The 576,716-nt window shown below is 43.2% G+C and overlaps 3 protein-coding genes across 12 annotated transcripts; 1 reads left to right on the top strand and 2 right to left on the bottom strand.

The window, feature by feature from the left end:
- Window positions 1-8,066: 8,066 nt before the first annotated feature.
- Window positions 8,067-259,296, bottom strand: LOC130284175 (uncharacterized). Of its 5 annotated transcripts, XM_056534272.1 has the most exons (16): window positions 259,282-259,296; window positions 248,251-248,365; window positions 199,237-199,258; window positions 194,848-194,916; window positions 190,607-190,737; window positions 181,875-181,977; window positions 80,638-80,753; window positions 60,428-60,506; window positions 57,044-57,190; window positions 25,998-26,040; window positions 23,212-23,276; window positions 18,632-18,742; window positions 14,652-14,739; window positions 11,628-11,709; window positions 9,646-9,734; window positions 8,070-8,672 (listed from the first exon to the last, which is right to left on the bottom strand). In XM_056534272.1, the coding sequence occupies exons 5-16, from the start codon at window positions 190,675-190,677 to the stop codon at window positions 8,593-8,595; spliced, it is 1,074 nt and encodes a 357-aa protein (XP_056390247.1). In that variant the 5' UTR covers window positions 190,678-190,737; window positions 194,848-194,916; window positions 199,237-199,258; window positions 248,251-248,365; window positions 259,282-259,296; the 3' UTR covers window positions 8,070-8,592. The 5 variants fall into 5 exon arrangements, with proteins under 5 accessions (XP_056390244.1, XP_056390247.1, XP_056390248.1 ...); XM_056534269.1 differs by lacking the exons at window positions 248,251-248,365; window positions 259,282-259,296 and adding an exon at window positions 219,143-219,276 and having other exon boundaries at window positions 8,067-8,672; XM_056534271.1 differs by lacking the exons at window positions 8,070-8,672; window positions 248,251-248,365; window positions 259,282-259,296 and adding exons at window positions 8,824-9,178; window positions 219,143-219,276.
- On the top strand, window positions 209,039-214,560 carry LOC130284174 (uncharacterized). The gene is made up of 2 exons (XM_056534268.1): window positions 209,039-209,164; window positions 211,709-214,560. Exon 2 carries the CDS (start codon window positions 211,789-211,791, stop codon window positions 214,507-214,509), a length of 2,721 nt encoding a protein of 906 aa, XP_056390243.1. The 5' UTR covers window positions 209,039-209,164; window positions 211,709-211,788; the 3' UTR covers window positions 214,510-214,560.
- A 143,891-nt stretch (window positions 259,297-403,187) lies between the features above and the next one.
- CPS1 (carbamoyl-phosphate synthase 1) lies at window positions 403,188-535,296 on the bottom strand. 6 transcript variants are annotated; one of them, XM_056535427.1, is made up of 38 exons: window positions 535,244-535,296; window positions 534,341-534,450; window positions 533,340-533,484; window positions 531,905-531,994; window positions 530,486-530,542; window positions 529,179-529,271; window positions 522,698-522,787; window positions 520,754-520,882; window positions 520,558-520,664; window positions 519,197-519,338; window positions 519,040-519,117; window positions 518,822-518,920; window positions 518,114-518,209; window positions 514,251-514,440; window positions 513,743-513,900; window positions 506,914-507,042; window positions 506,210-506,354; window positions 504,711-504,921; window positions 504,425-504,623; window positions 503,281-503,457; window positions 503,049-503,167; window positions 493,141-493,282; window positions 478,381-478,446; window positions 477,546-477,609; window positions 462,108-462,289; window positions 459,682-459,876; window positions 459,488-459,555; window positions 459,321-459,396; window positions 447,792-447,869; window positions 445,352-445,459; window positions 431,675-431,764; window positions 415,130-415,300; window positions 414,974-415,048; window positions 412,886-412,984; window positions 407,141-407,200; window positions 406,876-406,985; window positions 405,872-406,001; window positions 403,188-404,324 (listed from the first exon to the last, which is right to left on the bottom strand). In XM_056535427.1, the coding sequence occupies exons 1-38, from the start codon at window positions 535,247-535,249 to the stop codon at window positions 404,226-404,228; spliced, it is 4,383 nt and encodes a 1,460-aa protein (XP_056391402.1). In that variant the 5' UTR covers window positions 535,250-535,296; the 3' UTR covers window positions 403,188-404,225. The 6 variants fall into 6 exon arrangements, with proteins under 6 accessions (XP_056391402.1, XP_056391401.1, XP_056391404.1 ...); XM_056535426.1 differs by lacking the exon at window positions 535,244-535,296 and having other exon boundaries at window positions 534,341-534,482; XM_056535429.1 differs by lacking the exons at window positions 534,341-534,450; window positions 535,244-535,296 and adding an exon at window positions 534,197-534,255.
- Window positions 535,297-576,716: the final 41,420 nt, after the last annotated feature.

A 576,716-nucleotide genomic window follows, 5' to 3' on the forward strand; every position in this document is an offset into this window, starting at 1 on the left:
ACCGCTATACCACCAATGCTAAAGTTCTTTCCCTAAATTACTGCAAGCCAAGCATTTACCACAGCTGTGGTTACCTTTAGTTCACATTGTCTTTTTATTTTTTTATTTTATTAGTAAACTGTGGCAGATAATATAACAAAAGCCTTTGTATTTTTTTTTGTTTCATTGTGATGATAGCACAAAAGTGTTAGTTTTTATTCCCTGCCTTTGCCCTGTTATGATGATGTCACAAGAGTTTCTGCCTTTATTCCTCAAAGGGATACTCCATTACTTTAAAGTTTCCCTTATCTCCAGAAGGGGACTCTGTCTTTCCATGCAGGGAGCAGCATCACACTATGCCCTCCTTGCATATTAAGTACATGTAAGTGCTGAAGATTCCTGATACAGAACTCGTGTATCTCCAGTGCTCCCGTAGACTGTGCATTGAGCGCACTCTATGCACAGGGAGAGATGGGGGTCCTGTTCTGGAGATCACTGGAGGTCCCCAAGTCCAGATCCCTCAGGATGGGAGGCTTATTCCCTATCCTGTGTATAGTTGATACGTTTTGGAGTACTGCTTTAAGTTTGGCAATTATGTCACAAATCTGTGTGTCCTTATTCCTAGAATGTGTTTCAGACTGATGATATCACATTGGTTTTCTCTTTATACTTATATTTCTATGGTACAGATTGCCTTGACTAAATTTTTAGGCTGTATTCCATTGTGTTGATGTTACAGTTGTTTTTGCTTTTTTAAATTCTAAGCTGTGTTCTAAGATTGTTTTTGACTTTTGGCCATGTTTAAGTGTGAAGCCTTAACACTAGAGCATGGTTCTCTGGTTAAAATGTCATGAAAATGTTCTCCTTGTATTTGTCTTTGTTCAGTTTGGCTGATGTTTCTTTATGTCTTTATACTTTGACATATTTCTATTTAAATAATGATAATATATCTTTATTTCCAGTATGAGTTCCAATCCTTTGTATTGATTTCACACTATTGTTTGTCTTATTATTTGGCTGTTGTATTAATTTCACAACAATGTGTGCTTATGATATTGCAATAGTCTTTGGCTCTCTTACTGAGCAGAGTTATATTATGATGACCTCATAATGTTTTCTGGCAATTTTTATGAAACATCTATTGTGTTCTAGTATATCATACTGTGCAACATGATGAAAAACATATATCCCATTGTTATTTTAGGGGAAATACTTGGTTTCTGTGCAATTTTCTTACCTTTCACAATCATAAGTATACTGATCTTGCAAAAGATATGTTTTTACTAAATTGCTATGAAATGAAGAAAACAAAATAAAAAGAAAAGCCAATGTTGACTGTTTTAACATCCTAACTGTAAACATTTGTCTTAAAAGGGCACTGTCAGATTCAAAAACTTTTTATATGTTGTACATTTTGGCAAAAAATTTACCTTTCTTATACAACTCAGAGAAAAAAAAATGTTATGTCTTTTCTTATAGAAATGTTGGCTTATAAAAAGGACCACTAGGGGTCCCTATACTATCCAGAACATAATCCTGTCTGGCTGCAGTATAATCTTTGTACCAGCTGAGGCACAAGCTGGGACAAAGTCCAGAAAGTGAGGGCGGGACTATCACTCATCTGTGCTCACTCCTGTCTTGTCTATCACTCTCCTGTCTGAAAACAGAGAGGAGGGGGCTACAGAGCAGCCTGCAGTGATTGGATAAAGAGACCCAGCACATCACAGCAGGCTCAGGGAGGAAATGAATGCATGGTGAAGACGGGCTCAGTGCTTGCCTCGGATATGCCCCTTTACGGAGCAGTGGATGTCAGAATAAGTGAGCAGTGAGGTAAAAATATCAGCTATGAACGGTGCATTAAGGCAATAATTATACAATAAGGTAGTTTAAAGGAGCTGTCCGGTACAGACTATGCCCATTCCATCCTGCCCGGGCTGCAAAAAAAGAGAAAACACACTTTCCCCCCCGTCACGACAGCACCACCAGAGAGATGGACTCCTCCTCCAGGAACAGGAAACCTAGAGTATAAAGCGGATGCACATCCCTCTCTGCCTCAGTGGTTTCCTGTTCCTGCAGGAAGCCCGGAGTAGTCCATGCCTCTGATGGTGTGGATTTAGTGATGGTAGGAGGTCCAGAGGAGGCCCCTTTTTCTATCCTAGTTGGGAGAGTGTTCTGGACCTCCTATAACCCCATGGTTGGGGGGGTTTCCTTACTGTGCCCCCAGTTGCGGTGTTATGGCACCGCCGCCAGCCTCCCTTCTCCCTCCGCCTCCTCATTCTTATGTGTGCGGCCAGCCTGTGGTTGCAAGTTAGGCTGCGCTTTGTTAACTCTTAGCTGGGGATGAGGAGGACAGGAGCTCTGGCAGAGTCACGCAGAGAGCTCCGTGGCTGCCGCCTTCCTGGAGGTGGGGAGGAGAGGGGCGCACATGAAAGGCGGATGTGACGTCAGACACCACAGTCCGGGCCTTCCAGGGCAGCAGATTTAAAAAGGAAATCCTTTCTGCTGCCCTGCCTTCCTTCTGCTGCCCTGCCTCCGAGGACAACCATCTGGATGCTGAAACTGCAGCTGCTGGCCTCCAGGAGGGAGAAGTGTGAAGGAAGAATTTAGAATCCCTGTCATTGATTATGCAAATGCAAGTCATGATTAAGAGCCAGATAGAGTCCGCCCTTAAAGGGTTTCTATCTGTAGTTACCACTCCGCAGCCGGTATTGGCCCCTTCTGTCCCTGATGATTTTGAGGAGGAAGAAGGTTTGATTTCTGTTCATTCTGGTTCATGTATTTCTTTTATCTGATATAAGGAAATTAGAGTTTTTCCGGTTCATAGAACCGTTTCTCAATTAATTGTCATCTTTAGATTTAAAAGATGCATACCTTCATGTCCCTATCCACTCAGATTATCAGAAATATTTAAGAATTGCAGTTTTTGTAAAATCTCAACTCCTTCATTTACAGTTTTGTGCCCTGCCCTTTGGTATAGCCATTACTCCTAGAATATTCACAAAAGTAGTTTCAAAAATGGCAGCCCATATTCTGGAGGGAGAAGGGATTTTTATTCCCTATCTAGATGACTTTCTGCTGGTAGCAGAATCAGAAGTTAAAGTAAAAAATTTTTTGTTCCGTACTATTGACATCCTCCATAAGCTGGGCTGGCTAAATAATAGGAAAAAATCCTCCCTTATTCCTTCTCAACAGAAAGTTTTTTGGGGCATTTTGTTTGACTCTTCAGTACAAAAATCTTTTCTTCCTCCAGCTAAAGTCAGGTAAATTATTAGGTCCCCCTGTATATCTATTTGGAAGGGAATGTCAGTTTTAGGTTTGTTCACAGCAGCCATCCCAGCAGTCCCCTGGGCCCATTTCCACTCACGGGATTTACAGTGTCAGACACTGTTATATCCACTTTATAGTACAGTAGAAAACCAGTGACTGCAAAGATTTATTTTAGAATTTGGAAAACGTTTTTGTCATTTTCCGATTCTATCAATTTTGAATTTGACAGGCAAAATTATGCCTTTATTCCTGATTTTTTACAAAAAGGACTTGAGAAAGGATTAAGGGCTGCCACCCTCAAGGTACAAGTAGCTGCTCTCGGGGCGTTATATGGCCAGAAAATTGCTAATCATCCCTGGTGGTGATATTCTTTATGTCTGTTACCAGAATGCATCTATTCAGTCCACCAGCTGTTTCTCCTTGGGATCTTACATTGGTGCTTAACTCTCTCTGTAGGAGTCCCTTTGAGCCTTTGTCTTCTATACCCCTGAAGATTTTGGTTAAAAAACTGTTTTTCTTGTAGCTGTAACTTTGCCAGGAGAGTAGGGGAGCTAGCGGCCCTATCCACTAGACAACCCTATATTCAAATCTTAGATGATAGGATTATTTTAAAACTTGACCCTGCTGTTTTACCTAAGGTTGTTTCAGATTTTCATTTATCTCAAGAAGTTGTTCTTCCATCCTTCTGTGTGAATCCATCTTCAGAAGGTGAAAATTTGTTCCACATGCTTGATGTCCGCAGATGTGTTTTAGAGTATTTAGAAAGGACCAAAAATTTTAGGAAGTCAGATAAATTGTTTGTTCAGTTTGCAGGTCCCAATGGGGGAAACAGTGTCAGAGCAGATACTATTGCTAGATGGGTTAGGCAGGCCATTGTTGCAGCTTATTCCTATGCAGGTCTGTCTCCTCCAACCAACCTGAGAGCTCACTCTACTAGAGCAGTCGCCTCATCATGGGCAGAGAAAAAAGGTGCTTCTATTGCTTAAATCTGTAGGACCGCTACTTGGTCGTCCCCACATTTTTTTCGGCACTATAGGCTCAGGGCTGACTATCTATCCTCCTTGGCTTTTGGGCGCAAAGTTCTTCAGGCGGTGGTCCCTCTCTAATACTTTTCTGGTATTCTCTCTGGTGGTGCTGTCGTGACGAGTTGGAAAGCCGGTAATTACTCATCAGTAATTCTATTTCCTCGTAGTCACGACAGCACCACGTACTATTCCCACCCTTTTTCTTGTTCTTATCACTTGTGGTGTGTTCACTGTGGTGTAAAAAAATAATGTATATACATTATCTGTTTAGTGTTATTTGCTAACCTTATGTAGGATGCTTCTTAAATCATGGTAATTCACTAAGGCAGAGAGGGATGTGCATCCTTTTTATACTCTAGGTTTCCTGTTTCTGGAGGAGGAGTCCATCTCTCTGTTGGTGCTGTCGTGACTATGAGGAAATAAAATGACTGCTGAGTAATTACCGGCTTTCATTTACCTTCCAACGTTCCCCCGGAGCTCCGCAACAGCTGATCGGTCGGCCGGGCTGTCTACTTCCTACTTCCCTTAGCCCGGGACATCACACAGCGCTTCAGCTTATCACTGGCCGAGGCGTGACATCGCTGCCGTGTGACATTCCGGGCTAAGGGAAGTAAGAAGTAGACAGGCCAGCTGACCGATCAGCTGTTGTGGAGCTCTGGGGGAATGTAGGAAGGTAAGTGAAAGTTTATTTTCTCTTTTTGCAGCCCGGGCAGGATGGAATAGGAATAGTCCGTACCGGACATCTCCTTTAACCTCTTAAGGGCGCAGCCCTTTTTCACCTTAATGGGGTATTCCACCCCTAGACATCTTATCCAAAGGATAGGGGATAAGATGTCAGATCGCCGCAGTCCCGCTGCTGGGGACCCCTGGGATCCCCGCTGCGGCACCGCGCTATCATTACAGCACAGAGCGAGTTCGCTCTGCACATAATGATGGGCGGTACAGGGGCTGGAGCATCTTTACGTCACGGCTCCGCCCCTCGTGATTTCATGGCCCGCCCCTTTCAATACAAGTCTATGGGAGGGGGCGTGGCGGTCATCACGCCCCCTCCCATAGACTTGCATTAAGGGGACGGGCCGTGATGTCACGAGGGGTGGCGCTATGACGTCACGCTGCTCCGTCCCCTGTATCGCCCGTCATTATGCACAGAGCGAACTCGCTCTGTGCTGTAATGATAGCGCGGTGCCGCAGCGGGGATCCCGGGGGTCCCCAGCAGCGAGACCACGGCGATCTGACATCTTATCCCCTATCCTTTGGATAGGGGATAAGATGTCGAGGGGCGGAGTACCCCTTTAAGGACTGAGCCCTTTTTCGCAGTTCTGACCACCGTCGCTTTACGCATTAATAACTCTAAAATGCTTTTACCGAATACTCTGAGATTGCTTTTTCGTGACATATTCTACTTTATTTTGGTGGTAAATTTCTGTCATTACTTGCATCCTTTTTTGGTGAAAAATCCCCAAATTTCATGTAATTTTTGAAAATTTTGCATTTTTCTAACTTTGAAGCTCTCTGCTTGTAAGCAAAATGGATATTCCAAATACATTTTTTTTATTCGCAAAAACAAAAATCTGAAGGGACAGATGTTACAGAAATACAACTCCCAGCATGCCTGGGCAGTCTAGGCATGCTGAGCGTTGTAGTTTGGCAACATCTGGAGGGCTACCATTTGGGCACCACTGTAATAGTGGTCTCCAAATTGTGACCCTCCAGATGTTGCAAAACTACAACTCTCAGCATGCCCAGAGAGCCTTAAGCTGTCTGGGCATGCTGGGAGTTGCAGTTCTGCCTTCCTAGTGGTTGCCACAGTAAAGATCGCTTTACTTTCACTTTCATTTCCACCCCCCCACCGTCGTTTCCCTACCTGAGCCGGGATCTCTGCAGTCTCCACGATGATCTTCGGTCCCCACGCCATCTTCAGGTAAGGTACTGGTCTCCATCTTCTCCCCCCGTTCTGCCCGACATCCAGGGGTGGGCAGAACGGGGGGTTGCCATGGCCAATGCTGCCATTGGTCAGAATCAGTTCTGACCAATGACAGGGGATAGGAGGAGATTGCAGCACTGCGACCTCGCTCCTATCCCTCAGGATGATCGGGGCTGTCTATGACAGCTCCGATCATTCCTATATTCTGGGTGATCGGGTCACCAGAGACCCGATCAGCCTGGAATAGCAGAAAATCGCATGTCTGAATTGACATGCGATTTTCTGCGATTGCCGACATGGGGGGAGGGGGGTCTCAGGACCCCCCCAGCGATGTGCCGGGATGCCTTCTGAATGATTTCAGCAGGCATCTCGGTCCGGTACCCAACCGGCTAGTGGCGGGAACAGGAATTCCCATGGGCGTATGCATACGCCCCACATCCTTAAGGACTCGGTATGCAGGGCGTATGCATACGCCCGGCATCCTGAAGAGGTTAAAACTGATCGGCGCAGCTTTGAAGTGGATTATAAGTCCCTGTAGATATGCCAATCTTTAGTGTTCAGTTGGTAAATTTTAACAGTAAAAAAAAGTTACATTTTATAGGCACTCCATTTTTTTTTTGTAATATTGGCCTGTAATAATAGTATGGTTCCCTTTCAGCATAGGGCACTAATCTTTACTGTGCTACTATTTATTAGTTCAAGTTTTAAAAAATATTACCTTCCTTTATTTTTGTACTCTATGACTAGGAAGAAGAGGTTCAAGGAACTACAGTCTTACTACATCAATGTTTTTAAGGTTTTTGGAGGTGCTAGAAGAAAAGACAAACCAAGTGTACTCATTCTATTCTGACCTCAAAAATTACTTTTAAACATGTAAAGCTGGATTTGTGTTTATATTTATGATACATGGTGCAAGGGATAAAAATATACAGTGATCCCTCAACTGAAAGTCCCAATGGCTCCAAAATTGTCTGTCTGCTGCATTAAGAAGTCTGCTGGTACGAAATGTGTAATCTTGAGATTCACTGTGTTGGAATGTCTCACGTAAGATGGTGTTGAGGAAGACTATTTTGGCACTGTAGCTGTAGGAGGACATGTTTAAAAGCATAAGAGTTGCTAAACTGAATGCATACTTTCCTGCACATAGTTGTCTCACCACTGAGACCGCTATCTGTAAAAAATAAAAAATAATGTTTGACTAAGATTAAGCACATGCGAAAGAGTCTATCATACCACATACATGCAGAGAAGTCACAAGATTTGTGCTGTTATCTGTGACTACACTTCTCAGTCTCAGATTACGACCAGAGAGCCAGTGTGGAACTTCCTGCTGCATATAGGGCAAGTCCAGAGCTGTGTGGCTTTTTCTCACCCAGGATATGGTACAGTATGGCAGTGCTTGACTTTACTTGATTAATCCCAGGTATAAATAGTATGGGAGAGATTTATCAATGCATTTCGAGCTTCTTTTTTTTTTTTTTTTGCTTACTCCGGGCGCTCAAAATGTTGTTTGTGCGCCCAAGCACTTTTATTTTTGCAACTTATGTAGGTACGCATAAATTAGCGAATAGCCTTACCTAAACAACCTTTAGTTTTCCCTTTGCAGTGGTTATGAATTTATAAAATGCGAATATCACATGTAAGCATAAACAAATTTGCAAACCAATCCAAGATAGGAGGAACCAAAATGGTGTTATGAAGTGATTTATTGTTGCTTTCTTATGTATGCCAAAATTATCAATTCCTATTTGATAGTATGATAAATATGGTGCACATAACCAAAACCAAAGGAAAATAAATAAATGACTCACTTTCCAAAGACAAGAATAATAAATGTCCTACTATATGTTTGATTTAACCCAAGAAATACTGGAAATGTGGCTTTCACTCTCAATGCTTTTAATGCTTTTTTTTTTTTTATCTTAAAACACAGGTCAGCCTACTGCTTTCCTCAGCTTGCTTTGTATTGCAATGTGAACTCATTCTGCAGTGACACTGCTGGGATTTCTAGTGCACCAACCATGCAGATGACAGAAGGTCACTCTCTGTGGTCAGCCCAAACATAAATGTTTTGCCCAGCTTGCTTTTTATTGTGATGCGATACAATTAAGGAGGTGGGCACCCCATAAGGCAGGGACAGTGGTCTTGGTCAGCACAGGGCTGCACTTTTCCTTGCCTGTGACAATAATGCAGTGTAAACAAAGCCTTGTAATTAAATTATTAGAAATGCCATAAAAAAACATTCAAAATTGAAAGCCATCTTTATTTTGTTATCTTTAACTTCTAGATTTAACTATTTTCAATATAATGGATATATAAAATTCATAGATAGTTAAGCTGGCAAGTTTTAGTTTCTTCAATATTTTTGACTTCCATGAAGCGTTGCAGTGGAACATTTCAGTCTTTCTTTCTGGGTCTTGTCAGCAATACCCAACTTATGAGCATCACAAGATATGGCATGACAAGGAGATGGTATCCTAAAGCAAACAAAACAATATACAGTGTGTTTAATGTATAAGCCCCATACATAGCCATAGAAAACCATGTGGTATAAATAATTACAGCATGTTCATACTAAGGCTGGGATCACACACACAGTTTTTTGTAAGGATTTTTAGGCAAGTGGAGACCACTGTTTTTATTCCATTTGCTTTTCCTTTAAAGGATCCTTAACATGTAAAAATAAAAAAACATAAGGAGTAAAACCAGAAATGACAAGACAGACAACACAGCTGATAATGGAAGATCGGTGCACTATGATAATAACATTGAGGGACATTTCTGAAGACTTGGTGTGAGCAGATCTGTAGCTAGCTCCTTTTGCACGTTTTTTTGGGCCACGCCTACCGAACAATTTTTTTAATATGTTTCTTATGTATATTACAGTACTGCTTATCTGCAGTCAGTCATTCTCTTTTTTCCTCCTCATCTGGTCCAGGACATCATGATGATCTCTTTTAGCCAAAACTCTTCAGGGAAGAATCTGCAACACAAACATATTAGGCTCTGCACTTTTCCAGCATTATCCTCCCCTTTTCCCCAAAAATGCCTACAGCCTCCTCCAAGCACAATGACACCAGCCTTCCCACAACACACAATGTTTCCTTCCTCACTCAAATGCCACCAGCGCCCCCCACAAGCACACACAATGCCTCCTGCCTTACCCATATTCCTCCAGCCTCACCCACCCACAATGCCTCCAGCCTCACCCAACACAGTGACAGAGGGGTGAACATGGGAGGGAGTGATATAGAGGGGTGACCGAGGGGCATATAGGGGTGAATAGAGGGGTGTACAGGGGTAATAGTAGGGTGTACAGAGGTAACAGAAGGGTGTACGGGAAAACAGAGGGGTGTCCAGAGGTGACAGAGAGGTTACAAGGGGTGACAGAGAGGTTACAAGGGGTGACAGAAAAGTGTAGAGGAGTGAAAGAAGGGTGGGGTGCACTACCTGAAGCTGAGTAGGCCTCTGTCAGTGCTGCTCCTTCCCTCCATCCACATAATTCTGCTGCGGGACCAGGAAGAATCCAGAGTTCACAGCTGCTTCACAGGAGAAGCAGAATACATGGGGATCAGAGCAACCCATCCCGGCAGTTTGCACAAACATCTCTTCCACCCAACCTGCGAGCTTGTGACTCACTCAGATGCTTCGTCACACAGTGCTCCATGAACTTGGAGCTCATGTCTGAACAGTTTCCGATGGAACGTGTGAAGGTGGCCTTTCAGATGGAACGTGCGAAGGTGGCCTTTGTCATTAGTCTACTGTCCGGAAAAGCTCTGGTCTGGGCTACACCTCTTTGGGACCGGGGTAATCCAGTATCCTCCAATTTGTCGGCTTTCTTGGCAGAATTTCGCAATGTCTTTGAGGAACCCGCACGTGCCTCTTCTGCTGAAACTGCTGTGCTGAACCACTGTCAAGAGAATTCTTCCGTTGGTGACTGCACGGTTAAATTCCGCACTCCAGCCTCAGAACTTGCATGGAATGATGAGGCCTTGTGTGCCACATTCAAAAAAGGACTGTGAAACAGGATTAAAGATGCCCTCGCAGGATGTGATCCTCCATCTTCTTTGACTGAACTTATCTACTTGGCCACACGCATTGATGTGCGTTTTGCTGAGAGACAGGAGGAACTGTGCTTAGAGAGGGAACCAGCCCGAACACGGAGATATCCTCGCCTGGCACCCATGTTTCAACGTCAACCTCTTCAGTTTCCTGCGCCTCTTGCCTAAGAGGCTATGCAAGTGGTTTGTTCCTACGCAACAGGAGAGGTCACAACGACCCAGTGAGAATTTGTGCTTGTATTGTGCTAGCCTGGAGCACTTCCTCAAGGACTGTACAGTATGCCTACAGCGTCCGGGAAATGCCCGCACCTAGGGTACGTGGGAGAGGCGTCCCTGGGTGTGAATACTACCTCTCCACGCTTAACTATTTTTGTACAAGTCTTCGCTTCAGCCAAGTCTTCCTTCAGTGCTACAGCATTTTTGGATTCTGGATCAGCAGGTGACTTTATTGATGCTTCTTTGGTCCACAAGTATCATCTTCCTGTCACTTGGCTTGCAAAGCCCTTGTTCATCTCCTCTGTTAATGGGCAAAATCTGGACTGTATGGTTCACTTCCGTAAAGAATCTCTCGTCATGCAAGTGGGTGTATTGCATAAAGAAAAGATTGAATTCTATGTTTTGCCACACTGCACTTCAAAGATTCTTCTGGGCCTTCCTTGGCTGCAATGCCATTCTTAACTTTTTTTATTTTTTTTTACATTTTTCAACTTTTTTTTTAACACATTTTATGTCCCCATAGGGGACTATCAATAGCAATTAGCTGATTGCTAATACTTGTCAGTGCTATGCATAGGGCATAGCACTGATCAGTATTATCGGCTATCTCCTGCTCTGGTCTGCTCGATCTTAGACCAGAGCATAAGACGCCGGGAGACAGCAAGAAAGATGAGGGAACCTCCAGCCGCCATTACAGATGATCGGATCCCCGCGACAGCACTGTGGGCGATCCGATCATCTATTTTAACATGCGCATTGCTGCAGATGCCGTGATCTGTATTGATCACGGCATCTGAGGGGTTAATGGCGGACATCCGCACGATCGCGGATGTCGGCCATTACCGGCGGGTCCCCGCCTGCTGATAGCAGTTGGGACCTGCAGAATATGAGGCTAGCACCGCTCCGATGCTCGCGGTCATACACAGGACGCACCAGGATGTACATCCTGGTGCGCTAAGTACCAGCACACCGGGACATACATTTACGTCCGTGGTCGTTAAGGGGTTAAGAAGTGGAGCTTCACTTTGGTTAAGAAGACTCATTGAATTTTTCAGTAAATTGAACATAAAACAACTAGAAAGTTTTCATAACATCTAGTAAAATAATACAAAGATTCCTATCAATGCTACAATGTGACTATTTGCGGCCTCTTACCTCCTTCTTGAAGCAGACAGCCTTTTAAAAACATCATCTTTACAGCTCTTCTTTTTTATCGTTTTTGGAGGTTGTGGAACAGCTAAAATGATTTAAAAATTTTTTTTTTACAGCTTTCAAACTGTTTGAAGTATACATATATAAAATTGTAATACTTGTTTAAAATCCTATTTAGAGTCATAACAGTTACTGTAGTGACCCTGCAATAAATGTATGTGTGTACTGGACCACCAGACAAAGAGTATTTTGTATTAAAGGGGTCCTCCCACCATCAAATATCATATTTACGGTATAGGACATGAGAACATTAACAATATTTGCCATTTATCATTTAAGTTGCCAAGGTTTTCAGCCTCCAGCCACTACAAAGGACTATACCCTTACTTACATAGTATGGCATCATTTAAAGGGGTATTCCAGGAAAAAACATATTTTTTATATCAACTGGCTCCAGAAAGTTAAACAGATTTGTAAACTACTTCTATTAACTTTTACTTCTAAAAACTGCACAAAGTAGAAGAGGTTTGCTATGGGGATTTGCTTCAACTCTGGATAGTTCCCGAGACAGGTATCATCAGAGAGCACTTTGACAGAAAAGAACAACTCAACTTCGGCAGCTCATAAGTACTGAAAGGATTAAGATTTTTTAAATAGAAGTAATTTACAAATCTGTTTAACTTTCTGGAGCCAGTTTGATATATATATATATATATATATATATATATATATATATATATATATATATATATTCAAAAACAATGCAGCACTACTTCACCATTAGAGGCCCGGTGCCAGCTCCCCGACTCGATCAAAGTCCATGTAATAGAAAACAATGGCGCAGCACTCCAAAATTGCAAAAAAAAGTGTAAAAATGAATTCCTTCATGTCAAAATTCAAAGCGACGCTTCAGCTCCCCACTGGAGCTTTTTTCAAGCATGCTTGAAAAAAGCTCCAGTGGGGAGCTGAAACGTCGCTTTGAATTTTGACATGAAGGAATACATTTTTACACTTTTTTGCAATTTTGGAGTGCTGCGCCATTGTTTTATATATATATATATATATATATATGTGTATATATATATATATATATATATATATATATATATATATATATAAGTTTTTTCCTGGATAACCCCTTAAATGATCAGAGTGCATACTAAATTGCATGCCCACCATATATACTTACCGCATGCAGGGCTGGCTCTGTCTATATGCAAAACAGGCAGCCACCTAGAGTGCCCTCTTGGTGGCTGCCTATTTTGCCTCCACATGAAAGTTAGACAACCAGAATCCAAACCACTTGCTCAGCCAGCAGCATGAAGAGGAGGTTTGTTACAGTGTGTCACCCCAGTAGTAAATTACATGGGGAGGGGGCAGAGTCAAGGGGACTGCAAAATAAGTTTTTGCCTAGGGTGACAAAAATCCTTGCACCAGCCCTGACTGCAATAAATAACTTTTTTTCTTTTTTTTTTTTAAACCACACAACATCTTATATAAATTAAATTATTATCCTACATTAAGCTATTTGTATTGGCTGCTATTTAGTGAACCAAAGATCATTACACAAAGAGACGGATGCAAGAACTGAATGAGCATGTGTGTCAGCAGCAGGCGGCTCAATCGGGTAGACAGGCACATTGCTATATATTTAGAACACCAGGTGGCGCCATACTAAGGTAGATGTCAAAACTCTTAAACTCTTCACTATACCGTTGTTGTGTTTGTTTTTGTTTATTTGTTTATTTATACTGCATATAAAAAGAAAGCAACAGTTTTAAGCGGTTGACCAGTGAAAATAATATTTAAACTATGGGCAGTGGCTTGCTATTAAAATAAAAACAGCTTATACATACCTTTCTTCCTAGCACCCCGCTGGTCTCTGTTGTCAGTGCATCCCATCCACAGGCTGCTGTCTGCCAAATCTTAGGAGACACTCTTCTTCCCAGTACGGCAGACATGATGTTGTAGTGCTTATCTGCCAATCACTGGCTGCAGAGGTATACCACCTCAGTCAGTGATTGGGGGACCGGTGCTGTGAGCTACACCACTGCAGGCACTATGCTATGCAACTCAAGAGAGGAAGAGACACTGTTCTGCAGACAGAGTACCCTGATACCGGAGACCTGCAGGAAGCCAGGAAGATAAATATAAGCTGTATTATTTTAAAGGACAACTGCAGTCATAAGTGTTTGATCGCAGGGGGTCCCATCGGTCTGACCCCCCCCCCCCACCCACCCCGTGATCAAACACTTATGGCTGCAGTTGTCCTTTAAAATAGAACAGCTTATATGATCTCCCAAAAGAGCCCCGGTATTGCCGCTCTGTGCGAGCAGCTAATATGCATAGCGTCGACCTCAGTGTGGTTGACAGTACACCTCCTCCCCACCTCTCCAATAGAACTACATGTAGGAGGCGTGTCGACTGCTGCGTCATGCTGTAGCCGGCACGCCTCCTGCACAGGAGAGCCGCAGTAGAGCCGGGGCCCCATGCAGGAGATCGCAGGAGGTCCCAGCGGTCAGACCCCCTACAGTCAGACACTTATGTTGTTAGGGCTGCATATTTCCTTTAATAGCAAGCCTCTGCTTATAGGTGAAACTTTATTCCCACTGGACAACCCCATTAATTCCTGAACTACTACAAAACTATGGATATTACCAAGGATATAGTCAACCAAGCCGATACATCTCTGTGTAAAACTGTGTGATGCACTTGAAGTACTTGAAGACTTAAGTGGCAAAACAAGGGGTCCCATCATTGGGTGCTGAAGACCTGGGAGGCCCCAAAACATCTTGGGAATGTCTTTGATCAATATCTGTGACACATGAATGATTTGTAAAGTATGACATGATGAAATTACTTTTGTTTGTATTTGATACTATTTTGGAGTGCTGTGGATTCTTCTTATGAATATTTTTATACGATGCAAATAAGCCTTAACTTATCGGTACCAGTGTTTTATAATTTCCACACAAATTTTTTATGAAGCCTGTTTCTCTAGAAAAAATTCTCATGAAAACCACATACCTGATACATGTCTAGTAGCAGAGCGCTCTCTGTAACCTGGTAAATAATAATCTAGTTTCCAGTTGAGATCCCAGCGAGTTTTCTCACCCTGGTCAGTGAAATACATAAATTATCAGACTGATACACAGCATTACATTCATCACTTACCTCAAACTCAGGACCGCTTAACCCTTTCCCTCTCAAGTAAAATTTTAAGGTGTGTTCTAAATATTTTAGTGGGTTCTTTCTATGTGGTACTAGTATTTTCTGGGGAATATTTATATGGCAATAACATTTGATTAATTCAGTATTTTGAGGCACTGTGCAGCACAGCAGGCACAGAATTAGGGGTAGCAGCAGGATGACACTGCTAGGGCACCAGGATGGGGAGTTCGTATTGTAAAGTAGGGAAGGATAATGAAGTGAGCAACTTAAAGGGGTATTCCAGGAAAAAAACTGGCTCCAGAAAGTTAAGCAGATTTGTAATTACTTCTATTAAATCTTAATTGTTTCAATAATTATCAGCTGCTGAAGTTCAGTTGTTGTTTTCTGTCTGGCAACTGTTACGCCTAGCGCTCCGGGTCCCCGCTCCTCCCCGGAGCGCTCACGGCGTCTTTCTCCCTGCAGCGCCCCGGTCAGTCCCGCTGACCGGGAGCGCTGCACTGTCATGGCCGTCGGGGATGCGATTCGCACAGCGGGACGCGCCCGCTCGCGAATCGCATCCCAGGTCACTTACCCGACCCGGTCCCCTGCTGTCTTGTGCTGGCGCGCGCGGCTCCGCTCTCTAGGGCGCGCGCGCGCCAGCTCTCTGAGACTTAAAGGGCCAGTGCACCAATGATTGGTGCCTGGCCCAATTAGCTTAATTGGCTTCCATCTGCTCCCTGGCTATATCTGATCTCCTCCCTTGCACTCCCTTGCCGGATCTTGTTGCCTTGTGCCAGTGAAAGCGTTTAGTGTGTCCAAAGCCTGTGTACCTGAACTTCTGCTATCCATCCTGACTACGAACCTTGCCGCCTGCCCCCGACCTTCTGCTACGTCTGACCTTGCCTCTGCCTAGTCCTTCTGTCCCACGCCTTCTCAGCAGTCAGCGAGGTTGAGCCGTTGCTAGTGGATACGACCTGGTTGCTACTGCCGCAGCAAGACCATCCCGCTTTGCGGCGGGCTCTGGTGAACACCAGTAGCCTCTTAGAACCGGTCCACTAGCACGGTCCACGCCAATCCCTCGCTGACACAGCGGATCCACAACCCGTAAGCCGAATCGTGACAGTAGATCCGGCCATGGATCCCGCTGAGGTGCCGCTGCCAAGTCTCGCTGATCTTCCCACGGTGGTCGCTCAGCAATCGCAGCAGATTGCCCAACAAGGACAGCAGCTGTCGCAGTTGACCGCCATGTTACAGCAACTTCTGCCTCTGCTACAGCAGCAACCATCTCCTCCGCCAGCTCCTGCACCTCCTCCGCAGCGAGTGGCCGCTCCTAGCCTCCGCTTGTCCCTGCCGGACTAATTTGATGGGGACACTAAACTATGCCGTGGATTTTTGTCTCAGTGTTCCCTGCATATGGAGATGTTGTCGGACTTGTTTCCTACAGAACGGTCTAAGGTGGCGTTTGTAGTAAGCCTTCTTTCAGGAAAGGCCTTGTCTTGGGCCACACCGCTCTGGGACCGCAATGATCCTGCCACAGCCACAGTCCAGGCCTTCTTCGCTGAAGTCCGGAGTGTCTTCGAGGAGCCAGCCCGAGCTTCTTCTGCCGAGACTGCCCTGCTGAACCTGGTCCAGGGTAATTCTTCTGTGGGCGAGTACGCCATCCAATTTCGTACTCTTGCTTCCGAGTTATCATGGAATAACGAGGCTCTCTGCGCGACCTTTAAAAAAGGCCTATCCAGTCGCATCAAGGATGTGCTGGCCGCACGAGAGATTCCTGCCAACCTCCAAGAACTCATCCATTTGGCTACCCGCATTGACATGCGTTTTTCTGAGCGACACCAAGAGCTCCGCCAGGAAAAAGACTTAGATCTCTGGGCACCTCTCCCACAGCATCCTTTGCAGTCTACGCCTGGGCCTCCCGCCGAGGAGGCCATGCAAGTGGATCGGTCTCGCCTGACCCAGGAAGAGAGGAATCGCCGTAGGGAAGAAAATCTCTGTCTTTACTGTGCCAGTACCGAGCATTTCTTGGTGGATTGCCCTATCCGTCCTCCACGTCTGGGAAACGCACGCACGCACCCAGCTCACGTGGGTGTGTCGTCTCTTGGTTCCAAGTCTGCTTCTCCACGTCTCACGGTGCCCGTGTGGATTTCTCCTTCAGCCAACTCCTCCCTCTCAGCCGTGGCCTGCTTGGACTCTGGTGCCTCTGGTAATTTTATTTTGGAGTCGTTTGTGAATAAATTCCGCATCCCGGTAACCCGTCTCGTCAAGCCGCTCTACATTTCCGCGGTCAATGGAGTCAGACTGGATTGCACCGTGCGTTACCGCACAGAACCCCTCCTGATGTGTATTGGACCCCACCACGAAAGGATTGAGCTCTTCGTTCTCCCCAACTGTACCTCTGAGGTCCTCCTCAGTCTGCCATGGCTCCGCCTTCATTCTCCCACCCTTGATTGGACCACCGGGGAGATCAAGAACTGGGACTCTGCCTGCCTTAGGAAGTGCCTCTCCCCCCCTCCCAGTCCCGTCAGGCAAGCCTCTGTGCCTCCTCATGGCTCCCGTCCTTGTGTCACCCTGCCCCGTGCCAAGCTTCACCCTCTGCCCTCCCTCCCCATTCCAACTCCTGCTGTACTGCCTGCCGTTGAGGAAACCCTCCATTCTTTCCCGGTGTCCTCATCCCAGGGGAGGCAGTTACCGGACAAAAAAAAGGGGAGACCTAAGGGGGGGGGGTACTGTTACGCCTAGCGCTCCGGGTCCCCGCTCCTCCCCGGAGCGCTCACGGCGTCTTTCTCCCTGCAGCGCCCCGGTCAGTCCCGCTGACCGGGAGCGCTGCACTGTCATGGCCGTCGGGGATGCGATTCGCACAGCGGGACGCGCCCGCTCGCGAATCGCATCCCAGGTCACTTACCCGACCCGGTCCCCTGCTGTCTTGTGCTGGCGCGCGCGGCTCCGCTCTCTAGGGCGCGCGCGCGCCAGCTCTCTGAGACTTAAAGGGCCAGTGCACCAATGATTGGTGCCTGGCCCAATTAGCTTAATTGGCTTCCATCTGCTCCCTGGCTATATCTGATCTCCTCCCTTGCACTCCCTTGCCGGATCTTGTTGCCTTGTGCCAGTGAAAGCGTTTAGTGTGTCCAAAGCCTGTGTACCTGAACTTCTGCTATCCATCCTGACTACGAACCTTGCCGCCTGCCCCCGACCTTCTGCTACGTCTGACCTTGCCTCTGCCTAGTCCTTCTGTCCCACGCCTTCTCAGCAGTCAGCGAGGTTGAGCCGTTGCTAGTGGATACGACCTGGTTGCAACTGCCGCAGCAAGACCATCCCGCTTTGCGGCGGGCTCTGGTGAACACCAGTAGCCTCTTAGAACCGGTCCACTAGCACGGTCCACGCCAATCCCTCGCTGACACAGCGGATCCACAACCCGTAAGCCGAATCGTGACAGCAACAGTGCTCTCTGCTGACATCTCTGCTTGTCTTGGGAACTGCACAGAGTAGAAGAGTTTTGTTATGGGGATTTGCTTCTAAACTGGGCGGTTCCCGAGACACGTGTCATCAGAGAGAACTTAGATAGAAAGGAACAACTCAACTTCAGCAGCTCATAAGTACTGAAAGGATAAATATTTTTAAATAGAAGTAATTTACAAATCTGTTTAACTTTCTGGAGTCAGTTGATATATATAAAAAAGTTTTTTCCTGGATAACCTCTTTAAGATGTCTGGACAACAAACTGTAGAGATAAGTTGTAGCTAGAAGAAGCTTTCATGGTGTTCTGGGCCAAATAGAGAAGCAACCAGAATCTTGAATCTATACGTCAATTTGGAAAGAGTTAAACACAGTCACAAGATAATGAAATAAACTCTTACCAAAGTTTCCATTTCATACAGGAGTTCTTCTATATTGTTCTTTGTTTTCTGAATATCTTGCTTAGTCTGTATGGGCTTTTCCCTTTTGGGTGTGTAACAATGACATCGAAGCTGGATAGAATAATAACATGTAAAGGCAATTTCAACATTTGTACTGTTATTTTAATGAAAGCAGTTAATCAATTAACCCCTTAAGGACTCAGCCCTTTTTTACCTTAAAGGGGTTATCCAGGAAAAAACTGATAATTATTGAAAGGATTAAGATTTTTTTTTATAGAAGTAACTTACAAATCTTTTTAACTTTCTGGAGCCAGTTGATATAAAAGATAACGTTTTTTTCCTGGAATACCCCTTGAAGGACTCAGCCCGTTTTTGCAAATCTGACCACTGTCACTTTAAGCATTAATAACTCTGGGATGCTTTTACTTTTCATTCTGATTCCAAGATACTTTATGTTATTGGTAAACTTTTGTCGATACTTGTACAATTTCTTGGTGAAAAATTCCAAAATTTGATAAAAATGTAGCATTCTTTTTTTGGGACATCCCAAATAAATGATATATTGATTCACATATACATATATATCTACTTTATGTTGGCATCATAAAGTTCACATGTTTCTACTTTTGGAAGACATCAGAGGGCTTCAAAGTTCAGAAGCAATTTTCCAATTTTTCACAACATTTTCAAAATCTGAATTTTTCAGGGACCAGTTCAGGTTTGAAGTGGATTTGAGGGTCCTTCATATTGGAAATACCCCATGAATGACCCCATTATAAAAACTACACCCCTCAATGTATTCAAAATTACATTCAGTAAGTGCGTAAACCTGTTTGGTGTTTCACAGGAATAGCAGCAACAATCTTCATTTTTTACACTCGCATGTTCTTGCATACCCAAGGGGTAAAAGGAGAGAAATCACCCTAAAATTTGTAACCCAATTTCTCTTGAGTAAGGAAATATCTCATGTGTACGTCAAGGCTCAGAAGGGAAGGAGTGACAATGGCATTTTGGAGAGTGAGTTTTTCTGAAATGGTTTTTGGGGGCCATGTGTTACATTTAGGAAGCCCCTTTGGTGCCAGAACAGCAAAAAAAAAAAAAAAACACATGGCATACTACTTTGTAAACTACACCCCTCAACGTATCAAGGGGTACAGTAAGCCTTTACACCCCACAGGTGTTTGACAACTTTTAAGTTAAATTTGTGTAAATAAAAAAAACAATTTTCAGTAAAATGCTTTTTTTCCCCCCAAATTAAATTTTTTACAAGGGGTAATAGGAGAAAATGCCCCCCAAAATTTGTAACCCCATTTCTTCTGAGTATGGAAATACCCCATGGGTGGACGTCAAGTGCTCTGCTAGCGCACTACAATGCTCAGAAGAGAAAGAGTACCATTGAGCTTTTGGAGAGAAAAATTGGTTGGAATAGAAGTCAGGGGCTGGGAGATGTAGTAATACAACAGCTGGAGGAACACAACTACAACTCCCAGCATTGCGAGACAGCTGTTTGCTGTTCGTGCATGTTGGGAGTTGTAGTTTTGCAAGATTTAGAGGGCCACAGTTTGGAAACCCCTGCACAGTCATCTCCAAACTGTGGCCCTCCAGATGTTGCAAAACTACAAATCCCAGCATGCCCAGACAGCACACTGCTGTGTGGGCATGCTGGGAGTTGTAGTTCTGCAAAATCTATAGGGCAACATTTTAGAGACCACTGCACAGTGATCTCCAAACTGTAGCCCTCCAGCTTTTGCAAAACTGCAAATCCCAGCATGCCCAAACAGCTGTCTGGGCATGCTGGAATTGTAGTTGTGCAACATCTGGAGGGCTACAGTTTAGAGACCACTGTATAGTGGTCTCCAAACTGTAGCCCTCCAGATGTTGCTAGGCAACAACTCACCGGCTTCTGTAGGATTGCTGCACCAGGGAGCCTGCCGCTGGTAATTGACCTCTGGCGTCGGTCACCTCCAGTTCCCCCGTTCTGCCCGGACTACAGTGGGTGGGCAGAATGTGGAAACTGAACTTTAACCCCCCGCCTCCGATCTGTTATTGGTCGGTCGCTTTTGCAGGGTCTTTGATGTCATTCTCATTAGACAAAATCAGCCCAGATCTAATATAAACCTTCTACACACATTTCCCAGCTGTGTACTTCAGCTCATTGCGCTGCACGAGTTTTGGAGAAACACTGAAATTTGTAACAATATTAGAGGTTTTATTAGTTTTTATTAGTTTTTATTTTAAATTTTTCATTTTATTTTTTATTTATTTTTTATTAGGTTTTATTAGTTTTATTAGTGATGGACCTCTATCTCCAACCCATCATAGCCTCGAAATTTGCCTTCATGTCCAGTACTGGATTGTGCAGTCATCTAACATATATCAATTAAGGCCAGTGGGATGTGGTCATTCATCTCCTTTAATTTTTTATTCTTACACTACATCTGAAATTACAATAGCATGTTTTTCACTGTTCAGTGCAGCATCAGTGAAGTCTACTTATATTCATAACCCTAGCCCTCACTCCAAAAAGTTTTATAAAACACTACCACAGTGTTTTTCCAGAAATGTACATTTGTTAAAAATCAATTGAAAAGATAATGAAAAAATGCTTCACATTTTGTGCATAGCTTCCTCTAATGTAGAGGCTTCCTCTTCATACGTCCAAATGTTGATCGCTATTTAAAGAAGACTTACTGCTAAGTTATGGACACAAAATTCATGTCATTATTACCTAGACATTCTCTGATTCAACCAGACTGCTAAGAATAAAGATAAACTAAATAATAAGCTTGGATTCTTGAGACGGTGGTTGTACACAGGAAATTTTCAGTAAAATGAAAACAAATTGCTGGTAGTAAGGCATTTGTCACAGTCTGATTACTTGGCAGTCACTGTGGGAGCTCCAATTTGTCAAGCTACATCAGGAGAACAGCAGACTGTTGCGGCCGGACAATGTTATTTGCATGTTCATTTTATAATAATCAATAAACATAGGTGTTTCCAAGTGATGTTTCTTTTTAAATAATTTACCAGACTATGTTGATCCTTTGGCTAGCCAAGTCGACAAACCATGTGAAGTCGTAGCCTTGTCTTTAATGATGAGAAATATGTTTTTCTTTATATCACTTTATCCCAATAGCTGGCTGGGCTATTGGAAAAGGTTTATTCTCAGGATGATAGGTTTTATTGCTCTATAAAACACAATTGTTTTCCGTTTACTTATGTGCAGGGATATGGGAAACGGCAACGGGGGTGCAACAGTAAACTAGCACTACAGTGCCCTTCATTCTTTGGATTGGTGGTGGTCAGATTCAATTTATCATTAAGGAATGGCATATTCAAGTGAGATGGCAATGATATGGGAATGACCAATCAAGCAACATGTGTGGAAGATTTATTGCTGATGAAAAATGTATATCTGAGCACCCAATTTGAATTATGTGTTCTGCTTAGTAGCTTAGTACACACACAGACCCTATTATCAGTAATGTTAAAATGTTCCTAAACTTTAAAAAAAACTTCTGATATAACATAGTGATGTGATCTCCCACACATGTTGTGACTGGTTGCTGAGACTCCCAGCTATTGCTAAAACAATGTGGCAGAATCAATTAGCTGAGCACTGTACAGTGGTCCCTCAACATATGATGGTAATCCGTTCCAAATGGACCATCGTTTGTTGAAACCATCGTATGTTGAGGGATCCGTGCAATGTAAAGTATAGGACAGTGGTCTTCAACCTGCGGACCTCCAGATGTTGCAAAACTACAACACCCAGCATGCCCGGACAGCCGTTGGCTGTCCGGGCATGCTGGGAGTTGTAGTTTTGCAACATCTGGAGGTCCTCAGGTTGAAGACCACTGGAATTGGAGGTTGTACTCATGTGTCCCCGCCACTCCGGACCATCACCGCTTGTCACCGCTGCCCTGGATGTCGCATTCCATCGCTGTCGCCGCATCCCCGGAGTGTCCCTGACGCTCCGGCAAGGCCTCTGCTTCCCCGGCATCGTCGCTCTCCGTCGCCGCCATCACGTCATTACGCACTCCGCTCCTATTGGATGACGGGACGGCGTGCGCAGCGACGTAATGACGACGATGGAGAGCGCTGACGATGCCGGCGATCCTGAAGAGGACGCGCCGGAGCCCCGAGGACAGGTAACTGATCGTCAGCGGAACACACGAGGCACCGTAAACGGCTATCCGGTGGCAGCTGAAGCAGTCTGCGCTGCCAGATAGCCGTTTATACGATGGTACCGACATACAAAAGCATTGTATGTTCATGCTGCCTTCAACATGCGATGGCCTCTGAGATGCCATCGTATGTTGAAATGATCGTATGTCGGGGCCATCGTAGGTCGGGGGGGGGGGGGGGTCACTGTACCTCTTTGTTTCTGCCCAACTATCCTCAGAAAGCCAAGTAAGTGATGAACATTTTAAATAAAAGACTATGAGACAGACTGATAGCAGCTGTAGTGCAGTGCCTATATTGTTGAAGTTAGCCACATGACCACTATCGTAGTCTCATTAAAGCATCATGGATAAAGGTTTCTGTTGAGTTTGGAATTCCCCATGCACGCTTCTAACCTGGGGTACAGGAGTTACAATGGTCCAGGGTTCATCTGTTGTTCCTTCATGAGAGGACTCATTTCCTGGTACAGAAAAAAAATAAACTGTTAACAACACAGATACAGTAAAACAAAAAAAGTTATTGCTGTAGTTATTAATATAAGCTAGTGATTTATTACTTAATTTTAGAGGGAAAAAATACAGTTTGGTTAACGATTACAATTTCTTATAAAACAAATTCAGCAAAATATCAGGATACTCAAAAGGTGTGTGGATGTGGTGGCCACTAGTGCTAGGTGTATAGATTCTGTTCCTGACTCGGGGTGTTTAAATGTATCATTTTGTGACACCAGGGCACCATTAACCTACATGGTCCAAGGATGCGACAGCTTCTCCTGGGCCATGCACAGGATAATAAATACATTGATGCCAGGTTACGGATAACTGTCTGAACAATACAGAGTTTGGTTGCAGAGGGATGGGCCGAGTGGAACCCGGGGAGCCTAACACCTTGCTTGGAGTTGTAGTGGCTGTTGAATGCAGCTTTAAGTTTAGTAACAGCAAACGCTGACTTGAAAAACTTAACTTGACTGACTGACTGAAGTAGAGATTTTCCACAAGAGCTTTACTTAGGTGATTTACAAAGATAAAGTGCAACTATATTAATTATTTATAGCAGCTGTAATCTCTGAAGGTTTAGCCACATTGTATAATGCTGGTGTAATGTTGGAGTATTTTCATGAATATAGTTAAAAGTAAAGTTTTATAGCACTCCCACCATTCTGTTCTGCCTTGATATCGAGGTTTTCTATTGTTCAGCTGTACTATATAAACATAAGCAAATGGAACACACTTGGAGGCAAAATGCAAAGAGAAGCTTTTAAAACAGAGTCTAAGTAATGTAGTACATTGCAGCCAAAGTAGCCAAGTGAAGTAATACTAACTGTGATTCGGGCATAAAGATTAGTGTTAAAGTGATGACCAATTAGGGTGAAAGTAAACAAAATGAGTAAGTATACCAGGGGTTTGTATAAGGTTAAAGGAATACTTCAGAGGAAAAAGACAGTCAGTTATAAAGATTTGTACATTACACTCCTTATTAACTGCTGTATACTCCAGAGGAAGTTGAGTAGTTATTTTTAGTCAGACCACAGTGCTTTCGGCTGCCACCTCTGTCCCTGTCAGGAACTGTGCAGAGCAGGAGAGGATTCCTATGGGGATTTGCTCCTACTCTGCACAATTCCAGAGGTGTCAGCAGAGAGCACTGTGATCAGACTGGAAAGAACTATACTTTTTCTGTAGTATACAGAAGCTGATAAGTAATGGAAGGATAAATATTTTTAAATACATGTAATTTACAAACAAATCTGTTTAACTTTATGGCACCAGTTGACTTGAATTTTTTTTTCCCCTTTGGAGTACCCCTTTATTAACTTTATACAAAATTAGTCCCTCAATGTCAGCCACAAATGCATAGTCTGATAAGGGACCAAGATTTCAGTGGCTCAAAAAATTACTATGATTTATACCTGCTAGCAAGCTGTAACACTCTGGCAAGTGCTATGGACTATTGTTTGTAAGGATAGACCATCAATAGTAAAGTCCCTGAAAACACCTTTGGGGTGTAGTCAAACATACAGTATTCTGCACATATTTAATGCACAGAATTTGAAGCTGCAGATAGAAGCTGTGTTCATTCAATTAGTTTACTTTAAAGATTGCTTTACATTAGCAGCATAAAATCTGCAGCTTCAAATCCTACTCATCAAATATTCAGGGGATACAGTATGTCTGAAAACGCCCTTAAAGGGGTACTCCAGCGCTAAGACATCTTATCCCCTATCCAAAGGATAGGGGATAAAATGCCTGATCGCGGGGGTCCCGCCGCTGGGGACCCCCATGATCTTGCACGCAGAACCCAGTTACAATCTGTCCCGGGTCTGATTACATGATCACGGGGCCAGAGCATTGTGACATCATGGCCCCGCCCCTGTGTGACATCACGCTCCGCCCCCTCAATGCAAGCCTATGGGAGGGGGCGTGACAGCTTGCTGGGAGTTGAAGTGGCTGTTGAATGCAGCTTTAAGTTTAGTGGCAGCACACGCTGACTTAAAAAACTTAACTTGACTGACTGTCACGCCCCCTCCTATAGGCTTGCATTGAGGGGGCGGAGCGTGACATCACACAGGGGCATCGCCATGACGTCACAAAGCTTGCCAGTAATTAGACCCGGAGCGAACATACTCCGGGGACTGATTGTAACGGGGTGCTGCGTGCAAGATCCCGGGGGTCCCCAGCAGCGGGACCCCCGCGATCAGGCATCTTATCCCCTATCCAAAGGATAATAAGATGTCTTAGAGCCGGAGTACCCCTTTAAGGTTTTAATCTAGGTCATAAATACACCTGAGGCTTTTTTATATATATAAAACAAGAAGTTAAATGCAATTAATAAATTCTGTTTTTACTTTCAGTGCATCAATAACCTTGACCCCTTGGTTTGCCTTCAAAAAATACATAGTCTCCTCCCCTTGGTATACAATTTCCCCTCTTGAAAATAATTATTGTCGTTTCTAACACAAGACAAATCACACTTAGACTAGAGATATTCTCCATAAAGCAAACAGTTTTTCGATAGCAGTGAAAACCCTCATGCTGAACATTCTACGTTCCTTAGGACTATCAGCCCTTAAGTGCCTTCATCTGTAAATTATGCCCACAGCAAGGAGAGAGTAACATTATCAAGGAATGAGCATATGTGAGAGGAAAGTACAGGAGAACGGCTGGAGACAAATAACTTAACTCACGTCTTTTTGGAGGATGTGGCCTTCTTCCATTAAGGTTTTCAGTCTGCAAAAGAAAGAAATTGCTGACACAGCGGGGTTGGAGCCAAATGAATGCCATATGTGGATATCTGAGTAAAGTAACACACAGAGTTATCTACTTGGACATATTTGTCAGTCTGTTAGAGAACAATGCGCTAACTATTAACAGTTATCATGACATATCATGGTCAACAATTTAGGATTTGTACGTAGAGAATGAAAACTTTTTGCAAGTGTCATTCTTATGGCAAGACTAGAATGTCATGGTCATCATGATCTACCACATACCTGCATGTAAAGAAGGGTTCTTATTAAGTAAATAGTTTAAATACTTTTTTCAATATTAGATTAGCAAAGATTTTTAACATTCTTTTTTCATTTAGTCCTTATAGGGGGAAAACTTTATTTAACATTTAATTTGTGTTAAATGACTGCAAAATAACAAAATGTTAAAAAAGTGAAAGGGTCTGAATACTTTCTGAATGGATTGTTCTAAATTTTAAAAGGCGGCACATCCCAGGGACAAGCAACAGATTTTAGTTGGGTGCATGTTGATAATTGGAATCTATACAACAGAGAGTTCACTGCTGCACGCCAAAAGTTCAGTTGCATTCATATTCCAACTGAACAGAGTCATGTTTCAGTTTTCCAAAACATTTCTCTGTTTACTTTTGATGGAATATAAACACATTTTTTGATACCTTAACTTCTGGAATGTCAATGGTTTAATTTGCTGACCCAGGTGTCCATGGGGTCAACTTTATTGTTAAAGTGATGATGTACATATCCTTGGTGAAAATTTATATCAGGGTGGAATACTGAATGTAAAAACGTTGTCATCATGTGCTCCAATGTGAAGATGCAGCTGCTGATGATGCTGCTGCTTCTGCCTTTTGCAAGGGTTGTGCTAGCATAGAGAGTGGAATATTGGCTTAGCGGTGAGTGGACCCTGTTCGACAGGGTTTGGTGATTAAAAGCTGAGGGTCTAAGAGTGTGGCTATCTAGCACTCATCTGTCTTCTACATGCATGCAACATGCCTGTCACTGAGCAAGCAAGAAAGCATACTGCACGCCATCTTTACCAGCTTTTCAAAGGGCCCAACTTGTTCTGCCTTCATCCCATGTTGCCCAACTTTGCCATCTTGGTTCTCGTCATCAACATCATTATAATTATCTTCACTGTTTTCTTGTGTAGGTTCCTCATCCCATATTCCTTCAACAGATTACTTCTCCAAATCTTCCTTGGGTCCCACTTCTCCATCCTCCACATCCAACTCTTCCTCAAGAAGAAAATGCATACTGCTGCCTGATGTGAACCCTTCTCCATCGTTCCTTGCTCAATCATTTTCCACATGATAGAATACCAGACAGGTACACCACCGCCTGACTGTGCCCCTCCCCTGGAGTTTTTTTCTCAAGCAAACTAATACAGTTGCATTTCTGTCAGGTAAGCTGATCAGACCAGCAGGCCTACGCCTGTTATGTTTGACTGGTGTTCTATTCCTACCTTGGCTATGCTCTTTTTCGCTGACAGTATCACTACCCTTCTCCTCCCCTGGTTACTATATCCTGTCTAACAATACAGCCTCATTATCTAATCCCTCCTCCTCAGTCCTGCCACTCCTCTCTACATGAACTTATGATGTCTGATCATGGTCTGCTCACTGCCCCTTAGCGTATCCACCATGTTGCCTTACAGTGTAAAAGTAGGTGCCGTAAAAATTAAATCATCCAATTAAAAGTTATATTTTACGGCACCTACTTAGTTTGTTTGCACTTTTAAGTCCGTAGGTTTCTTTATCTGGGTCCGTATAACTCTTATTACATGCGTACAATTGTGCCTTACAATATCCCCACTTTTGGTTCCACCTCCTTTGCATCACACTCCAAAGTTTGTCTGCCCTCACATAACTCCTCCTCGTGGTTAATGCTATTCTTTTGATTAGCAATAGGGGGAGGCAAAGACAGAGATTAAGAAACAGACCATTTAGGACTGATATTTCAACAGTGCCACGTAACTGTAGGCAATGAGGAATCCACTAACTGACTCAACTTCATATTGTCAGACTCTTCTTCCTCCTCCTGAGAAGACCTTGAGCCAGTCACCCAGTCCACAAAGGCAATATTATTCTCCAAAACCACAAAAGCCCGGAAAGACAGTGAGAATTTTTGCTTGATCAAGCGGCTGCTACTACTACTACCTTGCTGCTGCTACCTGTACTGGTGTTGGTACGGTCACCAACATTCTTCATGGCATGTCACTCACCTACTGGTCAACTTTTACTCTTAACACTAGAAATGCGTATTTATGTTAAACACAGCCACCAATATCATGTTTTTTTTTTTTAATTATTGAACCCAGAAAATACGTGTACCTTGTTAATTTATGGCTATGCCACATTTATTCTCAATACTTTTAAATGCACAGATATGTTAAACTCAGGTGGAAATACTATATGTTTGATTAAACCCAGAAAATACTCATAACTTGTCCTTAGATGGCTATGCCACTTTCACTCTCCATGCCTTTAAATGTGTACTTATGTTAATCCCAGGTTCTTTTGGATTTGTGAAGGCTCTCTGGTATGAGTAGTTCTTGCTCTCTCTTTCTCAGTTCTCTCTCTCCAATGTGGCAGCCACAATGCAGTATATAGGGTTTTATTGACCTCTTAAACCCACCCCTCTGTTGTGTCCTCATTGGCCCGGGAGCTGTATAGCTCATAATGCAAAGCAATGATTGGATAACCAGGGGTCATGTGAACTTGCTGATAGCAGCAAGGTATGCTGGGCTACCCTGACATCATCTCATTGTTCCCAGTACTTCCTCCTTTAATTCAGGCGCTAAAACACCAAAATGTGTTCCTCATCGCTTCTTCAATTAATACTGTTGTTCAATATTTTAGTAGGCTGCTGTCACCCCCAAAGTCCTGAGCGGGACATAGTTTGCAGCGCTCAGCTTGCCCATCTCTAAAAGGACCAGTGAAGTTTTTTTTTTAAAAAAAGTCATATTCACGGTCATTAAGAGGCTAAAAATGTGCTGTCTTCTTACTTAGTTTGCAGGCCCCCACGCCCCCCTCCATTCATGGAGGTAAAAATGGTAAAGGTTGCTACTAACTTAAGCCATACAAAACTTCTTTGGCCAGTAGGGGTTGCTATGTTTTTACAGACAGATGTCATTTCACAACACCATTGTAAGCAATGCATTGGATGTAATTTTAACACAGGAGCTATGACACTTTTTAGCAAGGAATTTACCCCATGCCTTTGAAGAGTCTAATGAAGTTTATTACATAATCACATCACATCTCAGTGTTTGAGCTTTATTAAATAATTCGTCTCCAGAGGTCTGTCTCTTCATGCATCTGACCTTTCTGTTTAATAAAAAACAAGAATGTGGAAATTAGCACCCATGTGGGGTCCCTGCCCTGGTATTTAAAACATGTAAACCAAAGGAGGGAGGGGAAGAGAGCAAAAGCTTAATTGGAAATGTTGGCTTTTAACTTTAACCCCTTCTTTAACAGGATTCAGTTAAATACAGTACAAGTAGTGGAAAAGATGTGAATTGTTAATTCGACTTAATATTATGTGGGAATACAATAGATTTCTTATTAACCCCTCTGAATATCTCAGATATTCTATGGACAAATCCAACTTTGACATTTAAGACATAGTTTTACTATGGGTCATATTTTACTGATGGTGCCTGATGTGCATTGTTCCAAATGTTTTTGACTTTTTATGAAAATTCAAGACAAAATTACAGAGTATTTCCAGTGATCTGGGCCAAAAAATGAAATTTACTAGGGTACTTACACACTGACTGGTTTACAACGCAATTAAGACTGTGGGTTTTAGCCTCAGCGGGTTTTCTGCGGCAGATTTGCCACAGCGTAAAATCTACAGCAGACCCCATTGAAGTCAATGTAATCTGATGCAAATGTTCTGCTGTGGAGATTCTGCTTGAAAAAGCCACTGTGGGAAACCTGTCATGGTTCAAACTCACAGCAGGGAACTCGCTGTAATCCTGCCTGTGTGAATATACCCTAAAGTGTAACTGTGGTTTCAAAAAACTTTTGACATGTCATAGAGACATGCCAAAATGCTGAGAGAAATGAAAGAAAAAAATGCTCAGCTGAGTGCTGTCTCCTCCCTCATTGCATAAAGCTCTAAAAAAAAAGTTTAAAGGGGTACTTCGCTGCACACATCTTATCCCCTATCCAAAGGATAGGGGATAAGATGCTAGATCAGGAGTCCACAGCGGCAGGACCCTCACAATCTCTGGGCCGCCACCCCTCTCATTCGGGGCACGGACCAAACTCTGTGCCCGATGACTAGTGATGCAGGCCCCCACGCCCCCCTCCATTCAAGTCTATGGGAGGAGTCGTGATAGCTTTGTACTAGCCGTCATGCCCCCTCCCATAGACATGAATGGAGGGAGCATGGCATCACGCCATGACCCAGAGATCACGGGGGTCCCCAGTGGTGGGATCCCAGCGATATATAACATCTTATCCCCTGTCCTTTGGATAGGGGATAAGATGTGTGGAGCGGAGTACCCCTTTAAGAGCGAGCAAAGAGGGACAACGCAGAGCACTTCTTCCTGTTCGTCTCAGTGATCACCTGTGGTCTCAGTACTCCCACTGATCAAAACTCCTGGCTTGTTTCTATGTAAGAAGAAACTTTTTACACTCTGCTTTTGATAATGCCTGAATTTTGACTTTTGCTTTGGGACTCCGGGATCTGTATCTACTTTGTATCTACATTCTTTGTTCATTTCAAAAACTCTCTCTGCCATAAATTCAACAATAATACATACTGATATGGGCCCATGAGATTTTTAGTTTGTCTGAGGAAGGGAGAGAAATGCTCAGTTGATAAGTGCAGTAGTATTCATAAGGCAGTTAGTGGAGCTCCATTTACTAGGGGTATGTTATGCAGAAAGATTAGATTATACTACTAGAAACCAGTGAACCCTGTCTTCAATTCAACCAACACCTAGCATGGAACTCCCATTACGAGCCAGATCTTGTCTTATATAAGTGCAGGACCTCACAAATGTTCTTGTAATACACTAATTCCCACAGACACACCCCAAAATACTTCAAAATCTTGTGAAAAAGCATTCAAAGAGGAGAGGATGCTGTTGCAGATGCCACAGCAGGTCCAACTCCATATTAATCCCAAGTATGGCAAACCATGCCTGACGATATCAGTGCCATTTTCAAATATAGAAAACTGGCAGCAAAAAAAAACTTTTTTTTTTTTTGTACAAGTGAGACCTAAACTTTCTTGATCACCATTAACCGAGTAAGGAAGATTTCAGTGCTAAGCCTCCTAAGGCAGGAGAACGCTCGGAGGGTGATTAATCACATGTAGTCAGATGTCTGCAAAATGCACAGCTGGGAAATCAAAGCAAAACGTCCCCGTCTATGCACTAAACCTGAACAGAGGGAGTTAGCCAAGCACAAAGTATTATGTACACAGTCTGCACAGATCCCAGAACTCCCTCCAACATAAGTTTTCACATAAATCATTCCCAATGACCATTTCATAAGGACTCAATAAAATGACCTATAATACTACCGTACTTATCAGTGGTCATTACCCTACTGAATGTGTCAGCTATTATTTTCTTTAGTGAGAGGACATCTCTTGTTAAGAAAATTAATGTGATACCCCAAGACCAAGTTTAAGGGCAGTTTTCTTTTTTAGTCAGAATCTAAAAGGAGAAACAGTCAGGATACACAACAAATTGTTGACAGAATTTTCTGACATTGATCTGATGTTTATCGGCAGCTTTATACTTCTCCACTTTGTATCCACTCCTAGTTTTGGCAAAAAACTGGGTATGCTAATCTGGGATCTGCAAAACTTTGCAGATCCCTTGTTCTGTAGCATCAAAATCTCTTCCAGTGCTGCTGACTGGATTGGAGAGGCATTCTGTGGCATTGTTTCTAAAGTGAAAAATTGTAGCGGGGTCATAGACAGTAGTTACATAGTTTGTAAGGCTGAAAAAAGACACATGTCTAATTTTCCTTATGTTATGGGAAAAAATCCTTCCTGACTCCTAATCTGGCCCTGGATTAACATGCTGCCTCCATACTCTAGTGACTATAACTTGTAACTAGAGATGAGCAAGACGAATCCGGCCAACCAGGATTAGACATGAACTTTTGGATTTTTCAGGCTCAAAGAATACTCTAGCTTTTACCGGTTTGACTCACACGAGCCGGTAAATAGAGCAAAAAAAAAAAAACAGAAAGCATGGTTTTGTGGCGGACAGAAGAAGCAGGGTGGGCAGGGAGGGGTGAGATTACGTCAGTGACATCAGCATATCACATGATAACCCAAGACTATTATGGGATTTGCTGCTTAGTGTGTCAATCAGAACAAAGGCCAATAGGACAAAGCAAGGAGGGAGGGCATTTTTACACAGATAAGAGGGCAGTGACGTCGCCCACTGCATACACAGCCAAAGAAACTGCCAAAGCGAGACGGAGAGAGAGACAGAGGGAGACATAACTAGGGACAGTTAGAGATTAGAAAGATAGAGATACAGATTAGAAAGAGAGACCTTGTGTGTGTGTGAACAGGAATCAACCCCATGCAAGAAACCTATAGTAGCCAGTGCCGTGATCTGTATCTTGCATGTACATGTTCTATAAACACTATCAGTACTCACTGTGTTGTCATCTCTGCCAGTCAAAAAGTGTGTTGAAGTTACACATATGTAGCCTGTAGTGCTAATACAGGTCTGCTGCATTTCATATTGTTCTACAAACACCGTCAGTACTCATTGTGCTATCACCTCAGTCAGTCAAAAAGCATGTTGAAGTAACATGTATGTAGCATGTAGTGTTAATACAGGTCTGTTGCATTTAATATTGTTCCGCAAACACCGTCAGTACTCATTGTACTATCTTCTCTGCCAATCAAAAAGTGTATTGAAGTAACACGTATGTAGCCTGTAGTGTTAATACAGGTCTATTGCATATCATATTGTTCCGCAAACACCGTCAGTACTCATTGTGCTGTTATCTCTGATAGTCAAAAAGCTTGTTGAAGTTACACGTAAGCAGCCTGTAGTGTTAATACAGGTCTGTTGCATTTCCTATTGTTTCTCAAACACCATCAGTACTCATTGTGCTGTCATCTCTGGCATGCAAAAACATGTTCCTCTGACACGTATCTGGCCTGTTAACACAGTTTTGTTGAATTTCTTATTTTTCTGAGAACACACTTGAATTAAATCTTTCTAGTTGTATACACACAAACATACATTATACTAAAAAGCCTGTGCATTCCAATGCAGGATTGATGTCAGTATTGTACATGATAGACTAAGTAAGGTAAACACATCAAATCATGCTAGCGACAAAGGCCCAATTAGGGCAAAGAGTACAGTTTTCTCCTACATGAAGAAGGACAGGTAAATCAGTTATGTGTTACTAGTGCGACTAGCATACATCAGCCACGGCATCCAAGTGTGCAGAAAGATCTCATGTGACCTTTCAGATCTACTAGACATCTCTTTGAACCTGCATAGTTGGTGGACTTTGGTTACCCATTCCACCACAGTGGGCAGATGGGAGCTAAGCCATTTTAACGGAATTAGTGATGCAACGCATTTTTCTGCCCTCATAAGTGCATACCACATACGTAATCTGTAAAGGGTCTACATACTGTGAAAGTCCAGGCAAAAGTAATCACCGGCTGGTGTTTTACTCCAATATGTTTTCTTTAAAGCATACTGTAGCGCATTTTTCTGCCCTCATAAGTGCATACCACATACGTACATCTAAGTAGTGTACAATTTTGTACCTGTTAATCTGTAAAGGGTCTACATACTGTGAAAGTCTAGGCAAAAGTAATCACCGGCTGGTGTTTTACTCCAATATGTTTTCTTTAAAGCATACTGTAGCGCATTTTTCTGCCCTCATAAGTGCATACCACATACCTACATCTAAGTAGTGTACTATTTTGTACCTGTTAATCTGTCAAGGGCTAACATACTGTAAAAGTCCAGGCAAAAGTACTCACCGGCTGCTGTTCTAGACAAATACTGTTTTAAGCATAGTGAAACGTATTGTACTCCCCTCATATACGCACTAAGTATGTCAGGCAGTGAAGTTCCAGGACATGCTCAGAGGAGTGGCAGAGGCCTAAATCCATAAGGTGCAGGCAGAGTTCGTAGCAGACTAGGGGCGAGTGGCAGGAAGAGTCACAGGGAGAGGCCTGAGCTCCCGGTATCGGCTAGTGATCGTGTCTCAACTAGCAACTCCTCTGCCATCATCGATTGGTTAAAACGGTCATCCACTTCATCACAAGTGACATCTGATACCCCCAGTCAAAAGTCGGTGGGTTCCTCAGACACAACCCTCAGTTGGCATGTCCCAGGAGCAGTCCCTGTCCTCCCATTGCCTCTGTTCTATGCTGTTCCCTCCCCTAAAGAAGTCTCATGCTGTGGGTTCAGCTCCACTATTCAGTGAGGGTGATCTAATAGAGGACAGTCAGCAGCTACTGCCCAGCTAAGAAGTAAAGGAGACATCCGCCGCTTCCTCTGCTAGACGGGCAAGTAGTGGTGAGGAAAATGATGTGGGAGGCGGTGTTGCCAGCGTTCAGGGTCCTAAAGCAGACACTGTTGAGGAACCTAAGGAGGACATCAGTGACGTGCAGACACTTTTTGATGATTATGAAGCCGATCGCAATTGGGAGCCGGGGACAGAAGAGGCTTTATCATCAACAGGAGAAGAGGGTTGCAGGTTGCCTGTGAGGAAGAAGCTGAGCCAGCAAGGTGGTAGCATGGTGGCAGAAGTGGAAATTCTGGAGCCAAATGTGCCCGGGGTAGACCACCTGCTTCGCGGCATCCTACCTTCCCAGGAGGTAGTGGAACAGTGGTTCCTGGAGACGGCGGCAGTAGCAGTCAATTACTGCGACTGTTGGTGGGAAAATCAGCTACTCGGCTGTGTGGCAGTTTTTCATCAAGCATCCGGAGAAGGTTAACACAGTCACATGCAGGATTTGTCGACAGAAGATGAAGCGTGGCCAGGGTCCAGGGTTGGCACCATGGCCCTGCATCAACATATTGTCACGATGCCGGCTGGCAGGTAGTGGACCCTCTGTGCCAGAGAGGGATTGGCGTGGACCGTGCTAGTGGACCGGTTCTAAGCCACTACTGGTTTTCACCAGATCCCGCCGCAAAGCGGGATGGTCTTGCTGCGGCGGTAGTGACCAGGTCGTATCCACTAGCAACGGCTCACCTCTCTGGCTGCTGAAGATAGGCGCGGTACAAGGGAGTAGGCAGAAGCAAGGTCGGACGTAGCAGAAGGTCGGGGCAGGCAGCAAGGATCGTAGTCAGGGGCAACGGCAGAAGGTCTGGAAACACAGGCAAGGAACACACAAGGAACGCTTTCACTGGCACTAAGGCAACAAGATCCGGCAAGGGAGTGCAAGGGAAGTGAGGTAATATAGGGAAGTGCACAGGTGAAAACCCTAATTGGAACCACTGCGCCAATCAGCGGCGCAGTGGCCCTTTAAATCGCAGAGACCCGGCGCGCGCGCGCCCTAGGGAGCGGGGCCGCGCGCGCCGGGACAGAACAGACGGGGAGCGAGTCAGGTAGGGGAGCCGGGGTGCGCATCGCGAGCGGGCGCTACCCGCATCGCGAATCGCATCCCGGCTGGCAGCAGGATCGCAGCGCCCCGGGTCAGAGGACGTGACCGGAGCGCTGCAGCGGAGGGAGTGAAGCGAGCGCTCCGGGGAGGAGCGGGGACCCGGAGCGCTCGGCGTAACAGTACCCCCCCCCTTGGGTCTCCCCCTCTTCTTGGAGCCTGAGAACCTGAGGAGCAGACTTTTGTCAAGGATGTTGTCCTCAGGTTCCCAGGATCTCTCTTCAGGACCACAACCCTCCCAGTCTACTAAAAAAAAATTTTTCCCTCTGACCTTTTTGGCAGCCAAAATTTCCTTGACCGAGAAGACGTCCGAGGAGCCGGAAACAGGAGTGGGAGGAACAGATTTGGGAGAAAAACGGTTGAGGATGAGTGGTTTGAGAAGAGAGACGTGAAAGGCATTAGGGATACGAAGAGAAGGAGGAAGAAGAAGTTTATAAGAGACAGGATTAATTTGACACAAAATTTTGAAAGGACCAAGATAGCGTGGTCCCAACTTGTAGCTAGGGACACGGAAGCGGACATATTTAGCGGAGAGCCATACCTTGTCTCCAGGGGAAAAAACGGGGGGAGCTCTTCTTTTCTTATCCGCGAACCTCTTCATGCGTGAAGAAGCCTGTAAGAGAGAATTTTGGGTCTCTCTCCATATAATGGAAAGGTCACGAGAAATTTCATCCACAGCGGGCAGACCAGAGGGCAAGGGGGTAGGGAGGGGGGGAAGAGGGTGACGGCCGTACACCACGAAAAATGGGGATTTGGAGGAAGATTCAGAGACCCTGAAGTTATACGAAAATTCGGCCCATGGAAGGAGATCTGCCCAGTCATCCTGGCGGGAGGAAACAAAATGTCGCAAATAATCACCCAGGATCTGGTTAATTCTTTCTACTTGTCCATTGGACTGGGGATGATATGCAGAGGAAAAATTTAATTTAATCTTGAGTTGTTTACAGAGAGCCCTCCAGAATTTAGACACGAATTGGACCCCTCTATCCGAGACAATCTGCGTAGGCAACCCGTGAAGACGAAAAATGTGTACAAAAAATTGTTTAGCCAACTGAGGCGCAGAAGGAAGACCAGGAAGAGGGATGAAATGTGCCATTTTGGAGAAACGATCAACGACCACCCAAATAACGGTGTTGCCACGGGAAGGGGGTAAATCAGTAATAAAATCCATACCAATCAGAGACCAAGGCTGTTCGGGGACAGGCAGAGGATGAAGAAAACCAGCGGGCTTCTGGCGAGGAGTCTTATCCCGGGCACAGATAGTGCAGGCTCGCACAAAGTCCCCAACATCCGTCTCCAGAGTCGGCCACCAATAGAAGCGGGAGATGAGTTGCACAGATTTCTTGATGCCCGCATGACCTGCGAGATGGGAGGAGTGACCCCATTTGAGGATTCCGAGGCGTTGGCGTGGAGAAACAAAGGTCTTTCCTGGAGGAGTCTGCCTGATGGAGGCAGGAGAAGTGGAGATCAGGCAGTCAGGTGGAATGATGTGTTGCGGAGGGAGATCAACTTCTGAGGCATCCGAGGAACGAGAGAGAGCATCGGCCCTAATGTTCTTATCGGCAGGACGAAAGTGAATCTCAAAATTAAATCGGGCAAAGAACAGAGACCACCGGGCCTGGCGAGGATTTAGCCGTTGGGCCGACTGGAGGTAGGAGAGGTTCTTGTGGTCGGTGTAGATAATAACAGGAAATCTTGATCCCTCCAGCAGATGCCTCCATTCCTCAAGTGCTAATTTAATGGCTAGAAGCTCTCGATCCCCGATGGAGTAGTTCCTCTCCGCTGGAGAGAAGGTCCTAGAGAAAAAACCACAAGTGACAGCATGCCCGGAAGGATTTTTTTGTAGAAGAACAGCTCCAGCTCCTACTGAGGAGGCATCAACCTCCAATAGGAAGGGTTTGGAAGGGTCAGGTCTGGAGAGCACGGGAGCCGAAGAAAAGGCAGACTTGAGTCGTTTAAAGGAGTCTTCTGCTTGAGGAGGCCAGGACTTGGGATCAGCATTTTTCTTGGTTAAAGCCACGATAGGAGCCACAATGGTAGAAAAATGTGGAATAAATTGCCTGTAATAATTGGCGAACCCCAAAAAGCGTTGGATAGCACGGAGTCCGGAGGGGCGTGGCCAATTTAAGACGGCAGAGAGTTTGTCTGGATCCATCTGTAGTCCCTGGCCAGAGACCAAATATCCTAGAAAAGGAAGAGATTGGCATTCAAACAGACATTTCTCAATTTTGGCATAGAGTTGGTTGTCACGAAGTCTCTGAAGAACCATACGGACATGCTGGCGGTGTTCTTCTAGATTGGCAGAAAAAATTAGGATATCGTCCAGATATACCACAACACAGGAGTATAACAGATCACGAAAAATTTCATTGACAAAGTCTTGGAAGACGGCAGGGGCATTGCACAGTCCAAAGGGCATGACCAGATACTCAAAGTGTCCATCTCTGGTGTTAAATGCCGTTTTCCACTCGTCCCCCTCTCTGATGCGGATGAGGTTATAGGCGCCTCTTAAGTCCAATTTAGTGAAGATGTGGGCACCTTGGAGGCGATCAAAGAGTTCAGAGATGAGGGGTAAGGGGTAGCGGTTCTTAACCGTGATTTTATTAAGACCGCGGTAGTCAATGCAAGGACGTAGGGAGCCATCTTTTTTGGACACAAAGAAAAATCCGGCTCCGGCAGGAGAGGAGGATTTACGGATAAAGCCCTTTTTTAGATTCTCCTGGACGTATTCGGACATGGCAAGAGTCTCTGGGGCAGAGAGAGGATAAATTCTGCCCCGGGGTGGAGTAGTACCCGGGAGGAGGTCGATAGGGCAATCATAAGGCCTGTGAGGAGGTAGAGTCTCAGCTTGTTTTTTGCAGAAAACATCCGCGAAGTCCATATAGGCCTTAGGGAGACCGGTTACTGGAGGAACCACAGAGTTACGGCAAGGGTTACTGGGAACCGGTTTTAGACAGTTCTTGGAACAAGAGGACCCCCAACTCTTGATCTCCCCAGTGGACCAATCCAGGGTTGGGGAATGAAGTTGAAGCCAGGGAAGTCCAAGGAGAATCTCCGAGGTGCAATTGGGGAGGACCAAAAGTTCAATCCTCTCATGATGAGATCCGATGCTCATAAGAAGGGGCTCCGTGCGGAAACGTATGGTACAGTCCAATCTTTCATTATTTACACAATTGATGTAGAGGGGTCTGGCGAGACTGGTCACTGGGATGTTGAACCTGTTGACGAGAGAGGCCAAAATAAAATTTCCTGCAGATCCAGAGTCCAAGAAGGCCACTGTAGAGAAGGAGAAGGCAGAGGCAGACATCCGCACAGGCACAGTAAGACGTGGAGAAGCAGAGTAGACATCAAGGACTGTCTCACCTTTGTGCGGAGTCAGCGTACGTTTTTCCAGGCGGGGAGGACGGATAGGACAATCCCTCAGGAAGTGTTCGGTACTAGCACAGTACAGGCAGAGGTTCTCCATACGGCGTCGTGTCCTCTCTTGAGGTGTCAGGCGAGACCGGTCGACCTGCATAGCCTCCACGGCGGGAGGCACAGGAACAGATTGCAGGGGACCAGAGGAGAGAGGAGCCGAGGAGACGAAACGCCTCGTGCGAACAGAGTCCATATCTTGGCGGAGTTCCTGACGCCTTTCAGAAAAACGCATGTCAATGCGAGTGGCTAGGTGAATAAGTTCATGTAGATTAGCAGGAATTTCTCGTGCGGCCAGAACATCTTTAATGTTGCTGGATAGGCCTTTTTTGAAGGTCGCGCAGAGGGCCTCATTATTCCAGGACAATTCTGAAGCAAGTGTACGGAATTGTACGGCATACTCGCCAACGGAAGAATTACCCTGGACCAGGTTCAACAGGGCAGTCTCAGCAGAAGAGGCTCGGGCAGGTTCCTCAAAGACACTTCGGATTTCCGAGAAGAAGGAGTGTACAGAGGCAGTGACGGGGTCATTGCGGTCCCAGAGCGGTGTGGCCCATGACAGGGCTTTTCCGGACAGGAGACTGACTACGAAAGCCACCTTAGACCTTTCAGTGGGAAACAGGTCCGACATCATCTCCAGATGCAGGGAACATTGGGAAAGAAAGCCACGGCAAAACTTAGAGTCCCCATCAAATTTATCCGGCAAGGATAAGCGTATCCCAGGAGCGGCCACTCGCTGCGGAGGAGGTGCAGGAGCTGGCGGAGGAGATGACTGCTGAAGCTGTGGTAGCAACTGTTGTAGCATAACGGTCAGTTGAGACAGCTGTTGGCCTTGTTGCGCTATCTGTTGTGACTGCTGGGCGACCACCGTGGTGAGGTCAGCGACAACTGGCAGAGGAACTTCAGCGGGATCCATGGCCGGATCTACTGTCACGATGCCGGCTGGCAGGTAGTGGACCCTCTGTGCCAGAGAGGGATTGGCGTGGACCGTGCTAGTGGACCGGTTCTAAGCCACTACTGGTTTTCACCAGAGCCCGCCGCAAAGCGGGATGGTCTTGCTGCGGCGGTAGTGACCAGGTCGTATCCACTAGCAACGGCTCACCTCTCTGGCTGCTGAAGATAGGCGCGGTACAAGGGAGTAGGCAGAAGCAAGGTCGGACGTAGCAGAAGGTCGGGGCAGGCAGCAAGGATCGTAGTCAGGGGCAACGGCAGAAGGTCTGGAAACACAGGCAAGGAACACACAAGGAACGCTTTCACTGGCACTAAGGCAACAAGATCCGGCAAGGGAGTGCAAGGGAAGTGAGGTAATATAGGGAAGTGCACAGGTGAAAACCCTAATTGGAACCACTGCGCCAATCAGCGGCGCAGTGGCCCTTTAAATCGCAGAGACCCGGCGCGCGCGCGCCCTAGGGAGCGGGGCCGCGCGCGCCGGGACAGAACAGACGGGGAGCGAGTCAGGTAGGGGAGCCGGGGTGCGCATCGCGAGCGGGCGCTACCCGCATCGCGAATCGCATCCCGGCTGGCAGCAGGATCGCAGCGCCCCGGGTCAGAGGACGTGACCGGAGCGCTGCAGCGGAGGGAGTGAAGCGAGCGCTCCGGGGAGGAGCGGGGACCCGGAGCGCTCGGCGTAACACATATGCTGCACCACCATAAAGCGGCCTGGGAGAACCGTGGCTCCGATGTAGTGGTCCAGCCTGCTTCATCACCCAGTGGCATGCCACTCGCTCTTTCAGGCAGCCAAGGCTCCACCACCTCAGCCAAAGGGAGCTGTGTGTCATAACCTCCTTCTGTTGCTCCAGATGCTCCTGCTCCTCCTACTTTTAGTCAGTCATTCCACCAACAATCCATCGGCGAAGCCATGTCCAAGAGACAACAGTATGCGCCCACTCATCCAACAGAACAGAAGCTGAATGTGCTCCTGTCCAAGTTGCTGGTGCTGCAGTCCCTCCCTTTTCAAGTGGTGGGCTCTGCACCTATCAGAGAACTGATGGCTTGTGTCGAGTCGAGGTTGAGAGTGCCAAGCCGTCATTTCTTTGCGAAGAAGGCAGTACCAGCCCTGCACAATTTAGTGAAAGAGAAGGTGGGCCAGTCTGTGAGCCTGTCGGTGTATAGCAAAGTGCACGGCAGTGCCGACGTCTGGAGCTGCTACTATGGTCAGGGACAATGCATGTCCTTTATGTCTTACTGGGTGAATGTGGTTCCTGCACAGCCACAACACGAACTTGGACAGGTCTCGCAGCTTCCTCCTCCACAATCTCAGGCCGTTGGTCCTGTGACAGTATGCGACTCCGCCTCCTCATCCTCCACTCTGTCCTCAGCCTCCACTGCCCAGACAAGTCTCAGCGCCCCTCCAACATACCATGTGTGCAGGGCACGGTGGTGTCACGCTGTTCTCCACATGGTTTGCTTTGGCAAACGTAGCCACACAGGGGAAGAACTGCTCAAAATCATTCCTAAAGAAATCGGAGCATGGCTTACTCCACAAAAACTGGAAATGGGAACCTTGGTGACTGACAACGGAAAAAACATCTTGTCTGCGCTGTGACTGGGAAGGCTGAGCCAGGCGCCCTGCAAGTGTTCCTCCCATTTGAAAGACATCCTAACAATGGGAAGGAAACTTTGCATGCATTTCAGCCACTCGTACACCCTCCTTGAGCTGAAGCATCAGAACGGCATCCCGAAGCATTGTCTGATTTTTGACGTTGCCACATGTTGGAATTCCACCCTCCATATGTTGGACCGACTGTACGAATGGAGAAAAGCCATCAGCGATTTCTTGATGATCCAAGGGGATAGCGGTACTCCCCTGTGTAACTTCAATGTGAACCAGTGACAGCTCATATCTGACACCTGCCATTTGCTCAGGCCCTTTGAGGAAGCCACATTATTAGTAAGTTGCCAGGATTACAGGATGAATGACGTCATTCCACTGCTTTATTTCCTACAACACGTGTTGGAAATGATGGCTGGTCAGGGCAATGGAGAAGTGGTAAAAATAGAATAAGGTTGTAGTTCAGCTCACCGATATAGCCGCTCTCAGCAGACCCCTGCACAGCCCTCCTCATGGAAGCAAACAGACAAAACACTGGAGCCGCGTCTCCAGGTGAAGCAATCAAACAGAAGAAAGGATGATCTGGCTCCCAGTCGGGTAAAAAATCCAGGCTTTATTGCATCATGTTAAAATCCAAGCAGTACAAGAAAAAAATATAAAAAAAATGATAAAAAACACACAAGGAAACGTGCCAACGCGTTTCAACCCGGTACGAGTCTTAGCCATGGCCGTGACTAAGACTTGCACCGGGTCGAAATGCGCTGGAGCATTTCCTTGTGTGTTTTTATCATTTTTTCATATTTTTTTCTTGTACTGCTTGGATTTTAACATGATGCAATAAAGCCTGGATTTTTTACCCGACTGGGAGCCGGATCGAGTCGCCTACATCTCACGGCCACATGAGCCCTGTGGGGGCTGAACTGGAGGAGGGGGAGGGGCACAGTGGAGCACAGTTTAGGTTTCGCCAGATAGGCGGTTTTTCTAGTCATCTGACAGGAGAGGAGGAGCAGGAGCAGCCAGAGGAGCTAGAGGGTTATGAGGAAGATAAGACAGAGGACCCAGACACATCGTGGCAGTATGCAGTAGAGATGGAGACAGGGAGTCCCTCCAAGTCACTTGCACAAATGGCATGATGAATGCTCCCTTAATTGCATAGGGGCCGCCGATTTGTCACCATTTGGCAGCGGGATGACTTCTGGCTCTCTACCTTATTGGACCCTCGCTACCGCCACAAAATGGGGGCCTTTTTTCCACCCACTGAGAGGGAGGGCAAACTGACCTACTACAGAGACATCCTACTTAGTCAGTTGGCTGATGCCTGTCGGCACCATCGTCCATTCTCTCACAGGTCTTACTCAAGGGGCCCTCTGCGCACACCTTCTACTACCATGGCTGCTTGGGAGGAGGAGGGGATGGGTTGGCATGAGCAGTACCAGCTCCATCAGTAGCAGCCTGAGTCTACAGTCGCTGATGAGTACCTTTCTTCATTTGCATAGTGAAGCAACTCATCAGCAGCAGGTAGACCTGGAGCAGGACCTGAAACAGCAGGTGGTAGCATACCTTGACATGCCCATGCCAACACAGCTTGAAGATCCGCTGGACTTTTGGGCAGCCAAACTTGATTTGAGGCTGCAACTAGCAGCCCTGGAAAAGATGTCCTGCTCGGCCAGTAGTGTGCCATCGGAGCGGGTGTTTAGTGCGGTGGGGGCCATAGTCACCCCAAGGAAAACTCATCTGTCCACAAAAAATGTGGAGAGACTAACCTTTGTGAAGATGAATCAGGCATGGATCAGCCAGGATTTCCCTCCACCAATGCCTGATGCATAAGAGTTAGAGATGAGTGAACTTTTGAAAAATTTGATTGGGCCGATTTGCAGAATTTTCCGAAAAAAATTAGTTTCGGGTAGAATTTATTTCCCGCGTATCTATATTAAAAACCACTATTTCTGGCCTACAGAGAGCCTAAATAGGGGTGTAGCACCCTTTGCTTTGTTCTAACACGCACATGGAGTGTGCTCCATATGAGTTTGCTGTTATTCAGTATGACATGCAGATTATAGGCATCACCATTAGAATCACTGCCGCAGAGTGGCACAATGACAGAGCCTGGAGGTGGCATCAGTATGAGGAGACCATATAGTGGCTGAATGACACAGTCTGGAGGGGTTGGCAGCATGAGGAGACCATATAGTGGCTGAATGACACAGCTTGGAGGTGTTGGAAGCATGAGGAGCCCATATAGGTGTTGAAAGACATAGCCTGGAGCTGGCAGCAGCATGAGTGGACACTAGGGCTTTACAATCCCTAAGAGTAAAATATGAATTCTGATATTTAAATTGAAGATTTATGGTAGCTAGTGTTACCGTAAACATTTTTAGGCCCAGGCCCAGCAGCATCAGTAAACCATTTATTGGCTGAATGACACCACCTGAAGGTGGCTGATTTATTAAGAGACCATATAGTGGCTGAATGGCACAACCTGGAGTTGGCTGAAGCATGAGGAGACCATATAGTGTCTGAATGGCACAGCATGGAGTTGGCTAAAGCATGAGGAGACCATATAGTGTCTGAATGGCACAGCCTGGAGTTGGCAGAAGCATGAGGAGACCATTGCAATTCAAGATTTTTAAATTTAAGATTTTGAAATTGAGGATTTTGAAGTTGGAATTTTAACTCCCAAGTTTTAGTGTCCCGGGCCCCAGTGTGTAGGTACAAAGGACCAAATTTAACAAGGAGTCACATGTCACATGGCAGCACAATGACAGAGCCTGGAGGTGGCATCAGTAAGAGGTGACCATATAGTTGCGGAATGGTACAACCTGGAGTTGGCTGAAGCGTGAGGATACCATATAGTGGATAAATGAGACAGCCTGGAGGTGGCAGCAGCAACATGAGGACACCATAGAGCAGCACAATTAGAGAGCCTGGAGGGGGCAGCATCAGCATGAAGAGACAATAGAGCAGCACACTTAGAGAGCCTGGAGATGGCAGTATCAACATGCGGAGACCATATGGTGGCACAATGAGAGTGCCTGGAGGTGGTAGCATCAGCATGAGGAGACCATATGGTGGCACAATGACAGAGCGTGGAGGCGGTAGCATCAGCATGAGGAGACCATATAGCAGCACAATTAGAGAGCTTGGAGGTGGCAGCATCTACATGAGGAGACCATATGGCGGCACAATGACAGAGTCTGGAGGGGGCAGCATCAGCATGAGGAGACCATATGGTGGCACACTGACAGAGCGTGGAGGAGTAGCATTAGCATGAGGAGACCATAGAACAGCACAATGAGAGAGCCTGGAGGTGGCAGCATCAATATTAGGAGACCATATGGTGGCACAATGACAGAGCCTGGAGGTGGTAGCATTAGCATGAGGAGACCATAGAGCAGCACAATGACAGAGCCTTGAGGGCCATGCCAAGTGAGGGTTGAGTCTGAGGAACCCACAGACTGTTGATTGGGGGTGTCGTATGTCACTTGGGATGAAGTGGATGACCGATCAATCACGGCTGCTGGGTTGCTGGTCGAGACACGACTGCTAGCTGACACCGGGAGCTCAGACCTCTCGCTGTGACTCCGGCTGCCACATGCCCCTACTCTGCTGCGACCTCTGCCTGCGTCTGATGAATTTAGGCCTCTGCCACTCCACTGTGCATGTCCTGGCACTACTCTGCCTGAAATACTTGCGCATAACAGGGGAGTACAATACGCTTCACTACGCTTCAAACAGTATTTGTCTAGAACAGCAGTAGGTGTGTACTATTAGCAGATTAACAGGTACAAAATAGTACACTACTTAGATATAGGTATGTGGTATGCACTTATGAGGGCAGAGAAATGTGCTACAGTACACTTAAAAAAGTACCTGTGTACAACATCAGCAGGTGATTACTTTTGCCTGGACTATCACAGTATGTAGGCCCTTGACAGATTAACAGGTACAAAATAGTACACTACTTAGGTGTAGGTATGTGATATCAGGTATACATTTATGAGGGCAGAAAAATGCGGTACAGTAAGCTTGAAAAAAATATATTTTAGTAAAACACCAGCCAGTGATTACTTTTGCCTGGACTTTCACAGTTTGTAGGCCCACGACAGATTAACAGGTACAAAATAGTACACTACTAAGAGATGTACGTATGTGGTATGCACTTATAAGAACAGAAAAATGTGCTATAGTATGCTTCAAAATACGTATTTTTGTAAAACACCAGCCGATTATGACTTTTTCCTGGACTTTCACAGTATGTAGGCACACAACAGATTAACAGGTAAAAAATAGTACACTACTTAGAGATGTAGGTGGTATGCACTTATGAGGGCAGAAAAATGCGGTACAGTACGATTAAAAAAACTTTTTCTAGTAAAACACCAGCAGGTGATTACTTTTGCTGGACTTTCACAGTATCTAGGCCCTTGACAGATTAACAGGTACAAAATAGTACAATACTTAGATGTACGTATGTGGTATTGTTACGCTATGCGCTCAGGCCTCACACGCTGGCCGTGAGTGCATGGTCCCCTTACCTTCTGCTGCCGATGGGGCTGGGACTCGCATTGCGGGACGCACCCGCATGCGAGCCCCAGTCCGTCACTCTTTGGGTGTTTCCCCTGCCTCTGCTTCCGCCTCTCTGCTCCGGCGCGTGTGTCCCCGTCCCTTAGGGCGTGCGCGCGCCGGAGCTTTAAGATTTAAAGGGCCAGTACGCTCATTAGTGTAACCACCTTTGTCTTGTTGATAAATCACTCCACCCTCCTCAGTTCTCTGCCGGATCTTTGTTGCCTTGTGCCTAGTGAAAGTGTTCTATAGTATTGCCTTGCCGTGTACCAGATCTCCTGCTCTTGTGACTTTGACCTTGACGTAGCAGCTGCCTGCCTACTGAACCTCTGCTACGTCCTAACTACACTACTGTGCCGCCTGCCCTGACCTACAGCTATCCTGACTACGAGTTGTCTCATCCCTTCTGTGCTTCGCATCTCCTCAGCCGCCTGTGTGGTTGAGCCGTACCAGGGGTAGCGACCTGGGTATTGCCTGCAGCTGCAAGCCCATCCTGCTTTTCGGCGTGCTCTGGTGAAGACCAGCGGCAACTTAGACTCCGCTCCCTGGCACGGTCCGAGTCATCTGCCATACAGGTCCAGCGGATCCACATAAACAGGAGTTCCTGTCTTCAGAAACGTGAGTGTTACAGTAAGATCCGGCCATGGATCCCGCTGAGGAACCCCTGCCTGAAGTTGTGGATCTTTCCTCCGTTGTTATACGTCACTCACAGCAGATGCCCAGACAGGCGCAGCCATTTTCTCAACTTGCAGCCATGATGCAACAGCTTTTGGCCTTGCAACAGCAGCAGGTACCACAATCTGTCCCATTCCCACCTCCAGCTCCTGCAGTCTCTCCTGGCTCCCAGCTGCACCTGCCTTTGCCTTCCAAATATAATGGGGATTCCAAGTCATGCAGAGGCTTTGTTACACAGTGCTCCATGCATTTGGAGCTTATGTCTGAACTGTTTCCGACTGAACGTAGTAAGGTTGCCTTTGTCATTAGTCTACTTTCTGGAAAAGCCCTGGCTTCGGCTACACCCCTTTGGGACTGTGGTGATCCAGTATCCTCCAGTTTGTGGGCATTCTTGGCAGAATTTCGCAGTGTCTTTGAGGAACCCGCACGTGCCTCTTCAGCCGAGACGGCATTGCTTAATCTCTGTCAAGGAGATTCTACCGTTGGTGACTACGTGGTTCAGTTCCGCATTCTAGCCTCTGAACTTGCCTGGAATGAAGAGGCCTTTTGTGCCACATTTAAAAAAGGACTGTCAAGCAGCATTACAGATGCCCTTGCAGCACGAGATCCTCCATCTTCTTTGACTGAACTTATCCACTTGGCCACACGCATTGATGTGCGTTTTGCCGAAAGACAGGAGGAATTGCGCTTTGAGAGGGAATCTGCCTGCCTGACACTTGTGTCCCAACGTTCTCCTCTTCTGTCTCTTGCGCCTCTTGCCAAAGAGGTTATACAAGGAGATCGTCTTTGTCTCACAAAGCAGGAAAGGTCACGACGACGCAATGAGAATTTGTGTTTGTACTGTGCTAGCCCGGAGCACTTTCTGTACTGTACGTCCGCACCTAGGGTACGTGGGAGAGGCGTCCCTGGGTGTGAATACTACCTCTCCACGCTTAACCATTCCTGTACAAGTCTTCCTTCAGAGCTACAGCATTTTTGAACTCTGGATCAGCAGGTGACTTTATTGATGCGGCATTAGTCCACAAGTATCATTTTCCCCTTTCTCGGCTTGCCAAGCCCTTGTTCATCTCCTCTGTAAATGGACAAAATCTGGACTGTAAGGTTCACTTCCGTACTGAATCTCTCGTCATGCAAGTGGGAGTATCGCATAAAGAAAAGATTGAATTCTATGTTCTGCCACACTGTACTTCTGAGATTATTCTTGGTCTTCCTGGGCTGCAATGCCATTCCCCGCAACTGCATTGGAGAACTGGAGAAATAATTCGCTAGGGACAATCCTGTCAAAATTTTTGCCTCCAACCTGTTCTGCGTAAAGTCATTTCTCGTCTTCCACCTTTACCTGGCCTGCCGCCACCTTACCAAGATTTCTCGGATGTCTTCTTCAAGAAATAGGCTGAATCTCTGCCTCCACATCGTCCTTACGACTGCCCTATTGATCTTCTGCCTGGTACCACTCCTCCTCGTGGAAGGATATATCCTCTTTCAGTTCCTGAGACCATGGCTAAGTATATCCAGGAGAATCTCCAAAAGGGATTTATCCCTAAGTCCTCTTCTACTGCTGGAGCAGGTTTCTTCTTTGTAGGGAAAAAGGATGGCTCACTCCGTCCATGCATTGACTACAGTGGACTTAACAAAATCACCGTCAGGAACCGTTACCCTCTACCTCTTATCTCAGAACTTTTTGACCGTTTACGTGGTGCCAAGGTCTTCTCCAAGCTGGACTTACGCGGTGTGTATAACATCATTCGTATCCGCAAGGGAGATGAATGGAAAACGGCCTTCAATAATCGTGACGGACATTTTGAGTATCTTGTTATGCCTTTTGGTCTCTGCAATGCTCCAGCCGTTTTCCAGGAGTTCGTTAATGATATCTTCCGTGATCTTCTTTACACCTGTGTTGTCGTATACCTTGATGACATCCTGATCTTCTCTTCCAACTTAGAGGAGCATCGTGCTCATGTTCGTCTGGTTCTTCAGCGACTACGGAAGAATCATCTCTACGCCAAATTGGAGAAATGCCTGTTAGAAAAGTCTAGTCTTCCGTTTCTTGGCTATATTGTCTCTCATTAGGGCCTGCAGATGGATCCAGATAAGTTATCTGCAGTTTTGGATTGGCCTCGTCCCTCGGGCCTACGTGCAATTCAACGCTTTCTGGGATTCGCTAACTATTTTTATCAGTTTATCCCACATTTTTCATCCTTGGTTGCTCCTGTTGTAGCTCTCACTAAAAAGGCATCCAATCCTAAGTCTTGGCCTCGAGAGGCTGAAGAAACCTTCTCCTGTTTAAAGTCTGCGTTTGCCTCTGCTCCCGTGCTTACAAGACCTGATCCAGAGAGGTCCTTTGGAGGTTGATGCCTCATCTATTGGAGCGGGTGCCGTCCTCACACAGAAAAATGCCAAGGGCAAGAATGATACTTGTGGGTTCTTCTCCAAGACTTTCTCTCCTGCTGAGAGGAATTTCTCCATTGGAGATCGTGAACTCCTCCCTATTAAGCTAGCTTTGGAGGAATAACAACATTTATTGGAAGGTTCTTCTCAGCATCTACTCCGATGTTAAGAATCTTCTATACCTTCAGTCTGCTCAGCGTTTGAACCCCCGCCAGGCAAGATAGTCAATGTTCTTTTCCCAATTCAACTTCTTCATTCACTACCGTCCTGCAGACAAGAACATCAGGGCAGATGCACTCTCCAGGTCCTCTGACGTTATTGGTTTGGACTCCACGCCTAGGCACATTATTCCTCCTGACCGTTTGATTCCTGCCGCTCCTGACGAGATTCAGCAAGTTCCTCCAGGAAAATTCTTTGGGCCCTCCAGACTGAGACGCAAGGTCCTGAAATGGGGTCATTCTTCCTTGACAGCAGGACATCCTGGAATACGCAAGACCCTACTTCTTATTTCCCGGAACTACTGGTGGCCCCATCTTGAACGTGATGTTTGATGTGATGACAAAACTCCTCGGCAAAGACCTGCAGGACTCTTTCAGCCTTTACCCATTCCAGAGACTCCCTGGTCCCATATTGCTATGGATTTCATCACCGATCTGCCACCTTCTCATAATAACACTGTCATCTGGGTCATTTCATTCCTCTACCAGGTCTTCCTTCTGCTCCGGAGCTGGCGAAGTACTTCTTGTCACATGTCTTTCGTTTACATGGTCTTCCACAGCATATCGTTTTGGATCGAAGTGTGCAGTTTGTCTCTAAGTTCTGGCGAGCCCTATGTAACCATCTGGACATCAATCTGGACTTCTCCTCGGCCTACCACCCTCAGTCCAACGGTCAACTGGAAAGGGTCAATCAAATCCTTGAGACTTATCTTCGGCATTTTGTTTCAGCTCGCCAAGGTGATTGGTTGACCTCCTACCCTGGGCTGAATTCTCATATAATCTTAAGAATTCCGAGTCCACGAGGTCGTCTCCCTTTTTTGTTGTCTACGGACTCCATCTCTGTCCTCCTCTTCCTCTCCCAGTCTCCTCCGGTGTGCCTGCTGTTGATGAGCTGGCCCGTGACTTCTCCACCATCTGGCAACAGACCCGACAGTCATTGTCCCAGGCTTCTTCACGCATGAAGGCACAAGCGGATAAAGGTAGAAGACCTCCTCCGCCCTTTTCTCCTGGTGACATGGTGTGGCTTTCATCCAAATACATCTGCTTCAAGATCCCCTGTTACAAGCTCGGTCTCCGCTACCATGGTCCCTTCTAGATTCTACAAAAGATCAATCCTGTCTCCTACAAACCCCGTCTACCTGCTACATTACATATTCCCAGTCCCTTCCATGTCTCTCTCCTCAAGCCTCTTGTCGTAAACCGATTTTCTCAGAAGAATCCTTTCCCAACACCTGTCTCCAGCTCATCTGATGTCTATAAAGTTAGACAGATCCTTTTTGCAAAAACTGTGAGAGGTAAACAATTTTTTGGGGTCGACTGGAAGGGTTACGGTCCTGAGGAAAGATCTTGGGAACCTGAGGAGAATGTCCTGGACCGTGACCTTCTCAGGAGTTTCCTCTCTCGTAAAAGGAGGGGGAGACCAAAGGGGGGGGGGTTCTATTACGCTATGCGCTCCGGCCTCACACGCTGGCCATGAGGGCATGGTCCCCTTACCTTCTGCTGCCGACGGGGCTGGGACTCACTTTGTGGGACGCACCCGCATACGAGCCCCAGTCCATCACTCTCCGGGTGTTTCCCCTGCCTCTGCTTCCGCCTCTCTGCTCCGACGCGCTTGTCCCCGTCCCTTAGGGCGTGGGCGCGCCGGAGCTTTAAGATTTAAAGGGCCAGTACGCTCATTAGTGTAACCACCTGTGTCTTGTTGATAAATCCCTCCACCCTCCTCAGTTCTCTGCCGGATCTTTGCTGCCTTGTGCCTAGTGAAAGCGTTCTATAGTATTGCCTTGCTGTGTACCAGTTGTCCTGCTCTTGTGACCTTGAGCTTGATTCTCTGCCGCCTGCCTACTGAACTTCTGCTACGTCCCGACTATGCTACTCTGCCACCTGCCCTGACCTACAGCTATCCTGACTACGAGTTGTCTCATCCCTTCTGTGCTTCGCATCTCCTCAGCCGACTGTGTGGTTGAGCAGTATCAGGGGTAGCGACCTGGGTGTCGCCTGCAGCTGCAAGCCCATCCTGCTTTGCAGCGGGCTCTGGTGAAGACCAGCGGCACCTTAGACTCCGCTCCTTGGCATGGTCCGAGTCATCTGCCACACAGGTCCAGCGGATCCACATACACCGGAGTTCCTGTCTTCAGAAACGTGAGTGTTACAGGTATGCACTTATGAGGGCAGAAAAATGCGGTACATTATGCTTAAAAAAACTTATTTTAGTAAAATGCCAGCCAGTGATGACTTCCCACGACAGATTAAGAGGTAAAAAACAGTACACTGCTTAGAGATGTAGGCATGTGGTATGCACTTATGAGGGCAGAAAAATGTGATACAGTACACTTAAAAATAGGTATTTTTGTAAAACACCAGCCGGTGATTACTTTTCCCTGGACTTTCACAGTATGTAGGTCCACAGTAGATTAGCAGGTAACAAATAGTACACTACTTAGAATTGTAGGTATTTGGTATGCACTTATGAGGGCAGAAAAATGCGGTACAGTATGATAAAAAAAAAACATATTTTAGTAAAACACCAACCGGTGATTGCTTTTGCCTGGACTTTCACAGAAAAGGTTTATTCTCAGGATGATATGTTTTATTTCTCTATAAAACACAATTGTTTTCCGTTTACTTATGTGCAGGGTTATGGGAAACGGCAACGGGGGTGCAACACTAAACTAGCACTGTAGTGCCTTTCATTCTTAGGATTGGTGGAGGTCAGATTCCATTTATCATTAAGGAATGGCATATTAAAGTGAGATGGCAATGATATGGGAATGACCAATCAAACAACACGTATGGAAGATTTATTGCTGATGAAAAATTTATATCTGAGCACTCAATTTGAATTGTGTATTCTGCTTAGTAGTTTAGTACACACACAGACCCTATTATCAGTAATGTTAAAATGTACCTAAACTTTAAAAAAAAAAACTTCTGATATAACATAGTGATGTGATCTCCCACACATGTTGTGACTGGTTGCTGAGACTCCCAGCTATTGCTAAAACAATGTGGCAGAATCAATCAGCTGAGCACTGTACCTCTTTGTTTCGGTCTTCCCCCCTCCCATTGTATGTGTGCCTAGTCCACACTGGAGGTAACTGAGGAGCAATCTGCAAGTCGGACCTAAGGCTGCCGTAATTTGGTTCCTGGTTTTATTTATCTGGCCAGGTAGGCTTAGAGTTAGGTCCCGCACCATTTGAGAAACCTTGGCGTGGTGTGCGGGCTCAAGTATGTCCTTCATATAAGGATATACTGGCTAATGTCTCAATTTTACATCAGGTTTGAGGGTTAGCTAATGTCATTGTTTACATTAACCACAGCAGTGAAACCACATTGTGATCCATAGGTGCAGGTCCTCCACTCCAACATAGGTGCACAACTGCACTTGGAGTTGAGCACCTTGTATCACCTTGGACCACGTCAATGTAATTGTTTGTTAGATGTATGATGTGGTATGCGCTTATGAGGGCAGAAAAAAGTGGTACAGTACGCTTAAAAAAACGTATTTTAGAAAAACACCAGCCGGTGATTACTTTTGCCTGGACTTTCACAGTATCTAGGCCCTTGACAGATTAAAATGTACAAAATAGTACACTACTTAGATGCACGTATGTGGTATGCACTTATGAGGGCAGAAAAATGCGGTACAGTACGCTTAATAAAAACATATTTTTGCACAACACCAGCAGTACACAACAGTGCTGCAGCACAAAAAAAGCTGTGTACTAAACACAAAATTGCACTCGGTCAAAGACTATTAGGAATGAACTGCTGGGTATTATATAGTCTACAGACTAGTATAACCAGCAGATAATTTGTTGTGGAACAAAGACACAGAATTGCGCTGAAAAATTATTCCAGTCTCCTCTGCTAAGGTTTATGAAGTTATTGCAGCTTGTTGAAATGTATGAGGCAACACACAGCTATCTGCCCCTCTCTGTAATACAATGCTGAAGAAAGTAACTGGGAGGTTAATGGCTGCAGTAAAAATCCTTTTCAGGGAAAAAAAAAACACTGCTCTTTGTCCACCAGAACGCTGATGGGACTAGGATGTGAAACGCTTCTGAAATGAGCTTTTCTGTGTAACACACACACACAGCGATGTCCATCCTATCTCTATGCAGTATAATGAATGATATGACGAGCCGCAAAATGGCTGCCGAATATATAGGGCTGTGACATCACAGGGGTGACTGGCTGCTGATAGGCTGCATCCTGCATGTGATTAAGGGTCAACCCGCCTACTTCCCTTCCCTCCTTGCCTTCCCTGCGTTCCTTGCCCCATGTTCTGACATATAGATCCGCCATTTTAGATGCCCTGGAGCCTTGACCGCAGTAAATTGAGTTTAATTAAGCAATTCGCGCAATAGAATCACAGCGATATTCGCATCTGTTGCAAATCGAATATTTCATGAAATTCGTAACAAATTCGGGTTCGTCAGCTTCGATTCGCTCATCTCTAATCAGGGAAGATTGACCATGGTGCCATACCAACACTTCACAAATATGGATAGTGCCAAACAGATTTAAGGTGCTGCTCCCCAGTTACAAACATTCCTCCGCATCAGACCTTTTTTCACCCACCTTCATCACCAGGTACTGGTATTGCAACCAAACCGCACCAGGTCACTTTCAGGACTCCTGATGCTGCTGCTGTCAACTACAGGCTGTGTCATTCAGCCACTATATGATCTCCTCATGCTTCAGCCAACTCCAGGCTTTGCCATTCAGCCATTATATGGTCTCCTCATGCTTCAGCCAATTCCAGGCTGTGCCATTCAGCAACTATATGGACTCCTCATGCTTCAGCCAATTCTATGCTGTGCCATTCAGCCACTATATGGTCTCCTCATGCTTCAGCCACCTACAGGCTGTGTTATTCAGCCACTATGTGGTCTCCTCATGCTTCAGCCAATTCCAGGCTGTGCCATTCAGCCACTATATGGTCTTCTCATGCTTCGCCAACTCCAGGCTCTGTCATTTAACCACTATATGGTCTCCTCATGCTTCAGCCACCTCCAGGGTGTGGTAATCAGCCACTATATGGTTTCCTCATGCTTCAGCAACCTCCAGGCCTGGGCCATTACCTAAAAATATTTTATGGTATCACTAGCTACCTTAAATCTTCAATTAACATTTTAAAATTAATCTTTTAATCTTAGGGATTGTGAAGCCCTGTTGTTTTTCAAAAATATCTTTAATATTCTCTATTATGAGACTCTATGGTCTTGTCAGGCTGTTGCCACCTCCAGACTGGGTCATTCTGCCACTATATGGTCTCCTTGTGCTGCCGCCAATTCCAGGCTGTGTCATTCTGACAGATTATGGTCTCCTCATGCTGCTGCCACCTCTAGGCTCTGTCATTGTGCCACCATGTGACTCCTTGTTAGATTGGGTTTTGTGGTCATACAGTATTAGTTCAAAGTAAACACTGGGACATTAAACTTGGGAATCTCATATAAATCTTAAATTTAAAGAAATCAATGTAATCTTTTCAAGACCCTATGGTCATCTACGTCATATTACTTGTGGAATAATCCAATAATCCAATGAAACAGCTTGGAGTGATAACAATAAACCATAACTGATTAAATGAAACATTCGCACTTTCATAGTCAGGGAGGCGCTGAGAGGCAGGGGCTGGAACAGGTGGTATCTCGCCTGGCGGAGGACCGCCAGCTCGATGCTCACCAGAATGGGTACTCAAAAAATGTAAATAAATTCAAATTAAATAAAAATTACATAACAAATCTCTTTATTCTCTTCAATTTTGACACCATATGGTCTCCCTGCTGCCACATCGATACTCTGTAGCAGTGATTCTAATAGCAATGCCTGTAATCTGCATGTCATATTGAATAACACTATTATTTTACAAAGACAACACACTCCCCCATGCGTGCTAGGACAAGGCAAAGTGCTCCACACCCCTATTGAGGCCCAAATCGGCCAAATCAAATTTTTCAAATGTTTTCTCATATCTGGTCACAATCGAGGGATAAAATGGGCCACGTAATGTATTTATACACAGGACACAATGCCTTAAATACTCTGTGGGCACTATGAGTGCTAGAGGACCACAGCTGCAGCTGAAGATCCACTCTGGAGAACTCCATCAGCCTGAAAACAATCTAAAATACCGCAGAAAAATACAGAAGAAAAAATTATTAAAGGAAGTGCTATTTGTGGTGGTACTTGGATACTTTTAAAATGCTAGCTAAATAAAACATACCGTATTTATCGGCATATAACACGCACTTTTTAGGCTAAAATTTTTTGCCTAAAGTCTACCTGCGTGTTATACCCCGATAAGCCGCTGCAGTTCAATGATTTAAAGCGGGCGCTTTAAATCAATGAACTGCAGCGGCTTTGCAGGTGCAGAGACCTGCCGTCGCAGGTGCAGAGACCTGCCGGCTTCTCTGCCTCTGCCTGTCCTGGGGTCTAGAGCCCTGCTGCCGGCCCTTCTCTCCCCCTGGCTATCGGTGCCGCTGGCCGTTCTCTCCCCCGGCTAGCGGTGCCGCTGCCCCATTGCCGGCACCGATAGCCAGGGGGAGAGAAGCGCCGCCGGCAATGGGGCAGCGGCGCCGACAGACAGGTTGTATAATTACCTGTTGCCGGGGTCGGGTCCGCGCTGCTTCTGGCCTCCGGTGTGCGTCCCCTGCATCGTTGCTATTTACTGTGAAATGCAATGACGTCACTCGTCATTGCGCTGCGCCGTGCAGTGCATAGCAACGACGCATGGGACGCAAACCGGAGGCCTGAACCAGCGCGGCCCCGACCCCGGCAACAGGTAATTATACAACCGGGGATGGGGGAGGCAACGCTGCCCCTTCTCTCCACCTGGCTATCAGCGCCGCTGCCCGTTCTCTCCCCCCCTGCCTTTCCTGGGGGTGTATCGGGGTATACGCATGCACACACACGCACCCTCATTTTACCAAGGATATTTGGGTAAAAAACTTTTTTTACCCAAATATCCTTGGTAAAATGAGGGTGCGTGTTATAGGCCGGTGCGTGGTATACCCCGATAAATACGGTAATTAACTGCACAAATCTAAGCATTTAGAAGTCAGAAAAGTTTTGACTATTCTATGCATTTAGGTTTGTTTTAATTAACCATAATTTTTACAAGTATCGAAGTACCACCACAAACAGCGCCTTATTTAGATCTATTTTTCCTTTTTCTGCATTAGTGACAGACATTATATAATTCTTTCTGCATTTTTTATATTTCACTGTTTGCCAAGTTGATAGGTTGTTTAGGCTGCATAATTGTCCTCTATATTATAAGAGTTTTGTAGCTTTTGCTTATAAAGTAGGATACAATTTATCTTTGTGTACTGAAAAAGTAAAATGATTTAACGATTTTGAAAGAAAAGCTATACATGTTGCATAAGTCTATACTTTTCTATATATAATAATACAATAAACTACATAAAAATGATCTGTGTTTTGTAACTTTACTATTTGCTTGTGTAAATAACTAAAATATAAAGTACATCACTTCACCATCCCTGCATCCCTTTTATTTCTTATGTATCACACAAATATCTTACCCGCTGGCATTTTCTTGAGGTAAGGGGTTGTGCTGTTGCGATTGTCTCTTGAGGTAACATCCAACTGTCTACATGTTGGAACCTCCGATTTAGATGATGTGCCAACTTCTCATCAGGGGTCATCATGGCGGTCCTCATGTCATCCATCTTAGGCCATGTGATAAACAAGATTGATTAAAAGAATGGCTACAGGTATTGTCACGGTAAGAAAAGACAAGGCAGGATTCTTTCAATTAAATTAAAATACAATTCACTGGCCAAATCCACTGTGGATTTGGTTTGGATGCAATAAAGTAGTAACTATGTAGTATTTTGAAGCTATTGTTACACTAAGGTATTAAACTAAAGGACAAAGTGACAGTGCTGTAAAATGTTGTGTCCAGATCAATTGACAATGACAGGTTAGGCTACACTATGTAATAGTTGCAAAAGGGACATAAATCTAACTCTAATACTGATACTCATTTTTAGGACATAACTCACATCCAGATAATCTCATGTTGGATTCATATGTAAAAGATCATAGGAATATTGACTTTTATTCATATCTTTCACAAATGATATTGAAACTACAATTGGAATCACCTGAAGTAATATATTATACAACTGTATTAATAACATCCTTTAGCGACCGCTCATTGTATTCCAACTTCCAATCTTCAGTATCAAATTGGGGGAGTCTGAACGTTGAGACCCACGGACAGCAGATAACTATCTTTAGCAGCTCCATAGACAATAAATGGAGGTTATAACCCATGGTCCCACTGGACATACAATCAATTCCCACAATGATTTCAGCATCATTATAACTAGTACATGCCCATAGTACTATTTCTAGCAAAACAGGAGGGGATAAAGTCCTTAAGGATTGTATACCACAAACAAGACACAAAACAAATCAAATTGAAAAATATAAAACCAATACTTTATTTTATTAAAAACAAACAAAAACAAAACAATACTATGAGCAAGACACTGAAAACAGCCAGCGCTTGACGGAGGGTCACAAAATGTAATATTCAATTAGCGCAAACTCGTAATAAAGCTGTAGATCAATGCTTACCATAATATATTATTCACAAACTATATCTTATGGTTATGATACCCCTACCATGCAAAGATTTCTATAATAATGCACAAATGCTACTAGGTCCAAGACCACACTGAATCAAAAACAAGTCCCTTTTCTTCTATAAATGGCATACTATCCGACAGATAGGGAAATCTCATATATAACATAACATGCATAAAGTAATAATTGTTTCCAATATAATGTGCACCTTCTATCCCCAATGTGTGTTTTGCATCCTTCCTCAGAGGGCTGTATGCATGATACGCCGACTTGGGTGTCCTCTTTTAAAATTGAGGGGGGGGGGGGGTGTTATCTGACACTTATTGCTTATTCTGTGGATAGGGGATAAGTGTCTAAATTTGGAATACCCCTTCAATGACCAAGGAATTTCTATTCTTTTTTTTTAAAGGGGTACTCCGGCGCTAAGACACCTTATCCCCTATCCAAAGGATAGGATATAAGATGCCTGATCACGGGGGTCCCGCCGCTGGGAACCCCCATGATCTTCCATGCTGCACCCCGTTAGAATCAGCCCCCGGAGCGTGCTCGCTCCGGGTCTGATTACTGGCGATCACGGGGATGGAGCATAGTTATGTCATGGCTCCGCCCCGTGTGACGTCACATCCGTCACTATGCTCCGTCCCCGTGATCGCCAGTAATCAGACCCGGAGCGAGCACGCTCCGAGGGTTGATTCTAACGAGGTGCCGCGTAGAAGATCATGGGGGTCCCCAGCGGAGGGACCCCCCAATCAGGCATCTTATCCCTATCCTTTGGATAAGGGATGAGATGTCTTAGCGCCGAAGTACCCCTTTAGATCATCACATTCTAAGAGCAGTAATTTTTTTTATATATCCATCAGCATAGCCAAATAAGGTAAACTGATTTTTATGGAACTATTTTCGGGTACATAAAACCTATTATATGTATGCTCAGTTCACACTGGAGATAACTAGGGAGCAATCTGCAAGTCGGACCTAAGGCTGCTGTAATTTGGTTCCTGGTTTTATTTATCAGACCAGGTAGGTTAGTTGTTAGGTCTCGAACCACTTGAGAAACCTTGGCGTGGTGTGCGGGCTCAGGTGTGTCCTTCATATAAGAGGATATACTGGCTAATGTCTCAATTTTACATCAGTTTTGAGGGTTAGCTAATGTCATTGTTTACATTTACGACAGGAGTGAATCCATATTGTGATCCATAGGTGCGGGTTCTCCACTCCAGTGTAGGTGCACAACTGCACTTGGAGTTGAGCACCTTGTATCACCTTAGATCACACTAATGTAATTATATAAAACCTATTGGCTACATTTGGCAATCATTTCTGGGTAAATGAAAAAAAGTGCAAGTCTGCCATCACTTGTTTGCATTTTAAATTTACATTGGCTGTTTAAAAGACTATGATTAATTGTACTATTTTTACACAATAAAAACACATTTCACATTCACATTCAGCAAAAAATTCATAATTTACATTCGGTAAAAAGTTTTGTCTTGCCAAATTCCATGACCCATGACATTTTATTAATCTGTTCACAAAACTGTATGAGAAAAAGTTTTTTTTGCAAGATGACTTGTATTTTTCATTTACAATTTAAAAATTTCAAATATAATTTCAAATTTATAATTTTTTATTGGGGCTGCATAGTAAGACTTTACTAAAAAAAAAATGTTATTATAAAAAATATAAGATTCAGTAGAGAGACAAAGGAACCGGCACTGCTGTAATTACGGAATGGATAGATACAGGTGGGATGATTGGCAGCATGCCGACTGTGAAGGTGCTCAGTCTATAGAATGGTAGACAGTTCCAAATTGTGAATACGGCATGAACTGTAGACAGCAGTCACCAAAGTCGATGCTTTACATCTTTATTTCTCTTGACTGCGATGAACAGGAGTGTGGTGTCAGGCAGGTATCAAGGCGGAGACGCCGAGGATCTCAACGTGCAGGTAACAGCTGTGTCATACTTACTAACTTCTTCAGACCAAACACACCTCAGGCATAGCCACCGGTGGTATACCTGCGATTGTGTCCGGGACCACCCCAGAAACAATCGCAGGTATACCACCGGTGGCTACACCTGGGGCGTGTATGGTTTGAAGAAGTATGGAAGTATGACACAGCTGTTACCTGCATGTTGAGGTCCTTGGCGTCTCTGCCATGATACCTGCCTGACACTGTACTCCTGTTCACCGCAGTCAAGAGAAATAAAGATGTGAAGCTTCAACTTTGGTGAGTGTCTACAATTCTTGCCGTATTCAAAAAATATAAGATGTCTTACACCAATAATGTACCAAATGAAAATTGGGTTACCTGGTATAAACCTCTACTTGTTTTGTCAGTACTTGGCACTCTTTCTTCTTGTATTGAAAACTTGTTTTTTGGTTCACAGCTGAAATGTAAAAATCATATATTGCCCAAGTAAAGAGTTGTTACTTACGGTATAAGCAAATTCTTAGAATTAATGTATAAATATTATCCACATTAAAGTTGAGTGAGGCTAGGTTTCTATTGAGTTTTTTTTTTTTTTGCAAAAAACACCAGAAAAACTGCAAGAGAATGTCTCTGGTGTTTTTCCCTTTGTATGGAAATTTCATTTTTTGCCCTTCTGGCAGTTTCCCTGCAGGCGTTTTTTTTTTATGAATTTTGTTGGGTACCAAAAAAAAAAAAAAGATATAGTAGGGATGGAAACATTGTAGGGAACTAATTTTATATGTTTTAGAACAATTTTTTTTTTTACATTTTTCAAGCAGGGAACCATTTATGGGAGTGGGCAGGGACTATAAAAAAGGACCCAACAATATTAAAAATGACTAAGGGGTCCATGTGGTTTTTAAATTACAATTTATTCTGTTATTTTTTAGTTAACTTTTTTTTATGAATAATGTATATAAATCCATAATTTAATGTAAAATCAGTATAGTGTAATTTTTAAACTATATGTCCTCACATTATTTTGTTTCCACTTCTACTCCCAGCATGGAACAGAGTGTGCTCCATGTTGGGAGCAGTAGTACCTGCAATAAGGGACAGATAGCCCCTGGTCTCACTCTTGTGACCCGTTGCGATCGTCACTTCTATTCCTAAAATGCAGGCGGCACTGCATCGCTCCACATCTCTAATCTGGCTGGCCAGTGATGTGAATAGAACTTACATCACTGATTCATATTTGCCGCTCAGAGCAATGATTGGCTGTCACCATCTGGCCAATCACCACTCTGAGCAGCAAATATGATTCAGTGATGTAATCTCTATTCACATCACTGGCTACCGGAGTACAGAGCAGAGATGTGGAGCAGTTGTCACTGCCTACTTGCGTACCCACCCTAGGCTACGGGTCCACAACCACGGTGACATTTCCTGTCTGAATAAGCGCAGGGAGTAAAATGTCAACAAAATAAACTTACAATGCAGACAGAGGTTGGGACACTGTATGGAATCCCACACTAACAGAAATAATACCTAAACATACACACGCAATATGTCACAGTCCATAAGCCGAGTCAGTACCAAGAGATAACAGAAAAGCCAAATCACAGAAACAGGAGAGGAGTCAGAGAGCGGAGCCAATGGGTCAAATATGCCAGAAATACAAGATACAGTACAAACGCTAGCTAGGAGTATGAGCTCTTTCGCGGGCAAGGCCTGGATGAATACTAAGGGTTTAAATAGAGAACTAAGCAAGTAAAAGCCAATGAGGTCAGCTGACCTTCCAGAGAACAGGGCGTTTCCTCAGTAGCTAGAATATCAAAAGACCTCAGTGCAGATTACAGTGCAGTGTGCATCTCAGGAATATAAGAGCCAATCACAACGGGTCACAAGAGTGAGTCCCGGGGCGATCTGTCTCTTACTGCTACTGCTCCCAACATGGAGCACACTCAGTTCCATGCTGGGAGTAGTAGTAGGAACAAAATAATGTGTGGACATATAGATTAAAAAACACATTACATTGTACTGATTTTACATTAAATGAACAAAAGGCTTTATATACATCATTAAATTCATTATTAACCCCTTAAGGACCAAGCCCATTTTCACCTTAAAGGACCAGGGCAATTTTATTTTTCCGTTTTCGTTTTTTCCTCCTCGCCTTCTAAAATCCATAACTCCTTTATATTTCCATCTACAGACCCATATAAGGGCTTGTTTTTTGCGTGACCAATTGTACTGTGCAATGAAACCTCTCATTTTACCATAAAAATGTATGGTGAACCCTTTTTAGGGAGGAAATTTTAATGAAAACCACAATTTTGCGCATTTTGGAGGGTTTTGTTTTCACACTGTACACTTTAGGGTAAAAATGACATGTGTTCTTTATTATGTTGGTCAATACAATTTAAATGATACCCATGGCTAGATACTTTTATATTTTTGTACCGCTTAAAAAAAATCTAAAACTTTTTGTACAAAATCAGTAATCTAAAATCGCCCTATTTTGACCATCTATAACTTTTTCATTTTTCCATATATAGGGCGATATGAGGGCTCATTTGTTGCGCCATCATCTTTACTTTTTATCGATAGCACATCTGCATATATAAAACTTTTAGATCATTTGTTATTCATTTAATAAAATGTGACAAAAAAGCTGCATTTTTGGACCTTTTAAATTTTTTACGTTTTCGCCATTCACCATACGGGATGATTAACATTATATTTTGATATTACGGACATTTACACACGCGGTGATATCAAATATGTTTATAAAAAAACAACTTACGCTTTTTGGGGGTAAAATGGGAAAAACGGACAATTTTCATTTTTATTGGGGGAGGGGATTTTTCACTTTTTTTTACTTTTTATTTTTACAGTTTTCAACTTTTATTTTACACTTTTTATGTCCCCATAGGGGACTATCTATAGCAATCATTTGATTGCAAATACTGTTCAGTGCTATGTATAGGACACAGCACTGATCAGTATTATCGGTCATCTTCTGCTCTGGTCTGCTCGATCGCAGACCAGAGCAGAAGAGCCTGGGAGACGGCTGGAGCCAGGTGAGGAGACCTCCGGCCACCATGCTGGATGATCGGATCGCTGCGGCAGCCCTGCGGCGATCCGATCATCAATTCAAAGTACCGCACTGATCTGTGTTGATCACGGCATCTGAGGGGTTAATGGCAGACATCCGCACGATTGCGGATGTTGGCCATTACGGGCGGGTCCCTGGCTACTACTTGCAGCCGGATCCTGCTGTGTATGACGCGAGCACCGTTCCGATGCTCGCGGTCATACACAGGACGTAAATGTATGTCCTGGTGCGGGAAGTCTGCCAAACCAGGACGTACATTTACGTTCGTGGTCATTAAGGGGTTAATAAAAAAGTTTACAAAAAAATTGAAGAATACATTTTAATTTAAAAATCACATGGACCCCTCAGCCATTTTTAATATTGTCCGATGCAAGAAAGAAAGAAAAATATATTCAAAAAAATATAAAGTTTGTTCCCAAATTATATATATATTTTTTAATGGAAACCTATGAAATTTAATTTAAAAAAAAGCTAACTCCATCCCTTTTTTAAATCGCTAAAGTAAAAAAAAAAAAAAAAAAAAAAAAGAATAAAAACTGCTAGCAAAAAATCCAATGTTAAAAACCCATATGGCTTTTTTGTGCTGTTTTTTTTCACTTCCATAGAGTTCTATAGGAGAAAAAACGCCAAGATTTTCCTGAAAAAACACCAGTCTTAACATGAGATCGTTTTCCAAAAACTGCCAGGGAGCCCAAAATTCCCAAAAATGCCAAAAGGATAAAAAAAAAAAAAAAACAGCGAACTGAAAAATGCCAACTGGATATGGCATTTTGCAGTTCCCTATTCACTTGCAACTAACATCTGGCTGCAGCGTTTTTTCACAGAAAAACCATTGTGCTTCAGAATGAGCATTTTTATTGGATTTTTTTTTGGAAAAAAGTGAAGTGAAGACCTAGCCTAAGGTTGGTCCCAGGTGGTTGCAGACCAGACCACCTGTATATGCATTGCATTATTTGTCATGGATTGTTTTTTTGATTTGATTTTAATTTGATTGTTTTGATTGATTGTATTAGGGTTTTTCCACATGAAGAACAGAATGTGTGTTTTAACTGCAAATTACAGCAATTATAGTATTTTTGTCAATTGTGTAATTTCTGTTGAAACTTAATATGAAACCTATAGGTATTCTATTAGTGTATAGGGGCTGTGACACTGTGGCAAGGGAAGAGTGTATTTCCCTAGCTAACCCAGGAGAAACCTCCACCTGTGGCCTAATTAATGAGGTAGCCGAAAGGGGAAGTGTGTTTAAAAGGAAGTCAGGCAGAATAGGTGCTCTCCCCAGAAGACAGCAAGGTGGCTGTAGGGGGGAGGCAGGGGTCCTGGTGAGGAACACACAGCCCGAGCTGTGAGTGGCCCCAAGAGTGATGTGGACGAGACACACAGCAAGAGGTTGCAAACGCTGTGTGTGAACCGTGAGTAGAAGGTTGAAGGAGGCATAAGTTTAACTGGCTGTGAAAAGCCCACCAGTTGATAGTCAGGGCATGCTGGATTGTTTAGTTAGTGACTAGATGGTCTAGGGATTTGTTTGTTCCTGTCTTATGTTTTTATTTATCCTGCAACCTGTCTAATAAAGCTTGCGAGGGGCCTGACTTGCATAAAGTACTGTTTGCCTGCTGATTAAAGTACAAACGTGTCCTGTGGTGGTGTCAAGGATGATCCCAGAGCTATCCCCAGGGTGAAATCCTTGCAGGGTACATGTGATGACAGACAAATACAGTATTCAAACTGTATTGATAATTATTTTGGTCACAAAAGGAAACAACAGACAAACTTGTCAATAGAGTAAGTGTGAGGATCCGGACTGGCGGCTGGAGAGGACACAGGAGGTGAATCTTCTGTGCCAGAGAGGCGATGGCGCGGGTCATACTGGAGGATCGGTTCTAAGTAGTTACTGGTGTTCACCAGAGCCCGCCGCAAATCGGTATGGACTTGCTGCGGCGGTAACTACCAGGTCGTGTCCCCCAGTAGCGACTCAACCTCTCTGGCAGCTGAGACTGGCGCTGTACACAAGGACTAGACAGAGGCGAGGTCAGACGTAGCAGAAGGTCAAGGCAGGCGGCAATGGTTCGTAGTCAGGGACAACAGCAGAAGATCTGGATACACAGGCAAGGGAACACACTAAACGCTTTTTCATGGCACAAGGCAACAAGATCCGGCAAGGACAGGAAGGGAAAGTGGGTTTTTATGTGTAGGGAGTGATTAGGAACTGATTGGACCAGGCACCAATTAATGGTGCACTGGCCCTTTAAATCTGAGAGACCCGGCGCGCGCGCGCCCTAGAGAGCGTGGCCGTGCGCACCGGGACTGAGCAGGAGTACGGGGCAGGTGAGATGATCGGGATGCGACCCGCGGGCAGGCACGTCCCACCGCGCGGATCTCATCCCCGCCGGGGGACACAGAGCAGCGCTCCCGGTCAGCGAGTCTGATCGGGGCGCTGCAAGCATGAACAGAATGCCGCAAGCGCTCCGGGGGAGGAGCGGGAACCGGAGCGTTTGGCGTTACTCTTTTTGGAACCGAGAAATTTGTGGATAAGCTCCTTGTCCAAAATATTGGCCTCCGGCTCCCAGGACCTCTCTTCAGGACCACAATTCTCCCAATCAATTAAAAAAAAATCTTTTACCTCGGAAGACCTTGGAGGCGAGGATCTCCTTGACAGAGAAGACATCAGAGGAGCCAGAAACAGGAGAAGGAACAGTGACCTTAGGAGAAAAGCGGTTAAGTATGAGAGGTTTGAGAAGAGAAACATGGAAAGAGTTAGGAATGTGAAGAGAAGAAGGAAGATGGAGCATGTAGGAAACGGAATTGATTTGATTCTTGATCTTAAAAGGCCCGAGGTAATGAGGACCCAGCTTGTAGCTAGGGACCCGGAACCGAATGTATTTGGCAGAGAGCCATACTTTTTCACCAGGGGCAAAGACAGGAGGAGTTCTTCTCTTCTTATCCGCATGTCTCTTCATGCGAGACGAGGCCAGTGAGAGCGACTTTTGAGTCTCCCTCCAGATAGATGAGAAATCCTGAGTTAATTCATCTACGGCAGGAACTCCAGATGAAGTAGGAATGGGGAGGGGGGGCAGCGGGTGACGGCCGTACACTACAAAGAATGGAGATTTAGCGGAAGACTCAGAATTCTTGAAATTGTACGAGAATTTGGCCCAGGGCAGCAGGTCAACCTAATCATCTTGGCGGGAGGAGACAAAATGTTGCAGGTAGTCACCAAGAATATGGTTCACTCTCTCCACTTGTCCATTGGATTGAGGGTGATAGGCGGACGAGAAATTCAATTTGATCTTTAATTGAGTGCAGAGTGCTCTCCAAAATTTTGAGAAAAATTGAATGCCTCTATCAGAGACGATATGCGTGGGGAGCCCGTGGAGACGAAAAATGTGCAGAAAAAATTGCTTCGCCAACTGTGGCACAGAAGGAAGGCCAGGAAGCGGGACAAAATGAGCCATTTTGGAAAAATTATTAACGACCACCCGAATTACGGTGTTGCCATGAGATGAAGGAAGGTCCGTGATGAAGTCCATGGCTATGTTGGACCAAGGCTGTTCAGGCACCGGCAGGGGGTGGAGAAGACCTGCAGGCTTCTGGCGTGGAGTTTTATCACGTGCACATACTGTACAGGCCCGTACGAAATCAGTCATATCTTTTTCCAGGGAAGACCACCAGTAGTGTCTGGAAATCAACTGTATGGATTTTTTAATTCCGGCGTGACCAGCCAGATGGGAGGAATGGCCAGGACCTCGGATTCGCATTTTTCTTCGTCAGTGCCACAATAGGAGCAACGATGGTGGAGAAGTGGGGAATGAACTGACGATAGTAGTTGGCAAATCCGAGGAAGCGCTGGATAGCACGAAGTCCAGAGGGGCGTGGCCAATCCAAGACCGCAGAGAGCTTGTCAGGATCCATTTGAAGATCCTTTCCAGAGACCAGGTATCCCAGGAAAGGAAGACAACTGTGTTCAAAAAGGCTTTTTTCTAATTTGGCGTAAAGATGGAGCACTTGACGGACATGGAGCCGGTGTTCCTCAAGGTTGGAGGAAAAAATTAGGATGTCATCTAGGTAGACAACTACGCAGGCATACAGTAAGTCCCGAAAGATTTAGTTGATAAAATCTTGAAAGACTGCGGGGGCATTGCAAAGTCCAAATGGCATGACGAGATATTCGCAGTGGCCATCTCTGGTGTTAAAAGCGGTTTTCCACTCATCTCACTCACAAATTCTGATGAGGTTATAGGCACACAAACGATGGTCTGGCACCAGATGAAAATTTGCAGCTTTATTTTCTGTATCAAAAGTAGACATACATCACACAGTAAAACTGACTCCCTACATAGTCATACATGTTTCAAGCGCACGCACACTCTTCCTCAGTGAGGAAGAGCGCGCATGTGCTTGAAACGCGTATGACTATGGAGGGAGTCGGTTTTACTGTGTGATGTATGTCTACTTTCGATACGGAAAATAAAGCTGCAAATTTTCATCTGGTGCCAGACCATCGTTTGTTTGTCTACACTGAATACTAGCACTTTGCCGAGTGCGGATCCGTGCACAGAAGTGGGCTAAGGTGAGCTGTACTGAACATTTTTTCTGTCTTTCTGAGGTCATAGGCACCCCTGAGGTCAAGCTTTGTAAAAACATTTTCTCCACGCAGACGGTCAAACAGCTCAGAGATGAAAGGCAGAGGGTAGTGGTTCTTTACAGTAATTTTATTGAGGCCACGATAGTCTATGCAGGGGCGTAGTGAACAATCCTTCTTGGCAACGAAGAAGAACCCTGCTCTGGCTGGTGAAGAAGACTTCCTAATGAAACCTCTCTTAAGATTTTCCTGAATGTATTCAGACATGGCCTTGGTTTCTGGAGCGGAGAGAGGATAAATTCTGCCACGGGGCGATGTGGTACCAGGGAGCAAGTCAATAGGACAGTCGTAGGGTCTATGTGGTGGAAAGACCTCCACTTGCTTTTTACTAAAGATGTCAGCAAAGTCCTGGTAGGCCTTAGGTAGGCCAGGCAATGGAGTAGCGATGGGGACTGGTCTGATTGGTACTGACTTAAGACAACGTTTGTGGCAGGAAGCGCCCCAGGAATTAATGTCCCCAGTGGTCCAGCCGAGGGTAGGAGTGTGACGCTGGAGGCAGGGAAAGCCGAGCAGAATGTCCGAGGTACCATTCGGCAAAACATAGAATTAAATCTTTTCTTGATGGAGTACTCCAACGTTCATGAGAAAGGGTTCTGTGCAGTAACGCACGGTGCAGTCCAGATTTTCTCCGTTTACAGATGAGATGAAGAAGGGTTTGATGAGACGAGTAACTGGAATGTTAAATCTGTTGATGAACGAGGCTTCAATAAAGTTTCCTGCAGAACCAGAGTCCAGGAAGGCCACCGCAGAGAAGGAGGAGATAGCGGATGGAGAAATCCGCACTGGAATAGTCAGGCGTGGAGAGGAGGAATTCACACATAGTAACGCCTCTCCCACGTTAACTAGGTGCATGCGTTTCCCTGACGTGGAGGGCGAATAGGGCAGTCTTTAAGGAAATGTTCAGTACTGGCACAGTACAAGCACAGATTTCCATTTCGGCGGCGAGTCCTCTCTTCTTGGGTCAGGCGAGACCGGTCCACTTGCATAGGCTCCTCGGCGGGAGGCACAGGGGTAGGTTGCAGAGGACACTGGAAGAGAGGTCCCAAGAGAGGAAACCACCTGGTAGGAACAAGATCCTTTTCTTGGCGGAGCTCCTGGCGTCTTTCCATGAAACGCATATCAATGCGGGTGGCCAAGTTCAGGCAAGGAAGCAGGAATTTCTCGTGCGGCCAGAACATCTTTGATGTAGCTGGATAAACCTTTCTTGAAGGTCGCGCAGAGGGCCTCATTGTTCCAAGCTAGCTCATAGGCGAGGGTGCGGAACTGGATAGCATATTCGCCCACAGAAGAGCTCCCTTGGACGAGATTCAGAAGAGCCGTCTTGGCAGAGGAAGCTCGGGCTGGCTCCTCGAAGACGCTGCATACTTCGGAGAAGAAGGACTGGACCGAAGCAGTGGCAGGATCATTGCGGTCCCACAGCGGTGTGGCCCAGGACAAGGCCTTTCCAGATAACAAACTGACCGCGAAAGCCACCTTCGACCGTTCTGTGGGGAACTGGTCCTACATAATTTCAAGGTGCAGGGAACATTGGGACAGGAATCCCCGGCACATCTTAGAGTCCCCATCAAATTTCTCTGGAAGAGACAAGCGGACTCTAGAGGTAGTTGCAGCAACTCGGAGTGGAGGAGAAGCTGGAGCTGGCAGAGGAGATGGTTGACGCTGGGCAGGCAGAAGCTGCTGGAGCATGGCGGTCAACTGCGCCAGCTGTTGTCCTTGTTGGGCGATCTGCTTGGACTGCTGGGCAACAACGGTAGTGAGATCAGCAAGGCTCGGCAGCGGCACCTCCATGGCCGGATCTACTATCAGGATCCGGACTGGCGGCTGGTGAGGACACAGGAGGTGGATCCTCTGTGCCAGAGAGGCGATGGCGCGGGTTGTACTTGAGGATCGGTTCTAAGTAGTTACTGGTCACTGTTCACCAGAGCCCGCCGCAAAGCGGGATGGACTTGCTGCGGCGGTAACTGCTGCGGTAACTAACTTCTGCGTCGTGTCCCCCAGTAGCGACTTGACCTCTCTGGTAGCTGAGACTGGCGCGGTACACAAGGACTAAACAGAGGCGAGGTCAGACGTAGCAGAAGGTCAAGGCAGGCGGCAATGGTTCGTAGTCAGGGGCAACAGCAGAAGATCTGGATACACAGGCAAGGAAACACACTAAACGCTTTCTCAGGGCACAAGGCAACAAGATCCGGCAAGGACAGGAAGGGGAAGTGTTTTTTTATGTGTAGGGAGTGATTAGGAACTGATTGGACCAGGCACCAATTAATGGTGCACTGGCCCTTTAAATCTGAGAGACCCGGCGCGCGCGCGCCCTAGAGAGCAGAGCCGGGACTGAGCAGGAGGACGGGGCAGGTGAGATGATCAGGATGCGACCCGCGGGCAGGCACGTCCCGCTGCGCGGATCGCATCCCCGCCGGGGGACACAGAGCAGCGCTCCCGGTCAGCGAGTCTGACCGGGGCGCTGCAAGCATGAACAGAACGCCGTGAGCGCTCCAGGGGAGGAGCGGGACCCGGAGCGCTTGGCGTTACAGTAAGGATGAGGAGAAGCCATCTATGTAGACCAAAATTGTGGAATCGGATGTTATTTTCTGTATGAGTTGCTGAAAATGTTATAATTTTCAGTGTATAACGTTCACTTGATAAGGGAATGGCACATGTCACAAAGGAATAGATTTTCACTGTGTGACAATGTGACAAGTACTCATCCTAACCTGGGACCAAGGGGGAGGGGTACAATCTTAAAGGGTTATTCCAGGATTTTTATTTTAACAGTGCTACAGGGGCTGTAAAGTTAGTGTAGTTCATAATATAGTGTATGTACACTATATTATGATTCTTATGGGATCTTTGCTCCGGATGTTAATTTTTAGCAGCAAAAAAAAAAATTAGTGCTGTCTCAGCTTTTCTCAGGTTGCAGTGCGGCCTGAGACAGTACATCACTAGTCAGCTATTGAAAGGGAGCTTGTGGGAGGGAGATCATTCTCCTAAGGGCTTCAGGAAATTGTAATTTCAAACACAGTACAGCATGCAAGGGAGCTCAGGTGTGCTGCAATGGGTGAGTTGGCTGATGTGTGGGAGGGAGAAAATTGACTTTCTCTTACAAACAAGAAATCCTGTGACTTGCAGTTTTAGGGAAGAAACTCCAACAGGAAAAAAGACATTTCACAAAAAGAAAGCAGCAGCATTAGGGTGTACTCACAACACAGCCATTTATCCCCAAGACAAGCACGCATCCTCCCTAAGCATGTGCATTACTGTCTGGCAGGTAAGTACTAAAATCACCTTATGTTGAATAACCCTTTAAATCTTTACTATGGGCTTTAGGAAATTTTGTCCCACATCTGGTTATTAAACTAAGCACAGCAGATTGGCTGGACTCTTACAACACAGAATAAAAGCAAGACAGTTAGCTGTTTAGTTACCCGATAATTATACACTATATGGAGGAAAGGATACAAGTCAAGAATGCAAATCACTAGAAAAGCCAGCATAAATGTGCAGAGTCGCACTGGGTACCCTGCAGGGCATATTGGTAGGCTGTATGTTGCTTTGTGCTGCACTTATATAAGTTTTATACTTTTATATTGTTTTGATACTATTTTGTATTGCATATACTGTATGGCATGATCTCACTTGTTCCAGGTTTGTGTAGGAACAAAAGGGATAACTTATGTGCTATATGTCAACACATACACTTGTACAGGAATTCTTCTAGAAATGGAAGAAGCCCAACCCCAACTTAGAGGAGAGAAGTAGTTCCGTTTGGTGAAGCTTCTCAAGCTGAGAGAATGTGTTGACCACAGAACACATGTCCTTGGGACAGGTTGGGCCAAAGTAGTCTTATAACCAGGACCAGGAGAAATGGGAAATTACATAGTGAAATACAGTGTGTGGGGAGAAGGTGTACATGTGCCCACCAGATTCAACTTAAGACCTTTCATGGCTTAAGGCCATGCCTAGGACTAAGTGGCTGCCAAGCTACAACTCTTCAGGAAACCTGTCCCTGCAGTGAGGAGTGCATCTAGGTGAATAGAAACTATCTGGGACTATCTGGAAACCAGACAGGTATTATTCACCTCAGGAAAGAGAGAGACACAGAACTAGTGACACAGCATGGACTAGACCATAGACTGTAGGCTATTCTTCTTCTAAGAAGGGTACCCCCTTCTCAAGCCATACCAGTTGGTTATGTCTTTCATTTTTGAAAGAGTATAATATCCAGAATGTCACGAAAAGACGGCTTTGTAATCTGCTTTACCAGTGTTTCACCTCCCTTTCACAGGAAAACTCCAAGGGTGCCCCACACACCATCTTTTTTGACACTTTACAGGGTGTACCCCAGAGGAACTATTACTAATCAAACTAATTGTGCAGGTCCCTCATCATTGTACCAACCCACAGAGCATGTGACAACCCTATGGAAGCCCTGCTCGCATTGTGATCAGCTTGACAGCAACCATAGCTGGTGTAGGACCACAGCTATCCCACAGGTATTTTTCCCTGCTGTGACAATTTGTCGCAGCAGGGAAAAACTTTGAATCATTGTCAAGGCTGGAAAAAATTGCATAGAGAAAAAGAAATGTGTCTGCACTCACCACGATGTTCAAAGGCAGTTCATTCTTTTATTGATAGCCGCATATGTACGAACAGAGTCGAATAGATAAATCCACCCGGGGTGCAGGGAGGGAGAACGGCTACCAGCCGGAAGCCGAAGCAGGAGCGTATAAATTGATATGCTCCTGCTTCGGCTGCCGGCTGGTAGCCGCTCTCCCTCCCTGCACCCTGGTTGGATTTATCTATTTGACTCTGTTCGTACATATGCGGCTATCAATAAAAGAATGAACTGCCTTTGAACATAGTGGTGAGTGCAGACATATTTCTTTTTCTTTATGCTATTTTTTATTGCGGAATTGCCTATTCCTGCTAGTGTCTTGCACCCCACATTGTTCGTTCCACCGGGACGAGTTTGTTTTCAGTGCTTGCTTTGCTATATACACTTGGTGTAGTGCTGTACTTGGGATGAGACCAAGGAAAGAAATTCATTGTGTTTATAGTTATAAAACCTTATTGAATATGTAAGCTATAGAATTTTCCTTATTGGCAGACACACCAAACTTTTTTTTTCTAAAGTTTTAAATAGTTTCCTTTGAGTTTCAAAGAACAAAAGCAAATAATATATAACAGAAATATATAAGGCAAATCTGTTGTAAAAATAAACGGTACCTTTTCTTAAGCTGATGATTGCCAAACTTACACATTCTCCTTTCTATTTTTCAGCCAAATGACGATGGTTTGGCAACCCCATCATTGGCTACAGCAAAGATACAGTTTACTTTTATACTCTCAAAGCTAAATAGAGATGAAAGATTCTATTTAGGCATGTAGAATACTCAGGGTGTTTCTTAGGAATTCTGTAGTACACCACTATATATTTTTAAATAGGGCAACCAGGTCTTTTCTTTGCAAGGAGTATTTCTTTCCATACATCATTTTTTTTTTGTAGGGGGGGGGGGGGGGGGGGGGAGAGACTTCTCACTGTTTCCAATTCTGCCAGATGAAGCAAGTTGCCGTTAAAAATACAATACAGTGAAATTCTGTCCTCCCCAATTCTCCAGTTCAGGTCCCATGATAAAAAATCACTGGGTTTTATTTAAAGGGATACTCCACCCCTAAACATCATATACCCTATCCAAAGGATAGGGGATAAGATGTCTAATCGCAGGGGTCTCACCGCTGGGGACCCCTTCGATCTAGGCTGTGGCACCCCAGACATCCGGTGCACGGAGCGAACTTTGGCTCGTGACGTCATTCCCTGCACGTGATGTTATGCCCCCTCCTATAGACTTGCATTGAGAGGACATGACCGTGACATCACGAGCAGGGCACGGCTGTGATGTCACGAGCCTCCGGTGCTGCACCCATCGCTCCAAACGAACGCCTGGTGCAGCATGGAGATCGCGGGGGACCCCCTTGATCAGACATCTTGTCCCCTATCCTTTGGGTAGGGGATAAGATGTCTAGGGGTGGAGTTCCCCTTTAAGGCATTGGTGTCAAGATCAGATTGGTGTAACCAATCAATAACCTACCAGAAGGGAATTGCTAGGTTGTACCCTAACATTTGGCACATTTACTTTCTGCTGTCCTACAGAATCTTAGATGCGGAAAAGTGTCTTAATAAGGTGATATCGTCCCATGAAGAAGAGTAGCAACTGATGTTATTTTCTCAAGTTCTTGGAATATTTTTTGAATGAATGGAAAGTAATTGAAATTGTTTAATGCACCTGAAGCAAATCTCCTTTTTCAATGTCATATAGATTTGGGAAAACATGATACTGTCGTGTGTTTCTATATTCGGGCACGGATGGAGGTAGGTAATTTTCATTGTGCAGGTCCACATCTATTTGACATGTTGTAAAATTTGTATTGTTATTATTTAATGATTATTAGTTTTAATTGTATCCTTAAACACACATCCAGCACTATTGCAAAGCCCCTTGTAGATTACAAAATGTTCAGCAGGTGGAAGTTCTGGGATTTCAGCTACTAGTCTATTCATATATTCTCATTATAACCCTTGTCTCCATCGTATTGCTAATTACTTCATTATCTGGGCCCAACTCTGCAACCCAAGCATCACCTCAACCATTTATTGTGAGAGAGGGCAGGGGTCACATAACACAGTACACATCAAAGTAGAGGTTGAAGAACAGCGATGAATCATAGTGATGAAACTGTAGGACACTCCAGATCCAGAAATCTGAATGTGCAACCAGATGAGACAGCTAAGAGAACTTATTTCAAAGCTGTTTTTACATCTGATTCTCCCTTGGAGACTGTGAATGCATACAACATTAATATCGTATATACTCGAGTATAAGCTGACCCGAATATAAGCCGAGGCCCCTTATTTCACCCCAAAAACCCAGGAAAAGTTCTTGACTCGACTATAAGCCTAGCGTGTGAAATACTTCATCCCCCATGTAATAATCCAGACCCCCATCATCATCTCCCCCCCTTCATCATCACCGCCTGTCAATCCCTTCATCAGTGGTCTTCAACCTGCGGACCTCCAGATGTTGCAAAACTACAACTCCCAGCATGCCTGGACAGCCATCGGCTGTCCGGGCATGCTGGGAGTTGTAGTTTTGAAACCTCTGGAGGTCTGCAGGTTGAAGATCACTGTGGCCTTTGTCATCATCCCCCCCCCCCTTTTGTTTTGTACTCACCTCCCCTTGGCGGGAAGTTAGGGTGAGCTGGTCCGGGCCATCTATGCTGCAGGGACTGACCTGTGGGGATGGTCAGTCGTTGCGGGCTGTCCATTTTCACCGGGGGGCCCTCTTCTCCGCGCTTCGGGCCTGGACTAGTGACGTTGTCTTGACGCCGACACATAGGGATGTTCATGCGCAACGTCCCTGTGTGTCGTCGTCAAGGCAACGTCACTAGTCCGGGGCCGGGCCCCAAGCGGAAAAGAGGGCCCCCCGGTGAAGATGGACAGCCCGGAATGACTAACCATCCCCACCGGATGGTCCCTGCAGCATAGATGGCCTGGACCAGCTCACCCTTCCTTCCCACCGAGGGGAGGTGAGTACAAAACAAAAGGGGGGGGGGGGGGGCTGGATGATGACTAAGGCCACAGTGGTCTTCAACCTGCGGACCTCCAGAGGTTTCAAAACTGCAACTCCCAGTATGCCCGGACAGCCGATGGCTGTCCGGGCATGCTGGGAGTTGCAGTTTTGCAACATCTGGAGGTCCGCAGGTTGAAGACCACTGAGAAGGGATTGACAGGCAGAGAGTTCCCTCAAGTATAAGCCAAGGGGGGCGTTTTCAGCACGAAAAATCGTGCTGAAAAACTCGGCTTATACTGGAGTATATACGGTAGATGAGCCCATTACAAGCTCATGTCCCACTACAAAATACACTTTTCTATTTCCATATTCTCTATAAGGGCATATTTGTTCATAGCATATTGACCGTTAAAATCCAGTGGTCCCTCAAGTTACAATATTTTTTGGTATGTTGAGACCAGAACTCTGTGGAAACCTGGTAATTGGTTCTAAAGGCACCAAAATGTCATCCAAAAATAGGAAAAAATTTGAATTAAAGAAAAATAAGTAGATAACTAATGTAGATAAAGTAAGTCCTTACATATAAAAGTAAGAAAGATCTGCTGGAAGCTGTAATCACTGTCTATATCAGTGTTTCTCAAGTAGGGAGCCTCCAGCTATTGCAAAACTACAACTTCCAGCATGCCCGGACAGCCAAAGACTGTCCTGGCGTGCTGGGAGTTGTAATTTTGCAACAGCTGGGAGCACCCTGCTTGGGAAAAACTGGTCTATGTAGAGGACAGCAGCTTCTGCGGGGTCCTGTACAGTACACAATGTCCTAAAAAAGTAACATGGAGTCACCCTCACCTGGTGTCCAAAGGAGCAGGTAACCCTGGTACAGGTAAAGAGTACAGAACATGTAATACCTACCTGTACTCTAGGGGGCACCACCAGACACCAGTCAGTGCATATGCTTCAGTAATACAGGTAAAGAGTACAGAACATGTAATACCTCCATGTACTGTAGGGGGCGCTACCAGACATCAGTCAGTGCATATGTTTCAGTAATACAGGGGTTTTACCAGTGAATGTCCATTCTGATTGGTCAGTTCTTCCAGCCATTGACATGTTTCACAGATCTGGACAGTCTGTAGCATTGTATGTTGAGTCTGGTTTCAACTTACAATGGTCCAGAAAAGACCATTGTATGTGGAAACTATTGTATGTTGAGGCCATTGTAAGTTGAGGGATCACTGTACATGAGGATGACTTTTTGTAGTATAAAAATATTTTCAAGCTATAGGTCATAGTATTCAACCAGACTCCCTCATGTATATTTATGGCAGTAAACAGTGTACTTCTAGTAGATTCTGATAGGACAGTGTAGCAGCTGTGTTTGCTGCAGTCTATTTGGCTGTATAGTCACTGCTTGTGAGAGGAACTGGGCGACTCCACATGCCTGACCAGAAGAGAAAAAAAGCCTGCAGGTCAAATCCCATGGCAAAAACCAAAAACAAGAAAGTATCCCGCCTATATTAGTAGGGCTTCCTTTAAAAAAAAAAAAAATAATAATGTTCATTCTAATAATTTCTTTTGTTTGCAAATATGTTTCATTTCACAAAATACATTAATGTGAACCAATTTTTCTTCATGGTAAAACCCATTCAGCTCCTTAAAGTGTACCTATTGCTTTAAAAAACTGTTGATCTATCCTAAAGACATGTGAAAAGTTTTGATCAGTCAGGGTCTGTGTGTTCAGAAACCAATCATTTGTAAGAATGAACAGAGAGAAAAGTGCAGCTGAGAAAATCCCATAGCCTTACATTCAGGACTCAAGTCCTGCAGGAACACACAGGAACGGCGTTGCTTTGCATTTTCCACAGGAGGAACGCCGTCCCTGTTACACTAGTCCTGCAGGACCGACCTCTCTGTTCTTACCCTCTCTCCATCTCCTCCCCCGGCCCATACTGCTAGATGCTGGAGATGTAGGACCTGTGATGATGTCACCATCACATGTTGGGGGCGGAGTTTAGCTGTGGAGGAGAGAAAAGATCATGGCTGAAGGACCTGTGTGATGCTGTGGAGGAGGTGGGGCTGAGCTGGAGGAGAGGTCACATGTCACTCCAGTAAGGTAATTACATGGAAGAAGATTTGTTACAGTGTGTCACCCATATAGCAAGGAGATTAAATAAGGAGGGGATTTGTTACAGTGTGTCACCCGAGTAGCAAGGAGATTACAAGTAGTAAGTAGATTACATGAGGAGGGGGTTTGTTACAGTGTGTCACCCCAGTAGTAAGGAGATTACATGATGAGGAGGTTTGTTACAGTGTGACACCCCAGTAGTAAGGAGATTACATGAGGGGGAGGTTTGTTACAGTGTGTCACCCCAGTAGTAAGGAGATTACATGGGGAGGATGTTTGTTACAGTGTGTCACCCATATAGCAAGGAGATTAAATAAGGAGGGGATTTGTTACAGTGTGTCACCCCAGTAGCAAGGAGATTACATGAGGAGGTCTGTTACAGTGTGTCACCCCAGTAGTAAGGAGATTACATGAATAAGAGGAGATTTGTTACAGTGTTGCACCCCAGTAGTAAGGAGATTATATGAGGAGGAGGTTTGTTACAGTGTGTCACCCCAGTAGGAAGGAGATTACATGAATAAGAGGAGGCTTGTTACAGTGTGTCACCCCAGTAGTAAGGACATTACATGAGGAGGAGGTTTGTTACAGTGTGTCACCCATATAGTAAGGATATTACGTAAGGAGGGGATTTGCGACAGTGTCACCTCAGTAGTAAGGAGATTACATGAGGAGGAGGTTTGTTACAGTGTGTCACCCCAGTAGTAAGAAGATTACATGTGGAGGAGGTTTGATACAGTGTGTCACTCCATAGTAAGATGATTACATGAGAAGGAGGTTTGTTACAGTGTGTCACCCCAGTAGTAAGGTGATTACATGAGGAGGAGGTTTGTTACAGTGTGTCACCCCAGTAGTAAGGTGATGACATGAGGAGGAGGTTTGTTACAGTGTGTCACCCCAGTAGTAAGGAGATTACATGAGGAGGAGGTTTGGTACAGTGTGTCACCCCAGTAGTAAGGAGATTACATGATGAGGAGGTTTGTTACAGTGTGTCATCCCAGTAGTAAGGCCCATTTTATTTTTGCATTTTCGTTTTTTCATCCTCGCCTTCTAAAAACCATAACTCTTTTATATTTCCATCCACAGACCCATATGAGGGCTTGTTTTTTGCGTCACCAATTTAACTTAAGTTTAGTTTTTACACAGTGCACCTTACAGTAAAAATTTCATGTTCTATATATTCTGTGGTCAATATGAATACATTTATACCCATGTTTACATGCTTTATTATTTAAAAAGCAAACTTTTTAAACAATATTAGTATGTTTTAAATCACCCTCTTCTGACCTCTCCAACTCTCTCATTTTTCCATATATGGGCCTGTATGAGGCTTTTTCACATATTTTTTTACTTTTTTTTACATTTATTTTAAACTTTTTATGTGCCCATAGGGGACTATATACAGCAATGTTAAGATTGCTAATACTGTTCAGTGTTATGCATAGGCATAGCACTGATTGGTATTAATGGTGATCTTCCTCTCTGGGAGAGTGGCCTTGGGAGAGTGGTGGAGGCCAAGAGGGGACGATTGCTGATGTCCATCATTACATACTGCTGACAGCAGCTGGGACCTGCCGCGTATGATGCGAGCACCACTCTGGTGCTCGCGTCATGTATGGGACGTAAATGTACATCCTAATAAGCTAAGTCTCAGCGCATAAGGACATGCATTTACGTCCAGTGTCCTTAAGGGGGAAACAATTGAAAAAAAATTAATAAAACATAGAAACTTTTAGGATGGTTTATACCATTTACCTTTGGTAAAAAAAAGACATGTTAACTTTGTGCAGACCAGTACAGTTACAGTAATACCCAATTTTTATAGTTGGGGTTGTGTTTAACTACAAAAAAAAAAAAAATAATAATAATAATAATAATAATGCTTTGTATTGTCATATTTTGATCCCTGTGGTATTTTATTTTTATCTACAGCCTGTTTCTTGCTCCATTATCTGTAATTTTAAATGGTAACATGGGGAGGTAAATGGAATTTCTTGATCCCTTTTTATGCCATGTTTTCTAAGATGCAAGGTAACAAAAATATAAAAATAAAAACAATTCTGGCATTGAGTATTTTCTTTTGTTTACAGCATTCCCCATGCAGAATAAATAATGTTAGATCTTACATGCTACATTTAAAAATTGTTGACATTTCTTTTGAGACTATTTTATTTAATAAAAATAGGAAAAGTGGAGTAACTCAAGTTTTTAATATTAGGATTTTTTTCATATTTTTTTTAAAACTTGTTTTTATTCATACTTTTTTAAAATTCACATTTTTAGGCCCCATTGGTGACTTTGCTACCTGTTCCTTTTCTCACATGCACAGTTCACTGCAATACAAATGTGTTGCAGTAAAGTGTAAAACTGCTCAAGACCTTTGGCTGCCTTGGGGAGAAGAAGTCAAACTGTCATGTTACATTAAGATGCCCCTGTCACCATTAACAGCAATATTTAGGAGGTTAAAAGACACGATAACACAGTAGTGACCAAAAGTTTTTAAACTGAAACAAATTTTTGTTTTTCACAGAGTTTGATGCTTTAGTGTTTTAGATCTTTTAGTCAGATGTTTCTATAATATACTGTAGTACTGTTATAAGCGCTTGATATGTTTTTAAAAATGTATTGACAAATACTTTAAGTTTGTACAAAGACTCAATATTTACGGTGTTGATCCTTCTTTTTCAAGACTTCTACTGTTCTCTTAGATGTATTTGTAAATTAAAGTTTAAAATCTTATGAATACTTAAAATAGTACTTCATCAAACAATTCCTAAGATGTTTAGTTGTCCTGTCTGACCACCGTTTTCTCTGCTGTCACCTCTGTCCTTGTCAGGAACTGTCCAAAGTAGGAGCAAATCCCCATTGCAAACTTTTGCTGCTCCAGACAGTTCCTGACACGGACAGAGGTGGAAGCAGAGAGCACTGTGGTCAGACTGGAAAGAACTACACAACTTCCTCTGGAGCATACAGCAGCTGATAAGTACTGGAAGGAGAAATATTTTTTTAATAGAAGTAATTTACAGTTCTGTTTAGCTTTCTGGCACCAGTTGATTTGAAATATTTTCTTTTCACTGGAGTAACCGTTTAATGTCATGCCAAACTGTGCATATACTGACAAATACTGCATTACTATATCAGCATTTCATGGGAAAAAAATGAAGAACTTACATTGTAAGCAAATCCAGGAATTCATAAAGCTGAACTCTTCCAGGTTCCACAAAACTTGATCTATTCTGCCTCACATACATAGAAAGTTTCTGCGAGGACACTGCAAAGCCACACATCTACAAGGGAAACATCATCCTTTAATGTTTATACATAATATCCACATATATCCCACTGTCTCATCAAGTATTAATGTAAGCATTTTACCTACATAATCAGACCGAAAACAATTTTTTAACAAGTCTTATTAAAACAAAGCACATTTTTCTGTCAAGCAAAAAATCTATAGAAATATAAAATGTTTCATGTACATTACATATGAGAGTTTTAATTTAACCAATATGTTACAAATCGTCACAAACAAAAATCAATTCATATTTAACTTTTTCACTTCTAGTGTTTCCTGTATATAGGAACTTTTTTTTCCCTCCTTTTTATAGGGGTATTCCAGTTTCAGTGCATATGTCATATTCTGTATAATGCATTGCTCAGTGCTTTCAGTGGGTAAAATATTCAGTGGGTGGTTATGCTATGGACCCACAGTGTATGTACACTGTCACATGTATGTAACATTATTCATGCAGAATCTGTGCCAGAAAAAAACATTTAAAGCTGAATAGTGGATACCAACCTTTTAACAATTTATACACTGCAATAATATCCATAGGCTGTCATAGGAGTGGTCTCCACTGCTTATGTGTCAAGAAAGTGTGGATCTGAGTAGTGTGTGGTGAGTGTAACCTACTAGTCGATGTTTTAGACCCTAGTTAGCATATTGAGCATTGAAACAGATGGAACTGAAAGCTGGGCAATGGAAGGGGACAGTAGAAACAAAAAACATAATAGTGCAAGAATATTGAGAGGTGTACACATGTACAGGTGAATGTTCGACAATAAACAGACATTTCTTAGAGTTAAAGGGGTACTCCACTGGAAAAAAAATTTTTTTAAATCAACTGGTGCCAGAAAGTTAAACAGATTTGTAAATTATTTCTATAAAAAAAATCTTAATCATTTCAGTACTTATTAGCTCATGTTATGATCCACAGGAAGTTATTTTCTTTTTGAATTTCCTTTCTGCCTGACCACAGAGCTCTCTGGTGACACCTCTGTCCATTTTAGGAGCTGTCCACAGCAGGAGAGGTTTTCTATGGGGATTTGCTCCTACTCTGGACAGTTCCTAAAATGGACAGAGGTGTCAGCAAAAAGCACGGTGGTCAAGCAGAAAGGAAATTAAAAAAGAAAATAACTTTCTGTGGATAATAAAAGCAACTGATAAGTACTGTAAGGATTAAGATTTTTTAACCACATATGGACCAAGGGCGTACAGGTACGCTTCCTGGTACTTAAATCACTGTGAGGTGGTCTCTAAACTGTGGCCCTTCAGATCTTGCAAAACTACAACTCCCAGCATGCCCAAACAGCAAACAGCTGTCTCGGCATGCTGGGAGTTGTAGTCGCGTACCTCCAGCTGTTGCATAACAACATCTCCTTCGGCGATCAGTACATGCTGGGAGTTGTAGTTTTAAACACCGAAACTAGAGGCCAAAAAATTGGTCATAAAAGTATTAATCTTTATTACAAAAATATTTAAAACAATTAAACAGATTAAAACAAAATAAATGAAAGGACGGTTACACATACAGAAGAAGGAGATGAGGATATTGCATAAGGCGCCTGGTAGAATTACCAACCTACGTGATAATCGGTGGAAACATACGTTTTATCACGCTTTAAATAAAATGCTGGTGTTACTCTAAAGTTTTTGTTTTCACAAGAGAAAATGGAAAAAAGCCCCTAAAAATTTGTAACCCCATTTTTTGTGAGTAAGAACACACCCCATATGTTGATGTCAAGTGCTCTGCTGGTGCACTACAATCTCAGAAGAGAAGGAGCGCCATTGGGCTTTTGGAGAGAAAATTTGTCCGGAATTGAAGGTCACGTGTGTTTACAAGCCCACATAGTTACGACCCCCCCCCACATGTGACCCTATTTTGGAAACTACACCCCTCACATAATGTAATAAGTAGTGGGAGTGCAGTGAGCATTTATGCCCCACAGTTGTCTGACAGATTTTTGGAACAGTGGTCCGTGAAAATGAAAAATGAGGGGTTAATGGCGGACATCCGCACGATCGCGGATGTCCGCCATTACGGGCGGTTCCCTGGTTGCTGATAGCAGCCGGCACCTGCTGCACATGATGTGAGCACCAGTTCGGTGCTCGTGGTCATGGCGGAGTTAAGGTGCGTTAAGTATCACGGCACCATGATGTACATTTACATCCATTGTCGTTAAGGGATTAAGGTGAATATTGGCTTGGTCCTTAAGGGGTTAATAGAAGTAATCTACAAATCTGTTTAACTTTCTGGCACCAGTTGATTTGGAAAAAAAAAAAGGTTTTCCAGTGGAGTACCCATTTAACACTTTACTGAATAGTTATAGCAAAAATGTTATTCAATCTACAGCGAGATGTTAATACAGTCAACATTTATAACTTTGTAGCTAAATTATTAGGAGTCCAAAGGCTGGGCGACATCTAATGTTCAGCAACAGTCTCTAAAGTTCAGAAACAGTTTCTACTGAACTAAGTAACTGTCATTTATCACTAATTTCCATATGAAATTTCTATTGTGTTTCCCCTCACTAAAATGAGGGGAAATGATCTAATGAAGAGATTTGTATTTATTTGTCTTCTCTTTTATAAGTAAATTAAAAGGGCATAAAATGTAATAATTCAGAATGTAAAAAATTTGAAACACGCTCAAATTCCAGATAAATAACTGAAAGTGACAGTTTTCTTGAAAAAAAAGTGAATTTTAACATGTTTGGTAAATGACATTAATAAATGTAAATCTATGTGAGTGAAATGTATTTCTCCATACTTTTTTTCTTATCATAATTATACAAAACTCTAATAGTACATGAAGGTCTCTGAGTCAGAGCTTGTTTTACTCTGTACAGTTGGCTCCAGAGGACAACAGGACTTCATATTGTTCCCAGTTGCACCTTTGGCCTCTAACTAGACCCTTCTAACTTGTGTTTGGTCTCATTTGGGACATCCATTACACTCAGACACTGTTTAGGGTATTGCAAACATGGTTGATGTTGTTCCAGAATTCAAAACTCCCAAATTTTCAAGAGCAGGGGAAGCCCAGCTGTACAAACCTCTGGCTTTATCGACTATCTAGCTGCCTTTCAAGCCTCTTACTCATTTCTAATTGGCAGTGGACCTGGTGTTGGCGCCACCTTCCTCTACCTAACCACTTGAGTTTATATTTATGCTGAACCTTTAGGTTGCTGCCTTTTAATTAATTTATTTGAAACTATTTAAAAAAGAAGAATCCCTTTAGATGCTATACAGCACTTGATAAGGTCGTACCTAGAAGTTCCAAATATAATAGAAAGATAATAACATACTGTATTCTGTAAGGTTGAAATACAACATAAGTTTTCTAGTTTTGCCTAATATCGTACAATGTTGAGCAAAGGGAAGGCTTATCTATTGGTGTAAAACAATTTTAAAACTGAAGGTTGACTAGGACAAACATGTATATATTAAAAACATAATTATTATTCCATCTTCAAATAAAAGCAGGTGCCAAAATACAGTAGAAGCAATGTTTCAGCCACCATTGTGGTCTTTTTCAAGCCATACAAAATTCAAATAGCAATATAGAGACCCCACAAATGTCCACCCTTAAAAAGCTCCAGCAAGTTCAGGCCCCTTCTCTTTTGCTCTTTTTGGCTTCCTTAATCACTCCCAGTTTTTCTTCTATGAATCTATATATATATATATATATATATATATATATATATATATATATGCAATAAAATACATACAAAGCTGTATGAGAGACAGTCATAAACCTGTTAGTCGTTGATCTTATTCACTATAGTGCTATTGGAAAAAGTAGATTTAACCACAGATGAATTGTTAAAGTGAATGAGTGACTCAACTATAGCACTTTTTTAACCAGAAGCCAACCTAAATGTTGAATATTTTCATTAAAAGCAATGGATATTGTTTTAAATGTATGCCTCTATTTTTAATAAGAAAGTCTAGTTCTGTTAGCCACAATTATAGCCCATATAGCCTACGTATTTTCTGAGTGACTTTCCGCTCTGGAGTTACTCTGCGGAAAATATGGTGCATCAGCCTCCCAATCCAAATAGGATTGAACTTCAGTTGCAGACATTCCACTGTGACATTTCTGGACCCAATAAACATGTTAATTCTCTATGAGGAATCCGCCCGGAAATGCATTGCCGGCACTTTCCAAGTGGTCCTAGTGCCGAATTGTTCTGCCAGGGCACGCTACGGTTGGAAATTCACTACGGAAAGGGAAAACAAAGATGGAAAAATACTAAGTGAAGGCCATGATGTAATGATGCACTTTTTTTTGCGTGTGTGCCATTAGAATAAATAGCATTACAGTCTACAATCTCTGCCCTAAAATATTACGAATTGAGAAACAGAGGCGCTCCATGTGCAGTATCACCTGTGCTGAAATGAAGAGGGGAGAAGCCAGTTGCTTACCCACTCCGGTTGTGTAGCGACATACACAACAATGGACAGCACGTAGCCATAGTAAAGGTATCCCGTCTGCAGCCTTCCTGTTGTAACGTAGGGTAAAAAGCCAGGCTTCAAGGAAATCAGGAATTCAACAGTGCTGACTTGGATGGGCACAACTCGGGTGCGATGACTTGAGGCAGAACACTTTTTACTAACCAAGAGGCAATGCGTTTCACTACGCAGGCGCAGCTTCCTCTGGCATAGCAAGTACAGGCAACTCTCATGGTTATATACCAGACAGTTAACTCTTCATATATCAGAAACAATCCATTTATGTAGAAAAATATAAAAAACAATATACCGTATTTATCGGCGTATAACACGCACTTTTTAGGCTAAAATTTTTTGCCTAAAGTCTGTGTGCGTGTTATACGCCGATACACCCCCAGGAAAGGCAGGGGGAGAGAGGCCGTCGCTGCCCGCTTCTCTCCCCCTGCCTTCCCTGGGGTCTAGAGCGCTGCTGTCGGCCCTTTTCACCCCCTGGTTATCGGCGCCGCTGCCCGTTCTGTCCCCCTGACTATCGGTGCCGGCGCCGATAGCCAGGGGGAGAGAAGGGGCAGCGGCACCCATTGCCGGCGCCGCTGCCCCGTTGCCTCCCCCCATCCCCGGTAGCATAATTACCTGAGTCCGGTCCGCGCTGCTCCGCTGCTCCAGGCCTCCGTCGTGCGTCCCCAGCGTCATTGCTATGCACGGCGCGGCGCTCTGACGTCATGCGCCGCGCCGTTCAGCGCATAGCAATGACGCCGGGGACGCACGACGGAGGCCTGGAGCAGCGGAGCAGCGCGGACCGGACTCAGGTAATTATGCCACCGGGGATGGGGGGAGGCAACGGGGCAGCGGCGCCGGCAATGGGTGCCGCTGCCCCTTCTCTCCCCCTGGCTGTCGGCGCCGCTTCTCTCTCCCTGGCTATCGGCGCCGGCACCGATAGTCAGGGGGACAGAACGGGCAGCGGCGCCGATAACCAGGGGGTGAAAAGGACCGACAGCAGCGCTCTAGACCCCAGGAAAGGCAGGGGGTGAGAAGCGGGCAGTGACGGCCTCTCTCCCCCTGCCTTTCCTGGGGGTATATCGGGGTATACACGCGCACACACGCACCCTCATTTTTTCATGGATATTTGGGTAAAAAACTTTTTTTACCCAAATATCCGTGGTAAAATGAGGGTGCGTGTTATAGGCCGGTGCGTGGTATACCCCGATAAATACGGTATATGCAAACGCCTATCATCATTAAACTATATACGTATTTATAATTACATTTATGTGATACAAAAAAGGGGATTAGAAGTGAAGGAGTACAACAGGTTCCTCCGCTGTTCTTGTTTCGTCTGTGGTACTTTATCACTTTTAATTCCCTTTTTTGTGTCATAGAAATGTAAATATAAACATGTATATCGTTTTATGATGATATGCGTTTGTATATATATATATATATATATATATATATATAGTTTTTTTTATAGCAAAAACAAAATGAAACAAAAATGTAGCCAGCACCTAGCCCAATACACGGATGCACGCTGCTGTGGCAAGTACAAGACATGTATAAAAAAAAAGAAAGAAAATGGCAGCAGCACACTTGGTCAACAAAATGGAGGCTCTTCGCACACTTTTTGATCAAAACGTGTCCCCCATCCACCACATGGAGGTGGCCTCATATAGGATGGGACCCTAACATTCACTCAAGTCAGGCTGGGCGACATGCTGGATCCACAAACAACCTAAAACCACCTTCTGTGAAATGGGGGAGGGGATGCACGGCTACAGAGGGAGCCACTCCCCCCCATATTGCACAGCAAAAACAAAATGAAACAAAAATGTAGCTTGCACCTAGCCCAATACACGGATGCACGCTGCTGTGGCAAGTACAAGACATGTAAAAAAAAAAGAAAATGGCAGCAGCACATTTGGTCAGCAAAATGGAGGCTCTTAGCACACTTTTTGATCACAACGTGTCCACCATAGTTTTTTATATATTTTTTCTATATAAATGTATTGTTTCTGATATATGAAGGGTTAACCTCCGCCTGAGGAAGCTGCGCCTGCGCAGTGAAACGCATTGCATCTTGGTTAATAAAAAGTTGTGTCCATCCCGGTCAGTGCCGTTGAATTCCTGATTTCCTTGAAGTCTGGCTTTTTACCCAAAAATATTCCGGGCAGAGATTTTGTAGTGTGAGTGAGCCTTTATTCTAGTGGGACACACAAAAAAGTGCATCATTACATTATGGCCCTCATTTAGTATTTTTCTATCTTTTTTTCCCTTTCCATAGTGAATCTCTATGGAATTTTCCCTCATATTCATGAATGTGTTTATACATGTCAGAATACTTTTTTATTTACTTACCTCTCTGCTTAAAGCGTAAGTTTCATCACTAAACCAAAAAAGAACACTGCAGCCATACTGTAATGACTGGTTATGTCTGCACCTGTAGGGTTAATTCTGCATAGCTCTGTTGTTTTAGTTACTGGGACAACACCCTGAGCTGCTTGGGTGTGGTTGGAGTCTCTTCCCAGCCTATCTGTACTCTGGTTTCTTCTTTCCATGAGGATTCTCATTTCACCTACACTCTCATATTTAAGGAAGTCACTTTCTCTTGTGCTTTGCTTGTGAAAGTTACCTGTTGACTGAAGCTAGCACTCCTGCATCTCTATTGTTACTCTGATGTTTTGGCTTGGTTCTTGACATCTCTTTTGGTATTTGTTTTGTTGACTTCTATGCCAATGCTATTTAGTGCAGAAAGTGACCGGCGCCCGGTTGTCAATTCATCGTTTAGGGTGGACGGACAAGTAGGCAGGGAAAGTGGTTTATAGGGACAGCTTTAGGGCTTGCTTCTCCCTCCACATCCCTTACCCCCCCCCCCCATTCATGATACATACTAGGTAATGGCCTCTGATCATATCCAGCCTCTTTCTTTTTTGTTTTCTTCTTTTCCTGTGCTGATCCTGTGCTCTTTTCCAGAGTTCAGATGAATAGCAGAAGCCTTTACAGGAGATAAAGGGTACCTTTATCTCCTGTATAGGCTTCTGCTATTCATCTGAACTCTGTGGGTGTTCCCAGGCAGTGATGATGCTTGCCCTTACTGTTGTAAACTTCCTGCCCCTTAGTAGCCAGGTTGACAAATCAGCTGCAGTTTCCCCACATACAGCTTTTCTCTCTGTTTACTCCGGAGATACACAGAGCAGAGGGAAACATAACTACATGCACATCTGTTCTATTCTCTCTCTCTCTCTCTCTCTCTCTCTCTCTCTCTCTCTCTCTCTCTCTCTCTCTCTCTCTCTCTCTCTCTCACACACACACACACACACACACACACACACAGCTTACTACCTACTAAAACCCTATACACAAAGCCCTACACACTCAGAAGCCATGGACACATACATACACTCAGCTCTGCTCAACACACACATAAACACACAGCTTCAGTATTTTACTTCATCTATCCCCCCACCCTTACCCTATAGCATTATGAAGAGAGTTGTCTGTGTAGGATATGGCACACATTGCTGACAGCCTCTGCCTCTGGGTCTGCTCTGCAGCTTTGCCTCCTCACACGGCCTCACACTGTGTTCTGCAGAGTAATTGACAGGCCAGTACAGTGCTAAGCCCACCCTCCACTTCCTGTATTCCAACTGAGCTAGAGAACTGTCTCAGTCGGTTTGCAGAGGGACAACAGTGTGGAAGAGGATATGGGGATCCCCTAGTGGCCACTGTTTTAGGGTTGATTTTCAAAGGTAAAATGTCAAAAAAACAATACAAGTATATTCAAGATCAACTTATATTCATAGGCACCTATTATTTGTAAAAAAAAATTATAATACCTATTTAACCCCTTCAGGACCAAGCCCATTTTGGCCTTAAGGACCAGAGCGTTTTTTGCACATCTGACCACTGTCACTTTAAACATTAATAACTCTGGAATGCTTTTAGTTATCATTCTGATTCCGAGATTGTTTTTTCGTGACATATTCTACTTTAACATGGTGGTAAATTTTTGTGGTAACTTGCATCCTTTCCTTGTGAAAAATCCTAAAATTTGATGAAAAATTTGAAAATTTTGCATTTTTCTAACTTTGAAGCTCTCTGCTTGTAAGGAAAATGCATATTACAAATAAAAACATTTTTTATTCACATATACAATATGTCTACTTTATGTTTGCATCATTAAAGTGACGAGTTTTTACTTTTGGAAGACACCAGAGGGCTTCAAAGTTCAGCAGCAATTTTCAAATTTTTCACAAAATTTTCAAACTCACTATTTTTCAGGGACCAGTTCAGGTTTGAAGTGGATTTGAAGGGTCTTCATATTAGAAATACCCCATAAAAGACCCCATTATAAAAACTGCACCCCCCCCAAAGTATTCAAAATGACATTCAGTCATCATTTTAACCCTTTAGGTGTTTCACAGGAATAGAAGCAAAGTGAAGGAGAAAATTCACAATCTTCATTTTTTACACTTGCATGTTCTTGTAGACCCAATTTTTTAATTTTTACAAGGGGTAAAAGGAGAAAATGTATACTTATATTTGTAGCCCAATTTCTCTCGAGTAAGCACATACCTCATATGTCTATGTAAATTGTTCGGCGGGCGCAGTAGAGGGCTCAGAAGGGAAAGAGCGACAAGGGGATTTTGGAGAGTACGTTTTTCTGAAATGGTTTTTGGGGGGCATGTTGCCTTTAGGAAGCCCCTATGGTGCCAGAACAGCAAAAAACCCTCACATGGCATACCATTTTGGAAACTAGACCCCTTGAGGAACATAACAAGGAATAAAGTGAGCCTTAATACCCCACAGGTGTTTCACGACTTTGGCATATGTAAAAAAAAAATTTTTTTTTTTCACTAAAATGTGTGTTTCCCCCCAAATTTCACATTTTTCCAAGTGTTAATAGCAGGAAATACCCCCCAATATTTGTAACCCCTTCTCTTCTGAGTATGGAGGTACCCCATAAGTTGACCTGAAGTGCACTATGGGCGAACTACAATGCTCAGAAGAGAAGGAGTCATATTTGGCTTTTTGAGAGCAAATTTTGCTCGGGGGGCATGTCGCATTTAGGAAGCCCCTATGGTGCCAGAACAGCAAAAAAAAACACATGGCATACCATTTTGGAAACTAGACCCCTTGAGGAATGTAACAAGGAATAAAGTGAGCCTTATTACCCCACAGGTGTTTCACGACTTTTGCATATGTAAAAAAAAAAAAAAAAAATTCCACTAAAATGTGTTTCCCCACAAATTTCACATTTTTGCAAGGGTTAATAGCAGGAAATACTCCCCAATATTTGTAACCCCTTCTCTTCTGAGTATGAAGGTACCCCATAAGTGGACCTGAAGTGCACTATGGGCGAACTACAATGCTCAGAAGAGAAGGAGTCATATTTGGCTTTTTGAGAGCAAATTTTGCTCGGGGGGCATATCACATTTAGGAAGCCCCTATGGTGCCAGAACAGCAAAAAAAAAACACATGGCATACCATTTTGGAAACGAGACCCCTTGAGGAACGTAACAAGGGGTACAGTGAGCATTTGCCCCCCACTGGTGTCTGACAGATCTTTGGAACAGTGGGCTGTACAAGTTTTCATTTTCACGGACCACTGTTCCAAAGATCCATCAGACACCTGTGGGGGGTAAATTCTCACTGCACCCCTCATTACATTCCGTGAGGGGTGTCGTTTCCGAAATGGGGTCACATGTGTTTTTTTTTTTTTTGCGTTTGTCAAAACTGCTGTAACAATCAGCCACCCCTGTGCAAATCACCTCAAATGTACATGGCGCACTCTCCCTTCTGCGCCTTGTTGTGCGCCCCCAGAGCACTTTGCGCTCACATATGGGGTATCTCTGTAGTCGGGAGAAATTGCGTTACAAATTTTGGGGGGCTTTTTTCCCTTTTACCTCTTGTGAAAATGTAAAGTATAGGGCAACATCAGCATGTTAGTGTAAAAAATGTAATTTTTTTACACTAACATTCTGGTGTAGACCCCAACATTTCCTTTTCATGAAGTGAAGGGTTAAAGAAGAAAAAGCCCCCCAAACCTTGTAACGCAATTTCTCCCGAGTACGGCGATACCCCATATGTCGCCCTAAACTGTTGCCTTGAAATACGACAGGGCTCCAAAGTGAGAGCGTCGTGCGCATTTGAGGCCTAAATTAGGGATTTGCATAGGGATGGACATAGGGGTATTCTACGCCAGTGATTCCCAAACAGGGTGCCTCCAGCTGTTGCAAAACTCCCAGCATGCGTGGACAGTCAACGGCTGTCCGGCAATACTGGGAGTTGTTGTTTTTCAACAGCTGGAGGCTCTGCTTTGGAAACAGTGGTGTACCGGACGTTCTTATTGGGGGAGGGGGGCTGTGTAGGGGTATGTGTATATGTAGTGTTTTTAACTTTTTATTTTATTTTGTGTTAGTGTAGTGTAGTGTTTTTAGGGTACAGTCACATGGGCAGGGGATTACAGCGAGTTTCCCAGCGCAAAATTTGCTGCATCTCAAGATGCGAGAAACCCACTGTAAAAGCCTCGCCCATGTGAATGTACCCTGTACATTCACAGGGGGGGGGGGGTGCACCAGCTGTTGCAAAACCACAACTCCCAGCATGCATGGTCTGTTAGTGCATGCTGGGAGTTATAGTTTTGCAACAGCTGGAGGCACACAGGTTAGGAAACACTGAGTTAGAAACAGACAATGTTTTCCAACCAGTGTGTCTCCAGTTGTTGCAAAACTACAACTCCCAGCATGCCCAGACAGCTGAAGGGCATGCTGGGAGTTGTAGTTCGGCAACATCTGAAGGGCCAGATGTTGCTGAACTAAAACTCCCAGCATGCCTGGACAGTCAGTGCATACTGGGAGTTGTAGTTTTGCAACAGCTGGAAGAGCACAGATTGGAGACCATTATACAATGGTCTCCAAACTGGGGCCCTCCAGATGTTGCAAAACTACAACTCCCAGCATGCATGGTCTGTTAGTGCATGCTGGGAGTTATAGTTTTGCAACAGCTGGAGGCACACAGGTTAGGAAACACTGAGTTAGAAACAATGTTTCCCAACCAGTGTGTCTCCAGTTTTTGCAAAACTACAACTCCCAGCATGCCCAGACAGCTGAAGGGCATGCTGGGAGTTGTAGTTCGGCAACATCTGAAGGGCCAGATGTTGCTGAACTAAAACTCCCAGCATGCCTGGACAGTCAGTGCATGCTGGGAGTTGTAGTTTTGCAACAGCTGGAAGAGCACAGATTGGAGACCATTATACAATGGTCTCCAAACGGGGGCCCTCCAGATGTTGCAAAACTACAACTCCCAGCATGCCCAGACAGCCAAAGGCTGTCTAGGCATGCTGGGAGTTGTAGTTTTCCGACTCCTAGAAGCAGCAGTGAAGATCTTCACTGCTGCCTCTGAGGACCACATACTTACCCGTCGCTGCTCGTCCACGTGGCCGGTCCCGCACTGCTCCTCGGTCCCGCCGCTGGATCAGGTAAGTCCGCCGGTCCCCACGTGTTCCCCCCGAATGCCGCAGGTCCCCGCGAGCCCCTGCAGCCTTCGTCCCCCGTTCTGCCCGACTTCCAGGGGCGGGCAGTGCAGGGGATCTGAACTTTCACCCCAGGTCACTGTGATTGGTCCACAGGGACCAATCACAGTGATCGCTGACCAGGACCATCAATGGATGGTCCTGGGGGGTGAAGCAGAAGTTGTCCCCTGCTGGAAACAGCGGGACTTCTGCCAGTTAACCCGTGCGATGCTGCGCATCGCCGGGTTAACTGAATGTCATTTATAAACGCCGGGATGCGCGAACGCACTGCACAACCCGGCGTTTATATATGACATTCTGCGGGAAGGGGTTAAAGTTAAAAATCACAGCCTGAAAAAGAAAAGCCAAAGTCAAAAAGGTAAACAAATTCATAAATCACTCAGATTGTGAATAACAATAAAAACTATACCCACTTTTTGAAAAATTAGCTGAAAGTTACAGCATAAATGGAAAAACAGGGAAACCTTGGCACATGTTTGGTGCACGACATTAATAAATTTAAATGAAATGCAGATTACTTTTTTTCGCAAAAAATTAACACAGAACTCCAATATTGCATGAGACCAATTGAGTCCATTGCACTCCTCTAAATTCTTTCCTCAGTCTGGCTTCTAAAGAAATAATTCTTTGCAACAAAGTAATACTTAAAAAAAAAAAACTTCAAGCCATAATGCTTTCAAACACCAGATAATTCACATTATCAATTTCATTCCACCTTAAAATATGTTTATATTACTGCAATGAAAAATGACAAAAGCCGCACTATGCAGGCATGAATTAAGCATAAAGCACAGTTGCCTGCATTGTATTGTAACGGTATGCATAATTGTACGGGGAAGACAATGTTTGTACAATGTAATTGGTACAAGCCTGCAGAGAACAGAAGTCAATAGGGAGATCCATGGCTGTGACAGGAGATTGGAGGTAAACTATTCTCAGAGCTACATTTATAGAAAACCTTTCTGGAATTGTGGATATTAATCATAAGGACTAAGATGTATGATCCAAATTATTTCATCCTTCTTTGAAACTGTATCAAGCCCTCATTTAAAATAAGTATAGATAAAGTATCAAATTTCAAAGCAAGAAATGTATTTCCATTTAGACAATGATTATAGAGTCCAAGTGACATTGACTAAATGAAATTATTCAAAGTACTACTTAAAGCCAAATGTAATATAAAAGAATGGAGAAATCAACCTTATACAGTACAATGGCTGACACTACGGCTTACATTACTGTCCCTTCATTGATCAACTTTAATGTACGTCCCATCATTAATAATTTTGTAATAACACAACAGAATAATGTGGAGGTCATTCGACCTTAAGGAGCGATTAAAGGAGTTACAATTATTTAGTCTTGAGAAGAGACGTTTAAGGGGGGATATGATAAACGTATATAAGTATATTAATGGCCCATACAAAAAATATGGAGAAAAACTGTTCCAGGTTAAACCCCCCCAAAGGACGAGGGGGCACTCCCTCCGTCTGGAGAAGAAAAAGTTTAGTCTCAAGGGGCAACACGCCTTCTTTACCGTGAGGACTGTGAATTTATGGAACGGTCTACCTCAGGAACTGGTCACAGCAGGAACAATTAACAGCTTTAAAACAGGATTAGATACATTCATGGAACAAAATAACATTAATGCTTATGAAGAAATATAAAATCCCATCCCTTCCCCAATATCGCGCCACACCCCTACCCCTTAATTCCCTGGTTGAACTTGATGGACATATGTCTTTTTTCGACCGTACTAACTATGTAACTATGACTCATGTGGCTGGTGTTAGTTCTGATGCGTTTTCTTACTCACAGTGCATTTTTGAGAGAAATGTTGCCATGTTGCAATTTCACCACAATTGAGATGTTTGATGAAGATTTGTTGTCTTTAGGATGTGTTCACATGTTGAATTTTCAATGCATTTTTTTTACACATTTTTACTGTATTTTAGCTGTTTTGCAGCAAGTTTTCTCTATTTAATTCGATTGAGTTCAATAGGGAAATATTTCTTTGTTTACACTCATTTTAAACATTGTTACAGACATAAAAAAAAGTATTTCAAGGGACTTTTTGAGCAGGTTAAGTGCCAAAGTACTTTTGTGTTCTGCTTCATATTTTCATGTATTTTGAGACATAAACATCCCCAAGAAAGAAAATTATTAAAATTGCGCTCCACATATCATGCATTATACTGGGTGTGCTTGGGAGACATTAGACTATAATGCCCTATCTAGTTTATAGCACATATTTTCCCCAATTTTTAGGGTAGTTGCAGACTGCTATGCCAATGTATGGGCCCATTCTTCCAGGAACAACATCATGGATTATTAGACCCGGTCCTTGGTTCCTGGTGAAATTAAACATGTGGGCAGGGCTTGAATTTCTTTTAAAATGGTTCACACATTAGCATAGTAGTCTGCAGCTATGCCAAATATGGTCTATATTTTAAACTATAGGGCATTATATATAGCACTATGGGGGGAGCTTCCTGACATCACCATGAAGTCAGCAAGCTCTGTCCATGCCCCAGATGAAGATTCAGAGAAAGATAGCAGGAGAACAGAATGGGATCAGGTAAGTAGTTGTCATTAGCGTCACCTGCACTACCTGTCTGTATCTACAGGTTAGTGCAGGTGACACTGATGACAGATTTCTATTAATTTCTTTTTGATATATGATGTGACCAAAAACTAGCATTTTTGTCATTTGCTATTTTTTTTTAGTTTATTTCCTTTACCGTGTAGGATCATAAATATTACATTTTAATATTTAAAACAAGTCCACCAAAATTTACACCACTAGGGGTCATCTATCTTTCTGTACACCAATGACTTTATATTTTATAGCACTTTGGATACCAGCTATAAAGCAAATAGGTATCCAGTATAGGTGATCTGTGCTGTGCAGGCTCGCTCAGACAAATTGCTCTTTAGTGTGTGATTGCCTCTGATTGGATGAGGCACACACACCTCCCTTATCTATATTCACTGCTCCCCAACCATGTGAATAGCTTAAGTCTGGCAGTAGCTTAGAGCTGCCGCTAAAGGAACATGAAGGCACAGTTTGCGACTAAGTATCTAAACATAATGGCCCAGATTTATCAAACTATGTGTGAGAAAATATTTAGTGATTTTCCCACAGCAATCAATCACAGCTCAACTAACGAGCTCTGGTAAAGTTAAAGCTAAGCTGTGATTGGTTGCTATGGGAAAATGACTAAACTTTTACTCTCACATAGTTTGATAAATCTGGGCCAATATGTGTGATACTGCCTGCAGCATAGTATGTGTGATACTGAAATCTCTCACCTGTGTTTGTCCATTTAGAAGTCTGAGAAAGCTGGATGACACACATGGTCAGACAGAACAAATAGAAAACATATGCATAAAAAACTACTGTACTTTTATCACTATACCTTTGCACCAATTTAAGAAGATCTATTTTTATTTTTACACATTGTACCCTGTTATAAACTCGCCATAGTGTCTTAGGCAAACTCCAATAATCGTCCTCTGTGTGCAACATGTACAGCATGAAAATGAGATGAAGGGGTTACAGAACAGCCTTCAGTGACTGGATGAGGACACACCGCACAGCAGACTCAGGGAGGAAGATGAATCATGCAGAGTGAGGGACACACCCCTCCACAGTAAGAAGAAAAACAAGTGAGAATTAAATATAGGGTATTTTTGAGAGAAATATAGGTGCTAGACACATAAAAATTATATATACATTGTCATGGTCAGAGCTCCGGGCCGGCGCTCTGACCATGAGCGCTCACCACCCCGCTCTCCTGCACGGGCCGCGATTCGCATCGAATTGCGACCCGTCCCTTGCCTGCTCCCGCTACGGTCTCTGGTTCCCGGCGCGTGTGACCCCGCCTCCTAGGACGCGCACGTGCCGGCTTCCTGAGATTTAAAGGGCCAGTGTACCGCTGATTGGAGCCTGGTCCTTCTGCTAGATTATTTAAAGCAGCTCCACCCCCTCTTCCCTGCCATATCTTCAGTGCCCCATAGCCTGAGATTAAGCGTTCCCTTTGTCTGTTGTTTGCCCGTGTATTGACCCTTCCGCTACCTTATCTCGTAGCAGCTACCTGTGTGGTCGAGTCATATCGGGGGTAGCGACCTGGGTACCGACTGCTGCAGCAAACCCATCCTGCCTTGCAGCGAGCTATAGTAAAGACCAGCGGCACCTTAGACTCTGCTCCCCGATACGGCCCAAGTCATCTGCCACACTGGTCAGTGGATCCACATCCAGCATCGTTAAATACATTATCAACATTAGGTACTGAGTAACATATAATATTTTTGTGGGATATGGCAGGTGGCTTTTATTTAAAATAAAGGATGGACATTTGACTAGCTGTCATTCCAAGGTTTTTATAAAAGCTTCTCAATTGTTCTATCTATATGGATGTAAATACAGTAGGAACTATCAGTTTTGTATATTGTTTTATATCTAAAATAGTATATTTTACATGTTGTCTTTGTTGATTTTCACATGTGTGATGTGATCAGACCACATGCGCAAACTAGACTGTACATGAGATATCTTTCATTGCCTTCTCTTTGCTGTTGTCTTTGCCTAATGATTGTAATGAATTTAATCTATCTGAAAAAAATGACTTGTGTCAAATTCTTTCCTACTTTTTTAGTGATTTTACTCATATTGTAGTAATATTATCATTTATTAACCAAAAGAACAAAACACTCCCACAAGGGTATATGTGGGGAATAGTAACCATTCGTAGTAAAGTACTAGTATGTACAGGCCCAATTCTCTTTGAACTCCGAATACTAACATAAATCAAAAAGGAAAAATTGAGTCACTTGGATACTGTAAAAATATTGAGTCACTTGGATACTGTAAAGATTTTATTGATTCGCTTTAAAAACAATTATATTTCATGATAAAAAAAGGGAAACTGCATCACAGAAAATATACAGCGACATCACCAGTACATCTGCTGTAAAACAAGATGATGGTATGTGGGTAAACAGATCACTAATGCATGCTAAAGTGCGTAAATGGCAGCAAATGGCACAGTACATAACATAAGTAAACGTACATATACAATGCCATATGCATAAAGTGCCAAATTACATTAGAAACATCAAACTATATCAGTGCATAGTATGTGGTGAATGATACATACTTAGTAGCAGCAAGAGAGTGCACGGCAGGGACCAGGATGGCAGGACGCCAGATGTACCGGTGATGTCTCTGTATATTTTCAGTGATGCTGTTTCTCCTTTTTTTATCATTAAATATAATTGTTTTTAATGCATATCAATAAATCATATATATTTATCTAGTATTCTAGTAATATTATCACTATAAAAAAAACATGAAACAGGTTGAGGTACAATATGGTTCTTAGTTTTAAATTGCTTTCTAATCATAGGTGAGGTTCAACTGTGAGTGCCACTCTCTAAAAAGGGTTATTAATGTTAGGTTTGCAGGTTTCATTCTATTTTTTTTTTTTCACATATACTTGAACCGGCCACATAGTAACATTACACAAACAATATGGACTTGTCCATCAATTCTGGTCATTAATAAGTTAAATGTCAATGCATAGAAAAAATCCATCTTTTTCTCCAGAATTGACTTTTATTTACCCTTCAAATTATTGACACTGGATCATTATAAATCAATATATCTATTGGTCTTCAAATTCAGCTTGTTGAATAGACGCACAAGTTACTGTTGTTTCCCAAATTAATTTAAAATGGAATGTCATTAAGGTCTGGAATTCTGCCACCTCTGTTTTTGTCAGGAACTGTCCAGAGTAGAAGCAAATACCCATAGCAAACCTTTTCAGTTCCTGAAATGGACAGAGGTGGCAGCAAAGAACACTTTGATTAGACTGGAAAGAACTACACAATTTCCTCCAGGGCATACAGCAGCTGATAAGTACCAAGAGGCTTAACATTTTAAAGTGGTACTCCTTTTTACCTTTTTTTTTATTTTTATTTTTTAATCACCTTGTGCCAGAAAGTTAAACAGATTTGTAAATTACTTCTATTAAAAAAATCTTAATCTTTCCAGTACTTTTTAGGGGCTGTATACTAGAGAGGAAATGCTTTTTTTTTTGGATTTATCTTCTGTCACCACCACAGTGCTCTCTGCTGACCTCTGCTGTCCAGAAGTTTTAGAAACTGTCCAGAGCAGCATATGTTTGCTGAGGGAATTGTCTCCTTCTATGGACAGTTCCTAAAATGGACAGCAGAGGCCAGCAGAGAGAGCTGTGGTCGTGACAGAAGTGAAATATAAAAAGGAAAGCATTTCCTCTGTAGTATACAGCCGCTAATAAGTACTGGAAGGATTAAGACTTTTTTTTTTTAAATAGAAGTAATTTACAAATCTGTTTAACTTTCTGGCACCAGTTGATAAAAAAATAAAAAAATAAAAAATTCCACCGGAGTACCCCTTTAACTAGTAAAAAATTATAAATCTGTATAATTTTCTGGCACCATTTTCCCACTCCGGAGTACCCCTTTAATATTCCAGCCACCACCATGGCAAGTGTCCAGGAAGGGGCTCTTTTCTTATGTGCCCTGAACTCTTTTGGTTACGCAGCTTACAACACCATGGCTCAGAACTTCTGGCAGATTCCCTTGAGGCCTTGTTTGCACACATGCTTTTTTTTTTACTGTTCCTTGGGCCTTAAAATGCCCATAAAACTGTATTTCTACGGCACAAAATAGGAAATAATCTTCTCATAAAATTTTTTAAAAAAGAATATAAAGTTCTATTAGTGCACACATTACATAATTAAAATTAATTGACATGCTCTTTTTTTAACAAATGTACGTTCGGAAAAGATGTCTGTTTTTTTTCTTTTAGTTTTTTGGGTATTTTATGTATTTTATACAAAAATGTATAGATAAACAATTTTTTCATCCAAATCAGACCTTTTTTACGGCTTTAAGTAATAGCTGTAAGCCTTGTGTAAACATGGCCTTAAAGGGGTACTCCGGTGGAAAACTTTATTTTTTTTTTAAATCAACTGGTGCCAGAAAGTTAAACAGATTTGTAAATTACTTATATTAAAATGTTTTAATCCTGCCAGTACTTATTAGCTGCTGAATACTACAGAGGAAATTATTTTCTTTTTGGAACTCTGTGCTCTCTGCTGACATCTCTGTCCATTTTAGGAACTGTCCAGAGAAGCATATGTTTGCTATGGGGATTTTCTTCTACTCTGGACAGTTCCTAAAATGGACAGAGATGTCAGCAGAGAGAATTGTGCCCGTGATGTCAGCAGAGAGCTCTGTGTTCCAAAAAGAAAAGAATTTCCTCTGTAGTATTCAGCAGCTAATAAGTACTGGAAGGATTACAATTTTTAAATAGAAGTAATTTACAAATGTGTTTAACTTTCTGGCAGCAGTTGATTTAAAAAAAAAAAGTTTTCCAATAGCCCTATAGGCTAAAAATGGAGCAGAAGCATTTATGATCAACCACCTCTTCATTTACAGTCCTTTTAATTGCAGTTGTGTGGTGAAGAAGAAGAGGGGATTAAAGACCCGTATACCAGTAATTTGTGGGGTCCACCCTGGGTTCATTTATCACAGATATTATTATTTTCAAAGATTTATTTCTTGAATATCCCAAAGGAGACACAAAAGTGCACAACCATTTATGCTTACCATTAAGCTTTTACTGTTTTGTTAAAGGGGTATTCCAGATTTTTTTTTTTTGTTATTTGACTATGCTACAGGTCTGTACCTATGTGTGACGGTGGTCTCGCAATTCTTCTGTTATTTTAGCTCCAATGTTTATTTTTAACAGCATAGAAAATGACTGCTGTCTCAGGATTGCCCAAGTTGCAGACATTACATCACTGGTAAGATGTTTAGAGGGAGCCTGTCTTTGCTTCAATGGGTGGAGCCACTGCTGGGTGTGAGGGAGTTCATTCTGCAAGGAATTGTGTTTTTGCTACAGCTAGTATGAAAACACTGGTCTATTGCATGGAAGCGAGCACAGGTGTGTTTGAATGAGTGGGGTGGCTGATGTGTGAGAGGGGGAAAGGTGACCTCAAACTTACAAACAAGAAATCATGAGACCCCTTAAGTACTTGGGTGTTCAAGTCCCCTCTGACCTATCGACTACTTTCCAAGTTAACTTTCCTCCTCTTTTAAGTACCATTCGCTCAGACTTGGCCAGATGGGATTTTTCATGGCTGGGCAGGATCAATATCCTAACGATGAACATCCTTCCTCGCTTACTCTACTTGTTTTCCTGCGTACCTTTGCGCATGCCCAGATCCTTTTTTAAGGAACTCTCTGCCCTGCAGTCTGGCCTTATCTGGGCGAATAAACACCCGCGCATAGCTCGCAGTGTTCTTATCAGACGTAAAGTTTCGGGTGGTCTAGCTGTTCCTGACTATATCTCCTACTATTTGGCCTCAGTTTTGTCCAGGGTGATGGATTGCTTCCATCATGACAAGGACAAACAGTGGATCCGACTTGAGAGGAGCCCCTCAGACGTAGACCCTCATTTTCTTCTGTGGACCCCCTCACGTACCACCTCAGTCAAAACCATAAGTGCCCTTCCCCCTGTTCTCAGCTCCATTGTGGACTCGCCGCGTTTCTTCTTTTCCAAATTATCGGTCTCTTCCCCAGACGGGCCCCTTATGCCTTTGTTTGGCAACCTCGCCTTCCCTCCTGCCTATACTACCAACACATTTTTGACTTTCCAGAAAACAGTAGGTGTGCCGCTTCTTTCGCTCCTCACACCAACATTGCTCAAACCCTTAATGGACATATTACAGGGCTCCCCCCCGACCCCAGCCCACATTTTTCAATACACCCAACTACACCATTTTTATCAGATGGCTAAAACTACCCTTAACCTCCACCATCCCCTTACCAAATTTGAGCAACTCTGTGTGTCTCCCACTCCCCCACATCGTGCGATTAGTACCCTCTACTCCCTACTCTTAGAGTCTACAGCGGACACCCCACTGGTCTACAAATCGGGATGGGAGAAAGAGATTGGCCACCCTATAGTCAAAACTGATTGGTCTCGAGCGCTCTCCCAATGTCATCGCTTGTCCATCTCCTGCAAGTCACAAGAAATTAACTTTAAAATTCTGTCAAGATGGTATATAGTTCCCTCCCTCCTATCTTGTATGTACCCTGGGTTCTCCGCTAATTGCTGGCTATGCGATTCTGACCGAGGCACAATGCTCCACATTTGGTTGTCCTGCCCCACTAATCAACCCTACTGGACACATATCCTAGATGTTATTGCATGTATTACCTCTATACGCCATCCTAACACACCAGAAACCTTGCTGTTCTCAATTTTACCTACCAAACCCACGGGCAGGCTGATCTCATTCTTACTATTGGTGGCTAGGACGGTGATCCCCAGACTGTGGAAATCCTCCCTCCCACCTACAGTCTCGTCCTGGCTCCAGGAAGTCTCCCATCTTTGTCGGATGGAAGAACTCCTGGCAGACTCTAGAGGTCAGATGAGCAGACACCTCGCTATCTGGCACTCTTGGGAGGCATTCTTATCTTCAACCGCTTATGAAACCCTACACCTCTCTACCTAATACCCCGCCGACGTGCGTAACAACCTGCCAGTGTCGTGGTCAGCTGAGATGTGATGGTCGCAAGATATGCTTCATATTCTCCCCTCGGACTGCTCCTGCTCCTCCTCCCCGCCTCCTACAAATCCTTACTTTACACTTACACTTCCTTTTTTTCTTCCTCTTGCTTCTTCTACTCTACCCTACCCTATCCCCCCTCCTTTTTTTCCTTTCTTCCCCACCTCCTACCTCTCATCTTCTTTCACAATTCCATTTCCCACTTTGTAGTTTGTACTTTGTATTTTGTATATGCCACCAATCCAATTTGATGATAGTTTGTTCATACTTTACTGATCGGCTCTGCTGACCTATCAAGTGCAATGTCACCGCTAGAGATTCCTAGAGACTGCTTGCCCATTCCTAAGTATACACGCTTATGCTATGGTCTATACAAGAGACTTTGCTAATGATCGACATCTACACCACCATGCTAGTGTGTTGTTCCATCTATCTGGACTATACCCCTTAAAGCATCTCTGCAATTCGTTCACTGTTGTCTATTATTTGCCACTGCCTGGCAGTCATACTCTGCACTTCTTGTCGTTGATTTTTTGCTTTGTTACCTTATTGAAACTTTATTAAAAATGTAATATATATATATATATATATATATATATATATATATATATATAAATAAAAGAAATCATGAGACATGTAGTTGGAGGGGGGATCTAACAGGAAATAGATAGCCACAGCATTATTATTGACTCAGGACATAGCTGTTTAGCTCCAAGAAAAGGATAGATCCTTATGGTGGATAACCCCTTTAAATTGTTTACTAAGCAATACTGCAGTACTGTATGCTAGCCAATACAACACACTTCATATCTTTTGCAGGTTAATGAAACATGATAAACATTGGAACAAAGTTGGAGGACATTTCTCATAACAAAAAAGGACAAAGTTTTCCTATTAGTCCCTAAATTGTCTGCTACCAGCATGTAATTGGCATATAATAAATGAGCTATTAGCTGTTAATTCATTAGATGCTAGCTGTTACTAGAATGCAAACTAATATTTATTGCAATTTAATTAGCTTGCCCTACCTACATTAAATGCCTCTGGTTGCCATATAATTGGAATTGATGAAGTTGGTTAGGTCAATTAGATGGTGACAATTTTACTTGATTGCTAAATAACATAGCCTTCTTTTAGTCTAGCTCCTACTGCCCATAGCGCCGGTCTTTGACTATTTGGTAAATGAAAAATGTAAATGATTTAGTGCCCGATTAACTCTTTTAGTACCAGGACTATATTAAAAGGCTGGAAAGACAGGCCTTACCCTGTGTGGTGCATACTTAGAATACACACATCAATCTCAATATCCAGAGTACAGGCAGGCCAAAGAGCTATGGGAAGAAATGTTAATTTATCTTCTTATTCCCTGCAGCTGCCAGCAAAGGATTGAAGGATAAGTTAACTCAACGTCATTGCCTTAACGAAACTGTCCCACTAATAAGAATGGGAAGTGCATGCCTAAAATATATTACCTGACAAGTACAGGATGACTTTGAACAAAAGAAAATTTACATTACTGAAGAACAAGTAAAAACTAGAGATCATTGCTAACTAGTAACCAATTGCAATCTATTGTAACCAGGGCCTTATTTCCCTCTCCTGCTGCACTAAGCCTTAAACACCCCCCCCCCCACCCCCATTTTCATTCTCCAGTTATTATCACACTACACTAGTCATAATGATAATTTGGCAGTGTTCTGTTATGTTTACACATTGAGGTTTTACCATGTTTTTGTTAAACTTTGGCTAAACTTTTAAATAAAATTTTTCAAAAATTTTTTTTTCTAAAACTTTGGCAAAAAATGATGCACAATTTTTGCCTCGATTTTGGAAAAAACTCGATAAAACTGCAACCTGTAAATACAGGTCACCTCATTGGCATTGATGATGAGCAGCTAGCAAAACATTGTTTTGTCAACAGCCTTTTTTTGTCATAAATGAGTTGTTTCAGGCTGTGTTTTTTACACTGCAGTTGAGGTGTATTTTTTTTGTGTGTTTTTTAATTGCTTGAAATGTAAACAGAATTGCAAAATGAATCAATGATTAGAATGGACTGTGAAATTTCTAAAACAATTCCCGAGAACTAAAGAGGTACTCTGCTGGAAAACATTTCATCTATTTAAAAAGCTTAATCCTTCCAGTACTTATCAGCTGCTGTATACCACAGAGGAAGTTATTTTCTTTTAAAATTTCCTTTCTTTCTGACCACAGTGCTTTCTCTGCTCATGTCAGGAACTGTCCAGAGCAGGAGAGGTTTGCTATGGGGATTTTCTCCTGCTCTGGACAGTTCCTGACATGGACAGAGGTGTCAGCAGAGAGCACTGTGGTCAGAGAGAAAATAAATTCAAAAAGAAAATAACTTCCTGTGGAGCATACATCAGCTGATAAGTACTGGAAGGATTAAGATTGTTAAATAGAAGTAATTTACAAATCTGTTTAACTTTCTGGCACAAGTTGATTTAAAAAAAAATGTTTTCCAGTGGAGTACCCCTTTAAGTTGTGCGCTTTTCACAGGGTTGGCAGGTAGTAGCTGCAGACCATACAAAGACTATTCTAATAATTGATTCATTTAGCAAGTATGGTTACATTTTAACAATTAACCGCTTAAAGGGGTACTCCTGTGGAAAACTTTTTTTTCTTAAATCAATTGGTGCCAGAAAGTTAAACAGTTTTGTAAATTAGTTCTATTAAAAAATCTTAATCCTTTCAGTAATTATTAGCTGCTGAATATTACAGAGGAAATGGTTTTATTTTTGTAACAGCTGACATCATGACCACAGTGCTCTCTGCTGACATCTCTGTCCATTTTAGGAACTGTCCAGAGCAACATATGTTTGCTAGGGGGATTTTATCCTACTCGGGACAGTTCTTAAAATGGACAGAGATGTCAGCAGAGCGCACTGTGGTCATGATGTCAGCAGAGAGTTCTGTGTTCCAAAAAGAAAACCATTTCCTCTGTAGTATTCAGCAGCTAATAAGTACTGGAAGGATTAAGATTTTTTTAATAGAAGTAATTTGCAAAACTGTTTAACTTTCTGGCACCAGTTGATTTAAGAAACAAAAAGTTTTCCACGGCAGTACCCCTTTAAGGATATTGAATGTGAATGTACGTCCTGAGGCGCTGGCTCTATACACACCAGGAGCTGCACTCTCTTCATGCACTGCAGGTTACAGCTGTTATCAGGGCCCAAATTGGACTATATATTTGCGAAGTCTGGGGAGTTTATTATGTCACTTTTGCAGAAATATATGGTGTTCCAGTGGGCATTTAGTAGGTGTAGTTTGGGAGAGGTATCCTAGGTGCACAGTTTATAAACTGATTTATGTTGTACAAGTCATACACTTAGTAGCTTAAAGCACCTGGTAATGTGTCACTGTTACAGTTCTGGAGTAATTTGGAAGACTTGAGAATTTGCGCTGTGCACAGTGGGACTTTTAATCCTCCTGACATGTAAACTGACTCGATTATGGTGTTTCTGGTCTGGCTTGTTCTTTACTGCTCTTACAGGATGAGACTTGAGATGAGGAATTGAGACTTTACTAGACTTGTAGACTTGTGCCTAGGACCTAAGACTTGACTTGAGACTAAGATTTTGTACTAGTCTTATTTATCCCTTGTAACACGTGCTACCTCAGAGGCTTACAAGGTTTCTGCCCTGGCTTATTTCTCACAGTACTCAGGATTCACTTGTTTAATGTAATTTAGGATTTGATGTATGGCTGTACTTCTGCGCTAGCTGCAGTGCAATATTTTGTGTGCATAATTTACATCCGTACCTTACCCCATGAGGATACCCATATCTTAGTCCTTACTTTGAAAAAAAACAAAAAAAAAAAACATCAGTTCTGCTGTTGTTTTTTTTTAGATAACTCTTGCAGTGGTGATACTCCTGTCACGCTAGACAGGTTGCAGTTTTCTGGCCTTGGGACAAATTGTTGTAGCTGGATGCAAACTCCTCCTAAAGGTGAGAGAGACACAGGTGTTGTTACCACTTCTCTGGCCAAGGCCAGACTAACTCTTACATATGCTTTTAGGATCCTCCCCCTATCCCTGGGATTGGAATGAACAAAGAACAGCCCTTAGCCCCTAATTGGCTGAAGGGTTGGGCATGTCACATATTACCAGAAATGTACAGTAAAGATAAGTCTTTTGGGTAGCAAATATTAACACTTTACACACATATCAAACTTATACTAGACTTATAGACATGTAAAAATATATTTGCATTGTAATACATTTAAATTAATAGACTTGAGACAGAGCTGGAGACCTATTTTTTTTTATATATAAATCTTTATTATTTTCCATTGTGCATATATAAGAAGAACCACAAAAATTCTCATATCCACTTATCCCTTACAATTTTAAACCCATATCCCACCCAACCTTCTAGCCCATGAAAACTCCAGAGCTGGAGACCTTTGGGCTACAGCCACCCAGACAGTGTTAAGAGAAGCAAAAGGTAACATTGCTCCAAGACACCACACTTCTATTCAATGCATGGTATCAGTCTAGAATGTCCCTCATCTTGTTGAGGTAGTGTGCAGCCACTTCCTTATGAAGAACCAATGGTGCTTACTTCTGCCAACAATTTATCGCTTCCTATAATGGTTTAATCCCTTGTGTCTCCGGACAATAAAATACAGTGGCAATAATTCTGTGTAGATCTTTCTAATATGTGACATCACATCCCAAGGACACCTTGAGACCAGGACACGGATGATTTCTTACTTTACTAATAGGAACAGACAGTTAATTGATCACAAAGATGCAGTAACAATGCAAATTGGCCATCATGTCACACTGAACTATTGCATCCTAATTTTTTTTTTTACCTCTAAAGGGAGTGATGCTACTATTTTAAAGAAAACATTGCAAAAATTTTAAATAATGATACCACCCATCATGCTAAAAAGGGATGCTGACATATACTGTGGCAAATTGGCAGTGGCCCAATTCATTTTAACCCCCTTCCTGACCTCCCAAATTCAGGTTTTTGGCTTATGAGGGTTTTTTTTTCTCTTTTTTGCGAGATTACTCGCAAGTTAGTATATTCTTTAGTTTACTATTTAATTTACTTATTATGAAGCCAGAAAAAAAATATCGTATGATAAAACCTACATGCTTTATTTGTTTTACGGGTCAGTAGAATTTCAACTATACCCAATTTGGATAATTCTTACTTTGTTTTACTCAAAAAAAAAAAATAATAATTCTGAGATGTGATGTGCCCAAAAGTTATTTATTTATTTATTTGGCATCTTTATTAGGGGAAGCATTTTTTTTAATTTTCAAAAAACATTTTTTATTACATATTTTTTTTACACTTATTTAATCCTCCTCTGAGATATTTATTTGATTCATGTGATTGTTTACAAATATCATCAATGTAGATGCTGAAATCGCTATTGATTGTGACATCCAAATGGTTAAATGATGTGCATTGGAGTAGTTCGCTAGGAGCATTTTTGGTCCCTGAGTGGCTTTGGCAAAAGGGGACATTACACCTGGAACCTTGCAGATGCCTTTTAGCCCAGAGTTGAAGGGTTGGTTTATTGGGGGCCTCTCTCCTTTCGTAGAAGGGCTTGCAATGGACCACATCCTTGTGCACGTTTATTTTTATTTTGCTTGAATGACCTGAGACGTACCTCGGTAATTACCAGGCTGCAGATAGGCTTCCAAGCCTGTGCCATACTGCCTCACTTAACCCATGCTGTAAATGTATGGCATGGGTTGGCAAAAGGTTAAAGGGGTATTCCAGGATGTATTATTATTATTATATGTTATGTTGGTCAAATTGGAAAAAAGTAAATTGAGTCCTCCTGAAAAAACATATACATATAGAAAATGGCCCAAGCGTAGTAATTGGCTGACACATTTGGGCCATTTAGTCGGACTGCTGTCAGTATGACAGGATGCCAGGGTATACCTTCAATGTATAGGGTTAACACAACATGCAGCAGTGTTACCGGAGGCACCATAGGAGTGCTGGAGGTAAAGTAAAGTTTTTTGTTTTTTTTTTCCATAAGGGACAGGCTGGGCATCTTAAAAAAAAAAAAAAAAAAAAACCTGTATATCTCCTTTAATTTCTTTTTTTTTTCCAGTTGAGTAATTTTTTAAGCAAGGGTTCTGGAATTACACCCTAGTGCATAAAGTTGGGTTCACAATCCTCACTAGAACAGATCTAGCATGCAATATTTAATTAAGATAGTTAAAGGGGTACTAAACCCCTAGGTATCTTACCCCAATCCAAAAGATAGAGGATAAGTTGTCTGATTGCGGGGGGTCTGGCTGCTGGGAATATCCACGATCTCCGGCAACCAAGTAATCCACTGCACGGAGAAAACTCCGCTCTGTGCTGGATTCCTAGCAAACACGCCTGTCGCACCCCATCCCATAGACATTAATGGAGGGGGCATGACGACCACGGCCTCCTGAAACCTAGCACAGCTGGCGTTCTGAACATACATTATTTATTTTCATATGACCTTTATAGTCTTTACCTTTCTGTTGCCATAAATCAGCCTTGGACTCAGATAACCTTGAAGAGGTATGGTGTGGTCCTCTAGGGGCTATGATGGTGCAGAGCAAAATAGAAAAGGCTGGAATAAAGGTCTATCGTCTCCAGCAATGAGTCCTGGTTTTGTCTTGAAAGCAACAACAGCCAGAGATAGGTCTGGAGACTGCATGGGCAACATCATGAAGATGGTTTCATGAGAGAATGTTACACTAGTCTTTCTATTTCCAGGACCTCATTGATCAGCAATTGCAAAGGATATTGTCATCAGTGGATTTTGATGATTTACATGCCCAAGTGCATTCAGCGTGGCAGAACATTGCCCAGACATCCATTAATAACCTCATGACGGCATGCCAATGCCTTTAAGTGTGTGTATTTCTGCTTGTGGCACTCATACTTAATACTAGACAAATTAAGATGTATTGAAAATGTTGTTTTCATTTTATATCATTAACATTAACCATCCTGTGACTTCCACAATTCCACAACTTATTCTTCTTGATGCTGAAATCGCATTGTTGAGGAGTACATTAATAAACAAGAAACAAAACACAATTCCCTTTCTCTCTGTTTTTCTCTCTAGTTTTGAAAATCTTGCCAAAGGGGGTCAAGATCTACTATTACTTCTTCAATTTTGCTTGTAAGGGAAATTTTGCTGGATGCTTTTGCTAGTAATAGATGTTCAGAGATATGTTTCAGTGTTGGCTCCATCTCAGACTTGCAGTCAGAATCCTTTTGACTGTGAAAATAATTACTTGAGCCCACATGGTTGGAGTGTAGTGAGCACTAGATAGGCTTTCATAAACTCATGTCCGGAGCTTTTCTATAGCTATATCTGTCTTGTTGAAATTCACTTAAAGTCTCCTGTGATTCCTGTGGTTCTTCAGAGTGTTTGGAGATATATTATTGCTATTTGGCTACCATCCGTGTTTAAATATAAAAAGCTCCAAAGCCACAACACTATCTGGATATTTTCTTTGAAATGGCTCGTGTGGCCCCTGTTGTCTTATCTTGCTTCTTAATATTCTTTGCAATTCTTCTTTACATTTGCATACATCTTTCACCAATTATTTCAGCTCAGCTATGACGGTCCCCACCCTGCTGCTCTGAGTGGCAGAGAGAGATTCAGTGTCTGATTGGCTGAGGCTGCACACACCTCTTAGTTCTTAGCACTAAAGAGAGCGTGACTCATCCGTGCAGGCCAGAAACCACATAGTCTGAGTCTCTCAGGAGGGTGGGGGCTGCTTTCAGAGAGGGATTTTGACAGAGGCATAGTGGATGGCTGGATGATGTCACAACCAAATAAGGGAAACTGCTCTATATAGTTAATGAATGATATTTAGACAATTATATAGGAAGATTACAGAGAAAGAATTGAGCTATGGGTTTATTTCCCCGGAGTACCCCTTTAAAGGCATCCAACTCTCTTTGGTTATATTTGGTTACAGGTGTATGATAATAAATGTTTTGTTTATGTTTATGGGCCCCCTCCTTTTTTTTTTTTTTTTTTTTGCCGCTATCCACTACTATGTACATGGGTACTACTAGAAACCTCTCTTTGTCTACTGTCCTAGTAATTAGTTGGAATATTAGAGGCTTATCGGATCCTAATAAACAGGAGGCAATATTTCAATCTTTATTAAAGTCCAAGGCATCAATTATTTGTTTGCAGGAGACGCATCTAGTTCCAGATCGCCTGTGTATGGTTGATAAACCGTGGATAAAAGCTGCATACCACTCAACCTATACTAATCTATCTAGAGGGGTAAGCATTTTAATACACCGTAAGCTTCCACTTACCGTGTTAAAAAAATATGTCGACGATTGGGGTAGAGATGTGGGTATAATATGTGAAACCCTGAAAAAAAAATTCTTGCTTATAAGTCTTTATATCCCACCTCCCTATTCGTCCAATGTTTTGAAAAAGATTCTTTCTATTTTTTCACAATATTCTGATATCCCGGTATTGATAGTTGGGGACTATAGCAACGTTATAGATAGTGCGTTAAATAGAGCCCCCAACTCCAATGATATAAAACCAGGTAAGCTAACGCCTTTTGGTAATATTATTGCTGAAGCTGGTCTGATCGACCTGTGGCGGGCTAGGTACCCTACTGGCAGGCAGTATTCTTGTTGCTCGTCAACCTTTTCCTCTCTATCTAGGATTGATCTAGCCTTGGGGAATAGTCTGATGTTGTCGTATATAAACAATATCGCACATCTGACCATTCACCACTGCGGGTTAACATAAAATTTTCTGAGGATACAGTAGGAAGGCCAATGTGGAAACTAAATCCATTTTGGTTGAACACCATGGAAGATACTGATAAAATAAAAGCCTATATTATTGAATTTTTCTAATTCAATGACTCTACTGCAACAAAGCAATTGGTGTGGGATACCATGAAGGCTTCCCTTAGGGGTACCTTCATTAAAGCAACAATACCTGAGAAACGTAAGGCATTTAAAAAAACTGATTTTTTATATGACAATGTAAGGAGTGCTGAGCAGGGACTTATCGGAGACCCGGATAATTGGAATGGGGAGATATTGAGAAAGGCTCAAAGACAGCTTAGAACTCACTTAATGGAACTTGCTAACAATAAAAGAATGATGAATCAACAAACTAATTACGCCAAGGGGGAGTGTGCGGGACGTATTCTGGCTAATGTAGTTAAAGCACAAAATCCATTTTCTTATATATCATCTATCAGAGACAAAAATGGGATAGTGGTGAGTGACAGTGCAGAAATATCAAAGGTTTTTGTGGAATTTTATTCCTCATTATATCAGTCGACCAAGGAACTTCTGCCCAATGATATGCTGGATTTTCTAAAAAAAAATTAAACTCCAACAACTTTCTGCGATAGAATATGATTTTTTGGAGGGCGAGTTGACCCTAGCGGAGTTAGAATACGCAGTCAGTATTTCAGCAAATAGCAAGGCACCCGGCAGCGACGGCCGTAGAAGTGTATAACCCAAGCTTATGGATGTGTATAATCAGTCTTTTAGAGATGGCAGCCTACCTACATCAATGAAAGAGGCAATAATAGTGGTCATCCCAAAGAAGGGTAAGGATCCTCTAGATCCTTCCTCGTACAGGCCAATATCTTTGTTGACCAGTGATATAAAACTCTTGGCTAAGGTTTTAGCAATACGGTTAAACAAAATTATAATAAATTTGATTCATGAGGACCAGACGGGATTTATCCCAACTAGATCCGCCGCAATGAATATTAGGAGACTGTTTTTGAGTTTGCAGGTTCCTCCGGACTCCCCCAAAGACAGGGCCATATTTTCATTGGATGCCCAGAAAGCATTTGACTCAGTGGAATGGCCCTGTCTTTGGGCGACTCTGGAGGTTATGGGGTTTGGCCCAAGATTTATAGCATGGATAAAAATACTGTATAAAGATCCGGTTGCGCGTATTCGGGTAAATGGATATATCTCAGATAGGTTTCCGCTGCATCAAGGAACAAGGCAGGGATGCCCGCTATCCCCCTTGTTGTTTGCTATAAGCATGGAACCATTGGCGGAATATATTCGGAATGCGTCACAAATTTCAGGCTTTCAATATGGGGAATATTGTAATAAAATTTCATTATACGCCGACGAAACTCTGCTTTTTTAAAATGATATGGGGCCATCACTCAAAGCTACCGTTGAGATATTTACCCGTTTTGGAAGCTTTTCCAGTATTAATATAAATTGGGACAAATCATATTTACTACCCATAGATCGACAGATCCAACATGTACAGATTGATGACACATTAATAATTAATTGTACAAAACAGTTAAAGTATTTAGGGATATAATTATCCCCAATAATTCAGGATTACGATAAGTTAAATATATTTCCATTATTAAATTTGTTTAAAAAGAAAAGTATGGCATGGGCAAATTAAGTCTCTCACCGGTTGGAAGAATAAACCTTATAAAAATGGTCTGGATGCCACAACTTCTGTATGTTTTGCATAATTTTCCGGTGTGGCTGGCCTTCTCCCTGTTTCAGAGAATTAATACACAATTTCGTGACTTGATCTGGAGCGGGAGAAAGCCTAAATTAAAACTGGATTACTTGCAGAGGGGGAAAACAGACGGGGGTTTGGCATTACCAAACCCGTGGTTATACTTTCTGGGCGAGCAAAGTCAGCATATCAGAGGATGGGGCCTTATAGGCGAACTGAATTGCAATATGCACATTATCAAGCGAACCCTCTCTGCAAGTGATCTCACTTTGGCATTGGAAAGGGGAGATTTCAAAACGAAAAAACAGGCACTTCTCCCAACTTTTAATTTAATTCACAAAACTTGGCAAAAAATCAAACAAATAAGGGGGATGAGTGGATGTAACGAATACACACCCATTTGGGAAAATTGGGACCTTCCCGAACTTTACAAACTGGAGGGTCTTGAAAATTTGGTAAGGTCAGGAATAACAAAGCTAAAAGATGTTATTAGAGACGGCTCGATTCGCACTTTTGAGGAATTACAGGTGGATTTCCAACTGTCTTGCAGGGTATTCTATCAATACCTCCAACTGTCCCATGCGGTGGCGGCGCAGAAAAGACAAGTACCACTTATTATAAATAAAAACTCAGTACTTGAATATATATTAATGGAGAAAAAAAAAAAGGGTTCATCTCAAAGATATACAAATTATTAATAATACAAAGCCAATTAAAACAGGTGGTACCGGCTTTCTGTAGATGGCAAGAGGAGGAGAATGTCCTGCCTGACCAATGGGAATCCATCCTTATAAAAGCGTGCCTTTTCTGGCATTAGGGGAGGGGGCAAGGTAAACACAATTATATATTCTGTATAGGTCATATAGAACCCCCTACCTCTTGCACAGAATTGGATATAGGGAGGATGCCAGCTGTCCACGGTGCATGTTTAATCCAGCGGATTTGATGCACATGTTTTGGTCCTGTCTACATATTAGAGATTTTTGGACTCAAATTATGGATTGTGTAGACAGTATCTGGAATATGAATATTCCCCTGGTATCCAAAACATGTATCCTGGGATAAATGGATAGCTTAAACCTCTCAAATGAATCTAAAGTAGCTATTGGTCGAGTTTTGTACAATGCTAGGAAGTTAATAGCGCAGGAATGGAAAAATACAAAGTCCCCCACTCTAGAACAGTTTGTTAAGAAAATGGAAAAAGTGGTGGCATGGGGAAAAGGTGATCTATTATAAGAGAGGACAAGTAGATATGTTTTTTCTTATATGGAAGCGGTGGGTATATAGAACCTAGATGTTAAATGCTATGTGGAAGTGTTTTTTTTTTTTCCCCCTCCCTATCAGGGCTTAATATCAATATGGATACTGGTTGAATTTAAGTCTATGTTTGAGTACACCTTAAGATATATGTTTTATTCCATGTTCTATTCTATGTATATATATATATATATATATATATATATATATATATATTGTATGGGAACTTGTAAGAAAATGAGTTAAATTGTATGAAATAGATGAACAAATAAAGTAAAAAAAAAGGCATCCAACTCCTTCCCCTCTCATGCAAATATTAATTTAAAAATATATACGATATTGTGCCTACAACTCCTATGCAAACTATTGCGTTTCCATTTAAACAGACCACACATTGTGTGTAGTCTGATCCTGCAGTCATTTTTGCCTTCTTGCTATCCTTGAGAAAATACAGAACAGAACATGACAGTCGGAAGATAGCAGACGCGATCTAATAGTTGATGATGTCATCCTGTAATTCACAGGAATCACTTCCTCTGACAGATTAAGCATTGTGATTTTCTGTAAATCAGACTGGTGATCACATAATCCAGCTACTGTAATGAAACAAATGGATGCAGCTGTGCTCGAATTAAACAAATGGTAAAAGTCCATAACATGGGCACAGTTTTGTAGGGAAGAGTGTTTACTTTGTTTCCTCCTCTTTCATTCCCTATATGTGTCAACTGTGCACAATGGTCCGTTGTCTTATGTAAGACATTTAACTATTTTCTTTTATATTTTAAAGCAATAATATTGCAATTAACTTTTTTTTAATAAACGTACACAAGATACATAAAGTTTATACTTGTGGCAATTATAGAAGGACCTAACAATGAAATAAAACTACCTTATAGTGTACTTCCATTTGGTGACCTGGCAGTCTTCTGTTTTTATTAAGAGCTGGGCAATACTGCATTCATTTTTTGTATTTTTCTCTACTCCTGAGTGCTTTGATGGCTCTCCATGGTCATCTGTATGCTGAGGCCATATCTCAGAGCGCTCGCAGAATGCCGTCAATATAACGAAAAGGCTAAAAGGACACATAGCTCATTGAGTTTGAACCCCCTCCTGTCTGCCCTCACCTGATAATAAAGTTACGGAAAGACGTTAGAGAATATGTGATCTATTCAATCTTTCCACCTTTGGCACCTTGGCATTGACAAGATATGATATCTTTATAATGTACAATAATAAAGTTCAGCTCGTCCACTTCTACATCTTACAATGCAGTAAATTATATGTGAAGAAACTGTAGGTGGAAGAGTGGATAACAAATTCATTGACTGTATCACCAAGTTTTGGTTGGCCAAAAGAAGCCACACAGTGATTCTGTGTCCTCGGGTTGCTTATAGATAAATATTTTTTTTTAAATGTAGTTTAAACAATAATGTACCAGCTACCTCCTTACTGCCTACTCAGTTGATCTTAAATCCAATGTATAGTATAAGACTTGGCAGTCAACTCTCTCTACATGTGGCTGTTGACAGCCAGCATGTAGTCTTTTGAATCTATGTCTATGAAGGAGATTTGTAGCTCTTTATAAGAAAAATAAAAGGCAGAGTTTCAATTGTAGACAGTCTACAAATGCGCTAGATTTATCAGAGTAAACCATGCTGTTTTATAAATCTGGTGCATCTTTATATGGTCTAGTCCAAGTTCAGACAAATTGTTAGCTTTCTTTACTCCAAAATGTTACCCTAGCTCCAAAATGTTATGTCAGAATTATGGTCTTGATGTGTTTTGGAATCTGTGGTCTTGTAATACTGCAGTCTAGTAGTCATGAATCATTCACTTATGAGTCATAATTCATAAATATTTTTTTCACTGTTTATTCCTGTCACTCAAAGGCTGATGATTTTGTGCAGTGCACGTTTACTATATGCGCCAGGATAGGTCCTAGCATACTGTATGTGTTAAATGTATTACCTGAGAGAGGCCAAAAGCATCCAAATAGAAAACCCAACAGTATCCAACAGAGTAAGGCTTCACATCTTTATTAGCATCCTAACACAAAGAATTTGCCAAGCTTTGATTTCAGTGTCATGAATAAAGATGCTTATAAAGATGTGAAACTTTACTTAGCTGGATGCTTGTTGTATTGGACTTTATGTCTAAACATTCATGATGGTCAGTTGTGGGACTACGGGTCTGCTTACATGCATTGTGATACCTGTACAAATAAACTCTAAGCAATATTAGTGCTGGTTTATTACTCTTTCTGTACATTAGAGGCCAAAAGTGTCTCATTGTGGCCTCCATAAGAAAGGTATCCGTTAGAGTTTCCTGGATAGAATACTGTAGACTTCTATGCTATTCCACTTTTTTTTTTAACATGGGAACCTATCATGGATGCCACAAAGTAATATTATTCGTCATAGGTATACATTGGGAATTTCCCTTACATCTCCTTGTGACAGACATTCCGAGACGCAGTATGAAACCAGCCTACCATGCATACAGAATTTTAAAGGTGTACCCTTAGCAGTATCTCTAATATTTTGCTCAGTCCCCACCAATATTACAATTCTTTCACCATCTTTGCTGTTTGTATTGTATGGTCTACAATAGCATGAAGTGTTTTAAATATACAGTATGGCACAATATGTTATCCATTTCTGTTCAAAAACCACTAAATGGTGTTTACATAAGATATCGATATGACATTTTCATAAATGTCATATGTGTTCATATGATGGCATCTATGCAGCTCATTATGATTAGGTTGTAACATATGTAAGGAATGTCATTGTAAGAGTATTCACCAGATCACTGCTTACTCATACATCCTGGGCTAATATCATTTTCTCTGCAAACACCCAATCCATCATAGCAAGAATACAGACATGGGAAGCCTAAAATGACACATCAGGTATTTACTGGCAGAATTCATGACAGAGAAATGGCAATACAGATTACTAAGCACTGACATATGCAAGCATCTCATGGCGGAGGAAAATGAACATTATCAGCATACATTAGATTAACATAATTTTGATCTTACTTTAAATCTTCCCAGGAGTTCCCCCGCCCCCTTAATCTAATATTGATGGTCTATTGAAGGCTTCTCTGTTGCCTTAATAGAATACAAAGGAGTGAACAATTCAACTATATGTTCAAAATCTGGGGTGAACCTGGGTAATGGATTAGAAAATAGGGGAATTGTACTGATTACTGATTCCTATTTGAACAATGGCTATATTCTCTGGTTTACTATAGCTTTTCTCTACATATGTATCTCTAGCGTATAAGCATCTGCACACCACTGTAGCATGTTCTACTCCTTGTAGGACATTTCTTTTTAATTCCTGTGAGAAATAAAAACTAGGGTTCAATTTTCTGTCGAACTACCCATCTAAGCATTTAGAGCGACAGCTGTGCATGTTGCATGCTATGGCTGTTCCTGGAGAAAATATATCTATATATTTTTACATATGTGGAAACACAACGGCATTTCAGGATAGTGTTCAAAAAGTGGTGGCTTTTATTGAATCACCAAAAAATGTTACAGGCGCCATTTCTATTTTATTTATATTTACCTTTATTATTTTTATTATTGTTTTTCCTTTATTTGTATTTTTCAATACTACTATTTATTATATTTTTCTCTTCTCCGCCATTCATAGGGCTCTCCTGGCACCTTTGAACCCTGGGGCTTAAAATTGGTAATACTCACAGATAGCACATCTCTCCATATCAGGGGCCTGTGCCCGCCCTGAGTTATCAACTCCCAGTCCCAGGGATGAGATGACCAGAAGTGTTACATGTCAGCTCCAATCCCCAATGCCTGGGGAACGGCAAGCAGGTTTGGTACAATTGGCCCGCTGGGAGTGAGCACTGTCACACATACTAATATACCTACATTGCTCGGGTTCCAGTGAAAAATATGGCAGTATATGCCTTCCAGGAGGATGGTGTGCATGCGCTATACAGATGCGCACCAACAGGCATATTGCCCTTACACAATATGGCGACCATATGCCTGGACTGCCCTTACCTAATATGGTGTTTAGCTGCACAGACAGCCCACGTGCCTGTGCAAAGATACTGCGCTGCTTCCGGTAGTTAACGGAAGTCGCGGAATACTGGTGAGAATGCCGTTTCTTCTCTGTTTTTTCTTTATTCCTCCTTTATGTGCAATGCTGATCATGCAAGCGACACACCACAGATCTCTATTGAGCACTGGGGACCTGCCTACTGACCCGATATGGAGGTATTACACTGAATATTACACATGGGATTGCTTCATGAAATTGTATTTATATATATATATATATATATATATATATATATATGTATATTGTTTAGGGACACTTGTATTTATGCTGACAGTGATGACAGTCTCCTAACATGTGTTGATTGTTTGATATTGAGTACTGCTGCTGTAGCCTTATATCACTGTTTGTTTATATATGATAATGAAGTACACACCCACAGGATGTGATGTCACCAATGGTACTATATTTAAACCTCAAAGCAGAGTAGACACAGCTCACCCCAATGCCCTCGCCACGGCACAGACAGGACCGGACCCCAGTCCAGCAATTGCAGGAGAAATGAAGAGAAGGTCCAGCGTGGCAATTCAAGCAATACTTGGTACTTTATTTAGCAATCAGCCAACATGGAAGACAGGTGACGCGTTTCGGCCACAATACGTAGCCTTAGTCGTACAATTAACAGACATAGGTACATGTTATTTATAGAGGAAGGGGATGGAATCACCACGGGGCTTGGCCCAGGTGTTTAACCCCCTCCCTCCCTAACAAACCAAGATAACAATAAAAACACAAGGAAGTAGTATCTTGCAATGTGAACATGAATGTAAACACCTTAAATATAAAATATATGTGAAAAAAGAGAAATTTATATATCAAACAGCATAATTTTATATGTTATCTTCAATACTTGAGAAATCGATCTGGATATTAGGTTTAAGCGTTCCCTCCGTTTTCTTCTCTGTCTTTTCCGATATTGCACATGAGCATATAGAAAAGAGAATAATATTTTTTTATTATTTGTTTTTTGTGTAATTTCTTCATTTTTTTTCATACTGAATAATATCAGGAAAATATTCCAAATGTCCATGTTGGGAAAAATGTTTTTTTTTTTTCTCTCTTTCTTTTTATTCTCAGTTTTCTTTCTCTCTCTTGTGAGTAGCGCACATGGGCATACTATTCCTGGATTTTTCCCAACATGGACATTTGGAATATTTTCCTGATATTATTCAGCCATATTAGAATTTGCGATATTTTGCTAATATATGGACGAATATTTGTCATATATTCGCTAAATTTGCATATTCGTAATATTCGCGTTTTATTTTCGCATATGCGAAAATTCGCGAATGCGAAAATTAGCATATGCAAAAATTAGCATTAGCGAAAATTTGTGTATGCGGAAATTAGAATATGCAATTCTTCGTATATGGGAAAATTCGCACACCAGTCTCACACAGTAGTATTAGAGCCTTCTTTACACCACACAAGCTGGAAGCAGAGAGGGGTGATCACTGTGATGTGTACTGTGAAAAAAAAATATAGTGCTATATTCGCGAATATTCGTGAATTCGCGAATATGCTATATTCGCGAATAAAATTTGCATTGCGAATATTCGCAAGCAACACTAAATACAACTAACCACAAGTAAAGTTTTCTAAGTGTTTTAATCACAGTCAGCCAAGCTGTTAAGACTCTGCTCAGTAGAGCTTATTCTATTCTGAATGTCTATATCTGCTTTAAGAACAATAAAATAGTTCCCTAAAGTATTTCTGCTTTTAAAGCTGCTAAAGAGAACAGTGTCCATAACCTAAGTATCCATCTTAACTGGACTGCAACTTTTTACTATCCTGAGCTGTAGAAAGTTTATATTGTATGGTTGTGCACAGGACTTTCCACTATTCTGCTGACTCCCAATTACAAAAGTTGCCCAGCTTCACAGGTAGACATAAAGGGTCAGCCAGACCAGTCTGAAGTCTTGCATTTCCCAGAACAAGAACGGGCTGATGTGAAGAGTGGTAGTGACAGACATACGGTGCTATTAAAAGACAAAGTAAGTTGGATTGTTAAGACCAATACTTAAGGTTATGCTGGCTATAAAGAGGCACTGTCATTATGAATTTTTTTAAATATTTTGTAGTACTACTGATAAGATTACTTTTTTAAATATACATTTATTTTAAAAAATTGTAAAGTTTACTAAAAAAATCAAAAATGAAAATAGCTGCCACTAGGGGTCTATCTATCGTTATGCATACAGACTACTCAGATCACCATTGCACTACTAAAGCCTTCAGCTGTTATTAAACTACAACTCCCATGATGAGAGTTGTAGTTTTGCAACAGATGGGGGTACAATCTTTGTAAAACTCTATTTTAGAGCAGTGTACTCTCCAGCTGTGTGCCTCCAGCTCTTGCAAAACTACAGACAAAGGATGTGTGGGCATGCTGGGAGTTGTAGTTTTGCCGCAGCTAAAGGCAACACTGCAGCTTCAGCTGTTGCAAAACTACAATTCCAAGCATGCTTGATCAACCAAAGCTTTCTCTGACCCCTGAATGACAAAGAAGCTGCTCAAACATTCAGGAGTCTGTGAAAGCTGAATGACAGAAATAGTGACAGCTACGTTGCTTAGCATCCAGCTTTACTAGGAACAGAAAGAGAATGTATGCAAAAAAACTACTGTGCAGTGATTTGCAGACTGCCAGGGTGCTCGCAGACTCAGAGCAGATGAGTCATCCACAGTGAGTGAGAGAGATGGACACCCCCCTCCATAAGGCAAGAAGACAAAACAAATGAGCAACATATAAATGCTATTTTCTCTGGATAGACAGGTCCCTGACACATAAAAATTATATGTACACGATCAGTAGGGAAGAGCGAATCGAATATGACGAATCCGAATTCATTATGAATTTTGTGAAAAATTGGATTTGCAACTAAAGCAAATATAGCTGTGATTCGATCGCGCAAATCACTTCATTAAACTCCATTTAGTGCGGTCCAGGCTCCAGGGCATCTAAAATTGCAGATTCACATGTGAGGACATGGGGCAAGGAATCTTGGGAAGGCGGAAACAAGGGTAGGCGGGATGACCTTGAATCAAATGCAGCATGCATCCTATCAGCAGCCAGCCACCCCTGTGATGTCACAGCCCAATATAATCGGCAGCCATCTTGCGGCCAGTCACTTCTAGTGTTGAGCGGCATAGGCCATATTCGAATTTGCGATATTTCACGAATATATGGACGAATATTCATCATATAGTCGCTAAATTCGCATATTCGTAATATATTCGCATTAATCTTCGCATATGTGAAAATTTGCATGAGAAAATTAACATATGTGAAAATTAGCATATGCGGAAATTAGCATATGCAAATTTTCGCATATTCGAAAATTCGAACGCCAGTCTCACACAGTAGTATTAGAGCCTTCTTTACACCACAGAAGCTGGAAGCAGAGAGGGATGATCACTGTGATGTGTACTGTGAAAAAAAAAAAAAAAACGAATATTCGGAATTGCGACTATATAGTGCTATATTCGCGAATATTCGCGAATTCACGAATATGCGATATTCGCGAATAAAATTCGAATTGCGAATATTTGCGAGCAACACTAGTCACTTAAGCCTTTTATTGCAGAGAGATAGAGAGGGACAGAGAGCAGTGTGTGTTGCACAGAAAAGCATTTTTACAGCAGTGATTCACCTCCCAGTCACTACAGCTTTCTATTACAGAGAGGGACAGAGAGCAGTGTGTTGCACAGTGTGTTGCACAGAACGGCAGTGATTCACCTCAAGCCCAAATCCTGCCTAGAAGCACTGATAGGGAAGGGAGTGAGATTTTGGGTGTAGTACATAGCTACTGTGTGCTGCTGCATTGGTGTGTACCTCTGGTGTACATATATGCCCGCTACCTCTTGACAAAGCTGCAGGGGCAGCGAAACATGTTGAGGGGGGCAGAGTAGGGATAATAATTTTTAAACCAGAAGCATAGCAGCAGCTTGGATGCAGAACGTGCACTGCAGGCACGTTCAGCTCAATTAATAGTGACCACTGATAATTAACAGTGACTATTGACAGTAGCAGAGAATCTTCTGCCAATCCATATAATCAACACCAATATACCATACATATCAAGCTGCTTCTCTTGCTTAACCTTTTAACTGTGTGTCATTTTGTTCATTTAATACACCTTTAATTATTAGTTAATAAAGCTTGTGGGATCACCATAAAGTATATGTGTATATATGGGAAAATAGGGTAATTTTTGGATTCCCCTAGGGGAATCTATAGGTTAATACCTCTGGTGTTGTACACAAATACTGTTTTAGGCATACTGGAAGCATTTTCCTCCCCTCAAAAGTGCATACCACATACATGCATCTAAGTGGTGTACTATTTTGTTCCTGTTAAAGTCTAAGGGGCTTAGATACCGTGAAAGGCCAGCCAAAAGTACATACCTGCTGGTGTTGTACACAAATACTGTTTTAAGCGTACTGGAGCACATTGTCCTAAGATTTCCCCTCACTCAGGTTTATGGAATGGACTGTTGCAGAAATTTCTACTGCTCCCCTTTTAAATCCAACCTTGATGACCTTGTCACATATTGTACTACCCCTTTTTTTTATAGCACTTTTATCACAGATTTTAGTGTTTTTTGAAGTATGTGTTTTTTGCGATCGCCTCAGGTGCACTGTTGCAAGGGGGCGCAAGGGGGGTCCAGCACACATTACACTGAGGCATTGATTCCCAACCAGGGTGCCAGGACACTCTGGGGGGAAATATGGTGCTAACATTTTTTTTATTTTTCTACCCAGGCCTGCGCACCTGTGAGTCACAGGCGTGCAGACCAGGCGGGAGGGAAACTTGTCTGCAGTGCCAGGACGGGTGATGCTGCAGCTCCAATCCTCATGTATACTCCCTCTCCTGTGGAGCAGCTCTGGATTCTCCCTGGTCCCTCAGCAGAATGATGTGGATGGAGGGAAGGAGCAGGGACAGTGCTGACAGAAGCCTACTCCGCTTCAGGTAGTGCACCCCCACCCTTCTTTCACTCTTCTACACCTCTCTTTCACCCCTTGTAACCTCTCTGTAACCCCTGGACACCCCTCTGTTATACCGTACACACTTCTGTTACCCCTCTAAACCCCTCTGTCACCCCTCTAAACCCCTCTGTCCCCCCTGTACACCCTACAGTTACCCCGTACACCCCTCTGTCACCCCTCTGTCACCCCTGTATGCCCCTATGTCATCCATGTACACGCCTCTTACATTTTCCCCCCTCTGTCACGGTGTGGGGTAATGCAAGAGGCATTGTGTGTGCTTGTGGGGGGCTGGAGGCATTTGAGTGAGGCTGGAAACATTGGGGGAGATTTATCAAAACCTGTGCAAAGGAAAAGTTGCCCATAGCAACCATTCAGATTTCTTCTTTCTTTTTGCAAAGGCCTTGTTAAAAATGAAAGAAGCAAGGTCATTGGTTGCTATGGGCAACTGGGCAATTTTTCCTCTGCACAAGTTTTGATAAATCTCCCCCATTGTGTGTTGGGGGAAGGCTGGTGGCACTGTGTTTGGCGGAGGCTGGAGTCATTTGTAGGGAAAAGGGGAGAATAATGCTAGAATAGTGCAGAGCCTAATACTAATATGTTTGTGTTGCAGGTTCCATGATGTCCTGTCCCAGAAGGGGAAGAAAAAAAAGAGAATGACTGTGATTATTTAGTGTCCCGCTAATTTTCCCCCAAAGGGTGCCCCAAGCCAAAATGGTGGGGCACAATGTTCTGTTCTCGCCTCAGGAGCAAAGTGAGCTAGCTACAGCTCTGTCTGTAATGCACATTATGTAACAATGTTTAGCACTTAGCTGATCGCTGTTATTTTCTGTTCTCGCCTCAGGAGCAAAAAGAGCTAGCTACAGTTCTGTCTGTAAAGCACATCATGTAACAATGTTTAGCACTTAGCTGATCGATAGTGATGAGGGGCATTTCCCATATTAGAATTTGCAATATTTTGCGAATAAATAGACGAATATTCATCCTATATTCGCGAATTTCACATATTCGTTATATTCGCATTTTCGCGTAGGTGAATATTCGCATAATCACGTAGTTGAGGAAGACACCAGTGAGGGGGTGGGCAACTTTACTATTGGTTTGTAGGGATGTTGTTGATAACCTCTGACAAGTGTATTTGCATCATTCTAACTGGCCCACAAGTGAAAAGAAGGAATATGCAAATATTCACATATGCGAATATGCGCATATGCGAATATGCGCATATGCGGTAAAAAACGAATATTAGCAATTTCGAATATATAGCGAATACATATGCGCTATATTCGCAAATTTGCGAATTTGCGCTATTCGCAATAAAAATTTGAAATGCGAATATTCGTGCCCAACACTAGTGATCGCTGTAATTTTATGTTCTCGCCACAGGAGCAAAAAGAGCTAGTTACAGCTCTGTCTGTAATGCACATCATGTAACAATGTTCAGCATTTTTAAGATCGCTGTAATTTTCTATTCTCACCTTAGGAGCAGAAAGAGCTAGGTACAGCCCTGTATGTAATGCACATTGTGTAACAATGTTTAGCACTTATAAGATTGCTGTTATAAGAGCCTTTTAGTTTGCAGACTTTCCAGAATGAAAGGTAACTCTTGTCACTACATTCTCATGGCATGAAGGACATTTCCAAAAGAATCTGCATGTCATACTGAATAAACAGTATTGTTTCACTAATGGAGCACACACCCCATGGGTGTTATGGCAAGACAAAGTGTTCTACACGCCTATTGAGGCTCTCCGTAGGCCAGAAATAGCCATTTTTAATAATGGTTTGCTGCAAATAATTTGGGACCGAAACAAATTTTGGAGGAAAATTTGGCGAATCGGCCGAATCCAATGTTTCAAAGATTTCACTATGACAGGTACGCTTAAAGTATGTTCTTGTAATTATGCTAGTATGTTTTACTACCTTTTCCACTGTGGGTATTTAATCCTGGTCACAAAGAATGGTAGATGTGGTGTAATGGGAAATTAATTTAGCGTTTTAAACAGCTGTGACCTGTATTGTCCATAATGAGCATCTTCTTTTGTTGCTCCGCACTTGTTTTTAACATGGTAGATGAATATTCATCCCTGAATGCAGTAGAAAGGATATGTGCCATCTATGTGGATCAGCCAAAACACAAAACTACCGTGACCACACAAAAGCCTTTGTTACTGGGATAACTACCCCCATCTCCCCTGAACTATTCAATCTATTCTCCTTTAGCGCAAGACAACAATGCACCTGTTGTGCCCATTGGTAACCTATTTATTGCACTGCCTTTTGAAACAAAAAGACAACATTTACAAGGATTCTCAAATTTGCACCAAAGGTTGTAGTCACCGGATGTTTTACCTACTGTAGAGACCTATAAAAAAAATACCAAAAAAAAGATTGATGATAGGAAAATATATGAAGGGCTAATATCTTCACAAGCTTCCCCTTTACGTTATTCTCAGTAGATGAGCATTTTCTCATTGTCAGAACCTATTGTTGAAAATGCCCTCTATGTTCTTTGAGCAGGGTTTTCTTTTATATTGTATATTGTTACAAGATGACTTGGATAGACTAAGTGTCTGGGCATCCACTTGGCAAATGAGGTTCAATGTGGATAAATGTAAAGTTATGCATCTGGGTACTAATAACCTGCATGCATCGTATGTCTTAGGGGGGATTAAACTGGCAGAGTCACTGGTAGAGAAGGATCTGGGTGTACTTGTAGATCACAGACTACAGAATAGCATGCAATGTCAGGCTGCTGCTTCCAAAGCCAGCAGGATATTGTCATGTATAAAAAGAGGCATGGACTCAAGGGACAGGGATATAATACTCCCCCTTTATAAAGCATTGGTACGGCCTCACCTGGAATATTGTTACGCCTAGCGCTCCGGGTCCCCGCTCCTCCCCGGAGCGCTCACGGCGTCTTTCTCCCTGCAGCTCCCCGGTCAGTCCCGCTGACCGGGAGCGCTGCACTGTCATGGCCGTCGGGGATGCGATTCGCACAGCGGGACGCGCCCGCTCGCGAATCGCATCCCAGGTCACTTACCCGTCCCGGTCCCCTGCTGTCATGGCTGGCGCGCGCGGCTCCGCTCTCTAGGGCGCGCGCGCGCCAGCTCTCTGAGACTTAAAGGGCCAGTGCACCAATGATTGGTGCCTGGCCCAATTAGCTTAATTGGCTTCCACCTGCTCCCTGGCTATATCTGGTCTCCTCCCTTGCACTCCCTTGCCGGATCTTGTTGCCCTTGTGCCTAGTGAAAGCGTTTTGTGTGTCTAAAGCCTGTGTACCAGTACTTCTGCTATCCACCCTGACTACGAACCTTGCCGCCTGCCCCCGACCTTCTGCTACGTCTGACCTTGCCTCTGCCTAGTCCTTCTGTCCCACGCCTTCTCAGCAGTCAGCGAGGTAGAGCCGTTGCTAGTGGATACGACCTGGTTGCTACTGCCGCAGCAAGACCATCCCGCTTTGCGGCGGGCTCTGGTGAACACCAGTAGCCTCTTAGAACCGGTCCACTAGCACGGTCCACGCCAATCCCTCGCTGACACAGAGGATCCACTACCTGGAAGCCGAATCGTGACAAATATGCTGTTCAGTTTTGGTCGCCTGTTCATAAAAGGGACACTGTGGAGCTGGAGAGGGTGCAGAGACGTGCGACTAAACTAATATGGGGCATGGAACATCTTAGCTATGAGGAGCGATTAAAGGAGTTACAATTGTTTAGTCTTGAGAAGAGACGCTTAAGGGGCGATATGATAAACGTATATAAGTATATAAATGGCCCATACAAAAAATATGGAGAAAAACTGTTCCAGGTTAAACCCCCCCAAAGGACGAGGGGGCACGCCCTCCGTCTGGAGAAGAAAAGGTTTAGTCTAAAGGGGCGACACGCCTTCTTTACCGTGAGGACTGTGAATTTATGGAACGGTCTACCTCAGGAACTGGTCACAGCAGGAACAATTAACAGCTTTAAAACAGGATTAGATACATTCCTGGAACAAAATAACATTAATGCTTATGCAGAATTATAAAACTACATCCCTTCCCCTTATCCCTTTACACCCTTCCCTTCAATTCCCTGGTTGGACTTGATGGACGTATGTCTTTTTTCAACCATACTAACTATGTAACTATGTCCACACCATTGATCCATAATGACTTGCATACATTCTGAAAACATTTGAGTCCAGGTTCCCTATCTACTCTCACAGCAGAGCCCTTACTTAACAGTGCAGAAGATACTGAAACCCAGGGACATACTGTTTTTTTTAAAGTGTACCTCTCAGATCCCACAAAAAAATATATATATATGTATACATATATATATATATATATATATATATATATTTATATATGTTACTCAGTACCTAATCCTGACCATGTACATGCAATTTCTATGCCTCTATCATCTATATTTATTATAAAAAATACCTCTTTTCCTTAGCTCACAGTGTTAGAAATCCTCTCAGGGGAAGGCTGAACATACAAGACAAAAAAACGTCTTGGAGGCGCTGCTCAAAACTTGAACGCAAATGAAGGACTCGTTTTGAGCGCGGCAGCCAAATCGACTTCACTTTCCTTACCGCTAAAGTTACACACCAACGTGTAACTTTTTTACAGGTCAGTATATTACTTCGGTGTGGTGGAGGGTGTACACCTTTTTGATATACGATACCAGTGAGCGCCCCCCCCCCTGTCTTTTCTATTCTCTCCCAATATACTTAGGGGAAGGGGGAAAGTCCCTCTCTTGTGGTGGAAGGTGATTAGTGTGTGGTGGGAGAGGGCATGCCCCTCCCTTGTAGTTGTGGGAGGTTACTGGTGTGTCTGCTCAAGCAGCCTTGTCAATGCGTCATCTCTTGTCCATGATTCATGGACAACCTAATGCTGCTGCAGGACTGGTTAGTGTCCCAGTAGGTATAAAAAAAAAAATGTAAACAACCATATTACAAAAGGTCTTTAGTTTTTGGATCTGACAGTGCCCATTTCAACAATATATAGGTAGCTGGTTAGGTGTGTAGGTCCAATAGAAAGTAATAAAAAACGTATATCCAGTTCAGAACAGATATGCAAATTATATTAGACTCCAGACATTCAAGGGTAAAACCTTGCCAGTCTTTTATAGTCACTTCAGATGATAACAAAATTCCTTCTAGTTTAGCTGTCTTTACAATAAAGCCACCTCTGTCAGATATGATCCAAATAGGTTCCTCCTTCTCTGGATGCCAGAGAAAAGTAGAAGAAAAAAAGAGAAAACTCAGAACAAAAGAAACCCAAACTGCAATGTAAAAATGGAAATCATTGTCTCCTCTTGACAATCATAGATAAGCTTTGCATAAAAGAAGCCCATGGTGACGAGAAGAACATTCATATCATTTACAATAAAAGAATATTTTAATTACAAAGAAAATAATTATGCCTTCTATTGGGGTGAATATATTTTTCCATTGCAATTATGCTGACAAAGCCTATTGCCAAGTGGTAATTTTATACAAATACTAAATGACAGTGTGCGACATTATACAAAATGGCCTTTATACATTAGGCTTCATACTGAGAGCACATTCCACCTGCAAAGATCTCCGGGGTCTTGATATGGTGGCTGTTACACTTAGCTCGGTATTTAAGCTTGATATATTAATTTGCACAGAGATAAAATGTAAATGCAGGACTGGAGTTGCTTTATAATACAATATGTGAGTTAGGCAGATCCAGATTTAACCTATTCATTTGCCGCAAGCAGCTATTTCACAGACGTAGACATGAATGAATAACAGAAATAACTTTTCTTTTATTAGGTGGAGTAGACACTTCTGTGACAGTCCAGGAATTATGGAGAAAGTATAAGGAAGATTAAAAGATTTATATGTAGAGAAACTACAGCAATGGTAAAATCACTTTTGTTTTACACAAGAATTAGGTCTTCTTTTATTACTTCCAGACAGGGTACAATTTAGATTTGTCTATGCTTTTTTTGTGCCAATCTGAAGCAACATGGGATTTATTCATTCTCTAGGGCCATAAAGGGAAAAGTCCCTTCTTACTCCTAAACAAGGTCCTACACATCAATCATTAAATAACAAAATCTACGGCAATCCCCCCCCAAAAAAATTTGGGGGGTGAAATTGAAAAAAAAAAATACCATTTTGTAACTTATGGTGCCGTCTGTTTTTACACAGTGCAATTTTTGGTAAAATGACACCTTAACTTTATTCTGTGAGTCCATGCGGTTACAAGAATATCCAATTTATGAAGGTTTTATTTTATTTTACTACTTTAAAAAAATTATAATTACATGCACCAAAATTTGTTTGTTTAAAATTGTCATTTTCTGACCCCTGTAACTTTTTTATTTTTCCACATACCGGGCTATATGAAGGCTCATTTTTTTGCACCATGATCTGTAGTTTTTATTGGTACTACAGGGTGGGCCATTTATATGGCTACACCTTAATAAAATGGGAATGGTTGGTGATATTAACTTCCTGTTTGTGGCACATTAGTATATGTGAGGGGGGGAACTTTTCAAGATGGGTGGTGACCATGGCGGCCATTTTGAAGTTGGCCATTTTGAATCCAACTTTTGTTTTTTCAATAGGAAGAGGGTCATGTGACACATCAAACTTATTGTGAATTTCACAAGAAAAACAATGATGTGCTTGGCTTTAACATAACTTTATTCTTTCATGAGTTATTTACAAGTTTCTGACCACTTATAAAATGTGTTCAATGTGCTGGCCATTGTGTTGGATTGTCAATGCAACCCTCTTCTCCCACTCTTCACACACTGATATCAACACCGCAGGAGAAATGCTAGCACTGGCTTCCAGTATCCATAGTTTCAGGTGCTGCAGAATGGGCAAAACAAAAATTGGAACAGGACCCTCAGTTTACGCAGAAGATTTTGTTCAGTGATGAGGCAAACTTTTATGTGAATGGTGAAGTTAACAAACAAAACACTGACACTAACCCACATTGGATAGATTCCTCCAAGACTGTTGGAACACAAAAATTGATGGTATGGTGTCGTAAATGGGGTACGAAGATAGTGGGGCCATTCTTCATCAATGGAAACCTTAAGGCCACTGGATATGCGGAATTGCTACATGATGATGTGTTTCCCTCTTTATGCACTGAAGCTGGCACGTTCCCTGAGGTTTTCCAGCAAGATGGTGCACCCCCACATTATGGGTGTCAGGTCCAAGCATTCCTAGATAAACAGTTTCCTGGAAAGTGGATTGGTCATCGTGGGCCAGTTTAATGACCCCCAAGGTCTCCTGATCTGACCCCCTTAGACTTTTATCTTTGGGGTCATCTGAAGGCAATTGTCTATCCTGTGAAGATATGAGATGTGCAGAACCTGAAACTACAGATACTGGAAGCCTGTGCTAGCATTTCTCCTGCAGTGTTTCTATTAGTGTGTGAAGAGTTGGAGAAGAGGGTTGCATTGACAATCCAACACAATGGGCAGCACATTGAACACATTTTATAAGTGGTCAGAAACTTGTAAATAACTCATGAAAGAATAAAGTCACATTAAAACCAAGCACATCATTGTTTTTCTTATGAAACTCCCAATAAGTTTCATGTGTCACATGACCCTCTTCCTATTTAAAAAAACTAAAGTTGGATTCAAAATGGCCGACTTCAAAATGGCCGCCATGGTCACCACCCATCTTGAAAAGTTTCCCCCCTCACATATACTAATGTGCCACAAACAGGAAGTTAATATCACCAACCATTCCCATTTTATTAAGGTGTGTCCATATAAATGGCCCACCCTGTATTTTTATTTTGACTTTTTGATCGCTTTTTATGGTATATGAAGTGATCAAAAAAGCACAGTTTTGGAGTTTGGTGTTTTTTTTACGTGTACGCCATCGACTGTGCGGTTTAACTAACCTTACATTTTAATAGTTCAGACATTTACGCACGCGGCGGTTACACATGTGATTATGTTTACTTTTTATAACATTACTTTTAATTGGGAAGGGGTTAATTTACTTTTAGTAACTTTCTTTTTTTTACACTTTTTTTTATAGTTCCCCTAGATTGCATACATTGTTCGATGCTATGCCATGGCATAGAATTGAACAGTGTTATCTGTGCTCTGCTGCTCTAGCCTGCCATCGCTGGCCAAAGCCTCAGAGCACAAAAAAAAAAAAAAAACTTTTTCAAAAAAATAAACATGTTTACAAATGCCCTATTTTGACCACCTAAAACTTTCAAATTTTTCCATATACGGGGCTGTATGAGGGCAAATTTTTTTGCGCTGTGATCTATAGTTTTTTGTTTGATATGACTTTTACGTATATGTGACTATTTGATCGCATTTTTTTTTTCTTGGGAATGTGATGTCACCCAATTTTGGACTTCCTGTTTTTTTTACATTCATGCCGTTCACTGCATGGGATCATTAACATTATATTTTGATAGTACGAGAATTTTTCCACATGTTGCTATAACAAATATGTCAATTATTTTATATAATTCTTAAGCTTTTTAGGGGTAAAATTGGAAAAAAGGGTGATCTACATTTTTATCGGGGGAGCGGATTTTTCAAATTATTTAAATACTTTTTTTTCCTTTTTTAAAACTTTTTATGTCCCCTTAGGGGACTATTTATAGCAGTCATTTGACTGCTAATACTGTTCAGTGCTATGCATAGGTATTGCACTGATCAGTATGATCGGCAATCTTCTTCTCTGGTCTGCTCGATGACAGACCAGAGAAGAAGATGCTGGGAGAGTGATGGAGGCAGGTGAGGGGACCTCAATCCACCATATTAGATGATAGGATCCCCGCAGCAAGGCGGCGGGCAATCCGATCATCCCTCAGAATGCCTGCATTGCTGCAGAGGGGTTAATGGCAGACATCAGTGCGATTGCTGAAGGATAAAGATTTTTTAAATAGAAGTAAGTTACAAATCTGTTTACCTTTTCGGCACCAGTTGATTTAAAAAAAAAATTTTTCCACTGGAGTACCCCTTTAAATGCCAAGCCTTGTTCATTAGTTCAAAATGCAAGAAACAGCTAAAAATCTCTTGTGTTGTATATGTTATATATTATAAATACAGTATATCCCGGCGTATAAGACGACTTTTTAACCCCAAATTTTCTTCTGAAAAGTCGGGGGTCATCTTAAAAGCCGGGTATTGGGGTCTGGCATAGGAATACTTATGATTATCTGCCCGCCCAGCTCCTGTGTTCGGCTGCAGGCGGGGGCCGGCCAGAGCATGTACAAACTAATAACTGTATACTTAAAAACCAGGGTGCCTCCAGCTGTTTTGAAACTACAACTCCCAGCATGCCCGGACCGGCAAAGGCTGTCCGGGCATGCTGGTAGTTGTAGTTTCACAACAGCTGGAGGCATCCTCGTTTTTAGTATACATGAATTAATTTTTACATTCTCTGGCTGGCTACCACCTGCAGCCGCACACAGGAGCCGGCCTGGGCAGATAATCATAATATTCCTATGCCGGACATCCCTGTGTCCCGAAAAATCTTTTCGGGACATAAGGATGTCCGCGGGTCACTAACCATTCCCTGGCCGCCGCGCGTCCTCCTCCGGTCCTCCTGCGGTCTTCCTCCGGTCCTTCTGCGCTTCTCCACCTCTCTATGGTTGTACGCACGGGACGTCAGTGACGTCCCGTGCGTACAACCATATAGGCGCAGGAGGACGAGCAGGAGGACGAGCAGGAGGACGAGCAGGAGGACAAGCGCCGGCCGGGGCCTGGTGAGTGACCGGCGGCGCGTCATCTACAGTGTTCCGATCACCGCTCCTCCGGTCCCAGGACTGCTGCTATGGTCCATAGGCCATAGCAGTAGATTGTGGCCCCCTGGCCGGAGGAGCAGTGACCGGAACATTGTGGGGGGCAGTACACAGACATACAGCCTCCAGCCATACACTCTATATGGCTGGAAGTTGTATGTCTGTGGGGGGAGCTGCCTACTAATGTGGGGGGAGCTTCCTACTATTGTGGGGGGGAGCTGCCTACTATTGTGGGGGGGAGCTGCCTACTATTGTGGGAGGAGCTGCCTACTATTGTGGGGGGGAGCTGCCTACTGTTGTGGGGGGGAGCTGCCGACCTAATGTGGGGGAGCTGCCTACTATTGTGGGGGATCTGCTGACCTAATGTGGGGGAGCTGCTGACCTAATGTGTGGGAGCTGCTGACCTAATGTGTGGGAGCTGCTGACCTAATGTGGGGGAGCTGCCTACTATTGTGGGGGAACATGCTGCCTAACTAATGTGGGGGAACTATACTGCCTACTTAATATGGGGGGAACTACAAGGTATTGTACATTGCAATAGGAGGGATAGTCTTATACGGCAAGTATATCCCAAGCTCTATATTTTCAGTGTTAAAGTTGGGGGTCGTCTTATACGCCCAGTCGTCTTATACGCCGGCATATATGGTAGGCAGATGTCCAAGAAGCAACAACCAATTTTTAAAAACCATGGGGGAGATTTATCAATACATGTGTAGAGGAAGAGTGGTGCAGTTGCCCATAGCAAAATTATATAGGCAAGAGACAACTGACTCTTGTCTATGGAATTAACCACACACTCGGAGGAAGACTCTAATAAATGTAGTTCCCCCTACTTGTCAGTGAGGTGCATTAATGGCAGAAACAGGGATTTTAAATACTTGTGGATGACTTCACTTCACATCTCCCACCGACCATCACTAACTATAGACAAAAATAAAATAAAGGCAATTCTATTAAACATTTTTTTTTCTTATATCTGTTTCTGGTAAAGTAGATTATAGCAGTTCAGAGCAATCGGTCTACACATTTATACATGAAGTTCCATTTAAAAGTAGTGAGACAACTCATTTCTACGTAAAGCTAGCCACATTTTGCCTTCTACAAAAGAGCTCAATGCCCTAGGCTATTACAAGGAAACTATGGCACAATGCTGGGAACCCTAAATGCATATAACATAGGGCCTTTACTGGTTTGCTTTTGTTTTATTATAAGTTTAAGGAGAAATGCTGTAAAAAATAAAAACCCTTTAACATCAATCAATTATTTAGTGTTTAGCTCTGATTTCTCTATATATCTAGATCATATGCAGAAATACCAATGTATACACAGAGGGATGAGAATCCTAATGCAATTGATCTCGAGCCATGTGTCTCATTTTTCCAGTGACTTGAGATACATAAATGCAAAAAGAAAATGAAGTTGCCCCTTACAGACAATCCAATTCACTTGTGAATCCTTTGTAAATGTTTAGAGGATGGGGCTGACTGAATTAACCTACCAGAGTGGCTCTTGTAATTCGGCCTGGATATTGCGCTTCTCTCAGGGGCTCAGGCGGTAGCTGCTTTTACCAGTCCTGACCTTTTGAAATTGCATTTGTTAGGAAATCAACTGTTTCTAGAAAGTGATCTGGATTTAAATTGGTAAAAAAAAAAAAAAAACTGTTAGATGTAAAGGAACATAATCCATCTGTGACCAGTGTCCCCTACAATACCCTGCAATGCATTTGACTGTAGTACCAGGTTACATTTCTTCTGTGATAACACACATGAATTTATCAAGGATCAATCATCAATAATTACCTTTAATAATATTTTTTGTTTTGTTATTCCACACCAAAAATTTGTGTACACAGTCAAAAAACACAATATACAGCTCCTGGAGTATGGGTAAGGGTCCCTACAGCAAGATAGTTGGTGTAGTTAGAAGGGGAAGTAGCCTCACAGGATAAAGCAGAGAATAAGCTGGGGTAGCCTCACAGGATAAAGCAGAGGTTAGGATGCAGGAACAAGGGTAGAGTGCCCTCTAATTCTATACCCTCCCGCCTACTGTAGCTGCCTTTTGAAGAACTCACCTCTTAAACAGTGTCCTCTTAAACTCACCTCTTAAACCATGGTGTCGGTCCCTAACCTAAGGATAAAGGGGTACTCTAGTGAAAAACAACTTTTTTTAAATCAACTGGTGCCAGAAAGTTAAACAGATTTGCAAATTACTTCTATTAGCAGCCTTAGGCCCGACTTGCAGATTGCTCCCTAGTTATCTCCAGTGTGAACTGAGCATACATACAATAGGTTTTATATACCCGAAAATAGTTCCATAAAAATCAGTTTACCATATTTGGCTATGCTGATGGATATATAAAAAAATTACTGCTCTTAGAATGTGATGATTTAAAGGGGTACTCTGGCGCTAAGACATCTTATCCCCTATCCAAAGGATAGGGGATAAAATGCCTGATTGCAGGGGTCCCCCATGATCTTGCATTAAAGCTTGCATTGAGGGGGTGGAGCGTGACGTCACACAGGGATGGGGCCGTGACGTCACAATGCTCCGGCCCCGTGATCGCCAGTAATCAGACCCGGAGCGAACATGCTCCGGGGACTGATTGTAACAGGGTGCTACGTGCAAGATCATGGGGGTCCCCAGCGGCGGGACCCCACAATCAGGCATCTTATCCTCTATCCTTTGCATAGGGGATAAGATGTCTTAGCGCCTGAGTACCCCTTTAATCCTTCCAGTACTTATCAGCTGCTGAATACTACAGAAGTTGAGTTGTCCTTTTCTGTCTGACCACAATGCTTTCTGCTGACACCTCTGTCCATATCAGGAACTGTCCGGAGCAGGAGAGGTTTGCTATGGGGATTTCTCAGTTCCTGACATGGTTGATATGTAAAAAAAAAAATGTTTTCCACCAGAGTACCCCTTTAAAGCATACCTGTCAGATCCCACTAAAACTAATGCCCTTGGATGCCTCTGCCTCTATATGGGTGTGAACAGTGCATGGGTAACCAGTCGGTTCCGAGTTCCCACACGTTTCCCTTGTATAATAGCAACGGGTTCATCAGTGAACAATACAGATATTAAAATAAATAGGATCCAAAAATAATTTGAAAAAATAGCAATACACCCAATGATGCATAAATCTGTGTGAAAGGGTATACACCAGCTCAAGCATATACCAAAAGTGGGTACATGTAATTTTATATGGGGGTACATTAGATAATTATGATGCTCAAATAATAGAGCTCTAAACTAGATTCACTTTTGTTATGGTACATGCAATATACAACTTTTAAGTGTAATGAAAAAGTATTTAAAAATGTTAAAATAATATCAATATATTATTCCCCAAAGCTTAAAGGAGTACTGCAGTCTTAGACAGTTATCCCCTATCCACAGGCTAGGCGATAAGTGTCTGATCGCAGGGGGAACGACCGACCAATCATGACCCTGCTGGGCGGTGATCGGGACGGTGATCATGGCGGCGATCAAGGCTGGCGAGGGTCTTCTACATTGCCCTGGTCCGGCAGGGGGCCCCTCTGGTGTGGTGGCGGCGACAGGAGCAGCAGGATCAAGTGGCAGCAGCGGACCGCCGGCAGGATACAGCAGGAGGTGAGGCCTGTTCACCTCCTGCTGTTGCTTAGCAACAACTCTCAGCATGCAAAGCCAAAGGGCATGCTGGGAGTTGTAGTTTTGTAACAGCTGGAGTTCCAACTACAACTACCAGCATGCCCTTTAGTAGTCTGCATGATGGGGGTTGTAGTTATGCAACAGCTGGAGGCACATTTTTTCTATGAAAAAGTGTGCATTCAGCTGTTGCATAACTACAACTCCCAGCATGCACAGACTACCAAAGGGCATGCTGGGAGTTGTAGTAATGTGCCTCCAGCTGTTGCAAAACTACAACTCTCAGCATGCCCTTTCAACTGTCAATGCATGCTGATTGTTGCAGTTTTGCAACAGTTGGAGACACATTGGTTGTGAAACCAAGTTTTTTACCTAACTCAGTGTTTTGCAACCAGTGTGCCTCCAGCTGTTGCAAAACTACAACTCCCAACATGCACTGAGATACTGTAAATGCTGGGAGTTCTAGTTTTGCAACAGCTGGAGGCACTCTGGTTGCGAAACACTGAGTTAAGTAACAAATTCTCAGTGTTTCTCAACCAATGTGCCTCCAGCTGTTTCATAACTACAACTCCCAGCATGTATGGTCTGGCAGTGCATGCTGGGAGTTGTAGTTTTGCAACAGCTGGAGGTTTGCCCCTCCCCCCCAATGTAAATGTACAGGGCAGGTTTACAGCAAGTTTTCTGCTGCAAATTTGAGATGCGGCACATTTTCTGCCGCAGCGCAAACTCCTAGCGGGAAACTCACTGTGTGAATGTACCCTAAAAACACTACACTACACAACACCTACACAAAATAAAAAGTAAAACACTACATATACACATACCCCTACACAGCCCCCCCCCCCAAAAAAAAAAAAAATTAAAACATCTTGTTTCCAGAACGGAGCCTCCAGCTTTTGAAAAAAAAAAAAAAAAAACTCCCAGTATTGCAGGAGAGCCACTGACTATCAAGGCATGCTGGGAGTTTTGCAACAGCTGGAGACACCCTGCTTGGGAAACACTGGCGTAGGGTATTTTTGTGACGGATTCAAATCCCCAATTTAGGCCTCAAATGCGCATGGTGCTCTCTCCCTCCGGAGCCCTTTCGTATTTCAAGGAAACAGTTTAGGGCCCCCTATGGGGTATCTCCTTTTACCCCTTATGAAAAGGTAAAGTTGGGGTCTAAACAAGCATGTTAGTGTAAAAAATATATATTTTACACTAACTTGCTTGTGTTGCCCCATACTTTTACTTTTCACAAGCAGTAAAAGGAAAAAAAGACCCCAAAAATGTGTAACGCAATTTCTCCTGAGTACGGAAATACCCCATATGTGGGCGTAAAGTGCTCTGCGGGCGCACAACATGGCTCAGGAGTGAGAGCGTGCCATGCACATTTGAGGTCTAAATTGGTGATTTACACGGGTGGCTGATTTTACAGCGGTTCTGACATAAACGCAAAACAATATAAATACCCAGATGTGACATTCACAGAATGTAGCAAGGGTATAGTGAACCGCAAAGGGGTTCTCCACTGCCCTGCCTTCTGGAGCTCCGCTCGCAGCGTCCGGAAGTTTATGACTCCGAACGCTGTGTGCGGGCTTCCGTGTTCAAGGCCGCCCCCTTGTGACGTCACGCCCGCCTCCTCGTGACGTCACACCCGCCCCCTTAACGAAAGTCTATGGGAAGGGGGCGCAACCGCTGTCTCACCCCCTTCCCATACACTTTCGTTGAGGGGGCGGGTCGTGACGTCACGAGGGGGTGAGCGTGACATCACGACCCGCCCCCCCATAGGTGTTTGACGGATTTTCGTTAAAGTTGGATGTGAAAATGAAAAAAAAATAAAATGCTGGTGTTACCATACTTTCATTTTCACAAAGGAGAATAGGAAAAAAGCCCACAAAAATGTGTAGCCCCATTTCTACTGAGTAAGAACATACCCCATATGTGGATGTAAAGTGCTCTGCGGGAAAACTACAATGCTCAAAAGAGAAGAAGTGCAATTGGGCTTTTGGCAAGAGAATGTGTCTGAAATTGAAGGTATTTACAAAGCCCCCTTAGTGCCAGAACAGTGGACCCCCCCCCCCCACATATGACCCCATTTTGGAAACTACACCCCTCATGTAATGTAATAAGGGGTACAGTGAGCATTTACACCCCATAGGTGTCTGACAGATTTTTGGAACAGTGGTCCGTGAAAATGAAAAACTAAATTTTTCATTTGTACAGCCCACTGTTCCAAAGATCTGTCAAACGCCAGTGGGGTGTAAATGTTCACTGCACGCCTTATTAAATTTGGTAAGGAGTGTAGTTTCCAAAAAGGGGTCATGTGGGGGTGGGGGGGTCCACTGTTCTGGCACCATGGGGGGCTTTGTAAACGCACATGGCCTCCCACTTCTATTCTAACTATATTCTCTCACCAAAAGCTCTATGGCGCTCCTTCTCTTCTGAGCATTGTAGTTCGCCCGCAGAGCACATTACATCCACATATCGGATATTTCCATACTCAGAAGAAATGGGGTTACAAATTATGGGAGGCTTTTTCTCCAATTACCTCTCGTGAAAATGAAAAATTTGGTGTAACACCTGCATTTTAGTGAAAAAAATCTAATTTTTCATTATCATGTCCAACTTTAGCAGAAATTTGTCAAGCACTTGTGGGGTGTTCACTATACCCCTTGTTACATTCCGTGAGGGGTGTAGTTTCCAAAATAGTATGCCACGTGTTTTTTTTTTGTTTTTTTTGTTTGCTGTTCTGGCACCAAATGCGACATGCCCCCCTAAAACCAATTCAGCAAAATTTGCTTTCCAAAAGCCAAATGTGACTTCTTCTCTTCTGACCATTGTAGTGCGCCCGCAGTGCACTTGATGTCCACACATGGGGTATTTCCATACTCAGAAGAGATGAGGTTGCAAATTTGGGGGGGGGGGGGGCATTTCTCTTAAATCCCCTTGTAAAATTGTAAAATTTTGGGGAAAACCAGCATAATATTCATATACATTCATTTACACATCCGACTTTAACGAAAAGTCGTCAAACACCTGTGGGGTGTTAAGGCTCAGCGAATCCCTTGTTACGTTCCTTGAGGGGTGTAGTTTCCAAAATAGTATGCCATGTTGTTTTTTTTTTTGCTGTTCTGGCACCATAGGGGCTTCCTAAATGTGACATGCCCCCCAAAAGCCATTTCAGAAAAACTCCCTCTCCAAAATCCCATTGTCGCTCCTTCCCTTCTGAGTCTTTTAGTGCACCCACAGAGCACTTGACATCCACATAAGTTATTTCCTTACTAAAGAGAAATTGGGTTACAAAGTTTGGGGGGATTTTTCTCCTTTTATTCCTTGTAATATAAAAAAAAACTGGGTCTACAAGAACATGCTAATGTAAAAAATGAAGATTTAGAATTTTCTCCTTCACCTTGCTGCTATTCCTGTGAAACACCTAAAGGGTTAACATATTTTCTGAATGTCATTTTGAATACTTTGGGGGTGCAGTTTTTATATTTTGGTCATTTATGGGGTATTTCTAATATGAAAACCCCTCAAATCCACTTCAAAACTGAACTGGTCCCTGTAAAGTTCAGATTTAGAAATTTTTTTGAAAAGTCGGAAAATTGCTGCTGAATTTTGAATCATTCTGATGTCTTCCAAAAGTAAAAACATGTCAACTTTATGGTGTAAATATAAAGTAGACATATTGTTCATGTGAATCAATATATAATTTATTTGGAATATCCATTTCCCTTACTAGCAGAGAGTTTCAAAGTTAGAAAAATGCTAAATTTTGAAAATGTTCATGAAATTTTGGGATTTTTCACCAAGAAAGGATGCAAGTAACAACGAAAATTTACCACTGTGTTAAAGTAGAATATGTCACGAAAAACAATATCAGAATCAGAATAATCGGTAAAAGCATCCCAGAGTTATTAATGCATAAAATTAATTAAAAAAAGGGCTCAGTCCTTAACCCGATAACGACCATGGACATCTATGCTCGTCCAATGGCCATTAACGGTGTATGACGCGGGCTTCTGACTCGAGCCCGCGCCATACCGGCTGGCCCCCAGCTGATTCCTGTAGCTGGGGGCCGGCCTTAATAGCCGACATGTGGCGATTGCCGCGGCCGGCTATTATCCCTTTAGATCGGCGCTGTCAAAGTTGACAGGAGCATCTGAAGGTGCCTGTATCCCATCCCTGGTGGTCCAGTGGAGTGGATCGCCCCCCCCCCCAACAGCACGATCGCCTGAGGGCTTACCTCTCCTGCTCCGGTGGCTCCGATGCTCAGAATGAGAAAGGCTGGCAAGACCAGGCTTTATCAATCGAGCGCAGAGAACACAGATCAATGGGATTGCATGTAACCCCATTGATCTGTATGAGGAATCAAATGATTACTCCTAAAAGTCTCCTAAGGGGACTAAAAGTTAAAAAAAAAGTTTTAAAAAAAGTTTAAAAACACACACGTTAACCCCTTCCTTATTAAAAGTTTAAATCACCCCCCTTTTCCTAAATTCCATATAAAAAATATATAACCATAATAAAAATAAACATATATGGTATCGCCACGTGCATAAATGTCCGAACTATAAAAATATATTGTAAATTAAACCGCACGGTCAATGGCAAACGCGCAAAAAAAATTAAAAGTCCAAAATAGCGTATTTTTGGTCACTTTTCACACCATAAAAAAAAGCAATAAAAAATTATCAAAAAGTCTGATCAAAACAAAAATGGTACCAATTAAAACTTCAGATCACAGCGCAAACAATTAGCCCTCATACCACCCCATATGTGGAAAAATTAAAAACTTATAGTGGCCAGAAGAGGACAATTTTAAATGTATTTAAAAAAAAGTACAAAAAAATCAAACCTATATAAGTAAGGTATCATTTTAATCATATGGACCTACAGAATAAAGTGTAATTTTTACCAAATAATTTACGGCGTAGAAACGGAAACCGCCAAAATTTAGTTTTTTTCTTTAATTTTGTCGCACAATGATTTTTTTTGTTTCGCCATAGATTTTTGGGTAAAATTACTGATGTCATGGCACAAAAAATAAGCCCTCATATGGATTTTTGGGTGCAAAATTGAAAGGGTTATGATTTTTAAGAGGTAAAAAGAAAAAAAATAGAAAGTGCAAAAACAGAAAAACCCTTGATCCTTAAGGGGTTAAAGGGTTACTCCTGTGGAAAACTTTTATTTTAAATCTACTGGTGCAAGAAAGTTAAACAGATTTGTAAATTACTTCTATTAAAAAATCTTAATCTTTCCAGTACTTTTTAGGGTCTGTATACTACAGAGGAAATGGTTTTCTTTTTGGAACACAGAGCTCTCTGCTGACATCATGACCACAGTGCTCTCTGCTGACATCTCTGTCCATTTTAGGAACTGTCCAGAGCAGCATATTTTTGCTATGGGGATTTTCTCCTACCCTGGACAGTTCTTAAAATGGACAGAAATGTCAGCAGAGAGCACTGTGGTCATGATGTCAGCAGAGAGCTCTGTGTTCCAAAAAGAAAACCATTTCCTCTGTAGTATTCAGCAGCTAAGAAGTACTGGAAGGGTTACAACAGAATTTACAAATCTGTTTAACTTTCTGGCACCAGTTGATTTAAAAAAAAAAAAGTTTTCCATGTGAGTACCCCTTTAAGGTGAAAAAGGGCTCAGTCCTTAAGGGATTAAGCTCAGCCAATGCGGAGGTCTACCTATTTTCCCTTTCTATCTAGGAGGTGTGAAGTGAAGGATGTTTTGTTGAAACATCTTGCAGTTTGTTGCAGCCAAATATGTATAATTTTTATGTATTTAAGGAATACTAGATGGAGTAAACTGTCTATCTGATGTTAGAGCAGCTGCTGTCAATGGTAAAACATAGCTACTGGAATTTCACTTGCACACTTCCGCTGTGCATTTGTCACAGTTTGTTCCTGTTTTTATAATGAGTCTTTCCTGCTGCTTTTCTATTCAGTAACCATTTACTTCAGTTACAAGTGGCATTATATTCCAACCCCACTGTTAGAACAGTAAACAGATCCATATAATCTTCAATGACCACACTGTGAGTGGTGTAGGACTAACTTTGTCAAGTATCCCCTATGAAAGTAAAGAGCTAACTTATCCAATAAGATACCCTAAAATACACAGTATTAAGACGTGTTATTATATTCTGTCTGCAGAAGCACTACTATTACTACTACTACTCCCAGTAAAATGTATGTTAATTACATTTAAAGATAAGCTCCATACTTGGAATTACTTTAAAGCTGTTAAGATATAGGTTCTTCAAAACATTTCCTTTAAAGGGGTACTCTGGTGAAAAAAATAAAAATAAAATCAAAAACTGGTGCCAAAAAGTTCAACAGATTTGTATAATACTTCTATTAAAAAAAAGTAATCCTTTCCAGTACTTATCAGCTGCCGTACACTACAGAGGAAGTTGTATAGTTCTTTTCTGTCTGACCACAGTGCTCACAGCCCATAGACATAGAAAATGTGGAATTACATCACATGTTTTGCTCTGAGGAGCTAAATATGTCAGGGGTGCTATGTGTCTGAGCTTTTAATAAGCCTGTGTCGCTGGTCCATTTTTATCATCTGTTGTTTGGACTGTAGGGGAGGCAAATTGTTAATATTTTGGCTTGGCTTCTTCTTGTTCTCCCTGACAAGCCAGTTCTTTGATGATGTATGTGGTCCAGATGTACGTTAATAAAACCTAGATAACTTCTTTAAACAGTCTATGCAATTTAAGTCCCAATTGGGACAAAAAAATCCTACCGTAATAAACATTCAATCACTCCCATCATAATTAAACTGCACTGACAATGTCATACATGTAGAAAAATATATTCATATACCATTTCAAAAGTATCATCAAAACAAAAATACTACCAATACAAATTACAGATCATGGCATGACCATCATACAGCTCTCTCTCTCTCTCTCTCTCTCTCTCTCTCTCTCTCTCTCTCTATATATATATATATATATATATATATATGTTATAGGGGTCAGAGCAGGACAATTTCAGGCATATAAATTTTTGTACCAAAAGTTATAATTTTTTTAAAGTAGTAAAATTAAACAAAATCAATATTTTTTTTGTTTTATCGTAGATTTTGTGGTAAAATGAGTGATGTCATTATATAATACAATTGGTGGCACACAAAAAAAGCCCTTATATGGGTCTATAGGTGAATTGATTGCATTATGGTGAGGAGGAAAAAACAAAACTGCAAAAAAAAAAAAAAAACACACAAAAAAAAACCTGTGTCTTTAAGGGGTTAAAGGGAATTGTCATGTGGGCTCTATTCAACTGTTTACATACAACTCAAATGTAACACAACCAAGCCAACATCATGACATCATGTGTTATAACTGAATTAATTGGAAGAACCCAAAGTATTATGCCACGGTACAAATGAGATTGAAAGAAAATATTACAGTGGGTTAAAACCTGAAAATGTTATGCATTTTTTATTTTAGGCAAAGCAAGGCGAGAATTCGGCAAAAAATTCAAAGTATAAAGAAAATACATGCAGTACTTCTCATCTCTTTTGTATCCACTTCTATATAGTCTTAAAAGTCCAAGTTAACGTGACAATTTACACTACATGTAGATCTGTATATAGAAGCAAACATACACTTAATCACCCGCAAAGGAGAACGACAATACCAGCCTTTGAGCATTGATCACCGCAATATACTCATAGACAAACCCTCGGCCCAGATAAACACACCCATTCAATACTGGTTATGACGTGGCCAGGATCTGTCATTATATGGATTGCGGATTTGCTCTGTGTTCCCACTGGGAGTATAAACAAGAGTGATAAATAAACACAGTCTGTGCAGTTAAATCCACCACCAACACTGGCGTCTTAATAAAGAGTGAAGGCGGCAGATAAAAGTGTACATCTTGCTTTTGATCTGGGAACAAGAGAGGCTGTTTTTCTTATTCCCCACGGATCAATACTAATCATGCAATATAACCAGAGCAGAGAGCTGTTAACAGCCAGGGAGTGTTGCTATATTCAATTCTATTTCTCCTTGATTGTATTCGGTGTCAATACTCTCTGCTGGCACTAAGCAGTTCACCGTGGCTGATTAAGTTTGTACACAGCTCCTATAACATATTAGTCTTGTTACTGATCCAGCAATGTTTTCACCGGGAACCTCAGATCTGTAAATTCTAAAGGGATTGTCTTACAACAAACCTCATGAAAGTCTTCTAATATCTCTAATGAGGTGTTTGCTGTTCTATTGCTTTTCCACCCCTTGCACCGGCATTCTTAAATCCAAATATTTTTTTTTTTTTTTTTAGGGCTGGGGGAAGTCAATAGCTGTTGGGAATCAGATACAGACATTAGCCAAATAGAAACATAGATGTAACGGTTGGGAAGGATATTGGACTTTCATTCAGCGTTAAAGAGTTGACTTATAATGGGATCCCATTTCAGCTTTGAATTAAGGCGCAGTAGGAAATTCAGTTTTGATAAATGAAACAACATTTTTTCTAGGAACAGTTAATTTGTAAAGTCTTTGTATTTTCTGGGGGAGGGGAGGGGATGGTATGTTTAGATCACAATCATTGGTAAAGCACTGGTAGAGATTGTAAAACGATAGTCATAAAGTTATAACATGCATCTAAAATAGTGAAAATTGTAAAAGCATGGTCACATAATGAAGGAATTTGTGATAGTTCGGCAAAAAATAGTGCTTATTGACTGTATGATTGTAAAATGATGTAAAATGTGCACATTTGTTCATCACGTGTAGATTGGGAAAGTATTTTCATAGAGAGTTAATGATTGTGAATGCGAAATCACAAAAAATATCACGCAATTTCGGAATTTTCGTTGTAAAATGATGATGTGAATACATGACCAGATTGTTATAATGAGATCATAAAACGATGGAGATTGTGATGGTATGATCATCACCTGATGACGACTGTAAAGTATAGTAAGAACATCCTAAAAGTATATTTGTGAGACGTGGAATATTGTGACCGTATGGTCATAAAATGAAGCAGGTCGTAAAATAATTGTAATAAAATGTAAAACATTCTAGTAGTCTATTTGTAAAAGGTTGGATATTGTGATTGTATGGTGATAAAATAATGAAGATTCTCAAAGAATGGTAATAAAATCTTGAACATTTCTGAAATGTATTTGCAAAATGTTAAACTCTGTAAAAAGTATGATAACCATGGTAACATTTATGGTTGAAGAATGATGACTGGTTAAAGAATGGGCATTAAATTATGACAATGGTAACTGTATGGTCATTATCCCCTTCCCTCTTTGGTGATTTTTCATTTTTGCCCTTTTGTTTTTTCCTCCTTACATTTTAAAAATCATAATCCTTAAAATTTTAGACCTAAAAATCCATATGCTAGCTTATTTTTTGTGTCACCAATTCCACTTTGTAATGACATCAGTCATTTTACCTCAAAATCTACAGTGAAACGGAAAATCATTGTGTGACGAAATGGAAGAAAAAATGCCATTTTGTAACTTTTGGAAGCTTCCGTTTCTACGCTGTACATTTTTCGATAAAAATGACACCTTATCTTTATTCTGTAGGTCTATATGATTAAAATGATACCCTACTTTTATAGTAGAGATGTTGCGAATTGTTCGCCGGCCAACAGTTCCCGGCGAATTTAGCATGTTCGCATCGCCGGGCGAACATATGTGAAGTTCGATCCGCCCCCTATTCTTTAACATTGCAGTAAACTTTGACCCTGTGATTCAGAGTCAGCAGACACATTACAGCCAATCAGCAGCAGTCCCTCCCTTCCAGACCCTCCTACCTCTTGTACGGACGCCATTTTACCCTCATTCAGCATGCTACAGGCTTAGGAAGTGGAGGGTCAGAGAAGCTGCTCCTGCTGTATAGGGAAAGCGATAGCTAGGTTGCTGCTAGGTGGTGTATTCAGGGTCCAGTTTACTTCTAAAGCACTAGTGTAACATCTGCTTTAAGGACAGCACCCAAAAAAGCCCTTTGTAGGGCTGAAAGATATCAGTCCGTGTGTCTTGCAACAGCTGGAGGCACCCTGGTTGGGAGGGAACCGCTGGTTAAAAGGGGTACTCCAGAATCAAACTTAAGTTCCTTCAAGCAACTAACTACTACAGTATTCAAAGGGCTGAAAGATATCAGTCTGTGTGTCTTGCAACAGCTGGAGGCACCCTGGTTGGGAGGGAACCGCTGGTTAAAAGGGGTACTCCAGAATCAAACTTAAGTTCCTTCAAGCAACTAACTACTACAGTATTCAAAGGGCTGAAATATATCAGTCAGTGTGTTTTGCAACAGCTGGAGGCACCCTGGTTGGGGACCACTGCTTAAAAGGGGAACTCCGCTGGCAAGCTTTTTTGCTCATTGTCACACTAGTGCAAATCACATTTGGTGTGACAGTTGTGCAAATGAAAAAAAAAATACCTTTTTTGGCTGTTAAATAAAATCAGTTGTCACTGTCAGTTCACGTCACAGTTGCCAGTTTTTTTTTGCCTGCAGGGCAAATTGTGTCACCCTAGTGCAAATCACATTAGGTGTGACAGTTGTGCAAATGAAAAAAAAAATACCTTTTTTGGCTGTTAAATAAAATCAGTTGTCACGGTCAGTTCACGTCACAGTTGCCAGTTTTTTTTTGCCTGCAGGGCAAATTGTGTCACCCTAGTGCAAATCACATTAGGTGTGACAGTTGTGCAAATTTAAAAAAAATACCTTTTTTGGCTGTTAAATAAAATCAGTCGTCACTGTCAGTTCACGTCACAGTTGCCATTTCTTTTTGCCAGCAGGGCAGATTCTGTCACCCTAGTGCAAATGACATTTGGTGTGACACTTGTGCAAATTCAACCCAAAAAATGACAGGCAGAGGAAGGCTACCCCGCAGGGGCCATCGTGGTGCTGGAATTCCCTTTGGCCCCAGAATGGCCAGTGTTCAGAGGCCACATGCCCTGAACCCCCAAAGTTCTGAGGACTTAGTTGACTGGCTATCACAAGACACCCAATCTACTACAGCTTCCGCTCGGAACCTTGAAGCACCTTCCTTCTCCTCTAGCTTAGCTTTGGGCCCCTATCATGCTACCACTTGCCCACCTGCTGCCACCACCAACACTAGCACCACAGCAGCTTTACTTGATCCGTCAGAGGAGTTATTTACACATCAGTTTGAAGACGAGTGATGCGCAACCATTATTGCCAGAGGATGTAGTTAACAGGGATATGTCTCAGCTAGGCAGCATTACACACATGGACGTACAGTGTGATGATGATGTTGTACCCGCTGCTGCTTCCTTTCTTGAGGTGTAAGATAGCGGTGAAGGTGTTGATGATGACAATGTGTCCGTGGATGCCACGTGGGTGCCCGCTAAAAGAGAAGAAGAGGGGGAAAGTTCAAATGGGGAGACAGAGAGGAGGAGGAGACGAGTTGGAAGCAGGGGGGGTCGTCGCAAGGAGTTAGTGGCACAGTCAGACAGCATGCATTAGCACCCGGGGTCAGCCAGACGGGACGCCAATCAACGCATGCTGTTGCCACCACCAGAATGCCGTCGTCGCAGAGCTCAGCAGTGTGGCATTTTTTTTGTGTGTGTCTGACTCTGACAACAGCGAGGCCATTTGCAACCTGCGCCAGAAGAAACTGAGTCGTGGGAAGTCCAACACCCACCTAGGCACAACTGCTTTGCGAAGGCACATGATGTCACATCGCAAACGCCTATGGGATCAACACGTCCGTACAAGCAGCACACAATGTCAAAGCCGCCATCCTCCTCCTGGTCCAGCATCTTCAGCCAGGTCAATCACTGCTGCCCTCCTTGCCCCCTCTCAACCATCCACCTCTCCGTCTCTCGCCTTGAGCAGTTCCTGCTCATCTGCCCACAGTCAGGTGTCTGTCAAGGAAATGTTTGAGCGCAACAAGACAATGTCTCAAAGTCACCCCCTAGCACGGCGTCTGACAGCTGGCTTGTCAGAACTGCTAGCCCCCAAGCTTTTACCATACAAGCTGGTGGAGTATGAGGCCTTTTAAAAAATTTGTAGCCATTGGGACACCGCAGTGGAAGGTACATGGCTGAAATTTTTTTGCACAAAAGGCATTCCCCAACCTTTACTCCATTGTGCAGAAGGAAATTATGGCATGTCTGGCACACAGTGTAGGGGCAAGGGTCCATCTGACCACTGATACCTGGTCTGCAAAGCATGGTCAAGGCAGGTATATCACCTACACTGCGCATTGGGTAAACCTGGTGATGCAATACAGGAATATGGGTGCACTACTGTGGTAGATGTAAACAATACATTGGCTATCCCTCAACACTGATGTTAAAATTGAGACATTCGCCAGTATAGCCTTATATGAAGGACACACCAGAGCCCGCACACCAACGCCAAGGTTTCTCAAATTGGTGCGAGACCTAACGCTAATCCTACCTGTGCTTGATAAGCAAAACAGGGGCCAGTGGGCAATTACGGCAGCATTCGGTTGACTCACAACTTCCTCCCAGATACCCTCCAGCGTGACTGAGCACACATGCAATGGGAGGAGGGAGGCAAGCTGCAAGCCCCACCTGAGTTGGCTAATATGGGTGTCTGGCCTCACAGGTGCTACCTTAATGCTGCCTTGAAGATATTCAAGGCACATTAATGTTGGAGTTTACACACCTCCAAATATAAAATTTAAACAAACAACAAAAAACTTGGTCTCAAATGGCTGGAGGTGCTCAACCCCAAATGCGGTTGTGCATTTATACTGGGGGAGCAGATCCTGCCCTTGTAGTCCGTTGCTAGGGGCGATCCCCAGCATAAAAATGCATACAATGGAGGATGCCTGCAGCGGACTACAAGTGCCACAATAGAATCCTACACCAGATAAACGGTGTGGATGTGTAACAATTAGAATGCAATACAGGAATATGGGTGCACTACTGTGGTAGATGTAAACAATACATTGGCTATCCCTCAACACTGATGTTAAAATTGAGACAATCGCCAGTGTATTCTTATATGAAGGACACACCAGAGCCCGCACACCAACGCCAAGGTTTCTCAAATTGGTGCGAGACCTAACGCTAATCCTACCTGTGCTTGATAAGCAAAACAGGGGCCAGTGGGCAATTACGGAAGCATTCGGTTGACTCACAACTTCCTCCCAGATACCCTCCAGCGTGACTGAGCACACATGCAATGGGAGGAGGGAGGCAAGCTTCAAGCCCCACCTGAGTTGGCTAATATGGGTGCCTGGCCTCACAGGTGCTACCTTAACCCCTTAAGGACACATGACGTACTGGAACGTCATGTGTCCACTCCCGATCTATAACGCGGGGCCACGGCGTGGCCCCGCGTCATAGCGGGTCGGGCCCGGCCTCTAACAACGGCCGGGACCCGTGGCTAATAGCGCGCGGCATTGATCGCGGTGCCGCGCGCTATTAACCCTTTAGACGCGGCGTTCAAAGTTGAACGCCGCGTCTAAAGTGAAACCGAAAGCATCCCGGCTAGCTCAGTGGGCTGTTCGGGATAGCCGCGGTGAAATCGCGGCATCCCGAACAGCTGACAGGACAGCGGGAGGGCCCCTACCTGCCTCCTCGCTGTCCGATCGCCGAATGACTGCTCAGTGCCTGAGATCCAGGCATGAGCAGTCATCCGGCAGAATCGTTGATCACTGGTTTCTTATGAGAAACCAGTGATCAACATAGAAGATCAGTGTGTGCAGTGTTATAGGTCCCTATGGGACCTATAACACTGCAAAAAAAAAGTGAAAAAAAAAAGTGAATAAACATCATTTAACTCCTCCCCTATTAAAAGTTTGAATCACCCCCCTTTTCCAATAAAAAAAAAAACACAGTGTAAATAAAAATAAAAATAAACATATGTGGTATCACCGCGTGCGGAAATGTCCGAATTATAAAAATATATCATTAATTAAACCGCTCGGTCAATGGCGTGCGCGCAAAAAAATTCCAAAGTCCAAAATAGTGCATTTTTGGTCACTTTTTATATCATTTAAAAATGAATAAAAAGTGATCAATAAGTCCTATCAATGCAAAAATGGTACCGTTAAAAACTTCAGATCACGGCGCAAAAAATGAGCCCTCATACCGCCCCATACACGGAAAAATAAAAAAGTTATAGGGGTCAGAAGATGACAATTTTAAACGTATTAATTTTCCTGCATGTAGTTATGATTTTTTCCAGAAGTCCGACAAAATCAAACCTATATAAGTAGGGTATCATTTTAATCGTATGGACCTACAGAATACATATCAGGTGTCATTTTTACCGAAAAATGTACTACGTAGAAACGGAAGCCCCCAAAAGTTACAAAACAGCGTTTTTTTTTCAATTTTGTCGCACAATGATTTTTTTTCCCGCTTCACCATAGATTTTTGGGCAAAATGACTGACGTCATTACAAAGTAGAATTGGTGGCGCAAAAAATAAGCCATCATATGGATTTTTAGGTGTAAATTTGAAAGAGTTATGATTTTTTAAAGGCAAGGAGCAAAAAACGAAAATGCAAAAACGGAAAAACCTCCGGTCCTTAAGGGGTTAATGCTGCCTTGAAGATATTCAAGGCGCATTAATGTTGGAGTTTACACACCTCCAAATATAAAATTTAAACAAACAACAAAAAACGTGGTCTCAAATGGCTGGAAGTGCTCAACCCCAAATGCGGTTGTGCATTTATACTGGGGGAGCAGATCCTGCCCTTGTAGTCCGTTGCTAGGGGCGATCCCCAGCATAGAAATGCATACAATGGAGGATGCCTGCAGCGGACTACAAGTGCCACAATAGAATCCTACACCAGATAAACGGTGTGGATGTGTAACAATTAGAATGCAATGCAGGAATATGGGTGCACTACTGTGGTAGATGTAAACAATACATTGGCTATCCCTCAACACTGATGTTAAAATTGAGATATTCGCCAGTGTATCCTTATATGAAGGACACACCAGAGCCCGCACACCAACGCCAAGGTTTCTCAAATTGGTGCGAAAAGGAAATTATGGCATGTCTGGCACACAGTGTAGGGACATGGGTCCCTCTGACCACTAATACCTGGTCTGCAAAGCATGATCAGGGCAGGTATATCACCTACACTACACATTGGGTAAACCTGGTGATGGCTGCCAAGCATGGAATGCGTGGCTCTGCAGAGGAGTTGGTGACACCACTACGACTTGCAGGCAGGCCTGCTGCCACCCCTCCTCTACTCCTCCTACTCCATCCTCTTCCTTAACCTCCTCGGCCGAGTCCTCTTCCACTGCTGCGTCTTGCTCCACATCACCGGCACCCCCCCCCCCCGGCTCCCCAGGTGCTATTCCACATCCCGGATATGGCAGTGTGATCTTGGGGTTGACTTGCCTCAAAGCGGAGAGTCACACCGCACCACCGTCCTGCATTATAGAGTCTTCTGGACTTTATGATAATTTAAACTTGAATTTTCAAGAGGAACTATTACACAAAGGAACGCTTGTTGCGTGTGATTTTTTAACTTAAATTTTCAAAAGTAAAATACAGAGAGGGAAGAACTCTGTTTCTTTATTTGATGAAAAATGGTATTTAGAAAATAATTTCTTTGTCTGTTTCTCCATCCTGCATTATAGAGTCTTCTGGACTCTTGGATATGCGCTTGTTCTTATATTTCAGCCATGTGTACATGCCTAATTTTTCTGGCCTCTGGTGCTGCACTTTTTCTGCTGCTGCAATTTTCCTGGCCGCTACTTTCATCTTGATTTGATGAAAAATTTTATTTTGAAAAGGATTTCTCTGTGATTTTCACCGTCCTGCATCATAGAGTCTTCTGGACTTTCTGATAATTTAAACTTGAATTTTCCAGAGTTCTAACCATTACAACAAGGAACGCTTGTTGCGTGTGATTTTTAAACTAAAAATTTAAAAAACAAAATACAGAGAGGGATAAACTCTGTTTCTTTAGTTGATGAAAAATGTTATTTAGAAAATAATTTCTTTGTCTGTTTCTCCGTCCTGCATTATAGAGTCTTCTGGACTCTTGGATATGCGCTTGTTCTTATTTTTCAGCCATGTGTACATGCCTAATTTTTCTGGCCTCTGGTGCTGCACTTTTTATGCTGCCGCAATTTTTCTGGCCGCTGCTACAGCTGTGGCTGCAACAATACCAAATTTTTGAGCCATGTGTACATGCCTAATTTTTCTGGTACCCTCTGCTGACATCTCTGTCCATTTTAGCAACCGTGCATATTAGATGTATGGTAAGTCTAGCATGGTGGCTAAGAGGTTAGCACTGCTTACTTGCAGTGCTGGGGCCTTGGGTTCAAATACCACTATGTGCTGCCTAAAGGGGGCTCTAACTATGTGCTGCCTAAAGGGGGGAATCTAAATATGTGCTGCCTAATATGGTGGAATCTATGTGCTGCCTAAAGGGGGGCTCTATGTGCAGACACTTGTTGATTATGATGATGAAGAAGACGATCACAATTTTTTTGATTTTAGCACTAGCTAACATACATTTTCTATACAAAATTCAACATTAACATTTTAATGTTAGGGGTTGTGAAGCCCTCTTGTAAACTCATGCTGATGACTGCTCCGGGCTCTGTGTTTCAGGAACAATTGTGCTTAGTGATGCTGCTGAACTTGGGCCTTAAATTCTTTGATGATAGCATGAGGCAACATACCTATTCAATAGAGATTTCAACATTGATCTTTCAATGTAAGGAGTTATAAAACCCTCTTATGTACTGCTGATGCCTGTTCCTGACTGTGTGTTTCAGGAACTACTTGGCTTACTGATGCTGCTGGGCTTGGGCCTAAAATTTTTGGATGTTAGCACTAACTTACAAACATGATTAATTGAGATTTCAACATTGATCTTTCAATCTTAGGTGTTATGAAACCCTCTTCTGTACTGCTGATGTCTGCTCCTGACTGTGTGTTTCAGGAACTACTTGGCTTACTGATGCTGCTGGGCTTGGGCCTTCAATTTTGGGATGGTAGAACTAGCTAACATGCATCTTCAATCGAGATTTCAACATTCACCTTTCAATGTTAGGGGTTGTGAACCCCTCTTGTGTACTCATGTTGCTGCCTGCTCCTGTCTGTGTCATTCAGCAACTACATGGTTTAGTGATGCTCCTGGGCCTAGGACATTACCTATATATGTTTATGGTAGCACTAGGTACCATACATCTTCAATGGAAATTTCAAAATTCATCCTTTATTCTTAGAGATTGTGAGGACTCTTGTCTCCTCATCTGCCGGCAACTCCAGGCTGTGCCATTCAGCCACTATATGGTCTCTTCTCATGCTCCAGCCAACTCCAGGTTGTGCCATTTAGCCACTATATGTTCTCCTCCTACTGATGCCACCTCCAAGCTCTGTCATTGTGCTTCCATGTGACTCCTTGTTAAATTTGGTCCTTTGTATCCGCACGCCGGGGCCTGGGACACTAAAACTTGGAAGTTAAAAGTTCAATTTCAAAACCCTCAATTTCAATTTAAAAATCTTAAATTTCTATTAAAAATTCTTACATTTCAATGGTCTCCTCATGCTTCAGCCAATATATGGTTTACTGATGCTGCTTGGCCTGGGAATAAAAATGTTGTTATGGTAGCACTAGCTACCCAAACTCTTCAGTTTAAATGTCAAACTTTGTCTGTTTTTTCTTAGGGATTTTGAAGCCCTGGGGTCTCCTCATGCTTCAGCCAACTCCAGGCTGGGTCATTCAGCCAATATATGGTTTACTGGTGCTGCTGGGCCTGGGTCTGGGAATAAAAATGTTGTTATGGTAGCACTAGCTACCCAAAATCTTCTGTTTAAATTTCAAACTTCGTCTTTTTTTCTTAGGGATTGTGAGGGCCTAGTGTCTACTAATGCTGCTGCAAACTCCTGTCTGTGCCATTCAGACATTATATGGTCTCCTCATGCTTCAGTCAACTCCAGGATGTGTCATTCAGGCAATATATGGTTTATTGATGCAGCTGGGGCTGGGAATAAAAATGTTGTTATGCTACCACTAGCTACCCAAAATTTTCGGTTTAAAATTCAAACTTCGTCTGTTAAACTTAGGGATTGTAAGGGCCTAGTGTCTACTCATGCTGCTCCCAACTCCTGACGGTGCCATTCAGCCACTATATGGTCTCCTCATGCTGCCAACACCTCCACACTGTGTCATTCAGCCACTATATGGTCTCCTCATGCTGCCAACACCTCCACGCTGTGTCATTCAGCCACTATATGGCCTCCTCATGCTGCCAACACCTCCACACCGTGTCATTCAGCCACTATATGGTCTCCTCATGCTTCAGCCTCATCCAAGCTGTGTTATTCAGCCACTATATGTTCTCCTCAGGCTGCCAACACCTCCATGCTGTGTCATTCAGCCACTATATGGTCTCCTCATTCTTCAGCCTCATCCAAGCGTTGTCATTCAGACACTATATGGTCTCCTCATGCTGCCAACACCTCCACGCTGTGTCATTCAGCCACTATATGGTCTCCTCATACTGATGCCACCTTCAGGCTCTGTCATTGTTGCTCTGCTCAGCGGCAGTGATTCTAAAAGCGATGCCTGTAATCTGAATAAATAACAGTATTATTTCACTACCCCAGCACACTCCATATGCATGTTAGAACACATCACACCCCTATTGAGGCTCTATGTAGGCCAGAAATAGGTGTTTTTAATATAGATTCGCCGCAAATAAATCTGGATCAAAATCATTTTTTCAAACAATTCGGCGAATCGTCCGAATCAAATTTTTCAAAAGTTCGCTCATCTCTAGTCCCGATCAGCCCGACTGAGCTGCCGGGAAGCTTTTACTTTCCCTTTAGACCCGGTGATCATCTTTGATCACCGCGTCTAAAGAGTTAATGCCGGACATCAGCCCGATCGGCGATGTCCGGCATTAGCCGTGGGTCCTGGTTGCTTATAGCAACCGGAATCCACCTGGTATGATGCACGCTCACCTGCTGAGCACGCATCATACCGCAGTAAGGGGTTAAGGGAGACATTTATCATTGTTTGATTTGGTAAGCAAATTCTGAAGTAATTTTTTTTTGGTTTTAGTTATGCTTATTTTGCTACATATGATGGGGGAGATTTATCAAAACCTGTCCAGAGGAAAAGATGCCCATAGCAACCAATCAGAACACTTCTTTCACCCCTTAATCCCTTAAGGACTGATCCCTTTTTCACCTTAAGGACTCAGCCCTTTTTTTTTGCAATTCTGAGCACTGTCACTTTATGCATTCTAACTCTTTGATGCTTTTACCGATTATTCTGATTCCGAGATTGTTTTTTCGTGACATATTCTACTTTAACACAGTGGTAAATTTTCATAGTTACTTGCATCCTTTCTTGGTGAAAAATCGCAAAATTTGATGTATATTTAGAAAATGTAGCATTTTCCTAACTTTGAAACTCTCAGCTTGTAAAGAAAATGGATATTCCAAATAAATTATATATTGATTCACATATAGTTGACATGAAGTTGACATGTTTTTACTTTTGGAAGACATTAGAGGGCTTCAAAGTTCAGCAGCAATTTTCCAATTGTAACCCCATTTCTCTCAAGTAGGGAAATACCTCATATGTGTATGTCAAGTGCTCTGTGGGTGCACTAGAGGTCTCAGAAGGGAACGCGCGACAATGGGATTTTGGAGAGTGAATTTTGCTGAAATGGTTTTTGGGGCATGTCACATTTAGGAAGCCCCTGTGGTGCCAGAACAGCAAAATACCCCCCCACATGGCATACTATTTTGGAAATTACACCCTCAAGGCACGTAACATGGGGTCCAGTGAGCATTAACACTTGAGCATTGAGCATTTGACAACTTTTCAGTAAAGTTGGATGTGTAAATGATTTTTTTTCCACTAAAATGCAGTGTGGACGTCATGTGCTCTGCTGACACACTTCAATGCTTAGAAGAGAAGGAGTCAAATTTGGCTTATGGAGAGAGAATTTTGCTGAAATGGTTTTTGGGGGGCAGGTCGCATTTAGAAAGCCCCTAAGGGCCCACGACGACCAATCCACTTTCCAGGAAACTGTTCATCTAGGAATGCTCGGACCTGGCACGTTCCCTAAGTTTTTCCAGCAAGATGGTGCACCACCACATTTTGGGTGTCAGGTCCGAGCATTCCTAGATGAACAGTTTCCTGGAATGTGGATTGGATATCATGGGTCAGTTGAATGGCCCCCAAGGTCTCCCGATCTGACCCCCTTAGACTTTGATCTTTGGGGTCATCTGAAGACAATTGTCTATGCTGTGAAGATACGAGATGTGCAGCTCCTGAAACTACGGATACTGGAAGCCTGTGCTAGCATTTCTCATGCAGTGTTGTTATCAGTGTGTGAAGAGTGGGAGAAGAGGGTTGCATTGACAATCCAACACAATGGACATTGAACACATTTTATAAGTGGTCAGAAACTTGTAAATAACTCATGAAAGAATAAAGTTACGTTAAAACCAATCACATCATTTTTTTTCTTGTGAAATTCCCAATAAGTTTGATGTGTCACATGACCATCTTCCTATTGAAAGAACAAAAGTTGGATTCAAAATGGCCAACTTCAAAATGGCCGCCATGGTCACCACCCATCTTGAAAATTCCCCCCCCCCCCCTCGCATATACTAATGTGCCACAAACAAGAAGTTAATATCACCAACCGCCCTGTAGTCTGCTGCTGATTTTCCACTGTTGGAAACTCTGCTGCAGCAAATCTGCCACGGCTCCAACCTGCAGCGGGAATGCAAATATTACACACATATGAATGTTCCTTACCTCCTAATAAATATTAAATATCAAGCATGCCATACTATATATCAAGCATTCACCCTCAAAACAACTTCCAGGGGAGATCAATCGTCTTCTTTTCTAATCTATTAAAGCCTGAAAAATCAAGTATCGAAAACCAAACTTTCACCCTCACACTTCCTTACTGTTACCCTTTCTGGGCAAGCCTAATTTTCAAGATGGCAAACCCATGTCCCAGGTGCATCACTTCTAATGCTGACTTACTGTACATCACAGTGATTGCCCCCCAAATTGAGATTTAGGGGCATTTGCATTTACTTATTTACTCTACTTTATCCCTCTAACTCTGGAATGTTTGATCATGTTGATTATGCAATGTAACCTGGTACTAAGGAAGGCAACAAATGACTGATTATTATTTTAGCAGCTGCCTGAAAATGAATTTTACAGGAGTTTCTAATTAAACTGGATTGGGTAGAAACTATTCTCAATAAAGAGCCTGAGGTTAAAACGTTTTTCTTAATGTGGGACCCCTTTACCCAAATGATGCCTGCTAGTATACAGCTACAAAATTGTAATTCATTTCAATATACAGTGTGGCAAAAAAGTATTTAATCAGCCACCAATTGTGCAAGTTCTCCCACTTAAGGCCTGTCATTCATCATAGATATACCTCAACTATAACAGACATAATGAGAAAAAGAAATCCACAATATCCCATTGTCTGATTTTTTAAGAATTTATTTGAAATTTATAGTGGAAATTAAGTATATGGTCACCTAAAAACAAGCAAGATTTCTGGCTCTCACAGACCTGTAACTTCTTCTTTAAGAGTCCCCTCTGTCCTCCACTCATTACCTGTATTAATGTCACCTGTTTGAAGCTGTTATCAGTATAAAAGACACCTGTCCACAACCTCAAACAGTCACACTCCAAACTCCACTATGGCCAAGACCAAAGAGCTGTTGAAGGACACCAGAAACAAAACTGTAGGCCTGCACCAGGCTGGGAAGACTTAATCTGCAATAGGCAAGCAGGTTGGTGTGAAGAAATCAACTGTGGGAGCAATTATTATAAAATGGAAGACATACAAGACCACTGATAATCTCCCTCGATCTGGGGCTCCACGCAAGATCTCACCCCGTGGTGTCAAAATGATCACAAGAACAAAAAATCCCAGAACAACATGAGGGGACCTAGTGAATGACCTGCAGAGAGCTAGGACCAAAGTAACAAAGCCCACCATCAGTAACACACTACGCCGCCAGTGACTCAAATCATGCACTGCCAGATGTGTCCCCCTTCTTAAGCCAGTATATGTCCGGGCCTGTCTGAAGTTTGCTAGAGAGCATTTGATTGATCCAGAAGAGTATTGGGAGAATGTCATATGATCAGATGAAACCAAAGTAGAACTTTTTGGTAAAAACTAAACTCGTCGTATTTGTAGGAGAAATAATGCAGCGTTGCTTTAAGGAACACCATACCGAATGTGAAGCATGGGGGTGGAAACATCATGCTTTGGGGCTGTTTTTCTGCTAAGGGACCAGGATGACTGATCTGTGTAAAGGAAAGAGTGAATGGGGCCATGTATTGTAAGATTTCCATCAGAAAGGGCATTGAGGATGAAACTTGGCTGGGTCTTCCAGCATGACAATGATCCCAAACACACCACCATGGCAATAAAAGAGTGGCTTTGTAAGAAGCATTTCAAGCTCCTGGAGTGGCCTAGCCAGTCTCCAGATCTCAACCCCATAGAAAACCTTTGGAGGGAGTTGAAAGTCCGTGTTGCCCAGTGACAGCTCAAAAAAATCACAGCTCTAGAGGAGATCTGCATGGAGGAATGGGACAAAATACCAGCAACAGTGTGTGAAAACCTTGTGAAGACTTACAGAAAATGTTTGACCTCTGTCATTGCCAACAAAGGGTATTTAGATTAACTTTTTTTATTGACCAATTACTTATTTTCCACCACAATTTGCAAATAAATTCTTAAAAAATCAGACAATGTGATTTTATGGATTTTTTTTCACATTATGTCTCTCGTAGTTGAGGTATACCTATGATGAAAATTACAGGCCTCTCTCATCTTTTTAAGTGGAGAACTTGCACAGTTGGTGGCTGACTAAATACTTTTTTGCCCCAGTGTACTCCTTGCTTCCATCCCATTTAAATTATGTTGGAGTCTGTACAACTCTAGGTTGGGATGGTTGTCTAGGGGCAACTTGTATGTCCAGAATGTCTGTAACACTAGTTGCCCTCCTGCTAGATGCTGATGCTAGGTGATGGTGTCTGCTATTTTCTTTCAATGGGCAATTTCACTTTGGAAATGTTATATCTACTCTATTTTTTAACCATTCTAAATTGTCCTTCTCCCGAGGATACATAATTGTTCTTCTTATCATAAAATCTGTAGGTGATCACTGCATCTCCCTTTTTCTTCCCGGTTACCTTTCCCTCTCCCCTCCCCCTTCCATCCCTTTCTCCCAACAGTTTTTTTATTTTTTTTAATTTTTTTTTTGGGGGGGGGGGGGATTTGGAATAAAAACATAAAAAAGTATGTAAATATAATCAGCTATAGTTAACTGTATCACCTACTCTCTAATCTATATAAATGTATACAGAAGCATCTCCTTGCATTTTTGCTCACTTTTCATGCCTGTCAAAATTGAATGTGTTACCCTCAATATTTACTCACAAATTCACAAACATGTACCCTCTGGGCTAATTTAGGTAAGTACTAAGGTGAAAGGCCTTGGACACACTGGCAACACAACCTCTTGTCTTATGTCCACCAACAAAAAAGAACCAATTGTGTCAAATTATATAACTTTATTCAACATATATCAAAAAAGAGAGAATGTTAAAATATGGGCACATACAGTAGAAGGAACAGATGATTGGAGATGGTACGGGGGTATGGCATCACATGGAATACAGAAAATAGGACAAGGCATGTAATCAACTCTCTGAACACAAACAGTATGTATCAAAAGGGGGAACTCACATTATATGGAAGGTCAGAGATAAATAATCAACACAAAAAAAGAAGAAAGTCCTACAAATACATAGCTGTAAATAAAGACAGAGAACAGCAATAGTAAGAGGGCTATCCGCCATGCATGCTACCACCTACCAAATCCAACCCCAACATACGTTTCGCGTTGTGCTTAGTCAGGGGGCATGACGAAGCACAACGCAAAACGTACATTGGGGTTGGATTTGGTAGGTGGTAGCATGCATGGCGGATAGCCCTCTTACTATTGCTGTTCTCTGTCTTTATTTACAGGATGTATTTGTAGGACTTTCTTCTTTTTTTGTGTTGATTATTTATCTCTGACCTTCCATATAATGGGAGTTCCCCCTTTTGATACATACATACTGTTTGTGTTCAGAGAGTTGATTACATGCCTTGTACTATTTTCCGTATTCCATGCGATGCCATACCCCCTGTACCATCTCCAGTCATCTGTTCCTGCTACTGCATGTGCCCATATTTTAACATTCTCTCTATTTTTTTTAAATGTATGACTTTTTTGATATATGTTGAATAAAGTTATATAAATTTTACACAATTGGTTCTTTTTTGTTGGTGGACATTTGAATATGTAGACCAACTGTGGTAACTATAATAAGTATAGTTTGCTGGGGATATACTCCTAGTCTTATGGTTGTCATTTATGTCAGGCTGGTTTACCCTAAGAGAAAAATATAGCATTTTCATTTTACACTCTGCTTTTGGACTTGGCTTATTAGAGGAAATTATTGGAACACATACTCTATACAGAATATGTGCATGTCTACTTTTGATTTTGTTTTAATCTTTGGTGTTATCATTACATATATCAGCAAAAAGAAGGGGCAGGGAACAGTGAATGGAGGATAATTTTAAATTTTATTTACAGTTGGTCACTAGGGTGGCCACAAGTATCCATTTTTCCCATTCACTTTAGTTGTAAAACATAACTTTTATTGCCAAACGAATTTACAAGATATCTAACAAACAGTTCTTTTTATGTTTTTGCACCTATAAAATAGCAGCTTTGCCGCAAATGGGCTATTAGTAGTGAAGTGGTATAGCTGCAGTCTATGACTAACTTCCCCCACTTCCCCCAATGGCCATTGCCCCTGAATCCTTGACAAAGCCACTGCATATGGCGAAATGTCAGACGGGTCATGCGTCTGAGATTTTAAAGTTCTGTCACAGTTCTCTGGATAGAAGTTGGTTATAGACTGCAGCTATACCACTTCCCTACTAATAGCACATATGCGGCAAAGCTGCTATTTTCAAGTACAAAAACATAAACAAACTGTGTGTTAGATATCTTTTAAATTTGTTTGGCAATAAAAGTTATGTTTTACAATTAAAGTGAATGGGAAGAATGGATACTTGTGGTTACCCTAGTGACCAACTGTAAATATCATTGCACATATAAGACACATCAAGTTCTACCAGGTTAGTTGTGAATAAGGACACAAAAATAGATTAAAAATGAAAATAATTGGATCCAAAATATCCTCTCATAGACCTTTGGGACCTTCTTGTATTAGGGGCTCATCATTGTATCTGTATTGAGTCTTGATGATTCTTTAGTACTCTGGTGGCCAGCCGTTTGCAAGAGAAACTTTCTTAAGAAACTTACTAATTCAAAGAAATAATAAATAATAGTTTTGAAGCCTGATCAGAGCAAAATAACCTCAATGATGAAAAACGGATTCTTCCAAATAAGAAGAACTGTGCATGTCCTGCCAAACCGAGCATTGGAGCAATTCTCTTCTACTAAAACCCTGTTCCATTAACTTTATAGAGAACTCCAGGGCATTCAATCATTGGTATATGACATACTGTGAAGGAGAAACAAAGCAGGTAAACGATGATAATAATTTAACTCTGCTAGGACATCATACAGAATTTTCAGACAAAAGGAAACAAAATCAAATGTCGCAAAAACCAAATCATTCATTCATGCATCGGTGGTTCAAGGCAGCGCTGGTCAATAATAATGAATGGTGGTGACATTATCCACATGGGGAAGACAGAGAAAAGTTTCTACAGTTTTACAATACTCTCAGTATATGAGGAACTGAGGAAAAGTCTGGAAAGTTTGATGTGATGCTAGAAAGTGTATCAGACCAGCTGTCTCATTCTATCTTGGAATATAAGGATTAGACAAGGTTACATTTAGCTTTGGTCTAAGAAAAACTAAAAAAGGATTCTTAGATGACCTCCTCAAAGTTCTGTTCTGAAGCAAACTAAGAATTTGTTTAATGACCTTGAAGGGGTAATCTGAACTTGACATGGAAAGGACCCCCAGCTGGAGGTGGTCAGGAAGTCAAACATGGCTTGGCTGGTTGTCTTATGCCCAAACTTCCATAGGGGTTAATCATAGTGGTGTAAACAGTATAACACCACAAGGTCAGATGCCGAAAGCCAAACCTGCTAACATATAAGAAATATATTTTTAGGAATTACAGATTTTTTAGATAAATGTCTTCTAATGCACTATACAATCCTTTCATAAGATTTGAACATTGTGCCCAAAATCCTCACCATAAATCAGCCATGTCGTTATACCATGCTATGCCTATGTATTGACAGCAGCACCCCTAACTAGTTGCACTTTCAGGAGGCGTTGTCTATATGTTTCCCAGGTTTTCACCCTTTAACCTCTAGCACTGCACTGCAGGAGACCACCAGGTTAATTCCTCTAGCAATCCCAGCGTAAATGGCAGTCAGAAGTCACAAAATCAGGCAAAAGAGTAGTCCAGGTAAAAGTCCGAGGTCTGGGCTTGTGGAAATTTTTCATAGCCAATAGTCAGGCAACAGTTGATTGTGGGCAATACAGGGGAGATCTATCAAAAGCTGTGCAAAGGAAAAGTTGCCCAGTTGCCAATAGCAACCAATCAGATTGCTTCTTACATTTTGCAGAGGCCTTGTTAAAAATGAAAGAAGCGATCTGATTAGTAGCTATGGGCAACTGGGCAACTTTCCTCTGGATAGGTTTTGATAACTCTTCCCCTACATGTTCAGTAGTCAGGGGCAAGCCAAGTTTAGACAAGCGTATACAGCAGGGTCCAGGACAAAAAGCCAGGTTCATACACAGTAATGGATCAGTAAACAAATAAACACCTTTGCAGTAAACTAGCAGCCTACTGCTCAGGCACATTACATGGGTAAGCTGCCTAAAATACAAGGTGACGGATGGTGATTAGCTGCGGAATAATTTGAGTGTATACACTGGGTGACCCTTTTAGAAGCAGAAAGGGAGTAAAGGTAGACTGGCGACAGTGCCCACCATGCTACAACTTAATAATTCCACAAATGTAAATGTTAAACACCAAGTTCTGTAAAGTTTTCAACCTTTTTCAAACAAATTAGATAGATCTAATGGGCAATTACCTGTGGCTTTTCAGTATAGCGGACACAATTTCCCTGCTATTAAACCCCTTAACAGCATTTTTATTACTTAATAATGTGAAGCTTTATGGTTATTTTATTGCAGATATCCGAGTTAAAACTGAAGACTTTGATAAAATGTAGGCAAAACAGAAAAGTAAGAATATTTATTGATGAGACGTATATTAAGAAAAGCTAGTCTTTTTATACACTACTGTAAGTGCAGGATCAGGACCCTCTGATGTCAGATCAGAACATACCCAGAGTTTGGAGCAGGACTATTCTGATACATACCATAGATTTGGCTTTTATCTCATAAAAAGAATGAAAGCCTTAATAGATTCAAATCTTCATGAACTGTCTATGGGTTTGCAAATAAGGCAAGTAAAATCCAGGCTAGATCGGGTGTTTGTGCTGAAAATTTGACGGTCTCCCCCGAGAACCAGCAACTTCTTTGAAGTCGAATTATGAAACGAGAGAACAGTGCACTTATATACATCTTCTGCTAGGGCTTGGAGACACAGCATGCTTAGATATCAGTAAAAATATTCTGCTGTATAGCTAAGATTTACAATTACAATTTTGTCCTGTAAGTATGGTAATTGTAGGACTGTAAGGTAACAATGCTACATTTACATTAAGAACATAAAAGAATGCAAAGGAAATATTTGCTTATGACCACCACAAGATTTTGGTCTACTTTAACCCCTTAATGACGCAGGGTATTTTCCGTTTTTGCATTTTCATTTCTTCCTCATCACCTTCTAAAAATCATAACGCTTTCAATTCTGCACATAAAAATCCATATTATGGCTTATTTTTTGCGCCACCAATTCTACTTTCCTGTGACATTAGTCATTTTACCCAAAAATCCACGGAGAAATGAAAAAAAAAAAAACAATGTGCGCCATTTTGTAACTTTTGGGGCTTCCGTTTCTACGCAGTGCATTTTCCGGTAAAAATTCTACCTTCTCTTTATTCTGTAGGTCCTTACGGTTAAAATGATAACCTACTTATATAGGTTTGATTTTTTCGTACTTCTGGAAAAAATGATTACTACATGCAGGAAAATTTATACATTTAAAAAATGTCCTTTTCTGACCCCTATAACTTTTTTATTTTTCTGCATATGGGGAAGTATGAGGGCTCATTTTTTGCACCGTGATCTGACATTTTTATTGGTAGCCTTTTTGTATTGATGGGACTTTTTGATCGCTTTTTATTAACTTTTTATGGTATAAAAAGTGACCAAAAAAACACTATTTTGGACTTTGGAATTTTTTTACGTGTACGCCATAGATCTTGCGTTTTAATTAATGAGATATTTTTATAGTTCAGACATTTATGCACGTGGCGATACCACATACGTTTATTTTTATTTTCACTGTTTTGTTTTTTTATTGGGAAAAGGGGGGTGATTCTGACTTTTATTATGGAAGGGGTTAAATGATCTTTATTACCACTTTATTTTTGCATAACATTACATACACTGATTTTCTACACAGATCACTGCCTGGCAACAGCTGGGCATTAATCAGTGTTATCGCCGCTCGACTGCTCCTGCCTGGATCTCAGGCACGGAGCAGTCATTCGGCGATCGAACAGCGAGGAGGCAGGTAGAGACCCTCCAGCTGTCCAGCAAGCTGTTCGGGACACCGCGATTTCATCGCAGCAGTCCCGAACAGCTCCGGCACAGTTTTCTTTCACTTTAGACGAGGCGATCAACTTTGATCGACGCGTCTGAAGGGTTAATACGGGGCATCACCGCGATCCGTGATGTCCGGTATTAGCCGCGGTCCCCGGCCGTTGATGGCCGCCGGGACCGATGCGATATGACACGGGGTCAGCGCATGACCTCGCGTTCTATTGCGGGAGCCCGCTCATGACATATACATACGTCATGTAGCGGGAAGGGGTTAAATTCTGAGTATGTTAAAGGGGTACTCCTAGATATCTTATTCCCACCATCTCGGTGCTGCACCCCCGCGATCTCTGTGCTGCACCCAGCATTCGTTTAGAGCGTCGAGTTCAGTGCTGGAGGCACATGATATCACGGCCATGCCCTTTCATGCAAGTCTATGAGAGGGGGCATGGCCGTGATGTCGCTAGCGGGGCGCGGCCGTGACCCCCCGAGCCTCGCATCACCAGTCATCTGGCATGGAGCAAAGTTCGCTTTGTGCACCCAATGTCTGGGGTGACGCAGCCGAGATCGCGGGGGTCCCCAGCGGCGACCCCCGCGTTCAGACATCTTATCCCCTATCCTTTAGATAGGGGATAAGATGTGTAGGGGTGGAGTACCCCTTTAAGTAGGAGTCTAATATTCCTTCCAGAGGCATCACTATAAGAACATCCATTATCAAAAGTCCAGCATTCTTTGAACAATAATTCATGTCAGGACATACTGCATAATGTAATCTCCCAAGAAAAATCAACATTGTAAGAGACCAGCATTAACCATTGTGTCACAATAGCTCTGAATGAACAAGTTGCCACAACAAATCTGTTTGTTGTTTGCTTATAGAATGATAAAAGGTATACTAATCATAGAAAGCTAAAGCATATGTCTAGGATATGCTGTCACTTACTGATTGGTGGAGGTCCAAATGCTGGGGCCCCCAATGATCATGAGATTATAGGAGCCAAACACTGGGAACTGCAGCACAACTCCGATAAAGAGAATATGGCCACACCTGTCCCTCCACAGCTAGGACCAGGGAAACTACAGTGCAGGGACAAGCTATGAAACACATGCAGTTCTAAAGCACTAAAGTAGTTCCTTTTAAGGGGTACACTGGTGGAAAACTTTTTTTTTTTAATCAACTGATGCCAGAAAAATATACAGATTTGTAAATTACTTCTATCAAAAAATCCAGTACTTATTAGCGGCTGTATACTACAGAGGAAATTCTTTTCTTTTTTGATTTTTTTCTGCCACGACCACAGTGCTCTCCGCTGACACCTCTGTTCATGTCGGGAACTGTCCAGAGCTAGAGAAAATCCTCATACAAACATATGCTGCTCTGGACAGTTCCTAAAATGGACAGAGGTGTCAGGAGAGAGCACTGTGGTATAGACAGAAAAGAATTGTATACAGCAATTAATAAGTACCGGAATTTTTAATAGAAGTAATTTACGAATCTGTTTAACTTTCTGGTACCGGTTAATTAAAAAAAAAAAAGTTTTCAACCGGAGTACCCCTTTAACGACCACGGACATAAATGTACATCCTGGTTTGGCAGTACTATGACCGCGAGCATCGGAGTGGTGCTTGCGTCATACACGGTGGGTGTATAGCCGGGGACCTGCCGGTAACGGTAAACATCCGTTTTTTTAATATGTCAACAGGCTCCAGAAAGTTAAACAGATTTGTAAATTACTTCTATTAAAAAATCTTAATCCTTCCAATAATTATCAGCTACTGAAGTTGAGTTGTTCTTTTATATAAAAGTTTTTTCCTGGATAACCCCTTAGAGGCCGTGATCAGTACAGATCACAGCATCTGCGGCAATGCTCATATTAAAATAGATGATCGGATCGCCCCGCAGAGCTGCCGCTGGGATCCGATCATCTGTACTGGTGGACGGAGGTCCCCTTACCTGCCTCTGTCCAGCTTCCGGCGTCTTCTGCTCTTGTCTGACATCGAGTAGACCAGAGCAGAAGATCACCGATAATACTGATCGGTGCTATGCCCTATGCATAGCACTGAACAGTATTAGCAATCAAATGATTGCTATAGATATGGGGACATAAAAAATGTAAAAAAAAAAAGTTGAAAAATGTAAAAATAAAAAGTAAAAATCCCCTCCCACAATAAAAATGAAAATTGTCAGTTTTTCCCATTTTATTCCCAAAAAGCGTAATTTTTTTTATTAGAAACATATTTGGTATTGCCATGTGCGTAAATGTCCAAACTATCAAAATTGAATGTTAATGATCCCGTACGTTGAATGGCGTAAACGTAAAAAATAAAAAAAGTAAAAAAATTCAGCTTTTTTGTCACATTTTATTACCAAAAAAATGTATAAAAAATGATCTAAAAGTTTTATATATGCAAATGTGGTGTCGATAAAAAGTACAGATGACGGCATAAAAAATACCGCCCTATATATGGAAAAATGAAAAAGTTATAGGTGGTCAAATTAGGGCAATTTTAGATGACTGATTTTGTGCAAAAGGTTTTTTTTTGAGCGGTACAAAAATATAAAAGTATCTAGCCATGGGTATCATTTTAATCGTATTGACCCACAGAATAAAGAACACATGTCATTTTTACCGTAAAGTGTACAATTTGAAAACTAAACCCTCCAAAATGTGCAAAATTGTGGTTTTCATTTAAATTTCCTCCCTAAAATTTTTTTTTATGGGGTTCGCCGTACATTTTATGATGAAATGAGAGGTTCCATTATAAAGTACAATTGGTCATGCAAAAACAAGCCCTTCTATGGGTCTGTAGATGGAAATATAAAAGTTATGGATTTTAGAAGGCGAGGAGGAAAAAACAAAAATGCAAAAATAAAATTGGCCTGGTCCTTTACCCCTTAAGGACGCATGGTTTTTCCGTTTTTGCACTTTCGTTTTTTCCTCCTTATCTTTTAAAAATCATAACCCTTTCAATTTTCCACGTAAAAATCCATATTCTGGCTTATTTTTTGCGTCACCAATTCTACTTTGCAGTGACATTAGTCATTTTACCCAAAAATTCACGGCGAAACGGAAAAAAAAATCATTGTGCGACAAAATCGAAGAAAAAATGCCATTTTGTAACTTTTGGGGGCTTCCATTTCTACGCAGTGCATATTTCGGTAAAAATGACACCTTATTATTCTGTAGGTCCGTAAGGTTAAAATTATACCCTACTTATATAGGTTTGATTTAGTCGCACTTCTGGAAAAAATCATAACTACATGCAGGAAAATGTTCACGTTTAAAAATGTCCTCTTCTGACCCCTATAACTTTTTTATTTTTCCATATACAGGGTGGTATGAGGGCTTATTTTTTGTGCCGTGATCTGAAGTTTTTATTGGTACCATTTTTGTTTTGATCGGACTTTTTGATCACTTTTTATTCCTTTTTTAATGGTATAGAAAGTGACCAAAAATACGCTATTTTGGACTTTGGAATTTTTTTGCGCATACGCCATTGACTGTGCGGTTTAATTAATGATATATTTTTATAGTTCAGACATGCGGCAATACCACATATGTTTATTTTTATTTTTATTTACACTGTTATTTTTTTTATGGGAAGAGGGGGGTGATTCAAACTTTTATTAGGGAAGGGGTTAAATGACCTTTACTAACACTTTTTTTTACTTTTTTTTTTTTACTTTTTACCTTTTTTTTTTGCAGTGTCATAGCTCCCATAGGGGCCTATACCATTACATACACTGACTGATCTTTTATACAGATCACTGGCATGTATTAACACGCCTGTGATCAGTGTTATCGGCGCTTGACGGCTCCTGCCTGGATCTCAGGCACGGAGCAGTCATTCGGCGATCGGACACCGAGGAAGCAGGTAAGGTCCCTCCCGGTGTCCTGTAAGCTGTTCGGGACGCCACGATTTCACTGCGGCGGTCCCCAACAGCCCGACTGAGCAGCTGGGATACTTTCACTTCACTGTAGTATTCAGCAGCTAATACATTCTAGAAGGATTAAGATTTTTTTTTAATAGAAGTAATTTACAAATCTGTTTAACTTTCTGGCACCAGTTGATGAAAAAAAAAAAAAAAAGAAAGGCTTTTCACCGGAGTACCCCTTTAACTTGTACACTCTGTTTCAGCAGTAAGTGCTGATTAAACAAAATCGTACATGGGACACCTCTATAGGTATTAGAACTGTGGACTGAAAAATGGCAACCATAGAGATATTTACTCCTTCTCCCATGCAGAGCTTTCTTTGGGGGAAATGGATATCCTAGGGCCATTAGTTCAGACTTTCTTTTTATTTTGGCCCTTTAAGATCAAGATAACTTTAAGATAGGGGGGTTACATCTATTAATTGCCTCTAATGCCCTACTTAGGGGTGCAACTAGTATTCATAGGGCCACCATCGTAAAATAAGATGGGCAATAACTGAAGGTATGGAGAATATCACTGTAAGTCAGAGAACCTACATAATAGTGCTAGACATAAGATAGAAACTTGTTGTTCCCTGCTAAAAATTGCCATACTCCTGCCCCTTAGTATGTCCCATCCAGGGGTGGACACAGACAGCAGAGGGCCCCTGTGCAAAGAATGTGCCTGCCCCCCCCCAGCATGTACCTAGACCCCACCGGAGTGCCTCCACTTACCCCGCGCGTGTAGTGTCGCCACTTGCCTTGTCCACCACAGGTGGATGGAACGGCTCCTGAGGCGGGCTCCGGGTGGCCCCTGTCCCTCTCAGTGTGTGGCCCAGGCCCCGTGAGTACTCCCTCGGGTCAGCCTGACCCATATCTAGCTGGGAGGCAGAGGGCAGTGCTCCCCTTTACACTCGCACCCCTGGACTTAGCATGACACCCCTTGGCACCCCCTGGTTCCTTGGCTCCTTAGTGATAGAAGTGACTTACAGGCAGGGCCAGACTGGGACCAAAAATAGGCCCAGGCATTTTAAAATAAACAGCCCATTTTTATGGTGGGGGTCTGACTCATGGGACCCCCACCAATCACCTTGGTTCAAGTGGCTCCCCAGATGTTGGAAAGCTGCAACTCCTATCATGTTTGAAGTGACTACAGCTGATGGGACAGTCAGGAGACTACACAATGGTATCAGTGACTACGGCTCTGATGGGACAATTAGGAAAATACACAATGATATCACTGACCTGAGTGACGTATTCTCTGTTGTCTTTACTTTTCTTCATCTGGTCCAGACACCAGGATTTCTTCCATCTTCTTTGCAGAGTCTGACACCTGGACATAATTGGTTCCTTAATTTGTCAGTAGATCCTCATCCTCTGTATGATGACAATAATCATTATAACCTTGCCAAATACTGTACCCCCTGAATATAATACTGCCAACCACTGTACCCCCTGAATACTGCCAACCACTGTACCCCTGAATATAATACTGCCAACCACTGTACCCCTGAATATAATACTGCCAAATACTGTACCCCCGAACATAATACTGCCAACCACTGTACCCTGAATATAATACTGCCAACCACTGTACTCCATGAATATAATAATTCCAAATACTGTACCAATGAATATAATACTGCCAACCAATGTACCCCTGAATATAATACTTCCAAATACTGTACCCCTGAATATAATACTGCCAACCACTGTACTCCATGAATATAATACTGCCACACACTGTACCCCTGAATATAATACTGCCAACCACTGTACTCCATGAATATAATACTGCCAACCACAGTACCCCTGAATATAATACTGCCAAATACTGTACCCCTGAATATAATACTGCCAACCACTGTACCCCTGAATATAATACTGCCAAATACTGTATCCCTGAATATAATACTGCCAACCACTGTACTCCATGAATATAATACTGCAAACCACTGTACTCCATGAATATGATACTGCCAAATACTATACCCCTGAATATAATACTGCCAAATACTGTACCCCTGAATCTAATACTGCCAACCACTGTACTCCATGAATATAATACTGCCAAATACTGTAGCAACCACTCAATCACCCCATACACCCCACGCACTCCATCCTCAGTCTCCTCATCACCTCATACACCCCACGCAACCCATCCTCAGTCTCCTCATCAACCCATACACCCCACACAACCCATCCTCAGTCTCCTCATCACCCCCATACACCCCACGCACCCCATCCTCAGTCTAATCACCCCATACACCCCACACAACCCATCCTCGGTCTTCTCATCACCTCATGCACTCCACGCACCCCATCCTCAGTCTCATCACCCCCCCCATACACCCCACGCACCCCACCTTCAGTCTCATCACCCCATACACCCCACACAACCCATCCTCGGTCTCCTCATCACCCCATACACCCCATGCACTCTATCCTCAGTCTCCTCATCACCCCATGCACTCCATCCTCAGTCTCCTCATCACCCCCATACACCCCACGCACCCCATCCTCAGTCTCCTCATCACCCCATACACCCCACGCACCCCATCCTCAGTCTCCTCATCACCCCATACACCCCACGCACTCCATCCTCAGTTTCCTCATCACCCCATGCACTCCATCCTCAGTCTCCTCATCACCCCATGCACTCCATCCTCAGTCTCCTCATCACCCAATACACCCCATGCACTCCATCCTCAGTCTCCTCATCACCCCATGCACTCCATCCTCAGTCTCCTCATCACCCCATACACCCCATGCACTCCATCCTCAGTCTCCTCATGACCCCATACACCCCATGCACTCCATCCTCAGTCTCCTCATCACCCCATACACCCCATCCTCAGTCTCCTCATCACCCCCATACACCCCATGCACTCTATCCTCAGTCTCCTCATCACCCCGTACACCCCATGCACTCCATCCTCAGTCTCCTCATCACCCCATACACCCCATGCACTCCATCCTCAGTCTCCTCATCACCCCATACACCCCATGCACTCCATCCTCAGTCTCCTCATCACCTCATGCACTCCATCCTCAGTCTCCTCATCACCCCATGCACTCCATCTTCAGTCTCCTCATCACCCCATGCTCTCCATCCTCAGTCTCCTCATCACCCCATACTCCTCATCCTCAGTCTCCTCATCACCCCATATACCTTAAGCACCTCATCATTATTACACAGCTGACACCCCCCCCCCCTGGTCCTTCTCATCAACATTAAACCCCCTAATCACTACACCCCTGACCCCCCTTCTGGTCCTCCTTATCAACACTACGCTCTCCCAGACCCCCAAACCTCCTTATCATTACACCACCAACCTCTTCAACACCCCTCCTGTCCTCTTCATCATCATTACAATCCCCCCCCCCCCACACACCCAATCATCGCTCTCCTCACCTCATCTGCTCAGCGATGACGTGTGAGGCGGGAGGGTTTGCTGCTCCTGTCGCTTCTGCCGGGGTCAGAGGCCATCATACGTGACGTCAGGGGCTTGGAACAGACATGCGTGCCTGTGCGGGGCACGTCTGTTCCCATCAGCCCCTGGCCTGTCTGTCTCGCCCGGCCGGTTTAAAGGTAAATTACTGCTGTCAGCAACAGGTTCGGGACCTGTTGCTGCAGCATATAGTATGAAGTACTGGCAGGGGCCCAGACTGTGAGGCCCAGGCTGTGACCTGGGCCACTAGGTGGGCCCCCTAACACGCTGGGCCCCTGTGCAGCCGAACCGGCTGAACAGGTGATATGTCCGCCCCTAGTCCCATCTACCTCCTGGCCCCTATATCAGCTGCTACGGCTATCATTACACCCGTGTTCCTATTTATAAAGGAATGTTGTATGTATCCCTATATACAGTATGTTGTATGTATCCCTATATACAGTATGTTGTATGTATCCCTATATACAGTATGTTGTATGTATCCCTATATACAGTATGTTGTATGTATCCCTATGTACAGTATGTTGTATGTATCCCTATATACAGTATGTTGTACGTATCCCTATATACAGTGTGTTGTATGTATCTCTATATGCAGTATGTTGCATGTTTCCCTATATTCAATATGTTGTATGTATCCCTATATACAGTATGTTGTATGTATCCCTATATACAGTATGTTGTATGTATCCCTATATACAGTATGTTGTATGTATCCCTATATACAGTATGTTGTATGTATCCCTATATACAGTATGTTGTATGTATCCCAATATACAGTATGTTGTATGTATCCCCATATACAGTATGTTGTTTGTATCCCTATATACAGTATGTTGTATATATCCCTATTAGTGTTGCTCACGAATATTCGCAATGCGAATTTTATTCGCGAATATCGCATATTCGCGAATTCGTGAATATTCGCGAATATAGCACTATATATTCGTAATGACGAATATTCGTTTTTTTTTTATTTTTTTTCACAGTACACATCACAGTGATCACCCCTCTCTGCTTCCAGCTTGTGTGGTGTAAAGAAGGCTCTAATACTGCTGTGTGCGCGAATTTTCGCTTATGTTAATTTTGTATATGATAATTTTCGTATATGATAATTTTCGCATATGCGAATTTTTGCTTGTGCGAAAATAAAACGAGAATATTACGAATATGCGAATATATGATGAATATTCGTCCATATATTCGCGAATATTCGCGAATTCGAATATGGCCTATGCCGCTCAACACTAATCCCTATATACAGTATGTTGTATGTATCCCTATATACAGTATGTTGTATATATCCCTATATACAGTATGTTGTATGTATCTCTATATACAGTATGTTGTATGTATCCCTATATACAGTATGTTGTATGTATCCCTATATGCAGTATATTGTATGTATCCCTATATGCAGTATGTTGTACTTATCTCTATATAAAGTATGTTGTATGTATCGCTATATACAGTATATTGTACGTATCCCTATATACAGTATGTTGCATGTATCCCTATATACAGTATGTTGTATGTATCCCTATATACAGTATGTTGTATGTATCTCTATATACAGTATATTGTACGTATCCCTATATACAGTATGTTGTATGTATCCCTATATACAGTATGTTGTATGTATCTCTATATACAGTATATTGTACGTATCCCTATATGCAGTATGTTGTACTTATCTCTATATAAAGTATGTTGTATGTATCTCTATATACAGTATATTGTACGTATCCCTATATACAGTATGTTGTATGTATCCCTATATACAGTATGTTGTATGTATCCCTATATACAGTATGTTGTATGTATCCCTATATACAGTATGTTGTATGTATCCCTATATACAGTATGTTGTATGTATCCCTATATACAGTATGTTGTATGTATCCCTATATACAGTATGTTGTATGTATCCCTATATACAGTATGTTGTATGTATCCCTATATACAGTATGTTGTATGTATCTCTATATAAAGTATGTTGTATGTATCCCTATATACAGTATGTTGTATGTATCCCTATATACAGTATGTTGTATGTATCCCTATATACAGTATGTTGTATGTATCCCTATATACAGTATGTTGTATGTATCCCTATGTACAGTATGTTGTATGTATCCCTATATACAGTATGTTGTATGTATCCCTATATACAGTATGTTGTATGTATACCACGGTTCTAGGTCTGGTCAGAAAACCGTATACGGGGAAAAATGAGACAATGAATGGGGTTCAAGGCCGGATCCAGCTGGGATACGGGAGCGGACGGTTTTCGCCCCTCCCAACCATCCAGATCCAGCAAATGTAGGGTGAAAGCACCCTAAGAACCTTAATTCGTATATTATCCTATGGTTTCATATATTTACTGGTTGTCTCTCTGTACATTAATTTTTACTATGTATATCTATTGTACTGTATTGAACAGAGGATGTCACCTTTTTTCCTCTATAGTGGCACCTTCTTTATCTCAGATATTGGGGGAGATTGATCAAAACCTGTGCAAAGGAAAAGTTGCTCAGTTGCCCATAGCAACCAATCAGATCGCTTTTTTCATTTTGCAGAGGCCTTGTTAAAAATGAAAGATGCAAATTGATTGGTTGCTATGGGCAACTGGGCAACTTTTCCTCTGCACAGGTTTTGATAAATCTCCCCAATTGTGTTTTAGTTATGTACATATACTTTTTCTTAGTGGCTGGGTACATTTTTGCCCATACTCCATGAGGTGCTAGCAAATAATGCATTGCTTCAGGGCCGCCATCAGGGGGGCACAACCCATACTCCTGTAAGGGGCCCGACTTGTCAGTGAGTGACTGTGTCTGTAACTCACTGACCACTGGAGGCCCTCCACTGTACACTGCATGCCGACTGATTGACTACATACAGTCAGCCAATCAGTCAGAATGCAGCAGCGCTCCACTGCCACACATACCTCCGGGGGCCGGCGGCCACTGCCTCCCCATTGCCCACCCACTCGCTGGTAAAAAATAAAAATAAAAAAAACAAGCACTGTTCACACTGCTGCTGTCCAACTTCCTCCGTCCACCGGCGCCACTCTGAGCTGTATACAGTTCAGAGCAGGCCATGACCTCTGCCCCGACGCGGGTGCCGATGACATCAATCATCGGCGCCTGCCCTGTGGAGAAGATAGGACGCGACTCAGCTGTTGAAGATCGCTGCGTGGGACATGGTGTGTATCTTTTTTTTGTTATTTTTTTGTACGCGGGGGCAGGGGGGGGATTGGGGTGTATGTATGGGAACCACACACATAATGTTACACCAGTGTGTATCCAGCTGTTGCAAAACTACACTCCCAGCATGCCCAAAGGCTGTCAGAAACACTGTATTACCCATGCTACTTTCTGAGTTTTATTCCACCACCTGCTGCCTACCTACCTGAATGTATTCCCACCTAAGTATCTACCTGTCTTACTGTCTTCCTACCTAGCTACCTACCTACCGGGCAACCCAGCTTACTACCTACCTACATGCCTTCATACCTACCTGGCAATCTATCTACCTACCTGGCTATACATACCTGTTTTTATACCTGACTACCTACCTGGCTATCTTTCTACCAAACTACCTGCCAACCAAGCTACCTACCTATTTGGCTACCTCGCTATCTTTCTACCAAACTACCTTCCAACCAAGCAACCTACCTATTTGGGTACCTGGCTATTTCTGTACCTAACTACCTGGCAACCTAACTGCATACCTACCTGGCTGTCTTCCTTCCTACCTACCTGCCTACCTAACTTGCTAGCTACCTACCACACTACCCAGGGACATTTTTTTTGCATCAAAGCCCTGTGGTTTCAAGCTACACCCCTGGGGAGAAATATGAGGGGGGGGGGGGGGGTAATATAGAAAGGGGAGCAATATCAGGGGGCAATATAGAAAGGTGGAGCATTATGAGCACCATAATATACATTGGGGACAAAATGAGAGGGGATAATATACAATGGGGGCAATATGAGGGGGGTGATATACAATGGGGGCAATATGAGGAGATAATGTACAGTGAAGGGCAATTTGAGGGGCATGAAATACTATGGGGGCAATATGAGGGGAATAATACCCTATTGCGGCAATGTTTGGGCCTGCTAATCTATAGGGACAAAGTTAGGGCCAATACTATACAGCTGCACAGAGGGATCTAATACTATCTGGGGCAGTGTAATCCATATAGGGGGTTTGTATAGAGGTGAGGACTTTGCTGTAGCGAGAATGCTAAAATGTTTCTAAGCCCGATACTAAGATAAAATCTAGTGTGGGAGGGGGGGCCCAGACTACAAGCTGTGTAAGGGGCCCCAAAATTTCTGATGGCAGCCCTGCATTGCTTACATGGTATATACTACTTTATGTGTATTGGTCCTCACTCGTCTTCTCTAGGCGTATGCTATGTAACCCTATATAAATACATTTTACATGGAAATGCCGTAGACATTTAATATGTGTACATAACACAAACATCTGTGCAAAGCCCCCATACATTTTTCAGATATTCCATAGAGAAAATAATTTTTTTATGAAAAGTTGATCTTTGTGAGTCCTAGAAGCAGGAAACTGCAGCTTTAAAGAATGTGGACAAGCAAACGTGTATTACTTTTCAAAGCAGCAGCAAGCAAAATCTACATGGGGAACTTCAAGGCTTCCTGCTCTGAGGTGCCCTTGATGTCTCACAAATGAATATTTTATTTCTCCAAAGAAAGCTGTAAAAAAATAAATAAAAAAAAGCTGCAGGCCTGCGGTGATCGGAGTGCTGCCTTCTGCCAGGGAAAGACAACAAATGCGGAAACTCTGTAATTGTTCTGCGCTTTGTTTGACATGTTAGAAAGAGACCATGGATTGCTGTTAAACTTAGTGACAGGCATTTCAGACAGTACCAAGAATACAACCAGACAGCCAGAGAAGGAAGTGAGCCTGGGAAATCAATGAGTTTTAACCCTACGCTAGCTGCTGTGACAAGTTTTTGCTCCCAATGTCATTTACTGCTTTGCCAAAAAGGAAATACAGTGGTCCCTCAAGTTACAATATTAATTGGTTCTGGGACAACCATTGTAAGTTGATACCATTGTATGTTGAGACCATAACTCTATGGAAACCTGGTAATTGGTTCTAAAGGCACCAAAATGTCATCCAAAAATAGGAAAAAGTGAGAATTAAAGAAAAATAATTAGATAATTAATATAGATAAAGCAAATCCTTATATATAAACGTAGGAAAGATCTGCTGGGAGCTGTAAATCACTGTTTATGTCAGTGTTTCCCAAGCAGGGAGCCTCCAGCTGTTGCAAAACTACAACTCCCAGCATGCCCGGACAGCCAAAGGCTGTCCGGGCATGCTGGGAGTTGTAGTTTTGCAAAAGCTGGGGGCACCCTGCTTGTGAAACACTGGTCTATGTAGCGGACAGGAGCTTCTTCAGGGTCCTGTACAGTACAACACGCAATGTCCCAAAAAAGTAATGGAGTCGCCCTCACCTGGTGTCCAAAGGAGCAGCTAACCCTGATACAGGTAAAGTGTACAGAACATGTAATACCAGACACCAGTCAGTGCATACACTTCAGTAATACAGGGGTTTTACCAGTGAATTCCCATTTTGATTGGTCGGTTCTTCAAGCCATTGACACGTTTCACAGATCTGGACTGTCCGTACATTGTATGTTGAGTTTGGTTTCAACTTACGATGGTCCAGAAAAGACCATTGTATGTTGAAACTATTGTATGTTGAGGCCATTGTAAGTTGAGGGATCACTGTACACTGAAAATTTGGGGCTTACCTTTGGTGCGTACAGAAGTAATTGTTGCACCCACCTTCTGCTACATAAAAAGACCCAAGCATTATAAATAGCATATGGTAGAGGGGATACCATGTGCATTTTACATTGGGGCCCAGCAGCTTATGCCTTGAGCAAAAATTGTCAAATGTTGAACTTGTGAGATATATGGAGGAGGAAAGTGTGTGTGAGGGGGATCCTGTTGGTTATAGGGGCACTCCGCTGGAAAACATTTATTTTTAAATTAACTGGTGCCAGAAAGTTAAACAGATTTGTAAATTACTTAATTTTACACATTTTGATCCTACCAGTACTTATCAGCTGCTTTTTACTACAGAGAAAGTTATTTTCTTTTTTAATGTATTTTCTGTCTGTCCACGGGGCTCTCTGCTGACACCTCTGTCCATGTCAGGAACTGTCCAGAGCAGGATAGGTTCTGTTTAACTTTCTGGCACCAGTTGATTTAAAAATAAATGTTTTACAGCAGACTACTGCTTTAACCAACAGGATCCCCCTTCCAGTACTTATCAGCTGCTATATGCTCCACAGGAAGTTTTTTTCTTTTTTCATTTCCTTTCTGTCTAATTTCCTTTCTGTCTGTGCTCACTGCTGACACCTCTGTCCATTTTAGGAACTGTCCAGAGCAGGAGCAAATTCCCATGGAAAACCGCTCCTGCTCTGGACAGTTCCTGACATGGACAGAGGTGTCAGCAGAGAGCACTGCAGTCAGACAGAAAAGAAATTCAAAAAGAAAAGAACTTCATCTGGAGCATACAGCAGCTGATAAGTACTGGAAGTATTCATATTTTTAAATTGATGTAATTTACAAATATGTTTAACTTTCTGGCACCAGTTGATGTAAAAAAAAAAAAAAAAAAAGAAATGTTTTCCAGTGGAGTACCCCTTTAAAGATAGTAAAGAAGAGATGAGTATGTAGTGTTTACAATAATTTTTACATCCTAAGGTGCACCTGATCACCTCTATGTAGGCAGATGGCTACTGAGGGGACTTATGTAACTATTTGGGGGCACTTTGTTATCTACTGGGAGGAAGGCTACCTACTGGGTGAACCAGTCTTGCTACTGGGGCAATTACTTACTTGATGAGCACCTATATATCTACTGGGGGCACATGTCTACCTGCTGGGGAGCAACTATCTACTAGGGCACTATGGATGTGAAAGGGGGAAGATGGTGCTGTAAAAGTGCAGAACCTAAAATGTTTGCGCAACAGATTCTGCAGATATGATTTGTTGATGGGAGAAATCTTCATGGTGGTCTGGACCATATGGAGAAGGAAATAAAACAACTCTCTATAAGATGCTTTAAATTACAGATTCACATTAGGGTAAACACCACATGTTGGGATTGCCCTCTGATCAGCATAATAAATCAAATGCAATTATTACCTAAAAGTGGTCTATTACCTTAAAGGGGATTCTAGAATTACAAAAAAAAAGGTCTGTCTGTGCACACCACTAACTCCAGAGTGCCGACCTTCATTCTACATCTAAGAATGGAGCTGTTTCTGGATACCGTAATTTTCGTCCTATGGGACGCACCGGCGTATAAGACGCACCCAATTTATAGGTGCAAAATCTAAAAAAATAAAGATTTTGAACCCAGTAGTTGTCTTCAACCTGCGTACCTCCAGATGTTGCAAAACTACAACTCCCAACATGCCCGGACAGCCGTTGGCTGTCCGGGCATGCTGGGAGTTGTAGTTTTGCAACATCTGGAGGTCCGCAGATTGAAGACCACTGCATAGGAGGTAATACTCACGTGTCCCCGCCGCTCCGACCCGTCACCGCTGCCCTGGATGTCGCTCCATCGCTGTCGCCGTGTCCACGTCGCTCCGGAACGTCTCTGCTGCCGGCCAGGTATCCGCGCTCTCCGTCGCCACCATCACGTCGTTACGAACGCTGACGCATGTACGGGACGATGTGATGACGAGGAAGGAGAGCGCCGGCCATGCAGGGGATCCCTGAACGGAGAAGACACCGAGGAGGCAGGTAAGGTCCCTCCCGGTGTCCTGTAAGCACTAACCCGGCTATTCAGTCGGGCTGTTCGGGACCGCCACGGTGAAATCGCGGCGGTCCCGAACAGCCCGACTAAACAGCCGGGTTAGTGTCACTTTCCCTTCAGACGCGGCGGTCAGCTTTGATCGCCGCGTCTGAAGGGTTAATACAGGACATCACCGCAATCGGTGATGTCCTGTATTAGCCGCGGGTCCCGGCCGTTGATGGCCGCAGGGACCGCCGCGATATGGGTGTATTCGCCGTATAAGACGCACCGACTTTTTCCCCCCAGTTTTGGGGAAGAAAAAGTGCGTCTTATACGGCGAAAAATACAGTAACTGTTTTAAGGAAAAAAGACAGTGTAAAGGAAGTAATCCAAGACTATAAAGACGTAAAAACATTAGGAAAGGTATGTTTGGCATCTCTGAAATTACTTTCATACTAAATGTGCACTGACGTGGCCTGTTGTCATGGAAGTGCTCAAGCTTGTACGAGCACTGGATGTTTTTGTTGGCGAAGCTTTCCATACCAGCGCTCTTGTGTGATAAAAATAGACAGATGTGCTGAGACAGATTTTTCACAAAGAAGAACTTGAATGAATGTTTTCAATCTAGAACATGGTCTATGCCGGGTTTCATGCATTTGTAGTTTATCACAAACCTAGGATGTTTCCAATGCCAATACTCTAACCGTACACCACAGAGGAGGTCTATATTAGCCATTAAACTAATGTATTTCCTGACTCGGTGTTTCATTTGTGTAGTTGTTCACTGCTGTGTGGCTCGATGTATGGCTACCAGTAATTGTAGGTCCGGTAAAGACATAACCAAGTAACATCTAGTAACACAAAACAAATGTTTTTATACCACCATAAACAAATATTCATTACTAGCACAGTAAATATGTATATATATATATATATATATATATATATATATCTATATATATCTATATATATATATATCTATATATATATATATATATATATATATCTATATATATATATAGATATATATATATATATATATATATATTTATATATATATTGAGTGGGTAGTGTAAAGTAGTGGAAGGTCTGTTCTGGTATAAGTTTTTGTACTGTAATTTGAAAAAGTGCAAAAGTTAATGGTGGGTCATTTAGCAGACAAATTAACCATAGACTTCCAATACTATTATACTTAGCTGAGCTTGCACTAAATTGATGCCTATATTCATTTACAAGGAAGAAGAGATGGATTATTTCTTTAACGACTACAACCTTGTACAGACAAATATATATTAACAAAAACATGCATTGCAAAATATGATAAATCCAACAAAACAACAATAAACACTTCTTGTACCAAAGAAGACAAACATACGCAAGCTTGTATTTTGTATTCATACATTTATCCTACCTTGATAGCTTTGAGCAGCGTATTGGTCTCTGCTTTTACCCCCTTCTGGTCAAGATGCTCATATGCACAAAATGCCACTTTTGCTTCTTGAACAGCAGCAAAACTATTTGAAAAACAAAATAAAACAAAATAAAATCTGCTGTAGATCAGAAGAGTATGCAGTTGTATATATTAAATTTAGGTTGTCCACAGAAATCCTGTTTTTGTACAAAATCTCTGCCTCCCAAATATCAGACAGTTAAGTACCTCAGCCATACTGTTAAGGAAGATGTCTTTGCCCTTTAGCAAAGCCCCAGCATGTGAGCCTGTTCTTTTCTTTGCACCCAGCATAGTGAACTGCCGAAACATCTTTTCAATTGGGAGTGATGTGACACCGAAGTACTTGCAGACCTTTAGCCAATTGTACTTTAACTATTCCATACTAGCTAAATTAGCATTGAAAACAACTATGTTTTTTATGACATTTAAGGAAAGCCAAACAGAAGGCATTGAAAGATCATGTCACAGCTTGGACTAGAATGTTCTGATGTTAGTCCCTATGTGTCCTGTAGGAACATTTATAGACTTGTTCTTGATTGTGACTTATCCATTGTGAGGGCTGCAATTCTAGTACAAGAACACATTTTATTTCTGCATTTAATGCTCTTCTTAGAACCAAGGACTTCTTTATCAAAGCCAGAAACCACAAAGCTGTTATTGGACTCCTGGTGAAAGGGGCTCTTGTTTAACCCAAGGCTCATTTTGGCTTTGAAGACACAGCTGATTTTTTATACATTTTAGTTTTTTTCTTCCTCGCCTTTTAATAGCCATAACTTTTTCATTTATCTATCCACGGACCCATATGCTTTTTTTGCACAACCAATTGTACTATGACTTTTTATTTTCCCCATAAATGTATGGTGCAACCAAAAAATAATTTGTGGCGTAAAATTGTAAAGAAAACCACAATTTAGCAAATTTTGTGCATGGTTGTGTTGGGGGCGGATGGAATTATTTTTACACAGTGTACTGTATGGTAAAACTAACATGATTAAAATTATACTAATGGTTACATGCTTTTCTATTAGGCTAGGTTCAGACTACGGAATCTCTGGGCAGAAAATTTCCGCCCAGAGATACCGAGTGCAGCCAGCGCTGACTGAATCAGTTGGCACAAGGACCACGCGGACACTGCAGTCTCCAATAGACTGCAATGTGTTCCGCGCAGATTTCCGCCTGAAGAAAGAGCAACGCCATTCTTCAGGCGGAAATTTCCAAGCGGATTTTCCGTTCACAAATTCCGCTTCACAAATTCCAAAGTGTGAATTTGTGAAAGGAAACCCATTCACTACACTATACATTTTAGCAAGCGGAATTTCCGCCTGCAATTTCAAAGCGGAATTGCAGGCGGAAATTCCGTAGTCTGAACCTAGCCTTATTGTACTGCTGTCAAAAATAGTCAGACTTTTTTAACATAATAAGTACATTTAACATTTCCCCATTCTGACCCCCAAATACTTTCTTATTTTTCCATATACAGGGCTGTATGAGAGCTTATTTTTTGGGTGTGATCATTAGTTTTTATTGGTACCACTTTTGTGTAGATGTGACATTTCGGTCGCTTTTTATAAAAAAAAATTCTGGGATGTGATGGGAACAAAAATAAGCAACTTTGGAAATTAGTATTGTTGTACGTTTACCCCGTTTACTGTACAGGATCATTAATATTATATTTTAATAGTTAGAACATTTCTGCATGCGGCAATACTAAATATGTTTATTTATTTATTTTTATTGGGGTAGGCTGCTTATTCACTTTTTAAAAAACAAACTTCTTATTACTTTTTCTTACATTTTTAACTATCCACAGCAGACTATTTATAGTTACCTATTGATTGGTAGGTGTTACTGTACAGGGTTATGCAATGGAATAGCAATAATCAGGGATATCTGCGATCCCCTTGTTCAGACATGTACAGGTCCAGCGATGTGCGCTAAGTATCTAAGCACAGCGACATACATATACATTGCATGTCCTCTAGGGGATAAAAACTGAGCACCATAATAAAGGGGAACTATAATTTTTGCTATGATTCTCTTCACTCTTTGAATGGCAATGGTCAGAAGTCCTATTATGAAAGCATAACATAAAAAGAATTAAAGAACTTGGTATAGGTTTCTATGGTATAGATGAAGGCAGTGGCGTATCTACAAGGGGGCGGGTGGGGGTGCAGGTCACCAAACTGATCAGATCGCGCCACTACTGACTAAAAAAAAGGGCATGCTGCTGCCTCCGCTACCAGGGAACTTGTCCCGGATCCCCAGGCAGACAGCGCTGCCTTCTGCCGTATGTGTGGTACACGCACATAGGGCAGAAGGCATCTGCGGCCTACACGGAGATGAGACATGACCTCCGCCCCCATGCAGCATGCAGTGCAGGCACCGATGATGTCACATGGAAGACGTGTAAAAAAGAAAGTTGCAACAGCACTCTAGGTCAAAAAATGGAGGCTCTTAGCGCACTTTTTGATCAAAATGTGTCCCAAAAAGTGCATTAAGAGCCTCCATTTTTTGACCAAGAGTGCTGTTCCAACTTTCTTTTTTGTACATTTTATATTTGCCACAGCAGCGGGCACCTGTGTATTAGGTTGTTGTGCTGGCTATTTTTCCTTTTGTTTTTACATAGAAGACGTGTGCCCTACTGGGATCCGGACGAGAAGATCGCTGTGTGGGACATCAGGTGAGTGTAATATTTCTGTTCAACCTGGGAAGGGGAAAAAACTCTGCTGCCTACACCTACTTGGGGGGGACTCTTCTGCCCACACCTACTCCACTGTGGGGGGACCCTGCTGCTGCCTACACCTTCTCTGGGGAGGATCCTGCTGCCTACACCTACTGTTGGGGGACCCTGCTGCCTACACCTACTGTGGGGGGACACTGCTGCCTACACCCACTGTGGGGGAACTCTGCTGCCTACACCCACTGTGGGGGAACTCTGCTGCCTACACCCACTGTGGGGGAACTCTTCTGCCTACACCCACTGTGAGGGAACTCTGCTGCCTACACCTAATGTGAGGGACGATCTACTATGTCCCTGCTTAGCTAATGTGGGACAAACTACCAAACTAATAGGAGGGCTACCTACTACCTAGATAGGGGGGCTCCATACAGGGGGCAGCTATCGGGGGGATTTACCTACAGGGGGCATGACTACCTACCTGGGGAACATGAACTACCTGGGGGCATGATCTACTAGGGGCCACTACCTCCTGGGGACATCACCTACCTGTAACTTCCATAAGCAACACCTTATTTTCTGTGCGTCAACACAAAATACTCTGAGATTAGGATCCGTCACTGGGTGAAGGGGGGTGCTGGATACCTACTGTTTTTTTTTATTAAATATTTTTATATTCATACATTAGTGTTATACAGTCACAATAAGTGTATTCATACCAACACAATGCACCTTTTGATCCCTCTTTTCTCCCCCCCCCCCCCCATTAAAAAAAAAAAAAAAAAAAAAACATAAAATAAAAATTCTCCAATCTACTACTTCAATACCATATTGATTACTTTGTATAATCTCTTTTTACCATTTCTAACCATTCCCTGTTACTAGGAGGATGTGAATCAATCAATTTTTTAACAATCATAAATCTAGCACAGAATAGCATTCTAGGTTATGGTTTCCTTTTTTCTCTGCTTAATTCTATCTTCGGTTCATCCCCTAGTATTCCTATTGAGGGAGAGGGGGCAAGTGTCGTCTCCAATTGTTTTCCTATTTCTTCATATATAGCGAACCAAAATTCCTGATTTTCACCACACATTCACAACATGTGTAGAAAACCGGTTCCGTCTCTATTGCATTCGGGGCAGTTACTATTTGTTTTCTTTCCTATTTTACACAAAAATATGAGGTATAATATAATCTGTGCACTATATTGCACTATATTAAATTGGACTACTTTATGGTTATTATTCCGTGGGATCTGGTTAATCTTTTTAAATATACCCTTATATACACTGATTCACCCAAATCCTCCCTCCATGCTCAAGTGCTACCATGTTTCAAATTTGGTTTCAGTGCATTAATCAGTGTTGAATACACACTAAACATTATTTTCCTATTTACTCTACTTTCTATTATTTTCTTAATACATTCCTGTGTATCATTAATCGCAAGTCCCTTCTCCACTGTATTCCTAACTGTGCCTTCCATCCTTATATATTCAAACCAAGTTCCCATCCCAATTTCCTCTTATCTTTTATTTTCCCCATTCTATAAATTTACTTTTCTTCCAAACATCTTTTACCACATTAAACCCTAACTCCAGAAATGTTTTCATCTCTACCTTCCTCAAAGCGTTTGTGAAATATGTGTTTTCCCAAAGTGGTGCTATATCTTACATACCTACTATTTCCAATTTCTTTTTAAATAAATCCCAGGATTTAAATGCTGGCTACCTACTTGACTAACTATCTGGCTACCTAACTTTATACCTGGATTCAACACTGATTAAGGCACTGAAACCAAATTTGAAACATGGCAGCACTTGAGCATGGAGGGAGGATTTGGGAATTTGGGAATAACAAAGGAGAATCAGTGGGAGGGTATATATAAAAAGATTAACCCGATCCTGTGGAACAATAACCATAAAATAGTCCAACTTAATATAGTGTATAGATTATATTATACCCCATCTTTTTTGAGTAAAATCTAAAATAAATAGTAACTGCCCTAAATGCGATAGAGAAGGAGCGGGTGGGTGGCTGGTAGTTTGGAGGCAATAGTGGTGGGTGGATGGGAGTCTGGAAGCAATAGGGGAGTATGAAGGCAATAGGGGAGTATGAAGGCAATAGTGATGGGTGGATGGGAATCTGGAGGTAATAGTGGTGGGTGGATTGGAGTCTGTAGGCAATAGGGGTGGGTGAGAGGCTGGAGGCAATAGGGGTGGGTGAATGGCATTTGAGAGGTTGGAGTCATTTTGTGTGAGAGTGGGGATGGAGGCATTTGGAAGGAGGCTGGAAGTATTGTGTGTGTGGGTGGCAGAGAGAGGTTGGAGGCATTTGGGGGGATGCTGGAGGCATTGTGTGTGTGTGGGAGAGAGGTTGGAGGCATTTGGGGGAGGCTGTAGGTATTGTGTGTGAGGCTGCTGGAGGCATTGTGTGTGTGGGGCTACTGGAAGCATAGTGTTTGTGTGGCTGCTGGAGGCATTGTGTGTGTGGCTGCTGGAGGCATTGTGTGTGAGGCTTCTGGGGGCATTGTGTGTGTGTGAGGCTGCTGGGGGCATTGTGTGAGGCAACTGGGGGAATTGTGTGAGGCGGCTGGGGGCATTTTGTGAGGCTGCTAGGAGCATTGTGTGTATGTGTGTGGTTGCTGGAGGCACTGTGTGCATGTGTTCGAGGCTGCTGGATGCAATGTGTGTGAGGCTGCTGGAGGCACTGTGTGTGAGACTGGAGGTATTTTGGGGAAAAAAGATAGGATGATGCTGGAAAAGTATGGATCCTAATATGTATATATATATATATATATATATTTTGTTTTGCAGGTTCTGCAGTAAAGAGTTGTGGCTGGAAGAATCCATCATGACGATCCGGGCCAGATGGAGAAGAAAAAGATAAGTGAATGACTCCGATAAGAGTAGACATCACCTGTGATTCCTGAAATTAGCAGCACAGTAATCTACGTAGCTAACAGATATATAGGTGATATTTAATGATTCTTTTTCGCCATATTATTCGGTAGGGGTGCCCCGCAAAAAAAAAAAATTTTTGCGATAGGTTCCCTGAGCCGAAAAAGGTTGGGAACCACTGCTATATACTATACTGGTCTGTTTTTAACGCTTGCACCATTCACAGTATGGGATCATTAACATTATATTTTGATTGTTTGGACATTGATGCTGTTTTATTAATTATATATTTTTTTTATCCTCTTGTGATAAAATGGGAAAAAGGGGCCATTTATATTTTTATTGGGGGGAAGGGGCTTTTTTACTAATTTTTTTTCGGGGGGGCTGGGGGCGGGCTTGGGGGATGCCGATATAGCATCTTGCTAGGTGCACAACGGGCGCTAGATACGCCTCTCCCACACTAAGAAGAATGTCATTTCTTACACACAGTTCCACTCTAAAATTCTCATTGAAATCTGTGGGATCTTCCTGACACTTCCACTATGCTTACCATCAAAGAAAGCCTTGTGGCAACACTGCACATGGATTGCACATGCCCTGAAATTCTTTCCTAAATCCATGTAGGGAATAAATTGGAACATTCAAACTACCGTATTTGTTATACATTGACTATGTGTTGATGTTATTCTCTCTGGAGAAATCATCTATGCCTTCAACTTGGCTTAAAAAAATTACCATTGCTCATAGCTGACTTTGCTTAATGTTTGCGAGACCTGGCATGCTTTTATATCCGACCAAAGCCGACTATTAGCAATGGTGGCTAATACAATGGGTATCTCCGTAATTGGACTTCAGATCCGGGTAAGTAATACCTTGTTGTAATCTGGTTCACCCCCTGTGTATTGTTTTTAGTACAGGTGAGCCAGCTGGTTTAGTGCCGGTTTGGGTCACACGGGAGCACATCCACAGTGTATTTGATGCTGCAGATGTGCTGCTATCAGTTAGAGCCATGTCAGTGCAAGCTACCTGCTGCTGCCGTAGCTCTTTGTATCCTCTCATATCTGTGGATTTCCCGCCCGCAGTCACAAGCGCTATGAGCTATGAGCATACACAGAGCTATGGCAGCAGCAGGGAGCTTGTTCTGCTTTGGCTCTGACTGCCGACAGTGAATCCGCAGCGTCAAATACGCTGCGGATGCACTCCCCTGTGACCCTACCCTAAAAGGTAATTTTTTATTCAGTCTAATATAAGCTTTTGCAGGACATATAGATACAAGGAGGAAAGCTATTCATGTAACAACCATTTCACACCTATTCAAGGTACTTTCGCAAAAGTGCAGTTTGACAAAGACAGTTTGAAAAGGACCTTGAATAGGTGTGAATGGGTCATCGTGTGAATATTTCCCCTCTTTGTATCTATCTAACCTGCAAAATCTTTCAATGGACTGAATAAAGAATTACTTTTTAACCTTCTAAATTACCGGTGAGTGCCCCTTCAATTTTTTTCTCCCTCATTTCATATATAATTGATGCATTTTTTCAGAAAGTTTTTTGCCCGGCAGTGCCGACTTTAGGCCTGATATTAGGAGCGGTGCAAGTTACAAAGCATTGTCCTGATGAAGAAAAGACCCTGTGCACTTGCACCTCTACTAACAGTATGAGGACTGTAGGTACAAGCTCTGATAAACATTGTATAGTTTTAGGAGTGCAAACAGCTGATTGGTGGGCCTGCAGGAATCAGAACTACATGATCTAATACTGATGGCCTATTTTTTTAAAGATGGATAACCCCTTTAGGATGTATTGACAAGTACAGTATTCTGCGGATATTTAATGAGCAGGATTTAAAGCTGCAGGCTTTATCAATGTAAAATAAAGAAATGAACAATTTCAAATCCTGCACAACAAGTATGCCCAGAATACTGTACATGTGAATAGACCATCAAACGGGTATTCCGGTGGAAAACAAATGTTTTCAAATAAACTATTGTCAGAAAATGATGCAGACTGTAAATTATGTCTATTTAAAGGGTACCTCTCATCAAATAAACTTTTGATATATTTTAGATTACTGAATGTTGAATAACTTTCCAATAGCATGTTAATGATAAATATGCTTCTTTCTATTGTATTTTTCCTGATCAGTCCTGTCAGCAAGCATTTCTGACTCATGCTGGAGTCCTAAACACTCAGAGCTGCCAGCCTGCTTTGTTCACAGCCAAACAGGCTGTGAACAAAGCAGGCTGGCAGCTCTGAGTGTTTCCTTTGTGAACAAAGCAGACTGGCAGCTCGTATTGTTTAGGACTCCAGCATGAGTCTGAAATGCTTGCTGCCAGGACTGGTAGGGAGACCCCTAGTGGTCATTTCTTCAAAGTGGAAAATTAAATAGAAAGAAGCATATTTTTTTAATAACATGCAATTGTAAAGTTATTCTGCATACATTAATCTATAATATATAAAAAGTTTTTTTGATGAGAGGTACCCTTTAAAAATCTTAATCCTTCCAGTACTTATCAGCTGCTGTATGCTCCACAGGAAGTTGTATAGTTTTTTCAGGTCTGAACACAGTACTCTCTGCTGACACCTCTGTCCATGTCAGGACATGTCCAGACCAAGAGCAAATCCCTATAACAAACCTCTCCTGTTCTGGACAGTTCCTGATATGGACAGAGGTGTCAGCAGAGAGTACTGTGGTCCGACTGGAAAGACTATACAACTTTCTCTGGAGCATACAGCAGCTGATAAGAACTGGCAGAATTAAGATTTTTAAATAGAAGTAATTTACAAATCTGTATAACTTTCTGGCGCCGGTTAATAAAAAATAAAAAAAAATTCCCACTGGAGTACCCCTTAAACCGTTTTTTGCTATATTATTTTGAATGGGTGGTTGATATAGTTGACTACATGAATCCTGTCTCCCATTAGACATCTCCATGTCACCTCAGTAAAGAAGAGAATCACAGACAATACAATGCTCTCTTCAAAGCTGTATGGTTCCTCCAATTAATAGTCTGGAAACATTACAATAAATTCTGAAGAGTACAATGATTACTAGATGTGATCTTTTCCCCAAAAAACAATGCATCTGACAGAGTTCCCAGCTTCAAGGATAGCATACCTGAGAGCGCTTCTATCCAACAGATTAAGGCACTTTAAGATCAGCTTGACATTGTACAAGCCGCTTTTCATGTTGAAGGTGAAATGCAAAGCAGAAGTAAAATAACCAAGATCCAATAGCCTGTGTAGTTCCTGTTGGGAGTTACAGGTTAAAATTAGACAAAAAACATCTGCTTTCTCTTCCAGCCATGATGTAACACTACAGTTTATCCAATATATATTTTTGAAGCTACCATATGGGCAAAGTGTGTGGCTAACTAGAACCATGGTGCTCAAGACTGTATGTTCAACAGCAGATGTACAGTATATTATTGCAATATGACTATTTTAATTAGAAGGGATGTTGGGTAAAGCTAATAGGCTGTTATCTCAAAACATATATTTAACATGTATGATCAAGAAGATTCCTGCAGGGTCAACATGTCAGAGGAAGCAGGGAGCAGAGAGGACCAGGAGTCGACAGAATGGCAATGGTGGGGGATAGGAGCAGGAAGGTATGCCTTGGGGTTTTTGTTTTGCTTCCTTTTGCTAAAGCACCCCGACTTTATTTTAACATTTTTTGCCACACTACAACACTGGTGTAATAATCTAGTTGTGTGGATATATGCTCTTAGTAAGTTACTTAGGCCATTTACAGGAGTATTCCTCCGGCCTATAATATATACAGGACTATATATCAAACGGAAGTATTCCAGATTAACAAATGCCTTATTATGCAATACAGTGGTCCCTCAACATACGATGGTGGGCGACATCGTTAGTTGAAATCATTGTATGTTGAGTGATCCGTGCAATGTAAAATATAGGACAGTGGTCTACAACTGGCGGACGACCAGATGTTGCAAAACTACAACACCCAGCATGCCCGGAGGTCTGCAGGTTGAAGACCACTGGAATTGGAGGTTATACTCACGTGTCCCTGCCGCTTCAAACCGTCACCGCTCATCACCGCTGCCATGGATGTCGCCCTCCATCGCTGTCGCCGTGTCCCCGGGGTGTCCCTGATGCTCCGGCAAGGCCTCTGTTTCCCCGGCATCCATGCTCTCTGTCACCACAATCACGTCGTTACGCACGCCGCTCCTATTGGATGACAGGTAGGTGTGCGCAGCGACGTGATGACGATGATGGAGAGTGCCGACAATGCAGGGGATCCCGAAGAGGACGCGCTGGAGCCCCGAGGACAGGTAAGTGATCGTCAGCGGACCACACGGGGCACCGTAAACGGCTATCCGGCGGCAGCTGAAGCAGTCTGCGCTGCTGGATAGCCGTTTATGCGATGGCCCCGACATACAAAAGCATTGTTGCCTTCAACATGCAATGACCTCTGAGAGGCCATCATATGTTGAAATGATCGTATGTCGGGGCCATCGTATGTCACTGTATACTAAAATTTGTGTTATATATCCATCAATATATTGTAGTAGTTTGCATCTAGTTGCTGATGATTGTTTTACTATTTTATATTTTCCTGTCACAAGGGCCCTGTGCCAGGATTTAATTAATATTTTTATTGTATGTGTCTATTTTAATAAAATTTACATGTAATTGAAGCACAGTCTCTAGACTCAAAATTGCTTAAAATCATTTTGGGGGAAAATTCCGAACAAATTTGATTTCCTCCTAATAAATAGGCTCATCTTTAGTTGTCGCGGCTTTTACAGACTAGTTGCAGTGAAAGCTGATATTTGTGGCAAGATTGTCATATGTGCTTATTGCATACCACTTTTTGGGTGTTTGCAAGTTCAGAGTTAAGCTAATAAACAAGGACTCCGTCTTTAAAGGAGTACTCTGGTGCAGACAACTCCTGCTCCATCCTGCCCAGGCTGCAAAAAAAAAATGAAAATAAACCATCATTCACGTTCCTGGGTTCCCGCGGAGCGCCACTACAGCTGATCGGTCCTCCGGTCCATCTTCTTCATACTTCTGTGTGAACGAAGCGTCACATGGCGCTCAACCTATTAAGGGCCGAGGTAGAACATCGCGGCAGCCAGCGATAGGCTGAGCGCCATGTGACGCTTTGTTCACACGGAAGTATGAAGAAGATGGACCGGAGGACCGATCAGTTGTAGTGGCGCTCCGCGGGAACCCAGGAAGGGGATTGATGGTTTATTTTCATTTTTTTTGCAGCACGGGCAGGATGGAGCAGGAGTAGTCTACACCAGAGTACTCCTTTAAGTAGTGTGGATCATGCTGCTCCATGGCATCTATCACATTTATTTTACATACCGTCCTTTTAAGGGTGCTTGGTGAGCATGGTGTATATAGCATGCAGTGTGAAAAAAGGTTCTTTGATGTAATGTAAATATGCCTAATCATATGTGTTATTTTGCATATGCCTGACACTAGGTGTCGCTGCATTACTACAAACAGCTTTTACAGCTTGGTAGTGGAGTGGAGCCCCCCAGTGCCTGAGCCTGGAAAGAATCTCAATAGGACATGCAGTTGGGGAAATGTAACAAAAGACCCATGTAGAGACATGGGATGCAGGGTCACTGGATGCAGATCACCATCACCGCTGTTATGGCCTTTGTGCTGCCGAATCAGTGATATACTTTAACGGGGGGGGGGGGGGGGGGGATTTATTAAAACCTGTGCAAAGGAAAAGTTGCCCAGTTGCCCATAGCACCCAATGAGATTGCTTCATTCATTTTGCAAAGACCTTGTCTCAGGTTTTTATCAAGCTCCCCCTAAAAGTTTCTACTGGGCCACGACTGTAAAAGTGGCATCGCATGGTACATAAGTCAGTTTGCTGCTGAGGGCTGCCACTGTAGAGACAGCAATGTGATGTGCAGAGTGTTTAGACTGCCTTAGAGGAGCTGTGGGAAGATGAACAGAGACTGGAATGGATAGAGGATAGCCTCTCCATGGAGAAATAAAGTCTTATGTTCAGTGCCTAAAATAGGGCGACAACTTTCAGCATGTTGAACTGTTCATGTGAATTAATAAGAAGCTGCATGCATCATGGTATGGAACAAGAGGAGTTAAACATATCAATATAGATATGGTTTAGTGGGAAAATTCCCTGAATATCTTGTCATTTATTCAAGTAAACCTTTGCTCATTCTGGGATAAGTAGTCAAGTGGGTGGTCCTGCTCAGTGACTGACAGCTCTTTATATGCACAATTATACAGAAATATCTGTCAGTCACTAGTAGGCCCACCCACTGGACCTGTTAGATGGGGTTACTTTGCAAACACCAGTAGAATTGGCTATGAGGGCCCACCCTAAATTAACATGCATTTTTAAGCTTCTCAATGTACCGTATTTTTCGCCGTATAAGACGCACTTTTTCTTCCCCAAAACTGGGGGGGAAAAGTTGGTGCGTCTTATACGGCGAATACACCCCTATCGCGGCGGTCCCTGCGGCCATCAACGGCCGGGACCCGCGGCTAATACAGGACATCACCGATCGCGGTGATGCCCTGTATTAACCCTTCAGACGCGGCGATCAAAGCTGACCGCCGCGTCTGAAGGGAAAGTGACACTAACCCGGCTGCTCAGTCAGGCTGTTCGGGACCGCCACTGTGAAATCTCGGCGTCCCGAACAGCTTACAGAACACCGGGAGGGACCTTACCTGCCTCCTCGGTGTTTGCTTCGTGTCGGGATCCCCTGCATGGCGGCGCGCTCCTTCGACGTCATCACGTCGTTGCGCACACCGTCCCGTCATCCAATAGGAGCGGCGTGCGTAGTGACGTGATGACGGCGACGGAGAGCGTGGATCCCGGGGAAGAAGACGCCTGGAGCGACGGGGACACCCCGGGGACGCAGAGACAGCGATGAAGCGACATCCAGGGTAGCGGTGACGGGTCCGGAACGGCGAGGACACGTGAGTATTACCTCCTATCCAGTGGTCTTCAACTTGCGGACCTCCAGATGTTGCAAAACTACAACTCCCAGCATTCCCAGCCGTTGGCTGTCCGGGACATTGGGTGCGTCTTATATGCCGGTGCGTCCTATAGGGCGAAAAATATGGTATTTCGTTTTGTACATCGTTTTTTCATCACAGCATTCCAAGAGTCTGAATTGTTTTACTTCCCCATTGGTGTGGCCAAATTGCACGACTACCAAAAACTTCTCCCAACAATATTCAGAGATTTGTGGGGTCTGACCAGGTGATATTCATTTAAGGGGATATGCGTGACACGTAGCATTCATCTTTTGCAAACTCTTTTTCTTTCCGTTTACAGCTCTAACATCTAACGCTTGTCTTGTATATATTCTATACAGTAATGAAGATTACCTTGGAGGTGATAATTCCTTTACACAGTGATCCAGATGGGAGACAACTCTCCAGTGAATTACTTGGAAACTAAAGTTACGAACAAAAATAGTTGTATCAATTGCCCAAATTAAACACGTTTCTCTGATAAAGTGTCATTTTTGTTATATAAGTAATACATTTCCTACTTAGTAATAACACAAACAGAAAACTGAAACCAAATTAAAAAGGGATTTAGGAAAGCAATAAGCAATTTCACAGATCCCAGAAGAAATGATTTATTTACCAGCTCCTCCTAAGAGTACATGTTACAGACTACAAATGCTGCATGTTGCCATATTAATCTTATAAATGAGACATAAGGAATTGTTACGAGAATCTTCAGAATGTTATGAGGATCTTCAGAAATGCTGCATATGCATATATCATACAATTCTAGAATGTATTCCTTATTTATTCTTATGCTATTAAATCTAACTTATGATACTTTGCCTTGAAATATGTGAACCAATTGTAGGCAATTGTAACATATACAGGCTAATAACATATACGCTACTGGTGCATACTAACTTTTTCTCACTTCATTCACTCCTGTTTGTTGATTGTCTAGAAATATCTTTCCCGATAATAGTAACCCTTTACATTGGTTCTCACATTTAAGTTAGAACATGCCATCAATAAGTTACAGGAATTCATACTTTTGCAAAAAAAAATAAAAAACAGAAAAAATAAATAATTAAAGTGCTGTTCTAGCCAGGGATGCAGCTAAGGGCTCATAGGTCTGTCAGCAAAAGTTTATCCACCATGCTCCAAATGATCTGTACCACTGTCCTGTTATACAAGGGGAAGAGATTGACCGCTCACCCAGTATTCCCGCAGCTGTGCGCGGATCCACCAGCCCCGCCTCCGGCTCCACTCACGGAATATAGAGATACTTCCAGCACCAGGATGCGGTATAAAAACGGGTATATTTATTGATTCAAAGACAGGCTACAATACACTGATAACTCTGAGAGTTATCCGTGTATTGTAGCCTGTCTTTGAATCAATAAATATACCCGTTTTTATACCGCATCCTGGTGCTGGAAGTATCTCTACTGTCCTGTTATGATCTGTGCCACCATCTTCCTAATTATCTGTGCCATTTTGCCCATGATAATCTGTAGTTGTCCACCATTTGATAGCTAGATTGGGGAACATTGACCATAAATGAAGTGACCACAAATGAACACAGCGGGTGCTGAGACCCTGGAAAGCTGGAAAGGGAACTAACAGATACTGATACAATTGAACACTTGAGTGTCCATTTATTATATAAAATCTAGAGTGGGTGTGCATATATATATATATATATATATATATATATATATATGTGTGTGTGTGTGTGTGTGTATATATATATATATATATATATATATATATATATGTATATATGGGATTGCATCACTTCTTCCACATGATACTACAACCCCCATACTACAATTCTGTATACATACACAACCCTATTTCTGGTGTCACAAACTTGACATTTGTGCAACCTGAACATAAAAACCAACTACCCTTCTGCCACTAACCAAACTAGTAGCTAACGGAAATGCCCAATGGGCTCCAAAGCCTAGTTTGCGTATCATTATAAACTGTGATATCTTGGACATGAAGGGATCAATTAACTAATGAGATGTGTGTATAGATTCAGGGTCCAAAGCCTATACAGCCATACCCTTACTTTATACCCTAAAAACCTGCTGACAGGAGTGGGTTCAAAGTAGGTTTATAAATACCCTTTTAAAACAATTGTGATGATGTCTCTCGCCAGGAGACCATACTTTGTATAGATACATTTGGCTACTTTGGCTACACATATAGGTAACTGTGGTGGGATCTGCACATCTGTCCTCTGTTACCTGTCATATGGGAAAATAATGATAGTCAGAGTGTATTTGTCAGGAAGATGAGGCAATGACTACATGCTCTATACCTACACCATAGATTACTATGTTTGGCCAATCTAGATATGAAACTTAGGGGAGCTCTGGGAGAAAGTTTTTAGAAACACACATGCTTAGCCAACAGTTATCATATGTAGATTTCCATTGTAAGCCTTTCAAATTATTTAAATGGGCACTCTCATTAAAACAACTTTTTGCTATTGCACTCCTTATGGTAAATAAAAAAATATTTCTAATATACTTTGTTAAAAAAAAAAAGAAGTTTTCTATGTTTTATTTGTGTTTAAAAAAGCTGCCACTAGGTTTTTCCCTACTTGTCCAGAGCACATTACCCCCGCCCCCCCCCCCCCCCCTCACATCTTTTGCACAGATTTTGGACTCCTGCTGGCCTGGCAGAAGTCCAAAGACAGGAAATACAGTCTGGAGTGCTGAGGGTGTGTGTTAAGCCTTATCCAATCATAGCTCCTCTCACACTTAACTGCCGTGTGCCGTGTGCTGTTGGTTGCAGAATAAGGGAGGAAGTTCTCCCCTGTAAGGCTTCAGATGATGTAACACCTGCTGGGGAACGCCCCTTCTCAGTCTGTGAACCTGAAACTCAGGCTAAGCAGACAATACAGAGCAATATCAAAGTAGAAAACTAAAAAAAAATAATAAAAAGAAAGGCAGGGGTGGTTAATCATGATGGGGGCAGTGAACTGGGAGGATTATAAAATGTATCAAGTTAATGAGAGGTACTCTTTAATAAATATGCATATGACATTTCACTTGTTTTCCCCTTTGCAGGCTTTATCTCTAATTTCAGCTGTCTATGAACTAGTGGTAGAGACTGATTGCTGTACACAGCACACTCAGAAGTGGGGATCCTGCTTCCCTATATCTCCTCATCTCCACACCATCAGAAATAGCAGCATGGAGGGCAGTATAAAACAGCGCTAAGCAGTGCAACCTGTGCATCAAGCATTTGGGTCAGATATAAAACCCACTAAAAGCCCCTTAGCCTCTGTGAGTGTATGTCTTTGCCTTTGACTATCTCCATTCACTCCCCTTACTCGTCTTTATCCCCGCCATAGACTTGTATGGACAGTATGAAACCTGGTGCTTCAGTGAGCTGATCCATCTCAAGATGGATTTGTTTTAAAAGAATCATGGGTTTAAAAAAGATGATGGATGGAAGGAAGGAGCCTGGTAAGAGAAAGCTTTTTTTTCTAGAAATATGAATTTCAAAGTTTCTCATATTTGCTTAAAGGGTAGCTCCCACCATCCTCTTTTTTTTTTTTTTCTGTCCCTGCCTATTGCCCATCTATCCCTAACCCCCTCCCTGCCTTTATTTTTTTTTTTTATTATCTTAAAAATGCCATTTTGTCTGCCTGGTAGTGTGCTCACTACCAGGCAGACTTCCCCAGCAGGCACCACGTCACTGATGCCTGCTGGGGGCCGAGTTCCGCCCATAGTTCTCCTGACAGGGTGCCTCCAGCTGTTTCACCACTACAACTCCCAGCATGCCCTGACATCTATTTGCTGTCAGGGCATGCTGGGAGTTGTAGTGGGGAAACAACTGGAGGCACCCTGTGTTGGAAGACACCCAGCCCCCGACCAATATCGCCCCCCTCCCCCTCACCTGTGCCGGACCATGAGCGGGGGTCCGTAGCAAGCAACAAGTGTATGCCCGGCTTCCTGTCATGCCCGTACACTCTGGAAACTGTCTCTATGTTTCTGGAGGATTGAAAGTCCTCCAGAACCATAGAGAGAGTTACCAGAGTGTAGGAGCATGACAGGAAGCCAGGCATACACTTGTTGCTCAGTGTAGGATGGGCCCTCCTGTAAATGGCGCCCCCCTCTCTTTATAACGCGCTCCCGGTAATGACAGGACACAGCAGTGAGGAGGCGGCGTATCCCCATAGGAGCCACGGCTGTAAGGAGAGGTAAGAGCCATGTTCCTCCCTGCTGCAGGGAGAATATGCAGCAGGGAGGCGCCAGTGTGAGAGTCCAGGGAGCCAATGTGCAGCCCTGGATTTCACTGTGCTCGCTCTCGCCTGTTTGATTGACAGGCAGGAGCGAGCACCGCAGTGACTGGAATTTCGACTCATTTGCCAGGCTCAAATGAGACGAAATTCTGTAGTGACGTCACTGCCGAATGCATTCGGCCACTAGGAGGGCGACCCCTAGTGGCCGAATTTAAAAGTGATTGAAAACTGGTTTAAAATCACTTTTTTTAATTAAACTATATTAGAGATATGTTGTAGTACTTAAGTACTACAACATATCAATTTTTTTATTTGATGACAGTGCCCATTTAACTTGAAAATGTTCTAAAAACTTTAACAAGCTTCTCTTGGTGGACATCTACTATTTTACTGTATCTGTGACATACTATTTGACAGCTCTGCATTTCAGCATAAACAGAAGCCAGGGCAGATGTAAAAAATAAGGCAAACATAATGTACAAAGTCTGTATACTCACTCCAAGTGCAGCTGCCAGACTCCTAAAGGAAAAGATTTAAAAAAAAAAGTTATCTGTGTGTTCACTAGAATCTGTGGAGCAAATAACTTAAGATAACAGTATATAACAGTATATAAGTGGCGAGTATCCAATGTATACTTCAATCAGTACAAGAACATTGCTGCCTATGAGGCAGACAGCGATACCTATTATGAATGTAAATCTTAATACAAGTGACATTTACTTTGTTGTGGCGTTAACAATGATTATTAGGTTGACATGTTTGATGAAGAGCAAAGGCAAATAATAGTTAGTTTACCACTTTTTTTTTTCATTTACACCATCTAATTATTGTTACAAGTGATTAGAAACAAGCAAACAGTAATGATAGCCGGTTAGTGTGAATGGGCATTCATGTGTAGTACACACCACTTTTCATAGCACGAACATGTTTGCTATTTAGTACCTCTGAATTCTTATATGAATGAGACATTAGCTAACCTCTTCAGGACACAGGGCGTATGGATACACCCTGCATTCCGAGTCCTTAAGGACCGAGGGCGTATCCATACGACCGTGGAAAATCCGGTCCCCATCGCTAGCCGGTTGGGGACCGGAGCCGGATGCCTGCTGAAATGATTCAGCAGGCACCCCGGCACATCACCCAGGGGGGGTCCTGAGACACCCCCATTTCGTCGATCGGAGAAAATTGCATGTCAATTCAGACATGCGATTTTCTCCAATTCCAGGCTGATCGGGTCTCTGGTGACCCGATCACCCAGAAAATAGGGCTGATCGGAGTTGTCAGCAACAGCCCCGATCAGCCTAAGGGATAGGAGTGAAGTTGCAGAGCTGCGATCTCCTCCTATCCCCTGCCATTAGTCAGAACGGAGTTCTGACCAATGACAGCGCAGGACAGGGGGTTGCCATGGCAACCCCCCATTCTGCCCGCCCCTGGATGTCGAGGGGATCTGGGAAGAAGATGGAGGCCGTACCTGCAGGAAAAGATGCCTGGGGACCTGGGATCTTCTCTGGAGCCTGCTGGATCCTTGCTCAGGTAGGGAATCGATGGTGGGGGGATTGAAAGTGAAAGTAAAACAATCTTTACTGTGGCAACCACTAGGAAGGCCAAACTGCAACTCCCAGCATGCCCAGAAAGCCAAAGGCTGTCTGGGCATGCTGGGAGTTGTAGTTTTGCAACATCTGGAGGGTCACAGTTTGGAGACCACTGTTACAGTGGTGCCCAAACGGTAGCCCTCCAGATGTTGCCAAACTACAACTCTCAGCATGCCTCAACTGTCCAGGCATGCTGGGAGTTGTAGTTCTGTAACATCTGTCCCTTCAGATTTAGCAATTTTCATGAAATTTTTGAAAATTGCTGCTCTACTTTGAAGCCCTCTAATTTTTTCAAAAACCAAAAATATGTCCATTTTATGATGCCAACATAAAGTGGACATATTGTATTTGTGAAGAAAAATAAAATTTATTGTAAATATACATTTTCCTTACAAGTAGAGAGCTTCAAAGTTAGAAAAATGCTAAATTTTCAAAATTTTCATGAAATTTGGGGATATTTCACCAAAAAAGGATGCATTTAACGCTGAAAATTTACCACCAAAATAAAGTAGAATATGTCACGAAAAAACAATCTCAGAATCAGAATATTCGGTAAAAGCGTTTTTGTGTTATTAATTCGGAAAGTGAAGGTGGTCAGAATTGCGAAAAAGGACTCAGTCCTTAAGGTGAAAAAGGGCTGCGTCCTTAAGGGGTTAAAGCTCCTGTGCCCCAATGGACAATTGCTAACAGGATCCTCAATTTGGTGTCTTCACATGTGGCAGATGGGTCTTTAGACCCCCTTAGGAGCCATGCCTCAAAAGAGACTGCTACCTCTGCCCCCTATACCTCTATACTGTAATGTCTGTTTATGTGTTTTTCTGTTTGGTGTCTATTTAGACACTAATTGTGTGCCTATATCAGTTTTCTTTACTATTCTCCCTGGCTAAGGAATAGTTAATTCTCTGAGCTAATTGCATTTAAATCCGAGCTCTCCTGCACCCTGTGCTGGCTATTTGGGCATTTGTGCATTAGTGCTACTTTAACTATGACTGTTTTAGACTCTCTGTTAATATCTGAGTTTTACCATGGTTTAATATTCCTGTTTGATATAGATTTTAGTTTGCTTGGTTTTTAGGATTATGTCGTTCGGCTTTAGCCTTGTTTCTTAGTCTGTGTTCACACTGTGAGTATCCTGACCTGTGTCTGTCCAGGTTGTGGAGCTTGATTTTCTTGTATCCGTTTTTATAGAGTTCATGTTTGCTGATCTGAGTTTATAGCACATGCACTGATCATAGAGTACATGATCACTGATCTAGTGTTTCCTCTGTGCTTTACCATTGGTCTATAGTGTCCTCTGTGCTTACTCTCTGATCTGTGTCCTCTGAACTAGTATGCATTTATGTTAGTATTTATATCCTGCCTGGAATATCTGTTCTGGTTTTTGAATTCCTGTTTCCTTCTGACCTGTCCCGGACATGTGCTGTACATTAGTGTACTACTATGCCCATTGCACTTTAGCGCAGGGAGGAACCAGCTCCAAGTTGTCAATCCACTGTTTTGGGTGGATGGGCAAGTAGGCAGGGAGAGTTTTTCTAGGGTCATTTTAGAGCTCACTCTCACTGTCCACCCCAACCCCCCCCCCCCCCCCAGTCATGACTTATACTCTGAATAATTGTAATTTAGCAATTTAAAGGTTAAATATGTTTTAAAAATCAGCTCTGTTCACACTGGTCACTCTCTGCACAGGATCCATGACAGATGGAACTATTTTGTCATAATCACCCAAGATTAAGATCCATTCAGAGATCCATTATAATACCTTGTTCTCTCCATGTAGTGCTACTTTTTAAAACCACAGCCTGACAAAGATTAAGGGTATGTTCACATGGCAGAATGTCTGTGCAGAATTCTTCCTGAATATTCGGCACGAACATTCCGCTGCAGCAGAGCTCCAGTGATTTCTTTGGGATTATGTCGCACTGTGGACTCGGTGAAACTTTCGCTGCAGATGTTTCTGCTGGGGAAATCCCGATTCCAGTGTCCGCAGAAAGAATAGACTTGTCTATTCATTCTGCCGATTTCACTTAGAAATGCATTCCTGTCTATAAGACTGCGCATTTCTGAGCAGTCTTAGCGCCCACCGGACTTTCAAATGTGCCGAATGTCTGTCCGTGTTTTCCGGGCTAACTTTCTGCACATTTTCCTACTGTGTGAGCATACCCAAAAAGAAAATTTTCATGTAGGAAAATGTATCCCCTATCTAAAGAATAGGGCATAAGTGTCTCATTACAGGAGGTCTGACAGATGGGACCCTTCGCGATCTCCTGTACAGCACAATCTCCTGTACAGCTCTTCCATAGAGATGAATGGAGGGTGCATTCTGACCCCCACTCCATGCACAAGGGGATCGCAAGGAGACCACTGTACCGGAGATCACAAGGGATCCCTGCAGTCCGACCCCCTTCGATCAGACACTTATCCCCTATTCTTTGCATGAGGGAGAAATTGTACTACATGAGACTTCTCCTTTAACTGAGCATAAACAAAGAGTTTTCAAATATATATATATATATATATATATATACTGTATAGATTTGTATATGTAATATAAATACAAAATATACTCATACAATTACTATATATATATATATATATATAAAAAGCAAAATCATCGGTAGTTGCAGTATCTTGTAATACCTTTTTTATTGGACTAACAAGATTTTGTAGAGACAAGCTTTCGGGATTCCTCCCTTTATCAAGTCATAAGCATTTCTGAGCTCACAAGGAGAAAACACAGGTTTTATCTCACAAAATATGCAGGGGTTAAAACAACATTAGTGGAGAATGGACATTAAGTTGGGCCATAAATTGTATAGCAATAGGACGATAGATACAGATAAGGATGAGGAGGGGGGGGGGGGCTGGAGAGCAGAGGTGAGAATAGTGGTTACGCTGGACAGACAATTATACTATAGAGCCATAGACTGAAGATAAGACTAGACAGGGGAGGGGGAGCAGGGGTGTGATGGTGTTAGAGCAGGGAGAGAGTAGAGAGTTTAGCAAAGGTTATAGGAAATTTTGATAATGGGATAAGAAGCTTAAATCCACATTAAGTCCTCTGTTCTTGGAGTCATAAAGAACTATCATTTTGGCTTCAAATGTCTTTCTTTCCTGGGTGTTCTTGAAGTTTCCTTTCAGGATCTTGATTTTGAGGTCCTGTAGGGAGTGACCTGTTTGAGTGAAGTGGTGTCCAACTGGGGTGCAATAGTCCTTTTCTCTATGGTTGTTGATGGACGATCTGTGGAGGTTCATCCTTTTGTTGAGTGGCTGACTGGTCTCACCAATGTAACATCCCAGGTCACACTTGGTGCATTGTATCATGTAGACTACATTCTCTGTGGTGCAGGAGTATTGCCCCTTGATGTTGTATGCCTTGTTGTTGTGGGAGGCCTCAGAATTTGTGCAGATGTGTTGACAGAGTTTACAGCGCGGTTTGGCGCAGGGTTTGGTCCCATTGTCTGTATCTGATGTGTCTGTGGGTAGTTTCCTATTGACCAGTTTTTGTTTTAAGTTGGGTGGTTGTCTGAAGGCCAAGATGGGTGGTTCAGGAAAGATTTGCTTTAACACCTCATCTTCTGCTAGTATTGGCTGCAGGTCTTTGATGATTTTGCGTATTTCCTCAAGGGTGGGATTGTATGTGGCTACCAGTGGTATGCGTGATGAGGTTTGTTTCTCTCTGTATTGCAGCAGGTGTTCACGTGGTGTTTGAAGAGCAGAGTGGATTTTCTTATGGATGGTCCTTGGTTTGTAACCTTTTTGTTTAAATTTCTCAGCTAGCGTTTGTAGATGTGTGTCTCTGTCATCAGGGTTGGAGCAGATGCGGTGGTACCTGATGGCTTGGCTGTATATTATGCCTTTCTTGGTGTGGGACGGATGGGAACTTGAATTGTGTAGATAGCTGGATCGGTCTGTGGGCTTTCTGTATACAGATGTCTGTATTGTGTCCTTGTTTATAGTTACAGTGGTGTCCAGAAAGTTTACACTTTCTGTAGAGAAGTCCATTTTGAGTTTGATGGATGGATTAAATGTGTTGAAGGCATCATGAAATTGTTTGAGTTTATCCTCTCCTTCAGTCCAAACAATGAAAATATCATCAATGTATCTGTAGTATCTGTAGGGTTTGTGAATTTGGGTATTCAGGAATCGCTCTTCAAGGTCAGCCATGAACAGATTGGCATATTGTGGTGCCATCTTGGTCCCCATAGCAGTTCCCATCGTCTGTAGGTATATTTCATTGTTGAAGCTGAAGTAGTTGTGTGTGAGAATGAATTCTATAAGTTTGGTGATGATCTGAGGGCTGTATTTCTGGTTGTGAGTCTGGGAGGAGAGGAAGAGTGAGCAGGCCTCAATTCCATCTCTGTGTGGGATGTTACTATACAGAGATTCTACGTCCATTGTTACCAATATGGAGTTGGCAGGCAAGTTCGTAATCTGACTCAGTTTGTTAAGAAAGTCAGTGGTGTCCTGTATGAAGCTGCTGGTGCGTGTAACAAAGGGTTTTAGTGTGTTTTCTATCAAACCAGATATCTGTTCAGTTAGTGTGTCCATACCTGTTATTATTGGTCTGCCAGGGTTTCCAGATTTGTGGATTTTTGGGAGCATGTAGAATGTCCCTGTTTTGGGATCGGTGGGTATGAGTGTCTCTAATCCTTTTTGTGAGTCCTTTGGGAAGGATTGAATCAATTTTCTTAGTTCCATGGTGAATTCTTTGGTGGGGTCTTCTGTCAGTTTCTTGTAGTATGTAGTGTCTGACAATTGTCGGTTTCCCTCTTTGATGTAGTCCTGGGTGTTCATGATCACTACTGCTCCTCCCTTGTCTGCTGGTTTGATTGTGATGGCTTGATTGTTTCTTAAGTTTTTGATGGCCTCTCTTTCCAATACTGAGAGGTTGTAGTAGGTTTTATGGTGGTGTTTAGTGACTAAGGATGCTGTTCTTAGTCTGAAGCTTGCAATGTAGCTGTCCAGTTTGCTGTTACGTCCTGGTGCTGGGGTGAAGTGGGAATTCTTTTTCTTGATGTTGTAATCCAAGGTGGTAGTGGTTGTGTTCCCTTTGTCATGAAAGAATTCTTTAAGTCGTAGTCTTCTAAAGAATTCTTCCAAGTCTGAGTATAGTTTAATGTCATCTAGTTTGGTGCTTGGACAGAATGAGAGTCCTTTAGAGAGAACAGATCTCTCAGGCTTGGAAAGTTCATAATCTGAAATGTTTATAATTCCAGAGTTGTCTGTATTGATGTCAGGCGTAGTTGTGGGACCATTGGTTGTTTCAGTCCTTCTATTGTTTGCAGTGATCCTAATATTCCTCTCTGTTTGGTGCTTGTAGAAATTTTGGGAGAGTTTGCCCAGTTTCTTATTTTTCTTCATGAAAAGATCTCTTATTTGGTGGTTGTGGAAGTTTTGCATATCCATTCCCACTTGTTTGGCCATGTGTTGATCCTGTTCTTGTAAAAACTGAAGTAGGGATGTTTTTGTATTTTGAATGTCTTGTATTTTCCTGTATAGAAGGTGGATAAGATGGTTCCTAAGTTTTTCGCTGGTGCGTTGGCAGAGATCTTGAGCATATTGCGAGTTATGCGTTGTAGCAACTGGATTTTTGATCCTTAATCCCTTGGGGATGAGTCTTCTTTTCTTACAGTGAGACAAGAAGTATATATCACTGTGAAGCTGTGTTTCCTTTCTGGTGAGCTTGAAGATTTTCGTTGTTAAGCGGCTGTATGCGGTATCTTCCATAGTAGATTAGTTAGGAGTAGCCGTATTAGTCCAGTGATGCAAAAAGCAAAATCATCGGTAGTTGCAGTATCTTGTAATACCTTTTTTATTGGACTAACAAGATTTTGTAGAGACAAGCTTTCGGGATTCCTCCCTTTATCAAGTCATAAGCATTTCTGAGCTCACAAGGAGAAAACACAGGTTTTATCTCACAAAATATGCAGGGGTTAAAACAACATTAGTGGAGAATGGACATTAAGTTGGGCCATAAATTGTATAGCAATAGGACGATAGATACAGATAAGGATGAGGAGGGGGGGGGGGGCTGGAGAGCAGAGGTGAGAATAGTGGTTACGCTGGACAGACAATTATACTATAGAGCCATAGACTGAAGATAAGACTAGACAGGGGAGGGGGAGCAGGGGTGTGATGGTGTTAGAGCAGGGAGAGAGTAGAGAGTTTAGCAAAGGTTATAGGAAATTTTGATAATGGGATAAGAAGCTTAAATCCACATTAAGTCCTCTGTTCTTGGAGTCATAAAGAACTATCATTTTGGCTTCAAATGTCTTTCTTTCCTGGGTGTTCTTGAAGTTTCCTTTCAGGATCTTGATTTTGAGGTCCTGTAGGGAGTGACCTGTTTGAGTGAAGTGGTGTCCAACTGGGGTGCAATAGTCCTTTTCTCTATGGTTGTTGATGGACGATCTGTGGAGGTTCATCCTTTTGTTGAGTGGCTGACTGGTCTCACCAATGTAACATCCCAGGTCACACTTGGTGCATTGTATCATGTAGACTACATTCTCTGTGGTGCAGGAGTATTGCCCCTTGATGTTGTATGCCTTGTTGTTGTGGGAGGCCTCAGAATTTGTGCAGATGTGTTGACAGAGTTTACAGCGCGGTTTGGCGCAGGGTTTGGTCCCATTGTCTGTATCTGATGTGTCTGTGGGTAGTTTCCTATTGACCAGTTTTTGTTTTAAGTTGGGTGGTTGTCTGAAGGCCAAGATGGGTGGTTCAGGAAAGATTTGCTTTAACACCTCATCTTCTGCTAGTATTGGCTGCAGGTCTTTGATGATTTTGCGTATTTCCTCAAGGGTGGGATTGTATGTGGCTACCAGTGGTATGCGTGATGAGGTTTGTTTCTCTCTGTATTGCAGCAGGTGTTCACGTGGTGTTTGAAGAGCAGAGTGGATTTTCTTATGGATGGTCCTTGGTTTGTAACCTTTTTGTTTAAATTTCTCAGCTAGCGTTTGTAGATGTGTGTCTCTGTCATCAGGGTTGGAGCAGATGCGGTGGTACCTGATGGCTTGGCTGTATATTATGCCTTTCTTGGTGTGGGACGGATGGGAACTTGAATTGTGTAGATAGCTGGATCGGTCTGTGGGCTTTCTGTATACAGATGTCTGTATTGTGTCCTTGTTTATAGTTACAGTGGTGTCCAGAAAGTTTACACTTTCTGTAGAGAAGTCCATTTTGAGTTTGATGGATGGATTAAATGTGTTGAAGGCATCATGAAATTGTTTGAGTTTATCCTCTCCTTCAGTCCAAACAATGAAAATATCATCAATGTATCTGTAGTATCTGTAGGGTTTGTGAATTTGGGTATTCAGGAATCGCTCTTCAAGGTCAGCCATGAACAGATTGGCATATTGTGGTGCCATCTTGGTCCCCATAGCAGTTCCCATCGTCTGTAGGTATATTTCATTGTTGAAGCTGAAGTAGTTGTGTGTGAGAATGAATTCTATAAGTTTGGTGATGATCTGAGGGCTGTATTTCTGGTTGTGAGTCTGGGAGGAGAGGAAGAGTGAGCAGGCCTCAATTCCATCTCTGTGTGGGATGTTACTATACAGAGATTCTACGTCCATTGTTACCAATATGGAGTTGGCAGGCAAGTTCGTAATCTGACTCAGTTTGTTAAGAAAGTCAGTGGTGTCCTGTATGAAGCTGCTGGTGCGTGTAACAAAGGGTTTTAGTGTGTTTTCTATCAAACCAGATATCTGTTCAGTTAGTGTGTCCATACCTGTTATTATTGGTCTGCCAGGGTTTCCAGATTTGTGGATTTTTGGGAGCATGTAGAATGTCCCTGTTTTGGGATCGGTGGGTATGAGTGTCTCTAATCCTTTTTGTGAGTCCTTTGGGAAGGATTGAATCAATTTTCTTAGTTCCATGGTGAATTCTTTGGTGGGGTCTTCTGTCAGTTTCTTGTAGTATGTAGTGTCTGACAATTGTCGGTTTCCCTCTTTGATGTAGTCCTGGGTGTTCATGATCACTACTGCTCCTCCCTTGTCTGCTGGTTTGATTGTGATGGCTTGATTGTTTCTTAAGTTTTTGATGGCCTCTCTTTCCAATACTGAGAGGTTGTAGTAGGTTTTATGGTGGTGTTTAGTGACTAAGGATGCTGTTCTTAGTCTGAAGCTTGCAATGTAGCTGTCCAGTTTGCTGTTACGTCCTGGTGCTGGGGTGAAGTGGGAATTCTTTTTCTTGATGTTGTAATCCAAGGTGGTAGTGGTTGTGTTCCCTTTGTCATGAAAGAATTCTTTAAGTCGTAGTCTTCTAAAGAATTCTTCCAAGTCTGAGTATAGTTTAATGTCATCTAGTTTGGTGCTTGGACAGAATGAGAGTCCTTTAGAGAGAACAGATCTCTCAGGCTTGGAAAGTTCATAATCTGAAATGTTTATAATTCCAGAGTTGTCTGTATTGATGTCAGGCGTAGTTGTGGGACCATTGGTTGTTTCAGTCCTTCTATTGTTTGCAGTGATCCTAATATTCCTCTCTGTTTGGTGCTTGTAGAAATTTTGGGAGAGTTTGCCCAGTTTCTTATTTTTCTTCATGAAAAGATCTCTTATTTGGTGGTTGTGGAAGTTTTGCATATCCATTCCCACTTGTTTGGCCATGTGTTGATCCTGTTCTTGTAAAAACTGAAGTAGGGATGTTTTTGTATTTTGAATGTCTTGTATTTTCCTGTATAGAAGGTGGATAAGATGGTTCCTAAGTTTTTCGCTGGTGCGTTGGCAGAGATCTTGAGCATATTGCGAGTTATGCGTTGTAGCAACTGGATTTTTGATCCTTAATCCCTTGGGGATGAGTCTTCTTTTCTTACAGTGAGACAAGAAGTATATATCACTGTGAAGCTGTGTTTCCTTTCTGGTGAGCTTGAAGATTTTCGTTGTTAAGCGGCTGTATGCGGTATCTTCCATAGTAGATTAGTTAGGAGTAGCCGTATTAGTCCAGTGATGCAAAAAGCAAAATCATCGGTAGTTGCAGTATCTTGTAATACCTTTTTTATTGGACTAACAAGATTTTGTAGAGACAAGCTTTCGGGATTCCTCCCTTTATCAAGTCATAAGCATTTCTGAGCTCACAAGGAGAAAACACAGGTTTTATCTCACAAAATATGCAGGGGTTAAAACAACATTAGTGGAGAATGGACATTAAGTTGGGCCATAAATTGTATAGCAATAGGACGATAGATACAGATAAGGATGAGGAGGGGGGGGGGGGCTGGAGAGCAGAGGTGAGAATAGTGGTTACGCTGGACAGACAATTATACTATAGAGCCATAGACTGAAGATAAGACTAGACAGGGGAGGGGGAGCAGGGGTGTGATGGTGTTAGAGCAGGGAGAGAGTAGAGAGTTTAGCAAAGGTTATAGGAAATTTTGATAATGGGATAAGAAGCTTAAATCCACATTAAGTCCTCTGTTCTTGGAGTCATAAAGAACTATCATTTTGGCTTCAAATGTCTTTCTTTCCTGGGTGTTCTTGAAGTTTCCTTTCAGGATCTTGATTTTGAGGTCCTGTAGGGAGTGACCTGTTTGAGTGAAGTGGTGTCCAACTGGGGTGTCATACAGGACACCACTGACTTTCTTAACAAACTGAGTCAGATTACGAACTTGCCTGCCAACTCCATATTGGTAACAATGGACGTAGAATCTCTGTATAGTAACATCCCACACAGAGATGGAATTGAGGCCTGCTCACTCTTCCTCTCCTCCCAGACTCACAACCAGAAATACAGCCCTCAGATCATCACCAAACTTATAGAATTCATTCTCACACACAACTACTTCAGCTTCAACAATGAAATATACCTACAGACGATGGGAACTGCTATGGGGACCAAGATGGCACCACAATATGCCAATCTGTTCATGGCTGACCTTGAAGAGCGATTCCTGAATACCCAAATTCACAAACCCTACAGATACTACAGATACATTGATGATATTTTCATTGTTTGGACTGAAGGAGAGGATAAACTCAAACAATTTCATGATGCCTTCAACACATTTAATCCATCCATCAAACTCAAAATGGACTTCTCTACAGAAAGTGTAAACTTTCTGGACACCACTGTAACTATAAACAAGGACACAATACAGACATCTGTATACAGAAAGCCCACAGACCGATCCAGCTATCTACACAATTCAAGTTCCCATCCGTCCCACACCAAGAAAGGCATAATATACAGCCAAGCCATCAGGTACCACCGCATCTGCTCCAACCCTGATGACAGAGACACACATCTACAAACGCTAGCTGAGAAATTTAAACAAAAAGGTTACAAACCAAGGACCATCCATAAGAAAATCCACTCTGCTCTTCAAACACCACGTGAACACCTGCTGCAATACAGAGAGAAACAAACCTCATCACGCATACCACTGGTAGCCACATACAATCCCACCCTTGAGGAAATACGCAAAATCATCAAAGACCTGCAGCCAATACTAGCAGAAGATGAGGTGTTAAAGCAAATCTTTCCTGAACCACCCATCTTGGCCTTCAGACAACCACCCAACTTAAAACAAAAACTGGTCAATAGGAAACTACCCACAGACACATCAGATACAGACAATGGGACCAAACCCTGCGCCAAACCGCGCTGTAAACTCTGTCAACACATCTGCACAAATTCTGAGGCCTCCCACAACAACAAGGCATACAACATCAAGGGGCAATACTCCTGCACCACAGAGAATGTAGTCTACATGATACAATGCACCAAGTGTGACCTGGGATGTTACATTGGTGAGACCAGTCAGCCACTCAACAAAAGGATGAACCTCCACAGATCGTCCATCAACAACCATAGAGAAAAGGACTATTGCACCCCAGTTGGACACCACTTCACTCAAACAGGTCACTCCCTACAGGACCTCAAAATCAAGATCCTGAAAGGAAACTTCAAGAACACCCAGGAAAGAAAGACATTTGAAGCCAAAATGATAGTTCTTTATGACTCCAAGAACAGAGGACTTAATGTGGATTTAAGCTTCTTATCCCATTATCAAAATTTCCTATAACCTTTGCTAAACTCTCTACTCTCTCCCTGCTCTAACACCATCACACCCCTGCTCCCCCTCCCCTGTCTAGTCTTATCTTCAGTCTATGGCTCTATAGTATAATTGTCTGTCCAGCGTAACCACTATTCTCACCTCTGCTCTCCAGCCCCCCCCCCCCTCCTCATCCTTATCTGTATCTATCGTCCTATTGCTATACAATTTATGGCCCAACTTAATGTCCATTCTCCACTAATGTTGTTTTAACCCCTGCATATTTTGTGAGATAAAACCTGTGTTTTCTCCTTGTGAGCTCAGAAATGCTTATGACTTGATAAAGGGAGGAATCCCGAAAGCTTGTCTCTACAAAATCTTGTTAGTCCAATAAAAAAGGTATTACAAGATACTGCAACTACCGATGATTTTGCTTTTTGCATCACTGGACTAATACGGCTACTCCTAACTAATCTACTATGGAAGATACCGCATACAGCCGCTTAACAACGAAAATCTTCAAGCTCACCAGAAAGGAAACACAGCTTCACAGTGATATATACTTCTTGTCTCACTGTAAGAAAAGAAGACTCATCCCCAAGGGATTAAGGATCAAAAATCCAGTTGCTACAACGCATAACTCGCAATATGCTCAAGATCTCTGCCAACGCACCAGCGAAAAACTTAGGAACCATCTTATCCACCTTCTATACAGGAAAATACAAGACATTCAAAATACAAAAACATCCCTACTTCAGTTTTTACAAGAACAGGATCAACACATGGCCAAACAAGTGGGAATGGATATGCAAAACTTCCACAACCACCAAATAAGAGATCTTTTCATGAAGAAAAATAAGAAACTGGGCAAACTCTCCCAAAATTTCTACAAGCACCAAACAGAGAGGAATATTAGGATCACTGCAAACAATAGAAGGACTGAAACAACCAATGGTCCCACAACTACGCCTGACATCAATACAGACAACTCTGGAATTATAAACATTTCAGATTATGAACTTTCCAAGCCTGAGAGATCTGTTCTCTCTAAAGGACTCTCATTCTGTCCAAGCACCAAACTAGATGACATTAAACTATACTCAGACTTGGAAGAATTCTTTAGAAGACTACGACTTAAAGAATTCTTTCATGACAAAGGGAACACAACCACTACCACCTTGGATTACAACATCAAGAAAAAGAATTCCCACTTCACCCCAGCACCAGGACGTAACAGCAAACTGGACAGCTACATTGCAAGCTTCAGACTAAGAACAGCATCCTTAGTCACTAAACACCACCATAAAACCTACTACAACCTCTCAGTATTGGAAAGAGAGGCCATCAAAAACTTAAGAAACAATCAAGCCATCACAATCAAACCAGCAGACAAGGGAGGAGCAGTAGTGATCATGAACACCCAGGACTACATCAAAGAGGGAAACCGACAATTGTCAGACACTACATACTACAAGAAACTGACAGAAGACCCCACCAAAGAATTCACCATGGAACTAAGAAAATTGATTCAATCCTTCCCAAAGGACTCACAAAAAGGATTAGAGACACTCATACCCACCGATCCCAAAACAGGGACATTCTACATGCTCCCAAAAATCCACAAATCTGGAAACCCTGGCAGACCAATAATAACAGGTATGGACACACTAACTGAACAGATATCTGGTTTGATAGAAAACACACTAAAACCCTTTGTTACACGCACCAGCAGCTTCATACAGGACACCACTGACTTTCTTAACAAACTGAGTCAGATTACGAACTTGCCTGCCAACTCCATATTGGTAACAATGGACGTAGAATCTCTGTATAGTAACATCCCACACAGAGATGGAATTGAGGCCTGCTCACTCTTCCTCTCCTCCCAGACTCACAACCAGAAATACAGCCCTCAGATCATCACCAAACTTATAGAATTCATTCTCACACACAACTACTTCAGCTTCAACAATGAAATATACCTACAGACGATGGGAACTGCTATGGGGACCAAGATGGCACCACAATATGCCAATCTGTTCATGGCTGACCTTGAAGAGCGATTCCTGAATACCCAAATTCACAAACCCTACAGATACTACAGATACATTGATGATATTTTCATTGTTTGGACTGAAGGAGAGGATAAACTCAAACAATTTCATGATGCCTTCAACACATTTAATCCATCCATCAAACTCAAAATGGACTTCTCTACAGAAAGTGTAAACTTTCTGGACACCACTGTAACTATAAACAAGGACACAATACAGACATCTGTATACAGAAAGCCCACAGACCGATCCAGCTATCTACACAATTCAAGTTCCCATCCGTCCCACACCAAGAAAGGCATAATATACAGCCAAGCCATCAGGTACCACCGCATCTGCTCCAACCCTGATGACAGAGACACACATCTACAAACGCTAGCTGAGAAATTTAAACAAAAAGGTTACAAACCAAGGACCATCCATAAGAAAATCCACTCTGCTCTTCAAACACCACGTGAACACCTGCTGCAATACAGAGAGAAACAAACCTCATCACGCATACCACTGGTAGCCACATACAATCCCACCCTTGAGGAAATACGCAAAATCATCAAAGACCTGCAGCCAATACTAGCAGAAGATGAGGTGTTAAAGCAAATCTTTCCTGAACCACCCATCTTGGCCTTCAGACAACCACCCAACTTAAAACAAAAACTGGTCAATAGGAAACTACCCACAGACACATCAGATACAGACAATGGGACCAAACCCTGCGCCAAACCGCGCTGTAAACTCTGTCAACACATCTGCACAAATTCTGAGGCCTCCCACAACAACAAGGCATACAACATCAAGGGGCAATACTCCTGCACCACAGAGAATGTAGTCTACATGATACAATGCACCAAGTGTGACCTGGGATGTTACATTGGTGAGACCAGTCAGCCACTCAACAAAAGGATGAACCTCCACAGATCGTCCATCAACAACCATAGAGAAAAGGACTATTGCACCCCAGTTGGACACCACTTCACTCAAACAGGTCACTCCCTACAGGACCTCAAAATCAAGATCCTGAAAGGAAACTTCAAGAACACCCAGGAAAGAAAGACATTTGAAGCCAAAATGATAGTTCTTTATGACTCCAAGAACAGAGGACTTAATGTGGATTTAAGCTTCTTATCCCATTATCAAAATTTCCTATAACCTTTGCTAAACTCTCTACTCTCTCCCTGCTCTAACACCATCACACCCCTGCTCCCCCTCCCCTGTCTAGTCTTATCTTCAGTCTATGGCTCTATAGTATAATTGTCTGTCCAGCGTAACCACTATTCTCACCTCTGCTCTCCAGCCCCCCCCCCCCCTCCTCATCCTTATCTGTATCTATCGTCCTATTGCTATACAATTTATGGCCCAACTTAATGTCCATTCTCCACTAATGTTGTTTTAACCCCTGCATATTTTGTGAGATAAAACCTGTGTTTTCTCCTTGTGAGCTCAGAAATGCTTATGACTTGATAAAGGGAGGAATCCCGAAAGCTTGTCTCTACAAAATCTTGTTAGTCCAATAAAAAAGGTATTACAAGATACTGCAACTACCGATGATTTTGCTTTTTGCATCACTGGACTAATACGGCTACTCCTAACTAATCTATATATATATATATATATATATATATATTCATATGAGTGTTATCATCAAAACCAATACCCCACGCAGATAGCAGATGTGAAAAATATGAGAATAATTTATCATGTTCACCCATTACTACCTGCCTCAGGCAATGTTTAGTAATATAGCACATACAAAAAGGGGAGGAATTTATTTCTGAGCTGGTGTGCAGAATTTCTAGGATATCGCTAATAGTTAAAGAAGACCTTCCCTGATCTTTCTCATGTAAGTTAGCTGTGACATTGGATCATTAAACCACATAACTTTGTACTTTGTTATTGCATTTGCAGTTGCAAAACACACAAATGGTTTGGTCAGAAATAGGACACATAAAATAAAGTTTATAGGCTAATTAGGTTTCTTAAATGACCTTTTTCCTGGTTTTCTTCCCTTCTCTGTCACTCAGATGGACTAATGATTGAAGGTCTCAGCATGGTTGGTAAAGGTCTTTTAAGGAAATTTTACATCAGAATTCACACTAATCCTGATCATCTATTTTATTAAAGGGGTACAGTGCTCTCTGCTGACATTACAAGCACAGTGCTCTCTGTTGACATCTCGGTCCATTTTAGGAACTGTCCAGAGCAGCATATATTTGCTATGGGGATTTTCTCCTACTCTGGACAGTTCTTAAAATGGACAGATATGTCAGCAGAGAGCTCTGTGTTCCACAAAGAATATAATTTCCTCTTTAGTATTCAGTAGCTAATAAGTACTGGAAGGATTAAGATTTTTTTAATAGAAGTCATTTACAAATCTGTTTAACTTTCTGGCACCAGTTGATAAAAAAAAAAAAAGTTTTCCACCCCTTTAATGGTTTCATTCATCTGGCAAAAACAGAGGAACCATCAGATAGATCCTACATTAATTATGGGAACAATAACACACAAGGAGCAGAGTATATAGAACAATAGAAGACAAAAATTTTCCAAAGCAGGTTATTTTATGTTTAATTTTTTTTTTCTTCATTATAGCCATATGAGGGCTAGTTTTAGCTTGGCAAATTATATTTATAATGGTATTACTTTTAAGTACATTACTACACAGTATTTTCTGAAGGGAGAATATAGAATACCATCATTTTTATATTTTTGGGGGGGTTGGCTTTTTGAGTTTTGTTATAAAAAATTTTCAGTAAGGGATACAAATGAGATGTTCACCTCATTCTGCAGGTTGCTATGCCTATAACTACATTCACAATACAGAATTTTTGAGTGGAGAAAGCCTCCCAATGCTTTCAATGGGATTCTGCTGCACCATGTCTGGATGGTCCTACTGCTGTTGGATTTCGGCGGTGGTTGTTGCTTTGTAGTGTGAATGTAGCCTCACTGCAATATTAATAGTATTAGTATTAATGTAGTCTTATGTAGGACTTTTGCACAATATATATATATATGTGTGTATATATATATTTTTTTTAAAGGCTATGAGGTTGAAATATGAAGATGAGATATGAGGTCGGGATATGAGAACGGGATATGATGACAAGAAATGAGGATGAGATATGAAGATGGTATATCAGGATGGAATATGAGGACAGGATATGAAGACCGGATATGAGTATGGGATATGAGGTCTGGTTATGAGGACAGAATATGAGGATGGGATACATAAATAGGATATGAGGACAGGATATGAGGATTGAATGCGAGGATATGGATATGTGTGTATATATATATATTTTTTTTTTAAAGGCTATGAGGTTGAAATATGAAGATGAGATATGAGGTCGGGATATGAGAACGGGATATGATGACAAGAAATGAGGATGAGATATGAAGATGTTATATCAGGATGGAATATGAGAACAGAATAGGAAGATGGGATATGAGAATGGGATATGAGGTCAGGTTATGAGGACAGGATATGAGGATGGGATATATTAGAATGGGACATGAGGTCAGAACAAGTTATGAGTACAGGGTATGAGGTCGATATATGGGGATGGGATAAGAGGTTGGGATATGAGGATGGGACATAAGGATGAGATATGAGGATGGGACATGAGGTCATAACAAGATATGAGTACAGGGTATGAGGTTGAGATATGGGGATGGGATATGAGGTTGTGATTTGAGGACAAGATAAGACAACAGCGCGATCCACTTCTGTCTTTGGCACATTTTCTGCTGCAGAAAGTCTGCAATGAGTGTTCCTATCCTAAGTAAGAATGGTCCATGTGAGCTGGGTTAACACTAGATTTCATGTTTAAGCTCAGTGTCTACGATCCTGGTGCATATGCCAGAAGTATCCATTGTACTAGACATAAGCTAAAAGAGTTTCTTTTTGGTATACCGTATATTGCTGAATTGTGTCAGCACACCTGAAAATGTAGTCGACAACAATTCTGTATGCAAAGTCATTATAGTGGTATATGTTTTGGGGAGTCTACAGCAGATGTACAGTTGGGGATCAAAAGTTTGGGCACCCCAGGTAAAAAATTGTATTAATGTGCATAAAGAAGCCAAGGAAAGATGGAAAAATCTCCAAAAGGCATCAAATTACAGATTAGACATTCTTATGATATGTCAACAAAAGTTAGATTTTATTTCCATCATTTACACTTTCAAAATAACAGAAAACAAAAAATGGTGTCTGCAAAAGTTTGGGCCCCCTGCAGAATTTATAGCATGCACTGCCCCCTTTGCAAAGCCGAGACCTGTCAGTGTCATGGATTGTTCTCAATCATCATCTGGGAAGACCAGGTGATGTCAATCTCAAAGGTTTTTAATGCCCAGACTCATCTGACCTTGCCGCAACAATCAGCACCATGGGTTCTCCTAAGCAGTTGTCTAGAAATCTGAAACTGAAAATAGTTGACGCTCACAAAACTGGAGAAGGCTATAAGAAGATAGCAAAACGTTTTCAGATGTCAATATCCTCTGTTCGGAATGTAATTAAGAAATGGCAGTCATCAGGAACAGTGGAAGTTAAAGCAAGATCTTGAAGACCAGTAAAATATCAGACAGAACAGCTCGCAGGAGTGCAAGAAAAACAATTCAAAACCCACGTTTGACTGCACAATCCCTCCAGAAAGATCTGGAGAAACTTGAGTTGTGGCACACTATTCCTCTATAAAGAGATACTTGGACAAATTTGGTCTTCATGGAAGAGTCATCAGAAGAAAACCTCTTCTACATCCTCACCACAAAAATCAGCGTTTCAACATTGCAAATGAACATATAAACAAGCCTGATGCATTTTGGAAACAAGTTCTGTGGACCGATGAGGTTAAAATTGAACTTTTTGTCCAGAATGAGCAAAGGTATGTTTGGAGAAGAAGGGGAACAGAATTTAATGAAAAGAACCTCTGTCCAACTGTTAAGAATGGGGGTGGATCAATCATGCTTTGGGGTTGTATTGCAGCCAGTGGCACAGGGAACATCTCACGAGTAGAAGGAAAAATTGATTCAATAACATTTCAGCAAATTTTGGATGCTAACTTGATGCCATCTGTGAAAAAGCTGAAGTTAAAGAGAGGATGGCTTCTACAAATGGATGATGGTCCTAAACACACCTCGAAATCCACAGGAGATTACATCAAGAGGCGTAAACTGAAGGTTTTTCCATGGCCTTCACAATCTCCTGACTTCAACATAATTCAAAATCTATGGAGAGACGTTAAATGAGCAGTGCATGACAGACAGCCCAGAAATCTCAAAGAACTGGAAGAATGGGCAAAGATACCTCAAACAAGAATTGAAAGACTCTTGGCTGGCTACAAAAAGCGTTTACAAGCTGTGATATTTGCCAAAGGGGCAGTACAAGATATAAACTCTGCAGGGTGCCCAAACTTTTGCAGATGCCATTTTTTTTCTGTTATTTTGAAAGTGTAAATGATGGAAATAAAATCTAACTTTTGTTGACATATTATAAGAATGTCTAATCTGTAATTTGATGCCTTTTGGAGATTTTTCCATCTTTCCTTGGCTTCTTTATGCACATTAATACAAATTTTTACCTGGGGTGCCCAAACTTTTGATCCCCACTGTATTCAACCGAGTGGAATACAGTTGTATTTATCTGGAAAATAAATCCTACGTATATGTCAGGGAATTTTCACAACACATTGCCCTGGATATACACACCAAACATGGTGTATACAGAACTTAATCTAGATTCCACATATCTCACACAATTCTATATTACTGCGGTGGATAGACTCACCGGAGGTCGGTCACACTGTAAAGTCCAGTTTTCTTTGGAAATTCATCCTCAACATTACAGCCCATAGTTTTGCAGAACTGAAAAATCTAAACAGGGAAACACTCAGCTAACTTCCCTTCTGTAGCTGGACGGAGCAGCTACAGAAAGCTGAGTGTTTACCTGGTGTCTCCTAGGAGAGTGGGGTAGGGCTATAGTGACTAAACTAGTAATATGCTGTTCCTCTCTGCTAATCCTGCTTCAACCAGGGAAACTCAAATCACTTATATCAGTGTTTTCGAAACAAAGTACCTCCAGCAGTTACAAAACTACAACTCCCAGCATGCTGGAAGTTGTAGTTTTGCAACAGTTGGAGGCACACTGTTTGGAAAACACTGACTCATACTGTGTGTATGTGCAGTTGTATTTTTTATGAAAATCATAAACCTGTAAGTTGGAAAAAAATAGCCTAACTTTATTTCTTTATTTCTTTATTTATATATTTATATTTTTCCATTTCTGAAACAAACTGTGAAATAGCCATGCAGTGCCTCAACAGATGGGCAAATTAATTTAAAAAAAGTAACAGAGAGATGAAAGTAAACGTAAACCAGCAACTAACAAACAAGTGGTAGTATATGTTATCCAAATATACACAGTAAAAGACTGAAACATTCAACGTTAGTTGGCATAAGGGTGATAAAAAAAAAACGTAGCCTGGAATCTTCTCTGTTCTGAACTGCTCAACTAATTTGCATTGGCGATGGGAGAAATTGTGCATTTTTGGTGTGATTTGATGGATCCTGTAAATCCAAAACACATATTGCGCACTGAATTTTCATGTAAACAGTCTAATGTTCAACTTGTTTTTTTTTCCTACATTTTTTTTTACTGAAAAAAAAAAAATTCCACAAGAAAACTGCCCTGTCATTTTACGCTCCCAAGATGCAGTTTTTGTGCATTTTTTCAAAGATAATGGGTTTTGGTGTAGGCATTTGTTACGCCGAGCGCTCCAGGTCCCTGCTCCTCCCCGGAGCGCTCGCGGCGTTCCTCTCTCTGCAGCGCCCTGGTCAGACCCGCTGACCGGGAGCGCTGCACTGACATTGCCGGCAGGGATGCGATTCGCATAGCGGGACGCGCCCGCTCGCGAATCGCATCCCAAGTCACTTACCTGTCCCGGCCTCCGGCTGTCATGTCCTGGCGCGCGCGGCTCCGCTCCTTAGGGCGCGCGCGCGCCAGCTCTCTAAGATTTAAAGGGCCAGTGCACCAATGATTGGTGCCTGGCCCAATTAGCCTAATTAGCTTCCACCTGCTCCCTGGCTATAATACCTCACTTCCCCTGCACTCCCTTGCCGGATCTTGTTGCCTTGTGCCAGTGAAAGCGTTTAGTGTTGTCCATAGCCTGTGTTTCCAGATCTTCTGTTATCCACTTTGACTACGAACCTTGCCGCCTGCCCCGACCTTCTGCTATGTCCGACCTTGCTCTTATCTACTCCCTTGTACCGCGCTTATCTCAGCAGTCAGAGAGGTTGAGCCGTTGCCGGTGGATACGACCTGGTTGCTACCGCCGCTGCAAGATCATCCCGCTTTGCGGCGGGCTCTGGTGAATACCAGTAGCAACTTAGAACCGGTCCACCGACACGGTCCACGCCAATCCCTCTCTGGCACAGAGGATCCACCTCCAGCCAGCCGAATCATGACAGCATTTCTTTTTCTTGGCGTTTTTTCACTTGCGTATTTGATTCTTCGATCATGTGATTCAAGAATTCCTATTGAAGAAATGGGGAAATAAACACCAATGCTAAACCCACATGGAATTTTTTTTTTTTGGAAAACTGCCACTGAGCCCAAAACCACAGAAAACTATCAATGTTGAGTGAAAAAATTTCAAAGGAAAACATGCCACGTGGGTTTGGAATTTCATGAATCTCTATGGACATCCAGCTAACATCCGGCCACAGGGGTTTTTCCCCCAAAAAAGACAATGCAGCATTTGTGGCATTTTTGGGGAGGAAGTCCCAAAATATCCACCGAACCCAGCAAACTGGGGCCTGAAAGTCATCAAGTTTGCCAAGAACTGGACTTTTTGCCGGGGGCTGAGAGAAACATGGTATGTGCTCAGCAAAGATTACAACTATACATTACAAAGTTATATAACTTTATCATGTGCAGCCAGAGGTAATTTCATTTGGCTGAAGTTCTCCTTTAAGGAAACAATCCAACAATAAGAAAAAAATAAATCAGTGCCACAGTGACAGAGCTTCCTTATGTCACCGCTACTGTTTGCTAGCAACGGGACCCAGCAGAGAATCAGCGATGGTAAGGATGCTCCGCCCATGCCCCATTTCAGCCCAGGAATGGAAGACATGGAAGAAGAGAGTGGGAGAACGGGAGCACAGAGCGAGGCCAGGTAAGTATGGTTGTCATCAGTGTTACCTACCCTACCTGTCTGTACTGACAGGTTAGTACAGGTGAAACTGATGACAGATTTCCTTTAAGAAAGAGAACCACTTTAAGGCTTCACCTGTGAGGCCGGCACTATATTAGCCAACCAGGGTGGGGCTTGTAGCCTGTCTCTCCCCCTCCCGTTGTATGTGTGCATAGTCACACTGGAGCTAACCTGGGAGCAGTCTACAAGCCGGACCTGATGCTGCTGTAATTTGGTTCCTGGTTTTGCTTATCCTGCACAGGTAGGCTAGTTGTTAGGTCCCGTACCATTTGAGAACCCTTGGCGTTGGTGTGCGGGCTCAGATATGTCCTTCATATAAGGATATACTGGCTAATGTCTCAATTTTAACATCAATTTTGAGGGTTAGTTAATGTCATTGTTTACATCTACCACAGTAGTGAACCTATATTGTGGTCCACAAATGCAGGACCTCCACCCCAGCTCAAAGTGCACAACTGCACTTGGGGTCGAGGATCATCTGCCATTTTAGACCACATCGGTGAGTTTACATATTTATGTGTCCTCCTAGATGGTGTATATTTGTGCAATTTAATCGGGACTTGCATAAAGACGCAGTTGATAAATCGATGTACAGTACACTGCATAATCAGCTCTACCATACACAGTTACATAGAATTCCACAGTAAAACTTCTATCAAAAAGTATGCAAAAAAAAACAAAAATTGAAAACGGTGATAAATGTCCCCTATGTCCTTATATATTTCCATGATTATCAGTGTTGAGAGTGGACAGTGGAGGTATATTCTACTTAGAGTTTAACTTTACATATCATAATAAGCCAATAAACATCTTCATTGAAATTCCATTCATTTTCTTTCTCAGAGTCTAAATTGTCATCCTACTCGGACACACAGTGAGCATTCCTGACTAACCGCGTGCAGCAAAGGAAGGAGAATGTCTTCTGCTAACATCTGGTGCAGAAATGATTTGTCTACTAGCGCCTTTCTAATCAGCATCCTCTATTCTGTCTTCACAACACAACTAAATGCATAGTACATGATACAGATCAAGATGGTACATGCTTAAAGTGTAATACCGGGAGCTTTCTTTTCAAGGGCTGAAAATATTAGTGCCAACGAGAAATAAGACATTACACAGACCCTCTTCACATTGAAGTTAGTGCATGTTTGAGTGTAAAATTCACACACCTATTTTTAGCACTCATATGATCAGACATATCTCTACATAGCAGGAATGAGGATGAATACAGGCTTTCACAATATATATACAGTGGTCCCTCAACATACGATGGTAATCCGTTCCAAATGAACCATCGTTTGTTAAAACCATCGTATGTTGAGGGATCCGTGCAATGTAAAGTATAGGACAGTGGTCTACAACCTGCGGACCTCCAGGTGTTGCAAAACTACAACACCCAGGATAGCCGTTTATGCGGTGGCCCCGACATACAAAAGCATTGTATGTTGATGCTACCTTCAACATGCGATGGCCTCTGAGAGGCCATCGTATATTGAAATGATTGTATGTCGGGGCCATCGTAGGTGGAGGGGTCACTGTATATGTAGGAAGAAAGAATGTATATCCGCACTCACCATCGAGTTCAGCAATAGAAGCTCCTAAGTGGAATCAGCCATAGGTCCAGGAAGGCAAGATCGCTTTGTGCGCTCTGAGCACACAAAGCGATCCTGCCATCCTGGTCCTATGGCTGATTCCACTTAGGAGCTTCTATTGCCGAACCCGGTGGTGAGTGCGGATATGCATTCTTTCTTCCTACATTTATGATATTACAGTCTATCTGTCCATTTATCCTAGCACCACCACCCGGCCCCTCTATCTTTTTTCTGGCTCAACTGTGCATACTTACCCTGCTGAAGGTTATTAACCCTTGAATTGGACCTAGCATTTGGTGCCGTCCTTGCTACCTCTATCCACACACAATATATACATCATTCATGTTGTGGTGTAAAAACTTAAAGGGGTACTCTGGTGAAAACCTTTTTTCTTTTAACTCAACTGGTAGCAGAAAGTTAAACATATTTGTAAATTACTTCTATTAAAAAATCTTAATCCTTCCAGTACTTATTAGCTGCTGAATGCTACAGAGGAAATTCCTTTCTTTTTGGAACACTGATGACATCACAAGCACAGTGCTCTCTGCTGACATCTCTGTCAATTTTAGCAACCATACATAGCAGATGTATGATAAGGGCAGCATGGTGGCTCAGTGGTTAGCACTGCTGCCTTGCAATTCTGGAGACTTGGGTTCAAATCCCACTAAGGACAACAATAAATAAAGTGTTATTATTATAATAACATCAGCAGAGAGAACTGTGCTCGTGATGTCATCAGAGAGCATTCCAAAAAGAAAAGAATTTCCTCTGTAGTATTCAGCAGCTAATAAGTACAGGAAGGATTAAGATTTTTTAATAGAAGTAATTAAAAAATATGTTTAACTTTTTGACACCAGTTGATTTAAAAGAAAAAAGGTTTTCACCGGAGTACCCCTTTAATGCTACCCAGTATGATGAAAAGGGTGCTTTAGACATCAAAAACAGCTTACATTAGCGTGATCTGCAATGGCAAGAGATACTCAACCTCAAGTGCTGTTGTGCTGGGTGGAGCGCCTGCACTTGTGGTCCGTTGCTATTGGTAATCCCCAGCATAATATGCATACAATGGAGGATGCCTGCAGACGGTCACAAGTGCCACAATGGCATCCTACACCTGATAAACGTGTGGATGCATAAAACATTAAATCTCTTGCCATTGCAGGCCATGCTAATGTAAGCTGTTTTTGTCTAAAGTTTATACTAATGCACCCTTTTTTATCATACTGGGTAGCATTAAGGCTACGTTCAGACTACCGAAATTCCGCTTGCTAAAATGTATATTGTAGTGAATGGGTTTCCGTTCACAAATTCCCACTTTGGAATTTGTGAAGCGGAATTTGTGAACGGAAAATCCGCTTGGAAATTTCCGCCTGAAGAATGGGGTTGCTCTTTCTTCAGGCGGAAATCCGCGCGGAACACATTGCAGTCTATTGGAGACTGCAGTGTCCGTGCGGTCCTAGTGCCGACTGATTCAGCCAGTGCTGACCGCACTCGGAATCTCCGGGTGGAAATTTTCTGCCCGGAGATTCCGTAGTCTGAACCTAGCCTAAGGCTTCACCTGTGAGGCCGGCACTATATTAGCCAGCCAAGGTGGGGCTTGTAGCCTGTCTCTCCCCCTCCCATTGTATGTGTGCATAGTCACACTGGAGTTAACCTGGGGTAGGTGCACAACTGCACTTGGGGTTGAGTATCTCTTGCCATTGCAGACCACGCTAATGTAAGCTGTTTTTGACACATAAATATGTAGCAATATGTAATACAGATTTAGAACCGCGTCCAATTATTTAATCTTTTTGCCATAGACTGACTATTATACTAAACTATGTGACAAATATTAACTAAACTTGATCATTTTTAATTTTTTTCATATGCTTTTTCTAATTTTTTCTTTTTTCTTTTAGGACATATACAATTATAGTTTAAGATTTTCAAAGCATTTCTTCTTCACATAACCACCTCGATCAGAGGAAACAACTTCTGAAGGGAATTCAAAAGCTTTAGGGTCAGCCATAACACTTTATTAACCCTGGTAGGAAAATAATATAAAAAAAGAAAAATTGCCTAGAAACCTGTTTAAAAAATTAACATAAGAAGGCACTAACCCAGGAGGATAAGAGGGAAGTCAGTTCTGGGGGCCCACTGCGGGAAAACACCACAGGTCTGTGAAGAGCAGCTCTGTTTAGTATGAGGTAGAGAAGGAGTGCATGGTAGAGCAAGGGGGCATTTCTATATTTGCACAAAATGTGCAGATCTGTGTCTACAATAGACACCTGATGATAAATGTCCCCCATGAAGGTTATACTGTGATAAATTTCTTAAAGGTGTACTCCAGTGGGAAAAAAAATTCAAATCAACTGGTGCCAGAAAGTTAAACAGATTTGTAAATTAGTAATAAGCTAAAGAGCACGTACGTCCCAGGGTCCGGTTCACGGGGTGCTGGTTCTCAGCATCGGCACAGGTGTATGGCGCTTGGATTACTTCTATTTAAAAATCTTAACCCTTCCAGTACTTATGAGCTGTTGTATACTACAGATATGCTACAGAAAAATTTGTGAAGTTCTTTCCAGTCTGGCAACAGTGCTCTCTGCTGACACCTCTGTCCATGTCATTATTTATTTATTTTTGCTTTTTGTTTTTTTTTATGTTGAACGCATTTACAGGGGGAAGTATATATTCATTTCTTGAATTAATCACTTGGGTATAAAAAAGTCGAGTATTCTGGGAACATGTCAAGGAATCTGTAATGAATGTATTTAGCCGAAATCCAGTTGCAACATAGAAATGTTAAATTAGCTTTTATCTCCTTAGAACGCAGTCACATTTATAAAATTCATTCAGGATACTTTTCTGCTAATAAGGTGCAATGTATCCAGTAGTTACATGGTATACACATCATGACTATTCAGTCTTTATTTTCCTTCTAGGCACAGAAAAAGAAAAAAAATATATATATATATATATATCTACTAATTACTTACAGACCCTTAGGAAATATTCACTCCATAGACAAATGCTTTATAATTTTTAATTGAAAGTTTTATGTTACAGAAGCTGAAATTATGGGACATGGATCCTCCAGAAAAGCACATTTGTCATCAGTAAAAAAAAGGATTTTGTTTTCTGTGTGACTAGAATAGTTAGGAAGGAATCATAGTATGACTCCCTCTTCTGGTCATCCTCGGAGCTGCATAGACCAGGCTTTTTTGTCCATTTTACCAGTGCTGGAAAGAAGGAATGACAACTGCATATTTCACAAAAGAAAAACAAAACCTGCGGTGAATAGGCAACCTCTGCCTAACCTGCGACTGGTGCGCATAATTCTGATGTTTTATGTTCTTTGATTTATTCATAAGTTTTTCTCCTCTGATCAGCTGAGAATTTGTTATCCAGGTCAATGAAGTGTTTCATAGAAAAATATTAGAAATATAAAAGATCTGCACATTCTTAACAAGAAACTTAACTGTACCAAAACGTATGTTTAGACTAGATTTACGTGTAGGTGATAAATTGAAGGATAACTATCATGAAAAAAAAACTTAATAAGTGTTCGAGCGCTGGGCCCCCCACGACCTCCTGTTTAGAGCCTCGGCTATCCTATACAGCGGTGCGTCACAACCCCTCCATATAGTTTTATGGGAGAGCCGTTTGGCAATCTTCGGCTCTTCCATAGAACTATATAGAGCAGGTGTGGCGGCCCCTGCTTCGAGCGGGGTCGTGATTCGCTGCTGTATAGAAGAGCAGGGCCTCTACACAAGGGATCCGGGGGGGCCCCAGAGGTGAGGGAGCGGGGACAAAATTAGCATGTTGGCTGCCACCACCCACTGAGAGTTACTGCATAATGACCCGACAGTTACTAGGTTCTGCATACTGGGCAATAATGTGCAGTTTACAATCAATTTTCTGTTCCCCTACTAAGTAATATATACATTATTATGAGCCAGAAAGGATACATAATGGTGATACTATTGCCTCTTATATGCTTAGCAGAGAGATGGTGCATGTAAAGAATTATAAAATGATCTTCAATGTTGCATTATGATCAAGGCATCCTCGCCCACCCTATATCAATCAGGACATGTCAACCAAGGATATATTGTAGGGCACAAGGTGGGGTATAGGAGACAGTGTTCAGGGACACCTGGCAATTCAACTATATGGCACCTAGATCTTTAAAATCGTGGCTCTGACCTCATATATGCAGATAAGAAATGGAGGCATCATTCAACGCTTGAAAGCCCCATTGGGAATAATAACACCTTTATTTATATAGCAACAACATTTTTTGCAATACTGTACAAAGTTTGTCATTACTTAAATTGATCCCTGTCCCCATTTCAATTTATCTATATGTTTTGGAGTAAACTCAAACAAATCTGGAGGGAACAAACCTTTTGCAGATCTTGTCCATTGGTGGATTTGAACCTGAACCTCAACACTGCAAGGTAACAGTACAAACCATGCTGCTCAGAAAATGGGCAGAACATGCTCAGTCCACTCTATTTATTCAGGGCCACCGTTTCCTATCAATGGGATCAATGGGGAATTTGGAAACATTCAGCACCTTTTGTCATGTTTTTTTTTTTACTTTTCCTGACCAACTTTTAAAGAATTGAAAACTGGTGTACAAAGGCATGTACATGGGATGCATCAATGTGTGGGTAGGTAATATGTAAGAAAAAAAAAAAAAAAGAAGAAGAAAGAAAGAAAGAAAAGCGTATATGTGCAATGCACATATATCAGTAAAACAATATTCTAAAATGAATTATTAATCATTTTAGCAAATAATATACAATAATACATGGATGCAAAAAGACACAATTAAATTAAATTTGCTCTAACCAGTGCAACCTTCTACAAAAACATGAGGAGAGGATATAACCATTCTCAAGTGGACATGTACATAAATATTGGCAGGCATATATATGGCAGAAAAACTGTTAAAGGGGTTCTCCGGTGCTTACACATCTTATCCCCTATCCAAAGGATAGGGGATAAGATGCCTGATTGCGGGAGTCCCGCACCTGGGGACCCCCGGGATCTTGCACGCGGCACCCCGTTTTTAATCAGTCCCCGGAGCGTGTTCGCTCCGGGTCTGATTACGGGCGACTAAAGGGCCGGTGGCGTGTGACGTCACGCCTCCACCCCCGTGTGACGTCACACTCCGCCCCTCAATGCAAGCCTACGGGAGGGGGCATAATAGCTATCACGCCCCCTCCCATAGGCTTACCTTGAGGGGCGGAGCGTGACGTCACACGGGGGCGGGGGTGTGACGTCACACGCCGCAGGCCCTGTAGTCGCTCGTAATCAGACCCGGAGCCAACACGCTCCGGGGACTGATTACAAACGGGGTGCCGCATGCATGATCACGGGCGTCCCCAGCTGTGGGACTCCCTCAATCAGGCATCTTATCCCCTATCCTTTGGATAGGGGATAAGATGTGTAAGCACAGGAGAACCCCTTTAACCCCTTAAGGACTCAGGGTTTTTCCGTTTTTGCACTTTAGTTTTTTCCTCCTTACCCTTTAAAAATCATAACCCTTTCAATTTTCCACCAAAAAATCCATATTATGGCTTATTTTTTGCGTCGCCAATTCTACTTTGCAGTGACATTAGTCATTTTACCCAAAAATGCACGGCGAAACGGAAAAAAAAATCATTGTGCGACAAAATCGAAGAAAAAACGCCATTTTGTAACATTTGGGGGCTTCCGTTTCTACGCAGTGCATATTTCGGTAAAAATTACACCTTATCATTATTCTGTAGGTCCATACGGTTAAAATGATACTCTACTTATATAGGTTTGATTTTGTCGCACTTCTGGAAAAAATCATAACTACATGCAGGAAAATGTATACGTTTAAAAATGTCATCTTCTGACCCCTATAACTTTTTTATTTTTCACCGTACAGGGCGGTATGAGGACTAATTTTTTGCACCGTGATCTGAAGTTTTTATCGGTATGATTTTTGTTTTGATCAAACTTTTTGATCACTTTTTATTCATTTTTTAATGGTGTAAAAAGTGACCAAAAATGCGCTTTTTTTGACTTTGGAATTTTTTTGCGCGTACGCCATTGACCGTGCGGTTTAATTAATGATATATTTTTATAGTTCGGACATTTACGCACGTGGCAATACCACATATGTTTATTTTTATTTTTTTTACACTGTTTTATTTTTTTAATGGGAAAAGGGCGGTGATTCAAAAATTTTTTAGGGAAGGGGTTAAATGACCTTTATTAACACTTTTTTTTTACAATTTTTTGCAGTGTTATAGGTACCATAGGGACCTATAACACTGCACACACTGATCTTTTACACAGATCACAGGCGTGTATTAACACGCCTGTGATCAGTGTTATCGGCGCTTGACTGCTCCTGCCTGGATCTCAGGCACGGAGCAGTCATTCGCCGATCGGACACCGAGGAGGCAGGTAAGGGCCCTCCCGGTGTCCTGTCAGCTGTTTGGGACGCCGCGATTTCACCGTGGCGGTCCCGAACAGCCCGACTGAGCAGCCGGGTCACTTTCACTTTCACTTTAGAAGCGGCGGTCAGCTTTGACCGCCACTTCTAAAGGGTTAATACCACACATCGCCGCGATCGGCAATGTGTGGTATTAGCCGCGGGTCCCGGCCGTTGATGAGCGCCGGGACCGACGCGATATGATGCGGGATCGCGCCGCGATCCCGCTTCATATCGCGGGAGCCGGCGCAGGAAGTAAATATACGTCCTGCGTCGTTAAGGGGTTAAAGAGTACCTGTCATCAAACCATATTTTCTAAACTAACTCAGATTAGATTCCTTAACTACTCCTAATACCCCTCCTGCCCTTAAAAAAAAAAAATCCAAGCTTTAATAAGCTCTGTATCAAATCTTTCCCCTTGCTCACATTGTGTGAGCTCCCAGCAGGAGAAAGTGGGAGTTCCCCAGCAGGCACAACATCACTGAAGCCTGCGAGAGCTGTGCCTTGCCATGCCTCACACGCACTTATTGAGTTTGGTCTCCTGCCAGGTCGGGAGGAGGCCAAACTAATTGTTTGACTTGTGAAAGGGAACAGAACAGAGTGAATTTTTCAATCAGATTAAAAACATATAAAGGTTGAGAATTTTAACAGCAAGTAAATAGCAAAGTGTTTTATAATTACTTAAGGAACAATATATTAAAGGTTTAGTCTGGTAAACTAAACCTCTAACTAATGTACAGAATCAAATTACATAAAAAAGCATCAAGGCAAAGTAATGCTGCCCTATACTCTATGCACAGGCTGGACTGGCTGCCCTACAGAGCATAAGTACAATAAATATAAAAGTAAAACATGCAAACCAATGCAGCGTACCAGGTGGGGGATTAGACAGATGAAGGTATAAACATGTCACAACAGAACCCAACACGTTCCGTCGATGATGGTCTGGGTGGGTTTCTATAGCTATGCAGAACAATACATGAGCTTTTGTTCCCCGCCCACCCCCCAAAAAAAAAAAAAGAAAGAAACATCCCCTCTGAAGAAATAGTATGCTGGTACAGTCTCAAGCGATTGCGGCTTCCAATCTTCACTCTGCGCTGACAAATAATGGCCAATGCATTGCCGGTATTTGTCAGCGAATTGCCGTACTCCCGCATAACCCTTGGCTTACCCCTAGAGGTACGCGTACCACTGGTTGAGAACCCCTTCTTTAGACCACCTTTTTTCACTACCTTATAGTCCAAGTCTAATGCTAACATACCCATGGTAGGCATCTAGGATCTTCACCAAAAGTACCATGGATACATTTAAAAGATTCAGCACCTTTCTCTTCTGAAGCCCGTGGTAGTTACATAATAAAACTGGGCCAGCAGCACTTGGTTCTTTACATAATATCTTTAGTGGAAAAAGTCCTTGCCATTTGGAATTGGTAAATGGAGATCTCGTCCCCCTATTGATAGCTCGGGGTCCACGAGTGTTTTGTTTTCATAATTGATGAAAGGTGCAATGTACACAACTTTTATTGTTCCATGCACTCCTTACAGGAGTCTGAAGAAAAATAGCTGTCTTTTAAAATGTCCTCTATAAGTATTAAAGCGTACCTGTCAGATCACCCCCCCTAAAAAAAATAATAAAAAAAATAACAGCTTCTCTGTTTTAGCTTTATTTCTGAATTACCTGAATGTTGTCGACCAGAAGCAGGGGGGCGGTCCCTTTCTTCTCAGGTGATAACCACTCCCTTTCCTCCCCCTCCCTCACTCTCCTCACTCATCTGTAACCCTTTCCTTTCTGATCTTATGCCATACACACACACTGTGTGCTTACAGCTTTTGCAAAACTACAGCTCCCAGCATGCCCACACATCCTTTGAGTTGTAGTTTTGCAACAGCTGGAAGCATATGATTGATAAAACTCAGATTTACAGCAGTGTTGCATCAGGCTGTGTTCCTCCTACTATTGCAAAACTACAACTCCCAGCATGCCCACACGTCATTTGGCTGTGCAGGCATGCTGGGAGTTGTAGCTTTGCATCAGCTGGAGGAATACGATTGTAGTCCCCTTGTATTAGACACACACACACACATTGGGCCTCATTTACTAAGAGTGTTGGGTTTTTACTAGTGGGAAAAGTTGTTTCAGACTTGTAGGATTCCTCTCTATTTACTATTGGGAAAAGTCGGGAACATTTTTTTGACCAGTTTTTTCTAGGTGGAAATTTCCATTCATTTATCCACTGGATTTTCTGTGAATTCAATAGTAAATCGGTCGGGTTATGAAACCACGAGCCCTTTTGGACTGGCCACACTCCCTTTGTGACAGACCACTCCCCTTTTTCGGCTTTTCACAGTGCAATGTCGGGATCGTCAGATTTTCAAGGCGCAGACTGTCACACACTGGCGCAGATACGTCGCACACACTGCGCCAAAATAACCTGTCAAAAACTGGTCAGTTTCAGCTTAGTAAATGAGGTCCATTGACTTCATTTATAAATACACATGCACATAGACAACACAGATTTACAGACATACATATATATCCACACACACATACATACATGTAGGAACACTTTTTAAACAAAAAATCCTCCATTCAGTCCCCATCTCCAGTCACCAGCTTCTTTCATCATCTGCTCATAGGCAGCAGTGTACTCCCGCCCCTCCCCCTTCTCCTCACATAGACAGTGAGGGAGCCAATCACAGCACCTTTAGATTTGCAGAGCTGTCAATCATGAAGTTGGTCCTTGACGTAGGTGATGACGAGTGGACACAGCCAGGCTGGTATGTATCCCAGGAGGCAGGGAGGCAGTTTTTTGACTGGCTTTTTCAGTATGAAATGCAGATTTTTTTTGAAAGAAAGCAATTGCAAAACCTATTGGTTTTGCATGCTTTGCAACATATCAAAAGTTTTCATATCTGACAGTGCTCATTTAAAAGATATATAGAAAAATAGAAGTACAGAGAACCTTCTGAGATGCTTTTGTACATTTTGAAAATGACAGTATGTGTAAGGCTGGGTTCACACCACGTTTTGTTAAATACGGTTCCCGTATATGGCTGGGAGGAGGGGGGTGGGGCTTAATCGCGGTGCCCGCGACCGTGGTCGACCGCGTTTTTGCCTACGGTCGGGAAACCGCATACGGCCAAAAACGAAGTCGACCGGAGGCTGCGGTTCACTCCGGTCGGCTCATAGATATACATTAAATACGGTTCCCGAATACGGCTGAGTGCGGGCGCCGCAATTAAGTCCCAGCCGTATACGGGAACCGTATTTAACAAAACATGGTGTGATCCCAACCTAAGAAAAATATAGAATGAGATTTATCAAGCTCCGTAGTAGATTTTTGCGCACGTGGGACTTTTCTATACATGCTGCGACTTTTAGATTTTTGCTTATTCCAAAGCACATTTCTAAAATCTGCTCCCATAGTAATTTTTATTTTTTATTACTTTGCACTGGTCATGTATTTATCAAATGTGATAGTCGCTATTTATGAGGAAAAATAGTCGCATCTCCATTTAAAAGTCGCATATGTATTCCAGGTCCAACCTGGCTTACAGAAAGTGTATACGTCTGCAGAAAAGGACATTAACACCCACTTTAACAACTGTTCTTGTTCTGCATCATGATATAAAGCTACTACATTAATGTTAATTACAGAAAAAATTTATTATATAACTAATAACTCTATTAATTTTAAGGCTAAAAATACACACTGCATAATACACACTGCATACCTTGTTAATTTTAGGACACGTACATGCTGGCTTACCCACTAAATGTTTTAATTAATGTTGTATTAAAATAGAATAAGGCACAAAATAATTGTGTTACAATTTTTACAGACTACGTAATTAACCCATATGTGGCACTAAAATTTTTCCTTGAAAAAAAAAGAAATATCCATAGTAATACAGCTTCATCTGAGAAAAGGGATTTAGGGGTAATTATTTCAGAAGACTTAAAGGTAGGAAGACAATGTAATAGAGCAGCAGGAAATGCTAGCAGAATGCTTGGATGTATAGGGAGAGGTATAAGCAGTAGAAAGAGAAAAGTGCTCATGCCGCTGTACAGAACACTGGTGAGACCTCACTTGGAGTATTGTGCGCAGTACTGGAGGCCATATCTCCAGAAGGATATAGATACTCTAGAGAGAGTTCAGAGAAGATCTACTAAACTAGTACATGGATTGCAGGATAAAACTTACCAGGAAAGGTTAAAGGACCTTAACATGTATAGCTTGGAAGAAAGAAGAGACAGAGGGGATATGATAGAGACTTTTATATACATAAATGGAATCAACACGGTAAAGGAGGAGAGTATATTTAAAAGAAGAAAAACTACCACAAGAGGACATAGGTTTAAATGGAATAGCCTTCCTGCAGAAGTGGTCGCTGCAAATACAGTGAAGGAGTTTAAGCATGCATGGGATAAGCATAAGGCTATCCTTCATATAAGATAGGGCCAGGGACTATTGATAGGATTCAGATTATTGGGTAGACTAGATGGGCCAAATGGTTCTTATCTTCCGGCACATTCTATTTTTCTATGTTTTGGGGTGGGTAACGTACCGAGCCAATTTTTTTTTTTTTGTGTGGCTTCACTATCGTTCATGCGCCTGTTGGTGCTGTGCTGTCTTCCTCCTTGACGTAAACTCCGGCCTTAGTTTAGAATGGATTTTTTTTTTTTTTTTTAACGATATAGCTAACTTGGCAGAGGTGAATATTTCCACAAACCATCTTAATTATTAAGTCACCTGTGTGGGCAGTAAGAGAACATCGGATCTTGAAAAATCCATACAGTACGCAATCTTTTCAGGGTATTAAAACATCCAAGGCCGCAATGAATTCTTTAGCTGTACAGAACCTAATAGAATATGAAAGTTTAGAAAGGGTTTATGTCAAAATGTTATTTGACTTCTGCTAGATTTGCTCCTTTTTAATAAGTTCAATATTTCCTTTCCAGCTGTGAGTTGAAAGGACTTGGACATTTTCTGACGTTTGAGATACATAAAGAAAATAGCTTGTTCCAGGTGATAAGAGCTTGGCAATCATTTATGCATATCAAGGTTTCCAATAGTCAAATTAATTTCCATATTGTACATACTACAACTTATTATGCATTCAACACATGGATGTACAGGAGTGTCTAGACACTTGGTTAAGGCTTTTTACAACTGGTCAACAGAAAAAGACTTTAAACCCTGGGTTATCTTCAGGACTGTATTTGTCACTAGACACCCGAGGGCCTGTGTCTAGGGCAGGAATGTTGAGGGGGCAACAATTAAATAAGTTAAAAGAAAATAGTTAAAGTGTACCTGTCGTTAACAAATTTTTTTTATATAATATAGATAATACTATATTGCAAATATAGCCCTGGTTATCTTACGGTAAAAAGTGTGTATCTAGCGGCACCTATCTAGTGTTCCTGGCCAGCATTGTTTACATGGCTGTATTATGTTAGTGTAAATGTATGCAGTTGTGTTACGCCGAGCGCTCCGGGTCCCCGCTCCTCCCCGGAGCGCTCGCTTCTCTCTCGCTACCGCAGCGCTCCGGGCAGCTCCACTGACCCGGTGCGCTGCGATACCGTCTCCAGCCGGGATGCGATTCGCGATGCGGGTAGCGCCCGCTCGCGATGCGCATCCCGGCTCCCGTACCTGACTCGCTCTCCGTCTGTCCTGTCCCGGCGCGCGCGGCCCCGCTCCCTAGGGCGCGCGCGCGCCGGGTCTCTGCGATTTAAAGGGCCACTGCGCCGCTGATTGGCGCAGTGGTTCCAATTAGTGTGTTCACCTGTGCACTCCCTATTTATACCTCACTTCCCCTTCACTCCCTCGCCGGATCTTGTTGCCATTGTGCCAGTGAAAGCGTTTCCTTGTGTGTTCCTAGCCTGTGTTCCAGACCTCCTGCCGTTGCCCCCGACTACGATCCTTGCTGCCTGCCCCGACCTTCTGCTACGGCCGACCTTGCTTCTGTCTACTCCCTTGTACCGCGCCTATCTTCAGCAGTCAGAGAGGTTGAGCCGTTGCTAGTGGATACGACCTGGTCACTACCGCCGCAGCAAGACCATCCCGCTTTGCGGCGGGCTCTGGTGAAAACCAGTAGTGACTTAGAACCGATCCACTAGCACGGTCCACGCCAATCCCTCTCTGGCACAGAGGATCCACTACCTGCCAGCCGGCATCGTGACAGTAGATCCGGCCATGGATCCCGCTGAAGTTCCTCTGCCAGTTGTCGCCGACCTCACCACGGTGGTCGCCCAGCAGTCACAACAGATAGCGCAACAAGGCCAACAGCTGTCTCAACTGACCGTGATGCTACAGCAGCTACTACCACAGCTTCAGCAATCATCTCCTCCGCCAGCTCCTGCACCTCCTCCGCAGCGAGTGGCCGCTTCTGGTCTACGACTATCCTTGCCGGATAAATTTGATGGGGACTCTAAATTCTGCCGTGGCTTTCTTTCCCAATGTTCCCTGCACTTGGAGATGATGTCGGACCAGTTCCCTACTGAAAGGTCTAAGGTGGCTTTCGTAGTCAGCCTTCTGTCTGGAAAAGCTCTGTCATGGGCCACACCGCTCTGGGACCGCAATGACCCCGTCACTGCCTCTATACACTCCTTCTTCTCGGAAATTCGAAGTGTCTTTGAGGAACCTGCCCGAGCCTCTTCTGCTGAGACTGCCCTGTTGAACCTGGTCCAGGGTAATTCTTCCGTTGGCGAGTACGCCGTACAATTCCGTACTCTTGCTTCAGAATTATCCTGGAATAATGAGGCCCTCTGCGCGACCTTTAAAAAAGGCCTATCCAGCAACATTAAAGATGTTCTGGCTGCACGAGAAATCCCTGCTAACCTACATGAACTCATCCATCTTGCCACTCGCATTGACATGCGTTTTTCCGAAAGGCGTCAGGAGCTCCGCCAGGATATGGACTTTGTTCGCACAAGGCGTTTTTTCTCCCCGGCTCCTCTCTCCTCTGGTCCCCTGCAATCCGTTCCTGTGCCTCCCGCCGTGGAGGCTATGCAGGTCGACCGGTCTCGCCTGACACCTCAAGAGAGGACACGACGCCGCATGGAGAATCTCTGCCTGTACTGTGCCAGTACCGAACACTTCCTGAAGGATTGTCCTATCCGTCCTCCCCGCCTGGAAAGACGTACGCTGACTCCGCACAAGGGTGAGACAGTCCTTGATGTCTACTCTGCTTCTCCACGTCTTACTGTGCCTGTGCGGATATCTGCCTCTGCCTTCTCCTTCTCTACTATGGCCTTCTTGGATTCCGGATCTGCAGGAAATTTTATTTTGGCCTCTCTCGTCAACAGGTTCAACATCCCAGTGACCAGTCTCGCCAGACCCCTCTACATCAATTGTGTAAACAATGAAAGATTGGACTGTACCATACGTTTCCGCACGGAGCCCCTTCTAATGTGCATCGGACCTCATCACGAGAAGATTGAATTTTTGGTCCTCCCCAATTGCACTTCCGAAATCCTCCTTGGACTACCCTGGCTTCAACTCCATTCCCCAACCCTGGATTGGTCCACTGGGGAGATCAAGAGTTGGGGGCCCTCTTGTTTCAAGGACTGCCTAAAACCGGTTCCCAGTACCCCTTGCCGTGACTCTGTGGTTCCCCCTGTAACCGGTCTCCCTAAGGCCTATATGGACTTTGCGGATGTTTTTTGCAAAAAACAAGCTGAGACTTTACCTCCTCACAGGCCTTATGATTGTCCTATTGACCTCCTCCTGGGCACTACTCCACCCCGGGGCAGAATCTATCCTCTGTCCGCCCCAGAGACTCTTGCTATGTCGGAGTACATCCAGGAAAATTTTAAAAAAGGCTTTATCCGTAAATCCTCCTCTCCTGCCGGAGCCGGATTTTTCTTTGTGTCCAAAAAAGATGGCTCTCTACGTCCTTGCATTGACTACCGCGGTCTTAATAAAATCACGGTAAAGAACCGCTACCCCCTACCCCTCATCTCTGAACTCTTTGATCGCCTCCAAGGTGCCCACATCTTTACCAAACTGGACTTAAGAGGTGCTTATAATCTCATCCGCATCAGAGAGGGGGATGAATGGAAAACGGCATTTAACACTAGAGATGGACACTTTGAGTATCTGGTCATGCCCTTTGGCCTGTGCAACGCCCCTGCCGTCTTCCAAGACTTTGTTAATGAAATTTTTCGTGATCTCTTATACTCCTGTGTTGTTGTATATCTGGACGATATCCTGATTTTTTCTGCCAATCTAGAAGAAAACCGCCAGCATGTCCGTATGGTTCTTCAGAGACTTCGTGACAATCAACTTTATGCCAAGATAGAGAAATGTCTGTTTGAATGCCAATCTCTTCCTTTCCTAGGATACTTGGTCTCTGGCCAGGGACTACAAATGGATCCAGACAAACTCTCTGCCGTCTTAGATTGGCCATGCCCCTCCGGACTCCGTGCTATCCAACGTTTTTTGGGGTTCGCCAATTATTACAGGCAATTTATTCCACATTTTTCTACCGTTGTGGCCCCTATCGTGGCTTTAACCAAAAAAAATGCCAATCCCAAGTCTTGGCCTCCTCAAGCGGAAGACGCCTTTAAACGGCTCAAGTCTGCCTTTTCTTCGGCTCCCGTGCTCTCCAGACCTGACCCATCTAAACCCTTCCTATTGGAGGTTGATGCCTCCTCTGTAGGAGCTGGAGCGGTCCTTCTACAAAAAAATTCTTCCGGGCATGCTGTTACTTGTGGGTTTTTTTCTAGGACCTTCTCTCCGGCGGAGAGGAACTACTCCATCGGGGATCGAGAGCTTCTAGCCATTAAATTAGCACTTGAGGAATGGAGGCATCTGCTGGAGGGATCAAGATTTCCAGTTATTATTTACACCGATCACAAGAACCTCTCCTATCTCCAGTCTGCCCAACGGCTGAATCCTCGCCAGGCCAGGTGGTCTCTGTTCTTTGCCCGATTTAATTTTGAAATTCACTTTCGGCCTGCTGATAAGAACATTAGGGCCGATGCTCTCTCTCGTTCCTCGGATGCCTCGGAAGTTGAACTCTCTCCGCAACACATCATTCCTCCTGACTGCCTGATTTCCACTTCTCCAGCCTCCATCAGGCAAACTCCTCCAGGAAAGACCTTCGTCTCTCCACGCCAACGCCTCGGAATCCTCAAATGGGGTCACTCCTCCCATCTCGCAGGTCATGCAGGCATCAAGAAATCTGTGCAACTCATCTCTCGCTTCTATTGGTGGCCGACTCTGGAGACGGATGTCGTGGACTTTGTGCGAGCCTGCACTGTCTGTGCCCGGGATAAGACTCCTCGCCAGAAGCCCGCTGGTTTTCTTCATCCTCTGCCTGTCCCTGAACAGCCTTGGTCTCTGATTGGTATGGATTTTATTACAGACCTACCCCCATCCCGTGGCAACACTGTTGTTTGGGTGGTCGTTGATCGATTCTCCAAGATGGCACATTTCATCCCTCTTCCTGGTCTTCCTTCAGCGCCTCAGTTGGCTAAACAATTTTTTGTACACATTTTTCGTCTTCACGGGTTGCCCACACAGATAGTCTCGGATAGAGGCGTCCAATTCGTGTCAAAATTCTGGAGGGCGCTCTGTAAACAACTCAAGATTAAATTAAACTTTTCTTCTGCATATCATCCTCAATCCAATGGACAAGTAGAAAGAATTAACCAGGTCTTGGGTGATTATTTACGACATTTTGTTTCCTCCCGCCAGGATGATTGGGCAGATCTTCTACCATGGGCCGAATTCTCGTATAACTTTAGAGTCTCTGAATCTTCCTCCAAATCCCCATTTTTCGTGGTGTACGGCCGTCACCCTCTTCCCCCCCTCCCTACTCCCTTGCCCTCTGGTTTGCCCGCTGTAGATGAAGTGACTCGTGATCTTTCCACCATATGGAAAGAGACCCAAGATTCTCTTTTACAGGCTTCATCTCGCATGAAAAAGTTTGCCGATAAGAAAAGAAGAGCTCCCCCCATTTTTGCTCCCGGAGACAAGGTATGGCTCTCCGCTAAATATGTCCGCTTTCGTGTCCCCAGTTACAAACTGGGTCCACGCTATCTTGGTCCTTTCAAAGTCTTGTGCCAAATTAATCCCGTCTCTTACAAACTTCTTCTTCCTCCTTCTCTCCGTATTCCTAATGCCTTTCATGTCTCTCTTCTTAAACCACTCATCATCAACCGTTTCTCTCCCAAATTAGTTTCTCCCACTCCTGTCTCCGGTTCTTCTGACGTCTTCTCAGTGAAAGAGATACTGGCCTCCAAGACGGTCAGAGGAAAAAGGTTCTTTTTGGTGGATTGGGAGGGCTGTGGACCTGAAGAGAGATCCTGGGAACCTGAGGACAACATCCTAGACAAAAGTCTGCTCCTCAGGTTCTCAGGCTCTAAGAAGAGGGGGAGACCCAAGGGGGGGGTACTGTTACGCCGAGCGCTCCGGGTCCCCGCTCCTCCCCGGAGCGCTCGCTTCTCTCTCGCTACCGCAGCGCTCCGGGCAGCTCCACTGACCCGGTGCGCTGCGATACCGTCTCCAGCCGGGATGCGATTCGCGATGCGGGTAGCGCCCGCTCGCGATGCGCATCCCGGCTCCCGTACCTGACTCGCTCTCCGTCTGTCCTGTCCCGGCGCGCGCGGCCCCGCTCCCTAGGGCGCGCGCGCGCCGGGTCTCTGCGATTTAAAGGGCCACTGCTCCGCTGATTGGCGCAGTGGTTCCAATTAGTGTGTTCACCTGTGCACTCCCTATTTATACCTCACTTCCCCTTCACTCCCTCGCCGGATCTTGTTGCCATTGTGCCAGTGAAAGCGTTTCCTTGTGTGTTCCTAGCCTGTGTTCCAGACCTCCTGCCGTTGCCCCCGACTACGATCCTTGCTGCCTGCCCCGACCTTCTGCTACGGCCGACCTTGCTTCTGTCTACTCCCTTGTACCGCGCCTATCTTCAGCAGTCAGAGAGGTTGAGCCGTTGCTAGTGGATACGACCTGGTCACTACCGCCGCAGCAAGACCATCCCGCTTTGCGGCGGGCTCTGGTGAAAACCAGTAGTGACTTAGAACCGATCCACTAGCACGGTCCACGCCAATCCCTCTCTGGCACAGAGGATCCACTACCTGCCAGCCGGCATCGTGACAAGTTGATTATTGCTTTTATACAATGTTGTCTTTCTCCTCCTTGGTGATCATGCAAGATAGTTTGTGTAAGATATTTAGTACAAAGTATATAACATTGAAAGAGTTGAGTAATTCCATTTTGTTTTCCAGACCAATTGTATTGTGTGTTTTGGCCCCTTAGTGACCCCTAAGGTTGTAGGAATGGGCTCAGGATGTTAAGGGTGTATGGACCCAGCTCAGAACTCAAGTTGATTTCCTACCCAGTGACACCCAGCTGCTAAAAGCGGGGTGCTGCTAATAGCTGGCACAGAGTGATCTCTGCTGTCAGATAATTTGTTTAGATGCAGATGTCAAAATTGATAGCAACATTTTAACAGTAGTATGCCACATCATTGTTGCAGGAAGCCATGAAAGATCTGTTCCTGTAGCCTATACTATCAGATCAAAAATAAATCAGTTCAGTGCTTTGAAATGAATGAGGAAATGAATGATTGTTATAGAAGTCCTCTAGGGGTACAATATTCAAAAAATGTCAGCTGTTAGCTGTATGTCTTAACTACATACAGCTAAGACTTCCGCTAGAGTCTTAAAATGGATTGTACTTTTAGGACTCTAGCTGAAGTATTAGCTGTATGTAGTTAAGACTCTTACCTAGGTGTAAATTTAGACGTTGGATGTTGAACCTTCTCATTCAATGATGTATTAATTGTAAGAATTCTACAATAAAGTATCATCATTTGTGTTCTGTCCTTTTCTTCTGGTTATCCTGTGGATTCAGTAAAACAGGCTGTAACAATGATGTGTCCATATACCTAAATCACTGCTGTCGCCAATCACTGGCCCTTTGCATTCTTGACACCACATATTGCACAGGTCAATGAAATGTAGCAGTAGGGATGTGGGTATACAAGCACCTCAGTGCTGCAACCATTTAAATAAAGCCATCAGGGGAGACCAAAGTGAATGTGTATAGTTTTTTTTTTTACCCCTTCAAGGGGTAAATCAACTAGTGCCGGAAAGTTAAACAGATTTGTAAATGACTTCTATTAAAAAAAAATAATAATATTTAACCCCTTAAGGATTCTGTTTTTGCATTTTCATTTTTTCCTCATCACCTTCTAAAAATCATAACGCTTTCAATTTTGCACATAAAATTCCATATGATGGCTTATTTTTTGCACCACCATTCTACTTTGCAGTGACATTAGTCATTTTACCAAACAATCCACGACGAAATGGAAAAAAAAATCATTGTGCGACAAAATTGAGGGAAAATTTTCATTTTGTAAATATTGGGGGCTTCCGTTTCTACGCAGTGCATTTTTTGGTAACAATGATACCTTACCTTTATTCTCTAGGTCCATATGGTTAAAATGATACCCTACTTATATAGGTTTGATTTTGTCGTACTTCTGAAAAAAATCATAACTACATGCAGGAAAATGTATAGGTTTAAAATTGTCATCTTCTGACCCCTATAACTTTTTTATTTTTCCACATATGGGCCGGTATGAGGGCTCATTTTTTTGCACCGTGTTCTGAAGTTTTTATCAGTACCATTTTTTGCATTGATCGGACTTTTTGATCTCTTTTTATTAGTTTTTCTATGATTTAAAAAGTGACCAAAAATACACTATGTTGGACTATAGATTTTTTTTGCACGTACGCCATTGTCCGTGCGGTTTACTTAACGATATATTTTTATATTTCGGACATTTAAGCACGCGGCGATACCACATATGTTTATTTTTTATTTTTATTTACACTGCTTGTTTTTTTATGGGAAAAGGGGGGTGATTCAAACTTTTATTAGGGAACGGGTTAAATGACCTTTGTTAACTTTTTTTTTGCAGTGCTATAGCTCCCATAGGGACCTATAACACTGCACACACTGATTTTTTACCCTGATCCCTGCAAAGCCATAGCTTTGCATGGATCAGCGAGAGAGGGGTTCGATTGCTCAAGCCTGTAGCTCAGGCTTGAAGCAATCAAATGCCGATCGGACGCGACGGAGCAAGGTAAGGGGGTCTCTGCTCGCCTCCTAGCTGATCGGAACATCACGATTTTATCGTGATGTCCCGATCAGCCCGACGGAGCTGCTGGGAAGCATTTACTTTCACTTTCAGACGCGGTGGTCAACTTTGATCACCGAGTCTGAAGGGACACAACGATCGGTGTCGCTCGCTATTAGCCCATGGTCCCGGCTATGACTAGCAGCCGGGATCGACCTGGTGTGATGCGGGGCCATGGCATGACCCCGTTTTAAACACCGGTACTGGGCTCAGGGCGTACAGGTACGCCCTGAGTCCTTAAGAGGTTAAAAATCTTAATCCTTCCTGTAATTATCAGCTGCTGTTTAATACGGAGGAAGTTCTTTTCTTTTTGAATTTATTTTCTGTATGTCCGCGGTGCTCTCTGAGCCCGGAGAGGTTTGCTATGGGGAATTGTTCCTGCTCTGGACAGTTCCTGACATGGACAGAGGTGTCAGCAGGGAGCAACCATGGACAGACAGAAAATAAATTAAAAAAGAAATGAACTTCCTCTGTATCATACAGCAGATGATAAGTACTGGAAGGATTAAGATTTTTAAATAGAAGTAGTTAACAAATCTGTTTAACTTTCTGGCACCAGTTGATTTTAAATAATATGTTTTCCACCGGAGTACCCATTTTTAAGGATACAGCCAGTTTTATTCACTTTCAGTTTTATCTTTTTTGCCTTTAAATAACCATAACTTTTATCTTCTATCAATATAGCCAAGTAAGGTCTTATTTTTTAGGGATAAATATTTTTTAACGGCACCCCTTAATTTTATTATGTATTGTTTTGAAAAGCGTAAGAAAGTTATTAATGGGATGGAAAGTATAAGAAAAATGCATTTGTGCCTTTTTGGGGCTCTCATATACCAAGACGTTAACACTAAGATTACAGTGATGCCAAAGTTATATGATTTTGACTATGTTTCACTACGTAAAAAATAAAATAACCTTTTAAACAAAAAAGTTACTTTGCTTTGCCATATTCTGACCCCATTTTAGCTTTTTTTTTATCCACCCATGGACCTGTGTGAAGGCTTGTTTCATCCACATGAAGCTAAAACAACAGTTTATTCAAATCTTAAAAACCCTATTACATCAAAAGCAATAAATACATATAAATATGATATAAATAGATAATTCTCCAATGATGAACACCTGTATATCCCATCAAGTTTCCCTGTCTGGATTGCCTTTAGCTCCATATATTTACTGTTACTTTTTCGGGGGACTTCCCCCATTCCTGTATATATTTCATTTATGATCCCCTGATGAACCGCTGTATTTTATAAGATGCACGGGGAAAAGCATTGGTATATATAGGTGTTCGTCATTGGAGAATTTTCTATTTATATCATATTTGTATGTATTTATTGCTTTTGATGTAATAGGGTTTTAAATATTTGAACAAATTGTTGTTTTAGCTTCATGTGGATAGTGTTGTTTTTTTTATCTATGGTTTTTGGCAGAAGACCAAGAAACAATAATTCTGGCATTAGGTATTTGTTCTCTTTTACAGTATTCATCATGCAGGACATTTTAATAGATGGGGCATTTCCAGATGCAGCAATGTAATAGAAAAGTAATAGTGGAAGGCAAAGAGTCCTCCATTAGACCCTTAGCTTCCATCCATGTCAACCCAATGGCAACCTGCAGTCATGTGATGGACAAGCCCCTTTTTCTAAATGCTGCAATCACAGATATTGAGAGTCGGGGTCAACTTCAATTATAAGACGTCCGGGCAAAGTTCATTAGACGGCTTTAAACTCCATTTACACCACCATACTGTAATAGGGCATTAAAGGATTAATAAAATACCAAGCAAATTTATTTTGCTTTCAGGGCACAGACTATTAAGCCTTCCAGGCACAGCTGTTTTTTTCTTTGGTTGTTTTACATTTGTACAATGCTGACAGGCTTCCTATCAGCCTCTGTTGCTGCCTGTGGCTAATAAGTCTAATGACATGGCAGCCATGAAGACCACAGAAATGATTTGACAGGGGTAGACCTAGGTTGTATCCTTCCTTACAGCCTTCCTCCTATTATCTGTGACCCTCACTGCTTCTGCTCTCTTTGCTCCAATGATGCAATGTAATGCTGGCAGCATCCTTCCCCTGATGGCTCATGTAAACCTCCACCTCCTCCTGCTTGCTTTGGTCTGGAGATGTTGTGCAGAGCAGAACTGCAACCTGTCAATTTTGAGCATCATATGTGGGCTTTTCAAATGTTCTCCCACTGAAAAATACACTTAAAAAAGTTTACAAAGACTGCAAGGGAAGGAAAACTGCTCACAAAATAAATCAGTCTAGATGGGGGGGGGGTGATCTTTTTAGGAGTTTTAACTGTATATAGCGTTTATGCAAATATATGTGACCATATATACAGACTAAACAAACCCTATCTATTCTGATCCTGCAGTCATGGGTTTCAGTCTTCCATCTACACCCATTTCTTGCCAGTTTGCAAAAAGTAGGAGGCAGATAGAAAGGAGTAAAACTTAAGTACAAGATCAGAATTTACAACAATGGAGAACTCAGTTGGGTCATTTAATACTATTTGCAAAGTAGATATATTTTTTTCTTTTATTTTAAATGCATTGGATAATAAAGTTGCAAAAATGGATTTACCCTTTAAAGGAGTAGTCCGGCGCGCACTTTTTTCATTTTATCCCGTCCGGGCTGCAAAATAAAAGAAAACACACTTTCTCTTACCTGTCAACGAGCCCCCGGAGCTCCGTTACACTCCGGTACAGGTGTTCGGTCCAGGGCTGTATTCTTCTTACTTCCTGTTAGCCCGACACGTCACACGGAGCTTCAGCCTATCACTGGCCGCAGCGATGTCCCGCCTCGGCTGGTGATAGGCTGAAGCTCCGTGTGACGTGTCGGGCTAACAGGAAGTAAGAAGAATACATCCCAGGGACCGAACACCTGTACTGGAGTGTAACGGAGCTCCGGGGGCTCGTTGGCAGGTAAGAGAAAGTGTGTCTTCTTTTATTTTGCAGCCCGGACGGGATAAAATGAAAAAAGTGCACGCCGGACTACTCCTTTAAAGAAGGTGTTATTGTTTTTGTGGCATTTCAGCATCTTAATCGGAGCCCACATCATCATTTTTCACATAAAAAACAATATCTTTAAAATTTTGTGACATGAGGAGAGCAGAAGAAGTATGATGTGACACATGGTGGCCAGCCAAGGGAAATGAGTGATGGGAGACAAACAATGACAGCAGAGAAATAAGGGTTTGGTAATTCTCCCATTCTAAGAGAATGAACACATCCTAAGAGAATAATCATTTATTTTTATGACTCATTCACATCAATTGGTGTCTACAGAGCATTCTGCAATTCAATAGACTTTCTCATAGCCAATGACAGGCACAGGGTGTAAATCACTACTGCCATGTGAACGCTCAACTAAGCAAATGATGAGTAATATTTGATATTGTTGACTGTAAACGCAGCAATATCGCTGATCAACTATTCTACTCATAGAGCATCTAGCAGACAGAGAGATACATCTTTAAAAAAAAAAAAATTATTTGGACATGCAATGGAGGTCAGTTTGTATTTATAGAAACTTACATTATATACATACTACATACAAAAATAGACCATGCAAACATCTAAACATGCGGTGTGTCTCGAACAGCATTGTAAAGTAGATGTAAATACTAAGTGCCACAAAGAATCTGTTCCTTGTGAAGTCAAAGTAATTACTTTCCATTGTGAAGGTCTGCCGAGCCCCGTTGGCTCCTAATAGATTACTAACGGCTCCTATGAATAGATTCTGACAGAAGTGATTAGGCAATTGCCTTTAGTCCACATTAATATACTGAGGGAGCATTTTTCCCATCTGTACCTAGTTATAATATCACCTTTTCAATTTACAGGAAGAGCTGAATAAATGGAAATCTTGATAATATTAACCCCTTCCATGGAATTTAAGACTGGGAGAAAAGGATGTTATTAATCATTCAAAAATTTGGCACCTCAGGACATCAAAATGGTAACCCTGTCCCTATAGAGTTTAATTTTTTTGCCTTTATACAGCACGAAAATAAAGGAAATATACAACCAATATTTCATTACGAATAGCCTACCATTTTCTGTCTACAGCTGCTGTGCAGAGCTCTGTGTTTCCATGTTACAAACTACTAATAAGTCTTCTGCCATGTCACCTACCATTAAGTCACAATCTGGGCTGTTGGTCTTAGGGTGCATTCACACCGGTGAGGAAATGTCAAAACTGGCCTGCATTTAATGTATTTGAATGAGCTGACTGGAGTCAGCTCATTTTTGCACCATATCTGGTTTTGTAGCCAGACTGAAAACCTTGGTATGCTGTGGTTTTCAGTTCTGTAACAAAACCTGATACGGTGCAAAAATGAGCTGACCGGAGTCACTAACTGATATGGGCCAGGGCCAGTCTGGATACGGTAGCAGCCTGTTTTCACATCTCCGTGTTGGATTCGGTGACAATATTAGCTAAATGTGGTGTGAATGCACCCTTGTCCAGGAGCCTTAACCAATCATTGAGGGTCTGTCAGCTGGGACCCCACCAATCCCTAGAACGCAGAATTTTTTTTAGCTTCAGATGAAGAGAACAAGTCGTGCATGCATGTCAACTGCTCCATTTACTGTCTTAAGGCCATCTGATTGGACCACCACCAATCTGCTAAAATGAGAATACCCCTTTAACCTCTTGACAACAATGACATACATTTACATTCAGTGCCAACTCCCACTGTATAAAGCTTGCTCAGCAATCAGCTATTAGCAACCAGGACCCACGGCTAATGCCAGACAATCAGGACAGTGTCCGGCATTAACCCTTTAGATGCCGCAATCAAAGGCGCCATATCCCAGCTAGCTTAGTGGGCAGATCGGGCCACTGAGACAAAATAACAGCATCCTGATCGATCAGCTGACAGGATGGCGGAAGGTACCTTACCTGGCTCCCGGCCTCCAATTGGCGACCCAATGCTCCATGGCATAGCATTGAACAGTGAATGCAGTCTAAAGACTGCACGAAAGCTATGGGGACTGAAACATTTTTAAATGAAAAGGAGTTATCCACTTGTAAACAAAAATAAACATAAACATTTGTGGTGTTGCCACATGCGTAAATGTCCTAACTATTAAAATATAATGTTAATTAAACCACACAGTCAATGGCATATGGTTAAAAAATACTAAAATCCAGTATTGCATTTTTTGGTCACTTCATATATCATTAAAAAGTCCCATCACTAAAAGCTTCACGGTTTGACCGTTAAAAAGTCCCATCACAACAAAAATGGTACAGATAAAAACTAAAGATCATGGCACAAAAAATACATCCTCATATACAGAAAAATAAAAAAGTCAGAAGAGGACAATTTGAGGCACATTCATTTTCGTACAAAAAGTTATAATTACTATTACTATCAGACCTTTTTGTGTATGTGAATCGTGTAAAGATTTGTGAATAAAGGAAAGATTATTTTATCCTCTACCTAACGTGCTGTACCTTTTTGTTTTGTTGATTGGATGTTTGGCTGAGGGCAGTACCGGACGGTCCCGGGCACACGTCAGCTACCTGGATGTTCAGTGAGAGTGGACTCCCCAGCCTTCATTGCATATTACTATAAGTAGTAAAATAAAACAAAACCTATATAAATTGGATATTGTTTTAATTTTATGGACCTAAAAAATGTAGATCATTTGTAATTTTTACTGAAAAGTGCACTGCATAGAAATGAAAAAAACTGCAAAATGTTTTTTTTCCCCATTACATTTTTTTTCTTGATTCACTGTAGATTTTGTGGTAAAAGGAGTGATGCCATTACTAAATACAATTGGTGTTGCAAAAAAACAAGCTCTCATATGGGTCTGTAGGTGGAAAATTTAAATCGCTATGACTATTAGAAGGCGAGGAGGAAAAAATGAAAGTACAATAATAAAAAACACTGCTGTCCTTAGGGGTTAAACCTTGGACAACACAGGGCATACATGTACGTCCTGAGCCCTTTCCAAGTGTATAAAGCACACTCATACCCTGCTGGGACTCTAGTGATTGACACAATTGCCAATGTCCAGCATTAACCCTTCAGATGCTGCAATCACTGTGTATTATCCCTGTACTGTACAATGTTAATATACAAAGCAACTTCGCAATACAGTGTTAATATGCACAGTGATGTCACAATACAGAATTAATCCCTTAAGGACGCAGGGTTTTTCCATTTTTGCACTTTCGTTTTTTCCTCCTTACCTTTTAAAAATCGTAACCCTTTCAATTTTTCACCCAAAAATCTACGATGAAACCCAAGAAAAAAAATTGTACGACAAAATTGAAGAAAAAAACACATTTTGTAATTTTGGGGGGCTTCTGTTTCTACACAGTAAATTTTTCGGTAAAAATGACACCTTCTCTTTATTCTGTAGTTAAATATGATAAAAATGATACCCTACTTATATAGGTTTGATTTTGTCTTAATTCTGGAAAAAAATCATAACTACATCCACAAAAATTAACGTTAAAATTTGTCATTTACTGACCCCTATAACTTTTTTATTTTTACCATGCTTCAATAGAGGTACAGCGTGTTGGCACTGCTATCCCTTGGTGTGTCTCCCTCAAGCTGTCCATGTAACAAGTTCAACTAGCAGTGTGTACTTTGCATCTGGTGGTGCTCATGTACTAAGAAATGCAGGTATTCACAAATCCGAGAGGAAAGAAGTACAGGCAACTCACCACGTAGATGTCTTTAAACTTCGTGCTTTATTGCTGGGACATGCAGGCAAAGCGGCTGCCGCGCCGCACCGGGATGCCGAGCGCTAGTGCGTTATACGATGACAGCTGTTTCCTTCCGTTCAGGAACTTCAACAGATCATTTTCAAATGATCTGTTGAAGTTCCTGAACGGAAGGAAACAGCTGTCATCGTATAAAGCACTAGCGCTCGGCATCCCGGTGCGGTGCGGCAGCCGCTTTGCCTGCATGTCCCAGCAATAAAGCACGAAGTATAAATACATCCACGTGGTGAGTTGCCTGTACTTCTTTCCTCTCGTATTTTTTATTTTTACGTGTACGGGGCAGTATGGGGCTCATTTTTGCACCCTGATCTGAAGTTTTTAGCTGTACCATTTTTGTATTGATCAGACTTTTTGGTCGCTTTTTATTCATTTTTTCATGATATGAAAAGTGACCAAAAATACACTATTTTGGAAAAAAATTTGCACGTACGCCATTGACTGTGCAGTTTAAATAACTATATATTTTTATAGTTCAGACATTTACACACACGGCGATACAACATATGTTTATTTTTCTTATGGTTACATATTTTTTATATGGAATTTGGGAAAGGGGGGATTTTAATAAGGAACGGTTTAATGGGTGGTTTTTTTAAACTTATTATTAAATTATTATTTTTTTACACTTTTAGACCCTTTTAGTCACTTTTAGGAGGAATCATTAGATTCCTCATACAGATTAATGTCATTTCATAGAACCACATTGATCCGCGTGCTCTGCGCTAGATTGATAAAGCCTGGCCCTACCAGGCTTTATCATTCTCAGTGCAGCAGCCGCCACAGAAGGAGAGGTAAGCCCTCCGGCTACCTCAGCAGTGGATCGCCCCCCCCCCCCCCCCCCCGCGTGATAGCGCTGCGGGGGGGGGGAGGCAAACCACCACCCCACTGGACTACAAGGGAGCGTTTAAATGTCTCCTTAGACGCTGCTGTCAACTTTGACAGTGGCGATCTAAAGGGGTAATAGCCAGCCATAGCAATCGCTGCATGTCGGCTATTAACGGCAGCTCCCAGCTACAGGAATTAGCTGGGGGCCAGCCGGTATGAAGTGGGCTCCCGTCTCGAGTCTGCATCATACTGGCCGGCCCCCAGCTGATTCCAGTAGCTGGGGTCAGCATTAATAGCTGACATGCAGCGATTGCCGTGGCCGGCACACAACGGTTGCCATCTGAGGACGAGCCAGCTCGTCTTTAGATGGCAACCGGTTAATAAACATAGTCACAGTACAGGGTTGATACACACAGTAATGTCACAGTACAGGATAATACACAAAGTAATGTCACAGTACATGGATAATACACCTAGTGATGTCACAGTACAGGGATAATACAGTGATGTCACAGTACAGGGATAATACACACAGTGATGTAACAGTACATGGATAATACACACAGTGATGTCACAGTACAGGGTTAATACACACAGTAATGTCACAGTACAGGATAATACACAAAGTAATGTCACAGTACAGGGATAATACAGTGATGTCACAGTACAGGGATAATACACACAGTAATGTAACAGTACATGGATTATACACACAGTGATGTCACAGTACAGGGTTAATACACACAGTAGTGCCACAATACAGGATAATACACAAAGTAATGTCACAGTACATGGATAATACACACAGTGATGTCACAGTACAGGGATAATACAGTGATGTCACAGTACAGGGATAATACACACACAGTGATGTCACAGTACCAGGGTCCGTCTTGGGTCCTGTTCTATTTAATATATTTATTAATGACCTTGTAGAGGGGTTGAATAGTAAAGTATCAATCTTTGCAGATGATACTAAACTCTGTAAAGCGGTAAACACTATAGAGCACAGTGCACTGTTACAAATGGATCTAGATAGGTTGGAGGTTTGGGCTGGGAAGTGGCAGATGAGGTTAAATGAGGTTAAATAAATGTAAGGTAATGCACATGGGAAGAAAAATCCGGGCTGGGATTATGTATTAAATGGGAGAACACTTGGGACGACTGACATGGAAAAGGACTTGGGAGTCTTAGTTAATAGTAAATTTAGCTGTAGTAACCAGTGTCAGGCAACTGCTGCCAAGGCAAATAAAATCATGGGGTGCATCAATAGGAGAATAGATGCCCATGACAAGGAAATAATTCTACTGCTGTACAAATCACTAGTCAGACCACACATAGAATACTGTGTACAGTACTGGGCACCAGTGTACAAGAAAGATATAGTGGAGCTGGAGTGGGTTCAAAGACGGGCAACCAGAGTAATACGGGGAATGGGAGGACTACAGTACCCAGAAAGATTATCAGAATTGAGGTTATAAAGTTAAAAAGGCTTAGAGGAGACCTAATAACTATGTATAAATATATCAGGGGGCTGTACAGAGATCTCTCCCATGATCTATTTATTCCCAGGACTGGATCTATAACAAGGGGGCATCCTCTACGTCTTGAGGAAAGAAGGTTTCTACACCAGCACAGACGGGGGTTCTTTACTGTAAGAGCAGTGAGACTGTGGAATTCTCTGCCTGAGGAAGTGGTCATGGTGAACTCTCTAAAGGAGTTCAAAAGGGGTCTGGATGCATTTTTGGAGAATAATAACATTGCTGGTTATGGATAATAGAATTAGGGACAGAACGTTGATCCAGGGATTTATTCTGATGCCATATTTGGAGTCGGGACGGAAATTTTACCTCTAGTATGAGGGTTTTTTTCTTCCTCTGGATCAACTCAGTAGGGACTCATTAGGGATATAGGTTGAACTTGATGGACTCTGGTCTTTTTTCAACCTTATGAACTATGTCACTATGTTACTATTTTACAGGGATAATACACACAGTGATGTCACAGTACAGCGATAATACAGTGATGTCACAGTACAGGGATAATATACTCAGTGATGTCGCGGTACAGGGATAATATACACAGTGATGTCACAGTACAGGGATAATACAGTGATGTCACAGTACAGGGATAATACACACAGTGATGTCACAGTACAGGGATAATACAGTGATGTCACAGTACAGGGATAATATACACAGTGATGTCACAGTACAGGGATAATACAGTGATGTCACAGTACAGGGATAATATACACAGTGATGTCACAGTACAGGGATGATATACACAGTGATGTCACAGTACAGGGATAATACACACAGTGATGTCACAGTACAGGGATAATATACACAGTGATGTCACAGTACAGGGATAATATACACAGTGATGTCACAGTACAGGGATGATATACACAGTGATGTTGTTACGCCGAGCGCTCCGGGTCCCCGCTCCTCCCCGGAGCGCTCGCTACACTCTCTCCGCTGCAGCGCTCCGGTCAGATCCACTGACCCGGGGCGCTGCGATTCTGCTTCCAGCCGGGATGCGATTCGCGATGCGGGTAGCGCCCGCTCGCGATGCGCACCCCGGCTCCCGTACCTGACTCGCTCTCCCTCGGTCCTGTCCCGGCGCGCGCGGCCCCGCTCCCTAGGGCGCGCGCGCGCCGGGTCTTTGCGATTTAAAGGGCCACTGCGCCGCTGATTGGCGCAGTGATTCCAATTAGTGTCTTCACCTGTGCACTTCCCTATATCACCTCACTTCCCCTGCACCTCCCTGCCGGATCTTGTTGCCATTGTGCCAGTGAAAGCGTTCCTTGTATGTTCCTAGCCTGTGTTCCAGACCTCCTGCCGTTGCCCCTGACTACGATCCTTGCTGCCTGCCCCGACCTTCTGCTACGTCCGACCTTGCTTCTGTCTACTCCCTTGTACCGCGCCTATCTTCAGCAGCCAGAGAGGTTGAGCCGTTGCTAGTGGATACGACCTGGTCACTACCGCCGCAGCAAGACCATCCCGCTTTGCGGCGGGCTCTGGTGAAAACCAGTAGTGACTTAGAACCGATCCACTAGCACGGTCCACGCCAATCCCTCTCTGGCACAGAGGATCCACTACCCGCCAGCCGGCATCGTGACAGTAGATCCGGCCATGGATCCCGCTGAAGTTCCTCTGCCAGTTGTCGCTGACCTCACCACGGTGGTCGCCCAGCAGTCACAACAGATAGCGCAACAAGGCCAACAGCTGTCTCAACTGACCGTTATGCTACAACAGTTACTACCACAGCTTCAGCAGTCATCTCCTCCGCCAGCTCCTGCACCTCCTCCGCAGCGAGTGGCCGCTCCTGGGCTACGCCTATCCTTGCCGGATAAATTTGATGGGGACTCTAAGTTTTGCCGTGGCTTTCTTTCCCAATGTTCCCTGCATCTGGAGATGATGTCGGACCTGTTTCCCACTGAAAGGTCTAAGGTGGCTTTCGTAGTCAGCCTTCTGTCCGGAAAAGCCCTGTCATGGGCCACACCGCTCTGGGACCGCAATGACCCCGTCACTGCCTCTGTACACTCCTTCTTCTCGGAAATCCGAAGTGTCTTTGAGGAACCTGCCCGAGCCTCTTCTGCTGAGACTGCCCTGTTGAACCTGGTCCAGGGTAATTCTTCCGTTGGCGAGTATGCCGTACAATTCCGTACTCTTGCTTCAGAATTGTCCTGGAATAATGAGGCCCTCTGCGCGACCTTTAAAAAAGGCCTATCCAGCAACATTAAAGATGTTCTGGCCGCACGAGAAATTCCTGCTAATCTACATGAACTTATTCACCTAGCCACTCGCATTGACATGCGTTTTTCCGAAAGGCGTCAGGAGCTCCGCCAAGATATGGACTCTGTTCGCACGAGGCGTTTCTTCTCCTCGGCTCCTCTCTCCTCTGGTCCCCTGCAATCTGTTCCTGTGCCTCCCGCCGTGGAGGCTATGCAGGTCGACCGGTCTCGCCTGACACCTCAAGAGAGGACACGACGCCGCATGGAGAACCTCTGCCTGTACTGTGCTAGTACCGAACACTTCCTGAGGGATTGTCCTATCCGTCCTCCCCGCCTGGAAAGACGTACGCTGACTCCGCACAAAGGTGAGACAGTCCTTGATGTCTACTCTGCTTCTCCACGTCTTACTGTGCCTGTGCGGATGTCTGCCTCTGCCTTCTCCTTCTCTACCGTGGCCTTCTTGGACTCTGGATCTGCAGGAAATTTTATTTTGGCCTCTCTCGTCAACAGGTTCAACATCCCAGTGACCAGTCTCGCCAGACCCCTTTACATCAATTGTGTAAACAATGAAAGATTGGACTGTACCATACGCTTCCGCACGGAGCCCCTTCTAATGAGCATCGGATCTCATCACGAGAGGATTGAACTTTTGGTCCTTCCCAATTGCACCTCGGAAATTCTCCTTGGACTTCCCTGGCTTCAACTTCATTCCCCAACCCTGGATTGGTCCACTGGGGAGATCAAGAGTTGGGGGCCCTCTTGTTCCAAGGACTGTCTAAGACCGGTTCCCAGTAACCCTTGCCGTGACTCTGTGGTTCCCTCAGTAACCGGTCTCCCTAAGGCCTATATGGACTTCGCGGATGTTTTCTGCAAAAAACAAGCTGAGACTCTACCTCCTCACAGGCCTTATGATTGCCCTATCGACCTCCTCCCGGGTACTACTCCACCCCGGGGCAGAATTTATCCTCTCTCTGCCCCAGAGACTCTTGCCATGTCTAAGTATGTCCAGGAAAATTTAAAAAAGGGCTTTATCCGTAAATCCTCCTCTCCTGCCGGAGCTGGATTTTTCTTTGTGTCCAAAAAAGATGGCTCCCTACGTCCTTGCATTGACTACCGCGGTCTTAATAAAATCACGGTTAAGAACCGCTATCCCCTACCCCTCATCTCTGAACTCTTTGATCGCCTCCAAGGTGCCCACATCTTTACTAAATTGGACTTAAGAGGCGCCTATAACCTCATCCGCATCAGAGAGGGGGATGAGTGGAAAACGGCGTTTAACACCAGAGATGGACACTTTGAGTATCTGGTCATGCCCTTTGGCCTGTGCAACGCCCCTGCTGTCTTCCAAGACTTTGTCAATGAAATTTTTCGTGATCTGCTATACTCCTGTGTTGTTGTATATCTGGACGATATCCTAATTTTCTCTGCCAATCTAGAAGAACACCGCCAGCATGTCCGTATGGTTCTTCAGAGACTTCGTGACAATCAACTCTATGCCAAAATTGAGAAATGTCTGTTTGAATGCCAATCTCTTCCTTTTCTAGGATATTTGGTCTCTGGCCAGGGACTACAAATGGATCCAGACAAACTCTCTGCCGTCTTAGATTGGCCACGCCCCTCCGGACTCCGTGCTATCCAACGCTTTTTGGGGTTCGCCAATTATTACAGGCAATTTATTCCACATTTTTCTACCGTTGTGGCTCCTATCGTGGCTTTAACCAAAAAAAATGCCGATCCCAAGTCGTGGCCTCCTCAAGCGGAAGACGCCTTTAAACGACTCAAGTCTGCCTTTTCTTCGGCTCCCGTGCTCTCCAGACCTGACCCTTCCAAACCCTTCCTATTGGAGGTTGATGCCTCCTCAGTGGGAGCTGGAGCTGTTCTTTTACAAAAAAATTCTTCCGGGCATGCTGTCACTTGTGGTTTTTTTTCTAGGACCTTCTCTCCGGCGGAGAGGAACTACTCCATCGGGGATCGAGAGCTTCTAGCCATTAAATTAGCACTTGAGGAATGGAGGCATCTGCTGGAGGGATCAAGATTTCCAGTTATTATTTACACCGACCACAAGAACCTCTCCTACCTCCAGTCTGCCCAACGGCTGAATCCTCGCCAGGCCCGGTGGTCTCTGTTCTTTGCCCGATTTAATTTTGAGATTCACTTTCGTCCTGCCGATAAGAACATTAGGGCCGATGCTCTCTCTCGTTCCTCGGATGCCTCAGAAGTTGAACTCTCTCCGCAACACATCATTCCACCTGACTGCCTGATCTCCACTTCTCCAGCCTCCATCAGGCAAACTCCTCCAGGAAAGACCTTTGTTTCTCCACGCCAACGCCTCGGAATCCTCAAATGGGGTCACTCCTCCCATCTCGCTGGTCATGTGGGCATCAAGAAATCTGTGCAACTCATCTCCCGCTTCTATTGGTGGCCGACTCTGGAGACGGATGTTGTGGACTTTGTGCGAGCCTGCACTATCTGTGCCCGGGATAAGACTCCTCGCCAGAAGCCCGCTGGTTTTCTTCATCCCCTGCCTGTCCCCGAACAGCCTTGGTCTCTGATTGGTATGGATTTTATTACTGATTTACCCCCTTCCCGTGGCAACACTGTTATTTGGGTGGTCGTTGATCGATTCTCCAAAATGGCACATTTCATCCCTCTTCCTGGTCTTCCTTCAGCGCCTCAGTTGGCTAAACAATTTTTTGTACACATTTTTCGTCTTCACGGATTGCCTACGCAGATCGTCTCGGATAGAGGCGTCCAATTCGTGTCTAAATTCTGGAGGGCTCTCTGTAAACAACTCAAGATTAAATTAAATTTTTCTTCTGCATATCATCCCCAGTCCAATGGACAAGTAGAAAGAATTAACCAAGTCGTGGGTGATTATTTGCGACATTTTGTTTCCTCCCGCCAGGATGACTGGGCAGATCTCCTTCCATGGGCCGAATTCTCGTATAACTTCAGAGTCTCTGAATCTTCCTCCAAATCCCCATTTTTCGTGGTGTACGGCCGTCACCCTCTTCCCCCCCTCCCTACCCCCTTGCCCTCTGGTCTGCCCGCTGTGGATGAAATTTCTCGTGACCTTTCCATTATATGGAGAGAGACCCAAAATTCTCTCCTACAGGCTTCATCACGCATGAAGAGGTTCGCGGATAAGAAAAGAAGAGCTCCTCCCGTTTTTTCTCCTGGAGACAAGGTATGGCTCTCCGCTAAATATGTCCGCTTCCGTGTCCCTAGCTACAAGTTGGGACCACGCTATCTTGGTCCTTTCAAAATTTTGTGTCAAATTAATCCTGTCTCTTACAAACTTCTTCTTCCTCCTTCTCTTCGTATCCCTAATGCCTTTCACGTCTCTCTTCTTAAACCACTCATCCTCAACCGTTTTTCTCCCAAATCTGTTCCTCCCACTCCTGTTTCCGGCTCCTCGGACATCTTCTCTGTCAAAGAGATCTTAGCCTCTAAAAAGGTCAGAGGGAAAACTTTTTTTCTAGTGGACTGGGAGGGTTGTGGTCCTGAAGAGAGATCCTGGGAACCTGAGGACAACATCCTAGATAAAAGTCTGCTCCTCAGGTTCTCAGGCCCTAAAAAGAGGGGGAGACCCAAGGGGGGGGGTACTGTTACGCCGAGCGCTCCGGGTCCCCGCTCCTCCCCGGAGCGCTCGCTACACTCTCTCCGCTGCAGCGCTCCGGTCAGATCCACTGACCCGGGGCGCTGCGATTCTGCTTCCAGCCGGGATGCGATTCGCGATGCGGGTAGCGCCCGCTCGCGATGCGCACCCCGGCTCCCGTACCTGACTCGCTCTCCCTCGGTCCTGTCCCGGCGCGCGCGGCCCCGCTCCCTAGGGCGCGCGCGCGCCGGGTCTTTGCGATTTAAAGGGCCACTGCGCCGCTGATTGGCGCAGTGATTCCAATTAGTGTCTTCACCTGTGCACTTCCCTATATCACCTCACTTGCCCTGCACTTCCCTGCCGGATCTTGTTGCCATTGTGCCAGTGAAAGCGTTCCTTGTATGTTCCTAGCCTGTGTTCCAGACCTCCTGCCGTTGCCCCTGACTACGATCCTTGCTGCCTGCCCCGACCTTCTGCTACGTCCGACCTTGCTTCTGTCTACTCCCTTGTACCGCGCCTATCTTCAGCAGCCAGAGAGGTTGAGCCGTTGCTAGTGGATACGACCTGGTCACTACCGCCGCAGCAAGACCATCCCGCTTTGCGGCGGGCTCTGGTGAAAACCAGTAGTGACTTAGAACCGATCCACTAGCACGGTCCACGCCAATCCCTCTCTGGCACAGAGGATCCACTACCCGCCAGCCGGCATCGTGACAGATGTCACAGTACAGGGATAATACACACAGTGATGTCACAGTACAGGGATAATACACACAGTGATGTCACAGTACAGGGATAATACACGCAGTGATGTCACAGTACAGGGATAATATACACAGTGATGTCACAGTACAGGGATAATATACACAGTCATGCCACAGTACAGGGATAATATACACAGTGATGTCACAGTACAGGGATGATACACACAGTGATGTCACACTACAGGGATAATATACACAGTGATGTCACAGTACAGGGATGATACACACAGTGATGTCACACTACAGGGATAATATACACAGTGATGTCGCAGCATAGGGTTTATATGCAGTGACATCACAGTACAAGGTTAAAATTCACACTGATCTCACAGCCATGCAATAATTTTCTGTTCTCCTGCACTCTCAGGTCTTTTCTCTGATCCCAGCATGCCTCTGTATGAGTCTAAGATCACATGCACAGCAGGGGAAGGAGCTGAGCAGGGGGAGGAGCTTAGCAGACAGGCCAAGTGTATGGCAGTGCTTCCCAAACAGGGTGCCTACAGATATTTCAAAACTACAACTTCCAGCATGCCCGGACAGCCTTTGGCTCTCTGGGCATGCTGGTAGTTGTAGTTTTACAACAGCTGGAGGCACCCTGCTTCAGCATGTAGCCAAGTATAAAAGATACATACTTTTTTAGTGGCTTGCTTTACAGTAGCAGCAGAAGGTGGAGAGAAATACAGCAGCGCCACCTGGTGACATGGCTGTGATATGTACATATGCCCAGGCTCTGTTCACATTACACATCAGTCCTACATCTGCCCTATATGCTGGGAAGCTTTCGATATATCTGTCACATATAACCATAGGGCTCCGCTCACCTATACAGCCTATTACTGGGGGAATAGGAAGCTGGTGGGGGTACAGAGAGGCAGCAACCCATAGTGGGGCTCAGACAGCACTATTTCTGGAAACAATATAGGGGAGATTTATCAAAATCTGTCCAAAAGGAAAAGTTGCTGAGTTGCCCATAGCAACTAATCAGATTGCTTCTTTCATTTTTCAGAGGCCTTTTCAAAAATGAAAGACGAGATATGATTGGTTGCAATGGGCAACTCAGCAACATTTCCTCTGGACAGGTTTTGAGAAATCTCCCCCTATATATTTGTTATCTCTGCTATTCTGCAACATCATTCTCCTTCCCTGTCACATCCCCCCTCCCTTGTCACATTCTCCCCCCTTGTCACATTCTCTTCCCCATGTCACATTCTCCCCCCCTTGTCACATTCTCCCCCCCTTGTCACATTCTCCCCCCTTGTCACATTCTCCCCCCCTTGTCACATTTCCCCCCCCCTTGTCACATTCTCCTTCCCCTGTCACATTCTCCTCCCCCTTGTCACATTCTCTTCCCCATGTCACATTCTCCCCCCTTGTCACATTCTCCCCCCCTTGTCACATTCTCCCCCCCTTGTCACATTCTCCTTCCCCTTCTCACATTCTCCTCCCCCTTGTCACATTCTCTTCCCCCATGTCACATTCTCCTTCCCCTTGTCACATTCTCCCCCCTTGTCACATTCTCTTCCCCCATGTCACATTCCCCCCCCCCTTGTCACATTCTCCCCCCCTTGTCACATCCCCCCCATTGTCACATTTTACTTCCCCTTGTCACATTCTCCTCCCAATTGTCACATTCTCCTCCCCCATGTCACATTCTACCCCCCTTGTCACATTCTCCCCCCCCTTGTCACATTTTACTTCCCCTTGTCACATTCTCCTCCCCATGTCACATTCTCTTCCCCATGTCACATTCTCTTCCCCCATGTCACATTCTCTTCCCCCATGTCACATTCTCCCCCCCTTGTCACATTCTCCCCCCCTTGTCACATTCTCCCCCCTTGTCACATTTTACTTCCCCTTCTCACATTCTCCTCCCCATGTCACATTCTCTTCCCCCATGTCACATTCTCCCCCCCTTGTCACATTCTCTTCCCCCATGTCACATTCTCCCCCCTCCTTGTCACATTCTCTTCCCCCATGTCACATTCTCCCCCCCTTGTCACATTCTTCCCCCCTTGTCACATTCTCCCCCCCTTGTGTATTACTGCAGTAAAAGACCTTTCGACATCAGCCAATCACTGGCTTGACACGTGATAACACTGCGGCCAGTGATTGGCTGAAAAGGGAAAGGTCCTACTGTACTAAGAAGAGAGGAAACTCTGTAGCGCACGGAGACGAATCTGCAGGGACCGGGACATGTGAGCATAAGGTTTTTTTTATTTTTCAACCTGCGCCCTTAGCTCAGTGTTTTTTTAGCAGGGTGCCTCCAGCTGTTGTCAAACTACTACTCCCAGCATGCCAGGACAGCCTTTGCCGGTCCGGGCATGCTAAGAGTTGTAGTTTTGCAACAACTGGAGGCACCCTGGTTGGGAAACACTGACTTTTAGTATTTAAATTAGTTTTTACCTGCTCTGCCCGGCCCCCGTCACGGGAGCCAGCCCGAGCAGATAATTGCATGTTTTCCCAGGGAACACCTAAATGTAGGGAAAACTACCCTAGACTTCCGCACCTGCCTCAACCAACATCGGTACTCCATCAGGAAGGCCCGGATGGATCTACTGGTGTCTAAACACTTTGTTGAGGCGGGGCATACAGAGAATGATCTACGGTTCACTTTGTTGGACCATATTCCAATATCAAAACGTGGAGGAAATAGATTTAGCTGTTTTAAAAAAGGAGCGTTTTTGGATTTATGAATTGGATACCCTACGCTTTCGGGGTTTAAATGTCGATTTGTGTAGCATATGGTGTAACATGCTGGGAGTTGGAGGAGGAGCTGGTTGAGCGTCGCGGTGGCTCCTATACTGGACCTTTTTTCTGTTTGCAATAACCCGAGATGACCCGCTCAAGAGCAAAGAAAAATCCCACGCCGGTTAAACTTACCACCTTCTACTCACCGGCACCAACTGGAAGACGCGTGGGACTTAGAACTCTAATTCGTCCGGGTGGAGATCCGAAGACTACGGCTGTAGTCCCGGGCCGTGATTCCCCTGTAATGTTCGAAAAAGGCGTTCGGGCTCTCGGGGCATCCGGGATCCCTCCGCCGGGAGTTTGGCGCATGCATGCTGTTGCGGAGGGACGTGTCCCTGCTCCTTTGCTAAACCAGGAAGTCGGGGGTCTCGCGAGAGCAGCGGGACTTCTCGAGCCAACGGAGCCCCGGCGTCAGGGAGAAGTGAAAGTACCGGCCGCGGAGACACGTTCCCCCCGGATGGAGAGCGGAGACATGCGGGATATGGAGCCAGCTGAATTTCCCACAGAGAGAGCGGGACAGACCCCCCTGCAAAGGTACGATAGTCCTGTGGTCTCGCAACATGAAGCCCAGCAAGGTGACTGTTCAGATGATGTGGAGGGGAGCAGTTTGGGCAGTGGTTATAATGTGGAGGGGAGGAATTCGGACAGAGTTACTCAAGTAGCTGATAGTAAGAAATATCCCTTTCCCTCCTTAGCAAGTTTGTCAGCCCCAGTGGCTTTTAGCCCAGCTGCAAGAGCTATAAATGCGGCTAAGGTAATTCTCCTCTCCCCCCCACTAATACATAAGGATCCACATAACTTGGGTGCAATCCCAAAAATGAACAGTCTAACCCCGGACAAAACTCTTGAGGTAGAAAGTTCAGACTTGCAAGTTAACCCCATATTAAATAAAGAACCTGACTTAGATGCCCCAGTATCAATCGGGCTATGAAGAGTGCAGTAATTACTATGCAAAAAGAAATATCATCCTTAAATACTCGCACTACTTAAATAGAAGATGTAATTAAACAGCAGACAGCAGCTCAAAATGCTACCGATGAATCAATAAATTCCCTAAAAGAAGAGGTAGTGTCCTTAAAAGTGAAGTTAGCAAACATAGAAGATCGGGAAAGATGTAATAACTTGAGGATACGAGGCATCCCTGAGGCTGTTAGGGAGGAAGACTTGAGCTTATACTTAAAAGAATTCTTCTTATTATTGGTTCCTGGAGCATCAGATATGGACTTAACAATAGAATTCATAGGCTTATAAAACCTAGAACAGTGCCTAAATCATTGCCAAGAGACACAATCTTACGTCTGCATTTTTTTCATATAAAGGATAAAATACTTGCTGCGGCAAGACAAAAGATACCGTTACCAGAAAAATTTAAAAACGTAAACATGTTTTCTGACCTTTCCGCCTTTACTATGTCAAGGAGAAGGGAATTTTCAGTGGGCACATCAACCTTACGTGCTAACAACATACCATATAAATGGGGGTTTCCTGTTAGTGTAATAATTGTGCGGGAAGGGCAAAGGTATGGCACATACCCCACAAAAGCTTATACAATTGTGTGTGAATTGGGGTTTGGAGATATTAATTAATGCCAAGTCATATTCAGGAAATCTGTCATCCCCTTTTCCAAGGAAAAAATAATGGAGAGGAGGGGAATTTATTAACTCTCAATTTATAATTTATTGTTTTTTTCCTTCCTCACTTTCCTCCTCTCCCTTGCTCCCCCCTTGCTCCCCCCTTTCCTTTCCCCCCCTTTTCCCTCCCCCCCTCTCCCCCCCCCCCCCCGTTATAAGAAATAAATGATTTCTCCAGACTTAAACATTTTGACCGGTCTAGCTTCAGGACCTTATTTTGGATGATATCCAAAATCCTCCGTAAAGAGCATGGAATACATGACAGATTAATATTATTTAATTTATGTACCTTGTTTATAATTATATTTTTGGGCTGGTATACAGGTATCCCAGCTAACAATGATAAAGATTTAGGGGCAATTATAGTTTACATAGATTCTGCATTGTTTTATGAATTGGAAAAAACTGGGTACTATGGGATGACCACCACCCTCACGAGTAAGATAGTATATTTAAATGGTACTTAAATTTGTAACGCTCAACGTTAAGGGTTTAAACTCCCCTTATAAGCGTTCCCTATTGTTTAAGGAATTTAAAATAAATAAGGCCGATATCTATTTCATCCAGGAGACCCATTTAAATAATCAGGACCTTTTTAGGATTCAACAAAAAGCATTTCCGTTGATAATTTCATCCCCTGCTAGGAACAAAAAAGGAGGAGTATCGATCCTCTTTGAAAGAAATCTAGCCGTGAATATTCATTCACAAGTAATTGATGAGGAAGGGCGATATGTTATCGTAATATGTACACATAACAGTATAAAATATACTCTGGTTGCACTTTATAGCCCTAATAAAAAGCAGCATACTTTTTTAAAAAGGTTAAAGGGGAAAATACAGGGGTTAAAAGAAGGAATGTTGGTTATGGGGGGAGATTACAATATGGCAGTATGGCCATCAATGGACTCAACAACAGGGAATCTGAAACCAGAACCAACCCCCTATGCTAAAACTCTTTCCAGCTACCAACTGATAGACCCATGGCGTACCCAGCACCCTGGAGATAGAGATTTTACTTATTTCTCTCCTATTCATTGTTCATATTCACGTATAGACTTTTTTTTTTTTTTATATATAGAAATGAATAAAATTCATAGAGTAGAAGGTTCCTCTATTGGTCCAATAACTTGGTCCGATCACGGCTCTACCACCATTATGATTTCTGACTATAATATCCCCTCATATGATACAATATGGCGCCTTAATACATATGTTTTTCAGCTTCCAAAATATTTGCCTGACACTGGATGCGCTTAAAACTTTTTTCTCACTCAATGATAATGAGGAGGTGTCCGATTCTCTCCTGTGGTGTGCGCATAAGGCATTGATTAGAGGACATTTTGTGAGTCAGACCGCGCACAACAGGAGAGTCGAACAAACTGTTGCTGGATATTCAACAAAAGCTTACAGAGCTCCATGCAGCAAACAAGCGGAGATATAATATTCAGAGGGCTAGAGAAATTTCACTATTAGTATCAAAATTACATGATCTTCAACTATATAAACATGAACTAGCATTAAATCGAGTCCGTACTGAGCGTTATTGGTACGGGAATAAACCAAGCTAATTTTTAAGCCCGTCAAATTAAATCTCAGCAAATAAAATCCCGGATCCCCTACCTTTATAATAAAGATAAAATTAAAATATTTGATTCTAAAGGTATTGCTAATATTTTTGTGGATTATTACAGTCAGTTATACAATTTGGGTAATTCTTCACCCACATACCAACCTGGCCTTCTGGAAATGTCTTCCTTTTTAGATAAATTAACCCTTCCCAAACTTACTCAGGAACAACTTAATATACTATCCACCCCTATCACAGAACACGAAATTCTTCAGGTGATAAAACATTTAAAATTAAACAAATCCCCAGGTCCAGACGGGTTAGAAAACGAATATTATAGAGTTTGTGCACCCCTCCTAGCTCCTTATTTACAGAGAATGCTTAATAAAGTTATGTTGGAGGGACACTTCCCACAAGAGATGTTGAAGTCATTGTTAGTGACAATTCCCAAACCAGGTAAACCTCAGGACCATCCAAGTAATTTTAGGCCCATAGCTCTCCTTAATACTGACATAAAGATATATGCAACTATTCTGGCAAATAGGTTAAATAAATTCCTACTCATCTTGATTAATAATGATCAAGTCTGTTTTGTAAAAGGCCCTCAGATTAGTGATGCTACTCGTTGACTGATCGACGTTGCTTCTTTTATGGAGAGGGGTCGGACGCCTTCTCTGCTTCTTACTTGCTGAGATGCGGAGAAGGCGTTCGACCGGGTCCATTGGGATTACATCTCATTGGTTCTGGATAAGATTGGTATTGTGGGTAAAACTTCTATTATGTCCTTGTATAGAGCCCCTTCAGCATGTATTTGGATGGCGGGGGTTAAATCCCGGGATTTTGTGATGTCTAATGGTACAAGGCAAGGTTGCCCACTTTCCCCACTAATATTATTATTAGTAATTGAGCCATTGGCCCAGAGTATTAGGAAATCTGAGGAGAAACGAGGTGTGCAGATAGGAGATAAAGAATATAAAGTCGGCCTATTTGCTGATGACATTGTTTTGAGTTTGGTGGATTTCATGAAATCTTTAACGGGATTAACAACTTTGTTAGATGAATTTGGGAAAGTTAGCTATTATAAAGTAAATGTAAAGAAATCTATAATTTTCGATATTGCAGTCCCTTTGGCTCTAAAGCAGAATCTGCAATCTCGTTTTCCATACCAATGGGCAAGTGGTCAACTTATCTATTTAGGAATAATTATTACTTATCCCTTGTCCAATATGGTACAAGATAACTTTTCTGAATTGACATCTAAGATTTCCCGTGATGTAGATACATATGTAAAATTTCCACTCTCTTGGACTGGAAGAATTGCTGTGGTGAAGATGATTCTTCTACCTAAAATTCTTTACTTGATGGTCCCTATTCCACGACTTAAAATTCAGATGATTCAGTCATTGATTATGCAACTGATTTTGCGGGGGGAAAAGCCGCGGGTACTTGTTAGTATAATGTACCTCCCTGTGAGCCGGGGTGGGATGGGTTGCCCTAACTTACTAAACTATTACTATGCTTCAGTTTTGGAGCAAATACGCTACTGGTGGCATGGAGATGACCTAAAACAATGGGTTGAAATTGAGCAAAGCCTAATATCTGAGAGATCTTTGAAAGAAAAACTCTGGATGAGTAGGATTGGTAAAACTGCTAGAGAGAACATCTACCCCACAATTGTTACGCCGAGCGCTCCGGGTCCCCGTTCCTCCCCGGAGCGCTCGCCTCATCCTCGTTGTTGCAGCGCCCCGGTCAGATCCACTGACCGGGTGCGCTGCGGTCCCGCCTCCAGCCGGGATGCGATTCGCGATGCGGGTGGCGCCCGCTCGCGATGCGCACCCCGGTCCCCGTACCTGACTCGCTCTCCGTCGGTCCTGTCCCGGCGCGCGCGGCCCCGCTCCCTAGGGCGCGCGCGCGCCGGGTCTCTGCGATTTAAAGGGCCAGTGCACCAATGATGGTGCCTGGCCCAATCTTCCCAATTAGCTTAATTAGTTTCCACCTGTGCACTCCCTACTTATACCTCACTTCCCCTGCACTCCCTTGCCGGATCTTGTTGCCCTTGTGCCTAGTGAAAGCGTTCCCTTGTTTGTTCCTAGCCCGTGTTCCAGACCTCCTGCCGTTGCCCCTGACTACGATCCTTGCTGCCTGCCCCGACCTTCTGCTACGTCCGACCTTGCCTTTGTCTACTCCCTTCTACCGCGCCTATCTTCAGCAGTCAGAGAGGTTGAGCCGTTGCTAGTGGATACGACCTGGTCACTACCGCCGCAGCAAGACCATCCCGCTTTGCGGCGGGCTCTGGTGAAAACCTGTAGTGACTTAGAACCGGTCCACTAGCACGGTCCTCGCCAATCCCTCTCTGGCACAGAGGATCCACCTCCTACCAGCCGGGATCGTGACAGTAGATCCGGCCATGGATTCCGCTGAGGTGCCGCTGTCAAGTCTTGCCGACATTTTCACGATGATCACCCAACAAAATCACCAGCTGGCATACTTGTCCTCCGTGAAACAGCAACTGAAGTCACAGTTACAGCAGCTGCTGCCACTGACACAGCAGCTGCAACTGCAACAACCATCTCCTCCGCCGTCTCCTGCAACTCCTCCGCAGCGTCCGGCCATGGATTCCGCTGAGGTGCCGCTGTCAAGTCTTGCCGACATTTCCACAATGATCACCCAACAAAATCACCAGCTGGCATACTTGTCCACCGTGACACAGCAACTGAAGTCACAGTTACTGCAGCTGCAACTGCAACAACCATCTCCTCCGCCGGCTCCTGCAACTCCTCCGCAGCAACCGGCCGCTCCTAACCCCTGCTTGTCCCTGCCGGACAAATTTGATGAGGACTCTAGACTCTGCCGTGGTCTCCTTTCTGGAAAGGCCTTGTCTGGGGCCACACCACTCTGGGACCGCAATGATCCTGCCACAGCCACAGTCCAGTCCTTCTTCGCTGAGGTCCGTGGTGTCTTCGAGGAGCCTGCCCGAGCTTCTTCTGCCGAGACTGCCCTGCTGAACCTGGCCCAGGGTGTTTCTTCCGTTGGCGAGTACGCCATTCAGTTCCGTGCTCTTGCTTCCGAGTTGTCCTGGAATAGTGAGGTTCTCTGCGCGACCTTTAAAAAAGGCCTATCCAGCAACATTAAAGATGTTCTGGCCGCACGAGAAACTCCTGCTAACCTACATGAACTCATTCATCTTGCCACTCGCATTGACATGCGTTCTTCCGGATGGCGTCTGGAGCTCCGCCTGGATATGGACTTTGTTCGCACGAGGCGTTTTTTCTCCCCGGCTCCTCTCTCCTCTGGTCCTCTGCAATCCGTTCCTGTGCTTCCCGCCGCGGAGGCTATGCAAGTTGACCGGTCTCGCTTGACACCTCTAGAGAGGACACGACGCCGCATGGAGAATCTTTGCCTGTACTATGCCGGTACCGAACACTTCCTGAAGGATTGTCCTATCCGTCCTCCCCGCCTGGAAAGACGTACGCTGACTCCGCACAAAGGTGACACAGCTCTTGATGTCAACTCTGCTTCTCCACGCCTTACTGTGCCTGTGCGGATATCTGCCTCTACCTTCTCTACTATGGCCTTCTTGGATTCCGGATCTGCAGGAAATTTTTTTTTGGCCTCTCTTATCAACAGGTTCAACGTCCCTGTGACCAGTCTCGCCAGACCCCTCTACATCAATTGTGTTTACAATGAAAGATTGGACTGTCTCGTGCGTTACCGCACGGAACCCCTCCTAATGTGCATCGGACCTCATCACGGAAAAATTTAGTTTTTTTTCCTCAGGTTCTTTGGCCCCAAGAAGAGGGGGAGACCCAAGGGGGGGGGTACTGTTACGCCGAGCGCTCCGGGTCCCCGTTCCTCCCCGGAGCGCTCGCCTCATCCTCGTTGTTGCAGCGCCCCGGTCAGATCCACTGACCGGGTGCGCTGCGGTCCCGCCTCCAGCCGGGATGCGATTCGCGATGCGGGTGGCGCCCGCTCGCGATGCGCACCCCGGTCCCCGTACCTGACTCGCTCTCCGTCGGTCCTGTCCCGGCGCGCGCGGCCCCGCTCCCTAGGGCGCGCGCGCGCCGGGTCTCTGCGATTTAAAGGGCCAGTGCACCAATGATGGTGCCTGGCCCAATCTTCCCAATTAGCTTAATTAGTTTCCACCTGTGCACTCCCTACTTATACCTCACTTCCCCTGCACTCCCTTGCCGGATCTTGTTGCCCTTGTGCCTAGTGAAAGCGTTCCCTTGTTTGTTCCTAGCCCGTGTTCCAGACCTCCTGCCGTTGCCCCTGACTACGATCCTTGCTGCCTGCCCCGACCTTCTGCTACGTCCGACCTTGCCTTTGTCTACTCCCTTCTACCGCGCCTATCTTCAGCAGTCAGAGAGGTTGAGCCGTTGCTAGTGGATACGACCTGGTCACTACCGCCGCAGCAAGACCATCCCGCTTTGCGGCGGGCTCTGGTGAAAACCTGTAGTGACTTAGAACCGGTCCACTAGCACGGTCCTCGCCAATCCCTCTCTGGCACAGAGGATCCACCTCCTACCAGCCGGGATCGTGACAACAATCACTACAACAATAACCATTTGGTCCCTTAAAATGATAACTGGAAAGCTTTTACCATTGTTTATTAATGACATACCACTTTCACTGATCCAATCTTCTATTCCCAACTTAAACCTTAGAAACTGGGAGAATAGAGGTATATCTATATGTGGAGATATGTTTGGGGAGAGTGGCCTTTAGACATTTGAACAACTAAAGAACAAATTTAATCTCTTAAATAAAGACTTTTATAAATATCTCCAAATTCGCCACTTTATATTAACACTTGATCTTAGTACCAAGCCACATATTACTCACTCTATTTGGAGTATTTTTAATAGAGTTAATCTCCCAAAAGGAACAGCTATGCTCTATCGTACTTTAACTTCTGAGATCGATAAAATTCTTTACTGTAGTAGATGGGAAGAAGATTTGCTTCAGTGCTTCTCTAAAGTACAATGGGAGAACTCATTTTTGCTCGGCCTATGTTATTATAGATCTATCTCCCCTTTGGAAATTTCTAGAAAATTATTATATAGATGGCATATTACACCAGTAAAACTATCTAAAATGTTTCCTGATCAATCTAACATATGTTGGAGATGTAAGCAACAAATTGGTACATACTTTCACATATGGTGGGAATGTGAGAATATAAAGACCCTCTGGACACAGACTAGATTACTAATAGCTGAGATACTGGGACATTCGGTTCCTTGGGGTCCGGAGGTTGGACTTCTGTTTCTGGGTCTGGAGGATCTTCCCATCTCTTCAAAGGTCGTAATTGTAAATTTACTAACGGTTATTAAAAATAAACTAGCAGCTAAGTGGAAGACCACTGCTCTTCCTAGCCTTGGAAGTGTGATCAACGCAGTTCATCAAATTTGTAAGATAGAACATACCATAGCGGAGATCACAAACCAGTTACCGAGGTTTTTTAATTTATGGTCTAGGTGGTTATCTTATAAGCCCTTGACTGTTGAGCTAAGGTTTATTAATTAATAAATATATTTACTAGATAAATAGTGGTGGTGGTCTCCCAGAAAGAAATTAAAACCAACTTTGGTACAAAAAAAAAAAAAAAAGAATAAATGTAATTGTTTTGCAGGAAATATGAACTATGTTATATCTTGAGGATATTCTGACCTCTTCTGACCTATTCGGACCTATTTTGACCTGCTTCAGCAGGCATCCAGGGTAAACGCAGAGGGGGGCCATATAGGACCCCCATGTCGGCTATCGTCGCAAATCGCGAGGGAAATCGCCCCTGTGATCTGCGGCGATATCGGGCTGATCGGGTCTCTGGCACCCGACTGCCTGGTAATTTTGCATGATCCTGCTTGTCACAGACAGCCAGGACCATGCTGAAGTATAGGAGCGAGGTGGCAAGCCTGCCACCTCCTCCTATCCCCTGCGATTCCTCGGTTTGCTAACCGACCAATCGCAGGGGGGGGGGGGCGGCTACTTCCTCCCGCCCTGCCTGGCCCCTGGAAGTCCGGAGAGAATGGGAGGAAGACCGGAGGACGCGGCGGGGGACAGGGGGAGTGCTGGGGCCCAGCCCCAGTACTTACCTCATCCCTGACAACACGTATCCCAGCGGCGGAGACGGCGGCGGTGGCGACAGGTGAGTTGATCTTCGCCGGCGTTGCGGGACCTTTGCAGCAGTCCAGACCGCCGTAAAGCGATCTGGACTGCTCCATTTGGTCCCCTTACACTACAACTCCCAGCATGCCCAGACAGCCCTTGGCATCTGGGCATGCTGGGAGTTGCAGTTTTGCAACATCTGGAGGTCCACAGTTTGGAGACCACTGTGCCCTTCCAGATGTTGCAAAACTACACATCCTCAGCATGCCCTTACTGTCCAGGCATGCTGGAAGTTGTAGTTCTGTAACATCTGGCCCTTCAGATGTTGCAGAACTACAACTCCCAGCATGTCTGGACAGTTTTGGCACACTGGGAGTTGTAGTTTTGCAACATCTGGAAGGGCACAGATTTGGAACCACTGTATTAGTGGTCTGCAAACTGTATTCCTCCAGATGTTGCAAAACTACAACTCCAAGCATGCTGGGAGTTGTAGCTCGGCAACATCTGGCTCTAAAGATATTGACGAACTACAACTTCTAGCATGCCTGAGAATGTTTGGGAGTTGTGGTTTTGCAACAACTGGAGGCACACTGGTTGGGACACATTGTCTGTTTCCTAACTCAGTGTTTCCCAACCCGTGTGCCTCCAGCTGTTGCAAAACTATAACTACCAGCATGCACTGATAGACTGTGCATGCTGGGAGTTGTAGTTTTGCAACAGCTGGAGGTCCCCCCCCCCCCTGTGAATGTACTGGGTACATTCACATGGGCAGGGGGCTTACAGTGAGTATCAGGCTGCAAGATTGCGATGCAGCAAATTTTGCTCGGCAGCTCAAACTCGCAGCGGGAAACTCGCTATAATCCCCCGCCCGTGTGACTGTACCCTAAAAACACTACACTACACTACACTAACACAAAATAAAAAGTAAAAAACACTACATATACACATACCCCTACACAGCCCCTCTCCCCAATAAAAATGAAAAACGTCTGGTACACTACTGTTTCCAAAATGGAGCCTCCAGCTGTTGCAAAACAACAACTCCCGGTATTGCCGGACAGCCGTTGACTGTCCAAGCATGCTGGGAGTTTTGCAACAGCTGGAGGCACCCTGTTTTGGAATCACTGGCGTAGAATACCCCTATGTCCACCCCTATGCAAATCCCTAATTCAGGCCTCAAATGCGTATAGCACTCTCTCACTTCGGAGCCATATCGTATTTCAAGGCAACAGTTTAGGGCCATATATGGGCTATCGCCGTACTCAGGAGGAATTGCCTAACAAATTTTGGGGGGCTTTTTCTCCTTTCACCCCTTATGAAAAGGTGAAGTTGGGCTCCACATCAGCATGTTAGTGTAAAAAAATATTTTTTTTACACTAACATGCTGGTGTTGCCCTATACTTTTCATTTTGACAAGAGGTAAAAGGGAAAAAAGCCCCCCAAAATTTGTAATGCAATTTCTCCCGACTACAGAGATACCCCATTTGTGGGCACAAAGCGCTCTGGGGGCGCACAACAAGGCCCAGAAGGCAGAGTCCACCATGTACATTTGAGGTGATTTGCACAGGGGTGGCTGATTGTTACAGCAGTTTTGACAAACGCAAAAAAAAACAAAAAAACATGTGACCCCATTTCGGAAACTACACCCCTCACGGAATGTAATGAGGGGTGCAGTGAGAATTTACCCCCCACTGGTGTCTGACAGATCTTTGGAACAGTGGGCTGTGCAAATTAAAAATGTTGTATAGCCCACTGTTCCAAAGATCTGACAGACACCAGTGGGGGGTAATTGCACATTTTTGTGAATTTTTTGTTTGTTTATGTATGCAAAAGTCGTGAAACCCTTGTGGGGTATTAAGGCTCACTTTATTCCTTGTTGCGTCCCTCAAGGGGTCTAGTTTCCACAATGGTAGGCCATGTGGGTATTTTTTGCTGTCCTGGCACCATAGGGGCTTCCTAAATGCGACATGCCCCCGAGCAAAATTTGCTCTCAAAAAGCCAAATATGACTCCTTCTCTTCTGAGCATTGTAGTTCGCCTGTAGTGCACTTCAGGTCAACTTATGGGGTACCTCCATACCCAGAAGAGATGGGGTTACAAATTTTGGGGGGTATTTTCTGCTATTAACCCTTGCAAAAATGTGAAATTTGGGGGGAAACACACATTTTAGTGAAAATTGTTTAAATTTTTTTTACATATGCAAAAGTCGTGAAAGGCTCACTTTATTCCTTGTTACGTTTCTCAAGGGGTCTAGTTTCCAAAATGGTATGGCATGTGTTTTTTCTTTTGCTTTTCTGGCACCATAGGGGCTTCCTAAATGTAACATGCCCCCCAAAAACCATTTCAGAAAAACATACTTTCCAAAATCCCCTTGTCACTCCTTCGCTTCTGAGCCCTCTACTGCGCCCGCCGAACACTTTACATAGACATATGAGGTATGTGCTTACTCGAGAGAAATTTGGCTACAAGTATAAGTATACATTTTCTCCTTTTACCCCTTGTAAAAATTCAAAAATTGGGTCTACAAAACATGGGTCTCCTTCACTTTGCTGCTATTCCTGTGAAGCACCTAAAGGGTTAAAACGCTGACTGAATGTCATTTTGAATACTTTGGGGGGTGCAGTTTTTATAACGGGGTCATTTGTGGGGTATTTCTAAGATGAAGACCCTTCAAATCCACTTCAAACCTGAACTGGTCCCTGAAAAATTGTGAGTTTGGAAATTTTGTGAAAAATTGGAAAATTGCTGCTGAACTTTGAAGCCCTCTGGTGTCTTCCAAAAGTAAAAACATGTAAATTTTATGATGCAAACAAAGTGGACATATTGTATATGTGAATAAAAAAAATTATTTGGAATATCCATTTTCCTTACAAGCAAAGAGCTTCAAAGTTAGAAAAATGCAAAATTTTCAAATTTTTCATCAAATTTGAGGATTTTTCACCAAGAAAGGATGCAAGTTACCACAAAATTTTACCACTATGTTAAAGTAGAATATGTCACGAAAAAACAATCTCGGAATCAGAATGATAACTAAAATCATTCCAGAGTTAATAATGTTTAAAGTGACAGTGGTCAGATTTGCAAAAAATGGCCGGGTCCTAAGGTGTAAAATGGCTTGGTCCTTAAGGGGTTAAACTAAAATCCCGACCCTGGCAAATAGGGGAGAGTAAGGGTTAAATCCCCTATCCTATGTTTGTTGTCGACATATAAGTAACATGTGTGCCAAGTTTCATGTTAATATCTTCAGCCATTTGGACATGATGCTGGAACATACACACACATTGAGTTTTATATATATATATATATATATATATATACTAGCTGAGTACCCGGCGTTGCCCTGTTTTTCCTTCCTAATCCTTCTTGTGAAGGAAAATCAACAGAGGAAGCTTTTGACTTCATATTCCGTCCTCATATATTGTTGTCATATCCCAACCCCATATCTCGTCCTCATTACCCGACCTCCTATCCCGATCTCTTATCTCAACCTCCTATCCTGTCCTCCTATCCCGTCCTCCTATCCCATCCTCCTATCCCGTCCTCCTATCCCGTCGTCCTATCCCTTCCTCCTATTCCGTCCTCCTATCTCGACCTCCTATCTCGACCTCCCATCTCGACCTCCTATCCCGTCCTCCTATCCCATCCTCCTATCTCGACCTCCTATCTCGACCTTCTATACCGTCCTCCTATCTCGACCTTCTATCTCGACCTCCTATCTCGACCTCCTATCTCGACCTCCTGTCCCGACCTCCTATCCCGACCTCCTATCCCCTATCCCATCCAATTTACATTAATATACACTGACTCACCTTATCACATTACTCACATTATTCATTATTATTTTTATTTATATTTACATTTATCTTTATTTACTTTATTTTTTATTTTTATTTATTCAGTCAATTTTTATTCGGCTGGATTATTTCGAAAAGTTTGTTTCGGGTCAAATAAACTTGCAGCGACACCTATATTAAAAACGGCTATTTCCGGCCTACTGAGAGCCCCAATAGGGGTGTAGAACACTTTGCCTTGCTGTAAGACGCATAGGGAGTGTGCTAGGTTAGTGAAATCATACTGTTATTCACTATGGCATGCAGATTACATTAGAATTGCTGCTGCAGAGCATCTATGTGGCAGCAGGGAGACCATAAGGTGTGACAATTGGAGAGCCTAAAAAGATCTTTTATGTTATATTTCATGTAATGTCATGTGAAAATCACATTTTTTCCTTACCCATTCTGGTGAGCATCGAGCTGGCGGTCCTCTGCCAGACAAGATACCATCTGTTCCAACACCTGCCTCTCAGTGCCCCCCTGACTATGAAAGTACGAATGTTTCATTTAATCAGTTATGGTTCATTGCTATTGCTTCAGCATGTTTCATTGGATTCTTGTGATAATTCCACAGGTAATATGACGTTGACGGCCAAAGGGCCTCAGTCTTGAAAAAATTACTACCTCTAAGATTAAAAGATGACTGTTGAAATCTCTATTGAAGAAGTATGTTATCTAGTGCTACCATGAAAAAGATTTTTTGGGCCAGGCCCAACAGTAACAGTAAGCCAAGGAGTTCCTGAAACACACAGGAGCAGTCAGGAGCAGGCATCAGCAGTAACCAAGAGGCTTTCATAACCCCTTAAATCGAAAGATCAATGTTGAATTTTTTATTAAGCATGGATTTATTTAGTGCTAAACATCCAAAAAATAAAGGCCCAAGCCCAGAAGCATCAGTAAGGCAAGTAGTTCCAGAAAGACACAGGAGCAGTCAGGAGCAGGCATCAGCAGTACCCAAGAGGTTTTAATAACCTTATACATTGCAAGATCAATGTTGAAATTTCAATTAAGCATGTATTTAGCTAGTGCTAAATATCCCACAATTTAAGGGCGAAGGCCAGAAGCAGCATTAAGTAAATTAGTTCCTGAAACAAACAGTCAGGAAAAGGCATCTGCAGTACACCAGGGGATTTAATAAGCAATAAGATTGAAATATCAATGTTAAAATTTCTATTAAGCACTCATGTTAGGTAATGCTAACATCCAAACATATGAGGCACAGGCCCAGCTGCATCTCAAAACAATCTAGTTGCTGAAAGACACAGCCTGGATCTGGCAGGAGGATGCGCACATAAGAGGGCTTTAATTTAAAAATATCAAGGCTACGAAGGACCAAATCGAACAAGGAGCCACATGTCACATGGTGGCACAATGACAGAGCCTGGAGGTGGCATCAGTATGAGGAGACTATATGGTGTCTGAAAGGCACAGCCTGGAGGTGGCAGAAGCAATGTGAAGCCAATATGGATCACACAAATAGGAAATTGGTCCATCCAAAGAAGCAACATGTAATTCATTTGAGGATTTGAATTATTTAACTCAAGATCACCTGATAGCAGATTCGAGACTATATGGTGTCTGAATGCCACATCCTTGAGGTGGCTGAAGCAATGGGAAGCCACTATGGATCACACAAATAGGAAATTGGTCCATTCCAACAAGCAACATGTAACTCATTTGAGGATTTGAATTCTTTAACTCAAGATCACCTGATTCTAGCTCAGAAATTCAGACAGACACTCCAACTTTAATAGAAAACAAAAAAGACACTCATTAAAAGTGGATAACAGTGTTGAGTCACATGACACAGCAGTCACATGTAGCCCAGTTCCATCAAATAAAGCCTTGCACAAAATTGGTATTCCCACAATAAAGTATAGACTGAATAAAAAAGGGTAACTTCAGTGCTTATTAAAAGGTGTACTAGAAGAATTCAAAAGTTCTCTCAGTCAGAATAAATACTAAAGTTGTTTTAGGTATGTTGTCTGACGAAATACCTTTGTGTAAGAACAAGCGCATATCCAAAAGATTAGACCGAGCTATACTGCACTTAAGAAAGGCACATGAAACAGTTAAGAAATCTCTGCAGCTTGTGGCCAAATCTGGAAAGAGCAAAAAATATGGCCAAATCCTGCAGTATACAAGAACACTTAACTGTTAATGGCAAAGAGGTAAATCCTAAACAGGTTGAAAGTTTAAACAGTCAGATTTAACAGACGAAAGATTCCTTTAAAATTTTGAAAGTTGCAGAGATACAGAAGTGCCCAACCACAGTCAGAAAATGTCTAACAGAATCAATTCAAGTGATGGTTAATGGAGCGTTTGTGCAAGATTTCCAGCAGGCCAAAGTAAATGGCAATTTAGCTGCAAAAATTTCACTTTTGACTCCTTACAAACTTACCATGTCCTACCCAGTTACACCTGAAGACAGTTCTATCATTACCAGTATTACTGTATTAGATAAAGAAAATGCTATGCCAGTAGTTCCTTCTGTGAAATCACCTTATGATGGCAAAGGAAAGCATATAGTAAGTTGCAATATAACTTATGAAGACTCTATAATGCAGGATGGTGGACCAAAAATAGACATTCTTCTCTAAAGTAATGTTTTCTGAAATAAAGAAGCAGAGTTCATCCCTCACCGTATTAATTTTGAAAATTTTAATTAAAAATCACACACAACAAGGGTTCTCTAACACTCACGTTTCTGAAGACAGGATCTCTGGTGTATGTAGATCCGCTGGACCTGTGTGACAGATAACTCGGACCATACCAGGGAGCAGATTCTAAGGTGCCGCTGGTCTTCACCAGAGCCCGCCGCAAAGCAGGATGGACTTGCAGCTGCAGGCGACACCCAGGTCACTACCCCTGGCACGGCTCGACCACACAGGCGGCTGAGGAGATGCGAGGCCCCGGAGGGATGAGGCAACTCATAGTCTGGATAGCAGTAGGTCGGGGCAGGCAGCACAGTAGCAAAGTCAGGATGTAGCAGGAGTTCAGTAGGCAGGCGGCAGAGGAGCAAGGTCAAGTCACAAGAGCAGGAGATCTGGTACACGGCAAGGCAATACAATGGAACGCTTTCTCTAGGGCACAAGGCAACAAAGATCCGGCAGAGAACTGAGGAGGGTGGAGGAATTTATAAACAAGCCACAGGTGGTTTCACTAATGAGCATACTGGCCCTTTAAATCTTAAAGCTCTGGTGTGCTCATGCCCTAGGGGACGGGGACACACGCGCCGGAGCAGAGAGGTGGAGGCAGAGGCAGGAGAAACACCCAGAGAGTGACGGACTGGGGCTCCAGCATAGTGTAACGGTACCCCCCCCCCCTTTGGTCTCCCCCTCCTTTTATGAGACAGAAAACTCCTGAGAAGGTCACGGTCCAGGATATTCTCCTCAGGTTCCCAAGATCTCTCCTCAGGACCGTAACCCTCACAGTCGACCAAAAAAAATTGTTTACCTCTCACAGTTTTTACAGCAAGAACTGGTTTAGGACAAGAGGCTTGAGGAGAGAGACGTGGAAGGAATTGGGAATACGTAATGTAGCAGGTAGACGGAGTTTGTAGGAGACAGGATTGATCTTTTGTAGAATCTGGAAGGGACCAAGGTAGCGGGGACCGAGCTTGTAACAGGGGATCTTGAAGCGGATGTATTTGGATGAAAGCTACACCGTTAGAGATGAGCGAATCGAAGTTGACGAACCCGAATTCGTTACGAATTTCATGAAAAATTCGATTGGCAACGAATACGAATATCGCCGCGATTCTATCTCACGAATCGCTTCATTAAACTCCATTTTACAGTGTTCCAGGCTATTGGGGACCTAAGATGGTGGATCCACATGTGAGTACATGGGGCAGGGGATTATGGGAGGGCGGGAAACAGCAGCGGGAATGAAGGTAGGTGGGCTGACCCTGAATCACATGTGAGATGCAGCCTATCAGTGTTCACTGACCCCTGTGATGTCACAGCCCCTATATAACCGGCGGCCATCTTGCCTCTCTTCATTTCATCTATGCACTCAGATGGAGAGGACGGGACTGCGTGTGTGTGAATAGCTCATACCACAGCGTTACACTGCAACTGCTAGTCACATCAGTATTCGGGAAAGACAGGAGTGCAGAGTGCTGTGCTGTTACACAGAGAAGGATAATAAATTGCTAAAACTCCTATTCACGTTATTGAGCATTGCAGCAGAGAGGGGCAGATAGCTGTCAGCTGCCTCATACAGATCTCCAAGCTGCCTTAACTTTCTGAAGCATCTTATCTCCTCATTGTTCAGCCCAATTGAGTTTATTTTTATTTGCTCCACAAAACTTCTGCTGCTCAGAATTGTGTGACAGTGCAATTTAGGGTTTAACCCCTGGATTTTTTTTTGTGGTGCTGCACTGTTGGGTCCTGCTGCTGTTCAGAAATACGTGATTGTTCAGTGGACTGTAGTGCATCTGCACCATTTTGTACCTGTTAATCTGTCAAGGGGCTGGCTACATACTGTGCAAGTCGAAAAAATACTATTCACCGGCTGTTTTTTTTTTAAACAGTTTTTTCTGCGTATATATAACTGCCCTCATCAGTGCATATCGCATAGTCCAAACAATAGCATCCACCGGCTGGTGTATTACAAAAATAAAGAGTTTTTTCTGCTAATAGGCCCTCATCAGTGCATACCGCATAGGTACATCCAAGTATTGTACCATTTAGTACCTGTTAAGCTGTCAAGGTGCTCCATACCGTCAAAGTCCAAACAATAGTATCCACCGGCTGGTGTTTTACAAAAATACTGATTTTTTTTCTGCTAATAGTTAGGCATATTACTGCCCTCATCAGTGCATACCGCATAGGTACATCCAAGTATTGTACCATTTAGTACCTGTTAAGCTGTCAAGGTTCTCCAAACCGTCAAAGTCCAAACAATAGTATCGACTGGCTGGTGTTTTACAAAAATACAGAGTTTTTTCTGCTAATAGGCCTTCATCAGTGCATTCCACATAGGTACATCCAAGTATTGTACCATTTAGTACCTGTTAAGCTGATAAGGTGCTCCATACCGTCAAAGTCCAAACAATAGTATCCACCGGCTGGTGTTTTACAAAAATACTGATTTTTTTCTGCTAATAGTTAGGCATATTACTGCCCTCATCAGTGCATACCGCATAGGTACATCCAAGTATTGTACCATTTAGTAGCTGTCAAGGTGCTCCAAACAGTCAAAGTCCAAACGATAGTATCCACCGGCTGGTGTTTTACAAAAATACAGAGTTTGTTCTGCTAATAGTTAGGCATATTACTGCCCTCATCAGTGCATACCGCATACTTACATCCAAGTATTGTACCATCTAGTACCTGTTAATCTGTCAAGGGCCTACATACTGTGAAAGGACAGCCGTAAGTAATCACCTGCCGCTGTTCTAGACAAATACTGTCATAAACGCACTAAGTATGTCAGGCAGAGAAGTGCCAGGACGTGCACAGAGGAGTGGCAGAGGCCTAAATACTTCAGGCAGAGTTGGCAGCAGACTTGGGGCGAGTGGCAGCAGGAGTCGCAGCGAGAGGCCTGAGCTCCCGTTATCAGCCAGTGGTCGTGTCTCCACCAGCAACCCATCTGCCGTCGTCGATTGGTTAACACACTCATCCACTTCATCACAAGTGACATCTGATACCCCCAGTCAACAGTCGGCAGAAGGTGAAGCGTGGCCAGGGTCCAAATGTCGGCACCACAGCCCTGCGTCAACACATGCTTCGCCACCATAAAGCGGCCTGGGAGAACCGTGGCTCCGATGTAGTGGTCCAGCCTGCTGCATCACCCAGTGGCCATCCACTCCCTCCTTCATCCAGCCAAGGCTCCACCACCTCAGCCGAAGTGAGCTGTGTGTCAAACCCTCCTTCTGTCGCTCCTGCTTCTCCTGCTTTTAGTCAGCCATTCCGCCAACAATCCATCGGCGAAGCCATGTCCAAGAGACAACAGTATGCGCCCACTCATCCAACGGCGCAGAAGTTGAATGTGCTCCTGTCCAAGTTGCTGGTGTTGCAGTCCCTCTCTTTTCAAGTGGTGGACTCTGCATCTTTCAGAGAATTGATGGCTTGTGCCGAGCCGAGGTGGAGAGTCCCAAGCCGTCATTTCTTTGCGAAGAAGGCAGTACCAGCGCTGCATAAGTTTGTACAAGAGAAGGTGGGCCAGTCCTTGAGCCTGTCGGTGTGTTCAAAAGTGCACGGCAGCGCCGACGTGTGGAGCTGTAACTACTGGCAGGGACAATACTTGTCTTTTACGGCTCACTGAGTAAATGTGGTTCCTGCACAGCCACAACAGCAACTTGGACAGGTCACACCGCTTCCTCCTCCACGCTCTCGCTCACAGGCAGTTGGTCCTGTTACAGTGTGCGACGCCGCCTCATCCTCCACCGTGTCCTCGGCCTCCACTGCACTGCCAAATCTCGGTGGCCCTTCATCGTACCATGTGTGTAGGGCACGGCGGTGTCAAGCTGTTCTTCACATGGTTTGCCTTGGCGAACGGAGTCACACAGAGGAGGAACAGCTAAAATTCATTCGTAAAGAAATCCGAGTATGGCTTATTCCACGAAATCTAGAAATGGGAACCATGGTGACCGACAACGGGAAGAACATCGTGTCTGCGCTGCGACAAGGAAGTGTGAAACATATGCCCTGCATGGCACACGTGTTGAATCTGGTTGTCAAGCACTTCCTCAAATCTTCACCCCATTTGCAAAACATCCTGAAAATGGCAAGAAAACTGTGTATGCACTTCAGCCACTTGTACACCGCCAAGCACACCTTCCTTGAGCTGCAGCGCCAGAATGGTATCCCACAACATAGTCTTATTTGTGACGTTGCCACACGTTGGAATTCCACCCTCCATATGTTGGACAGACTATACGAACAAAGAAAAGCCATCACCGATTTCTTGATGATCCAAGCAGATAGGAGTACTCCCCTGTGTAACTTCAATGTGAACCAGTGGCAGCTCATACATGACACCTGCCATTTGCTGAGGCCCTTTGAGGAAGCCACATTATTTGTTAGTCACCTGGATTACGCCATGAACGATGTAATTCCACTACTACATTTCCTACAATAAATTATTGAAACCATGGCTGGTCACGGCAATGGAGACGTTGCGCCTACATCTCCAGGCTACATGGGCCCTGTGGGTGCTGAACTGGAGGAGGAGGATGATGAGGGGCAGAGTGGAGCACAGTTTAGGTTGGATGAGATGGCCGGTGTTTCTAGTCTTACAGGAGAGGAGGAGCAGGAGCAGCCAGAGGAGCTGGAGGGTTATGAGGAAGTTAAGACAGAAGACCCAAACACACCGTGGCAGTATGCAGTGGAGATGGAGGCAGGTAGTCCCTCTGAATGACTGGCGCAAATGGCACGATGCATGCTCAGTTGCTTGCGTAGTGAACCCCAAATTGTCAAAATTCATCAGCGGGATGACTTCTGGATCTCCACCTTATTAGACCCTGGCTACCGTCCCAAAATGGGGGCCTTTTTACACCCACTGAGAGAGAGGACAAACTGACCTACTACAGAAAGTTTCTACGTAATCAGTTGGCTGATGCCTATCGGCCACATGGTCCGTCCACTCGCAGGTCTGACTCGGGGGGCCCTCTGCGCTCACCTTCCACTGCCATGGCTGCTGGGGAGGGGAGGGGTGGCAGGAGCAGTACCAGCTCAATCAGCAGCAGCCTGAGTCTACAGTCGCTGATGAGTAGCTTTTTTCATCCGCATAGTGAAGCAACTCATCAGCAGCAGGTAGACATGGAGCAAGACCTGGACCAGCAGGTGGTGGCATACCTTGATATGGCCATGCCAACAACCATTGAAGATCCGCTGGATTTCTGGGCAGCCAAACTTGATTTATGGCCACAACTAGCAGAGTTTGCCCTGGAAAAGCTGTCCTGCCCGGCCAGTAGTGTGTCATCAGAGCGGGTGTATAGTGTGGCCGGGGCCATAGTCACCCCAAGGCGAACTCGTCTGTCCACTAAAAATGTGGAGGGACTGACGTTTGTCAAGATGAATCAGGGATGGATCAGCCAGGATTTCCAGCCACCAATGCCAGATGGCTCGGAGTAGATTGACCATGCTCCTACAGCTAAAATTTCTCAATTATGTTTGGTTATGAAACCCTCTGGGGCAGACCTGGGCATTGTATGGCCCGCTTGCCATATACGGCCCTTTGATTGGCTCTGACCGGCCCGCGCTGATTGCGGGAACAACTATGCTGCCTAATCTGTGGGACATCTATGCTGCCTAATCTGTGGGACATCTATGCTGCCTAATCTGGGGGACAACTATGCTCCTAATCTGGGGGACATCTTTGCTGCCTAATCTGGGGGACATCTATGCTGCCTAATCTGGGGGACATCTATGCTGCCTAATCTGGGGGACATCTATGCTGCCTAATCTGGGGGACAACTATGCTCCTAATCTGGGGGACAACTATGCTCCTAATCTGGGGAACATCTATGCTGCCTAATCTGGGGGACAACTATGCTCCTAATCTGGGGGACATCTTTGCTGCCTAATCTGGGGGACATCTATGCTGCCTAATCTGGGGGACATCTATGTTGCCTAATCTGGGGGACATCTATGCTGCCTAATCTGGGGGACAACTATGCTTCTAATCTGGGGGACAACTATGCTCCTAATCTGGGGGACATCTATGCTGCCTAATCTGGGGGACAAGTATGCTCCTAATCTGGGGGACATCTATGCTGCCTAATCTAGGGGACATCTATGCTGCCTAATCTGTGGGACATCTATGCTGCCTAATCTGGGGGACAAGTATGCTCCTAATCTGGGGGACAACTATGCTCCTAATCTGGGGGACATCTATGATGCCTAATCTGGGGGACAAGTATGCTCCTAATCTGGGGGACAACTATGCTCCTAATCTGGGGGACATCTATGCTGCCTAATCTGGGGGACAACTATGCTCCTAATATGGGGGAAACTGATGCTTCTGGCCTTGGGTCTATAATTTTTTGAAGTTTAGCAGTAGCTAAATACATGCTTAATGCAAATGTCAACATTGATCTTTAAATGTAAGGGGTTATGAAACCCTCTTGGGCACTGTGAATGACTGCTCCAGAATCATTCTGTGTCTTTCAGGAACTACTTGCCTCCCTGGCGCCTAAGGCTTTGGGCCTATAATTTTTTGAAGTTTAGCAGTAGCTAAATACATGCTTAATGCAAATGTCAACATTGATCTTTAAATGTAAGGGGTTATGAAACCCTCTTGGGTACTGCGAATGACTGCTCCAGAATCATTCTGTGTCTTTCAGGAACTACTTGCCTCCCTGGCGCCTCAGGCCTTGGGCCTATAATTTATTTAAGTTTAGCAGTAGCTAAATACATGCTTAATGCAAATGTCAACATTGATCTTTAAATGTAAGGGGTTATGAAACCCTCTTGGGTACTGCGAATGACTGCTCCAGAATCATTCTGTGTCTTTCAGGAACTACTTGCCTCCCTGGCGCCTCAGGCCTTGGGCCTATAATTTTTTTAAGTTTAGCAGTAGCTAAATACATGCTTAATGCAAATGTCAACATTGATCTTTAAATGTAAGGGGTTATGAAACCCTCTTGGGTACTGCGAATGACTGCTCCAGAATCATTCTGTGTCTTTCAGGAACTACTTGCCTCCCTGGTGCCTCAGGCCTTGGGCCTATCATTTTTTGAAGTTTAGCAGTAGCTAAATACATGTTTAATGCGAATTTCAACAATGATCGCTAAATTCTCGGCGCTCTGCCAGGGCCTTCTCCTACCCCGCCGGGGCCGATCCGAGGACCTCACTAAACCATCCAATTGTTAGTAGAGACATGTGGTGTGTACAAGGGGCAGGGACTTAATGAACCCTAGCTTATGACTCGCACTTGGTTGTGATTCTTCTTTCCTGGCAAAAATGATCTCTATTGCCAACGGGAGCCGGGTGCAGAAGGGGCTTAATCATCATCAGGAGAAGAGAGTTGCAGGATGCCCTTGAGTCAACAAGGCGGTAGCACGGTTGGCAGTCAGCTTGGTGTGGCAGTAGTGGAAATTCAGGAGGCAAACGTGCCCGGGGGAAACCACCTGCTTCGAGGCAGCTTACCTTTCAGAGAGGTAGTGGGTTACCCGCACCTGTCGGTGAAAGATAGAGACACGCTAATCCGTTCAGTGGAGCGCTAGTGTGGCCCAGACATCTGAGGCCATAACACACCTATTATTGCTCGATCTCGCAATTGATTGTGCAATGTAAGGGGTAATTAAAGCCTCTTGGGTACTGCTGAGGTCTACTCCTGACTGTTCCTGGTGCAATGTATGGGGTAATTAAACACTCTTGGGTAGTGTTATTTTTAAATTTACTGATAATTTTATCAGTAATAAAATTGAATTTTGCAGAATGCTAATCGTTACACAACGGAACGCTTGTTGCGTGTGATTTTTTAATGAAAATTTAAAAAAAAAATACGGAAAGGGATTAACTCTGCTTAATCATTTTTGGCGAAAAAACTCCTTTGGTGATCTGATCTTTTGGAGACAGATGCGCTTACACACATTTGTCATAATTTTTTTTTTTTTATTTCAAACATTGTGTGGTTTATTATTTTTGATAAGAAAGTCTTTGCGTGGTCCACCGTCCTGCATTATAGAGTCTTCTGAACTGTTGGATATGTGCTTGATTTTACACAAAGGTATACATTTTCTTTTTTAATTATACAATTTTGTTGATTTTGGGGGGGATTGTGAAGCCCTGTGTGTACTGGTGCATCAGCCAACTCCAGGCTTTGTCCTTGAGCCAATATATGGGTTGCTAATGCCACTGTGGTGGGGTCTGGGTCTGGTAATTTCAAATTTTCTCATAGGTAGCACCCGCTATTCAAATTCTTTTAAAAAAAATTCTAAAATTGAGTGTTTTTTGGGGGGGGATTGTGAAGCCCTGTTGTGTACTCGTGCATCAAGCAACTCTAGGCTGTGTCATTCAGGCAATATATGGGTTACTGATGGCGTTGTTGGGCCTGGGTCTTGTAATTTCACATTTTTTCATAGGTAGCACCGGCTATCCAAAATCTTTTTAAAAAATTCCTAAAATTGTGGTGTTTTTGGGGGGGATTGTGAAGCCCTGGTGTGTACTCGTGCATCAAGCAACTCCAGGCTGTGTCATTCAGGCAATATATGGGTTACTGATGCCGCTGTTGGCCCTGGGAATTTCAAATTTTCTCATAGGTAGCACCCGCTATCCAAAATCTTCGGTTTAAATTTCTTAATTCATCTTTTAAACTTAGGGATTGTGAAGGCCTAGTGCCTACTCATGCTGCTGGCAACTCCGGGCTGTGCCATTCATCCACTATATGGTCTCCTCATGCTGCCAACACCTCCATGCTGTGTCATTCAGCCACTATATGGTCTCCTCATGCTGACAAGCTGTCCATGCTGTGTCATTCAGCCACTATATGGTGTCCTCATGCTGCCAACACCTCCACGCTGTGTCATTCAGCCACTATATGGTGTCCTCATGCTGACAACACCTCCACGCTGCGTCATTCAGCCACTATATGGTGTCCTCATGCTGCCAACACCTCCACACTGTGCCATTCAGCCACTTTATGGTCTCCTCATGCTGACAACCTGTCCATGCTGTGTCATTCAGCCACTATATGGTGTCCTCATGCTTCAGCTTCATCCAAGCTGTGTCATACAGCCACTATATGGTGTCCTCATGCTGCCAACACCTCCATGCTGTGCCATTCAGTCACTATATGGTGTCCTCATGCTTCAGCTTCATCCAAGCTGTGTCATTCAGCCACTATATGGTCTCCTCATGCTGCCAATACCTCCACACTGTGTCATTCAGCCACTATATGGTCTCCTCATGCTGCCAACTCATCCATGCTGTGTCAGTCAGCCACTATATGGTGTCCTCATGCTGCCAACACCTCCACGCTGTGTCATTCAGCCACTATATGGTGTCTTCATGCTTCAGCTTCATCAAAGCTGCGTCATTCAGCCACTATATGGTGTCCTCATGCTGCCAACACCTCCACGCTGTGTCATTCAGCCAGTATATGGTGTCCTCATGCTGCCAACACCTCCACACTGTGTCATTCAGCCACTATGTGGTCTCCTCATGCTGCCAACACATCCACGCTGTGTCAGTCAGCCACTATATGGTGTCCTCATGCTGCCAACACCTCCACGCTGTGCCATTCAGCCACTATATGGTGTCCTCATGCTGCCAACACCTCCACGCTGTGCCATTCAGCCAATACATGGTGTCCTCATGCTGCCAACACATCTACGCTGTGCCATTCAGCCACTATATGGTCTCCTCATGCTGACAACCTGTCCATGCTGTGTCATTCAGCCACTATATGGTGTCCTCATGCTGCCAACACCTCCACGCTGTGCCATTCAGCCACTATATGGTCTCATCATGCTGCCAACACCTCCACGCTGTCTCATTCAGTCACTGTATGGTCTCCTGACACTGATGCCACCACCAGGCTGTGTAATTGTGCTGCTGTGATTCTAAAAGCGAGGCCGGTAATCTGCATGTTATTCTGAATAACAGTATTATTTCACTAACCCAGCACACTCCATATGCGTTTTAGAACACAGCAAAGTGTTCTATACCCCTATAGAGGCTGTATGTAGGCTAGAAATAGCCTTTTTTTAATATAGATTTGCAGCAAAAAAATTCTAAACGACACAAACTTTTTCGGAAAATTCGGCGAATCGAATTTTTGAAAAGTTCGCTCATCTCTACACACCATGTCACCAGGAGAGAAGGACAGAGGAGGTCTTCTACTTGTATCCGCTTGCGCCTTCATGCGTGAAGAAGCTTGGAACAATGACTGTCGGGTCTGTTGCCAGATGGTGGAGAAGTCACGGACCAGCTCATCAACAGCAGGCACACAAGAAGAGACCAGGAGAGGAAGAGGAGGATGGAGATGGAGTCCGTAGACAACAAAAAAGGGAGATGACCTTGTGGACTCGGAAACCTTAAGATTATATGAGAATTCAGCCCAGGGGAGAAAGTTGACCCAATCATCTTGGCGAGCTGAAACAAAATGCCGAAGATAAGTCTCAAGGATTTGATTAACCCTCTCCACCTTACCATTGAACTGAGGGTGGTAGGCCGAGGAGAAGTCCAGATTGATGTCCAGACGGTTACAAAGAGCTCGCCAGAACTTAGAGACAAACTGCACCCCTCGATCCGAAACTATATGCTGTGGAAGACCATGTAAACGAAAGACATGCAACAAGAAGTACTTTGCCAGCTGCGGAACAGGAGGAAGACCTGGTAGAGGAATGAAATGAGCCATCTTGGAAAACCGATCTACCACGACCCAGATGTGTTATTATGAGAAGGTGACAAATCGGTGATGAAATCCATGGCGATATGGGACCAGGGAGTCTGTGGAATGGGTAAAGGCTGTAAGAGTCCTGCAGGTCTTTGCCGAGGAGTTTTATCACGGGCACAAGTTATACAGGACCGAACAAAATCAGAAACATCATGTTCAAGATTGGGCCACCAGTAGTGCCGGGAAATAAGAAGTAGGGTCTTGCGTATTCCAGGATGTCCTGCTGTCAAGGAAGAATGACCCCATTTCAGTTCCTTGCGTTTCTATCTGGTGGGCACAAAGGATTTTCCCAGAGGAACTTATTGAATCTCGGCAGGAGCGGCAGGAATCAAAAGGTCAGCAGGAATAATATGCCTAGGCATGGAGTCCAAACCAATGACGTCAGAGGACCTGGAGAACAGTGACCATCTTGCCTGGCGGGGGTTCAAACGCTGAGCAGACTGAAGGTATTGAAGATTCTTATGGTCGGAGTAGATGCTGACCGGATGAGATGAACCTTCCAATAAATGTCGCCATTCTTCCAAAAGCTAGCTTGATAGCAAGGAGTTCACGATCTCCAATGGAATAATTCCTCTCAGCAGGAGAGAAAGTTATGGAGAAGAACCCACAAGTTACACTTTTCTGAGTGAGAATGGCACCCACTCCAATAGATGAGACATCAACCTCCAAAGCAAAGGGCTTCTCTGGATCAGATCTTGTAAGCACGGGAGCAGAGGCAAATGCAGACTTTAAACGGTAGAAGGCCTCTTCAGCCTCTCAAGGCCAAGATTTAGGATTAGATGCCTTTTTTAGTGAGAGCCACAATTGGAGCAACCAAGGATGAATAATGTGGGATAAACTGACGATAATAGTTAGCGAATCCCAGAAAGCATTGAATCGCACGTAGGCCCGAGGGACAAGGCCAATCCAATACTGCAGACAACTTATCTGGATCACTCTGCAGGCCCTGATGAGAGACAATGTAGCCGAGAAACGGAAGACTAGATTTCTCGAACAGACATTCCTCCAGTTTGGCGTAGAGATGATTCTTCCGTAGTCGCTGAAGACCAGATGAACATGAGTACAATGCTCCTCTAAGTTGGAAGAGAAGATCAGGATATCATCTAGGTATACGACAACACAGGTGTAGAAAAGATCACGGAAGATATCATTGACGAACTCCTGGTATACGGCTGGAGCATTGCAGAGACCAAAAGGCATTACAGATACTCAAAATGTCCATCACGAGTATTGAAGGCCGATTTCCATTAATTTCCCTTGCGGATACGAATGAGGTTATACTCACTGCGTGAGTCCAACTTGGAGAAGACCTTGGCACCACGTAGGCGGTCAAAAAGTTCTGAGATAAGAGGTAGAGGGTAACGGTTCTTGACCATGATTTTGTTAAGTCCCCTGTAGTCAATGCATGGACCGAGTTAACCATCCTTCTTCCCTACAAAGAAGAATCCTGCTCCAGCAGGTGAAGAGGATTTACGGATAAAACCCTTTTGGAGATTCTCCTGGATATACTCAGCCATGGCTTTTGTCTCAGAAACCGAAAGAGAGTATATCCTCCGATGAGGAGGAGTGGTACCAGGCAGAAGATCAATAGGGCAGTCATAAGGACGATGTGGAGGCAGAGATTCAGCCTGTTTCTTGCAGAAGACGTCCGAGAAATCTTGGTAAGGTGGCGGCAGGCCAGGTAAAGGTGAAAGACGAGAAACCACTTTACGCAGAACAGGTTGGAGGCAAAAATTTTGACAGGATTGTCCCCAGTTAATTATTTCTCCAGTTCTCCGATCCAGTTGTGGGGAATGGTGTTGCATCAAAGGAAGACCAAGAAGAATCTCAGAAGTACAGTGTGGCAGAACATAGAATTCAATCTTTTCTTTATGCGATACTCCCACTTGCATGATGAGAGATTCAGTACGGATGAACCTTACAGTCCAGATTTTGTTAATTAACAGAGGAGAGGAACAAGGGCTTGGCAAGCCGAGTAACAGGAAGATTATACTTGTGGACTAAAGCCGCATCAATAAAGTAAGTCACCTACTGATCCGGAATCCAAAAATGCTGTAGCGCTGAAGGAAGACTAGGCTGAAGCAAAGACTTGTACAGGAATAGTTAAGCGTGGAGAGGTAGTATTCACACCCAGGGACGCCTCTCCCATGTACCCTAGGTGCAGGTGAGAGTCCTTGAGAAATTGCTCCGGGCTAGCACAGTACAAACACAAATTCTCATTGCGTCGTCGTGACCTCTCCTGTTGCAAAAGACGAGAACGATCTCCTTGTATATCCTCTTCGGCAAGAGGAGCAAGAGACAGAAGAGGTGAACGTTGGAATACAGGTGTCAGGCGGGCAGATTCCCTCTCAAAGCGCAATTCCTCCTATCTTTTGGCACAACGCACATCAATGCGTGTGGCCAAGTGGATGAGTTCAGTCAAAGAAGATGGAGGATCTCATGCTGCAAGGGCATCTTTGATCCTGCTTGATAGTCCTTTTTTGAATGTGGCACACAAGGCCTCTTCATTCCAGGCAAGTTCAGAGGCTAGAATGCGGAATTGAACCGCATAGTCACCAACGGTAGAATTCCCTTGACAGATGTTCAGCAACGCCGTCTCAGCTGAAGAGGCACGTGTGGGTTCCTCAAAGACACTGCGAAATTCAGCAAGAATGCCAACAATCCTACTGTAACATTCACGTTTCTGAAGACAGGAACTCTGGTGTATGTGGATCCACTGGACCTGTGTGGCAGATGACTCGGACCGTACCAGGGAGCGGAGTCTAAGGTGCCGCTGGTCTTCACCAGAGCCCGCCGCAAAGCAGGATGGGCTTGCAGCTGCAGGCGACACCCAGGTCACTACCCCTGGCACGGCTCGACCACACAGGCGGTGCGAGGCACCGGAGGGATGAGGCAACTTTTGGTCTGGATAGCAGTAGGTCAGGGCAGGCGGCCCAGTAGCGAAGTCCGGACGTAGCAGGAGTTCAGTAGGCAGGCGGCAGAGGAGCAAGGTCAAGTCACAAGAGCAGGAGATCTGGTAAGACACAGGAGCAGTCAGGAGCAGGCATCAGCAGTACCCAAGAGGCTTTCATAACCCCTCACATTTAAAGTTCAATGATGAAATTTGCATTAAGCATGTATTTAGCTACTGTTAAACATATAAAAATTAAAGGCCCAAGGCCAGAAGCATCTGTGAGGCAAGTAGTTCCTGAAAGTCACAGGATCAGTCAGGAGCAGGCATTCGCAATACCCAAGAGGGTTTCATAACCCTAATTGATAACCCAAGAGGGTTTCATAACCATAATTGTGAAGTGTTGATGTAGCAGCATGGTCAATCTACTCTGAGGCATCTGGCATTGGTGGGTGGAAATCCTGGCTGATCCATGCCTGATTCATCTTCACAAAGGTCAGTCTCTCCACATTTTTCATGGACAGACGAGTTTGCCTTGGGGTGACCAAGGCCCCTGCCGCACTAAACACCTGCTTTGATGGCACACTACTGGCCGGGCAGGACAGCTTTTCCAGGGCAAACTCTGCTAGTTGCGGCCATAAATCAAGTTCTGCTGCCCAGAAGTCCAGCATATCTTCAAGGTTTGTTGGCATGGCCATGTCAAGATATGCCACCACCTGCTGGTTCAGGTCCTGCTCCATGTCTACCTGCTGCTGATGAGTTGCTTCACTATACAGGTGAGGAAAGCTATTCATCAGCGACTGTAGACTTAGGCTGTTGATAATGGAGCTTGTACTGCTCCTGCCACCCCACCCCTCCCCAGCAGCCATGGGAGTGGAAGATGAGCGCAGAGGGCCCCCCCCCCCCCGTGTCAGACCTGCGAGTGGATGGACCATGTCGCCGATAGGCATCGGCCAACTGAATACGTAGGATCTCTCTGTAGTAGGTCAGTTTGTCCTCCATCTCAGTGGGTGTAAAAAAGGCCCCCATTCTGTGATGGTAGTGAGGGTCCAATAAGGTGGAGAGCCAGAAGTCATCCCGGTGCCGAATTATGACAATTCGGGGGTCACTATGCAAGCAACTGAGCAAGCATCGTGCCATTTGCACCAGTGACTCAGACTCTTGAAAAAGCCGGGTCTCACCGGCGAAACGTTGATTTAGAGGAGAACAGATTTTAGCTCAATCCCGGCAGTAATATATGGATGGACCACGGAGCTCTGAGATGCTAAGTCTATAGACGGCATTTGAGCAGAACACTGTATACAGAGCCCCCTGGTCAAATACATCCAAGCATAAATATGCCATAAAACTAACACAAATGAATACGGGATTGTAATTTTAATCACACACTGCCACCTAGTGGGCAATTTTGAGCACGATAATATAGTTATTATTTGTAAAATTAAAAGTTAAGTTTTAGACCAGAGAGGGTCTCTATTCAGGGTTTACCCTGAGGGGAGTTGCATCCCCAAGGTTTTTTGTCTCTGATTAAAGTGCCCGTAGACCCTTTAGGAGGTATTTTGGTTATACAGTGACTCGAAGGGACTCCCTGCCTCCATCGCCACTGCATACTGCCACGGTGTGTCTGGGTCCTCTGTCTCACCTTCCTCATAATAACCCTCTAGCTGATCATGCTCCTCTTCTCCTGTCCGATGACTAGAAACACTGAACATCTCATCAAACCTAAACTGTGCTCCACTCTGCCCATCATCCTCCTCCTCCAGTTCAGCCCCCACAGGGCTCATGTAGCCATGAGATGTAGGCACAACATCTCCATTGCCGTGATCAGCCATTGTTTCAATCATTTGTTGTAGGCAATGTAGGAGTGGAATTACATTGTTCATCCCGTAATCCAGGCGACTTACAAGTAATGTGGCTTCCTCAAAAAGCCTCAGCAAACGGCAGGTGTCACGTATGAGCTGCCACTGGTTCACATTGAAGTTACACAGGGGAGTACCCCTATCTGCTTGGATCATCAAGAAATCGGTGATGGCTTTTCTTTGTTCGTATAGTCTGTCCAACATACGGAGGGTGGAATTCCAACGTGTGGCAACGTCACAAATAAGACTATGTTGTGGGATACTGTTCTGACGCTGCAGCTCAAGGAGGGTGTGCTTTGTGGTGTATGAGTGGTTGAAGTGCATGCACAGTTTCCTTCCCATTGTTAGGATGTCTTGCAAAGGTGGTGAATACTTCAGGAAGTGCTTGACAACCAGATTCAATGCATGTGCGATGCAGGGCGCATGTTTCACACTTCCTTGTCGCAGCGCGGACACAATGTTCTTCCCGTTGTCGGTCACCATGGTTCCCATTTCCAGTTTTCTTGGAGTAAGCCATACTCCAATTTCTTGATGAATGAAGTTTAGCAGTTCCTCCCCTGTGTGACTCCGTTCGCCAAGGCAAACCATGTGAAAAACAGTGTGACACCGCCGTGCCCTACACACATGGTACATTGAAGGGCCACTGAGATTTGTACGTGCAGTGGTGGCCTAGGACATGGTGGAGGATGAGGAGGCGGAGTCGCACACTGTCACAGGACCAACTGCCTGAGAGCAAGAGTGTGGAGGAGGAAGCGGTGTGACCTGTCCAAGTTTCTGTTGTGGCTGTGCAGGAACCACATTTACCTAGTGGGCCGTAAAATACATGTATTGTCCCTGCCCGTAGTTACAGCTCCACATGTTGGCACTGCAGTGCACTTTTGAACACACCAACAGGCTCAAGGACTGGCACACCTTCTCTTGTACAAACTTACACAGGGCTGGTACTGCCTTCTTCGCAAAGAAATGATGGCTTGGGTCTCTCCACCTCAGCTCGGCACAAGCCATCAATTCTCTGAAAGGTGCAGAGTCCACCACTTGAAATGGGAGGGACTGCAGCACCAGCAACTTGGAAAGGAGGACATTCAGCTTCTGCGCCATTGGATGAGTGGGCGCATACTGTTGTCTCTTGGACATGGCTTCGCCTATGGATTGTTGGCGGAATGGCTGACTACAAGTAGGAGGAGTAGATGCATCTGGAGCGACAGAAGGAGGGTATGACACACAGCTCCCTTTGCCTGAGGTGGTGGACCCTTGGCTGGCTGAAAGAGGGAATGGCGTGCCACTGATTGATGCAGCAGGCTGGACCACCACATCTGAGCCACGGTTGTCCCAGGCCGCTTTATGGTGGCGCATCATATGTTGATGCAGGGCCGTGGTGCCAACTTTGCTACCCTGTCCACGCTTCACCTTCTGCCGACATATCTTGCATGTAAAAGTGGAAAGGGTCGGCACTCAAGTCCCGTGATGGTGCACGTGGAGTAAATAGGAATAGTAGAGAAGAAATTCCGGCACACACTGTATTCTTCTGCCAAGTGTTGTGTGTTTATTAAACACAGTAAAAGTACAAATATAACGTGTTTCGGCCAAAGCCTTTTTCAAACTGCATGTGGCTGTGTTAACTTCCTCCGGATGCTTGATGAAAGACTGCCAGACCGCTGAGTATCTGATTTTACCACCAACAGTGCGCAATAATTGACTGCTACTGCCGCCGTCTCCCGGAACCCCTGTTCCACTACCTCCCGGGAAGGTAGGATGCCGCGAAGCAGGTGGCCTACCTACCCCATGCACGTTTGGCTCCTGAATTTCCACTTCTGCCACTATGCTAACTGCTAAGCATGCTACCACCTTGCTGGCTCATCTGCTGCCTCATTGGCAACCTGCAACCCTCTTCTGCCGATGATGATGAAGCCCCCTCTGCACCCGGCTCCCAAGTGCGATTGGCTTCATCATCATCGAGTTCTGTCTGCACATCACTGATGTCCTCCTCAGGTTCCTCAACAGTGTATGATTCAGGACCCTGAATGCTGGAAACACCACCTCCCACATCACCCTCCTCATCAATAATTGCCCACCTAGCGTAGGAAGCAGCAGATGTCACCTCCACTTCTTGGCTGGGCAGTAGCTGCTGACTGTCATCTAATACATCTTCCTCACTGAATAGTGGAGCTAAACCCACTGCGTAAGATACTTCTTTAGGGGAGGGATCAGCATAGGACAGAGGCAATTTGGGGACAGGGACTGCTCCCGGGCCATGCTAACTGAGGGTTGTGTCTGAGGAACCCACCGACTGTTGACTGGGGGTACCAGATGTTACTTGTGATGAAGTGGATGACCGTGTCAACCAATCGACGATGATAGATGGGTTGTCGGCAGAGACACGACCGGTAGCTGATACCAGGAGCTCAGGCCTCCTGCTGCGACTAGTGTTGAGCAGCATAGGCCATATTCGAATTTGCGATATTTTGCGAATATATGGATGAATATTCGTCATATATTCGCTAAATTCGCATATTTGTAATATTCGCAGCATATTTTCGTATATGCGAAAATTTGCTGGAAAAACTCAGGGAACGTGCCAGCTTCAGTGCATAAAGAGGGAAACACATCATCATGCAGGCCACTGGATATGCGAAATTGCTACATGATGATGTGTTTCCCTCTTTATGCACTGAAGCTGGCACGTGCACGTGGAGTTTTTCCAGCAAGATGGTGCACCACCACATTATGGGTGTCAGGTCCGAGCATTCCTAGAAGAACAGTTTCCTGGAAAGTGGATTGGCCGTCGTGGGACAGTTGAATGGCCCCCAAGGTCTCCCGATCTGACCCCCTTAGATTTTTATTTTTGGGGTCATCTGAAAGCAATTGTCTATGCTGTGAAGATACGAGATGTGCAGCACCTGAAACTACGAATACTGGAAGCCTTTGCTAGAATTTCTCCTGCGGTGTTGCTATCAGTGTGTGAAGAGTGGGAGAAGAGGGTTGCATTGACAATCCAACACAATTGGGCAGCACATTGAACACATTTTATAAGTGGTCAGAAACTTGAAAATAACTCATGAAAGAATAAAGTTACGTTAAAACCAAGCACATCATTGTTTTTCTTGTGAAATTCCCAATATGTTTGATGTGTCACATGACCCTCTTCCTATTGAAAAAACTAAAGTTGGATTCAAAATGGCCGGCTTCAAAATGGCCATCATGGTCACCACCCATCTTGAAAAGTTTCCCCCCTCACATATACTAATGTGCCACAAACAGGAAGTAAATATCACCAACCATTTCCATTTTATTAAGGTGTATTCATATAAATGGCCCACCCTGTAGATCAACAACCTTACACCTCAAGAACTAATAACTTAACGGGAAAGCTTGCAGGACTTACACCAAACATATCCACATGGCACCATAGACAAGTCATTTAAAGGGGTGCTCTGTTCTTCCCTTAGGTTGTCTATTGCCTGCCTTTTTTTTTTTAAACTTTGAGTACTAGGGAGTTAGTATTAGTGAGTTAGTGGACTCTAGGTAGAGGGTGACATAGTTTGTGATTGGGGTTTGGTGCAGCTGCAAATATGCTACTCTAAAACAGACCAGTTGGCTAACATTGTATATAATGCAGGGCATTTTTTTTGTCATATACAACATGTAAATACAAATGAAACATGCAATAAACACATAGATGCAGTACATGTCTGTGTCGTGGCAGAGAAAAGTCTCAAAATAAAGTGGTAATACAATACATTATATGGACATCCAGCTCTACAGATCCAAGGTAGATGCACGACCTCAACTAGGAGGGGAGGCAAGGCGTCTGTTAACGGGTTGATAACAATGATGACTAGTGTTGAGCGGCATAGGCCATATTCGAATTTGCGAATATTCGCGAATATATGGACGAATATTCGTCATATTCGCGAATATTCGCATATTCGTAATGTTCTCGTTTTATTTTCGCATATGCGAATATTCGCGTGTGCGAAAATTAACATATGTGAAAATTTGCATATACAACAAATTAACGTAAGCTAAAATTCGCATATGCGAACATTATCATATGTAAATTTTCGCATATGCGAAAATTCGCGCACCAGTCTCACACAGCAGTATTACAGCCTTCTTAAACCACATAAGCTGGAAGCAGAAAGGGATGATCACTATGATGTGTACTGTGAAAAAAAACAAACAAACAAAAAAAAAACGAATATTCGTAATTACGAATATATAGCGCTATATTCGCGAATATTCGCGAATTCGCGAACATGCGATATTCGCGAATAAAATTCGAAATGCGAATATTCGCGAGCAACACTAATGATGACCAGGCATATAAACAGGAAAGAGTGAAAAATAGAAAGAACAGAAAGAGGAGGAAGAAAACAAAACAGGGTGGAAGGAGGTGTTCAAAAATGGGGTTGCGATCTAGGGCGGTTGACAGGGTTTAGATTTTAGGGAATCTCAGAACAGTTAGATGAGCCTAGTGGCATGGGGAGCAGAGCAAGTCAGGGAGTGTAGTGTTCTGAAGCCATTCAGGGGTTCTACAAAGCAACAAAGTGGTCATGGGTCCTATTAACACAATTTCCTCAAATTTGCAGATTTTATTGACTTTATTCTTCTTCTTCATGATGGAAGGGGGAGTTGGATGTCACCACTTCAGTTGGATAAGGAATTTGGCTGCCGTAATCAGATGGGTCACCAGGTTGCCTCTAGACGGGATTTAATTGGGCGAAAGCAAGCTCAAGGCAATATTGCTCATGGTCAGAGCTATAGGTTTTATGGGGACCTCATGCACTACCTCTCCAACCTTTTCTCAGAAGGGCCTAATCAGGGGGTACTCCCACCATATATGGGTAAGGGGTCCAGGATGGCGTTCACATCTCCAACACAAGTTGGAGGGAGTCAGTTGATATGTGTGAAGCCATTCTGGGGTTTTGTACCATCTAGCTACAAGGTTAAAATTATTCTCTTGTAACCGTACACACCTGGAGAAACAATGGGCATGTTGGAAAATAAAGGCAGTATCTGACTCAGAGAGAGAGAACCAGTTCATGTTCCTAATAGTGTTGAGCGGCATAGGCCATATTCGAATTCGCGAATATTCGCGAATATATGGACGAACATTCCTCATATATTCGCGAATATTCGCATATTCGTTATATTCTTGATTTATTTTCGCATATGCGAATTTCCGCACGCCAGTCTCACACAGTAGTATTACAGCCTTCTTTACACCACACAAGCTGGAAGCAGAGAGGGGTGATCACTGTGATGTGTATTGTGAGGAAAAAAAACGAAAAAAAAAACGAATATTCGTAATTACGAATATATAGCGCTATATTCGCGAATATGCGATATTCGCGAATAATATTCGAATTGCGAATATTCGCGAGCAACACTAGTTCCTAAGAGAGAAGGAAGGCAGGTTTGGATGGAGACTGGGGGACCGTCAGTAGATGGTACAATACTGATATCAATCGCTTCTTAGCGTTCTTGGTGTGGTTCAGGGTCTTAAACACAGTGGGGTCCCGTTTCAACATGCCATTACAGTTGCACAGCAATGTAGGAAATGTGAAACCTGTAAAAAAGAGAGTGGGTAGAGTGCTATAAGCTGGTGCAGGTCCAACTGTTCAGGTTTCTGCACATCACTCAAGAGCTAGGGGAATCAATTCCACTTGTGAGCATATGGGGGCAAAGGTGGGAGACGGGGCTAGCCGGGGTTGCACCGAAGAGGGACAGCAGGGAGAAGGGGCCATAGTGTTGGTACATCCCTTCCAGATTGCCAGCATTCCCTGCAACATTAGGGACATAGTGCTATCGCTAGCCGGGTTAGCTGGAGGGAACCATAAGTATTTAAGAAAATCAGTCTCATGTAAGTATCAAACTAGAGCGGGTAAAACTGAGGGGCAGGATGGAGTGACCAACATGAGCCAGCAATTCTGCTGAATTTCTTTGTAGTATACTTGAACATGAGGGTGGCCTATTCTTTCAATGTATTTCGGGCTGGTCAGTAGCATGTGCACCAGGTGTGGACGTTTCTGCCTCCAAAGGAAGCACGAGAAAAGTGACTGCAACAATGCAAAAAGGAAGTGGGAAGGGCTATCAGGGCCATCATCATGACTTTCGGAATAACATACGTCTGGAGGAGTTTTTTCCTCCCTAGGCAGAAGATGAGGGGGGTGTAGTAGTCTTTGAGTGTCTGTGTTGTAGAATTTAGGAAAGGAGCATGATTCAAAGAGGAAATGTCTTTGGGGTCTTTTGAGATTCAGATACCTGGATATTTTATGTCTCTGGTTGCCCAATAAAAAAGAGGTGAGCTGCTTGAGAGACATTTAACAGTTCCAACTTCCCAAAGTTCACTTCAAAGTTTTAAAGAAAGCCAAACTCAGATCTCTTCGAGGAGTGTTAGCATGGTCTGGGGGTTGGTGACAAGGAAAATAAGGTCATCTGCAAACGCCATGACCTTCAGCGCTGTCTGGCCTAAACACACTGGTGATGCCTGGGGTCAGCCTTACTGTTTGGAGCAGGGTCTCCAAAACAGTAAGGCTTCATGACCAGAATGAAGAGAGTTGGGGAAAGGTGGCAGCCATATCTGGTAGCAATTGAAATGTGGAAGTTCGGAGACAAGGTGTAGTCTTCAGTCTAACCTATTTTGGGATGAGGACACGTGGGCCTCTTGTGTCTGTTTGGGCAGTGGCGTGCTATTAAGATTAAGGAGGGCATTACACGTTTTCTGAAGGTGGGGGATAAGGAGGGGTTGAAACTTATGATAATACAGTAGGGGGAACCAGTTAGGCCCTGTGCTTTTCCCTAGGTGGAAGCTAATAATCAAAGTCTGAAGTTTAGACTATGAAACAGGGGATAGCAGGTAAGTAGCAGCAATGGAGGAGGCTTCTTTTTTAACTCATCAGGATGGGTCTCCTTTGAAGAGGTATTAGTTCCAGCTGCTCATTAGGTGTGGTCTGGTCCAGGAAGGCATGAATCCCAGGGAGTTTGATCCACATTGTTTTTGAATCAGAGCAGCAGCTGCAGTGACAATTATTGGCCTGCCTGAGGGGGAGGTGCAAAAGATTAGGCATTGCCGGTCTAATTGCTAATCTAGGTATATTAGGACTGATCTGTTGCCATCATTATAATGCTTCTTTCCTCGGGTCTTACATGCCCTTTGATATGGATCCTCGGCCTCATATGTGCATTGGCATGGCCAACTCGCTGTGTGCAGGGGCAGACTAACAACACTCAGGGCCCCCAGACCAAATAAAGTAAGGGCCCCCTGCAAAACTATGTCCATGGCCACACCTCTACCACACCCTTATCCCACCTAAATCCCTCCTCATGCCTCACCCCTACGCACAAAATAAAATGAAATATTTTATACATATATATATATATATATATATATATATATATATATATATATATATAAATAAAAAAAAACACGTTAACATAGGTAAGATAATTTTCCATGACCTATAATTCCGGTATACAAGGAGGAATATTATCACCATACATATTACCATCATACTGTTACTGACCAAATGCTGTATAATGACTAATATGACCAATAATACGAGAATACAAATGAGAATAACACCTCCACACCAAGACCACTACTATTACCACCACATAGTGATTGTATAAAAACCACTGAACATAAACCAATATACCCCCCCCCATACACACAAGCACTGCAGACTGTTCAAAACATTTAGATCCGAATGCTGGGTGCAGGCTGTGGAGATCGTCACACCACGCCCACTCAATGCAAGTCTATGAGAGGGGGCGTGGTGTCCGTTTCGCCCCCTCCCATAGACTTACATTGAGGGGGCGTGGCATGACATCATGAGGGGCATGGCCGTGACATCACAACTTTCTCAGCCCGCACCCAGCGTTTGAAACTAAATGTTCTGAATGCTGGGGAAGGTGAGTACCCCTTTAAGTGATTACAATGCAGTTAGATCTACTGACTCACAGGAAGAGTCTTCATGGAGGCATTCTTTTTCCTTTTCTTCTCTGTTTTGCTCAAACCGCCGTGAAGTCTTCTTACATCCATGACTCATATTCACAGAATCTGCCAGAGAGCAAACATATTAGGTACCACACTTTTTTTTTTAACCCCTTAAGGACTCAGGGTTTTTCCGTTTTTGCACTTTCGTTTTTTCCTCCTTACCTTTTAAAAATCATAACCCTTTCAATTTTCCACCTAAAAATCCATATTATGGCTTATTTTTTGCGTCGCCAATTCTACTTTGCAGTGACATTAGTCATTTTACCCAAAAATGCACGGCGAAACGGAAAAAAAAAATCATTGTGCGACAAAATCGAAAAAAAAACGCCATTTTGTACATTTTGGGGGCTTTCGTTTCTACGCAGTGCATATTTCGGTAAAAATTACACCTTATCATTATTCTGTAGGTCCATACGGTTAAAATGATACCCTACTTATATAGGTTTGATTTTGTCGCACTTCTGGAAAAAATCATAACTACATGCAGGAAAATTTATACGTTTAAAAATGTCATCTTCTGACCCCTATAACTTTTTTATTTTTCCACGTATGGGGTGGTATGAGGACTCATTTTTTGCGCCGTGATCTGAAGTTTTTATCGGTATGATATTTGTTTTGATCGGACTTTTTGATCACTTTTTATTCATTTTTTAATGATATAAAAAGTGACCAAAATACGCTTTTTTGGACTTTGGAATTTTTTTGCGCATACGCCATTGACCGTACGGCTTAATTAATGATATATTTTTATAGTTCGGACATTTACGCACGCGGCGATACCACATATGTTTATTTTTTATTTTTTTTACACTGTTTTATTTTTTTTATGGGAAAAGGGGGGTGATTCAAACTTTTATTAGGGAAGGGGTTAAATGACCTTTATTAACACTTTTTTTTAACATTTTTTTTGCAGTGTTATAGGTCCCATAGGGACCTATAACACTGCACACACTGATCTCTAATGCTGATCACTGGCGTGCATTAACACGCCTGTGATCAGCATTATCGGCGCTTGACTGCTCCTGCCTGGATCTCAGGCACGGAGCAGTCATTCGTCGATCGGACACCGGGGAGGCAGGTAAGAGCCCTCCCGGTGTCCGATCAGCTGTTCGGGACGCCGCGATTTCACCGCGGCGGTCCCGAACAGCCTGACTGAGCAGCCGGGTCACTTTCACTTTCACTTTAGAAGCGGCGGTCAGCTTTGACCGCCGCTTCTAAAGGGTTAATACCGCACATCGCCGCGATCGGCGATGTGTGGTATTAGCCGCGGGTCCCGGCCGTTGATTAGCGCCGGGACCGACGCGATATGATGCGGGATCGCGGCGCGATCCCGCTTCATATCGCGGGAGCCGGCGCAGGACGTAAATATACGTCCTGCGTCGTTAAGGGGTTAAACAAATTTTTATTAAGTTTTTCATTGTTACAAACAGACATCAAATATAGATGGTTAAGTGCAGATGTCATTGAATAAGAGCCATAAGAACAATCAATAAACTATAAACCATAAACCATAGACTCCACACAGCTAATGGAGAACCCAAGTGGAAATGCGAGGCAGTATCACAGCAATCATTCGCCTCGCACAAATTAGGCGCGCAATGCTTGTATTACGCTAGAAGTCAGGGTCAAGAGGTAAGTTGTAATGGCCCCAGTGAATCACTCAAAACCCCAAGTCAGTACCAGTCTGTCGAGCTAAAAGGCTTTACTATGTACCACACTTTTCAGCACATTCCCCACCTGTTCCCTATCCTCAGTGCCCCCAAATAATTTCTCCCCTGGTGTCCTGCATGGTATAAGGGAGTAAGTATGTGTGTTGGGGGGGTAGGGGGATTGGGTGGTGGGTTGGTAATTTCTCCTCCACTATAAGGTAGTGCCCCCCAGTAGGTAGGAATGGAGTTCTCCCATTAGGTAGAAGCTGCCATTAGGTAGGTAATGCCTGCAGTGGGTAGTAGGTAATGCCCCCATTAGGTAGGTAGTAGATAATGCCCTCAGCGGGTAGGTTGTAGGTGATGCCCCCATTAGGTAGTACGTAATGTCCCCAGTTAGGTCGTAGGTAATGCCCCCAAAAGGGTGTAGATATTGCCCAAGGTAAGCAAGGTCCCCAGTAGATAGTGCTCCTAGTAGACAGTGGCTACCCATGGCAGCCTCTTTGCTGGTTTTAGATGGCCAGCAGCCTGTCATAAGTAAGTAGGGGCATGAAGGGGGATAGATAGATAGATATGAGATAGATATGATATAGATAGATATGAGATAGATAGATAGATAGATAGATACATACATAGATAGATACAGAACCACAGGGTAGGCAGCACAACCTCAGGTGGTACTTCAGGAATAGGGGTGCAGGCAAGAAGATACAGGGTCCCAGTCACAGACCACATCTATAGATACAGTACAAGTAGAAGCAGCAGCACACCCAGGCAGCATTAGATGAAAATCCACAGAGTTTTATTTGCCTATGTTCACAGTGCAACGTTTCGATGGTATCACACCGTCTTTATCAAGCATGGGTATCACACATTTCTTTACAAGTGCTCAAGGTAACAATATATAGGGTGCCACATATCATTAGACAATTAACCAATATACAGAAAAATCATAAAAATGTGTTAACATTACAACATATTTGTCTTCCATAATTACATCAACATAAAGTGCAAAAATAGTGCAATACTTTACAGTACTGTGCATCTCCTGCTATGAAGCCGAGAACGGTATCTAGCTGGAGGGCAGGGTCAGGGATCGTCACTGCCCTAGTGAAATATTATATAACTGGATGTCAAAACCACTATGTGTGAACAGTGTATAAAATATAAGGATGAGCATGTGTATAACACAAATCATTTTGTATATGTGTACTAGCTGAGTACCCAGCGTTGCCCTGTTTTTCCTTCCCAATCCTTGTTGTGGAGGAAAGTAAACAAAAGAGGAAGCTTTTGACTTCATATCCTGTCCTCATATATTGTTGTCATATCCCAACCCCACTTCCCATCCTCATATCCCGTCCTCCTATCTCGACCTCCTATCTCGACCTCCTATCTCGACCTCCTATCCCGTATTCCTATCCCGACCTCCTATCCCGACCTCCTATCCCATCCTCCTATCCCATCCTCCTATCCTGTCCTCCTATCTCGACCTCCTATCCCGACCCCTATAAGACATGAGGGGGGGGCACGTGGAACTCCGTAATTTCTGGATGACAGTCCCTAAGAACCAACCAGTGTTTACGTATACTTCTAGCGATTCTGTCAGATTTGTGACTGTAAGTAAACACAAATGCTATTCTATGGGAAGTGGTTACCTTCTTCTGGCTATGGAGTAGGGCAGTACGGTCTGTGGTTAGGACTTTTCTTTTACTTTCCTGGAGAAGGCCACAGGGGTAGCCTCTCCGTGCAAAATTATCCATCATACGATCCATTGCGGGCTCTAATTTTTCTTCCATGCCTACCATACGCCAGACCCTCATCATTTGGCTTGATGGGAGGGACCGAACCATGGGGCGGGGATGATGGCTATCGTACCTTAACATGGCATTGCTATCTGTAGGTTTTACATACAAATCCGACGTAAGATGGTCTCCTGTTACATATACCATTGTATCAAGAAACTTTACTGAAACAAAAGATGAGGTTAAAGTAAACCGGATGTGATCATTAATTTGATTGGCATACATGGGTGCCACATTTATACCCATAGCGGTCCCAGATAACTGCAAATATAATTTGTCATTAAACATAAAACAGTTTTGTCTCAGCACAATTTCTAATAGAGAAAGAATAAATGTGCATTTTGGTGTGGAAAAATCTGACTCAATGGCTCTTCATACCGCATCTAAATTTCTTCGTACCGCATCTAAACCAGACTCATGTGGTATAGCAGTATACAAAGAGGTTACATCTAAGGATGCCAATATGGTGTTCTCAGGGAACTTGATTGACTCAATTCAGTTAAGAAAATCTGCTGTGTCCTTGATATATGATTTGGAACTAATAGCATAGGGTCTTAGAATGGTATATATATATTTTTTAATTTGTTTGGTAATTGACCCTCTTCCAGAGACAATGGGTCTACAGGGAGGGTCCACAAGGGATTTGTCTATCATCGGTAAAACATATAAAAAAGGAGTGGTGGGATGTAACACTGTAAGAAAATCAAACAGAGCCTTGTCAATCAAGCCCTCTGAGAGTGCCCCCCTCAGGCATTCACCAATCTTTTTTTCAATGGCTCGCTTGGGATCAAATTTTAGTTGTTTGTATGTCACCAAGTTAGCTAACTGTCTATAAACCTCTTTGAGATATTTTGATCGGGCGAGCTGGTTCAATGTCAGCCGCTGTTGTATAGGTAAATTAGAACGTATGAATGTATGGTCATCTGAACGTATTTTACATATCTAAACACATTTCTTTGATATTGAGTTGCATGATGGTACACATACCCGGTTCTTTGTATATACTAGATATATGCACGATTGTATATACATATTTGCTATATACACATGTATAAAATGATTTGTGTTATACACATGCTCATCTTTATATTTTATACACTGTTCACACATAGCGGCTTATTATGCGTTTTTATGCACATATATCTATATCTCTTCACTTATGTTTCATCATTCATCCATTCCATATAACTTAATCAATACATCTATACACATAAACATCATACTATATTAGCGTTTCATAAGTTTTAACACATTTTTTGACATCCAGTTATATAATATTTCAGTAGGACAGTGACGATCACTGACCCTGCCCTCCAGCTAGATACCGTTCTCGGCTTCATAGCAGGAGATGCGCAAGCGCGATCAACGGCACCGCTCACATGACTGTGAGCAAGGTCAGAGGTGAGTCACATGACTCACGTTACGGAAGTGAACGCCGTGATGTGCACATGTAAGTGAGTGTTGATCCGTTCCCATGGCAATATTGTTTTTAAAAAGTTTAACTATGCCTTTAACTATGAAACTATGTCTCCCAGGATAATCTTAACTATAGTAAGAGCATGTGGATAGTTTTCATAAACAATAATGCTACCACCCATTATTCTGTTGTAGATTATATGAGTGACTATAGTTTTGATCAGAGGAAGTCAGAGACAGAATAAACATACAGTTACATCGAGTGACTTACAAGTGATGTCTTCTTTGGTTGGAATCAACCTCCACTGTCTTCTGCTTGCTGAGTACAGTACCACTCTGGGCTTTCATGCTACCTCTGTTTACTTCCCTGGATGATGCAGCAGGATGTCTGTGGCCCACCTTGTAATTTTGTGGATTGCAGAAAAAACTCCAGGATAAAATAGAGTTCTTTTGTTTAGTAATATGCTGGATACCATGTCAGAACCCAACGGATGCATTATAATCAACTGGGTCCATTGGGCATCACGTGTTTTCTTTATTTAAAACATCTGGCATTTCAATGGCATTTCACAGAGAAAAACAACAGAAATGCCAAACGCAGATGTGTTCACATTATATTCTGCAGCATCCTGTTGCCATAGATATGCATTGTACAAACAATTCATCAATCAGGATTCTTTTTTTAACAGGGTTCTTGTGTGTCAAATGAACATATTTAAACATGATGGAAACCCCAATTAAAAGGGAATAGAATAACTGAGCTAATTTCTTTCAAAAAAAGTTCCACGTCTGTCTCCAAGTTGGGTGTGGTATTACAACTTGGCTCCATTCACTTCAATGAAACTGCAGAACCACACGCAACCTGGACACAGACGGGGAATGTTCTTTTAAAAGATACTAGTTCTGCTTTTCTATTCCTGGATAACCCATTTAACCTCTTTTTGACCTTAAGGACCAGGACAATTTTATTCTTGCGTTTTTGTTTTTTCCTCCTTGCCTTTTAAAATCCATAACTCTTTTATATTTCCATCTACAGACCCATATAAGGGCTTGTTTTTTGCGTGATCAATTGTACTTTGTAATGAAACCTCTCATTTTGACATAAAATGTACAGCGAACCCAAAAAAATATTTTTGTAGGGAGGAAATTTTAATGAAAACCCCAATTTTGCAAATTTTGGAGGGTTTTGTTTTCACACTATACACTTTACGGTTAAAATGATACTCGTGGCTAGACACTTTTATATTTTTGTACCGCTTAAAAAAAATCGCCCTATTTTGACCACGTATAACTTTTTCATTTTTCCGCATATAGGGCAGTATGAAGGCTCATTTTTGTGCCGTCATCTGTACTTATTGATACCACATTTGCCTATGTAAAACTTTTAGATCATTTTTTATTATTATTTATTTTTATAAAATGTGACAAAAAAGCAGCATTTTTGGACTTTTTTTTATTTTTTACGTTTACGCCTTTCACTTTACGAGATCATTAACATTATATTTTGATAGATTGGACATTTACCCATGTGGCAATACCAAATATGTTTATAAAAAAAATTATGCTTTTTGGAGGTAAAACGTTAAAAAAGGAAAATTTTCATTTTTATTAGGGGAGGGGATTTTTCACTTTTTTTTTACTTTTTATTTTAACCCCTTAAGGACTGAGCAATTTCACGTTTTTGCATTTTCGTTTTTTTTCCTCCTTGCCTTTAAAAAATCATAACCCTTTCAATTTTGCACCTAAAAATCCATATGATGGCTTATTTTCTGCGTCACCAATTCTACTTTGTAATGACATCAGTCATTTTTCCAAAAATCTACGGTGAAATGGAAAAAAAAATCATTGTGAGACAAAATTGAGAAACAAAATGCCATTTTGTAAGTTTTGGGGGCTTCTGTTTCTACGCAGTACATTTTTCAGTAAAAATGACACATTCTCTTTATTCTGTAGGTCCATACAGGTAAAATGATACCCTACTTATATCAGTTTGATTTTGTCGTACTTCTGAAAAAAATCATAACTACGTTACGTTAAAATTGTCATCTTCTGACCCCTATAACTTTTTTATTTTACCGCGTATGGGTCAGTATGAGGGCTCATTTTTTTGCACCCTGATCTGAAGTTTTTAGCGGTACCCTTTTTGTATTGATCGGACTTGTTGATCACTTTTTATTCATTTTTTCGTGATATAAATAGTGACCAAAAATACACTATTTTGGACTTTGGAATTTTTTCCGCGCACGCCATTGACCGTTCGGTTTAAATAAATAAATTTCTGCACGCGGCGATACCACATATGTTTATTTTTATTTACACTGTTTTAGTTTGTTACTAGGAAATGCCGGGTGATTTAAACTTTTAACCCCTTAAGGACCCAGCCATTTTACACCTTAGGACCCGGCCATTTTTTGAACATCTGACCACTGTCAATTTAAACATTAATAACTCTGGAATGCTTTTACTTATCAATCTGATTCCGAGATGGTTTTTTCATGACATATTCTACTTTAACGTAGTGGTAAAATTTTGTGGTAACTTGCATCCTTTCTTGGTGAAAAATCCCAAAATTTTATGAAAAATTTGAAAATTTAGCATTTTTTGAACTTTGAAGCTCTCTGCTTGTAAGGAAAATGGATATTCCAAATATTTATTTTATTTTATTCACATATACAATATGTTTACTTTTGGAAGACACCAGAGGGCTTCAAAGTTCAGCAGCAATTTTCCAATTTTTAACAAAATTTTCAAACTCACTATTTTTCAGGGACCAGTTCAGGTTTGAAGTGGATTTGAAGGGTCTTCATATTAGAAATACCCCACAAATGACCCCATTATAAAAACCGCACCCCCAAAAGTATTCAAAATGACATTCAGTCAGCGTTTTAACCCTTTAGGTGTTTCACAGGAATAGCAGCAAAGTGAAGGAGAAAATTCACAATCTTCATTTTTTACACTTGCATTTTCTTGTAGACCCAATTTTTGAATTTTTACAAGGGGTAAAAGGAGAAAATTTATACTTGTATTTGTAGCCCAATTTCTCTAGGACATACCTTATATGTCTATGTAAAGTGTTCGGCGGGCGCAGTAGAGGGCTCAGAAGTGAAGGAGCGACAAGGGGATTTTGGAGAGTACGTTTTTCAGAAATGGTTTTTGGGGGGCATGTTGCATTTAGGAAGCCCCTATGGTGCCAGAACAGCAAATAAAAACACATGCCATACCATTTTGGAAACTAGACCCCATGAGGAACGTAACAAGGAATTAAGTGAGCCTTAATACCCCACAGGTGTTTCACGACTTTTGCATATGTAAAAAAAAAAAAAATTTCACTAAAATGTGTGTTTCCCCCAAATTTCACATTTTTGCAAGGGTTAATAGCAGAAAATACCCCCCAAAATTTGTAACCCCATCTCTTCTGAGTATGGAGGTACCCCATAAGTTGGCATGAAGTACATTACGGGCGAACTACAATGCTCAGAAGAGAAGGAGTCATATTTGGCTTTTTGAGAGCAAATTTTGCTCGGGGGCATGTCGCATTTAGGAAGCCCCTATGGTGCCAGGACAGCAAAATAACCCCCCATGGCATACCATTTTGGAAACTAGACCCCTTGAGGAACGTAACAAGGGGTACAGCGAGCATTTACCCCCCACTGGTGTCTGTCAGATCTTTGGAAGAGTGGGCTGTACAAAATTTTTAATTTGCACAGCCCATTGTTCCAAAGATCCGTCAGACACCTGTGGGGTGTAAATTCTCACTGCACCCCTCATTACATTCTGTGAGGGGTGTAGTTTCAGAAATGGGGTCACATGATGTTTTTTTTTCTTTTTTGCGTTTGTCAAAACCGCTGTAACAATCAGCCACCCCTGTGCAAATCACCTCAAATGTACATGGCGCACTCTCCCTTCTGGGCCTTGTTGTGCGCCCCCAGAGCACTTTGCGCCCACATATGGGGTATCTCTGTAGTCGGGAGGAACTGCATTACAAATTTTGGGGGGCTTTTTTCCCCTTTACCTCTTGTCAAAATGAAAAGTATAGGGCAACACCAGCATGTTAGTGTAAAAAATTTTTTTTTTTACACCAACATGCTGGTGTAGACCCCAACTTCCCCTTTTCATAGGGGTGAAAGGAGAAAAGCCCCCCAAAATTTGTTAGGCAATTTCTGCCGAGTACGGCGATACCTCATATGTGGCCCTAAACTGTTGCCTTAAAATACGACAGGGCTCCGAAGTGAAAGAGCGCCATGCGCATTTGAGGCCTGAATTAGGGATTTGCATAGGGGTGGACATAGGGGTATTCTACGCCAGCGATTCCCAAACAGGGTGCCTCCAGCTGTTGCAAAACTCCCAGCATGCTTGGACAATCAACGGCTGTCCGGCAATACTGGGAGTTGTTGTTTTGCAACAGCTGGAGGCTCCATTTTGGAAACAGTGGCGTTCCAGACATTTTCATTTTTATTGGGGAGGGGAGGGGGGCTGTGTAGGGGTATGTGTATATGTAGTGTTATTTACTTTTTATTTTATTTTGTGTTAGTGTAGTGTTTTTAGGTACAGTCACACGGGTGGGGATTACAGCGAGTTTCCCGCTACGAGTTTGAGCTGCCGCGCAAAATTTGCTGCATCGCAAACTTGCAGCCTGATACTCACTGTAAGCCCCCTGCCAATGTGAATGTACCCTGTACATTCACAGGGGGGGGACCTCCAGCTGGTGCAAAACTACAACTCCCAGCATGCACAGTCTATCAGTGCATGCTGGCAGTTATAGTTTTGCAACAGCTGGAGGCACACGGGTTGGGAAACACTGAGTTAGGAAACAGACAATGTTTCCCAACCCGTGTGCCTCCAGTTGTTGCAAAACCACAACTCCCAGCATGCCCCGGCAGCAGAAGGGCATATTGGGAGTAGTGGTTACGTAACAGCTGGAGGAGAACAGTTTTGGGACCACTGTGTAGTGGTGTCCCAGCCGCAGCCCTCCAGATGTTGCAAAACTACAACCCCCAGTATACCAAAACTGTCCAGGCATGCTGGGAGTTGTAGTTCTGCAACATCTGAAGGGCCAGATGTTACAGAACTACAACTCCCAGCATGCCTGGACAGTAAGGGCATGCTGAGGATGTGTAGTTTTGCAACATCTGGAAGGGCACAGTGGTTTCCAAACTGTGGACCTCCAGATGTTGCAAAACTGCAACTCCCAGCATGCCCAGACGCCAAGGGCTGTCTGGGCATGCTGGGAGTTGTAGTTTACAGGGTCCCATTACAGCAATGCATGTCGCTTTACGGCGACGTGCATTGCTGTAAAGGGCCCGACCGCGGCTGAAGATCAACTCACCTGTCGCCGCCGCCGCCATCTTCCTCGCCGGGATCCGGGTCTTCAGGGACGAGGTAAGTACCGGGGCCGGTCCCCAGCACTCCCCCGTCCCCCGCCGCGTCCTCCGGTCTTCCTCCCGTCCTCTCCGGACTTCAAGGGGCCGGGCAGGACGGGAGGAAGTAACCGCCCCCCCCCCCCTGCGATTGGTCGGTTAACTAACCGACAGATCGCAGGGTATAGGAGGAGGTGGCCGGCTTGCCACCTCGCTCCTATACGTTAGCATGGTCCTGGCTGTCTGTGACAGCCGGGATCATGCGAAATTACCGGGTGGTCGGGTCCCAGAGACCCGATCAGCCCGGTTTCGCCGCAGATCGCAAGGGCGATTTCCCTTGCGATTTGCGGCGATCGCCGACATGGGGGGCCTACATGGCCCCCCTCGGCGTTTGCCCTGGATGCCTGCTGAAGCATTTCAGCAGGCATCCTCTTCCGATCTCTGCCCGGGGCGTGGCAGAGACCAGAGAAACACCATGACGTACTAGTACGTCCTGGGTCCTTAAAGCCCAGGGTGCTAGAACGTTCTAGTACGTCCTGGGTCCTTAAGGGGTTAATTCAGAATGGAATACCTGAAAGGGTTAACTTTTTTTTTTACACTTTTTTTTTTTGCGAGCTCATAGCTCCTATAGGGACCTATGAGCTTGCAATGGCTGATTGCATACACAGATTGTTGCCTTGCCGTTGCATGGCAACAAGCTGTATAATCGGCGGTTGATTGATCCAGCCTGTAACTCAGGCATGGAGCAATCAATCAGAGCCTAGACGCTGCCGCAGGAAGGTAGGGACCTTCTTCTCTCCGGGTAGCTGATCGGGGCATCGCGATTTTATTGCGATGACCCCGATCAGCCCGATTGAGCAGCCAGGAAGCAATTTCTTTCACTTTCGATGCGGCGCTCAGCTTTGAGCACCGCATCGGAAAGGTTAATAGTGCGTGGCCAAACGATCGCGGCCATGCACTATTAGCCGCGGGTCCCGGCTGTGAATAGGCGCCGGAACCATCCTGCTATGATGCTGGGTCCCAGCAGGGTCCCCTGTTATAGACTCATACGTCCTAAGTCCTTAACCCCTTAAGGACTCAGACAATAACATTTTTACGTTTTAGTTTTTTCCTCCTCGCCTTCTAAAAATCATAACTCTTTTATATTTTCATCGCCAGACTAGTATGGGAGCTTGTTTTTTGCAAGACCAGTTGTCCTTTGTAATGACATCACTCATTGTATCATAAAATGTATGGCGCAATCAAAAAACACAATTTTTTAGGGGAAATTTAAAAGAAAAACGCAATTTTGTTAATTTTGGAAGGTTTCATTTTCACGCCGTACAATTTACGGTAAAAATTACATGTGTTCTTTATTCTGAGGGTCAAAACGATTAAAATGATACCCATTATTACATACTTATATATTATTGTTGTGCTTTAAAAAAATCACAAACTTTTTAACCAAATTAGTACGTTTATAATCCCTTTATTTTGATTACCTTTTTACCGTATAAGCGGCGGTATGAGGGCTAATTTTTTGCACCATGATCTGTACTTTTTTTTGATACCACATTTGCATATAAAAAACTTTTAATACATTTTTTATTATTTTTTTTAATAAAATGTATTAAAAAAGTAGCAATTTTGGACTTTTTTTTTTAACGTTCACGCCGTTCACCGTATGGGATCATTAACATTTTATTTTAATAGTTCGGACATTTACGCACGCGGCGATACCAAATATGTCTATTAAATTTATTTTTTACGCTTTTTGGGGGTAAAATAGAAAAAAACGGACGTTTTACTTTTTTATTGGGGGAGGGGATTTTTCACTTTTTTTTACTTAAAATTTTACGTTTTTTTACATTTTTTTTTACACTTGAATAGTCCCCATAGGGGACTATTCATAGCAATACCATGATTGCTAATACTGATCTGTTCGATGTATAGGACATCGAACAGATCAGTGCTATCGGTTATCTTCTGTTCTGGTCTGCTCGATCTCAGACCAGAGCAGAAGACGCCGGGAGCCGGACAGAGGCAGGTGAGGGGACCTCCGTGCGGGGTTCTGAATGATCGGATCCCCGCAGCAGCGCTGCGGGCGATCAGATCATTCATTGAAATTGCGTACTGCCGCAGATGCCGGGATCTGTATTGATCCCGGCATCTGAGGGGTTAATGGCGGACACCCGCGAGATCGTGGGCGTCGGCCATTGCCGGTGGGTCCCTGGCTGCGATCAGCAGCCGGGATCAGCCGCGCATGACACGGGCATCGCTCCGATGCCCGCAGTTATGCACAGGACGTAAATGTACGTTCTGATGTGTTAAGTAACACCGCACCAGGACGTACATTTACGTCCTGCGTCCTTAAGGGGTTAATATTTTTCATTTTTTTAACACTTTTTATATACCCATAGGGGACTATCTGTAGCAATCATTTGATTGCTAATACTGTTCAGTGCTATGCTTAGGACATAACACTTATCAGTATTATCGACTATCTTCTGCTCTGGTCTGCTCGATCTCAGACCAGAGCAGGAGAAGCCGGGAGATGGAAAGAGGCAGGTGAGGGGACCTCCATCTACCATTACAGACGGCTGCACTGCGGGCGATCCGATCATCTATTTTAAAATGCGCATTGCCGCAGATGCCGTTATCTGTGCTGATTACGGTATCTGAGGGGTTAATGGCGGGCATCTGCACGATCGTGGATGTCGGACATTGCCGGCGGGTCCCCGTTTGCTGATAGGCCATTACCGGCGGGTCCCAGGCTGCTGTTAGCAGCCGGAACCTGCCGTGTATGACATGAGCACTGCTCCGATGCTCACAGTCATACACAGGATGTAAATGTACGTCTTGGTGCGTGAAGTACAAACCAGGACGTACATTTACATCCGTGGTCATTAAGGGGTTAAACACCTTTAGATTTAGATGCCGTTCATCTGTTATTCCTCACAGAAGTCAGTAAAAATCTGGGTGTTACCATTCCCAGAGTCTTTGTAGGAATACAGCACCTACTGGTAACACTCTATTATCAATATTTTATTAAAACCACAGTTTATCTATATATATAAAACTCAACGTGTGTGTGTGTGTGTATGTATGTATGTATATATGTATGTATGTATGTTCCACAAAAACTTTCAAACGGCTAAAGATATTAACATGAAACTTGGCACACATGTTACTTATATGTCAACAACAAACATAGGATAGGTGATTTAACCCTTACTCACCCCCATTTGCCGGCGGGGTTTATGTTTAAAGTCCCATGCAAGTCAATGGGAAATATATGTTACTGCATAACTTCCAAACGGCTGGAGATATTTCGATAATACTTGGTCACATGTTACTTATATGTCCACTTAAAATATAGGATAGTTAATTTAACCCTTAAATGGGCACTGTCATGAAGTAAAAAAATTGATATGTTGTAGTACTTAAGTACTACAACATATCTCTAATATACTTTAATTAAAAAAAGTGATTTTAAACAAGTTTAAAATCACTTTTAAATTCGGCCACTAGGGGTCGCCCTCCTAGTGGCCGAATGCATTCAGCAGTGACGTCACTACTAGTGTTGCTCACGAATATTCGCAATTCGAATATTATTCGCGAATATCGCATATTCGCGAATTCGCGAATTTCGCGAATATAGCGCTATATATTCGTAATTACGAATGTTTTTTTTTTTTTTTTTTTTTTTTTTTTTCACAGTACACATCACAGTGATCATCCCTCTCTGCTTCCAGCTTGTGTGGTATAAAGAAGGCTCTAATACTACTGTGTGAGACTGGCGCGCGAAAATTCGCATATGCGACAATTCGCATATGCGAAAATTAGCACATGCGAATTTTCACATATGCGAATTTTCGCGTATGTTAATTTTGTATATGCTAATATGCACATGTGATAGTCTTCGCATACGCGAATGTTCGCATATGCGAAAATAAAACGGGAATATAACGAATATGCGAATATTCGCGAATATATGACGAATATTCGTCCATATATTCGCGAATATTCGCGAATTCGAATATGGCCTATGCCGCTCAACACTAGTCACTACTGGATTTCGACTCATTTCAGCCTGGCAATGAGTCGAAATCCAGGCACTGCTGTGCTCGCTCCCGCCTGATCAAACAGGCGAGAGCAAGCACACTGATAACTGGGGCTACGCGCATTGGCCAGCTCCACTGGCCTCGCGCGCGGCCCCGCCCGCCCCCGTTACCCTGTCCGGAGGCAGCGCTCGCACTCATTGCTGCGCTGATCCTCCGGATGGGTAAGTTATTTAGAATAGCTACCATTATTGTAATCGGTCCCGGGTCTCGGCAGTATTATCGTGCACGGCAGGCCGGCGATGCTCCTCTACTCCTCCTCCCTGGATAGCACATGCACAGGTAAACAGGCAGGAGGAGACCCCGGAGCTGCAGATCATCTATGCGCGCTCCCGACAGAAGCGCTGCATAGACGATCTGAGGGAGGAAGCAAGCGCCCAGCAAGGCATCAGTGACGTTGCGCTTGCTGGGACGCGCTGCTTCCTGCCCTGCTTTATAGAGCAGATTTAGAAGCACTAAATCTGCTCTATTAAAGCAATTTAATTTTTTTTAAAGCCAGGTAGGGGGTTAGGGCTAGATTACTAATATGTAGGGACAGATTATATTATATATTACTTGGTGGGAGCTACACTTTAACTACCCCCATTTGTGAGGGTCAGGGTTTTATTTTTAAAGTCCCATGCAAATCAATGGGAAATGTATGTTCCCATATAATTTCCGTTAGGCTGGAGCTATTTCATTACCTGGTACACATATTACGAGTCAGGATATGAGGACGGGATGGGAGGTCGGGATATGAGGACAAGATATGAGGTTGGGATAGGAGATTGGGTAGGAGGTTGGGATAGGATGTCGGGATAGGATGTCGGGATAGGAGGTCGGGATAGGAGGACAAGATAGGAGGACCGGATAGGAGGACGGGATGGGAGGTCTGGATAGGAGGTTGGGATAGGAGGTTGAGATAGGAGGACGGGATAGGAGGTCAAGATAGGAGGTCAAGATATGAGGACGGGAAAGGAGGTCGGGATAGGAGGACGGGATAGGAGGTCTGTATAGGAGGTCAGGGTAGGAGGTCAGGATAGGAGGTCAAGATAGGAGGTCGAGATATGAGGTCGAGATAGGAGGACGGGATAGGAGGTTGAGATAGGAGGTCGAGATAGGAGGTCGGGATAGGATGTCGGGATAGGAGGTCGGGACAGGAGGACAAGATAGCAGGACGGGATGTGAGGACGGGATAGGAGGTCTGGATAGGAAGTTGGGATAGGAGGTCGAGATAGGAGGACGGGATAGGAGGTCGAGATATGAGGACAGGAAAGGAGGTCGGGATAGGAGGACGGGATAGGAGGTCTGATAGGAGGTCAGGATAGGAGGTCGAGATAGGAGGATGGGATAGGAGGTCAAGATAGGAGGTCGAGATATGAGGACGGGATAGGAGGTCGAGGACGGGATAGGAGGTCGAGGACGGGATAGCAGGATGGGATAGGAGGACGGGATAGGAAGATGGGATAGGAGGACGGTATAGGAGGTCGGGACAGGAGGTCAAGATAGGAGGTCGGGATGTGGGGTTGGGATATGACAACAATATATGAGGACTGCATATGAAGTCAAAAGCTTCCTCCTTTGTTTATTTTCCTCCCCAAAAAGGATTAGGAAGGAAAAACCGGGCCACGCCGGGTACTCAGCTAGTATATATATGTATAAAACTCAACGTGTGTGTGCATGTATATATGTATGTATGTTCCACAAAAACTTTCAAACGGATAAAGATATTAACATGAAACTTGGCACACATGTTACTTATATGTCAACAACAAACATAGGATAGGTGATTTAACCCTTACTCATCCCCATTTGCCAGGGGTGGGGCTTATGTTTAAAGTCCCATACAAGTCAATGGGAAATATATGTTACTGCATAACTTCCAAACGGCTGGAGATATTTCGATACTACTTGGTCACATGTTACTTATATGTCCACTTAAAATATAGGATAGTTAATTTAACCCTTAACTACCCCCATTTGTGAGGGTCAGGGTTTTTGTTTAACCCCTTAACGACGCAGGACGTATATTTATATTCCCGCATCATATCGCGTATATTCTCGCATCATATCGCGTATATTCTCGCATCATATCGCGTCGGTCCCGGCGCTCATCAACGGCCGGGACCCGCGGCTAATACCACACATCACCGATCGCGGCGATGTGCGGTATTAACCCTTTAGAAGCGGTGGTCAAAGCTGACCGCCGCTTCTAAAGTGAAAGTGCCCCGGCTGCTCAGTCGGGCTGTTCGGGACCGCCGCGGTGAAATCGTGGCGTCCCGAACAGCTGACAGGACACCGGGAGGGCCCTTACCTGCCTCCTCGGTGTCCGATCGACAAATGACTGCTCCGTGCCTGAGATCCAGACAGGAGCAGTCAAGCGCCGATAACACTGATCACAGGCGTGTTAATACACGCCTGTGATCAGTGTAAAAGATCAGTGTGTGCAGTGTTATAGGTCCCTATGGGACCTATAACACTGCAAAAAAAAAAGTAAAAAAAAAGTGTTAATAAAGGTCATTTAACCCCTTCCCTAATAAAAGTTTGAATCACCCCCCTTTTCCCATAAAAAAAATAAAACTGTGTAAAAAAAAAAAAAATAAACATATGTGGTATTGCCGCGTGCATAAATGTCCAAACTATAAAAATATATCATTAATTAAACCGCACGGTCAATGGCGTACGCGCAAAAAAATTCCAAAGTCAAAAAAAGCGCATTTTTGGTCACTTTTTATACCATTAAAAAATGAATAAAAAGTGATAAAAAAAGTCCGATCAAAACAAAAATCACACCAATAAAAACTTCAGATCACGGCGCAAAAAATTAGTCCTCATACCGCCCTGTACGTGGAAAAATAAAAAAGTTATAGGGGTCAGAATATGACATTTTTAAACGTATACATTTTCCTGCATGTAGTTATGATTTTTTTCCAGAAGTGCGACAAAATCAAACCTATATAAGTAGGGTATCATTTTAACCGTATGGACCTACAGAATAATGATAAGTTGTAATTTTTACCGAAATATGCACTGCGTAGAAACGGAAGCCCCCAAAAGTTACAAAATGGCATTTTTTCTTCGATTTTGACGCACAATGATTTTTTTTTCCATTTCGCCGTGCATTTTTGGGTAAAATGACTAATGTCACTGCAAAGTAGAATTGGCGACGCAAAAAATAAGCCATAATATGGATTTTTAGGTGGAAAATTGAAAGGGTTATGATTTTTAAAAGGTAAGGAGGAAAAAACGAAAGTGCAAAAACGGAAAAACCCTGAGTCATTAAGGGGTTAAAGTCCCATGCAAATCAATGGGAAATATATGTTCCCACATAACTTCCGTACGGCTGGAGATATTTCACTACCTGGTACACATATTACAGGTCGGGATATGAGGACAGAATGGGAGGTCGGGATAGGAGGTCAGGTAGGAGGTCGGGATAGGAGGACAGGATAGGAGGACGGGATATGAGGACAGGATATGAGGACGGGATAGGAGGTCTGGATAGGAAGTCGAGATGTGAGGACGGGAAAGGAGGATGGAAAAGGAGGACGGGATAGGAGGTCGGGATAGGAGGTCGAGATAGAAGGTTGAGATAGGGGGTCGAGAAAGGAGGACGGGATAGAAGGTCGGGATAGGAGGACGGGATAGGAGGACGGGATAGGAGGACGGGATAGGAGATTGGGATAGGAGGTCGGGATAGGAGGTCGGGAAAAGATCTCGAGATTGGAGGACAGGATAGGAGGTGGGGATAGGAGGACGGGATAGGAGGTCTGGATAGGAAGTCGAGATGTGAGGACGGGAAAGGAGGATGGAAAAGGAGGACGGGATAGGAGGTCGGGATAGGAGGTCGAGATAGAAGGTTGAGATAGGGGGTCGAGAAAGGAGGACGGGATAGAAGGTCGGGATAGGAGGACGGGATAGGAGGACGGGATAGGAGGACGGGATAGGAGATTGGGATAGGAGGTCGGGATAGGAGGTCGGGAAAAGATCTCGAGATTGGAGGACAGGATAGGAGGTGGGGATAGGAGGACGGGATAGGAGGATGGGATAGGAGGTCGAGATTGGAGGACAGGATAGGAGGACGGGATAGGAGGACGGGATAGGAGGTCTGGATAGGAAGTCGAGATGTGAGGACGGGAAAGGAGGATGGAAAAGGAGGACGGGATAGGAGGTCGGGATAGGAGGTCGAGATAGAAGGTTGAGATAGGGGGTCGAGAAAGGAGGACGGGATAGAAGGTCGGGATAGGAGGACGGGATAGGAGGACGGGATAGGAGGACGGGATAGGAGATTGGGATAGGAGGTCGGGATAGGAGGTCGGGAAAAGATCTCGAGATTGGAGGACAGGATAGGAGGTGGGGATAGGAGGACGGGATAGGAGGTCTGGATAGGAAGTCGAGATGTGAGGACGGGAAAGGAGGATGGAAAAGGAGGACGGGATAGGAGGTCGGGATAGGAGGTCGAGATAGAAGGTTGAGATAGGGGGTCGAGAAAGGAGGACGGGATAGAAGGTCGGGATAGGAGGACGGGATAGGAGGACGGGATAGGAGGACGGGATAGGAGATTGGGATAGGAGGTCGGGATAGGAGGTCGGGAAAAGATCTCGAGATTGGAGGACAGGATAGGAGGTGGGGATAGGAGGACGGGATAGGAGGATGGGATAGGAGGTCGAGATTGGAGGACAGGATAGGAGGACGGGATAGGAGGACGGGATAGGAGGACGGGATAGGAGGACGGGATAGGAGGACGGGATAGGAGATTGGGATAGGAGGTCGGGATAGGAGGTCGGGATAGGAGGACGGGATAGGAGGATGGTATAGGAGGTCAGGACAGGAGGACAGGATAGGAGGTCGGGATGTGGGGTTGGGATATGACAACAATATATGAGGACGGGATAAGAAGTCAAAAGCTTCCTCCTTTGTTTATTTTCCTCCCCAACAAGGATTAGGAAGGAAAAATGGGCAACGCCGGGTACTCAGCTAGTCTATATATATATATATATAAAACTCAAGGTGTGTATGTGTGTATGTTCCAGCATCATGTCCAAATGGGTAAAGATATTAACATGAAACTTGGCACACATGTTACATATATGCCAACAACAAACATAGGATAGGTAATTTAACCCTTACTCACTCCCATTTGCCAGGGGCGGGGTTTATGTTTAGAGTCCCATACAAGTCTATGGGAAATATATGTTACTGCATAACTTCCAAACGGCTTGAGATATTTCGATAATACTTGGTCACATGTTACTTATATATCCACTTAAAATATAGGATAGTTAATTTAACCCTTAACTACCCCCATTTGTGAGGGTTGGGGTATTTGTTTAAAGTCCCATGCAAATCAATGGGAAATGTATGTTTCCACATAACTTCCGTACGGCTGGGGATATTTAAAAAACTGGTACACATATTACGGGTCGGGATAGGAGGTCGGATAGGAGGTCGGGATAGGAGGACGGGATAGGAGGACAGGATAGGAGGACGGGATAGGAGGACGGGATAAGAGGTTGGGATAGGAGGACGGGATAGGTGGACCGGGATAGGAGGTCAAGATAGGAGGACTGGTTAGGAGGACTGGATAGGAGGTCTGGATAGGAGGTCGGGATATGAGGTCGAGATAAGAGGTTGGGATAAGAGGACAGGATAGATGGACTGGATAGATAGACTGGATAGGAGGACAGGATAGAAGGACGGGAAAGGAGGATGGGAAAGGAGGTCGAGATAGGAGGACGGGAAAGGAGAATGAGAAAGGAGGACGGGATAGATGGACGGGATAGGAGGACGTGATAGGAGGACAAGAAAGGAGGTCGAGATAGGAGGACGGGAAAGGAGGTCGAGATAGGAGGACGGGAAAGGAGGACGGGAAAGGAGGTCGAGATATGAGGACGGGAAAGGAGGATGGGAAAGGAGGACAGGAAAGGAGGATGGGATAGGAGGACAGGATAGGAGGAAGGGAAAGGAGTACGGGATATGACAACAATATATGAGGATGGTATATGAAGTCAAAAGCTTCCCCCTTTGCCTATTTTCCTCCCCAACAATGATTAGGAAGAAAAAACCGGGCAACGCTGGGTACTCAGCTAATATATATATATATATATATATATATATATATATATATATATTAACCCCTTAAGGACTGAGCCCTTTTTCACCTTAAGGACTCGGCCATTTTTTGCATTAATAACTCTGGAATGCTTTTAGTTATCATTCTGATTCCGAGATTGTTTTTTCGTGACATATTCTACTTTAACTTAGTGGTAAAATTTTGTGGTAACTTGCATCCTTTCTTGGTGAAAAATACCAAAATTTGATGAAAAATTTGAAAATTTAGCATTTTTCTAACTTTGAAGCTCTCTGCTTGTAAGGAAAATGGATATTCAAAATAAATTTTTTTTATTCACATATACAATATGTCTACTTTATATTTGCATCATAAAATTGATGAGTTTTTACTTTTGGAAGACACCAGAGGGCTTCAAAGTTCCGCAGCAATTTTCCAATTTTTCACAAAATTTTGAAACTCGCTTTTTTTCAGGGACCAGTTCAGGTTTGAAGTGGATTTGAAGGGTCTTCATATTAGAAATACCCCATAAATGACCCCATTATAAAAACTGCACCCCCGAAATTATTCAAAATGACATTCAGTAAGCGTTTTAACCCTTTACGGGTTTCGCAGGAATAGCAGCAAAGTGAAGGAGAAAATACACAATCTTCATTTTTTACACTCGCTTGTTCTTGTAGACCCAATTTTTGAATTTTTGCAAGGGGTAAAAAGGAGAAAATTTTTACTTGTATTTGAAACCCAATTTCTCTCGAGTAAGCACATACCTCATATGTCTATGTAAAGTGTTCGGCGGGCGCAGTAGAGGGCTCAGAAGGGAAGGAGCGTCAAATGGTTTTTGGGGGGCATGTCACCTTTAGGAAGCCCCTATGGTGCCAGAACTGCAAAAAACCCCACATGGCATACCATTTTGGAAACTAGACCCCTCGGGGAACGTAACAAGGGGTAATGTGAACCTTAATACCCCACAGGTGATTCACGACTTTTGCATATGTAAAAAAAAAAAAAATTTTTTTACCTAAAATGCTTGGTTTCCCTAAAGTTTTACATTTTTAAAAAGGGTAATAGCAGAAAATACACCCCAAAATTTGAAGCCCAATTTCTCCCGATTCAGAAAACACCCCATATGGGGGTGAAAAGTGCTCTGCTGGCGCACTACAGGTCTCAGAAGAGAAGGAGTCACATTTGGCTTTTTTGAAGGAAATTTTGCTCTGGGGGCATGCCGCATTTAGGAAGCCCCTATGGTGCCAGGACAGCAAAAAAAAAACACATGGCATACCATTTTGGAAACTAGACCCCTCGGGAAACGTAACAAGGGGTAAAGTGAACCTTAATACCCTACAGGTTTTTCACGACTTTTGCATATGTAAAAAAAAATAAAAAAATTTACCTAAAATGCTTGGTTTCCCAAAAAATTTACATTTATACAAAGGGTTAAAGCTGAAAATATTATTAACATTTGACCGCTAAGCGGTCACTAAGACCCTAAATTTCCCACCCAATATAAAACTTAACGTTTAATGAGCCAAGATTAAAATAACCTCACACATATTGATCCATAGTGCATTGATTGGCATGACACTGCATGCTATAGTAAGTGAATTGAAAAGATAGATTGTGGCTGCAGTCCACAATCTATAGTGTGAGACAATTAAAAATCTAACACATTGCCCGCCCGCCCGACGTTTCGCCACAGGCTGTGGCTTTATCAAGGGCTAAGAGGCAAATGGCCATTTGCCTCTTAGCCCTTGATAAAGCCACAGCCTGTGGCGAAACGTCGGGCGGGCGGGCAATGTGTTAGATTTTTAATTGTCTCACACTATAGATTGTGGACTGCAGCCACAATCTATCTTTTCAATTCACTTACTATAGCATGCAGTGTCATGCCAATCAATGCACTATGGATCAATATGTGTGAGGTTATTTTAATCTTGGCTCATTAAACGTTAAGTTTTATATTGGGTGAGAAATTTAGGGTCTTAGTGACCGCTTAGCGGTCAAATGTTAATAATATTGGATTTACCCTCCATTCATAGGTCCCCCTTGTTGCATTAAAGCTGAAAATACTCCCCAAAATTTGAAGCCCAATTTCTCCCGATTCAGAAAACACCCCATATGGGGGTGAAAAGTGCTCTGTTGGCGCACTACAGGTCTCAGAAGAGAAGGAGTCACATTTGGCTTTTTGAAAGCAAATATTGCTCTGGGGGCATACCGCATTTAGGAAGCCCCTATGGTGCCAGGACCGCAAAAAATACCCACATGGCATACCATTTTGGAAACTAGACCCCTCGGGGAACGTAACAAGGGGTTAAGTGAACCTTAATACCCCACAGGCGTTTCACGACTATTGCATATGTAAAAAAAATAAAAAAAATTTTACCTAAAATGCTTCTTTTCCCAAAAACTTTACATTTTTAAAAAGGGTAAAAGCAGAAAATACCCCCCAAAATTTGAAGCCCAATTTCTCCCGAGTACGGCGATACCCCATATGTGACCCTTAACTGTTGCCTTGAAATACGACAGGGCTCCAAAGTGAGAGCGCCATGCGCATTTGAGGCCTAAATTAGGGATTGCATAGGGGTGGACATAGGGGTATTCTACGCCAGTGATTCCCAAACAGGGGGCCTCCAGCTGTTGCAAAACTCCCAGCATGCCTGGACAGTCAACGGCTGTCAGACAATACTGGGAGTTGTTGTTTTGCAACAGCTGGAGGCTCCATTTTGGAAACCATGGCGTACCAGATGTTTTTCATTTTTATTGGGGAGGGGGGCTGTGTAGGGGTATGTGTGTATTTAGTGTTTTTTACTTTTTATTTTATTTTTTGTGTTAGTGTAGTGTAGTGTTTTTAGGGTACAGTCGCACGGGCGGGGGTTCACAGTAGTTTCTCGCTGGCAGTTTGAGCTGTTGCAGAAAATTTGCTGCAGCTCAAACTTGCAGCCCGATACCTACTGCAAGCCTCCGCCCATGTGAGTGTACCCTGTACATTCACATTGGGGGGGACCTCCAGCTGTTGCAAAACTAAAACTCCCAGCATGCGCTGACAGACTGTACATGCTGAGAGTTTTAGTTTTGCAACAGCTGTAGGCACACTGGTTATGTATCACGGAGTTTGAAACCTTACTCAGTGTTTCAAAACCAGTGTGCCTCCAGCTGTTGCAAAACTACAACTCCCAGCATGTACGGTGCATGGTGTAAGGTGACTGCTGGGAGTTGTAGTTTGCAACTGCTGGAGGCGCACCGGTCGTGAAACACTGAGTTAGGTAAATAAAAAAACTCTAAGTTTCACAACCAGTGTGCCTTCAGCTGTTGCAAAACTACAACTCTCAGCAGTCACCGACAGCAAACGGGCATGCTGGGAGTTGTAGTTATGCAACCAGCAGATGCACCACTACAACTCCCAGCATGCACTTTAGCTGTTTGTGCAAGCTGGGAGTTGTAGTTATACAACAGCTGAAGGTACACTTTTCCATAGAAATAATGTGCCTCCAGCTGTTGCAAAACCATAAGTCCCAGCATGCCCATAAGGGAATGCTAGGAGTTGTGGTGGTCTGCCTCCTGCTGTTGCATAACTACAGCTCCCAGCATGCCCTTTCTGCATGCTGGGAGCTGTTGCTAAGCAACAGCAGGCGGCTGTAACTCACCTCCTGCTGTTGCTTCATTGCTGGACTGTCCCTCGCCGCCGCCGTCGCTCCTGGGGCCCCGATCCCAACATGGACGCCGGGGATCGGGGTCCCCAGCACCCAGGGTCGTCTTCCCGCACCCGCTCACGCCCTCCGGAAGAGGTGCGGAGCGGGTGCGGGAGTGACGCCCGCAGCAGGCGCCCTGAATGGTAGGCCGGTAATCCGGCCGACGAATCAGGGCGATCGTGAGGTGGCATCAGTGCCCCCTCACCCCTGCAGGCTCTGGCTGTTGGGGGCCGTCAGAGACGGCCCCGAACAGCCAGTAATTCCGGGTCACCCGGTCACTGGAGACCCGATTGACCCGGAATCGCCGCAGATCGCTGGACTGAATTGTTGCCGACATGGGGAGGCATAATGACCCCCCTGGGCGATATGCCGGGATGCCTGCTGAACGATTTCAGCAGGCATCCGGCTCCGGTCCCCAACCGGCTAGCGGTGGGGGCCGGAATTCCCACGGGCGTATGGATACGCCCTGCGTCCTTAAGGACTCGGGATGCAGGGCGTATCCATACGCCCTGCGTCCTTAAGAGGTTAAGAGATAAGCGAATATTTGAAAAATTTGATTCGGACGATTTGCTGAATTTTCCCAAAAAATTTGTTTGGTCCGAATTTATTTGTGGCAAATCGCTATTAAAAACAGCTATTTCTGGCCTACAGAGAGCCTCTTTAGGGGTGTAGAACACTTTGCCTTGCTGTGACACGCATAGGGTGTGTGCTGGGTTAGTGACATAATACTGATATTCAGTATGACATGCAGATCAGAGGAGTCAATATTAGAATCACTGTTGCAGAGCAGCACAATGACAGAGCCTGGAAATGGCATCAGTATGAGGAGACCATATAGTGGCTGAATGACACAGCATGTAGGTGGCAGCAGCATGAGGGGAACATATAGTGGCTGAATGACACAGTATGGAGGAGTCAGCAACACGAGGAGAACATATTGGCGGCAGCATGAGGAGAAAATATAGTGGCTGAATGACACAACCTGGAGGTGGCGGCAGCATGAGGCGAACATATAGTGGCTGAATGAGACAGTGTGGAGGTGGTGGCAGCATGAGGAGAACATGTAGTAGCTGAATGACACAGCGTGGAGGTGGCGGCAGCATGAGGAGACCATATAGTGACTGACACAGCCTGGAGGTGGCAGAAGCATGAGGAGAACATATAGTGGCTGAATGACACAATATGGAGGTGGTGGGAGCATGTGGAGAACATATAGTGGCTTAATGACTCAGCGTGGAGGTGGCGGCAGCATGAGAAGAACATATAGTGGCTGAATGACACAGCGTGGAGGTGGCAGAAGCATGATGAGACCATGTAGTGGCTGAATGACACAGAGTGGAGGTGGCGGCAGCATGAGGAGAACATAAAGTGGCCAAATGACACAGTGTGGAGGTGGCGGCAGCATGAGGAGAACATATAGTGTCTTAATGACTCAGCGTGGAGGTGGCAGCAGCATGAGGCGAACATATAGTGGCTGAATGATGCAGTGCGGAGGTGGTTGCAGCATGAGAAGAACATATAGTAGCTGAATGACACAGCGTGGTGGTGGCGGCAGCATGAGGAGACCATATAGTGACTGAATGACACAGCCTGGAGGTGGCAGAAGCATGAGGAGAACATATAGTTGCTGAATGACACAATATGGAGGTGGCGGCAGCATGAGGAGAACATATAGTGGCTGAATGACTCAGCATGGAGGTGGCAGCAGCATGAGAAGAACATATAGTGGCTGAATGACACAGCGTGGAGGTGGTGGCAGCATGAGGAGAACATATAGTGTAGAAATGACACAGTGTGGAGGTGGCGGCAGCATGAGGAGAACATATAGTGTCTTACTGACTCAGCATGGAGGTGGCGGCAGCATGAGGAGACCACATATTGGCTGAATGATACAGCCTGGTGTTGGCGGCAGCATAATGTGAATGAATGACACAGCCTGTAGTTTGTGGAAGCATGAGGAGACCATATAGTGGCTGAATGACACAGCCTGGAAGTGGCGGAAGCATGAGGAGACCATATAGCCACAATAGGAGTGTAGAACACTTTGCCTTGTCCTAACACGCATAGGGAGTGTGCTGTGTTAGTGAAATAATAGTGTTATTCAGTATGACATGCATATTACAGGCATCGCTAAACAGTAAGAATCACTGCCGCAGAGCATCTGGATGTGGCAGCAGGGGGACCATATGGTGTCAAAATTTAAGAGAATAAAGAGATTTTTTATGTAATTTTTATTTAATTTTATTTGAATTTATGTAAATTTTTTTTACTTCGCATTCTGGTGAGCATCGAGCTGGCAGTCCTCTACCAGCGCCCACTGACTGTGAAAGTGCAAATGTTTCATTTAATCAGTTATGGTTCATTGTTATTTCTCCAAGCTGTTTCATTGGATTCTTGTGGTAAGTCCACAGATATGATGTCGATGACCATAGGGCCTCAGTCTTGAAAAGATGACATCGATTTTTTTTAATTTCATTTTAAGATTTATATTAGATTCCTAAGTTTAATGTCCTGGCATTTACTTTGAAATAATACTGTATGACCACAAAACCCAACCTAACAGGGAGTCACATGGCGGAACAATGAAAGAGCCTAGAGGTCGCAGTAGCACGACGAGACCAAAGGGCCTCACAATAGAAAAGATTAAAGATATTTTGTAAAATTTTAATTGAAGATTTTAGATACATGAACATTTTTAAAGTTTAATCTAAGGTGCCAACAGCATAAGGAGACCATATGGTGGCACAATGACACAGCCTGGTGGTGACAGCAGCATGAGGAGACCATAGGTCCTCACAATTCCAAAGATTAAAAGATACATTTTCAAATTTTAATTGAATATTTTAGGTAGCTGGTGCTACCATAAAAAATGTAGGCAATGTCCGAGCAGCATGAGGAGACTATAGGGCCTCACAATCCCTAAGATGAAAACATACATTTTCAAATTTTAAAAGAAGATTTATGGTAGCTAGTGCTACCATAAAATTTTTTAGGTAATGTCCCAGCAGCATGAGGAGACCATATAGTGGCTGAATGACCAGGGTGGAGGTGGCAGCAGCATGAAAAGATCATATATTGCCTGAATGACACAGTGTGGAGGTAGCGGCAGCATGAGGAGAGCATATAGTGCCCGAATGACACAGTGTGGAGTTGGTGGTAGCATATAGTGGCTGAATGACACAGCCTGGAGTTGGCAGCAGCATGAGGAGAACATATAGTGGCTGAATGAGACAGCCTGGAGATGGTGGCAGCAGCAGCATCAGGAGTCCTGAAAGTGACCTAGAGACAAAGTGGAGCACTGGGTGGCAATACCAGTACCCGGTGACGAAGGTGGGTGAAAAAAGGAGAACTTTACATCAGATGTGTGGCATCAGGCGGGTGGCAGGATAAGAATAGACATGTGCAATTCGGCTCGGCACGAATGTCAAATTCACCGAATTTTACCGTTTTCGGGCGTTCGGACCGATCTGAATGCAGGAAAACATACTTTTAACATTCCCGAATAGCCACGATAATACGAATAGCAAAGTAACGAATGCATTCCTTATTTCCCGAACACATGCTGTAAATAACGAATGCATTCGTTATCCGTAAACGAACGTAAAGAATTCATTCTGATAACAAAGATAATAAAAAGGATACAGATAGTTAGATTTTTTGGGTACATTCGGTAAATCTTTTTATTCTTTTTTGGACTTTAGCGATCCTAAAAAATTATGGAGATACCTTTTTTATTAAAATTTCGTAGGGTACCATAAAAAAATCATAATAAAAAAGATACAGTAGTGATGGAAAAAATTGTATCTAACAAAATGTATCTTTTTCATTATGAAATGTTTATTCATTTTTAAACAGGGATCAATTTATGTGAGCGAGTAAAGCACTAAAAATGTAGCCGACAATAATAAAAAATGTAGTGTGTGCGTGTTTTTCACTTTTTTTTAAAAACATTTTTTAGGTAGTACTACTACTCCCAGCATGGAAAAGACTCTTCCATGATGGGAGTAGTAGTTACCTGTACTAATTGACAGATCGCAGGGGTCCCTTGCAATCCTCTTGTATAATGTATAGATGCTGCGGCAGCTCTTGGTCCCCTGCACTCACGTATATATACACATATTCATATTTCCCGCAGAGCTGTGATTGGCCAGATGGTTCCAGCCAATCACAGCTCTCTGTGAGAAATAGGAATATGTGTATATATACGGCCGTGCAGGGGACCATAGGAGAGTGGCCTCCGCATCCATACATTATACAGGAGCATCACAGCGGGTGTCAGGAGTGATATCCGCAGTGATCTTTCCTTTATTACAAGTACTAATACTCCCAACATGGAGTACACTCTGCTCCATGCTGGGAACTGTAGTACCTGCATTAATAGACAGATCGCAGCGGGTGTCAGAAGTTACACTCTCTGCGATATGTCTATTAATGCAGGTACTACAGCTCCCAGCATGGAGCAGAGTGTGCTCCATGTTGGGAGTATTAGTACCTGCAGTAAGGGACAGATCCCAGCGGATGTCACTTCTCCTGACACCCGCTGCGATCGTCCTTATGTGAATGTCGGGATCAGCTGTTCTCAGGGCTACAGAGCCGGGAGAACAGCTGACGCTGAGCCGTAGGTATACATCGTATATCTACTGCCCAGCAAGAACTTACAGTGAGCCTGCAATGTGTATACAGTATACACATTGCTGGCTCACTTAACCCCTTGCTGAGCTGTGCGCTATGCGCAAGCCCAGCAAGGGAAGAGTTAACTTACACTGCTGGACAGTGTAGGTTAACCCTTTGGGTGGTATACACTATATACATATATATACATCTATAGATAGCTGTATACAGTGTATACAGAAGACGAAGTCCGCTTACTTCCCTCGAGTCCCGGGCAGGTCCATGTAGCTCCACCCCTAGTGATGACGTCATTAAGGGGCGGAGCTACAGAAGGGAACAAGGATAGTTAATCTGAAGCTCTGTTCACACGGATCTGAAACGAGAAGAAAAAAAACACAAAAAATTGGTTATGACATTTTTGGCGCTGTCTGCTGGGGAGAGCACCCATGATGCAATGTCTACCCAAACAGGGAGCCACCAATTGGTGCAAAACTACAACTCCCAGCATGCCCAGACAGCCTTTGGCTGTCTGGGCATGCTGGGAGTTGTAATTTAGCAACAGCTGTAGTCTCCCTGTCTGGGTAGACACTGCCAGAAGGGTCTGTTCACATTATACAAAAGGGACAATGTGAACAGAGCTTCAGATTAACTAGCCTTGTTCCCTTCTGTAGCTCCGCCCCTAATGACATCATCACTAGGGGGCGGAGCTACACGGATCTGCCCGGGACTCAAGGGAAGTAAGCTGGACTTCGTCTTCTGTATACACTGTATACAGCTATCTATAGATAGCTGTATATAGTGTATACCGCCCAAAGGGTTAACCTACACTGTCCAGCAGTGTACGTTAACTCTTCCCTTGCTGGGCTTGCGCATAGCGCACAGCTCAGCAAGGGGTTAAGTGAGCCAGCAATGTGTATACTATATACACATTGCAGGCTCACTGTAAGTTCTTGCTGGGCAGTAGATATACGATGTATACCTACGGCTCAGCGTCAGCTGTTCTCCCGGCTCTGTAGCCCTGAGAACAGCTGATCCCGACATTCACATCAGGAGGATCGCAGCGGGTGTCAGGAGAAGTGACATCCCTGGGATCTGTCCCTTACTGCAGGTACTAATACTCCCAACATGGAGCACACTCTGCTCCATGCTGGGAGCTGTAGTACCTGCATTAATAGACATATCGCAGAGAGTGTAACTTCTGACACCCGCTGCGATCTGTCTATTAATGCAGGTACTACAGCTCCCAGCATGGAGCAGAGTGTACTCCATGTTGGGAGTAGTAGTACTTGTATTAAAGGAAAGATCACTGCAGGTATCACTCCTGACACCCGCTGTGATGCTCCTGTATAATGTATGGATGCGGCGGCCGCTCTCCTATGGTCCCCTGCACGGCCGTATATATACACATATTCCTATTTCTCACAGAGAGCTGTGATTGGCTGGAACCATCTGGCCAATCACAGCCCTGCGGGAAATATGAAAATGTGTATATATACGTGAGTGCAGGGGACCATAGAAGAGCGGCCGCCGCATCTATACATTATACAAGAGGATCGCAAGCGACCCCTGCGATCTGTCAATTAGTACAGGTAACTACTACTCCCATCATGGAAGAGTGTGTTCCATGCTGGGAGTAGTAGTAAAACCTAAAAAATGTTTTTAAAAAAAGTTAAAAACACGAACACACTACATTTTTATTATTGTCGGCTACATTTTTAGTGCTTTACTCGCTCACGTAAATTGATCCCTGTTTAAAAATGAATAAACATTTCATAATAAAAAAGATACATTTCGTTAGATACAATTTTTTCCATCACTACTGTATCTTTTTTATGATGATTTTTTTATGGTACCCTACAAAATTTTAATAAAAAAGGTATCTCCATAATTTACCGAAAATATTGCCGAACCGAAATTTTTTTTCAAACCGAAAAAATGAAACGAAATGAAACAAAAAAATTTCTAGTGCACAAGTCTAGATAAGAATAGTACCTGAGGCAGGTAGACAGAAGAAAACTGTTTATTTTGTAAAAGTGTTAGTGTGCACAAGTAAGTATTGAGGATATGCATTGCGTAAAACATAACTTTTAATAATATGCTAAGGATTAAATTTATGGACCCAATAATTATTTTTTTCAATCGAACAAAAGGAATGGTGTAAAAAACACCGTGTGCCAGCTACACCACCAAGTATTGATGTGATGCAAAGACCTCTAAAATTCCCTTCTTGACAAGTGTTACTCAGCCTAATAAGAGGGACCCAACACAGGAACCTGTCTCTCTTTCCACCTAATAACCCTGGAAAATGGCAGTGTTTGTTGGGAGAAATAGGTAAAGGTTCCTGTATGGGGCTGCCCTTTTAAGGGTGAGTAACACTTGCCAAGAAGGGAATTAATAATGCAAGAGTAGGACCTTACAGGGGAAGTTTTTACCCCCACCGTTTACAAAAGACCATATGTTGTTCCCTTCCACCTTTTAGAGGTCTTTGCATCACATCAATACTTGGTGGTGTAGGTGGCACATGGTGTTTTTTGCACACCTTTCCTTTAGTTTAATAAAAAAAAAATATTGGAGTACATATATTTTATCCTAAGAAAAGTTAAGTTTTATGTAATGCCTGTCCTTTATACTTACTTGTGCTCTGATGGGGAGGAATGTCTATAACTGGGGAGCAGCGCCTTAACCCGATATCGACCATGGACGAGTATAGACGTCCAGGTTGGCGGGCGTTCCCGCTCCTGGACGTCTATACTCGTCCATTCTTCTCGTGGGTGCTGCCCAGTGCACCCACGAGATCGCGGCAGAGACTCGGCTGTATCACACAGCCGGGACTCTGCTGCACTGCCAGGACCAAAGTAAACTCCGGTCCCGGCAGTTTTAACCCTTACAGCCGCGGTCGGAAGTGACCGTGGGCTGTAAGTGTTATGACAGAGGGAGGGAGCTCCCTCTGTCTCCTCTGCAGCACCCCGCATCGCGATCGCGGGTTGCTGCGTGTAATACGCGGCTGGCCGGGGCCTGCCGCACTGCCGGGAGTGAAGTTCACTTCACTCCCGACAGTTTAACCCTTACAGCCGCGGTCAGAAGTGACCGCGCGCTGTAAGGAGTTCTGACAGAGGGAGGGGGCTCCCTCTGTCTCTCCTGCAGCACCCCGCATCGCGATCGCGGGGTGCTGCTGCATACCTGGGCTGCCGGGGGTCCTACAAAGACCCCCAGGTCTGCCCTGGGTATTGCCTGCTAGTGAAATATGCTGCCTGTTAGTGTAAACTGGCAGGCAGCATATAACTGCAATGCTTTGGAATACTAAGTATTCGAAAGCATTAAAAAGTGTAAAAATAAATAAATAAATAAAATAAAAGTGTAAAAATAAATAAAAATGTAATAAAAGTGTAAAAAAAAATATATATATATATATTAAAAATACATTTATTAAATGAATCTAATAAAAAAAAAAAGTATAATGTGTAGGATCACATTGGCGGACATCTTCAGCATGTAATATGCTGCGGATGTCCACCATGTGATCCTACAAATTGTGCAGCAGTCACGGCAATGAGCTCGCTGCTGCGGCTGGGTAGCTTTGTGCGTCCACTCATAGCGGCAGATTTTCCGCCAGCAGTCATGAGTGGACACACTGAGCTACCCAGCCGCAGCAGTAATGGATATATTCGCCATGAGCGGGTGCTTATTCCCACAACATGGCGGATATATCCATCAGGAGCCTTAACTGTCACAGACAGATGCGTTATACTGCCAGCCAACCAAGGACCAATCAGAGAGGTCCCTGGTCCAGCCAATAACTTGTAGGGGTGCGGTATATAAATGGGGTCACTTGTGGGGGTGGGGGTACTGTTCTGCCCTGAAAGCCAAATGGCGCTCCTCTCCTTCTGAGTCCTACCACGCGGCCAAGGAACCATATATGGCCAAAGCGGGGGTATTGCCAAACATGGAACAAGCAGCTAAATAAAATATAGGATGCATTTCTTTCAATATCAGAAGTGATGTACAAAAATATGCCCCCGAAATGATGCATTTGTGAAAAATTGCAATTTTCGAATTTTTAACACTGACTTTGTAATAATTCCTGCCAAAAAACTATGATGTTAAAATACTCACTGTACCCCCTAGCAAATACCTTGAGGGGTCTAGTTTTTAAAATGGGGTCATTTGGGGGGGGTGTTCCTATGTTCTACTACCTTTTAATTTCTGCAAACCTTGCATAGCACATAAAAAAAGATGTACTTTTCAAATTTTCAAAATTTTCAAAATTTCAAGTTAAATTGTTAGGCTTCTAACTAATTTAAAATGTTAATTAAAAACTAAAAAATGACGTCAAAATAAAGTAGACATCTGAAAGTATAAGTTTCATAAACTATTTGGTCAGTATGTATAAATATATGCAACCTATTAGTGTTAAAATAGCAAAAAATCATAATTTTTTGTAAAAATTTCATGATTTTTTGCATTGTAAAAAAAAACTACAAATGATATCGGCTTACTTTTACTATGTACATGAAGGACAACTTGTGACAAAAAAAACACTGTCAGAATTATCGTGATTGGCAAAACGTTACCAGAGTTATTCTCTAATAAAGACAGACAACCCCGATTTGAAAAAACAGGCCTGGTCTTTCAGGGGCGTACAGGTTTATTTGCATTGGTCCTTAAGGGGTTAAATATGTTGAGCACTATCCATATTTGTGAAGTGTTGGTGTGGCACCATGGTCAATCTATTCTGATGCATAAGGCATTGGTGGGTGGAAATCCTGGTTGATCCATGCCTGATTCATTTTCACAAAGGTCAGTCTTTCCACATTTTTCGTGGACAGATGAGTTCTCTTTGAGATTACTATTGCCCCCGCCACACTAAACAACCTCTCTGATGGCACACTACTGGTCGGGCAGGACAGCTTTTCCAGGGCAAACTCTGCTAGTTGCGGCCACAAATCAAGTTTGGCTGCCCAGAAGTCCAGCGGATCTTCAAGGTGTGTTGGCATGGTCATGTCAAGGTAAGCCATCACCTGCTGGTTCAAGTCCTGCTCCAGGTCTACCTGCTGCTGATGAGTTGCTTCACTATGCGGGTGAAGAAAGCTACTCATCAGCGACTGTAGACTCAGGCTGCGAGGGGATGGACAATGGCGCAGATAGGCATCGGCCAACTGACTACGTAGGATGTCTCTGTAGTAGGTGAGTTTTTCCTCCCTCTCAGTGGGTGTAGAATGGCCCCCATTTTGTGCCGATAGCAAGGGTCCAATAAGGTGGAGAGCCAGAAGTCATCCTGCTGCCGAATGGTGACAATTCGGTGGTCACTACACAAGCAAGTGCATTTGTGCAAGTGACTCGGAGGTAATCCCTGCCTCCATCTCCACTGCATACTGCCATGGTGAGTCTGGGTCCTGTGTCTCGCCTTCTTTATAACCCTGTAGCTTCTCTAGCTCCTCATGTACTTCTTGTCCTGTCAGATGACCAGAAAAACTGCCCATCTCACGAAACCTAAACTGTGCTCCACTGTGCCCCTCCCCGTCCTCTTCCTCCTCCTCCAGTTCAGCACCCACAGGGCTCATGTGGCCATGAGATGTAGGCACCACGTCTCCAGTGCCCTGACCAGCCATTGTTTCCAACGCGTGTTGTAGTAGATGAAGCAGTGGAATGACGTTATTCATCTCTTAATCCTGATGACTGACTAATAATGTGGCTTCCTTAAAGGGCCTGAGCAAATGGCAGGTGTCATGTATGAGCTGCCACTGGTTGACATTGAAGTAACACAGGTGAGTACCCCTATCTGCTTGGATCATCAAAAAATCGGTGATGGCTTTTCACTGCTCGTATAGTCAGTCCAACATATGGAGGGTGGAATTCCAACATGTGGAAATGTTGCAAATTCAGACTATGTTGGGAGATGCTGTTCTGACACTGCAGCTCAAGAAGGGTGTGCTTTGCGGTGTATGAGTGGCTGAAGTGCAAGCAAAGTTTCCTTCCCATTGTTAGGATGTCTTGCAGATGGGGGAAACACTTCAGGAACCACTTGACAATCAAATTGAACATGTGTGCCATGCAGGGTGCATAGCTCAGGCTTCCTTGTCACAGCGCAGACAAGATGTTCTTCCCGTTGTCGGTCACCATGGTTCCCATTTCCAGTGTTTGTGGAGTAAGCCATGATTCGATTTCTTTATGAATGACTTCTAGCAGTTCCTCCCCTGTGTGACTCCGTTCATCAAGGCAAACCATGTGAAGAACAGCATGACACCGCCGTGCCCTGAACACATGGTATGCTGGAGGTACACTGAGACTGGTCCGTGTAGTGGAGGCTGAGGAGATGGCAGAGGATGAGGTGGCGGAATCGCACACTGTCACAGGACTAATGGCCTGAGAGCATGGAGGCAGAAGCGGCATGACCTATCCAAGTTGCTGTTGTGGGCCATAAAGGACATGTATTGTCCCTGACTGTAGTTACAGCTCCACATGTCAGCGCTGCCATGCACTTTGGTAAACACTGACAGGCTCAAGGACTGGCACACCTTCTGTTCCACAAAATTGTGCAGGGCTGGTACTGCCTTCTTCACAACAAAATGCGGCTTGGGACTCTCCACCTCGGCACGACACAAGCCATCAGTTCTCTGAAAGGTGCAGAGTCCACCACTTGAAAAGGGAAGGACTGCAACACCAGCAACCTGGACAAGAGCACATTCAGCTTCTGCACCGTTGGATGAGTGGACGCATACTGTTGTCTCTTGGACATGACTTTGTTGATGGATTGCTGGCAGAATTACTGGCTCGATGTAGGAGGAGCAAGACCATCTGAAGTGACAGAAGAGGGAGCGGCGTGCCACTGGGTGATGCAGCAGGCTGGACCACCACATCGGAACCACAGTTCTCCCAGGCCGCTTTATGGTGGCGATGCATATGTTGACACAGGGCCGTGGTGAAAACATTGGGACATGGCCACATCTTGCATTTGGCCATGTTTGATGAAAAACTGCCACACCGATAGTCCCCCCAATTTTCCCCCCAATAGTCCGCATTGATTGACTGCTACTGCCACTGACTCCAGGAACCCCTGTTCCACTACCTCCCAGGAAGGTAGGCTGCCACGAAGCAGGTGATCTACCCCGGGCACCTTTGGCTCGAGACTTTCTACTTCTGCCACCATGCTGACTGCCAACCATTCTACCACCTTGCTGGCTCAGCTGCTGCCTCACAGGCAACCTGCAACCCTCTTCTCCTGATGAAGAAGCCCTTTCAGCACTCGGCTCCCAAGTGCGATCGGCTTAATCATCATTGAGTTGTGTCTGCACGTCACTGATGTCCTCCTCAGGTTCTTCAACAGTGTCTGCTTCAGGAGCCTGAACACTCGTAACACCATCTCCCACATCACTCTCCTCATATCTACTTGCCTGCCTATCAGAGAAAGCGGCGCATGTCTCCTCCACTTCTTGGCTGGGCAGTAGCTGCTGACTGTTCTCTAGATTGTCCTCACTAAATAGTGGAGCTGAACACACAGCATAAGATACTTCTCTGGGGGAGGGAACAGCATAGCACAGAGGCAATGGGAGGACAGGGACTGCTCCCCGGCCATGGCAACTGAGGGTTGTGTCTGAGGAACCCACCGACTGTTGACTGGGGGTGTCAGATGTCACTTGTAATGAAGTGGGTGACCATGTTAACCAATCGATGAGGGCAGATAGGTTGCTGGTCGAGACACGACTGCTAGCTGATACTGAGAGCCCAGCCCTCTCACTGCGACTCCTGCTGCCACTTGCCCCTAGTCTGCCACGACATCTGCCTGATGAATTTAGGCCCCTGCCACTCCTGGCACTTCTCTGCCTGACATACTTAGTGCATATATAAGGGGAGTACAAAACGCTCCACTACGCTTAAAACAGTATTTGTCTACAACAGGTAGACAGCTGGTGTGTACTTTTGCCTGGCCTTTCACAGTATATAGGCCATCAAGACTTTAACAGGAACAAAATAGTACACCCCTTAGATGTATGTATGTTGTATGCACTTATGAGGATAGGAGAATGCACTACAGTACGCTTAAAAAGTATTTGTGTACAACACCAGCCGGTAAGTACTTTTTCTTGGCCTTTCACAGTATCTAGGCCCTTGAGACTTCAACAGGAACAAAATAGTACACCACTTAGATGTACGTATGTGGTATGCACTTATGAGGGGAGGACAATGCACTACTGAATGCCTAAAAAAGTATTTGTGTACAACACCAGCCAGTGTGTACTTTTGACTGGGTGACATGTTGCATCCGCTATAAATCCAAACCACCTCCTGTGAAATAGGGGAGGGGATGCACAGTAAAAACAAAAAAAAACTAAAATGTAGCCAGCACCTATGCCCAATATATGGTTGCATGCTGCTATGGCAAGTACAAACATGTAAAAAAAGAATATGGCAGCAGCACACTTGGTCAACAAAATGGAGGCACACTTTTTGATCAAAACTAGTATTGCTCGCAAATATTCGCAATTCAAATTTTATTAGCGAATATCGCATATTTGCGAATATTTGCGAATAAAGCACTATATATTCGAAATTACGAATATTCGCTTTTTTTTCACAGTTCACATCACAGTGATCATCCCTCTCTGCTTCCAGCTTGTGTGGTCTAAAGAAGGCTCTAATACTACTGTGTGAGACTGCCGGGCGAATATTCGCATATGCGAATATTCGCGAATGTTGATCCCTCCCTTCTGCTGCTTCTATCAAGTTACACTGGTATATTACGCATAAGTGAAAAAAATTAGAATATTAAGAATATGCAAATTTAGCGTATATATGACGAATATTCGTCCATATATTCGCAAAATATCGTGAATTCGAATATGGCCTATGCCGCTCAACACTAAACAAAACGTGTCCCCCCCCATCCACCACGTGGAGGTGGCCTCATATCGGATGGGACCCTAACACAAATTCTGAACCTAACCCTCATAACACTCACCTCTGCTGGGCATATAGCCCCTGACTGGGTGACATGTTGGATCCACTATCAATCCAAACCACCTCCTGTGAAATAGGGGAGGGGATGCACAGCTACAGAGGGAGACATTTCCCTCAATTTGCACAGCAAAAACAAACAAAAAAAACACAGCAACGTGCACCTGTGTATTGGGTATAGGTGCTGGCTACATTTTAGGGTTTTTTGTTTTTGCTGTGCAAATTGGGGGGAGTGGCTCCCTCTGTAGCCATGCATCCCCTCCCCTATTTCACAGGAGGTGGTCTGGATTGATAGTGGATCCAACATGTCACCCAGTCAGAGGCTATATGCCCAGCAGAGGTGAGTATTATGAGTGTTAGGCTCATAATTTGTGATAGGGTCCCATCCGATATGAGGCCACCTCCGCGTGGTGGATGGGGGGACACGTCTTGATCAAAAAGTGCGCTAAGAGCCTCCATTTTGTTGACCAAGTGTGATGCTGCCATTTTCTTTTTTTACATGTTTTGTACTTGCCACAGCAGCGTGCACCCGTGTATTGGGTATAGGTGCTGGCTACATTTTTTTTTGTTTTCGCTGTGCAAATTGGGGTGTCTGGCTCCCTCTGTAGTCGTGCATCCCCTCCCCAATTTCACAGGAGGTGGTTTGGATTGATAGTGGATCCAACATGTCTCCCAGTCAGAGGCTATATTCCCAGCAGAGGTGAGTGTTAGGCTCAGAATTTGTGTTAGGGTCCCATCCGTTATAAGGCCACCTCCGCGTGGTGGATGGGGTACACATTTTGATCAAAAAGTGCGCTAAGAGCCTCCATTTTGTTGACCAAGTGTGCTGCTGCTATTTTCTTTTTTTTACATGCAGTGTGTACTTTTGCCTGGCCTTTCACAGTATCTAGGCCTTTGAGACTTTAACAGGAACAAAATAGTACACCACTTAGATGTACGTATGTGGTATGCACTTAAGAGGGAAGGACAATGCACTACAGTACACTTAAAAAAGTATGCGTGTACAACACCAGCCGGTGTGTACTTTTGCCTGGCCTTTCACAGTATCTCGGCCTTTGAGACTTTAACAGGAACAAAATAGTACACTACTTTGATGTACATATGTCTAATGCAGTATTTATGAGGGGAGGGCAATACGCTCCAGTACGCTTAAAAAATATTTGTGTACAACACCAGCCGGTGTGTACTTTTGCCTGGTCTTTCACATTATCTAGTATAGTACACCACTTAGTTGTACCTATGTGGTATGCACTTATGAGGGGAGGACAATGTGCTTAAAAAAGTATTTGTGTACAACACCAGCAGTACATACTAATGCTGCAGCACACAGTCGCTGTTTACTACACCCAACTTTCTCTCTTAATCTCACTCCCTTCCCTATCAGTGCTTCTAGGCAGGATTTGTGCTTGAGTTGAATCGCTGCAACACACTGCTCTTTGTCCCTCTCTTTAACATAACTGTAGTGACTGGGAGGTGAATCGATGCAGTAAGAATGCTTTTCTGTGCAACACACAGTGCTGTCTGTCCCCCTCCCTGTGCAACAGAACGCTGTGACTAGGAGGTGAATCACTGCTGGAAAAAAGCTTTTCTGGCCAACACATAGCGCTGTCTGTCCCTATCTCTCTGCAATGAAAGTTTGAAGTGACTGGCCAATATGTCTGCCGATTTATATAGGGCTTTGACATCACAGGGGTGACTGGCTGCTGATAGGCTGCATGCTGCATGTGATTCAGGGTCATCCCGCCTACCCTGCCTTTCCAGGATTCCTTGCCCCTTGTCCTATCATTTGGAGCCACCATTTTTAGATGCCCTGGAGCCTGGACCGCACTTAAAGGAGTTAATTAAGCAATTTGCACGATCGAATTGTGCCAATATACACATTCGTTGAGAATCAAATGTTTCTTGAAATTCGTAACGAATTCGGATTCATCAGATTCGATTTGCTCATTATATATATATATATATATATATATATATATATATATACATACATTTCCCATATGGATTGTTCAAAAACATGAAATAAGGAAAGAAATGAAATGCAGCAAAAAGAGACCAAATGGGATTGTGAGGTGGAAATGTTAGGAAATCAATCTTCAAGAAAACCAGATGTAAGGATAATGAGCTTCGATTATCTAACATCTGGTCTAACACATGCAACAGCCAGAAGAGGTTGGAGGGAAAATGGAGGACAGTTTATCAGGTGCATAAGAAATCTGCAAAAAGGTTGTGAGATGATCCCAGCTGCTGACAGTGTTACGTAGCTGCTTGTACAATAAAGTGAATAATATCTTTGATGTAGCTATCTGTGTTGTCATAAAGGAGAAATTTTCACTTTAGATCTTCTATAAAGAGTCAAATAGGTGTTCACCAGCCCAATAAGTGCCGTGTGACGTCCCGCCCTGCCCCTCAATGCAAGCTTGAGGGGCGGAGCATGACGTCACACGGGGTCGGGGGCATGACGTCACACGCCGTCGGCCCTGTGGTCGCCGGTAATCAGACCCGGAGTGAACACGCTCCGGGGACTGATTATAAATGGGGTGCCGCGTGCAAGATCACGGGGGTCCCCAGCGGAGGGACTCCAGCGAAGCCGGCATTTTATCCCCTATCCATTTTTTTTTTAAATCAACTGGTGCCAGAAAGTTAAACAGATTTGTAAATGACTTCCATTAATAAAATCTTAATCCTTCCAGTACTTATTAGCTGCTGAATACTACAGCGGAAATTATTTTATTTTTGGAACACAGAGCTCTCTTCTGACATCACGAGCACAGTGCTCTCTGCTGACATCTCTGTCCATTTTAAGAACTGTCCAGATTAGGAGCAAATCCCCATAGCAAACATATGCTGCTCTGGACAGTTCCTAAAATGGACAGAGATGTCAGCAGAGAGCACTGTGCTCGTGATTCAGCAGAGAGCACTGTGTTCTAAAAAGAAAATAATTTCCGCTGTAGTATTCCGCAGCTAATAAGTACTGGAAGGATTAAGATTTTTTTTAATAGAAGTAATTTACAAATCTGTTTAACTTTCTGGCACCAGTCAAAAAAAAAAAAAAAAAAAAAAACATTTTTCCACCAGAGTACCCCTTTAATAAGTTGAAAAATGTCCTGTTCTGACCCCTAACCCATAACTTTTTTATTTTTCCATACAAGGGGCGGTATGAGGGCCTATTTTTGTGCTGTGTAGTTTTTTATCGGTACCATTTTTGTTTTGATCAGACTTTTTATCCACACGCACGTTTGTTTGTTTTTTTGCGCTGATTTTTTTTGTCCATTGTTTGCTGTATATTCTTCACATATCTCTCTCATTACACCTGTATATTTGGCACACCTGCATTGCACCACCTTGGTTCATATGTACACACATCAGTCGTATTATATTTATACATGTCATATTTGTACTTTTTTTCATACTGTGGCAGTGTGGCAAGGAAAGGGTGTATTTCCTTGGCTCACCCTGCAGAAGCTCTCACCTGCTTCTTAAGTAATGAAGCAGGAAGGAAGGGAAGTGTATATGAGATGGAGACTCAGTGTAATGGGGGCTCTTCCTAGGAGACAGCATGTGGGCTGTAGGGAAGAGACAGAGCCTGCTGAGGAGTACACAGCCCGAGCTATGAGAGGCTCAAAGAGAGTGAAATTGTGAGTAGAAGGTTGCAGGGGACATATGTTTAACCGGCTGAGGGAAGCTCAGCGGTTGTTTAGTCAGTGACCAGACGGTCTAGGATTTTGTTTTGTTCCTGCTTTTTGTTTATTTCTTTCCCTGCAACCTGTCTAATAAAACTGGCAAGGTGCCAGATTTGCATTATAAGCATTTGTTTGCTGGTTTATTGAGAAGAAACGCATCCTGTGGCGTGGTCCAGGACGATCCCAGAGCTAATCCCCAAGACGGATCGTCACAATACCCATATACATCATAAACTACATATGATACATTCAATATTTATCATTACTACTGTGGTATCCCAGTGTGGAACACACTTGTCGTCCTGGCCTGTCAGGTGGATGTCACCTATAGCATCTGCTCCGGACCCACAATTTATTTTATTGTGTGATATACTGTCAATGCACTTTAATGCTGTTGTGCCCTAACGGGTTAACTTGTCTGTGCATGAGGATGCTAAGGGAATTACATGCTTGCTATAGCCAATCAGGGCTGCTGCCCTGCCTCGCTCAAGTCTGCCAGACTGGGAGGAGTTAGTCAGTGTCCAGTGAGGAGGAGAGGAGAGTGGAGGTCACCATTAGACCTCTGCTGTTGACCTGTACCTCACCACGGGAGGACAGCCCTACGAAAAATCCAATTGCTGCACTAAATTGTTCAAAAGCTACAGCACCCTTAACAGGATCCTGCTGACCAGGTCATCCAGCAAGTCTGCAGTGGGAAGAAGAGCCAAGAGAGCCCATGGACCCCATTAGCAAAGAAGAGGATTACAGGAGATAGAAAGCCTTGGACAACTCAGGTCCATAAATCCACAGTTTCCACCTGGTGGTAAGCCCTAATTTTGGATACCTATGTGGAGAGTAGAGTCAGTGTTGGTCAGCTCTCATACAAGCTAAACTATCCAATCCAGGACAGTCTAAACATAATTCAGCTAAGAAGCTAGTTAGTCAGCAAGGACTAAAAGTTGCATGTTAATTGTTATTGCCACACCATACATGTACTAAAACACGACATCTTAGCTTTGCTGTTCACATAGGATTAATTGATATACATATGTTCTCTACACAGGTGTATGAGTGTATTCATGTAAACATTCTATGATCCTTATATAAGGCACAGATATGTCCGGGAAATGTCAAAATTAAATTCAGACTTATCCATTCTTGGACAGGCATGGGCCTTGTTCATTTCAATGGCCTGAGAGTATACAGGTAGTGACTACGTTCGGGTCATTTTTCCAACATATTCTAGTTTTGTCTTAAACTGAAAAACCCTGCAAGTCATGTTTCCTAGTCTGAGCCAAAACTTAAAATGACACAAATGTAGTCATTAGTTGACTATGCTCGGGCCTTTGAAATAAATATGGGTCCATGTCTGTCTGAGCATTGATACGTTGACATGTCATTTTTTTTTTTTTCCGACATATCCGTGCCTCAGAGGCACAATCGTGATGTGAACCTAGCCTCCCAGGACTTAGTAAATTGTATGACTGGTGCTTTTATTGTTTATATGCAGTATGGTCGCTAGATGGCATAAGGAGTATTTGAGGGATTTTACTTCTAATGTGCTCTATGCAGGTGCACGGCTTCCCTCCTTGTCTGATCTGGTGTCTGCATGTCTTCAGCATTTCCAACCTGCAACTGAAAAAATAGGCATGCCCAGATACCAAGGGTGGAAAGTGCCAATAATGTATAGTAACATGGTATGCCAAAAGCTACATGTAAACAGGAATTAAATGGGTACTCTCATTAAAACAATTTTTTGCTATTACACTCCTTATGGTAAATAAAAAATATTTCTAATATACTTTGTTTTAAAAAAAAATGAAGTTTCCTATGTTTTATTTGTGCTTTAAAAAGCTCAAGAGCACATTTTCCCCCATCTTATACACAGACTTTGGACCAAAACCCAAACACAGGAAGTGCCGCCTGGAGTGCTGAGGGTGGTGGGGGGGGGGGTGTCCAACCAACAGCATATGGCAGCTAAGTGTGAGAGGAGCCATGATTGGATGGGGCTGGACACACCCTCCTCAGCACTCCAGGCTGCACACAGTCCAAAGTCTGTGTGTAAGATGGGGGAAATGTGCTTTTGAGCTTTTAAGCACAAATAAAACATAGAAAACTTCTATTCTGTTCTTTTCAGTCTGACCACAGTGCTCTCTGCTGGCACCTCTGTCCTTGTCAGGAACTGTCCAGAGTAGGAGCAAATGCCCATAGCAAACCTCTCCTACTCTGGACAGTTCCTAATATGGACAGCAGAAAGCACTGTGGTCAGACTGAAAAGAACAACAACAAAGAACTCAACTTCCTCTGGAACATACAGCAGCTGATAACTATTGGAAGGAGTAACATTTTTAATAGAAGTAATTTACAAATCTGTTTAACTTTCTGGAGCCAGTTGATTTAAAAAAGAAAATGTTTTTAACCAGAGTACCCCTTTAACCTGTTAAGGACCCAGGGCGTACCTGTACGTCCTGAGTCCGCTTCTGATCTATAACGCAGGGCCACGGTGTGGCCCCGCGTCATAGCGGGTCGGGCCTGGCCTCTAATAACGTCCGGGACCCGTGGCTAATAGCGCCCGGCATTGATCGCGGTGCCGCGCGCTATTAACCCTTTAGACGCGGCGTTCAAAGTTGAACGCCGCATCTAAAATGAAAGTGAAACCATGCCAGTCAGCTCAGGGAGCTGTTCGGGATAGCAGCGGCGAAATCCTGGCATCCCGAACAGCTTACGTGACAGCTGGAGGATCCCTACCTGCCTTCTCGCTGTCCGATCGCCGAATGACTGCCCAGTGCCTGAGATCCAGGCATGAGCAGTCAAGCGGCAGAATCATCGATCACTGGTTTCCTATGAGAAACCAGTGATCAATGTAAAAGATCAGTGTGTGCAGTGTTATAGGTCCCTATGGGAGCTATAACACTGCAAAAAAAAAGTGAAAAAAAAGGGAGTAAAAATCATTTAACCCCTCCCCTATTAAAAGTTTGAATCACCCCCCTTTTCCCATAAAAAAAAATACAGTGTAAATTAAAATATACATATGTGGTATCACCGCGTGCGGAAATGTCCAAATTATAAAAATATATATTGTTAATTAAACCGCACGGTCAATGGCGTACGCACAAAAAAATCCCAAAGTCCAAAATCCCAAAGTCCAAAATTTTTGGTCACTTTTTATATCATGAAGAAAATTATCAATAAGTCCAATCAATGCAAAAATAGTACCGCTAAAAACTTCTGATCACGGCGCAAAAAAATTAATAAGGGGTGCAGTGAGCATTTACACCCCACTGGCATTTGACAGATCTTTGGAGCAGTGGGCTGTGCAAATTAAAAATGTAATTTTTCATTCATTTTTTCATTTTTACGGATGACTGCTCAAAAAATCTGTCAGACACCTGTGGGGCGTAAATGCTCACTGCACCCCTTGTTACCTTCCGTTAGGGGTGTAGTTTCCAAAATGGGGTCACTTGTGGAGGGGGTCCACTGTCCTGGCACCATGGGGGCTTTGTAAAAACACATAGCCTTCAATTTCAGCCTAATTCTCTCTCGAAAAGCCCAATGGCGCTCCTTCTCTTCTGAGCATTGTAGTTTGCCCGCAGAGCACTTTACATCCACATATGGGGTATTTATATACTCAGAAGAAATGGGGTTACAAATTTGTTTTAGTTTTTTCCTATTACCCCTTGTGAAAATTTCAGAGAAAAAGAACAAAAAATTTAAATTTTCATGTCCAATTTTAACGAAAATTTGTCAATGACCTGTGGGTTGTTAAGGCTCACTATACCCCTTGTTACATTCCGTGAGGGGTGTAGTTTCCAAAATGGGGTCACATGTGGGTGTTTTTTTTTGCGTTCATGTCAGAACTGCTGTAATGTTCAGCCACCCCTGTGCAAATCACCAATTTAGGCCTCAAATGTACATGGTGCGCTCTCTCACTCCTGAGCCATGTAGTTTGTCCGCAGAGCATTTTACGTCCACATATGGGGTATTTCAGTACTCAGAAGAAATTGCGTTAGAAATTTTGGGGGTCTTTTTCTCCTTTTACCTCTTGTGAAAATGAAGTATGGGGCAACACCAGCATGTTAGTGTAAGAAAAATTTTTACACTAACATGCTGGTGTAGCCCCCAACTTTACCTTAGGAGAAAAATCCCCCCAAAATTTGTAACGCAATTTCTCCCTTGTACAGAGATACCCCATATATGGCCCTAAACTGTTGCCTTGAAATACGACAGGGCTCTGAAGTGAGAGAGCGCCACGCGCATTTGAGGCCTAAATTAGGAATTTGCAATAGATGTGGACCCCGTTACTAGGATGGGGCTTGTCTCCACCAAAACCCTACAGCAGTGTTTCCCAAACAGGGTGCCTCCAGCTATTGAGAGACTCCCAGCCTGCCAGGACAGTCTATGGCTGTCCGGCAACACTGGGAGTTGTGGTTTTGCAACAGCTGGAGGCGCTGTTTAGGAAACACTGCCGTATGAGACGTTTTTCATTTTTATTGGGGGGGGGGGGGGGACGTGAAAGGGGGTGTATATGTAGTGTTTTACTTTTTATTTGTTAGTGTAGTGTAGTGTTTTTAGGGTACATTCACACAGGCGGGGGTTCACAGTAAGTTTTCCACTGGGAGTCTAAGCTGCAACAGAAAATTTGCCGCAGCTCAAACTTGTAGAGTGTAAACCCGCCCGTGTGAATGTACCCTGTAAATTCACATGGGGGGGGGGCACCCCAAACCTTCAGCTGTGGCAAAATGACAACTCCCAGAATGCACTGACAGACCGTACATGCTGGTAGTTGTAGTTTTACAACAGCTGTAGGCACACTGGAGGGGAACCACTGAGTTAGAAAACAGACTCTAGCTCAGTGATTCCAACCTGTGTGCCTCCAGCTGTTGCAAAACTACAACTCCCAGCATGTACGGTCTGTCAGTGCATTCTGGGAGTTGTAGTTTTGCAACAGCTGGAGGCACACGGGTTGGAATCACTGAGTTAGGAAACAGACTCTAGCTCAGTGTTTCCCAACCAGTGTGCCTACAGCTTTTGCAAAACTACAATTCCCAGCATGGCCAGACAGTCAGGGATGCTGGGCGTGTAGTTCTGCAATATCTGGCCCTTCAGATGTTGCAGAACTACAACTCCCAGCATGCCTGGACAGTCTGGGCATGCTAGGAGTTGTAGTCATGCAACAACTGGGGAAGAACAGTTTGGAGACCGCTAAGTAGTGGCCTCCAAACTGTAGCCCTCCAGATGTTGCAAAAGTACAACTCCAAGCATGCCTGTCCAGGCATCCTGGGAGTTGTAGTTCTGCAACATATTAAGGGCCAGATATTGTAGAACTACACGCCCAGCATCCCTGACTGTCTGGCCTTGCTGGGAATTGTAGTTTTGCAACATCTGGAGGGCTACAGATTGGAGACCACTGTATAGTGGTCTCCAAACTGTGCCACTTCAGATGTTGCAAAACTACAACTCCCAGCATGCCCAGACAGTCAGTGCATGCTGAAAGTTGCAGTTTTGAAACATCTGGAGGACCACAGTTTAGAGACCACTACACAGTGGTCTCCAAACTGTGACCCTCCAGATGTTGCAAAACTACAACTCCCAGCATGCCCAGACAGCCTTTGGCTGTGTGGGCATGCTGGGAGTTGTAGTTTTGCAGCTTTTAGAAGGCCACAGAGACCTTACCGCGATCTTCACTGCAGCCTTCTCCACGCCCCACTTTCCAGCCTCACTCCTCCTGCTGCTGCCTCCGCCGATTCGGTTAAACCGGCCATGTTCCCCACTCTCCGGCAATGTTCCCCCCCCCCCCCCCCCCGCTCTGCCCCGCCTTCGATCGGTGGGCAGAGCGGGGAAATGAACTCTAACCCCCCACCACCCTCCTGCCATTGGTGGTCAGCCTGAATGCCTGACTCTGACAGCTCCGGTCATTCTTATTTTCCGGGCGATCGGGTCCCGATTGGCCCGGATCGCTGCAAATTGCAGGTCTGAATTGACCTGCGATTTGCTGCGATCGCCGACATGGGGGGGTCTCAGGACCCCCCTAGGCATTGCCACGGGATGCCTGCTGATAGATATCAGCAGTCATTCCGGTACGATCACCGCCCGGCGAGCTGCGGTGATTGGAAATACGGAGAGTGTATGGATATTCCCTCCGTCCTTAAATGACGGGACGCGAGGGCGTATGCATACGCCCTTCATCCCCAAGGAGTTAAAAAGAGGTACTCTGCCCCTAGACATCTTATCCCCTATCCAAAGGATAGGGGATAAGATGTCAGATCACGGGGGTCCTGCCACTGGGGACCCCAGGATCTCCGCTGCAGCACCCCACTATCATTACTACACAGAGCAAGTTCGCTCTGTGTGTAATGACAGGCGATACAGGGGCTGGAGCATTGTGATGTCACAGCTCCGCCCCTCGTGACGTCACGGTCCGCCCCCTTAATGCAAGTCTATGGGAGGGGACATGACAGGGGCGGAGGGGCGAAGCTGTGATGCCACAAGGGGCAGAGCCGTGATGTCACAATGCTACGGCCCCTGTATTGCCCATCATTACGCACAGAGCGAACTCGCTCTGTTCAGTAATGATAGCGGGATGCTGCAGCGGAGATCCCGGGGGTCCCCAGCGGCGGGACCCACGCGATCTGACATCTTATCCCCTATCCTTTGGATAGGGGATAAGATGTCTAGGGGTGGAGTACCACTTTAACAGGAACAAAATAGTACACCACTTAGATGTACGTATGTGGTATTCACTTATGAGAGGAGAATAATGCGCTCCACTATGCTTAAAATAGTATTTGTGTAAAACATCAGAAGGGGCGTATTTTTGGCTGGCCTTTCACAGTATCTATGTCCTTTAGACTTTAACCCCTTAACCCCTTAATGACTAAGCCCATTTTCACCTCAAAGACCAGGCCAATTTTATTTTTGCGTTTTCATCTTTTCCTCCTCGCCTTCTAAAATCCATAACTCCTTTATATTTCCATGTACAGACCCATATAAGGGCTTGTTTTTTGCGTGACCAATTGTACTTTGTAATGAATCCTCTCATTTTACCATAAAATGTACAGCGAACCCAAAAAAAAAATTTAGGGAGGAAATTTAAATGAAAACCAAAATTTTGCACATTTTGGAGGGTTTTGTTTTCACACTGTACACTTTACGGTAAAAATGACATGTATTCTTTATTCTGTGGGTCAATACGATTAAAATGATACCCATGGCTAGATACTTTTATATTTTTGTACCGCTTAAAAAAAATCTAAAACGTTTCGTACAAAATCAGTCATCTAAAATCGCCCTATTTTGACCACCTATAACTTTTTCATTTTTCCGTATATAGGGCGGTATAAGGGCTCATTTTTTGCACCGTCATCTGTACTTTTTTTAAATACCACATTTGCATATATAAAACTTTTAGATCATTTTTTATAATTTAATTTTTTTTTAAAAAGGTGACAAAAAAGCTGTATTTTGGACTAATTTTTTACGTTTACGCCATTCACCGTACGGGATCATTAACATTATATTTTGATAGTTCCGACAATTATACACGTGGCGATACCAAATATGTTATATTTTTTTTTATTACGCTTTTTGGGGGTAAAATGGGAAAAACTGACAATTTTCATTTTTATTGGGGGAGGGGATTTTTCACTTTTTTTTACTTTTTATTTTTACATTTTTCAACTTTATTTTATGCTTTTTATGTCCCCATAGGGGACTATCTATAGCAATCATTTGATTGCTAATACTGTGCAGTGCTATGCATAGGACACAGCACTGCTCAGTATTATCGGTGATCTTTTGCTCTGGTCTGCTCAATTGCAGACCAGAGCAGAAGAACCTGGGAGATGGCCGGAGCTAGGTAAGGGGACCTCCGGCTGTCATGCTGGATGATCGGATCCCCGCGGCGATCCGATCATCCAATCAAGTACCGCAATGCCACAGATACCGTGATCTGTATTGATCACGGCATCGGAGGGGTTAATGGCGGACATTCGCGCGATCGCAGATGTCGGCCATTACGGGCGGGTCCCCGGCTGCTGCTAGCAGCCGGTACCTGCCGTGAATCGAGCACCCTTCCAATGCTTGCGGTCATACACAGGACGTAAATGTACGTCCTGGTGCGGGAAGTCCCGCCAAACCAGGACATACATTTACGTCCATGGTCGTTAAGGGGTTAAGGACCAAGGACGTTCTGGAACGTCCCCGCACCCTGGGCTTTAAGGACCAAGGACGTTCCAGAACATCCTGGTGTTTCTCCGGTCTCTGCCGCGCGCCGGGCAGAGATCGGAACAGCATGTCTGCTGTAATCGTTCAGCAGGCATGCCGTGCAAATGCCTAGGGGGGTCCCGGGACCCCCGCATGTCGGCGATCGCCGGAGATCGCTTGCAAAATCACGCAAGCGATCTTCGGCGATTCGGGTCATTCGGGTCACTTGTGACCCGATGACCCGGTTATAAATGGTGATCGGCGGTGTACAATTCACCGCCAATCACCTGCCGTTGTTAGGGAGCGGTGACAATACTGTTACCGCCCCAGCAACGCTGCTATTGGCCGATGATCGTCCAGCCAATAGCAGTGCGACAGAGGAGGGGTTAACGGTCCCTTCCCGCTGCTGCACCCGCTCTCTGTGTTGTCAGCGGGTGCAGCAGTGAGGAGAAGACCGTGGATCCCCCCTCAAAGCTCTGGAGCCCCCTCAGGAGCCTTAGAATAGGGACAGCGGATTGCAGGGACAGGAAGTTAAAAAAAAGTTTAAAAAAAGTTTTAAAAAGTTTTTTTTAAAAGTCCCCCCCCCGACCCCTAATAGGTCCCCAAGGGTCCTATTAGGGTCTGATCCCTGACCCCGGGTCCTATTAGGGGTTCAGGGAGCTGCGTGCGCCATCCATTTTTTTTTTTGCCTGCAGCTTTTTTATATATATATATAAAAAAATAAATCCCCCCTGACCCCCTAATAGGTCCCCCATGGTCCTATTGGGGTCTGATCCCTTACCCTGGGTCCTATTAGGGGTTCAGGGAGCTGTGTTTGCCACCCCTTTTTTTTTTTTGGTCGCTGCCTTTTTTTTTTCTATTACTGTTATTACACTTTTTACACCAAGCACCACACACTACATACTTACCCCCCCCCCCCCCCGCACACACACCCCGCCACTGCCCCGCCACCGTAGAAAAAAGGCGATTTACGCTTTTTTAGCCTCCGACTCCGAATCTGCCAGTGAGGACGAGGAAGATCCTACATTTTTGTGTTCTTCCTCGCCCTCCTCATCATCTAGTAGTGACGATGAGTTCCCTGTACGGCGGCGGAGATGCCGCCAGGCGAGGCCACGCACCCCCGATGAAAGTGACCCAGTGGCCGACACTAGTACGAGTGGCAATGCCGCTCGTAATAGGAGTCCGGCCCCCCAGACAAGTGCATCGGCGATCTTCGGAGATTCGGGTTCACTTTACCCCTTGTTAAGTTCGGGAGAAATTGGGCTTCAAATTTTGTGGGGTATTTTCTGCTATTACCCTTTTAAAAATGTAAAATTTTTGGGAAAACAAGCATTTTATGTAAAAAATTTTTTTTTTACATTTGCAAAAGTCATGAAACACCTGTGGGGTATTAAGGCTCACTTAATTCCTTGTTACATTCCCCAAGGGGTCTAGCTTCCAAAATGGTATGCCATGTGTTTTTTTTTTTTTTTTTGCTGTTTTGGCACCCTAGGGGCTAAAGGTGACATGCCCCCAAAAACCATTTCAGAAAAATGTTCTCTCCAAAATCCCCTTGTCGCTCCTTCCCTTCTGAGCCCTCTACTGCGCCCGCCGAACAATTTATATAGACATATGAGGTATTTGCTTACTCAAGAGAAATTGGGCTTGTCACGATTCGGCTTACAGGTAGTGGATCCTCTGTGTCAGCGAGGGATTGGCGGGGACCGTGCTGGTGGACCGGTTCTAAGAGGCTACTGGTGTTCACCAGAGCCCGCCGCAAAGCGGGATGGTCTTGCTGCGGCAGTAGCAACCAGGTCGTATCCACTAGCAACGGCTCAACCTCGCTGACTGCTGAGAAGGCGTGGGACAGAAGGACTAGGCAGAGGCAAGGTCAGACGTAGCAGAAGGTCGGGGCAGGCGGCAAGGTTCGTAGTCAAGATGGATAGCAGGAGTTCAGGTAACACAGGCTTTGGACAACACTAAACACTTTCACTGGCACAAGGCAACAAGATCCGGCAAGAGAGTGCAGGGGCAGTGAGCAGATATAGCCAGGGAACAGGTGGAAGCCAATTAAGCTAATTGGGCCAGGCACCCATCATTGGTGCACTGGCCCTTTAAGTCTCAGAGAGCTGGCGCGCGCGCGCCCTAGAGAGCGGAGCCGCGCGCGCCAGCACATGACAGCAGGGGACCGGGACGGGTAAGTGACTTGGGATGCAATTCGCGAGCGGGCGCGTCCCGCTGTGCGAATCGCATCCCCGACGGACATGTCAGTGCAGCGCTCCCAGTCAGCGGGAGTGACCGGGGCGCTGCAGGGAGAGAGACGCCGTGAGCGCTCTGGGGAGGAGCAGGGACCCGGAGCGCTCGGCGTAACAGTACCCCCCCCTTAGGTCTCCCCCTTTTTTTGTCCGACAACTGCTTAACCTGGGACGAGGACACCGAGAGTGAATGGAGGGTTTCCTCAAAGGCAGGCAGTACAGCAGGAGTGGGAATGGGGAGGGAGGGCAGAGGGTGAAGCTTGGCACGGGGCAGGGTGACACAAGGACGGGGGCCAAGAGGAGGCACTGAGGCTTGCCTGACGGGACTGGGAGGGGGGGGAGAGGCATCTCTTGTGGCAAGCAGAGTCCCAGTTCTTGATCTCCCCGGTGGTCCAGTCAAGGGTGGGAGAATGAAGCTGGAGCCATGGCAGACCGAGGAGGACCTCAGAGGTGCAGTTGGGGAGGACGAAAAATTCAATCCTTTCGTGGTGGGGTCCAATGCACATTAAGAGGGGTTTTGTGCAGTAACGCACGGTGCAATCCAATCTGACTCCGTTGACCGCGGAAATGTAGAGCGGCTTGACGAGACGGGTCACCGGGATGCAGAATTTATTCACCAAAGACTCCAAAATGAAATTCCCAGAGGCACCAGAGTCCAAGCAGGCCACGGCTGAGAGGGAGGAGTTGGCTGAAGGAGAAATCCGCACGGGCACCGTGAGACGTGGAGAAGCAGACTTTGAACCAAGAGACGCCACACCCACGTGAGCTGGGTGCGTGCGTGCGTTTCCCAGACGTGGAGGACGAATAGGGCAATCCACCAAGAAATGCTCGGTACTGGCACAGTACAGACAAAGATTTTCTTCCCTACGGCAATTCCTCTCTTCCTGGGTCAGGCGAGACCGATCCACTTGCATGGCCTCCTCGGCGGGAGGCCCAGGCGTAGATTGCAAAGGATGCTGTGGGAGAGGTGCCCAGAGATCTAAGTCTTTTTCCTGGCGGAGCTCCTGATGTCTCTCAGAAAAACGCATGTCAATACGGGTGGCCAAATGGATAAGTTCTTGCAGGTTGGCAGGAATCTCTCGTGCGGCCAGCACATCCTTGATGCAACTGGATAGGCCTTTTTTAAAGGTCGCGCAGAGAGCCTCGTTATTCCATGATAATTCGGAAGCAAGAGTACGAAATTGGATGGCGTACTCGCCCACTGAAGAATTACCCTGGACCATGTTCAGCAGGGCAGTCTCGGCAGAAGAAGCTCGGGCTGGTTCCTCGAAGACACTACGGACTTCAGCGAAGAAGGACTGGACTGTGGCAGGATCATTGCGGTCCCAGAGCGGTGTGGCCCAAGACAAGGCCTTTCCTGAAAGAAGGCTCACTACGAACGCCACCTTAGACCGTTCTGTAGGAAACAAGTCTGACAACATCTCCATATGCAGGGAACATTGAGACAAAAATCCACGGCAGAGTCTAGAGTCCCCATCAAATTTGTCCGGCAGGGACAAGCGGAGGCTAGGAGCGGCCACTCGCTGCGGAGGAGGTGCAGGAGCTGGCGGAGGAGATGGTTGCTGCTGTAGCAGAGGCAGAAGTTGCTGTAACATGGCGGTCAACTGCGACAGCTGCTGTCCTTGTTGGGCAATCTGCTGCGATTGCTGAGCGACCACCTTGGGAAGGTCAGCGAGACTTGGCAGCGGCACCTCAGCGGGATCCATGGCCGGATCTACTGTCACGATTCGGCTTACAGGTAGTGGATCCTCTGTGTCAGCGAGGGATTGGCGTGGACCGTGCTGGTGGACCGGTTCTAAGAGGCTACTGGTGTTCACCAGAGCCCGCCGCAAAGCGGGATGGTCTTGCTGCGGCAGTAGCAACCAGGTCGTATCCACTAGCAACGGCTCAACCTCACTGACTGCTGAGAAGGCGTGGGACAGAAGGACTAGGCAGAGGCAAGGTCAGACGTAGCAGAAGGTCGGGGCAGGCGGCAAGGTTCGTAGTCAAGATGGATAGCAGGAGTTCAGGTAACACAGGCTTTGGACAACACTAAACGCTTTCACTGGCACAAGGCAACAAGATCCGGCAAGGGAGTGCAGGGGCAGTGAGCAGATATAGCCAGGGAACAGGTGGAAGCCAATTAAGCTAATTGGGCCAGGCACCCATCATTGGTGCACTGGCCCTTTAAGTCTCAGAGAGCTGGCGCGCGCGCGCCCTAGAGAGCGGAGCCGCGCGCGCCAGCACATGACAGCAGGGGACCGGGACGGGTAAGTGACTTGGGATGCGATTCGCGAGCGGGCGGGTCCCGCTGTGCGAATCGCATCCCCGACGGCCGTGTCAGTGCAGCGCTCCCGGTCAGCGGGAGTGACCGGGGCGCTGCAGGGAGAGAGACGCCGTGAGCGCTCCGGGGAGGAGCAGGGACCCGGAGCGCTCGGTGTAACAGGGCTACAAATACCAGTACAAATTTTCGCCTTTTACCCCTTGCAAAAATTCAAAAATTGGGTCTACAAGAACATGCGAGTGTAAAAAATGAAGATTTTGAATTTTCTCCTTCACTTTGCTGCTATTCCTGTGAAACTGTGGATTTGAAACTGTGTCATTTTGAATACTTTGGGGGGTGTAGTTTTTATAATGGGGTCATTTATGGGGTATTTCTAATATGAAGACCCTTCAAATCCACTTCAAAACTGAACTGGTCACTGAAAAATAGTGAGTTTGAAAATGTTGTGAAAATTTTTAAAATTGCTGCTGAACTTTGAAGCTCTCTGGTGTCTTCCAAAAGTAAAAACTCATCAATTTTATGATGCAAACATAAAGTAGACATATTGTATATGTGATCCAAAAAGAAATAATTTTAAATATCCATTTTCCTTACAAGCAGAGAGCTTCAAAGTTAGAAAATTGCTAAATGTTCATTTTTTTTCATTACATTTTGGGATTCTTCACCATGAAAGGATGCAAGTTGCCACAAAATTTTACCACTATGCTAAAGAAGAATATGTCACGAAAAAACAGTCTCGGAATCAGAATGATGACTAAAAGCATTCCAGAGTTATTAATGTTTAAAGTGACAGTGGTCAGATGTTCAAAACACGCTCTGGTCCTAAGGTGTAAAATGGCCTGGTCCTTAAGGGGTTAACAGGAACAAAATAGAACACCACTTAGATGTACCTATGTGGTATGCACTTATGAGGGGAGGACAATGTGCTCCAGTACGCTTAAAAAAGTATTTGTGCACAACATCAGCAGCACACGCCAGTGCTGCAGCACACAGTTGCTGTGTACTACACCCAAAATTGCACTTTCTCTCTGTCTCACTCCCTTCCCTATCAGTGCTTCTAGCCAGGATTTGGGCTTGTGCTGCTGTTCTGTGCAACACACTGTGCAACACATTGCCTTCTGTTCCTCTCTGTAATAGAACATTGTAGTGACTGGGATTTGAATTGCTGCTGTAAAAATGTTTTTCTGCTGTAAAAATGTTTTTCTGTGAAACACACACAGCTCTCTGTCCCTCTCTCTCTTCAACAGAACGCTGATGTGACTGGGAGGTGAATCACTGCTGGAAAAAATACTTTTCTGTGCAAAACACAGCGCTGTCTACCCCTCTACATCTCTCTGCACTAAAAGGCTGAAGTGACTGGCCGCAAAATGGCTGCTGATTATATAGGGCTGTGACATCACATGGGTGGCTGGCTGCTGATAGGCTGCTGATAGGCTGCATGCTGCATGTGATTCAGGTGATCCTGCCTACCCTTGTTCCCGCCTTCCCAGTAATTCTTGCCCCATTTCCTCACATGTGGATCCACCATTTTAGATGCCCTGGAGCCTGGACCGCACTAAATGGAGTTTAACCCCTTAACGACGCAGGACGTATATTTACGTCCTGCCCCGGCTCCCGCGATATGAAGCGGGATCGCGCCGCGATCCCGCATCATATCGCGTCGGTCCCGGCGCTAATCAATGGCCGGGACCTGCGGCTAATACCACACATCGCCGATCACGGCGATGTGCGGTATTAACCCTTTAGAAGCGGCGGTCAAAGCTGACCGCTGCTTCTAAAGTGAAACTGAAAGTATCCCGGCTGCTCAGTCGGGCTGTACGGGACCGCCGCGGTGAAATCGCGGCGTCCCGAACAGCTGATCGGACACCGGGAGGGCCCTTACCTGCCTCCTCGGTGTCCGATCGACGAATGACTGCTCCGTGCCTGAGATCCAGGCAGGAGCAGTCAAGCGCCGATAATGCTGATCACAGGCGTGTTAATACACGCCTGTGATCAGGATGAGAGATCAGTGTGTGCAGTGTTATAGGTCCCTATGGGACCTATTACACTGCAAAAAAAAAGTAAAAAAAAAAGTGTTAATAAAGGTCATTTAACCCCTTCCCTAATAAAAGTTTGAATTACCCCCCTTTTCCCATAAAAAAAATAAAACGGTGTAAAAAAAAATAAAATAAACATATGTGGTATCGCCGCGTGCGTAAATGTCCGAACTATAAAAATATATCATTAATTAAGCCGTACGGTCAATGGCGTTTGCGCAAAAAAATTCCAAAGTCCAAAAAAGCGTATTTTGGTCACTTTTTATAACATTAAAAAATGAATAAAAAGTGATCAAAAAGTCCGATCAAAACAAAAATCATACCGATAAAAACTTCAGATCACGGCACAAAAAATGAGTCCTCATACTGCCCCGTACGTGGACAAATAAAAAGTTATAGGGGTCAGAAGATGACATTCTTAAACGTATAAATTTTCCTGCATGTAGTTATGATTTTTTCCAGAAGTGCGACAAAATCAAACCTATGTAAGTAGGATATCATTTTAACCGTATGGATCTACAGAATAATGATAAGGTGTAATTTTTACTGAAATATGCACTGCGTAGAAACGGAAGCCCCCAAAAGTTACAAAATGGCGTTTTTTTTTTTCGATTTTGTCGCACAATGATTTTTTTTTCCGTTTCGCCGTGCATTTTTAGGTAGAATGACTAATGTCACTGCAAAGTAGAATTGGCGACGCCAAAAATAAGCCATAATATGGATTTTTAGGTAGAAAATTGAAAGGGTTATGATTTTTAAAAGGTAAGGAGGAAAAAACGAAAGTGCAAAAACGGAAAAACCCTGAGTCCTTAAGGGGTTAAGCGATTTGTGTGATCAATTCACGGCGATATTTGCATTTGTTGTGAATCAAATTTTTCCTGAAAGTCATAACGTATTCTGATTTGCCAGATTCGACTCGCTCATCCCTATAAATAACAGTCAGGATAATTCTCATGTTACCAACTATTATGAGTACAATTTAACCCCTTAACCCCTTAAGGACATAGGGCGTATCCATACGCCCCCGTTTCCAAGTCCTTAAGGACCGAGGGCGTATGGATACGCCCTGAGCATTTCCGGCCCCCACCGCTAGCCAGAGGGGAGCCGGATGCCTGCTGAAATCGTTCAGCAGGCATCCCTGCATATCGCCCAGGGGGGTCATTATGTCCCCCCATGTCGGCGATTGCCGCAGATCGCTGGACAATTCAGTCCAGCGATCTGCGGCAGATTCCGGGTCAATCGGGTCTCCAGTGACCCGATGACCCGGAATTACTGGCTGATCGGGGCCGTCAGAGACGGCCCCGAACAGCCATTGCCAGCAGGGGTGAGGTGGCACTGGTGCCACCTCACGATCGCCCTGATTCCTCGGCCGGATTACCGGCCGAGCAATCAGGGCGCCTGCTGCGGGTGTGTCACTCCCGCAACCCGCTCCGCCCCTCTTCCGGAGGACGTGAGCGGGTGCGGGTAGATGACCCCCGGTGCTGGGGACCCCGATCCCCGGCGTCCCTGTTGGGATCGGGGCCCCAGGAGCAGCGGCGGCGGAGACGACGAGGGACTGACCTGTGCGGCGGCATCGTGGAGCAGCAGCAGGAGGTGAGTGACAGCCTCCTGCTGTTGCTTAGCAACAGCTCCCAGCATGTAGTTATGCAACAGCAGGAGGCAGACCACCACAACTCCCAGCATGCCCTTATGGGCATGCTGGGACTTGTAGTTTTGCAACAGCTGAAGGCACATTCTTTCTATGTAAAAGTGTACCTTCAGCTGTTGTATAATTACAATTCCCAGCTTGCACAATCAGCTAAAGTGCATGCTGGGAGTTGTAGTGGTGCATCTGGTGGTTGCATAACTACAACTCCCAGCATGCCCGTTGGCTGTCTGTGACTGCTGAGAGTTGTAGTTTTGCAACAGCTGAAGGCACACTGAGTTAAGTAGTAAATCAGTCTGTCTCCAGCTGTTGCATAACTACAATCCCCAGCATCCCCAGCCAATGTAGTATGCCTCCGGCTGTTGCATAACTACAAGACCCAGCATGCCCTTCCGCTGTCCGTACATGCTGGGGGTTGTAGCTTTTGCAACAGCTGAAGGCACACTGGTTGCAAAACACTGAGTTTGTTACCAAACTCGGTGTTTCACAACCTGTGTGTCTCCAGCTGTTGCAAAACTACAACTCCCAGCATGCACTGATAGACCGTACATGCTTGGAGTTGTAGTTTTGCAACAGCTGGATGTTTCTCCCCCCCCCCCCCCCCCAAATGTGAACGTACAGGGTACACTCACATGGGCGGAGGATTACAGTAAGTATCCGGCTGCAAGTTTGAGCTGCGGCAAATTTTCTGTCGCAACTCAAACTGCCAGCGAGAAACTACTGTGAACCCCCCGCCCATGCGACTGTACCCTAAAAACACTACACTACACTAACACAAAATAAAAAGTAAAAAACACTACATATACACATACCCCTACACAGCCCCCCTCCCCTCCCCTCCCCAATAAAAATGAAAAAAGTCTGGTACGCCACTGTTTCCAGAACGGAGCCTCCAGCTGTTGCAAAACAACTACTCCCAGTATTGCCAGATAGCCACTGACTGTCCAGGCATGCTGGGAGTTTTACAACAGCTGGAGGCCCCCTGTTTGGGAATCACTGGCATAGAATACCCCTATGTCCACCCCTATGCAATCCCTAATTTAGGCCTCAAATGCGCATGGCGCTCTCACTTTGGAGCCCTGTCGTATTTCAAGGCAACAGTTTAGGGCCACATATGGGGTATCGCCGTACTCGGGAGAAATTGGGCTTCAAATTTTGTGGGGTATTTTTTGCTATTACCCTTTTTAAAAATGTAAAATTTTTGGGAAAACAAGCATTTTAGGTAAAAAAAAAAATTTTTTTTTACATATACAAAAGTCATGAAACACCTGTGGGGTATAAAGGTTCACTTAACCCCTTGTTACGTTCCCCGAGGGGTCTAGTTTCCAAAATGGTATGCCATATGTTTTTTTTTTTTGCTGTCCTGGCACCATAGGGGCTTCCTAAATGCGGCATGCCCCCAGAGCAAAATTTGCTTTCAAAAAGCCAAACGTGACTCCTTCTCTTCTGAGACCTGTAGTGCGCCAGCAGAGCACTTTTCACCCCCATATGGGGTGTTTTCTGAATCGGGAGAAATTGGGCTTCAAATTTTGGGGGGTGTTTTCTGCTATTACCCTTTTGAAAATGTAAAAATTTGGGGAAACCAAGCATTTTAGGTAAAAAAAAATAAAAAATGTTCACATATGCAAAAGTCGTGAAACACCTGTAGGGTATTAAGGTTCAAATTACCCCTTGTTACGTTCCCCGAGGGGTCTAGTTTCCAAAATGGTATGCCATGTGTTTTTTTTTTTGCTGTTCTGGCACCATAGGGGCTTCCTAAATGCGACATGCCCCCAGAGCAAAATTTGCTTTCAAAAAGCCAAATGTGACTCCTTCTCTTCTGAGACCTGTAGTGCGCCAGCAGAGCAATTTTCACCCCCATATGGGGTGTTTTCTGAATCGGGAGAAATTGGGTTTCAAATTTTGGGGGGTATTTTCTGCTATTACACTTTTTAAAAATTTTAAATTTTTGGGAAACCAAGCATTTTAGGTAAAAAAAAATTTTTTTTTTTTACATATGCTAAAGTCGTGAAACACCTGTGGGGTATTAAGGTTCACTTTACCCCTTGTTACGTTCCCTGAGTAGTCTAGTTTCCAAAATGGTATGCCATGTGTGTTTTTTTGCTGTTCTGGCACCATAGGGGCTTCCTAAAGGTGACATGCCCCCCAAAAACCATTTGACGCTCCTTCCCTTCTGAGCCCTCTACTGCGCCCGCTGAACAATTAACATAGACATATGAGGTATGTGCTTACTCGAGAGAAATTGGGTTTCAAATACAAGTAAAAATTTTCTCCTTTTTACCCCTTTCAAAAATTCAAAAATTGGGTCTACAAGAAAATGCGAGTGTAAAAAATGAAGATTTTGAATTTTCTCCTTCACTTTGCTGCTATTCCTGTGAAACACCTAAAGGGTTAATACACTTACTGAATGTCATTTTGAATACTTTGGGGGGTGTAGTTTTTATAATGGGGTCTTTTATGGGGCATTTCTAATATGAAGGCCCTTCAAATCCACTTCAAACGTGAACTGGTCCATGAAAAATAGCGAGTTTGAAAATTTTGTGAAAAATTTCAAAATTGCTGCTGAACTTTGAAGCCCTCTGGTGTCTTCCAAAAGTAAAAACTCATAAATTTTATGATGCAAACATAAAGTAGACATATTGTATATGTGAACCCAAAAAAAATATATTTTGAATATCCATTTTCCTTACAAGCAGAGAGCTTCAAAGTTAGAAAAATGCAAAATTTTCATTTTTTTCATCAAATTTGGTGATTTTTCACCAAGAAAGGATGCAAGTTACCATAAAATTTTACCACTAAGTTAAAGTAGAATATGTCACGAAAAAAAAATCTCGGAAACAGAATGATAACTAAAAGCATTCCAGAGTTATTAATGTTTAAAGTGACAGTGGTCAGAATTGCAAAAAACGCTCCGGTCCTTAACCCCTTAAGGACCAAGGACGTACCGGTACGTCCTTGGTCCTGCTCTTCTGATATAACGCGGGGTTACACAGTAACCCCGCGTCATATCATGGCGGGCCCGGCGTCATAGTGAAGCCGGGACCCGCCTCTAATAGCGTGCAGCACCGATCGCGGCGCCGCGCGCTATTAACCCTTTAGCCGCGCGCTCAGAGCTGAGCCGCGTGGCTAAAAGTGAAAGTTCCCGGCTAGCTCAGAGAAGATCAATGTGTGCAGTGTTATAGGTCCCTATGGGACCTATAACACTGCAAAAAAAAAGTGAAAAAAAAAAAGTGAATAAAGATCATTTAACTCCTCCCCTATTAAAAGTTTGAATCACCCCCCTTTTCCAATTAAAAAAAAAACAGTGTAAATAAAAATAAAAATAAACATATGTGGTATCACTGCGTGCGGAAATGTCCGAATTATAAAAATATATCATTAATTAAACCGCTCGGTCAATGGCGTGCGCGCAAAAAAATTCCAAAGTCCAAAATAGTGCATTTTTGGTCACTTTTTATATCACTTAAAAATGAATAAAAAGTCCTATCAATGCAAAAATGGTACCGTTAAAAACTTCAGATCACGGCACAAAAAATGAGCCCTCATACCGCCCCATACACGGAAAAATAAAAAAGTTATAGGGGTCAGAAGATAACAATTTTAAACGTATTAATTTTCCTGCATGTAGTTATGATTTTTTCCAGAAGTCCGACAAAATTAAACCTATATAAGTAGGGTATCATTTTAATAGTATGGACCTACAGAATACATATCAGGTGTCATTTTTACTGAAAAATGTACTACGTAGAAACGGAAGCCCCCAAAAGTTACAAAACAGCGTTTTTTTTTCAATTTTGTCGCACAATGATTTTTTTGCCCGCTTCACCATAGATTTTAGGGCAAAATGACTGACGTCATTACAAAGTAGAATTGGTGGCGCAAAAAATAAGCCATCATATGGATTTTTAGGTGTAAATTTGAAAGAGTTATGATTTTTTAAAGGCAAGGAGCAAAAAACGAAAATGCAAAAATGGAAAAACCTCCGGTCCTTAAGGGGTTAAGGTGAAAAAGGGCTCGGTCCTTAAGGGGTTAAGGACCCAGGGTTTTTCCATTTTTGCATCTCCGTTTTTCCTCCTTACCTTTAAAAAATCATAACTCTTTCAATTTTGCACCTAAAAATCCATATGATGGCTTATTTTTTGCACCAACAATTCTACATTGTAATGACATCAGTCATTTTACCCAAAAATATACAGCAAAACAGAAAAAAATCATTGTGAAACAAAATTGGAAAAAAAAACGCCATTTTGTAACTTTTGGGGGCTTCCGTTTCTACACAGTATATTTTTTGGCAAAAATGATACCTTTTCTTTATTCTGTAGGTCCATAAAATTAAAATGATACCCTACTTATGTAGGTTTGATTTTGTCGTACTTCTGGAAAAAATCATAACTACATGCAGGAAAATGTATACATTTAAAATTGTCATCTTCTGACCCATATAACTTTTTTATTTTTCCACATATGGGGTGGTATGAGGGCTCATTTTTTTGCACCGTGATCTGAAGTTTTTAGCGGTACCATTTTTGCATTGATAGGACTTATTTTCTAATTTTTTTCATGATATAATAAGTGACCAAAAATGCACTATTTTGCACTTTGGAATTTTTTTCCGTGTACGCCATTGACCGTGTGGTTTAATTAATGATATATTTTTATAATTAAAACATTTCTGCACACGGCAATACCACATATGTTTATTTTTATTTTTATTTACACTGGTTTTGTTAATGGGAAAAGGGGGGTGATTCAAACGTATTAGGGAAGGTGTAAAATGATCTTTATTCACTTTTTTTCCACTTTTTTTTTTGCAGTGTTATAGCTCCCATAGGGACCTATAACACTGCACACACTGATCTTTTACATTGATCAGTGGTTTCTCATAAGAAACCACTGATCGATGATTCTGCTGCTTGACTGCTCATGTCTGGATTTCAGGCACTTAGCAGTCTTTCGGCGATCGGACAGCGAGGAGGCAGGTAGGGATCATCCGGCTGTCATGTAAGCTATTCGGGATGCCGTGATTTCGCTGCAGCGATCCCGAATAGCTCCCTGAGCTAACCGGCATGGTTTTACTTTCACTTTAGACACGGCGTTCAACTTTGAACGCCGCGTCTAAAGGGTTAATAGCGTGCGGCACCGCGATCAATGCCGCGCGCTATTAGCCATGGATCCCGGACGTTGTTAGAGCCCGGACCCGACCTGTTATAGATGCGTACCTCATGGGTCCTTAAGAGGTCAAATTTTATTTAACAAACCTCCTAATGATAACAGTATTTTTTTTTTTTTTTAAACAGAAACTCACAATGCACTGTTCCAAATTAAACAAAAAAATGGACAAATTAGACCTGGAAAATAATTGTTAAATACATATATGTGGTACAGTGACCAAACACTTACATATAACCCAGGTACTAGTTATGGCTGTATACATGTGAACTCCCAACATGAATAGCAAGCAGCCAGAAGAAAAACTGAGTCACTTATAAAGCGTACATGATTTTTATTAATTCCGTAGAATGTACGTACATGAAAAATATAAAATATGTAATCTCAAAGAGGAATAAAAGGTGGTATCACCGGCTCTGCACAACAGAAGCTGAAGAATATGTTAGTATATTGTTTACTGAATCTTCTACAATAGAATAAACAGTATAGGGGTAAACTAGCACACTAAAATTGCACAATTCAAATAATAAGCAGCATAAAAAAGGGTATACATTTCATAGTGAGAGCAAGGATGCTACATGTAGGTAAAGTGCAGTGTGCATACAAACAAAAGAAAAAAGCATTGTAGAGATACAGACCAATATAAGGTATACCAGAGTGTAGCAGCAGATGGCAGAGACCGGGATAGCACCACTCCTGTTCCAAATTATTACGCACAGTAAGTTTCAAAACATTTTATAGGTTGCAAAGAACTGAAAATTGTCATTTATTGTGTTTGCAGCATATTTACTGAAATCAAAAGCTATTTCAATCAAACTTATAACAACATTTTAACTTTTTAAACATTTTAACAGGTCCCGTTGTATTTTAACAAAGGACCCCTTATTTGATAGCAGCTTCACAATTCTTGAATCCATTGAACTTGTGAGTTTTTGGAAAGTTTTTATTTGAATTTGTTTGCAAGATGTCAGAATAGCCTCCCAGAGCTGCTGTTTGAATGTAAACCGCCCTCCCGCCCTCATAGATCTTTTGCTTGAGGATGCTCCAAAGTTCTCAATAGAATTAAGGTCAGGGGATCATGGAGGCCACACCATAACTTTCTCTCCTTTTACATTTCAACAGATTTTATTAAATTTTTCCAACATGTATCAATACATAGACGATACAGAGCAACATGGCCTCAACATATCCTCAACATATCCCCACACCTCTTGTTTGAATAGTTATTGTGTAATATTATGTCTGATACTTGTCTTTGTTTGTACCCCATAATTGTAAGTGGTGCGGAATCTGTAGGCACTATATAAATAAATAAAATCAAATAAAATGAACATTACTCATCGTAGACATTGCAGGAATAAACACAAGTATTGACCTAACGCTGTACATTAACTGTATATAGATAAGCCAGGCAACGGAAATGCCTTGGGTACAGTACGTCCATCTTGTTATGGAGTTGGCATGCGAACAGCATGGCAAGGTGGCTCAGAGCGGACAGAGTACTGGTGCATACCATCATTCCATGGATGAAGTATACAGGGTGGGACATTTATATGGATACACCTTAATAAAATGGGAATGGTTGGTGATATTAACTTCCTGTTGGTGGCACATTAGTATATGTGAGGGGGGAAACTTTCCAAGATGGGTGGTGACCATGGTGGCCATTTTGAAGTCGGCCATTTTGAATCCAACTTTAGTTTTTTCAATAGGAAGAGGGTAATGTGACACATCAAACTTATTGGGAATTTCACAAGAAAAACAATGATGTTCTTGGTTCTAACGTACCTTTATTCTTTCATGAGTTATTTACAAGTTTCTCTTTGCTTACAGCCATTGGCATGTTGTTGAGGTTAACACGTGAGGAGCGGATAGAAATTGAGTTAATGTCTGGTGAACGCAGTAACCAGGTCATTGCAGCAGATTTCAATGCAAGACATAATACGAGACCACCCATCTCCCATGCTACAGTTAGCAAACTTTTCGATAAAGTCGGATGTGTAAAGGAAAAAAAAAATTCACAAAAAATAATTTTTCCCCCAAATTTACCATTTTTACAAAAGGTAATAGGAGAAAATGCCCCCAAAATTTGTAACGCCATTTCTTCTGAGTATGGAAATACCCCATGTGTGGACGCAAAGTCCTCTGCAGGCGCATTGCAATGCTCAGAAGAGAAGGAGTCACATTTGGCTTTTTGAAAGCAAATTTTGCTGAAATGGTTTTTGGGGGGCATCTCACATTTAGGAAGCCCCTATGATGCCAGAACAGATTAAAAAAAACACATGGCACACTATTTAGGAAACTACACCCCTCAAGGAACATAACAAGGGGTACAGTGAGCCTTAACACCCCACAGGTGTTTGACAAATTTCCGCTAAAGTTGGACATGAAAATGAAAAATTAGATTTTTTTCACTAAAATGCTGGTGTTACCCCAAATTTTTCATTTTCACAAGGGGTAATAGGAGAAAACGCCCCCCCAAAATGTGTAATTCCATTTCTTCTGAGTATGGAAATACCCCAAATGTGAATGTAAAGTGCTCTGCAGGCGAAATACAATGCTCAGAAGAAAAGGAGCACCAATGAGCTTTTGGAGAGAGAATTTGTTTGGAATGGATGTCGGGGGCCATGTGCGTTTCCAAAGCCCCCATGGTGCAAGAACAGCGGACCCCCCCACCCCACACACACACACACACATGTGACCCCATTTTGGAAACTACACCCCTAACCAAATTTAAAGGGGTACTTCGGTGGAATTTTTTATTTTTTTTTTAAATCAACTGGTGTTAGAAAGTTAAACCGATTTGTAAATTAAAGGAAAAAAGGGGTAAACTTGCACTCACCGTTCGCGTAATTCAATCATTTGCTGACGGGATCTCCGTGTAGCAGAGAGACATATAGATGAGAGCGCTCAGAGGCTAACAGCCGTTTTTGCACACTGCTGTGCGCTTCTTTCGGCCTCACATGCGTCACAGCGCTTCACCTGAATATATCCGGTCTCGGAGCGATCATCATCCAGGTGAGAAAAGAGAAAAAAAGGGTAGAAAAACTTTATTAAATGTACAAAAATTGCTAGGCTTTTCCTGCTGGAAATTTTCTGCAACATTGATAGGACGATATATACTTAATCTCTCCTAGAAAAATTATAAAAAAGGCATAAAATCTTTCTGGACAATTAATTCACTACAAGCTTATAAGGAGAATGATAGAGTACCACGTGGATTAAGAGGATATAAGACCCCAATGCAATTTCAAGATGATGTAGAATTCATTGAAATTTGGAAAAAAAAGCACATTTAACACATGCAGCGACATTAAGAGATATTGTTTTAGAAAAAAAACAGAAATAATATATTGCTATCACAGAAGAATTATGCAGGTCAAAAATCGAAATAAGAACAAGATTAACTGAACAACAAGCTGTTTCTTTTTTCAAAAATTTAGAAAAGAAAATCATAATAATACAAGCAACAATAAAAGAAAAAAAGAGGGACAAATTTTTATGTGATCGAAAAGACTATGAGTCAGGAGCTATTTTTCATGGAAAGAAAACTTACCATCTAGAACCAATAATAGAGGGAGAAGACCGAGATTCAATGGAAATAAAAAAAGAAGTTATGATTATTGGACCACCGACTCCGATGCCAGTCTCTCAGACGAGAAAGAATCAAATATAAATGTACTAACTACCGCAGAAAAATCTATCCCTTTAGGAGGAAAACACATAGAGTAAAACGCAAGAGAAGGTGGAGAGAGGAAGAAATACCCAAAACACAAGAATGTGACCTGGCGCCAATAGAAAATCACAATGTTATAAATCTTACAAATATTGTTTTCTCTCCAGAATGTATTACAGCCCTTTCTAAAGGCTTAAATTTTGGCATTCTTGAATCTTTCGACTTCACACAATTTGAGGTCGATTTATTCAAGGCTTTAAGAAAAATTATTAATACAGGTCCTAGTATTAAACGTGTATGATCACCCCTTGCCTTTATGGCATACAATCGGGGGCACACTATTTCCTGCATGGACACAGGAGAACTCATAATACCATGTACACAAAAAGAAAATCGAGTTCAAACAACTCCTTAATTAAAATCATGATTTTATTAGTACAAATTTAAAAAAGCAATGTGAACAGACGCCAAAAATTGAAATTGGGATTAGGTTAGGTTCCAGTACAAAAAAAGTAGGGCTACTGCCAGCTGTAATGGGCTACCATATAATATGATGTAACAATTAATTAATGTAGTATCTCAGTCTCTGAGAGAGCTGCGCTGCATCTTCGGTTATTGCTACTAAAGTGCTCTATATACGGTATTCAAAGTATACACTGACCACAATTGTGGGTATAATAGGGTATAAATTAGTGCAAACGAATAAAAATAGATTTCAACTCGCATGTGCATATATATACAGAAATATAATATTGCGCAATAATAGTGTGATAATATAGTGGTAACACAGGCGCTTATCTATGGATCCATGCAGACTGCAAAGAGACACAGAGACTAGTAAAATAAAGTGCATATAGTAAGCTTACCCATGTTAGGCTGCAGAGCCCAGACCCCTACGATCGTTTCGGTTTCCCTTTATCAAGAGGTACCCCTCTCTCAGAGACTGAGATACTACATTAATTAATTGTCACATCATATTATATGGTAGCCCATTACAGCTGGCAGTAGCCCTACTTTTTTTGTACTGGAACCTAACCTAATCCCAATTTCAATTTTTGGCGTCTGTTCACATTGCTTTTTAAAATTTTTAAGAAAAATTAATTTGCATGAATTTTTCCTGAACAAAGACAAAAAAAAATTTAAATATTGAAATTAAAAGTTACTCTGCAGAAAGTCAGTGTTCTATAGGCCCCCTAGGTTTCAGCCCCATACAAGGTGATAATATCCAAGACCAGTATAATGCAGAATTATTGGCCGGCCTAGCTTATGATGATGAATTTTCTTCTCAAGAGTATTTGACATCCACAGAGAGATTCACAGGAGGTGTACAGTCTAAATTTAATCTGACTATTGCTCCAGGAAGTTCCATTGATTTATTCAATAAAGCAGTTTCAAGAGACCTTAAATGTTTAATTTATCCAGAAGCAAAAAAGAATTTATCCAAAACAGAAATCAAAGCACTTGATTGGTTAGCAGGACAAGAAGATCTACTGATTAGTTGTGCAGACAAAGGAGGTAGTGTAGTTGTCTGGCACACCTCACAGTATAAAGCAGAACACCGGCTCAGCAACAGTAATGTCTATGAGAAAATCGAGACAGACCCCACTAATAAAATAATATCACAACTTCGCACCTTCTTGAGAAAAAGTGTTGAAAAGGAGTCATACATGAAAAAACAGCTGAGCGCCTTCTACCTATTAACCCTGCAAAACCCAAATGGTATTTGCTGCCAAAGGTGCACAAGTCCCGGAGTCACCCCTCCTGGCCGCCCCATTGTGGCGGGGGTTGACTCTGTGACTGTGCACCTATCCAGGTACATTGACTGGATGCTACAACCTTTATTGAAAATTATGCCATCGTATTTAAAAGACACAGGTGATGTCATCAATATCTTGGAAGATTTTTCCTGGCAAAACTTTTCTTTAGCCTCTGTGGATGTTGAGAGCCTGTACACCCGCATCCCACATGATGTGGGTGTACAGGCTGTCAGATCTTTCTTACAGTCCACAGATAAGTCGCCAGAATTTGTGGACTTTGTGCACCTGTGACGCATTGATGTTTAGTTTAAATAATATTATTTTCATTTTGAAGATCAGTGGTACCGGCAAAAGTCTGGCTGTGCAATGGGTACGCCTATGTCATGCACGTATGTAAATCTTTTTTTTGTCTATCATGGAGAAAAATTGTATCTATTCTATTAAAAATCCTTTTTCTAGTAAAATTAAAACATATCATCGTTATATAGATGATTTATTGATTGTATGGGAAGGGTCACAACAAGAGTTTCTACAATTTGTAGAATGTATGAACAAGGGAAATAAAGTTAATATGATTTTTACTTATGTTTTTGGAAGCAATGAACTTGAATTTTGGGATTTAAAATTAACAGCAGAAGACAACTATTTTATTATAGAACGCTATAGGAAAGTTATAGCTAGAAATTCATTGCTTCATTATTCAAGTTTGCATCCTGCCCATGTGCGCAATTTATCCGACTCAAAAGAAATAATAGCAACAACGAACATTACCAGAATCAAGCTGGAGATCTAAAAAAATGACTGCTACAAAGGGGATACCCTATGAAAATAATCGAAACAGCCTTCAATAAAGTGGAAAAAAAATGCCCAGATCAGAGCTACTGAAAGGTTCCAGAAAAAAACTGAAAAAATCTTATAAAAGAATAAATAAAAGAAAATACAAAATGAATGGCTATATTAATATAACCATAAGGAAATCTTGGTACATATTACAACGAGATCTTAAATTAAAAGAAATAGCGGATAGAAAACCTATAATTACTTATAGAAGAAACAAGACAATAAAAGACTACATAAATAAAAAGGAAAATTCTTCAATAGAAAAAATCAGAAAGAAAACTGGTTAACACAAGGCTTCCGTAAGGGGGATAAAAAATGTGGCCACTGTAAGTTCTGTTGTTTTAATGTTAACGAAAAAATGTGCACCTTAGGTGGAGTTCAACATGAAGTTCGCGAGCTAATCACATGTAAATCGACTTTCGTCGTATATTACATTATTTGCCCATGTAAAAGATTTTATATAGGGAAGACAAAGCGAAAATTAGCTATGCGCTTCAGAGAACAAATATACTCTGTTAAAACAGGCATCGGGGCAGTTAGATTAATTGATCATATAAGGAACCAACACAGAGGTAATACAGACATCATGAAGTTTGGCGGTCTGGAAAGAGTTAAAATTCCCCCGAGTGGTGATTGGCATAGCCTCCTGCTAGAACGGGAGGCTCGCTGGATCCTACAGACAGATGCACAAGGTCCAGCGGGATTGAACGAAAGAATTGATTTTATGCCTTTTTTATAATTTTTCTAGGAGAGATTAACTATATATCGTCCTATCAATATTGCGGAAACTTTCCAGCAGGATTTTTTAAAGCTTAGCAATTTTTGTACATTTAATTACATTTTTCTACCCTTTTTTTTCTCTTCTCTCACCTGGATGATGATCGCTCCAAGACCGGATATATTCAGGTGAAGCGCAGTGACGCAAGTGAGGCTGGAAGAAGCGCACAGCAGTGTGCGAAAACGTCTGTTAGCCTCTGAGCACTCTCATCTATATGTCTCCCTGCTACACGGAGATCCCATCAACGAATGAATGAATTACGCGAACGGTGAGTGCAAGTTCACCCCTTTTTTCCTTTGATATATTGGAAGATTTCTTTACTCTTCTTGGAACCTAGCACCCCGTTAGTAACATTATATGAGCAGCTTCGGCCACTGAACATAATGGGACTGTGATATATATGCTTATCGAATGGAGTTGCTAATTTTAGACTGTGCTCTGTCTTTTTCTATTTTTATATTTCAATTTGTAAATTACTTCTATTAAAAAATATTAATCCTTCCAGTACTTATTAGCTGCTGAATACTAGAGAGGAAATTATTTTCTTTTTGGAACACAGTGCTCTCTGCTGAATCATGAGCACAGTGCTCTCTGCTGACATCTCTGTTCATTTTAAGAACTGGCCAGAGCAGTAGAAAATCACCATAGCAAACATATGCTGCTCTGGACAGTTCCTATAATGGACAGAGATGTCAGCAGAGAGCACTGTGTTCGTGATGTCCGCAGAGAGCTCTGTGTTCCAAAAAGAAAAGAGTATCCTCTATAGTATTCAGCAGCTAATAAGTGCTGGAAGGATTAAGATTTTTTAATAGAAGTAATTTACAAATCTGTTTAACTTTCTGGCACCAGTTGATTTAAAAAAAAAAGTTTTCCACCAGAGTACCCCTTTAATAAGTGTTGCAATGAACATTTACACTTCACTTGCGTTTGACAGATCTTTGGAACACTGGGCTGTACAAATTAAAAATCTGTCAGATACCTGTGGGGTGTAAATGCTCACTGCACCCCTTATTACATTACGAGAGGGGTGTAGTTTCCAAAATGGGGTCATATGTGGGGACGTCCACTTTTCTGGCACCATGGGGGCTTTGTAAACACACATGGCCTTCAATTCAGGACACATTCTCTCTTCAAAACCCCAATGGACCTCTTTCTCTTCTGAGCATTGTAGTGTGCCCACAGAGCATTTTACATCCAAATATGGGGTATTTCCATACTCAGAAGAAATGGGGTTATAAACTTTGTGGGGCTTTTTTTCCTATTTTCCCTGGTGAAAATGAAAAATTTAGGGTAACACCAGCATTTTAGTGCATTTTTTTTTTCATTTTACATCCAACTTTAACAAAAATTCGTCAAACACCTGTGGGGTGTTAAAGGGGTACTCTGGTACTAAACATCTTATCCCCTATCAAAAGGATAGGGGATAAGATATTGGATCGTGGAGATCCCGCCACTTGGGACCCCTGCGTTTTCTCCCATTTTTCAGCTGGGCGGTGCAGGGGATGGAGTATTGTGATGTCACGGCATGCCCCCTCAATGCAAGTCTATGGGAGGGGATGCGGTAGCAGTCATGTGCCCTCCCATAGACTTGCATTGAGGGGGCGGGGCGGGACGTTACGAGGGAGCAGAGCCATGACATCAGCCACAGAGTGATAGTGGATAGTGGGGGTACCCAGCAGCAGGATCCCCACAATTTAAAGGGGTACTCCGGTGCTTAGACATCTTATCCCCTATCCAAAGGATAGGGGATAAGATGCCTGATCGAGGGAGTCCCGCCACTGGGGACCCCCGGGATCTTGCATGCGGCACCTCGTTTGTATTCAGTCCCCGGAGCGTGTTCGCTCCGGGACTGATTACCGGCGACTACAGGGTGCCCGTGTGATGTCACACTCTGCCCCTCAATGCAAGCCTACGGGAGGGGGCGTGATACCTGTCCCCCTCCCAGAGGCTTGCATTTTGGGGCGGAGCATGACATCACACGGGGGCGGGGGCGTGACGTCACACGCCGCCCGCCCTGTAGTCGGGACTGATTACAAACGGGGTGCCGCGTGTAAGATCACGGGGGTCCCCAGCGGCGGGACTCCCTCAATCAGGCATCTTATCCCCTATCCTTTGGATAGGGGATAAGATGTCTAAGCACCGGAGTACCCCTTTAACATCTTATCCCCTATCCTTTTGATAGGGGATAAGATTAGAGTTAAGCAATTTTTTTGAAAAAATGATTCGGACGATTCACTGAATTTTCCCCCAAAATTTGTTTCGGTCCTAATTTATTTGCGGTGAATCTCTATTAAAAACGGCTATTTCTTGTCTACAGAGAGTCTCAATAGATGTGTAGAACACTTTGCCTTGTCATAACATGCAGAGGGAGTGTACTTTGTTAGTGAAACAGTACTGTTATTCAGTATGACCTGCAGATTACAGGCATCGCTATTAGAATCAGCCCCCACCCCCTCCGACTGTCTTACTCTGGGTGGAACTGCGAATGTTTCATTTAATCAGTTATGGTTCATTGTTGTCGCTCCAACCTGTTTCATTGGATTATTGTGGTAATTCCAGAGGTAATATATGACGACGACTAGAGAGGAGTGAATAAAAAAAAAAAAATGGATTCATCCAATTTAATTCGCTCATCTCTATTGAGGACCCATTGGAGGGCATGTCTGGTGTTAGCAGCCGCGGTAATTCCAGCTCCAATAGTGTATAATTGCTGCAGTGTAAACTATGAAAAATCTCTTAGTTGTATCTTAAAATCTAGCTGTTGGTCCACCACGAGGCCAGCTACCGCCTGTCTCACCCCCAAGCTCTGAGTGTCCACTTGAAAAGGGAGGGACTGCAGTACCAGCAACTTGGACAGTGGCACATTCAGCTTCTGTCCATATAATAAACATTCAAAACAGTGTCCAATATCAAAGAAAATTCACACTAAACACATATGTACTTTTTAAATTGCTTTTAGTAAATTCTTAATAATTCATACAAACTTGGTGGATGTTCCATCCACAGGTAATATATGACGTTGACGACCATAGGGCCTCAGTCTTGAAAAGATTACATTGATTTATTTTTTTTATTTAAGATTTTGATTAGATTCACAAGTTTAATGTCCCAAGTGCTCGAAGTGTTTACTTTGAAATACAGTAACTCCCCGACCTACGATGGCCCCGACATATGATAAAATCGACATACAATGGCCTCTCAGAGGCCATCGCATGTCGATGTCAGCATCGACATACAATGCTTTTATATGTCGGGGCCTTCGCATTAACTGCTATCCGACAGCGCAAAATGCTTAAGCTGCTGTCGGATAGCAGTTTAAGCATCCCTGGCAGGTTCGCTTACCTATTCCCGCTGCTCCGGGTCCACTTTGCGATCCTCCGGTGTCTTGCGCATCTTCTCCAGGGTCCGGGCCTCGCTTTCCGGCGTCGTTATTACGTCACTACGCACGCCGCGCCGGCGCAGCAGCGTAATAACGTCACCAGAAAGCGAGGCCCGGACCCTGCAGGTAGATGCGGAAGAAGCCAGAGGATCACGGAGAAGACACCGGAGCAGCGGGACAGCATCGGGAGCCCCTGGGACAGCATCGGGAGCGGTGAGGACCTGGTCCGGAGCGACGGGGACAGGTGAGTACAGCTTCCTATACTTTACATTGCACGGATCCCTCAACATACAATGGATTCGACAAACGATAGGTCGTTTGAAAAGAATTACCATTGTATGTTGAGGGACCACTGTAATACTGTATGACCACAAAACCCAATATAACAAGGAGTCATATGGCGGCACAATGACAGAGCCTAGAGGTGGCAGCAGTCCGATGAGACCATAGGGCCTCACAATGGAAAAGATTGAAGATATTTTGTAAAATGTAAATTGAAGATTTTAGATAGATTAAAATTTTAAACGTTTAATTTAAGGTGCCAACAGCATGAGGAGACCATATAGTGGCACAATGACACAGCCTGGAGGTGGCAGCAGCATGAGCAGACCATAATGTAGCAGAATGAGGAGACCACATGGCCACAGTTTGTCTGGGTCCTGTCTTGTCTTCCTCATCACCCTGTAGCTCCACAGCCTGCTCCTGCTCCGAGATGAGTATAAAAACCACCCATTTCGCAAAACCTTACCTGTGCTCCACTGTCAACCTCCTCCTCCTCCAGTTCAGCCACCACAGGGCTCATGTGGCCTCGAGATGTAGGCACCACGTCTCCAGTGCCCTGACCAGCCATCGTTTCCAACATTTGTTGTAGGATATGAAGCAGTGGAATGATGTTGTTCATCCTGTAATCCTGGCGTTTGACTAATAATGTGGCTTCCTCAAAGGGCATGAGCAAACGGTAGGTGTCATGTATGAGATGCCACTGGTTGATATTGAAGTTACACAGGGGAGTCCCCCCATCAGTTCATCAAGAAATCGGTCATGGCTTTTCTCTGTTCGTATAGTCGGTCCAACATATGGAGGGTGGAATTCCAACGTGTGGAAACGTTGCAAATCAGACAATGTTGTAGGATGCCGTTCTGGCGCTGCAGCTCAAGGACAGTGTGCTTTGCAGTGTACGAGTGGCTGAAGTGCATAAAAAGTTTCCTTCCTATTGTTAGGATGTCTTGCAGATGGGGGGAACACCTCAGGAACCACTTTACAACCATATTTAATGCTTACTATACCTCTTGTCATGTTCCGTGAGGGGTGTAGTTTCCAAAATGAGGTCACATGGGGCAACACCAGCATGTTAATGTAAAATTACATTTTGTTAAAATAACATTCTGGTGTAAACCCCAACTTTACCTTTTCATAAGGGGTAAAAGGAGAAAAAGCCCCCCAAAATTTGTTATGCAATTTCTCCCGAGCACGGAAATACCCCATATGTGGCACTAAACTGTGTACTCGAAAAACAACACCAAAAATACCGATACCAAAAATACCCTATGACAGTGTTTCACAAACAGGGTGCCTCCAGCTGTTGCAAAACTCCCAGCATGCCTGTACAGTCAATGGCTGTCCGGCAATACTGGGAGTTGTTGTTTTGCAACACCTGAAGACTCAATTTTGGAAACAGTGCTGTAGGAGACATTTTTCATTTTTATTGGGGGTGGGGGCATGGGGGGGTGTAACTGTGTAAGGGTGTGTGTATATGTAGTGTTTTACTTTTTATTTTGTATAGTGTAGTGTACTGTTTTTAGGGTACATTCACATGGGCGGGGGTTCACAGCGAGTTTCCCGCTGGGAGTTTGAGCTGCAGCAGAAAATTTGCCACAACTCAAACTTGAAGCAGGAAACTCAATGCAAACCCTGCCTGTGTGAATGTACCCTGTGAATGTAAACTACAACTCCCAGGATGCCCTTTGGCTGTCTGTGCATGCTGGGAGTTGTAGTTATACAACAGCTGGAGGCACACTGGCTGCAAAACACAGAGTTTGTTACTAAACTCAGTGTTTCGCAACCAGTGTGCCTCCAGCTGTTGCAGCACTGCAACTTCCAGCATGTACGGTCTTTCAGTGCATGCTGGGAGTTGTAGTTTACAACAGCTGGAGGCACACTGGTTGCGAAACACTGAGTTAGGTAACAAACTGTCAGTGTTTTGCAACCAGTGTGCCTTCAGCTGTTGCAAAACTACAACTCTCAGCATGTACTGGCAGTCGAAGGGCATGCTGGCAGTAGTAGTTATGCAACAGCTGGAGGCACACTGCTAAAACTCCCAGCATGCCCTTTGGCTGTCCTTGCATGCTGTTAGTTGTAGCTATGCAACAGCTGGAGGCACACTGGGTGCAAAACACAGAGTTTGTTACTTAACTCCAGTGTGCCTCCAGCTGTTGCAAAACTACAACTCCCCGCATGTACGGTCTGTCAGTGCATGCTGGGATTTGTAGTTTGAAACAGCTGGAGGCACACAGTTTGCAAAACACTGAGTTGGGTAACAAACTCTGTTGCAAAACTACAACTATCAGCATGCACGGACAGCTGAAGGGCATGTTGGCAGTTTTAGTTATGCAAAAGCTAGAGGTACTACTACAACTCCCAACATACCCTTTGGCTGTCCGTGCACGCTGAGAGTTGTAGTTATGCAACAGCTGGAGGCACATTTTTTCAGAGACAGGTGAAGGGCATGCTGGCAGTTGTAGTTATGCAACAGCTGGAGGCACTACTACAACTCCCAGCATGCCCTTTGGCTGTACGTGCACGCTGAGAGTTGTAGTTATGCAACAACTGGAGGCACACTTTAAAAAAATGTGCTTCCAGCTGTTGCATAACTATAACTCCCAGCATGCACAGACAGCCAAAGGGCATGTTGGGAGTTGTAGTTGGGCCTCCACCTGTTGCATAACTACAACTCCCAGCATACCCTTTGGCTGTGCATGCTGGGAGTTGTTGCTAAGCAACAGCACGAGACAACACAGGCCTCACCTCCTGCTGTATCCTGCCGACTCCACTGCTCCTTCCACGGCCATGGCCGATTCTGCCACTGCAGCCACCTGAAGGGACCCCCGCCGACCTCCGGACAGGTAAGGAAGGCCCCGATTTTCGCCCCAATCACCAATGATCACCACCCAGCAGGACAGTGATTGTGAGGTAACACCTGTGCCACCTCAGTCCTGCTGGTAAAGGGTGATAGGCGCCATATTTGGCACCTATCACCCTTTTTTTCCAGGGTCACCGGAGACCCAATTGACCTGGAATCACCGCTAATCGCCAGTCTGAATTGACTGGTGATTTGCGGTGATCGACGACATTGGGGGTCTCAGGACCCCCCAGGGGTTTGCACGGGATGCCTGCTGGAAGATTTCAGCAGGCATCCCTTTCCGTTCACTGCCCGGTTACCGGTATGCCCTGGGTCCTTAAGTCCCAGGACGCCAGGGCGTACCTGTACGTCCAGTGTCCTAGAGCGGTTAAATAGAATTTGTGTAATAATTTGCAACAGGGTGTATATCTCAGACCATTGGTACATTGGCCCAGATTTATCAAAGTGTGTGAGAGAAAAAGTGGAGTGAATTTCCCACAGAGACCAATCACAGCTCAGCTTTCATTTTACCACAGCTCATTAGCTGAGCTGTGATTGGTTGCTGTGGGAAAAATCACTCCACTTTTTCTCTCAGACAGTTTGATAAATCTGGCCCATTGTGTATTAAGATTCTCTTGAGGAATGAAATGTATTTTTTTTGTTTTCCAGTATTATTTACACAACATGTGTTACATAATAGTCATGTTTGTTAGTGGTTTTAGTTTAAAGAGTATTTCATATCCACAGGATAAGCCGTAAATGTCTGATAGATGTAGGTCCCAACTCTAGGTCCGCACCTATCTCAAGAATAAGGCCATCTTTGGACCTGTTGTGGTGTTCAGAGGTGGTCGGTAAGTCAAAAACAGGCTGTTCTACATACTTTATGTAACTCCCATCAAGGTTAATGGGATTTGCATAAACATAGTAGCACTGCAGACTACACTATTTCTGTAACTCCCAATGGCAATGCATAAATGTCTAGATGGGAATATAAATTATGCGGTTAAGAAGAGCAGACATTTTCACAAGGCGAGACATACAATATTCATATATAACAATGTCTCCAAAGACAAAATAGCCATTCAATTGGCAGACCCTATTCCCCAGTGAGTAAATGGCCGTATTACACTTGAAAGTCTCCTGCAGGCCTTGGACATACACAGTTACTGTTGCCTTGGCAGACTGCACACGGCCAGCAAGAGGGTTTGCATTAGATGGATGAACTCTGCGAAACAAGAAAATTGTCCCACTTACAGAAGATAATGAACAGAAAAGTGATACGGCGGAAGCAATTAATCCTAATCACTTAGAAGACAATGCAATTCAATTACCATTTCTTTGAGGAGTTAAAATCCTCCAATTAATGTTAATAGGATTTTTTTCTCTCGTGATGGGAGATAGCGTAGCACACTTCCAGTCTTCTTGTGCAGATAAAAAGAAACACAGGCAGTGCCGCCTCTCCTCCGTCTCACTGCCTCCTTCCTACAGTCTTTCTCTCCAATAAGTTGTTTTCAGAGTAATTACCTCTGGTTCAGTCTTAACAGATAAAGCAGGATTCGATTTTGTAATGTGGCATAAAAAGAGTAAGATTAAAAAATATCATATGATTTAATTAGTAACATACTGAACATTTTGGCTCTTTCCAGTGTAAAAAATACATACAGTTTAGGTAACACTGCCTTATGATGATAAGCATGTTTACTGACACAGTCATTGAAGTCACTGCTGGATTGTTATTTAATATTTTTTTAGCATAATTCACAACATTTGGAAAGATGTAACAGAGATAAATATATGATGCATGGTAAATGCAGAGCAACGAACCATTCAAATGCCAAAATGCCCCAGTTACGCTTATAGCCATAGTGCCCCTATATAACAGTCAACCACAGTGCCCCTATATTACAGTGAGCTACAGTACAGTGCCCCCATATGACAGTCAGTTACAGTGCCCCCATGTGACAGTGAGCTACAGTACAGTGCCCCCATATGACAGTCAGCTAAAGTGCCCCCATGACAGTTAGCCATAGTGCCCCATAGAACAGTCAGCCACAATGCCCCCATATGACAGTCAGCTAAAGTTCCCCCATATGACAGTCAGCTAAAGTTCCCCATATGACAGTCAGCTAAAGTTCCCCCATATGAGTCAGCTACAGTACCCCCATATGACAATTAGCCATAGTGCCACCATATAACAGTTAGCTATTATATAGTGCCCCATATGACAGCTACAGTTCCTTATATGACAGCCAGCTAGTGTCCCCATATTACAGTCAGCCATAGTGCCTCCATACAACAGTCAGTGACAGTGTCCCCTATATGACAGTAAGCCAAGCCACAGTGCCCGCACAAAAAAATCTAGTCACTATACTTCATTAATTTCCTATCAAGCCCACATATAATGGAAGTAGGGTTCTATAAAATTAGATGTGTCCACTTGAACCGTTTTTTTTTCTCTTCTTTTTTTTTTATGTTAATAATCTTTCAATTGATTTTTCACCAATAGGGTCAACAGAGTGAACAAAGTCAAACAATCATACAAAAGTGTGGTAGGGGAATGTGGCACAATTAGGTAGAACAAAAAATAGAATTAACAAAGTATGTGTCATAACATAATATTGTAAAAAGAAGAATCATCAATTTATTATGCCTCAAGTGAAAATCTGCCACAGGGCCCCATGTGCCGATTATAATACAGGTCTTTTATGGGGCAAATGTTCTTTTGGGCCCCCTTAGGCACCCGGGCTCCGGTGTGACTGCTACATCTGCACCCCCTATAGCTATGCCCCTATCAAAAACAGAGTAAACTAACCCTAAGAACTAAAATAATCCCTGGTGATTTGCTTTCCAGAAAGACCACGTGTAGGGATGTTCAGTCATTTATGAAGGAAAGAGTACACTGCACCACTCCCCCCTACCCCCCAACCCCCCAACCCCCCTCCCCCCCAAAAAAGAAAAAAAAATCTGCAATGAAGAAGGCTGGGTGCTGGGTGAAATACCAATAGTAAAACAGTTAACACAAGTACTCCATGTGGTTCACACAGCAAGATAATTTGGACGGTAAGGAGTACAAGGCTCGCAGAGAGATGGTTGGATAGCATGACCTAATTCCCTTTCCCACCAGTATTGGAACGGAGACTTCCTGAGGGGACATAGCTATCTGTAGCTGATTAAATGTTATTGATATGCTTTCCTTTTCCTTATAAGGATTTAAAAAGAAAGTCTCATAGACAGTTTTAGGTAGGTGTGGGTCAGATTGAAATAGGAAATTAAGTGCCTTAGCTGAAAATCCCAAATTTACTACAAAGGGTACCAAATGGCATTAATACAGATCTTTCACATTGGTCATCCAAAATTGCTATCTCCTTGTTTATCCATGGTGAAAGTCAGAGTTCGGAAGTAGATAAAAGGGAAAAGCGACTATCCTCAAATTTAAGGGGACTGATAAGGTCAGTAGACAGAGCATAAAGCCACATGGAAAGACTAGCATTAGTGGTGGGGCTGCATGAAGTGGGAATGCTATTTAAGAGAGAGAATAGCCATAAAACTATACTGGATAATAGAGCTTTTGTCACGATGCCGGCTGGCAGGTAGTGGATCCTCTGTGCCAGAGAGGGATTGGCGTGGACCGTGCTAGTGGATCGGTTCTAAGTCACTACTGGTTTTCACCAGAGCCCGCCGCAAAGCGGGATGGACTTGCTGCGGCGGTAGTGACCAGGTCGTATCCACTAGCAACGGCTCAACCTCTCTGACTGCTGAAGATAGGCGCGGTACAAGGGAGTAGACAGAAGCAAGGTCGGACGTAGCAGAAGGTCGGGGCAGGCAGCAAGGATCGTAGTCAGGGGCAACGGCAGGAGGTCTGGAACACAGGCTAGGAACACACAAGGAAACGCTTTCACTGGCACGATGGCAACAAGATCCGGCAAGGGAGTGCAGGGGAAGTGAGGTGATATAGGGAAGTGCACAGGTGAACACACTAATTGGAATCACTGCGCCAATCAGCGGCGCAGTGGCCCTTTAAATCGCAAAGACCCGGCGCGCGCGCGCCCTAGGGAGCGGGGCCGCGCGCGCCGGGACAGGACCGAGGGAGAGCGAGTCAGGTACGGGAGCCGGGGTGCGCATCGCGAGCGGGCGCTACCCGCATCGCGAATCGCATCCCGGCTGGAAGCGGAATCGCAGCGCCCCGGGTCAGTGGATCTGACCGGAGCGCTGCAGTGGGGAGAGTGTAGCGAGCGCTCCGGGGAGGAGCGGGGACCCGGAGCACTCGGCGTAACAGCTTTTATAGGTTGCCTCTCTATATCCACCCAATGGGAAGAACAATCATTATGCCACCATTACTCTAATTGGGTAAGAATAGAGGCCCTATAATAGTTTAACAAGTCAGGACAACCTAGACCACCGAAACTTGTAGGTGATTGAAGAGCTTGAAAGGGCACCTTTGATCTGTCACGCCAAATATAGCTTATCAAAATGGATGGAAGACATAATGTATGCCTCCCTGCTCAGTAATTTCATGAGCATTGATGATTGACTTTGAGGGTTGATAGGTAAGGTGCTGAACTATAAGGTGCATATGTGAGTGACATAACAGAACCTATATTTCAATTTAATTGATTATCACAACTTTTGCTAAGGTTATAATTAGGTTAGGAAACTCTTTAGAGCATTAGTTCAAGCTTTCTGTTGAGTATTGGGTCGGTCTGATCTTGGGTCCCCTTGGGTTGAGCTTGAGTCTGATGGTTGTGGTTTAAGATTCCTTTAAAGTTCTATGGGGTAGTGTGTTTCCTTAAGGGAAACAACAAGTTGTGAAAGGGTCGTATGACATGCAAAAAGAAAGAAAGAAGGAAGGAAAAAAAGGAGAAAGAGATTGCTCTCTAGTTCCATGTCTTGGAGGTAGCATCCCTGTAAGGCAATACTCAACCCTTAGGGTCTATTCACACGTACAGTATTCGGGGCAGATTTGATGTGCAGGATTTCAAGCTGTGTTCAGTTTACATTGAAATCTGCGCATCAAATCTGCGTGTAAAATCGGCACAGAATACTGTACGTGTGAATATACCATTGAAGAGAACTAAGCATTAGATCTTACAATATACAGTAAACGTTGCCAAGTGTTATATATTAGAAAATCTAGTGCTTGGTTCCCTTTAAAGAGTCTTGACACATGGCTATGGATTACCAGAGTCTCCTCAAAAGGAAAATACCCTGCTGTAGAAAGCTGTTTCAGTGTTTCCATCAGTACAGAGACGAGTAAAGGCAGGCTAGGAGAGAGGCTTTTCATGTAGATCTGAAGGGGTAAAATGTCTTCCTAGGAATAATGCCAGGCTGGCATAGGAAGGTTTATAGGCCATACTAACATGAATGAATATCAGTCATTTTATTAATCATTTGCTGGGAAAGGAGGTTTTTCAAGGGATAAAGCTGACAATGAACATTTATGGTGTCTTCAGATAGAAGATTTAATAAGAATAAAATGTCTAGTATTATAAAACTTTAAGTTTACATCCTTATAGCAGGGAACAACAGAAGTGTGAATTTTGCTGTTTGCAGTAAAAATAAACCATGAAAACAAATCGATAGACACTTGCTTTAATTTAGTGGTTCTCAACTCTAGTCAAAGAACATCTCCCAGGCAGGAGGCCAAGGAAGCTAGAGTTGTTCGGGCATGATAAAGTTTAATGCACTAAATATAAATATAGACTTATGTTAACCCCTCCTATGTCACTGACCTTTCCATTGGCCCCTTAATTAAATATTTGACAGAAGAAATGTTTACTACAAAAGATTGGTCACTGAGTAGTCTTCAATTTAGAACAGAATATTTCCTTGTAGACTAACATAAGTTATACATTGGCCATCTAGTGGAGCATTTCCTTTATTAAAATGGGTATTTATGTAGCAGGCCAGAGGGAACGCATTGAATGAATAGTGAAGAGGCTTGTGAGAATGATAAAGGCTAAAATGGTCTAGGTCACAATGGTCACAGTGGCTGTAATGATTCCACCAGAACCCTCACCTAAATAGGTGGGCACACTGACAAGGGGGTTACACTAGTGTGGTGTTCAGTTGTACTTTGGGGCACTGTGCAATGTAGACATGAGGGTAGTTAACCCTATGCTGGTAATGGTAAAACTTCCAAATTGGAGGCCCAAGATTTTACATAGGTTAAGACAAGCTTTTGATTAAAGGAGTAATCCATTCTAAGAAAAAACTATCCTGCAGGTAGGGGATAAGTGTCAGATCGCTGGGGCTCCGACTGCCGGGAACCCCCTTTCCTCACGATCTCCTGCCCAGCGCCCTTTCACTCCCTATGAATGAAGTAAGTCAACTGCCATGCATTTCTATGGGAGAGCTGGAGATACAGTGTTTGTGTATCTCTGGCCCTCCCATAGACATACATGGAGGGAGCATGCCGGTCATTGGTTTGTGCCGTTGTCGACAAACCGGGGAGGAGATTGCAGAGATCCCATCAGTCAGATCCCCCATGATCTTACACTTATCCCTGCGAATAAGGGATACAATTTTTTTAAACTGGACTACTCCTTTAAGCTGGAACAGGGTGCTCCCAGGAGGGAGAAATCTGGAAATCTTCCTCTTCTTGTCTCACAATGGAGCCCCAAAGCAGATACACATCTTATTTGTCTCATTGGTTACGCCAGAGGTCTACTTGGGTCGTTGTCTAGAGCTATGAGGTCTTACCCACACAGATGAGCAAATGGATTTAATAATAGATTTGTTGCCAATCTTACAAAAAAACCTTTGGATTCTAAAATCCATTGTTTTTGTGATTCACTTCAGGCATCTGAGTGGCCAGGCATATACTGGGGGCATTTTTAAAAATGGGGGTTTCTATTATACAGCCCCCTCAAATGCTCTTCAAAACGGTACTGGTGCCTAAACAAATCAGATTCTGGCATTTTCACGAATATTTTGAAAATTGTTGAAAAATTTCTAGAAAAATCAAAGAATGTATAATAAATGATATCAACATAAAGTACACATATTGTAAATGAATAAATATTTAGTTAAAGGAATTATGTCACCAGTGTCACCTGCACTAACCTGTCAGTACCGTCGGTACAGTGCAGGTGACACTGATGACAACGGTACTTACCTTGTCCCATTCAGTGTCGGGGATCTCCGTTAAGCTTCAGCTCCGTGCTCGGCTTGGGACATGGGCGGAGCTTAGTGACATCATTGCTGCTGTTCTTTGGCAGTGGGACCCAGCAAAAAGCACTCTGTTGGGCCCCGCAGCAGGGGTGACATCACTAAGCTCCGCCCGTACCCCAACCCAGGCCCGGAGCTGAAGCTTAACGGAGAAGATTACCGGAGATCCCGGCACGGAATGGGACAAGGTAAGTACCGTAGTGACTCATGTCAAATTCTGGTCACTACATGTTGATAGCCCAAACACAACATAGGTCATCATTATTTGATCTGTAAAATCCCAGTACTGGGCAACCCCTCCAACAAGCTGTACGGTCACTCCACAAATTTGGGAATCAAACCAGAAGTATAAGGCTCTAATCATTGTGCAAGTGTTTTGCTGGGTTACTGCAGCTCAGCTCCTATTGAAGTGAATAGGAGCTGGTCTGCAGTAACCCATGGCTTGGACAAACAGCCAATTGCCGGGATTGTCAGCATCCTACCAATCAGAAATTGATGGATAGGCCACCAATATGTTGTGATCAGGATATAATTTTAAAGAAATTAGTTTTGATAGTTGATAGTCAAACGTTTTCAGTGTGTAGCAATGTTTCAAATGAACATTATGCTTTATTTGAGCATAATGAAATTGGGCTCAACCACTGGGCCAACATTGCTCCATTACCTATGTGGCAAGTAAATAAATTGAATTCATATAGTGCTCAAGAGGTGCCACTGCATATGTCCACACGTTTATAAGCATCACCTATTGGACTTCATTGAGTAGCTTGCAGCCAGTTGATAGTAGAGCAATAGTGATACATTACCTGGAAGCAACATCAAATTTATAGAGAAGATGTTTACTGCTCTATTTGAAGACATCCCACTGAGTACAGTTATCTGACCTATAACAATGAAGTATTCCTTAACATGGTAATATAGTTAAACCTACTGTAGCTCATTTAGCATGATATACAATGGCACTGCCACAATTTACCATATAGCATGGCTATTTTGTTAGGCCATGGGGTGGTGAGCTATTGGTCCTCCAAACATGAGTGCCTGGGTGTGCTTGCTAGCTTCATGTACTCTATTCTACCTACTGTCATTATTAGAACATGACAATTTATTATAAAGTAATTTTGGAATCAATTGATTAAACATGTGTCGCATTCTCCGCATCACAGGTTCAAATACTGTCTATATTTTAGAGGTAAACTGGTTCCAGGTGGCCAAAGCCTATCTTCAGCTGCATTTCATGCCCTGATAGGTTTGCAGAATAAAGTCTCTTTGTGTAAGAGAGCAGGATATGGGCTGGCGATGCTCATAGGCAAGTAGCATATAGCCGAGAGACAAAGCAGGGAAACACAGAACAAGTGATCTGAGTCAATGGCATCCCATTAGCAGCAACGTAATGTCGGGTGTAATTAGGAAGCTTTATCTGGCTGATTGTGTTAGAGCCTGGCACCTGCAGCTGTGGGTATCTGGCACAGTCTGCCGAGCGATAGCATTTTGGGTATAATTAGAGAACATTAGCTTTATTCAGAGCCTGGATTGTCCTTGGTATAATATCAGCTTCCATTATCAGAGAGGACTACTGCGCAGTTCAAGGGCCGACAACAGCAGCTTGGAGCTAGGAACAAGGATCTCATCCTCTCTCATTTGGTGTTCAGAAAGAGTCTCATGACATGTTTTTGGGAGGCTCATAATTCCAGCACCACTATTTTCTGTCTGGTATGATGTTTTGCAGATATTTCTATGAATACCCACTACAGAAATATCTGATTGTATACAATGCGTAGGTTGTAATGTGTACAGCATAGAATAAGAGTTTGTATTTGAGAATCAGATGTAAAACTTACTGGGAAGGAAATAAGACAGGAATTAAGTAGAAGTTTGAGATTAAATATTTTTTAAGTCAACAGTCATTAATTCACTAGATGTAGAAAAAGTTTGGACAAAGTGAGTGTTTCTGAAAGAATCATTAACCAAAGGTCTTGGAGGCTAATGCAACAAGAAAACTCTATTGTGCATTGGATGTTAATGAATGAAATACAATTTCTGTCTGTATCCACTTTTAAGTAGCAGTGGCACTGTTCTGGGAATACCAGTACAGAGATTGAATTTGAGAAACTGTGTTCAATCATAGCCAGGACCAGAGTTGTAGCTATAAGGGGTATGATAGTACGGACCAGGGGGGGGGGTTCCACCACTGAGCAGCCTGCAGGGGGCCCCCAGTCACATTCAGGACATCCCTGTGTCCCAAAAGTTATTTTCGGGACACAGGGATATCCCGGTTACCTTTCTGCGGCCCCGCATTAACTTTAAAAACGAAGGGGCCGCCGGAAGGTAGCACATGCAGGGACATCACTGATGTCACGTGTGTCCGCCCATAGGAACAGAGGAGCGGAGCTTCAGAGCTTTGTGGAGGAGGACGCGCGCTGGCCAGGATGGTAAGTTGCCAGCTACACGTCAGCTTCGGTGCTCCGATCACCTCTCATCTGGTCCCGGGACCTACTGCTATGGCCTATAGGTGGAGCGGTGGATGGAGCACTGAAGTGGGGCAGTGCACGCAGTACACTGTGTATGGCTGAAGTTTGTATGTCTGTGGGGGAACTATATTGCCAACCTAATGTGGGGGAACTACAACCTAATGTGTGGGAACTATACTGCCAACTTAATGTGGGGGACTACAACCTAATGGGGGAGAAGTACAACGTAATGTGGGGGAACATACTGTCAACCTAATGTGGGGGAACTACAACCTAATGTGGGGGAACTATACTGCCTACCTAATGTGGGGAAACTACAACCTACTGTTGGGGAACTACAACCTAATGTGGGGGAACATATTGCCAACCTAAGGTGAAGGAACTACAACCTAATGTGGAGGAACATATTGCCAGCCAAATGTTGGGGAACTACAACCTAATGTGGGGGAACATACTGCCAACCTAATGTGGGGGAACTACAACCTAATGTGGGGGAACATATTGCCAACCTAATGTGGGGGAACTACAACCTAATGTGGGGGAACTATACTGCCTACCTACTGTGGGGAAACTACAACCTAATGTGGGGGAACTACAACCTAATGTGGGGGAACATACTGTCAACCTAATGTGGGAGAACATACTGCCAACCTAATGTGGGAGAACATACTGCCAACCTAATGTGGGGGAACTACAACCTAATGTGGGGGAACATACTGCCAACCTAATGTGGGGGAACTACAACCTAATGTGGGGGAACTATACTGCCAACCTTATGTGGGGGACCTATACTGCCAGGCTAATGTGGGGGAACTGTGCTGCCAATCTGATGTGGGGGAACTAAAACCTATTGTGGGGGAACTATAGTGCCAACCTAATGTGGGGGAACTACAACCTAATGTGGGGGAACTATACTGCCAACCTAACGTGGGGGAACAACAACCTACTATGGGGGACTGCAACCTAATGTGGGGGAACTGTACTGCCAGCCTACCTTGGGGGAACTTCAACCTAATGTGGGAGAACATACTGCCTACATAATGTGGGGGAACTATACTGCCTACCTAATGTGGGGGAACTACAACCTAATGTGGGGGAACTATACTGCCAACCTAATGTGGGGGAACTATACTGCCTACCTAATGTGGGGGAGCTACAACCTAATGTGGGGAAACTATACTGCCAACCTAATGTGGGCGAACATACTGGCAACCTAATGTGGAGGAACATACTGCCAACCTTATGTGGGGGAACAACAATCTAATGTGGGGGAACATACTACAGACCTAATGTAGGGGAACTATACTGCCAACCTAATGTGGGGGAACTATACTGCCTACCTAATTTGGGGGAACTACAACCTAATGTGGGGGAACTACACTGCCAATCTAATGTGGGGGAACTACACTGCCAGCCTAATGTGGGGGAACTATAATGCCAACCTAATGTGGTGGAACTATACTGCCAACCTAATGTGGGGGAAATATGCTGCAAACCTAATGTGTGGGAACTATACTGCCTATCTAATGTGGGGGAACTACAACCTAATGTGGGGAAACTACTGTCCCCACTACAACCTAATGTGGGGGGAACTATACTGCCAACCTAATGTGGGGGGGAACTATACTGCCAACCTAATGTGGGGGAACTATGCTGCCAGCCTAATGTGGGGGGAACTATATAGACAACCAAATGTAGGGGGAACTATACAAAAATATAAAATTGTACTATTCTGATCCCTATAACTCTTTTATTTTTCTGTATATGGGGATGTATGAGGGTAATTTTCTGTGCTATTATTTGTAGTTTTAATCGGTTCCCTTTTTGTGTTGATTGGACTTTTCAATTGCATTTTAGATATTTTTTATGGTATTTGAAGTAACCAAAAACTAGCAAATCTGGTTAGTGCACTATTACGACTTTTGGGGCCCTACTTTTGATTTTGCCCAGGGCCACGCTAAGCCTAAAACTGGCCCGGTTGAAATGTCACTGATACGTTTGGTGCATTCAGGAGATATATATATATTTTTTTTGATAATGTTGGAGTCTCAATATTGTGAATAGTTACTGTGACTGAGGTCATGTTTTCAGGATATCCTTAGTCTTTCACAGATGACATAATTGTGATAATGCCTGATGCGCTGACCATAATTATATTACCTGTATAAGGGTATGTTCACATGGCATAATTTCTGCAATTCTGAAGAAATTCCATGCCTGCATTCATTTTGCAGAATTCCAAGTTTTTTCTAAATTTTCTGCAGTTTCCTTCAGAATTCTTCAAAAGCAGGATTCCTCAGTACACTTATTAAGGTAGACACATAGGGGGACATGTATCAAAGATTTTACCCCTGTTTTGTGTGTATTTTTTTGCGCAAAATTTTGCGCAAGCGCTTTTTTTTCCCATTTTTTTGCGCAAGTTTTGGTAGAGCATGTCCTCCAGATGTGGCTGAATCAGGGTACCTTGGAGCTGCATATATAGTACACATGGATTTATTACCTGCGTTCTTTTCCTTTGCACTAAAAATGTTGACGCAAGTGCGTCTTTTTCCCATAAATATAAGCCAACTTTAACTGCACGTAGCGATCCTTTCTATTTCTGAAGGAAAGTTCTACTAAGGAACCACCAGAATGTTTTAACTTTCCTATCTCAATTCCTCATTTGGTTTGCTTTATATTGCTTTTTACTCCTTGGTTATTCCAAAGCACTTTTAAAATAATTTGCATATAGAATATTTGTTTACAGTTCAGTTATTCATTAGATCACTTGTATATTGGTATTGTTATTTTATGTTCCAACAATTTAATACAGTTACATAGGAAATGTTTGATAACTTACTTATCATTGAACAAGCTCCGTCACATTAAAATAGCTTTGTAATCCACTTAACACTGTAGATCATTCTCCTTTTATTTTTAAAATTTACTGCTTTCCGGTATACTTTTCCCCAGCGCCCGGTAAGATGGTGGCTATTACTGATAGCCAGCCATCTTACCATTTGACCATCTGGGCATGCTGGGAGTTGTAGTTTTGCAACATCTGGAGGGCCACAGTTTGGAGACCACTGTATAATGGTCTCCAATCTGTGCTCTTCCAGATGTTCCAAAATTACAAATCTCAGCATGCCCACTCTGTCGAGGCATGCTGGGAGTTGTAGTTCTGTAACATCTGGAAGACCACAGATTGGAGACCATTATACAGTGGTCTACAAACTGTGGACCTCCAGCTGTTGCAAAACTACAACTCCCAGCATGCCCAGACTGCCCAAGCATGCTGGGAGTTGTAGTTTGTCAACATCTGACCCTTCAGATGTTTCTCCCCCCTCCCCCCCCCCCAATGTGAATGGACAGGGTACACTCACATGGGCGGAGGTTTACAGGGAGTGCTGCAAGATTGAGATGCAGCAAACTCGCTGTCAACCCCCGCCCGTGTGACTGTACCCTAAAAACACTACACTACACTACCCTTAAATAAAATAAGTAAAAAACACTATATATACACATACCGCTACACAGCCCCCCTCCCCTCCCCAATAAATATGAACAACGTCTGGTACGGCACTGTTTCCAAAATGGAGCCTCCAGCTGTTGCAAAACAACAACTCCAAGTATTGCCGGACAGACATTGACTGTCCAGGCATGTTGGGAGTTTTGCAACAGCTGGAGGAACCCTGTTTGGGAAACACTGGCATAGAATACCCCTATGTCCACCCCTATGCAAAACCCTAATTTAGGCCTCAAATGCACATGGCGCTCTCTCACTTCGGAGCCCTGTCGTATTTCAAGGCAACATTTTAGGGTCACATATGGGGTATCGCCGTACTCGGGAGAAATTGCCTTACAGATTTTGGGGGACTTTTTCTCCTTTTACCGATTATGAAAAGGAACAGTTGGAGTCTACACCAGTATGTTAGTGTATAAAAATAAAATTATTTACACTGACATGCAGGTATTGCCGCATACTTTACATTTTCACAAGAGGTAAATGGGAAAAAAGATCCCCATTTTTTGGGACACAATTTAGCCAGAGTACGGAGATAACACATATGTGGGCGCAAAGTGCTCTGCGGGTGCACAACAAGGCCCATAAGGTAGAGTGCACCATGTACATTTGAGGTGATTTGCACAGGGGTGTCACAGATGTTAAATGAAGAATAAGGACATTGGTATAATTGATGTGTTATAATTGGGTGCAAAAAGTGGTATTATTGTGAGATTAAAACTCTACATAATGAAGGAAAAAAATTCTAAAACTAATAACGAGGACACACTTACTGTTTAGGTGCAGATACGCTGCAGACAAAGCTCCTACTAAATAGAGCTGCGGTGTAAATTTATGCTCTGAGGAGAATTCTAAATTTAAACGCAATTCAAGAAAGTAGCTGCACAAGAATGATAAATTTATCGCAGCTGCACCAAATTTACACAACAGGCAGAGGGGTAAAAAACTTCTATTATACATTGGAAATTATACATGTCCCCCATAGGCCCTCATTTACTATTGCAAACCCGATATGTTTTGTCGGGTTGTGCACCAGATTCTGTTGCATTGCGCCAGAATTTCTGTCTGTGCCAGATTTTGCGCCAGAATTTGCGCCAGAATTGAAAAAACCCTGACGAACTCTCCATTTTGCTAAGAAAACCCGAAAAAGGGGCATGGCCGCCATGAAAATGGGGTGTGGTCTCTGAAAAGGGGCGTGTTCCCGACATTTTCACAAAAACCCAACATATTTACTAAGGTTTCCACATAAAATGTGGTGGATTTGAGCTGAGGAAAACCCAACAGATCAGAACATGTGTTACAAAAGCAAAATGTAGGGAAAGTGGAAAATGTAGGAAACCTTAGTAAATACCATGGAAAATAAATTGTAGGGAATTAAAATTCACAAAGAAACCTACACTCAACTCTTAGTAAATAAGGGCCATAATGTTACTAACATGCAAATTCTGCTTCACTTGTTCCGGACCCCCTGGCAAGCGAGCCCAACTTTCAGCCGTGTACATGGTTCACGTGAATACAGCTGAAAGCTTCCTCTCAGTGTGAGCCGCATTTGCGGCCTACACAGAAAGGAGACGTGACCTCTGGCCTTCGCCACGCAGTACGGGCACCGATGACGTCACTTATCGGCGCCTGCACTGTGGAGGCTGGAGAACACGGTAGGCAGTAAAGCTGTGGCGATTGCTGTGTAGGACAGAGGAGTATCACTTTTTGTTTAGTTTTTAACTTTTTTTATTTCAAAATGGAGGGGAGGGTTAAGGGGACCACCTCAAACCTGGACAACATACCTGGCGCATATACCTGGCTTTCCCCACATACCTGGCCACCCCCACATACCTAGATGCTCCCACATAAATGGCTGCTCCCACATACCTGGATTTCCCCACATACTTGACCCACATACCTGGATGCTGCCCCCACATACATGACCCATATACCTGGCCACCCCTGTAATACCTGGCGGCCCTCACATACCTGGCCCATGTATATGGCTGCCCCCAGACACCTGACTGACCCCACATTCCTGTCTGCCCAACTACATACCTGGCTACTTAATCTGGCACACATACCTAAATGCCTAACTACCTACCTACATACCTGGATATCTTACTGCATACCTGGCTACCTAACTACCTTAATACCTGTCCTATATACCTGTCAGTCTTACTTCATACATACCTGGCTACATAACTACATATCTAGCTTTGTAACTACCTAACCACCTACATTTATGGCTACCTAACTATATACCTGACTACCTACCTACATACCTGCTTGCCTAACTACCTACTTACATACCTTTCTACATAACTATTACACCATAGCTGTATAGCTTTTCATGTTGTATCTATATACTCATGTTTTATCTATATCTTTGTGCTAGCAGTGTGCTGCTGTATTCTTCTGTTGCTGTATATTTAGGCCAGCAGCTTGCACCTGTAAGTCAGGTCCATATATAATAGTTTGGAATTAATAGAGCTAGCTGACATATCCTTTTGTCTGTATTGTACATGCTGGGGAGTGGCTACCTCCATGTTGACTCTTGCACCCCACCCACCTCTATCAGGTGTATATAATGTGTATGGATGTTTTCGATCCTGCAATGCCTGCTGAACTGATCACACAGAGGCATATTCATAGTGTAGAGTCCGTCCCATTTGAGGTCACCTTATCGCGGTGGGACGGTCCAAGCTATTTGGCCGCCAAATTGCAAGCTAAGTACCTCACTATTTCATAACTTCATAATTTTATATTTCCATTTATTACACCATAGCTGTATAGCTTTTAATGTTGTATCTATATACTCATGTTTTATCTATATCTTTGTGCTAGCAGTGTGCTGCTCTATTCTTCTGTTGCTGTCTATATAACTACCTACTCACAAACCTGGCTACCTAACTCCCTAGTTACATGAATTGAAAGTGGAAGACGGCAACAGGTCCCAGCCACTCTGCAAGTAGACCTCCAGATGGCCAGTATACAAACAGTCACAGAAGAGTAGGTCACAGCATTTAGATGCACAAGGAAAACAAGGAGCATCCAAGGAGGTGGCGGACATCAGGAGGCGCTGGTCACACTCGGAGGGTAAAATCAACTTTAATCACCCATCATGCAACGCGTTTCACAGATTATCTGCTTCATCAGGCATACTCAGGTGAGTAAAAGCATACTATATATAGGGAACTGGGTGGTTAGCCCTCCAGGTGAGCCAAGGAGGGAATTAACCCTCAAGGCTCCACTGGAGGGGAACCACCCAGTATACAAAGATACACATACGAATAAACAGAAAAGGGGGAAAATTTCACATATGAACAATACATATAGAAGGGAACATGTATAAAAAGATATATAAAAAAAAAAATATATATATATATATATATAGAAATAATATGTTCATATATACAGGAATGCAGGGGTGAAAAAACACCTAGCTAACTAGCAACTATGTTCAATAAGGTAGAGTATTACACCAAAGGCAACTAGTAGAGAGTAAGGATGAATAAAAAAAAAATTAAAAAAAAAAAAAAAATTATGAAAAAAATACTATTAAGATAACATAGAGCATAATATATATAAAACACAAAATTATAGATATTACCGGGCATTTTCTATTGTCTCGTTCAATCCTCCTGGAAATAAAGTACCTTGTGACAGTTCATACGTCATATACCTATTGACCTGTGTTTGTGGCATGCAATATGTGAGCCGCACGGTTCAGGCCGTGCTGTCCCGCATGAACAAACACAGGTCAAATATCAACAGAAATTTTCTTCTCCATAGCGTTTCACACTATGTTACATTAAAACACAATAAAGATATTAATAGCATCAAACTAATCATTTTTGAAACCATTCCAGATCACATCCGCAATAGATTTCAGAGACTGATTAATAGAGAGTAATTTTGGATTTTTACTTTAGGTACTTTATTTCCAGGAGGATTTAACGAGAGAATAGAAAATGCCCGGTAATATGTATAATTTTGTGTTTTATATATATTATGCTCTATGTTATATTAATAGTATTTTTTTCATAATTTTTTTTTTTTATTTTAAATTTTTTTTTATTCATCATTACTCTCTACTAGCTGCCTTTGGTGTAATACTCTACCTTATTGAACATAGTTGCTAGTTAGCTAGGTGTTTTTTCACCCCTGCATTCCTGTATATATGAACATATTATTTCTATATATATATATATATATCTTTTTATACATGTTCCTTTCTATATGTATTGTTCATATGTGAAATTTTCCCCCTTTTCTGTTTATTCGTATGTGTATCTTTGTATACTGGGTGGTTCCCCTCCAGTGGAGCCTTGAGGGTTAATTCCCTCCTTGGCTCACCTGGAGGGCTAACCACCCAGTTCCCTATATATAGAATGCTTTTACTCACCTGAGTATGCCTGATGAAGCAGATAATCTGTGAAACGCGTTGCATGATGGGTGATTAAAGTTGATTTTACCCTCCGAGTGTGTCCAGCGCCTCCTAATGTCCGCCACCTCCTTGGAGGCTCCTTGTTTTCCTTGTGCATCTTTCTGAAGGTGGACCGGCTGCCGGCATACTTACACACAAGTTATTTTCCATTGTTACACTTGGCGAGTGTAACATTCTGGGTGAGCATTGTAATTACCTCTGTTCACCCTGGTTTTTAGTGGTAATGCGCTAGGTAGCGCCTGTCACGATGCCGGCTGGCAGGAGGTGGATCCTCTGTGCCAGAGAGGGATTGGCGTGGACCGTGCTAGTGGACCGGTTCTAAGTCACTACTGGTGTTCACCAGAGCCCGCCGCAAAGCGGGATGGACTTGCTGCGGCGGTAGTGACCAGGTCGTATCCACTAGCAACGGCTCAACCTCTCTGACTGCTGAAGATAGGCGCGGTACAAGGGAGTAGACAGAAGCAAGGTCGGACGTAGCAGAAGGTCGGGGCAGGCAGCAAGGATCGTAGTCAGGGGCAACGGCAGGAGGTCTGGAACACAGGCTAGGAACACACAAGGGAACGCTTTCACTGGCACAATGGCAACAAGATCCGGCGAGGGAGTGCAGGGGAAGTGAGGTATACATAGGGAGTGCACAGGTGAACACACTGATTAGAACCACTGCGCCAATCAGCGGCGCAGTGGCCCTTTAAATCGCAGAGACCCGGCGCGCGCGCGCCCTAGGGAGCGGGGCCGCGCGCGCCGGGACAGGACCGACGGAGAGCGAGTCAGGTACGGGAGCCGGGGTGCGCATCGCGAGCGGGCGCCACCCGCATCGCGAATCGCATCCCGGCTGGAGGCGGTATCGCAGCGCACCCGGTCAGTGGATCTGACCGGGGCGCTGCTGGAGCGAGAGTGTAGCGAGCGCTCCGGGGAGGAGCAGGGACCCGGAGCGCTCGGCGTAACAGTACCCCCCCCCCCTTGGGTCTCCCCCTCTTCTTGGAGCCTGAGAACCTGAGGACCAGACTTTTATCTAGGATATTGTCCTCAGGTTCCCAGGATCTCTCTTCAGGACCACAGCCCTCCCAGTCAACCAAAAAGAAGGTTTTTCCTCTGACCTTTTTTGAGGCCAGTATCTCCTTTACTGGAAAGATGTCTGAAGAACCGGAGACAGGAGTGGGAGAGATAAGTTTAGGAGAGAAACGGTTGATGATGAGTGGTTTAAGAAGAGAAACGTGAAAGGCATTAGGAATACGAAGAGAAGGAGGGAGAAGAAGTTTATAAGAGACAGGATTAATCTGGCACAAAATTTTGAAAGGACCAAGATAGCGTGGTCCCAATTTGTAGCTGGGAACACGGAAGCGGACATATTTAGCAGAGAGCCATACCTTGTCTCCGGGAGAAAAAATGGGGGGAGCTCTTCTTTACTTATCAGCAAACTTCTTCATGCGTGATGAAGCCTGTAAGAGAGAATTTTGGGTCTCTTTCCATATGGTGGAAAGATCACGAGTTATTTCATCCACAGCGGGCAAACCAGAGGGCAAGGGAGTAGGGAGGGGGGGAAGAGGGTGACGGCCGTACACCACGAAAAATGGGGATTTGGAAGAAGATTCAGAAACTCTGAAGATATACGAGAATTCGGCCCATGGTAGAAGATCTGCCCAGTCATCCTGGCGGGAGGAAACAAAATGCCGTAAATAATCACCCAGGACCTGGTTAATTCTTTCTACTTGCCCATTGGATTAAGGATAATAAGCAGAAGAAAAGTTTAATTTAATCTTGAGTTGTTTACAGAGAGCCCTCCAGAATTTTGACACGAATTGGACGCCTCTATCCGAGACGATCTGCGTGGGCAACCCGTGAAGACGAAAAATGTGTACAAAAAATTGTTTTGCCAACTGAGGCGCAGAAGGAAGACCAGGAAGAGGGATGAAATGTGCCATCTTGGAGAATCGATCAACGACCACCCAAACAACAGTGTTGCCACGGGATGAGGGTAAGTCTGTAATAAAGTCCATACCAATCAGAGACCAAGGTTGTTCGGGAACAGGCAGAGGATGAAGAAGACCAGCGGGCTTCTGGCGAGGAGTCTTATCCCGGGCACAGACAGTGCAGGCCCGCACAAAATCAACAACATCCGTCTCCAGAGTCGGCCACCAATAGAAACGAGAGATGAGTTGCACGGATTTCTTGATGCCCGCATGGCCTGCGAGATGGGAGGAGTGACCCCATTTGAGGATTCCGAGGCGTTGGCGTGGAGTGACGAAGGTCTTCCCTGGAGGAGTTTGCCTGATGGAGGCTGGAGAAGTGGAGATCAGGCAGTCAGGAGGAATGATGTGTTGCGGAGAGAGCTCTACTTCCGAGGCATCCGAGGAACGAGAGAGAGCATCGGCCCTGATGTTCTTATCGGCAGGCCGAAAGTGAATTTCAAAATTAAATCGGGCAAAGAACAGAGACCACCTGGCCTGGCGAGGATTCAGCCGTTGGGCAGACTGGAGATAGGAGAGATTTTTGTGATCGGTGTAAATAATAACTGGAAATCTTGATCCCTCCAGCAGATGCCTCCATTCCTCAAGTGCTAATTTAATGGCTAGTAGCTCTCGATCCCCGATGGAGTAGTTCCTCTCCGCCGGAGAGAAGGTCCTAGAAAAAAAACCACAAGTAACAGCATGCCCGGAAGAATTTTTTTGTAGAAGGACCGCTCTCGCTCCTACTGAGGAGGCATCTACCTCAAATAGGAAGGGTTTAGATGGGTCAGGTCTGGAGAGCACGGGAGCAGAAGAAAAGGAAGACTTGAGCTGTTTAAAGGCGTCTTACGCTTGAGGAGGCCATGACTTAGGATTGGCATTCTTTTTGGTTAAAGCCACGATAGGAGCCACAATGGTGGAAAAATGTGGAATAAATTGTCTGTAATAATTGGCGAACCCCAAAAAACGTTGGATAGCACGGAGTCCGGAGGGGCGTGGCCAATCTAAGACGGCAGAGAGTTTGTCTGGATCCATTTGTAGTCCCTGGCCAGAGACCAAGTATCCTAGGAAAGGAAGAGATTGACATTCAAACAGACATTTCTCCATCTTGGCATAAAGTTGATTGTCACGAAGTCTCTGAAGAACCATGCGGACATGCTGGCGGTGTTCTTCTAGGTTGGCAGAAAAAATCAGGATATCGTCCAGATACACAACAACACAGGAATATAAGAGATCACGAAAAATTTCATTAACAAAGTCTTGGAAGACGGCAGGGGCGTTGCACAGGCCAAAGGGCATGACCAGATACTCAAAGTGTCCATCTCTAGTGTTAAATGCCGTTTTCCATTCATCCCCCTCTCTGATGCGGATGAGATTATAAGCACCTCTTAAGTCCAGTTTGGTAAAGATGTGGGCACCTTGGAGGCGATCAAAGAGTTCAGAGATAAGAGGTAGAGGGTAGCGGTTCTTTACCGTGATTTTGTTAAGACCGCGGTAGTCAATGCAAGGGCGTAGGGAGCCATCTTTTTTGGACACAAAGAAAAATTCGGCTCCGGCAGGAGAGGAGGATTTGCGGATAAAGCCCTTTTTTAAATTTTCCTGGATGTACTCAGACATAGCAAGAGTCTCTGGGGCGGACAGAGGATAAATTCTGCCCCGGGGTGGAGTAGTGCCCGGGAGGAGGTCAATAGGACAGTCATAAGGCCTGTGAGGAGGAAGAGTCTCAGCTTGTTTTTTGCAAAACACATCAGCAAAGTCCATATAGGCCTTAGGGAGACCGGTTACAGGGGGAACCACAGGATCACGGCAGGGAGTACTGGTAACCGGTTTAAGGCAGTCCTTGAAACAAGAGGTACCCCAACTCTTGATCTCCCCTGTGGACCAATCCAGGGTTGGGGAATGGTGTTGAAGCCAGGGTAGTCCAAGGAGAATTTCGGAAGTGCAATTGGAGAGGACCAAAAACTCAATTCTTTCGTGATGAGGTCCGATGCACATTAGGAGGGGTTCCGTGCGGTAACGCACGGCACAGTCCAATCTTTCATTGTTAACGCAATTGATGTAAAGAGGTCTGGCGAGACTGGTCACTGGGATGTTGAACCTGTTGATGAGAGAGGCCAAAATAAAGTTTCCTGCAGATCCGGAATCCAAGAAGGCCTTAGTGGAGAAGGAGAAGGTAGAGGCAGATATCCGCACAGGCACAGTAAGACGTGGAGAAGCAGAGTTGACATCAAGGACTGTTTCACCTTTGTGCGGAGTCAGCGTACGTCTTTCCAGGCGGGGAGGACGGATAGGACAATCCTTCAGGAAGTGTTCGGTACCGGCACAGTACAGGCAGAGATTCTCCATGCGGCGTCGTGTCCTCTCTTGAGGTGTCAGGCGAGACCGGTCAACTTGCATAGCCTCCACGGCGAGAGGCACAGGAACGGATTGCAGAGGACCAGAGGAGAGAGGAGCCGGGGAGAAAAAACGCCTCGTGCGAACAAAGTCCATATCCTGGCGGAGCTCCTGACGCCTTTCGGAAAAACGCATGTCAATGCGAGTGGCTAGATGAATGAGTTCATGTAGGTTAGCAGGAATTTCTCGTGCGGCCAGAACATCTTTAATGTTGCTGGATAGGCCTTTTTTAAAGGTCGCGCAGAGGGCCTCATTATTCCAGGAAAGTTCTGAAGCAAGAGTACGGAATTGCACGGCGTACTCGCCAACGGAAGAATTACCCTGGACCAGGTTCAGCAGGGCAGTCTCAGCAGAAGAGGCTCGGGCAGGTTCCTCAAAGACACTTCGAATTTCCGAGAAGAAGGAGTGTACAGAGGCAGTGACGGGGTCATTGCGGTCCCAGAGCGGTGTGGCCCATGACAGAGCTTTTCCAGACAGAAGGCTGACTACGAAAGCCACCTTAGACCTTTCAGTAGGAAACTGGTCCGACATCATCTCCAAGTGCAGGGAACATTGTGAAAGAAAGCCACGGCAAAACTTAGAGTCCCCATCAAATTTATCCGGCAAGGATAGTCGTAGGCCTGAGGCGGCCACTCGCTGCGGAGGAGGTGCAGGAGCTGGCGGAGGAGATGATTGCTGAAGCTGAGGTAGTAGCTGCTGTAGCATCACGGTCAGTTGAGACAGCTGGTGGCCTTGTTGCGCTATCTGTTGTGACTGCTGGGCGACCACCGTGGTGAGGTCGGCGACAACTGGCAGAGGAACTTCAGCGGGATCCATGGCCGGATCTACTGTCACGATGCCGGCTGGCAGGAGGTGGATCCTCTGTGCCAGAGAGGGATTGGCGTGGACCGTGCTAGTGGACCGGTTCTAAGTCACTACTGGTGTTCACCAGAGCCCGCCGCAAAGCGGGATGGACTTGCTGCGGCGGTAGTGACCAGGTCGTATCCACTAGCAACGGCTCAACCTCTCTGACTGCTGAAGATAGGCGCGGTACAAGGGAGTAGACAGAAGCAAGGTCGGACGTAGCAGAAGGTCGGGGCAGGCAGCAAGGATCGTAGTCAGGGGCAACGGCAGGAGGTCTGGAACACAGGCTAGGAACACACAAGGGAACGCTTTCACTGGCACAATGGCAACAAGATCCGGCGAGGGAGTGCAGGGGAAGTGAGGTATACATAGGGAGTGCACAGGTGAACACACTGATTAGAACCACTGCGCCAATCAGCGGCGCAGTGGCCCTTTAAATCGCAGAGACCCGGCGTGCGCGCGCCCTAGGGAGCGGGGCCGCGCGCGCCGGGACAGGACCGACGGAGAGCGAGTCAGGTACGGGAGCCGGGGTGCGCATCGCGAGCGGGCGCCACCCGCATCGCGAATCGCATCCCGGCTGGAGGCGGTATCGCAGCGCACCCGGTCAGTGGATCTGACCGGGGCGCTGCGGGAGCGAGAGTGTAGCGAGCGCTCCGGGGAGGAGCGGGGACCCGGAGCGCTCGGCGTAACAGCGCCCTCTCTATTCCTTTACAGCATTTAGATGGCAGACTCCAATGGAATGCAAAATCTGTAGTCTTTTATTGCAACATTTCGGCCACAACAAAAAATATCCTATTAATAGACAAAAAACTTGTTTGTGAACCCCACTGGGGACAGTGGTTGATGTAAATGCTGACAATCTCTGTACAGCAATGGGATATGTTGATATAGTCTATTGTACAGGAAATAAATACATAGTAGAGGAGGCTCCCCCTCCCCTCTGATGAGTGCTCACACAAACTGTCACGCTGAAGGCTAATAACATTGCCACACTCCAGTAATTTCAGTAGGAAATCTGAGTTCTAAATTAATATAGAATTAATACAGTAAGCAAACAAGCAGGGTCTGTGATGTGTAGACGATGATAATGTAAACCTCACTGAATAAACACATATGTTAATGAGAAATAAATACATAATAGAATTTTAAATACTAGTCTTTTCCAAACAGTGTGCCTCCAGCTGTTGCAAGACGCGGATCACTCACCACTGCTGCAATGCTGAATCCTTTATTCCATGCACATGGGCTCAGATGTCTATATACAAACGGATTTTACGGCAGGGCAGAATGTGCTCGGAGCACCGTCCAGAGCGACAGCGCCGTTTCACGCCTACAAGGCGTTTCTTCAGGCTTGAAGAAACGCCTTGAAGGCGTTAAACGGCGCCGTTGCTCTGGACCGTGCTACCAGCACCTTCTGCCCTGCTGTAAAATCCATTTGTATATAGACATCTGAGCCCATGTGCATGGCATAAAGGATACAGCAGTGGTGAGTGATCCGCGTCTTTTGTTTCTTTCTTATATGTTTGTACACACAGTGACTAGCACTCATATAGTGTAAGCACCACCGCATTTATGCTAATAGCAGAACAGACATCGAGACCTTGCAGACATAGAACCACGATTAAATATCAGTGCCAGGTTACTTCTTCTCTATAGATTTTGAGCTTTCTATTTTCCACTTACAGACCCATATTAGGGCTTGACTTTTGAGCCACCAATTTCACTTTGTAATGACATCAGTCATTTCACCACAAAATCTACGGCAAAACCAAAAACGAAATCATTGGTGTGCAAAAATTGAAAAATAAAAACACAATTTTGAAACTTTTGGGGGCTTCTATTTCTACGTAGTGCACTTTTCGGTAATAATGACATCTTATCATGATTCTGTAGGTACACATGATTAAAAGGATATAAAACTTATATAGGTTTTGTTTTACTTTTTTTTTTAAATATCTAACTTTTTCTATGAAAATTAGTACATTTAAAATTGTTAAAAATTGAAAAAGTGTTATTCTGATCCCTTAAACTTCTTTATTTTTTTGTATACGGGGTTAAATGAGTGCTCATTTTTTTGCACCGTGATCTGTAGTTTTTATCGATACCATTTTTGTTTTGATTGGACTTTTTGATAGTTTTGGAGTATACAATGTGACCAAAAAAACATATACGCCATTCACCATGCGGTTTAATTTAAATTATGGGGGAGATTTATCAAACCAGTTTAGAGGAAAATTTGCTGAGTTGCCCATAGCAACCAATCAGATCACTTCTTTCATTTTTCGCGGGCCTTTTCAAAAATTAAAGAAGCAAATTTTCCTCTGGACAGGTTTTGATAAATCTCCCCCCTATATTTTTAAAGTTCAGACTTTTACACACACTTTAACGCATACCACATATGTGTTAACATACTTTTTTTTATTTGTTGATGGGAAAAGGGGGTGATTCACACTTTTATTAGGGATTCATTCACATTTATAGACTTTTGTTTACTTTTTTTGCACAATTTTTTGGCAAAGTACACTTAAAAAAAATGCATTCATTAGATTATACACTGAACAATGCTATGCCATAGCAAAGCATCGATCAGTGTTATCGGTGCCCCATTGCTCCAGCCTGCCATGGCTAACTGGAGCTTCAGAGCACTGATCGGACAACAAGGAGATAGGTAAGGGCAGTGAAATCATGATGTCCCAATCAGCACTGCTGATCTGCCGGGAGTTTTTTTTTTTATTTCATTTGAGATCAACTTTGATCGTGGCACCTAAGGTGTTAAAGGGGTACTCCGCTCCTAGACATCTTATCCCCTATCCAAAGGATAGGGGATAAGATGTCATATCGCCGCCGTCCCGCTGCTGGGGAGCCCCGGCTCTGTGCGTAATGACGGGCGATACGGGGGATGGAGCATGTGACGTCATGGATCCGCCCCTCGTGACATCACGGCCTGTCCCCTTAATGCAAGTCTATGGGAGGGGGCGTGACGACCGCCATGCCTCCTCCCATAGACTTGTATTGAAAGGGGCGGGCCGTGACATCACGAGGGGCGGAGCCGTGACGTAACGATGCTCCGGCCCCTGTATTGCCTGTCATTACGTGCAGAGCGAACTCGCTCTGTGCAGTAATGATAGCGCGGTGCCGCAGCGGGGATCCCAGGGCTCCCCAGCAGCGGGACCGCGGCGATCTGACATCTTATCCCCTATCCTTTGGATAGGGGATAAGATGTCTAGGGGCGGAGTACCCCTTTAACTCTGGGCATGATCTGATACCCGCTGGGACCACCACACTCTGACTTGTACTCAGCTCCTAACCACATGTCATAGAAGGGGAGCGGTCACAGAGTTTACATGTACGCCCTTAAGGGGTTAACCTTGAAGTGTTGAAGGTTAACATTCCTGACATCACGAACATACTCCTCAGTTACACCACCCTACAGTCTACCCTACACATCATTAATCCCTGCCTACCACAATGTTCTAGCCTCCAGCATTAAGACTTTTGAGCAATGTTTCTGGAATAATCAAGACAATAGACAGACAGATATTTAGATAGATAGATATGGTTCCATGACAAAAGAACAGGAGGAGACATCATACTGAAAAAGGCTGCTTTATTTCTTCACATTCAATTATTAGGATCCTCCATTTAACATTTGCTTCTTTGTAACAGCCATGTTTAAAAAGTTTGTGTTCAACTTAGAAATGGCTTATCATCATTACAATGTGCACATTTTTATAGATGGGTTCAGTATAAACATTATCCAAGGTTAGTACTTTGTCCCTGAAAAGTTAGTACTGTTACTGTAGGTGGTTTATATGTTACAGGCTCCAGACTAGTGCTACTCTCTGCCAAACATGGATCTAGCCAAATAACTGTACAGTTCCATTTTTACATTCTCAATATACTGTTTTCTTTGGTCTCCTTGTATCTAAGACCAAATATGTAGGTACATTTTTACAGTTTCACAAACCTATATAGGATGTGCCTAATAAAAATATATTTAGGATATCCTAGATTATATAATGTAGAGCAAACAGTACATAACCAATGATAGATTTGATGTTAGATTTTTAGCTTATAGATTTAGGATTTCTGGACACAATGCTGAAATCAAACCCAATTAATATGGGGTTTATTATAGACAAAGTATGAGAAGCTACACTACTGTGTTTGTGATACTATACAGCCTATGAAAGATGTTTTAAATGACCTGCCATGTACTGTACTGTACTGGTGCTTGGAGATGGAGATATTTTATCAGTATTTTTGTATCTTAACATTTTCACTTTGATGATGTCAAATCCTTTCAAAAGTCCATACACTATGGTAGAATTAAGATGTAACTATATAGAATGTGATGGCCTAAGATATGTATGTTTTATGTTTATATGGTGATATAGAAATTGTAGGGGTGACTCTAAATGGCAATCCATGTTGTATACTAAGAATTATTTAAACAAATATATAATTATTTTTTTTCCCCAGCAGAGTTCAGATTTCACATGTTCAAATCCTCTTAGCAACATCTTAGTGTCTTCTTAAGACAATGTCAAATACAATTGAAAATAAACAAATGATCAAGAAAAGATCTCCTTCAGTGAGACGGTCCTTTCGGTTATGAAAGCTGCTTTAGAAAAGTTTGGGCTCCTTATGAGGACTTGGCACCCCCAATTTTTCTGTAGTGGAAAAGACTTTTAGCATCCAGGTCTCCGGAATATTTAATAGCTTCAGCAAACAGTTTGACCACCTAGAAAATATAGGTAAAGATTATGACAACAAATTACCAGGACCAAAAAACACATCATTTATAGTTATGTAGACCGGAGGGAAATGTGAATGTGCTATTTGGCTGACCTGACAGCATTAATATGCTGCATGTGAATTGTTAGCTGCACAGTAAGTAATATTGATTAAATGTTCATTTGCTGTAGTCAGAGAGAAACATTTTATAGAGTTCCCATAATATGAGAAATGAATGGTTGATGTAGCAACATCTAGAAGTAAGTGTTCAAATTAAATGTGAACAAGGAGTGGGTGAAATGTACAGCACAATTTTACCTTTGTATAGCTGTCCACAATATAATGTTGTTAATTCACAGATAAAATATAGTCATGTCATGTGCACTTAAAGCAAATGCATATTTATTTAATTCATAGGAACTGCTGCTGAATTATTAGACCCTACATGAAACCTGTGGTTCCATCAGTATTTGATTGGGAGGGTTCCGACTCTTAGCACCCCCACTTTTTAGCTGTTTGTAGAAGCTGTGGCAATGGTGAGAACACCACAGACTCTATAAAGATTAAAGGGGTATTCCAGAAATTGTTTTTATTTGACTATGCTACAGGGGCTGTAAAGTTAGTGTAGTTCATAATATAGTGTCTGTAAGTGGGTGTGATGGTTTTTTCACAATTCTTCTGTGATTTTAACCCCAATATTTATTTTTAACAGCATACAAAATGACTGTTGTCACAGATTTTTCCCAGGTTGCAATCACTAGGACAAAGGATAGGGGATAAGATGTCAGATTGTGGGGGGTCCCACCGCTGGGGACCCCCGGGATCTCCGCTGCAGCACCCAGCTATCATTTCTGCACAGAGCAAACTCGCTCTGTGCGTAATGATGGGCAATACAGGGGCTGGAGCATCGTGATGTCATGGACCCGCCCCCTCGTGATGTCACACCCCGCCCCCTCAATATAAGTCTATGGGAGGGGGTGTGGCGGCCATAACGCCCCCTCCCATAGACTTGCATCAAGGGGTTGGGCCGTGACAGCACGAGGGGGCGGGGCCGTGATGTCATGATGCTCCCTGTATCGTCGGTCATTACGCACAGAGCAAGTTTGCTCTGTGCAGTAATGATAGCGGGGCGCTGCAGCGAAGATCCCGGGGTTCCCCAGCGGCGGTACCCCCGCGATCTGACATCTTATCCCCTATCCTTTGGATAGGGATAAGATGATAGGGGTGGAGTACACCTTTAATAGCTGGTTGTTGGAGCCCTGCTGATCAGATGTTGATAGGCCATTAATCAATTTTGTCTGAATAGGGAAGTAATCTTTAACTCATTTATATATTTAAGATTTGTCCTGTATCCTTGATCCTTGAACAGGCATTTATTTTATAGTTATCACCCTTTTCAAGTAGGACATACTCATTAGATATTTAGATACTGTATATCTATGAGATCTGCTGCCCTGTTAGAGGGAAGGGTTGGACAGTATGAATTTAATCTGCATCCTATGTGAGTGGTCTACTTTACCTTTATACATGTCTGTGTAGATAACTGTGACTCACCTGGAAGTTGGTAAGTAAAGCAACTCCACTGTCCACTGCAGACCTCCTTATTAGGAAGTTATCACGCACAAACTTTGTGTTGTTGTTTGGCAGGTTAATGACCATATCAATGCTGCCTTCCTTGATCAACCTGTATAAAAAAAACAGTATGGTGAACAATAGCAGTAAATGACAACATCTCTGATGTAATGTGACCATTGCATAGCATTATACAGTGTGAACGTCAGCTTCAGGGCTCACTTTATAGTGACTAAATGCTCCATGGGCGTACAGGTACGTTAAGGCCCAGATAGCAACAGCATACAGGTGCGCTAGATGTTGTCTAGGGGTTATATTAATCTACTGCCAGCATACAGGCTCACTGGATTCATGCAGCAGCACCTCTACACAAATACCTGCACTTGGGAGGCTGCCCGTGTGCCCTTCCTGAAATCTCTAACAGCTCTGAGCTGACCGACAGGGCAGGGGTGTCATAAGGCTACAGCCATTTCGTGACTTCACAGCATTTTGTTGGGCCTGATGAAGGCACAAATCTCCTTACTATGCCCCTGCCCTGTCTGTCTGCACCTCCTGGTGCCTTGTGTTATCTGTTTACATATGAATAAAGAAGATCTGCACTACATGTGATTAAAGAAAGTGGTATACCTAATTGCTGAAGCACCTTATGTGGAGATTATACTCGCTGTGGCCATTACTGCAGTGCCAGGTGTACTTCTATCTTGTGAAGAGTGAACTGTATTAAATTGGGCGCACAGGGTTGACCATGCGAACTCCACGTGAAACTACATACTCTCTGCCATAAGCCCCATCAGTTGATGAGCAGGACGGGGAAGGGCAAAAATTATGCTAAAATTGTGTGAAAATTTTACTATTGCTTATAATTATTAGACTTTTTGGCATTTTTCTCTATTTAGTCCATAATAAATGCCCCCCTAAGTATATATATATAAATTATATAGGTATAAACACACACATAATTTACAACTTATGAATCTAGAACATACTTGTTGATTGATGGAGAATTAGACTGTCCCTCCTGAGATGGCCAGGCAACAGCTGTAGTGGGAACATCATTTGCATTAAGCCAATCTGCAGTGGCCTCAGTGGCATACAGCTGTATAAATGAAACAAGATGGATCAAAAAGATTATCTATCATCAATCTGTTTGAATAGATAAAACACAAGCTTTACTCTAACAATACACAAAATATATGGTAAATAAATATACTTATGTTTTTCTTTTCTAGTAAAGTAAACATTTTTTTGTACCTTGAATCCTTCGTCTTTGAGTTGCTGGGCAGTGCCAAGGAAATGAGGACGGAATGAATGCTACAATAAATAAAATAAGAATAAAATAAGACTACAAGTTATCCTTCCTTTTGTGCGCAGATTATCTAACAGATTTAGATAGCACACAAATCATATAAAATAATACTGCAGCATTATAATATAATTATTATATTATTATAAACACAAGCTTCTTTACAGGACAACTTTTACATGGTTTTGTTTTAAAATGTAACAAAAAATATTTTTTATGAATAAAAAAAAACATATTACAAACAAAGAGGGAAGTCTACTAAACATTTACATATGGCTGCGTCTGTCCAACGGTTTGCGTAATTGCTTTATGAATTTGCGACATGTTAAACACTTACATGATCAAGCTATCCTTACATTTCCAAGTTACATGTATGGATTCTTGTTTGTATAAGTATTATTTATTAAGCATGACTTTCAGTTTTTGTGCAAGATATTGCACAAATTTATGTCAGGTATGAGCAAAAGTATAAATACAAAAACTGTCAATAATATATTGAATGGTGCATGCTGTCTACCTGTTCCACAGGCAGAGAGGAGTTACCCATGCAATTTGTTTGTTTTAAAGTTGTTAACAATTTTGGGAGGATTTCTCCATTATTTATGAGTTAAGTATTTGAAAGAACTGCAACAATAATCTTGCTACAGACTTGTCTCGCACTTGTCCAGTATAATTATCTACTGCTTGGACAGAGTGTTACTAAAGGGCACATTTACACTGTATTTTTGTTCCTGTTTAATCTATATACTGTATATAAAACTCAATGTGTGTGTGTGTGTATGTATGTTCCACAAAAACTTCCAAACGGCTAAAGATATTAAGAAGAAACTTGGCACACATGTTACTTATATGTCAACAACAAACATATGATAGGTGATTTAACCCTTACCCACCCCTATTTGCCAGGGTCGGGGTTTTTGTTTAAAATCCCAAAAAAGTCTATGGGAAATATATGTTACTGCATAACTTCCAAACGGCTGGAGATATTTCGATAATACTTGGTCACATGTTACTTATATATCCACTTAAAATATAGGATAGTTAATTTAACCTTAACTACCCCCATTTGTGAGGATCTGGGTTCTTCTTTAAAGTCCCATGCAAATGAATGGGGAATGTATGTTCTAACATAACTTCCGTACGGCTGGAGATATTTCAATACCTGGTACACATATTACGGGTTGGGATATGAGGACAGGATGGGAGGTCAAGATAGGAGGTTGGGATATGAGGACGGGATAGGAGGTCGGGATAGGAGGACGGGATAGGAGGTCGGGATAGGAGGCAGGATAGGAGGACGGGAAAGGAGGTCAGGATATGAGGATGGGATAGGAGGACGGGATAGGAGGTCGGGATAGGAGGACGGGATAGGAGGTCGGGATAAGAGGTCGGCATAGGAGGTCAGAATAGGAGGTCGGGATAGGAGGACGGGATAGGAGGATGGGATAGGAGGACGGGTTAGGAGGTCGGGATATGAGGACGGGATATGAGGACGGGATTTGGGGTTGGGATATGACAGCAATATATGAGGACGGGATATGAAGCCAAAAGCTTCCTCCTTTGTTGATTTTCCTCCCCAACAAGGATGAGGAGGGAAAAGCCGGGCAACTCCGGGTACTCAGCTAGTATATATATATATATATATATATATATATATATATATATATATATATATATATAAAACTCAACACGTGTGTGTGTGTATGTATGTTCCACAAAAACTGTTACTTATATGTCAGCAACAAACATAGGATAGGTGATTTAACCCTTACTCACCCCCATTTGACAGGGGCAGGGTTTATGTTTAAAGTCCCATACAAGTCTATGGGAAATATATGTTACTGCATAACTTCCAAACGGCTGGAAATATTTCCATAATACTTGGTCACATGTTATTTATATTTCCACTTAAAATATAGGATAGTTAGCATGGGAGGTGGAGATCGGAGGACGGGATAGGGGGTTGAGATAGGAGGACAGGATAGGAGGCCGAGATAGGAGGACGGGATAGGGGGTTGAGATAGTAGGACGGGATAGAAGGACGGGATAGGTGGTCGAGATAGGAGGACGGGATAGGAGGACGGGATAGGAGGTCGGGATAGGAGGTCGAGATAGGAGGTTGAGATAGGAGGACGGGATAGAAGGTCGAGATAGGAGGTCGGGATAGGAGTACGGGATAGGAGGTGAAGATATGAGGACGGGATAGGGGGTTGAGATAGGAGGACGGGATAGGGGGTTGAGATAGGAGGACGGGATAGGAGTACGGGATAGGAGGTGAAGATATGAGGACGGGATAGGGGGTTGAGATAGGAGGACGGGATAGGGGGTTGAGATAGGAGGACGGGATAGGAGGTTGAGATAGGAGGACAGGAAAAGAGGACGGGATAGGAGGTCGAGATAGGAGGACGGGATAGGAGGTCAAGATAGGAGGTCGAGATAGGAGGTCAAGATAGGAGGACAGGATAGTTGGGATAGGAGGTCGGGATATGAGGACGGGATATGAGGATGGGATAGGAGGGGGAGATAGGAGGTGGAGATAAGAGGTCAGGATAGGAGGTCGAGATGGGAGGTTGAGATAGGAGGCCGGCATAGGAGGTGGAGATAGGAGGACGGGATAGGGGGTTGAGATAGGAGGTCGGGATAGGAGTACGGGATAGGAGGTGAAGATATGAGGACGGGATAGGGGGTTGAGATAGGAGGACGGGATAGGGGGTTGAGATAGGAGGACGGGATAGGAGGTTGAGATAGGAGGACAGGAAAAGAGGACGGGATAGGAGGTCGAGATAGGAGGACGGGATAGGAGGTCAAGATAGGAGGTCGAGATAGGAGGTCAAGATAGGAGGACAGGATAGTTGGGATAGGAGGTCGGGATATGAGGACGGGATATGAGGATGGGATAGGAGGGGGAGATAGGAGGTGGAGATAAGAGGTCAGGATAGGAGGTCGAGATGGGAGGTTGAGATAGGAGGCCGGCATAGGAGGTGGAGATAGGAGGACGGGATAGGGGGTTGAGATAGGAGGACGGGATAGGAGGTCGAGATAGGAGGACGGGATAGGAGGTCGAGATAGGAGGACGGGGTAGGAGGTCGAGATAGGAGGTCGAGATAGGAGGACGGGATAGGAGGACGGGATAGGAGGACGGGATAGGAGGTTGGGATATGACAACAATATATGAGGATGGGATATAAAGTCAAAAGCTTCCTCCTTTGTTGATTTTTCTCCCCAACAAGGATGAGGAAGGAAAAACCGGGCAACGCCAGGTACTCAGCTAGTAGTCTATATATATATAAAACTCAACGTGTGTGTGTGTGTGTGTGTGTATGTATGTTCCACAAAAACTTCCAAACGGCTAAAGATATTAACATGAAACTTGGCACACATGTTACTTATATGTCAACAACAAACATAGGATAGGTGATTTAACGGCTGGAGATATTTCACCCCCATTTGCCAGGGGTGGGGTTTATGTTTAAAGTCCCATATAAGTCAATGGAAATATATGTTACTGCATAACTTCCAAACGGCTGGAGATATTTCGATAATACTAGGTCACATGTTACTTATATGTCCACTTAAAATATAGGACAGCTAATTTAACCCTTAACTACCCCCATTTGTGAGGGTCGGGATTTTTGTTTAAAGTCCCATGCAAATCAATGGGAAATGTGTGTTCCCACATAACTTCCGTACGGCTGGAGATATTTCAATACCTGGTACACATATTACGGGTCGGGATATGAGGACGGGATGTGAGGTCGGGATAGGAGGTCGGGATAGGAGGACGAGATATGAGGTCGGGATAGGAGGATGGGATAGGAGGACGGGATATGAGGACGGGATAGGAGGTCTGGATAGGAGGTCGAGCTATGAGGATGGGAAAGGAGGTCGGGATAGGAGGACGGGATAGGAGGATGAGATAGGAGGTTTGGATAGGACGTCGGGATAGGAGGTCGTGATAGGAGGATGGGATAGGAGGTCAAGATAGGAGGTCGAGGTAAGAGGTCGAGATAGGAGGTCGAGATATGAGGACGGGAAAGGAGGACAGGAAAGGAGGTTGGGATAGGAGGTCGGGATAGGAGGTCGGGATAGGAGGACGGGATAGGAGGGCGGGATAGGAGGTCGAGATAGGAGGTCGAGATTGGAGGACGGGATAGGAGGTCAAGATAGGAGGTCGAGATATGAGGATGGGAAAGGAGGTCGGGATAGAAGGTTGGGATAGGAGGTTGGGATAGGAGGTCGGGATAGGAGCTCGAGATTTGAAGACAGGATAGGAGGTCGGGATAGGAGGTCATGATAGGAGGACTTGATATGAGGAATGGATAGGAGGACGGGATAGGAGGACAGGATAGGAGGACGGGATAGGAGGATGGGATAGGAGGTCGGGATAGGAGATCAGGATAGGAGGTCGAGATAGGAGGTCGAGATAGGAGAAAGGCATAGGAGGACGGGATAGGACGACGGGATAGGAAGATGGGATAGAAGGTAGGGATAGGAGGTCGGGATAGGTCGAGATAGGAGATCGGGATAGGAGGTCGAGATAGGAGGTCGGGATAGAAGGTCGGGATAGGAGGACGGGATAGGAGGATGGGATAGGAGGACAGTATAGGAGGTCAGGACAGGAGGTCGGGATAGTTGGTCGAGATAGGAGGACGGGATAGGAGGTGAGGATAGGAGGTTGGGATGTGACAAGAATATATGAGGACTGGTTTATTTTCCTCTCCAACAGGGATTAGGAAGGAAAAACCGGGCAATGCCGGGTACTCAGCTAGTTTCTGATGGATGCTGCTGTATGTCATACCTTTCCCATTGACTTTCATTATTTTAAAAAAATGGACAGTAACGTATACTTTTTTTATTGCCATACACAATAGCATAATTGACTACATTTTGCATACAGCAAAATGAAATGTACTGCAACGAAAATGGTGAAAGTGAGACAAATATGCGGTGTGAATGCACCCTAACCTATCACAATCTTACAACTAATTTAAGTATATGTGACTTTTTATGAACCCATGTTTGATTATTTGATAGCTTAGTCACATGTAAGTACCACTTGCCCATTTTTTTCAGAGGAATGTTAGAAATGTGAGCTGAGCACTGATTAGTTGTAATGTGAAACAAAAAGAATCTTACTATAAAACAGTAGTGTTGCTCGCGAATATTCGCAATTCGAATATTATTCGCGAATATCGCATATTCGCGAATTCGCGAATTTCGCGAATATAGCGCTATATATTCGTAATTACGAATTTTCATTTATTTTTTTTATTTATTTATTTTTTTTCTTCACAGTACACATCACAGTGATCACCCCTCTCTGCTTCCAGCTTGTGTGGTGTAAAGAAGGCTCTAATACTACTGTGTGAGACTGGCGTGCGAAAATTCGCATATGTGAAAATTAGCATATGCTAATTTTCGCATATGCGAATGTTCGAGTATGCGAATTTCCTATATGCTAATTTTCACATATGTTAATTTTCGCATACGCGAACTTTCGCATATGCGAAAATAAAACGAGAATATAACGAATATGCGAATATTCGCGAATATATGACGAATATTCGTCCATATATTCGCGAATATTCGCGAATTCGAATATGGCATATGCCGCTCAACACTATAAAACAGCTAATAAATCTTCCCCTATGAAAATATTAAAGAACAACACCATAAAGGTCTTTAATACTGACCTGGATTCCAATCAGAATTCCCTTTTGGGGCAGTTTGAAGCCTGTAGATATCATGGCCTTCAGGAAGGCAGAGTAGATGTTTTGTCCAAAGCAAGCCACCTGAATAACACAGAATGGGGGGGGGGGGGGGTGTTAAGCATTGATGATGATAAATCTAACATCCTCCATAATCCAAACCTCCCACTCTTGTCTCAACAGTTCTTGATGGCTATATGATGGCTAGATTATTCTACCTACCTCCCCTTTCCTCATAGAATGTAAGATGTCAGGGCCATCACTGTTTAAAGTGATACTGTCATTCAAAAAAACTTTGGATATGTTTAGAAATGTCATAAGTTGTTGATTACTTTGGGTCTCACTTCTGAGAACCCAAAATGATCATGAGATATGAACCTGGGAAGTCGGCGCATTGCCGATGCCGATGCCAGAAATAAATAGTATGGACGGCCTATCCTGTGGAAATATGTCAATATTTCTCGAAGCCACGCCTCATTGCTGGAGGCAGAGGGAAGAGTGACAGAAACATATTATGAACGTGATGCACAGTACAGCATTTTCAGTGGTAAATCTGCCCCCTTTGTTCCAGAATTCTGGTGCATTTTTAATAGTATATCTGCCCCTATGTCAGAAGGAGACAGGAGCAGAAAATATGGAAGCTGTGTGCCTGAAACAAAATTAAATATGTTTTTACAAAATGTTTTCTCATATTTCTGATCACGAAGGGGCCTGTTATATAGCAGTTTTGGTTGTTCGTCTTTCATTCTGCATCCTCTGCCTTCTCACATCTCCCAAATCAAACTTCACTTTAATGTCTTTTAAGACAGTGAATCCCTACATCCCATGTTGGGATCATTCATCCCTTGGTTGAACATTTCTTTCATATTCACTGTTTCCTTTATCCGAGTATAAAGTTACTTACTAGGATTATATGTGATAGAACTTGGTGCTTTCTAGTTCTTTGCTGTTCATGCGGAATGCTTATTTGTTCAAATTCATTTTGTACTTTGAACTTTTATGAGGCTGAATTTCTCCAATGCAGGAAAATAATCCAAAAAGAAAATTCAAATGGGACCTCACAATTTCTTTGCTATTGTTTAAAGGGGTTATCCCAATATTAAAATCAGCTATTCACTTCATCAGGTTCCCTCCCCCCACCACCAACCCCTGTGAATAGGTGATACGTTTTAATATTGGGATACCCCAGGGGGTTTAAAGAGGTGCTCCACCGGAAAAAAAAAATTTTATCAACTGGTGCCCGAAAGTTAAACAGATTTGTAAATTACTTCTATTAAAAAATCTTAATCCTTCCAGTACTTATCAGCTGCTGTTATGATCCACAGGAAGTTATTTTCTTTTTGAATTTCCTTTCTGCCTGACCACAGTGTTCTCTGCTGACACCTCTATCCATTTTAGGAACTGTCCAGAGCAGGAGAGGTTTGCTATGGGGATTTGCTCCTACTCTGTTCCTAAAATGGACAGAGGTGTCAGCAGAGAGCACTGTGGTCAGGCAGAAAGGAAATTAAAAAATAAAAGAACTTCCTGTTGATCATACAGCAGCTGATAAGTACTGGAAGGATTAAGATTTTTTAAAAGAAGTAATTTACAAATCTGTTTAACTTTCTGGCACCAGATTATTTAAAAAGAAAAGGGGATATCTATCTGATTGTAGGGGGTCCGAGTGCTGGTACCTCTTGCGTTCTTGAGATCAGAACACATAATATCCCATAAGAATGTCACATGTGAACAACACTGCTCTAGTCATTCTATATTGGAACTGCTGGAAATAGGTGATTGCTGTACTGATCTTCTGCAGTTCCCTTGAAGGGGGAGACTCTTCCCTCCCGAGGATGTCTATGATCAGATAGTAATCCCTATACTGAGGATGGGGGATAACTTGTGTTTGTATTAAAATGTTTAGGAGTGTTTTTTTTGTTTTTGTTTTTACATGTGTATAATTGAATACATTTATGAGGTAGAAATCTATTTTTATCTTTTCTCAAAAACGTATCAAATCTTTACGTCTGTAGGGTTTAAATTGGTCAATTATTCAGTAACAATCTTGGCAAGGTTTTATGATGTTATATTTACCTCACCAGTGGATGCCATCTCACAGCGCAGAATTGGATCAGCTCCTCTCAAGCGTGGCCAGGAGAACATTGGTGCCTGTACAGAAGAAATTATCATTAGCACAAACATAGATACGTATTGGCTTCTAAATGTACAATAACCCTCTTAGCTGCTCACCTTGATGCCAACATAATCTGCAGGGATGATGGGTCTCTCTAATGTTGGGAGAGGACCTTCATCAATTTTTTCTCCAATCATGACTTTGGTGGCCACATCAATAAAGTCAATCCCCAAGGTCTTGGACACAAATGGGAAGGAACGGGAAGCTCTCAGGTTGCATTCAATCACCTATAAGGAAATAATACAAATTAACCAATGGTAAATAGTTACATAGTTACATAGTTAGTATGGTTGAAAAAAGACATACGTCCATCAAGTCCAACCAGGGGAATACACTGCACAATAAATTAAATGAACACTTAAAACAACACATGTATATCCAAGTCAATCACACTTCTGTGAAATCACACTGTCCACTCAGGAAGCAAAACTGATTGACAATCAATTTCTCATGTTGTTGTGCAAATGGAACAGACAACAGGTGGAAATGATAGGCAATTAGAAAGACACCCTCAATAAAGGAGTGGTTCTTCTCAGTTCCTATGTTTCCTGTCTGATGTTTTGGTCACTTTTGAATGCTGGCGGTGCTTTCACTCTAGTGGAAGCATGAGCCAGAATCTACAACCCACACAAGTGGCTCAAGTAGTGCAGCTCATCCAGGATGGCACCTCAATGCGTGCTGTGGCAAGAAGGTTTGCTGTGTCTGTCAGTGTATAGTCCAGAGAATAGAGGAGCTTCCAGGAGACAGGCCAGTACATCAGGAGACGAGGAGGCCGTGGGAGGGAAACAACCCAGCAGCAAGACCGCTTCCTCCGCCTTTGTGCAAGGAGCAGCACTGCCAGAGCCCTGCAAAATGATCTCCAGCAGGCCACAAATGTGTATGTGTCCACTCAAATGGTCAGAAACAGACTCCATTAGGGTGGTATGAGGGTCCGACGTCCACAGGTCGGGGTTGTGCTTACAGCCCAACACAGTGCATTTGCCGGAGAACACCAAGATTGGCAAATTCGCCTCTGTCGCCCTGTGCTCTTCACAGATGAAAGCAGGTTCACACTGAGCACATGTGACAGACGGGACATTGTCTGGAGACACTGTGGAGAATGTTCTGCTGCCTGCAACATCCTCCAGCATGACTGGTTTGGCGGTGGGTCAGTAATGGTGTGGGGTGGCATTTCTTTGGGGGGCCGCACAGCCCTCCATGTGCTTGCCAAAGGTAGCTTGACTGTCATTAGCTCCCGAGATGAGATCCTCAGACCCCTTGTTAGACCATATGCTGGTGTGGTTGGCCCTGGGTTCCTCCTAATGCAAGACAATGCTAGACTTCATGTGGCTGGAGTGTGTCAGCAGTTCCTGCAAGAGAAATCTGATTAAGCACATCTAGGACATCATATCTTGCTCCATCCACCAATGGCACGTTGCACCACACACTGTCCAGAAGTTGGTGGATGCCTTAGTCCAGGTCTGGGAGGACATCCCTCGGGAGACCATCCGCCACCTCATCAGGAGAATGCCCAGGCATTGTAGGGAGGTCATATGGGCACATCAGCCTGTAGTTTTGTTTCCCACTTTGATTTTGAGTGTGACTCCATATCCAGACCTCCATAGGTTGATAAATTTGATTTCCATTGATAATTTTTGTGTGATTTTGTTGTCAGCACATTCAACAATGTAATGACGAAAGTATTTCATACGATTAGTTTATTCATTCAGATCTAGGAAGTGTTCTCTTAGTGTTCCCTTTATTTTTTTGAGCAGCTTACATTTCATCCTACATAGATATTCACTCAGGTACTGGTAACGTTTCATGGGTAATAGGTTTTCATGGAAAGTTGCATGACCTATAAACTATTTAATATCTTGCTGGTGGGTCAACATAAGAGTTATAGGGGTACTCCGGAGAAAAAAATTTTTTTTTCTTTAAATCAACTGGTGCCTGAAAGTTAAACAGATTTGTATATTACTTCTATTTAAAAATCTTTCTCCTTCCAGTACTTATTAGCTGCTGTATACTATATAGGAAGTTCCTTTCTTTTTACATTTCTTTTCTGTCTGACCACAGTGCTCTCTGCTGACACCTCTGTCCATGTAAGGAACAGTCCAGAGCAGGAGAAAATCCCCATTGCAAACCTCTCCTGCTCTGCCCAGTTCTTGAAACAGACAGAGGTGTCAGCAGAGAGCACTGTGGTCAGACAGAAAAGAAATTCAGAAAGAAAACATTCCAAAAAACTTTGAACCTGTTCACTGAGAACCGGCAGCAAAATAAGCCTTTTAGAGTCTAAGAGCTCTTAAGCCCTGTATAACACTGCTAGGGTCGCCTAGGAATGTATTCAAGTAGTTTTAAATTGTTTTACGGCTAAGTTAATGTCAAAGTTGTGGCGACATAACTCCCTTATGGTAACTATGAGCTTGTTTAAAAAAACACTGCACTAGCGAATTTTGTAGGCTTTTTAACACTAAAATAAAGGTGCATAAGGTGTCTCTTTTTGTTGGCGAATGCCTACCAGTGTTAAAATGCACATGGAAGTATAGGAAGACAAAACTCCGGTGAAAACCTTTTTTCTTTTAAATCAACTGGTGGCAGAAAGTTAAACATAATTGTAAATTACTTCTATTAAAAAATCTTCATCCTTCCTGTACTTATTAGCTGCTGAATACTACATAGGAAATTATTTTCTTTTTGGAATGCTCTCTGATAACATCACGAGCACAGTTCTCTCTGCTGATGTTATTATAATAATAATAACACTTTATTTATTGTTTATTTGAACCCAAGTCCCCAGCACTGCAAGGCAGCAGTGCTAATCACTGAACTACCATGCTGCCCTTAGCATACATCTGCTATGCATCTGCTATGCATGGTTGCTAAAATGGACAGAGATGTCAGCAGAGAGCACTGTGCCCGTGATGTCATCAGTGTTCCAAAAAGAAAGGAATTCCTCTGTAGCATTCAGCAGCTAATAAATACTGGAAGGATTAAGATTTTTTAATAGAAGTACTTTACAAATATGTTTAACTTTCTGCCACCAGTTGATTTAAAAGAAAAAAGGTTTTCCCCGGAGTACCCCTTTAACAAAAATGTGCCCTTTTTGGAGTAGCAACAGGTTTTGAGTCTGGCAAGTGGAGATGCTATAGATTTCTTTAAGTGTTACAAAAACTATCCCATTTGATTAAAGCCAGAAACTGCATGTCATTTGACTTTAAATGGCTATTAAATGTTCAATCTCAATGCTTAGAATTGTTTACTTATATAAAAAGCAGGTAGAAATACTATATGATTGATTAAACCCAGAAAATACACATAACTTGGCCTAAGATGTTTATTCCACATACATTTTTTTGTGCATATTTTTTTTAATGCATATTTATGTTAAACCCAGGCAGAAATACTATGTTTGATTAAAGCCAGAAAACACATGTAACTTGGCTTTAGAAGGCTATGCTGCCTTTACTTTCATCACTAAATGAGTAGATATGTTAAAGACAGGTGGAAATACTACTGTATTTGTTTGATTAAACCCACAAAATACACATAACTTGTACTTAGATGGGTATTTAATACAGGTCAGCCCATTGCTTTGCTCATTCTGCTAGGCATTTGTAATGTGATAGCTTTTATTGGCATGTTTACTACTGGCTGGCATTTGTACTGCATCAAGTGTGCACAGCACTGCAGGTAACAGGAGATCACAGTATGAGGTCAGCCCACTGCTCAGTGCTTTGATCAACTTGTATTGTGATAGCTTTTATGGGCTTGTTCTACAGTGACACTGCTGGGCTGGCTATGATTTATAGTGCGCCAACTGGAAAACATAATTCATGTGACAAATCACTAAGGTCTAAGGTCAGCCCACTGCTCAATGCTTTGCTCAGCTTGCTTTTGGATTTGTGAAGACTTTCTGGGATCAGTTGTTCCTGTGCATTACTCTCTCCAAGATGATGGGCGCAATGCAGTGCATAAGCGTTGTCAGACTCTTAAACCCACCCCTATGCTGTGTACTATTTGGCATGGTAGCTGTATATCACAACAATGATAACCTTGGATCATGTGTTCTTGCTGCTTGCTGCAAGGTTTGCTTGGCTACCCCAATGTCATCACATTGTTCCGAGTACTTCTTCCTTTCCTTTCAGGCACCAAAACACCATGGTAGAGATTTATCAAAACCTGTGCAGAGGAAAACTTGCCCAGTTGCCCATAGCAACCAATCAGATTGCTTCTTTCATTTTTAAGAAGGCCTGTGAAAAATGAAAGAAGCGATCTGATTGGTTGCTATGGGCTTTTCCTCTGCACAGGTTTTGATGAATCTCCCTTAATGTGTTTCTCATCCCTTCTGCTATTATTAACACCGTTGCCAAGTTCAAAAGCTTGGCAAGCCGCTGTCACCAGTGGCATAGCCATAGAGGTCGCAACGATCGCCATGGCGACCGGGCCCCTAAGCCAGGGCCTCTCTCCTTCCGCAGTGACTTCCCGACAACAGGTATGTATATTTATTATTTTACTGCCGGCAGTCTGAATGACAATTCTTGCATCCTGGAGTACTCCTTTAAGTTAGAGAAAAAAATATATATTGTGAAAACCTCTTTTATCATAAATCCTCCTGTACAGATTAACATTAGGGTAGGGTTACATGTAACAGATCCGCAGCGAATTTTACGCTGTGGATCCGCCGATGACTTGACTCTGATGAGTCCTGTCCCCCCCCCCCCCCCCCCACTGTGTGCTGCTCACAACAGCAATCTGCCACTAACAAGCAGCCATACAGGGAGCTGCGAATCACCGTGGGCACATGCGGTGTACTCTGAAACATCATGGAGCGGCTCGTAGCGGCAGATTGCTGCTGTAAGCAGGACACTGGGGAAAACAGCTGGAGGCACACTATAGGGTCAGGTCATTGACAGATCAGCAGAGTAACATACACTACTGATCTGTTACATGTGACCCTACCCTAAGGGTGCGTTCACATGTGTGTATTTTTGTTGCAGATTTGCTGGAGCAGATTTTGCTGCCCATTGACTTCAATGGGTGGCAAAATCTACCACAGCAAATCTGCAGGAGAAAATTTATTGAATCTGTGGGGTGGGGGTGGGGGGATATTTGTAGGCTGCACATGTTCAGCCTTCCTGAATAATGGTATCTGCTTGTTCATGAGGGGATCATCGAATTTGGGGTCCGGAGGCAGCGTGTGTATGTATGATGTGTGTGTGTATGTATGATGTGTGTTTATGTACTGTATGTATGATGTGTGTGTATGTACTGTATGTATGCTGTATGAATGATGTGTGCGTATGAATGATAGATGTGTGTAAACAAGATGTATGTATGATGTGTGGAGATGTATTATGCGGGGGGGATCTGAAGGTGGCGGTTGCATGCATGATATGTGTATGTATGATGTGTATGTATGTATTATGCATGTGTGGGGGGGGCGGAGGAGGCGTGTCTATGATGTGTGTGTATGTACTATATGTATGAATGGTGTGTGTGTGTATTGTATGTGGCAGTATTATATTCAGGGGGTACAGTGGGTGGCAGGATTATATTCAGGGGTACAGTAGGAGGCAGTATTATATTCAGGGGGTACAGCAGGAGGCACTATTATATCCAAGGGTACAGTTGGTGGCAGTAATATATTCAGGGGATACAGTAGTTGGCAGGATTATATTCAGGGGGCACAGTAGTTGGCAGTATTATATGCAGGAGGTACAGTGGATGGTAGTTTTATATTCAGGGGATACAGTGTGTGGAAGTATTATATTCAGGGGGTACAGTAGGAGGCAGTATTATATTCAGGGGGTACAGTAGTACGCAGTATTATATTCAGGGGGTACAGTAGGAGGCAGTATTATATTCAGGGGTACAGTAGGTGGCAGTATTATATTCAGGGGGTACAGTAGGTGGCAGTATAATATTCAGGGGTACAGTAGGTGGCAGTATTATATTCAGGGGTACATTAGGAGGCAGTATTATATGCATGAGGTGCAGTGAATGTTAGTTTTATATTCAGGGGATACAGTGTGTGGCAGTATTATATACAGAGGGTACAGTGTGTGGCAGTATTCTATTCAGGGGATACAGTGTGTGGCAGTATTTTATTCAGGGGATACAGTGTGTGGCAGTATTAAATTCAGGGGATACAGTGTGTGGCAATATTATATTCAGGGGTACAGTGTGTGGCAGTATTATATTCAAGGAATACAGTAGGTGGCAGTATTATATTCAAGGGGTACAGTGGATGGTAGTTTTATATTCAGGGGAAACAGTGTGTGGCAGTATTATATTCATGGGGTACAGTATTTAGCAGAATAATAATGAGTATTGTCTTCATACAGAGGATGAGGATCTGCTGACAAAGTGAGGAGCCTATGATGTCCGGGTGTCAGACTCTGCAGAGAAGATGGAGCTGGAAGACGTCCTGACGTCTGGACCAGATGGAGAAGAAAAGAAAAGACAACAGAGAAGACGTCACTCAGGTCACTGATATCACTGTGTATTCTCCTGACTGTCCTGTCAGCTTGAGTCACTTGTAAGTTCCGCAGTGATGATGGGTGACGCTGTACCCTAAAATGTGGCTCTCCATCTGTTGCAAAACTACAATTCCTATAATTCCTGAGGCTCTCCAGACATGATGGGAGTTATAGCTTTATAACAGCTGGAGAGTAACTGAAACCAAGGTGATTGGGTGATTGGTGGGGGTCCCAGCATGTGGACCACCTCCAGAAAAATGGGCTGCTTATTCTTAAATGTCTGTTTTGTCTGTCTGGCCCTGCTGACTGTGTCCCACTAGTGCTGTAGTCACTGATATCATATGTGACCGAGTAAGGGGTCGTCCGGTATTGGGGAAGCGGGTCATCAGTTGGTAGGGGGGCCCAAGGCCCTGGGGTTTCTAGCTACGTCCCTGGCTGTCACCCCAAAGTTCTGAGCAAGACCAGGTTGGCCAGACTCAGCTTGCTCATCTCTAGTTACCATGTTCGGAGTAAAATGATTTTATTATTTGTTCTGCAGAAAAAAAATATGTTCACTTGGGATCCATACATATCCATAGCTGTTGTTTAGAATATCCAACAAATGTCATACATAATGATACTTGTGTTTCATAGAAGCTAACACAACCATTTCAGTCTGTAATTTCAGTGCTCAGTGCGCACACTGTTCTGTAGTCAGTGTATCCAAAATAAATTGTGTCCTTTATCTACTGCTGGAGTAGGAATTAAAGTCAGCAATTTTCTATCCATTCCAAATCCCTAATGGAACCTACTAGCAATGTCTGAAATTGAACTCTCTCAAAATGTTACAGTGACTTTTTGGAAACAAAAGCTTTATTGGCTGTTATGCTGTATATTTTTCTTACTAGTCCTGAGAAATATCCAAAGGCTAGCAACAAACAGACAAGAACGAATGATTATTTGTCCTTGTTGTACAATGCTATTAAGAGACAAGGCACCAATCTCTAAGTAGGAGTGAAGTATTTTTACTACCACTAAATATATATATAAAAATTATACTTAGCAAAACATACAATTGACATAAAATAGCAAAAAATCATATTTGAATATGCTATTGGTACGTGTTATAAAGCTAATAGTGATGTGAAATTGTGTGTAATTTGTATCTTGTAACTACTGTAGTTGACTATTTATACACAAGCTACAAGAGATTCTCATTGCATTATCCATACCATTATAAAATTAAAAAGGGTTGTCTACCGACACATAATTTTGGAGTATTGGCTCCAGCTGTAATAAAATAAAAAGCTAGTTCAGCTAATCACTCATCATGGCATGTCACTTCTATGTCTAATGACTGGCTAAGAAGGCACTTCCTACATGGCGACAATTTTAAAAAGCTTCTCAATTGTTCTTGCTTTGTACCTATTTTAGAAAACTTCATTAAAAGATAGGGCCATAAATCAGTAAATGAAAAAGTTCTGTAAGGCTAAGTTTCTATTTGTTGTTTTTTTTGTGTGTGTTTTTCCTAAAAAAAAAAATACCCAAATGGCCCCCATGGCATTTTTTCATTGAAAAAACGCTGCGGCCAGATGTTAGCTGTAAATCAATGAGAAATCGCTATTTTTTTTCCACTTTGCGTTTTTCAGTTTGGCGTCTTTTAAATTATTTTGGCGTTTCTACTTTTTTTTGTCCTATGTTTTTTTTGTGTGAAAAAAAAACGCCTGAAAAAAAACGCCTGAAAACACCCCAGTGCAATTTCCTGCATCTGGTGTTTTTATGGCGTTTTTTCATTTGTGTGTAAATTGCATTTTTGGCCCCTTTGGCATTTTACTAAAAAAAACAAAGGATGCAGTAGTGATGGAAAAAAATTTATTTAACGAAATTCATATTTTTTATAACTAAATTTTTAGACATTTTTTAACAAAGATCAATTTCTGTGGGCGGGCAGGGCACTAAAAATTTAGCCGACAGTAATACAAATGTAGTGAGTGTGTGTTTTTCACTTAATTTTTCTTTATTTTTAATATTTATTAGGTAGTACTACTACTCCCAGCATGGAACATACTGTTCCATGATGGGAGTAGTTGTTCCTATACTAATAGACAGATCCCCCGGGTTTCACTCCTGACACCTGATTCGATCGTCCATAATATAGCAGAGATGCGGAGTGGCTCCATACAGCGCTCGCATCTATGCACTATACTCCGGGCCAGCCAGTGATGTAAATAGAAATTCACATCACTCATTCATATTTTCAAGAGTGGGGATTGGCCGGTTGGTGGAAGCCAATCCCCGCTCTCAGCGGGAAATATGAATGAGTGAGTGGCCGACCGGAGTACAGAGCAGAGATGCGAGTGCAGCAGAAAGCCGTCCACATCTCAGGGATGAAGGATGATTGCAGTGGGTGTCAGGAGTGACACCCACTGTGATCTGTCATTAACTGCAGGTACTTCTGCTCCCAGCATAGAGCAGAGTGTGCTACATGTTGGGAGCAGTAGTAACTGCAGTTAAGGACAGATCACAGCGGATGTCACTCCTGACACCCTTGTGATCCTCCTGTATAATGTATAGATGTGGCCGGCCGCTCTTCTATGGTCGCCTGCACTGATGTATATATACACCTAGTCATATTTACCACAGAGAGTTGTGATTGGCTGGAACCATGCTGCCAATCACAGCTCTCTGCGGGAAATATGAATAGGTGTATAAATACGGCAGTGCAGGGGACCATAAAAAAGTGGCCGGCCGCATCTATACATTATACAGGACGATTACAACGGATGTCAGAAGTACAGGTACTACTACTCCCAACATGGAGCAGTGTGTTCCATGCTGGGAGTAGTAGTACTACCTAAAAAAATGTAAAAAATAAAGAGATAAAAAGGTGAAAAACACACACACACTACATTTTTATTATTGTCGGCTACATTTTTAGTACCCTGCCCGCCCACATAAATTGATCCCTGTTTTAAAAATTTATATGTTTCGTTATGAAAAAAGATACATTTCGTTAGATACAACTTTTTCCATCGCTACTGTATCTTTTTTTTTGGTACCCTATGGAATTTTATTAAAAAAGGAATCTCCATCACTTTTTTGGATCGCTAATGTCCAAAAAAGAATAAAAACCGCCGGCAAAAACGCAAAAAGTTAAAACCCACACCCACGCATTTTTTTTTACAATTTCAGGGGAAAAAACACAATAGGTTCAACAAGCTGTGACTTTGCAAAACCACCAAGGAGCTGAAAAATGCCAAAAAAGAGTGAAAAAACGCCAAAAGGATTATAAAAAAACTAAAAAAATTTGCCATTTCTCATTGATTTACAGCTAACATCTGGCTGCAGCGTTTTTTCAATGAAAAAACGCCAAGGTGGCCGTTTTGGCATTTTTTGGGGGGGAAAAATGCACACACAAAAAAAAGTTGAAACGTAGCCTTTCAGCTCCTCAGCGGTTTTGCAAAGTCCCAGCATGTTGAGCCTATGCCGTTTTCCCCCCTGAAATCGTGGCACCATGTGGGTTTTAACTTTGGCATTTTTGCAGGCGGTTTTTATTCTTTTTTGGACTTTAGCAATCCAAAAAAGTGATGGAGATACTTTTTTTTTAAATAAAATTTTGTATGGTACCATTAAAAAAATTTAATAAAAAAGGTACAGTAGTGATGGAAAAAATTGTATCTAATGAAATGTATCTTTTTTATAACAACATTTTTATAAATTTTTAAAACAGGGATCACTTTATGTGGGCGTACAGGGCAGTAAAAATGTTGCCGACAATAATAAAAATGTAGTGTGTGTGTGTTTTTCACTTTTATTTTCTTTATTTTTTACATTTTTTAGGTAGTACTACTACTCACTGTTCCATGATGGGAGTAGTAGTACCTGTACTTCTGACACCCGTTGAGATCCTCCTGTATAATGTATAGATGCGGCTGGCCGCTCTTCTATGGTCCCCTGCACTGCCAATGGTTCCAGCCAATCAAAACTCTCTGTGGGAAATATGAACAGGTGTATATATATATATATGTGCAGGGGACCATAGGAGAGCGGCCGGCCGAATCTATACATAATACAGGAGGATCGTAACGGGTGTCAGGAGTGACACTTGCTGTGATCTGTATTTTAGTGCAGGTACTACAGCTCCCAGCATGGAGCAGAGTGTGCTCCATGTTGGGAGCAGTAGTACCTGCAGTTAAGGACAGATCACAGCGGGTGTCACTCCTGACACCTGCTGGGATCATCCTTCATCCCTGACATGCGGAGTGGCTTTCTCCTGCGCTAACATCTCTGCTCTGTACTCTGGCCGGCATCTCGGCTCTGTACTCTGGCCTGCCACCATCCGGCCAATCCCGGGGCGATCTGTCTATTAGTACAGGAACTACTACTCCCATCATGGAACAGTGTTTTCCATGCTGGGAGTAGTAGTACTACTTAAAAAATATAAAAATATATACAAAAAAGTGAAAAACACACGCTATATTTTAATTATTGTCGGCTACATTTTTAGTGTCCTGCCCTCCCACATAAATTGATCCCTGTTTAAAAATTTATAAAAATTTGGTTATAAAAAATATGAATTTCCTTAAATACATTTTTCCATCACTACTACATTCTTTATTTATTTATTTTTTTGGTACCCAACACATTTTGAAAAAATGTCAAAGGGGCCAAAAAATGCAATTTCCACTCACAGGCAAAAAACACCAGAAAAAATGTAAGAAAAAAATGCCAAACACAGGAAAATGCTTTGGTGTTTTTCTGGCATTTTTTCTGGCTTTTTTTTGGGCCACAAAAAAAAAAAAAAAACAAGTAGAAATGTAGCCTTAAGAGAAAAAAGAAAGGCTGATAAGAAGCCGTCCAGAAAATAGCTTCTCTGACAGATTTTACTAATAACAGAAGCTGCAGATCACAAAATAATTTTTTTTTTTTTTTTTTTTATCATGAAAACCTATGGAGAAAGTGTTGTTTGTGCTATAATAAGTACAAAGCAAAAGCAAAAATGCTTTTCAAAGGTGTCTCTTGCCTTTAAGTCTTCATATTTATTTCTAACAGTTTTACACATTTAAAAAAAATTAATTATGTTTTTTTCGGGCAATGCAGAACTTTAAAGAGAAAGTATCAGCATGAATAAAAGGGTATACATAAGCACATGGCTGGACATGGCTGATCAGCAGAATTCTAGGCATGCCTTTTTTTTCTATAGGGAGAGCAGAGAGAGAGAGAAAAAAACAGATAAAACGGCACTCCAATAGTGAAGATTGTAGGTGATAGGTTATATTTAGGAAAGGTAGAATGAAGCTCACCTTTAAGTGTTGTGCGGGCAGGCCCAACACTGGTACGCGCTTAGGATGCAGGTAGTCGGGAGGCAGCCGGCTGTCGGTCCTGCTTAGCAAGTGGTCAGGAACAGGTAGACAAATGTGGAATCCGGGTCGCCTGGCAGGGCTAACCAGATGTCCAATGAAAGTCTGACTTGTGGGTGGATAGGCGCACGCCTGAGGATGGACACAGAGCCAAAATGGAATTTTGAAGGCTTTAGTTGGTACAGAACAACGCGTTTCGAGGGGTCACCCCTCTTCGTCAGGTTCATCAATGAACGAAGAGGGGTGACCCCTCAAAACGCGTTGTTCTGTACAAAATAAAGCCTTCAAAATTCCATTTTGGCTCTGTGTCCATCCTCGGGCGTGCACCGATCCAGCCACAAGTCGAACTTTCATTGGACATCAGGTTAGCCCTGCCAGGCGACCCGGATTCCACATCTGTCTACCTTTTTTTTTTTTTTTTCTATAGTCCTTTCCAGCCAAGGGTGGGTTCCCCAGCCGACAAGAACCCAGGAAAGTCAAGCCCATGTCCTCTTTAGTTGCTGTCGGTCAAATAAGGTAGATGGATGCAAGTGGGCCAGTGGGTAGTAATAAAGACTAGGTCATGATCACTGTTTGTAGAAGCTTTCTAAGGCTGGGTCCACACTACGTTTTGTCCCATACGGGAGCGCATACGGCAGGACCGAGCTAAAACCTCGCGCTCCCGTATGTGACCGTATGCGCTCCCGTATGCCATTCACTTCAATGAGCCGACCGGAGTGAAACGTTCGGTCCGGTCGGCTCATTTTTGCGCCGTATGCGCTTTTACAACCGGACCTAAAACCGTGGTCAACCACGGTTTTAGGTCCGGTTGTAAAAGCGCATACGACGCAAAAATGAGCCGACCGGACCGAACGTTTCACTCTGGTCGGCTCATTGAAGTGAATGGCATACGGGAGCGCATACGGTCACATACGGGAGCGCGAGGTTTTAGCTCCCTCCTGCCGTATGCGCTCCCGTATGGGACAAAACGTAGTGTGGACCCAGCCTTACTCATAATAGACATTCGCTATTCTTCTACCATTAGTCCACTCTTTTGATACCACCTTCTCACCAGCACAGATGATGGTACTTGAATCAGTGCAAGTACCTAGCGCTAAATCAAAATTAAAATACTTCATCTATACTTGCAATAAATAAGACCAAAATAGTATATTTATTTTTCATCTTAGATCATATACTCAGTGGATCACATGACCACAGGGACAGCAAGACCACCCAACCTCTGTTCTTAGCAGGGCATGACGTATACATGCCCATTATTGGGTGAGATTTATCAAAACCTGTCCAGAGGAAAAGTTGCTGAGTTGCCCATAGCAACCAATCAGATTGCTGCTTTAATTTTTCACAGGCCTTTTAAAAAAAATGAAAGAAGCGATCTGATTGGTTGCTATGGGCAACTCAGCAACTTTTCCTCTGGACAGGTTTTGATAAATCTCCCCCATTTTGTATACTCTCATGAAAAAAAACGTTTGATATATTATAGATTAATGTATGCAGAATAACTTCACAATTGCATGTTATTAAAAAATATGCTTCTTTCTATTTAATTTTCCACTTTGAAGAAATGACCACTAGGGGTCTCCCTACCAGTCCTGGCAGCAAGCATTTCAGACTCATGCTGGAGTCCTAAACACTACGAGCTGCCAGTCTGCTTTGTTCATAAAGGAGAACACTCAGAGCTGCCAGCCTGCTTTGTTCACAGCCTGTTTGGGTGTGAACAAAGCAGGCTGGCAGCTCTGAGTGTTTAGGACTCCAGCATGAGTCAGAAATGCTTGCTGACAGGACTGATCGGGAAAAATACAATAGAAATAAGCATATTTATCATTAACATGCTATTGGAAAGTTATTCAACAGTCATTAATCTAAAATATATCAAAAGTTTATTTGATGAGAGGTACCATTTAAACAGAACCTTTTACAGAAAACAAACAAGCACCTATAGGATTCTGATCGGTATCTAACACCAACGCACACAGTGACAGGTGACACGTTCCCTTTGTGACAGCACCCTGGTATTACTGTATTATACATTCTGATAAGGGGCTCTTTTCTTATCAATGCCTTGTCAAGTTCCTCACAGAATTGTGATTGACAGATCAATAGTGTAGTGGCGGAGCGCAGAGAAGCGGGTATTATGCAGGCAGCCCACATACAGCTGTCTGCAGACACAGGAGGAGGAAGCAACATGGAACTAGATTGCTTTGTAAATTAAGATTATCTCAAAAGACAACCAGATCTCACTAGTGAATGTTTGAGACCCGGAACATTATTTGGCTAGCATTATTAAATGAGTATAAATCAATTGGGGAATGAATATTGTAATTATTCTTAATAAATAATGTCTGTCTGACTAGTCCGGGAATTATCAGTCCATGCATTTACTGATTTATCCCAAAACGTAGATGAGAAACATTTTTTTTTTCACACCAGTCACTGTTTGATTGACATCTATTTTCCTTCCTCAGCTGTCCAAAAAATCCTCTTATAATGAAATATTTGTCTATAAATATACAGTACTGCAGAAGAGTACATATGTGCTTACAGACGCCCCCTACTCCTCCATCATTGTCGCGCTATTCCTTGCCGCCTGGACAAAAGGGGAATGTGAGTAAATTTATAATACAGCTTTTGAATTATTAGTGCATATAGAGGGGTATTTATCAATTTTGCCTGTTGACAGTTTCACACTTTTTACCCTTTTTTTTTTTCACTTTGGTTTTCGTGGACATGCACCAAATTTATCATTTGGTGCGAGTTGTTAGTAATTTTGGCTCAAATGTTGAAATCAGCTGTTCACAGTGCCTTTTACACAGAACTTACCGCCACAGAGGACGCGTATTTTACCCCTCGTGCAGCCATTTCGGAGTCCCTCCTGCAGTATATCAGCAGGCGATATGAGTTATTTTCTTTTGTGGGGTTTATAGCCACCATGTGAAATGGATTTTATTTTCAACTTGAGTAGTTTTTTTTTTTGTTTTGTTACTTTAGTGCAGTGGTCTTCAACCTGCGGACCTCCAGATGTTGCAAAACTACAATTCCCAGCATGCCCGGACAGCCGTTGGCTGTCCGGGCATGCTGGGAGTTGTAGTTTTGCAACATCTGGAGGTCCGCAGATTGGAGACCACTGCTTTAGTGCTTACCTTTCCTGAACCTGTGTGGCCATGTCCAATGCTGGCTCAACGGAGGGTGAAGGTTCCCCAGAGACAACTATGTCGCAGGATAGTATTGCGCAGCCCTGGAGGCGTCGCTGCTTTCACAAAAAAATATTTTTTCATGTATTTTGATGCCTTTACATTTTCTGACATTGCTAAGTGTGTTTTCCATGTGCAAAATTTATTGGCGGGGATTTGCGCCCAAAAAACGGTATTTGCGCCAAAGATCGATTGGCGCAAATGATGAATTACTGACTAAAGTTAAAATCACACACAGGACCGTGTGATTTTGAGAAAGTTCTAAAAATGACAGTGGAGAAGATGCGCTAAACTTTGGTGCAAAAAGACACTGCGCCAAAGTATTGCGCCAAAGTTACGTTAAAAAAAAACACATAAATCCTTTGATAAATACCCCCCATAGTTCCCAGATCACCTATGTGCAAAAGCATACAAAACCCATTCTGTAGTGGAATAACACATTATAATTTACTCTTTTAAACTGAATCACTTTAGGGGGAGATAATGATAACCGCCTGCACCAAAAATATGGTGCAATTAGTGCCAAAAAATTGGCTTGCATGATTCGCTCATATTTTTAATGTGTTTTAGACAATTGTTCAACAAGGAGGCTTAGCTTGCCAAAAGTAGGTGTGGCTTTAGTTAGAAGGTCATGGCTTGTATGCAGTAAAAAATGGGCCACTTTTTAAGGAGAAAAATTTTGGCATAAAATTAAGCCTACTGATTTTACTAGGCTAGAACCAGACTTTCACGTTCAAATTCACTGGCAACCAGAAGGAAAAAAAATGCTTATAACAGAACATTAGACAGATGTCAAAATATAGGACTTTTTTTTTTTTTTTCAGAATAAATTTTTCTTTTTATAAAAACAAGCTGTCCAGATTGGGCACAGCACCCTCCTGCACCCTCACCACTACTACTGATGATTTAAAGGGGTACTCCAGTGGAAAACAATTTATTTTAAATCAACCGGTGCCAGAAAGTTAAACAGATTTGTAAATCACTTCTATAAAAATCTTAAAACTTCCAGTACTTATCAGCTGCTGTATACTACAGAGAAAGTTCTTTTCTTTGTGAATTTCTTTTCTGTGTGTCCACAGTGCTCTCTGCTGACAACTTTGTTCATGTCAGGAACTGTCCAGAGCAGGATAGATTTGCTATGGGGATTTGCTTCTGCTCTGGACAGTTCCTGAAATGGACAGAGGTGTCAGCAGAGAGCACTGTGAACAGACAGAAAATAAATTCAAAAAGAAAAGAACTTTCTCTGTAGTAAACAGCAGCTGATAAGTACTAGAAGGATTAAGATATTTTTTTTTTAATAGGAGTAATTTACAAATGTGTTTAACTTTCTGGCAACAGTTGATTTAAAATAAATTGTTTTCCACTGGAGTACCCCTTTAATGTATTTTTTTTTTTACCATGGAGCACTATGCATGATGTTCTTAATTGGTAACGGGAAATGTTTTTGGCGAAGAGCTCCAACACTCCATGGAACATGTACATGTAAAATTAGGGTTGGTAATAAATACTAATGCATGTAATAAAGTGTTGGCACTAACACTTTGTAATATATATTGTATTAAACTGCAGACCCCTATTGTGCCAGTGTATATATGATTTCATGTACTTACCAGAACATCATTTCCTCTGACAAGGAACTGCACATTGAAGGGTCCAGAAATGGCAAAGGCGCTTGCAATTTTCTTGGTTGCAATTTTCACCTGCAAATGACAGAAAAGAGATGTATTCAAGCACCACTTTGCAAGAATCCATTTTGCTGTAATTCGAACAACATAGCTCTATCTATACCCAATATATCAGATTTTAAAGACTATGTTGTTTGAGACACAAACTCATGATCTTCAGGGCTCACGCACCTAGTAATATTATAGCTCTGCTTTCTACAGAGCCATAATAGGGCCTACATAGGGGCTTTACTGTACTTCCATATTCCTTCAGTTTCATTGAGAAACATATGGGGAGAGATTTTTCATTTCATTTAGAGCTTGATGTCGCAAAATGTCGCACGTGCGCCTAAGCACTTTTTTTGCCACTTTTGTGGGTATGCATAAAGTAGCAAACAGCCTTACTTAAGTAACTTTTTTAGTTTTCACTTTGCAGTGATCCCAAATTTGAAGTGCGAATATTGCACAGAGGCATAAAAAAAAAAAGCCACCCCCAAAATACAAAACCTGTATGGAGTTGCATGGAACTCTGTGTGTGGTCACCTAACTTTCTGTACAAGGCTTTGTATATCATGTTATACTGTATATTAATATTGTGATCAAATGACCAATACCTTTTATATTGTATTGGGTTATAGCCTTCACTATATTATAATAGTATACAAGCCCCAAATGCAATTGATGTATTTTGGCACTTGATCTCCAAATCTGACTAGAGTTTGGATTATCACATTTTCTGATAACTATAATTTATATTGGCAGAATTGTATGCATCTTACATGTGTGAGAGGTTTGTTTACAAGTGCCAAGTAGCTGTGTCATGGGTAAAGTCCAGAACATCTGGTAGAGTCTGTATACATCTGTTGGTTCCCCCAGTATATAATTTAAATGTCATTATCCCTGCTATCACTCTGTGTGACCAGGGGACATAAAAGAAACTGTCATTGTTAAATGAAAAGCAGACTAATATTGTGCTGTCTTCTGCCGACCATGACATGGGGGTATATGACAGCACACAAGAGAAACAATCAATATGGTGGGAAAGAACTGTAATTGATCTGTAGTGTTTAGATTGTTTAGTGAAAGCATTTACATGAGAAGTTAAATGGGCACTGTCAGATACAAAAACTTTTTATATGTTGTACATATTGGCAAAACATTAACCTTTCTAATATACTTCCTAAGTAAATGTTATTTCCTTTTTATGGCTTATAAAATCATGGCTTTGTACAAGCTGAAGCACAGGCATGGAAAAAGTCCAGTAATTAAGGGTGGGCTAGCACTACTCTGTCTGATAGGACAAGAGAGAGCACAGAGGAGTGCTATCAGACAGGAGAGAGCACAGAGGAGTCCTATCAGACAGGAGAGAGCACAGAGGAGTCCTATCAGACAGGAGAGAGCACAGAGGAGTACTATCAGACTGGAGAACACAGAAAATTACTATCAGGCAGGGGAGAGCACAGAGGTGTACTATCAGACTGTAGAGGGAGAGAAAAAATTGGGGAGACCAGAGGGGGCGCCTCGTGTGATACCGTAGGAGAAGTAGGAGAGAGAGCGAGAAAAGATGGGGCCTCTTTAGACCCCTAGGTAGTGGCTGCTCACCATGCAGCAAGTGAAAACTTGCATATCAACCCACAATGGGGTTTGAGGAAAGGATCCGGAACCGCTGCTGAGCCTTAGGTAGCAGGAGTGGTGAAACCGCCTCCTGAGTAGAACGATCAATGGCAAAGCGAAAAAGAACCTTTAGATGGCGCTGCTGGTTATTGTTTTATGGTTGGTCCAATAAACTGTCCAGTGTTTTGTACTACCTGCATCTCTGGCTACAGTTTGTTACCTGCACCATTGGAACCAGCAGCGCCATCCAAAGGTTCCTTTTCGCTTTGCCATTCATTGTACTATCAGACTGGAGAGCACAGAGGATTACTACCAGACAGGGTAGAGCATAGAGGAGTCCTATCAGACAGGAGAGCGCACAGAGGAGTACTATCAGACAGGAGAGCACAGAGGAGTACTATCAGACAGAAGAGAACACTGAGGAGTGCTATCTGACAGGAGAGAACACAGGGGAGTACTATCAGACAGGAGAGAGCACAGAGAAGTCCTATCAGACAGGAGAGAGCACAGAGAAGTGCTATCAGACAGGAGAGAGCACATAGGAGTACTATCAGACAGGAGAGAGCACAGAGAAGTACTATCAGACAGGAGAGAGCTCAGAGGAGTCCTATCAGACAGGAGAGAGCACAGAGGAATCCTATCAGAAAGGAGAGAGCACAGAGGAGTCCTATCAGAGAGGAGAGAGCACAGAGAAGTGCTATCAGAAAGGAAAGAGCACAGAGGAGTACTATCAGACAGGAGAGAGCACAGGGAAGTGCTATCAGACAGGAGAGAGCACAGAGGAGTACTATAAGACAGGAGAGAGCACAAAGGAGTACTGTCAGACAGGAGAGAGCACAGAGAAGTCCTACCAGAGAGGAGAGAGCACAGAGGAGTCCAGTCAGACAAGAGAGCACAGAGGAGTACTATCAGACAGGAGAGAGCACAGAGGAGTACTATCAGACAGGAGAGAGCACAGAGGATTACTATCAGACAGGGGAGAGCACAGAGGAGTCCTATCAGACAGGAGAAAGCACAGAGGAGTCCTATCAGACAGGAGAGCACAGAGGAGTATTATCAGACAGAAGAGAACACAGAGGAGTCATATCTGACAGGAGAGAACACAGGGGAGTACTATCAGACAGGAGAGAGCACAGAGAAGTCCTATCAGACAGGAGAGAGCACAGAGAAGTCCTATCAGACAGGAAAGAGCACATACGAGTACTATAAGACAGGAGAGAGCACAGAGAAGTACTATCAGACAGGAGAGAGCTCAGAGGAGTCCTATCAGACAGGAGAGAGCACAGAGGAGTCCTATCAGACAGGAGAGAGCACAGAGCAGTGCTATCAGACAGGAGAGAGCACAGAGGAGTCCTATCAGACAAGAGACATCATAGAGGAGTGCTATCAGACAGGAGAGAGCACAGAGGAGTGCTATCAGACAGTAGAGAGCACAGAGGAGTACTATCAGACAGGAGAGAGCACAGAGGAGTACTATCAGACAGGAGAGAGCTTAGAGGAGTACTATCAGACAGGGTAAAGCACAGAGGAGTACTATCAGACAGGAGAGAGCACAGAGGAGTCCTATCAGACAAGAGATATCACAGAGGAGTGCTATCAGACAGGAGAAAGCACAGAGGAGTCCTATAAGACAGGAGAGAGCACAGAGGACTGCTATCAGACAGAAGGGAGCACAGAGGAGTACTATCAGACAGGAGATAGCACAGAGGAGTACTATCAGACAGGAGAGAGCAAAGAGAAGTACTATCAGACAGGGGAGAGCACAGAGGAGTACTATCAGACAGGAGATATCAGATAGGAGATCTATCAGACATAAGAGAGCACAGAGGAGTACTATCAGACAGGAGAGAGCACAGAGGAGTCCTATCTGACAAGATATATCACAGAGGAGTGCTATCAGACAGGAGAGAGCACAGAGGAGTCCTATCAGACAGGAGAGAGCACAGAGGACTGCTATCAGACAGAAGGGAGCACAGAAGAGTAGTATCAGACAGGAGATAGCACAGAGGAGTACTATCAGACAGGAGAGAGCACAGAGGAGTACTATCAGACAGGAGAGAGCACAGAGGAGTACTATCAGACAGGGGAGAGCACAGAGGAGTACTACCAGACAGGATATATCACATAGGAGAGCTATCAGACAGGAGAGAGCACAGAGGAGTACTATCAGACAGGAGAGAGCACAGAGGCATACTATCAGACAGGAGAGAGCACAGAGGAGTCCTATCAGACAAGATATGTCACAGAGGAGTGCTATCAGACAGGAGAGAGCACAGAGGAGTACTATCAGACAGGAGAGAACACAGAGGAGTGCTATCAGACAGGAGAGAGCACAGAGGAGTCCTATCAGACAAGATATGTCACAGAGGAGTGCTATCAGACAGGAGAGAGCACAGAGGAGTACTATCAGACAGGAGAGAACACAGAGGAGTGCTATCAGACAGGAGAGAACACAGAGGAGTGCTATCAGACAGGAGAGAGCACAAAGGAGTACTATCAGACAGGAGAGAGCACAGAGGAGTACTATCAGACAGGAGATAGCACAGAGGAGTACTATCAGACAGGAGGGAGCTCAGAGGAGTACTAACAGACAGGATATATCACATAGGAGAGCTATCAGACAGGAGAGAGCACCGAGGAGTCCTATCAGACAGGAGAGAGCACAGAGGAGTCCTATCAGACAGGAGAGAGAACAGTGGAGTACTATCAGACAGGAGAGAGCACAGATGAGTACTATCAGACAGGAGAGAGCACAGATGAGTACTATCAGACAGGAGATAGGACAGAGGAGAGATAGCCCACCCTCACTTACTGAAGCCCAGTATGCCTGTGCTTCAGCTTGGACAAAGCCATGATTTTATAAGTCATGATTTCCATAAAAAGGAATAACATTTTCTTATGAAGTCTATTAGAAAGGTTAATGTTTTGCTAAGATTTACAACATATAAAACGTTTTTGAATCTAGCAGTGCCCATTTAAAGCCTTGGAGATTCATATTAAAGCAGACCTGTTGTTTTCAAAGGTTTTTAAAAACTTGCATGATAGATTAACCCTTAAGAGTGATGACAAGGTGATCTTTCCTAGTGCTCTTTCTAATGTTTTATTTCTACTGTTATTGAGCCCCTGAGAGCCCTTTTCATGGTGGCACAGTTATTTCCCATTATCTCCATTTAAAGGAGCTAGACCAAAGCTGAGCTGTTTGGCAGAAGTACTCATACCTATACATCCTTTTCTTTTGTTGTCTGGCCAATCACCAAACAGCACCTGTTCCTAAGTGACATGCCAAGACATAATGATGGTAACATTTTAAGGTTTAGCTCCCACACTAAACATCAGCGGATATGCTGAGTTTTGACATACTTTAAAGGGTGTTTTGGAGACTATATGATTAATGGTTAATCACTGATCAATTGTTTGGTGCCCTGCATTATACAGAAAATGGAGATGGAAATCCTGAGCCATTCATTGTATAGTGGTAGGACCAACTGCAGCTCCGCTCCCATTCAATTCTGGCACTATTTACTATATAATGCAGGGTATCAGATGATTAGTGCCTATCCTGAGAATAGTCAATCAATCCTATCGTCTGATAAAAACCTTTAAAAAAATGGATATATCCGTATAAAGGAGTTAGAGCTGGATTCATGGTGTGGGGAAAATAGAGCAGTCACAATCAAAAATCTGGTTTACTGACTCCACAGCACTGCTAAAAATTCTCCATGTCACAAGGATATTAAGTTATTGTTGTTACGCCGAGCGCTCCGGGTCCCCGCTCCTCCCCGGAGCGCTCGCTACACTCTCTCCGCTGCAGCGCTCCGGTCAGATCCACTGACCCGGGGCGCTGCGATTCTGCTTCCAGCCGGGATGCGATTCGCGATGCGGGTAGCGCCCGCTCGCGATGCGCACCCCGGCTCCCGTACCTGACTCGCTCTCCCTCGGTCCTGTCCCGGCGCGCGCGGCCCCGCTCCCTAGGGCGCGCGCGCGCCGGGTCTTTGCGATTTAAAGGGCCACTGCGCCGCTGATTGGCGCAGTGATTCCAATTAGTGTCTTCACCTGTGCACTTCCCTATATCACCTCACTTCCCCTGCACTTCCCTGCCGGATCTTGTTGCCATTGTGCCAGTGAAAGCGTTCCTTGTATGTTCCTAGCCTGTGTTCCAGACCTCCTGCCGTTGCCCCTGACTACGATCCTTGCTGCCTGCCCCGACCTTCTGCTACGTCCGACCTTGCTTCTGTCTACTCCCTTGTACCGCGCCTATCTTCAGCAGCCAGAGAGGTTGAGCCGTTGCTAGTGGATACGACCTGGTCACTACCGCCGCAGCAAGACCATCCCGCTTTGCGGCGGGCTCTGGTGAAAACCAGTAGTGACTTAGAACCGATCCACTAGCACGGTCCACGCCAATCCCTCTCTGGCACAGAGGATCCACTACCCGCCAGCCGGCATCGTAACAGTAGATCCGGCCATGGATCCCGCTGAAGTTCCTCTGCCAGTTGTCGCTGACCTCACCACGGTGGTCGCCCAGCAGTCACAACAGATAGCGCAACAAGGCCAACAGCTGTCTCAACTGACCGTTATGCTACAACAGTTACTACCACAGCTTCAGCAGTCATCTCCTCCGCCAGCTCCTGCACCTCCTCCGCAGCGAGTGGCCGCTCCTGGGCTACGCCTATCCTTGCCGGATAAATTTGATGGGGACTCTAAGTTTTGCCGTGGCTTTCTTTCCCAATGTTCCCTGCATCTGGAGATGATGTCGGACCTGTTTCCCACTGAAAGGTCTAAGGTGGCTTTCGTAGTCAGCCTTCTGTCCGGAAAAGCCCTGTCATGGGCCACACCGCTCTGGGACCGCAATGACCCCGTCACTGCCTCTGTACACTCCTTCTTCTCGGAAATCCGAAGTGTCTTTGAGGAACCTGCCCGAGCCTCTTCTGCTGAGACTGCCCTGTTGAACCTGGTCCAGGGTAATTCTTCCGTTGGCGAGTATGCCGTACAATTCCGTACTCTTGCTTCAGAATTGTCCTGGAATAATGAGGCCCTCTGCGCGACCTTTAAAAAAGGCCTATCCAGCAACATTAAAGATGTTCTGGCCGCACGAGAAATTCCTGCTAATCTACATGAACTTATTCACCTAGCCACTCGCATTGACATGCGTTTTTCCGAAAGGCGTCAGGAGCTCCGCCAAGATATGGACTCTGTTCGCACGAGGCGTTTCTTCTCCTCGGCTCCTCTCTCCTCTGGTCCCCTGCAATCTGTTCCTGTGCCTCCCGCCGTGGAGGCTATGCAGGTCGACCGGTCTCGCCTGACACCTCAAGAGAGGACACGACGCCGCATGGAGAACCTCTGCCTGTACTGTGCTAGTACCGAACACTTCCTGAGGGATTGTCCTATCCGTCCTCCCCGCCTGGAAAGACGTACGCTGACTCCGCACAAAGGTGAGACAGTCCTTGATGTCTACTCTGCTTCTCCACGTCTTACTGTGCCTGTGCGGATGTCTGCCTCTGCCTTCTCCTTCTCTACCGTGGCCTTCTTGGACTCTGGATCTGCAGGAAATTTTATTTTGGCCTCTCTCGTCAACAGGTTCAACATCCCAGTGACCAGTCTCGCCAGACCCCTTTACATCAATTGTGTAAACAATGAAAGATTGGACTGTACCATACGCTTCCGCACGGAGCCCCTTCTAATGAGCATCGGATCTCATCACGAGAGGATTGAACTTTTGGTCCTCCCCAATTGCACCTCGGAAATTCTCCTTGGACTTCCCTGGCTTCAACTTCATTCCCCAACCCTGGATTGGTCCACTGGGGAGATCAAGAGTTGGGGGCCCTCTTGTTCCAAGGACTGTCTAAGACCGGTTCCCAGTAACCCTTGCCGTGACTCTGTGGTTCCCTCAGTAACCGGTCTCCCTAAGGCCTATATGGACTTCGCGGATGTTTTCTGCAAAAAACAAGCTGAGACTCTACCTCCTCACAGGCCTTATGATTGCCCTATCGACCTCCTCCCGGGTACTACTCCACCCCGGGGCAGAATTTATCCTCTCTCTGCCCCAGAGACTCTTGCTATGTCTGAGTATGTCCAGGAAAATTTAAAAAAGGGCTTTATCCGTAAATCCTCCTCTCCTGCCGGAGCTGGATTTTTCTTTGTGTCCAAAAAAGATGGCTCCCTACGTCCTTGCATTGACTACCGCGGTCTTAATAAAATCACGGTTAAGAACCGCTACCCCCTACCCCTCATCTCTGAACTCTTTGATCGCCTCCAAGGTGCCCACATCTTTACTAAATTGGACTTAAGAGGCGCCTATAACCTCATCCGCATCAGAGAGGGGGATGAGTGGAAAACGGCGTTTAACACCAGAGATGGACACTTTGAGTATCTGGTCATGCCCTTTGGCCTGTGCAACGCCCCTGCTGTCTTCCAAGACTTTGTCAATGAAATTTTTCGTGATCTGCTATACTCCTGTGTTGTTGTATATCTGGACGATATCCTGATTTTCTCTGCCAATCTAGAAGAACACCGCCAGCATGTCCGTATGGTTCTTCAGAGACTTCGTGACAATCAACTCTATGCCAAAATTGAGAAATGTCTGTTTGAATGCCAATCTCTTCCTTTTCTAGGATATTTGGTCTCTGGCCAGGGACTACAAATGGATCCAGACAAACTCTCTGCCGTCTTAGATTGGCCACGCCCCTCCGGACTCCGTGCTATCCAACGCTTTTTGGGGTTCGCCAATTAATACAGGCAATTTATTCCACATTTTTCTACCGTTGTGGCTCCTATCGTGGCTTTAACCAAAAAAAATGCCGATCCCAAGTCGTGGCCTCCTCAAGCGGAAGACGCCTTTAAACGACTCAAGTCTGCCTTTTCTTCGGCTCCCGTGCTCTCCAGACCTGACCCTTCCAAACCCTTCCTATTGGAGGTTGATGCCTCCTCAGTGGGAGCTGGAGCTGTTCTTTTACAAAAAAATTCTTCCGGGCATGCTGTCACTTGTGGTTTTTTTTCTAGGACCTTCTCTCCGGCGGAGAGGAACTACTCCATCGGGGATCGAGAGCTTCTAGCCATTAAGTTAGCACTTGAGGAATGGAGGCATCTGCTGGAGGGATCAAGATTTCCAGTTATTATTTACACCGACCACAAGAACCTCTCCTACCTCCAGTCTGCCCAACGGCTGAATCCTCGCCAGGCCCGGTGGTCTCTGTTCTTTGCCCGATTTAATTTTGAGATTCACTTTCGTCCTGCCGATAAGAACATTAGGGCCGATGCTCTCTCTCGTTCCTCGGATGCCTCAGAAGTTGAACTCTCTCCGCAACACATCATTCCACCTGACTGCCTGATCTCCACTTCTCCAGCCTCCATCAGGCAAACTCCTCCAGGAAAGACCTTTGTTTCTCCACGCCAACGCCTCGGAATCCTCAAATGGGGTCACTCCTCCCATCTCGCTGGTCATGTGGGCATCAAGAAATCTGTGCAACTCATCTCCCGCTTCTATTGGTGGCCGACTCTGGAGACGGATGTTGTGGACTTTGTGCGAGCCTGCACTATCTGTGCCCGGGATAAGACTCCTCGCCAGAAGCCCGCTGGTTTTCTTCATCCCCTGCCTGTCCCCGAACAGCCTTGGTCTCTGATTGGTATGGATTTTATTACTGATTTACCCCCTTCCCGTGGCAACACTGTTATTTGGGTGGTCGTTGATCGATTCTCCAAAATGGCACATTTCATCCCTCTTCCTGGTCTTCCTTCAGCGCCTCAGTTGGCTAAACAATTTTTTGTACACATTTTTCGTCTTCACGGATTGCCTACGCAGATCGTCTCGGATAGAGGCGTCCAATTCGTGTCTAAATTCTGGAGGGCTCTCTGTAAACAACTCAAGATTAAATTAAATTTTTCTTCTGCATATCATCCCCAGTCCAATGGACAAGTAGAAAGAATTAACCAAGTCTTGGGTGATTATTTGCGACATTTTGTTTCCTCCCGCCAGGATGACTGGGCAGATCTCCTTCCATGGGCCGAATTCTCGTATAACTTCAGAGTCTCTGAATCTTCCTCCAAATCCCCATTTTTCGTGGTGTACGGCCGTCACCCTCTTCCCCCCCTCCCTACCCCCTTGCCCTCTGGTCTGCCCGCTGTGGATGAAATTTCTCGTGACCTTTCCATTATATGGAGAGAGACCCAAAATTCTCTCCTACAGGCTTCATCACGCATGAAGAGGTTCGCGGATAAGAAAAGAAGAGCTCCTCCCGTTTTTTTCCCCTGGAGACAAGGTATGGCTCTCCGCTAAATATGTCCGCTTCCGTGTCCCTAGCTACAAGTTGGGACCACGCTATCTTGGTCCTTTCAAAATTTTGTGTCAAATTAATCCTGTCTCTTACAAACTTCTTCTTCCTCCTTCTCTTCGTATCCCTAATGCCTTTCACGTCTCTCTTCTTAAACCACTCATCCTCAACCGTTTTTCTCCCAAATCTGTTCCTCCCACTCCTGTTTCCGGCTCCTCGGACATCTTCTCTGTCAAAGAGATCTTAGCCTCTAAAAAGGTCAGAGGGAAAACTTTTTTTCTAGTGGACTGGGAGGGTTGTGGTCCTGAAGAGAGATCCTGGGAACCTGAGGACAACATCCTAGATAAAAGTCTGCTCCTCAGGTTCTCAGGCCCTAAAAAGAGGGGGAGACCCAAGGGGGGGGGTACTGTTACGCCGAGCGCTCCGGGTCCCCGCTCCTCCCCGGAGCGCTCGCTACACTCTCTCCGCTGCAGCGCTCCGGTCAGATCCACTGACCCGGGGCGCTGCGATTCTGCTTCCAGCCGGGATGCGATTCGCGATTCGGGTAGCGCCCGCTCGCGATGCGCACCCCGGCTCCCGTACCTGACTCGCTCTCCCTCGGTCCTGTCCCGGCGCGCGCGGCCCCGCTCCCTAGGGCGCGCGCGCGCCGGGTCTTTGCGATTTAAAGGGCCACTGCGCCGCTGATTGGCGCAGTGATTCCAATTAGTGTCTTCACCTGTGCACTTCCCTATATCACCTCACTTCCCCTGCACTTCCCTGCCGGATCTTGTTGCCATTGTGCCAGTGAAAGCGTTCCTTGTATGTTCCTAGCCTGTGTTCCAGACCTCCTGCCGTTGCCCCTGACTACGATCCTTGCTGCCTGCCCCGACCTTCTGCTACGTCCGACCTTGCTTCTGTCTACTCCCTTGTACCGCGCCTATCTTCAGCAGCCAGAGAGGTTGAGCCGTTGCTAGTGGATACGACCTGGTCACTACCGCCGCAGCAAGACCATCCCGCTTTGCGGCGGGCTCTGGTGAAAACCAGTAGTGACTTAGAACCGATCCACTAGCACGGTCCACGCCAATCCCTCTCTGGCACAGAGGATCCACTACCCGCCAGCCGGCATCGTGACAATTGTATGGACAGGCAATGCAAACATAGAAAAGAATGCTTCAGAAAATGAAACAAAATGGGCACCTTATGGTGTTGGTTTATGCCAATAGCCCTAAAGACCTAATGCCCTACCCCATATCTTCTAGCCCATTCCCTTGTAGAAGTAAAATGTTATACTGTATGATTTCCTCTTGAATTACCCACTCCCATGTTTGTTACTTTTGTACTGCCTTCCTTGGGCATAGGGTGCACTATGCAGGATTTCACTGCATATGAGGAATGCAATTATCTAATTTATGTTTTATTCCCCTCCTTAGAACCCCCTTGGTTCCATTATTTTGTAAGTGGGTTCCTATACCTCTATAGAGGCATGGATTCCTCTTAGGCTAATCATCTAACTTGAATACATCAGGCAGGGTTGAGAAGCGGGAGAGGCATAAAAAGTATTAAGTAACAAAGAGGGAAAAAGACAAAAGGGAATCACTATCATTATGAAATTCAAAGCTTTAGGCTAGTAGAGCGCATTCTAAAACTTCTGTCATGAGCACCAAAGGATGTCCCAACTCTCATAATAGGTGAACACTCTCAGACATTATAATTAACTGAACCCCAGGGCAGTAGCCTGGGGTAAAACACCCTTAATAATATACCCTAAAAATATAACTATTATTGTATGCGATGAAAAAAATTATAAACTCAGCAAAAAAGATTAAAACCAATTCCAGTTGGGAAAAGTGAACTGTATACGTATTGGAGATATATACTCCAATAGAAAATGCACAGGCACTGCAGATACCTAAAGTCCAACTGGATATTATTTAAAATGTAAACACTATATTGCCAGCCTCTACGTGTTTTGCTGTTACAACGGCGTTCTCAAGAGGCAAATAGTGGAAATGGCAGCAGCAAAATGGTGGGGCTATTTATAGACACCCCTATGACCTCATCATCACTGGACCACAATAATACACCAATGCACAATCTTGTGACAACTAGTACCAATAGGAATAAAGTATCCACAATCACATCCTAGGTCACTGAACTCGGTCTTCCAATGAAAAAATAACATTAAAGCTTATGCAGAATTATAAAACTACATCCCTTTCCCTTATCCCCTTACATCCTTCCCTTCAATCCCCTGGTTGGACTTGATGGACGTATGTCTTTTTTCAACCATACTAACTATGTAACTAAGTATGTAAAGTGTTAACAGACACTTACGTCAATGATAGCCGTCTGCTCAGCCGGCGATCTCATATATATGCGCCCATAGCGGCATCCCCATCATCAGAGTGCGCCACGCATGCCCTATGTTGTGCATGGGAAACTTCTCCACTGCCACAGCCAATCTGACAGTATGCGCATGCGTGGGGACTTAGAGTAAATATCTGCCTGACAATGTGTGCATGTGATGAGACTTAGAGTAAATATTGATGAAAATATGTCACTGTGCATGTACTAGTGGCCCCAACTCAGCAGATACCATCCTGTCACTAGTGAATACTCATATTCATAGCCCAAATGGGGGACATCACAGGTAAGAGAGCATTAAAGGGATTACCCCCATTATATATGGATGTCAATGATGAGCCATAAAGATGGAAAATAGGGTAACAGTGTTAACATCTTTTGATACTGAGCAGAACAAAATGTATAAATGATAAATGAATAAAAATAAATACAATAATGCCTTTGTCTTCTGTGTTACCATTTATTAAATGTATTGAAATACTACTAAGCTCATATTCCATTAGCCATCTCAGGAGGTGAGAGAATACAGATTACTCAACTATGGGACATATACTGATAAACTTACCCAAAGTTAGTACTGCTCATGAAGGGGCACTATTAATATCCATAACGTCTGATAGACTAGATGTCAAAGGGACAAGACAAGAGGGAGGGAAGGGGAGAGGCCCAGATAAGGAAAAACACGGAACAACTGTGGGAGCAACCCAAGTGTCCATTAGTGCCAATCATAAAAAATGCTGCATCAAGGTGTCACCATATTGAGAAAAAATTAATATCTATATAATGTGGTCCAAAACTTGAAGAAAAAAGGATGATGAGGTATAAGAAATCTTGATCATCTTGATTATATAGCACTCAGCTACAGTGTATATATATATATATATATATATATATATATATATATATATATATATATATATATATATAGCGCCACTGCATTAACAGCCATATTGATACTCTGATTGTATTTAATATTTCTTTACATCCCAAAGAAAGCTGCAAATGAGAAACTTTCATTCAAGCCAAAAGGTGCTTGACTACGAAGTCTCCATATCCACTTGGCCTCCTCCCGCAGGAGGAGATTATCAATGTTGCCTTTTCTCGGTTCCAACTTAAGTTGGCAGAGCCCCATAAACTGTAAGTCTTTCAATCTACCTCCATGTGCCACATGTATGTGTCTAGCAACTGGAGTGTCCCTCCTTGTCTTGATAGTACTTAAGTGTTGCGATATACTTCTGCGAAATTCTTGCGTCGTTTTACCGACATACCAACATACTATCATGTGGCCACTGCCAGATGTTCGGTGAAATAACTGAGCATCTAAATAGCACTACATTTTTGGACTTAGTTTGCCTAATAAACATTACACTGCAATATCAAAAGGCTATTCATATCATGTTACCTTCTCCAATGCCCCCTGGCTGATTGTCTGTGTGGGGATCATAAGGGTAGCATCTCCTGAGTGTACTCCAGCATCCTCCACATGCTCTGAAATAGCATGACAAATGACCTATGAAAAGGAAAATAATACATATTAAAAATGGACTATCCAGTTTATTATACATCCCTTGCGCTCTGTTGTCCAACTGGCGATCTAGAAGCTGCACTTAGTCTGTCGCTCTGTTTTCCCTAATAAGGCTGTTAAAACTATAAGAAGCCGCATAATTACCAAACTGAAAATGTAGCAGCTCCATTTGGATAACTATCAGGACACGATGCCTGGCTAAGAGATAGAGATCTGAAATGACAAGAGCTCATGACTACATGAATTACCTGTACAATAATGTGTGTCAGCTGAAATATGGCAATATGCCCCTAGCTTCTGAAGTCAACAAAGTAGAAACAACAGATAGGTTGAATGAAAGAGAATATTGGATTAGTAAGAGAATCTTTCTGCCCTCTAATATTAGGTCAACATAAGAATTCTAAAAAATATAGCAAGGAAGTGAGCGAACCCACACCTACTCCTGATTGTTCTGTTTAAATAAATACTTGCATTTGCAATGAAATAATAATTCTGGAGTATTTTTCTCATAGATTAAGTTGTACTACTATAAGTAGCACTATTCCTCTGGTATTCTTCTTGAATATGTCTGAATGAATTAACAAATGGTAATTACTAGTCCCCTTGTTAAAGGGGGATGTGGCCCTCTGCAAGCTGGTATTGTCCGCAATGATTAGAAAGGGTTAAAAAGTATCCATACATTTCTAGAAAAAACGTATACAGGAAATAGAAAATACAGAGTTCTAAAAAAGTTTTTAAATATACATGTTGGGAAAGCTCAAAGGCCCACTCTAACCCCTTTCTTCTCAGCATCGTACATTTAGGTTACAGCGAAAAGGAGTACTCCGGTGGAAAACTTTTTTTTTTAAATCAACTGGTACCAGAAAGTTAAACAGATTTGTAAATTACTTCTATTAAAAAAATCTTAATCCTTCCAATACTAATTAGCTGCTGAATACTACAGAGGAAATTATTTTCTTTTTGGAACACTGAGCTCTCTGCTGAATCACGAGCACAGTGCTCTCTGCTGACATCTCTGTCCATTTTAAGAACTGTCCAGAATAGGAGAAAAACCCCATAGCAAACATATGCTGCTCTGGACAGTTCCTAAAATGGACAGAGATGTCAGCAAAGAGCACTGTGCTCGTGATGTCAGCAGAGAGCACTGTGTTCCAAAAAGAAAATAATTTCCTCTGTAGTATTCATCAGCTAATAAGTACTGGAAGGATTAAGATTTTTTTAATAAAAACCATTTACAAATTTGTTTAACTTTCTGGCACCAGTTGATTTAAAGAAAAAAGTTTTCCACCCGAGCACCCCTTTAATGTTCGGCACTGTACAGTTACAGCCTTGTGTTCTGTGGACCCACAGGATTGACAGTGGGTGCCAGCTTTTGCATATTCCTGGGCTCCCGCCACAACTGGCGAGCCAAAAGTTTGTGCTAGGCTTGGTTTTTTTACAGGGTTATCACAAGATTTCAATTCATGACATATCCAGAAAATAGGTGGCAGGTGACTGGTGGGGATCTGACCATGATCCCAAAAATGGGGGTCTTGAGTGCTTCTTTGTGAATAGAGCAGCAGTATCCATACTGAACCACCACTGCATTTACACACTATGGTACTGCTAAAGATAGCTGGGCTCTGTACTCCAGCAGTCAGATCCCCACTGATCACTTATCACCGAGTTTTACTATGCATGAACCCCAGAGAATTGAATTTCCATAAATGGGTTCCTGATACATTTTCAGAAGAGGCTTACATTTATGGAGTGTGTGTCTCTGGTGGCCTGAGCAGGATGCAGCATAAAGCAGACTGAAACTGCATAGCTGTAAAATAATACCTGTCTTCACTTTGCACCATCTGATGCACATTAAGATATGGAAAACATGTGTGGGGTCATAATGCTCACTAAAACCTTAACTGAATTGCTTTAGGGAAGTAGTTTACAAAATAGGCTCACCTGTAAGGGGTTCCCATTGTAGGGGTTGTGCATATGTGATATGGTAACCTACAACCATTCCAGCAAAATCTATACTAAAAATTCTGCCCATCCTCTTCTGAGGCTTGCTGAGTGCCCAAACAACAGTTTACAGTCACATATAGGGTACAGCCATATTCAGAATGGTTGTAGTAACAAACTTTGGGGTACTTATATCCCTGTTTTCCTTGTGAAAATGACAGATGTTGACATTTGGGAACAGTAGAATTTGTAGTTCCATTAGACTTTTTTTTTCAGTTGAACAGGATACCTGAACAACCATCATGGATAGTGGGTGGAAGAGGTCGCTAGGTCTTCAAGGTGGTGGAGGCACCCACAGACAAACATAAATACTTACACGGCCTTCTTTTCCAACAGCATCCATTTCCACTTCTCGTGCACCTTGAATGAACTTGGTGATCACCACTGGGTGCTCCTGTAAAGAAAATATTCAAATAATACATTTCTGGGGTCACAAATATAGACAAATTTCAGTTATTCCAAAATTACATTTTTGAGAAATGGGGTTGAAATAATAGCAGAAAGTGCTTTATTTAAACAATGGTCCAGCAATCTTTTATATTGGTGAATGTGGGATCTGTGTAACTAATTTATAGTATAATAGGAGGTCCACAGATTTCATAAAACATAGCTTTTATTAAAGATACAATAAAATGAACATAAACAATTTATAATAGATAATTATTAAGCTGTTAGCCTGGATATTGGCCCACTTATGCTTGCCTATAAAGCTGACCCTGCTGGTCAATAGACCCCCTACCTATTAATGCAGGGAGGCCTTCCTACAGAGAGCCAGCCCACATTCGGATTCTCCTATCTCACCCTATATCTTAATAATGGGATAGAGGTAGGTATGGGGAATGATGCAGTATGGCAGATATCTGTTAGACAATACCTCCAGATATCACCGTGTGAGTCAAGTGCAAACAACACAAAGATGGTATAAATGTAACGTAGACCGATTGGTATAAACAATTTAAATGATTAACAACCAAGGCGTTTCGTTGTGTCCGTTACTCTGCGCCACAACTCATCAGGGAAATCAAGTTAGAGAAGTAGGGGTACACAGTAGATAAGTGCCTGTTACGCCGAGCGCTCCGGGTCCCCGCTCCTCCCCGGAGCGCTCGATTCTCTCTCGCTACCGCAGCGCTCCGGGCAGCTCCACTGACCCGGTGCGCTGCAATACCGTCTCCAGCCGGGATGCGATTCGCGATGCGGGTAGCGCCCGCTCGCGATGCGCATCCCGGCTCCCGTACCTGACTCGCTCTCCGTCTGTCCTGTCCCGGCGCGCGCGGCCCCGCTCCCTAGGGCGCGCGCGCGCCGGGTCTCTGCGATTTAAAGGGCCACTGCGCCGCTGATTGGCGCAGTGGTTCCAATTAGTGTGTTCACCTGTGCACTCCCTATTTATACCTCACTTCCCCTTCACTCCCTCGCCGGATCTTGTTGCCATTGTGCCAGTGAAAGCGTTTCCTTGTGTGTTCCTAGCCTGTGTTCCAGACCTCCTGCCGTTGCCCCCGACTACGATCCTTGCTGCCTGCCCCGACCTTCTGCTACGTCCGACCTTGCTTCTGTCTACTCCCTTGTACCGCGCCTATCTTCAGCAGTCAGAGAGGTTGAGCCGTTGCTAGTGGATACGACCTGGTCACTACCGCCGCAGCAAGACCATCCCGCTTTGCGGCGGGCTCTGGTGAAAACCAGTAGTGACTTAGAACCGATCCACTAGCACGGTCCACGCCAATCCCTCTCTGGCACAGAGGATCCACTACCTGCCAGCCGGCATCGTGACAGTAGATCCGGCCATGGATCCCGCTGAAGTTCCTCTGCCAGTTGTCGCCGACCTCACCACGGTGGTCGCCCAGCAGTCACAACAGATAGCGCAACAAGGCCAACAGCTGTCTCAACTGACCGTGATGCTACAGCAGCTACTACCACAGCTTCAGCAATCATCTCCTCCACCAGCTCCTGCACCTCCTCCGCAGCGAGTGGCCGCTTCTGGTCTACGACTATCCTTGCCGGATAAATTTGATGGGGACTCTAAATTCTGCCGTGGCTTTCTTTCCCAATGTTCCCTGCACTTGGAGATGATGTCGGACCAGTTCCCTACTGAAAGGTCTAAGGTGGCTTTCGTAGTCAGCCTTCTGTCTGGAAAAGCTCTGTCATGGGCCACACCGCTCTGGGACCGCAATGACCCCGTCACTGCCTCTATACACTCCTTCTTCTCAGAAATTCGAAGTGTCTTTGAGGAACCTGCCCGAGCCTCTTCTGCTGAGACTGCCCTGTTGAACCTGGTCCAGGGTAATTCTTCCGTTGGCGAGTACGCCGTACAATTCCGTACTCTTGCTTCAGAATTATCCTGGAATAATGAGGCCCTCTGCGCGACCTTTAAAAAAGGCCTATCCAGCAACATTAAAGATGTTCTGGCCGCACGAGAAATCCCTGCTAACCTACATGAACTCATCCATCTTGCCACTCGCATTGACATGCGTTTTTCCGAAAGGCGTCAGGAGCTCCGCCAGGATATGGACTTTGTTCGCACAAGACGTTTTTTCTCCCCGGCTCCTCTCTCCTCTGGTCCCCTGCAATCCGTTTCTGTGCCTCCCGCCGTGGAGGCTATGCAGGTCGACCGGTCTCGCCTGACACCTCAAGAGAGGACACGACGCCGCATGGAGAATCTCTGTCTGTACTGTGCCAGTACCGAACACTTCCTGAAGGATTGTCCTATCCGTCCTCCCCGCCTGGAAAGACGTACGCTGACTCCGCACAAAGGTGAGACAGTCCTTGATGTCTACTCTGCTTCTCCACGTCTTACTGTGCCTGTGCGGATATCTGCCTCTGCCTTCTCCTTCTCTACTATGGCCTTCTTGGATTCCGGATCTGCAGGAAATTTTATTTTGGCCTCTCTCGTCAACAGGTTCAACATCCCAGTGACCAGTCTCGCCAGACCCCACTACATCAATTGTGTAAACAATGAAAGATTGGATTGTACCATACGTTTCCGCACGGAGCCCCTTCTAATGTGCATCGGACCTCATCACGAGAAGATTGAATTTTTGGTCCTCCCCAATTGCACTTCCGAAATCCTCCTTGGACTACCCTGGCTTCAACTCCATTCCCCAACCCTGGATTGGTCCACTGGGGAGATCAAGAGTTGGGGGCCCTCTTGTTTCAAGGACTGCCTAAAACCGGTTCCCAGTACCCCTTGCCGTGACTCTGTGGTTCCCCCTGTAACCGGTCTCCCTAAGGCCTATATGGACTTTGCGGATGTTTTTTGCAAAAAACAAGCTGAGACTCTACCTCCTCACAGGCCTTATGATTGTCCTATTGACCTCCTCCCGGGCACTACTCCACCCCGGGGCAGAATCTATCCTCTGTCCGCCCCAGAGACTCTTGCTATGTCGGAGTACATCCAGGAAAATTTAAAAAAAGGCTTTATCCGTAAATCCTCCTCTCCTGCCGGAGCCGGATTTTTCTTTGTGTCCAAAAAAGATGGCTCTCTACGCCCTTGCATTGACTACCGCGGTCTTAATAAAATCACGATAAAGAACCGCTACCCTCTACCCCTCATCTCTGAACTCTTTGATCGCCTCCAAGGTGCCCACATCTTTACCAAACTGGACTTAAGAGGTGCTTATAATCTCATCCGCATCAGAGAGGGGGATGAATGGAAAACGGCATTTAACACTAGAGATGGACACTTTGAGTATCTGGTCATGCCCTTTGGCCTGTGCAACGCCCCTGCCGTCTTCCAAGACTTTGTTAATGAAATTTTTCGTGATCTCTTATACTCCTGTGTTGTTGTATATCTGGACGATATCCTGATTTTTTCTGCCAATCTAGAAGAACACCGCCAGCATGTCCGTATGGTTCTTCAGAGACTTCGTGACAATCAACTTTATGCCAAGATAGAGAAATGTCTGTTTGAATGCCAATCTCTTCCTTTCCTAGGATACTTGGTCTCTGGCCAGGGACTACAAATGGATCCAGACAAACTCTCTGCCGTCTTAGATTGGCCACGCCCCTCCGGACTCCGTGCTATCCAACGTTTTTTGGGGTTCGCCAATTATTACAGGCAATTTATTCCACATTTTTCTACCGTTGTGGCCCCTATCGTGGCTTTAACCAAAAAAAATGCCAATCCCAAGTCTTGGCCTCCTCAAGCGGAAGACGCCTTTAAACGGCTCAAGTCTGCCTTTTCTTCGGCTCCCGTGCTCTCCAGACCTGACCCATCTAAACCCTTCCTATTGGAGGTTGATGCCTCCTCTGTAGGAGCTGGAGCGGTCCTTCTACAAAAAAATTCTTCCGGGCATGCTGTTACTTGTGGTTTTTTTTCTAGGACCTTCTCTCCGGCGGAGAGGAACTACTCCATCGGGGATCGAGAGCTTCTAGCCATTAAATTAGCACTTGAGGAATGGAGGCATCTGCTGGAGGGATCAAGATTTCCTGTTATTATTTACACCGATCACAAGAACCTCTCCTATCTCCAGTCTGCCCAACGGCTGAATCCTCGCCAGGCCAGGTGGTCTCTGTTCTTTGCCCGATTTAATTTTGAAATTCACTTTCGGCCTGCCGATAAGAACATTAGGGCCGATGCTCTCTCTCGTTCCTCGGATGCCTCGGAAGTTGAACTCTCTCCGCAACACATCATTCCTCCTGACTGCCTGATCTCCACTTCTCCAGCCTCCATCAGGCAAACTCCTCCAGGAAAGACCTTCGTCTCTCCACGCCAATGCCTCGGAATCCTCAAATGGGGTCACTCCTCCCATCTCGCAGGTCATACAGGCATCAAGAAATCTGTGCAACTCATCTCTCGCTTCTATTGGTGGCCGACTCTGGAGACGGATGTCGTGGACTTTGTGCGAGCCTGCACTGTCTGTGCTCGGGATAAGACTCCTCGCCAGAAGCCCGCTGGTTTTCTTCATCCTCTGCCTGTCCCCGAACAGCCTTGGTCTCTGATTGGTATGGATTTTATTACAGACCTACCCCCATCCCGTGGCAACACTGTTGTTTGGGTGGTCGTTGATCGATTCTCCAAGATGGCACATTTCATCCCTCTTCCTGGTCTTCCTTCAGCGCCTCAGTTGGCTAAACAATTTTTTGTACACATTTTTCGTCTTCACGGGTTGCCCACACAAATAGTCTCGGATAGAGGCGTCCAATTCGTGTCAAAATTCTGGAGGGCTCTCTGTAAACAACTCAAGATTAAATTAAACTTTTCTTCTGCATATCATCCTCAATCCAATGGACAAGTAGAAAGAATTAACCAGGTCTTGGGTGATTATTTACGACATTTTGTTTCCTCCCGCCAGGATGATTGGGCAGATCTTCTACCATGGGCCGAATTCTCGTATAACTTTAGAGTCTCTGAATCTTCCTCCAAATCCCCATTTTTCGTGGTGTACGGCCGTCACCCTCTTCCCCCCCTCCCTACTCCCTTGCCCTCTGGTTTGCCCGCGGTAGATGAAGTGACTCGTGATCTTTCCACCATATGGAAAGAGACCCAAGTTTCTCTTTTACAGGCTTCATCTCGCATGAAAAAGTTTGCCGATAAGAAAAGAAGAGCTCCCCCCATTTTTGCTCCCGGAGACAAGGTATGGCTCTCCGCTAAATATGTCCGCTTTCGTGTCCCCAGTTACAAACTGGGTCCACGCTATCTTGGTCCCTTCAAAGTCTTGTGCCAAATTAATCCTGTCTCTTACAAACTTCTTCTTCCTCCTTCTCTCCGTATTCCTAATGCCTTTCATGTCTCTCTTCTTAAACCACTCATCATCAACCGTTTCTCTCCCAAATTAGTTTCTCCCACTCCTGTCTCCGGTTCTTCTGACGTCTTCTCAGTGAAAGAGATACTGGCCTCCAAGACGGTCAGAGGAAAAAAGTTCTTTTTGGTGGATTGGGAGGGCTGTGGACCTGAAGAGAGATCCTGGGAACCTGAGGACAACATCCTAGACAAAAGTCTGCTCCTCAGGTTCTCAGGCTCTAAGAAGAGGGGGAGACCCAAGGGGGGGGGGTACTGTTACGCCGAGCGCTCCGGGTCCCCGCTCCTCCCCGGAGCGCTCGCTTCTCTCTCGCTACCGCAGCGCTCCGGGCAGCTCCACTGACCCGGTGCGCTGCGATACCGTCTCCAGCCGGGATGCGATTCGCGATGCGGGTAGCGCCCGCTCGCGATGCGCATCCCGGCTCCCGTACCTGACTCGCTCTCCGTCTGTCCTGTCCCGGCGCGCGCGGCCCCGCTCCCTAGGGCGCGCGCGCGCCGGGTCTCTGCGATTTAAAGGGCCACTGCGCCGCTGATTGGCGCAGTGGTTCCAATTAGTGTGTTCACCTGTGCACTCCCTATTTATACCTCACTTCCCCTTCACTCCCTCGCCGGATCTTGTTGCCATTGTGCCAGTGAAAGCGTTTCCTTGTGTGTTCCTAGCCTGTGTTCCAGACCTCCTGCCATTGCCCCCGACTACGATCCTTGCTGCCTGCCCCGACCTTCTGCTACGTCCGACCTTGCTTCTGTCTACTCCCTTGTACCGCGCCTATCTTCAGCAGTCAGAGAGGTTGAGCCGTTGCTAGTGGATACGACCTGGTCACTACCGCCGCAGCAAGACCATCCCGCTTTGCGGCGGGCTCTGGTGAAAACCAGTAGTGACTTAGAACCGATCCACTAGCACGGTCCACGCCAATCCCTCTCTGGCACAGAGGATCCACTACCTGCCAGCCGGCATCGTGACAGTGCCTCTCTCTCTTCTTCCACGTTAGTGTAAAGCTAGGTGTACAGCACGGAAGTATAGGATGTGCTTCAAGATTCTCCTATCATAAGGAGGAATCATATGTATATGTTCATCACTTTATGTAGGTAGTCCATAGGGATATAGAAATATTGTATTATAGGTGGACTTTTAGCTTAGCTTATAGCTGAGATCACATATACTTGGCATTGTATTATTTAGATAGATGGTGCGGGGTACCTCTGAGGATGGTTAGAGTTCCCATACACATGCCCTGGTAAATGGGCTGCCGGTCCTAAGGTCTATGGTGGAATACGGTGGATAGGGCCTCCAGGCTTGCGACGATACGGCAGCCAAATGGAGGTGAACTTAAACTCCAATGATTCCCGGTGCTCAGGACGCGCTGGCATGTATCGTGTGTTCAGATTATGGAAGATGTAAGTTCAAAGAGTAGAGTACGGCAATGCTGATAGGCAGGGGTAACAGAGGAGATGTGGGAAGGTGCAGCACTGATTTTGTACTTAATGCTGGACTGAACAGTTAACCAGTACAGTGACTGTCATGGGCGAGGTAGGCATCATTGTAATGGCTGAATAGGAAGTTGAGAAAGAGGTAGAGGAGGAAAAGTACAGCTAGAAAATGATAGGCTGAAGAAGTGGTCAAAGATGAGGGAAGAAAACAAGGAGAGAGCAGACAACAAGACAAAAGAGTCTCAGGGTGAGGGGAAAGAGAGTAAGGATAATGGAGGTATGACCTGAGAAGTGCAATGTGGAAAGAAAAGCATACCATACCTGTTGTCAGGTCTAGGACTATAGGAGAAGTTAATACCACCAAGTTAAAGCAGAAAGGGAAGCAGTGCTAGATGGTTGTAGCTAGGGATGTCCATATACTGATACTGATATTGGCATCGGAACCGATACTGGACATTTGCACAAGTGCTTGTACTCGTGCAAATGTCCCCAATAACTGATCTGATACCTGCGAGCAGGGATTCCCGCCAGCAGGTATCACGGAGGTGCGGTAAGCCGCCTGCACTCTCCGTTCCTGAGCTAAGCAGTGCGCTCAGCAGCTGAGAGCACATTATATCCGGGACCCGCATTAACCCTTTAGATGCTGCGATCAAAGTTGATTGTAGCGTCTAAAAGTCCTGAGAGTCCTGCCGGTTAGCTCAGGGATGCAGTAAAATTGCGGTGTTCTGATCAGCTGTGAGGGTGGCCGGAGCTCCCTTACCCTGCTTCGTGCATCCGATCGTCACTCCTTTACTGCTGCCAGCCATGGCAGGCATTAGTAAAGGAGCACCTATAAAACTGATCAATGCTATGCTATGGAATGGAATAGCATTGACCAGCATGCAATCTACAGATTGCATGTAAGAAATAAAGTGGGGAAAAAAATGATAATAAATGTGAATTAAAGGAGAACTATGGGATTGAAAATGTTATCCCCTATCCTTAGGATAGGGGATAAGTTTCAGATTGCGGGGGGAGGTCCGACGGCTGGGGCCCCCCACGATCTCCAGTACGGAGCCGCGGCTCTCTGCATAGAGAGCGCGTGTCGACCACCGCATGAGGCGGCGGCTGACACGCGCCCTCCATTTACTGCTTTGGGAGAGCAAAGCGCTGCCTGCGGCAATTTCCGGCTCTCCCATAGTAGTGTATGGAGGGGGCGTGTCGGCCACTGCTTCATGCGGTGGTCAACACGCCCTTTCTAACCAGAGAGCCAGGGCCCCGTACGGGAGATCGCGGGGGGCCCCAGTGGTCGGACCCCCCGCGATCTGAAACTTATCCCCTATCCTTAGGATAGGGGATACATTTTTCAATCCCGTAGTTCTCCTTTAACCCCTTCCCAATAAAAAATTTAATCACTCACCTTTTCAAAAAGTTAAAAAAAATAATATATATATATATATATATATATATATACATATATAGATAGAGCAGGAAAGCAGCACTCCAGGGTAAGAAAAAGTGCTCGGGTGCCTACTGTGTCGGGTCTAGGTTGGGGACCCCTCCAAACACAGAAAAATTAAATAAACAGTGGCACACCAGGTGTAAGCAAAAATAAAATGTGATTTATTCCAGAGACGTGTAGGCAACGTTTCAGCTGGCTCACCCAGCCATTTTCAAGGCTTGAAAATGGCTGGGTGAGCCAGCTGAAACGTTGCCTACACGTCTCTGGAATAAATCACATTTTATTTTTGCTTACACCTGGTGTGCCACTGTTTATTTAATTTTTCTATATATATATATATATATATATATATATATATATATATATATTTTATATAAAAAAAAAAAAAAAAAAAAACTTTTGCATTAAAGAAAAAAAAACTGTCACATGACATTGAAAAAAGTATCGGTAATTGGTATCGGCAAGTACTAAAAAAAAAAAATATCGGTACTCCTACTCGGTCTTTAAAAAATGGTATCGGGACATCCCTAGTTGTAGCCAGGTTTTTGTGAGGGCCAGCAGGTTGAGAGACTTGGTAATAAACAGGTTATAAATATCTCCAGGCCAAGAGTATAGGGGAGCACAGTTAAAGGGGTACTCCGGCGCTAAGACATCTTATCCCCTATCCAAAGGATATGGGATAAGATGCCTGATCGCGGGGTCCCGCCTATGGGGACCCCCGTGATCTTTCACGCAGCACCCCGTTACCATCAGCCCCCGAAGCATGTTCGCTCCGGGTCTGATGACTGCCAATCACGAGGCCGGAGTATTGTGACGTCACGGCCCCGCCCCGTGTGATGTCACGCTCTGCCCACTCAATGCAAGGCTATGTTAGGGGGAGTGACAGAGGGGCGGAGCATGACATCACACGGGGGCGTAGCCGTGACGTCACAATACTACGACCCCCTGATCGGCAATCATCAGATCCGGAGAGAACATGCTCCTGGGGCTGATGGTAAGGGGGTGCTGCGTGAGAGATCACGAGGGTCCACAGGATCCTTTGGATAGGGGATAAGATGTCTTAGCACCGGAGTACCCCTTTAAAAGAGACAATAGGGTCAGGAAAAGGCATACAACGAATGTTAACTCTGTTGTGAGGGTTTCTATAGGAGGTAGGTAAAGATGTGGAGTTATTGGTGGAAGGTGGGCCAGGGTTAGAAGCAATGTTTCCAGCAGCTTAGAGCAGGAAGATAAAAAGGGAGAGCAGATGGTTAAGTGGCTTTAATAAGTGACTTTTGTGTAATAAAGTTTAATCTTCAAATAGGAGTAGAAAAAATATAAGATTCCTGCTAAAAACACTATTTAAAGGCCTACAGGGCTGTAAAATAGAGTTCCCAGAAGTTCCTCTGAAAAGCTGCCATCTCCTTTCTCAGTTCTTTTGATGGTAGATCTGGTCAATCTCCTGTAGCTGAGAGCCTGTAACATGCACTATAAGTCTCTCTCAGATGAAACCTGTTTCTACTTCCATTCCTTCTAACCACCTCGAGAGTGTTTAAGACACCTTCATCTTCTAAGTTAAAACTTCACAGGAGGTTTTTAAAGAAATTAAACCCCCTACTCTTGCCAAAAAGAGGCATATATGAAGGCAAGGAATATTAACCTAAGAGCTGGCAAGATGTTAACATTTTGCTGCCAATTGATTATTAATTATATAATTCATTGAAGATGTACCAGTGCAAACCGTTTACACGTATTTCAGGGTACTTTCTAGTAATATTTTATGTATAATATGGTAAAACATTCTTATTCTTAGACAGTAATTTTTATTACTGACTTTCAAGTATGCAACTTTCGTCTACTTCTAGCACCATAATAGTCTTAAAGGGATATATATATGTATATATATATATATATATATATATATATATATATATATATATATACATATACATATAAAATAAAGCTGGGGGCTGGGGGTTGGGGGCCGGGGGTGGGGGGTGGACATATATATTTTTATATCCCCACCCCCAACCTTATATATAAACTTTTCTGTCCCTCGAAACCCCTTTAATGATGATAGTACAAAGCTGGTAACTTTAACAGAGTACTGTCAGTTATGCAATATGTTTTAAGCAGATGTGATCTAAATATGGATTAGGAAAGCTACAGGCAATTTCAATTATCCACTGTTCCCAATAAGGCCTTTGAGCTGCAATCCTGACCTAAGTTAAAAAAAACATATTTATTTGATATGTAAATAGACATCACTTACCAGGCTAAAGAAAAATGGACACTAATTCCATTCTTATACAGTGACCCCCCAACCTACGATGGCCCCCGACATACGATCATTTCAACATACGATGGCCTCTCAGAGGCCATCGCATGTTGAAGGCAGCATCAACATACGATGCTTTTGTATGTCGGGGCCATCGCATGTGGTCCGCTGATGATCACTTACCTGTCCTCGGGGCTCCGGCACATCCTATTCGGGATCCCCTGCATCGTCGGCGCTCTCCATCGTCGTCATCACGTCGCTGCGCACGCCATCCCGCCATCCAATAGGAGCGGCGTGCATAGCGACGTGATGGCGGCGATGGAGAGCGAGGATGCCGGGAAAGCAGAGGCCTTGCTGGAGCATCGGGGACACCCCGGGGACGCGGCAACAGCGATGGAAGGCGACATCCAGGGCAGCAGTGATGGTCCGGAGCGGAGCGGCGGGGACATGTGAGTATAACCTCCAATACCAGTGATCTTCAACCTGCGGACCTCCAGATGTTGCAAAACTACAACTCCCAGCATGTCCGGACAGCCGTTGGCGGTCCGGGCATGCTGGGTGTTGTAGTTTTGCAACATCTGAAGGTCCGCAGGTTGTAGACCACTGTCCTATACTTTACATTGCACGGATCCCTTAACATACGATGGTTTCAACAAACGATGGTCCATTTGGAACGGATTACCATCGTATGTTGAGGGACCACTGTATACCCATAAGGAATTTCTGTGCCGCCATACGGTGCCACAGTACAGCATCTTAATATAAAGATATAATCTATTGGAAGTTTCCTTTTTAAGGAAGAAATCTCATTAGTATAGCATCCAATAGCCTATGCCTAAAATAAGAAAAACCTTCATATACAAATCAGCAGCATAAAGAGGCACAATAAAGGACCCACTGACTTCTATGGACATCATATTATGTTCTTGTACACCTCACTGGCTGTGCAGAGCCTTCATACAGTCATGCGTATGGGTTTGATTTTTACCTGTGACACTCGTGTGGCTTCAGCTAGGAAGGTCTTCAGTTCCTCGTCTCCATACACCACATTCATTGCTGATCCACTAGAAGTACAAGAGATATATACAGGATTTAACAAAATAAACTTTTATTTTACCAGGAAAACTACGTAGTACCTGGCTATTTCAAGATTACCTGAGCACATAAGAAGGACGTAGTAAGCATGGGTAGCCAACAGTCTTTGTGAACTGCAGAGCATCATCCTACCATAAAATAAAATAATGAGTTAAATTATGAATAATACAAGGTTTACTTCACACAAAGATATAAGCTCCTATAAAACTTGACATGTAGCCAATCAGTACATTAGAATATAAATGTTACATTACCAGAGAGTTTACTGCCTTCCAGGGTGCTTGGGCAATCTGAAGTTCATCCAGGACAGCAGAGAAAATGGAACGGTCTTCAGCTCTATCAATCTGCAGTGGGCTGGTGCCCATGATCTTCACTCCATTCTTGTGCAAAGGCACTGCCATGTTGTTTGGGATCTGCCCTCCTACTGAGATGATGCAGCCATCACATTGCTACAGATTAAATAAAGTAAATATGCGTCATGGTCAAAAAGATGTAGACTGTAATGTGCCAAGCCAACAGTATCAAATTATGCATAATTGTGTGTGTTGGAAAATGTTTATATATGAACCTACACAATGTCCATCCTTATCTTTTGTTGAACTTAGCGATTTAAATGGGTACTGTCAGATACAATAGCTTTTGATATGTTATAAAGCATACAAAAACAGTATGTATTTCATACTGAAAAAGCCGGTCAAAAAACTGGCCACTAGGGGTCCCCCTGCCTCCAGGGACACATACAAGTCCCGCAGTGTCCAGTGATCATCGACATGTCATGGAAACCTTGAGTGATTGACAGGGCTGCAGGCAGGTCCAGGGCCCTCCATGAGTCAGAGCAGAGTGAGGGGGAGGAGTCATCACAGTGAGGAGAAGAGAGGGACACGCCCCATGCAGGAACAGATTCCTCAAAAAGCAAATGACGGCAAGTAAATAAAGATACATAAAAATTAAATGTACATGATCAGGAAGAGGTACTGAGCAACATTTAAAAGTTTTTTGTTTTTTTTTGGCGGGGGGGCTGTCATGTATGGGCAGGGAAGAGTGAAGCCCTAAACTCACCTGCTCTCACTTGCTCTGCCTACTTGCGTACCCACCCTAGGTGACAGATCCACAACCACGGTGACAATCCCTGCCTGAATACGTGCAGGGAGTCAAACGTCAACAAAATAAACTATAATACAGACGGAAGTTGGGACACTGTATGGAATCACACACACACACTAACAGAAATAATAACTAAACATACACACACCATAAGTCACAGTCCACAAGACGAGTTAATACCAAGTGATTACGGAAATGCTAAATTGCAGAAACAGGAGAAGAGTCAGAGAGTGGAGCCAATAGTTTCAAATATGCCAGAGAATCATGATACAATACAAACGCTAGCTAGGAGTAGGAGCTCTTTCGCAGGCAAGGAATGAGAGCAGACTGCCAGCTTAAATAGGCCCAGACCAGGTGCTCTTATCAAGGTCAGCTGACCAGACCAGGCAACAGGGCATGGGCCATAGACAAAACAAAATAAACTTCAGAACCGATTAACCCTACGGGTTCTGACAGGGGGGATCTGACAGGTACACTTAAAATTTTTTCTGTAACAAAGCTGGCTGGTCACTAGATAGCAAAACTTGACTTCACCTTTCCTGGGTTCTGAAAATGGCTCCCAGTACTCAGTACCCCAGGATGTATATTAGGGCAGAATAAAATTGCCGGTCACAAGAAAAATCATACAAGCATGTATCAATATCAGAGCAATGAGCAAAATTATAAGTCACCTATTAAATGTATAATACACAGCAGCCAGAAATGGAACAAAAAGATTATATTTAAAGTTCCTACATTTTCCAATGATTCTAAGTCAGCTGTCCCTGTTATATCCCTGCTCTAATCCTAGACTAAACAATGCAAAAGAAGCAAGCAGAAGGCACTAAAAATTGTGCACAGTTTACCAGGCTCTGAATACTTTTAAAGGCTAACAACCCAAACATCCAGGCCCAAGCAATAAAGATACAGATCCATTACTCTGTCAGTTGACTAAGAGACTATTGCCCAGCAACTGCATTACTAGCCATTCTGCTGCACTTTTTTTTAATGTTAGCACAGCAGCATATATGTGTTTCATTACTCTAATTTGGTCATGTGATCCCCAGTGTGACTTACCAAACATTACATGGTTTCAAGGAAGTCAAGTACTAAGTCAGCAGACTATGTGAACTACAGGAGGACATTGTCATCTATCAGATCGTTCCTGCTAGCTTTCAAACTCCTCCCATCCCAAATCTTTATACTGCTGCTATCTCTATGGGATCAGGATAAATGGTAGTTATACACCTCTCCTAAGGCTATGTTCACAGATTGTGTTTCTTGTAACATTTATTTCTGATTTGTGGTGATTTTCTCAAAATCGTGCAGAGAAAGCAATATTATGCTAAAATTGTGCAAATAACAGTAACAATATGCCATTTTTCCATTGATTTTTAGAAAATTTCTGCAGAAACAGCCAAAATGCAGTAAAAACTAACTGGCCTTATATACAGTTGGTCCGTAGTATTGTTAATCTGTGTGTATTATATGAGATAGATATATATATATATATATATATATATTTGTATATATTTTTGAACACTAAGCTCTAATAGCAATCGCATTACATATTCATACTGAAACTTGAGTTACTCACTTCTAGTTGGAATACGTCCAAAATTCTTTCCTGTGACAGTTCCTCAAAGTAAAGTTTGTCGCATTCATCAAAATCTGTACTGACAGTCTCAGGGTTACAGTTCAGCACCACAGTCTTCTTTCCGAGCTCCCGTAGTGTACGGATGCTGGAAACCGCACACCAATCAAACTCAACACTGCTGCCTAAACAATAGAGAATATGGGTGTAAATGGATATTTCCAGAAATAAAAAAAAAACATAAACATTGGTGCTATAAACCTTGCCAAAGTATGTAACTTTAATTGATGCTCACTGTCAGGAATACAGCTGAAGTTGTATGTACAAGTGGATCACTATTCTACTTGACACATAGGCTGTTGGAAAGAAAACGCATGGCATATGCAGTGTGATCACTAAACAGCTAAACACGATGAGGGAGATTTATCAAAAACCTGCGCAGAGGAAAAGTTGCTGAGTTGGCCATAGCACCCAATCAGATTGCTTCTTTCATTTTTTTAAAGGCCGTCACGCCCCCTCCCATAGACATGAATGGAGGGGGCGTGGCGTGACGTCACATCTCCAGTCCCGGAAACAATGATGTTTCCGAGACTGGAGGTGCAGCCCTGCATAGAATGCGGGTGCTTCACAGAGATCGTGAGGGTCCCAGTGGCGGGCCACCCGCAATCAGACATTAACCCCATTAAATTAATTATTATATCATTATGTGGTTTCTGTAAAATGATAGACACAACTATCACAGCTACAATGGGGCCCCAAGGGGTTTAAGCTTGACCGATGACTGATTAAATAAAAGTATTAAAAGTTATTTAAGTATGCTAATATGTTGCCAAAAAGTGATAAAGGGAATTTCCTCCTGATATAACAAAACAGTGTTTTATCTGTCTAAACTAAAAGGGTTAACCTACACAAATGCTTACACCACCTGTGCATGCAGAGATGGTGTGTTTAGCCAGATGTCTGATCCTTGTCTGTTCATAACTGTATCTCACCAGTGCTGAAAACGTGTCTCATTACTGGTTGAGGAGCCCAAGACAATTATCTGTATAAATGGGAAATAGAACCCAAGGAGGGAAGCTGTTCATGAATCAGTGAGGTTAAAACTCCTTTGTCGGCAAGCACAGATTAGTCTAGAATGAGAGCTATCTCACTTGTTAAAAGTTAATGACATTTATTTTTTGCCTGGAAACCATAATCTTTTGCATTATAATGTATTTAATTTAAATCTATACCTAGAGCAGCTGATATATATTTTTATGTGAAATAGCATTCATTAGAATATAGTGCAATAATTTTCTAGGTACAGTGTCATTGACATGTTGTATACCTTAAGGCTTGAATATAAAACAGAAAGAAGAAAACGCAGTGAGGAGCGCCTCATAGGGTGACATGTCTATATGTTGTAACAAGTCACAACTGCCAACAAATACATATAGACCTCTCAGGTCAGAACATTCCTTTTGTCTTGAGGTGTGGCTGCTGCCTTCATTGGTGGCGCCTGATGTACAAGATTAGGCACTGGCTAACCCAAAAGAAACACATTTAAAAAAAAAATATTCCGGGATGCTGCACAGTAACAAAGCACCTAAAGGATGGACTTGGTAGAAACCTTATTGAGTCCAAAATGAACATGTTTTTGAGCACAGCTCCCCTTCATCATGTTGCAAGACAATTTGACAAAGGAGATCTGTCCTAGACAACTTGTTCATTTTGGACTTTAAGGGGTATTCCGCCCCTAGGCATCTTATCCCCTATCCAAAGATAGGGGACAAGATGACTGATTGTGGGGGTCCCGCTGCGACCCCCCGCAATCTCCCTGCAGCACGCGACATTACTTTAGAATGCCGGCTGCTGCGCTGGAGGCTCATGATGTCACGACTACGCCCCCTTGTGATGTCATGCCACGCCCCCTCAATGCAAGTCTATGGAAGGGGGCGTGGTGGCCATCATGCCCCCTCCTATAGACTTGCATTGAAATGGAGTGTGTGACGTCACAAGCCTCCAGCGCCACATCGCTAGTCCCCCTGCGATCAAACATCTTATCCCCTATCCTTTGGATGAGATGGGGATAAAATGTCTAGGGGCAAAGTACCCCACAGAGACATTAAAACATACACGACTGGATGTTTAGACCCACGCTGATTATTAGAATAAGCCAAGTGAAACGCGCTGCTGTGCCCTTCACTCTCCAGCTCGCTAAGATCTCTAGCAAGTTGAAGGAGATGAGCTCTATAGACTTATAATGGCTTTTTCCCAGCTTTTTCTAATCATTGGTGAGGGTCTGAAAAGCCAGACCCAGACCGATCAAAACTTTTGACATTCCCTTTGATTTTTGGAAAGTTTTGTAAAGTGATGCTAATAAGGTTTTTTTTTTTTTTTTTTATCAGACACCAGGTCCCAGAACTAGCTGCAACCTTTACACCCCTTAGGTCTGCACAAACTTACCAGTAGGAATGAGCGAATCGAATCCAAATTCGTTACGAATTTCAGGAAAAATTAGATTCATAACGAATGCGAATATCGCCGCGATTCGATCATGCAAATCGCTTCATTAAACTCCATTTAGTATGGTCCAGGCTCCAGAGGCCGGGCATCTAAAATGGCGGATCCACATGTGAGGACATGGAGCAAGGAATCCTGAGAAGGCGGGAAGAAGGGTCGGCGGGATGACCCTGAATCACATGCAGCAGCCAGCCACCCCTGTGATGTCACAGCCTTATATAATCGGCAGCCATCTTGCAGCCAGTCACGTCAGCATTCTATTACAGAGAGAGAGGGACAGACAGCAGTGTGTGTTGCACAGAAAAGCATTTTTAAAGCTGCGATTCACCTCCCAATCACATCAGCGTTCTATTGCAGAGAGAGAGAGGGACAGAGAGCTGTGTGTTGCACAGAAAAGCTTATTACAGCAGCGATTCACCTTAAGCCCAAATCCAGCCTAGAAGCACTGATAGGGAAGGGAGTGAGATTGAGAGAGAAAGTGGTAGGGTGTAGTACACAGCGGCTGTGTGCTGCAGCACTGGTGTGTACAACAACTGAAAAGCTAGTAGCCAGTCAGTTAGGGTGAGCAGAGCACTAAAAGCGTATTGTCCTGCATTAAGTGTAACCTGTGCGTACATCTAAGTGGTGCACCATTTTTTCCCTGTTAAAGTCTTAAGGGCCTAGATACTGTGAAAGGCCAGGCAAAAGTACATACCTTCTGGTGTTGTAGACACTGTTTTAAACGTACTGGAGCAGATTGTCCTCCCCTCATAAGTGCATACCACATATGTACATCTAAGTGGTGTATAATTTTGATCCTGATAAAGTCTTAAGGACCTAGATACTGTGAAAGGCCAGCCAAAAGTACACACCTGCTGGTGTTGTAGACAAATACTGTTTTAAGTGTTCTGGAGCGCATTGTCCTCCCCTCATAAGTGCATACCACATACATACATCTAAGTGGTGAACTATTTTGTTCCTGTTAAAGTCTTAAGGGCCCAGATACTGTGAAAGGCCAGAAAGGCCAAAAGTACACACCTGCTGGTGTTGTAGACAAACACTGTTTTAAGCGTAGTCGAGCGTATTGTACTCCCCTCATATACTCACTAAGTATGTCAGGCAGAGAAGTGCCAGGATGTGAACATAGGAGTAGTAGAGGCCTAAATTAATCAGGCAGAGGTCACAGCAGATAAGGGGTGAGTGGCAGCAAAAGTCGCAGCGAGAAGCCCGAGTTCCCGGTATCAGTTAGTGGTTGTGTCTCGACCAGCAACCCATCTGCTGTCATCAAATGTTTAACACGGTCATTCACTTAATCACAAGTGACATCTGACACCCCCAACCAACAGTCGGTGGGTTCCTCAGACACAACCCTCAGTTGGCATAGCCTGGGAGCAGTCCCTGTCCTCCCATTGCCTCTGTCCTATGCTGTTCCCTCCCCCCACAGAAGTATCGTATGCTGTGGGTTCAGCTCCACTATTTAGTGAGGACAATATAGAGGACAGTCAGCAGCTATTGCCCAGCCAACAAGTAGAGGAGACATCCGCTGCTTCCTCCGCTAGGTGGGCAAGTAGTGATGAGGAGAGTGGCGTGGGAGGTGGTGTTGCGAGCATTCAGGCTCCTGAAGCAGACACTGTTGAGGAACCTGAGGAGGACATCAGTGACGGCAGACACAACTCGATGATGATGAAGCCGATCACACTTGGAAGCCAGGTTCAGAAGGGGCTTCATCATCATCAGGAGAAGAGGGTTGCATGTTGCATGTAAGGCAGCAGCTGTACCAGCAAGGTGGTAGCATGATTGACAGTCAGCATGGTGGCAGAAGTGGAAAGTTTGGAGCCAAACTTGGTGAGACTTGGTGCCTACATCTCACAGCTACATGGAAGAGGAGGGACGCAGTGGAGCACAGTTCAGGTTTCGTGAGCTGGGCGTTTTTTTCTAGTCATTTGACAGGAGAGGAGGAGCAGAAGCAGCTAGAGGAGCTAGAGGGTTATGAGGAAGGCGAGACAGAGGACCCAGACACATCGTGGCAGTATGCAGTGGAGATGGAGGCAGGGAGTCACTCCAAGTCACTTGCACAAATGGCACGATGCATGCTCACTTGCTTGCGTAGTGACCGCCGAATTGTCAGCATTCGGCAGCGGGATGACTTCTGGCTCTCCACCTTATTGGACCCTCGCTACCGGCACAATATGGGAGCCTTTTTTGTACCCACTGAGTGGGAGGACAAACTGACCTGCTAAAGAGACATCCTACGTGGTCAGTTGGCCGATGCCTACCTGCGCCATCGTCCATCCTCTCGCAGGTCTAACTCAGGGGGTCCTCTGTGCTCACATTCCACTGCCATGGCTGCTGGGGAGGGGTGGGGTGGCAGGAGCAATAACAGCTCCATCAGCAGCAGCCTGAGTCTACAGTCGCTGATGAGTAGCTTTCTTCACCCCCACAGTGAAGCAATTAATCAGCAGTAGGTAAACCTAGAGCAGGACCTGAACCAGCAGGTGGTGGCATACCTTGACATGACCATGCCAACATACCTTGAAGAGAGACTGACCTTTGTGAAGATGAATCAGGCATGGATCAGCCAGGATTTCCACCCACCAATGCATGATGCATCAGAGTAGATTTACCATGGTGCCAAACCAACACTTCAAAAATGTGGATAGTGCAAAACATATTTAAAGGGGTACTCCGGTGGAAAACTTTTTTTTTTAATGAACTGGTGCCGGAAAGTTAAACAGATTTGTAAATTACTTCTATTAAAAAAATCTTTACTCTTCCTGTACTTTTTAGCAGCTGTATGCTACAGAGAAAACTCTGTTCTTTTTTCATTTCTTTTTTGTCTTGTCCACAGTGCTCTCTGCTGACACCTCTGTCCATGTCAGGAACTGTCCAGAGCAGCATAGATTTGCAATGGGGATTTTCTCCTGCTGTGGACAGTTCCTGATACGGGCATCAGGTGTCAGAAGAGAGCACTGTGGACAAAAAAGAAATTCAAAAAGAACAGAATTTCCTCTGTAGCATACAGCTGCTAAAAAGTACAGGAAGGGTAAATATTTTTTAATAGAATTAATTTACAAATTTGTTTTACTTTCTGGCACCAGTTGACTTATAAAGACCTAACAAATGTTTTCTACCGGATTACCCCTTTGAGGTGTTGCTCTCCAGTTGCAGACATTCCTCGGCATCAGACCACAAGTAAGTATTGAGGATAGGCATTAGCTAAAACTTAACTTTTCTTAGAATAAAATATTTATACCCCAAATTTTTTTTTTAATCAAACAAAAGGAAATTTGTGCAAAAAACACCATGTGCCACCTACACCCCCCAAGTATTGATGTGATGCATCAATTGAGGTGGAAGGGAACAACATATGGTCCATTGTAAATGGTGGGGGTAAAAAACTTCCTCTGTAAGGCCTTACTCTCGCATTATTAATTCCCTTCTTGGCAAGTATTACTTGCCCTAAAAAGGGTGGCCCCACACAGGAACCTCTCCCTATCACCACCTACAAACACTGCCATATCACAGGGATTTTAGGTGGAAATAGGGAGAGTTTCCTGTGTGGGGCTGCCCTTTTTAGGGTTAGTAACACTTTCCAAGAAGGGAATTAATAGGGAGAGAGTACGGCCTTACAAGGAATTTTTTTTTGCCCCCACCTGCTACAATGGACAATACGTTGTTCCCTTCCACCTTTTCGAGGAAAGTGTTAATCGTCTTAAAAAGGACGGCACCACACAGGAACCTTTCCCTATTTCCACCTAAAAACACTGGGAAATGGCAGTGTTTGCAGATTGAAATAGGGAGAGGTTCCTGTGTGGGAATATTATTAGGGCGAGTAACACTTGCCAAGAAGGGAATTAAAGGGGTACTCCGTTGGAAAACTTTTTTTTTTTAAATCAACTGGTGCCAGAAAGTTAAACAGATTTGTAAATTACTTCCATGAATAATCTTAAGCCTTCCAGTACTTATTAGTTGCTGAATACTACAGAGGAAATTATTTTCTTTTTGGAACACAGAGCTCTCTGCTGACATTTTTGTCAATTTTATGAACTGTCCAGAGTAGGAGAAAATCCCCATAGCAAACATATGCCGCTTTGGTCAGTTCCTAAAATGGACAGAGAGCACTGTGCTCGTGATTCAGAAGAGAGCACTGTGTTGCAAAAAGAAAAAAATTCCTCTGTAGTATTCAGCAGTTAATAAGTACTGGAAGGATTACGATTTTTTTTATAGAAGTAATTTACAAATCTGTTTAACTTTCTGGGACCTGTTGATTTAAAAAAAAAAAAAAAAGTTTTCCACCGGAGTACCCCTTTAATAATGCGAGAGTAGGGCCTTACAGGGGAAGTTTTTACCCCCACCGGTTACAAATAACCATATGTTGTTCCCTTCCACATTTTAGAGGTCTTGCATCACATCAATACTTGGTAGTGTAGGTGGCACATGGTGTTTTTTGCACACCTTTCCTGTTGTTTGATTTAGAAAAATTTGGGGGTACATTTATTTTATCCTAAGAATATTATTAAAATTTAAGTTTAAGTAATGCATATCCTCAATATTTACTTGTGCACATTAACACTTTTACAAAAGAGACCATTTTTTTCTGCCTACTTGCCTCAGCTACTATTCTGAACCAGCCACCTGCCTGATGCCACACATCTGATGCCAAGTTCTTCTTTTTTCACCCACCTTCGTCACCGGGTACTGGTATTGCCACCCACCGCCCCACTATGTAACCTGGTAACTTTCAGAACTCCTGATTCTGCTAATGCCACCTCCAGGCTGTCTCATACTGCCACCATATGTTCTCTTCAGGTTGATGCCAGCTCCAGGCTGTCTCATTCTGCCACCATACGTTTTCCTCATACTGCTGCCACCTCCAGGCTGTCTCTGCTGTAATCTGAAACTATATGGTCTGCTCATGTTGCTGCCAACTCCAGGCTGTCATCCAGCCACTATATGGTCTCCTAATGCTGCCGCCAACTCCAGGCTGTGTCATTCAGCCACTATATGGTCTCCTCATGCTTCCACCACCTCCAGTCTGTGTCACTGTACCGCCATGTGGTCTCCTCATGCTGCTGGCACATTAAATAAAACTTTTTAGAAATCTCCAATTTAAATGTTAAAAATCTTCAATTTAAATGTTAAAAATATCTTTAATCTTTTCAATTGTGAGGCCCTATGGTCTTGTCAGGCTGTTGCCACCTCCAGGCTTTCTCATTCTGCAACTATATGGTCTCCTCATGCTTCCACCACCTCCAGACTGTCTCATTCTGCAACTATATGGTCTCCTCATGCTTCCGTCACCTACAGGCTGTGTCATTAAGCCACTATATGGTCTCCTCATGCTGCCGCCAATTCCAGGCTGTGTCATTCAGCCGCTATATGGTCTCCTCATGCTTCCGCCACCTCCAGGCTGTGTCATTCAGCCACTATATGGTCTCCTCATACTGATGCCACCTCCAGGCTCTGTCATTGTGCTGCTCTGCGACAGTGATTCTAAAAGTGACCCCTCTAATCTGCATGTCATACTGAATAACAGTATTATTTCACTAACCCAGCACACTCTCTATACGTATTACAGCAAGGCAAAGTGTTCTACTCCCCTATTGAGACTCTCTGTAGGCCAGAAATAGCCGTTTTTAATACAGATTCACCAGAAATAAATTCAGACCAAACCAAATTTTTTCGGAAAATTCGGCGAATCGGCCGAATAGAATTTTTCTAAAATTCTCTCATCTCTACTTACCAGTTAACTGTTACTGAAGAATATGAGAATGCTCTCCAATGAAGTTGGCAAGTTGTTGTTGTTAAGCAGCACATTGTCTATAAACTGTGTAAAATAAAATCTAGTTCTGTACTTATTTAACAGTGTTTTTTTATGGATGATTTCTTTATCCTGTAGTTTACTGTATCACACATCTTTTTGTTATAAAATACTTATCTAGTTACCACACATCCATATATTTTACAAGAGACTACCTCTTTTGGCAAACCCAACCCATTTTTATTCTAAATGGTTCAGATGGTCTTGTAGAAATCAAGAAAGTTGAGAGCACTTTACTGCATTGTGATAGGCTTTAAAGGGGTACTCCCATGGAGATTTGTAAATTATTTATATTAAAAAATCTTAATCCTTCCATTACTTATTAGCTGCTAAATACCACAGAGGAAATGGTTTTCTTTTTGGAACACAGAGCTCTCTGGTGACATCATGACCACAGTGCTCTTTGCTGACATCTCTGTCCATTTTAAGAACTGTCCAGAGTAGGAGAAAATCCCCATAGCAAACATATGCTGCTCTGGACAGTTCATAAAATGGACAGATATGTCAGCAGAGAGCACTGTGGTCATGATGTCAGCAGAGAGCTCTGTGTTCCAAAAAGATAACCATTTCCTCTGTAGTATTCTGCAGCTAATAAGTACTGGAAGGTTTAAGATTTTTTAATAGTAGTAATTTACAAATTTGTTTAACTTTCTGGCACTAGTTGATTAAAAAAAAAAGTTTTCCACGGGAGTACCCCTTTAAGACATGAATAGCACCCTATTAGGAGATCAATCTTTCACATAGGCTGTTATCTCAAATTAAGTCGATGCAGCAAAAAAAAAAAAAAAAACCTATATGTTGAAAGATTTAATAGGACTCCCAGTTGTCATTACTTCCCTATCAGGATGATATTTTGTAATTGGGTTTATTTTGTCCTGCGTTATATACATGTTGAAATAGAAAATTAAATAAGTAATTTAGCACGTCCAGTGGAGGCTGCAAAACATGATTAATGATCATCTTGATAAGAAGCAGTAATAGAGAACTGGTGGTATAATATTCTACATCCCATTTAGGGTTTTATTTAAGCAACGGTTGTGATAATAACAATTAATTATGTATCAGGTCGAGTCAGGATATCAGGAGAGCGCTACATAATGAACCAGCATTGTAAGAGAGTGTCTACCTTTATAAAGTGTACTTACAGCAAGTTAGAGAAAGGAAACAATATAGATAGCACTTGACTCCACATTATAGAACTCGACAAGAAATTCAGAGTTCATAAAACTGGACGTGGGTATTATATTTAACACTAGCCAGGTCCAATTCCCATCTCTACAGGTGCCACATTTAATACACATCATTCATCCCAGCAGTTTGGAATTCTATGCCTCGCTACAATTCTTGAGCTATAAATGTGTCTTCTTTGGTTTCTAGATGACAGATATGATCTGTATAAGAGATGTTTTTTTATTTTAGTGCTATAATGCCCTATTTTAAAAATTAAGTATAAGTGCTGTGCCATGAGGACAGTCTCTCTCCACATACCCTAATAGGACATATTGGTGCCATACAGGGGAGTAACACATTTGGAATAAGTCACTATTAAACCCTTAAGGACTTTTCACCTTAAAGGAAAACTGTCAGCTTGCTCCCCCCGTACTAACCAGCGGTACTGGCTGGTAGTGCGGAGGACGCTGATCAGTTTGATGCTTATCGTGCCCGGATCCTCCCCACTGTTGAGCCATAATCCTCTATTTTCGGTATATGCTAATTAGGTGCTAACTTGCACCGGCCGCGCTAACTGGCACTCTGACGTCAGCGTTTTTTTACCGCAGCGCTGCCCAGCTCATCAATATTCCTCCCCTCCCTCCGCCTCTCTCTCTTCTCCCCGCTCTGTAATGAAAAGGGAGAGGTGGAGGGAGGGGAGGAATATTGATGAGTTGGGCAGCACTGCGGCCAAAAACGCTGACGTAAGAGTGGAGTGCCAGTTAGCCCGGCCGGTGCAAGTTAATACCTAATTAGCATGTACAGAAAATAGAAGATTACGGCCAAATGGCGGGGCAGATCAGGGCACGGTAAGCATCAAACTGATCACCGTCCCCCGCATTACCAGCCAGTACCGATGGATAGTGCTGGGGGAGCAAGCTGACAGTTTTCCTTTGAGGACGCAGCAAATTTTTGTTTTTGCATTTTCATTTTTACCTCCTTCCCTTATAAAAATGATAAGGCTTTCAATTTTACACCTACAGACCCATATAAGGGCTTGTTTTTTGCATCACCAATTGTACTTTGTAATGACATAACCTATTTTATAATATAATCAGCGTCGAAATAAAAAATATATATATTTGTGGGGTGAAATAAAAAACAAATGCCAATTTTCAATTTTGTGGGCTTCCGTTTCTAAGCAGTGCACTTTTCGGTAAAAATGACACCTTATCTTTATTTTGTAGGTCGAAACGGTTACAAGGATATCAAAAGAGTTTTATTTTATTTTAATACTTAGTATGTAAGTAATTAGTATGTTTAAAATTGGCATCTGACCCCTATAACTTTTTTATTGTTTCACATACAAGTCGGTATGTGGGCTAATTTTTTTGCACTATGGTCTGCAGTTTTTAGCGGTACCTTTCTATTTTTGATAGGACACTTCTATTGCTTTTTATTCATTTTTTATGGTATCAAAGTGACCAAAAAATACGCTATTTTGGAATTTTTTTTATGTGACCGTGCGGTTTAATTAGCAATATATTTTTATAGTTCGAACATTTACGCACGCGGCGATACCACATATGTTTATATTTATTTTCATTTACATATTTTCTTTTATAAATGGGAAAAGGGGGGTGAATTGGAATTTTATTAGGGAAAGGGGTTAAATCACTTTTATTAACTTTTTACACTTTTTTTTTTGCTATGTTACAGCCCCCATATGCAGTATATTGATTGTCATAGCATAGCACTGTTTAGTGTTCTTGGGGCTCTGCTGCTCCTGCCAGCTGGAAATTGCAGCGTCTAAAGGGTTAATGCAAGGCATTGGCCAGATCGCCTGTGCCTGGCATTAGCCATAAATTGGTTGCCCTTAGCACCCGGGACCCACCGGGTTTAACCCGTTCTCCGCAGATGAGAACGGTTTAAACCCGGTAAACGGGACCAGGATGTACAGGTATGCCCTGCGTCCTTAAGGACTCGGGATGCAGAGCGTACCGGTACGCCCTGCATCCTGCACAGGTTAACCTGAGCAGAAAGCCATTGCAAAGAATGACTCCGATTCTAGCGGATATAGCACAAATGCATTTAAATGGGCACCATGCTATGTATAATCCTTTTTTTTTATGTCATCAAAATAATCAGTAAAACAGTGCCATCAAGAAGAGAATTAGAGATAACAATGAGAAATCAATGCTCAAAAATAAACAGTATATAAGTTGTGCATTTTACAATTAAATAATGCATTGTCCCATAACGCTGCGAAAACGAGGTGCAATACCCACTGTGCTCTCTGCTGACACCTGTGTCCATGTCAGGAACAGTCCAGAGCATGAACAATTCCCTATAGCAAACCTCTCCTGCTCTGGAAAGTTCCTGACATGAACAGAGGTGTCAGCAGAGAGCACTGTGGACAGACAGAAAATAACTTCTTCTGTATTATACAGCAACTGATAAGTACTGGAAGGATTAAGATTTTAAATAGAAGTAATTTACAAATCTGATTAACTTTCTGGCATCCGTTGATTTAAAAACAAATTTTTTAAACCAGAGTACCCCTTTAACATGGTCTAAGGAGCAGACATATTATGACCCACTCCCTAAGACTGCAGAAATGGTGGGGCAGCAGGAACTAATGAGAAGACTGCTGCTGAAGCCTTAGCTGGGGTCTTTGAAAAGACCCCTGCACTGCTAGAGGAACCTGAAAAATCCAGTAATGTGGCACTAGGAGAAGCTAGGGTGCCAGAATGTTAAACACATTTGTAAATTACTTCTATTGAAAAATCTTAATCCTTCCAGCTGCTGAATACTACAAAGGAATCCTACAATGTGTTTCCTGTATTCTTTCCCCCCATTATGTCTCTCATAGTTGAAGTGTACCTATGATGAAAATTACAGGCCTCTCTCATCTTTTAAAGTGGGAGAACTTGCACAATTGGTGGCTGACTAAATACTTTTTTGCCCCACTGCATATATACAGAGAGGTACATTAAAGCGTCATAAATAATCTGAAGAGAAAAGGGAGTATGCACTCACCACTAGGCTACGGTCATTCATCCTTGGAGTCCGGGGACACAGGTAGGATCGGCGTCTTCTTGGAACACTCGGAGGCTACACCGGTAGTTTCGTGGGATCAACTCACGTCATCCGGCCTCTGAGGCCGCGAAACTACCGGTGTAGCCTCCGAGTGCTCCAAGAAGATGCCGATCCTACCCGTGTCCCCGGACTCCAAGGATGAATGACCGTAGCCTAGCGGTGAGTGCATACTACCTTCTCTTCAGATTATTTATGATACTGCAGCCTTTTTTAATGTGCACCCCGCAGGTGGTCGGAATACTAGGATACCTGGACTGCCATATATTGGAGTACACATAACCCAGATTGCCGTAGCTTATGAGTAGGCTTTAGATAGCGACTATCTCATGAGTGCCCTTATCCACTCTTTTATATGTACATTAAAGAGCACCTGTCATCAAAGCATATTTTCTAAACTCAGATTATATTCCCTAACTATTCCTAACACCCCTCCTGCCCTTAAAAAAATATTGGAGCTTTAAAAAGCTGTGTATCATACCTTTCCCCTTGCTCACATTGTGTGAGCTCCCGGCAGGAGAAAATGGGTGTTCCCCAGCAGGCACAACTTCACTGAAGCCTGCGAGAGCTGTACCTTGCCATGCCTCGCACGCACTTTCTGAGTTTGGTCTCCTGCCATGCCAGGAGGAGACAAAACGAACTGTTTGACTTGCGGCAGTGACCAGAACAGAGCCACCTATTGGCCATTTTTTCAATCACATTAAAAACATAAAGGATGAGAATTTTAACAGTAAGTAAATAGCAAAGTGTCTTATAATTCCATAAGGAATAATATATTAAAAGTTAAGTTTGGTGACAGGTACTCTCTAAATCAATACACATGAAGAGAAATTGAACCGGAGAACTCTTACTGCTGATGGTATCTTCAGTAACTTTGTCACATCAGATGGACTTGCAGGGAGGTGTTTGTACACGCGCTAGGGGCACCTGATGAACATCTACGAATGGCTCCCCGCAAGTCCTTCCAATGTAGCAAAGTTACTGAATATATCATCAGCAGTAAGTGCTCTCTGGTTCAGTTTCGTTTCAGTTGTGCTGATTAAGTTGACACCTACGATTGTTGGATAGTTCATGTGGCCCTATGCTTCCATCATTTGTTAGCCGCATATTTTAGCTTGTCAAAAAGAAGCGGACAAACAAGCGTATGCTGACCACAGGTCCTCTTGCTGTCATGTCTGTATTGGTTTGTGTTCACACACAGCCTATTGGTTTCCTGTATGTGAACAGTTTTATCTTCCCTGGGTAGGGAAGAGTTAAATGTCTCTGGCTGTTTCAGCCCAGGCTCTGTTAGCCAATAGCCTTTTGGGTGTGTCTATTTAATGTCAGCCCAGGCTAGCCTCTGGTTGCTGGTGATTACATCATTATATCCTGCCATGCGGCTAATGGAGGCTGGGTGAAACTCTTCTTATTTGAGCTTTTAATCTACTACATCTGTTTTAGCATGCACTTTGTATTTCCTGGTATGAGCCATGTTTTGGCATGCTCTTAGTAGATTTTAAGTTGTACTTGTTTAGTCGGTTTTAGGATTTATATATCCTTTCTGTGATGTGTCTGTTCACACTGTGTTTTCTGTTGTATCCGTTTATGTGAAGTTTTGTGTCTTATTTTTCTGTTTTCCTACTGGGCCAGCATCCTGACCACACTGCGGTGTGGTCAGTAGTCTATTTGGATGTATTATTAATTGCTATTCCAATAGAGGAGTGGAGTGTCCAGTTTGTGTTTCCAGTGTGAACTGTGTCCTATGTTAGACATCCCCGTTTCTGCTCCATGGGGACAATCCTGTCCACTGGAGGTTTTCTGAGGGATTGCAATTCCTGTCTTGTTCAGTGTGCACTGTGTTCTATAAATATCCTGTGTATCTAGATATCCCTGTTACCTGTCCATGGGGAATTCGGGGAATTGAGAATTAGTACAAGATATATCCGTGCTCCAAGGTGGACTCTGGGAGATTGCGTTCAATTATCAAGACATTCCTGTGTCTACTGGAGGTTATCTGGGGGATTGCGATAATTCCTGTTTAGCTATTGATCCTGTTTCTGGTCCATGGGGACTTTGTCTTCTGAATGTTCTGGGGATTATGCTATATTCCTGTCTGTTTCTATAGTCTGTTGACTTATCTGTTTTCCTGTCTGGTGTTTTGAACTCTATTTGTTATTTAGTTCTTTATTCAGATCTTTGGAGTTCTGTTCATGATCACTTATCTATGAGTCCTCTGTTCATGACCACTGATCTATAGAGCCCTCTGTTCACGGCCACTGAGCCCCCTGTTCATGTCCACTGATCTATGGTGTCCTCTGTTCACGATCGCTGATTTGTGTCCTCTGAACTCATATACTATAGAGTTGTATGTTCCTGTTAGTTTTCTGGTTGGTGACCGACTATTTATTAGTGTGTGTTTTATTAGGCCCCAGCACTTTAGTTCAGGGAGGGACCGGTACCCAGTTGTCGATTCACTGTTTAGGGTGGATGGGCAAGTAGGCAGGGAGAGATGGTTTTAGGGTTAGTTTAGGGCTCACTCTCCCTGTCCCTGACACTTGCAAAGGATGTTATCAGCTTCTTCCACTGATGATAATTTTTTCTTTTATTGACATTATTTCCAAATGACTGTGATGGTGAATGTATTGTACAATTTTTAATTTGGTATTACCCAAGTATATAGAAAAGGTGTAAAACAAGAAGCTTTGGTTCCGATGAAATACATGTCTAATTTATAACCAGTGATGACTGATCAACTTCTAATTTTAAGTAAGGCTATTACAGAATACACACTAGTTGTTTATAAATGTATTGTCTTACATATGCCTTAAACTGAGTTCCCCCTATTTACAGCCCTATTTATCTAGTCTGTTTTTATGAACTGTTTATTATAGACAAGAGAGGATGACATACAGTACCTATATGATATGGGCCACAGCCTAGAACCATCATCCCATGGTCATCAAACTTTATGTCATGTTCCTGAAAAAGGAATGAGTAAAAGCTTTAACCATGGCAAAGATATATGAATCATAAAAACAATATTGAAGTGTGCTAAGTACAGATCTTTGGATTTTTTTTTTTTTTTTTAAATCCTGATTGTATTATTTATAGGCAGTCATGAGTACCCATAAATGTGACAATTATGCTGGTTGAATGCATGAACTGGATGTGATTTTACACAATTAATGTTCCAGAGACGTGATATCCTCATAAAGCAATTCTAGAATAATTCTAAATTTCTATATATCAAAGAGCAACTCCATTGTTACTGCCCGAGCCATCACAGTTGCGATTTCATGTAAAGTAACCTAGAACTATTCTAGAATTGCTTTATGAAGATAATAAGTCTCTGAAACAATAATTGTGTAAAATGTTGCAGATTCCCCGTCCAGATCTATGGTACTTCGACCAAATCTGCGGATTGAGCGCTGTAGTCTCACACAAGCTCGTACAGCAAATTTAAACTTATATCCTATTGCCCGAGCCATCACTGGAGTTGTGCTTTAAAGGTTTAGCCAATTTTTCTAAAATGAGTAAGAACAATATAAAAAAAATGTTTAAAATACTTTGTGGTAACAGTCAGCCCATTTGGATTACCACAATTCTTTCCTATGTAACTCTATCAGATTTAATATATCAAACTAGGTGTAAACCTTATTAATAATTTATTTGAAAAAAGTTATTTATAAATAATCAGGGACTAATACATAACATGTCAGGGAAGTCAGGGAACTAGATAAGCCATATTACCTGTCCATTGTAAGTGAGGTAGAGGTAGTTTGTTATTGCAGGATATTCAGCGGCCAATGTATCAATCTGTAGAATAAAAAGAGATACCATTTTAATAAAGACTCTGTGGGTTCACACAGGGACATTTACATTAAGAACTGCACCAGATATGTATTCTGCTCGGTGCTCCATCATAGGAGCAGAACAATGAAAATATTACAGGGCCAGATATACTGCATGGAAAACACCAGTGGTGCTTGACGGACCCCACTGACTTTAATGGTGTTTGTAAAATTGCCTGGCTTCCATTATGTTTTGTTCATGATAAATATTTATGTACAGTAAATATAGCCTATAGGAGTTCCTGAAACAGCCGAGCAAGGGTCTAGTTTACATTACAATTTCGAGCCACTGTTTGAAATGTTTAAAATTTTAAAATGTATTTTTTAACCCCTTTAAGGACAATGGACGTAAATGTATATAGCGATGTGTTGGTACTTAATGCACCAGGACGTACATTTACATCCTGTAAATGGTTATCGAGCTGAATTCTGCTATTAACCCCTCAGATGCAGATACAGAGTCTTCTGGTCTGACATCTGACTGTTCAGTATATGCAATCTAATGATTGCTATAAATAACCCCCTATGAAGACTATAAAAGTGTAAAAAAAAATTTTTAAAAAGATTAAAAAAATTGAAAAAGCCCCTCCCCAATAAAAATTTTAATGACCTCTTTTTCCTATTTTATCTTAAAAAAACATAAAAACAAGAATTAATAAACATATTTGGTATCGCCACATACGTAAATGTCCGAACTATCAAAATATAATGTAAAATATCTGGTACAGTGAACAGCATAAATGTTAAAAAAAAAGTCTAAAATTGCTGCTTTTTTTGTCACATTGTATTCCCAAAAGAAATTTTATAAAAGGAAATTAAAATTTGAAATATAAGCAAATGTGGTACCGATAAAAACTTCAGATCATGGCGCAAAAAATGAGCTCTCATACCGCTCGGTATACGGAAAAATTATACAGTTATAGGTTGTCAAAATACAGCAATTTGAAACATACTAATTTTGTTAAAACAGTTTGAGATTTTTTTAAAGCAGTACAATAATAGAAAAACATGTAACCATGGGTATCATTTTAATCATATTGACCCACAGAAAAAAGAAAACATGTCATGTTTACCGTAAAGTGTTGTGATGAGCGGCATATGCCATATTCAAATTTGTGATATTTCGCAAATATATGGACGAATATTCGTCCTATAGTTGCAAAATTTGCATATTCGATATATTTGCAGTTATTTTTGCTTTGCACATGCGGATAACTATCTACCTATCTGTATTATCTATCTATCCATCTTGGTCTATACATTCTTGGTCTATACAGAAGTAATAATTGGTCTATGACATTTTTCATTTTGAATACAGTCATGTCATATTCTCGAATATCGTCACTATCTCTCTACCTATCTAATTTTAGTGAAGATAGTCACAAATAGGAGGATATTCGCATATTCTCATATTCGAGAATATTCGCTCTCCAGTCTAATACAGTAAATAGTATAGGAGCCTTCTTTAGACCACAAGCTGGAAGCAGGGAGGGATGAGATCACTGTGATGTGTAGTGTTGCTCGCGAATATTCGCAATTCGAATTTTATTCGCGAATATCGCATATTCGCTAATTCGCGAATATTCGCGAATATAGCGCTATATATTCGTATTTACGAATATTCATTTTTTCTCTTTTTTTAAATTAAATTTTTATTTTTTTCACAGTACACATCACAGTGATCATCCCTCTCTGCTTCCAGCTTATGTGGTGAAGGAAGGCTCTAATACTACTGTGTGAGACCTGTGTGCGAATTTTCGCATAGGCGAAATTTGCATATGCTAATTTTCGCATATGCGAATTTTCGCTTATGTAAATTTTTGTATATGCGAATTATCGCATATTGTAATTTTCGCACACGCGAATATTCGCATATGCGAAAATAAAACTAGAATATTACGCATATGCGAATATTCGCGAATATGACGAATATTCGTCCATATATTCGCGAATATTCGCGAATTCGAATATGGCCTATGCCGCTCAACACTAGTGATGTGTTCTGTGGGAAAAAAATTATGAATATTCGTAATTGCGAATATATAGCGATATATTTGCGAATATGCAAATATGCAAAACTCGTGATAAATATTGGAATTGCGAATATTCACGCTCAACACTAGTAAAGTGTATAACGTGAAAACGAAACCTTCCAAAATTAGCAAAATGGCAGTTTTCTTCAATTTCCCCACATAATGAGTCATAACAAAGTGCAATTGGTCATGCAAAAAAACAAGCCCTCATGTGGGTCTGTGGATGGAAACATAAAAGTGATATGATTTTTAGAAGGCGAGGAGGAAAAAAACAAAAATGCAAAAATACAATTGGCCTGGTCCTTAACCCCTTAAGGACACAGGGTTTTTCCGTTTTTGCACTTTCGTTTTTTCCTCCTTACCTTTTAAAAATCATAACCCTTTAAATTTTCCACCTAAAATCCATATTATGGCTTATTTTTTGCGTCACCAATTCTGCTTTGCAGTGACATCAGTCATTTTACCCAAAAACTCATGACGAAACGGAAAAAAAAATCATGGTGCGACAAAATCGAAGAAAAAACGCCATTTTGTAACTTTTGGGGGCTTCCGTTTCTACGCAGTGCATATTTCGGTAAAAATGACACCTTATCGTTATTCTGTAGGTCCATACGCTTAAAATGATACCCTACTTATATAGGTTTGATTTTGTCGTACTTCTGGAAAAAATCATAACTACATGCAGGAAAATGTATACGTTTAAAAATGTCCTCTTCTGACCCCTATAACTTTTTTAGTTTTTCACGTACATGGAGGTATGAGGGCTCATTTTTTGCGCTGTGATCTGACGTTTTTATCGGTAGGATTTTTGTTTTGATCGTACTTTTTGATTCATTTTTTAATGGTATAAAAACTGACCAAAATACGCTTTTTTGGACTTTGGAATTTTTTTTGCGTGTACGCCATTGACTGTATGGTTTAATTAACAATATATTTTTATAGTTCGGACATTTTCGCATGCGGCGATACCACATATGTTTATTTTTATTTTTATTTACACTGTTTTATTTTTTTATGGGAAAAGGGGGGTGATTCAAACTTTTATTAGGGAAGGGGTTAAATGACCTTTATTAAGACTTTTTTTTTACTTTTTTTTGCAGTGTTATAGGTCCCATAGGGACCTATAACACTGCACACACTGATCTCTCATCCTGATCACAGGCGTGTATTAACACGCCTGTGATCAGCGTTATCGGCGCTTGACTGCTCCTGCCTGGATCTCAGGCACGGAGCAGTCATTCGCCGATCGGACACCGAGGAGGCAGGTAAGGGCCCTCCCGGTGTCCTGCAAGCTGTTCGGGATGCCGCGATTTCACCGCGGCGGTCCCGAACAGCCCGACTGACTAGCTGAGATACTTTCACTTTCGCTTTAGAAGCGGCGGTCAGCTTTGATCGCCGCTTCTAAAGGGTTAATACCGCACATCGCCGCGATCGGCGATGTGTGATATTAGCCGTGGGTCCTGGCCGTTGATGAGCCCCGGGACCGACGCGATGTGATGCGGGGTCGCAGCGCGACCCCGCTTCATATCACGGGAGCCGGCGCAGGACGTAAATATACGTCCTGCGTCGTTAAAGGGGTACTCCCGTGGAAATTATTTTTTTTTTTAAATCAACTGGTGCCAGAAAGTTAAACAGATTTGTAAATGACTTCTATTAAAAAAAATCAATCCTTCCAGTACTTATTAGCTGCTGAATACTACAGAGAAAATGGTTTTCTTTTTGGAACACAGAGCTCTTTGCTGACATCATGACCACAGTGCTCTCTGCTGACATCTCTGTCCATTTTAAGAACTGTCCAGATTAGGAGAAAATCCCCATAGCAAATATATGCTGCTCTGGACAGTTCCTAAAATGGACAGAGGTGTCAGCAGAGAGCACTGTGGTCATGATGTCAGCAGAGAGCTCTGTGTTCCAAAAAGAAAACAATTTCCTCTGTAGTATACAGATCCTAAAAAGTACTGGAAAGATTAAGATATTTTAATAGAAGTAATTTACAAATCTGTTCAACTTTCTGGCACAAGTTGATTTAAAAATAAAAGTTTTCCAGGGGAGTACACCTTTGAGGCCAAAATGGGCTTGATCCTTATTTGGTTAAGAAAAAGTACCCATGACTGTTTCCTTTTAAATAAGGCAAGTATTGGCATGCATAAAAAAGCTGTATTTTGTACTAGTGAATTTTCCCGCAAGTCAACAAGAACAAAACCCCTTGCAGGAAAAGAACAGGATTTAGATGAAAAAACATCAGGGACGCAAAAATGATCTGCGGTGGCACACAGTATACTATATCCCATTGTTCCATATCTAAAATATGCCAACGCTATGTATAAATGCTGGTTTAACCCTAATGAATGTACTATAGATATATATTTATTTTTTTGTTTATTTATATGACATTTATACAAAACCTTCCTTGGTGTCATTTTTGCATTCTACAAAGTTTTCAACACGAATATGATTTTATTAGGCCTATTTAATGAGCAATAGCAATGATTAAAGTGCCTTTACAAGATGGATATACTGTACTGTAGACACAATAATATCACAGAACATTCACAGTGATTTTTATAGAAATACTTCAGAGTTTATAGAACAATATGGAACGGAAATTTATATATTCATCCAGTCCAATTATATAATGGTTTCTTTTCTAACACTGTTGAATAGGTAGGACATAAATAACAGATCATTCATAATCATCATAATAATAATAATAATGATAATAATGTCCCAATAAAATAAACCTTGCGCATATAAATAAATAAAAAAGCTTATAAATAGTTATGGGGCTGGTATTGTAATGCATGAAATAAAGATAAGTTGTATAATAGCAGCACTGTGATGGCCCGTACACTACGCAGCTGTGTCTGTGGCTAGCTGTCCGGCAGTGAAAGAGTGGCGCATTAATTAGCTAGAAGTAGAATTCTATTGCCTCATGGCAAATGACAGGATCAAGCGTACAATGCATCCCGTTACATCGGCGCATACCAAATAACTTAATTAAAATAGAGGAGCTTGCCATGAATGCAGAATCACTTTGGTAATAATAGGGCACTTAAAATAAAGTATTAGCCCATAAAACAATGTTAGCACCTCGGGAGATGGCAGCGAGGCTAGTTTTTTAGAGCCAGATGCTGCATGTTTAAACCAGGTCAGCTCCTGATGTTTCGTGATTACAGGTTTTTATATACTGTTTAATTGCCACTTCAGCGGAACGCCACCGTTTCAATGGGAGCTCTCCACGAGCAGTGTAGAAATTGCTTTTGTGGGTGAAATAAGGAATGATGAAAATGGGAAATGAAATTGCCTGACAAAAAGCAGGTTAAGCTGTCAGATGATATAAAAATATCAGGATTTTAAGAGCAATATCATCCAGGTCACAATTCTCCATTTATAGCTTTTTGTTTAGGGATCTGATTGGTTTAAATAATAGAATTCTGGTCAAAGGGGTACTCTGCCCCTAGACATTTTAGCATTGTATCCCCTATCCAAAAGAAAGGGATATGATGTCTGATAGCGGGGGTTCACGATCCCGGCTACGGAACCCCGAACTTCGCTCCGTACCAGATAACTTGCGATGAGGGGCAGAGGCTGGTGACATCACGGCCATGCCCCATGAATGCAAGTCTATGGGAGGGGGAGTGATGGCCATCACTCCCCCTCCCATAGACTTGCATTGAGGGGGCGTGGCTGTGACATCACGAGCCTCCAGCGCTGTACCCGATGCCCCCATACAAACGCTGGGAGCAGCAGGGAGATCATGAGGGTCCCCAGTGGCGTGTTGTCTAGGAGCTGAATACCTCTTTAATTTTATGGATAAACAAAGTCCATTAAATCACCTGCCAAAGCTGAACATTTGATCGGAAATTAAAAATCTAGAAAATTATTTTTACGCTGTAAATCAGTAGTCTCCAAATTGTGAACCTCTAGTGGTGGCAAAACTACAACTGGGAATTGTAGTTTTGCACTGTGTGGAGGACCAAAGTTTGGAGACCACTGACATCATGTGAAACAGTGGAGTATAACCCACTGCAACTCTGTTGTCCATTTAAAGGGGTACTGCACCCATAGACATCTTATCCCCTATCCAAAGGATAGAGGATAAGATGCATCATTGCGGAGGTACCACCGCTGGGACCCCTCACGATCTCCGTGCAGCACCCGGTGTTCTAAACAGTATATTTAGAATGCTGGTTTCCTGCGGTGGGGGCCGTGATGTCACGCCACGCCCTCTCCATTCATGTCTATGGGAGGGGGCGTGATGGCTAAACATACTGTTTAGAATGGTGCTGCTGGGACCCCCCCCCCCCCCCTGTAATCAGACATCTAATTGTGGTACCTTGGTGGGGGTATAGGGTAGTTAGGGTGTTGCTTTTTTCCTGAATTATAAAGGGCGCTGTTAACCCTTGTCATTCGTGACACCAGGATGAGGGTTAAATACTGTAATGGTGCTGGGCCTATCGCCACCCTTCCCAAGAACGATAGGTGAATGCATAATAAATGGATTGTCCACAATCACTGTCAACTGAAACTTGCAGGAACTTTTACTGAAGATTTTCTGAAGCAGACAATAGCAATAACAGTCCATGAACAAAGTCTATTTGTATTTGAGCAGCGATTGACAGTTGGTTGAGATCAGGTAAGCTCAATTTAGCTTTAGGAAGATTCCGTTGCACAGATTCGCTGGATTTGGGCGTGCATTTAGGTCCAGTGATCTTGCAGAGAGTAGCAGGGAATTATATATCTATAACTGCTGTGATGTAGGACGAGGTCGCAAGGCTTTGGCATAGTAAACGTACTTGAAAGTTGCGGAGGTCCTACCTCGTTCAGAGTCAGCAACCCAAGAGAGCGATCAATGGCCGCAGCTCCCTTATATGGGCAGGGGTGGGCCGTTTTGGATTGGTCCAAAACAACTGTCACTCACCGTTACACGACATTATGGGATAACATGTGACTCAAGAACCACCTAAGGTCCTTCAACATACCATAGAGTTCTGAACCATGTCACATGACCCGCAGGTCCTGCGACGCTAAAACAAGTGAGTAACACCATGAACATATTTACAAAGATAATATTCATAAATATCAAGTTACTAAGGGGTGACTAGGGGCTAATTAGAGAAGCGAACCCCGATAGTCCTAGGGACTCTGACTTTGGGGGCTAATAACCAAGGCACAGTATGAATTACGGTGCCGGGACACCACATAATAAGATGTCTAGGGGTGGAGCACCGCTTTAACCCCTTAAGGACTCAGCCCATTTTGGCCTTAAGGACTCAGACAATTTAATTTTTACGTTTTCATTTTTTCCTCCTCGCCTTCTAAAAATCATAACTCTTTTATATTTTCATCCACAGACTAGTATGAGGGCTTGTTTTTTGCGCGACCAGTTTTCCTTTGTAATGACATCACTCATTATATCATAAAATGTATGGCGCAACCAAAAAACACTATTTTTGTGGGGAAATTAAAACGAAAAACGCAATTTTGCTAATTTTGGAAGGTTTTGTTTTCACGCCGTACAATTTATGGTAAAAATGACATGTGTTCTTTATTCTGAGGGTCAATACGATTAAAATGATACCCATTATTATGTACTTTTATATTATTGTTGCGCTTAAAAAAAATCACAAACTTTTTAACCAAATTAGTACGTTTATAATCCCTTTATTTTGATGACCTCTAACTTTTTTATTTTTCCGTATAAGTGGCGGTATGGGGGCTCATTTTTTGCGCCATGATCTGTACTTTTTTTTGATACCACATTTGCATATAAAAAACTTTTAATACATTTTTATAATTTTTTTTTTTAATAAAATGTATTAAAAAAGTAGGAATTTTGGACTTTTTTTTTTTTTTTTTCGTTCACGCCGTTCACCGTATGGGATCATTAACATTTTATTTTAATAGTTCGGACACTTACGCACGCGGCGATACCAAATATGTCTATAAAAAAATTTTTTACGCTTTTTGGGGGTAAAATAGGAAAAAACGGACGTTTTACTTTTTCATTGGGGGAGAGGATTTTTCACTTTTTTTTTACTTTTACTTTTATATTTTTTTACATTTTTTTTTACACTTGAATAGTCCCCATAGGGGACTATTCATAGCAATACCATGATTGCTAATACTGATCTGTTCTATGTATAGGACATAGAACAGATCAGTATTATCGGTCATCTCCTGCTCTGGTCTGCTCGATCACAGACCAGAGCAGGAGACGCCGGGAGCCGCACGGAGGAAGGAGAGGGGACCTCCGTGTGGCATTATGAATGATCGGATCCCCGCAGCAGCGCTGCGGGCGATCCGATCGTTCATTTAAATCGCGAACTGCCGCAGATGCCGGGATCTGTATTGATCCCGGCACCTGAGGGGTTAATGGCGGATGCCCGCGAGATCGCGGGCGTCGGCCATTGCCGGCGGGTCCCTGGCTGCGATTAGCAGCCGGGATCAGCCGCACATGACACGGGCATCGCTCCGATGCCCGCGGTTATGCACAGAACGTAAATGTACGTCCTGGTGCGTTAAGTACCACCTCACCAGGACGTACATTTACGTCCTGCGTCCTTAAGGGGTTAAAGGGGTTTTACCATGAAGATAAATCTGTGTAAATTGATACATATGAAACATATTTGCAAATACAAGTAATTATCAGAAGTCGATCATTTATGAAAGGCAGCCCTACCAATATAGACTGGATGATTTCTTGTTGCCATGGGATACGTTTTCTCTTTTGGTCAGGCATGCTCAGTTGCTCAGTTCTCCTCACACACAGTGACTACACAGCCATATAGACTGCATCATACAGCTAATTCGCTGCCCTATGAAAACTTTCTAGAAGTACATCATTCATTGCAATAAATTTGTATAAGGCAGTCTGGCTGAATATTCACTGGCCAGGATAACACTGCTGCTATAGGAGGACAGAAGAGATAACTTCATCATTATGTCTCCCCCCCCCCCCTCTTCCATTCCTCAATAGAAATCCTTGAATGACACGATGAAAGAATAACATGTCTTGGAATGAGAACAGAAAACATGGGAAAATGAGCCACAAAAACTGCATTAGGCTATGTTTACATGTCAGAATATCCGCACAGAAAATCTCTGTGCAGACATCCTGCAGAGTGCCGGCACCCGCATGACATGCCGGTGCTAGTACTGTCCAGAGTCCACAAAAAGAATGGACATGTCCATCTCTCTGTGGAGGCTGGAATTTGAACTTCTGCACCAGATGTGCACAGCACGGCAGAATCCCATTGAAATCAATGGGATGCTGCTGCTCTCAGTGCGGAATTCCATTGTGGAATTCATCATGGAAATTCTGTCATGTGAACATAGCCTAACACACAATAATTGGGGGGGTGGAGGAGACTGCACGAAAAAACCTTCAGAGAAAACTGCGTCATGGAGGACAAAAAAGATGGGGCACTTGCTTGTGTTATTTTTATTTTTTTTTGTGGGGGAAGGGGGGTTGTTTTTTTATTTCTGGCCAAATTAAATTTGTGTCTAAAGGAAGCCTGGAACCCCCCCCCCCCCCCCCCCACTACACACACACACACACTTTACACAGGCTCTGACGAACCCTCACATGGCTCTGGGTCACACAAATGTCTGTTCATGCAACCATTTGATTTCATCATTGCCAACCATGCCTACACAGGGCAGGAAACAAGTGTTTTCTCATTTGCTGGCTGATCACTGGCCAGTTTACACAGACCAAGTAACAGGCCTTTAAACACTCATGTGGTTGATAATCAGCCCAAGTAAAATGGCATTTGCTGCTATCTACATCCTTATAGTGTGGCTCCTGGAAGGCCTGGACTGGCAGGGTGGCATATCTGGCAAATGGGTTGGTGTTGGCAGTGTCACTCAAGGGCCAATAAATTCAGCCTACACCTACTAGTGGATGGCCAGCACTGGGCATCAAGGGCTTGTGCCCCATATTTTTGCCCCAGTGCCTCAGATCTTCAGCAAGTGCCAATTTTAGGCTAAGTGAACATTAGCATTTGCTGAATCAGTTGATACAGCGGGACATGACCCTATTAAAGTAAATGAGATCTGTGTGGACCCGTTAATGTCTATTGTGTAATGGACCCTTAAGCTCAGTTTTTTTTATTCTTAAATGGACTCCCAAATGCAGATGTGAATAAGCCCATAACTGTATCTGTTGTCTAAGGAAATGGATCCAGTCGAATGGTATGTTGCTTGGAGCAATGGTGGTGCACAAAAGACACAACTACTTTATAGAGGCACAATAAAATAGTTCTACGGTGTGGGAGCACAAAAGTGGACTACGGTATTACTATTTCCAAGTGTAAAGTGTAAATATCACAATAGAATTTATGTCCTCATAGTATATAAGAGTTTGAACAGTTATTACACTTGGGAACACACATAGCTGCTTTCTTCCAGAAACTGCACTTCTCTTGTCTTTAGGTGTGGTTATATCACACAAACCTGAGGACAGATGTGGAGCAGTTTTTGGAAGAAAGCAGCTATATTTCTCAAATCCCGGATAACTCCTTTAACTTTAATTTCTAAACAAACAGTGAAATAGAGTTTTTGCACAACTGTTCTAGTATTTTTTATATGTCCTCTGCCACACTTTAAATTGTTACCAAGTTTAAGTTTCCATATCCTGTAGATATAGTATTTTAGGAATACTAATCTATATATATAAAACTCAACGGGGGACATTTACTAATCTAGTCTATTCTGGGTATGCTTATAGACCAGCATATGTGGTAGTCTCCTGTCTATTGTGCTCCTAATTTATCAAAGGTCTCACAGCCCTTGATAAATTCTGTGCTCAGACTTCAGGGTCTACAGCTTAAACTGCATTTAGACCTGCTCCAACATGGTCTGATATTTCAGCGTATTTTGGGCAGATGCGACTTGTCGCACAAAAGTCGCACTTGATAAATTCAGCACCGATGCATTTTCCAATGCATTTCCGTCTAAAATAGACTTGCATGCATCATGTTCTAAAAATCCTCTACAGCAAAAGTCGCAGAAAAGTCGCACATATTTAGACTGCGACTTTCTGTGAGACAAATTTAGACAAATAAAAAAAAACAGTCTAAATCCTTTGATAAATCTCCCCCAACGTGTGTGTTTGTATATATGTATGTATGTATGTTCCACAAAAACTTTCAAACGGCTAAAGATATTAACATAAAACTTGGCACACATGTTACTTATATGTCAACAACAAACATAGGATAGGTGATTTAACCCTTACTCACCCCCATTTGCTAGGGGCGGGGCTTATGTTTAAAGTCCCATACAAGTCAATGGGAAATATATGTTACTGCATAACTTCCAAACGGCTGGAGATATGTCGATAATACTTTGTCACATGTTACTTATATATCCACTTAAAATATAGGATAGTACATTTAACCCTTAACTACCCCTCATTTGTGAGGGTCAGGGTTTTTGTTTAAAGTCCCATGCAAATCAATGGGAAATGTATGTTCCCATATAATTTCTGTAGGGCTGGAGCGATTTCAATACCTGGTACACATATTACAGGTCGGGATAGGAGGTCAGGATAGGAGGTCGGGATAGGAGGTCGAGATATGAGGACGGGTTAGGAGGTCAGGATATGAGGACGGGATGGGAGGTCGGGATAGGAGGTCGAGATAGGAGGTCGGGATAGGAGAATGGGATATGAGGACGAGAAATGAGGTCGGGATAGGAGGATGAGATAGGAGGACGGGATAGGAGGTCTGTATAGGAGGTTGGGATAGGAGGTCGAGATAGGAGGATGGGATAGGAGGTCAAGATAGGAGGTTGAGATATGAGGATGGGATAGGAGGTTGGGATAGGAGGACGGGATAGGAGGACGGGATAGAAGGACGGGATAGAAGGACGGGATAGGAGGTCGGGATAGGAGGTCGGGATAGGAGGACGGGATAGGAGGACGGGATAGGAGGACGGGATAGGAGGTTGAGATAGGAGGTCGAGATAGGAGGACGGGAAAGGAGGACAGGATAGGAGGTCAGAATAGGAGGTTGGGATAGGAGGTCAGGATAGGAAGTCGGGATAGGAGCTCGAGATTGGAGGACGGGATAGGAGGTTGGGATAGGAGGTTGAGATAGGAGGACTGGATAGGAGGACCGGATAGGAGGTTGAGATAGGAGGATGGGATAGGAGGACGGAATAGGAGGTCGAGATAGGAGGTCGGGATAGGAGGTCGGGATAGGAGGTCGGGATAGGAGGTCAGGATAGGAGCACGGGATAGGAGCACGGGATAGGAGGATGGGATTGGAGGATGGGATAGGAGGATGGGATAGGAGATGGGGATAGCAGGTCGGGATAGGAGGTCAGGATAGGAGGACAGAATAGGAGGTCAGGATGTGGGGTTGGTATATGACAACAATATATGAGGACTGTATATGAAGTCAAAAGCTTCTTCCTTTGATTATTTTCCTCCCCACCAAGGATTAGGAAGGAACAACCGGGCAACGCCGGGTACTCAGCTAGTATACAGAATAAAGGACATGGCTGTTCATTCAGATTACCTGCTGAATTTCTGATGCTTTATGTTTTACTACTGTCAAGAAGCTGTACTGACAGGTTCAGAGAGATTAAAAAATAATGTATACGAAATCTTTATGTTTTTTCATGATGTGACAACCAGTAGCTTCAAAGTATGACCGTGGTGTCATGGTTCTTGTTTTATGCTGAAATCTTCCTCCCTTGCATTTTAATATAGGCTTGGAGATCATTGAAATTCTTGGCCACATTCAATTTTTTCTATTCAATTCCAATGTGTAAATATTGTGTTAATGTAATCTGTCTTCACGGTGCTGTAAATGTAAGCCATTTGTTATTGTTTTTAGCAATATCCTAAGACTCCTTCAGGGCCTATGACCCTTAGCCCTACCATTGGACCCTTCATGCAATTATGTTAAGTTTATATGAATATAGTTATGCTTTGTTAGTGCTTTTCATGTACTATGTTTTTTAATTTAGAAATACTTAAGATAAATACAAATTTAACATTTTTAAAGAAGGGCAGTTTTGGGTGTGTTAACTTACTATAATACACATTATTTATCAGGGGGCTAACAGAGAAGGAGCTGGTTGACAGCTTTGCCACAGGTTTATTATTAGATAATAATATGAAGGGTTTGGGTATGCCTTGCTTATTCCTTTATTAGTTTATTTGCTATTTATGGGTTGCCCACTGTACTTGCTCTGCTCTAACTACTATCTACAGTAAATGCTTCCTAACTCAAACAATAGATTATCAGTATATTCCTATAAAATGCAGCTTTAGCTTGTCTCCCCATCAGCTCTTACAAGCTTATAAACAAAGGAGAGTGGTGTCCAGCTACATCTCATAGGACACACCAGAGAATCTGCACATAGCAAAGAGAGAGTCAGGGGAGTTTCATTACTCTGCAGCTAATAATTGTCGGGACTCACCTTCTATATTACTGTTCTTTTGGTCTCTTAGATAAGTTAGAAATGTATTAAGCATTTAGCATCCTAAGCTCTTTATTCATAGGAGGATATACATGAAAACAAGGAAAAAGCCAAGTGGGCTTTGAGATATAGTGAAATATTACTGTAGTTTACAATCTGTCAACCACACAGGGGTGTCTGATCTCCTCTAAACAAAAAAAAAACATTCAAGGAGTACTCTGGTGAAAAATAAGTTAGCCCCTATCCACAGCATAGGGGATAAGTAGCTGATAGCGGGGGTCCTACTGATAGGGCTCCCCACAATCACCGATTTGGGACCCCACTGCTCCCAGTGAGGAGCGCGTGTCGTCTATCGGTAGACGACATGCGCTCCTTTCCTTTCTATGGGCGCTCCCAAAACAGCATGCACTCTTCACGGAGCACCAGGTCCCATCACGGTGATCGCGTGGTCAGACCCCCTACGATCAGCTACTTATTCCCTATCCTGTGGATAGAGGATAAGTTATTTTTCATCAGCGTTCTCCTTTAATTGGACTGGTAGACTAAAATCATATGACATGGTGCTATTAGAAAAATAGCTCAAAATGTATGGGTGCAACTGCAGGGATATTACTGGTGAGTAAGGATTAAATGTAGGAAAAAAATATTGGAGTGCTTCTTTAAGTTATATCAACCAACAATTCTTATAGGGTGTAATTTAATCCAGGTAACAGCTCTGTTTGGATGGACAGAAGAGGGAAGGGAATGGAGGGCAGAATGTCTTTGTTCTGTGTTCATCATGACCCCCCTTTCACTGTTGGGATGTGCACAAGTGCTAAGTATGTGCATGTGTGCGAATATATGGCTGCATTTTGTGTTTACATTTCACTGTTTTCATTTCATTAAACTTAATAAGCATAGTGGACTACACTATTGTTTACAGCAGAAAAACATTTTCAGTGTTTGGCAGGGCAGTAGCTTATTGCCCCATAAGTACCAGCACCATATGTCTTGGCCCAGGGATCCCATACAGATGGATGGCTGTCATCATTCTCCCCTTGCAGTCAGTGAACAAGACACCCTGCCAATCCAACTTCGAAACACTCACTGCTGCAACCGCTATCGCGGGATTGCTTAGTGCAGTTATGATGAAACTCTAACCCATGTTTTATCAGTACACACTTGTGATTTGTAATACAGAATGCACATACCTGCTTGACCCATGGCTTGACATTCTTGTTCTGCCTAAGTTCTCTGGTTTGAGCTTCAGTCAGCCCCAGACACTTTCCAATATAGCGGTCAGAGAAGCCTATTTGCTTGGCACGCAGCAATGTCTCTTCTGGAACAGATTCACTAAAGGAAAACCAGAAAATCATGTCTTTAGACTACACTCTATAACATCACAATGATCTAAACAATTTATGGATTATTTATAAGCCTGAAAATAAATGTTTTTATACGTTATCCTATTCCATTGAATATTATATACTCTACATATGGGTTGTTTTCACTATTTTATAAAGTCAGGCAGCTTTTATTCATTTATGCTTGATGTTTGCTTAAGATTTCATTCTACTCCTCTTTGAAAGTTCCTGCACTCCTTACATGCCGTGTTCAATAATACATGATAAAAGGAGGATGAATAAAATTCCTCTTAATGAGTAAGTTTTCACCTGTCAGAGGGAGCAGAGGGAATGAAGCAAGGCGCTGGACGTATGCGTGACGCATCCCAATCACCCAGACATCATTCAATGTCCCTCACGCCTCCTTGTCCTTTTCATCGCATGGATTTGTGACATGGCTAATCATCCAAAAAGGCTGCACAGGACATAGTACAATGTGCGCCTGGCAACATCCAACCAAGACTTTTTTCAGCGTTAAATAAACATCACTAAAGACATTTTCTGCCCAGCCCTAAATACTCAGAAATGTATCAATTATACATCTTATGCAGATACATGTCTGCCAGCTACAAGAAACAAACTTTGATATTGTGATATGTGTGCGGACTGGGTTTAGACTGGGTTTAGACTACACAGTTATGGCTCCATTAGCGTGGATGGCTGCTCCATCACCGGATAACATTAAATCAGAGATCATTATCATGATTTAGAGGTTCTGATTTGTAAAATATATGTTATAAAAAAAAAAAAAAAAAAAAATCTGTAGAATTAGTTAACATTGGACAATCTTTGCTAAAAATGTGCCCCAAAAATCAGCTGATCTGAAGGTATACTATTGCGGGCACCCACATAATAAGATGTAATATGTGGTCGACCCAGGCAGCAAGTGTTCAGTTTCTTTGCAGTAATACTCTACGCAGCACCACAGCTCTCATTTCAGTCAATGTGTTGTCTGTGTCATACATGGGTGTACCAGGTTCTACTTTTTGCTTCAGTAGACAAAGCCCTTTTCTGTAAAAATCTATAGCTGTTTTTATTCAGAAACCGCTTTTCTCATCCAAAGTCCCCATCATGTGAATGCAACGGCTGCAATAATAAATACAGCCAATGGACAACTGTAGCAATGCTTCTGAAAGAAACTAGCCATGATACTTTAATCTCATGAACCTCTTAAAACATTAAAATAATCCATCAACCTGCACCCAAAGGGACATTATAGTCATACAAGAGCACATAGAATTTACCTGCAGCCCCATTTTTTTTTGCCATTCTCTCAATCAACCCTCATGTTGAGCACAATGACAACGCCTTAGACAACTGAACCAAAGGTTTTTTCATACGGGACAATTATTGTCTGAATTTGAAAAAATGCCAGTGATCAACTGACAAACAAACAAAATGTCTTTGGATCTTTTGTATGACCATTAGAGGAAAACTGTAATCCGTGTCACCGCACTAACCTGTTGGTAAAGGCAAGTAGTGCGGATGACACGGATAATAACCATACTCACCTGTCCACCGATCAGTGGTTCCGTTTTCCCGCTATCTTCCTCCATTCCTTGTGCTCAGGTTTGGTGCTTCCTGACATCAACCCTGCTGTTTACCCAAGCCTGCTTGCAGTGGTGCCCAGCAGAGAAGCAGCAGTGACATCAGGAATCTCTGCCCATGCCCCAAGCACATCGCTGGAATGGAAGGAACGGAGGAAGATAGCAGGAGAACAAAATCACGGACCGGGGACGGGCAAATATAGTTATCATCAGTGTCACTGCACTTCCTGCCTATACCAACAGGTTAGTGTGGTGACACTGATGACAGTTTTCCTGGAACCATTCAGTGGTTACCAGGATCAGCAAACCAGTCCTGAGAATGAAGATAAATAGTTCCCAGAATAAAAGGAGCAGCAGTGTGCAGGCTCAGCCACCCCACTATTCATTCTTAATGGAGTTTCTAAACATTGCCATGTGTTGAACTCGGCTATGTTTGAAAGTTCCATAGACAGCGAATGGATTGGTAGCCCAGTATGCACATTGCTGCTTTATTCACTCAAGGGGCAGTTGACCAACATTCTCATGCTCAATTGGGTTCATAGCAATCAGTTGGTTGGCCAGACATTCTCTTTTTACCTTTGAAAAACTCCTGTAAAGGACCATAACTTGAGGTAAGAAAACAGTCCATAAAATACTATACATTAGTATAGTAACCACAAAACCACGGACCGGGGACGGGTAAATATAGTTATCATCAGTGTCACCCCATTTCCTGCCTGTACCAACAGGTTAGTGTGGTGATTATGAATACAAAAAACACAAAAAGGATAGGGTTACTATAAAGCGTCAAAATATATTGACTGAAAAAAAAATATATATATATATTATGTAATACAATTACTGATAGTAACGCACTCAAGGTGCAGAAGTAAACCCAAATCACTACAGCTAGTATGAATTCCCATACATAATAGCACAACAAGAAAAAATGGAGTCACTTTATAGAAATATACAAAATCCAAAGTTTATTAAATCACATATATAAAAACACATTAGAGGCATAACACACTCAATGGGGGATAGAAAACTAAAACACCAAGGTGTCACACTGTACCCCGTTCATTAGAAGTAGTAACATATGATAAATATATATATACAATAAAGAGCTACAAGGAAGAAAAGACAGCCCTATAGTAATTGGTACATACTTAAACAATGCAAGGTCCCGGGGAACCTTGCATTGTTTAAGTATGTACCAATTACTATAGGGCTGTCTTTTCTTCCTTGTAGCTCTTTATTGTATATATATATATATATATTTATCATATGTTACTACTTCTAATGAACGGGGTACAGTGTGACACCTTGGTGTTTTAGTTTTCTATCCCCCATTGACTGTGTTATGCCTCTAATGTGTTTTTATATATGTGATTTAATAAACTTTGGATTTTGTATATTTCTATAAAGTGACTCCATTTTTTCTTGTTGTGCTAGTGTGGTGATTAGTATCTCATGGTCCTCTCAACTTAAACAGGTTCCACGGTCCAAAAAGTCAACAAAAGTCAATGTGTTCCCAATTTCTAAGCTGGTCACACACATGACAAAACTGTTGACCAAGCAAGCAAACTTTTCTCTTAAGTTCCTCATATAAATGCAGGCTTGACTGACCATGAATGTTTTTTTTTTTTCATTTGGAAGAGGGGGAATAAGCTGCAGCCAGATACCTATAATAGAGGCACATATCCTGCGGAAACAAAGGACTGAGCATATAGAAATCCAACATGACTGATCCATCATTCCAATTTACCATTCGGGTAGTAAGGGAGCCCATATTCACATTAGACTGTTGAATAATTGCATGGGGGACAAAATGTTCTGTGATTTACTTTCTGTAAACAATAAAGACCCTCTTTCCATGGTCACTTCCTTTTCCATTCTGGTCTTGGGTGATAAATTTAACTCCTTAGCTATGTCTACACACTTTGGCCGACATTTATCATTGTCTTTGGACTTTTTTTTGTGTCTAGAAAAGGCGCAAAAAAGGCTCAAGCAGGGTCTATTTGTGCCTTTTTTGCACCTTTTGGTTTACACATTTCTGCTGATTTTAGTTGTAATCCACTGATTTTGGCAATACACATGATATGGAAGGATTTTATGAACTGCGCCTTTTTGTGAAAAGGCGTCAAAAAGGCTCAAAGCCACTGAAAAGTCTCTAAAACTACATCAGCCCAGACTTAGCTTAGCTTTTTGGTGTATGTGAAGAGAGAAATTTCAGAAAATGTGACCTACACAAAATTTATCAAATGCCCTGTGACCATTTAATACATTCGGTGCTCCTACACATTACCAGCACACACAAAAAAAGTGTAGAAAAATGCTTCACTTACACCTACAATGATAAATGCTGGCCTTTAGGTTTGGCAGTTTTCCAGGCCTTTAAGCACAATGGGGGATATTTATCAAAACCTGTCCAGAGGAAAAGTTGCTGAGTTGCCCATAGCGGCCAATCAGATCGCTGCTTTCATGTTTCAGAGGCCTTTGCAAAAATGAAAGAAGCGATTAGCGTTGCTATGGGCAACTCAGCAACTTATCCTCTGGACAGGTTTTGATAAATCTCCTCCAATGTGATTTTCAAGTACAAGGTTTACTTATGGTTTTTATGAAAACTGTAATAATAAAAGAGCTTAACGTGGAAAAGGCCACTAAAGTGATCCTCTGAAGTATATTAAGTAAGATATTTTTCCTGTATATAATCTATTGTCAAGTCTTCTGTACAGCAGAGAGAATGCAGAGAAAAAAGACCTATTTGAAATAATTGTAGGAGACCATTGATTATCATAAACACAAAAGGTCCAACACTGTATTTCATTCTCCACATACAAATTTCCAATTGTTCACCATTTACTGAGCCTGTAGTGCCGCCTTGTGGCCTTTAAAAAAAAAAAAAAAACTAAACAATCTGTGAAGAACTCATGATTATAGCAAAAGCAACAAGGGAATCTCAGCAAAACCTCGTAAACTGTGAAAGGTCAAAGAGAGTCAGCAAACGGCTGAGGATAATATACAGCCTGGCGCACAGATTTACTGTTATCTATTCCTCTGCTTTTTATATGGACACTAAAAGATACCCTTAGATTTACAGACAAATTATCATCACCTTAAATGGAGGAAGAAAGGAAAAATGCAAAGCTGGAAAGATGTAAAAGAAGAAGAAAGGGATAATGCTATACAAGCTGTACTATTTTCTTGATAAAGAAAATTCACTTAGCACTTTCTCAATGCCATTGCTTCTGCATTTCTTGTAAGGCAAAAGAAACTAATTATAAGATCTTGACCAGATGGTAAAGAGTGCCATCCATTTTGGCACCAATGTACCCCACAGTACCAGATGAATATTGGTGATGTGGCCATGCAGGGAGCACCATGACCCATGTCTGGTTGACATGGTCCAAACTTGAGCCCTTCTGGACTCACGTTTTATGGCATTGTCTCCCGAATAACTGCGGTCACACTGCCTAAAACACTGAACATTGCCATGCTATCCATCTTGCCACAATCTCTCTCCCCAAACTGTCTGCCAGACTGACTTACTTCCTACTGTTGGCTGCTAGATCTGTCATCCCACGTCTGTGGAAATCACAGGTCCCCCCCCCCCCCCCCCCTCACAATATTGTCCTGGCTTCGTGAGGTCTCCCATACAGTATATGCAGGGTGGAGGAATTATTAGCGGATTCTAGATGTCAGGTAGTCAAGTTTCACGCTATCAGGAGTCCTTGGATGGACCTTACGTCTTCACCTGACTTTGAGAGGCTTCACCTCGAGACCTGATTGATATGCTTCCACTTCCCCTAAAAACCTATCTCTATGCTGCATGAATCACCGGTTTGTCCAGGAACTGAGGTCCTCAGAGTTGGTCCAATTCACGAGGTATGATTGCTTCTTGGCCTGTACTGTCCCCTCTCACCCTCTCTGCCTTCCTTCCCTTCTCTTCTTTCTTCTTTGCTTTCCCTTTCCTCCCCCCCCCTCCCCATTGCATGGTATATGCTACCCTCCTTGTCATGCCCATGCCTTGCTTGTTTTTTTTACCTCTAGTTCATGCCCCTGCTCTGGCCGTGTTTAATACTGCACTCTCTTTGATTGTTATTTCTTTTTTTTTTTTCTATTTAACTGCACTTCATTGAGACAGACACTGAACCATTTGCCCTACTTAATTTGAGTTGTTTTGGGGGGTTCCCCTCCCATTTTGTGCTTGTACCTATATTGTAAAACTTTAATAAAAACTTACTGTTACAAAAGAAAAAAAAAGGAGAAAGAAAATGCACTTAAGAGCACTAAGTTAAGGGTATACCCCTGGATTTTCAAGTGTAGTGTTCCACATACTTGTGGTGTGTCCCAACACAAAGTATCATGGTTAAAACATTTTAAAAATTTAAATACCATTAACCCCTTGAAGACCAAGCCTATTTTTTAAAATTAAAATACCATTAACCCCTTAAAGACCAAGCCTATTTTGGCCTTCAAGGGGTACTCCGTTGGAAACATCTTATCCCCTATCCAAAGGATAGGGAATGAGATGTTAGATCACGGGGGTCCCCCCCGCTGGGGACTCACGTGATCTCCGGGCCAGCAACCGTGGCATCCGGAGCATGTAAGCTTGTAGCTAGTACATAACTGTCATGCCTCCTCCCATAGAAGTGAATGGAGCAGGCGTGGTGGCTTGCATCACCAGTCATCAGGAGCGGAGTTCGCTAAGTGCACTGAATAACAGGGGTGCTGCCCCGGAGATTGTTTCTGGTGTCCTTTGTTTCTGGTGTCCTTTGTTTCTGGTGTCCTTTGACAGCTCTTTGGTCATGGCCATAGTGGAGTTTGGAGTGTGACTGTTTGAGGTTGTGGACGGGTGTCTTTTATACTGATAACAAGTTCAAACAGGTGCCATTGATAAAGGTAATAAATGGAGGACAGAGGAGACTCTTAAAGAAGAAGTTACAGGTCTGTGAGAGTCAGAAATCTTGCTTGTTTGTGGGTGACCAAATACTTATTTTCCACCATAATTTGCAAATAAACTCTTTAAAAATCAGACAATGTGATTTTATGTATTTTTTTCTCCTTATGTCTCTAATAGTTGAGGTACACCTATGATAAAAAAAAAAAAATTCCAGGCCTCTCATCTTTTTAAGTGAGAGAACTTGCACAATTGGTGGCTGACTAAATACTTTTTTTGCCCCACTGTAGATTTATGAGTGCTCTTTACATTTCTGCAGAGGTTAAGGGGTTGGGGTCAGGCTGTCAGTGTTCAGACCATAAGCCACAAACTGCATCAAATTGGTCTGCATGTTTGTAATCCAAGTAGAAAGCCTCTTCAAAAGATAAAGCTTAAGAAAGCCTGAAAACAGTTTCCTGAAGAAAACCAGACTAAGGTCATAGATTACCGGAACCATGTCCTGTGGTCCCATGAGACCAAGATAAACTTATTTAGTTCAGATGGTGTCAAACATGTGTGGCAGCAACCAGGTGAGGAGTACAAAGCCAAGTGTGTCTTGCCTACAGTCAAGCATGGTGGTGGAAGTGTTATAGTCTGGGCCTGCATGAGTGCTGCTGGCAATGGAAAGCTACAGTACTTTAGTATGTACTGTGACATATTGAATCAGAAAGTGATCCCCTCCCTTTGGAGACTGGGCCGCGGTCTCCAAACACACCTCCAAGATGATAACTGCCTTGCTAAAGAAGCTGAGGGTAAAGGTGAGGACTGGCCAAGCATAGCTCCAAACCTAAATCCTATTAAGCATATATGGGACATCCTCAAACGGAAGGTGAGCGAGCACAAGGTCGCTAACATTTACCAGCTACATGATGTTGTCATGGAGGAGTGAAAGAGGACTCCAGTGGCAACCTCCAAAGATCTGGGGAACTCCATGCCCAAGAGGCTCGAAGCATCGTTATAAAATAATGGTAAGCACATAAAAACTTGACACTTTGGGAACCATTTGGACATTTTCACTTAGAGGTGTACTCATTTTGTTGCCAAGGTTTAGACATTAATAGCTGTGTGTTGAGTTATATTAAGCGGACACAACATTAAACACTGTTATTCAGGCTGTGCACTCACTACTTTACATTGTAGCAGAAGGTAATTTCTTCAGTGTTGTCACATGAAAAGATAAAATGAAATATTTACAAAAATATGAGGGGTGTACTAACTCATGAGAGACTTTGTGGTTAAAAAAAAAAAATAAATAAATAAATGCATGTATGCATGGGCATGCCCAAGAACTGATTACGGGTGTTTAATCATGATTTTCAAATCCAGGATGGGAACTTTTAAAGAACCCTGTCAAATTGGAAGTAGGATCTTTTCTGCACATAGCATGTTACAAAGCAGGAGGATTCAATTAATATATAGGCTTGTGGGGTAAGGTTCACTAGAATTTGTAATTTATTCATGTAAATATTTGCTTATTCAGGGTTTAGGAGTCCAGTGGGAGGTACTACTCAATGACTCAGGGAAAGGCTGCCCCCCCACACACACACACACACATACACATTGTGCAACCAACAGCTATGTTAAATATTATATAATTCTGTATCTTCCACCCATTGAAATGCTATGAGCGCAATGTTTCAGATTGCTACATAAACATTATTAGTAACAACTAGAAATAGCTTGCTGTATCAAAATTGTAATCACTCGCTTTAAAATTTTTATTTTATTGGCTGTGAGTGTGTGTTAGTTAACATGCTGTTCATTTCCGATCTCTGAAAAGCGGACGCTGCATTTGTCTACAGCACAATACCTTTCAAAGCTTTATATGTTGATGTAATGAAATTTATAAAAATGGTCCCAATATTACTGTGCATTCGACATTTTCCACAGCTCAGTTGCTGTACTGCCTGGTTATCTAGTTTTTATCATACTGGCCGGTATCAATCTTCCCATCTGCCAAGTGCTGATGAGGTTAAGTGAATTATTTGTGCTTTTGCAGTAAATCAGTGGAGGCGGTTTTGTCTACTACCACAATTGCATAGTGCCTGCCACCTGTTCCTGCATCTGCTTGTTCAGGAATGTGCACTCAGTAGTACTCAAAACAAGAAAAACATATTTTAACAGCATTAGGATGTTGGAGGTGTGCCTTACTTCTAACATATTCTAGCCTTGCTTTTAGTGAGTCTAATACTCTATCATCTCTTTCCAGCGTGACGTATGAAAATACATATTTAGGCTTAAAAAGCAATATCTTACTTGGCTTCACATTAGAGATAATTATGTCTAGCTTATACCGAATTGTCTATACAAGATTGGTTATATTTCTGGTAGTCTGTCACCAAATGATTACGCTTCTTAATGTTACCACACAATACACCTAACAATATTTTTGTCTACACTGTAAATCAGCTACTGGGTCTTGGGCTTTAAAGGAGTGTGTATTCTTGGCCCAGGGGTAATATTAAGGGATTGTTTCCATTGATCTGGCATATGTGCTATCCAGTGTGTAAACAGTGAATCAGAAATGCTGAATGCACTGTTTTTTTTTATCCAACGTCGGATGGCAAATGTGTCTGATAGTTTATAGTTCTGGCACAATACCACATTTCAGGCCATGGAACAACGGATTGGACACTGGATCCAAAAGAACCAGTTTGTTACTTTGGGTGTTCCCATCCATTCCCATCTGGGAGGTGCTGGATTGCCCAACATATTAAACCCAGCCTTACCCCAACAAGTGTCTCTGTAGGATATTAGCTGCCTGTAGTATCTTTCTGATTGTTGTCATGGTGAAATCTTATGATCTTATGAAATATAGTTGAGAAATATAGTTGACAGCGGGTGTTAAGCCAGCAGAGCATAGGTCCATGGTTTTCCCCAGTGATAAGAGGTAGTTCTCCAGCAGTGGTCAGCACTCAAGCATTGCACTAGATGAAAGAATACCTAGCTAGACCACTGTCTTTTGGTACTACAAAAGCCACTTTTTTAAATACTGTCTCAGCATCCAGAACTCGGTAGTTAATGTTACAACCCCTCCCCCCCAAATCATTACTTATTATACTTTCACACTTGTGTTTATTGCACATCAACCTCTTTTTACATCCTACTGAAAGGAAGGGATCATGATAACAATAATAAATGTAAATAAATAAATGTCTACCAAAAGTACACATTGACACACACCTTGAGATGAATATACATCACAAGTTTCATACTGAATAACCCCTACAAACTTGGTTTGATCCTACCTCTTGCTGCTTCTCAGAGTCTTCTCCATGTTCAGAATGCCTTGCATCTTGTAGAGGAACCACTTGTCAATGGCTGTGAGTTTGTTGATTTCATCTATAGGAATTCCTGTCTGCAGTGCCTAGTATAAATCATTACAAAAGAATGTATTATTTAGAAGCTTTTACTATCCATAATACAAATGTTCTATTATCTCTTGCCATTAGTTGCCTTGGGTATTTCCCTCCCCTTTACCTTGGCCATGCTGTATACACGAGTGCTGGTGGGCTCTGCCATCTCTTTCCTTAGGTTGGTATCTGCTGACCAAGCTTTGTTCATTGGAAGATTTGAGGTGAAGCCATCTACTGATGGATGACACATTCGTAGTGCCTTCTGGAAACTTTCTTCAAATGTGCGACCAATAGCCATGACCTAAAAGGAGATACCATACAATGTGGCAAAAAATACAATAATTCATAAATGCTCAGCAGTTTATAAATGTCTGTCATTTATTAATAGCAGCCAGGTCCTACTTTCCCCTCTTATGAAAAAGAGTAGACCCTCCCACTGCCCACCTTTCTTTTCTTCCCTTTATCTCTCTGCTCCCATTCTCTCTTCATTTCATGTTTCTACACAAACAGCCTTTTTTGGCAAAATATCTAAAATTTGGAGGTAGTCTCAGAGACTGGCTCCATCACTCTTATATTGGTTATTATTTATTTTAGGATGTATCATGTATCTGCTTTATCAACAAAACAAAGAGGTGCTCACCCAACTTATGAATTCTCTAGTGCAGGTGTCCAAGAACTCACAAGGGGCATTGGCTCAAACACAAATTCACAGGAGAACGAAGAAGAAAAGTCCTAGGATAGTTTCCACATTTTTATTTTATGTTGATTAAAATGTGTTCAAAAAGTAATTCTCAGGTCCAGAGACTGACATGTTTCTAGCCAGGAATGCTTTTAATCATAGTCTGATTTTTAGAGAATTCCTTGGTAGAAATGTGTCAGTCTTTGGACCTAAGACCTATTTGCACACATTTTAATCATCATGAAATAAAATATGTGGATTTTAAGGAACTAACTATTCAATGACTATTCTAGTTAATCTGCTTTATCACTAGCTCCCTAAGTCCTGCTACATTTATTTTTACTCTAATAGATGTCATGTGTGTGGCACGGATGCTGACCAAGTCTCTGTATTTACTGCCTTTCCCTTTAAATAAAGAATTTAAACAATCTAATGTGACAGATATATTTCAAGCCAAAAATGTTACATGTCAATGGTGTCAATTTACTATTAATCCAATGCCATCATAATTGAATAATAGAAGTATAGATCGTATGATGGCGACAATATGGATCTATGTCAGAAATCTTTTTTAATATACTAGACTGACCTCTCCGACACTCTTCATAGAGCTGCCAATCAATCCTGAGGCACCATGGAAGCGATCCAAATCCCAGCGGGGTATCTTAGTGACCATGTAGTCAAGACTTGGCTCAAAGCAAGCTGTGGTTTTTCCAGAGACAACATTCCTAATCTCTGGCAGGGGTATACCCAGGGCTATTTTAGCAGCAATAAAAGCCAGTGGGTACCTATAAAGAGTAAGTTTTAACATCCTTATAGTTTGAAAGAAAAGCATCCTTATGACAAAGTTATACTTATTTCAACTTAAATCTTACCCAGTGGCTTTAGAAGCTAAAGCAGAGCTACGGGAGAGTCGGGCATTGACTTCAATGATGACATATTCCAGTGAAGTAGGATGCAAAGCAAACTGGATATTGCATTCACCGACTATGCCCAGATGTCGCACAACTTTGATAGAAACGGCCCTTAACATCTGGCACTCTTCATTAGACAGAGTCTGAACTGGAGCTACAACAATCGAGTCACCTATTCAATGAAAAGAACATCACTGTTAATGAAATGTGATTTAACAAAGTAAGAAATTTCCTAAACCTTGCAATATCTTGGGCAAATGCAGTGGGTACATGAAAAGGATAGGGGATAAGATGCCTGATCGCAGGGGTCCCGCCGCTGGGGACGCCCTGGGTCTGATGAATCACAATCAAGGGGCAGGAGTATCGCAATGTCACGGCTCCGCCCCTGTGTGATGTCACGCTCCGCCCCCTCAATGCAAGCCTATGGGAGGGGGCATGGCAGCTGTCATGCCCATTCTCATATGCTTGCTTGAGGGGGCAGAGCGGGACGTCATGCGGGGGCGGAGCCATCACCCCATGATACTCCGGCCCTGTGATCGTGATTCATCAGACCCGGAGCGATGTTCGCTCTGGAGACTGATGATAGCGGGGTGCTGAATGAAAGATTACGGGGGTCCCCAGCGGCGGGACCCCCGTGATCAGGAATCTTATCCCCTATCCTTTGGATAGGGAATAAGATGCCTTAGGGCCAGAGTCCCCCTTTAAGGTTACATTCAAATTGTGTTTCTTACATAAGGTTTCCATATCAGTTTTTTTGTTTCCCTATATGGGAAACAAAAAACTGACACCACCGTATGTATTTTAATGCTCAATGCGTTTTGCATTGAGTGCAATGTTATAAAAAGAAAGAATCCAAAACCAGGCAATATAAAAAACAATGTACAAGAACAAACAGCACACAACCAAATACATCTAGTTGTGTAAGGTTTTGAATGGGATGTCAATGCATATGTTTTGTTCATACGGATGCACACGGTTTTCATTGAAAACCATATAAGGCAATCGTATCTAAAAAAAAAACGTGACATGAATGCACCATCAGTGGAGAAGCTCATCCTCATTTACCTCCGAGCCCGTGTAAAGAACCAGGGACACCTGTCAAAGACAGGATTCTATGCTCCTGTACTTACTAATATGTGGGGTAAACACAGCATGTATCACCGCACAGTAAACATATAGCATCACCGTGAACCTCTGGGCAAACTCAAGGCGGCTCATGTACTAATAAGCCAAAAGCAATCAAAACTATTTTTTGTTTATGATTCAGAACAAATTGGACTAATTCTAAATTGATTCACTCATCTCAAGGGCTTAGAAGTCAAACATCAATGAAGCTGAAAATGAGAGCATATCCTAGCAATGTGTCATCACTTTCTCTCCTGGGAATACCTCTAAGTCATACGCAATATATTTTTAATCTAAAAGGCCACTTTTCTGGTATAGTGAAACTTAGCAGTTACCTGTGTGGACTCCCATAGCATCCACATTTTCCATGTTGCAGACAGTGACGCAGTTATCTGCTGCATCTCTTACCACCTCATACTCAATCTCCTTCCAACCCACAACTGAGCGTTCCACCAAAATCTGGTTTGTCATTGCCAAGGCCTTAAAGAAGAAGAATAAGAAATAACCCATGAGGATACAATGAATTATGATAGTAAAAAACACATAAGCACTGCTGTAAGGACCAATACTCTATGCCTAACTTATATGTACAGAAAAATAATCTGCAAAAACTATTGTCATTGTCCCAAGTCCATCTAGTTGTACTTCATACAACAAAGCCCTGCGCTCATCCCGTAAATCATTTCAGTATGTTATACAGCTAAGTCAATTGCAATCTGTGTGTAAAAGACACCTCATCTGAGGTCACCGATTTGCTTCCGATAATCATACAATAGACCTTTTTTTTTTCGTATAGCTAAACTTTTTTTTACATTACTTTATTTTCAGAAAGTCTGATTGTGTAGTTCTAAAATGCTTTATCCTATTCTTTTTATTTTTTATTTTTTTTGCACTATGGTTTATCTCTGAACAGTCTTTGCCAGCACATTGGTCCATTAATTCAGTACACTGAGAACTCAGGATATTCTGGAGAATTCATGGATTTGAATGGAACACTTGCCAACTAATTTCCCCTGCCTTGAGGAGTCCACTCTCTTACCTTTGTTGCCAGGTCTGTGAGTGTTTCTTTATTGGGACAAAGACCTGACCCCAGTCCACCCAAAGCATAGGCTGATCGAATCATGACAGGGTAGCCAATTTTGTCAGCTGCATTCAGAGCATCTTTCACCTTATAGAACAAATATATTTTCCTGTTATTTTTTAACATTGCTAATATTCATTTAACACATAGTATGGACAAGAATGATGGATGAGTTGTGTAAATTTTACATAGCCACTGTTACGCCGAGCGCTCCGGGTCCCCGCTCCTCCCCGGAGCGCTCGCTTCACTCCCTCCGCTGCAGCGCTCCGGTCACGTCCTCTGACCCGGGGCGCTGCGATCCTGCTGCCAGCCGGGATGCGATTCGCGATGCGGGTAGCGCCCGCTCGCGATGCGCACCCCGGCTCCCCTACCTGACTCGCTCCCCGTCTGTTCTGTCCCGGCGCGCGCGGCCCCGCTCCCTAGGGCGCGCGCGCGCCGGGTCTCTGCGATTTAAAGGGCCACTGCACCGCTGATTGGCGCAGTGGTTCCAATTAGGGTTTTCACCTGTGCACTTCCCTATATTACCTCACTTCCCTTGCACTCCCTTGCCGGATCTTGTTGCCTTAGTGCCAGTGAAAGCGTTCCTTGTGTGTTCCTTGCCTGTGTTTCCAGACCTTCTGCCGTTGCCCCTGACTACGATCCTTGCTGCCTGCCCCGACCTTCTGCTACGTCCGACCTTGCTTCTGCCTACTCCCTTGTACCGCGCCTATCTTCAGCAGCCAGAGAGGTGAGCCGTTGCTAGTGGATACGACCTGGTCACTACCGCCGCAGCAAGACCATCCCGCTTTGCGGCGGGCTCTGGTGAAAACCAGTAGTGGCTTAGAACCGGTCCACTAGCACGGTCCACGCCAATCCCTCTCTGGCACAGAGGGTCCACTACCTGCCAGCCGGCATCGTGACAGTAGATCCGGCCATGGATCCCGCTGAAGTTCCTCTGCCAGTTGTCGCTGACCTCACCACGGTGGTCGCCCAGCAGTCACAACAGATAGCGCAACAAGGCCAACAGCTGTCTCAACTGACCGTTATGCTACAACAGTTGCTACCACAGCTTCAGCAGTCATCTCCTCCGCCAGCTCCTGCACCTCCTCCGCAGCGAGTGGCCGCTCCTGGGATACGCTTATCCTTGCCGGATAAATTTGATGGGGACTCTAAGTTTTGCCGTGGCTTTCTTTCCCAATGTTCCCTGCATCTGGAGATGATGTCGGACCTGTTTCCCACTGAAAGGTCTAAGGTGGCTTTCGTAGTCAGTCTTCTGTCCGGAAAAGCCCTGTCATGGGCCACACCGCTCTGGGACCGCAATGACCCCGTCACTGCCTCTGTACACTCCTTCTTCTCGGAAATCCGAAGTGTCTTTGAGGAACCTGCCCGAGCCTCTTCTGCTGAGACTGCCCTGTTGAACCTGGTCCAGGGTAATTCTTCCGTTGGCGAGTATGCCGTACAATTCCGTACACTTGCTTCAGAATTGTCCTGGAATAATGAGGCCCTCTGCGCGACCTTCAAAAAAGGCCTATCCAGCAACATTAAAGATGTTCTGGCCGCACGAGAAATTCCTGCTAATCTACATGAACTTATTCACCTAGCCACTCGCATTGACATGCGTTTTTCTGAAAGGCGTCAGGAACTCCGCCAAGATATGGACTCTGTTCGCACGAGGCGTTTCGTCTCCTCGGCTCCTCTCTCCTCTGGTCCCCTGCAATCTGTTCCTGTGCCTCCCGCCGTGGAGGCTATGCAGGTCGACCGGTCTCGCCTGACACCTCAAGAGAGGACACGACGCCGTATGGAGAACCTCTGCCTGTACTGTGCTAGTACCGAACACTTCCTGAGGGATTGTCCTATCCGTCCTCCCCGCCTGGAAAGACGTACGCTGACTCCGCACAATGGTGAGACAGTCCTTGATGTCTACTCTGCTTCTCCACGTCTTACTGTGCCTGTGCGGATGTCTGCCTCTGCCTTCTCCTTCTCTACAGTGGCCTTCTTGGACTCTGGATCTGCAGGAAATTTTATTTTGGCCTCTCTCGTCAACAGGTTCAACATCCCAGTGACCAGTCTCGCCAGACCCCTCTACATCAATTGTGTAAATAATGAAAGATTGGACTGTACCATACGTTTCCGCACGGAGCCCCTTCTTATGAGCATCGGATCTCATCATGAGAGGATTGAACTTTTGGTCCTCCCCAATTGCACCTCGGAGATTCTCCTTGGACTTCCCTGGCTTCAACTTCATTCCCCAACCCTGGATTGGTCCACTGGGGAGATCAAGAGTTGGGGGTCCTCTTGTTCCAAGAACTGTCTAAAACCGGTTCCCAGTAACCCTTGCCGTAACTCTGTGGTTCCTCCAGTAACCGGTCTCCCTAAGGCCTATATGGACTTCGCGGATGTTTTCTGCAAAAAACAAGCTGAGACTCTACCTCCTCACAGGCCTTATGATTGCCCTATCGACCTCCTCCCGGGTACTACTCCACCCCGGGGCAGAATTTATCCTCTCTCTGCCCCAGAGACTCTTGCCATGTCCGAATACGTCCAGGAGAATCTAAAAAAGGGCTTTATCCGTAAATCCTCCTCTCCTGCCGGAGCCGGATTTTTCTTTGTGTCCAAAAAAGATGGCTCCCTACGTCCTTGCATTGACTACCGCGGTCTTAATAAAATCACGGTTAAGAACCGCTACCCCTTACCCCTCATCTCTGAACTCTTTGATCGCCTCCAAGGTGCCCACATCTTCACTAAATTGGACTTAAGAGGCGCCTATAACCTCATCCGCATCAGAGAGGGGGACGAGTGGAAAACGGCATTTAACACCAGAGATGGACACTTTGAGTATCTGGTCATGCCCTTTGGACTGTGCAATGCCCCTGCCGTCTTCCAAGACTTTGTCAATGAAATTTTTCGTGATCTGTTATACTCCTGTGTTGTGGTATATCTGGACGATATCCTAATTTTTTCTGCCAATCTAGAAGAACACCGCCAGCATGTCCGTATGGTTCTTCAGAGACTTCGTGACAACCAACTCTATGCCAAAATTGAGAAATGTCTGTTTGAATGCCAATCTCTTCCTTTTCTAGGATATTTGGTCTCTGGCCAGGGACTACAGATGGATCCAGACAAACTCTCTGCCGTCTTAAATTGGCCACGCCCCTCCGGACTCCGTGCTATCCAACGCTTTTTGGGGTTCGCCAATTATTACAGGCAATTTATTCCACATTTTTCTACCATTGTGGCTCCTATCGTGGCTTTAACCAAAAAAAATGCTGATCCCAAGTCCTGGCCTCCTCAAGCAGAAGACTCCTTTAAACGACTCAAGTCTGCCTTTTCTTCGGCTCCCGTGCTCTCCAGACCTGACCCTTCCAAACCCTTCCTATTGGAGGTTGATGCCTCCTCAGTAGGAGCTGGAGCTGTTCTTCTACAAAAAAATTCTTCCGGGCATGCTGTTACTTGTGGTTTTTTCTCTAGGACCTTCTCTCCAGCGGAGAGGAACTACTCCATCGGGGATCGAGAGCTTCTAGCCATTAAATTAGCACTTGAGGAATGGAGGCATCTGCTGGAGGGATCAAGATTTCCTGTTATTATCTACACCGACCACAAGAACCTCTCCTACCTCCAGTCGGCCCAACGGCTGAATCCTCGCCAGGCCCGGTGGTCTCTGTTCTTTGCCCGATTTAATTTTGAGATTCACTTTCGTCCTGCCGATAAGAACATTAGGGCCGATGCTCTCTCTCGTTCCTCGGATGCCTCAGAAGTTGATCTCCCTCCGCAACACATCATTCCACCTGACTGCCTGATCTCCACTTCTCCTGCCTCCATCAGGCAGACTCCTCCAGGAAAGACCTTTGTTTCTCCACGCCAACGCCTCGGAATCCTCAAATGGGGTCACTCCTCCCATCTCGCAGGTCATGCGGGCATCAAGAAATCTGTGCAACTCATCTCCCGCTTCTATTGGTGGCCGACTCTGGAGACGGATGTTGGGGACTTTGTGCGAGCCTGCACTATCTGTGCCCGGGATAAGACTCCTCGCCAGAAGCCCGCTGGTTTTCTTCATCCTCTGCCTGTCCCCGAACAGCCTTGGTCTCTGATTGGTATGGATTTTATTACTGATTTACCCCCTTCCCGTGGCAACACCGTTATTTGGGTGGTCGTTGATCGATTCTCCAAAATGGCACATTTCATCCCTCTTCCTGGTCTTCCTTCTGCGCCTCAGTTGGCTAAACAATTTTTTGTACACATTTTTCGTCTTCACGGGTTGCCTACGCAGATTGTCTCGGATAGAGGGGTCCAATTCGTGTCTAAATTCTGGAGAGCTCTCTGTAAACAACTCAAGATTAAATTAAATTTTTCCTCTGCATATCATCCCCAGTCCAATGGACAAGTAGAAAGAATTAACCAGATCCTGGGTGATTATTTGCGACATTTTGTTTCCTCCCGCCAGGATGACTGGGCAGATCTCCTTCCATGGGCCGAATTCTCGTATAACTTCAGGGTCTCTGAATCTTCCTCCAAATCCCCATTTTTCGTGGTGTACGGCCGTCACCCTCTTCCCCCCCTCCCTACCCCCTTGCCCTCTGGTCTGCCCGCTGTGGATGAAATTTCTCGTGACCTTTCCATTATATGGAGAGAGACCCAAAATTCTCTCTTACAGGCTTCTTCACGCATGAAGAGGTTCGCGGATAAGAAAAGAAGAGCTCCCCCCGTTTTTTCCCCTGGAGACAAGGTATGGCTCTCCGCTAAATATGTCCGCTTCCGTGTCCCTAGCTACAAGTTGGGACCACGCTATCTTGGTCCTTTCAAAATTTTGTGTCAAATTAATCCTGTCTCTTATAAACTTCTTCTTCCTCCTTCTCTTCGTATCCCTAATGCCTTTCACGTCTCTCTTCTCAAACCACTCATCCTCAACCGTTTTTCTCCCAAATCTGTTCCTCCCACTCCTGTTTCCGGCTCCTCGGACGTCTTCTCGGTCAAGGAAATTTTGGCTGCCAAAAAGGTCAGAGGGAAAAATTTTTTTTTAGTAGACTGGGAGGGTTGTGGTCCTGAAGAGAGATCCTGGGAACCTGAGGACAACATCCTTGACAAAAGTCTGCTCCTCAGGTTCTCAGGCTCCAAGAAGAGGGGGAGACCCAAGGGGGGGGGTACTGTTACGCCGAGCGCTCCGGGTCCCCGCTCCTCCCCGGAGCGCTCGCTTCACTCCCTCCGCTGCAGCGCTCCGGTCACGTCCTCTGACCCGGGGCGCTGCGATCCTGCTGCCAGCCGGGATGCGATTCGCGATGCGGGTAGCGCCCGCTCGCGATGCGCACCCCGGCTCCCCTACCTGACTCGCTCCCCGTCTGTTCTGTCCCGGCGCGCGCGGCCCCGCTCCCTAGGGCGCGCGCGCGCCGGGTCTCTGCGATTTAAAGGGCCACTGCGCCGCTGATTGGCGCAGTGGTTCCAATTAGGGTTTTCACCTGTGCACTTCCCTATATTACCTCACTTCCCTTGCACTCCCTTGCCGGATCTTGTTGCCTTAGTGCCAGTGAAAGCGTTCCTTGTGTGTTCCTTGCCTGTGTTTCCAGACCTTCTGCCGTTGCCCCTGACTACGATCCTTGCTGCCTGCCCCGACCTTCTGCTACGTCCGACCTTGCTTCTGCCTACTCCCTTGTACCGCGCCTATCTTCAGCAGCCAGAGAGGTGAGCCGTTGCTAGTGGATACGACCTGGTCACTACCGCCGCAGCAAGACCATCCCGCTTTGCGGCGGGCTCTGGTGAAAACCAGTAGTGGCTTAGAACCGGTCCACTAGCACGGTCCACGCCAATCCCTCTCTGGCACAGAGGGTCCACTACCTGCCAGCCGGCATCGTGACAGCCACCATATGATAACAGTACATATTAATAATGTATTTTATCTTTCTAGTCCTTTATCTACTGCTGTCCATAACTCGCTATATTGTCAGCTATGTGTCTTCCATGCATGGTGCATCCAAAGTGCCAGCTCAATAATGCAGCCTGTTTTCCTATATTACTGTAGGTAGGCTGACATTTGTTTTCCACGGAGATCAATGGATATCTTGGAAAACAGATTTCTTTGGCTGAGAACAATTAGCATAGCCAAACATAGCATTCCATTTTTTGTGTAATCTCCGGACAGAATGCATAAAAATCATAATTTTACATTGACAAAAAGAAAAAGTAATAATAAACCTGCATCTTTTTGGCATTTTTTTCTAAAAAGTAGAGATGATGATGTCAGTGGAGATCTAATTCATTGGCCAATTACATCCATTGCTCCTCTAAATTCCATTCTTTGCTTTAAACAATCATATAAGTTAAAGATGATTTGTTACCTGATATGCCATGGAGGGCCTAGACTATCAACTGGGCTGCCACCACTGCTCTGTTCTCAATGGGGAGAGCCTTAGGTTCATGCACCATTGAGAGCAATGGTGTCCTACTCCGTGAGAGTCTATGAACATAGTTGACAGTCAAGGCTCTCAATGGCATTTCTGGCACTGAAATTATCAGGACTGATTGCTATTGAATAAAATCACTCAAATCAATGGAGCAACATCTCCATATAGATGGTGATGGAGCTTGTTTTTGAAGAGACCGCAGGTCCCTCTTTAAATGATAAAACTGTGTTCAACTGCAGATGCCACTAGGGGGAGCTTTCTGTAGACAGAGTCATACACCTAGTTTTGAGCTCAGTAAAAAAAATTGTATACAGAAGACAAAAATAAATTCGAAAAATATTGAGGATCTAAACAGAAAGTTGCTATTAGTTTAACAAATGTAATAGTGATTCTCTAACGGACTAAAGCAATCTTACCGATTCTACGGCAAAGCTTGGGGCGATGGGTTCATTTATCTCATTTAGTTTGTCAGAGAAAAGCTGCCTGTCTTCAGTAAACATGATGGATTCCACTGAAGTTCCCAATACTCGAACTCCATACTCCTTAAGCACGCCACGTTTGAAGAGTTCCACACCTGGAATGATACAAAAATAATAAAAGATTTGTGTTCACATACATGTTATCAAAGACCAATGGCTGTTATATCTATATATGTATCTGCTTTCCCAACGCATTACAATGAGTATCAGTTTAGTGTAAAAAAGGTACATGTGTGAAAAAAAAACATATGACTTCAACCAAAATAAAAAATTTTAAAAACAGTAATGCAATCTGTAACCGGCTAAAATGAACGAGAAAAATAGGTAAGGGGTCTATTTTAATGAAACCAAAACCATGTCAGGGTGTTTTTCATAGATTCAATAATATGTCTAAACAAAAATAACCTCCAAATAAGTCAACTGAGTCTTATTATGCCATACTCACCGCAGTTCAGGGCTGTCTGTCCACCCATCCCCAGGATGATGCCATCTGGTCGCTCTGTCTTAATAACTTCAGTGACAAATTGTGGTGTGATAGGCAGGAAGTAGACAGTGTCAGCTTGCTTGATTCCCACCTCATTGGTCTGGACAGAGGCGATGTTTGGGTTCATGAGGACGGTTTTCACATTCTCTTCCTATGGAACACATCATACACCAATATTAAGAGTAATCTAGCTCAACAATCACAATTACTACAATAACATCCATGCCTCAATGGTGCCCTATTCACATAAAGAGACTAGTGTTGAGCGGCATTGCCCATATTCGAATTTGCTATATTTTGCATATATATAGACAAATATTCTTCCTATATTCGCGAATTTCGCGTATTCATTATATTCGCATATTCGCATATGTGAATATTCGCATATTCACATATTCAATGAAGAAAACAGTGAGGGGGTGGGCAACTTTATTATTGGTTGCTAGGAATGGTGTTGATAACCTCTGACATGTGTATTTGCATCATTCTAATTGGCCCACAAGTAAAAAGAAGGAATATGCGAATATTCACATATGCGAATGTCGAATATTCGCAATTTCAAATATATAGTGAATATATTATTGAATTCGCGAATTTGTGATATTTGCGATAAAAATTTGAAATCTGAATATTCGCGCCCAACAATAAAAGAGACCTAAGTTTCTCTAAGAACAGTACAAGTCCACTCATTTAACCCCTTAAGGACCAAGGACGTACTGGTACGTCCTTGGTCCTGCTCCCGTGATATAATGCAGGGTTACACGGTAACCCCGCGTCATATCACGGCGGGCCCGGCGTCATAGTGAAGCCGGGACCCGCCGCTAAAAGCGCGCAGCGCCGATCGCTAAAACCGAAAGTGAAAGCTGCCGGTTAACTCAGTGGGCTGTTCGGGATAGCCACGGCGAAATCGCGGCATCCCGTACAGCTTACAGGACAGCAGGAGGGCCCCTACCTGCCTCCTCGCTGTCCGATCGCCGAATGACTGCTCAGTGCCTGAGATCCAGGCATGAGCAGTCATGCGGCAGAATCATCGATCACTGGTTTCCTATGAGAAACCAGTGATCAATGATGAAGATCAGTGTGTGCAGTGTTATAGGTCCCTATGGGACCTATAACACTGCAAAAAAAAAGTGAAAAAAAGTGAATGAATATCATTTAACCCCTCCCCTATTAAAAGTTTGAATCCCCCCCCCTTTTCCCATAAAAAAAAAAACACAGTGTAAATAAAAATAAAAATAAACATATATGGTATCACCGCGTGCGGAAATGTCAGAATTATAAAAATATATCATTAAGTAAACCACACGGTCAATGGCGTGCGTGCAAAAAAAATTCCAAAGTCCAAAATAGTGCATTTTTGGTCACTTTTTATAACATTTAAAAATGAATAAAAAGCGATCAATAAGTCCTATCAATGCAAAAATTGTACCGTTAATAACTTCAGAACATGGCGCAAAAAAATGAGCCCTCATACCGCCCCATACACGGAAAAATAAAAAAGTTATAGGGGTCAGAAGATGACAATTTTAAACGTATTAATTTTCATGCATGTAGTTATGATTTTTTCCAGAAGTACGACAAAATCAAACCTATATAAGTAGGGTATCATTTTAATCGTATGGACCTAGAGAATAAAGATAAGGTGTCATTTTTACTAAAAAAATGTACTACGTAGAAACGGAAGCCCCCAAAAGTTACAAAACTGCATTTTTTTAAAATTTTGTCGCACAATGATTTTTTTTCTGTTTCACCGTAGATTTTAGGGCAAAATGACTGACGTCATTACAAAGTAGAATTGGTGGCGCAAAAAATAAGCCATCATATGGATTTTTTGGTGCAAAATTGAAAGAGTTATGATTTTTTTAAAGCAAGGAGCAAAAAAACGAAAATGCAAAAACGGAAAAAACCACGGTCCTTAAGGGGTTAAGCTTGGAGCACTAGTTTGTCAGCAGGGAACCAACGTGATCTAATACTATGACATTTCTAAAATAGAATATTCACACATTAAATTTTAGTAAAAACAACATTTATTGTAAGGGTATGTTTACCCAGATGTTACACTGTGGATTTGCATGCAGAAATATCCACAGTGCATTACAGCAGCAATGTGGACTGTATTTTTAGAAATCATGTCCTTATGTGTATAAACTGACCTTGCAGATGCCAATTTTGATGTCATAACTGCTGCATATTTATTGCAGATAATACCTAATGCCATCAATGGGGAAGTCAAAATCCACAAGAAGAACTGGCAATCCACAGCATAGTACACAACTGCTTATTTCAAATGTATAGTGTTTTTCTACAGCATTAGCATAATCTGCACCAAAATCCACAGCAGTAAATCTGCAGCAAAATCTTCACAACCTAACTGCACAAACTAACTTCTTCTCTGCTCTTCTGTACTAGGGTGTCTCTTCTGTGTCTGCTTGACTATGAACCTGTGCTGTCCGCCCCAACATGTTTGGCTGTTTTTGTCTACACATGTGTGTTTCCTGCCAAAAACCCAGTTAAAACCCGGTTTAGTCTCTGCCCATCCTCTCAGGGCCTCACACCTGCATCGCTTTGCCCGATGAATCAGGCACCGCCTAAACAGGACTACTTCCAGAGGTAGTGACTTAGTAGTCCCTTGAATCAAAGATCAGAAAATTAAAGGATGAAAAACAGTCGGCTACATACACAAAGCGCTTAGGAGTGGCCCAAAGCAGTTTTGTTAGGAAGATTTTCTGCAGCAGATTTGAACATAACCTTACTTAAATGCAGCTGTTTTAAATCTGTTGTTATGATTTCCCGCTTTCAGGTATTTGAGATGTTTTTTGAAGCCAATGCTAGGCCTGGATCATAAATGGAGGAATTGTATAGGGGAAAGACTAAGCTGCGGGGTTCTGACATCACGGCGACGCCCCATTGTGACATCCCACCATGCCCCATCAATGCAAATCTATGGGAGTGGGCATACGCCCCCTCCCACAGACTTGCATTGAGGGAGCTTGGCCATGACATCACGACCCCAAAGCCCACACCCATCTTTCGAAACTAAATGTTCCGAACGCTGGGGCAGTGGAGTACCCCTTTAAGCAAACCTTCGCCAGTGTACAATCACACTAGAAATATCAAGAGGCACAAACCTCTTTAAAAAAAATCTAGGCAAATCTATGGCTGCCCGTGAGCCAGCCTTAGATATCTACGTCAGTTTGGAGTTGGTGTAATTTTTACCGAAAAATTTACTGCGTAGAAACAGATGCCCCCCCAAAAGTTACAAAATGGCATTTTTTCTTCAATTTTGTTGCACAATGATTTTTTTGGGCGCATAAAAGAAAGACATAATATGGATTTTTAGGTGCCAAATTGAAAGGGTTATGATTTTTAAAATGCAAGGAGGAAAAAACGAAAGTGGAAAAACTGAAAAACACTTGGTCCTTAAGGGGTTAACTACAAATTACGCCTGCTAGGAGGAGCTTGGTGAGCACCGCACAGATCATATCTACAAAAAGTTGCAGTATTTGTGCGCATACCTTGATCTTGCAGCAAAATTTGTAGATGTGCACCAGGCACATACTTTCTTGGATTTGACTTCAAGAAATGCATGAAAAAAACTGAACAAGGGAACTCATCCTAAAGGTGCATAAATTTAGCCAACAGCTATCTCGCCCAAAACCACCAAGCCAAACTTTAATGTGTTCTGAATGGGGACAGGGGTAGTAGGCTGCTACTCAAGAATATGGTGTTGTACATTGGAATTCAGGTGAAATAAGTAAAAATACCTATATGGAAATTTAGCATAAGCTGTGTTACAATGCTAGAAATGAAAGTAGTTCACTTACTTTCATAGCTTTGACAGCCTGGGATCCAGAATAATCAAATTCTCCTGCTTGTCCAATGGAGAGACCTCCAGAACCCAAGATGAGGACTTTGGATACCTACAAATCAGAAAATGTAAATACCCAGTGTGACATTACAACGTGCTTTAAAGGGGTATTCCAGCAAAAACTTTTATATATATATCAACTGGCTCCGGAAAGTTAAACAGATTTGTAAATTACTTCTATTAAAAAATCTTTATCCTTCCAATAGTTCTTAGCTTCTGAAGTTTTCTGTCTAACTGTTCAATGATGATGTCACGTCCCGGGAGCTGTGCATGATGGGAGAATATCCCCATAGGAACTGCACAGCTCCCGGGACGTGACATCATCATTGAGCAGTTAGACAGAAAACAACAACTCAACTTCAGAAGCTTAAAACTATTGGAAGGATTAACATTTTTTAATAGAAGCAATTTACAAATCTGTTTCCGGAGCCAGTTGATATATAAAAAAAAGTTTTGGCCTGGAATACCCCTTTAATGCTCCCATTACACAGAAGTTTAATTTAGAATAGATTGAAATATGACTTATAGTAATGACGCCCAAGCCAAAATTTATAAAACTTAAAATGACAAGAAATGAGAATTGAAGATAATCCAGGTATATAATGATTTTACTGAAACTTATCATTTCTCAGTGATATTATCAAAGACATGTTTTTTTTCTTACCTCAATTCTCTTAGACTGTAGACCAGGTTTGGGCATTACAGATGCCAGGGTTGTGCCTTTACCCTTCTTTATCATTGACAGGAAGACATCAAACAAGAACTGGAAAAAAAAAAAAATGATGAGTATAAATGAATACGGTGGTCTAGCTAATAAAGTATTATCTACCAGTAAGCAAAATTTTTATACAGTGCTGTCATGTTATGTAGCATTTACTATACCTCTGTGTCAACAGGTCCAGGGTTGGCCTCAGGGTGAAATTGGGCAGTGAAGATTGGCTTGGTCTCATGCATGATGCCCTACGACACAACAGATAATTCTAAAAATCTAGAATTGATTCTTACTGATAAACATTTTAGGCTTTGAAATATCGCTCACCTCATTGCTCTGATCGTTTATGTTTACAAAGAGTGGTTTCCAACCGGCAGGTAAAGATTTGCTGTCTACTCCATAGGCATGATTCTGAGCTGTGATAAAGGCCTGTCCATTCATTGTGTTCATAACTGGCTGATTCTGCCCTCTGAAAAGCACAGAGATCAGTTTTCCAGTCTGTATTTTTACAATATATATTTTTTTACCATATTTACTTTCCTTTTCTTTAGTTAAATTAAGAAGTGCAATTTCTCATGTAACCCTTTCAACATGCTTTCATAATGCTCATAAGGCTAAAGCTGGGTACACATATATTCGCTAAACATCTCAGTGAACCCAGCCTAAAACTAGACACATTTATGTCAAAGATGATGGAAATCTGCATTAGTTGGCAACTTGGGATCAGTTGTCAAGGACCCAGCGCCCATTATTTCTGCACCCAGGATAAGGGAACGCTGCAAGATACATTTCCCCTGTCCAGGGCTATGCAGTGTCTCCGGTGAGCCTGCATTCTAACTAGTGTTGAGCGCGAATAATAGCATTTCAAATTTTATCGCAAATATTGCAAATTCGCGAATTTGCGAATATTGCGAATATATTCACTATATATTCGAAATTACGAATATTCACTTTTTTCCACAGATGGGCATATTCGCATATGGGCATATTCGCATATGTGAATATTTGCATATTCCTTCTTTTCACTTGTGGGTCAATTAGAATGATGCAAATACACTTGTCAGAGGTTATCAACAACATCCCTAGCAATAATAGTAAAGTTGCCCACCCACTCACTGTTTTCTTCCTCGAATACGTGAATATGCAAATATTCACATATGCGAATATGCGCATAAGCGAATATAACAAATACGCAAAATTCACGAATTAAGGACAAATATTTGTCTATATATTCGAAAAATATTGCGAATTCGAATATGGGCAATGCCGCTAATTCTAACTGAGGTTCCAGATGAATGGGAACATTCCCATTGAATAAAATGGGTGATTCAATGTAGGAGGTATGTCGGCACCTCCGTGGAATCCTTCATATAGTCAGGTAAATAGTAATTAAGATGGTACCCAGCACTTACCGATCTTGCAAAGTGGAGATTTATTAAGCCATAACACGGTACAAGAGGGACACGTTTTGGCATAGGAGCCTTCCTCAGCTGTCTGCCCATAGGCTTTATTACTATTTAAATAAATGGGAACAGTTCTAAAAATGCTATTACTTGGGCCTTTATTTATAAGGGGGCCTTTATTTACGTAAAAATCATTGGGTGTCCACATATAGACAAACACAAATAAAATGCTGGTAATCTCACAAAATACAACTCAGGATAAGTTAACAAAAGACATATATGTACCTGTTAGCCATAGGCAACCTATATGTCTTGGCACCAGCTGCCAAAGCTGCAATCTCATTCCCCATACAGATTCCAAACACTGGTTCAGGGCGGTCACTTTTGAAGACCTAGAAGACAATTCGTTTTCCATCACACATACCTTATAGAATAAGTTGTTTTATAGAAGGTTTGAGAAATAAGCAATAAAATCACTAACCTTCCTCAGATTTTGTATTAGTGGCTGGGCCAATTCTGGGTTTCCAGGTCCACTTGTAAGTAAGAGACCATCGTATTCCATTTTTGTGAAGTCATGATTCCAGGGAACCAGGTTCACCTCAGCTCCTCTCTAATTTGAGAAAATAACAATTGCAAAAAAAATGTATATGTAGATTAATAGTTAATCTTCTTTCTAGCGTAAAACTGCTTAATGTAGCAGAAAATTCCTCATCTGTTATAGATCTGTTATACATATAGTAAAATATATTTTAGGTTAAATATTCAATTGTACAGTAATTTCTCTGTGGATCACAATTTTTTTTTTTTTTTTTTAAACCTCAAAGCATCTTTTTTACATTGGACTCACAGATGTTGTTGTTCATTTCACTTAAAAAAAAAAAAATCTTTCCGTGTTTTAGCGACGTCAAAAGCTTTTATTGGTCTGAGTGTTCACATCCCAACAAATAGTTGATATGAGCAGGGCGGGGGGGAACATGTCTGACAAAAACAATCCTAAATTTGTCTAGCTTAGCGCACTCTTTGTCCAACTAGGTTGAGCTATCGTTCATGGTCTAAACACTTAGACCCTGACCGGTCATAACTTTTGACATGTCTCTGCTACAAAAGGGAAAATGCCCATTAAAGACTAATAGTAAAAGTCAACAACAGAAGCTTCCAAAAGGGCTGACTGCCTGCTGGTGCTAGTGCATGCCCGATCCCTGTATGTGAGGACAGGAAAGGCCAGGCATTTGAGGAAGAGATAGGTGACTTTACCAAAGGGTTGGTTCTTCCTTTATATTTCACCAATCTTATGGAGGGGAATTCATCAATTGTTTTTTAGTATTCAGTCTATTATAGAGGTGAAAAGTTGCATTTGATTAGAACTTCCTGAACCAAATTCATCAAACGTTGCATGCCACTTGATAAATTTGGCGCACGGGAACATTACATCAAAGTCAGGGTGAGGCGTATATGAGGCAGGGTGAATAACAGATCACTCATGGTCTGCTATATATATGCCTTTATTTTTTGGCTTTTTGAAATCCCTTAAGGACCAGGGATACCCTTCACCCCCTCCTCAACTGCCATGCAGGGTGCAAAATGACGGACATCGGCTATTGTCTATTTAATCAGCTGATGCCAGAAAAGTAAACAGTGAATAACTGTAAATAACTTCTATTTAAAAATCTTCACCCTTCCAGTTCTTATCAGCTGCTGTTCCATATGAACTTCTTTTCTTTTTGAATGTATTTTCTGTCTGACCACAGTGCTCTCTGCTGACAAATCTGTCCAAGTCAGGTACTGTCCAGAGTAGGAGTAAATCCTCATAGCAAACCTCTCCTGCTGCGGACAGTTCCTAAAATGGACAGAGGTGTCAGTAGAGAGCACTGCAGTCAGGCAGAAAGAAAATTTTAAAACAAAAGAAATTCCTGTGGAACATACAGCAGCTGATAAGTACTGGAAGGATTAGGAAGGAAGGATTAGGAAGGATTAGATTTTTAAATAGAAATAATTTACAAATCTGTTTAACTTTCTGGCACTAGTTGATTTAAATAAATATGTTTTCCAGGGGATAATCTTCTAAATAGTGTGATATGGCATCTTAAAGACGGCCGCAGCAACTTTTTTGCGACTTTCAGAGAAAAGTCACACATAATGAAACAGTGCCCACTGCATAAAACTAGTCTAAAGCACTGCAAATGGTTGTTCACTTTCAAATATGATCAATTTTAAAAGTCGCACAAAAGTCGCATGGGAAGTGACTGAGACTTTTGGTGTGACAATTTTAGACTTAAAAAAGGTTCGAAATAGCTTGATAAATTCCCCTCATGGTGCTTTTGGAGCTGAGAAACTTTGCACAGGTTCACATCAACTCCAGGAAGGTTGTATAGGGCCAATTGGGACTGGAGCCTCTTTGTGAAATATCATTGAGACTGCATCTTACCTTTACCAGTTGTCGAATGATGTTGTGTTTCACTCCACAGTCCACAGCCACAATTTTAACAGGGTTCCCTTTGCCATATACTTTTACATCCTTAAAAGAAAAACAAGAAAATAACTTTTTTAAGTGATCCCTGTTTTACCAGTTTTACCTGGTGTTCATGATCATTATAGTACCACAGTGACTATAATGGTTGTTACCAAGATTTTGTCAGTCCTTGAAATAAAATAACTCAAGACTTGGTTTTCACTCACTGTTGGATAAGAATTCTATCTAAAGGAAGATCTAGATAAAGAATGCTGAAGCTCAATGTAGATAGCCGAGTGATTGAAAATGCTGCAGGAACTTTCTAGCAGGGCATATAAAAAAAATCTGATCACTCTCAATAAGTTATGCTGCATCCAGGGCAGCAGTTTATGGGCTCTCCGAGAAGAGCTCTGCAATGCAGAATTGTTTGTTGCCTTCAGTTTTATGGCATTATGTAAAATCTTTACAATAGTTCTTTCCAGAGAGCACTGATGGTCTGTGTGGTCTATAGCAACTAAAACTACAGGGCAATAACAGTAACACAATAGTAAACACTTAAGGGGGCCTTTATCATGTAAAAAACAACAAAAAATATTATAAAAAGGATGCTTAATTTTTAGCAAGATACAAATTTGTAGCAAAATTTGGCAATTTTCTTAATTTTCTGTAACACACTCACAGAATGGGAATGGTTTACCATTGTTTCATGTAAAAAAAAAAAAAAAAAAGCATAGCCACCCCGCACAGTGAATGAAATACATTTTACACTTGCTTGCAAGCTTAAACTGTAGTTGAAATTTCCAATCAAAGTTTGCTGGGATTTCAGGAGAGGCACATGGGAGGCCTGTAATGCACAGGGATTTATGAAGAGCCGTGCACCTCTACATAAATCCAATGAGCCTGTGCCCTAGTGCGGGATTAATTTAGACTGGTATCAGAGATGCCTATCTTCATAAATCCCTCCATAATGGCCTAAGTGGTAAAAAAAAACCTTATGGCTTGGGTTTTGGTAAACCTGTCTTCTTATACAGGTCAAAAGTATTTCAAAAAGTTCTGGCAATGGTTGGGAAAAATACAGATTGTTGGTACTTGTACAGCATATATGTTATAAGATGTAGCATAGACTTGCGCCAACTGATGGTACATCAACTTGATGTCTACAGTGGTTTGGGCTATAGGGTTAAAACCTCCCTTTAGGCACAATGATAGACATTCTCGGTATTGGATATAGTAGTAATCTCCAGCTAGTGAATCTGGAGCCTGATGTAGGTTTTGGGCATGTTGTATGTGGCTCCGTAGCTATTGGAAGCTACAGGCAATATTGTAAGATTGACAAGAGAGACATCATAGCTTCATTAAGACTTGGCACAAAGCTCAGAACAACTTGATTTCTCAGTACATCTTATAAATACATCTGTTGGGTCTCAGTACCGTGGCATGCCACTGCAGGGGAAATGTAGAATTACCTATTAAAATGAATGGTTCACCATGTAATACAGATGTAGTCACATCCTCTCCTGATACCTTTGCCAAGATGTATTTATGAGATGATAGGGGGGCCACTTACACTACTTTCCATTGGTGAAGAGCACTGCAATAAGTATGTAAAGGAACAGGGTCTACGTCATAGACAAGAGTCCCTGCACCTGTACAGTAAGCAGCAATGCTGAATGCTTGTCCCAGTGAATGTGTGAGGCAGTGGCCCTTAGAGGTTAAATGTCAATCTTATATGGTACATACTCACTATATTTGCTGGGCTGCTTGGCTCATTGATTATTACTGCATATTAAGTGAACAATGAGGCATATAGTGTATGCCTTTGTCACTCAGTACCTACAGGAGAAAATACTTCTGTCTTTATTGCCTATAGCATAGAGTTGCACAAAAAGCACATAGAGGAGTAGGGACTGCTTTCAAAGACAGAAGTCCCTGCTGTTGTACATATATTTCTAGGCGCACTACACTGAGAGCACAGGGTGTTTTGGCAAATATGTGAGACCAAAGAGGGAATCCTTGAAGAGGGCATCATAAAGACGTTGTATATCGCCTATAAAGTTGACAGCAGCTACACTTTGAAGTGGCCTTCTGTTCTAGCAAACAAAGAGGTATCCGGATGAGACTAAACAGAACATATGTACGGTAAGCAGTTCTTTGTATGTGTGTCATATAGGCTGTGAATATTGTTAATAAAAATGGTTAAACTGACTTTAAAGCAAAGTTTCTAACAAGATCTTTGATGAATGTTGTTTTTTATTTTTTTCAATTGCTCATTTATCACTTAACATCACTTATTATATTTACGTGTGCATCTCCAGTTACGATAGGTTAGGGAACTCTTCTGTATACAATATCCATCTAAACATCTAATAAGTGCCTACAGACACCATCAACAAAAACATTCAGAGACTATTTTATTGGTGTGAGCAGAGTGTTAATGAAAGAGGCAGAAGCAGATGTTAAGAAATCAATTTTTGGCTCTTGCTGAAAAGAAGCGTACCTCACGCTGGCTCATATTAAGCGGCTGTTTATCACCGAGGCAGACAGATAACTGTGTTCACTAATTATTGCCAATGGAAAATTTCATTATTGTCAACTTTATTTTATGAGATGGCTTTTAAAGCCTTCAAATTGGAGTTATGAAATATTACTCCTGTTGTGTCCCAGATCATCTGGAAATGTGTCAGATTCTTAACTTATTTTGACAGCTAAACTCCCTAATAGACCATAAAATTACATGACCTGGCACTTTCATTAGGGAATTGTAACATAGAGATAATTGGATGGACAGCCTTCAAAAACTCCAACACAACAAAATGCAAGAATTAGCATGGTCACGAGAAATACGAAGATCATATGTTTTTTTCGCCACATAAGCACATAATGAGTTAACCATTACCTATTTATTGCTTGACCTGTAACTATATGAATGGTGTGCTGTCAAAGAGAAGGTTATCTTATTAATTCAGACATTTAGTCTTTTTTGTGGCCATGAGTATCCTATTATAAAATCCTGTCTTGGTCCTCAATTGTGAAAAAAATTTGACTGTTTAAAGATATAGAGGGAGATTTATCAAAACCTGTGAAGAGGAAGAGTGGTGCAGTTGCCCATAGCAACCAATCAGATCGCTTCTTTCATTTTCCACAGGCCTCTTTAGAGGCCTGTGGAAAATGAAAGAAGCGATCTGATTGGTTGCTATGGGCAACTGCACCACTCTTCCTCTGCACAGGTTTTGATAACCTCCCCCACAGTGCATTTTAGACAGTCTAAGCCAAAATGTAGTGCATTTCTTGGCAATGGTATCGCATGGTACACTACACAATATCATGTAACTCTTTGTATGCCTTATCTGTTTGCAACCATAATACTAAGTATCTACCCCTTATGAATAGTAGGCGTGTGAGTAGTTGTTCATCAGTATTGTGCACCTTTGTGACCTCCCCATATAGCATTGTGGCTGATCTTCATCATGTAGGAATAGGTGTCTTACCTGCCTTTGTACCAGTAACCAGTAAGTATATTGTTCCTGCTGTGACTTATGAGTAATTTTTGTCCAATTTTCTGTAATTTTTTCCGCGTGGTATTGCATTTAAACCACATCCCCTTTCCACGAAAACCACACCCACTTCCAAGTAAGCAACCCCCCCCCCCCTTGTTGACCATGACCACCATTTTAATTCTATAGTCTAAATTTGTTTGAAATCTGTCTTATAAGTTATGAGCTTATAAGTTTTTTGGTTGAATTTATGGTGTGCTCATTTGTATTAATCTCCTCCAATGAGTCTGGGTACCCCATGGTGTGTAGAATAGGAGATGGTGAACCATTGTTTAAATTGAGTCATCGTTCCAATGTTAGTCAATGACATTAGGAATAGTGGTTGTGGACTGTCACCCAGTAGAAGGAGGTGGTGTTAATCAGAAAGTGCCAAGGTGTAGTGCCTTGCACCTGGCTGGGTGGTGGGCTTTGTGATGCTGGAAGTGCTATAAATCATCAAGATGAGGTTGAGGTACATCCTTGTAACACCTTTACCACCCCAGGGCAGTATGTATGCAGCAATTGAATGAGCAATAGTGAGACAAAAATGGCTGGTGATCTGGGCCAAGGCAACTAATGTGGGGCACACTGGTGGGACATCAGAATTAAAAAAAAGGCCAGAGGAGTGACGGAAGTCCTGAGAAAGAACATAACCCATGAAACTACTGAGTGAGGATGGTGTACACTCAAAGGGTGTCTTTCATGAGTCTGAAAGACCGTCACAAGGGAACCAGTGGTTGTGTATTGTCTGAAGCACTGGTTATGTCTCATCAAATTATCAAAAAGACTGGTTTCCCTTGGACTGGTATATGGTTGAACCACATTAAGTAATAATTTTTAGGAAATAGTAACTCAGTCAGAGACTGCAACCTGGCCTAGGGCCTAAACTGTTCTTCTGTTTTACTATTAAAGAGACTGTGCCTGCTTAGTGTGAGGGCAACCAACAAGCTGTATACCTCTTCTACACACTGTAACCATAATGCTTGTGTACCACTTAAAGTGACAGTAACCACCAAGTGATTTGTGTCTCTGCACAGGAAAATAAAGATTTCCTGTTTCACTCCAAATAATTGCCTGCAAATAGAGATCGGAAAATTGATTTTGAAAGTATTAGATTCATTAAAAAAAATTAGATTTGTCAGAATTTTTATGTTTTACTCCAGGCAAATTGGTACAGGAACAGTGACTTCTGTGAAAGCCTGAAATATTAATTTCACTACAATTCCAGCTGGCAGAAATGAAAACAAATTTCTTTGATCCCCACACATAATCTATTAATGGACATAGTCATAAATTCTTACATTTAAACCTTAAAACTGTAGTCATCTCTGCCACATCTTACAAAGACACAGATTTGTTGTATTCGTAAACTGTTGTGATTTAGAAATGTAAAGCTCTCAATGTATTGCTGTTATTTGTACAGGTGCAAATATTGCAATTGAGTATAATGATTGTAATCATAATCACCGAAATTTCCCCAATCAGCAAACAAGCTTCTTAATATATGTTGTTTATTTTTTAGTGTTTTATTGCGGTGGCCAAATGGGCATCGTTATTTCAGTTGAAGTTCGTCCTTTTAACATCTCCTGGCTTGTAATTAAAACAGACCATATGATTTGGCGGCCAAGAGCCAAGAACCACAGGGTGCCCTTGATCACAAGTGCAGGTACCACAAATGGTATTACTATATAGAGAGTACAGCAAGCGGCACTCACCAGGACGCTATGGATAAAACCTTCAACGCGTTATTAGGAATTCATAAAAAACAGAAATTATCATGAGTAGACAGCAGGACAGAGGTGAAATAAAAAGGATAGCGGCAGCTACTTTGAGAGTGGCAACGCGCTTCATCAGGCAACACCTGACAAAGGGCGTCACCACGTGCAAAGTGCTGCCAATATCCTTTTTGTTTCACCTCTTTCTGTTTGGTTTCACCTCTTCACTGCTGTACACTGATGAAGATTGCCATTTTTTAAGAATTTCTAATAAAGCATCGAACATTTTTTTCCTAAACATCCTGGTGAGTGCCGCTTGCTATACTCTGTCTCTATACTAACATTTTGGAACGGTCATATGTATGCCCTACCAACTATACTAAGAGCTCCTCCTGACTAATTTCTACACATGTCTGGGTCGACACATACTACTACGCAGGTAGTAGTCAGCCTTATAGTATTTCTTAAATGGATTTACATTGGAATCAATAAAACACATGTGTATTACAGTACAGACCCACTGTCATAGCTCTAGGTTTCAGAAGCCCCTGTGCCATAATAAAGAGGTTCAGTGCATGGTAGAGCAATACCAGTCTTTACATTTTTAAGATGGCTATTAGAGATGAGTGAAGTTACAGAAATTCGATTTGTCATGGACCTCACGGTTGAAATAAACTGGTGCCAGAAAGTTAAATAGATTTGTAAATTACTTCTGTAAAAAAAAATCTTAATACTTCCAGTACTTATCAGCTGCTGTATACTACAGAGGAAGTGGAGTAGTTATTTTTTGTCTGACCAGATTGCTCTCTGCTGATACCTTAGTCCATGTCAGGAACTTTCCAGAGTAGGATAGGTTTGCTTTGGGGATTTTCTCCTACTCTGGACAGTTCCTGACATGGACAGATGTGTCAGCAGAGAGCACTGTGGTCAGACAGAAAATAACTATACAACTTACTCTGGAGCATACATTAGCTAATAAGTACTGGAAGGATAAAAACATTTTAATAGAAGTAATTTACAAATATGTTTAACTTTCTGTCACCAGTTGATTTGAACATTTTTTTTCCCAATAGAGTACCCCTTAAAAGTACATCTCCACATTTGAATATGTTAGGTGTTTTATTTAAAGGGAATCTGTTGGCTGTATTTACCATTGCTGCAGATACTGTTGGATACGGTAGTTGTTAAGGTATAAATATACTGTCTTACCTTAGTTGATACTTCTGCAATTAGGTTCCTCTTGTTGGGATCAACAAACTCAATTGGCTGTCCCTCAAATTCGATTTTACCCAGTACAGTGCCCTAGAGAAGGAAATAATTTGTTAGATATCTTTTATAATCTAGATAATGAGTCAAAGTATATATTTTTTTTAAATAAAGTACATAAAACCTTTAAAAAAATGCTACTTCTATTAAGGCTCCTATTTTGGTATCCAAGGGGATGATGAGAGGAGCCACCATGTTCCTGAGCCATGGCTATAATACCTTTTGCCTCCTGGCTAGCAGATAGCCAAGTGAGCAGTAACCTGTCTTGATTTGGGTTGTTGCATATGAGGAGGCAAAAGGTAATACAGCACAGGATTGGGGGAGAAGTCTAAAGGTAAAATAAAATAATGTACAGTAATACAGACAGCTCCGTTTTTTGTTTTTTTTAAACAGGCCACATGTGCTCTTTAAAGAAAGGTAAAGTGACTTAACAAGCAGTCAGCTGTGGCAGTGGCAATAGAAATTTGGAGATTTAAGGGTTTCATAGAAGTTACAAGAGTGGTTGACAGCTTAAAAACTTCCTCTTGGGGAACTATACATCCCAACCATCCCAGATCCAGTGGGATTTCAGGCTCCATCCTGGGAAGCCTGACACATATCATGATGTGCCCACTTTAAACTTGATCTGCATCCTCGGTATACATGTGCAGTTGAATCCAACAAGGGAGTAGGGAGCGCCATCTTACTATGCCATCATTCACTCTGTGACCTCTGTCATTGATAGCTCACCAAAAGTTGTCACAAAAATGTCACAGCCCCCATGCTACAGTGTTACATCCCTTTCAAAGTTTTTTTCCCCCCTTGCACAGTAATCTGACATAAGTGATATTGGGCCAAGTTGTAGACAATGCTTAACATTAGAAATTTGCAGCATTGCAATGTGTATGTTATAGCAGTTTCCTCTCTTTGGTAGGTATGGCAATACTGGAATTGAACGTTTGGTGTCTAATCCTTAGTAGAATGTTATTGACTGCTGAGAATTTCAGCATCAGGACATCCTGTGTCCACAGGAAACAATCTAATAAAAATTATTCTTAAAATCTAAAAAATAAACAAATTCATAAAAAAAAAAAAGCTCCAAACGGACAACCCCTTAAACTTCGGGAAAAAAAGAAGCTTGAACCAGCACCACTAAAATGCTAGGCTTTGCCTGGATCCTTTAAAACATGTTCATGTATAAGACATTGCACCACCATCTAGCACAAAAGTCACATGCGCGCTCTTGGTCACCGATTACTCCTTTTACTTACCTTGTCCCGAATCTTTTTTGCCAACATTCTGGTATCAATTCCACAAAGTGCAGGAACCTAAAAAGTAGAGAAAATATGTCATACCAAAGTTTAGTACATATGATTCTGACTGTATATATTATCCCTTGCATGTGAAAAATACATTATTTTGTACCCCCCCATTCTGCCTCACTGAAAAACAGGGCACCTTACCACTAATGTTGAGCGGCATAGGCCATATTCGAATTCACGAATATTCGCGAATATATGGACGAATATTCGTCATATATTCGCGAATATTCGCATATACGTTATATTCTCGTTTTATTTTCGCATATGCGAAGATTCGCGTATGCGAAAATTAACATAAGTGAATATTGACATATACAAAATTAACACGCGCAAAATTTCGCATATGCTAATTTTCGCATATGCGAATTTTCGCACGCCATTCTCACACAGTAGTATTACAGCCTTCTTTACACCACACAAGCTGGAAGCAGAGAGGGGTGATCACTGTGATGTGTACTGTGAAGAAAAAAAAAACGGAAAAAAAAAAACGAATATTCGTAATTACGAATATAAAGCGCTATATTCGCAAAATACGCGAATTCGCGAATATGCGATATTCGCGAATAATATTCGAATTTCGAATATTCGCGAGCAACACTACTAACCACATGAGTAACCCAGTGCTGTTGTCCATGATGACCACTTACATTTGTGATTGAAATTATATTTCTCTATGTGGCTTTAATGTCACACAATAAATAAAAAATAACTAAATAAAAAAAACTACTGTATACAAGTACATTTAAACAGTGCAAATACAGCAAGTCTGGTTATACAGTATATGGTCATTACATATCATACTGTACTAGTACATGATGTCCACTGGATGGCGACATAGTACAAACAGATGGCTAATCTCTCTATAAAGCTGTTTGGTTCATCTTGGAATGATAAATGAAATTTCTTATATTTACGTCTGGTTTAGAACTTATACATTTTTGTTAATAAGAAATGATAACTTTGCCTAAGATATCCCACCAGACTAATCCATGAGGCTTGTTTTGCTGAGTTTTTGATGCTTTGATGAAAGTAAAGTAATTTACTCAATAAATAATAAAGGGAAGCAGGGAACATCAATGAGTAAAATTGTACAAAATAAATATTTTCTAGGTGTATGGCACGTTTGGAATGAATTGTAAATAGCCTGTAGAAAAAAGGCGATGAGCTCGGTGACGTTCCGAAGGCTTTTTGAGACTAAATGGAGCGGTGACTGTGCATGTGTGACCCACTCTATTCATTCTGAGCCTATTTTGAAGGGGACCCAAGCATTCAGACCCTTATTGATCCGCAAATTTTCCTATGGTTATTTTCTTTTCACAGCACATTTTGTTGTTTCTTATTTTTAAAGAATATGCATTTGCTACAAACCTTTTCTTCATGTAGCCACTCTGAGAGTGACTTAACTGCTCCCCAGTGATTATATTCATGACTGTAGTCCAAGACTAGTAAACCAGACACCTAGAAGACAAAGACATGGCTGTTAATTGCCCATAAGGCTATCACGACTGTAAGAATACAACAGGATGCTGTATCTGTTAAAGGGGTACTCCAGGGAAGTGTGTGTGTGTGTGTGTGTATATATATATATATATATATATATATATATATATATATATATATATATATGGCTCCAAAGCCACCACACTACCTGGATATGTACCTGTAAACCATCCTGCCTGATATGCCCTCCCCTTGCCTGCATCTCCAAGCAATCATTGCAGCTGTGCTCTGCCAGCCAGCTCACTCTCTTAGAGCAGCTCCACCCTCTTGCACCGAGCAGCAGAGAGAGGTTCAGTGTGTCATTGGCTAAGGCTGCACAAACCTCCCAGTTCTCAGCACTAAAGGGAGCATTAGTGCAGGGCAGAAATCACATGGTCTGTGTCTCTCAGTTGGGTGGGGGCTGCTTTCAGAAAGGGATTTCAACAGAGACAGAGGGGATGGCTGGAAGATGTCATTCTCTCATGTCATGCATGTAAGTGACAACCAAAGAGGGGCTTTGTGAATTATATTTAGACAGGTTAATGATAGGGAAAAGATTCAGGGCTCAAGTCCTGCAGGAACGCGCAGGAACTGAGTTTCTGTACTTTTTCCATAGCAAGAACACCATTCCCATTAGCAGGAGCTCTGCAGGACCAGCCCTTAAGTGGAAATCTTGGGTGAGTTCCCACACTTTTTTTTCCCAAGACTTGACCCCTGGAAAGGATGGGCTGTGGGTTTCGCTCCCTGAAGTACCTCTTTAGGGTACGTTGACACTTCCTACGGATGCGTTCCTGTGTGAATGCACACTTAATGTAATATTATATTCTACTATTGGAGTTATGTGTAAATGTAGGTGTATGTTTTTCTCTATAATTTAACTATTTTTTCAGCCTGATTACCATTTTCAGCTAATTTTTTGAAAAGTGTGGGGTAGGTATTCACTTTTTTCACAATTCGAGTGATTTATGAGATTGTTCACCCTGTTTTTGGTGTCTTTTCAGGCTGCGATGTTTCACTTTAAACAGAGAGGTTATATAAATTAAATCTGCTAACGTTTTCTAACATGTATAAACACATTCATGAAAAAGACTCACTATACAAAGAGGTAAAAGGTTAAACATAGTACATGAGGCCTAATGTGTCCACGTGAGCAGGAGGCATGATGGAGATAAGTGATCATCATAAAAGCTGCAGCCCGATGCCCTCGGTGACATGTCATAGTGTCAGTCTAGGCACAGTGCAAATACATATAGATAGGGAACAGGTTCACAGGGGTGAAGTATAAATAGGAGAAAGGTGAAGCAAAGAGGACAACTATACTCACCTGAATGTTTTCTGACTCAATGTTTTTCATAAGACCATAGGAATCCAATGCTTTGGTGTCAGGTGCTCCTCCATTTCCTATTATCGGGTTAGTGAGAGTGAGAATTTGTCCGCGGTAGCTGGGGTCTGTTATAGCCTCAACATATCTGAAGGTACAAGACAAGAAAGAATAGTGAGTACTCTATATTAAAAATTAAATTGCTGTTGCAAGTATAGCAGAGCTGGGTGTGTAACTATGACACTGCACTGCAATGTAATTTGGCACCAACTAATATTAAACGATCAGTGGTTTACAATAGGGGTCGATAAACCTCCTATAACTCAGTCCACTGTGTGTGTACATGCCATTTTTTTTTATCTTTGAGAACTTATATTAGGGTCTGTTCACACGTAATGGTCTGCAGATTTTATGCTTGAGATTTTAGCATTGATTTAACAGCATAAAACCTGCAGCATAGAATCCAGAACATAAAAACCGCAATGTGAAATATGCAGCACATTGGGGGAGATTCATCAAAACTTGTGCAGCGGGAAAGTCGACCAGTTGCCCATAGCAACCAATCAGATTGCTTCCTTCATTTTTGAAGAGGCCTGTGAAAAATTAAAGAAGCGAGCTGATTGGTTGCTATGGGCAACTGGTCAACTTTTCGTCAGCACAGATCTTAATGAATCTCCCCATTTATTTATGTGAGAACCCAATACCTGTACATTGTACAAGGAAACAGCAGAACAGTTGCCCATAACAACCAATCAGATTGAAGCTTTAATTTTACAGAGGCCTTGTAAAAAAAAAAAAAAAAAATTAAAGCTGTAATCTAGTTGCTATGGGCAACTGCTCCATTGCCCTAATTGGATTACATGCCCAGATGAACTTGCAGTGTGGCTTTATGTGTGCCCTTCCTCTAGTTCAGTGTTTCTCAACTAGTGTGCCTACAGCTGTTGCAAAACTACAACTACCAGCAAGCCAGCACCGCCAAAGGCCTCAATTAAAACCCAACTTACCCGCCCAGTCCGGTGTTAAAGATGACCTCTCCGGCTACTGAGGCTGGGTGCCCAAAGGAGTATCCTCTGATTTTTGTCCCATCTTCCAACACTAAATTGGCAGTTTGGGCCTGAATGAAAAAAGCAAAATCCATGTATTACATGGTGGTTTTGTTGTTGTATTTGTATTGTATTTCTATAAACAGATGCATGTATGATATATATATATATATATATATATATATATATATATATATATATATATATATGCTAAGGCTGCATTCAAACTACAGTTACTGTCCGGCGCCGAAACCCATTCATTTTTATGAGCCGGCTAATTTTTGCCCCGTATCCGATTTTGTGACCTGACCTAAAACCGTAATATACCAAGTCAGGTCACAAAACCAGATACGGGGCAAAAATGAGCCGACTGGAGTCACTATCTGACTCTGGTCGGCTCATTAAAGGATTATTCCAGCGCAAAATAATTTATCCCCTATCCAAAGGATAGGGGATAAGTTATAGATCGCGGGGGGTCCGAGCACTGGGGCCCCCTGGGATCTCCTGGACAGGGCTGCGGCAGTCTGCAGGAAGTGAAGTTTCGTACCCAGCAGAAAGCCGCGGCAGACACGCCCCCTCCATGTATCTCATGCGGGGACGGAACACCCCCTTTCCAGCATACTGCTGCGGCCCCATCCAGGAGATCCTGGGGGTCCCCAGCGCTCGGACACCCCGCGATCTATAACTTATCCCCTATCCTTCGGATAGGGGATAAGTTATATTGCACTACAGATGTCCTTTAAGTAAATGAGAAGCTACCGGGTCTGTAGGCAGCAAACGTAGTGTGAATGCAGCTTAACACATATACATGATGTAATGGCTGTATGCATGTAGCCAATACCCTGTCACATGAAGTTTCTCTACCATCATATTCTTTACTACAGTGTGTTTCCCAACCAGGGTTCCTCCGGCTGTTACAAAACTGCAACTCCCAGCATGCCCAGACAGCCTTTGGCTGTCAGCGCATGCTAGGAGTTGTAGTTTTGCAACATCTGGAGGCCCCCTGGTTGAGAAACACTGCCTTATTAGACGAAACGTTTCCAGATGAGAATACCTTAGTAACACGATGTCTAATAGAACAGGCTACATGCTAATTTTACTTCCTATGTACTTTTTAGTATTGACCTAGATTAACTTCACCAAAAGCTACATACATATTTATCTAGCAATTTTAAAGGGGTATTCCAGTGGAATTTTTTTTTTAAATCAACTGGTGCCAGAAAGCTAAACAGATTTGCAAATTACTTCTATTTGAAAATCCTTATCCTTCCAGTACTTATCAGCTGCTTTATGCTACAGAGGAAATTGCGTTGTTATTTTCTGTCTGACCACAGTGCTCTCTGCTGACACCTCTGTCCATGTCAGGAACTGTCCAGAGCAGGAGAAAATCCCCATAGCAAACTTCTACTACTGTGGACAGCTCCTGACATGGACAGAGGTGTCAGCAGAGAGCACTGTACTCAGACAGAAGAGAAATTCAAATAGAAAAATACTTCCTCTCTAGTATACAGCAGCTGATAAGTACTGGAAGGCTTAACATTTTTAAATAGAAGTCATTTAAAAACTTTCTGGCACCAGTTGTTACAATTTTTTTTCCACTGGAGTACCCCTTTAATTCTATTCGGTATGGGTACTAAACAGATACTGTACATGTCTATGTGCAATGGGGGGGAATAGATAAAAATTGTCTAGCATTCTGGCTGTTGGCCTTGTCTATATAAAACTTCTTATCAATCAAAGCAGTGGATGCTGTTAAAATTGTGGTTCATTTTTGGTGCATCTCTGGCACATCTGTGCCAACAGCTGTGAACTTGTCAACTTAAATGGGCACTGTCACCTACGTTAACGTTTGGTCCAAATGTTGCTCCATAGCAAAAGTTATGACAGTTTCTAAATAGCGCCTGTTAACAAATCTGTTGTGTTTTGCTCTTTATCTCTTTATCTAGCCACCACAATAAGCTCTTTATCTAGCCACCACTAGGAAGCGTTAATAGCTAAGGACAGTAATGTGTCCCTTCTTTTGAGTTTCGGCCGAACAGTGCGACCGAGCTCTGTGCTGGCACGGCACTGGTTTCCGGCAGGGTCATTTGCATACTGAGGGCGATTGCTGGGGCAAAGCTATGCCAGGACATACATCAGAGCTGCAAGTGTAATGCCCCCTCCCCTCCTTGCTGAAAACCAAGTATGCACAATTAGGCTGTTCAAACTTCAGAATTTCCATGCGGAGATTCTGCTGCAGCAGAGTCCTGTTGAATTCAACAGGATTCTGCTGCGCTGTGCACACTGCAGAATTTCAACGGCTGGGATGAATTTCCACACCTGTTTCTGACGTGCAAATTCCGAATTCTTTGTCCGCAGAAAGAATGAACCTGTTCTTTCTTTCTGCGGACTCTGCACGGAATGAGGTGGGGTCCGGTGGGGTCCTAGTGCATATTATACCAGCACTCACAGTTTTCGGAATGTCCGCACAGAGATTTTTTAGCCTTAGGGTAAGTTCACACGGCAGAATTTCTGCATGAAAATTCTGCATGAATTTATAGCCAATACACTTCAATGGGATTCCGCTGTCCCATTCACACATCAGATTTTCTGCTGCAGAATTTCCATTGAAGTTAATGGGCAATTAAGTTCTGCGGAATTTACTGCAGAATTTCCATGCGGAAGTCCATGCTGAAATTCTGTGGTGTTTACATAGCCTTAAAGTATGTTCACATGGCAGAATTTCCGCATGACCCTTCAGAAAAGCTTTCAGAACATAATTGCAGGATTCTGGCGGAATTGAAGTGGAATTTCCGTGTTCTCAGAACACATAGTTCTGCCGAAATGTAAGCCCTATTGACTTTGAAGGTATAAAGCTGCGGAATTCCGCAAAGTAGAAGACTGGTGCTATACTGGTGCTAAAACAGGGCGATTGCAGGACCAAAAAATTTTAAAAGCCAACATTTTCTTTTTTACACATGTGACAGTTATGCTTTACACTTGGTAAAAAAAAAAGTGTCAAAAATATACTCTGGAAGTTGACAGGCACCATTTTAAAAATGTGTCAGAAAAGTAATTTTTGTTGGTGAGGCGTGCTTACAGCCCAAAATTATGGGATGGACAAAAAGGTGGCACAAATCTTCCGGCAGCATGTACACAATAGCCCATGACTCTGAGCCAATTTTTTTTCTGCAAAGCCAAACAAAAACCCAGGCACAATTTAATTTATTACCCCCAGTGTGTGTAATGTCATTATGAAATTCTGTGATCAATAAATAATATTTAAAGAAGTGTAAGGCAGAAACCATACAATCATATTGCATTGTGTTACGTTGCGATTGCATTGCGGTTGGCTGCATGCCGTAACTGTTTCTGAAATATTACATTTAACCACTGTTCTTTGTTAAATACTTGCCAGCTGTTTCTATTTAGCAATTAGGGTGTATTCAGATTTATTTATATGAAACTTGCATATTAGTTTAATTTGCTGTTTTTCTGTGTCCACTCCAATATTGCTTTAAAGGGGAATTCCGGTGGAAAAAAAAGTTTTCAAATCAATTGGTGCCAGAAAGTTTAACAGATTTTTTTAATTATTTCTACTTAAAAATCTTAACCCATTCAGTAATTATCAGCTGCTGAATACTACAGACATACTACGGAGAAATTTGACGCTCTCTGCTGACACCTTTGTACGCAGCATGAACTGTCCAGAGCAGGAGAGGTTTTCTATGGGGATATTCTTCTAATCTGCACAGTTCCTGACACGGTCAGAGGTGTCAGCAGAGAGTACTGTTGTCAATTGGAAAGTACTGTACAATTTTCTCTGTAGTATACAGCAACTTAACCCCTTAATGACCAAGCCCATTTTCACCTCAAGGACCAGGCCAATTTTATTTTTGCGTTTTCGTTTTTTTCCTCCTAGCCTTCTAAAATCCATAACTCCTTTATATTTCCATGAATATACCCATATAAGGGCTTGTTTTTTGCGTGACCAATTGTACTTTGTAATAAAACATCAAATTTTACCATAAAATGTATGGCGAACCCCCCCCCAAAAAACATTTTTAGGGAGGAAATTTAAATGAAAACCCATATTTTGCACATTTTGGAGGGTTTTGTTTTCACACTGTACACTTTACGGTAAAAATGATAGGTGTTCTTTATTCTGTGGGTCAATACGATTAAAATGATACCTATGGCTAGATACTTTTATATTTTTGTACCGCTTAAAAAAAATCTAAAACTTTTTGTACAAATTCAGTAATCTAAAATCGCCCTATTTTGACCACCTATAACGTTTTCATTTTTCCATATATACGGCGGTATGAGGGCTAATTTTTTGCGCCGTCATCTGTACTTTTTTTTAGATACCACATTTGCATATATAAAACTTTTAGATCATTTTTTATTAATTTTTTTAAATAAAATGTGACAAAAAAGCAGGATTTGTGGACTTTAAATTTTTTTTACGTTTACGCCATTCACCGTACAGGATCATTAACATTATATTTTAATAGTTCGGAGATTTACGCACGCGGAGATACCAAATATGTTTATTAAAAAATAAATTTACGCTTTTTGGGGGTAAAATGGGAAAAACTGACAATTTTCATTTTTATTGGGGGAGGGGATTTTTCTCTTTTTTTTTACTTTTTATTTTTACATTTTTCAACTTTTTTTTTTTTACACTTTTTATGTCCCCATAGGGGACTATCTATAGCAATCGTTTGATTGCTAATACTGTGTAGTGCTATGCATAGGACACAGCACTGCTCAGTATTATCGGTCATCTTCTGATCTGGTCTGCTCGATCGCAGACCAGAGCAGAAGAACCCGGGAGACAGCCGGAGCTAGGTAAGGGGACCTCCGGCTGTCATGCTGGATGATCGGATCCCCGCGGCAGCGCTGCGGCGATCCGATCATCCAATCAAAGTGCCGCAATGGTGCAGATGCCGTGATCTGTATTGATCACGGCATTGGATGGGGTTAATGGCAGACATCCGCGCGATCGCGGATGTCGTCCATTACCTGCGGGTCCCTGGCTGCTGCTAGCAGCCGGAACCTGCCGTGTATGACGCGAGCACTCTTCCGATGCTCGCGGTCATACACAGGACGTAAATGTACGTCCTGGTTCGGGAAGTCCCGCCAAACCAGGACGTAAATTTACGTCCGTGGTCATTAAGGGGATAAAGTACTGGAAGGATTAAGATTTTTTTTAAAGAAATCATTTACAAATCTGTTTAACTTTCTGGCACCAGTTGATTTGAAAACATTTGTTTTTCACTTGTTTCCACCAGAGATCCCCTTTAACCGCACAAAGTTCATCAGAAGCAATGATGGTGCGGTAAAGATTGGCTTGTGGATGCACACGAAAAACTTGTGGCCAACCACCGAATTAACACCATGGATGCTGAAATGCACCATTAGTTCAGCAATGACATTTTACTCACTATATTGTTCACTCAAGATGTTTAATGTAGTTGCAAAACTGCAATGCAACTACAATACAACTGTCACGATTCGGCTTCCAGGTAGTGGATCCTCTGTGTCAGCGAGGGATTGGCGTGGACCGTGCTAGTGGACCGGTTCTAAGAGGCTACTGGTATTCACCAGAGCCCGCCGCAAAGCGGGATGGTCTTGCTGCGGCAGTAGCAACCAGGTCGTATCCACTAGCAACGGCTCTGCCTCGCTGACTGCTGAGAAGGCGTGGGACAGAAGGACTAGGCAGAGGCAAGGTCAGACGTAGCAGAAGGTCGGGGGCAGGCGGCAAGGTTCGTAGTCAGGATGGGTAGCAGAAGTTCAGGTACACAGGCTTTGGACACACTAAACGCTTTCACTGGCACAAGGCAACAAGATCCGGCAAGGGAGTGCATGGGAGGAGGTCAGATAAAGGCAGAGAGCAGGTGGAAGCCAATTAAGCTAATTGGGCCAGGCACCAATCATTGGTGCACTGGCCCTTTAAGTCTCAGAGAGCTGGCGCGCGCGCGCCCTAGAGAGCGGAGCCGCGCGCGCCAGCACATGACAGCAGGGGACCGGGACGGGTAAGTGACCTGGGATGCGATTCGCGAGCGGGCGCGTCCCGCTGTGCGAATCGCATCCCCAACGACCAAGACAGTGCAGCGCTCCCGGTCAGCGGGACTGACCGGGGCGCTGCAGGGAGAAAGACGCCGTGAGCGCTCCGGGGAGGAGCGGGGACCCGGAGCGCTAGGCGTAACAACAACCCTAAAGCTTTACCCACAATATAGATGTACAAAAAAAAATATTAAGTGTAGTGAAGGACAAACAATCTACAAATATAGGTAAGTAATATTTTTTTTCTCAAAATCTATTACAATTCTCCTGCGCACAAGAAGGAATATGTTTCAGGTTGTATAGTCAGCACAATGGAAAGTTTTGACCTGTATAGCCACCTTTCCCCTATTTGAATCAGCGCTCCCTACCCTAATTTGGCCTTGAACTTTTTGTCTGCAGGAACACTGTGTCAAGCAAATAGATAAATAATGGTGCTGAATGCCATTTTGGTCATGGTATATTTAGCCTTTATGTTTAACAAAGATCATTTATATTATGAGTGTCCCCTTTTTTAGCTGGCCTTTTGCAGTCACTACCAACTATACTGTCTTAATGGCAGCTCAGGGAATATACTTTAAAGCAGTACTATATCTTTATTGGCATACAGTACTATATGCTTAACCCCTTAAGGACCACAGGTTTTTTCATTTTTGCACTTTGTACTTTCCACCTCACCTTCAAAAAATCAGAACTTTCAATTTTGGGGGCTTGTTTTTTGCATCAACAATTGTACTTTGTAATTACATCAATTGTTTCACCACAAAATCTATCATGAAACCAAAAGAAAAATCTTTGTGGGGCAAATTTTTTATTTTTTATGACATTTTGTAATTTTGGGGGGCTTCTGATTCTACACAGTGCTTTTTTTTCCATATAAATGACACCTTGGCTTTATTCTATAGGTTAATACAATTAAAATGATACCCAACTTATAAAGGTTTTATTTTGTTTTACTTATTTAAAAAAAGTATAACTATTTGTAAAAAAATTTGCATGTTTAAATTTGTCCTCTTCTGACCCCTATAACTTTTTAATTTTTCAGCAGACTTTGCAATTTACTTTACATATACGCCATTGACCATGTAGTTTATTTAACAATATGTTTTATAGTTCGTACATTTACGGACAAGACGGTACAACATATGTTTATGTTTATTTTTGTTTACATTTTTTTTTTTGATGGGAAAAGGGGGGTGATTCAAACTTTATTAGGGAAGGGGTTAAATCACTTTTATTAAAAATAAAATTACAGTTTTTTTAGTCCCTATAGGGGACTATTACATGCAATCCTTAGATTGCATATACTAAACAATGCTATGCCATAGCATAGCATTGATCAGTGTTATCTGTGCTTGATTGCTCCAGCCTGCAGAGCCTGGCTGGAGCATCAAGGCACAGATCGGATGGCAAGGAGGCAGGTAAGGGCCCTCTCGCCGTCCGCTCAGCTGTTCGGGATGCTGCGATTTCACTGAGGCGGTCCCAAACAGCCCACTGAGCTAGAAGGGATGCCTTTTCTCCTGTTTTAGATGCTGCAACGTCTAAAGGGTTAATACCAGACATCAGCCCAGTCAGCAATGTCCAGTATTAGCCGCGGGTTCTGGTTGCTGATAGCAACTGGGACCCACCGGGTATGAAGTGCGTTCAGGTCCTGAGCGCACTTCATATAACAGGAGCGGCAATGGACGGAAATATACATCCATTGTCCTAAAGGGGTTAAAATGGTTTTTCCATGACTTAAAGGGACAATCAGCTGGTGTCAGAAATTAATAGATTAGTAAATTGCCTTCCAGTATTTATCAGCTGCTGTATGCCCTGGAGAAAGTCATGCAGTCTTTCCTGTCTTCCAGTCTGACCACAGTGCTCCCTGCTGCCACTTCTGTCCATGCCATGAACTGAACAGAAATCCCCATAACAAACCTCTCCTGCTTTGGTCAGTTCCTTATAAGGTCAGACGTGGCAGCAGAAAGTGTTTGACTGGAAAGACTACACAACTTCCTTCAGGACATACAGCAGCTGATAAATACTAGAAGGCTTCAGTTTTAGGAGTCATTTTCAGATCTGTATAATTTTCTGGCACCGGTTCATTTGAATAAGTTTAAGACTTTTGTGAAATCCACATGAAGTATTTGTTTATTACCAAAAAGAAAGTGTGGATATCTCTTAATCAATGTTGTATGGTCAACATAAGATATAATCACCAAAAGAGAGACCAAACAACCACAATGTTAGTAACAAAGGGTGAACAAACTTTATTAAAGACACAGTATATATAAAAACATATAAAAGACATATAAATCGACAGGTACCACAAAGACTCAGGAAGGAGAGATGAAGGAGAGGATATTCCTTCGATTGTTATGCATATGTAGGCAAGAAAGAACAAAGGTGCAGGCTAGGATATCAGGAATGATATACATCAGATAAACAGGAATAAAAGGTCACTAATGAACTGCCATATGATGCAGGTGTCTGTGGGAAGCAAACGGTATTGTTTCCCAACATACACCTGCATCAAAGGAGCAAAATATACAACTGCAGTAAAATACAGTGCAATACAAATAGGAGTAAGAATACATATACAAAATGGCAGCATATGACCAGGGCACCTATAGAGCTCCTCTCACCTCAAACCCTGAATGCATTTTCGCATATAATTGTTTCATCAGACCCATGCCCCCTGACGAAGCAATTATATGCGAAAACGCATTCGGGGTTTGAAGTGAGAGGAGCTCTGTAGGTGCCCTGGTCATATGCTGCCATTTTGTATATGTATTCTTACTCCTATCTGCATTTGTATACTCTGCTTCTTTGATGCAGATGTATGTTGGGAAACAATACCGTTTGCTTCCCACAGACACGTGCATCATATGGCAGTTCATTAGTGACCTTTTATTCCTGTTTATCTGATGTATATCATTCCTGATATCCTAGCCTGCACCTTTGTTCTTGCCTACATGTGCTTAACAATCAAATGAATATCCTCTCCTTCATCTCTCCTTCCTGAGTCTTTGTGGTACCTGTCGATTTATATGTCTTTTATATGTTTTTACATATATACTGTGTCTTTAATAAAGTTTGTTCACCCTTTGTTACTAACATTGTAGTTGTTTAGTCTCTCTTTTGGCGTTTATATGAAGTATTTGTGACAATACAACTGAGGGTATTTATTTACTAGAAAACTAGATTGGAAATATGAGAGCACATATACTGTCCTTGTCACTTTAACAGTGTTCCCAATTAATAGTGGAACCTATTCACAGCATGTTTTCAGGACAACATTAGACACCAATATGTAAAATTGCATAAAAAAATATTATAATTCTGGTTGTCTATGGAAGAAATAAATTCAAGTGTAACTAATGTACTATATTTTTGAATAAGTCTCTGTACTGCTTTTTTACTTTTTCTGCTTCAATATAATACAATGCATGCTGCTTCTGCTCTGTTTTTGGGACCAGTGGGGGTGCCAGCAGTCAGAAGACCCCTACCGGTGCCTAGATATAGTTGGGTGAAGCGTGTCAAGTTGCAGGAGGAGGCTCCCTTGGGGCTATCTCCTGCAACTGGACGGAGATCGCAGCTAGCCAAGGAGTAAAGCATGCTATCACACACTTGGTTATTTCTAGAGAGATTGGTAGGGGTCTGAACACTCAGACCCCAACCGATTAAAATTTTTGACATGTCCCTATGGCATGTTAAAAATTATGTATAATGGCACAGAGAAGTTAACTAAGCAAACAAGAACCACACAGAAAAATATATTTTATTTGTATTCATTAAAACACCCACATATCCTATATAAATAGTAACCTGATATATAGTATCAAATCCGATACAAAGTAGTGCCAATGTTGAATGGTATATATCAATCCATCTCAGAGGGACAGTAACAGACATATCCTGATGTCCAGATATTACATCAAAACATATGTCCCAATATCACGTCATAAGGCATTCATGTGGATAAGGTGGTCTCCAGGGATCTACCCTTTCTAAAGGTAACTGAAGGTCTATCAAATATCAGAATAGCAATGTCTGGATCAGCTTTTAAAATCCCCTACTATCTTCATAGGATCCTTGTTATTACATCATCACAAGTACCAATAAAAAGATGATATTGTCATGTGATTTAATACAATTTAAGGACAATAAAGAAGGTCTATGCCTCTTTGGGCATAGTTCAATGTCCGCTTTCAAATCAGCCACCTGTTGCTGGAAATCCCCAACAGTTAAACAGTTTTTCCTAATTCTGAGGTATTGGCCCTAGAGGATCCCCACTTTTTACCTAATAAGATGACCTAATTAGTGAATCTTTATAGAATGTTTGTGGAGATTTTTTGAAAGTTTTTCATAGGGAAACACCCATCAGGCTGTTTACTGATGTTAATGTTCAAAAGCGCTAAATCAAATTTGTTGATCTTAGAGATAAATCTTAAACGAAGAGAATAAACATTAACCCCTTGGTTAACATCCTTGGTCCCGCTCCAGTGATATAACGCGGGGTCCCACGGTGACCCCGCATCATATCACGGCGGGCCTGGCGTCATAGTGAAGCCGGGACCCGCTGCTAATAGCGCGTGGCACAGATCGCGGTGCCGCGTGCTATTAACCCTTTAGCCGCGCACTCAAAGCTGAGCCACGCGGCTAAAAGTGAAAGTAAAAGTGCCCGGCTAGCTCAGGGAGCTGTTCGGGATCGCCGCGGTATAATCGCGCCATCCCCAACAGCTGTACTACAGGAGCAAGGTCTCTTATCTTCCTTCCTGCAGTCTGATCGCCGATTGAATGCTTCAAGCCTGAGATCCAGGCTTGAGCAATCAATCGCCGAAAACACTGATCATTGCATCTCTATGGAGATGCTTTGAACAGTGTTAAAGATCAGTAAATACAATGTTATAGCCCCCTATGGGGGCTATAATATTGCAAAAGAAAAGTGTAAAAAAAATCATTAACCCTTTCAATTATCCCTTCCCCTAATAAAAGTTTGAATCACCCGGCATTTCCAATAATAAAAAAAAAATATAGTGTAAATAAAAACAAAAATAAACATATGTGGTATCGCTGCGCGTGGAAATGTCCGAATTAAAAAAATATACTGCTAATTAAACCGCACGGTCAATGGGGTACGCGCAGAAAAATTCCAAAGTCCAAAATAGCGTATTTTTGGTCACTTTTTATATCATGAAAAGATGAATAAAAAGCGATCAAAAAGTCAGATCAATGCAGAAATGATACCAACAAAAACTTCAGAGCATGGTGCAAAAAATGAACCCTCATAGCGCCCTGAACACGGAAAAATAAAAAAGTTATAGGGGTCAGAAGATGACAATTTTAAACGTATAAATTTTCCTGCATGTAGTTATGATTTTTTTCTGAAGTAATACAAAATCAAACCTATACAAGTAGGGTATAATTTTAACCGTATTAACCTAGAGAATAAAGATAAGGTGTAATTTTTACCGAAAAATTTACTATGTAGAAACTGAAGCCCCCAAAAGTTACAAAATGGCTGTATTTTTTCAATTTTGTTGCACAATGATTTTTTTTTTCCCGTATTGCCGTAGATTATTTTGTAAAATGACTGATATCATTACAAAGTAGAACTGGTGGTGCAAGAAATTTGCCATAATACAGATTTTTAGGTGCAAAATTTAAAGAGTTATGATTTTTTAAACGAAAGAGCAAAAACGGAAAAACGCCCGGTCCTTAAGGGGTTAAGGTGTGGTGAGGGTGTGATGATGGTAGATTGAATTACCCTAGGGGCAGATGGCATTAACCCCTTGTGTTTGTGATGGCAGTGCGGGGTTTAACCTTTACACCACCCGATGGTATACTGCTGGATCCTGGGCTAGGCACGGGGGGGGGGGGGGGGGGGGGGCAAATAATGACTCTGACACCAAGTTATGGAACAATGGAAGCTTTACTGAGTCAGACAGGTGTAACAGTCTTAACAGCTTGGCTAGGCCCACGGAGGGGACCAGCGACTTCAGAGACCACAGGGCTTGCTGGAACTTATAGTGGATTTTGACAATTTGATGCAGGGCCACACTGACTTGAGACAGATAAATCTGGACTGACTTGACTGAGACTGACTAAACAGACTTCACCCCGTTTGTAGCTTACCAGGTTTTGACTTTTACCTGTGGGGTAGTGGACTTATGGATTTGTGGCTGTGTGGTAGACTTTGTGCCTTCTTAGGACACCAGACACTTTCTCAGGACTTGACCTTGCTGCACTCAGTAGAGAAGAACATAAGAGACTGAATTAGCCCCACCCAGGGCTTATATGGGGGGGACTCTGGAGGGGTCCCATACGTCACCCTGTAGTTTACATGGTCACTGGTATCTTCCCTGGTTACAATCACATGACAACATTACTTAACACCTTAACGACCATGGACGTCTATACTTGTCCATGTGCCGTTAAAGTGGTATAGCGCTGGCTCCCGACTCGAGCCCTCATCATACCAGCCGGACCCCAGCTTATTCCTGTAGCTGGGGGCCGGCATTAATAGCCTACATGCGTTGATCGCAGCAGCCAGCTATTAACCCTTTTGGTGCCTTTATCCCATCCCTGGTGGTCCAGTGGGGTGGATCACAACCCCCCCCCACCCCCCCAGGGAGAGATCGCGGGGGGGGGGGGTGATCCACTTTGGAGGTAGCCTGAGGGCTTACCTCTCCTCCTGTGCCAGCTCCGTCGTTCAGAATGATAAAGCCTGGCAGGACCAGGCTTTGTTAATCAAGCGCAGAGCACACAGATCATAGTGGTTCTATGGAACCACATTGATCTGTATGAGGAATCAAATGATTCCTCCTAAAAGTCCCCTAAAGGGAATAAAAGTGTAAAAAAAAAAAAAAGTTTTTAAAAAGTTTAAAAACACACACATTAACCCATCCCTTATTAAAAGTTCAAATCACCCCCCTTTTTTCCATATTCCATATAAAAAAATATAAACATAATAAAAAAAAATATATGTGGAATCGCCACGTGCGTAAATGTCCAAACTATAAAAATATATAATTATTTAAACCACACGGTAAATGGCATATGCAAAAAAAAATTCCAAAGTCCAAAATAGCATGTTGTTGGTCACTTTTTATACCATAAAAAAAGGAATAAAAAGCGATCAAAAACAAAAATGTTTTTGATCAAAACAAAAATGATGACGATTAAAACATGAGATCACGGCGCAAAAAATGAGCCCTCATACCACCCCGTACGTGGAAAAATAAAAAAGTTATAGGGTTCAGAAGATGACAATTTTAAATGTATTAATTTTTGTGCATGAAGTTATGATTTTTTCCAAAAGTACGACAAAATCAAACCTATATAAGTAGGGTATCATTTTAATTGTATGGACCTACAGAATAAAGATAAAGTGTCATTTTTACCCAAAAATGTACTGCGTAGAAACGGAAGACCCCAAAATTTACAAAATGGTGTTTTTTCTTCAATTTTGTCACACAATGATTTTTTGCCCCTTTCACTGTAGATTTTTGGGTAAAATGACTGATGTCATTACAAATTAGAATTGGTGGCACAAAACATAAGCCCTCATATGGATTTTTAAGTGCAAAATTGAAAGGGTTATGATTTTTAAAAGGTAAGGAGGAAAAAATTTAAGTGCAAAAACAGAAAAAACGCTTGGTCCTTAAGGGGTTAAAGGTACATGACAAATTATGTACATTACAATAGATAACATGGATGTTTAACACTAGACATGAAATATTAGGTACAGGGGGGGCCCAGGGGTCACGGTATGGAGTCTGCTTGACAGGACAGTTAGGGTACACGGGTGCAACTCCTGTACTGGGCTACCACAAAGGCAATCAAGAAATCTTTCAAAACTCTCATCATCACCCGCCCATAGTATCATGATGTTGGCAATGTAGCACCCCCAAAAGAGGATATGAGGGAACCACCAGAATGTCTCCTCCTGGAACATAATTGTGTCCTCCCACCAGCCCAGGTGAAAATTTGAGTAAATGGGGGCACAAGGCTACCTATTGCAGTGCCCTTTGAGCTGGTGGTAGAATCTGGAATTAAAAAGTGAATAACTGTGTGTTAACATCTTAATAGATCACACACAGATGTTGTGGGGATGTGTGTTGGGTCCTTCTACTTTTCAGAAAACATTCAACAACTTGTAGACTGATTCATGGCTTACACTTCTGTAGAAGGCCTCTACAATAATAGATAGCTTTATTTTGAGTAATTGACCCCATGCCAGATGCTATTGGTCTTCCCCTAAAGGAACTAAGCCCTTTCTACATCTTGTGTAAAGAGTTGGAATAGTTGGATGTGTGGGTAGCATAAAGAAAAGTTGAGAGTGAAAATGAGCAGTGTTTCTTGTTTACCCAGGAAGGAATATATAGGATTGCTTTCAATGATCCCAATCGTAGATCTATCATATATCGGCATAATAAATGTTTTGATATTTAATATGGTCCATAATGATCAAGCTTTAAATATTATATCCTTGTCTGAGTACAAAGATTGGAGTACTTGGCATTCAAAGGGCATTATGTTCATATCTGTGTGTCCATTGCTCTTGATTCTCCTAATGTCTCTTCACACCAAACTAACAGAGATGTTCACACTATTCAAAACCAGTAGGGGGTTAACAGAGAGGGAAAAATGTCGAGCTACACACCTGTAGTCTAATTGAATGTTTCAGCAATAACATTAGAATTTTAGTTTTCTGTAGTGTCAAGGCCAGTTGAGAAAAATACACATAAACGTAGAACATTAAAGGGGGATCTACGCGGTGCCCCTAGTATCGGTTGTTCCATCCAGCATAAATAATATGAAATATAGGACTACCAGTGTCCAGGATGTGCTCTATAAAACGTAACTTTTAATGTCAAATTAAAGATATTAACAAGTGTCTAGTGTTATGACAAAAGTATGATTATCTCGGTCTAATAAAAGACATTAACAAGGTGTGTTCGGGACTCTGCAGGGCCCAGCCAGTCCCGAGTCACCTCTCACTAGAGGGTGCAGTTTAGTTGCACACCTATAGAGTGTAGTAATCAAATAACCCAACGCGTTTCTGCTCGCTTGTATATAGCGGGCGTCCTCAGGGGGTATAAACAAAAGAATGAATCAATGACCGAGAGGATATGATGTGTATATTCAGTCATCCATATCCAACAACTGTTAAGAGAAAGGTACATCTCTATATATGCAAAATAGAGAAGTCAATTAAGTATGCAATGACATCCATAGCATAGAGTATAAATAAATACAGTGACCCAGGAGCCTGAAAATTTTTTTCTATCCCTAATAAAACCTGCAAGATATAATGTATGCAAGGTGTTTATTCCTGTGGGGAAGAAGAAAGCTGTCCCTAGGGTCACTTATGCACACAGAGATATGATGCAGTCGGCATAAACCAGGTCCACGGTTAGCCGAACTGTAAACTGTATGCAGGCGCAGTCCCGCTATCAGCGGGAGCCGTAGTTGTCCGGCCGCTCTCTCCTCGTGTGGGGAGCGAAGACGCCTTCGCTCCCCACACGAGGAGAGAGCGGCCGGACAACTCCGGCTCCCGCTGATAGCGGGACTGCGCCTGCATACAGTTTACAGTTCGGCTAACCGTGGACCTGGTTTATGCCGACTGCATCATATCTCTGTGTGCATAAGTGACCCTAGGGACAGCTTTCTTCTTCCCCACAGGAATAAACACCTTACATACATTATATCTTGCAGGTTTTATAAGGGATAGAAAAATTTTTTCAGGCTCCTGGGTCACTGTATTTATTTATACTCTATGCTATGGATGTCATTGCATACTTAATTGACTCCTCTATTTTGCATATATAGAGATGTACCTTTCTCTTAACAGTTGTTGGATATGGATGACTGAATATACACATCATATCCTCTCGGTCATTGATTTATTCTTTTGTTTATACCCCCTGAGGACGCCCGCTATATACAAGCGAGCAGAAACGCGTTGGGTTATTTGATTACTACACTCTATAGGTGTGCAACTAAACTGCACCCTCTAGTGAGAGGTGACTCGGGACTGGCTGGGCCCTGCAGAGTCCCGAACACACCTTGTTAATGTCTTTTATTAGACCGAGATAATCATACTTTTGTCATAACACTAGACACTTGTTAATATCTTTAATTTGACATTAAAAGTTAAGTTTTATAGAGCACATCCTGGACACTGGTATTCCTATATTTTAAGGCCAGTTGAGAGACATATATGGGTGAGTTGATGGTTTAAGTAGGGGTGTCCATTTTAGGGCACCTCTTCTGTTAGATAGGGGTGAGTGCTGAGACACAAAATTTAGGGGGCTTCCATTACTTTACTATAATTTTAAAGTGCAATGGGGTGATTTCATACGGAATCCTTGTCAAAAACTTATGTACCTGTCACCAAACTAAACTTTTAATATCTTGTTCCTTATGTAATTATAAGACATTTTGTTATTTACCTGCTGTTAAATTTATCAACCTTTATATGTTTTTAATGTGATTGGAAAAACCGCCACTAGGTGACTCTGTTCTGTTCCCTGTGCAAGTCAAACAGTTTGTTTGGTCTCCTCCCCGCCATACAGGAGACCAAACTAAGGAAGTGCATGTGGGGCATGGCGAGGCACAGCTCTCACAGGCTTCACTGATGTCTTGACTTCTGGGGTACACCCACTTTCTCCTGCCGGGAGCTCACACAGTGTGAGCAATGGGAAAGGCATGATATAGAGCTTTTTAAAGCTCAGAATTTTTTTCTAAGGGCAGCATGGGTGTTATGAGTAGTTAGGGAACATAATCTGAGTTAGTTTAGAAAATATGGTTTGATGACAGGTACTTCTTAAAGCAGAATTTAAATCCACCTAGGAAATTTCCACATAAAGAACTGGACAAGATTTATCAAAGCTATCAGAGACAAAGACTTATTTGCTTATAGCATCCAATGACAGCTCAGCTTTCATATCTCAATTTTTTTATTTCTATGGTGAAATCTATGGGGATTCTGTCTCAAATTACTTAGTATGACTATACCCTTACTATGCAGTTTCAAGTTCAATCAACTAAACAAATGAGATGTCTAGAAAGTGAACTAAAAATGTGTTAGTCTAAAAAGAGGCAGATATTTTGTAACAAGCTTTGGAGAAACTTGAACAGCTATTAAAGATGAGTAAACGTTTAGTAATATGTTGTGGTGCCTGCTTATTTCTATCAATAGTAGTGAAATATCTGGCTACATTTGTACCAGTAAAGTATTTAAGTGACCAGGAGTTGTTGTGTACATTGTAAATACTGTATGCTTATTTTCCCCTCCTTTACATCTCTTGTTTTCTAAAACACGAAAGAAGAGCGCTCCATAGCGTAAAACCGCCACTCCAGGGTCCAATTTAAAGTGGTAAAAAACCCTTACCGAAGGCGGTTGTGTGAACTCACACACAACAATGGTCTGCGTGGATGAGAAAGTACATCTGGTCTGCAGCCTTCCCAACCTGGGCAATATTGAACAGGTGAGGACTTCCAAGTGGCGGTGAGGGGTATCGGCGCTGGCCAAGATCGGACACGTCCGGTGAGTAAAGATTTTTTATTCAAAGGCATTTGAATAAAAAATATTTTACTCACCGGACGTGTCCGAACTTGGCCAGCGCCGATACCCCCCATAGCCCCTTGGAAGTCTTCATCTCTTGTTTTCAGTATGGTTAGAAATATAACTAAATTGTCTATACACCAATCTATAGTATTTAAGCTTCTAACTAATCAAGTATAAGCACCTTCAATAGTTAAACATTGGAAGTGAAGCCTAGAAATACAGTGTCACTAATACAAACTTTCATTACACAGTATGATTTTAGAGTAAAGCTGTAGCCTTCTGTAATATCTATATGATATTAAACAAGAATGGTTAACAATGTAACATTAATAAAATAAAATATGAATATTACAATATTAATATCAATATTACATAATTAAAACACTAATAAAATAAAATATTGATACCTTAACACTCATGAACCGGAGACCGGGCTTTGCAAAGCCGCAGTGATGCTGGGCAGTTGCATTGAGAATCCCTGCCCTGGCCGCCTTAAAAACAGACAAAATCCGTGTCATCTTTAGGGCCTTGTAGAGCAGTTCAGCCCTCACGGAGCAAAAAGCAGTAGATGTTGAAGCTGCAGAGTGGCTTGAAGGAAAGAGGCTGCAGCAAGGGTCACATTCGCTGATATTTGCTGTGGATGTGGGCATTTAATAAATCGGAGCCAAGCTCCTCCCTTGGCTGACCACCTCCCTATTTTGTACCAAAGATATACCTTGATTTTTAGATGTCTGTGTGACTACGTTGCAACATTGATTAAACATTATCTCTTGGAGTGATGTTCAAACACACGTTACTTTATAAGACATCTGCTTTTTCTTTTATCAGCAATGCTATTCTCTGCCTGGACAGGGAACCAACAGAGCACACAAATACAGCTATTGCACTGTCCCAAAAATGCCTTTGCAACTTGAAAGTCAAATAAACTAAAGCTAACAGTGCATGATGTTAATGGTGACTTCATGTTCAAAATGTAAAGGTCACAAGACTTGGTCAACCTAGCCCACATGCATAGTGGTTGACAATTGTAACAGAACATTGTAGATATTTAGAAAAAAAAAATTCCAACTACTTAAACTGAGAGAACCATTTATTTTTTCATTACTAGGAACAGTAAGACAGCTATATTTTACAGAGCTCAAATATGGGGCTCATAAATAGTCACATGGATTGCTTACAGCTCAGTAGTGGGCATGCCTCTATTTAACTTTCATCATAGGTAGAGATGAGCGAATCAAAGCTGACGAACCTGAATTCATTACAAATTTCATGAAATATTCGATTCGCAAGGAATGCGAATATCGCCGCAATTCTATCGCGCAAACCGTTTCATTAAACTCCTTTTACTGCGGTCCAGGCTCCAGGGCATCTAAAATGGCGAATCCACATGTCAGTACATGGGGCAATGAACGCTGGGAAGGCGGGAAGGCAAGGCGGAAAGGGAAGTAGGCGGGATGACCTTGATTCAAATGCAGGATGCAGCCTATCAGCAGCCAGTTACCCCTGTGATGTCACAGCCCTATATATTCGGCAGCCATTTTGCGGCTCGTCATATCATTCATTACACTGCATAGAGATAGGACAGACATTGCTGTGTGTGTGTGTTACACAGAAGAGCTCATTCCAGCAACGTTTCACATCCTAGTCACATCAGCATTCTGGTGGACAGAGAGCAGTGATTTTTTCACTGAAAAGGATTTTTACTGCAGCCATTAATCTCCCAGTTACTTTCTTCAGCATTGTTTTACAGAGAGGGGCAGAGAGCTGTGTGTTGCCTCATACATTTCAACAAGCTGCCTCAACTTCATAAACCATAGCAGAGGAGGCAGGAATAATTTTTCAGCGCAATTCTGTGTCTTTGTTCCACAAAAAAAAATCTGCTGGTTATACTAGTCTGTAGACGGTATAATACCCAGCAGTCTATTCCTAATAGTCTTTGACAGAGTGACATTTTGTGTTTAGTTTTGTGCTCCAGCACTGTTGTGTACTGCAGGTGTTGTGCAAAAATATGTTTTTTTTAAGTGTACTGTACCACATTTTTCTGCCACATAAGTGCATACCGCATAACTACATCTAACTTGTGTACTATTTTGTACCTGTTAATCTGTCAAGGGCCTACATACTGTGAAAGGGAAACCGAGTACCTCTTGATACCTCTTGATACCTCTTGATAAAGGGAAACCGAAACGATCGTAGGGGTCTGGGCTCTGCAGCCTAATATGGGTAAGTCTATTATATGCACTTTATCTTACTAGTCTCTGTGTCTCTTTGCAGTCTGCATGAATCTATAGATAAGCGCTTGTGTTACTACTATATTATCACACTATCATTGCGCAATATTATATATTTTTACTTGTTTGCACTAATTTATATCCTATTATACCTACAATTGTGGTTAGTGTATACTTTGAATACCGTATATAGAGCACTTTAGTAGCAATAACTGATATGCAGTGCAGTTCTCTTAGAGACTGAGATATTATATTAATTACTTGTTACATCATATTATATGTTAGCCCATTGCAGCTGGCAGTAGCCCTACTTTTTTGTACTGGAACCTAACCTAATCCTAATTTCAATTATTGGCGTCTGTTCACATTGTTTTTTAAAATTTGTACTAATAAAATCATGATTTTAATTAAGGAGTTGTTTGAACTCGACTTTCTTTTTGTGTATATACTGTGAAAGGACAGCCAAAAGTAATCAAGCGGCTGGTGTTTTACTCTAATACCTTTATTAAGTGTATAGTGAAAAAAAATTCTGCCCTCATAAGTGCATACCACATACCTACATGTAAGTAGTGTACTATTTTGTACCAATTAATCTGTCAAGGGCCTAGATACTATTAAAGTCCCGGCAAAAGTAGTCACCAGCTGGTGTATTACTAAAATAATTTTTTCTAAGCGTACTGTACTGCATTTTCTGCCCTCATAAGTGCATACCACATACCTATATCTAAATGGTGTACTATTTTGTGCCTGTTAATCGGTCAAGAGCATACATACTGTGAAAGGACAGCCAAAACTACTCACCGGCTTGTGTTTTTACTCAGATACTTTTTTAAGTGTACTGTAGCACATTTTCTACCCTCATAAGTGCATACCACATACCTACATCTAAGTAATGTACTATTTTGTACCTGTTAATCTGTCAAGGGCCTACATACTGTGAAAGTCCAGGCAAAAGTACTCACCGGCTAGTGTTGTATGCAGATACTTTTTTAAGTGCACTGTAGTGCATTTTTCTGCCATCATAAGTGCATACCACATACCTACATCTAAGTAGTGTACTATTATACACCTGTTAATCTGTCAAGGGCCTAGATACTGTGAAAGTCCTGGCAAAAGTACACACCTGCTGCTGTTCTAGACAAATACTGTTTTAAGCATAGTGAAGCGTATTGTACTCCCCTCATATACATACTAAGTATGTCACGCAGAGAAGTGCCAGGACGTGCACAGAGGAGTGGCAGAGTCCTAAATTCATCAGGCAGAGGTTTCAGCAGACCAGGGGCAAGTGGCCGCAGGAGTCACAGCGAGAGGCCTGAGCTCCCGGTATCAGCTAGCGGTCATGTCTCGACCAGCAACCCATCTGCCGTCATCGATTGGTTAACACGGTCATCCACTTCATCACAAGTGACATCTGATATCCCAAGTCCACAGTCAGTGGGTTCCTCAAACACAACCGTCAGTTGGCATGGCCTGGGAGCAGTCTCTGTCCTTCCATTGCCTCTGTCCTATGCTGTTCCCTCCCCTACAGAAGTATCTTATGCTGTGGGTTCAGCTCCACTATTCACTGAGGATGATCTAATAGAGGACAGTCAGCAGCTACTGCCCAGCCAAGAAGTGGAGGAGAGATCCACCACTTCCTGCGCTAGGTGGGCAAGTAGTGACGAGGAGAGTGACGTGGGAGCCGGTGTTGCAAGGGTTCAGGGTCCTGAAGCAGACACTGTTGAGGAACCTGAGGAGGACATCAGTGACTTGCAAACACTTGTTGATGATGATGCCGATCTCAACTGGGAGCCGGGTGCAGAAGGGGCTTCATCATCATCAGGAGAAGAGAGTTGCAGGTTGCCCGTGAGGCAGCAGCTGAGCCAGCAAGGTGGTAGCATGGTTGGCAGTGAGCATGGTGGCAGAAGTGGAAATTCTGGAGCCAAACGTGCCCGGGGGGTACCACCTGCTTTGCGGCAGCCTACCTTCCCGGGAGGTAGTGTAACAGGGGTTCCTGAAGACAGCGGCAGAAGCAGTCAATTAGTGCGGACTGTTGGTATGAAAATCAGCTACTAGGCGGTGTGGCAGTTTTTCATCAAGCATCCGGAGGAGGTTCACACAGCCACATGCAAGATATGTCGGCAGAAGGTGAAGCGTGGCCAGGGTCCCAATATTGCCACCACGGCCCTGCATCAACAAATGCTTCACCACCATAAAGTGGCCTGGGAGAACCGTGGCTCCGATGTAGTGGTCCAGCCTGCTGCATCACCCAGTGGCACATCACTCCCTCTTTCAGGCAGCCAAGGCTCCACCACCTCAGCCGAAGGGAGCTGTGTGTAATACCCTCCTTCTATCGCTCCAGATGCTCCTGCTCCTCTTCTTTTAGTCAGCCATTCCGCCAACAATCCATCGGCGAAGCCATGTCCAAGAGACAACAGTATGCGCCCACTCATCTAATGGCGCAGAAGTTGAATGTGCTCCTGTCCAAGTTGCTGGTGCTGCAGTCCCTCCCTTTTCAAGTGGTGGACACTGCACCTTTCAGAGAACTGATGGCTTGTGCCGAGCCGAGGTGGAGAGTGACAATCCGTCATTTATTTGCGAAGGAGGCAGTACCAGCCCTGCACAATTTTGTGGAAGAGAAGTTAGTCCAGTCCTTGAGCCTGTCGGTGAGCCCCAAAGTGCACGGCAGCGCTGACGTGTGGAGCTGTAACTATGGTCAGAGACAATACATGTCCTTTACTGGGTGAATGTGGTTCCTGCACAGCCACAACACCAACTTGGACTGGTCACGCAGCTTCCTCCTCCACGCTCAAAGGCCGTTGGTCCTGTGACAGTGTGTGACTCTGCCTCCTCATCCTCCACCGTGTCCTCAGCCTCCACTGCTCAAACAAGTGTAAGTGGCCCTTCAGCATACCAAGTGTGCGGGGCACGTCGGTGGCACGCTGTTCTTCACATGGTTTGTCTGCTAAAAGTCCTTCTTAAAGAAATTGGAGCAAATTACTCCACGAAAACTGGAAATGGGAACCCTGGTGAGTGACAACGGGAAGAACATCTTGCAAACTGTGGATCACAGTTTAGGTTTTGCCAAATGGGCAATTTTTCTAGTAATCTGACAGGAGAGGAGGAGCAGGAGCAGCCAGAGGAGCTAGAGGGTTATGAGGAAGGGGAGACAGAGGACCCAGACACACCGTGGCAGTATGCAGTGGAGATGGAGACAGGGAGTCCCTCCGAATCATTTGCACATAGGGCAAGATGCATGCTCACTTGCATGGGTAGTGACAGCCAAATTGTCACCATTTGGCATCGGGATGACTTCTGGATCTCTGCCTTATTGGACCCCCACTACTGCCGCAAAATAGGGGCCTTTTTTACACCCACTGAGAGGGAGGACAAAGTGACCTACTACAGAGGCATCCTATGTAGTCAGTTGGCTGATGTCTATCGGTGCCATCATCCATCCTCTGGCAGGTCTGAATCGAGGGGCCCCCTGCGCTCACCTTCCACTGCCATGGCTGCTGGGGAGGGGTGGGGTGGGAGGAGCAGTACCAGCTCCATCAGCAGCAGCCTGAGTCTACAGCCACTAATGAGTAGCTTTCTTCACCCACATAGTGAAGCAACTCGTCAGAAGCAGGTAGACCTGAAGCAGGACCTGAGCCAGCTGGTGGTGGCATACCTTGACATGCCCATGCCAATACACCTTCAAGATCTGCTGGACTTCTGGGCAGCCAAACTTGATTTGTGGCCGCAACTAGCAGAGTTTGCCCTGGAAAAGCTGTCCTGCCCGACCAGTGGTGTACCATCAGAGCCACCTCCAGGCTGTGCCATCCAGATACTATATTGTCTCCTCATGCTTCAGCTACCTCCAGGCTGTGCCATTCAGACACTACATGGCCTCCTCATGCTTCAGCCAAATCCAGGCTGTGCCATTCAGACACTATATGGTCTCCCCATGCTGCCACAAACTCCAGGCAGTGTCATTCAGCCAATATATGGTTTGCTGATGCTGCTGGGCCTGGGCCTAAAAAATGTTTTATGGTAGCACTGGCTACCCAAAATCTTCAATTTAAATTTCAAAATTCATCTTTTAATCTTAGTGATTGTGAAGCCCTAGTGTCTCCTCATGCTTCAGCACACTCCAGGCTGTGTCATTCAGCCAATATATGGTTTACTGATGCTGATGGGCCTGGGCCTAAACATTTTTTATGGTAGAACTAGCTACCCTAAATCTTCAATTTAAATTTCAAATTCATCTTTTAATCTTAGGGATTGTGAAGCCCTAGAGTCTACTCTTGCTGCTGCCAACTCCAGGCTTTGCCATTCAGACACTATATGGTCCCCTCATGCTTCAGCCAACTCCAGGCTGTGTCATTCAGTCAATATATGGTTAACTGATGCTGCTGGGCCTGGGTCTGGGCCTAAAAAACATTTATGGTAGCACCTGCTACCCTAAATCTTCAATTTAAATTTCAAAATGTATCTTTTAAATGGGCACTGTCAGATACAAAATCTTTTGATATGTTGTAAAGCATGCAAAACCAATATGTTGTGCATTTGCTTTTATTAGAAATGTTTCTGTATTTCATACTGAAAAAGCCAACAACTGCCCCCCCCCCCTGCCTGCTTGGACACATACTAGTCCTGCTGTGTCCATGGATCATCACCTATGTCATGGACACACTTCCTTGATTGACAGCTGTGAGTGCAGGGCTCACAGCAGGAGTAAAAATCCTCCCACTGTCAGCTTGTGTCCTGCTACTGTCAGTAAGGACAAGCTGGGAGTTGTAGTTTTGCTAATATTTCACTACCCCAGCACACTCCATATGCGTGTAAGAACAAAGCAAAGTGTTCTACACCCCTAATGGGGCTCTCTGTAGTCCAGAAATAACCGTTTTTAATATAGATTCGCCGCAAATAAATTTGGATCGAACCACATTTTTTCAAAAAATTTGGCGAATTGGCAGAATCAAATATTTCAAAAGTTCGCTCATCTCTAGTCATAGGCTTAAGTTATAGTTAAAATATTTTACTAAAGTTGTAAGATAGTATTTTAGAAACTAGTCATTTCACTATTTTAACCCCTTAAGGACCAGGCCATTTTATACCTTAAGGACCGGAGCGTTTTTTGCAATTCTGACCACTGTCACTTTAAACATTAATAACTCTGGGATGCTTTTAGTTATCATTCTGATTCCGAGATTGTTTTTTCGTGACATATTCTACTTTAACTTAGTGGTAAAATTTTATGGTAACTTGCATCCTTTCTTGGTGAAAAATCCCAAAATTTGATGAAAAAAATGAAAATTTTGAATTTTTCTAACTTTGAAGCTCTCTGCTTGTAAGGAAAATGGATATTCAAAATAAAACATTTTTGGGTTCACATATACAATATGTCTACTTTATGTTTGCATCATAAAACTTATGAGTTTTTACTTTTGGAAGACACCAGAGGGCTTCAAAGTTCAGCAGCAATTTGGAAATTTTTCACAAAATTTTCAAACTCGCTATTTTTCATGGACCAGTTCAGGTTTGAAGTCGATTTGAAGGGTCTTCATATTAGAAATACCCCATAAATGACCCCATTATAAAAACTACACCCCCCAAAGTATTCAAAATGACATTCAATAAGTGTATTTACCCTTTAGGTGTTTCACAGGAATAGCAGAAAAGTGAAGGAGAAAATTCACAATCTTCATTTTTTACACTCGCATGTTCTTGTAGACCCAATTTTTGAATTTTTGCAAGGGGTAAAAAGGAGAACATTTTTACTTGTATTTGAAACCCAATTTCTCTCGACTAAGCACATACCTCATATGTCTATGTTAATTGTTCGGCGGGCGCAGTAGAGGGCTCAGAAGGGAAGGAGTGTCAAATGGTTTTTGGGGGCATGTCACCTTTGGAAGCCCCTATGGTGCCAGGACAGCAAAAAAAAAAAAACACATGGCATACCATTTTGGAAACTATACCCCTCGGGGAACATAACAAGGGTAAAGTGAACCTTAATACCCCACAGGTGATTCACGACTTTTGCATATGTAAAAAAAAAAAAAAAATGTTTTACCTAAAATGCTTGGTTTCCCAAAAATGTTACATTTTTAAAAAGGATAATAGCAGAAAATACCCCCCAAAATTTGAAGCCCAATTTCTCCCGATTCAGAAAACACCCCATATAGGGGTGAGAAGTGCTCTGCTGGCACACTACAGGTCTCAGAAGAGAAGGAGTCACATTTGGCTTTTTGAAAGCAAATTTTGCTATGGGGGCATGCCGCATTTAGGAAGCCCCTATGGTGCCAGGACAGCAAAAAAAACCACATGGCATACCATTTTGGAAACTAGACCCCTCGGGGAACGTAACAAGGGGTAATGTGAACCTTAATACCCCACAGGTGATTCACAACTTTTGCATATGTAAAAAAAAAAAAAATTTTTTACCTAAAATGTTGGTTTCACAAAAATTTTTGATTTTTAAAAAGGGTAATAGCAGAAAATACCCCCCATAATTTGTAACACAATTTCTCCCGAGTACGGTGATACCCCATATGTGACCCTAAACTGTTGCCTTGAAATACGACAGGGCTCCAAAGTGAGAGCGCCATGCGCATTTGAGGCCTAAATTAGGGATTGCATAGGGGTGGACATAGGGGTATTCTACGCCAGTGATTCCCAAATAGGGTGCCTCCAGCTGTTGTAAAAGTCCCAGCATGCCTGGACAGTCAGTGGCTATCTGGTAATACTGGGAGTAGTTGTTTTGCAACAGCTGGAGGCTCCGTTTTGGAAACAGTGGCGTACCAGACATTTTTCATTTTTATTGGGGAGGGGAGGGGGGCTGTGTAGGGGTATGTGTATATGTAGTGTTTTTTTACTTTTTATTTTATTGTGTGTTAGTGTAGTGTTTTTAGGGTACAGTCGCACGGGCGGGGGGTTCACAGTAGTTTCTCGCTGGCAGTTTGAGCAGCGGCAGAAAATTTGCCTCAGCTCAAACTTGCAGCCGGATACTTACTGTAATCCTCCGCCCATGTGAGTGTACCCTGTACGTTCACATTGGGGGGGGGGGGGGGGGGGGGAAATCCAGCTGTTGCAAAACTACAACTCCCAGCATGTACGGTCTATCAGTGCATGCTGGGAGTTGTAGTTTTGCAACAGCTGGAGGCTCCGTTTTGGAAACGGTGGCGTACCAGACGTTTTTCATTTTTATTGTAGGGGTATGTGTATATGTAGTGTTTTTTTACTTTTTATTTTATTGTGTGTTAGTGTAGTGTTTTTAGGGTACAGTCGCACGGGCGGGGGTTCACAGTAGTTTCTCGCTGGCAGCTTGAGCTGCAGCAGAAAATTTGCTGCAGCTCAAACTTGCAGCCGGATACTTACTGTAATCCTCCGCCCATGTGAGTGTGCCCTGTACATTCACATTGGGGGGGGGGGGACATCCAGCTGTTGCAAAACTACAACTCCCAGCATGTACGGTCTATCAGTGCATGCTGGGAGTTGTAGTTTTGCAACAGCTGGAGACACACAGGTTGTGAAACACCGAGTTTGGCAACAAACTCAGTGTTTTGCAACCAGTGTGCCTTCAGCTGTTGCAAAAGCTACAACCCCCAGCATGTACGGACAGCGGAAGAGCATGCTGGGTGTTGTAGTTATGCAACAGCCGGAGGCATACTACTTTGGCTGGGGATGCTGGGGATTGTAGTTATGCAATAGCTGGAGACACACTGGTTTGCTACTTAACTCAGTGTGCCTTCAGCTGTTGCAAAACTACAACTCTCAGCAGTCACCGACAGCCAACGGGCATGCTGGGAGTTGTAGTTATGCAACCAGCAGATGCACCACTACAACTCCCAGCATGCACTTAAGCTGTTTGTGGAAGCTGGGAGTTGTAGTGACACAACAGCTGAAGGTACACTTTTCCATAGAAAGAATGTGCCTCCAGCTGTTGCAAAACCATAAGTCCCAGCATGCCCATAAGTGCATGCTGGGAGTTGTGGTGGTCTGCCTCCTCCTGTTGCATAACTACAGCTCCCAGCATGCCCTTTTTGCATGCTGGGAGCTGTTGCTAAGCAACAGCAGGAGGCTGTCACTCACATCCTGCTGCTGCTTGATCGCCGCACAGGTCAGTCCCGCCGTCGTCGCTCCTGGGGCCCCGATCCCAACATTAACGCCAGGGATCGGGATCCCCAGCACCAGGGGTGCACGTCCCGCACCCGCTCACGTCCTCCGGAAGAGGGGCGGAGCGGGTGCGGGAGTGACACCCGCAGCAGGCGCCCTGATTGGTCGGCCGGTAATCCGGCCGACGAATCAGGGCAATCGTGAGGTGGCACCAGTGCCACCTCACCCCTGCAGGCTCTGGCTGTTCGGGGCCGTCTCTGACGGCCCCGATCAGCCAGTAATTCCGGGTCACCGGGTCACTGGAGACCCGATTGACCCGGAATCGCCGCAGATCGCTGGACTGAATTGTCCAGCGATCTGCGGCCATCGCCGACATGGGGGGGCATAATGACCCCCTTGGGCGATATGCCGCGATGCCTGCTGAACGATTTCAGCAGGCATCCGGCCCCGGCTCCCCTCCGGCTAGCGGCAGGGGGCCGGGAAAGGACAGGACGTACTCCTACGTCCTCGGTCCTTAAGGACTCGGAAACGGGGGCGTAGGAGTACGTCCATTGTCCTTAAGGGGTTAAACTATATAAAAACAATGTAATTGTGCTCTTGCATGGTAATTTTTAGTGTTGAGCGGCATTGGCCATATTCGAATTTGCGAATATATGGACGAATATTCGACATATTCGCTAAATTCGCATATTCGTAATATTCTCGTTTTACTTTCGCATATGCAAAAATTTGCGTATGCGAAAATTAACATGCGAAAATTAGCAGATAAAAAATTAACATAAGTGAAAATTTGCATATGCGAGAATTAGCATATGCAAATTTTTGTATATGCGAAAATTCGCACGCCAGTCTCACATAGTAGTATTAGAGCCTTCTTTACACCACACAAGCTGGAAGCAGAGAGGGGTGATCACTGTGATGTGTACTGTGAAAAAAAACCAAACAAACAAAAAAACAAACAAAAAAAAATACGAATATTCGTAATTACAAATATATAGTGCTATGTTCGCGAATATTCGTGAATTCGCAAATATGCGATATTCGCAAATAAAATTCGCATTACGAATATTGGCGAGCAACACTAGTAATTTTTCCATCTTCCTGCCATCTGCTTTTTGTTATTCAGGGAGGCAGTTACTTATCCACAGTATTAGGTTATAGGGGGCTGCCTCTTGACAGAGAGAAAAGTGATCTCTAAGAGGCATACGTCAGCATGACCCCAGTCACATGACTCTACTGAGGCAGCTCTCGCTCTCGAGTGGGAACTTCCTCAATTCAAAATGGCTGAAATGGAGGAGTATGCTTGTTCCTCCTTAAAGAGTCCTAGGCAGGCTTCTCTCAACTATCCTCTCAGATGAGGACATAAGGAACAAAAAGAGACTTGTGTTGTCATGAACTCTGCTGTTGATTCCCCTCAGTCCAGTCAGGAACTCATGAGTCAGGTTAGCAGGGGCAATAAACTTCATTTTAGATATAATAAAATGGCTTTAAGGGTATTTTCAAGAGCACTTCCCCCCAAAAAATGTAGAGCCTGCTGCATTAGCCTGACATACTCACTAGGGAGTTTGCCTCCAATTTTCACAGTGAGTTGCCTAGGGCATTTGCCGCAACTTCTCATATCAAGTCACATGCCCAAAATTAACCACAAATAAGTTTTTTTCTTTTCTGGGATTTTTTTCTTTGCTCTGACGAAAACATAGTGAAGGAGATGGAATTTTCCCAATCCTGGTGTCAGATCAAACAACATCCTCCTTACCTCATGATTACCTCAGATGCTTTCCTGGATGGATGGGGAGCATTCAATCCCACAGGGGCAATGAGAGGGAAATGGTGTGGTCCTGAATTGGAACTTCATATCAATTTAATGTAATTGGGAGAACTGCACTGTAATTCAGCACGTATTTCCTTCATCTTTCCATCTTCAAACAGTGCTATTTCAGCTGGACAACACAATAGCTGTAGCATATATAAACAAGATTGAAGGTACAAAATCAAGGCCTCTCTGAAAGTCCAATATGTTCCCAACAAGATGGCAGATGCAATGTCTCAGGACAAAATGTCTTTAGTGAGCATAATTATTCACCAACATCTGTTCAAAAAGATAAAAACTGATGTTTGGGATACGGGAAATGGATATTTTTGCTTCAGCGATGAAAGCCAGACTCAGAGGCTCGATGCAAGGACTTGGACTCAAGGAGCTTAGAAAGCAGATGCTCTTTTCTTTCCTTGAAGTCAGCTGAGGAACCTTTTATGTGTTTCCCTATCCATCCTTATTGACCCAGATCTTGCACAAGACCAATCTGGACAGAGAAAAGAACTTGGTCCTCATATACCCATTTTAGCCTTCAAAGGTCTCGTACCCATTGTGTATTAAGTGATCAGGGGCCTAAAATGTCCATTGGGTCTTACAGCAGACTGCATCCAAGGGTCAAGGGAACTTCTTTTACGGCTTTCCTCAATTGGTGTGAATCATTGCTTATATAGGTTGTTTTCATTTCCTGGCTTGTCAGATTAAGTGAACAATCTAATCAATTATTCCACAAAACATAGCATGGGTATAACACCATAATTTCTATATTCCAACACTGGTTCTGAGTTATGAGACCAGAATTGTTACGCTTGGACGAATAAGAATTTTCCCTTGAATTTCTGTCATTTAACTTAAAGGGGTTATCCACCATAAGGACACAGTAATGAACATGCATAAGAAGGGTCTGCGCTTGTTTTGGGGCTAAATGTCTATGTTGTGAGACTACCATAACACTGTGGTTAGCTTTTTGTGAACTGGTATTTCATTTTAAATTTTTCTTCTTTGCCTACAAATCCCATAGTTTCATTTTCCTCCCTCCCACACATCAGCCACCCCACCCATTGAAGCATAAATGAGCTGCATCTATTCAAAAGACCTGTGGTTTTCAATCAGGGTGCCTACAGCTATTGCATTAGTTGCAGATTGATCTCTCTCCCACCAAGTGATCCCTCCACCCATTGAAGCAGACAGGCTCCCTGTCATCAGCTGACTAGTGAGTCAGGTCTCGGCCGCATGGCAACCTGGGAAAAATTTGAGACAACAGTAATTTTGTATGCTGTTACAAATAAATATTAGGGTGAAAACCACATAAGAATTGTGAGAAAACCGTCACACACAGGTACAGACACTATATTATGAACTACATTAACTTTACAGCCCCTGTAGGATAGTAAAAAAAAAAAATAATAATACTGGAATACCCCTTTAAACAATGATATGACATCCAATATCATTGAGTTGGCAGGTTCAGCTTTGGTCTGATTGGTCTCTGTGTTCCTTTTCTACTCTCCAATTGTTCCTGAACTCAAGTCTTTTTATTATCTCCAGACTTCCTTTCTGCAAAACCTTAGCGTAAAATCTGTGAGACTGGATCTTAGGAGGAATGAGTGAAGCAGGCATTAATCCAAATATCTTCAAGGCCCATTCCTGAAAGTGGTTATCCAGGAATAGAAAAACAGAGCTAATTTATTCCAAAAACAGCACCACATCTGTCCCCAGGTTGTGTGTGGTATTAGAAACTTCAATGGAGCTGAGATGCAGTACCACACACAACCTGGAGACATACATGTTTTTTTGGAAGAAATCAGCAGTTTCTAATCCTAAAAGGAGTAAGTGTACTGAAAACTGAAAAGAATTTCCACTCCGTTATGCCCGGGCTGGCTGCAAAAGAAAAGATACTTTAACTCACCTTCCTCCATTCCCCCGTAGCATGGCTACAGCTGTTCGGTCCTCCGGTCGGGCACGGATCAAAAGTATGTGAACCCTTGGATTTAAAAACTGGTTGAACCTCCTTTGGCAGCAATAACTTCAACCAAATGTTTCCTGTAAAAAGGACAAAAGAAAAAATAGACCCTCTCCTTTCTCCTTTCTACTCTGATCCCTTATGTCATGCATAGAGCACACATCCACTCCACTCCTCCTACTCTTCTTCTTCTTCTCCTTCTCCTCCATCTTTTTTCCTCTCCATCCTTGCTAGTTTCATCTCTCTACCTGAATTTGTTTCTCACTTTTTCCCTAATCTCAATAGTATAAAACACCTTACATGTGTGACACCATATACCTACTCACTGTATTATGCGATCCTCACACCAGAATATAATACCAGACATATGCCCTTGTACTTAGATTGGTGAAATGTGAACGTATGATGAGTCAGTACTTTTACTCGCAATTCATGATCTACTGATAGAAGGATGGATGTATCACAGTTTTCTTTCAGTTACGAGTTGTATGTTGGGTCTGCGAAACCCGTTAACGCTTGTTCTAAAATTGAAAAAAATCAAAAATAAAGAATGGAAAAAAAAAAAAAAAAAAAAAAAAGCAGACTGGCCGGCACCAGATGTCCAAAAGCTTGTCAAATTTATTGTGGCATAAAATCCAAGTCAGTCAGTACTTTTACTTGCAAAAGCTTGTCAAAGATGTCCAAAAGCTTGTCAAATTTATTGTGGCATAAAATCCAAGTCAGTCAGTACTTTTACTCGCAATTCATGATCTACTGATAGAAGGATGGATGTATCACAGTTTTCTTTCAGTTACGAGTTGTATGTTGGGTCTGCGAAACCCGTTAACGCTTGTACTAAAATTGAAAAAATTCAAAAATAAAGAATGGAAAAAAAAACCAGACTGGCCAGCACCAGATGTCCAAAAGCTTGTCAAATTTATTGTGGCATAAAATCCAAGTCAGTCAGTACTTAAACTCGCAAAAGCTTGTCAAAGATGTCCAAAAGCTCGTCAATTTTATTGTGGCATAAAATCCAAGTCAGTCAGTACTTTTACTCGCAATTCATGATCTACTGATAGAAGGATGGATGTATCACAGTTTTCTTTCAGTTACGAGTTGTATGTTGGGTCTGCGAAACCCGTTAACGCTTGTACTAAAATTGAAAAAATTCTAAAATAAAGTATTGAAAAAAAAAAAAAAAACAGACTGGCCGGCACCAGATGTCCAAAAGCTTGTCAAATTTATTGTGGCATAAAATCCAAGAATACAGAGCGTATAGCCTACGTGTTTCGGGAATTGCTACCCTTAGTCATGCCTGTAGTTGCAGATCAGACGTGCACAACGATCAGGAGTAATTCTTGACCATTCCTCTTTACAGAACAATTTCAGTTCAGCAATATTCTTGGGATATCTGGGTTGAATCGCTTTCTTGAGGTCATGCCACAGCATCTCAATTGGGTTAAGGTCAGGACTTTGACTGGGCCAATCCAGAAAGCGTATTTTCTTCTGTTTAAGCCAATCTGTTGTTGATTTACTTCTATGCTTTGGGCCGTTGTCCTGTTGCAACACCCATCTTCTGTTGAGCTTCAGCTGGTGGACAGATGGCTTTAAGTTCTCCTGCAATATGTCTTGATAAACTTGGGAATTCATTTTTCCTTCGATGAGAGCAATCCGTCCAGACCCTGAAGCATCAAAGCAGCCCCAAACCATGATGCCCTCACCACCTTACTTCACAGTTGGGATGAGGTTTTGATGTTGGTGTGCTGTGCCTCTTTTTCTCCACACATAGTGTTGTGTGTTTCTTCAAAACAACTCAAAATGGTTTCATCTGTCCACAGAATAATTTGCCAGTACTGCTGTGGGACATCCAGGTGCTCTTGTGCAAACTGTAAACGTGTAGCAATGTTTTTTTTGGACAACAGTGGCTTCCAAAAGCCGAACAGAGGGGCTCGTCCCTCCCCCCAGGGGAGAGTGGGCACCCCTGCCTCATACCGTTGCCGATGGGAAAGGGAGAGGAGAGAGACCCAAGAACTCGCACTCGCGCCAGCGGGTTGCGATATAGAGCCGTTATACGACCCAGCATGGAGGGACCTAGACCTATCTGAGCCAGGGTGGCCTCTATGAACCCCAAATCCACCCAATCAAACGCCTTCTCGGCGTCTAGGGAGAGGAACATAAACCGTAGGCGCTGGTCTATGGCCCGATTCACAATACAGAACTTACGCACTGTATTGTTGCGTGCCACTCGAGAGAAAATAAAGCCGAAATTGATCAGTGTGAATCAGAGCTCCAAGGACCGCCACCAAATGGTTTGCAAGCAGTTTTGCGAACAGTTTCGTGTCTACTTTGAGGAGGGATATGGGTCGATAGCTAGCACACAGGTTAGGGTCTTGTCCTTCCTTGGGTATGACTGTGATGTGAGCATCTGGGAAGGAGGGAAACCTGAGTCAGGTGTGATACAATTAAAGGTTTGGCATAACAGGGGGATCAGTTCAAGCTTAAGCATTTTTAAAAACATTCCTGTGTATCCATCTGTGCCTGGGCTCTTTCCCAACGGTAGGCTAGCTATTGTTCCCTCTATCTCCTCCTCAGTGAACGGGGCCTCCAGTATCTCTATGGTACTCTCAGATAGTGTGGGGAGAGCCGTATTCTGTATGTAATCCGCTAGGGAGACCGAGGACTCCGTTGGTGCTGAGTTGGCCGGGGGTGAGGGAAGGTTATAAAGGTCAGTACAATACCGTTCAAAGGCCTTTAATATGTCGCTCGTGAGGAAGCTCTTCCCACCTCCGGGGGTGCAAATGAAAGGGATATACAAAGCCGTTCGTTTGTCTCTGAGAGCTCTAGTTAGGTACTTCCCAGGTTTATTCCCCCACTCATAGAAAGATCAGGAGCACCTCTATTTAAATTGCTTGTTCGTGTCATTCAGCAGGGTGTCGATGTCATGAGGCACCTTAATCAGGTCTCGCAATGTGGACTCCTGTAGAGTCTGTTTATGTAACGCCTCCAAGGCATTTAACATCCCAAACAGATGCTGTCATTTAGCCGTTTTCGCCTTTTTAAGGTGCGAGCCATGTTAAATCAACACCCTCCTCAGCATACATTTGAGAGCTTCCCATTGAACCAGGAGGGGGGTCAGGTCAGCAGCATGGTCACTTCTAAAGTGAATAATCGCAGATCTTAATTCCGATGAACAGAGAGGATCGAGTAACAAGGACTTGTTGAGGCACCATGTGAACTGTGGGCTTTGAGAGAAGGGATCAGGAAAGAGCAAAAGACTGGTGCGTGATCTGAGAGGTATAGATTTCCTATATGCATGGATGAGAGGTGGGGGAGGTAGTAGTGTGGGAACAATATGGAATCTAGTCTGCTGTAAGTCCCATGTGGACTGGAAAAGTAGGTGGAGTCCTTGTCCGTCGGGTGCTGAAGACGCCACACATCACACTGCTGCAGGGAATGGAGAAGGCAGCGGAGCTTGCCAAGCTGGCAATAGGAAACAGCCGAGCGTTGTGTGGACGTGTCCAGCAGGGGCTGTAATGGGATGTTAAAGTCACCACTAAGTAATAGCATGCCCTGAGCAAAGGAGGACAAGTCCTCCAGAGCACATGTAAGGAAGGAGACCTGGGCATTGTTGGGGGCATATATAGTCCCCACTGTCACCACCTGGTCCAAGACCCGGCCTCGGACGTATAGCTACCTAGCCTCAGGGTCAGAGTGAACATCTTGAACACTGAAGGGTAGCGAGCGGTGAAAACCAATCGAGACTCCTTTCGTGTGGGATTCTGGATTAGAGCTATGGTACTAAGTGGGGTAGTAGCGACTAAACCTATCAGGAATGTGACCCATTTTAAAATGAGTCTCTTGGAGACATAAGACTCCGATCTTCCATCTATGCATGTGGTATAGAACCTGAGCTCTTTTTTCTGGGACATTGAAGCTCTATACATTCAAAGTAGCTGACTGTATGTCAGTCATACTCACAGATGGTGTGAAAGCGAGGTGGCGGTGGTAACTCAGGTGAGGCTGTCTGAACGGGGACCGGGGAGCTGCAGGGTCTGTAGGGAAACCAGAGAGAGAAAGCAAAAGTCAAAGGCAGGGAGAAAAACAAAGAACAATATAAAGCGCAAAACAGAAAGTATGAAAACTTGCAAAGGTATACTGGTTGCAGAAAGTCCGTCTGCCAAATGGGTGTTTAATACACACACCTACCCTAAAGGGGGGATAATGCTGAGTGAGATTGGGCACTATGTGAGCTGAGAACACTAGTTAATAAGAAATGTGACTATTAGAATGGACAGTGAGAACCGTCCATGGCCATGGTAAGAATCTGGTCCCATGCGGAGCCTGATACGAACATGGACAATGGGGGTGGGGTAAAGGTAAGAACTAGAACTATGGGAGACTATGGGAAGGTGAATATGGGCAGAGGAGAAGCAAAATTAGTCAAAGAACAGCTCAAGTCCCAATAACAGAGGTGTCAGCAGACAGGAACTCAGCAATTCAGATTAGTGTTCCGTTGAGGGGCCATCCGATTGATGGTGCGCTCTCTTCTGGCATTGTGGCATTAGCCAGTTAGGATGAGGGTGCCTGGCGGCCATCCTCTGTGGGGCCCCAGAAAGGAGCATACGGGTCCTGCAAGAAAGTAGTCCAGTCAGGGAGAGATAAGGGCAGTAGGTTGAGAGTCTCCAGGAAGCGAGGCAGGTCACCAGGCACTCAGAGAGTAGCCGTAGAGTCCCTCGAAGCTACATGGAGCGCGAAGGGGAAGCCCCATCTGTAGGAGATATGACAGTCCTGCAGAGTGCGAAGCAAGGGCCGGAGCAGGGCCCTCTAGTGAAGGGTGCGTCTGGATAAGTCCGGGTAGATTTTGATGGTGGCTCCATCAAAGTCCAGGTCTCCTTTTTGGCGCACCTTCTGCATGAGTTGTTCTTTCAAGGTTTAGTGATGTATATGGCAAATTACATCTCTTGGGTGTGCAGGGTCTGAGCTGGGGGCCCTCAGGGCACTTTGGCCCGATCAATCTCAATGTGGAAGTCAGGTGGGTGGCCTAATAGCATATTAAAGATCCCAGTGACTATGGGAAGCAGATCTTGAGAACTGGTAGCTTCTGGGAGCCCCCGAATGCACACATTGTTCCGGCGGCTCCTGTTCTCGATGTTCTCGGTGTGAGTACTTAAGGTTGTTTGCATATCTCTGATGGTGTCTAGTATTGAGGTCTGGAAGCCCTCCAGGGCCCCCACTCTGTCCCGCAGTTCAGTCACTTCTTGTTGGAAAGGTGGAAGATCCTGACGCCATGCGGCCGAAGTCTCCCTCACCGGAAGGTTTAGTAAGGCAGGTAGGTACTGACCACCAGCACCAGTCCCATATCGCGATGTAGCCGGGGAAGGAGGGGCGGGAGTCTTCTCTGTCTGCAGTGCCCACGCCATCTTGGATTACCCCATCATCCCGGCTGGCACTTCTGTGAGCTCCTGAGATGGGCCAAAGAAATTGGAGATCAGGACGGTCATGGGCTGGGATGATCCCTGAGCTCTGCGGTGTATGCCCGATCATCTAATTCCCATGAGAACGGTAGATTTCCCCCCGAAAATTGGCCGTGGAGACGGAGCTCAGTAGCCCTGTGACCGTCTCCTCACATGGCTAGCCACGCTAGAGGTCTCTGGAAAAAGGGATCTCTAAAATACTCAGCCATGATGACCCACCTACGACTCATCTCTGAACTATATTAGTGTACAAGTAATAATGCCCTCACCAATAATGGCCCCACTCATGCCCCCTCCACTTTTTAAATAACGCTTCCACTAACATATGATGCCCTAGAAGTACCCCGACCCCATGTAATCCTCCTACACTATTTTGCCTTAATTTAGTAATAGTGCTTCCATGAAGTAAAAATGCATCCTGTACCTCCATGTAACAACACTCCATATGGGAAAAGTATGGTCCTCATGCAGCAAAAATTGTTGTCTTGTGTCCCCCATGCAGTAGTAATGCCCCATGTCCCCCAATACAGTTTTAGTGTCCCATGTACCCATATACAGTAAGTGCCTCTATACAGCTATTATCTCCTCTGTGAACCTATACAGTTATAATGTTCCCTGCCCTATTGTGCCCCCAGTATTAATAATGCCTTATGACAGCCATAAAGATAAAACATATTCACAGAGCAGCTTTTCTCTCTTCAGGCCTGCAGCCTGTAAGCTATAGGGAAGGATCCCCAGGCAGTGTGATGACATCATATCATCGCACCAGGTAATGCAGAAATTGCGGGCCTAAAATGCCTTCAGCCTATGTGAGTGTATAGCTCACCAGGGAGCTGAGAAATACTGCTTCTCCAATCTACTGTATCTTCGTCCGGAGAATGTAGATGCAGTGGAGGGTGGCAGTTGCCCAAAGCAACCAATCAGCTCGCTTCTTAATTTTTATGAGGCCTTTTTAAAAGTTAAAGAAGTAATATGATAAGTTGTTATGGGCAACTGCTCCACAAATGGAGTTACTGTTCAAACCGTATGACACTATTTTCAACAATGTTGATGGTGCAGCAGACATTTGAGTCCTCTGAAACAAAAATGCATACGGCCCAAATGGTGAGTTTAGCCATTGAACGACAACACCTCACCTGTCCTTGTGCAATATTGCAGTTTAGTTCTATTGAAGGAAATGGAGCCAAGAAATATCACACCCAACCTAAAGACAGGTGTGGTGCATTTTTTTAACCCCTAAAAAAAAAAATAATAATTTAGCTAATTTTTTGTTTTGTTTTATTTTTACACCATTCACAGTGCAGTCAAACAAACATGTTATTTTGAAACTTTCGGTCACCACAATTAAAACATTACCCAGTTTGTATAGTTTGCATCATGCTTTTCTAATTTTAAAATGTTTTAACCTTTTTAGGAAAAGAACATTTTTAATTGCCATTTTATAACCACTATTTCTTTTTTTATTTTTATTTTATTTTTGTTTACTGGGCTTTATGAGGACTAATTTTTTTATATGCAAGGGGTTAATGTATGTGATTTAAACCTTATATTTAAATTTTTTTTTTTACACTTTGTTGGTTCCTCTTAGGCAGCGGCGATCTAAAGGATTAAAAGTGGGCTGCGGTAATAGCTACAGGAATTGGCTGAGGGCTGCCTGGTATGGCGCAGGCTCGAGTCAGGAGCCAATGCCATATACCCTTAACGGCACAAAGACATGTATAAACGTCATTGGCCGTTAAAAGGTAAGAAATCAGCTTAAGTCAAGTGGATTGCTGCTTGAAGAGGCCACATTTCATTATGTGACTGTTACAGTATAATTAATGCAATACATTTTTCTTTTAATGTTTAAGAGTCTATTCACACATATAGTATCATCTGCATATTTGATGCTGTGTTCAGTCATTCAGTTTCCATTGAACTCTGCAGTATAAAATTTGCAGCTTTAAATCCTGTGCACCAAATATGTGACTGATACTATACATGTAAATACACCATTAATGTTATGGCTGATAGGGGGATTTTAATTCAAGGTCTCTCATAGCAGAACAGTAATGACGTAGTCCATCTAGAGAGCACACCTTGGAAGTTTCCCTAGCTTTTTACACTACTTTGAAGAGGACATGTTATCAGAAACTATAATTGTATACTTAGTACATTAGATTCATGTGGCTCAATGAACTGAAATGAATGTTTTCAGTTTATTGACACTATGCAAATATTACAAACTTGCAACCATAAGACTCAATGTCATACATTTAAAAATGTAAAACATCCCTTAATGGATAAAATGGTTAATTCTTCATCATTATTTAAACATTTACCCTAGAATATTGTGAAATAATTTTCTTACTTCTATTTCTAATATATGAATGCTAATTCATAAAGGATCTAAAAAGGATTAATAATATGGTGATCAGCATACTGGTAAAACCATTGTTGTGGTAATAGTTCTTTATTTTTTTAACCATATTCTATGCTCCCCTATTATGTCTGCCATGTAATTCGGTCAGTAAAAGACAGTCATTACCTCTCATCTTAATCATTACTGTGTAAAAGAAAATCCCCTTGCAAACAGGTACGGATAGGATACCTTTTTGTATGATTCCTTATTCTGCAATACAAAGACACTAACTTTTCAGATAGATTCGGTATTCAGACTTTTGGTTATTCGGATTAATTTGTTATTGGAAATTTTTGGCTGCTTTATTTTTGGTGTTTGCAGCAATTTTCATGGTTTTTGATTGTCTGGTATAAGAGAGATTGTGTCTGTGGTATGGTGAGCGCGTGCGTGAAGGAATGCATGAGCGTGCAGATGAGCATGTTGTTGAGTGCGTTAATGAGAGAAGTGGAGGAGAGAGGAGCCTATCACCAGCCGAGGCGGGACATCGCTGCGGCCGGTGATAGGCTGAAGGTCCGTTTGACGTGCCGGGCTAACAGGAAGTAAGAAGAATACAGCCCGGGGACCGAACACCTGTACCGGAGTGTACCGGATCTCCGGGGGCTCGTTTGCAGGTAAGAGAAAGTGTGTTTTCTTTTATTTTGCAGCCCGGACGGGATAAAATGAAAAAAGTGCACGCCGGACTAATCCTTTAAAAACAAAAATTAAAACTAAAATGTTGCACGTTGGGTTTAAAAAAAGAGGAGTAAAATTCCTATGTCAGATCAACTTGAAACAAAACTGTATCCAAGCTGGTGTATGTGAACCTAACTTTAAAGTACCTGATTTTTCACTTGACAGGTTGCATATATTTTCATAATAAAAGCAACTCTCCACTTCCTCAGTATTTTCTTCCTATATTACAAGTGAACTGAGGACAAAGCTATTGTGTTTAGGTATAGGTATGTATTGGTTAAGCTACCAGCATTAAAGGGAAAAGAAAAAGAAGGTTATTTAAACAGCAGTCTGGGGTTTTGTATAAGTTACTATATTTTTGTATGTCCTCCATAAATGTGTATACAGAACTGTGAAAAACAAATGTTGCAACCTCAATAATCTCTGCTTTGTTACTGGTTTATATGGAAGGCGTGTAGATTGCGGAGGGAGGGGGATGATGGGTGCCGATTTGGAACCTGGCCACAGTAAAGCTTCATGAAAGGGATAAAATAAAAGTTGAAGAATTTGGAAACTGGCAAATTTTGCAATCCTACGTGAGGTTGTTGGTCAGGAGGCTTATCACCTCACATGACAGAGCTATGGACACATGTCAACTAAAAGGGATAAGCACATGACTTTCATGGTTACAGAAGAAATGATCTATTTAATAAAAAATGCTTCCTCAATTACATTCTTATTATATTCTGAATAATTCTTTATTTGGGGAAGGTAATGCATTATAGAGGTGGCTAAGTCTATCACTATCTGCATGAAACAGTGTGACCCTACCACTTTATAACATTATTGTGTGTGACTACCTGCATAGGACACATATCAGAGGGACATATTAGTAACTGTGGACATGGCTGGAATTATACTGCAAACAAACCCATTTCATTAAATAAAAAACATTTTGAGCATAAATTATTTTTTTAAAGTTTTTTTTTTATATTTTCCAAGTTTTTAGAGACTATAATGGTGCGCTTGTCATATTCATATAAACATCAATAACTTGCAGGCAGCCCAAGAGCTTTGAGAAAATCCTCCAAAAGAATCCGCCATGGGTAACCTAAAAACTGTAAATTAAAATAGTAGATAAGATATAATATAATCCAATACTATCTCGTGCACACAGGAGAGTAAAAGCACTCTTAGTGCCTTCCTATGGAGCTTAGTAGAAATTTTAATTTTGCATGAGATGAGATCATTGTATTTGAGAGAAATACTTACTGTATGAAATCAGAGACCTGCAGAGTTACAGTAGGGCCCTACAGAAGTTTAGGTTAGTCATATTGCGACTGTTTATCTTTTATCACTCCTGGTCCCACATTATTGCTGCAGTGGACTGCCCAGTGGAAGTGTACAGTGAAGTAACCATTCGTTATACACTGGACTCTGTAGCTAATCACTGGCTTCAGTGACCACGTGCATATCCTATTGCACTTGACAGGAGGGGCCAGTATGTTTTTATTTTTTTTTATATATCCTGATCTTCCGTACTATCCAACCCTGTTTTGAAAAGGGTGGGAAGACACATTTAAGATGAGGGGGTCACACGTGTAGTATTTTGCTGCATATTTTCTGCAGCAGATTTTGCTACCTGTAGAATTTAATGGGTAGGAAAATATGCACCAGCAAATACTCAGCAAAATAGGGCACATGTGACCCTACGCTTCGGGTACATTCACACACAATCAAGTGCTCTCTATCACCCAAAGTGCAAGAAAAAGTGCAAACGTGTCACACAAAAAAAACGTGCACATAGGATGCAGTCTATTGCTAAGCCCTTCTCCAACAGGAGAGAGGCCCCACAACAAACCTACCCTTCACCTCCGGGCCAAAAGGCACCTGCGGGGATCCAGGTTCGATGCCCCTTTTCGTCGAAGCTACTAAGGGGCTGAAAATGCTCCTGGCTTTAACCAAAGCGTTAACCAAGGTATCAGCCAAGGAGCCGTATACTGATGGCATCTTGACTAAAGCCAAGATGCCCAGGGTTTGCAGGGAGGTGAGGACCCTAATGGCTACGCACACCTCCCCTAGACCACCAGGAGGGACACCCAGAAGGGCTACCGCATCCTGCCAATCCTGTTTACAAAGAA

This window comes from Hyla sarda, chromosome 8 (assembly GCF_029499605.1).
Source record: "Hyla sarda isolate aHylSar1 chromosome 8, aHylSar1.hap1, whole genome shotgun sequence".
In the NCBI taxonomy this organism is placed as follows: domain Eukaryota; kingdom Metazoa; phylum Chordata; class Amphibia; order Anura; family Hylidae; genus Hyla; species Hyla sarda.

Coding starts and splice junctions, on each gene's coding strand:
- LOC130284175 (XM_056534269.1), bottom strand. CDS start 219,207: ATGGGCTGTAATGTTGAGGATGAATTTCCAAAGAAAACTGGACTTTAC. Junction 26,041..57,043: donor CCTCAAGAAAATGCCAGCGG/GTAAGATATTTG, acceptor TTTCTTTTGCAG/ACTGAAAACCTTAATGGAAG. Junction 11,710..14,651: donor TGCTACTAGACATGTATCAG/GTATGTGGTTTT, acceptor AAATCATTTTAG/CTGTTCCACAACCTCCAAAA.
- LOC130284174 (XM_056534268.1), top strand. CDS start 211,789: ATGGAAGATACCGCATACAGCCGCTTAACAACGAAAATCTTCAAGCTC.
- CPS1 (XM_056535426.1), bottom strand. CDS start 534,474: ATGGATTTTGCTTTTTTCATTCAGGCCCAAACTGCCAATTTAGTGTTG. Junction 531,995..533,339: donor TTGAGTCAGAAAACATTCAG/GTGAGTATAGTT, acceptor TTTGTCTTCTAG/GTGTCTGGTTTACTAGTCTT. Junction 406,002..406,875: donor AATTCTCCATCAATCAACAA/GTATGTTCTAGA, acceptor TTTTTTATACAG/GTTGATCAAGGAAGGCAGCA.